The sequence below is a fragment of the Canis lupus genome, chromosome 29 (assembly GCF_011100685.1).
Source record: "Canis lupus familiaris isolate Mischka breed German Shepherd chromosome 29, alternate assembly UU_Cfam_GSD_1.0, whole genome shotgun sequence".
In the NCBI taxonomy this organism is placed as follows: Eukaryota; Metazoa; Chordata; class Mammalia; order Carnivora; family Canidae; genus Canis; species Canis lupus.
In genome coordinates, this window is record NC_049250.1 from 27,804,809 (window position 1) to 28,366,445 (window position 561,637).

Genomic DNA, 561,637 nt, shown 5'->3' on the forward strand with positions numbered 1-561,637 from the left:
CCCCACTGCCCAACTCGAAGGGTTGTATTTAGGAAAACACTTTGAAAGGTTAAAAGTGCTGCTATACAAATGAAAGGTATTATCCTTACAATAATAAAGTTTAACTATGATCAGTACCCTGTAAGTATTTCATTAATTTTAACTATTGCTAGTCTTCACATAAGAGTCAGACACATTTGGTAGGTAAGCAAAAACTTAAACATTATCTAGATGATTTACAAATGCATATTGCAAAAAAAATAAAAATAAAGAAAATGCATATTGCAAAGCCCCATCCTCCAGAAACTCTGATTCAGTAGGTGTAGAGTCTGCCCAGGAATCTGCATTTTAAATAAGCCCCTTGGAGAGTGGAAGACAGATCAGCAACCCAACTTTGAGAAACACTTCATTTTGCAAAATGGGGACATTTCTCAACCTCCCACTTCCTGACCATGCCCATGCTCCCACTGGGCCTGGGTGTGAGAAGAGAGCACATTACTTTCACATCCCTTCATCAATATTTCAGAATCTACGACATGAAGTACTGGAAAGAAATAAAGCAGAATGGGGGATTATGTAGATGGGTTTGGTTTCCCTTTAATGATGAGAAAAATGCATGTCTGCTCTGAGCAGATGATAAATTGATCCAGAAAATGTTGCACAAGTGTTCTTTGCTAAGCTGCAGGGTCAAAGTCAACAATATAAAAGAAAATATACCTCTGTTTAGTTGAAAAGGACTTACGTTCAAGGCATTGCACAATGGGGCTGGTATGGGTTACACTCTGTCAAATGGCCCTGTTCATTTACTCAGCTTTCCATAGAACTGTGACAAAAGAGGACAATGAGAGAGAGAGAGAGATCTAGCTCTTGTGCTTGCAGTTTGTTTTTGCACCTGTGGTTTTTTGTTTTTGTGTTTTTTTTTAATGACAATAGTTTGAGAGCATCATGATAATATTTCTAAAGATAATCAGTGACAGAGTTCACAAGTGAAGTTAGGATAATGAAATGGAGGACCTCTCCTAAAAAGAATCCCTTTTCAGGAAAGAGTATCTACTCTAGAATTAAGTGAAAACAAAGAATGAAACTGAGGAAGAAGTTTCTAGAGGTGGCTCCTAGAAATCTAAGAGTAACTATTTTAAAAAGATTTATTTGAGAGAGAGAGAGAGAGAGAGAGTACATGGGGGAAGGGGCAGAGGGAGAGAGAGAAGCAGAAGCAGACTTCCCTATGAGCAGGGAGCCCGACATGGGGCCCCATCCCAGGACCCCAAGATCACAACCTGAGCCGAAATCAAGAGCCAACTGTTCAACCAACTGAGCCACCCAGGCACCCTTCTAAGAGTGACTCTTTACCAATGTTAAACTCCTTTGTCTTGCAACTTTCCATTTCTAAAATCAGAAAAAAAAATTAAAAAGAAAACAAAAACAAAACAAAACAAAAAAAAAAAGAACTCACAATCTATTCACTTTACTCATAGAAAACTCTCAGGTCCATCTTCACTACCTCCACCCACATGGGAGCACATGCACATATGCGTGTGTGCGTACTGGGTTTCTGTGCTCACAGTAAACACCGAGAATTAGAAAATCAGGGTAGAAGCATTTCTGAAGTCGGGTACATCGATAACCAGAAGTGGCAGGTAATGGCCTGATAAAAATCAGGAAGACAGTCTATTGAAAAGTTTACAAGATAACTTCAGAATCACCAAAATCTAGGACCCTTCGGTGTTTCTGGCAAGCTTGGCACAGGAGTGAGGAAAATCCTTTCCTGACTCTGAATCCTCCCCTTCACCGTCTTTTCTGAGTGACCAAAGAGGGGTGTGTGACCATCTGGCCAACTCTGTACTCCTGCCTTGGCGAAATGTGCGAAACTCAGCCCTTTACATTCCTTGCTCAAAACCAAGTGCTTCTATGCGCTCATTGAAAAAGGCAATACCGCCAAGTGTCATGACTTAAAACAGGGAAAAAAACCCAGTAAAACCCCAAACCAAAAAAAAAAAAAAAAAAAAGGAAAAAGGAAAAAAAGGCCAAAGGCCTCCTGGGCTCCTGTGTGCAACAGCAGAGTACAAAACCTTTGTTCACTGCAATGATGCCAACACCTCAAGAAAAAGCTCAATCATCTTCCATGCTCTGTTGATGAAGGTACTCCACAATGCATTTTGGAAAGATTTCCATTAAAATGGTTAAAATGAGAGGAGTTTCTGTACTGGAAGTGAGGAATCCTTATCTCATTTATTCAAAAATACTTCTTTCCCAAAATTTCTGGATAAGCAAGGTTTGTCTAAGGAGGCAAGATTAGGGGTGGGGGAGGAACAGCTGTTTTGAGTTAAGCAAGAAGCATGTTAATGACAGCGCGGGAGGCAGGAAGATACTCAGGTTTAGCTGCCGGTCAAAAAAGTCATGTGCTAAATGGTTGAATGAAAACAATTATTCAGGGTCTGTGATAACAGACGTGAGGATGGAGATTCAGAAGACAGCGCTGATGAATGAGGTATCTGTGGCAAAAAACCCATCCTTCTCGAACCTTCGGTCCCAAGCTGGAATGGGAAGTAGACCGCAGGGCACAGGCGCTGGGTGCTGAAAACGGCCCCGTGTGACTTGCCAACGTTCTGGCTTTATTTTCTGAGAAAGGTGATAACTTGACGGCAGATGGATCGTGGCAGGGACAAGAGGGGAGAAAAGAGGGTGGTTTCAGCTGGAATATTAAGGATAAACACAAAATGCCATGATTACTATGAACGTTACAGGCACCAGAGACACTCAGGAAAACAAGCCAGTAAGTCATTTTATCTTTACAGTGGTTCCTATAAGGGGTCAGCGGGTCGTGGCAGAAACTACCAGTTAATTATCTCCGCGTGTCTCTAAGCCAGCAGGACGCCTCTCTAAGTCAGAGAGCTCCAGCCTTTCTGCAAGGAGACCCTGGAGCTTACTGGTGCTGGGCTGGAAAAGGCCAGGAATGTGAAGGAGGATTCCCAGCACTGACCTTCCCGAGGAGAGGAGAGAAATTGGCATCAGGTCCCCTCACCCCCTCATCCTGCTTGCCTCTCACCCCTGCACCTGCATGCCAGAGACCCTGAAAACCTCCTACTGACAGGGGACCTCTGTCTCAACTGAAAGGAGACCGAAACTAAACTATCTCCATTTGAGAAGTGGAGACCTGTACAAGGAACACAGAATCGAAACTGCTCTCACCAGGGCACAACCCTGATTTCAGCCCTTACCTTCTCCTAAACCACTTGACAAGAAGTAGGCCATGTTTAGGGCTTTGAAACACAGAAATCCTTTAAAAAATTGTTTGTTTTTTTCTCGTTCTGCATCACATTATCTGATTTATGCTATAGATTATAGGAAATACAAAAGTATAATTATTAGGTTCTTAAAAAACAAGCTGGGAAATTGCACTGTTGGGGATTTACCCCAAAGATGCAGATGCAATGAAACGTTGGGACACCTGCACCCCGATGTTTCTAGCAGCAATGGCCACAATAGCCAAACTGTGGAAGGAGCCTCGGTGTCCATCGAATGATGAATGGATAGAGAATGGAATATTCCTCAGCCATTAGAAACGACAAATACCCACCATTTGCTTCGACGTGGATGGAACTGGAAGGGTATTATGCTGAGTGAATGTAAGTCAATCGGAGAAGGACAAACATTATATGTTCTCATTCATTTGCGGAATATAAATAATAGTGAAAGGGAATAGAAGGGAAGGGAGAAGAAATGTGTGGGAAATATCAGAAAGGGAGACAGAACATGAAGACTCCTAACTCTGGGAAACAAACTAGGGGTGGTGGAAGGGGAGGAGGGTGGGGGGTGGGGGTGAATGGGTGACGGGCACTGAGGGGGGCACTTGACGGGATGAGCACTGGGTGTTACCCTGTATGTTGGCAAATTGAACACCAATAAAAAATAAATTTATTATAAAAAAGAATCTAGATCCTAAAATAAGAAACAAATTTAAGAAATGTAAAAACAAAAACAAAAACAAAAAAAAAAAAACAAGCTGGGAGGCCATGGCCATCAACAACTACCTATAAATAGCTCCTAGATCCAGATCTCTCCTCAGCCCTGGCCCCATATTTCCAATTGCCTACTGGACATCTCCACCGGGGTATCCCCTAACTTGTCAACTCCTTGTTCTTGAATTTGCTTTCCTCCCAATGAATGTCTGTTGTCACCTTTTCTTCCTGGTAAGTTCTTGAGATGAGGAAGACTAGGAGGCTGGCTAATCAGAAACACATCTGTCCCATCACACCATGGAGACAGATGCACATTGGCTGATTCTCAAGGATGTTGATAGGACTTAGAATTCAGGTCACAGTGCAGACCGACTCAGAGATGTGTGTGCCATGGTCCCGCATCAGCACTTGTCCTGAGTCAGGGGTACAGCTGACCCTTGAACAACACAGGTTTGAACTGCACAGGTCCACTTATATGTGGATTTTTTTCTCAATAAATACAGCACAGTGCTGTAAATGTCTCTTCCTTCTGATTTTTGTAACAAGATTTTCTTTTCTCTGGCTCACTTTAAGAATACAGTATATAATATATATATAACATATAAAATATGTGTCAATTGACTGTGTGTGTTTTCAGTAAAGCTTCCCGTCAACAGTAGGCAGATAAGTTTGGGAGGGGGTCAAAGTTACACATAGGTTTTCAACCGCACAGGAGTAATCCCCTGTGTTGTCCAAGGGTCAACTGTACTTGAGATAAAGGACACCAAGACAGCAGGAGTATAGAATAGGCACTAATAATAGTTTTTGTTACTGTTATGGTCATGGCCCCATGGATTTTCCTTGACAAAAACATGATTAAGGGAAGTTTGGCCTTGATTGCCTGCCTCTTCATTCTGGGCCCTTCCCCCTAAAGATAGAAACCTGCTCACTCAGATCCCTATTCTGAAAATGTTCCTGCCCACATAGTCTTTCCGTATAGACTCATAGAAAGTGGAACCTGAAAGGAACATTGGAGGTCTTCTAAGTCAGCCCTTTAAGTACAGATGAGGTCATGGAAATTCAAAGAGTGCTAGTCCTTGGTCACAGAAATCCAGTGGCAGAGCCATACTAGAACCAAGATCATCTGTGGCGTTTCACCCTCCTTTCTGCTTTCACAACCACACAACGATGAAGAAAAATTGATATCCTTCCCAGAGATGGTTACACTTTAACAGGGTTCAAGGAATCAAGTTAACCCAGTCCTTAGGGTCGACTATCAGGGATCGATGACGAAGCAGAGCATGTGTTTACGGGCTAGCTATTCATGAAGGGACCCTCATGAATGCATCTCTTTTACTATCACAGAGGTCTAACATTTATACATGGCTTCGTTGTCTCTTAAACTCTGTGAAATACGATGCTGTCCTAGATGGAGAGGAAAACACACACAGAAACTATGCTGTCCTGCTGCACAGTCTACATGTCATAATTAAATCCATCATATAACCTGATCCTACCTCTTATATGTGCAATCATCTACATTATTTCCCCCCAGAGAAAAGTGAGGCTAATAAGAGATTCTTATATCACTTTCCAGTGGCTCTTGGTATTTTGTTGCCAATTTAGTGATTGCTCAGCTTCAAGTTTGAGCAGGAGGAGGGACTAAAGGTGTGGGTGAAATCGTGGATGTGAGCTTGGACCCAGGAGATGTCTGTGTTTACTCACCTTGGTGATTGTCAAGCCATTTCCTATGGGCAGCCTAATTAGATTGCAAGAGAGTCAGCATGCCTAGTAGTAAGCACTGCTTCTTGAACACCAGCTCACTCTCTTCTCACATCCCCATCCTTTCTTCTTTAAGAACTGGAAATAGTTTTGCCATTTCTATTTATCTCTATCCCCGTCTTCCTCACTTCCTTCCCATTTATCTTACCAAGGTAAATGCCAAAGAAACTCTTTGGAATACATATTTAACCTAGCATGTCACAGGTATGCAATAAGCACGCTGAGGTTAATCCTTTCTTCTGTGCCTATGAATCAAGAAATCTTGGGAAATCTGTCAGATTTTCATGTAGGTCATACATGGAAATATTGCTTAAAAGCTAAGGAGGGTGGGGCACCAGGGTGGCTCAGTTGGTTTAGGGTCCAACTCTTGATTTCAGCTCAGGTCATGATCTTGGGGTCCTGAGACCAAGCCCTGTGTCCTGTGTCTGGCTTTGCGCTCAGTGGGGAGTCTGTGATTCTCTTTCTTCCTCTGCCCTTCCCCCACTTGCACATAATCTCTCTTTCTTTCTCTCTCTCAAATATATAAATCTTTAAAAAATGCTAACAAGGGTGAGGATTATGATTCCAGATAGGATTCTTGACATTATTCATGGAGTTTTCCACAGCTTCTATTAAAGGACCTACAGGATCTTTTCCACAAAGGATCCATTCACCAGCATGAAATTCAAGTTCCGTTTCATGTCTTTAAAAATCTTGATGGTTTTCACTTTACTCCATCAAACATTCATGTTTTTTAAATATAAAATCCTCCCACAAGTTCTAATGAAACGGACACTTTAAGAAGATGCACCATGTTTATTCTGTGATTCTTAACAGCCCCTATAATACTACTACCTACTCCAATAAAAGAAATCAAACTTAGCCATCAAGAGAACCATTGAAAGACTCATGCTCTTTGGAGGTTTGGTTTCCAATTTTATTCTTAACCTTTTTCCCCCATCAACTCTAAAATCTGAGAAATGCTTCTGTTCAATATGTATACTAGAACTTTTGGAATGCTATCCAGTCCATGTGCCATCCTTTCTATGATGTTTTTATCCATAGTCCTGCTAAAGAGATAGACTAGTCTGTCTTGTTCATTCCATGTGCCAGCAACTGCCCTGACCATAGCTAATCAGACCTGACCCAAGCTGACTCAATCAGACACTCTCCTGAGAATTTAGAATTGGGTCCCAGCAATTACCCAGTGTTGGGTCCTGGAGCTGAGAGGTCATATAGAGCCAGGGCTGGGGCAGTTTTTTTATGCCATAAACATTCGGAAGTAGAGCAAGCTGGTCAAGAGAGAGAAAGAGAAGAATTACGCAATATCATTTTTTAAAATATTTATTTATTTATGTATTTATTTGAGAGAGAAAGAGTGTGTGAGCATTCATGTGAGCCAGGGGAGGGACAAAGGGAGAGGGAGAGAGAGAGAGAATCTCAAATCATGACCTGAGCCTCAGTCAAGAGCCAGACACTTAACTGAGGCACCTCTTAAGCAAAATCATTTTATTTATTTTTTTTAAAGATTTTATTTATTTATTAATGAGAGGCAGAGACACAGGCAGAGGGAGAAGCAGGCCCCATGCAGGGAGCCCGACATGGGACTCCATCCTGGGTCTCCAGGATCAGGCCCTGGGCTGAAGGCGGCACTAAACTGCTGAGCCACCTGGGCTGCCCCAAAATCACTTTAAAAGAGAAATAAAGCAGCAATAAATAAGTTAAAAAATATTTTTCTTACCAAAGTGGAATTAATTAGAAGTCAATAACAAGAAGCTATATACATGCTACCAAATATTTAGAAATTAAGCAGTGTACTTCTAGATAATTAGTGGGTCAAAGAAAAAAAAACATAAGCAAAATTTAAAAATATTTTGAAATGGATGAAAATAACAGTACAACATATCAAAAGTGCAGAATGCAGAATTCCCATCATAAGAAATTTGAAAAAAAAAGCAAATAAATTCAAATCATTCAGAGGGTGGAAATAATAAAGGTAACAGTAGAACCTGATGAAATCTAAAACACAAAAGCAATAGAGAAAATCAATCAAATCAAAAGCAAATTCTTTAAAATGACCAATAATATTGAAAACAAGGAAAGAAGTGTGATAACACAAATCACCAATGTCAGGAATAGATGCGTGAATAGAGCCTGTAGACATTAAAAGAATAATATCAGAATATAATGAATAGTGTCATATCCATAAATATCACAACTTAGATGAAATAGACAAGTCCTTGAAAGACACAAACTACCACAGCTTCCTGAAGACAAAATAGTTAATCTGAAAGCTCTGTATCTATTAAGTAAATTGGATTAATATTTCAGGATTTCCTTAAAGATAAAACTCCAGGTCCACAGGCTCCACCAGTGAATTCTATCAAACATCTAGGAAAGAAAGAATATCCGTGTGTACAAACTCTTTCAGAAAATAATGGAGGACAACTTTTAACAGTTCATTTTATGAGTTCACAATTACCCTGACACCAAAACTAGGCCAATATCACACACAAAAAGTTATAGACCAATATTCTCATGAATATAGACACAAAAATCCTTAGCAAAATAAGGCAAATTCAATCTGGCAACATATAAAAAGGGTAATACTTCATGTCCAAGAGGGATTTATTTTGGGGGGGGGGGGGTATTCCAGGCTATTTTGACATTTGGAAATCAGTCAGTATGATTTAATGTATTAACAAACTAAGAGAGATAAACAATATAGTCACTTGAAAAAAATCAATAACCATTGCAAAATACAACAACAACGAGCTACCACGACATACCTATTAAAATAGCCAAAAGCCAAAACACTGATACTACCAAATGCTGATGAGAATGAGAAGCAACTGGAGCTCTCATTCACTGCTGGTGGAATATGGAATGGTACAGTCAGTTTGGAAGACAATTGGGCTATTTCTTACAGAACTAAAGATACTCTTATAAGATCCAGCAATTATGCAACTTGGTATTAATCAGATAAGTTGAAAACTTATCTCTTTTTTATATATTTTATTTATTTATTCATGAGAGACACACAGAGAGAGAGGCACAAACACAGGCAGAGAGAGAAACGGCTCCATGCAGGGAGCCCGATGTGGGACTCAATCCAGGACCCCAGGATCACACCCTGAGCCAAAGGCAGGCGCTCAACTGCTGAGCCACCCAGGCATCCCGAAAACTTATCTTTATACAAAAACCTGCACATGTATATTTATAGCAGCCTTATTGATAATTGTGAAAACATGGAAGCAACCTAGAGGTTCTTCAGTAGTTGAATAGATTTTTTAAAACTGTGGTACATTCAGACAATGTAGTATTATCCAGCACTAAAAAGAAATGAACTATCAAGCCATGAAATGATAGGGAGGAAACTTGACTTCATATTTCTAAGCAAAGAAAAGGCTACAATGGCTGATATGATTCCAACTTATATGACCTTTTGGAAAAGGCAAAACTATGGAGGCAGTGAAAAGATCTGTGGTGGCCAGGGGTTAAGGAGGAAGGTAGGAATAAATAAGCAAAGGTCAAAGGACTTTTAGCTGTTCTGTATGACACAATAATGTGGATACACATCTTTGTACACTTGTCATGCACAATACCAAGAGTGAAACATAATGTAAACTGTGGACTGGGCAGGGCCAGGGAGGGGGAGTAGGGGTGATAATGATGTAATGATAATGTAGGTTTATTGTTGTAAGAACAATACCACTCTGGTACTACTGGATTTTGATAGTGAAGGAAGCTGTACAAATGTAGGGGTAGAGGATATATGGGAAATACATCCATACCTTCCCCTCAATTTTGCTATGAACATAAACTTCCCTAAAATATAAAGCCTATTTTAAGAATTGGTAAGTGATAAATTTTAAAGTCACTATCTGTAAAAGCATAAAGAAATGAAATATTTAGGAATAAATCTAGTGCAATAAGTGCAATATTTGTGTTCTGAAAACTAGAAAACATTTTTGAGAAAGTACTAAATTAATCAAGAGATATACCCTGTTCACAAACTGAATAATCAATATGAATAAGAGATCAATTTTCCTTTCATTGACTTGCAGTTTCAGATCAATCATTCTAGCTAAAATCCTAGCAAGTTTTTGGTAGAAATTGACAGACAGATTGTAAAATGTATATAGTAATGGAAAGGTCCTAGAATGCTCAAAACAAATTTTAAAAAGAACAGCAAAATTAGGAATTTATATTACCTGATTTGAAACCTCCTCTAAATCTACAGTAATCAGGGTAGTATGGTGTTTGTTTAAGGATAGACATATAAATCCCTAGAATAGAAAAGAAAGTCCAGGAATAGATCAACATACATATGGTCAATTGATTTTTGACAAAGGTGCACAAGTAATTCAATGGAGATAAAGACGGTCTTTGCAGTGAATGGTTCTGGGACAACTACATATCCATATGGGGGAGGGGGAATAGTACCTCAATTCACATCCCCTGTTAAATATAAAAATAAACTTGAAATGGATCAGAGACCTAAATGTAATATCTAAAATTATAAAATGTCTAGGAAAAAGCATACAAGAAAACCTTCTTGATCTTGGGATAGGCAAGATTTCTGAGGACACATACAGAGATAAAAGGTAGAGCATTGGGAATATAGTCAATGGTATTTTCATGCTGTTCATATGGTGACAGGTGGTAGCTTGTGGTGAGCATAGCCTTTTGTAGAGTTGTCCAATCACTGTATTATACACCTGAAGCTAATATGACAATGTGTGTCAACTATACCTCAATTTAAAAAAAAAAGATTTCTGAGGATACAAAAAACACTAATCATAAAAATCCACATAATCGTCTTCCTTAAGGTTCGAAATGTTTTCCCCTCCAAATGTGCTATCAAGAAAATGAATCAACAAGCCAAAGACCATAAGGAAATATTTGCAATTGCATGTATCTAACCAAGAATTTCTATTTGGAATATAAAAACACAATCCAGTAACAAAAAGGTAACACCCTAGACAAAAAATGGGCAAAAGATTTGAACAGACACTTCACAAAAGAAAATAAACAAATGGCCAATAAGTACATGAAAAGATGTTCAAGGTTCTTAATAGAGAAATGCAAATTAAAACCATAATGAGATACTACTATACACCTTCTACTAGAATAGCTAAAATTTAGAAGTTTGACACAACCAAAGACATGGAGCAGCTTGAACACTCAGGCATTGTGATAGTAGACCACTTTGAAAAACAGGTTGCCAATTTCTTATTCAGTTAAACATAGATGTATCATGAATGTAGCAAGTACAGTCTGAGGTATTTAACCACCCCTCCAGTAAATGATCACACAAAAAATTTTACCCAAATGTTCATAGCAGTTGATTAATAATAATCAAAAACTGGAGGGGCGCCCATGTGGCTTAGTGGTTGAGCGTCTGCCTTTGGCTCAGGGCGTGATCCCAGGGTTCTGGGATCAAGTCCAGCATTAGGCCCCCCTGTAGGGAGCCTGCTTCTCCCTCTTCCTATGTCTCTGCTTCTCCCTCTGTGTCTCTCATGAATAAATGAATAATTTTTTTAAGATTTTATTTATTCATGGGAACACAGAGAGAGAGAGGCAGAGACACTGGCAGAGGGAGAAGTAGGCTTCACGCAGGGAGTCCAACGCGGGACTCGATCCTGGGACCCCAGGATCACACCCTGGGCTGAATGCAGGTGCTAAACTGCTGAGCCACCCGGGCTGCCCTGAATAAAATCTTTTTTAAAAAAAACTGGAGACAAACCAAACTCTGACCTTCAGATGCATAAACAAGTTGTACTACATTCATACAACAGAATACTACTCATCAATGAAAAGAATGGCCTACTGTTGTCTCGGGGCTCCTGGGTAAGCTCAATTGATTAAGTGTCCTCCTCTTGATTTCGGCTCAGGTCACAATCTCAGCATCCTGAGGTCGAGACCCACTCCATGCCCAGCACGGAGTCTACTTGAGATGCTATCTCTCCTGTCCCTCTGCTCACCCCCCACACTCTCTGTCTCTTTCTCTCTAAAATAAAAGCTAAATAAGTCTTTAAAAAAAAAAAAGGAACATTGTCTCAAAGGCATTATGCTAAGTGAACAAAATCAGACACAAAGATTACATATGTTATATGATATATGTGAAGTTCTGGAAAGCAGTTCAGTGGTTGCCTGGGGCTGAGACTGAGGAGTAGGGGTGAAGAAGGGAACTTTTAGCTTGATGGAAGTGCTGTACGTATTGATTTATGACAGTGGTTAAACGAGTGTATACAAAACACATCCAGCCATGCACTTAGAATGAGCACATTTTATTAGATACATGTTATAAGTAAATAAAGTTATTTGGTTAAATTAACTTGGTGTGGCTAAAATATAAAATGTTCATGGACAAAATGGTCACCAAAGAAGGCTCTATAGGGTGGCAGCAAGTGGATCCATGATGTTTTTCTCATCCCACACAAATTGTATATTTTGTTTAAAATATGTTTTAAAATGTATATACCAAAAAATGGCTCAGGCTATTTATGGAAGACAATGTGTAATAAATCAGGAATCCTTTTCTGAGCACAACCCAGCATAGGAAGAACATTCTACCTCATGACCCACTACACAAATACCCACATATATAACAGGCTTATCCCTCTCTACATGCAGTGAATTCATAGGAACACAAGCATTCATAGGAGTAGGAATATTTCCTATTTTATCTTTTTTGAAATGCTAGTTTCAACCCTTTATATTTATGTCACAACCCACTAACGGGTGATGATCTTCAGCTTGAAAAACACTATATTAAAAACCTATCTGGGGTGCCTGCGTGGCTCAGTGATTGAGCATCTGCCTTTGGCTCAGGTCCTGATCCCAGGGTCCTGGGATCGAGTCCCACATCGGGTTCCCCATGGGGAGCTTGCTTCTCCCTCTGCCTGTGTCTCTGTTTTTCATTCTGTGTCTCTCATGAATAAATAAATAAAATCTTTTAAAAATAATAAAAAATAAAAATAAAAAATAAATAAAAACCTACCTGACATGGTTAAAGACTATGATTAAGCAACTCAACTTTAATTTCTAGATAAAATCAAGTTTTAAAACAGAATAGTTTAGAAGGAAAAGACTGGGGAAAATTGAGAGTTAAGAGGATTAGGGACATAAAAACATAGGGACAGTCCTAGTTTATTCCTTCCAGCTGTGCGAAGGCCGAGGCGCTAGAGGAGTATTAACTTCCTTGATAGACGAATCTGCTTTACACTTGGTGTGGGATCAACTAGCTGTATGATCTTATTCAATTAATTTGGCCTCTCTGAGTTTCAGTTCCCTGTCTTAAAAAAAACATGGTGATAATACTTATCTCATAGAGTTGTATAAGGATTAAGTGAGATAGCAGATAACGAACAAGCACAAAGTAGTTTTCCCTTCTAATTTTTCATGTGACATAGACCGTATAGCAGAACATGGAGCCTCCTTTATGAAAAAGGAAAGGCAAGTTCCCAGAGTGAGCCAAGGATGCTCACAGCATATTTGAAATGCCCATAAGGCACAAGGAAGGTTGTTTACTCAGTGTCTGAGATGAAGGTAGAGTTAGGTCAGGCAGGGTTAACTCACAGTTGGATTTCATGCAGGTATCAAATTGTGTCTTTCTCCCTATACTTTGTTCTAAATGGAGTTATTTGCTCATGAACGTTTATAATTTGTCATTAATTATATAATGCCAGTTGCCAATTACTATCAGCTATAGACAAGGGCACTAAAAGGCCTGCCTTGCTCTCCTTCACTTCTTCACCTTCCCATGTAGTCCTCATCCTCTGCCCTCTTGCCTCCTTCCACCTCCTCATTCTACTAAAATTTCCCTCCCTGAAATCACCAATGATATAAGGCCAGCTGTTCTAAAAGTGTGCAAACCCTAGAAGGAAGTGGGGAAGGGGACCCAGGACTAGATCCTTTCAGAGAGTCTGCAAACAGAAAAGCAATTAAAATAATTCAAGACTGCCATTAAATAATTTAATAATAATAATAAAGCAATTAATGATTGTAGAAAAGAAAAACTGCAGAAACAACTTTTAGTTATTTATTTAAATTTTGTTACTTAACATACAGTGCCATATTGGTTTCAGGAGTAGAAGTAGAATTCCGTGATTCATCACTTACATACAATACCCAGTGCTCATCACAAGTCCCCTCCTTAAGACCCATCACCCATCTAGCCCATTCCCCACTCACCTCCCTCCATCAACCCTCAGTTTGTTCTCTATCATATATGGAATTTAAGAAAGAAAACAGATGAACATATGGGAAGGGGGAAAAGAAAAAAAGAAGAAAAGGAAACAAACCAGAAACAACCTTTAAAAATTATCATTAAAATCTTCTGAGAAACAAATAAATCATGGATGTAAACTGCAGCATAGGGAATATAGGCAATAATATTGTAATAGCTTTGTCTGGTGACAGACAGTAACTAGACTTCATGGTGATCACTTCATAGTGTATATAAATGTTGAATCAGTATGTTGTACACCTGCAACTAATATAATATTGTATGTCAACTATATTTCAAGGTAACAAACCTTCTGAGAATTAAAAATTAAGGTATCACATTTGCAAAACAGGAAGGAATGATTAAAAAAAAAAAAAGAAGCCTTAAAAAATGCCCTTAGGGGCATCTTGGTGGCTCAGTCAGTCAGGTGTCTGCTTCCACTGAGCTTGAGCCATGATCTCCCCAAGTGTCAGGCTCCCTCCTCATCGGGGGGTCTGCTTCTCCCTCTCCCTCTGCTCATGTTCTCTCTCATTTGCTCTCTCTCTCAAATAAATAAATACAATCTTTGAAAAAAAATTTTAAGTGTGTCTTAAAAAATATTTAATGCAGATTGAAGAAATCTACAGAAAGTTTAAGCGATAAACTGTGCAAATCTCTCAAACAGTAGTGCAAAAATACTAAGAAATGGAAGATAGAAGGGAAAGACTAGATAATTAGAAGGTTAGCTCAGGAGGTATAATGTGAAAAATAAACGTTCTAGAATAGAACACCAGAAATAGAGACCAGAAAACAAAGAAATAATTCAAAAAAAATTTACCTGTTTTTCTAGATAGGGAGGGTTTGCTAAGGGTCCAGCACAATAAATGAAAAGAAACCACCATACAGACATATCATACTTAAATTTAGTCTGAGGACAAAGATATTACAAATGGGAAAGAGTGAGAGAGAGAGAGAGAAGCGAGAGAACAGTTCATGTATTAATGATCACAAATCAGAATGACGTCAGGCTTCTCACCAGCAACCATGGGAGGAACCCCAAACAATAATGGCTTCTAAATTACCTCCCACCGTGTCAAATACCAAATGTGAAACTAAAAGAAATATGTTTTAAAATATACCCGTTATACTTCCAACATCCAAATTTATATGCTGAAGCCCTAATTCCCAAAATAGCTATATTTAAGAGGGGATCTCTAAGGACATTATTAAGGCAAAATGAGGTCATAAGAGTGGGGCTCTTATCTGATAGGATTAGTGTCCTTATAAGAAGAGACACCAGAGAGCTCCTTTGCACTCTCTGCACACACAGGGAGGAAGGCATGTGGGGACAGAGCAAGAAGGCAGCGATCTACACGCCAGGAAGAGAGCTCTCACCGGGAACAGAATTGACTGACACTTTGATATGACACTTGCGGCCTGCAAAACTGTGAGAAATAAATTTCTATTATTTAAGCCCACCAGTCTGTGATATTTTGTTGTGGCAGCCCGAGCTGACTAATACAACACTAAAATTTACCTCCCACTCACCCTTTCTCTGGAAGCTACTAGAAAATGTACTGTAGCAAAGCAAGAGAGCAAAAATGAGGAAGAGGAAGAAACAGCAGTCGGGAAACAGGAGTCTCAATGTAGGAGAGGTAACGAAGACTCTGGAAGGAAGGAGATCTAGGATGATCACTGTGCACCAGCAGCAGAGAGCACTGTCCAGATGGGATCGATCAGATCAGGTTTCCTGAGAAACTTCTCTGAGAACCTAAACTCCATAGAATAATGTGAATGAATATTTTGGGGAGGCAACTAGTCAAATGATGGAGATTCTGGGGTTGAATTCCTAAATCCATCCCCCCCCCCAAAAAAAATTAAAAACTAAGCAAAGGAGAAAAGCAAAATACTTGTCAACCCGTGAAAACAGGAAATTCATCTTAAATGGTCCCAACTATGAACTTATTGTATGGCCATATAACCATTTTGAAAGGTGGGCATGGGGACTAGGAAATGTTTCTGAGAGTAAAGAGGAGGAAAGAGAACTAAACTCTCATCTTCTGTACTAGGAAGTTCACAAATAATACCTCAAACTGAAGGGAGAATCAGGGTGTGGCTCTGGCATCACGCTGTTTGGGGGACACAGAGGCAAGCACAGCAAGAGTAGGCCGGAGAGGGCAGTGGTCGCCTTTGGGGAAGGGGTGGGGGGTGAGGTTGGAGGACAGTTGTTTCTCTTAGCAAACCGTACAGAGCTAGGTGACTTTTTAAACTATGCATATGTATAACTTTGATAAAAATAAAAGCTTAATGTTTGTGCTTTCGTAACCAAACATCCAAGTCTTTCACTCCTATGCTACAAGCTGATTTCTTTTTTTTTTTTTCTTAAGATTTTATTTATTTGAGAGAGAGAGAGCACAAGCAGGGGGACGGGCAGAGACAAGCAGACTCCCCACGGCTCAGCGTGGAGCTCGGAGACCCCGGGATCACGACCTGAGCCAAAGGCAGACGCCGAACCGACTGAGCCACCCAGGCGCCCCTACAAGTTAATTTCTTAATGGCTTACAGAGACCCAGGGACAGCAACCCCAGCATTTCCCTGGGTTATACCATGGCTTGTCATAATCTTTGCTTTGTTCCAGAGTGGTTTCTAGTAAAAGATGGACCATTTCAAAATGAGGGTGAGGACGAGGATGAGTTATAGTCTGATTTTCCCCTATTGTATCTGAAAATGTCCAAATTGACTTAAAATGGAAATTATAGAATAATAGGTAGGGATAAATCCAAAGGTATCAGTATCATAGTCAATCAAGGTTACTGATGTCACAAAGTAAAGGCAGAGATTCTTAGCTTGAGTTAAAACTGAATCAAAACAAAACAATCCAACAACTATAATACCACACACACACACACACACACACTTGGTGACCTTTACACTAAAGTTTCCTCTATCTGGGATACTGTTGTTCAATCTCTGTCCCCAGGACCCCAAGAGCCTTTCCGGAGAACCTCTGTCTCCCCCTTCAAGCTCTGCTTAAAAGTAGCCTCCTCTGTGAAGTCTCTTTGGAGCCTGCTGGCTGGGCTGGTTGTCCCCTTCTGTGTTCCCATAACCCTGTGTCTTTATGCCCTCATCCCCAGTGACTGTTCTGATGACAGTCCCCTCTGATTGTCTGCCCAGGAGCCCCCTGCAGGGAGTTTCCCTGGGTGCCTCTCACACAAAGCTTGACATGCCGGATGCCCTGCCCCTTGGCCACGGTGAACAAGACCACAGAAGCATCAGGCCAAGGAGATCCAATCTGTAGGTGGTCTAGAAGTGGGTATAGACTGGTAAGGTGAGAGAAATAGAGGGGCTTTACGAGACTATAGCATCCTCCTAATTGAAACATCCGATTGGGCACTTGGCAGGAGGGGAAGAAGCTGAAAGACAAGAGAGGAGATTTAGACTTCCTGAGGCAGTCAGTGGGAAGTCACTGGTAGGCAGCCTTGATGAGTCAGTAGGAGCCCTGAGGTGGAGAAAAGCTACACGAGGGGAGGGAGATTACGGAGCAGGAGTGGGAGGAGCACAGAGGAACTGAGTCACCCCAGCAGGTGTTGCTGAGCGGAGTGGTTATGAAAGCTGCCCAGGGTTCCTGTCCCACATTTACCTACTGTCCCAACTTCCCAGAGGCTGGCAGGTAGAGCTGTTGTCATACCTAGCGTCCCTAGCCTCCTGATGAGATACAGGAGGGATGCTCTGTTCCTTGGAAGAAAGCCTAACAGACACAAGCTCTCCCAGCACCTACCACCACGCATTGCCATTCTCGCTTGTAGTTCTCCCCCTCTGGGCCTACAAGCTCGCTGCTGGCACCATTTGCTGGTACAACTCGCTGTGCCTCCTACCAGGCACACTGCTTGGGCCAGAGCAGAACCCAATACTTACTGTTTGAGTTAAGCAAAAAGGATTCATGATGAATTAAATGTGTCACAAATGTGTGTGGGGGGGGTCCATGTTGTGGATCTCCCATGGAACTTCTGGAAGGGCAAGAAATGACTTTCGTTAACTCCTCAGGGCCGTGTCTGGTTGAGAACCCAATGCAAATGGGTGAAGGAAAAACCCTCACTGGTGTCGATGAGCCTCCAAAACACCTGCCAACCACGTGGAAGGATTCGGAAGCAGAACTCTGGGGCTGAGACCTAGACCTCCCTGCTCAGCTGTGTACCTCTGCACATAATTGGAGGTTAAAAACGTGTTGTGTGGGTTGTTATAGAAATCAAAAGTACACGCAATTCTTCTGAAGCCTTGCTGATTACCCTCAGCGCATTGTGTTTTAATTTTGATCTCTGGAAAATATCAGGAACAAGGAAAGAACTTCCCACCCCCACCCCGCCAACCCCCGGCTCCATAGGAAAAACAGTGTTGAAATAATACAAACATCTTGGATCGACCCTCTTTTGAAAGTAAGAAACTCGCCTCACCCTCCCAACAGGCTTGAAGTCTGCACAGTTTGTCCGCCAAGAGAGGGGGATTTGGCAGCAGTCCTCGTAAACTCCAACCGCAGGAGGCCTCTGATTGAATTGAAATTGTTTCCTCCGGTCGGAGTTTGTTGGTGGTGCACCCCCCCTCCCCAGGATGTGAATTCATCGTGTTTGCTGTGGGGTGAGACTGGGGCGGCGGGAAGGGCACATGTGAGAGGGACTGTGTCAGGGTGTTGTGTGCACGCACACGCACGTGCACACGCATAGCCCCGCTGATTCCCTAACATCCTTAGTAAAGTCACATTGACACTACCTAAAATAATTCTGGAAAATGATACACATCCTCAGTATATCCTTTGAAGTGACTGGAATTTGATCAACAAAAATAACGAATTGGAAAATGTGAAATGCAAGGGCAAAATTGGCAGCGAATTCCCACAAGGCAGTAACCCAGCCTCCCTTGCCTGCACGCACATACTTTCTAACCTTTGGAGAGCGCACAGTAGTCAAAGGGCTGAAGACCACGTCCTCTGGCTTCTTGAGGATGCGGTTGCGGGGACGAAAAGCGGGTTTGGATGGGAGAGGATGGCCATTGCCATGTGGTGGGCCAGTATCCCGTCTCGTGCTTGTTTTTTTTCAAAGGTAACCCTGCCGCTTAAAGAAAGACTTTTTTTTCCCTCCTGCAGTAAAAAAAAAAAAAAACAGAATTTAAATTTACCGTCTGAACTCTTTTTAAGTATACAGTTCAGTAGTGTTAAATGTATTCATATTGTGGTGCAACAGATCTCCAGACTATTCCATCACATGATACTGAAACCCACTAAACACTAATCCCTCTGCCCTCCCCCAACTGGCCCTTGGTAACTGCCTTTCTTCCTTCTGTTTCTCTGATTTTGGCTATTTTAGATACCTCGTGGGATTGGAATCATAGAGCATTTGCCCTTTTGTGTCTGACTTATTTGGCTTAGCCCAATGTCCTCCAGATTCAGCCATGCTGCAGCACGTGACAGGATGTCCATCTTTTTAAAGACCATGTAACATTCCATTGTCATATATATACTACATATTCTTTATCCAGTTGTACGTCAGTGGGCACCTGGGTTATTTCTACCTCTTGGCTGTTGTGAATGATGTCGTGATGAACGTAGCTGTGTAAATATCTCTTTGAGATCCTGCTTTTGGGTTCTTCTGGATATATGCCCAGAAACTGGATTGCTGGGTCTTATCATAATTCTATTTTTAATTTTTTTGGAGGAGCCTCCATACTGTTTTCCATAGTGATTGCATCATCTTAGACTCTCATTAATAGTGCATGAGAATTCCAACTTTTTCACATCCTCATCAACACATGTTATTTCCTGTTCTTTTTTTTTTGTAAAGTAGGTTCCACACCCAGCGTGGAGCCCCAGTGCAGGGCTTAAACTCATGACCCTGAGATCAGGACCTGAGCTGAGATCAAGAGTTGGACGCTTAACCAACCCAAGTACCTCTATTTTCTGTTCTTTTGTTAGTGGCCATTCTGATGTGTGCAAGGTGATATCTCATTGTGGTTTTGGTTAGGACACTCTATTTCACGTGAAGAAAGTAAAGCCCTCATTGGAGCAGGCAGGTGGGACTTCCTGGTCACTAAGTCTACGATTTGAATGTCTATACTGGCAAGTATGCCAGCCTCAGTAAATCCCATCCTGGGCTTCTTAGGGAGTAGTTCAAGCCATAAAGGAAACATGGTATGTCTTCTAGTCCCTAAGTTTTAGTCAATGATAAGTAATTTAAAGCACTCTTTTTATATTAAAACAAACATGGATATATTATGAAACATAAAATTTATGTGCATTAAAAAAAAAAACACACAGGACTCTATGGAACTTTGCAACCTGCGATGGGATGCTTTAAGCCAAACCCATCACAACCCTGGGAGGTGCAAGCTCTCTCTTCTCTGCCACTAGAAAACTGTAGTGGAGAGATCTGAAAAGCACTAGCATAGTCCATAGAGTACCATGAGCTTGTTTTCCCTTTCTTATTGAGTCATGGAATTGTGGGGGTGGAAGAAACATTAGAGAAAATCTTAATCCCCGCTGTCATCTTACAAATGAAGAAACAGAGGCCCCAAGAAGTGAAGGGCCACGCTCACGTTCCCACAGCAGTGATTCTGCATTCTCCAACCACAGCCTATGGGCCTGATCACAGCTTAGAGGATGTAAGTTACTGAGAGAAAACAATCACAGGCGTAGAGGGACCACAGATGCTCACACTCGACTCAGTTATGCAGAGAAAATGAGTTTATTTTTTTGCTCTGCGTTTAATTTGGCTCTATCAGCCAAGAAGTGAGAAGGCAAGAAGCAAGTCTCTGTTTTAAACTTTTAATCCAATGCAATGTCCTCAAACAGGTCTTTAGGAGATGCTCAGTCTCTCCCTTTATATTTCTCCTCCCTCGATCCTCTCCAGAAGGTTAGCTAGGTATTCCGAGTGGCCCAGTGACCTCGTAGAGGCAGGATGACTGGGTCTTAGGACTGGCCTGCTGTTCTCTGGACCAGCTGCAGAGTGGCTCTTCTGAACTCCACCGGGGAATCTTTGGCTCGAGTGGTTCCTGAGCGTTCAGCTGGTGTCTGTTGCTAACATCCTGCAGCTGATCAACTTGCGGTCTATTCTTTGTCAGCTCAGAGTGTGGGGCCCTCCCTGCTGGCTTGGCCTCCCCTTGGCTTTCACTGGCGATTGACCCCTCTGAGTTTCTGCCCCATCCTCCATCTGGTCTTCTAGCCCTGCAGTCCTTGGCCCCACCAAGTCTTTGCTGCAAGGCCACCTCACCCTCTCATAGCAGGCTCCGTGCGAATGCACTAACTCCCAACATCCATGTGATGTGCGAGCCAAGGGCAGCTCCAGGGTGTACCGCAGACTCTAACCACACTGAGTTCTGTTGCTCTGGAGAACCCTGCCTAATACAGAAGGCTACGAAATTCCTACTTGATCTGTAAGAGTGGAAAAGTTCTAGGCCAAGTAAACAAAAGACTAACCTGAATCATCAAAACAGAGAGTCACAGCCCTTCAATCAATTTCCAGACTTGAGCTGCTATACAGGCCCAAAGCCCCTTGAATGAAGGAGAAGCCAGGGTTCCTTAAAAAAGGATCCCAATACACTGCCAAAAATGTAGACCATTAATGTTTCTCACACTCTTCCCCAGCAGGACCTATGCCTTTTATTAGGGTCACTGTGAATTGAGGGAAAGGAAATAATCAGAACTTCCAGGTACTGAATGCTGGCTCTGGACCCTAGTTCCAGGAGACCCAAAGTGTTGCTGTGGTCTCTTGGTCAGAATAAAAGCTTATGGAGGTCAGATCAATGGAGTCTCACAATAGACCCAGTGGGTCTCTGAAGCTATCCTGTGGCTATTTCCTGAGTTCTGGAATATGTAATTGGAGTAGACCTCCTCGGCAGCTAGCAGAATCCTCACATTGGTCCCCTGACCTGTGGAGTGGCACTGTGGGAAATACCAAGTGGAAGCCATCAGAATTACCTCCACATAAGGAAATAGTAAACCAAAAGCTATACCACATTCCTGGAAGGACTGTAGAGATTGGTGCCACCATCAAAGATTTAAAACCCCCACCACATCCCCATTCAACTCACCCACTGACCTATGCAGAAGACAGATGGATCATAGACAGTAACAAGTGATTATCATAAGCTTAACCAGGTGATGACTCCAATTGCAGCTGCTACAATAATGTGGTTTTGCTGATTGAGCAAATTAACACAGTAACAAACTTTCTAGTATGCAGCTATTGATCTGGCAAATGTCTTTTTCTTCATGCCTGTCCATGAGGCCCACCAGAAGCAGTAGGCTTTCAGCTGGCAAGGCCAGCAACACACCTTCACTGTCCTGCCTCAGGGGTACGGCAATTCTCCAGTTCTATGCCATAATTTAGTTCACAAGGGTCTCGATTGCCTTTCTTTTCCATAGGATATCACACTGGTTCATTACATGGATGAAATTATGCTGAATGGACCTAGTGAGCAAGAAGTAGCAACTACTCTAGACTTATTGGAGAGACATTTGCATGTTGAAGAATAGGAATTGAATTAGACAAAAGTTCAGGGGCCTTCTACCTCAGTGAAATTCCTAGGGGTCCAGTGGCATGGGGCATGTCAAGATATCCCTTCTAAGATGAAGGATAAGCTGTTGTATCTAGCTAGCCCATCTTATAATCAAAAAAGAAGTACAACACCTACTAGGCCTTTTTGGATTTTGGAGGCAACATACTCCTCATTTGGTTGTGTTACTTCAGCCCAACCACTGAGTGACCCCCCAAAAAAGGTGCTAGTTCTAAGTGGGGCCCAGAACAAGGGAAGGTTCCACAAAAGGTCCACACTGCTGTGCCAGCTGCTCTGCTACACAGGCCAGCCGAACCAAGTGGGAGTGGCAGATAGGGATGCTGTTTAGGGCCTTTGGGAAGCCCTCGTAGGAAGTTCAGTGCAGGCCCTTAGGATTTTGCAGCAAAGCCAATTGCTCTCCTTTTGAGAAACAGATTTTGGCCTGCTACTGAGCCTGCAGAGAGACTGAACACTTGACCATGGGCTGCAAAGTTACCAGGCAAGCCGAGCTGCCCATCATGAACGGGGTGTTATCTGAACATTACGCCATAAAGTTGGGCATGCACAGCAGTGCTCCATCATCAAATGGAAGTGGTATTGGACCACTATTCCACACTTCCACAAGGAAGAGCGTGTCTAGAATACAGGAGATCTCCTAGGAAATCTCTTAGTATCATCACGCCCTGTGATTAAGGTCAATGGAAAACTATAGTAATCCAATCCACACTACTAATGGCCTAGAACTTTTAGGAATAAAGGCTATGGTCATTCCACCATGTAAAGAGCCATGATCAACTGAGGTGCTTGCTGAAGGCAAAGAGAATATAGAATGGGTAGTAGAAGATAGTTATAAATACCAGCTACAACTTTGAGGCCAGCTACAGAATTGAGGACTATAATTTGCATGGGTATTTCCTTCTCGTTTTGTTACAAATAATATCTTTGGGGTTTTTCCTCTCTCTTTTATCCCCTATCATGTAACAAGATGTATTAACTTTATATCATAGTATTTAAGTCTCATTAACTTTATGTCATAGTATTTAAGTTATGGGATATTAAGGAGAAGAATAAACATCACTCAAGAACTTTACTTCCTCTTTTGAGAAAGAAGTTAGTATGCTTTCGGTTGTATGTGGGATAGTTTTGTCATGTTGGGCAGGATTATGATGTCATTGCCTTTTTTTGGAGATTAAGCATGGTTTGAGAAGATGCATATGGGGGCCAAGAATTGCACCTGGACTACAAGGGTCCCAGATAGTTGACTGAATATTATTTTAATGTTTCTGGGAGGGAGTTTTTGGATGAGATTAACATTTAATCAGTAGATTGGGTAAAACAAATTGCTCTTCCTAATGCGTGCAGGTGGCCTCCTCTAGTCTGTGGAAGACCTGAATAGAACAAAAAGGCCAATTCTCCCAATAAGAAATAATTCTTCCTGCCTTACAGCTTTTGGATTGGAACATCAGGTTTACTCCTCCTTGAACTTGAACTTTAACATTGACTCTTCCTGGGTCGCCAACCTTGCTGGCTTTCACACTGAACTACACCATCTGTTCTCCTGGTCCCCAGACTTGGACTAGAACTAAACCATTGATTCTCCTGGATCTCCCACCTGCTGACTCACCTTGCAGATTCTGGGGTTTAAAGTCTCCATAATTGTGTGAGCTGATTCTTTATCATAGATAGATGGATAGATAGATAACCGATCATTTTGTTTCTCTGGATAACCCGACTGATAGAAGAACCTAGAACGACCTTCCTTTCCTGTTGGTTGTAAAATTTGTTGTTGAAGTCTCACCTTAATCTACCCTCCTGGCTTGGTTTCTAACAGGTTGGGAAGCTATCAGATAGTGGGAAATGCAAAGAGGAAAATTGAGATGCATCCATTTAATATTTATGAAAATATTTCCCTTGTATGTAGATGAGTTCATGGTGCTGAATGGCCACACTGTAAATGACCTACATAAATCTCCATCAGAGACAGTTTCTGCTTCAAAATGCATCCCAGTTACCACAATTACCCAATATTTCTGGAGACCAGCTCTTTCCTTCACTTAGCTTCTCTCTGTACAGGACCATATCATTTGAATCAAAGTTTAGAGTACTTGGCATGTCAAAGGATTTTTTTAAATATGTGAATGAAAGTTAATTTCTCCTTCTTTATTGAAAGAAGAGCCCAAGAGGTAATAGCTCTTGATCTCAGAAAGGGGTAGGGGGAAGAAAAATGTCCCCCAATATCATCTGAAATTTAGAGGACAAATTGTCCAATGGCTAGTTTGATGGATACTGGGCACACCTCAAACAGTGGCCACAGGAGGGAGAAGTACCTCTGACAGAGTGGATGAATGGCTGGGAACCCAACACTGAGCTCCTGGCTTTGGGAGCTGTGGTTCATATCTGAGACTCTTACTTGGCCCCACATAAGGAGAGTCAACTTTCTTTGAGAAGATGAAGGGCCTAAATAATGACAAACATGTTAAGCTGAAGACTGGGAGGCTCTTCCCTGAGCTAAAACCAAGAGTCAGAAGCTCACCAGACTGAGCCACCCAGTGTCCCATCTTTATTGTCTTTTAAATATGTGATATGAGTCTCTCTGAGCTAAGCTTAAATTCTTTGTCGAATGGCAACACTGGGAGTACAAAGACCATTAAGAATCTCAATCTTCATGATGACTTGGTCTACACATTGCAAGTTGCAATCATTGATGAACAGGCGAGTTCTACCTTTCGATGTCATTTTGTCTTCACTCCTCATTCTTCCCTCTTTTTAAAAATTTGCTGAACATTTATTGAAAGCCTTCTATGTGCTAGATCTTAAAAAGAAAAATAAAATAGGAAATCTCTAGTCTTAGGGACCCTACAAACCAGAGATATAGGAAGAAAAAGAACTTAGAATGTGATAAATGCATCAGGACACCATGACAGCACAAAGGAGCAACCCTTAGCCCAGCCTTTTAACTCCATTCTTCAAAATAAAGAGAATAATATTTTCCAGGCAACAAAATCAGAAGACAAACTTGGTGAATGTTCTAAAAGCAGAAATCAGATTAGTGAATCACATCACAGAACTACTTTGCCCTAATTAATATGAGACTGCTCCATGCTAGAGATAGGGCGAGATAATTTGGTAGTGGCTCCGACAAAATGAGTATTGATATTATTTTACATTTCAGCGACCAGCAATTCAAGATTCCATAGAGGTTGACCAGGACATTTCGCCACAGGACTTTGGTCACAAATCAGTCATTGTGAAATTTAGAACCCTTTAACATTGTCACAGGTGTGGTTTAAAAGAAGTCGCATGCTTGCCCTCCCATCTCAGCCCCAAATAGAAAATAGGAGGGAGGATTTGTGATTCTCGCTCCACCTCCTATGCCCCAGCCTCTAGCCTTCCTCTAGGGCAAAGAGCAGGGAACCACTTATCCTAATAGGGAGAAAGGAAAGTCTCCCACGATCACATTCCTGTGATTACAGGAAGTATGGCCAGGTGGATCTCAGACTTGTATTTCTCATCCCAACTGTTATGTTTCCAAGAGACCTTTCAGGCCTAGTATCCGAAACTTGTCATCCAAAGGCTATGGAACCTGTTTAACTGTAATATCCACGTCTTATTTAATTTTAAACTGAGTAATAGTCACCAAATACTATTTTAATTATACAGCTAAACTCCCTCTAAAATCCGCATAAGTTTTACATACAAAACACACAGAGAAAAAGAATTTAGTCCGAACGTTAGTTTCATAAAAGGAAAAGAAAAACAAGAAAAGGAAAATTAAGTGGAAGGTTCTTAAAATATTTTCGTGCATAAATATTTTGATTTTGTATAGTGTGGCACTAGTTTCTACATCACTCTTCCAGTGTACTTGTCTTGTTTTAATGCCTTTTTTCAGAAAGTTGAATAGTTAAATGCATCTTTCAAATGCCAAAATTTCTCTGAAATGTTTACATCAATGGCTAATGGATTTTGGCACAATTATCTAATACAAATTCTTTGCTTTTGAAAAGTCAATAATACCGTTAAGACAATGTTGGATTTTTTTGTTTGATTAACCCTGCATACTAAAAAACCATTAGCAGAAGAAAAAAGACAAAGCACAATTTGCCAGCATTCAAAGGGTTATTTTTGTTCAAAATTTCAGCTAAAGGCATAAACCATAGGTAGGTCTCTGAGAGCAAAACATCTTTATGTAGCTTTTATTATTGTTGCAGAGCAGAAAACCTCAGATGAGGAAGTAGGGGAATGGATTTTCAGAATGTGTCCCTATGTTGACCAAAGCCTGAAATTGTCACGAAACTTTGGAAGTGACAATAAAACCCAGGTGCCATCGTGAATCATCTGTGGTGACCACCACTGAACCAAAATCATACAAAGCGCAACCCTAATAAATAAAAATTTCAAATTTAAAAAAAAATCACGCAAACAACATTGATGTCCAAACGTTGCCGTTAGACTATAATAATGCTATGCCATCTTCATTTTTCTTTTTCCTCTTGCGTGGAGACCCATAAACAAATTGGACTTGGATTTTGTCTGTCTGTGCTTTCACTCGGACAGCAGGGTGTTGGGACAAACTGGGAGTCAGTACAGGCACAACACGGGGAGAGAGGACAAGTAGAGAAGGAGCAACGGCACCTCTGCCAAACCCTGTCAATAATGTATGGGGTGTCAGCAGTTGATCACCGAGCGTGGCCCCTCCCTCTCCTTCTGCAGGCTCCTTTCCCAGTGGACAGTCAGGCCAGCTGTCTAGGCAGCAGGAATAGCCCTCCTTTCCCAAGCCCAGACCTGTGGGAAAATCTTCATTGGCCAGTAATTGATTCCACCCTGCCAGCTCCATTACTCCAGGCTCCAGTCAAACTGGCAGCAAGCTGGGGAAGGGAGCCCACTGAAGGGGTGAGGGGGTGGGAGCAAAGGCCATCAGGCCCCCCTGCAATTAACACTAATCTGAAAATTGGCCTCTGATGGCAAAGCCCAGCACCTGACAGCTAATTACTTATGTCAGACTGACGTGCACTTCATATGGAAGGGTTATATATCAGAGACCAGGGTTTTCTTCTCCTCCCTCCAATCTTTTTTTTTTTTTTTTTTCTGTTTGTCCTAGTTGAAAACAGTGGGGAATTGTTCCTGGTTGCTTAGATCCCAGAAACTGTGAAGGTTCTCATACCCCGAGAAAGGTTCCTAAATGTCCTAAGACCCAACACAGGTATTTTGTGCCCCTCACTGTGCTGGAGACCAAAGACAAAGATATCGCAGAGGGTGGGGCTTATTTCCTGGTGAAAATGGAGCCAAAATGACCGAGTCATGGGAAATCCAAATAACCAATGTAGGTACAAGAGGGGATTTTAAGAAGGGCAAACCAACTTTATTCACCTCGCTTTCAAAAAGCCAGTTCACAGTGGGGAAGGTCAGTAAATGGACTCAAAAGCGTGCTGCCTTAACTTATTTTAAAATATTCTAATATTCATAAATCTCTATAGTAAGTGACCCACACAGGCATACTGTCTTAAAGTTGCTGATTGGATCTGCCTTGCCAATAATAAAAGTGATTATTAACGGGGGAGAACGATTTATATAGGACTTTCCCTTTCTACTTTCAGTCAACAAACATGTTTTGAGCATATTTTATTTTTCTTAGAGTAAGAGAGAGCGCACATAGGCATGCACACGAGTGGGAGGTGGGGAGCAGGGGCAGAGGGAAAGGGAGAGAGAGAATCTCTCTGTGGGGCTTGATCTTATGACCCTGAGATCATGACCTGAGCCAATATCAAGAGTCAATGCTTAACTCAATCAATGACGGAGCCACCCAGGCACCCCTTGAGCACCTTTTATTTTATGCTAGGCACTGTGCTGGGTTCTGGACATATGAGATAGACACGTTTCTTGCTCTTAGAAAGCTTAAGCATTGGAGAGTGACACAGATAAGGAAGGAAATTACAGCATAGCATGCTCCACGTTAGTTATGGTGAAATACAAGATCTCACCTGAAGGAGGATCTGACCTACATTTGCGTGGTATGGAAAGTGACTTCCAGGCTGAGATCTGAATAAACAGGATGTAGGCAGGCACAGGAGGGAGGGGGTAACAGTGGACAATAGAAAAGATAAAGGAAATGTCATGTACCCCAAGCCTAATGTGGGAAAGGCATTCAGCAGTGTTGAACCCTAGAGTCGGCACGACCCAGATGAGGCCGATATTTAAGGCTGATGGTTAATTCATCCCAAGGGTTTCCAAGTAAAAAAGCATAAGGCTTCTAGTTTAATGGACATTTTGTTATTCATCCTTGCTCTCCCTATCATCCTACAGGACCTTACACCAGGTACCTAAGCACTGGACAAGACCATGCCAGGGAAACTGCCATATGGTTACTGGATATGAGAGCAGCAATCAGAAGACCTGGGACAGTAGACAAGGACAATTGTTTGCCACCAACTATCTCGCTCTCCAATGGGACTCCCTTTCCCCCCACCACATGTGAGTCTGGGTTTTCGTAAGGATGAATTTATTTATCTAACAAATGTTGAGTGTGTCCTCTGTGCCAGGTGATGGGAGGCACCAAGGATACCGAAGTGAACAAGGCAGGCATGGCCCCTGCCTTCGAAGAGCTAGTATATTCTAAGAAGACAGATATGAAACCGACGGTTATATAAAAAAAATCAATGTCGTGCAGTAAGTGCTAATCAATTAGGAAGTGCAGTATCAAAAATCATCGGCATGAAACTGTTGAAAGCTATATATAACGTCTGAAATGAAAGATACTGTCATGAAGATATTTGTGAAGTGAAGTCATGGGAGGAAAAGACAGGAAAGAAGGGCACCGGGGTTGAGCTCTTGCTGTCCGTCTGCCACCGGGCTAGTGCCTTACATGCACCCTGTCAATGGTGTCTCATAATGAACTTATGAGGGTATCATCATTTCCCCTATTTTGCCAAAGAAGTACTGAGACGCTAGAGTTAAAATTAACTCACTAAAGAGGGGGAATGGTTAGGCCCGGGCTGAGGGTGACAGCTTCACTCCATCTCCGCCCGCCAAGAACACAACCCCATGGGCATGTGCATCAGCCCATCCGCAGACTTCATTTTTCAGGACTAGGGAACTAGCTCCTGGCCAGGCCTAGAACCAGAACAAACCTGACCGAAGGTTCTGGGGCTCCTGCGGACTACCTCTCCACTTAGAGTTATTGGCTTCTATCACTGGGCGAGAAGACTTATAACACTTTCTCAGGCACAAGACCCTTTTCATAAGACCCAGTAGATGTCATAACAACAAATTTCTATCCCAATCCGTCCACGGCACTACCTTCCAGGCCTTTTAAGAAATGTGATCCCGAGTACAGAAAAATTCGTCGAACTTAGGGTTTCAAAAGGCAGAGAAACTGCTATCAAAGCAGAAAGGCCGGGCTTTTCAAGGTTTCTGAAAACAGGAAACCAGAGAAATAGACGGAAAAGAAAAAAGACCTCGCACCCAGATGTGCCGTCAGCCGAGTGTTAGTCATCCCACGCCCGGGTGATTTCAGACGAGCCCCCAGTGGCAGAGTTATGACTGTACAGTCATTCCGCCCGGTTAGTGCTCAGGGAGCACTGCAGTTTGCACAGTCACGACCGACTCTCCCGGCACCGGCGCAAAATAACTTTGCTTTCAGTAAGTGACGACCAGGGAAGCACGGGCCCGGGGCTCAGACACAAAAACCTGATGAAAGCAAGCAACCTCACACTCTGCATCACCCCCACCGGTCCCGGGTTCTGAAGTTTTCTCAGGACACAAAGCCCACAGCTCCAACTCAAGTGACCCCTGAGCCGGGGCTCTTGTCAAAACGATGTCAGCAGCAGCTTCTGGAAACCGCAGAAGCTGTGATCTCTGTCCTTAACAGATCATTATGTTTGGGCTTCCCAACCGGCCACTTGGAGGACAGAAAGAGAACACTAACCAGAGTGACCAGGCTGTGGCCTGCACTTGGCCCCCTGCTCCTGTTCGGAGGCCGCCTCCCCACGCAGGCCTTTTTTTAGGCACTCCAAATGGAAACAAGTCTGATAGTCTCTTGGCCCCTAGCGAGGTCTCCATTCCACAGCTACTGCTATCGGTTTAGCAAGAAACCCAAGTGGGTGACACGCTCACATCCACTTGTGTTTCCTAAATGCTTCTCCGGCCAGTGTTGAAAATGCTTAAATATTATCAAAGTCCTGTTTTCCCTTCATCTGTCTTTCACAGTATCTTTTTTTTTTTTTCTTGCAGTGAAACGAAACACCTCTGGTGCCAAGAATGAGCATGATTTTTTTTTTTTAAGCTTTGCTTTGTTTCTACGGAATGATCTCATGCTGATTTGCTTATAAATGGTGAGATTGTATGATTTCTGATTAAAGAGTCTATACCATCTGTTTTGTAAATAAAGCATTCATGTTCTGGTTCTTCTCGGAAGTCAAGAAAGAGTGCCTAACCCTAGCCTCACTCTAAGCGTGCCATTTCTTGCAAGCCAGCCCATGGAATGGCCAAGGGCGAGGATGCCAATATGCCCACCTGGCTCCCTACCACAACCCCCAGTTTCCATTTCCTTCTGCTTACCGCTTACCACGTATCACAAAACCATATGTATGCCCAGGACCCCAAAATATTTCTGCATGAGGGGTTCCCTGCACAGCCCTCTGGATTGCTGGAAGTCGGCCATCACTCTCAAAGCTTCCGAAGTCCCTGGACACCATCAGAGTGCCCCTCCAAGCCGAGTGACACCTGCTCTCTGCCTGTCTGGATGGGTGGAAGCCTGCTGTGAGATCACTGGCACAGTGGAAGACCCCCGGAGAACTCCCTTAACCAAATGGTAGGCAGGTGGGCATCAAGGCCATCGCTCCAGGGGCTGACTTGGAGCACTATATTCAAAATCATAATCCTAAAAAAAAAAAAGCATTTTGGCAGCCCAATATATAAACTCTCATCAAGTTTAATAGAGAATGATTATAAAGACAGGCTGTCCTTCACTTCTCATTTGGCCAGATTCTGATCTCTTTAGGGCCTATTTGGGACCCAATGACAACATGCGTATGGTTTCACCTGGATCCGCCTTTTTAAAACTTGATTAAGTGCCCCGAGAAGCTGACTTAGAGCAGGATTTTTGGAAGCGGGATGACGGTTTTCAAAAGTAGTAATAATGACTACGGCTCGAGCTTACCGGATGCCTATTTCAACAAAGAGAAATGCCACATCTTTCATAATCATTATCTGGCACTGATATGCAAATCCCCCCTTGCACCCACCCTCACCACCCGCCCCAGGCACAAAGTTGTGTGCTGCACAGCTGTGAGTCATCAGACATTAATGTGGACTTAATTTGAACTGGTGCTGGAGGTAGTGGGCACAACTCAAATTAGACATGTGGTGGGCGTTTAACCACAATATTACCAATTCCCATTCTGACATCTGACAGCCCTTAATAATTAACTGCATGTAAATGGTCGACCCCTCCCTCGCTGCTGGACCAGTCTCCGGCTATCCCAGGCTCCGCATTGTAATTGCAAGTGGGGGCTGTCAGTTGCACTTGAGACAAATCATAGGCAAAAGATCAGACAGCTTTAGGAGCCCCGGGTTCTCTGATCTATCTGCCTTTTAATTGGACTGGACGGCCTTCCCAGTAGCTCCCATATGCCACCTCCTTAGAACGACATAATATTGTCTCTGGGTAAGAGGGAAATTGATTGTGCTTTGAGGCTTAATTGGAGGCTTTGGGGAAGCGTGCTTTTGTGGTGGGACTTTCAGGGTTCCCCCAGCACTGCCCCCAACTCGCACGTCACTCTTCCTCTTCTGAATCTGCATTCTTGTACGACTTTTTCTTTCCTCTCCTTCTAAAATGTCTTATTCAGATTTAAGCCCCAGGCTGACGGGCTGACATTCCTTCGGGTCCCCCATTGAAAAAACAGATTGGAGCTCTCCGACAACCTAAGGGAAATGTTGCAAGATAGAGGTGGTGAAGCCCAGAACCGTATACCCATCACCTCTTTTGAAATTAATATCAAGTTGAAACTTGGAAGCCCATGAGACAAACATCCTACTGCGTCTACTCAGCCGAGCGAAGTTCCTTGGTGTTTGTCTTTGTTGCACGGTGCAAAGATACAACTGATTATTTAGGAGAGTATGACCGCCCACGAAAAGGTCATGTTTGTAAAGAAAACCTTGGGTATAGCACACATACGGGAACTGAAGACACAATCACATTTATAATCAAGTTATGTGGGATGTGCATAGCAATAGAAGTGAATTTTACTTTTGTATGATGGATGAGAAAAGAATTTACTAAGCAAACGAGTAATATAAAATTGATCACAGAATTTGTAAAACAAGTAAAAGCATGAAATTCTCAATGCTGTGAACGTCTTTGATGTGCCATGGAAGTACTATTGATAGGCTGATTAAGAAGTTTGTTCTCCTTTTAGTAAAATAGATCCCCTAAGAACTTGTCCCAAATAATATTTTATTACTGTAGCTGGATACTCTTCAAAGTATTAAATTTGCACTTTTTTTTTTTTTTAAGATTCTACAATTGCAACTGGATTTGCCCAAGTCAGGCAGGTTTTCCAGTGGAGCTAGAGGATGTGTGATGCCAGCTCCCACTAAGTATAGCAAGCCGACCGATACTATGTGTTAAGTAATAAATACGTAAACAATTAATGTGGCTGTCAGGCTCTGCCTGGGTTCTTAATCCTATATTCACCCCTCAGGCTGAGTAAGCACACTTGAAGTATCAGCCCAATGACATCCTAATGGAATAAAAATGAGCTCCGAGGGAATAGGAGGAAGAAACAACAACAACACAAAAATACACTAAAGAGAGAGCATAAAGAGAAATGTTCTTTTAAAAAATCATTCTGTGTATTTGTATAGAGAATGCATGAAGCAAACAGACATGAGAGCCCTTGGAACTGAAAATATGGTTGTGTCCTGGTCATTTCTCTGTCACAGAAGAAGAATAAGGCCTTTTCAAAGCCTGGTCTGAAGGAAGGGCTAACATCAAACGGCCCCAGAATAACCAGGAGATTAAAGCCCGAAGCTATTCAGCTTCCTGCCCTGTAACTAACTAATCTACTTAGAGTTGGACGAAGATGAGGGGCACTATTGTACCAGAAAAAAACATTTCCAGGTCGGATGCTGCAGCCTGCACCGTATACTGAAAGGCGCCAGGAGCAGAAGGTAAAGGACTTGAGCTGCTTCCCACCCTACACCTGCCCTGTGGCCCCAGGCAGGTTCCTACGTGTCCCTTCCCCAGGGGTTCACAGGCTGGCCGTCCCCCCACCCCCAGCCCCCGTGCTGTCCACCTGAGAACAGCCTCAGCACAGTGAGAAGTGCAGGAAACGCTTGCTGGCAGAGGAAGACATCGGCTCCGTTGCCAGGGCTCCTTGCAGCCAGTTCTCTGTTCTCCTCGTCATTGGCACAGGCCGGGGCACCTCTAACATTCGTGGGTTCCCCGACTCATCCCTGCTCCCCAGGCTCCATTTTTAACTGCTAGTTTCTAAGCACTCCCACATCTTGCCAGCTCCTGGGTCTGGCTCTCCCTTATTCCATTCCCGGCCTAGCCTTGGCAGTCCTTGGTCCTGGCCTCCGGTATCTGCCACAATTCAGGGTCCTGGCATGGCAACAGTCCTTTAACTAGAAACCTAAAAGTATTTTGGAAAATGACTGTGAGCTGATATGAAAGAGTAGAGCCAGTTCCACAAACCAGCGATGCTGACCCACAGACCTGGCATACTGTTATTTGATGAAACTTAGGAGAAACTTTGCACAAGTTTTTAAGTCTGTTCCTGCCTCTTCTCTGCCAAAAAAAAAAAAAAAAAAAAAAAATCAGGTATTTTTATTTGCTAGGCTTACATTCATATATATACAGTTGACCAGCATATAAAATTGAGAATACTGTCAATACTTAAACTAGAAAATGAAGTGTCTGCAAATATTCGCCTTGCAGTACCCTCAACTACTCACCATATCATAAACAGTAAATTATGATGTACTCAAATTTAGCCAAAATGTACTGTAACAATCTATTTAGTGAAAAAATATTGATGAGTTATAAAGCAACTTTCTATCATCAAGATATCATCGAAACCTATGAGATACTACTCTAAGGTAACTTAACATTGAAATAGAACCATAAAAAAATAAGAAAAGAAATAGAACCATAAGAATTACATTCTGCTTCCGAGATATATTTTATAGTTCAAACATCCTGACCAATCTGTCCTTCCTCCATCCCCCAGTTGAATTCCATTCAAGGTGATAATGTTATTTCCCTAAGAATAGAAGAAAATAACTTGGACAATAATACAGAGATCCTATTTACTGGACAGCATTTAGCACCAAACTATTCATTAAATGCTTGTTGAATTATAAATGGGTGAATAAATAAATGAATGGATGACAATCCAACTGTTGTGATTGTTACTAAAAAAAATTCTAAACCAGTACCTAATCTTTTCTCCCCTCACCCCCTCCCCCCAAATCTGGTAGCTCAGGAGACTTTCCTCACTCTAAGGTGGCATTTAAATGACAGTCCAGAAATAATTTTCAAAGTGAAAAGAAACATATGATTCAGGTTCCTTTAAAAAGTCAAACTAGTTCGACCAGGTTGGTTTTTCCCCTCCTGTGCACTTGACCCCTGCCCTCCTTGGCTGCTGGAACTGATTAAGAGGTGCGAGCAATCCTACCCTAGCTGCTGTTTGTTCACAGCGATGAACCCCAAGGCGGCCAAACTCTTTCTCTAGGCAACCAAAGTCACAAAGAACGCAAGGAGGCAAACTCTTCATTATGGTACTTCCCGTAACTACAGAAGGCTTCTCTTGAAAGTGTCTTTGGTGCTCTATTTGTATTTTGTTTTTATGAAAACTTGAAAATCAGTATCTCCAAGGGGAGACGATTAAGATCCTCACTCTCCACCTCACTAGAGGCATTTGTAAACCCAAGAAAGCCAGGGAGATCTCAGAGCACTTATTCATTTTATTGGGCAACCTAAGTGCAGACTGGTAGTGGGGGGTAGTGGAACAAGGACCTCAACCAGGCTGAACAAGGATCCCCCAGGAAACTATTCCAACTCTCTAACATCAGCAAGATTCCTGAGAAATGCAGGCAGTTCTCACTTTTTCACCAATTCCCATTTGCTGCTCTGTTTATTCTTTGCTACATAGTAAACAATTAGATTTCATGCCTAATAGTTTTACTCATGAATTCAAAGGTTCTACCAATGTATAGATGGAAACAACAGCATTTGCACTTGCCAAAATAAGTAAATATATAGTTGAGAGTCTACCTAAAACCAATACGCTAAGTGGTCTACAAGAAACCCATTTTGGCTAAAAGCAAATTCTGATACTTCATTGTGCCCCCAGTGGAGAGTAGTACCAAAAACTCTTAAGACTGTCAGAGTTGGTTTGAAATCCAGCTTTAAGACTTAGTGGCTATGTGATCTTAGGTAAGTTAGAGCAGCTTATCCATGCCTCAGTATTTTCTTCAATAAAATGGAGATAATACCTATGTAATAGGGTTCATAAGAATTAAATGAACAAAAATGTATAGGAGTAGACAGCAATCCTAGCACATAATAGGCATTTAATAACTATTACTACTACTAATATACTATTGCAAGTACACCAAGGGCTTTGAAAAGTCTCAAGCCCTAGACAAATGTAAAATATTATCGATGATCATATGTTTGGGTTTGGCGTGCAATGCAATTGGTTAGGCAATGCAATTCTGAATTTAGAAACACACAAGTAATAGCACAGGGATAGGTAGAAGGATCAAGGCACCAGGGAAGATAGTCCCAAAATAGATCCACATATATATGGACATTTGATTTCCAAATTAAGGTGCCAAGTGAATCCAATGGGGAAAGCCTTTTTAATAAATGTTGTTGGAAGAGCTGAATATCCATATGAAAATAATTAAATCTGTTTCATTCTATAAGCAAAAATTAATTTGATCTGGATCATAGACCTAACCATAAAACCTAGAACCCTTAAGCATCTAGAAGAAAACACTGAATATCCTTATAACTCTGAGGTAGGCAAAGATGTCCTAGACTGCATATAAAAAGTACTGACTATAATAAATCAGGCTACATTGAAATTAAAATTTTCTATACCATTAAGAAAATTAACAGACAAGCCACAGAAGAGCAAAAGTAACTATACACATATCTGATAAAAGACATATCTAGAATATATAATGAACCCCTGTAAATTAGCAATCTATTTTATTTTATTTTATTATTATCTTTTTTAGCAATCTATTTTAAAAGGGGTAAAAGATTTGAACAGACACTTCACAAAGTAAGAAATATGGTTGTCCAATCAGCACATGTAAAAGTGCATGTCAACAGTCATCAGGGCAATGCAAATTAAAACCAGACTGAGATACCATGTCACAGCCACTAAAGGCCAGAACAAAACAGACCAACAATTCATGCTGTTGAGGATGCGAACCCCTTGAAACTCTCATGCATTGCTAGTGGGAATCAAAATGTTACAACCACTTTAAAGAGCTGTTTGGAAGTTTATGACTTTAAAGTTACCTTATGTACTAGCAGTTTCACTCTTAGGTATTTACCCAAGAGAAATGAAAACATATATCCACAAAAAGAGCTTTTCTCGTCATTGGCATATCAACCCAAATGACCATCGGCGGGAGAATGAATAAACTGTGATATACTCATACAACCGAATACTACTCACAAAAGAACAAACTATTGCTACACACACACACGCACAGTGTGGATGAATCTCTAAAACATCATATGAATGGAAAGAAGCCAAATACAAAAGGCTGTGTGCCATCTGATTCCATGTATATGAAACCCAAGAATACGCAACACTGATCATGGTGACAGAAGTCAGAAAGCGGTGGTTTTGTTGGGAATGGGGGCATGTGGAAAGGCCGAAAAGGGGTTTAGGGGAACTTCTGGAATAATGGAAATGCTCTATATCTTGTTTTGAGTGGTTATCACATGAGTGTACACCATTGTCAAAACTCGACAGACTGGGCACTGAAGATCTCTGTATGTTAGTATCTCATCTCAACACAGATTCACACACAAGGCCAAGTGACTGAGTCCCTGACCTCCCAGAGTTTGCACCCGTGCTGAGGACAAAAGGTATTGCTCCATTTAGATTATCAAAGAAATTAAATTACATTTATAAAGTATCTGTGAAGTCTAGTCCATTCAAACAGCATGTTGCATGACACACAACAAAATGTTTCCTGTGAAGCCAGTAAAGGGTGTGATCTGGACGGGGCTTTAGTGCATAAAGAACCTCTTTTGGCCTTCACTCCCGCTATTTCTTGTGGTTTACTGAAAAGGACTTGGCAGGTGCCTGTGAAGGGGGCCATTCTCCTCTGGGCAAAAGAGCCCTAGGTTATTAAATTCTTCCTCCTCCGGCCCTGTTCACCTCTACTGTTTATTGTTTTGTCTTGTTTATCTGTGGCTGCCAGCCCAAGGCAGGCTCTGTCCTCCCTCTACTCCCCCCAGGGATTAGCCCTCACTCAACACTCTGTCATGTTTTCACTACTGATCCTAGCATGGTCACAATATGGCTAATAAAAACAGCCACCCTCCCCAATGCTTCACACTCTTCGTCCTGGGCCCAGAAAGCAAAAATCCAAATCGTTTCTTGCCCCCCCGCCCCTCGGTTTTACTCTTATATTAGCTTTCTGTATTTGTATCTCAGGGCAATCCTGCTCTTCTAATTTGTGATGTTCTAATTGATAGTGACATTGGCCGAAACTTAAAAACCACTCATCAGAAACCATTCCTGGCTCCCTGGGTCAGTGGATGAAGGGAAGTGTCCTGACACAGTTAAAAAAAAATACTCTGTGGGGTGCAGAAAGGGAGAAGCCAAGAACAAGTCCTTTATTTGGGGCATTGTTTCCATTTCTAAACCATTCTATCGGTGTCCTCTTTTCACTCACAAATGGAATATTGTTCCCTTTCTGTCTGCCAACAAACCCAAAGGGGAGAGGAGACAGAGAGTTTAAGAAATGGGGCAGGGGAAGGGTTTATAAAATGGTTTGTTTTATGTGTTAAAATACATAGAAGGGGGGGGGAAGCCTGTTCAGTTACATTGTTCCTCCCTCATTTAGGGCAGATTAAATCACATGGAGCAGATGGAAACAGTTTGCAAGGGAAGAGCTAACACTGAGACCACCACTCTAACCTTTGGTGTGTGCTCCCCATTCAGTAAAAACAAGTGTGATTAAAGGTAGACAACAACCTAATTGATAATCCCCTGTAACACCTTTGGTACAGCTGCTGTAACCATCCACCCTGATTCCTTAAAACCAATGGGGTCTTCTTGCTGGGAGATCAGTTCTGTTCTTGCCTTCCATATTTTGGTCTTTTAGAGATGAAATCCTTCAAGCTTTTTAGCCACCTATTTCCAAAATGTCCACATTCTACCCATGCCTCAGGATTCTTGATCCAGTATCACCTCACTCAAGACCGGCCCCTTTTGTTTGCACATCTTGAACGTTTTCTTGCTTTTCTTATCATTACATTTGGGCTCTACTCTCTGAGAACACTTCACATGTTCAACTTTATCAATCACCTTTTCTTCCTGCAACTCTCAGTTGAAGGACTGACTTCTCAGTGAAGCATATATCACATATATACCTCTTCTAGGTAGACTGTCCTGTAATTTCATCATACTTCATGGATATCTCCATAAAGCAATTATTTTCTTATAGATACTTATTTGCTCCTGTCTCTGGTCTCTGGGAGAGCAAGAATGATGTCTCTGCCCCATTGCATACTCAATACAACCCTTTACATGGAGTATACAGTAAATACCACACACACATTCATTGAACTTATCTTTTTGGAGGTCATTATGGATATTGTTTTGTTTTTCTCTGAAGTAGAGAAGTCTGAAACAATATTGAGTATCATAAATCATAAACAAAATGAGTACAAGAGTAGCAGGTGTAAAGGAAAGTAGCAATGGTAATGGGGGACGACTCTTTTGAGAAATTCATTGTTAAAAAAAAAAGAGAGAGAGATGGAAGACTAAAGAGAAGTGGAGGAAGGAATTTGGATAAAAGTAAAGGCTTGAGGGATTTTTGAGGACTGAGCATGTATGTAGGCTCTGAAGGGGGACCAGTGGAGAAAGACTGAAGATAAAAGAGAAAAGTCACAGTGAAGAGATCAAAGTCTTAACCCAGATAGAGGAGCTGGGATTAAGAGTATGGCTGGAGGGAAAATTTTGGAAAAAAATAAAATGCCACTTGTTCAGAATAGTAGGAGGAAGGAGAGGATGAAGACATGAAGAGGAAGAAAGAAGAGAATAGTGAAAATACAACTGAGTGGAAATAATATACTTTCTTAATAAGCAGCCTCAACTGGAAGTAGAAAAGTCAAGAGAAGTCCTAGAGGGCTTAAGGGGGGGAGGGGCGGAATTTGGAGCAGTCAGTGGAGCAGGAAAGGATTGCAGAGAGGTTAAGTGACCTTGTGAGGTCCTTCTCAACTATCCTCCCCAGAAACACTCCCCCAGCCCATATTAATTACACAATCCCAAATAAAGAACAAAACTAGCTAAAGAGACAACTTTAAGACCTAGAACCCATAGACTCAGGTTGAACCAGTAATTATGAAAAAGTCACTATGAAGTTTCACTTACTAAGTTAGTTTTCCTAAAATATAAGCAGCCCTCTGGGAGAAGCTTCCGAATCAGTACCTGATGACCTAAAATCAATTAGGGAAATTTTATCTAGTGCTTCTGATATACTAGGTCCTGTGGTGGCCTAGAATAGAAGGGGCCTTCCAACCTTAAAAGTATAAAAACTACTGATGCATACTGAAAGAGATAGCTTTCCATTAATTCAACTAAATCTGCATGCTACTGTGTGCCAAGCATGTTGCCCTTGATGCAACATCTTGTCTGCAACAGACATAGTATCAGAGATAGTATGTGTCCTCACTGTGAGTGCAAGTCTCTTAGATGAAAGACACTAAACAAATACCAACCAATTATTTAATTATAAACTCATAAACTCACAAAGAAAAAGAAAAAAATTGAGTGCTAGGAAAGCATGTAATAGGCCTAGCGAGGCAGTCAGAGATACTTTCTAGGGAATTAAAGGATATAAAGGAATTACTTAGGCCACATAGATAGTGAGATAGGCCTCCTAGGCAGAGAGAAGTCCATGCCCAAGGCTCTGAAACAGTAAAGAGTAGGACAATTGAGAAAAATGAGTGGATGCCAGAGTAGTAGCTGGCATACCTACAGCATGGGCAGTGACAGCAGGATGAGGATTGACCTGATGGGGAGCTCTGTGAGCCACATTAGGGGTTTGGATTTTATCTTAAGAGCAGTGAAAAGTCACTGATGGCTTTAAACAGATTAGGTTGCACTTTTAAAAGGTAACTCTGCAGAGTGGAGAATGCATTTGACATGCAGTCAAGATTGGACGCTGGAAGACCAATTGGGAGGATATTGTAGAAACTGGGCATGAGCAATGAGGGTGGCTTGGACTGGATGTGGCCCTGGAGATGGAGAAAAGCAGATGGGCTTGGGAGAAGTTTGGCAGGGAGACTGACAGGATCAGTTAATGGGCACGTTGGGGAGAGGAGCAAGAAGCAGGTGGCAATAGGTGAGTGAGTGCACAACATGCCATCAGTTTAGACAGAAACATGGGAGGAGGAACTCCTTCTCCAGCTATGAAGTAGCTAAGCATGAATCCGAAAATCTTAGGCCAGTTCCCCAATCCAGCCCTGCGTAGCACAGTGAGAACACTGCTTCCTCAGGTACAAACACTGACAGTAGCTGGGTCTGTGGTAATTAAAAGGTCAAGCACTTTGACTCATATGCGTACTCAAGTGCTACCTGGCAGGGTGTTAGCCTTTCCTTCCTTCTTTCCCTGACTCATATCTCAGTCTGACACCAGGAACAAACAGAACTCTATGATTTCTTTTTTTTTTTTTTTTTTTGAGCTCCCAACAGCCATTTTACATAATCCTCAACAATAACCAGCCTTTGAGTATCCAGGCACAGGCTGTACTCTGTGCTTGGAGACACTTATCTTCCACACTTCGATGAAAAGATAAGCATCCAGTCTATAGATAATGCATTAGGCAGCTCCTGCAGCATTAGGCAATGTGTTTTCCCTTCTACTTTTCTGTTCAGCCATGAAAAGTGCCGGCCTCAGGATTTGCCTGGGCTATCTTAATCCGTCTTCACCTACTGTAGCTGTTTACTCCTGGTGATGGGTTTGACACCTAACACAGTGTTAAAAGGAAAAGGCAGGGATTCAAGATTCAAAGGAGCAGCTCAGATTCTAGTCGTAAGGAGGAAGTCTTCCTGCTGCTTAAAGAAATCAAGGCAATGGCCCACTCTTCGCCAACCCCCACCTACAGAATCAGCATATCCTCAACTGTAAGCCTGAGACTCAGAGAGTGTTTAGAGGGCCCCAAGCCTAATGTTGGCCATAGAATTCCAAAGGGAGATAGAGTGAGAAGACTCTACCCGTGTTCTAGTCCTAGTTCTGATAGGCCAAGTGACCTTGAGTAAGTTACGAAGCCATGGGTCTCATCTTTCCAAACACGGAATGAAATGGAGTGTACCGTCTCCTCTCATAGTTTATCTCAAAGTCCTCAAAGCTTCAATTGTCTTGACAGTAAAAATTACATCCAGATCAATGTGTTACTTTTGAGGGTTTCATTTTATGATATCTTGCCTTCCAACTAAATTGCAAAAACAGAAGGATTCATAAAATTTTCATGATGTGGAGTTCATGCAGAATGAGATGAGAAGGCAGGAGTGTCTGCTTATAGTTTATTATTTCTCCCTTGACAAGGATGAAGACTCCCCAAAAGCAGGGACCCTGACTATCTTGTTTACCACTACACAGTGCCTGTTACCTAGTGGTTTCTCAATAAATGTTGAATGGAAGAGTGAATGTTTGGGAACAGATGCCATACAGAGAGAATAGGAACCTCTCTTTCTCTCAAAGGCAAGGTTAGGCCTTTATGAAAACTGAAATTTCACCAACAAGAGAAGAATTCTTCATTTTCATGGACAGCGTAAGAGCCTAAGTAAGAACTCCAGTTGCAGAACAGGAAGTAGTGTCTTGGTGTAGAGCGAGGCTTCTCAAACAGGGGTGCAAAGCAGCAGCAATGTGTTAGAATTATGTGAAACCACACGATCTTTATGAACAACAGTTTTACTGACTAAAGTAACTTAAAATATTTTAATATTAAAACAAAAATGTGTATGCTGGGAAGCAGAAGGCAAAACTCTCATGACTGAAAAATATGAAGTGAGGCTTACAGCTTTTGTGAAACAGTGCAGGGGAAACAGCAGCAATTATAGCCAGACACTCAAGTCCTTTCCAGCAAGGTGGCCATTTGGCTTTACTACTGGCTTCCATTTCCCTATTTATGGGAAGGAGACTGGAGTAGATGTTCTCTAATATCTCTTCTAGTCTTAACATGTTCTGATGATGACTCCACAGGGAAGGGATGAAAACTATTCTTATATAGTCGTAGCTTCTGACATATATTACCACCGCTCTGCTCTGCTCTCTGGTCTTGGCAGTGACTTGTATTAGCCTCCGGGGAATGTAGAAAACCTCTAAGATCAGATACTCTGACACTGCATTTTCCATTCCCCCATCCTCACTCTTCCTTCCTCTCCTATCTTGACAGCTAGATGGATGGATAGATAGATAGATAGATAGATAGATAGATAGATAGATAGATTGAATGACTGATAAATAGATTGATAGATGTATATATAGGATAGTTCCGGGAAAATGCTCCCAATCAAGCCAGCTAACTTCTCCACCTATTACTTTGTCTTAAACCAATTTTTTCCCATCACTCATGTAAGTCTGGGGAAAGCCAGTCTGCCTGCCTTGTCTCTCCCTCTACACCATTCCCTTGCACCTTAATTGCTTTGTCTTGCACACTTACCTCTCTATAATAGGTGACTTCCTCTTCTCAGAGTAAACTAATCCCATGGCTCCTGGAAGAATTGTTCTGTACAGAGCCCTGTGAAGATTAGGCACTGCACAAGCATTTGTAGAGTTGAGTTTTTGATTATCCAAGAATTATTTTATATTTTATGTTATTGAAAGTAACCCTATGTCTCTTACTGAAAAACTTACTTTTCAGGAAAGATAATCCTTTGTGGCCAATTGAACTTATGATAAAGCAAAGATGGCTATAACATAACAAAGCTACTCTTCTCTGCTCCCCACCAAAGAAAAACTTTCTAAAGATGATAAACTTTCACAAATTCAGCTAATAGCTTTTCTGTACCTCATTATCTGTTTCTACCTATCAAATCCTCACCATGTATCAAGGCTCATCTCAAATGTCTGTTCTCACATAAAGCTTTTCTTGGCCATTGTTAGGGGGAGCATTTTCTTTATCCACTCTACTCTCAGAGCTATATATTGTCATGCCTTTTTTTTTTTAAGTATTTATTTCCCCATGTAGTATTATAGATATCAATATTCCTACTAAAAAATAAGCTCCTAACCAAACCAGAAATTCTCTTATTCCAAAGGAGGCCTTTTCAAATGTATTTGTTCATGAATGTGTTTTATCTTGACTCTTGCAGTTTTAACTATGAGATAGTTTCTTACATATAAAAATTACATTAAATAAAATGTGTAAGCTATTTTTTGATTGCTTCCCTCCTCCTCATCACACACCACAAGGAAAGAGAGGTGGAAAGAAAAGGAGCCCTATTTATTTTTGAGGTATGAATAGTTAAAATGTTAGCTCATTGAAGAACAAAAACTATTATCTAGAAAGAAATCATGAGGAATGTAGTGGGGGTTTTTTTTTGTTTTTATTTTTTGAAAAAGGAAATTTGATACGGTGTGTTAAGTGCTTCCTAATTTTCTTTTTCGCAAACCTAAACTTTGTGTTATTACCTTATTGTACCTCTCAGAATTTCTCAAACCTCGAAACAAAGGAGTAGAAAGTACACAACTACAAAAGACTCCAAATCCTTTTTCTATGTCAGAATACAATACCAACCACTAGTCCAATTACATGGGACTGTTCCTCTTTGAGTCGTAGAAAGAACACAATCACGTTTCTTAACTTGTGCTTATGTTCATCAGGCAAATCTAACTGCATTTTAAGCATCTTAGCAATAATAAATAGGAAGCAGACACCTGGCTTAACTTCTGGGTTGAGCTTTGCTTTGAAAAGTTGGAATCTTTGCTGGAAAAGGAGGAAAAACAGCATTCCAAATTTCTGACACTTCACTGATATTCAGAGTCTCAAAACATATTCCATTAGTTTTAGATGCTTCAAGACTTGTATGCATCCAGACCTGGGAATGAATAAGCCAGTGCAAGCAAATGGAGTCTCATTCTAACAGTAAGGCAGATGGTGGAACGCTGGCTTTGAAAAAACACAGACCTAAGTTTGAAGACTAACTCCAACACTTTACTACCCAAGTGAACGAGGACAAGTTACCTTTCTCTTTAAGCTTTAGCTTCTTTGTCAAAAAGAAAAAAAGATAATGCCTTTCTCATTAGAATATTGTGAATATTAACCAGCTCAGATGAGCATCTATAACAGGGCTGGTGCTCAACAAATGTGATAACCCTTACCACTTTAGCAATGAGGAGAAATCGACTCAGCCATAGTTACTGGAGAAAGGAAATATTCTGAGTATTTTTTTTTTTAAGATTTTATTTATTAGAGACACAGGCAGAGGGAGAAGCAGGCTCCATGCAGGGAGCCCGACGTGGGACTCGATCCAGGGTCTCCAGGATCACGCTCTGGGCTGGAGGCGGCACTAAACCACTCAGCCATCAGGGCTGCCCTCTGAGTATGTTTTGAAACAGACATCACCTACTAAAGAGAAAGCTCAAAATAATTTTTTAAGTGACTATAGATTGTGGTTTGCATCTATCTTTTCTTGAAGTAAGGAAACCTTTGGCATTAGTGAAACTAATAGCTTTGTGATTATTGCTCCAGGGCAAACTATAAGCTTTCTTTCCCTTCTAAACTAGATGTCAAGTAAAAACAACAACAAAAAGTTCCCAATTCAAATATTAGAATCGATTTTAGAAACATCCATCAGCTATGCGTACAACTGAACTAATCCAAATAAAATCTTAATCTCAGAATTTCATTTCTGAAGCCATATTTCCATTCACATAAATCATTTTCCTCTTTTCCATTCACATGAATTCAGGAATATCAACTTCTTCTGATCTTGTTTCCTTATTTTTGTGTTCTCTAGAGAAACCCAGATATGCTTTTTTCATATTTGTTGGAACATGACCAGTAATGGTCTGATGTGTTCTACGTACCTCTAGGGTAACTATCCAGGTAATTCTTGTGGGTAGATCTTAATTTGCATTTCCAGATGCTTTCTTTAGTTTTGTCAAACTGCCTCCCAACCCTTAATGGCTTGCACAGACAACTTGGTGACCCACATTTAACATGCCTAGCACTCATGGTCTTTAGCCAACCTCCTCTGGATTGAGATCTCACAAACTAAGCAAAACCAGGCCTGATGCTTCTTGGATAGAAAACCAGAGGGGAAAAGGATGTGAGCTGAATTATTTAGTAGATGATAATCTTTCCTGAAATCATCACTGAACCAATCACCCCTTGTAGTCTGAAGTTTATCTGGAGGGCATCCCTTGGAATAACATGTAAACCTAAGATACTATTAGTTTTCCCTGTTGCAATGCTTCTTTTGTCTCACATTCTTGAAAAATGAGGAATTCTACTAATATATTTCACGACCAACTGAAGCTTATTCCTTTAAGTGCTAAAACTTTGTATTTTAAATCAAAACCATCATGGAAAATTACGATCTACTTCCCTGTCTTTCTAAACAGAGTGCAATAGGCATCATCTCACCTTGTCTTACATAATTATTAAAGTTTTTTTTATTGATATATACTGATGAACTCCATATCTTTTGTGCTGAAAAGTTTTCTCACATTCACAAAGGCTCTAGATGACTATTTGCATTTTAAATTACTTATCACTTCTTTCTTGCATCTTAAAATGTCCCTTCAGAATTCAATTCCAGTCAGTATTGTACCTTCCCCATTCTGTTTATTGTGTGGTAGGTAATCAAAAAAACCCAAGACCATTAGAATCATGCTTCAAGAAAAAGCAAATAGTCTCTAAGCAGAAGCCTATGTGAATCTCCTAATAATAAGGTATGTAACCTTTAGTGCTCAGCCTTCTTGAGCTTTTCTTCCTTTTTTTAATGCCTCCTAATTTGATAGTTGTGTGTCTGAGAGTTAAGGTTGGCATCATTGTTTGAATGAGGTGTTACTGCAGCAGAACATTTCCTTATAAAAGAACATAAAGAATTTAGTCCTCATCACCTGCAGCCAGGTTCTTGACAAGCCCTGCTTTTTTGTATTTATTACTGAGAACAGACCAGTGAGGCAACTTGTACAAGACTGGTAATGCTAGGGACAGAACTAGATACAACAATGTTATCTTTTAACTTTTCTGATCAATTCAGTAAGCCCAAAATAATTGATACGACTCACCTCAAATTTCAATTGAGTATTTTGGGTAAATCAAATGCTATGGATAGAATGGTACTTGTTCATGTCGCTGTATTCAAGGATTTCCCTAAATGTTTAATTTTCATAAATGGAAAGGCTGAAGGAGGCTTTGCAAGAAGAGAGGATAGAACTTTTTCAGTCGAGTTGATGGACTGGATGCCTCAATGGTGCCTGTTTCTGCCACTTGGGACTCAGGGATCTGAACCCAACTTAGACTTTTTAAAAGTGAGAGTTACTGCTAATCATGTGGCTCTTCAAAAATATGTATTAAAGTAAAAAGAGATCTATTTCTTGTCAGCTGCCTATAATTCACCTGATACATAGAAGGCATTAAGTTGATTTATTTGATTTTTAGGAGGATAAAGTCCATCACAAAAACCAACAGCCCCTTTAGTTCAAAAAAAAAATTTTTTTTAAGACTTTATTTATTCATTTGAGAGAAAGAGTGCCCATGAGGGAGAGCAGTAGGAGGAGGGGTCAGAGGGAAAGGAGAAGCAGGGACCTGGATGCGTGGCTTGATCTCAGGACCTCTGAGATCTCAGGATCTCAGGACCGATCTCAAGATCATAACCTGAGCTGAAGGCAGATGCTTAACCAGCTGAGCCATCCAGATGCCCTCAACAGTCCTTTTAGCCCAAATCTTTAGGACACAACGGTTTTTGTTAGAAATGAAGCAGTATTAATATAAGATTATATAGATTTACCAGGTTGCTTGTGTATGTACGTGTGTATGTATATATATGTGTGTGTGTGTATATATATATATTTTCTTTTAAAACTTATTTTAAATACCAGCACCAACCACTTAGGCCACAACAGGAATATGCATTAAAGACATTATCAATCCAGAGGTTTCTTCCTTGCCCTTCACCACTCTGACCTGGGAGCTTTAGAGTGTGGGTGGGCAGGAAAACACCAGGTTCCAGGAGTGGGAGGGGAGCTGAAAGCAAAGTGACTACTGAGAGCCCGGTCAGAGATCCCCCAGGGGGCTGAGTGGAACACTTTCTGGATAAGAGGATCTCCTTGCCCTCAGCCCCATTCTAAACTTTTGGTCCTGGACAGAGAGAACTGGTGAACTCTTTGTTGTCCCCAAAGAACACTGTCCCCAGTGAACTGTTAGCTTCACTCAGTGCAATTATTTATCTCAACATTAAATTCTGCTCTCCAGACGCCTGGGTGGCTCAGTGCCTGAGCGTTTGCCTTTGGTTTAGGTCATGATCCTGGGGTCCTGGTATGGAATCCCACATAGAGCTCCTCTGGAGAGCCCGCTTTTCCCTCTGCCTATGTCTCTGTGTCTCTCATGAGTGAATAAATAAAACTTTTTAAAAGAATTCCAGGGATCCCTGGGTGGCGCAGCGGTTTGGCGCCTGCCTTTGGCCCAGGGTGTGATCCTGGAGACCCCGGATCGAATCCCACGTCGGGCTCCTGGTGCATGGAGCCTGCTTCTCCTCTGCCTGTGTCTCTGCCTCCCTCTCTCTCTCTCTGTAACTATCATAAATAAAAATTTAAAAAAAATTAAAAAAAAAAAGAATTCCACTCAAGTCTCTTACAATTATTTAAACATAGACCTATGTGTTTGGATATGGGCAAGCAAGCACAAAGACTTCACTCTGACGCTCTGGATCGTGCAGTGAAGTCTCCTTAGGTAGCACAGAAGGGGAAAAAATGTGAAATATGGAGCAGCCGGGTTGAAACTAAGACATTACTGTAATCTGTCAAACTTTAGGGGTTTCCCAGCTTGGAATTCACCTGGCTTTACTAGTTTTGGAGGGGTTGACTCTTATTCTGAGTCTAAATCCTACTCCCACGTCCCCAAACACACACACACACGCACACACAAGGCACACGCACAGACACAGCGGGTTATATAATGATGCCAAAACAGACAAGGAAGGGAAGTCGAGATTAATAGCCACGAGGACGGTGATGATTACAACAAGCTCGGCAAGTTGTATTTGCACAGCGCCTTCCTTCAAGAACCGCAGAGCCCTGCACAGATATCATCTCACTAATCCTCAGTGGAGCTTTCTCAAAGCGGCTTTATCCAGGCTCCGGTGAATGGAGAAAGTGAGGCACCGCGAGCAGAGCTGGTTAAGTCCGCGCTAAGGCTGGAAACCTAACCCGGGGCCCCGACATACAGGCCATTGTCCCTTCCCCTGGACCACGCCACCTTCCTGTCAGGTGCCTGGTAAACAGGTTAACCGATCTGCTGATTACGCGGCCGCCTGCTTACGTGCAGTGACCTGTGGCAGGCAGCATTTCCTTGTTATAAATTCGCAAATACACAGCAGCGCGGCTCCGGGCTCAAATATCGTCTCCAAGCGGAGAAAAGGAAACTGGCCCAACGCAGCCGCAGCCGCAGCCGCAGCCGGGGCGGTGGGAGCCGGCGGGCGGCGGGCGGGAGGGGGCAGGCGTGGGGCGAGGCCGGAGCCCGGGGGCGGGGGCGGCCGAAATACAAAACCCAGCCTCATTTCATACATCTCTCTCTCTTTTTTTTTTTTTTGGTAGTCTCATAGGCTACTGGCGCATTCCTTTAAGAAAAAGGAAAGAAAAGAAGAAAGAAAAGAAAACAAGAAAAAGAGAAAAGGAAAAGAGAAAAAGGAAAAGGAAAGGGAAAAAAATTAAAAAGGAAAGGGAAGAAGAGGTCCCGGGAGACGGCTGGCGCTTGCACTCGGGCCCGCGGAGGGAGACGGTGCCCTCAGAGGGCGCGGGGGGGGCGGGGGGGGCGGGGGCAGGGGCGCAGGGCCTGGGGGGGGGGGGGCTGGAGGGGAGCCTCGGGGGGGCGCGGGCCGGGGAGGCTCGGGGGGGCGCGCGGGCAGGTGGGGGGCGCACGGGCCGCCGGGGGGTGACTTCGGGGGGCGCGGGCTGCGGGGGGGACTTCGGGGGGCGTGGGCCGCTGGGGGGGCTGGGGGGCCGCGAGGAGGTGGGGGGTGCGCGGGCCGCGGTGGGGAACCCCGGGGGCGCGGGCCGCGGAGGGGGGCTCGGGGGGGCGCGCGGGCCGCGAGGGGGCGCCGGGGGGCGCGGGCCGCTGCGGGGAGCTCGGGGGGCGCGCGGGCCGCAGGAGGGGCTCGGGGAGTGCGGGCCGCGGGGGGGCTCGGGGGCGCGCGGCCGGCGCTTCCCCGCGGCGGGGGGCGGCGGGGGGCGGCGGAGCGGGCGGGCGGCAGCTGCCCTCAGAGGGCCCCACGCCCCCCTCCCCGCGAGGGCGCCCGCCGCCGAGCAGGCTGCGCGCCGCGGTAATTGGGCACAGGGGCCTTTTTCAGAGTCGCTCAGTCGGTAAATGAAACGTCAGCTCCCCTGTGATCCCGCGTGTGCGGGGCGGCGGCTGCCGAGCCGGGAGCGGGAGCGAGGCCCGCCGGCCGCCGCTGCTCTTTCACAGCCGGCCCTGCGCAGCCCTTGCCCCCCGCCGCCTGGGGTGCCCGCCCCGGGGCCGCCGCGCCCGACCCGCAGCTCGGACCCCGGGCCCCGAGGACGCCCCGCGGACAGGAGGACAGCAGGACAGCAGCCTCCGCGGCCACTAGCCTCTCCCTGGGACGCGCGCCTCGACGGGCAGCCTTCGCCCTGTCGGACGCCGCGCTCCTCCTGCGGCCCTTCGTGGGCAACAGCCGAGCAGGGGCACCTTGACCGAGCCCGGCCCGCCGGGGCCCCCCTGCTGCTCCCCGGGCACGGACTAGGGAGCTGCCAGGACCCCCGGCGGCCCGCGCACCGGCAAACTGCCTTCACCTTCGTCCTCGTGGGGCTCCAGGACCCGGAGGCTTGAGCTCTTGGGAGAGACTCGAGATCCTCGCCCCTCTCAACGTCACTCACTCTTTGGGGCTCCAGGGGTCACGACTAATTGCTGCGTGGTGTCTGGGCTTGCTGACCTGTGAGATGACCCCGGGAACAGGGCAGAGCTGGTGGGCCTGGGTACACCGTGGCTCCTCCCAAAGAGAGGCCCCAGACTCTGCACCACCCAGTAAGGAGCAACACGCAGTAAGGAGCAGCACCCAATAAGGAGCAACACCTAGTAAGGAGCAGCACCCAGTAAGGAGCAGCACCCAGTAAGGAGCAACACCTAGTAAGGAGCACCCAGTAAGGAGCAGCACCCAGTAAGGAGCAACATCCAGTAAGGAGCAGCACCCAGTAAGGAGCAGCACCCAGTAAGGAGCAACACCCAGTAAGGAGCAGCACCCAGTAAGGAGCAACACCTAGTAAGGAGCAACACCCAGTAAGGAGCAGCACCCAGTAAGGAGCAACACCCAGTAAGGAGCAGCACCCAGTAAGGAGCAACACCTAGTAAGGAGCAGCACCTAGTAAGGAGCAACATCTAGTAATAAGCACAGGGCAACACCTCTTACTTAGTTACCGAGCCGCGAGCATATACTATTATTATGTTATTTCTTCCCCAGCACAATCTACCTTAGGATGGTAAAGCAAGCTTCTGGAGGTTCAGAGAGTTGCCCAAGCTGCAGCTGGTAGGTGTCAAGTTTGACTCCGTGCTCCAAAGGGTTCCACCAACCCGGCCGGATAAAGTAGAATCAATCTTGCATGTGGTAAAGCAGCAGAGAAACCAGAACGGGAGGCAAGAAGGGAGAAGGCATGTTACTTTTTGTTAGCTATTCCTTTAGAAACCCAGCTTGTAGAAGCAATATTTACATTCTCACTAGAGGGACCCTGCATTAGCTTTTTCCTCTAAAGGAGTCTCTCAAAGGCTTGAGGGTTTAACCCTCATCAGAGGCGCTTCTGTTTCTTAAGTGCTCAACAGGGAAGATCCCAAAATTCACCCAAAATTCAGAGAAGCTAGTGAAAAAAGGGTAAAACTAGTTGTGTTAGTCAGCTCGAGTGCCATGGCAAAATATCATAGATTGGGTGGCTGGAACAACAGAAACGTGCGGCTATGGAGGCCGGATCAGCAGATCAGGATTCGGCATTGCTGGGTTCTCCTGCGAACTCTCTTCCTGGCTTGCTGACAGCTATATTCTTGTGTCCTTGCAAGGCAGGAAGAGAACTCCGTCTTCCTCTTGCTCATGAGGTCCCACTCCTGGACCTCAGATTAGGACCACACCCTTATGACCTCATTTAACCTTACCCTCTAAAGACCCTATCTCTAGGTCCAGTCCCGCTGGGGGTATGAACTGGAAAAGAGAAGACACAATGTGGTCCAAGGTCCACTAGTAATATGGGAAAGGTGAAAAATTCAGCACAGTTCTGAAATCCAGAGCTGTGGTACCTTCAACAGCAACAAACAGATATTGATTAATGCATTGATATTAATGGAAATGGGGTAGGAGTCAAAAGGAGAGAACAAAAACCAAGCCCTTGTGGCTGCTATAGAATAATTTCATATTTTAGAATGTCTGACTTAGTATTCATTATTTTGCATATACCTTAACTGAAGCTTGGTGCCATCTTCTGGGTCTGATACCATGAGACCCCCTTCAGAATGGAATTGCTGTATCGCAATGCCTTGGACACTTCAAAAATCAAAACTTTCTTCAGGAAAGTCAAAGATTTACTTTATAGAGAACTGTATTCGAAAAATTCCTTTCGGGCACCTAGGTGGCTCAGTGGCTGAGCATCTGCCTTTGGCTCAGGTCATGATCCCAGGGTCCGGGGATTGAGTCCCATATCCCCTGCAGGGAGTCTGCTTCTCTCTCTGCTTGTGTCTCTGCCTCTCTCTCTGTACCCCTCATGAATAAATAAATGAAATATTTTTAAAAAGAGTAAGTTTCTCTCATAACTAAAAGCAACTTATACAAATATTTTTGTAAAGTTAATCATTTCTTTAAGAGAACATTTTTGTTTAATGTGTCAGAAGAATGCCATTTTGGTATGGTTCTCATTTACTTGAAAAATAAGTTCAGGGAGTCCAGATTGATCAGGAACTTGATTACATTTCTCCATATATGAAAGAATAATCCTATTGAGAAGCCTTATCTTGGTCAAACATATGGACAAGAGAAGCAATGATTTCCTATTCGTTTTCTAGTAACATTTGTGTGGGTTTAGTTGATTGTGGTAAAGAGCTAAGAACTGAGGACTGCCAAGTTCTAATAAAATTCCTCTCTGACCTTCATTTCTCAAAAAGAAAAATGATGCACAAGACCCAAAGCAGCCACGCACAAGAAATGATAACTATAGTACTGGCCTAAAGAATCTTCCAGTAAATAGTCATTTACATCTTAGTATGAATTGGTTTTCCTTTTAAGTGAGGGATGGAATAATTGCGTTTTCCCACAGTGTTTTGTTTTGTTTTTTTTTTTTTTTTTTTTTTTTTTTTTTTTACAAATCACTGTATGTTCTTTGGTTGTTAGGATTTCTTTCCACGATCCACACACAGCCCCTCTGAAAACTGTCATTAGATCACTGGAAGGTTTGATGGGTTAGGGAAGAGGTAGAAAGTAGGGATGATTCTGGTTGATTGTGCCTGGCTCCCTGGATAGCAAGCATGAGGGTGGGGTGGAGATTGATGGCAGAAGGATTAAAGCTTCAAAATTTCAGGACTGGAAGGCACTTACTGCCCAGTGGGAAGGGGAAATAAGATTTCAGCCAATGGATAAGGAGCACGAAAAGGGAATTGGGAAGTAGATTTAATTTGCTTTATGGTGTAACCAGATTAGGTCTTGGGTGTGGGCAGCAATGTCATACAACAAACCTGAGATGTGGCCAACTCCTGGTAGGAAGGTTCATGTGACTTTTTCTGACTGACTCAGAAATTGAGGACACTTGGGTGGTTTAGCAGTTGAATGTCTGCCTTTGACTCAGGGCATGATTCCAGGGTCCTGGGATTGAGTCCCACATCAGGCTCCCTGCAGGGAGCCTGCATCTCCTTCTGCCCATGTCTCTGCCTCTCTCTGTGTGTCTCTCATGAATAAATAAAATCTTAAAAAAAAAAAAGAAATAGAAGTCACTTAAATGCTATTATTATGCATGATTGAGATAACTATTGCTCAGAAAGAATTAAAGCACTGCACACTAAATTACAACGATTCCACTTCTTGCAGCTCTGGGTTAGCCATACCCCTCGGTCAATACATTTACCCTTTGTTTCATTGGATAGGCCCTTTAAGCCACATTTATTCCTGAAAAGCCTAGGCTCTATTTCTTGACCAGCAACTACAGATTAATTTTTTAATGTTTTTTATTGTGGTGAAATATACATAACATCATAAAATTTGCCATTTTAACCATTTTTAAGGGAACAGTTCAGTGGCATTAAGTACACTCAAAAAATTTTTTAAAGATTTTATTTATTTATTCATGAGAGACACATAGAGAGAGGCAGAGACAGAGGCAGAGGGAAAAGCAGGCTCCACGCAGGGAGCCCGATGAGAGACTCAACCCTGGGGCTCCAGGATCATGCCCTGGGCCAAAGGCAGGCGCTCAACCGCTGAGCCAGCCAGGGATGCCAGGACACTCAAATTGTTGTGCAACCATCCACCATTCATCTCCAGAACTTTTTCATCCTCCCAAACAGAAGCTCGTACCGCTTAGACAATAATTCCTTATTCTCCTCTTCCCTGGCCTTTGGTGACCACTGGTTTCCCTTCTGCCTCTATGTATTTTATTATTTTAGGTACCTTATATAGATGGAATAATATAATATTGTCCTTTTGTGTCTGTCTTCTTTCACTTGGCACAGTATCTTTAAGTTTTATCCATGATGTAACCGGTGTCAGAATTTCCTTCCTTTTTAAGGCTGCGCGATATTGTACATATATACGTTTTGTTTATCCATTCATCCATAGGTTGGAAGTAAATTACCTTTTAACAAGTGCACCAGTACTTACACATAAAAATGATGCTGTCTTTCAGAAGAGGGCACTTGGAAGATTATACACTTTCTCAGAGATGAGTTGTATTATGAGCTAAATCATGTTTCCCCCAAATTCATATGTTGAAGCCCTGACTCCAAGTACCTCAGAATGTGACTGTGTTTGGAGACAGAGCTTTTAATGTGGTGATTAGGTTAAGATGAGGTGTCAGAGTGGGCCTAATCTAATTTGACTGCTATCCTCATAAGAATTAAAAAAAAACAGGACACAAAGAGACTCCAGGGATGTCTCTGACCAGGGATGTACACACCAAGAAAAGGCCATGTGAGGACACAGCAAGAAGATGACCATCTGCAAGCCAAGAGACAGGTTTCAGGAGAAACCAACCCTGCCAACACCTTGATCTAGGACTTTTGGCTTCCAGAAGTGTGGGAAAATAAACTTCTGTTGTTTAAGCCATCTATCTAGTCTGTGATATTTTGTTATGGCAGCCTTAGCAAACTAATGTAACTTGCTATAAAAAACATTTGGGGGGATCCCTGGATGGCGCAGCTGTTTAGCGCCTGCCTTTGGCCCAGGGTGCGATCCTGGAGACCCGGGATCGAATCCCACATCAGGCTCCCGGTGCATGGAGCCTGCTTCTCCCTCTGCCTATGTCTCTGCCTCTCTCTCTCTCTCTCTCTCTCTCTCTATCATAAATAAATTAAAAAAATTTTTTTTAAATGTTAAAAAAAAAAAAAACATTTGGGGTGCTTTTGTGGAATGGCCTCAGCATCAGTTTAAGGCCATGCACCAAAACCAGCCTCATTACTTTATAGTCACAAACAATACTTCTCTGCTTGATCATTTGTGTGTGTGTGTGTGTGGGGGGGGGGTCATCATTTTTGGCTTTAAATGGCTTTTTGACTCCTTAAACAAAAACGTAAGTCCTCTCTTAAAGGATAAAATTCCTTCTATTGAGGATATTCAAAAGAATGCTCTGCCAACTTTCAAGGAAATTCCTTAAAGGAAATTGCTTCAAGCAATTGAAATAAGCATTTGTCTACCATGGAAACTTGCATCAAGGGATATACTGCTCATTAAGATGTGTATGCTGTTATATTTGCTAAGGAATCTGTCACGTGGCTTTATATTTCTGTGTCTTCTATCTAAATATGAATGTGCATTTGGAACTTGCTCGGCACTTTTTCTCCAAAAACTCAAGCTCTTCAAAGAGTTCCATGACCTGACTCTTAAACCAAAGCTTCAGAGCCTTCTGTTTCCTTAATCCGCAGCTGGATTGCTTTGATACTTTGGTCAAAAAGATCAGCTCTCAATGGGTCTCGGCTCATGGGCAAGCTCCAGTGCAGCCCCCCGTCCCCTGCTGGCAGAAGAAACAAGTAAAGGTGGGGGTCATGATGACAACACTGAATGATAAGGAGAAGAGAGCAAGTAAGTCCTAGGAAACTAGGCTTTGTGTTTTGAGGGAAAATAACTGAGTTGTAATTCGTGACCTTGAGCCATTATATGCACCTAACTTGGTGGAGTCTTCACATTTGCCAGACACTCTCCAAAAAGCTTTCAATTACATTATCTTATACAATTATTTCACGAGGCAAGAGGAGTATGAAATAGGAACATATGGATCTCTAACTCTACTGAGGGTCCTTTGTCTACAAATACCCCGTTGAAAATTTTTCGCATATGATACGAACTGAGAATCATTTATTTTTCTAAAAAACAAAGTCCTATTTTTGCTGGGATGAACTTCTTGAGGCTAGGGTCCATGCCTTTGTCATCTTTACATGGTTAGCATCAGGCACTGAGTGGCACTCATAAATGTTCAATGAATGACCAATAGCCCTTCTTCGGTAAGTTTTCAGTTTCTGTAATCCCAAAGTCCACGATCCTCTGTTGTGGTCCTCACTTGTGTCTCATTCCCACTTGATGGTCCCTCATTCTGACATCTTCATGTTGAAACCCAAATTTATGGTAAAACTTTGCTCATGGCCACAATAGCTTTTAGCTTCATCACAGCTCTAAATTTGAACTTGTAAGGTTGGTTAGGGTTAAGAAAAGTAAATGGAGGGACACTGGCTGGCTCAGTGGTTGAGCGTCTGCCTTTGGCTCAGGTCATGGTCCCGGGGTCCTGTGATTGAGTCCCACATCGGGCTCCTTGTAGGGAGCTTGCTTCTCCCTCCGCCTAGGTCTCTGCCTCTCTCTCTCTCTGACTCTCATGAATGAATAAATAAAATCTTAAAAAAAAAAAAGAATAAGAAAAGTAAATGGTGGCTACGTAAGCTTGGGCTTGAGTCAGGTGGAAATGGACTTGGACTGAAGTTCTGTCCTCTACTTGCAGACCATCTCTCATGCAGGTGAAGAATGCGGTCTTGGCCAAAAGAATCCAGCCCTTAAAGCTTCCTTAATTTTTGAAGTCAAATGGCTTTAAGGTACTCCTTCAGGCTTCAGATCGTTGGTGAAATTAGATTAATGCAAGAGAACTCTTTTAGTTAAGAAAAAGAAATCCTACTGCATAATAACAATTCTTTTCATCAGAAAGGGACGAATGGATTGAAACACCCATTAAGAGACCTGCCTTTGTCTCCCACCATGTTAGAATTCTATGGCTGGTGTGAAACTCAAAGAACTCATTCCACTGTTACCCCAAAACATGCCATATACAGAATGACTGTATGTGGACAGAGACTAAGAAAGATACCCCTATCCAGTGAAACAAGCTTGAATTCCTTATCCTTAAAATACTTCTCGAATGAGTCCTCATTCTTTCAGCAGACCACCATGCAGGCTGGCAGGTGGGGGTGCTTCCTTTGTGAACACCAAAGCCCTAAAGAACTTCTTAACTGTGCCTGAACTTGGCAATCATGCCTATTGTGAATGAGCTTTCTTTTCTGAGGACCAAGGAATGCAATATGAACAATTTACCTTTTTTCTTCACGAGCTATTTTATTCCTCATTAATGGCAAGAGAAAAGGGCTTATAAGGGCCCTTGACATGTAAACGTCTAATTAGGAAACTTTCAAAGCTGACATCATCTAAAATGCTCACATTTTTTTAAAAAAAAAAAGAAGAAAAAGAAAGAAAGAATTTAGCATTATACTGCTAAAGAAGTCTTCCAATAAAACGAGCTTCTTTTTTGTACATTCCACTTGAGCTAGGCTGAGCCCGTTGCTCTCATCTATTAAGTTAAATGTTCACATTCTCATTTGGCGCAGTCCTGGGGGCATGTAGTATTTATTCACACTCACGGTTTTAGCTTGGGTTTCCCTGAAGGAAGGGCTGATATCAGGCCTTGTGTGCAGATGAGATCATCTGGCAATTCTTGGGAGGAGAAGAGAGGTCAGAGAGAGTAGGACAGCAAAGGAAAGAAACACCCTAACTATGGGAAGCAGGGGCTTGATGCTTCTCAAGGGCCATCTGAGAAGCCCACTTAATGCCTTCCAGAATTGTCTTCTTGAAAGCTAGGAAGCAAGTCCATATATCCATTGACTTCTCTCTTATTGGTCAAGGTCATCCTCAGGAGTGTTAACTTCCTGATCTATGCAGATGCTTGGACCAAGCCAACACTCATCAGTATCTGAGGTAGCACAGGGTAGGAAGCACAAACATGTGATATACTATGTATTGCTACATAAAAGATAACCCTAAGGTTAGTGGCTTAAAACCACAAACAAGTATTTCCCAGTTCCCATGGATCATCAGGGATATAGGAACAGCTGGGTAATTTTAGCTCAGGGTTCACTCATGACATATGAACCTGAGCTTCTGTCATCTGATGGCTTGACTGGGTCTGGGGGTCTGCTTCCCAGCTGGCCCATTCCCACGGCTGATAGCAGAACATCTTGGTTCTTTGCTGAGGTTCACACTAGGCTTTATTCACTCATCACATGGGCCTCCACACAGGGTTGCCTATGTGTCTTTACAGCATGGCAGCCAGCTTTTCCCAGAATGAGTGATCCATCCAAGATAGCAAGCAGAAGCCACAATTGTCTTTTATGTCCTAGGCAATAGTATCTATGCTATTGGTCACTTAAACCAACCTTTGACACAATGTGGGAAGGGACTATATGAGAATGGGAATATAAGAAAGTAGAGATAATTGGGGGCTATCATATAGGCTAGCTATCACACATACCCATATGTGGGTATGTGCTAAAGGGGCACTGTCAGCACAAAATGTGCCAAAAACCATACAGAACCATGTACGCCAACAATAGCTATAATAATACATGAAGATGTAAGTCATGGCAATCCAGATGCCTGGTTGAGCTACACCCACTTCATGCTTTTTACCATTCATACCCAATCATTTCCTTGGCTCCTTAAGTTCAATCTAGGAGGATGTTAAATAATGAGGATCTCAGAAAATACTGATGGGAAAAGCTAATCTAGAGTTCTAAAACACAAGTACAATAGATGATCTGAAAGTGGTATACATCTTGGACTGATTAAATCATTTAGAAAGTTTATTTCTTGGTTTTCTTTCACCCCCAAACCACAACAGACAGGCTACAGAAGCCAACACATGACTGTCTCCCTTTTAACAGGGGAGCAGAACAGATCAGATGCTCCAGTTTTATGGAATAGGCAAGATACAGCCCTAAGTGAAACAAATCTGTGTTAAACACAAATGTCAATCAAATGCATTCATCATAAGAAGATTCATTTTGGTTTAACTGCAGTTAATATTACAACAGACTTCTTCAGCATATAAGGGATGAAGGACACGTTCCCCAAAGTCATGATTTATTAAAACATATGCAACAAGGGGCATCTGGGTGGCTCAGTCGGTTGAGCATCCTATTCTTGATTTTGGTGCAGGCCATGATCTCATGGGTTGTGCGATGGAGCCTGGCGTTGGGCTTCCTGCTCAGTGGGGAGTCTGTTTCTCTTCTTCTCCCTCTCCCTCTGCCCCTCCATGCACTCTCTGTCTTTCTCTAAAATAAATAAATCTTTTTAAAAATCTTTGAAAAAATAAGTAAAAAAGAAAACACATGTAACAAAATCATTTGCACGGACAAGGGGAAAAAAGCATTTTCAACCACAGAATAGGCTAAAAAACTTTAAGTTGCAAGGACAACGAATTGCCCATCCAACATCCATACTCACCCTTTTTCCTTATTAACAGTAAGCAATTTTGATTCCCAGCTTGAAAAACACTTTCCTCTTTTCTGGCAACTTGGAATGGCCATATGACACTCTTCTGACCAATAATATTCATGTGAAGTCTGTTAACGAATTCCAAGATTTTGCTTTCCTGACACACACCTGACTCCTGTCACTCCCTGTGAAGTTGAGATAGTGACTGACACTGGAGCCCAAGTAGCCACCTTGTCGTCATGAGGCAAGGGCCAAGAAAATCGCAGAGACTCTGGGTCATCCACAGTCAGCCACTGGTTAGCTTCATCCTTGTGTGAGAAAAGGAAGCCACTCTGTGGCTTTAGCCACTGTTTTTGGCTTTTCTCTTACTTGCACTTGAACTCAATCCCTAGGGAACACAGCTCACACAAGTATTTTTAGGTTATCTCTAACCAAGTGGTAATTTTATTGCACTGATTTAAATTAATTTAACTAACAAATTAAAAAATTAAATTTAAAATTTTTTCATTGTCTTCAAAGAAGCAGTTTCAAAGTTGTCCAATTTGTAAAACCATCATTGTTGACTTAGCCCCATGATGGTCCTGACACCTCTGCATATTAGCATTTTCTTTAGTCCTTGCAACTGCCCAAATTATCACACACTTCTGGGTCTTCACATCATGTCAGTGTTTCTAACTAGATGTCTGACCCCTCTGCTTGTTCCATCCCCAACTTCCCCCTGATTCCTCTGATCTAAACCAAGTTACATTCCCATGTAGACTGAGCTTTTTCTTTCTGGAACTTTAGCAAATTTTTGCTTATGTATTTATTTTTGAGAGTAAGTGTATAGTATCTGTTTCCCCACTGAAGTGTAAGCTCAGGGAGACCAGGGCTGTGTTCACCCTTTTACTCCTCAGCCCCGAAATGGTGCTAGATGAAATGTTACGTCCACAGTGTCTTTAAAGGAGCTCCTGGAAAGTCCATAGTGGAGAGCTCTAAGGATTTATAGAATTGACATATTATCAGAGATGATCCCCAATACTTAATTATGCTAATTTAAACATTTAAACGCTCTTCTACTTGTTTCTCACTTGTCATTCTCTCTCCCTGGAAGCCTCTCGGGAGCAAGAATGCATCCAGGGATTGCAACCTCCCCCCACACAGTCCAGACAAACTTTCACACTGTCAAGCAGATCAATAGAGTTTCCAGAATGACAGGCCAGATTCTAATCCTTCTTAGTCACCTTAAATAGAGGGATATACAGATTGTCCATATTTAGAGGCGAGAGCCTCTTCATGCTCCACCCCCTTTTTTAAGGGCTGCATTTTGAAGAGGTAAATACAGACTGGAAAATATCTGTTTACACTCTGGTGGCAAAGCAGGCATCTGGAGAGCATTTAACTATGGTGATACTTTGCTCCCAAGTAAAGGTTCTGTTTGTTACAATATGACACAAAGCTATTTGGCTTTTCAGAAAGGCGCCATTCTCCTTCTGAGTTCTATACAAAACAGAAGGCAAGATTTCAAGATAAGCTATTTTGAGACTATTAAAACATGGGCAAACCAAAATGAAAAAACCAGGACAAACTGGAAAGAAATCCAACAAGTCAGAAGAAAAATCGAAAATATAATACCCGCTTGTGAAATATATTACCGTTTGCTGCTTATTCTATTTGTTTCCTTTAAGCACTTCTTACAATGGAAATGCCTGTAGTGAGTCCTGCCTACCCGGAAAGCTGGTTAAGCCAGACTGTCTGGGGCTTGAATGACATGGAGGCAGGAAGTGGGATAAGAGAGGTGGGGAGGTAGAGAGAGGTTGGCTAGAAGCATTTCCAGGCACAGGCTACACTGGGATATTCTGCAGTCTCAGTAACATGAGGTCAGTGGAGACAAGGTTTCTGGAATATCTGGGTGCTTATATACCCAGATTACTCGGGTCCCAAAGGAGTCAGGTAGAAGGGTTTCTATTGCACAAATAAATCTCTGACTCAGCAGTTGATTTAATTGAAAGTAGAGCTTTTATAAGTTACTCGTTTTCTCCTGGAGTTAGGATATAAATCCTTAAAAATGAATATTTTAAATTAGTAAATAAAATTCATATAAAAGTAGACTGCGATAGGATACAAATGAACTTAACAATCCTTTAGTCATTATTTGAGAAATACCTGCTTTAAGGATGGGGGAATGTAATATATATATATATATATATATATATATATATATATATTCCTGGCTTTTAATATAACCTCAATATACTAAAAGTACTGCAAAAAATGTCATTTTTAAAAAATTCATAATACTTCTCGTGCCTTTTAGACAAGATCTTTGAAAGGTTACACAGAGGCAACGCATCATAAAGAACTAACTAGGGGCACCTCAGTGGCTCAGTTGGTTAAGCATCCGACTCTTGATTTATACTCAAGTCATGATCTCCAGATCTCGAGGTCGAGCCCCACATTGCTGAGATTCTCTCTCCCTCTCTCTCTGTCCTTCCCTCTGCTCATGCTCACTCTCTAAATAAATAAACAAATATCTTTTATAAAAAACGTTTAAAAGAAAAAACAAAGGACTAAAAAATATCAGAAACATGGAGTTAATAAATCTAAGATAATTATATACTTTTGTACTTTGTGTGTCACGATAACAAGGGTAATAGGTTTAGATCTAGATAGGTGTTACCTTTGCCAGACAGAAATTTTATCTTTGAATGCTATTCCACTGGAAAAAAAAATTCTGAGGCCACAATATCCATCTGAAAGTGATGACTTATAATTAATGTCACTTTCAAGTCCACAAAAACAAGGTGTACCGGTGCCTTCACTTATCTATTCTTTGGGGAATCAGCCTCATTAAGCTGAACTGGAGGTCAGAAAAATGAGTAGCTTCCAGCATAGAGCTTATATTGGTGCTAATAAAGTATAGATGACTGTTGAAAATGTTTTTTAAATCACTGTTGCTGTTTTAACTATAACTGGGAGTGGACAGAGCAAATAGCAGTTCTACTTGTCTATTCTTAAGTTCCTAATAAGTAACTAAACGAATAAATCCCTAGAACTTTCCCATGAAAACATACATAAGAGGGCTGCCCAATGTTAGGAGCTTGAGTCTAGCTGGGCCTCTGTCATAGTTTCCATTGCTTGTGTTTTCATCCTTAGGTAAATAGAAATATTTCACCTGTGATGTCACAGTTTAATCTATGGGGCTTGGGCTAGAAGAAACAGATGAAATTGATGGAAGTTTTACTGAGTGGACAATGTGATTTTTCACTCTGTTTGAGTGACACTGTTTTGTGTATATACATGGAAAAAAAAGTTTAACAAGCCATGATTTACTATGAGAACGGGGGGCATATGAGTGGTTCTCAAGCCAAAATGCAGAGATTCTCTCTTTGTGAGGACAAATTTGATTAAGATGCACCCCTGGTCTACTCTTTGTGGTACTGGACAGGGAGCTAAATGTTTAGCTTCAATGTAACCATCTTTCCAGCATCCTTGAGGAAAAAGCTGCCTATTAACATTTGGGTGAACAATATCTATGAGTGATGGAAGGAAAAGAACTCAGAGGCAGGAAAGCAGTGGGCACTGGTAGGCTGTAAAACCTGCACGCAGTTTGTGAAAAAACCAGAAGGCTAAAAGAAGGAAAATGGAATTCTGTGCATTCCCTTCTTTGGTTTCCTCAAACTGCCCACAGTCTTTAGACTCAAGAAATTCTTTCTTGGCTGCAGTGAATATAGTGAATACTCTAATGTTTGTACGAACAGAGAAATAAAAGAGCACAGTTAACATAAAATAATGAGGCATCCTTTCAAGTCATACACATAGTCACCTCCTGCTCCTTCCCTGTAGGTCAGCAAAATGCTAAACGTGTAGACACGGGCTCAGCAACCAGCTTTTTGCTATAAAATTACCAGGAGATATGAACCAGACTCAGATATTTGAAATCTGTATGCATAAAATCTGTTCATGTAGCACAACTTTTTAATTTTTGTTCAAAGCTCTAAACCAAAGTGGTGAAACACCATTACTCAGAAATCCTGGGGTGGCGGTAGAGATGAGGAGTTGGGTGTGAAGACTGGAAGACAGGAAGAGAGAAATGGGAGGTCATTTAGGAGATTTGGGCTTATCTCATTGCTAAAGACTGCTTTCTACCTGAGGCAGCAGAATTGCAGAACAATTAATCTTTCTCTTACTGACAGATAATCTTTTGTAATTATGGCCGCTGGATCAAGCAAATTACTCCCAACAAATATTGATGAATATTTTCTATGTGTTGGACACTGTTGGGCACAGAAGATACAAAAATGAGTAAAAAAACAATTCCTTTCTTGGAGATACTTACAATTGAATAGGAAAGAGCACTCATTGGCTTCAAAGCAGAAACAATCAATGAATCCCACCATCCTTTCATCTATCATTTTGTTTAGATACTCAAGGTCTAGGAAATTTTATCAGGACAGTCTTAAAACTGATTTTTTAAATAGTCTATTTTCTTATTTTTCTTTCTAAAACCTTTCATTTCAGTGATAGATTGAACACAACTTTTAACATCTGAAACTCGGCCATAGTTCTGAGAATAATGGACAAAAGGCTCCAAAATAGAAAACAGATATCGCAAAATTCATGCACATTTCTACAGATTTACCCAATGATTCTCAATTCTCTCCCAGAAGCTAGTATAAAACAAGCTTTTAAGTTAGGCACAGAAAAGCATACAGACACCAATAAAAGTGGCAGCTGACAGCAGAGAAAAGAGGTGGTAGAAATGTTTAAGGCAGAAAAACTAAAAAAGAAGACTTGTTGAGAGTCAATTAGGATATAATCCCAAATTAGAGTAACACCAATTAAGAGCAGCAAGGGAAGTACTAGAAGCAGGTACAACAGAAGCAAAAAGTATCAGCTGATATGCAAAGGGAGGTGATAGGTAACGAGTTAAAAAAAAATTTTGCCAAGTTCTGGGGCCATTCAAAGGAGCAAGCCGCTCTACCCACCTTAAAAATCTTTAGGAAATCACATCATTATGAAATTGTTTTCCATAATAGTAGCCCTGAGTCATCAAGGAAAGCTTTAAATCCTGTTCGGTATTCTCTATTTTAAAAAGCAGGAAATGTTTTGAGGACAGGCAACTGAGTAATACATTTTAGAGTTTTATAGGCAAGATTTGGTTGGGTAGACATTTGCATATTCCCTAGCAGCTGAGCTTGCTCTAATTATTCAAGAGTTTGCAATGTTTTTGATAGATAAAATTTTTAAAGAATTTTCTCTAATAGATACCGGCTTATGCTATATCATTAGAAAAATAGTAGATTGGGGATCCCTGGGTGGCTCAGTGGTTTAGTGCCTGCCTTCGGCCCGGGGTGTGATCCTGGAGTCCCAGGATCGAGTCCCATGTCGGGCTCCCTGCATGGAGCCTGCTTCTCCCTCTGCCTGTGTCTCTACCTCTCTCTCTCTGTGTGTGTGTCTCTCATGAATAAATAAATAAAATCTTAAAAAGAAAAATAGTAGATTATATTTTCCATATATCCCTATAATTTTATTTATCTATTTATTTATTTATAAAGCTTTATCTATTTATTCATGAGAGACACAGAGAGAGGCAGAGACATGGGCAGAGGGAGAAGCAGGCTCCCTGTGGGGAGCCCGATGCGGGACTCAATCCCAGAACTCCGGGATCACGACCTGAGTCAAAGGCAGATGCTCAACCACTGAGCCACCCAGGTGCCCCCTATAATTATTTTTAAATACGAAGCTGACCTATACTGATGAGGATCACAAGATCCAATGGGTGCCTCGGTGGCTCAGTTGGTTAAGCAATCAATTTAAGAGTTTTCTTTCTTGGTGGGGCATCTGAAGGCACGTCTGCCTTCAACTCAGGTCATGATCCCAGGGTCCTTAGATGGAGCTCTGTGTGGCGCTCCTTGTTCTGAGGAGCCTGCTTCTCCCACTCCCCCTGCTGTGCTCTCTCTCTCTCTCTCTCTCTGCAAATAAATAAATAAAATCCTTAGGGAAAAAAGGATCACAGGATCCTGGACTTCTGGCAGATATCATGATTAAATGAGCATTTAGGGGGTGGAAGACAGTGTCATAGGATGGGACTGAGTGAATTTTGCATGTGGCAGGGATGTAAATAGGTATGACCAAGAAGATAACTGTGATAGATTGCATTACTCATCTCATTTCTTCACTGCCCTGTAGTAAAACCCTTGCTATCAGCTCAGGATTGATAAGGTGTAGTACCCTTGCCATTGGGGAGCTTGTTTCTTTAGTTGATGTACATTGAAGATATAAGTAAATTCAGGAAAGGTTTAGATTAACCTATGAATGGTAAATACAGATTTGCATATTAAAAAAAGCCCAGGGAGTTTGAAACAAATCCCCAAACTTCTGAGGCCAACATTAATGGAATACTATGAAACTTTGAAACCACAGCTGGTTAGACCATTGGGCTGACCCAGTATTGCATTTCTTATATTCATATCATTTGGTTTTTAAAAATAAATACACATTTTAGTATAAATTCCTAAGGGAAACATACAGTTTATTTGAAAAGACTTTAACTTTCCCCCCATGTTTCTTTTAAACTAATTACAAAGAACTCAGAGATGCTCTGAGCCAAAGGATGTAGGAAACTCTGTGAATGAACCTGACTTATTTTACATTCTCACACCTGCATTCTACATGTGGGAAATGGAAAAATGGGATTTTGAACATAGGATTTTAACCTCCAGGTAAGGAACTGTATGGATCCTGAAATCATCCTGCGGACAGATGAAATCTTTAGAAACCAAGAAGTGGCTCAGATTACTACCATTTGCTTCACAAAATTGCCTGCTTGAAAAAACAATTCAACTCTTTTACCATGCTCTATAAGTCTCAAATCATTATGGTTTGGAAACAATGCACATGAGACCGTGACAGCAATAATTACTTTGAATGAATGAATACAAGAAAGCAAGATATTGTGTCTTTTCCAGGCAACATTTAAATGCAAAATCTTTCATTTTAGATGCAGTAAATACCACAGAAGCCAATAGATAAAGATGATGTCCCAACTCTCAAAACCATACCAAAAGGAGTGGGAATTCCACTCAGGCAGGCAGCTGAGACAAGGACTGTGGGTAAATGCTGCAAGCTTATTGCTCAGGAATAATGGTATGTCTGAGTTATGTTACTGCCTAACTATCTTTTAGATATATTTAGTGATGCCCAATATACTAGTAAATTTCCAAACAGAACCACAAAATGGATGACAATTTAGGGTAATTCCATGCCTGTAATTTTGTTTAAAAAGAAAAAAAGAAGAAGTCTGGTCCATTAGTCATTTCTATCTTTGTTTAACACCTTTCCCTTTCCCATTCACCCTCTGGTGCAGGTGTTAATGAAATTTGAAATGACCGATGGACCAAAAAAGGTCCTGGAAAATCTATCAAATGGATATTATAATCAGCTTCCACATACTCTAACTTAAATGTTACTTGATAGGTAGGGAGCAAGAACTAGAAAAACCAGAGAAGACATCCCACAAAAAGCAAAAAGGAGAGTGATTATAAAGTTTGATCCTCTGGCAGACCAGAAATTAAAGACTTACTGATGTGAGGTGAATGAACTTTACACTGGTTGTCTTCTAAATCATTCTCTATAAGCCTGCCTCAGGAGGTAGGAAGTAACCTGTCATGGGTGTTTATAGTGTGGACTGGATGACCACTTGAGAAAAGACTGTCATGTGCAAGGAAGACTCTATGGTTTCCATGGTTTTTAAGGGAAACAGACACAGAGCTTTGGCTAATTAGATAGGGCTTGCTTATCCTTCCAGGACCCTAGGGTCTGTTTTGACTTTGTTTCTGCCCTCCTGCCTCAAGGCAGAGATCAGTTTCTGCTTTCCCCAGTGTTCCCTCAAGCATATCTAGATGGCTCCAAGTCAAGGTCCAGACAAAGTTAGGTTTTCTCCCTCCCCTCTGTAAGGTCCTGTTTGTAGGGTCGATTTCCTATTCCAACTCCGTGTCCCTCCAGATGAAAGACAGGGCCTGTCCTAGGGTCTGAGCAGGATTTACTTGCATATTGGGACAAAACACTAGTCTTCACTTCTATCGCAGAGCGATAGACAGAGGCACGAAGTTATTCTCCTACGTTCTCCAAACCCCTCCGTGCCCATGGCCTCTCCTGTGGTGTCTTGCCTCCCCCTTCCACCACAAAATCTCTGTGCAGTCAGTTCACACCAGCATTAGCAAACATGCCAAATCACCACATATTCTGCATACTGTTTCTATTGCTGTCACCTTTCTCCCTCGCATCTCTCCATCTATATAAATTCTACACAAAATGCTTTCCCCAGTATAGGTCAGGTTTAGTATTTAAAAAGAATTTCAGGAAAACAGAAAATATAATCTACTATTTTGCTAAGGATGTACCATGGTCGATATTAGAGAAAATTCTTTTAAAGTTTTATTGATCAAAGACATAATCTCTCGATTAATCAGAGAGATATCAGCTGCTAAGGAATATATAGATGTCTACACAACCAAATCTTGCCTTAAGATCTATAAAATCTTGCCTCTTCACCCTTTATCCCTCACAGGGCCTTTTTCCCTTCCTACTCTTAGCGTCTGCTTCCCAGAGGACCTGAGCCGACACAAATGCTATGAGAGAGTTTTTCTGTTCACTTGTTTGGCACGGTTAGCTGACTTATAAAAAGAGCATTGACTTGATTCAAATACTTACTTTAATATGGAAGGAACAAAGATTGTCCACTGAAAACTGATTTTCTTGGACATCTCAACCTGGGTGATTTTAATTAGGTGACTGATGGTGGCGGGGACTGATTCTCTAGGTTAAGATCCTCATGGAGATTTTCATCAAGGCTGCAAATGGAGGACATGCTCTATAAAGGAGTGAAGCAAGAAAGAATATTACATGGAGCAGAGCAACTAGAGGTACAATACAGGCTGTCAATAGGATCGTGGGGTCAAAGCATAGGAGCACTGTATAGCTTTCTCTGAGTGAGGCTGGGAAATTAGTGCCTGGCATCCAGCTTCTCATATGTGCTTGGAGTATCAGTTTCCTAGGGCTGCCATTACATGTTACCGCAAATTGGGTGACTTAAAACAACAGAACTTCATTCTCTCACAGTTTGGGAGGTCAGAAGTCTGAAATCAAAGTGTCATTGGGTTGTTCCCTTTTTGGGACCTCAGCCGGAGAATCTGTTTTCATACCTTTCTCCTAGTTTCTAGTGGTTGCCAGGAATTCTTGGCATTCCTTAGCTGGTGATAGCCTAACTACAATCTCTGCCTTAGTTGTCACATGACATTCTCCCCGTGTTTCTGTGTCTCTGTGTCCAAATTTGCCTCTTCTTATAAGAAGAACGGTCATATTACATTTAGGACCCACTTTTAATCCAGCATGACCTCATCTTAACTTGATTACATCCACAGACTATTTCAAAATATATCACCTTCATGAGCAGGTCTTGAACAGACATGAATTTTGGGGGAGGCACCATTCAACCCGGTATAACTGGGAACTTAAGTGATTAAAAACTAGCCTTTAGGGGCACCTGAGTGGCTCAGTGGTTGAGCATTTGCCTCTGACTCAGGTTGTGATCCTGGGGTCCTGGGATCAAGTTCTGGATCAGGATCCCCATAGGGAGCCTGCTTCTCCCTCTGCCTGTGTCTCTGCCTCTCTCTGTGTGTCTCTCATGAATAAATATAATCTTTAAAAAACCAACAACTAGCTTTTAGACTGGTAGTCATAAGAGATGAGAAGGCATTTTCTGGTGATGAGCCTTTGAAAACAGGAATGAATATAGGGTCTGGTTGTAGGATCGGAAGCATCAGAGGGTATAGCTTCTTTCTTGACCATACCTCCTCTACAACTGAGACAACACTCCTCTTGCCTTTCACATCTCAGGGTACAGTGAAATAGTCTGGTTTGGTGCGTTCGCGGATGTGCATTCACCTTACTCCTTTACACCCAACTCTGCCTGCCTCTGTAACACACATTCACCTTCATCCTCTCCCATAAAGACAGCAGAATCTAAACACGAAATTGCCAGACTTCTGTTGACATTGGAGAAAGTCACTTTGGGTGGAGGCAGGCGGTTGCATCATTGGAAGAGAGTGAAAAAGGAATCTGCGTTATTTCGCAAATAGCTTTTACCCAGTCTTCCTTATTTTGTCATTTGCCCCTCCCCCAATTCACTCCCAGATCTGTAAGTACCCAGGACTGCCACTTACTGAACATCCTGAGGATTCTGCAGTAAAGCAGGTTGGTTCTCCACCTTCCCCACTGCCAGCACAGAATTTGTCTCTCTCTGTTCTAAATTAATTGCTTTTCATCCATTTACTTTCTAGACTGCCAAGTTTTATTGCTGTTGTCTTTCCCTGATTTTCTACTTGAGGTTTTTGTGTGTGAGGTGTTCTCATGTGCCTGTCCTTCTGTCACCCACCCAACCACCACTCCTTATTGCAGTCCTAGTGAGGCGTTGGGAGTGAAGATGTGTATGTTCGTTTGGTATGTAAATCTGGAATTCCAGATTTAAAGCAATACCAATCAATATGGTTGCACATTTCTCCTGAAACGGTGAACTCCTCAGGTGCAGATGTGAGGTTGACAGATTGAATTAAGGTTAGAGTTTTGCCAGCTAAGAAAAGGAGGGATCAAGGTGACAGGACTTAAGAAGACTTGATTTGCAAGGAAATAATCATGGCATGCACCCTGGACTTTAAAGCTAGGATAGTGTGAACATGAAGGAGATGGTAAGAGTGAAAAACTGAAGGTCACTGGACTGAAGCCTCAAAGATTTTGAAAAAGTGTTCAATTGAGCATACAAGTGAAGCGAGCAGGGAGGACAAAGAGTAAAAGGCATTTATAATTCGGATCTGACCTTTTTGGAGGTGGTGGTTATTATTGGGTGTGAGCCATAGAGGGATGTGGTCAATCATCTTCCAAAGATCTCTCTCATCCTGTGTGGCTTCCTACAGTGTGACACCGCCGTGCATCCATTAAGAAGTGGAAGCTCATTCCTTCCCTCTTGAATCCAGGCTGGCCTATTAACTTGTTTATAACCCAGCGAGTGAAGTGACGAGGCATGATTTCCCAGGCTAGGTAGAAAAGGCCATGTAGTTTCTTTCCAACTCTTCTGGAATGTTCACTTTGGGAAAAGCCAGCCACCACTGGCTGACTACCCTGACACATACCATGCTACAAAAGCTGCACATAGGTGCTCTGGTCACAGAGCCAACCTTGCCAAAATACTAGATGAGGGAGTCAATCTGTCTGGACCCTCCTAGACCAGCCAGCTAGATACCTCTGAGGGACTCAATTGATGCCACAAAGCACAAAAGTGCCTGGTCAGAGCGCCTGGATTCTTGAGCTACACAGATTGTGAAATATGAGAGAATGTTTGTGATGTATAAGTTTCTATTTTCCATCCAGACCTCTCCCATGAACTCCAAACCCATATAGCCAACTGCCTCAGAACATCTCCACTTAGATGACTAATAGGTAACTCGGATTTACCGATTAGGTAATCAGTACCTAATAGTACCGAATAGGTACTGGAGGCACCTATTCAAAACTGGGGGCACCAGTTGGTCAAATGGCTGCCTTCTGCTCAGGTCATGATCTCAGGGTCCTGGGGTTGAGCCTCAAGTCTGGCTGTCTTCTCAGTGGGGAGTCTGCTTCTCTCTCTGCCTTTCCTCTCCAATCCCCCTACCCCACTCATGCTCTCTTACTCTAATAAATAGATAAAATATTTTTTAAAAATATTCAAAACTGAGCTCTTGATAGTCCCTCCTGCTTTTCCCTATCTTGTTTATCAGCAATTCCATTCTTCCAGTTGCCCAGGCCAAACATGTTGCTATCATCCCTCACTGCTCTCTTTATCTCATAATCCATATCCAGTGTTAGGAAATACCACGGTCTCCACTTTCAAAATACATCCAGATTGCTACCACACTCACGCAAGCTGCCATCACCTCTCATCTGGATTACCCGCAAGTCTCCCCATAGATCTTGCTGTTGCTGTTCATCTTCATTCTACTCAGTATCCTGCTATTATGTGAGAGTATATCCTTCCTCTGCTTAGACTTCTCAAAGACCCTTCAGCTCAGAGTAAATAAAGGCCAAAGTCCATACCAAGACCTACAAGGTCTCTTCTACCCTCCAGGTTCATCTCCTACTCCTCTTACACTCAGCTACAATGACTTCCTCCCTGTTCCTTAAGCTGTACAGGCACAGTCCTGCTTCAGGGCCTTTGCACTAGCCATTTCCTCTATCAGAATTCTCTTTCCCAGAGATTCATGTGCTAGTTCCATTTCCTTCAAATATTATTCAAAAGTGAATTCCTAGAAACTATGTAAGGTGACAGATATTAACCAGACTTATTGTGGTGGTCATGTCTCAACATACACAAATATTGAATCATTATGTTGTGCATTTGAAATTGATACAATGTCATGTGTCAAAAAGGTAAGTTTTTAGAAGAGCTTTTTCTTTTAAGATTTTATATTTGAGAGAGAGTGCGGGCGCACATGTGAGCATAGGGACGGGGAGAGGGAGAGAATCTCAAGTAGACTCCTCACTGAGCATGGAGCCCGATGGCGGGGCTCAATCCCAGAACCCTGAGACCATGACCTGAGTTGAAACCAAGAGTTGGATGCCTAAATGACTGAACCACTCAGGTGCCCCAAGAGCTTTTTCTAAATAGTCTATCAGTGTTAAAATAGAAATTATATATTACAAAAAAGCAGATTTTTCTGTGAGGATTTCCATTGACACTAAACTTAAATTTCAGTTTCTCACTGACACCTCACAATCCCACTACTTGCTTTACTTTTTTAGAGATACAGTTAACGTATTAGTTTCAAGTGTACAATATAGATATTTCCTGCAAAATGATCAGTAAAATAAGTCTAGTTAATATCACCATAGCTACAAAATCTCTTGTCTGTGATGAAAAGTTTTGAGATCTACTCTCTTAGCAACTTTCAAACATACAATATTACTAACTGGAGCCACCGTGCTGAATATTACATCCCATGACTTATTCTATAGCTTAAAGTGTGAAGTACGTATTTTTTCCACTCCCTTCACTCATTCTGCACACCCTACTCTCACCTCTGGCAACCACTAATCTGTTCTCTGTATCCATCAGTGTTTTTTTTTTTTTTCCAGATTCCACATATAAGATAAAATACTATCTTTTTTAAAAACTTTATTTATGTATTCATGAGAGACAGAGAGAGAGAGAGAGAGAGAGAGAGAGAGAAAGGCAGGCAGGCACAGGCACAGGCAGAGGGAGAAGCAGGCTCCATGCAGGGAGCCCAATGTGGGACTCGACCCCGGGGACTCCAGGATCACTCCCTGAGCAGAAGGCAGACACTTAATCACTGAGCCACCCAGGCGTCCCTCTTATTTTTCTTATTATTTCTTTAGCATACCTCCAAGGTCCATCCATGTTGTTGCAAATACCAAGATTTCCTTTTTTATGGCTTAATATTTTTATTTTTATTTTTTTAAAATTTATTTATTCATGATAGTCACACAGAGAGAGAGAGAGGCAGAGACACAGGCAGAGGGAGAAGCAGGCTCCATTCACCGGGAGCCCGACGTGGGATTCGATCCCGGGTCTCCAGGATCGCGCCCTGGGCCAAAGGCAGGCACCAAACCGCTGCACCACCCAGGGATCCCGGCTTAATTTTTTTATATATGTAAACACACACCACATTTTCTTTATTCATCCATTGATGGACACTTATGTTGCTTCCACATCTTGACTACTGTAAATACTGTTGCAAAGAACATGGGGGTTCAGCTACCTTTTCAATTTAGTAGTTTTGTTTTCTTCAGGTAAATACCCAGAAGAGAAATCACTAGATCATATGGTATTTCCACTTCTAAACTTTTGAGGGAACCCCATACTGCTTTCCATAGTAGTTGCAGCAATTTAAATTCCCACCAAACATGCAGGAAGATTCCCTTTTCTCCACATCCTCACCAGCACTTGTTATTTCTTATCTTCTTGATAACAGCCATTTTAATAGGTTTGAGGTGATCTCACTGTGGGTTACACCTTACATTTCTCTAATGATTAGTGATGCCGAGCATCTTCTCATGTACCTGCTCGGCCACCTGTATGGCTTTTTTGGAAAGATGTCTATTCAGATCCTCTGCTTTCCCTGCTTTATTTTACTTTGTCCCTAGCACATATCACTGTCTAACATACTAGATATTTAACCCATTTATTTTCTATTTCCCCAAAGCAAGCAATTTTGTCTAGTCTGTATACTCCTGTTCCGAATCGTGCCATGCACACAGCAAGCACTCAAAACATTTATTGAGAGGATCCCTGGGCGGGTCAGCAGTTTAGCACCTGCCTTCGGACCAGGGCGTGATCCTGGAGTCCCGGGATCGAGTCCCATGTCAGGCTCCCTGTGTGGGGGCCTGCTTCTACCTCTGCCTCTCTCTCTCTCATGAATAAATAAATAAAATCTTTAAAAAAAAAACAAAAAAACATATTTATTGAAAAACAGAATTCCTAGGAACAGTTTATATTACCTCAACAAAGGAAAGTGGGTGTAAAAGGAGGGAGGAGGGGAGAAACAACTAAAGAAAATTCTAATGAATAACAGCTGTAATTATGGCTTTCCTTTATTATGTCTTCTTTCAATCATTTATTCACAATTTTCTAATTGCATTCTCGATGAATATGTAGGTTCAACAACAACAAAAAGGAATGCACTAAGCAAAGTCTGTTTCTTATTCATGATGTTCCTCTTATGATTTTGTGTCTTTACTCTCCTGGATTCCTAAGAGAATCGCATCCGCCTCAAGTATAGTTGTATCTGTGGTCGCTCCCAGGAACCTAGACGTAAGTTCGAGATCTAACAGTCGCAGCCGGACTCTGGTTCCTTTCTGGTATTTCCTAAATAGTAAGAAAAACAATTCCATGAATTTGGCATATCACAGTATGAACAACTAGTTTAAAGGAAAACTCAAATTCTAATTTTAAATGTGGTGGCTCAAAATAAAGAAGTTAATACATCATTTATTAAAAAGAACTTTATAGTAGTATCTGAGATATAGTTGTTTTTGACAGAAAAATAATTTAGTTGTATCAGAATTTTCATCTTAAGGGGACTTTTAAAGATTTTATAACCAAAATAAAAACATAGCCCAAACTAAAATGCAAACAAGTCAATTCTTGAAACTGACATTTATTTTAATATGTCATTCATTTTTTTTTTTAAATCAGAGAGTGATATCAAGGGAAAAAACGATTTTCAGATACATATTTTTTCTTCAAAAGTTAGAATCTTCTTTTAAAGTAAAGGAAATTTTACAAAAGCAAAATGGAAAAAAGTCTAAATGTTTAGTGTTGGGGCTTGACTGCCCTGTAATTAAGTATAATGATAGCCATAACACGCCTGATGGTTCACTTGGTCAATAAAGTCGTATTTTATAATACCAAATGAAAACTTAGACTCATTTGCCTTCTTCCTCAATCAAGTATTTTAAGAGTGTAATACCAAAATTATGAAAGGGTGCAGGAGAGTGCAAATATTGCTATAGATTGAAATCCAAAAATCTTTAAAGATCTAAATATACAAGGCATACTTTGTTTCATTGTGCTTCACTTTGTACTTTGCAAATTTTACGTTTTTTACAAATTGAAGTTTTGTGGCAACCCTGTGTCAAATGAGTGTATTGCCACCATCTTTCCAACAGCATTTGCTCACTTTGTGTCTCTTTGTCACGTTTAGATAATTTGCACAATATTTCAAACTTTGTCACTATTATTATATTTGTTATAGTGATCTGTGATTAGTGATTACAACTTGTTGAAAGCTGAGATGATGGTTAGCAGTTTTTAGCAATAAAGTATTTTTTTAATTAAACAATTTTTTTTTAATTGAAGTGTAGTTGACACACAATGTCACATTAGTTTCAGGTGTACAACATAGTGATTTGACAATGCTAACTCCCAAGACGTGTAGCTACCATCTGTCATCATACAATGCTACATACCTTTGGCTATATTCCCTATGTCTTTTATCTCCAGGACTCATTCATTCCATAACTGGAAGCCTGTACCTTTCACTCCCTTTTACCCATTTTGCCCGTTCCCACCACCTCCACTCTGGCAACCATGAGTTTGTTCTCTGTATTACGGGTTTGTTTCTGCTTTATCTTCATTTGTATTGTTTTCTAGATTCCAAGTATAAGTGAAATCATGTGGTATTTGTCTCTCTGACTTACTGAATTTAGCATAATACTTTCTAGGTCTGTCCATATTTGGGTCCATCCATTAATACATACACCCACCACATCTTCTTTATCCATTGCTTTATTGATGGACACTTGGGCTGCTTCCATATCATGGCCACTGTAAATAATGCTGCAATAAACATACAGGTAGGTGTATATATATTTTTTCCAATTAGGGTTTTCATTTTCTTTGGGTAAACATCCAGTAGTGGAATTACTGGACTATATGGTACTTCTATATTTAATGTTGGAAACTCCATATTGTTTTCTACATTTCTATCATATGAGGGCTCCTTTTTCTCCACATCCTCACCAAAATTACTTGTCATTTTTTATCTTTTTGATACAAGCCGTGACAAGTATCAACTGACATCTTATTATGGTTTTGATTTACATTTTCCTGATGATCTGTTTATCACTTCTATGCCTTCTTTGGAAAAATGTCTGTTCAGGTCCTCTACCCATTTTAAAATCAAATTATCTTGGATTTTTTGTTTTGTTTGGTTTGGTGTTGTTAAGTTCTTTACATGTTCTGGATATTAACCCTTCTCAGATATATCATTTGCAAATGTCTTTTCCCAGTCACAAGGTTGTCTTTTTGTTTTGTTGATGATTTCCTTCACCATGCAAAAGCTTTTTATTTTGCTGTAGTCCCAATAGCCATAAAGTATTTTTTAATCAAAGTATATGCAGTTAATAACCTTTGGGTAGGGTTTGAACTCCCCAGGTTCACTTATATGTGGATTTTTCCCCAATATATATAGTACAGTACTATAAATGTATTTTCTCTTCCTTATGATTTTCTCAATAACATTTTCCTTTTATTTTGTTTTGCTTTTTTAGAGAAAGTGCTAGTGCAAGCAGGGGAGGGGCAGAGATAGAGGAAGAGAAAGAATCTTAAGTAGACTCCATACCCAGAAAGGAGCCAGAGGTGGGGCTCTGCAATCTCACCTCCCTGTAATTACCACCCAAGCGAAAATCAAGAGTTCGACACTTAATCGACTGAGCCACCCATGCATCCCAATGACATTTTCTTTAGCTTACTTTATAAGAATATAGTATATAATACACATAACATTCAAATACACATTAATTAACTATATTATCATTGAGGCTTCCTGCCAACCACGGGCTATTTGTAGCTAAGTTTCTGGGGAGTCAAAAATTATACAAGATTTTCGACTACATGGGGGTTAATGCTTCTAACCACCGCATCGTTCAAGGGAGAATTGTACCTTGCTCTTTTAGAAATAATGCTATTGTTGCACCCTTAATGGGCTAAAGTGTTTACAGTGTAAACATAACTTTTATATGTGCTGGGAAACCAAAGAGTTCATTTGACTTGCTTTATTGCAATATTTGCTTCATTGTGGTGGTCTGGAACTAAGTCTGCACTATCTCTGAGGTATGCCTGTGCACTTTTGAGTATTCTAAGTTAATTTTAAGATTAAGTAATTTTATATAAATGGAAGGTAAAGAAACACAGTTCTCAAAAAAAGTCACTGGAAAAGGATTTTTGTAGATCATCTGATGAACAGTCTCCACACAATGTTTGACTAGGTATTCTAAAGGAATTTACATATGCTCCATCAAGTAAACATGAAGGCTATTTCATTTCTTAAAAAACATATTTTTCTTTCTGATTACAGAAGTAAACTTTCTTTTGTAAAACTGCAGAATAATGAAATCAGTCATATTTTCTTGTCCTTCTACATGTGTATTTACATGTACATAGACATGAGTGTGTATTTGACAGCACAGATCTTATTATCTTTGTTTAAAAAATAAAGGGATATCTTAGAATATTGAGGCATAGCTGTATAGTCTTAGAAAACAGTAATTATAGGACATACCCTATATGAATTAACCACTCGGAAAAGGAGGTTAGTGCATCAACAAGATAAAGCTAAACACTATTTTTTCTTTTTTTTCCCCACTTTTTTTTATTAAAGATTTTACTTATCCATTCATGAGAGAAAGAGAGACACAGGCAGAGGGAGAAGCAGGGTCCACACAGGGAGCCCAACGTGGGACTTGATCCCAGGTCTCCAGGATCACGCGCCCCGGGGCCGAATGCCATGCTAAACTGCTGCATCACCCGGGCTGCCCTGAACACTATTTTCTGTATTACTTGGAGCTGTAACCTATGTTCTAATAGATTCTTTCATTTGTCCTCACAGCATGACACACAGTTAATTCATTAAATCAGCTTTGATTTGTGTTGACCTCTCCTCCCCGCCTTTCCTGCAACATCCACTTAGCAAGTTTAGTTCATTTCTTTAACAGATATTTCTTGAACTTAACCCTTCAAGTCTCGTTACCCCTTAGCTGAAGCTTGAGGTCCAACGTGATCTTCTCAGAGCTCATGTTTCTACTTGCTTCTCAGGATGGGTTCCATATCTTGGCCTAATGTTCATTCCCACATACTTCATTCCCTCTGTACCTTTGCTTCTATTGCCAGCACTGCTTGAACTTATCATCTATCCATTGATAGATAATCTTAAGGTCCAGATAGAATGAATACATCAAATGCAGCTCCTGAGAACCTTGACATTCTCCTTGTCGGGATGAAGAGTCTTGGATGCAAATCTGAGCCCTACTATTTACTAGTTGGGTAACCCTGTGTAACTTGCTTTCTCTGAACCACAATTTCCTCATCTACAACAATGGTGATTCCAGGTTCACTGTGAAGGTTAAATGAAATAATATGTTGAAAATGCTTACCACGTGACTGGAAATGTTAGTGCCCCTCACATACTTGTATTGGTTATCTATATAAGTCTCTGATTTCTCATTAGCCTGTATGCTCCCCCAAGATCTGGCACTATTATTTCTCTCTCTATCCTTCTAGAACCAATGCAGCAGGTACTCAAACATCTGTCAATAAATTAACATGACACTTGCTGATAAAAGCTACCAGGTCACAGATTATCTAGAATTTCTATTTTCTTGGCTTTAGCAGCTGTGTAGACTGGTACATTTACTTAACCTCTCTGAAATCTGCCTGGCACTGTGCCTAGCATATAGCGGTTAATAAAAGTTAGCTTTCTTTTTTCCATTGTTAATTGTTGGCTTATTTCTTTTTACTTATTTTTAGGAGTATTTATAGGTAGATTATAAACTAATCATGAGGAGATGAACGGTGACTCGGTGACTTTTCATAAATACAGCTGAACATGTCACAAATACTAGAGGCAAAAATTCTGGGTGTATCATAGTGAAAGGAAGTTCTCAGTTTAAGTGGTTCTGTGTCATATTAATGATGAAAGTGTCCAATTAAAAAATAAAAACAGAAACATCATGAGTGACCAGTATGGTTGGTAATTTATGGAAGGCAAAAGTTTGTCCCCATTTTTATATGCAGTAGCTTTTTTTAAAAAAAAAACTTACTTATTTAGAGAGAAAGAGAAAAAGAAAAAAACTAGTGGGAGAGGGGGAGGGAGAGGGAAAGAGAATCTCAAGCAGACTCCACAATAAGGATGGAGCTGGACGCAGGGCTCAATCTCACAACCCTGAGATCACCACCTGAGCTGAAACCAAGAGCCAAATGGTTTAACCAACTATGTCCCTCAGATACAGTAGCTTTTAATAGTATGAAAGCTTTGCCTTCATCTCTAAAAAGTATGGAAATTCTGAGAATTACCCAGTGAGATGGAAATGGAGATGAAAAGCAAACTGCAGGCCTTTATGTGTGTTGAAAGAAGAATTATCCAAATATACACATTGTGTACTACATAAAACGAAACAGAACCTTTAAAAAATTCTTACTTCTGCTATCTTGAGTAGCTATTTCTACTTTTACGGTACTTCATTTTTACTTTGTATTAGTACAGCTAATTCCATATAAGTGTTATCTCCTTTATCAGACTGTAAGATCCTTAGGGGCAGGGATTTCATATCTGTCTCTTATAGTACCATGTACACACTTCACATAATATAGCCTTCTGAACAGTATATCACACTTTCCAGTATATCAGAAACACCTTGGGGTACTGATAAAAAAGGCAAATGGAGGGAAGCAACCTTGAGAGTGAGCTAGCAAATCTGGGGTGGGACTTAGGAATTAACCTTTTTAGCAAGCTTCCTAGGTGATTCTGACTCAGGCTCCTCTCGTCACCACTTGAAAAAATCTGGCTTAGAATTATCTTTGTTAATATACAATCAAGTGCAGGAGGACAGGATAGTCTACATAAATACAAAAGGCCCGTGAAATGAGGACCTCTGACAAAACTTTGTGGGCACCATTAACAAGCTTCAAGAGTAACAGATGTTTTCCTAAGTGACAACAGCCTCTGAGGGTAATTTAGATAGAAAAAAGAAAAAGTTAGGAATATATCATGGACAAATGCATCTAAAAAGAATCGCTTGAATAAAGCTCACTGATAGTCTGGGGTGAGGCTGCCTTGCTTGCACTGAATATCCAGGACATGGAAAGGTTAGCATACTTCTCCAACAGAAATAGCAGCCATACAATTAACATGGAGTTTATTCTTGCTTTAACTTTGAAATACTTTATTAAATTAAAAAAAGAAGAAGAAATAACTAATGTATTTCTGAGAAGTTCCATTTCTTCCAATATAATTCTAGGTGAAACTTCTTTGATAATCAGTAATACTGCTTAGTCTTCTCATTTGGGTTTCCATTGTTCCACATAACAAGATTTAAAATGAATATGCCAGTAAACTCTTTTCCCAGATTGTTTATGCAGCCTTTAAATGGTCACTTTATTCAAAGATTTTGGCCTAGGTATAAAAATCCAGAGAAGGCAATGTAGTGATTGAGAATGTGGGCTCTGGAGCCAGATGACTAGACATGTGCAGTTTTATCACATAAATATACAACTCTGAGCTACTTTATCTCTGTTTCAGTGTCCTTATTTGTAAAATGGGAATACCCATGACTTAGGTTCTTATGAGCATGAAAGAAATCAACTCATGCCAAGCCCTTATAAGTACTCATAAATGTTAGCTATCACTGTCGCTCACCATCATCATCATAAACACAAATCCAGTAAAAATTGATACTCTACGTTGGGTGATGGAGAGTACAAGAGCACTTTCAGTTCTAATCCAGTTACAATTGAATCAATAAAAGATGCCGACAGAAGGAAAATTGGGGTGGGGGGGTTCTTCCCATATTTGTTATGATTCAAATTTTATTTATTTTCATGGTATAAACACTCTTCTCTTAAAATATAACAAAAATATTCTACAAAAATGAAAACCATTTCTTTTGAAATGAATGTTGAATTTCCAATGAGGATGTGAGACAAAACAGCTCCAAACAAAAGCAAGTGAAATTCAGAGAACTACACACTGAGTGGTCCGCATTTCCCAGCACTGACCACAACATAACTAGAAACAAGAAAGCCACGTATACCATCAGTCACAAAAGGGTCACAGTGATTTATCTACTCTGATACTCTTTTTGGCAGGGGCTCAGGAAGACTGAGGTGCAGGGAAAGGTGTCTCATTTTGCCTGTCTGCTATCCCTCTTGCTTCATTAACTTTTGATGGAGGTAAGCCTCTGACAAATCTACTTATATATTTAGCACACACCATTTCTTAGAAGAGGAAGATAACAATTTCTATGGATTCATAATTTGTTCTTCCAAGAAGCAATCTTTAGCTTCATTTTAAATTCAATAGCAGCCTTAACCTCTAACCTAATCAACTGCCCCCTTTCATGATTTTCTTTTTTATTTATTTATTTATTTTTAAAGATTTTATTTATTTATGAGAGACACAAAGAGAGAGGCAGAGGGAGAAGCAGGCTCCATGCAGGATGCCTGATGTGGGACTCAAACCCAGGACTTCAGGATCACGCCAAGAGCCGAAGGCAAATGCTTAATTGTTGAGCCACCCAGGCGTCCCTCATGATTCTCTAAACCTGAATCTATTTCTTCTTTTTATAATGGGGTTTTATTATTCTTTTATTTATCTAGTTTTTCCTCATTCCTTTGACTGTATCAATGAACTCTTCCAAAATTGCACAAATACCTGTAACAAAATTTTGCTACAATGTGAAAGGGGTTCACAGATTACATGAAGGCTATCCATGGACCTCTGAGATTAAGCAGCCCCACTCTAGATTTTAAGTCTGTTTATCTTTCTTGAAGTAAAAGAAATGAGTTCTCATTTTATGGACACATCATGGCCTTGTAATAATTACTTCTGATTTATTTCCAAAGTGCTTCTTAAGGAAACCCAGGACTTCACTGAACAAGGTCACTGAGCTAATGCTCAAAGCCATAAAGCTTCATTTTCTCATGGATATAAAAGTCCATAATAAATTAGTAAAGAAAATAATATTATTATCTATGGTCACTTAAATTAAGTCTACCCTATTAGGAATGAATAAGGACAGGTGTTAAAAGAAGAATCATATCCACAGTAGCATTATGTTTTCAATTTTAAAAATATGGAAGAAAAAGATAAATCAACAAAAAGTATCCAACAAAGAAACAGGCTTAAGATGATTATTTTAAGAGGATGGATGGGCCCATAGTCTTGAATATTGGGCCCAGCATAAAGCACAGGTTTTTTTTTTTTTAATTTAAATTCAATTAATTAACATATAATGTATTATTAGTTTCAGAAGTAGAAGTCAGTGATTCATCAGTCTTCTGTAACACCCAGTGCTGATTACATCTCACGCCTTCCTTAATGTCCATCACCCTGTTACCCCATTCCCTCTAGCAACCGTTTGTTTCCTATGATTAAGAGTCTCTTATGGTTTGTCTCCTTCTCTGATTTCATCTTGTTTTATTTTTCCTTCCCTTCTCCTATGCTCTTCTGTTTTGCTTCTTAAATTCCACATATGAGTAAAATCGTATGATAACTGTCTTTATCTGATTGATTTATTTCACTCAGCATAATATCCTCTAGTTCCATCCACATTGTTGCAAATGGCAGGATTCCTTTTCTTTTCTTTCCTTTTCTTTTCATTTCTCCTTCCTTCCTCCCTCCCTTCCTCCCTCCCTCCCTTTCTTCCTTCTTTCTTTTTTCTCTTTTCTTTTCTTTTCTTTTCTTTTCTTTTCTTTTCTTTCTTTCTTTCTTTCTTTCTTTCTTTCTTTCTTTCTTTCTTTCTTTCTTTCTTTCTTTCTTTCTTTCATGGCTGAATCATATTCTATTATACTATATCTTCTTTATCCATTCATCTGTTGATGGACATTGTGGCTCTTTCCATAGTTTAGCTATTGTGGACATTGCTGCTATAAACATTGGGGTGCAGGTGCCACTTTGGATCACTACATTTGTATCTCTGGGGTAAATACCAATTGCTGGGTCAGAGGGTAGCTCTATTTTCAACTTTTTGAGGAACTTCTATACTGTTTTCCAGAGTGGCTCTCCCAGCTCAGCACAGCTTTTCTAATATGTGTTGGAAATGCTTACAGGTACTTTTTGATGGTCACAATGATCAGGCTGACATTTAGCAGAGGGTGGGTAGAATGCAGATATTCTGTAAGATATAGAACTCTTCTGCACAACAAAGTTGCCCTACATCTGTGCTAGACACCCATGTGGGTGGAAAACCTACTAATCTAAGCCTAGAACTAGCTCTGCTAAAGATAAAAAGTTGTTTTTTTAAATAAAAGTTAAAGTATACACTAAATTTCCAAAAATGTGATTACTATGTAAATGAATGGAAGACTGACTTTGTTCAGAATGTTCACTGTCTCAGAAAAATCACATCACCATAAACAATACCACCATTTCATTTTTGTGTTCTGCTCCATGTGGTAAGTGTATCTTCTTTATAATTTAACCTTTGGCCTACTCCTTGCATTGGTAGAAGATCAGTCCTCTTTATACTTGTCATCTAAAATACATGATTTTTGGGACGCCTGAGTGGCTTAGCGGTTTAGCACCTGACTTGGCCCAGGGTGTGATCCTGGAGTCCAGGGATCAAGTCCCACATTGGGCTTCCTGCATGGAGCCTGCTTCTCTCTCTCTCTGCCTATGTCTCTGCTTCTCTCTCTCTCTGTGTCTCTCATGAATAAATAAAATACATGATTTATGTTCTTACCTTTCAATGAAATGCACTGATAAAAACTTAACTAAAATATCAGTAATACCAGGACGCCTGGGTGGCTCAGTGGTTGAGCATCTACCTTTGGCTCAGGGCACGATTCCAGATTCCCAGGATTGAGCCCCACATCGGGCCCCCTACATGGAGCCTGCTTCTCCCTCTGCCTATGTCTCTGCCTCTCTGTGTGTGTGTGTGTGTGTGTGTGTGTGTGTGTGTGTGGTGAATAAATAAATAAGATCTCAAAAAAAAAAAAATCAGTAATACCAAACACCACAGCCCAACATAACTTTCTATGATAACAAATAACTTTAGATAAGGTTTGAACACTTGAAATATGGCTAGTGTGAGTAACTAAACTTCTAAAATTTTTTTAAAAGATTTTTATTATTTATTTATTCATGAGAGACACAGAAAGACAGGCAGAGACACAGGCAGAGGGAGAAGTAGGCTCTACGCAGGAAGCCCAACGCAGGACTCGATCCTGGGACTCCAGGATCATGCCCTGGGTCAAAGGCAGGCGCTAAACCACTGAGCCACCCAGGCGTCCCCTAAACTTCTAAATTATACTTAATTAATTTAAATTTAAAATTTAAAAAGCCACATCAAAGTGCAGCTCTAGACAATTTCAAATTGACAAGTAAGCATACCTGTCCTACAATACATAAATATACATTGTGGCAGAAAGGCTAGTTTTGCAGGAAAAATAGCAATTTGAAATAATATGTTGGGCAGCCCGGGCGGCTCAGCGGTTTAGCACCACCTTCAGTCCAGGGCCTGATCCTGAGGGACCCGGGATCGAGTCCCACGTCGGGCTCCCTGCATGGAGCCTGTTTCTCCCTCTGCCTGTGTCTCTGCCTCTCTCTCTCTCTCTGTGTCTCTCATGAATAAACAAAATATTTAAAAAAAATAATATGTTATAACAAATATCACTAATTACATCTAGCAATGATAAAGTCTGATACTTCTTTGCCATTACTAACCCTTCAAACATTTCTTTCCTGTTACCTTTGGTGCTCTTCCTCAATTCTATTGGGACATTGTACTAGATCTATAGCAACTGAACTGTCTTATTAGATATTTTGAGGTTATAATTAAGTTCTCTGGAAAGATAGCTTCCCCATTATTACAGGCATAAAATTAAGATACATGGAAGTGAAATAACTTGCCTAATGCTGCAAAGTGGTAAGAAAGGAGTCACAGATTCTTTTACCTCTTCCTTTTCTCAAGTTCTCAATTACCTGTGACTTCTTGCAAGAACTATAAACTTAATCCCCTAGGGGTGGTAAGAATTTACCACTTCATATAATTTTATACTATCTTTCCTTTTAAATAAAATGTAGGCCACATTGCTGTCATCCAACTCATTATTTTAACTGTTCTCTCATTAGAAAAATGATTACTTTCAGTGGTAACAGATAGCAACATCAGAAAAAAAAATCTCCATGGCTTTATACAATTCTCTCTCTCTTTTTTTTTTTTTTTTTTTACTTTTTTAATTAGGAAGAACATTCCAGGTAGTAGTTTTTTAGAAATCTTATATTTCATATGAAAACCACTGAATACTGCTGTCTTGAAAGGCAAATAGGATGTCTCCAATGAGCGCATTCAAAATAAAAATAGCCTGTGTTTCTACTGCTTGGTACGTTTCTTTCTTTTAACTTCAAGTGCTTGCCTCCTTGTGATCTTTGTGAACTCCAGGCTAAACGGATCCAATCCCAGCCTTCACCATGACTGCTCTCTTCCACTGTGTGCTTTCTCGGACCATATGCTGCAGTAAATGAGCCTGCATGGCTGAGCTGTTTAGGAAAAGGGCAATTAAATCTGGTTTTGCATTTCTTTATTAAAGACATGGTTTAAAGACTTTCCTTAGGAGAGGTTTTTGACATTCTTTCCACAGACGTTCTTTAACATCTGTCAGGGCATGCTAGTGATGGTTCTCATAGACTTAAAATAGAGAGAATCCCTCTGACTAGTTCTTTGATATAAATATATTAATAATCCAAAGCTGACAAATATAAGGCATGGATTAAACCTCAATATCTAAAGAATATTGGGAGGAATTCTGACTTTGCTAGTCAATTTAGCTATCTTGCTGTAATCATAATTCTCAGAGGTTTAAAAATAGTTCTTTTCCCTCAAATCATTAGACATCTATGTTTTTACCCCAATGAGTTAAAATGGTTTAGAACTTTTGTATGTTCAAATTCTGATTTTCATACAATTCTTCATTTAAAGTTTTAAGACTTTAGAAGTAAATTTTTCTTCTCCTTTTTGAAGAGAAAAAGTTAAAATGTTTCTAACAGTTCAATTAACATCTATTTGATTTTTTCTAATTTATACAAGTGTTCACAATGTTGATCTATATGTAAATCCAGCAACTTGTCCATGTGTGTGTGTATGTGCATGAGTGCGTGTGCGTGTGTGCAGAGAGCACAAGAGCATACACGCAAACGTGAGAGCACATGTGGAAATGTGTGTACTTTTTTCTTCAAATGAATTGTCTGAACATCAATTTCTTCGTCTTTAAAAAAGCACAGTGTTAGAAAAGACCTAAGGTCTTTTGCAGTCCTATGATTTTGTTCTACTTTTATACAATGTTAAGTATTTGAAAACTGATATAATGTAAAATGATTTTAAGTGCAAAGCTGATTAAATATATATGAAATGAAAGATCTTAATAACTTTTATTAGCTATATAAAATATATAAAATGTTATTATAGCCTTAAATAGTCAATTAACAAATGAACCCTATGCAAACTACTTGATGCACTCTGGATTTGTCTCACTTTTTCAAAATACCATCTGCCATGTTTCCCTGACCTATCTGGTCTCTTGCTTCTTTCTGTCCAATCTGTCAGATGTCTTTCAAGATTTTCTCACCACCATACTATCCATACTGTGTTACCAAGCACAGCAGCCATAGTTAACAAAATAAAGGTAGAAAGTGTTCATAACGTTCTATAGCTCTCCAATACTTACACTCATTAAAATGTAAAATGCAGCACAAATCTTAAGTTCTAATTTATTATCCTAGGTCATTAGAAGATGTAAATGGGAAACAAAATTATATCCATAACTTCTGCTACCTGAATTATTATCAAAAGCCTTTTGAAAAAAACCTAATGATTATATCTTTAAAAACACTAGAGAGAGAGTACTTATCCAATAGGCCAAAATAAACTATGCAAATCAACTGGCAGCTGGAAACCTACAGGCCATTGCGGCAATGAGCCACTGGATATTGTTCATAATGCCAAACTGCATTCCTTGCTCAAGTTGCAATCATCCTAGATATTGATTTTCTTTTTTTTTCCTGTAATTCTAATATAAATGTATGATTTTGTTTTTCCCTTAAACCAAGTTCTTTTTAGCCTTTACTGTGTTAGTTAATATTTTGTGTCATGATAAACTGAAGTTTTGTCTCATTCAAGCACTGATTTATGAAATGTGAAAATGACACATTTAAAAATATATAATAGCTTCACTTTTTAATAATGTGGAATATGCATATAATGTAATATAGTACACACAGAATCAATAATGACAGTTAAAATCTTTTCTCAGAGCTAAAAAATAAGATGTATCAAATATGAGACACCTGAGATGCACTGGGATCAAACTTGGAGCTGGTATTATGGCATCAAAACAAAAGGGGATATATTTTGAGGTATATAATTTTAAAGCAAATATATGTATTTATTGTCAGAGAACAGTTTTGCCAGTGTAGAACAGAGGAAGGAGTATGAGCTTTAAATCATTATAGAAAGATCTAGATTTGACTGTGATTGAGAGCAAGAAACTTACTTTGAATTAACAGGAGGGTAATAAATACCACCTGGCAAGGCTGATGTGAAGCTTCACACATTATAAGGTATGGAAAGTGATAATACATACTCAGTAAATACTAGCTACTATGAATTCACCACATTCACACTTTATATAACAGATAACTGAAAGGATAGTAACTTCAAATATGGTTTTATCAAAGACATTAGAAAAAAAAGACATTAGAACACTGTTCAAATGAACAAGTCTAGTAGCAATCTCCAGTATATATGAAAGAAACAAAAGGAAAACAAAACTCACTGAAGGGATTCTTTTGAGTTTGAATTTGGAGCTGAGGGAGGGAGCTAATAAAATCCAGAAATTACTTTATAATATATAGGAATAGATATGTTGACTCTAGAGGGAGTCAGAACTGGAAGTTGTAACAGAATTGCTTGTGGAAGCTTTTTACAATTTTTTTTTTCTTCTCTTCTCACTTTTCTTAAAAATACTGATACCAGGGGTCCAAACCAGACCTACTCCATAAAAATCAGTGGGGGTAGAGCTGGAGACTCCTGTACATTTGGGAAAATGCTCCTTAAATGGGTCTGATCCCCTAACCTTGGTCAAAAAGCTTGTTCCTAAGTTAGATTCTCTGAGTCTTTGTCTCAATCAAATTCTAAATCAATTGTTCACGGTAGTTTCTGGGGCTAAGCTGAATCTTGCCCAATTCAAGCTTTAATTTCCTAACAAGTGCATGCAGTACAGACACTGAGTAGAAGGTCAAAATTATAACTGTACTTTTAAATGTCAAATATGAGATGAGCAAAGTTGTTTTTCCATTATGAATACTCAAGAGATTAATATATATTTTCATCTAAACAAAGAGCTAAATCATTTTATGTTGGCTATATAAGATTTACCGCAGTTAAGGATGCATTTTCATGACCAAGATATTTCCAAAGTCACTTCCACAGTGATTGAAAACCTAACACTTCCTAGCCTAGGCAACAAGAATCAAATTTAGCTTGAAAATTACCTTACGGCAGATGTTATCTCCTCATTACCTCAGCTCTAAATGTCTTTGATTATTTCCTCTACTGGTAGAACCTCTGTCTCCAGATTCCTAATTCCCTGCACTTTCGACCACATTAAGAGAACAGAAGACTTCTAAATTCATTGTACCAACCCATTTTCAGAGTTTCTTTTCTTTTAGTCTTATTTCTATCGCTCTATATTAATTGCTTATTAAATAAATATTGTTGAATTTTCAACAAACACCTATTCTACATCTGTATGAAGTAAGGGCATACCAAAAAGAAAGAGAGAAACTAACTTGTCCCCCTAACCCACAGAGTAAAAAATGGAGTGAAGAGCCATATTCCACCTTGGTGGGACATAGGACCTACTTTAGCAGGTTGGTCCTGATTTCTGTACCCTTTCAACAAGAGAGGAGACTATCAGATGCCTTTTGGAAAGTCAAATACTTAAGAGATTGTTATTGCAATAGCTTATGTGGACTGGCAAGGGTGAGAGAGAAAAATCTTCCATAAGAGAATCGGATCCATGCTGCAGACATCATACAATCCAGAACGTTTTCCTTCTGGTTTAAGAAAAGAAATTGTGGGCAGCCTGGGTGGGTCAGTGGTTTAGCGCTGCCTTCAGCCCAGGGCCTGATCCTGGAGACCCGGGATCGAGTTCCACATTGGGCTCCCTGCGTGGACCCTGCTTCTCCCTCTGCCTGGTTCTCTGCCTCTCTCTCTCTCACTCTCTGTGTGTGTCTCTCATGAATAAATAAATAACAATCTTTAAAAAAAGAAAAGAAATTGTTTCTGAGACCATTGGTATCGCTAGAGTGACTTTGCTCTAAATACTAATAGAGTAAAATATTGTCAAGAGTAAAAAAAAATCTTGGAATGGAATGATGAAAAAAAATTACATACTTTATGGTCTCAGAATCAAAATCAAAACATCTACTTATGATTAAAATTATAAATAAAAGCTTTTTGTTTGCTTTTGCTTTGATTTAGTAGAAGGCTATGGCTATTTCCTTGGGGTTAGATACTGATATTATTTTAAAGCTCTTACTACCTAGAAAACAACATTCAAAACGTACTAAAATTCCCAAAGAACAGTGTTAGTTTAGCATTTTGACTAATACAAGTATCTCTAAATAAGTTCTTAGCTTTTAAAGTAAAGAAAAATAGGATAGAATAGTGATTTAATTTTGTCCTTTACAACAAAAAGGGATTAGTGTCCTTAATAAGAAATTCTTAACTTTCCTTCTCAGATTCTATTTACCTGCATCTAGCTTCCCTTGCCCATGTAAATGGACTTCCTAAATCATTGCCTATAAAACAGGTGGAAAAAAAATCCCAAGATCCTAGAGCTCTTAACTTGCCAAGAAAAGATGAATGAACAGCTAAATTCTGTTCAAAGAACAAGTATTATGTCATATGATGAAAGAAAGAAAGCTAAAGAAAGCCATGATTTACTGACCAGGTAAACTAAAACCTTGGATAACAAACTGACAAAAAACAAAAGTGTCTAAGAACAACTCCGTCTCCCAATTTTCTCATTTTATATGACCAATTCTATGATCATTATACAATCTTGGATAAGGTTATCTTTTGTAAAATGGGAATCACCATAGTACTATCTCCTAGATTTCTGGCAAGATTGTACAAGAGAATGCAAAGTCAGGACACACTTTGATTTAACAAGTAAATGGTACAGGTCCTATAACTAGCTATTTTCTGTCACAATTCATGTAGGTCTGGCTATAAGGTTTACTGCGGCTGACAAATTGACATGGCAGGGGGTTGATGTCTGTTGGGGAAGAGAGCAATTGGCAAAAGTTTCCAAAGATGCCCTGTTCACAGAAATTGGGTTTAACTTTTGATGGATGTCAATTAGCTAATCTACTAGATAAGCAATAGCAGTTGGACTTTTTTTTTTAAGATTTTATTTATTAAGAGAGAGAGAGAAAGAGAAGACAAGCAGAGAGAAGGAAAGGGAGAAGCAGGCTCCCCGCAGAGCAGGGAAGCCAGATATGGGGCTCGATCCCAGGACCCTAAAATCATGACTTAAGCTGAAGGCAGACACTTAACTGACTGAGCTAACCAGGTGCCCCAGCAGCTGTACTTGTGAAGAAGTGTGTTTCTAGACCCTGAAGGGCCTGTTGAGAGCAGGACCCAAGTGACTAAGCATATGGGAACAGTGTATGAGCACTGAGGGAGATGGGCCTGGTGTGACTGCTTGCTCTGGATCTGGGGCTCCAACCTGTCACTCTGTTCACTGGTTTATTCATTCAACAAATATTTCTTAAGAGCGCATCTGTGGCAGTACTCTTCTAGGTGCTGGAGTAACCAATGTATAAGAAAGACAGGGTTCCATCACTCACAGAGTTTCCACTGCAATAGGGAGAAAATGACAATAAACAAACTACATAGGAGTAAGTGCTGTATAGAAAATTAAAATAAAATGATATGATGGAGAGGGATGACATTAGACTGCGAGGTGAAGGAAGGAATCTCTGAAGAAGTAACATTTAAGTGGAGCCTTGAATGACAAAAGAGCCAGCTGTGTAAAGATGGGGGCAAGAGCATTTCAGGCAGAGGCACAATTGGTTCAAAGGCTCAAAGCTAAGACAAAGTTGGTACGATTGAACAAGCAAGAGGAAGCCAGCATGGCTGGAGAGCCCTGGGTAACAGGGGGATGGGTAGGCACGAGAAGCAGAGAGGAAGGTAGGAGGTAGGCCACATAGTGCTTCATACACCAATGTAAAAGATTTGGGATTTATATTAGATGTTCATGGAAAGCCTAAGTAGAAGGGAAATGCATAATCAAATTTAAGACCACTCTGGCCACTCTGTGGAAAATGAATTGTAGGGGACAGGGATGGAAAGATGCTGGGTAGGGAGGACTCAAGGGCTAATTGGGACCTTATCCATGGGCAGTTGCATTACAGTGAGATATAGGCTGTGTTGGCATACCAAATTGCAAACTTACAGCAGCCAGATCTAACTCTGCTGATAATACTGTCTGTCTTGATTATAAGTCATTCAGGATCACAGTAGAACTGAGCCAATTCTTTAATACGCTGCTTGTATTCTTCTTGGTTTGACAAACAATTTAGGCAGGTGTTGAACTACCTATTTCCTATCATAATGGACATAAGCCTGGCTGTAAGGTTCTCTGGGGCAGGCAAATTGACAATAGAGTTGTATCCTTATGAAGACAGACAGCAGCTGACAGTTTTCAAAGATGTGCAGTAGAATCTTGGGATGCAGGACTTTTAAAATTTTCTAAAGCAGTATTTACTCCTGCATTTATTTGTTTATATATATGTGTATTAGTCTGCTAGGGCTGCTATAACAAAATACCACAGGCTGGGTGTCTTAAGAATCAGAAATCTATTTTCTCACAGTTTGAGAAGCTACAAGTCCAAGACTGATGTTATGGCTAATTTGGCTCCTGGGAGAGATGTTTGGCTAATTTTGCTCCTAGCTTGCAGACAGCTGTCTTCTCACTATGTCCTTACATGGCCCTGTAAGGACATAGTGAGAAGCGCAAGAGAGTAGTCTCGTGTCTCTTCCTTCTTCTACAAGGACACCGATCCCGTTGGATTAGGATCCCACCTCAATGACCTCACTTACCCTTTTTTACCTTCTTATAGGTCCTATTGCCAAGAGCTTCAAATATAAACTTTGGCAGGAATACAATTAAGTCCATAACAGTGTGTTACTGTCATATGAATTCCTATTTGTCTAAGTACATGCAAATATTAAGTTACTTGAAAACATATTTGTGATAATTACATACCACACACATACTCAGGATGTGAAGAATAAGTGTGATCTTAAGCAGTTTAGAAGTCTAGCAAGAGAGATAAACAACTATAACGAAATGTGGAATACTATACTAGACTTATATGTAAATGCAAATAGTTTTATTAGGCAAAAAATGTCAGGGGACCCTAGGGATAACTGATATTTATGTTAAATTTTATAAAGTGGAAATTCACCAGTGAGGCAGACAAAATCCAGACCTACCGCAAAACCCAATTTCTATGGAAAGGGTCTCTCTCTGACTACCCCAGCCTAAAGATATACATCCTTTCACCAAGTTTCAAGAATAATTATTATTTACATAGTTCATTCGGCCATTAAAGAAGTGGTGCTCTGAGGTATGACTTCTACTATTGTCCTGAACTATTTAAATCTTTCATTACCAACAACTTTGAATGAGTGCATTCCTTGTTTTCTAACTAGAATGTAGGTTTCTTTAAGGTAAGGATTACATCTGATGAATCGTGCAGATTAGGAGCCTAATAAATGAATGTTGCTTTGATTTGATGAGACTAAAGGATACAGAAGAGAGTTTAAATATGAGAATCAAGAGCTTTATAATTAATCAGGGTCTGACTCCTCACTAATGAAAAGAGTATTACTGGTTAATTTCTCTGGGTCTCACTTATCTCTGTCAAAAGAGAGAGTTGACTAGATAACTCTGGCTCTTAGAAGCTCTAAGCCTCCATGAACATACTAGTTCAATCTTTAACAACCCCATCAAATTAGGGGTGACTATAAAGGCTCTAGTCTCTACTACTTTTGTTAGTCTCCTTTCTTGTTCAGACATTATATAAGCAACTAGAAGGCCATAAAAAGTCACTCAATATTGTATTTAACATAAAAAGGGAAAAGAGAGGGATAACTAAAAAGAATTCAATGATCAATCCTTGTAAGTTTAAATTTTAACCTTAAAATAGTTAAAATCTATGTTAACATCTAGTTGTTTTACTTCAAGTAAACTATATGGAAGACTAGGACAGGTAACACTGGCAAGCAAATTAAAAAACACTCACTTCTGCTTTCTAGTGATTAGATTTAAACATATGGTTTAAACATTTCACAATATAGTATTTATGTATTAACAAAAAATACTCCAATGCTAATGTAAAACATGTAAGTTTTGCACCTTCTATTTTGTAACAAAACACTATCCTAAACAAACAGGAGGGCTACGAAGAAATAACTCAACTAAAAAGATATTTTCTCCAACAATTCTGAAATAGACTAATTTAGTAATTGTAAAAATGAAAGAAATTTTTTAAAAAAAGAAATAGGTCCACTTGAAAAGTGGTTACAGTTCTAACTTTATAGTGGCAAACTCCTTTGTTAGATCACATTAAATAAATTGGTTGTCAAAAAATAGGGCTAGCAAAAAGTAACTCTGATGTCCAAGTATGGGACAGGCTCCATGACCACAAAACTATGCCAGTTCTACCTTTTAAATAGAGTTTGCCAAGATGAGTGTGTTATTAGCCAGGCTTGGCTGAAACAATCCACTGCCCACAAAGCTACTTTAATGTACTGTCTCTATTGAAAATCACAGCAATCCAACAATACATGACGATACTTTCCCATCACTGCAGCAATTCCCACCACAGGCAACACTTTGTCTCCAACAAAGAAGGCTCACATTCTATGTCTGCAAAAACCCCAATCCTGACTAGTACTGTATGGCTGCCAAGAGGAACATCTGTGTGCTCAACAGTACACAAAACTGGCTCTTTTTTCTCTGTTTTCTCCTTTTTTATTTCCTAGACAATAAACTGTGTGATTGCTTGGTAAGGAAATTGTCTTTCATTCCTTTCCTCTTCCCTTTTATTTGTTTGTTTGTTTGTTTAACATGACAGTCAAACAACTACATCTGCCATCTATTATTACTTGGAGTCCAAATCCTGAGCACATAGTAAAGTTAATTTGTTTTTTGATTCACTTGATCTCAGACTTGTGATCATCTGAAAATTGCTGACTTTAAAGATGAGATTCACTAAGAAAAAGAAGCTATTCAATTCTCAGAATATTCTAGAACTTTATTTGTATTTAGGAAGTCATACATTCAAATAAAATACTCAAGAATGGCTATATACTCTCAAGAATAAAAAACCTGTAAACTATACATTCCCTATAGAAAATTTACAGTATAAGCTATTAGTTCTATAAGAATATTACATTTTGGTATTTTATACCATGAAAGACTTTTTTGTTTACATTTATCTCAAATCAATATTTGGGCTTAAAGAAGTTAAAAAAAAATTAAGGCACACTGAGAGACAAATGAACAGAGAATGTAACTAGGAATTTCCCAGAGATAAATGACATGTTAGGCCCACAACATCTATCTGCTCCTCAAACAAAAGAAAAAATGTTCAATTTTATTAATGATCAAATAGATGCGAATTAAACCTAGATACTTTTCTTATTAATATGATTAATATTTGAAAACAGAGTACCTATGTTTACAAAGGAATAGACTAGCTGGGATTTTAAACTAGTACTACCTTTCTAGAGAGCAATCTGGCAATGTAAGTGTTTATACCAGTTGGCCCAGCAATTTTACTTTTAGGATTTTACCTAAAACAAGTGAGAAGAGGGGATCCCTGGGTGGCTCGGCGGCTTAGCGTCTGCCTTCGACCCAGGGCATGGTCCTGGGGTCCTGGGATCGAGTTCCGCATCGGGCTCCCTGTGTGGAGCCTGCTTCTCCCTCTGCCTGTGTCTCTGCCCCTCTCTCTGTCTCTCATAAATAAATAAAATCATAAATAAATAAATAAATGTGAGAAGAGATGGGCATCAAGATGTTTACTATAGCTGTATTTAAAACAAACAATTTAGAAACAGCCAAATATCTAATCATACAGGATTTGTTAAATAAATTAGGATACATCTCTACAAAGAGTACTATACAGCCAAGAAAAATATAGTTTGAGAGACTAAATAATAAAATATTTTTACTGTAAAGTTAATAGGCTATAAAATTTGAGATAGGATGGCAACTGACTTTTTAAAAAATATGCTTGCCAAGGTGCCTGGGTGGTTCAGTTAGTTGGTTAAGCATCTGACTCTTGATTTCAGCTCAGGTTATGATCTCAGGGTTACAAGATCAAGCCCCACATCAGGCTCCATGCTCAGCAGGGGGTCCATTTGGGATCCATTCCTTCTCCCTCCTCTTCTGCCCCTCCCCCTACTCACACACTCTCTCCCTAAATTTAAAAATCTTATAAAAATAATATCCTTACCTAGAAAAAATTAAAATGTTAATAATAGTATTATGGTGATATGACAAATTTCTCTATTTTATAACAAATATGTTCTTAGTTTCAGAATCAGTAAAAAGCTTGTAAGTTATTGTTTCTTAAATGATGCCAATATTTAATTTATTATCATTAAGGAAATAAAGGGGAACTCATTTCTTAGATATATTATGTGTTTGGGGCACCTGGGTGGCTCAGTTAAGTGTCTGCCTTCAGCTTGGGTCATGATCCCAGAGTCCTTCTATGTAAAGTATGGATTCCATTCCTTGAGTTACATTATTCTTTTTCCATGACACATTTTGTAAACTAGTTTTAAACCACATAGCTATTTGTGATTCTGCTAACTGGTCCATGTATTTCTTTTGTAAAAAATAATTAGTTTAAAATCTCCCCTTTCAAAAGTGTTTCCAAATGAGAGAGACAGAGTTGTACTCTATTAAGTGATACAGGTTTACTACATGGTGTTTAAAAACCATCACCAGAGGGGCACCTGAGTTAAGCGTCTGACTCTTGATTTTGACTCAGGTCATGATCTCAGGATCCTGCGACTGAGCTCCTTGTTGGGCTCTATGCTCAGTGGGTAGCCTATTTGAGATTCTCTCCCTTTCCTTCTGCCCCTGCTCACACACACTCATTCTCTCTTTCAAAAAACAAAACAAAACAAAACAAACCCTATCCCCAGAAGTGATTAAAAAAAGCCTGTTTTTTTTAAAAATCTGGATTTCTTCTCACTGTATACAGAGTTCATATTATATTTTTATATTTTATTATTATAGAAACCAATTAATGTTTTTTGTATTCAGCATTGTATCACTAAATCATGTTCTTAAATAAGATTAAAGGCAAACTAGCAAACTAGATAAATGAAGGCCTATCAAAAATTATACAATTTTTAAGAGTGTTCTTATGATTTAATCACTAAATAAATGTACTGCATGTATGTGTGTGTGTGGGGGGAGGAATGCTTGTCTATTAAGTGAAATGTGAATGCCATATTACCAAGACCCAGGTGGGAGATATGCCACAGAAACACATATGCCTGCACTGAAGACTGGATTTTTTTTTTTTAAATGGAGCTTATTTAACTCCTACTATTTACATGTTATTCCATTTATTCTCACAACTTCAAAGGTAGATGTCAATATCACCACTCTCCAAGTGAAAAAACTTTCCCAAAGTCATATAGTTAAAAAATAGTACAGCTCAGATTCAAACCTTGATCTCTTTGATTCCAATCTGTGTTCTTTTCACTATGTTATTGGGTCAAGAGAAGTAAAATGACTGAAGCTAAAATTACAAGATACATTAAGGATTGAAGTTTTAGCAGTGAATGCCACCAGACTACAAATACTCTACTTGTTGTGTTTCCTCTCTCCTTAAAGACACTGAATGTCCATTTATTCAGACAAGTTAGATCCAAACTGTTTGACATAAGAAAACTAGTAGGGGGCATGGAAAAAAAAAAAAAAAGAGAGAGGGAGGCAAACCATAAGAGACTCTTAACTATAGAGAACAAACTGAGGGTAGACAGTGGGAGGGGGATGGGGGGGATGGGCTAAATGGGTGATGGGCATTAAGGAGGGCACTCGTTGTGATGAACACTGGGTACTGTATTTAAGTGGTGAATCACTAAATTATACTCCCGAAACCGGTATTAACTCTAGACTAAAATTTAAATAATTTTTTTAATTTAATAACTTAATGAAGAGAATTGGTAGAAAGCTGGACAGTTTTTTTTTTTACAAATATGTCAAAAAGGTATATCAGACTGTCAAGTTATGACCTAATTGATTTCTAGAGAAGCTAGACTATTAGTTCAGTGATATAAGTGGGTTTTCTGTTCAGAGAACTCTGATTTGATCACATACATAAATTAAAAAAGAAAATAATGTTTTAAAAAATTTGTGAATATTTATTAAGTGAAACCAAACATTTGACATAAAATCTATGAGTGGAGGACTCTTGGGATATGCTGATCTGGCTCTGAGAGTGAGGAGGAGGGTGCTGGGGTATTTTGTGTTGGTTACTGCTTTGACTTTCAGTTTCTATCCACATGCACTAGCAATCACAGTTTCAGAGACACTTATTCCAAGATCAGGGCAGTTTTTCTACAAATTCCTAAGAATGGATTCATTTACCTCACCCAATTTCACTAATGACTTTTATCCTTCCTTTCAAGAAAATTTTGCTCAGACTGAAAAAAACAAAACCTTTTTTGTGGTCACACCACGTTCTTACACATTTGGAAGCAGGACATGCTCTTCTGACAAAGTTGTTGCTGGCTGAGAGGCATATTGATTCCTTGAGTATCATGCAATCAAACATTTTCTATGTCATCAATCAGCCCATTATTATTTTTTTTAAAGATTTTATTTATTTATTCATGAGAGACACAGTGAGAGAGAAAGGCAGAGACACAGGCAGAGGGAGAAGCAGGTTCCATGCAGGGAGCCCGACATGGGACTTGATCCCGCCCTGAGCCAAAGGCAGACACTCAACCTCTGAGCCACCCAGGCATCCCACCCATTATTTTTTTTAATCCCTTTGCCTACATGAAGGTTTTAAGATAGAAAGTATACCTAATCAGAGATACACATACTTACTTGCCCTTTTAGAGCATTGTGACCATAAATGTGTGTAAAAATTTATTGCTCAAGCAATAAATTATTACTGTAATAAAAATTTTAAAAATCAGCCTTGTCTCCATCATCATTAAGAAACTGTTACTAGGGGCATCTGGGTGACTCAGCTGGTTAAGCATCAACCTTCAGCTCAGGTCATGACCCCGGAGTCCTGGGATCAAGTCCCAGATTATGCTCCCTGCTTAGGGAGAGTCTGCTTCTTCCTCTCCCTCTGCCCCTCCCCCTGCTCCTTTCTCTCTCTCTCTCTCTCTCTCTCTCTCAAATAAATAAATTAAAAATCTTAAAAAAAAAAAAAAAAGAAACTAAGTATTCTGTTAAGGAAATTTCTTTTAAGAAGTGCCTGCACCTTTTAGTTTTCTGGTCTCTTTCCACAATGTTATCAATTCCTCCTGCCACACTAGAATCTGCCTCAATTTGCTACATGGTTTTTAGAAGTAAACCACTTCTAATCACCTCTTTGCTGGGAAACCAAATAATCTTATTAAGAAATACATTGGAATACATTGGAATGAGGGCTTATGAAGCTCTTTATAAGGCCAGAAACATCCATTCTTCATTTTTAGTACATACGTGAAGTAGTTGGGGGATGTACTAAAGGCTGATTTTGGGGACTCTTCTGCAGATATTCTGATTCTTTACATTTGGAGTGAGATTAACGGATTGGATATCAAGCAGAAATGTCTGGTAAGAAGATAGCAGGTTTTAATTCAGAGGTTCTGTGGCCACTATTTTTAGAACGCCACGTTATTTTCAGATTCTTTCCTCCGTTTTGGAGAGCTGTCATTATAAGACTCTTATTCTAGGCAAATGATTTCTGAGGTTTCTCATATATTATGCTTTTGACAGCAGTCTTGCAGGATGGGTTATATACTACAAATTCTGAAAGAACAACGGACAAGTGATTAAGAAGCCCTGCCTTTATTTCACAGCAAAAGAAACTATACAGCAGAGCCTTTCTTTCTGCACCATCTCCAAAGTTGTGGGGTAGTTTTCCCACAGTATCGGATTGCTGGTCTAGGTACACACACAACCTAGGTGATAATTCACTTAGATTTAAACTACTTTTTTCAAAGCCGACTTTTCTAAACAATGCATCATCTACATTTTAAATGGTAGGTGAAATTCTACCACCACTCTCAAAAAAAGGGGGACAAGGAGGTGCATTGTACTGGACAAAAGAAATGGAGGAAAGTATTGACAGTACAAGCAATCTATAGTACCCTTGGGGTAGAAAGAATTGTTGAAAAGAGTTTTCTCACACATGAAAAAGCAATGAAGCTCACAACATTGATTATATTTCCTGATTTTTTTGGACCTGGTATTGAAATACCTGAAAAGAAGCCATAGTTTATAAATATGTATAATCCCTTTTTCCTAGTAATAGACAAATCAGTGATATAAACCTATGCTTAAAAATAAAACTTAAAAAAAATTTTTTTAATTTAAATTTTAAATCAGATTAATGAAATGCTAGAAAAAATTTGTCTTTAAGAAAAAGCAAGACATATAATCTCTGGTAATTAATCTATACATTTAATCATTTAGAGAAATACATGAAAGGGGCGTGCCTGGGTAGGTAGGTCAGTTGAGCCTCAGACTCTTGATTTCAGCTCAGGTAAGGATCTCAAGGTCGTGAGACTGAGCCCCACATCAGGTTCCACATCACACTCCACACTCAGAATGGAGTCTGCTGGAGATTCTTTCTCTCCTCCACCCATCCAACCCTCCCCTGCTCGTACAATTGCTCTCTCTCCATCTAAATAAATATAATCTTTAAAAAAACCACACGAAAATCCTCAAATCTTCTAGTCCTTCCACAATCCTAAATGTGGCAATATAACATCTTGATCCATTACTTCCTCTATTCTTCAGATTACCAATTGAAAAAAGATGCTCCAATAGTACAAAGATATAACTACTATTCTATTTTCTCTGTATATAACACATTGTGTTTGTATAAACTTAAAGCCAGAGACCTTCAACATTCACTTCCCCACACTGAACAATTGTTAAGAATGACATCTGCGGAACAAAACGAACTTAATGGAGTATAAAAATTACATTCTTGGGTCTCTCTGAGAAGTCACCTAGTCAAACCTCCTGCCCCTAGTCCTCTCAAATCAGCATGCTGCTTATAATGAAATGCAGCTCTTCCAAGATTTTATCCATCCCCCCAAGATTTTAGACTCAAATTTTTTAAGTTAAATTAGCTAGTATGATTTTGAAAGTATTAGTTTTAAGTGTTAAAAGTTCATTATGAAAGACAAGTCACTTGGAATGAAAGAGAAAATGTTTTCAACAATTTAATCAGATCTAAAGAGGAGACAGATACATATATCTTCCATTTTACTACCCAGTATAAAAATGTATGACTTGAATATTATAAATTAGAGAGAAAGAGATTAAGATGAAAAACATTTTGCATGTTCATGCTCATGCTGATTACTTTGACCAGCTTCCACAGAAGAAGGTAAAGCATATGGGGAGCCTGGGTGGCTCAGCTGGTGAAACATCCAACTCTTGGTTTCAGCTCAGGTTATGGTCTCAGAGTCATGATCTCAGGGTTGGGAGATCTAGTCCAGAATGGGATGGGCTCCGCATTCTCAGTGAAGTGTCCACTTGAGATTCTCTCTCCCTTTGCCCCCCCATGTGTGCACACTCAATAAATAAATAGATAGATAAATAAATAAATAAATAAATAATTTTTTAGAAGAAGGTAAAGCATAGTATGCGCATTTAACTTATTTTTTTTAAACAAGTTTATTTTTTTAATTTTTATTTATTTATGATAGTCACAGAGAGAGAGAGAGAGAGAGAGAGAGAGAGAGAGAGAGGCAGAGACATAGGCAGAGGGAGAATCAGGCTCCACGCACCGGGAGCCCGATGTGGGACTCAATCCCAGGTCTCCAGGATCGCGCCCTGGGCCAAAGGCAGGCGCCAAACTGCTGCACCACCCAGGGATCCCCATTTAACTTATTTTAATGTGGTCAGCTGGCAAGGAAATTTGTGGAGGAGGTTAATATGTAAGCTAAATTGGATAAATCACGTGGAGATCTAAGACTCAACTAGTGCACACAGCTTCCTACTGAGGTGACAAGATATCTGAGCACAGTGAACCTAAAATTGCAGGGTAAAAACTAGAACATATTTGATTTGCTTATGGAAGTTCAGGGACTATATTTTAACCCTACAGGAAGTTGATAAATAGATGGCCAAGAGTCCAGACTGACTCCCTGGCTGATCCAGGCTGCACACTCAAGGAAGTGTGGTAGAAAAAGAATGCAAATCAAGCCCATTTCAAGACGTTCACAAGTTGTCAACAGGAGGGACAGTGCTTTATACCTACCTCAGGATAGCTCAGTTTCTAAGACCTGACCTGACTCCACTCAAAGTAAAACCATGACTGACATCTCTGGTATTCTGAGGAGTCTCAAAATCCCAGAATTATACCCAAGTTTCTGGCTAAATGACCAACTGCAGGCAATGCCTGCATCTGTCCGGTTCTCTCATGAAATTTCTGTAAACAAAGCTGAGAGAGGACCAGTCCTAGAAGCCTAAAGTCAGAGCTGTTACAGGGTCAATGTGAACTGTTTATCCAACAGTTCTCAAATATGTTCAGAGATTTCATCAGAACTGATCTCTGGTTAACACTAGACCTGTATTTATGCACTTTTATAATTTAAAGTTAATTACACTGATCTCTTAAAACATTAAAGAATAATTATGTTCAAATTTTCTAATAAGCTATTATAAACATGGTTAATATATGAAAAACTCCTCATATGCTGTCTGTAGATAAAAGGAATTTTGACTGTGTAGCCCACTTTTGAATAAAACAAACAAAAAAATCCCGAGTTGTATGTCCCTGTTCTAAATTAGTCAGGAAGGGGAGATTCTGGGGGGGGGGGGGGGGGGGAGGAAAGAAAGAAAAAGAAAAGAAGGTTAACCAGGAAACTCAATTAAAACTACTTCAATACCCTTCCATTAATTGTCTATATTTTTAGGAAGAATCAATAACCCTATTTCATTTGAACTGGCCAAGCTCTAAGATTAAAAGACTTCCTCCTGCAAATTGTCTTTTTCATACTTCTGTTAAATTTTGTTGCTAATACCAAGTGTTATTTCCCCAGCTGTGAAGTCAGACCAGCAGCTGCCTTAGCAAACCATGCCAACACTACACCAGTACATAAGGACAGCTGCCTTGCCTGTCCTTACAGATGAAAGAAGAGTGCTAAGGGCCTAGAAAAGTCTCCAGTACTGGCAATAGCTGTGAAGGCAGCTGCTTGCCTGTCATACTGCTATAGAGTGTGCTATGTGACAATAGCTACAAGAAATGAAGGAATGTATGAATACAACTAATTTTTATGGATAACACATTTCGAAATTATTTTATTTATGAGATATTACATTATTTTTGATGATTTTATTTTTAGATTCCTCAGCATTCTATGCACAGAAGCAAAACCTCACTATAAACATTGTTACGTATGTCCTAATTTCTACTTTAACAAACTAAGGAAAAGCATCTAGAGGTTTTGTATCCAAAATTTTAAGTTACCAACAGCAATTGATTTTTCTAACATTAGCATTGTTATAAAGCTTCAAAAATCTGAGAATCATAACAAGATACAACAGAATTTGACACTGACAATGATTTGGTGGGAACTAACATTTCTAAGACTGTTTCTGTCTCATTAAAATGGACCTCTTTGCATACATTCAGAATGGGTTAAAAGTTTAAATAAAGTTTGTAGGCAGAGCTGATATTTATATTTCTTTTAGGAAATATTTTTACTGAAAAAATATTATTTTTATCATGATGTCTGTGACTTACTTTGAAATATTAAAATATATACATTTCAGAGGGTAGTCAATTGTAGTCATAATAAAAAAATCCATATTCTAGGGATGGCTACTATAAGTGCCACTATTGTCGGTATTTTGGTAGACAACTGACCCTTGGCTAATCACTACATTAAATGTCAGAGAAGGTTTCACTAGTGAAAATAGTGGGCTATAACTAGCATGAATATTAAAAATAGGGCCCCATTTTTTGAATAAAAAAGCATTTAAGAAATATGCACTGGCTAAACAGTATTTTAACCATTGCCCTAGCCTTTCATGAAAAAAGCACAGGAATACACTGGGGCATAGATACTTTTCCCTTATGGATGCTGTCCTCCCTTTAATGAAATACTTCTCTAACCAGCCATGAATGTGGAGAATTTTATTTGTCAGTTGCTGGTATGAAGCGGGCAGAGTTTTCCCTTATGTAACTCCTTTTCTGCCACGTGTTGGTCAGAGCCTCTCCGAGGACTCAGAGATGGGGTTTTCTCAGGTTCCAAAAACTGCTTTGTGCCTGCTTGTTAACATTTAGTTAATAAATCTCTATATATGGGGATCCCTGGGTGGCGCAGCGGTTTGGCGCCTGCCTTTGGCCCAGGGCGCGATCCTGGAGACCCAGGATCGAATCCCACGTCGGGCTCCCTGCATGGAGCCTGCTTCTCCCTCTGCCTGTGTCGCTGCCCCTCTCTCTCTCTCTCTCTCTCTCTGTGATTATCATGAATAAATAAATAAAATCTTTAAAAAAATAAATCTCTATATATGTATATGTGTCCATATATGCAACAGAATTTGTCTGAGATTTCTTTTTAGAATTTGTCTGAGATTTTGCTAAAAACAGGCATGACCACACTTGCTCAGGTCAGTGTAGAACAGTAGTAAGATATATATTAAATGCTTAAAAATAATCCTACTTAAAGCCATGATCTTGCCAAATACAAAATTTCAAATCAATATATGATTACTATCAAAGTACATTTATTAATAATATAATTAGATTGATCTGCATAGGAACATATGACTTTACACCAAAACATGTTAAGCATAATATATTTCAATGAAGCCAGTTATGTAAATTTGGAAGTCCTAGCATCCTGGTCAAGTGGAAGGCCATTCAGAGATCTTAGTTTTTCGGAGGAGGAGGGGGAGAGATATGTGTGTGTGTGTGTATGTGTGTGTGTGAGTGTGTGTGTACACACATACATACACATAGAACTTAATGGATGATAAAGTGATAAAGCCTGGCCAATAAGGCAGTATGTTTATAAATATTGGAGAACTGAGAAAAAAATAGCTCTTAAAAAGCCACCTATGTTTATGTAGGAAACTTCATATATAACAGAGAAAGCATTTGGGTGGCTCAGTCTGTTGGGAATCCAATTCTTGATTTCAGCTCTCATGATCTCAGGATTGTGGGATGGAGCCCTGCAATGGGCTCCATGCTCAGCGTAGAGTCTGCCTGAGATTCTCTCTCCTTCTCTCTCTGCTCACACTCTCCCCCTCTCTCTAAATGAATAAATAAATAAAATCTTTTAAAATTTTTGAGAAAGTATTTTACAGTTGTGAAAAAAAAGAATGGGCTAATTCAATAAATTATATGAGGAAAACTGGCTATATATCTGGAAAAAAATTAGATCCCTATATCAAACCATCCTTAAAAACAAGTTACATAATCGGTACAGGGTTTCCTTCTGGGGTGATGAAAAATTCTGGAATTAGACAGTGGAAATGGCTGCATAACATTGTGAATACATTAAATGCCACTAAATTGTATACTTTGCAATGATTAAAATGTTAAATTCTATTATATTTTTATTACAATAAAAATAAGCTGCAGATACATTACAAAATGAAAAATCAAGCTTCGAATGTAACATACAAAAACAGGGGAAATATCTGTTTGACCTCGGAGTAGGAAAAGCTTTTCCAGATAAGACACAAAATACTATTAATCCAGTTGCATGATAATGTTACCCTAAAACTTGGTGACTTCAAAGAATAATTATCATTAATTTTGTTCAAGAATCTGAAATATGGGCAAGGCTCAGCAGGGACACCTCATCTCTGTTCCATGCTGTTTCTGCTAGGGTGGTTTGACTGGAACCAGAGAATTCATTTCCAAGGTGGCTCACTCATGTACATGGTAAGTTAGTATTCACTGTTGGCTGCTGTCTATGTGTACCTTTCTAAAGGTTTTGGGCTCCCTCACAGGATGATGGCTATATTCTAAAAACATCCTCAGAGGCAGGAAGTGGAAGGGGCCGGTTTCTTAAAGCCTGGGCAAGCCTGGGCGGGCCCCTGTATCTGGCACAATGTCACCTCTGCTATATTTTATTGTTCAAGGAATCATTTAACCCAGATTTAAGATACAGACCCCCTTGATGGAGGAATGTCAAAGAGTTTGGGGGCCATGTTTTAAGAATACGTAGCAACTCATAAAAGAAAAAATAGGCTTAGCTGACCATATCGAAACTTAAAACCTTTGCATAAGTTACCATGAAAAAGGAAAAACATGAGATAAATTGAAAAGAGGGAATTTCTAACACATGTAGGAAAGAATACAGAATACATAAAGAACTATAAATCAGTATGAAAAAGGAAAACAATCAAATAAAAAAATGCATGAAGAATATGAACAGTCAGTTCATGGGAGAGAGACCTAAATGGCCGATATATGAAAAAATATGTTCAATATCACTTTATAGTGATTAGAAAAAAGCAAATCAAAGTATCTCACATATGATACTATTAAAATAAAGTCTAAAAATTTCTCCAAGTTTGGTGAATATGTGAGAAAATCTGGGACTGCCATAAACTTTGAGTGTAAAATGGAGTAAAAACATTATGAGAGCAATTTGGCAATATCTAATAAAATAAAATATGTATACACAGTCGTCAACCCAACATTTAAGCTTTCGGGTAATATGAGGCAACAAATGCATTTGTCCCTGGAGATGTATATAAAAAGAATGCTAATGCTCATAATATTCATAATAATTAAAAACTAGAAACCACCTAAAAGTTCATCAATAGGGAAAAGTATAAAAAATAATTGGAGTATGTTTATAGAATGGAATTTATATTGCAGTTACAGTGAAGGTCTAAGATCTCAGTGTAGATTCTTAAACAGATTTCAAAAACAAAATGTTTTTTTTATATAAATTTATTTTTTATTGGTGTTCAATTTGCCAAATATCGAATAACACCCAGTGCTCATCCCATCAAGTGCCCCACTCAGTGCCTGTCACCCAGTCACCTCCACCCCCCACCCACTTCCCTTTCTACCACCCCTAGTTTGTTTCCCAGAGTTAGGAGTCTCTCATGTTCTGGCTCCCTTTCTGATATTTCCCACTCATTTTTTCTCCTTTCCCCTTTATTCCCTTTCACTACTTTTTATATTCCCCAAATGAATGAGACCATATAATGTTTGTCCTTCTCCGATTGACTTATTTCACTCAGCATAATACCCTCCAGTTCCATCCACGTGGAAGCAAATGGTGGGTATTCGTCACAAAAACAAAATGTTGATCAAAATGTTACAAAGTGACATAAAAGTAAACACAAACAAAGCAATAATGAATAACCATAAAGAATATGGTTATGTATACACATAGTACTTGGAGTATATGCTATATATACAAGATGGTAGTTGCCTCTGGAGAGAAAAGCAAATAGTACAGGAAGCTGAACCAAGTAAAGATACCAGAGAAAACTCGCTGTTCATCAAAGTTTAGTGTGCCTTCTTTATAAGTTGTTGATTGGTGGCCAAGAATTCTATTTCCAAGCACCCTTACATCTAGATAGGGTCATGTGACTTTGTCTCACCAATGGAGTATGAACAGAAATGAGGCAAGTCACATGAAGACCATGGACCTTAAACAGTGGGAATGCCTTCCACAATCTTTCCTTTTCCATCTGCTTATTATACACAAGCACTGTGACCTTGGAAACTATGTGCTGAAGATGGTAAAGTCCTAAAAAGGAAGAGTATGGATCTTTATATCCCCACATGGAATCCCAGCTACCAGCCAGAAATAGTTGCGTGGCAGTGTTATGTTAGCGAGAAATAGTGGTAAGCCATTAGAATTCTCGGATTTGTTTCAGTTAACTTCATCCAACTATATAAAAGGGGGATTCCTTTTATTTTTTTTTTTAAATCTACTGATACCTGTTTCTGTAGATTTAAAAGAAGTCCGAAGTAAAATCATCACCACTACCACAACCACCTCCACCAAATGTCAGAGTTTAATTCTAGGAGGTAGACACTCAGTAAGCTGTTACACTATTTCCTGTAGTTTTGCAACTAAAAAGAAATTTTATTAAGAAAGATTTAACAGAGTTAGCCGTTCCTCTAATATTTTATAGAAACACTGTATTTTTATTGCAGTTTACATTTGCAGTGCTGCATAATCCTAGAAGTTCTGTTCTTTGCTGTAGCTAAACCAGTTTTCCCCAGATTGTAAAGGATTCAACTCAATGCACCTATGCAGCTCCAGAACTTTCCTCCTTTACTTCTGTTTATCTGACTAAATGTAAAGACCACATTAATTGTAAAAATAATGAGTGACTCAATATTTTTCAAAACTACATAGGAAAAAACCATATGGTCTAAAAAAGGTATGTGAGAATAAAAGAAAGAACAAGTCCATGCATGCAATCCTCTGCAATTTAGAAGAAAAATGGCTAACATTTACTGAGGACTTAATATATGCCAATTATAAGTCAGTATTTTTAGTACCAAGTCATTAATTCCTTAAAATAACTCCATAAGATACATTAATATAAAGCCCCATTTTACAATAAGAGTAAAGGAGATTGATGAAAAATCTCCCTTAGATTTTAGCACTAGTTTAAGAGGAGTATGACCAGCGCAGTCACTTTGGGTGTCATGTGCCAAAGGGCCCTATGCTTTGGAGTTTAAAGCTCTGTAGTCATTGACCCGAAATTCTTAAGAAATTTATCTTTGCTACAGATGCAGTGGAAAACCAAAACACCTGGACCCCAATGTTCATAGCAGCAATGTCCACAACAGTCAAACTGGGGAAGGAGCTTGGTGTCCACTGAAAGATGAATGGATAAAGAAGATGTGGTCTATATATACAATGGAATATTAATATTCCTCAGCCATTAGAAACGATGAATACCCACCATTTGGTCCAACGTGGATGGAACTGGAGGGTATTATGCTGAGTGAAGTAAGTCCACTGGAGAAGCACAAACATTATATGGTTTCATTCATTCGGGGAATATAAAAAATAGGGAAAGGGATTCAGGGGAAAGGAGAGAAAATGAGTGAAAATATCAGTGAGGATGACAGGACATGAGAGACTCCTAACTCTGGGAAACAAACAAGGGTAGTGGAAAGGGAGGTGGGCGGGGGGTTGGGGTGACTTGGTGACAGACACTGAGGTGGGGGCACTTGACAGGATGAGCACTGGATGTTATGCTATATATTGGCAAATTGAACAACTGTCCATCCCTTTGACATGTTCCTGGCTTCCCTTTCCCCAAATGAATGTTATATATTACATAGCCCATTTTATACCCTTTCAAAACTTAAGATTATTTTCAGTAGTAAAAAATAAATACAAAAGATTATTTTCAGTAGTTCCCATGATCACAGAAAAAATTTTATTCATACAAATTGAGATATATTGTCATGATAAACATTGAATATAAGAAAGAAAACTACATTTCTAGGAAATCTACTTTCTTTCTTGTCCTACCTGGACTTCCAATATCCAGCTCATCATATATGAGCTAAATACCATGTAAACGGAGAATAGGAACAAATATATTTCCACTGGAAATATAAATGTCATCATACTCTATTTGGCAACAGAATGACATTAAATAGTTTTCATGGAGAGGTAGAAATGTTTTCCCTATGGCATATTCTGGTTTCAAGATTCAAATGAGCTTGGTGGAGCTTGGTTGGCTCAGTTAGTTGAGCACCCGACTCTTGATTTTGGCTCAGGTCATGACCTCTGGTCGTGAGATCCAGCCCTGAGTTGGGCTTTACGCTCCACATGGAGTCTGGAATTCTCTCTCTCTCACACTTGCATGATTGCATTCTCTCTCTCTTTCCCAAAATAAATAAATAAAATCTCAAGAAAGTAAAAAAAAAAAAAAAAAAAAAAAAATCCAAATGGGCTGGAACCTAATCACCTCATGGCAAAATAACCATCAGAGAAAGCACACCAAGCGACATCTCAGTTCTCACTAGTGGATTTTTTCCTATCTCTTTGCATCAGAGTCCTTGACATGAGGAAGGGTCTTACACCTTCAACAGAGTTCCTTATCTCCCATGGGGAGTTTCTCACTATAGGAACCAGCTGTTGGATACAATGATTAGGCCTCTCTTGAGACCTGCCTGGTTCTGTAAAGCAAATTATCTATTCCAGGAGAAGAATAAAAAGAAGACTAAATAGTAATAGTTACAATTAGGTAAATTGATAAATTTGTTAGGTAAAGCACACAAGAGCAGGCCAGGGACAAAAATTCATCTGATGAGGAAGGGGATTATAATCTGTTGCAAAAACCAAACCAGTTAAAACTCATGATTACAGCTTTCTAAGACAGAACTTCTGGTAGTGAGAGAATTATTAAACATTCTTCAGAAGCCATGGAGCTGAAGTCAGTGCACTGACTAACAGAGCAGCTGTCAGTGCAAAGGAGGTTCCTGTTATAATCCTGTTCTGACCTCAGAGTCAAGCCTGAGAACCTGTCAGAAAGGTGCTCTCACAGTGGAAGACAACGAACAGCAGCTGCTTGCACTCAGCGGGCTGCAGCGGTTTCGCTCCCTTTTAGAAAATACAATGCCACTCTGGGTGTGTATTTCATGATACAAGGGGTGTGCACAGTTCTCCTCCCTGCTGCAGAGGACAGTGAGTTTTCAATTCCATTGGTATATTACTCTCAAGGACAGGGTGTCTACCAGAATCGCTTCAGGAGTTGGAGCTGCATCTGCATGCACAGATGCATATAGTTATAGAATAGTGAGTAGTAACAGAACTATCCTTTCCCAGGAAATTCAAAATTAATAGTCATTGATCCCATTTACACAACTGAAACAAAATGACTTTTAAAATTTCTTTTAGGGCAACTGAAGAAAGAAATAAAATTTTTAAAAAAGGAGGTGGAGGGAGAGAAGACAGATCATATAAGATAGAGAGCCAGACAGATTGATACATATAAAGACAGAAACAGAGATCATCAATTTAGAGAAACATGAGAGAGACATGCTGATACATTCTTTTGATTTGGGGATGGTCATTTATGTAAGAGTGCTAGGTTGAGTAAGATCTCCCCACTGGCAACATTTCCAGTGGTTTCTCTCTGATCCATCCCTTTTGTACTTGTCAGCTGAAGGTGAGAAAGTCATGATGAAGAATAATGGAATTAGTGTGCTTGTGAACTCTTACTGACAAACCCCTTCCAAATGCCTGACCCAGAGTGGCTGCTCCACGGGTCTCCTTCCCAGGTTTCACTGCTGCCTCCCCACAAGTGGTCATTTCTCTTATCTTGTAAACAATAATGCTATTAAAAATATCTGTGGCTTTACTTCTTCTACACTGATTGGTGCTACATATAGTATGACGGCTAGTTTTAGGTGTCAACTTGGTCAGGCGCTAGTACCCAGTTATTTAATCAAACACTCATCTAGGTGTTGCTGTGAAAGTACTGTAGACTGGGTTAGCCTACAATTTATAATTACCCTCAATAATGGGAGGAGGCCGGGTAGCCCAGGGGTGTGATCCTGGAGACCCAGGACCGAGTCCCGCATCAGGCTCCCTGCATGGAGCCTGCTTCTCCCTCTGCCTGTGTCTCTGCCTCTGTGTGTGTGTGTGTGTGTGTGTGTGTGTGTGTGTGTGTGTGTCTCATGAATAAGTAAATGAAATCTTTAAAAAAAAAAAAATGGGAGGGGGCCTCACCTAATCAGCTGAAGATGGTAAGAACAAACCCAAGGTTTCCTGAAGAAATTCTGCCTCCAGATCAACTTTGCAGCATCAACTCCTGCTTCAGTTTTCAGCCTGCTGACCTGTTCTGCATATTTTAGACATACCAGCCTCCACAGCTGTGTGGGCCAATTCCTTAAAATAAATCATCTATAGCTGTATCTGTATCTCCTATTGGTTCTTTTTTGCTGGGGAACCCTGACTAGTAGAGATGATAACACCAACTTTTCTATTTTCTGAGTGGAAAACCTGAATTTCCAATCTATGCTGGGTATCCTGACAGGGCTGGGATACTGATTCCGGGTGCTGTAAGGAACATGGGAGCACACAGGCTTCCTGGTCTCATGGGGACTAAGTTCACTACCCTAAGGCTTGACAAAGGTTTGAACCTTTCAAGTCTGACTGGCAGCTTTCCATTCTGTGCCATCCCAGCTGGATTCCCCCTGGCTGGAGAAGTGCAGAGAAGGGCCTTTGCTTTCCCCCTTCCTCCATAACCTTTGCTACATTTGATTCTAATTAAAGCTAAAAATATATATGCCCCATACATTTTTAAGTTTAACTATATATTATAGATATAATATACACATGACCCACTGAGCAACACCAGTTTAAATTATGTGGGTCCACTTTTATGTGGATTATTTCAACAAATACAATATAGTATTGTATATGTCTTTTCCTTATGACTTTCTGAATTACATTTTTTCTCTATTGTAAGAATACAGTATGTAATACATGTAACATACAAAATACGTGTTGACAGTTTATGTTGTCAGTGAGGCTTCCAGTCAACAATAGATTACTAGTAAAGTTTTTAGGGAGTAAAAAGTTATACATCAATTTTTAGTTGCACAGAGGTGCAACCTAAACCCTGCACTGTTTCAAGGGTCAACTAAATGTATTTTTTTAATATTTTTTACTTTAAAAAATATACACACATACAGAGTACGTTGTCTTTTCTTTCTTAAAAATACAATAGTAAGATATATGCAGCAAAACCGTGGGTGTATCAAGAACTTAAAGGATGGGGCCCTCTAGTTAATTGAATTTCCTGGGTTACTGGAAATGTCAAATTTCTATGTTGAGCATATCTAAAAATAGAAAGGGAGGAGGGAAATGCAAATAGTAAAATGTTGATTTAAACAGAAATATATCAGTAATTACTTGAAATGTAAAAGGTCTAAGTACTCCAATTAAAAGGCAAAGATTGGCAGATTGGATAAACAAATCCCAAGCAAATGCTTAAATAAATACAAGACACAGAAAGGTTGAAAGTAAAAGCATGGCAAGTGATATACCACAAGAATGCTGACTAAAATAAAACTGATTTAGCCTATTAATAAAAGACAAAATAGACTTTAATATATGAAGCATTAGTAGAGATAAAAGGAAATATTTCATAATGACAAGTACCAAATCTACCAGAAAGATAATGTTCTAATTTTGGGGCACCTAATAATATACTCTCAAACTATGTAAATCAAAACTGACACAAATAAAAAGAGAAATGTGCAAATACAAAATAAGGGTATTTTATCAGTACCTAAAATACCAATCAACTAAAATTAAAAATCCTTTTTTAAGGATTTGAAGATCTAACCATAATTAACAATATTTTACCAATTGACATAAGCAAGCCACCATGCCCAAGGAGTTAAGAATACACATTCATTTTTTAAATGTACATGAAACATTTTCCAAAGTTGACCACATGCTAAGCTATAAAGTAAGTTTCAACCAATACAACTATAATATTTAAGACACTATGGTATTGGTACAAAGACATATAAACAGATCGACAGCACAAATTAGAGAATCCAGAAACAGACCCACTCAACTACAGCATTTAATTTCTGAAAAAGGCAACACTGCATAGAACTACAGAAAGGAAAGTCGTTTTTAAATTGGTTCTGAAAAAATAAATAAATAAATAAATAAATAAATAAATAAATAAATAAATAAATAAAAACAAATTGGTTCTGAGGTGACTGGGTAAATATATACAACAATAAAATTTGACTTCAAACTCACGCCATATACTCAAATCAATCCCAGGTGGATTTCAGAGCTGTGTGTAAATGGTTAAACAATGAAACTTCTAGAACATATAATAGTATCTTTCAGAGTAAGGAACAATTCTTAAAATAAAACAAAGAGTACTGCACACAGAAGGTGAATATATTGAACTATTACCTCTATTTACCAAGATGCCATTAAAAGAGTGAATAGGATAGCTACAGAGTAGAAAATATTTTCAACCTACATATCCAACAAAGGGATGATATCCAGAATATACAAAGAAATCCTACAATTTTTTTTCAAAATGACAGAAAATCCTATAGAAAAATGGGCAAGTGACTTAAGTGTCACACACACATATACACAAAAAGAATTTCAAAATGGCCAATAAACATATGAAAAGTTCTCAACCTCAAGGAAATACAAATTAAAACTAAAATGAAATAACGCTATCATCCATCAGAATGATTAAAAATTTTAAGACTAATAATAACAATTATGTGAAGTAACTGGGACTCCCATTCACTCCAGGAGTATACTCCAGGAGTATAACTGCTACAGCCTTTTTGAAAAACTGTTTGGCAGTATCTTCTAAAGTTGTATATATACATACCCTATGGTGCAGCAATTTTACTCTGTGTATGTGCACACATTTGTGTGTATACTCAATAGAAATGGCTACAGATTCACCAAAAAACATGTACAACAGCAATAATAATCAAAATAAGAAATAACCCAAATGTTCATCAAGTTGTGGTATATTCATATAATAGTATATTATCCAGTAATAAAAATGAATATACTACTGTCATACACACCAATATGGCATATCTCAACAGGCTAGCAAAATAAGCTAGATATAAAAAACAACTACTATAATGATTCCATTTAAATAAAGTTAAAAACCAGCCAAGTTAATCTATGTTATTAGATGTCAGGATAAGGATGAGTTTTGCAAAGGAGAAAGAGGTAGTGGTTGGGAGGGGGCACATACACGTCATGTGAGGTACTAGTTATGTCCTATTTTTTAAACTGGGTGGTGGTAACATCTGTGTGTTCACACTTTGGGATAATTTGGTAAGCTAGATACTTAGGATTGGTACACTTTTCTGTTTGTATGATATTCTTAAAATGTTCAGAAAAGGGGAAGAAAAGATGAACTGCCAAGAACTAATAACTACTAACAAAACTAGTAACTTCTCTGCCCAAGCATTTTATCAATGAAAGACTAGCAAGATTTAATGGACCTAATGTCATTTAAAAGGCTTCCTCTGACACATTCATGATAGGTGATACTGGATGTTGGCTGCGCCCTCAGCTGGGGCTGTCACCCAGAATACCTTTATTTGGCCTCTCCATGTGGTCTGGGATTCCTCACAGCATGGTAGCTAAATCACAGAAGACAAAAAGTAGGCAAAGGCTGCACTGCCTTATGACCTGGCATCAGAAATCATGTCACTTCCATTGCATTTTGTTTGTGAAGAGTAAAACAAGCTGATATTCAAAAGGAAGGAAATTAGACTCCACCTGTAGATGGGAGGAACATCAAAGAATTTGTAGACATGTTTTAAAATCACCACAGCCTGACACTGCTCACAAATTATTCCTCTCAGGAGCAAAATGTACTCATTCCCTCTTCCAAGATCTTTGCAAAGTCTCCTTGTTATGATGGCACCAGACTAAGGTTCAAGGTCCAAGATCTTATAATTTAAATCAAGTCCAGGTGCAGATGAGGCTCCCTGAGTACAGTTCTATGGGAATGGATCCTTTATTACTATTCTTCTTGATATGAAGATCTATAAACTAAAAAACTAAATTACATGCCTGCATACATGAACACTCAACATACAATGGTAGGACAGACAGAGGACAACTGCTAAAGACAGTGTTCTAAAAAGGGGGAACCAGGAGGCACATGGCAGATTCTAGTCCACAATTCTGAAATCCAGCCAATGTTGCCAGCTGCTTGCTTAGGATTTGGTCCTACTGTCTAGGAATGAATGACTCTCTAAAGCTTTCCTCTGCCCTCTGGGTTCTTGGTTTCATCCTATGAATTATACTTCCTTTTTCAAAAAGTGCACCCTGCATATACACCTGAGTAGTAGTTCTCTCAGCCTGCCTCCTCTCCTTAGAAATCCAGGGATTCAAATACATCTTCATTTTAAGACTATCTCTGTACCTTTTAGTCAAAGCTGGCACTGTCTTCTCCACTGCAATTCTCTTAAAGACTCCATGAGTTTTCTATGAGTCATATGAGGAGCTCACTCCATTATACCAAAGTTAACATATACAAATCTTGTTGAAATTAGCCCTTCTCTACCTTTAAAGTTGCTATGGAAAAATGTCCTTGAAAACATCAGAAGCTCTATTTAATATCTAATGAAAGACAATCTGTGAGGCACATCCGTAAGATTTCTAAGATCTTTCATCTGTTTGAAAGAGTCTGTAAGACACCACCTTAAATCACTCTGAGGTCTTGACAAAGGGTTTTACAGTAACATCTTTAACTTCATCTTTAGACCATGTTTTCCTGATAGCATCCTTGGATTTCGTCTTCACCCATAGCCATCTCTTAATATTAGAATCATTTACCATCCAGAGAGGCTTGGAACGAGAAAATGAACTTATATTTGAACCCAGCGAGTCCTAGCTCATTTATATTTAACATCTTGTTTTTTCAGTTCATCTCCCTTCTCTCCTCATTTTATTATAGATAGGTAGAAGAGCCAGGTGGAGCTTGTCTCCTCTGCCTGGAAATCTCCTTAACAAGATCATCTGATTCAAAAGATACATTTTCTACTTTCCATATTATTGTAGATGATTATACTGCCAAGCTTTCCTCTAATGTATAACATATACCTCCTTCCCTTCAACTTCCAATAACATTTAAGCCTTTTTGATCCTCTTGGGGCTTCTACTAATATATCAAGGTCCTTACAGCTTCTGTCCACTGGCTGGTTCCAAAGTGAATGCCATATTTTTAGGTTATTTTATAGCACCATTCCACTTCTAGGTACTCAAATCTGTGCCAGTTCCATTGCTATGTAAGAAACCACTCTAAAACTTAGTGGCTTGGAATAAAATCATTTCAGGACAAAGGTTTGGTTCTAGTGTAAAGTTCCAGAACATCTAGAAAAGCAACAAATATTTGCTAAATAAATGCATTCTCTTTTAATAATGTAGCCCGAGAAACCACAAAGTCTTTTAAACAGTCAACCGTCAGGACTATTCAGATTAACACTGTTAAGATATTTTTTTTTAATGGATTTTATTATTTATTTATTGGAGAGAGAGAGAAAGAGAGCACAAGCAGGGATAGAGGCAGAGGGAGCCCTACGTGGGGCTCAGTCCCAGGACCCTGGGATCATGACCTGAGCTGAAGGCAGATACTTAACTGACTGAGCCACTCAGGCACCCCAATATTGTTATATTGTGGGTATTATTATAAGATTAAAATCAAGCTAGGCTAATGGTTTAGAAGCACAGAATATTAGTAATTTTTAAAAACTTTAACTGAAAGTACTTCCCATTACTAGAACTTTTAAATTTTTTTTGATATAATTCACATATCATAAAATTACCCATTTAAAATGTATAACTCAGTGATTTAGTATATTCACAGAGTTATATCACTATTACCACAACCTAATTTTAAGACATTTTCATCACCCAAAAGGAAAACCCTGTCCCTATAATGGTCTCTCCCCATTTCCCTCTTTGCTGGCCCCCTAGTAATGACAAATCTAATTTCCACCTCTATGAATTTGCCTATTCTGGATATTTCATATAAATAAAATCATATATGTAGTCTTTGAAGACTGGCTTCTTTTATTTAGCATTATGTTTTCACGGTTCCGCCATTTGTATTACAACTTCTTTCTTTTGTAATATTTTCAAAAGATCTAGAAGAGAAACCTGTTGTCATCACTTTTGAAAATCTCCCCCCGTTAGCATAAGATGAAAAGAGATCCCTGAGTAAAGGAGAAAATGTTGAGATTCAGAGGAACTCAAGAACTGTCTTTAAAATAATTTTTAGGGATCCCTGGGTGGCGCAGCGGTTTGGCGCCTGCCTTTGGCCCAGGGCGTGATCCTGGAGACCCGGGATCGAATCCCATGTCGGACTCCCGGTGCATGGAGCCTGCTTCTCCCTCTGCCTGTGTCTCTGCCTCTCTCTCTCTGTGTGACTATCATAAATAAATAAATAAATAAATAAATATTTAAAATAAAATAAAAAATAAATAAAAAATAATAATTTTTAAAAACTGGACCACTTTTGGGGTGCCTGGCTGGTGCAGTTGGTAGAATGTGGGACTCCTGACCTTGGGAGTATGAGTTGAATTCAAACCCCATGTTGGGTGCAGAGATTATTTAAACATATATATATATATATATATATATATATATATTTAAACATACATATATATATATATATTTTAGATTTTATTCATTTGAGAGAGCACAGAGCTAGAGAGAGAGAGAGCACGAACAGGGGGAGGGGCAAAGGAGAGGAAGAAGCAGACTCCGTGCTGAACAGGGAGCCCAATGTGGGGCTCAATCCCAAAACCCTTGGATCATGACCTAAGCTAAAGGCAGACACTTAACAACAGCCACCCAGGTGTCCCAAAAATAAAAATCTTAAAAAAAACACAACTGGACCACTTTCTTACCATGCACAAAAATAAACTCAAAAACAGATTAAAGACCTAACTGTAAGACCTGAAACCATAAAATTTCTAAAAGAAAACATAGGAAGTAAACTCATGGACATCAGCCTTAGCAGTATTTTTCTGGATATGTCTCCCCAGGCAAGGGAAACAAAAACAAATAGTTGGGACTACTGCAAACTAAAACACTTTTGCACAGCAAAGGAAACCATCAACAAAACAAAAAGGCAATCTAATGAAGGGAAGGATATTTGTAAATAATCTGATAAGAGTTAATATCCAAAATACATAAAGAACTCCTATAACTCAACACCAAAAAAACATATAATCTGATTAAAAATGGACAGAGGACCCAAATAAACATTCTTCCAAAGAAGACATACAGATGGCCAACAGGAACATGAAAAGATGTTCAACATCACTAATCATGAGGGAAATGCAAATCAAAACCACAATGAAATACCATCTCACACCAGTCCAAATGGTTAGCCCAAAGACAGTAAGTAACAACTGTTGACAAGGATGAGAAGAAAAGGAAACCCTTTTCTATTAAGTTACTAACTTTACTGTTATAAAAATGTAAATTAGTGCAGCTACTATGGAAAACAGCATGCAGGTTCCTTAAAAACTAAAGACATATTTCCCTGACAAAAACAGAAACACTAATTCAAAAAATATATATATACCCCTATGTTTATTGCAGTTATTATTTACAATAGCCAAGATATGGAAGCAACCTAAGAGTCCAAGTAATAGATGGGTAAACAAGATGTGGTATCAACACACAATGGAGTATGAGCCATAAAAAAGAATGAGATCTTGCCATTTTTAACACGGATAAACCTAGAGGATATTATGCTAAATGAAGTCAGTGAGACAAAGAAGGGCAAATATCAAATGATTTCACTTACACATGGAATCTAAAAAGTAAAAACAACAACAACAAAATAGAAACAGACTGGTAAATACATAGAACAAGCTAGTACTTACTGTGGGGGAGGGTAAAGGATATACGTGAAATAGGGGAAGAAGATTAAGAGGTACAAACTTTCAGTTACAAAATAAATATGTCTCGGGGATAAAAAGTACAACATAGGGAACATAGTCAACATTGTCATAACTTTGTATGGTGTACACTTATGATGATGAGCATTTTATAATGTACATAATTGTCAAATTACTGTTGTATACCTAACACTAATACAATTATATGTCAACAGTACTTCAATAAAAATTTTAAAATTTTAATAGGAATAAAAATAATTTGTATTACTAATTTTGTTATACCAAACAGTTTTTAAAAGACATTTACTGAGAAAGAGTCACTAATTTATTTTGTTGAGTTTTTCTTAAATGAAAAAAGGGAGGCTGGAGACTTTGCTGATGAGCATATATCAACACAAACTGATTTAGAGAATGACAGGTACCCTGTTACTTTATCTACTCTGTCCACACAAGTAAACTAATAACAAATGCCATGTGTACTCTACTCCACAGAAGCTGGATTCCTGTTAGTAAAAAGAATCAGGTGAATTTTTCTAGGATCTTATAAGAAATGTTTCAAATTTAACCCCCAAGGGCATACCAAAACTAGTTTGGATTTGTTCAGCTCACTTGATTCAAGCAAATTACACAACTGAAGTTAATAAGGGTTCACTGTGAGTCTTAATAACCACTGCCTTCAGCATAAACATGGGGTTACAATCTAGTTTTGGAGACTATGTGAGTTAAGAAAATAATACAAGGTTGTCTAAAAATGAGTACCAAAATGAATGTGTGGTATGAACAATAGCAGTATCCACTTTAACAACTGCAGCTACAAAATAGACTTTCAAATGAAATGCTTTTCTATTTCCATATGTGAGCATATAAAACATCAGAATGTACAGGATCATGTTATTTTAGTGCAAAAAACCTTACTGAACTAATAATATTCTATTGTTAGCCTGACTAATTGTAGCAGTAAATCAGCTCCAAAATACTGTTATTAATTTTCTTATGGTAGTGAAACAGTACAATATTAAGTAATGCTTCAAAAAAAAACAGGTCACTGGCTAAGTGCTAGAAATCTTTGTTATACAAAGGCTATAAAACATGAAAAAAAATATTCTCAGGGAGATATTCCGCCTATTTTTAAGAGTTATGGGAAAATTAGCTTTTTTTAAATAAAAAGACTAATGAAGCTTCTTCTAAGAACTCCAAGATTTTGTTATATATACAGTCTTTGAAAGTTGGATTTTATCCTGAAAGATTAAATAAATAGTACAACTCTAAATAAATGGGACAGATGGGGGTCTCTAATATAAAATGAAATAATTTTATCTAAAAAAACTTTCAGCAGATATTCAAGCATGTTTACAATATGGGCTTTTGGTATAAAGAAAGGTTATTCTAGATGCTTTATTCCTAAAAACTTGGGTTATGAACCATCAAATAGGAAATCAATTTATACTTTTACCTAGTAAGACCCATAGAAAATACTGAATTATGATCCTTGACCTTTTGGGATTTGTATACTTCACAAATCTAGTGTAGATGTTTAAAAAAGAATATGTTAATAAATTTTTATTTCAAAGGTTCCTAATCTTATGACCAATATTATCAATAATGGCAACAATAAAACTACAGTACTTTCCTTTCATGAAAAAACATGGAGTCTAAACACTGAGTGACTGAAATTTCTCAACATTGCCAAATCTCCCCACAGATCATTCCCAAACCTCAAATCCTGACAATATCCTGCTTTACAGGGAATACTGCTTTCCACACGATGCAGTCTCAGAGAGACAACAGGGCTTTCCTCAGTGGGTTGAAACGAGCCCTTCCTGAATGGAGCAAAAGCACTGAGCAGTGAATCACTACAGAAGTCGTGCTTGATGACAGGTACTCCTGCCTCCTTTTTAAAGAGACAAATACAATAGGAAAGCTGGATGGGAAAATGCCTGGCTGCTTTGTCCCTTGTCTGGACAGCCTCTCACTTTCCCACAACAGGTAGGCACAAGCACAGACTGCTGCTGAATGCTCCAGACCTTGCCAAGATGCTGAAACCCACTGGTTTCTGTGGTTGTCCCATTTTCTACTGATCCTGGCTCTTCGCCAGAGCCTAATTAAGCCACTGAAAATGCCGGATGGTTAACCCTCTCTGCACTACACCCACCTATAATTATTTGCAAAGCACTCTGATATGCTTTCACTTTTCCCAAAGATAAAGATCTGTACCAGACTATACCAATGTACGATGGGGGGAGAGAGTGCGTGCAGGTACCCACAGTCCAGGACTTGCTACCAGTACCCACTGTAAAAGATGAGAAACTCAATACCTGAAGCTAGCATTCAGAAAACCTCTCCAAAATATATGTGCACTCTGATTTTATTTATTAGGCTTTGGAGTCGCATGCAAAATAATCCTATATTTTAGTCATGTTTCATCTTAGGGAAATAATTTTCCATTAAGAAAAAGAAAACAAGTATTTGATCCCAATGTGTGTGGTGAATCCTTTTTACTGTATGAACAAAACATTATAGAGCTTTTGAAATTCCCAGAGCCACTGCTGTTCATTAAAAAAAAGAAAGCACCCTTTTAAGATGTAGGTGCTTTATCTTTTTTACAAAATGAAAAGATCAAACATGAAACCTTATTTGTAAGCAAAGCAATAGTGTCTCTGGGTCTCTTGCTAAGATCAACAGCAAAGAGGATGAATGAGGGGAAGCAGTGACAATGGTCAAAATGGGTGAAAGGAAGCCCTCTGTTGTGGCCAGCCTTCCCTGATTGCAATCTTCAGACCCAAGGCCCATAACTCTGTTTAACTACTATATCCTGAATAAAAAGTTAATTTTGTTCTAGTGAGAAGCAAGTAAAGTTACCTAAGAGGAACGCTAAGTAAGCTAGTTGAGACTATACAATCTGATATCAGGGAAGATCTGTATTGGAAGGTAATTTAAGAATTTCTAAACTGGATTCAGGAAAAATACCGGAAATGGATTAGTCAGGCTAATTATTTTCTCTTTTCGACAGCAGGGTATCCACTACATACACAACACAGAGTTAAGTAATTTTTTCTCAATCTAGATTCTCTAGCAACAGACATCTGCTACAGATGTTCGGCTTTCGTCTTCCTGTCAACAGTGAGACAATTCTAAATGGACCAAAAGTGACAGGAGTCAGTTTTAGCTATCCAGTGCCAAATTCACATTTACATTTTATCCCAATAGCTTTCCCCCTTCTTCTTGTGCTTCAATTACGTGTATTTGCAATTCCTATTATTTTGTAGGAAAGTAACACTGAAGTTACCTGCTTTCCCTAGTGACTATGGTCGATACATAGAATTATTCCTATCTGATGAAGACAGAAAATTTCACACCTATGCAACACCACAAGATGGCCAAAACAAAAGAGATGCTTAATTAATTGCTGGCCAAGAGCCACATTCTTTCCAAATCAAGGCTTCTGCAAGATGGCATATGGTTTGTTATTTCTCAAAAATATGAAAAGCCTTTTGAAGGTATTATACTTAGTATCTGTTAAAATAATTCTGTGTATGAAACAGCAGCACAAAAATAAAAAAAAAACCTATTTGTAAAAAATATTTCACTTCTAAGGGTTAAGACAATGACTGGCATGCATTTTAGTAAATACTTTAATTCTATATACTGTTCCATGCAGAACATGCCAAATTTACTTAGGAACACTAAAGGAAAACATTTTTAAGATGGAAGGAATATTTCTTCATTATTGGCCCACTTTTCAGAGTTAGAACCTATTTATTACTTGATTTTTTATTATATTACTTATTCCTTTAAATTCAATCACTATGCTTCCCCCCCCCCCCGCCCCCATCTCCCACCCCAAAATTGTGCTTGTCACAGGGAGGATGGTAAAAAAAAAAAAAAAAAAAGGGCATTTAATCTGAGTTCCCTGAGGGTAAGAGTTTTATATTATTCATCATTGTATCTCCAGTACCTAGGATGCAGGAAGTGCTGATGAACTGTCATCCTTCTAATAATACCACAAGCTCACAAAGAGCCCAGAGCAACCAGCCCTAGTACACTCTGGGCCGCACACAGCAGCAAGAAGGCATGAACTGGGCAGCCCGGTGGCTCAGTGGTTTACCGCCACCTTCAGCCCAGGGCCTGATCCTGGAGACCCAAGATTGAGTTCCATGTCCGGCTCCCTGCGTGGAGCCTGCTTCTCCCTCTGCCTGTGTCTCTGCCTCTCTCTCTCTCTCTCTGTGCCTCTCATTAATAAATAAATCAAATCTTAAAAAAAAGAAGGCATGAACTGAGCCCAGCTGACTGGACTCTGACTCAAAAGACGGCATGATCTGGGCTCTTAGCCATCCTGAATGATTTCTCATCAAGGTCCCAGTGGGATTTGTAACTCTCCACTTAGTAAGATAGATACTGCAGCAAAACATTAGGAGATAAAAAGTGCCAAAACATAAAAACCTTGAAGTGACAGGTCTTAAAATTGCTTTCCTTGATCTCCTACAACAGTTCCACTCCTGATATACCTCATAACACTACTAGTGACAATCTGAATGAGAAAAACTAAATCAACAGACTTTATTTTTAAATTGTACCTGATACTTAGCACAAACTCTATCACCTACCAGGCTTTTAATAAATTTTGTTAAATAACAAAGTGTGGAGGTGAAGAAAATATATGAATAGAGTGCTCTTGTGGTAAATGGATTTTCATGGGTGGTGGGAACACATTTCTAAACATTTTGTTCCACTAACAGAAAAGTACTGCTTCTCCAGGATTCATTCATTCCTATCTTTTGCTCTTTAGAATACTAAAACTAGAAAGGATAGAGTTTATTAACATAATCAATAGCCATAAGGCTCAATTCATTCCAATGTACCTTTCAGGACTTGGGGACCATGGATCTCTTGCAAATACCGGCCTATGCTGGGGGAGCAGGGCCATGAAACACAACAGGTAAAGTGACTAGGTGAGCAAGCAAAATGAAGTTATGAGAGGCAAACTTTTCAAAGTGACTTAGTATGATGGTAAGATCATATAGGATGGAGACACAGAAATTATCTTTACTCATATTCCTTAAAAACTAAAACTAAACCAAGATTACCCAATCTGGAGTCATGGGAAAGCACTGTGTCATCAAAGGAAAATAGATGCCACCAGCTGTGGCAGAGGCTATTTTAAAGTATCCACCTTGTTGATCTTTTAGTCCTCCTGATCCATGATCTGTTTTCAGTTAAAAATCATTAATGTCCAGCATATAAGAACTTAGACACAGGACAAAAAACCCCGCATATTTCTTTCCTATGGGGCGGCAACCAGATGTCAATAGCTGCAGCTGTGACTATATAATTACCTGTTTGCATTAACGTAGACCACAGTTTAGATTTAATAGGTCAGATGACAATGCAGCAAAATGCATTTAGCCTATGATTACCCCCTTTTCAAACATTCTCTCACTCGCAACTTCGACCCTGGGAACATAGCAGGCACAGACTTAGGTCAATAAGAAACACTGGCCAGCACAATAGGCCTTGCCTCAAACAGCGCTGTTGACAGACACCAGCACAAAGGGGATGAATAGAGTCCCCCTCAGTTCTCACACAGAGCGAAGAATGACTCAGTGTACTGCTGCTTTGGTGCTCTGTTTGTACAGTGTATACAGCTTTTGTCCTCAGCCACTGTTCACAGCTCAATGGGGGCTAAAGAGCCGAGGAAGTGAAGGCGGAAGAATGCTCCACACTCTTCCCTGTGGCCAGCAGTTGTATCCGTATGCACAGGACAGGTCAAGTGAGAACTGGAAAGTCACTAGATAAAACTCCTCCAATCCCAGCTTACACGAGTAAAGTGATTTCGGAGTTAAAATACAAAGAAGGCATTATTTAGAGTGTCTAGGACAGTCATCATTAGTTTGCTACTAATATAGTTATTGATCAAATTATTGTTTGGCTTTTTCTTTTCTGTCATACTGATCTTTCAAAGGCTTCGTTAAGGGCAAAGAAACATTAGAAGTGGGTTAGAGTAGAGATCTAAAGTAATATAGATCAGGACTCAACAGAGACCATTAGAACAGGGCCAGAAAGCAGGTGAACAGGCAAGATCCAGACAGGGTGTCCACAGCATTAGCAAGACTGGCAGTGGCATTTCACTCCATTTCACTTGTATATATTAATATCATATTGTCCCAAGTAGATACACATCTCTTCTTATGGCCACTTCCTAAGGTAATGGGGGTAAACAACAAAGAACTGAACCCAGGGGAAAAAATAGAATTTTAAGACAATTCAGTGGAGACTATGAACAGACAGCTTCCATAGGCTTAAAAGACTGTTTAGCTTGATACTGTCCAAGAAAACCTAGCCAGCTAAAGCAAGGGATAAGCTCCAGTGCTGAGTGAAATGTCATTTCCCTAAGTTAAAACATGTTGACAGAACTGCATCTACATTTAAGTGGACACAATTTAGCATTACAGTGTATTCAAATTCTAGTTCTGCCAATTACTGCTTTGTGACTTTGTATAACCCACCCCTCCATATCTTGTTATCTGCATTTGTAAGATGGGATGTCCACCCATTTCTTTATTCAAAAAATAATCACTGAGATAATGACAGGACCCATTTCACTGGTTGCTGTAAAGATAGAAGAAGTTAATATATGCAAGATACCTAGCAGAGAACCTGGTACCATGTAAGCATTTGAAAAATATTGCCTATAGTGAGCATTAGCCCCAATAGCTATTAGCACCACTATAACAATCTTGCAACTACTGCTAAAACTACAAATACCACTACCACTCCCATAGTGAGGTTAACTGCTATATTCACGACTCTACATAAAAATTCATACTAGATGACTGAGATCACCCATCCTTGAGTCCCTGACGATATCCACTTCACCCAGAAATTGTTTTTAGTTGTCTCTAATAAATAGATAAATTCAAGCTTTATGGATGCTATATAGGTAACATATATATGACATACAAACCTATTAATATTAAAACTTCTAAAAATGTATATGATTGGAATTTTTCCCCAAATTTACATAGAAGAACACAATAGCAAACAACTGCTTGCTATTCCAGGAGCAAGGTAAGTCTTCTAAGTGATTTACCTAAGGTACTATTATTTTTTACAGCGAAGAAACTGAAGGACAGAGCATTAAGCAACTCAATTAAGATTACACTGTTAAATAAGCAAACCCAGGCAATTTGGCTTCTGATCCTACATCCATAAACACGACACTATACTATCTCATTAATATTATGAGAGCATCTCTAACAACTTGCTAAGTAGTACTATCATTGTTCTTACAGTTAGCAAACTTTTTTAGAAGGCTCTGGCATACAGTCAAACCATATATCCACAGTAGCCTCATAAATAATAATATGCTATGAATTAAAATATGCTTAAGATATATCCTTTTATTATTTCTGAAGATAAGCAGTTGCTGACCACAGCCAGGCTAGTAGGAGTCGAAAGTAAAATGCTCTGTTTAATTGCTTTCATAATTCTTTATCACCACACAACCATAATTAATTTCATGCTTGTGAATTTAATCTTATATGTTAATTATATCTGCTTGATTCTAAGAATGCAAAGAAGTTAATTAGTGAAAAAAAAAACACCTTGAGGATAGACACTTTAAGCATGTAACTGATTACTCAGAAAAATAAAAGTCTCTTGTTTCAATACTTTTAGAATGCCTTCCCGTATTTAAATCTCTCATGGTATTGGTCTACGGAACATCAATATCAAGCAAGAACCATGTTAGAAGCTGAAGTAAGATTTTGCATTTACTTAAAAGTTAATCTCCATGGCTCTGATTTAATTTATTCTTAAAATCTAAACCTGTAAACATATACAAATATTCATGAATGCTGACAATTGTAATTAAATTACAAATATAGGTAATGGACTTCCATATTCAGCAGTATGTTACATTGAGTAAACGGGCCAAAGCTTCTGCTAAAAGGAAATAAACATAGTGTGATACAAATACCACAAAATTTTTAAAAATATTTTGTTAAATACCAAAAGATATTTTCTTTAATTGTATCATTGAACCAGTAATTTAGGAATGATTATAAAAAGGCAGAAAATGAAGAGAGAGCTAGAGCTCAAAGAATAAACAGACCACTGAAGTCAGATTTTGTAGAACTTGAGATTCTTTTAACATTTCTATGATATAAAGGGTCACTACATGATTAAGAAGGAGAAAATTACTTAGAAGATGGGAAAATTCTAAACTTGTATGTAAGTGGTAAAACAGTCTCATTACAAATAGTAAAAATTGAAAGACAAGAGAAACCACCATCAAAATTGTTTTGTAAATGGGGTAAGTTAACAGAAATTGATCAGACACTAAACTTAAAAAAGAAGTTTTAATAAATTTCAAAAATTGATGTTACTTATGAGAGACTCCTAACTCTGGGAAACAAATAGAGGGTTGCAGAAGGGGAGGTGGGATGGGGGGGATAGGGTAACTGGGTGACAGGCACTGAGAAGGGCACTTGATGGGATGAGCTCTGGGTGTTATACTATATGCTAGCAAATTGAATTTAAATTTAAAAAAATTTTAAAAATTGGAGTTACTTCCTATATCACAGTATAATTATGATAAAAATTAATAATAAAAAAATCTCACTTGTTTGGAAATTTTAAAAAAATTTCTATGTAACTCATGAGTCAAAGAAGAAATAATGGAATTTAGAAAATTGCATGAAAAAAAGAAAATTGCATGAAAAAGTATATGAAAAATATATAAATTAGCAAAGTTGCTTAAATGTACTATGTAATAGCATAATATATATTAGCAGAGCATCTTAAACTCTTGTGAAGTAATCTACTGAATAGCCTGCAGTTTGTCTTTAGTTATCTTATTGTCTAAAAAGAATATCTGGTTAGCACAGTATAATCATGTATGCTAGGTATAAACATGTGACCAATATTTTTTCATCATAATTCTATTCTATCTCACTTTCTATTCATTAAGAAACTTCCTCAGGGCACCTGGGTGGCTCAGCTGGTTAAGCATCTGCCCCCTCAGCTGAGGTCATGAACCCAGGGTCCTGGGATCCAGTCTGGATGGGCTCCCTGTTCAGTGCGGAGACTGTGCTTCTCTTCTTCTGCCTCTGCATACCCCCTACTCATGCTCTCTCTCTCTCAAATAAATAAATAAAATCCAAAAAAAAAACAAAAATACCTCTCCTCAACTAGGCTATCCGAAAGTAGAATTTGTGTTAAGTTTGGCATCTTAAAATTTTCTATCTTGAAGGTATACCTTTAGGATTCTTTTACTCCAATGTACATACTCCTTTCTAAATATTGTTGAGCAATTACACAGATGCATTTAAAAGCAACCTTGATTTCTGAATGCAACAGACTGAATGTTTCTATCCCTTCAAAATTCATATGTTAAATCCTAACCATGCCCAAAAGGTGATGGCAGTAGGACGTGGGGCCTTTGGGAAGGGATTAAGTCATGAGTGTAGAACCTCAAGAAGGGTATGACTGACCTTATAAAAAGAAACCCCAAAGAGCTCCCTTGCCCCTTCAGCATTGTGAGAATACAGCACAAAGACAGGCATCTCTAACCAGGAAGCAGGCCCTCACTAGATAACAAATCTGTTAGCACCTAGATCATGGGACTTCCCTGCCTGTAAAACTGTGAGAAATAAATGTTTTGTTTAAGCTACCCAGTCTGTGGTATTTGTGTGAGAGTAGCCCCAATGGACTATGACACTGAATAAGTTCCAATTTCTCTATATTCATAAACTGGCTACAATACTTGGCAAGAATCATTTGAAAATAAGGAAAAGAACAGGGGCGCCTGGGTGGCTCAGTCAATTGAGCGTCCAACTCTTGATTTCGGCTCAGGTCATCATCTCAGGGTTTTGAGACTGAGCCACTCACTCGTGAGGCTCTGTGATAGGCAGGGGACTGCTTAAGATTCTTTCTCTCTCTCCCTGTGTCCTCCCCTATTAAAATAAATATATACATATATATTTTTTAAAAGTAGAAAAAGAACAGTAAAATTCAGAACCTGGAATTAAGGTTTTTAGAGACATATCATATATGTACCTGAATTTAAAAATTTGTGTTGGAATGCATACCAACACATTTCCCACTCTAAAGTGCTAATTCTGATCATGTTCAATCCAAACACTTAAACTGGACTAAAAATATGGAGGCCTGACCTATATTTTGAATCAATGATTCCAAGTATGTGTCTAAAGGCTAAATACTTTTCAAAAATGATAGGCCTGGTTATGTGTGATATCACATCCTGTAACATCTTTTGACAACAACCAAAATGGAAAATGAGAGCAGGAAGTACTGGTGTGTAGATATTGACTCTTGACTCTAAGAAATAGAAATTAATTTAAACTAGCTTAAGAGAGAGAGAGAAAATGAATTCATTATAAGGATTCACAAGTGTCTTAAGAAACTGAAGAAGATTCAAGAAGGGCTGGGCCCAGAAATTGAGAAGCCATGAAAGACTTGGACAGTGCTCTTTCTCTCTTCTGATTCTCACCTCTCTCTGCTTCACACATCTGCACATTCCTTTCTTTGAATCAGCTTTCTCTGTTCTCCAGTTTAGTGGCATATAGTATGATTACTCAAAGCCCTTGATTTTACATGGTAAAGCCCCACATGTGAAGAAACCAATTATCTGTCTCTCGTTGCCAATTCCAAATTCCAGGGGATGAAACTTGGATTGGTTCCAGCTTGGGGTACCTACTCTGGTCTAATTCAGATGGAAAAGGCCACATGGCTTCAACATGGCTGCCCACAGACCACTGCTTGGGTGGTCAGGGGGTAGCTAAAGATGCTGTTTTATAATGGAAACTGCAAAAGGCACTCACCACGAGCAAGAAATAAGTGCTATGCCCCAAGATGCTGCCAATTCTTCCTCTCTACTTTCTCTACATTCGGCTAGGAAAGAGATTTTTCTGAAAGAACTGCTAAGCCTCTTCTCCCTGCGGCCTTTACTAATATCCTGAATTTTAATTTTCTATGCTCAACATTGTGCTTCACCTCAATTCATATACTTGATACACATTATTTATAATATTGTGATTGTGAAGAATTAAATGAGCAAAAGTTAGTATGACAAAATGATTTTGTTCATGTCTTAGGTAAAGAATGATTATCCACCCATTTGCTATAAATCCTAACATTATCCTTTACCTCTTTTCTATCTCCTTCCTGCTTGTTTACTATCACTTCTTATTCTGAAATAATTTCTAATCAGTCCCCTCAATTCTATCAACAATACCATAACCTTAATTCAAAATCTTATCTCTTTTCTGAATTTTTAGTATAGCTTCCTAATTGATCTTCCTGCTTCTAAATCTCCAGTATATGTTGTACTAGCTTCAATAATTTCCATTAAAGTAAAATACTGTCCTTGGCACACCTGTTTATAAGTCTCTACTAGTTCCTCACAGCCTATAGCAGAGCTCTTAAGCATGCCTGTCCATCAGAGCCACCCAGATTCCTAGTCCTCATCCTAATCTGAATCAACGTCTTCTAGAGTGGGGCTTAGGAATTTGCCTTTTTAATGAACTCCCTACTACATTCTGAGGTAACCAGCCCAGCATCAATCTCTGGATTTATATTACAGAACTGCTCTATAATACAAAGTCCAGCTCCTGAATAGAACAAAAGTCCATTCACAACCTGATTCCAACCTATCCCCTTCTCTACTCATCCCCTGCAATTCTCCCTTCCTGGCCTTTCTCTCAAAACACAACCCTTTCACACTGCTGGCCATCCATATATCTGTCTTCGTCAACTCTCCTCTACTTTGGGAACTTCCACTCATTTTTTAGGAATCAGTTCAAATGTGACCTCCTCCATGAAGCCTTCCTTGACTGTCTCTAACATGTACTCATTCTTGATTCTAGAGATTAAGAGGTAGTATAGTGTGATGTTGTTAAAAGTACAGGCTCTACAACCGGCCTGCAAATGTCTGAATCCAAGGTCTGCAAATTACTAATGAGTAAGTGAGGAACACGTGGCCTGGGACAAGTCATTCAACTTCTCTGTGCCTTCAGCTGCCATCATTGTAAAATAGGAATAAAAACAGTATGTGTTCCACATAATTGTGAGAGTTAATGAGTTAATGCATGTAAAGCATTTCCCTGAATTATAGCAATTGGTCATTAAACAGCTTCCTGTTTAAAACTTATTTCTATCTCTTAGACTATGAATCAGCCTTTTATATTAAGCCAATCAATTTAAGAATTTTCTTTCTGGGCAGCCTGGGAGGCTCAGCGGTTTAGCGCCGCCTTCAGCCCAGGGCATGATCCTAGAGACCTGGGATCGAGTCCCACGTTGGGCTCCCTGCATGGAGCCTGTTTCTCCCTCTGCCTGTGTCTCTTGCTTCTTTCTCTCTCTCCCTCTCTCTCTCTGTGTCTCTGTCTCTCATGAATAAATAAATAATTTTTTTTTTTTTTAAGAATTTTCTTTCTTGGGCAGCACCTGGGTGGCTGAGTTGGTTAAGCATCTGCCTTCCGCTCAGGTCATAATCCCAGAGTCCTTGGATCCTGTCCCACATTGGGCTCCCCGCTCAGCAGGGAGTCTGCTGTTCTCTCTCCCTCTGCTTGCTGCTCCCTCTTGCTTGTCCTCTCTCTCTCTCTCTTTCTCTCTCTCTCTGTCAGATAAAGAAAGACAGAATTTTCTTTCTTTGTTGTGGTACAAAACTGAAAGAAAAAAAGTAGTTTACATATAAGCTTCAATATAACTTTTCAAAACGTGACTAAAGACGGTGTACTAAAACTATTTAAGAAAAAAAATGCCCTTTATATGGGAAGGATTGTCTTTTGAAGTCATTCACTAGGGAGGCAGAAACAACTTGGGATTCTTAGAGCCTATTTGAATTTCAAAAAAGAAAGGAAATATTGACCCTAGCTGAGGGCCATTATTTCCTAAATTATAGAAAAAGAACTGAAAACTCTGGAATGAAATCTCAGAACAAAATTTCCATTACTTATAAATCCAAACTTTTAGGCAAAAATATATTTCAAGAAATCCTGCAATGTTCAAAATAACTAGAAACGATACAAAAACTATTTATGAAGTCTGCTTTTCCTTTAACTACAAAAGTAGTACCTGACATGGAAAGGACAGAATAATTGTCTACAATAAAAGAAAAACAAATAACTGTTGTGCAAGGTGAAAAGTAAATAGGAAAGCTAATTTTGTGCTCAAATGCAAAATGAGCATCTTCTGTAATGTTACATTATTACTAGATGCATTCCTATCTGTTTTTCTTATTCTGCTTCTAAAATATCACTTATTAAGAAAGGGAAGAAACAAAATACGGTGAAATTAGCTCTTCAGCAGAACCCATTCATTCCTTCAATAAATATTTATAGAGCACCTACTTTTATACATGCTTGGACACAGCAGTAAACAAAAGAGCCAGGCATGTGTGAGGCATTCCTATGATGCTTATCATGGGAACAACCTCTATCTTCTAACAAGGTCAGCAACATTGTGGATACCTATACACTGCCATAAGGAACAGATGGCTCCACCTCTGAATTACCACCATTAGTGACTCCAGAACAGAAAACCTATCTTGCTTTCAAACCTCCAGATGATAGGTTTTAACCTAGGTTCATGAGTCCCTAACGGTCAATGGGTGTGCTGTGGGAATGTGTGAACCCCCTAATATTAAATATAAAATGTATGCATGTACATACATGTACAAATCTTCCTAGATACATGCCTCAGTGCACTCTCAAGTGGGCCTATTACCTCAAAAAGGATAAACATAATAAGCGTTAGGTGTAAGAAAATTTCTAAAATCTGTCCTATTGAAAAGGTTGCTGCCATATACCAACACCAAGACTACTTGGCAAGTTCCTCCTCTGACCTTTTACTGCACAACGTTCGACAATGTCACCATTGACAAGTTGTGTTTGCTCCTCTGAAGTCTGTCCTTTAATGTTTTGAGTACCAACAATCTAGTCAGTCTCTCAGACAAAGACTTCTTCCAAAAAAATTGTTTACAGAACTTGGGCTCCAGCAACTCTTGCAATATAATCCTTGTGTATAACTGAGCCACAGAAAAATAACTCCTTAATTTGTGGTGAGAATAACCACTGCAGAACAACCTATAGTGGGTGGCATGAAACTATCACAATTATAAAGTAACCAAGCAAATAATATACTATGTCTATAACAGATAAAATGTTATAAATCCAAAACATACATTGCTATAAATAAAGTCTGTGGTTATTTGCTGAGATACTCTAACATCTCAGCGACAAGGGCTACTCTTAGCATGTTTTATAAAGAAGTAACTAAAGCTATTACACAGTAGACTCAGTGGCACCACATGTATTGTTTGGGCTAAAAAATGAGGTAAACTGCACTGTATAGTAATGTTGGGAAAATGCTGCCTTTAATATAAACAAACAATGGACTTTCCTTTAGAAGCCATGATAAGGGAGAGGAGGACAGCAGGATTAGTCCTACTAAATCAGCATGCCTGCAATTTGGGAAACCGTTGAATAAGAGCAATCAGTGTGTGTAAGTGCATATTTGTTGACAGCTATAATCAGATCATTTTCCCCAAAATTAAAATCAGAGCTTTTAGAGTTGGGAAGGCTCTAAAAATCAACAAGACAACAGGATGAGAACCACGGAGGGTGCATGACTTGCTCAAGTTCACAAAGCAGAACAAAGAAATTGCATCTTTTGACTCCCTTATATTGCCATTCTTAGAAAAGTTCTTTTACTTGTAGTTTTTTTTATTTTTTTTATTTTTTTTACGTAATCTCTACACCCAAAGTGAGGCTTGAATTCATTCATGACCCTGAGATCAAGTCTCAGGCTCTACCAACTGAACCAGTCAGGCACCCCTCCAAAAGATCTTTTAAAAAAAATTAAAATATAAGTCACATACTATACAATTCACCCATTTAAAGCAAGTACTTCAATGGCTTTACTCACTAAAGAGCTCTGTATCCATTAACACAATGAATTTTTTAATGTTTTTCATTGCTCCAAAAAGAAACTCAGTATCTACTAGCCATCATTCCCTTACCCTCTCCTCATCCTCCCACTCCTAAGCAACCAACTAATCTACATTCTGCTGCTATAAAGTTGTCTATTCTGGACATTTCATATACATGGAATTATGCAAAATGTGGTCCTTTCACTTGGCATTATGTTTTCAAGGTTCAGCCACGTTATATCGTGATGTATCAGTACTTCATTACTTTTTATAACTGAGTAATAAATATTCCATTGTATGGATCCATACATATGTATTAGTTCATCAGTTGGTAGACACTTGGGTTGTTTCCACCTCTTGGCTATTATGAATAATAGTTTTTTGTTGTTGTTGTTATATACCTAGGAGTGGAATTGCAGGGTCATATGGTAACTCTGCTTAGTTTTAGTAACTGCCAATCTGTTTTTCACAGTGGCTGAATCATTTTACATTCCCACTATTCAAAGACTTCTTGCTTTTAAGATATAACAGGAGCACCTGGCTGGCTCAGTCATAGAGCATGCAACTCTTCATCTAGGGGTTGTAAGTTCAAGCCCCACACTGGGTGTAGAAATTATTTAAAGTCTTAAAATCATAACAATCAATCAGATCATAAATACAAACTCCTTATTTTCTTCTAATAGTTAACTGAAAACTCAAGTACTGATGTTTTTTAAAAACCACACACTATTAGTACATAAAATTCAAATCCAGAGTTCAGACAGAAAGATAGCTTTAAAAGGGTTCCCATGTAGTAAATATTCCCTTTATTATTTAAGCCATATGAAAATAGTAGTCATGAGCTACATATATATGTCAAGCATTCTAAAATACTAGAAAATCTTAAACATGAATAAAAAAGAACATATTAAATTTTCTCAAAACTAAATTAGAATTTACCTAATTAGGTAATATCTATATACTTTCCTTCATTAGAAGAAAGAAAAACTATCTTTAAGAGGGAAAATTGATGGGTGTTCAAGATGGCAAAGTAAATGCCATATGCTGATTTGGAAAAGAAAATGAAAGCTAGCTTCTACAACTATTCTGTAAAGATAATAACAAGAGTTATTGTCCCAGTGGGTTCGTGGTAAGCATTTGGGAATAACAGCTTTATAAACTATGCTATAAACTATGTATTCTGGACAGTAAGGAGCTTTGCTTCTATCTATTGGGTGTGTTTCAGGAAGGCTAAGGCAAGTCAGCATCTATGAGTACTAAGTATGAAACAGAGCTGAGATGGCCAAGCATCACTACCCCCATCAGTGTTTCTCCCAAACACAGTCCAGAACTTTGGTAAGGGCAGCAGGCAGACGAATGGCCAAGAAGGGTGACTCCGAGTAGAAAGAGAGGCTGAAGATCCTCAGAAGATACAAGTTACAGGCAGCTGGCACAGAAATACAAACGTTCATCACATCCCAGTACCAGCCATTTTGTCCCTTCTTGTCAGCAGTGGTTACAATCTTCCATAATTGCCTTTGGCCTCACCTTTACAATCTCTGGACAACAGTGGATACCCAAGTAAGAAACAGTTATAGCATAACCCAGCTCCCTAACAAAGATCCCTTTACATACACATATTCACAACAACTAAGTTTCCCAAAAGCAGTAATTAGTTTTGCTCTGTATACTGCATGCTAAGATTTTCTAATCTATTTTACTAAAAAACAAAGCAGAGAATGACTCAATACTTGCGATATACAGTTTATCAAGGACATTATCTCAAAAACAAAATAACACAAAACACCAATAGGAAACAACAGGTTTCCTCCCACTACACTATGCAAAAATTTGCCTTACACCACCTCACTTTTACCAAAGACCTACATTAGTACCCGTTTTCACTAATCAAAAGAAATCTGAAGATTTTCAGTTTTATGAAATGGTAATTGCTTCCTCACTTAACATCATTTCAGCTTACAGGAGGTTTTGAAGAAACAATTTGCATTCAGGTAGCAGGGAGAAACTTGTAATATAGTCAAGACTAACTCTGCATATGGACAGGCAATGACAACTATGTCACAAACGTCACCTGGCCAAACAGTGACTTCAAGGAGATAAGAGAGAGTAACATGCAAAGAAATGTGTGTCATAGAAACTATGCAAGAAGGTATTAAGAGTTCAGTGATTATGAGCAATTATTATGATGGGCTGGAGGAGGTAGATGATGACTTAGTACAAAATAAATTTCAAATAGTGTAAAGTAAGTTAAAACCAATATAAAACTATAAAATACTAGAAGGAATCATGCCAATATTTCCATGGAGGCAATGGTCTAGGTATGACAACCAAACTAGAAACTGTAAATGAAAAAAATACATAAAATTATATAATACAATTTGTAGGGCAAAGGTAATCTATAATAAACTGAAAGTAAATAGTTTTAATTATGAAAAATGGTATAAATTAATAAAGTGATAAATCCAAAAGATTAATGAGCAACTAGAATGAGTTAATGAAACCAGAATATAAAATTATTTCAGAATTAAATGTTAAAATGTTCATCATTGTCTCAAAAATGCAAATTAAAACAATGATATATTTTTGTCTATTAGATTGATTAACATGAAAAATAAAATAGCACATAGTATTAAAAGGAGAAATAGTTACTTCGTGGCAAATTGCAAATATGCATACATTTTTAAATAATGTATATCCTTTCTAGTTCTCTACTCCAAAGAATTTAATCCAAAAAAAATCAGATAATCATACCAAGATTTATGAACAGAACTGTCACTGAAGTGCTATTTATGAAAACAGTGGGGACGCCTGGGTGGCTCAGCAGTTGAGCTTCAGCCTTTGGCTCAGGGTGTGATCCCAGTCCTGGGATTGAGTCCCACATAGGGCTCCCTGCATGGAGCCTGCTTTTCCCTCTGCCTGTGTCTCTACCTCTCTCTCTCTGTATCTCTCATGAATAAACAAATAAAGTCTTTAAAAAAATAAAAAAAGAATATATTTGATATTTATAATGATAAATGTATAAATACTTTTCTTAACTTTCCTTTTTCTTATAAAAATGCACTAGAAATATTTTCCGTCTTTAAAAAAATAAAAAAAGAATATATTTGATATTTATAATGATAAATGTATAAATACTTTTCTTAACTTTCCTTTTTCTTATAAAAATGCACTAGAAATATTTTCCTTGGTTAATTATCCGTTTTTAAAAAATGAACCTGAAAATAGAGCTCTACAAACAGAAATATGGATAGACCATACCACAATGTCATTAGTTAAAAAGACATATTTTGAAATTCAGACTAGAAAGCTCAAACAGGAATAGTCCATATGTTCTATTAGTCAATGATAGTTCATGGTTGACAATGATGTGGGTAACTTTAGCTTAACTTAGATATGTATTACTTGATAACATCTCTGATAAGTGATCTGGTAAAAACAGAAATCAAAAAGTATGGTCCTAAGATAAACTATGACTTACACTGATTTATGTCTCTTAATTATTTATTTTATAAAAGATTATTGCAACAAAAAATTGTTGCAATGTAAAAAGTGATATGTAGAGATATATCATGTTTGATAAACATGTCATTTAAATATTTTAAAAGAAACAGAAAGATCTGTCTTAAGGGGAGACTGTTGAGGATTTCAGGCTCACAGTGAGCTGTGGAACAGATCATGCTCTAAAACAAACCCTGCTGTGGCCTAGCTTATTGCCTCTGCCTAAGTTTCATACTTCTCTAGGCCTCAGCCTCCTTGCCTACAAAATGTGGATAATGTTGCCTAGCGCAAAATGTTACTCTATCTTATCCCTTTTTCCTCTACAAAATTCAGTGTGATTTACCTCAAATATAAACAAGACAGAATAAAAGAGTAAACAATAGTTATGTCTCTGAGGACTGAATAGAGAATTTGAATTATGACCTTAATTTCACCCATTCTTCACCCCACCCCCATCTCTGAAAAAACATAACAAAAAAATAAATATGCAGTTTCCAAGAATTGTGACATAATTTTATTTTCCAGAAAATGAAATCAGTGGATAACCACCCCTTAGGAAATGAGCATAGAACAAACTCATTTACCGTGAGTTAAAACATAATAATTAGAACGGAAAGAAGTAAAAACTTATTACTTTAATTATGTATTACGGGGTTCTTTTTTACTATAGAAAGTTGAAAAATGTTATCAGAAATCCCCTGAAACAAACATATCTTAGTAGTCGTATCTACCATAAAAAAACATTTGGTCACTAATTTTTGTTTTGTTTTATATTTCTATTTGAAGACAGGGAGAAACACATAACTTATAACTTCAAAATTCAGCCAGGCTAAAGAAGTACATAGTTTTATTCTGATAAATACAAAATTTTAAGAAGAAAAGCTGTACCTATGTAGATGTGGGATAATGTTTTTTCAAAATGTTTGTAATGTGGGTGTCTGGATTTTTTTTTTTTTTTTTTTAAGGGGCAGAACTGGAGAAATAAGTTAGCTTCTGAAGTGCAGCATACCTGGATCTGTATCTCAGTTCTGTCCCTCAAGAATTGGTCCTTAGGCAAAGGGGTCGAGCCCACTGGCTTAGGTAATAGAGTTACTCCCCTTTCCTTCTCCCCTGCAGCACTGTACTATGAAAAGATTAAATGCTTGTTTTCAGAGTTTTCCCTGCAGCTAGGGAGGGGCCAATTTATACAGGTCTGATCAAAGAAAGAGTCTGGAAGAGATTTCTAAATGAGCTTTCCAGCTTTTGCTTTCTTGATTAAAAAAAAAAAGGCGGAGAAGCTAACCTGGCCTACCTCATTCTCTTCCTTCTCTTGAATACAGATATGATATCCAGGAGCCTTACCACACCCATGATTCAAGAAGCCTGAAGCTGGTGCTGATGCTGTGTAACCACTGAAGCAAGCCCCAAGGCCATTAACATCCAGAATTGTTACACAAAAAAAGTAAGTCTCTGTAACTTTAAGCCACAAACTGTTAGGTTTCCTGCTATGTGCAGTTGACACAAGTCCAAGTGATCTGGAAAGTCACTTAAATTCTCTGAGGCTCACTTTCCTCATCTGTAATGTAGGTATAATGACAGACAGTAAGATATGTATGTCAGATATGTAGAAAAGGTTCAATAATGTCAGCTACTGATGACGATGACGACCACCTCATTTAGTGCTCATACTAACCATTTGAGGGAAGTCCTATCAATTCATTCATCCATTTTAAAGACAACAAAATTGAGACTCCAATAAGTTAAGTAACTTGCCCAAGATACTTAATATACAATAAGATACACAATAAGAAATATGGCCAATAAGAAATATGGCCAAGATTCAAATGCGGGAATTCTTATTTCAAGGGCAATGAGCTTAAACCACAATGATACCTAGAAGTGACTAAACAAGGCAAGAGCTAACAGCTGATAATTACTGTCTATAATGACTGATAATATTAGACAACTGTGAAGATAAGAGCAGATATCTATTAATTTCTAATTCTGGAAAATACTAAATTCTCATTGAATTCAACATCAGTTTCATTTTTCTTAACAGTTCTTGTTACTTTACTGAAACAGAAATACACTTCCTCCTCAACGAATGCAATTCTGTTCCTTTGTAACACCAATGGAAAACTAAGAACAGTACATCCTCACCAATAACTGCAACTCCCTACTGTTAGCTAAATGCTTAATATTTACGGTGAATTTACTTTACTGCAAGGCAATATGCCAGGCACTTAAAAATTACTTCTGTCAAAAGATATAGCATATGTTTTCTTTCTTAAAGTGACTTTAGATTCCTTTGGAGAGAGAATTTCCTAACAGTTCTAAGAACTAGGAAGTGGCTGCTGCTATAATCAGCCATCATCATCACCACCATCATCACCATTACTAACATATATAGAACTTATATCACAAATCAGCATATGCTAAGCTTCAATTCTGGAACATTTTCCTTCAAACTTCAGATGTTTCCTTCAGTGAAATGAATGAAACAAAGAACTTAAAAAATTCATAATGAAGGCACAGTATTTGAAAAAGAAGCTAAATTCAAAATTAAAGTTTGTAAATAAATTACATTCAGGAAACAGGCAGGCTAAAATATTTGCAATTGCAATTAGGAAAAGATATTTAGTTTCTGGATTAGATTGTGAGAATTAAAGAGTTTATGTTTAGCTGTGAACTTTAGAGAACAGTTTGGCACATATCATCCCAGTAAATAAAAGTAAATGTAGTGTAAAGGCCAAAACAAAATGGATGGTAAAACAAAAGTTCTGAGGTAAGGTTAACAAGCAAAAATGCTGAGCTTCAAAATGTATACATTCACAGCAACATGTTTCCGAGGCCAACTTCAAATCATATACCCCACAATGAAAGAGGTATAGTTCTCTCTGCTACATGTCATAATAAGTAACTGATAATTCCATTTTCAGAAAAAGTACTGTACATGAAGGAAAATGCTTTTAAGGATAATACATCCAGGAAAGATTCATTGCTTAATAAATTCAAAAATGACACAGCCAGTAGCATACAATCCACATGAACATTATAATGTGCTCAATCAGTACTAATTAAAGATTTAATTACACCTATTTAATACTAATTTGCATTTTAAAAAAGAATACAAAGTATTCTATTTTAGGTCTAAAATTAAAGTTCTGAATTAAAACTTTAAAAGAAGTTTAACTGTAGTTTATTTATGGAAAAATCGTTCCCTAAGAATTAAAACAAGCTGAAAACAAAGCATCTTATTTTTGAGTACAGGACTATGTTGAACCTGAATTCCTAATTCACTCATAATTAAAATATAAGAAAAAGAGATACATATAAATGGAGACACTTATAAGGGTCATTTATAGGCATATAAAGTGTTTTTCCAGGATGATACAGAATTAGAACCAAGGCCTCTTGTCCTCCACTCCCATGTTCCTCCTGATTCTTGTTCTTCTTAACTTCCCTGCACATGCCAGGAACTTCTGGGTCTCCTCCTTTACCGTGTTTCATCCCCCAAATTTTATAAAGCCCTTTGAGAGGAATGAATAAAAAGAACAGGGAAGTAGAAGGAGCACCATGAATATGAAGGTATATGATAGTTTGAGAAGGGGGATGAGCCATGGGTGTTGAATACCACAGGACAGCTTCCACAAACTGCTGGGAGGACGCCCGGGGCACTGCCAAGTTTAAAGGGGCTTTTCAATGAGTTGGATGGGTGGGCAGAGCCAGGTGGTCTGACCTGATGTATGTATGGAAATCTGGGAAACTGGGGCAACTTGGGGGGACAGGGAGGAAGAGGACAATAGTTTGAAGAGGAAAAAAGGTAAAACTGTTTCAAATGTTATCAGATTCTCTAGGAAAGATGACTGAAGGTAGAGAATAGAAAATATGGGGGTATTACATTGAATCAGATATTCAACTTTTTTTACTTGAAAGAAATCATAATTTCATATGGATTAAACTAATGTAGGAACTTGATTTCAGTAAAGAAGGGGATCAGGTTACCTGCTGAGGAGATGGGCGAGGAGAATAAGGGACACAAGAGTGAAGAAGAGAAAGTAATAAGAAATCTTCTAAAAGCAAGTGAGGGCAGCCCGAGTGGCTCAGGGGTTTAGCACCCAGGGTGTGATCCTGGAGACCCAGGATCAAGTCCCGTGTCGGGCTCCCAGAGTGGAGCCTGCTTCTCCCTCTGCTTGTGTCTCTGCCTCTCTCTGTCTCTCATGAATAAATAAATAAACTATTTTAAAAATAAATAAAATAAAAGCGAGTGAAAGACATTTTGAGAACTCTGGTAGCAGCTGAATAATAAGAACCTCTAATGAATACACCTGGCAAGGTTAGGCTACCTCCCTATGATCTCATCAGTTACTGCTACATTTGTATTCTACTGTGAGAAATAAAGCGATTTCAGGTCTGAAAGGATGCCTGAAGCCGAACGCAGCAAGGTTTCTTCAAATCAGTCACTCTCCCTAATGCACAAACACAAATCTGCACTGATGCCGTTGCCTTCATTTTTTTTGGTTTGGTTTTGTTTTTCTGATACAAGCAGAATATATAGAAACTTACAGTCCAATATGAACTTGCTAATTCCAGGGTTGCTGTTATTCTACAGCCTAATTTTTCATCATTTCATCAATCCAATCCCACATGGCCAAATACCTACAGAAAACCACAACATGTCTAAAACAGAGATCCATGTGCTACCTTATTGTGAACAGCAACTCTGCCCACCTTCCCTATTGCCGTGACCTCTATTTTTCTAGTCACTCAGGCTGGAAACCTCAAGCACCGGTCATTTCCGGGAACAGTCCCTCCTAGCTTTCCTTTCCCATCTCTCCTAGAAGATGAGTCCCCGGCCTGGACTACAATGGTCTCAAAACTGTCCCTGCGGTGTCCATCCCATCTCACACCTTATTACGAGTGTCATTACACATAAATATCACTTCCCAAATGCCACTCTGCTATCTTTCCATTGTTGTAAGTTCTTACCCTGAAATTCAGAGTTTTCTATACAGGCTCTTGCCTGTCTAGCAAAACAAGTATTTAATCCCTAAAATTTCACCAAGCCATGGGCTCCTGACAATTGTGGTGATTTTAAAATATGTACACATATTTTGTACACAATTCCCTCTAAAAGGTGGAGACTAATTCCCTTCCCTTGAGTGAGGGCTAGGTTTAGTGACTTGCTTCTAATGAAGAGAATAAGGAAGTTCAGGCACCTGGGTGATTCAGTCAGTTAAGTGTCTGCCTTTGGCTTGAGTCATGATCCTGGGATCCTGGGATGGAGCCCAACATCTGGCTCCCTGCTTGTTTGGGACCCTGCTTCTCCCTCTCCCTCTGCCACTCCCCCTGCTTGTGCTTGCTCTCTCTCTTTTCTGTCAAAAAAGTAAATAAAATCTTAAATTTCTTTTTTTTTAAAGAATAAGGCAAAAGTGACAATGCACAGGACTAGGTTATAAGAGGTATCATAACCACCTCAACCTTTCTTAAATTATTCACTCTTGGGGAAGCTAACTACTATGCTGTGAAGCTAACTACTATGCTGTGAAGATCCTCAGCAGCCCAATGGAGAGAAGAAACTCAGGCCTTCCTATCCACAGCCAGCACTAACCTACCAGGCACATGAGCGAGCTGCCTTGGAATCAAATCCTCCAGCCTCAGTCAAGCCTTCAGATGACTGCAGCCCTAGCTAATATCTTGTCTGAACTTCATGAGAAACTCTGAGCCATAACTGTTCAACTAAAACACTCTGGTATTCCTGACCCACACCAATTATGTGATAGAATAAATTTTTATTGTTTTAAGCCACTAAGTTTTGGAGTAACATATTACACAAGTAGAGATAACTAACATAACCCCACCAAGCTCATTCTTAGTTCCATGCCACTACTCATGCTTTTCCCCATGGATGTCCTCTTAATATCCATCTCCTAACAGAGTATGGATATTATCCTTATCCTCCAGAATCTAGCTAGTTTCATCTCTTTGAGGAGGCCCTTTTTTGTTGTTGTTTATGAAACCATTTCAACTTTCATTTCTCTAGCTTCTCCTTTGATTTCTAATGTTTGACCACATCATGTACATAGGCATTCATCCCTGTATTCCTCTGAGTTACTGTGCTCTACACATCCTCCCTCCTAAAGACATCACACAGTTCATTTAAACTACATTCAGCATACTGTAATTAAGATACTCAATAAACATTTGCTGAAAAAATTAACAAATCATACACACACACACACACACACACACACACACACCCTGGAAATATATCTGATCAGTATAAAGTAGTGAGTAGTGGTTAATAATATGGAGCCACATTGTCTCAGGTCTGTTTACTTACTAGCTGCTATCTTTGGGGAAGTGACTTAAAATCTCTATAGCCTTTGTTTCTTCAGTGTTTTTTAAATGAAGATTCTAATAGTATCTACCATAGAGTAATAAAAAAATTAAAGAAAATACTACATGCAAAACTCTTAATATGCTAGCATAGAGTACTCAACAAATGTTAGCTATTATTGTTCTTATTATTAACCACAAATTACAGAATACATACTGAAATCCTGGGCCCCTGAGAGTTTGTAGATATTATAAAGTGCCAATCTAAATTAATACAAAATTCTACAAACTAAAGTAGAACTCATACTTTCTATTTAAGAGAGCTTTTAATTTTTCTAAAGTCTATTCTTAAGTCAATAGAACTACAGCCTGAACCAATTGTAGGGAGTGCAGCCTTGACTTTTTCTCCTCTTCATCCTATTAAGATATTAACTTCAAAGCTTTTGCAGGAACACTTAATTGCTTGCATTCCTTAACAAGCAGCCACCATAGTAGTTTCCAGATTCACTTTTAACCTTTACAGTCCTGGGAAGGCATATATGGCAAATGTATTAGACATATAAATTTACACAATCTCTGTGCTAATACAGCTATGCATGTGAATATGCTATATAAAGTAAATCAATTTTGTACATCAATCAAAATAAAATCCAATAGAACAAATCAAATAGAAGAATGCTATGCCATATATCTGAGGGGGAAAAATAACCTCTAATGCTATTCATTAAAAACATGTTTTTTATTGAGGTATAACTGACATATATAACATTAATTTCAGGTGTACAACATAACAATTTGATATTTGTATATACTGTGAAACGATCACCAGAGTAAGTCTAGTGTCACCATATACAATTATGCAAGAAATTCTTTTTCTTGTGATGAGAACTTCTAAGATCTACTCTTAGCAACTTTTGAATATGTAATACAGTATTATTAAAAATAGTCACCATGTAATACATCATATCCCCAAGACTTACTACTGTAATTTTGTACCTTTTGCTCCCCTAGCACCCATTTTGACCACCTCCTACTCCCTGCCTCTGGCAAACATCAATCTGTTCTCTTTATCTGTGAGCTTAGTTTTGTTGTTATTGTTGTTTTTACATCAAATGCTATTCAGAAGTCTGATTACATGTGTTTCATGAACTCAGAACACTTCTGAGATATTTTATAATTTACACATATTCTTAAGACTTCTTACTAAAAAGTTAAATATAATAGATGCTCTTTTATCCTGAAAAATAATCAGAGCTCTGTTAAGAAAACATGATAGAATGATTTTCAATCACAAATCTATTTTAAAAAAATTCATATTTTTAAATTGTGTACCATGTCCTCTGGAATAAAGAGAACCACTTAATTCAAATTCTTTTTTTTCTCTTTTCTCCCACCAACACGCCTTGAAAACTTCAGTCTTTGAAACATGCAATATCCATCCTACTCTATTTGACCCTATATATCATACAACCTGAAATAGAAACAAAGACTGGGAAATTAGCTCGTTTTTTCTACCTTAGTGTCAAACAAAAGTACAAATAATATTCAGTGCACGTGCTAGTTACCTTAGACCTGCCAATCATGCTTGTTTTGAAACTCTTCGATTTTCAGAACTGTCAATCATGTGTGTTTTGATAGAGATGCCAATGTAGAAACAATGCTTTAAAAGACGTGATCTTCATTAACACATTAATAAATAAATAGACCTCATTTGTAAAACTGGTCTATATGATTTTACAGAAATACATACAATTCTTGAAAAATCAAAATTAAAATATAACAATGAAATAAGATTTAGAGAACTTGGCTCTTTAACCAACAAGATAAATATAGTTTAATAAAAAGGATTTTATACTTCAGTAAAAAGACAAATGTTCCTTAACTAATAATAATCAGAAGTAGTATGACTATGAGTGGGAATGAGAGAATCAAAACTGACCTAAATCTGGGCATTTCATCAATATAATCCATTCCCCATGTCTACCTCCCCAGTACGACCAGATTTACTATCTACTAGTCATTCATGTCTTAAATCAAACACCAAACTTCTACCTCATTATCCATGCTTAGTTACCAAGACCTGTTTCTGCTAACTCCTAAATTGCTAACGAAAGTCTCCTCTCAGTCAGCCCGGGTAGCTCAGAGGTTTAGCGCTGCCTTCAGCCCAGGGTATGATCCTGGAGACCTGGGATGGAGTCTCACGTCGGGATTCCTGCATGGAGCCTGCTTCTCCCTCTGCCTGTTTCTCTGCCTCTCTCTCTCTCTCTCTTTCTCTGTCTCTCATGAATAAATAAATAAATAAATCTTAAAAAAAAAAAGTCTCCTCTCTTAACTGTCTTACTTAATTAATGGTCTCATTACTTCCTTCCAGAAGCTTCTTTATTGGCCTGACTCATTTCATTCTTCCAATATATGCTCCACAACACTGCCAGAATGCTCTCATTGAAACACAAACCAGGTCTGTTTTAATGGCTCTTTATCACTTTCAGAAAAAAGTCCCAATTTTTTAGAATGGTATATAAATCCCTTGAAGGTCTGGCTCCTGCCCATCTCTCCACTGTCTCATCACTTCTCAACTTAAACCAACTATGCCATTTGAGTTCCCAGAAAAGCCAGGCTCTCCCTCACTTAAAACTTTACAAGTACAGCCATTTTTTGCTCTTTGTATCTCCTACAATCCATCCTTTACAACTCAATTCAATTGTTAATTCCTCTGGGAAACCTTCTCTGACAACCTAACCGAATCAGGGATTCCCCTCTTCTCCATTCCTTTTGGAGACAGTCAATAGAACTTATACAGTGTAATATGTATCGATTTACTTCTCTATCCCCCTGACTGAATCAATCAACTCCCTGAAATATCCTGTCTTTAATCTGAACATAAACAGCATTAAACACAAAGGTGACGCATGATAGCTACTCATTGTTTCCTGACTCAGTGAAAAATTGCACCATGACCTAGTTTATTTAAAAATAGAATTATATATATATATATACACACATACGTATATATAAATTACTCAGCCATAAAAAAGAATGAAGTATTGCCATTTGCAAAAACATGGATGGAGCGAAAGGGCATTTTGATAAGCAAAATAAGTCAGAGAAAGACAAACACCATATGATTTCACTCATACATGGAATTTAAGAAACAAATGAGCAATAGGAAAAAAGAGAGAAAGAAACAGACTCCTAAGTATAAAGAACAAACTGGTTACCAGAGGGGATGGGTGAAACAGATGATGGGGGTTAAGGAGCACACTTGTTGCAATGAGCACTGGGTTATGTATGGACTTGCTGAATCACTATATTGTACACCTGAAACTAATATACCACGGTATATTAACTATACTAGAATCAAAATAAAACCTTAATTAAAAAAATAATAAAATCAACAGCTCAATTCTTGAGACTAATAAAAAGTACTACAGGTACATTCCAAGCCAATCAAACTAATCAATGCTATAAAACAATACCCTTGGCTTAATAATGTTCTTAAGGGATTTACTGATTTACTTACAAATTTACTGTAAGAATTGATACTATCTCAAATAGTATTTGTGGTCCAATAATCCCACCTTATTTTCACTAATGTTCCTACTGTTAAACTCTCAACCACAATAAATACTCATGTGCAAGACAATAGCACACTGACTGGCTCAACAAACACTGTCCTGAGATGTGACAATCCCTACCAAAGGCATCAGTGAACAGGCAGTCAATGCAGGCAAGACCCCTACCTAGTTATACTTATCAGGAAGTTAGTTATCTGGTGACATCAAGTCTCCACAGAACCCAATGAGAACTAAGCAAAGGAGTTTAGGAGCTGTTAAAATACATGTTGAAGTCCATATATTAAAGTACATACACTTTACTTATAGAAGAGGCTGAGAGGTCATTACTCACAAACACTACTATTATTATCTTATTTTAAGCACAACAAATTTGGTGACCAATTTTCTGGGCATCAGAATATTAGAAGAAGAAAATTAAAATTTCAAGAAAGCTAAAAATGCATACATAAGTACAACAGCAGAGAAAGAATGATGACATCTAAAGGTGAAACACAAAAACTACAGAATTAGAGGGGTTGTACAGCTAAGGAGTAATAATTCTATATATTTGGATTATGATACACCACAGACACTAATGTTTGTAATTATGACCTTGGTTCATCAAAAACAAAGACCAAAAAAACAGGTTAAACCATTTTGGTCTGACAAAGTTCAAGCAAAGTATATGACATATTTTATAAAAAGAATCAAAGAATTAAAAATTGAGTATTATATATAGAGTCAACTTTCTACAATTTGCAAAATAAACTTTTCTTGAAATAAAGCTTTCTCATATAACACGAGGCCAGATGACTCTAAGCTACAACTCGTTGTTAGAAGTTAATCAGCTCCTGTAACTACAAGTCTCACCATGATTGTTACACATCCATTCTGAAACAAAGCCTGGACCCACTGGTCATTAGCTTATTAGTGGTAACACTATCCAAACATATTAGACTATGGATACCATAACCAAAGATATTATAACAGGCTACCTACCATTCTTTAACAGGCCTCCATAGAGCTTTACTATCACACTGTTTTCAGGGTTGCTGGTATAAAAACTGGCTCCTATGTGAGATCCTTTTAGGAGGGTCTTATGATACTAAGTAACTACATGCTGCGGGATCTAGAGAGCAGCATAGTAGAGTTGAAAAGAACATTCATGGGCTGTGTATGACACACACAGCCTAAAGTTTGAATCCCTGCCTTAATTACCAGTTGTGTCACTGTAATACATGCAATACATTATGCATGGAGACTCACTTTCTTCACTTGGAAAGTAAGGAAAATATCCCCTACTTTCCTTCTTTTTCTTAAATTTAAATTCAATTAGCTAACTTATAGTAGTACATCATAAGTTTCAGATGTAGAGTTCAGTAATTTATCAATTGCATGTAACACCCAGTGCTCATTACCTCACCGGCCCTCCTTAATGCCTATCCCCGAATTACCCCATTCCGCTGCTCCAGCAACCCTCTGTTTGTTTCGTATGGTTAAGAGTCTCAAAAAAAAAAAAAAAAAAAAAGTCTCTTACGGTGGGGATTCCCAGGTGGCTCAGCGGTTTAGCACCTGCCTTCCGCCAGGGTGTGATCCTGGAGTCCTGGAATCCAATCCTCCCTGCATGGAGCCTGTTTCTCCCTCTGCCTCTCTCTCTCTCTGTCTCTCATGAATAAATAAATAATTTTTTTTTAAAAAGAGAGTCTCTTACGGTTTGTCTCTCTCTGATTTCTTCCCATTCAGTTTTCTCTCCCTTCCCCATGATCCTCTGAATTGTCTTTCTCTGACTTATTTCACTCAGCACAATACCCTCCAGTTCCATCCACATCAATGTAAATAAGATTTCATGCTTTTTGATGGCTAAGTAATATCCCTGTGTGTGTGTGTGTGTGTGTGTGTGTGTATACACACCACATCTTCTTTACCCATTCATCTGTCGATGGACATCTGGGCTCTTTCCATACTTCAGCTACTGTGGACATTGCTGCTATAAACATTGGGGTGCAGGTGCCCCTTTGGATCACTACATTTGTACCTATTAAAACTTAATAAAAAATCTTAAAAATAATGAAAAAATTAAAACATTTTGCAAAACTGAGTATTTATTAAATGAGCTATTTTTCTTTGCATTTAATTAATTTAAACCGTCCTAAAGTAGAATAGATTCAATGACACAAAAGTCAAACTGAAGAGAAAAAATGGTTCTCAAAAGGGATTTAAAGCAAACCAGGGATCCCTGGGTGGCGCAGCGGTTTGGCGCCTGCCTTTGGCCCAGGGCGCGATCCTGGAGACCCGGGATCGAGTCCCACGTCGGGCTCCCGGTGCATGGAGTCTGCTTCTCCCTCTGCCTGTGTCTCTGCCTCTCTCTTTCTCTCTCTCTCTCTCTCTCTGTGTGTGACTATCATGAATAAATAAAAAAAATTTTTAAAAAAAATTTAAAAAAGCAAACCAGGCTGATGAATGATGAATAAATTACGTAAATATCTACATTTTATTTGTAGTCTCTTAGGTAAATGTATCAAAGCAAGAAGTTCTGCCATTACTCAGTTACCCTTCTAAAATCGGCTCAGAGGCAGCCTGACAACATGGAGGTAGGGAGTAAACATGTCCAGCCCAAAAAGCTGTTCTATCTAATCATATAAACTAAACTTGTAGGTATGAAAAGGTATGACCAGAGATCTAGCTGGATCTCACTACTTTCTCATTTGGTACTATTATCTTTCTACCAACTATAAAGACAACAGGTAAGATCTAAATAAAAGATTTCCCACCTACAAATTTTGTCTTAAATATAGGTAAGTAGTAATTATGCTGATCTAACACTCTTCTATAATACTTTTTATTTCTTTATTATTATTTTTTTTAGAGGGGACAAGTGACAAGTGAGGGGGGAAGGCTACAGGGAGAGGGAGCACAGAGCCCAACTCAGGGCTCAATCTCACAATCTTGAGACCATGACCGGAGCCAGTATCAAGAGTCAGACACTTAACCAACTGACCCACCCAGGGACACCAATACTTTCAAAGCATTAGTGACAGGTAGCTGTAAGAGACCTAGAGAAGGGTTTTGGAAAGAAACTAAGTATTTCTTCACACAGAGATCAAGAAATTCAATAAATATTCTGTGAAGAGTAGAAACCTTCTTTCCATGATGAATTAAAAACTGGACAACAAAGGATTTGCTAATATAGAAAGTTTCTCCCCAGAAAACAATGTATGTAGATATGGAGCTATAGTTGCTACCTACATAGCCATTAGGGTATGTATACACATAGATTGGAAGGGAACAAAAGATACCAAACTAGCAGGTCAAATCTTGGCTAAGGTGAACTACTCTCCTTAGCACATTATTAGAAATAACATTACCAGTCTGTAGGACAAGAGAGGAATAGAATTTAAGCCTTGACTCTTGCTTATCATTAAAAGAAAAAAAAAAAAAGCACTCAGAGTATTTTCAGACTTTCAGCAATAGAAGTCAAAGCCCTTTCCTAACTACTATTATCTTCTACCTGCCAGACATTTTGTCACCATATTAGCCCTTTTTTACTCATGTAATTACCAATTTTAAAAACTGATTTCTGTACTTGTTTACTATACATTCTTTCTCCAGTAGAAGTTGCTGCCCAACTTCATGAGGGCAGACAGAGAGCTAGTCTGGATAGTTTACCAGCCCTTACAACAGTGCCTGCCAAACTGAAGAGGTCCAGTAAATATTTGCTGAATGAATGAATGGATGAACAAATGAACAAATCAAATTCTGCACCAGCATGATTCCCCCCCTCTTCATGATCCTCAGTCATGAATATATTGATTTTGTGAGTGATTTGGAAATTGAAGTGAAAATTTCTGGTAAGAGTAATTGGATACGGGACACTCAAAAGCAGGAGTTGAAAAATAACTATTGCAGATAACTACAAAAAGAAAAAAAAGATGCAGGCATTTAACTCTGCTAAATACATTTTAAAAAAGACTCTAATACAGTGACTGCTCCACAGACTAGACAATTTCCTTGCAAAATTATTATAAGCCATCAGTCTCACCCCAAAAACTTCTGTTAAATAGACTGCTTCACTGGCAGGAATATATGTGAAGATAAGAGCTTCAACCATACAGTAATTTCTGTAACAGAATATGTGCTTCTATGGTATGTGCATAGTTTTCAATGAAAAATTAAGACTTAATAAATGTTGCAACAAATTCTAGTATTTAATCATTTAAAGCTATACTGTACATAAAATAAACTTAAACCATATTATGACACTTACTAGAGAAATATCTAGTCACAAATACTGATACTTAAAATTCTGTGATGCAGTAAGGCCTAAGAATCAAATCAGAATTTCTAGTTTCTAAGACATTCTGTAATATTATGCTAAAAAATATAACATAATGACAAAATTAATGTTTTAAAAATTTAATGAAATGAGAATAAAGAACAGTATACATAAAATAATACCCACAAAGAGGGGCACCTGGGTGGCTTGGTGGCTGAGAGTCTGCCTTTGGCTCAGGGTGTGATCCCAGGGTCCTGGGATCGAGTTCTGCATCGGGCTCCCCACAGGGAGCCTGCTTCTCCTTCTGCCCATGTCTCTTGCTGTGTCTCTCATGAATAAATAAATGTTTAAAAAGAAAAAAAGAAATATCATAAAAAATTGCCATTCAAAAACATAAGGAACTGTGTTTACTATACTTGTAACTTATAATAAATCTGACTAAGCAGGTGAAATATCCATAATTCAGCAGTGTTATCTGTAAAATACATTTTTTGTAAAGTTAATACCTGATGTTCTGGCTGTAAGAAAGGTCAGCTCGTGAGAATAAAGATGTCTACTGCACCTGAGAAGATTTCTTGTATAAAATAAAACAGTACTTCATTTTTAAATTACTGATATATTCTCTATTAATGAAAAATGATCTGCCACAGATACTACTGACAGTATCCAAGAGCTTAGGATGCCTCTTTTAAAGGATAACTTTGGGACTGCATATCTTCATACTTGCCTCCTGCATAAACCCTCATTGATAGGAACTCTTGAGGAATGTTATAATTGGTTCACAAAAATCCAAATCACTACAATTTCAAGAATAGTAATAACAGTACCTGTTTATTATATATCAATCACTGTTCTAAATCTTTACATACATTATCTGATTTAATCCCTTCAATGACCCATTACACAATAGATAGTATTAATATCTAGATTGACAGACTTATCCTACTTAGAAATTTCTTGAGGTCTTACTACTTTTGATTAAGCATATATGTTATTTGATATAACAAGACAGCTATCTTGAGCTATTACCTCTCAGTGCCAGGCAGCATAAGAAGCCCATTTTCTCCTCCAGGTATCACTTGGTTCATGGCACCTACCTTGCAAGACACCGTTTAGCTTCTGATTATCTGAGGTAGAGGTGTGCTGGAGCCAGACTACGCCACCTTATAGGAGCTGAGTATGTATATATATTCCCAACTCTGCATTTGATTAACATTACATTGGAAACTTAAGATTGGCCATGGTGAGAGTGTTTTAGACCACAGACATTGGCAATCTGGGACTTTTTTTATTGAAGAACTAGTTGTTAAATATTTACTCACACACCACTGATCTGAGGAAATTTATACTAAGTTTGTCAGGTCTAATTCAGATTCAGGTAGAATGAGTTCATGTCTCCTAATCATTTGGACCTCTAGATATCCAGAGCTCTCAGGAGAGAGGCAACCAATTTTCATAACTGCTCACTTAGATCTAGAGTTACTCTTACCCTATTCATTTCTACAATATGATTCATTCTTAAACATCACAAACTTCTTAATCACTGTAATTTCATCCTAAGACGCCACTGTGTACTAGATTCACCATTATGTACTATTAAGAATAAAAAAAAAACACTGCCAATTGAATTGACATAACATCTACTCTAAGATGCATCCTGGTACTAGAAATACTGAAATTTTAAAAGTGTGCATATTAAAAACTTATGGGAAAAAAAATCATTTCTATATTGCTTACTATTGTTTTCCAATCCCAGAATCTTATTTCCACATCTCCTTTCTCTTGATATTCTACTCCTAGATCTTCCACCTTAATGGTTTCCCCAGTGCATATTTATATTCACAAATATCTTTACTTATAGGCTATAAACAGAATGAATTCTGTTCTTAATAAGAAAAATTATAATTCTGAAAGTAGTGCAAAATAAGAAAAGAAGATAATAAAGTATCAGAATTTGATAGTGGGAGAGGAAAGGAGAATGAAGAAGTAGAAAGGGAGGCTTCTCTGAGAAGCAAAAGACTGTAAAACAGAAGAAGAGACCAAAAAAAAGTTATAAAATGGCCTTAGTAGCATATATTACTATAAAGCTAGTTTTAATTTTATGGTGGGGAATAGCTGATTACCAAGATGAACATCAAAATCTCCCCCAAAAGTGCTCTCACTGCTTTGAGAAGATACGAATCTAGCCTAATGTGATTAAAATGACATGACGTGAATCCAGCCTAACTTCCCTAATTAGCATAATGAAGAGAAATAAAGCATATTTTCTGTCTTTTAGCAAATCACCAATTAAAATTCAATAATACTTTGAGGTATCTTAACTTTTATCAGTACTCTTAAAAACTTGGAAATGATTCTACTTACTCTCCATCCACTTCTGGTCTTCTACATACACAATGAAACTTGCCACCAAAATCTATATAAAGATCATTTTCTACAATATGAAAGATTCGTCCAATGACTAGTTTATCCTTGGCAGGTCCCATCTGAGTAAGAGGAGAATGTCTCAACATAGATGCAAAGGATTCCATATTTTTTGGAGAAGCCTAAAAAAAAGAGGAGAGATTTATAAGCATATAATTCAATATAAAGGTATGAATGATATAATAAAATCTTACAGGGGAAATTTTTAAAAGTCAATATGCTGTATATTTACATTTTATAGCAATAAGAAAAAAAATTTAAATGGAATTTTGCTTAAAAAAATCGATATACTCTTCAACCTCCTGTTCCTCCCTTTCCTTCTTCAAGAAGAAACCAAGAAAAGTGTTTAGTGGGAAATGATGCTGATGTGTTGGCTCAGTGTAGAATCTGGAATGTGAGAAAAGTAAGGAGTATCCTATAAGACAAAACCTCCTACCATGGAGACAGAGGGAGGTCAGGGTCTGAGCATGTGGGCATTCAAGAAAGTGATTAACTTTATTCCTAATACTGATTATCTGCCAAAAAAAAATCTTTCAAATTCAAGTTTAGTGGGACTAACTGAATAGTCCTCAAAAAATTAAAAATACAATTACCATATGATCTAGTAATCCCACTATTGGGTATTTAATCAAAGAAAATGAAAAAAATTAATTTGAAAAGATTATATGCATCCCTATGTTTATTGTAGCATGACTTACAATAGCCAAAGTATGAAAGCAACCCAAGTGTCCAGTGATACATAAATGGATAAAGAGGACACACACAAAATAGAATATTACTCAGCCACAAAAAGAATGAGATCTTGCCATTTGCAACAACATGGATGAAACCTATAGCATATAGTGGTAAATGAAATAAGTCAGATGGAGAAAGACAACTGTCATACGATTTCATCTGAATGTAGAATTTAGTAATTTTACTCATGTGAAATTTAAGAAACAAAACAAATAAAAAAAGAGACAAACCCAAAAAGAGACTCTTTAATAAAGAGAACAAATTGGTGGTTGCCAGAGGAAATGGGGAGGGGGGGGATGAGTGAAACCTAGGGGATTAAGAATACACTTACCATGATGAGCATTAATGTACATAATTGTTGAATCATATCATATACCTGAACTAATGTAACACAGTATATTAATTATACTTTAATTTAAAAAATAGCCAAATAAAAGGGCTTTTTAAAATTTAAATACAGCTCCTTGTTTTGTGCTGCTCATTTTCTAGGAGTCTTTTTTACACACTGAATTTACTTAAGGTATGACTGAGCCTATAATGCAGGCTCCTTCTTTTTTTAACTTACAAATTTTTTCCAAACATGCTTTTTCAGAAATCCATGAGTACAGACTTGTACCTTCTACTCATCTTTAATTTGTGTCTGCTGTGGTATGTGCATTCTTTGGCTCAAACTAAGGGAAGCACTAAGTTTCTGTTTTTGAGAACTAATTACAGAAGAATAGTAACAATTTAATCTACCTACACCCTGTATTTGGAATAAGTTTTACATCTGTCATTTCAGGGAGAATTATTAAGAGTTTGATAGTAAACTTACTCTAAAAATTATAAAACCATATTTATGACTCATTTTAATACATGTAGTACTCCAAGGATTACAAATTCAAAAGCTAGGCTGAGTGGGGACTTGGTAAGCAGAATATGTGCCAGTCTAAAAAGTACAGCCATTGGGACACCAGGTGGCTCAGTGGTTGAGCATCTGCCTTTGGCTCAGGGTGTGATCCTGGAGTCCGGGGATCGGGTCCCACATTGGGCTCCCTGCATGGAGCCTACTGCTCCCTCTGCTTATGTCTCTGCCTCTCTCTGTGTGTCTCCCATGAATAAATAAATAAAATCTTCTAAAAAAAATGCCTAAAAAATACAGCCACTACTCAGCTCTAGCTACAGTTACAATTTGAGTTCAGTGTTGCCACATCTTTTGATTCTCCAAGAAAAGCCAGAAATCCATGTAGTAACATAAAATTTCCAATTCTGGGGATCCCTGGGTGGCTCAGCGGTTTGGCACCCGCCTTCAGCCCAGGGCCTGATCCTGGAGACCCGGGATCGAGTCCCATGTTGGGCTCCCGGCATGGAGGTGCTTCTCCCTCCTCCTGTGTCTCTGCCTCTTTCTCTCTCTCTGTGTCTATCATAATAAAAATAAATAAATCTTAAAAATAAAAAAAAAAAAGAAGTGACTAAGTGTAACCAAGCTATAGGGTAAAAACTACTTTAAAAAAAATTTCCAATTTTTCCATGTTTATTTTTTAAAAAGTCTTTTACTTTATCAATCTAGTAAAACACACTTTGGCCCAAAGACCAAAAGTCTGTGACTTCTGCCTCAAGGAAAAAAAAGTCAAAATATTTGGCTGATGCCAAGTCCCTTAGATGCGGGAAGGAGGGTATGGTGATGGATCTGTTTCAGTGAATTGAAACACACTGGGAAGGAATCCTGAGGACTGAAGTGTCCATCTAAACCAAAACAAGTCCGTATATCAAGATGTCAAATAAAACTAAAAAGGTAGCCAGGAATATTATGCTTTGAGCCTTACTACTAGTTTTATAACTCCACAGAGTATAATATTAAAGATCCTTAAATAAGCACCTCAAACAAATAGTTATTTCTTGCAGAGAGCCAAGGATGAAATACATTCTACAGGCTCAATGCAGACATGGGCTATGAGTTGTCCTCTAGAGGTAGCACAAAGAGTAATACCAAGCCAGCAGTGATAAGAGTAGCTACTATGACACTCCACTGGGAGCCACTATGTCCTCCATAACAGCTGCCACCAGAGCAGATGAAAAGAGCACTGCTCAAAGGAAAAGCAGAGTATCAGCTTCTAGGCCTCATCCTGCTTGCAGTCAAAGAGGTCAAAGAGCTACAGGTACAATTTGAGTCCAGTGTTGGACTGGACTCTTCTTCCTATGACCTGCTTTCTCATTACTCTACTCCTGTGGTTGAAAGCTCCTCCTCCCTCTTCCTCCTCCCTCTTCCTCCTCTTCTCCCCTCTCCCCACCCCCACTCCAGCCCCTTTGGAAGACTTTCCATTGAAGCTACAGTCTAATCAAAACAGCTTTAGGTGATAGGAAGATCAAGTAGTAAATCCAATAGTTTTAAACACTTATTAAAGATAATTTAGCCATCACTAGAGTCTGTTCCTTAAATAATGCAATCTTTTAACTGTAAAGAGATGTTTGGGCTAAGATTGTATGACAAACTATTTCCTCCTAAGTTTGAGAAAATAATTAAGTGTTAATGACTAATTATTTAATAAGATCTCTTAAGGCCTTTTAGTAAATCTGTTGTAAAATATTTATATTATAAATTTCATTAAATTATGAGTGACTTTTTATATTGAAGTATAATCACAACATATAATATGACAGAATAGTTTCAGGTTTATAACATAATGATTTGATATTTATATACACTGTGAAATGATCACAACAATAAGCCTGGTTAATTAATACCCATCAGCATATATACTTACAAAAAAGTATTTTTTCTTATGATGAGAATTTTTAAGATCTGTTCCATTAGGAACTTTCAAATACAAAACACAGTACACAGTACTAGCAACTATAGTCACCATGCTGCATTCCCCCCATTTTATAAGTGCAAGTTTGTAGTTTTTGACCTCAGATCACTCTCCCACCTCCCATCCCACCTCTGGCAACCCCCAACCTGTTCTCAGGTTTTTTTGTTTTGTTTTGTTTTTTAATTTATGATAGTCACACAGAGAGAGAGAGAGAGAGAGAGGCAGAGACACAGGCAGAGGGAGAAGCAGGCTTCATGCACCGGGAGCCCGACATGGGATTCGATCCCGGGTCTCCAGGATCGCGCCCTGGGCCAAAGGCAGGCGCCAAACTGCTGCGCCACCCAGGGATCCCCATGAACTTTTTTTAATGATCAAGTAAGTGATATCATACATATTTGTCTTCCTCTGATTTATTTCACTTAGCACAATGCCCTCAACATCCATCAATATTTTTGCAAATGGCAAGATTTCCTTCTTTTTTATGACTGAACAATACTCCATTATGTATATGTATATATACACACATTTTCTTTATTCATCCATCAATGAAAACTTAGGTTATTTCCATATCTTGGCTATTATACATAATGCTGCTATGAACATGGGGGTGCATACACCTTTTGAGTTAATGTTTTTACTGTCTTCAGATAAATAGAATTGCTGGGTCATATAGTAGTTCCATTCTTAAATTTTTTTTATACATCTTTTTAAAGATTTTATTTATTTATTCATGAGAGACACAGAGAGAGGGGCACAGACACAGGCAGATGGAGAAGCAGGCTCCATGCAGGGAGCTTGATGTGGGACTGGATCCTGGGTCTCCAGGATCACGCCCTGGGGGTGCTTAAACCACTGAGCCACCCGGGCTGCCCCCATTCTTAAATTTTTTAGAAACCTCTATACTGTTTTCCATAGTGACTATAAGAAATTTACATTTCCACCAACAGTGGTACAGCATTCCCTTTTCTCTACATCTTTACCAATACGTGTCATTCCTTTTCTTTTTGATAATAGCTATTTTAACAGGTGAGGTTACCTCACTGTGGTTTTGCTTTGTATTTCCCTTATGATTAATGATGTTGAGTATCTTTTACATACTTGTGGGTTATCCATATGTCTTCTTTAGAAAAATGTCTACTTAGAATTTCTGTCCATTTTTATTTTGTTTTCTACTGAGTTATATGATTATTTAAATATTTTGGATATTAACCTCTTATTGGATAGATGATTTATAAATATTTCCTCCCATTCAGTAGATGCCTTTCATTTTGCTGATGGTTTCCTTGCTTTGCTGTAAGAAGCTTTTCAGTTTGATGTAGTCCCACTTATTTTTGCTTTTGTTGCTTTTGCTTTTGTGTCAGATTCAAAAAATCATCACCAAGATCTATTACCAAGGACCTTACCACACATTTTCTTCCAGATTTATGGGTTTAGGTCTTATGTTCAAATCTTTAATCCATTTTGAGTTAATTTTTAATTTTTGTATATGCTGAAAGACAGTGGTCCAGTTTCATACTTTTGCTTGCAGTTATACAGTTTTCCCATCACCATTTATTAAAGAAACTGCCCTTTCCCCACGTATATTCTTGGCTCTTTTGTCATAAATTAACTTAACATATACATGTAGGTTTCTTTTAAGCTCTCTATTCTGTTCCATGGTCTATATGCCAATAACATACTGTTTTGACAACTACAGCTTTGTAATACAGTTTGAAATCAGAAATCGTGGTATCTCCAGGTTTGTTCTTTTTTTTCAAGGTTACTTTGGCTATTCAGGGTATGAAAAATTATATTTTAAAAGAGATTTAAAATTCAAATAGTAATAGAATGCTATTGTTTTTTATTCCATCATTTTTGCCTACACTTTGTTACATTTTACAATGGAAATCAATGTATTTTCAGTGACTGAAAATGATTTTACCACAAGCATAAAACCCCTGGATTAACACCTGAAATTTGCTTTTAAATTGTACACTCACTATACTGTTTGGACACTATTCAAGTAATCAGACAAAAGCTCTCCTTCAAAAATCATAATCTAGAACTATTTCTGAATTCCTCGTTTGTTTGTTTTTTTTTTTTTATGATAGTCACACAGAGAGAGAGAGGCAGAGACACAGGCAGAGGGAGAAGCAGGCTCCATGCACCGGGAGCCCGATGTGGGATTCGATCCCGGGTCTCCAGGATCGCGCCCTGGGCCAAAGGCAGGCGCCAAACCGCTGCACCACCCAGGGATCCCTGAATTCCTCGTTATTTGCCAAATGTCTTCTTAAAAAATAAGTGTAGCAATTCCATCAACCCACGTTGACAATAACACTGTTAGCTCCTCTTATGCTGATGCAGACTACAGAGATTATAGTAGGTACACTGTCACCTGCTGGGTATACCATGGAGCTCAGTGTCTAACCCTGATGATGGAAATGTTCCCATAAAGCTCATTCATACAGTTATCATAGATAAGGCAGGTAGAGCTGACTGCTTCCTTTAAGAATTGGTCACAGGGCTTAGATTCCCTAAGTATTCCTGTTATACTACTGTACTACTTTTCCCTTTAAGGTCTAGAAGTTGAACAAGACTGCCCAGGTAGAATAGAGGAAGGTGAAGGGATCACAAATATAGGGAACAGTATCACTTTAATTTATTCATTTTCCAAATGTGTTCAGTATGGAGTGCCTGTCATGTACTAGGCTTATTCTAGCCTTGATATAAAAATATGTAAAATAGCAGGGAAAACACAGAGTTAAACCAATATGACAACAGTCCAAAAAGTTGCTGTAAACAACTGCTACCCTCACATAGGTCGTAAAGAGTCTCGTACCATAGTGAAGTCAGATTCAAAAGAGGTCTGTCATTAATGGGGTAGCAATACTTGCTCCTTCTTTTAAAAAGAAATCTTTGACAGCAGTATGCAAGATGGACCAGAAAGAGGGGGAAAAATTAAAAGAAAAGTGTTCAGAGGCTCCTCCAATTAGCTAGGACAGGGATGATAAGGCCTACACTGATGCAGTGGCCACAGGAATACAGCAGAAGGAATAAAGAGCTATTTACCAAACAGTACGCAAAGACTTGATCTCCAACTGGCTACAGAAAGTAAGGCAGAAGGGCAACCATGAATAAGATGTAAGAGCAGTACAGGAGAAGTAAGAGGGTAAGTTAGTTCTACACATATTAGGTTGTGATACCTATAATATTTCAGGGAATACTGGCTATCGAGTACATACTTAAAAATTATGGTTCAAAGGAGCACCCAGGTGGCTCAGTTGGTTAAGCGTCCGACTCTTGATTTTGGTCAGGTCATGATCATGAGACCAAGCCCTCAGCACATACTCAGTGGGGAGTATGCTTGAGATTCTCTCCCTCTCCCTCTGCCTCCTCTCCAGCCCCCACCAAAATAAATAAATAAATCTTTAAAAAAAAGAATGGTGCCCATATTTATATGCATACTAACATAAATTTATACATTTATAGTGATATATACAAATATAATTCCTTCTAAAGAAATACTATTAAATGCTAACAGTAATAATTTCTATGTAGGAATATTTCTTTATATTACTTATTATGGAAAATCTAGAACATAAAATCTATGTATTACTTTAAAGTTTCAATGAATTTTAAGTTTATATAACTTTCACGCATATAAGGACATTTAATATACAGCTTGGAATCAGAGGCTATTAGTGCTAAAAACATGAAATATCAATTTGTTCAACCATCTCACTTTACATGCAAATACCATACCTGTTATTCAAAACTACATGATATGGCTGAACAGTGACCCTTAAATACAAGTTACTTCAGAAGACGAAAAGTATATAGAAATAGTATTTTAAAACTTGAAGGAAACATAAAGCAAAATAACAGAAACACTGAGGAAAACCTCAGTTTTATGACCAACTCTGCCATTAAATAGCCAAAAAATCTTGAATAAGTCATTTAAGTCTTAAATTTGTCTTCTCATTTGTAAAAGAAAAAAAAATGGATTGGATAACTACAAATTTAGTAACAGGAATTATTAAATATTCTAAAATGTAAAAAGGATTTTATAAAGTAATAAACATAAATGGAAGGCAACTTTCTAGTAAATACTGGAATATATGCTCAAAGATTTTTTAGTGAAGGAGCATGATAAAAAAAATAAGTTTAGAAACCTCTATAATAGATATCATCATAGTAGGAAAATAATTATGCTAAGTAGGGAGAAACAGATTTACAAAAGGAGGCTGGATAATCAGTAGCCTTCTCTTTCAGAGATGAGCTTGAGTCACACCCTTAAAGATGATGGAAGGGAAGTGGAGAGAGAGAAAAAAACCTTGGGACCAAAGGGTCCCTTAAAGATTTCTAGTAAGACATAAGTTATCTGATTAAACGATAAAGCATGCAGGTATACACATGGAACAGTACTTCAAACCATTCTGGGATATGGGACACTTCTAAAACGGAATTAAATTGTCATGTTCTAAGATCCTACTATAATTACTCATAGTTTTTTTCTCTTAATCGAAGTATAATTAACATACAGGGCTATATTAGTTTCAGGTGCACAATGTAATGATGCAACAATTCTATACATTACTCAGTGCCCATCCTAAGTATACTCTTAATCCCCTGTATCTATTTCCCCCATCCTCACTCAATTCCCTTTTGGCAACCACCAGTTTGCTCTCTATATTTAGGAGATTGGGTTTGTTTGGGGGTTTTTTTGGGTATCTTTTTCCTTTGTTCATTTGTTTTGTTTCTTAAATTCCACATGAGTGAAATCATATGGTATTTGTCCTTCTCTGATTTATTTCACTTAGCATTATCTTCTTTTTTTTTTTAAGATTTTATTTATTTATTTATGAGAGACAGAGAGAGAGAGAGAGACAGAGAGACAGAGACACAGGGAGAAGGAGAAGCAGGCTCCATGCAGTGAGTCCAACGTGGGACCTGATCCCAGGTCTCCAGGATCAAGTCCTGGGCTGATGGCAGCACTAAACCACCGAGCCACCCGGGTTGCCTCAGCATTGTATCTTCTAGTTCTAATATTATGCAATTTATTTAATAACATTCATCACATTTAAAATCAATTGTTAAAAGTTTGTCTTCTTTGCTATAATCCTTTAAGATGGAAAAGGAGGGGATCCCTGGGTGGCGCAGCAGTTTGGCGCCTGCCTTTGGCCCAGGGCGCGATCCTGGAGACCCGGGATCGAGTCCCACATCGGGCTCCCGGTGCATGGAGCCTGCTTCTCCCTCTGCCTGTCTCTCTCTCTCTCTCTCTCTCTTCTGTGTGACTATCATAAATAAATAAAAAATTTATTAAAAAAAAAATAAGATGGAAAAGGAGAGGTCTGTTTTGTTCAGTACTAAAAAAGTTTACATAAATATATTATCTTAGTTCCTGGAAGACAAATAAAAAAACAGGATGGATATATTTACTGACTATTCTAAAATGAACCTTCTAAAATCAATTTCTACCCTATCCTTGGCACCACCCCTTCCTGTGTTATCCAAGTACCAATAATTAACAAACTCAATAGTCAAAACATTGTTTTTAGGGATCTGCTATAAAATGCACTGCTATCTACTTCTACTTTTTTATTCTAACCCTGCACAACAAAAGCACAGGGTTAACAAGCAAATAAAGCCTAGAAGAAGTGTACAGGACAGGAATTGTCTCATAAATAGGTACTCAAAAAAGTCCCTAGGTTAAGGCTGTGAACACAAGAAGATGAGACTACCAAAATGGTTCCAGAAGAATACAACTGTAAGATGGGTTGTCTATATTAATTCTGGGCTATCTGGGGTTTGTTTTCTAAATTGATTGAACCTAAAGGGATTAGTGAACCCATTTCCACGATAAGGGACACTGATGGTCCACAATGTGCATTGGCAAGGCAGTTTCTTAAATTAACATCTGTGGACACCTATAACCAAGTGCCTATAGAAGGCAAGGCTTTGTCATGGGAAGTATCTTCTGCCTCATTATCAATTAGGTCAAAATACAGAAGTATAAAAGTGTCATTTGCTGTTAAGTGCACTGGAAAATGATTAACCTCGCGGGGGGTTTAAATTCCCAGCTAAAGGTTAACATAAGGGATCTGAAAGCATCTATAACTCTCCTAAAAGAAATCTTTATCTCCTTTAGCTTCAGGCCCAAGATCTAAAAAAAAAAAAAAAAAAAAAGGCCCCCAAAAACAAAAAAAAAAAAAACAAAATCTACTTCTGCAGATGGCTGAATAGCAATGCAAACTGAGTTCCCAACTTCACAGGTCCTCTAGTGTTAAAATTGGGGCATTAAGGTGGTGGTGAATTCTGAAAATCAGAATGGGGCATATGGGCAGATGCTAATGAACCTGCAGACCCTTAGCCCCTAAATTCTGCCAGTGTCCTTCGCCATTAGAAGAAGCCCTTCTATCCCAACCTGAGGTTAGTTTTCCCTTTCCTGAAGTACCTGCAATGGTCTACCTGAGTAGTTGCAAGAGCCCACTGATCCTCCTAAGCACTGATCTCTTCCACTTCTCATCGCTTGTAGACCTGCATTGTTTGATATGGTATTCACTAGACATATGTAGCTATTCAAATTTAATTAAAAATAACTTTTAGCACTAGATCTATAACCAAATTCAACTCTCAGCAGACCGCAGGGGGTGAGATACAAAGTATGGTCCATGAAGAGGTACAACACACACCAAAAGAACTGAATGATTTTGTTAATTCATATCAATATAAACAAAGGATCTGTAAGGGAATGGATCCTAAGAGTACTGGGTTAAAGTGAAGCGAAGACAGTATTGCCTTGGGCCAAATTTACTAGTACGGGCTCACTAAGCCAAGATTCAGATACAAAAGTTAGCTTCAGAGACTAGGTAGGCATGGCTCTTAACTGGTTGGTTGGTTGGCTGAATAAAACCTAAACCCAAAGATAGACTACACCACATGAAGTGGAATCACTAGAACTTCTTTAGTACACCACAGAGAAAAGAATCCAAATGTTTAGAGAAAATAATAGAATGTTGAAGTATATCATTTACAACCTTTTCACCTAGCCCTTACTGTGGTCCCTAGCAGGATCTGTAACACTCAGTTCACCAAAGCTATGGGGTGAAGGGAGCACCAGCATTTCTAAATTGCTGTGTGGTGACTATTCTCCGCACTAGTACTGATCGGTAGGAACTGCTTCCAAAAGGAGCTCTCTGAATTCAGTTAAAATAATGAGATCTTGAAGCGGCAGGAGCCAAGTCAGCACTTACTAGCCAACAATATGATAGTCATGGTTATCATAAAGTAATAGAGTGTAAGCAGTAATCCAAACAGTCTGACTTGAAGAGCTCTTTTGTAGAATTGAAATAGATGGGAAAAGTCTGTCGTTCTAATGAACAGAAGTCTGGACTGAATAACCACAAATGACTGTCAGGGCCACTCAACAAAATCCCAAAACTGAACCAATTCCTAGACACGGAGTCCTCTAAATGAAGAGAAGATCAGATCAAGGAAGGATCCTGCTACACATAGCTAAAAATTTATACTGTCTATCTTCCTACTAACGAGAGTCATAACTATTTACCAAGGTGGGGATCCCTGGGTGGTGCAGCGGTTTGGCGCCTGCCTTTGGCCCAGGGCGCGATCCTGGAGACCCGGGATCGAATCCCACGTCGGGCTCCCGGTGCATGGAGCCTGCTTCTCCCTCTGCCTGTGTCTCTGCCTCTCTCTCTCTGTGACTATCATAAATAAATAAAAAAAAATATTAAAAAAAAAAAAACTATTTACCAAGGTGTCCACTGGGGAAGGAGAAATAATCACACTTTTTAAGGATTATGTGAACCTCTATAACTCTTGATGACTCAATGTGCTTCTAGTCAGAACAGGTTTATGGTGGGGGGTCACATGATTAATGGGAGTTTTAGCTTAGGCCTATCCTCTGAACTTACTGTAGTTCTCTCTCCAGTTCTAGAATGCATAATGGGAATAGATTTACTGGCAGAATGCCCACATTAGTTCCTTAATCTGCAGAGTGAGGGCTATTAAGGTAGGAAAGGAAAAGTGGAAAATACTAGAACTTCCCCTACCTACTGAACAAGTAAATTAAAGGCAATACTACATTCCTGAAGGCACTGCAATGATTAGTGCCAAGGACCTAGAAGACGCAGAGTAGTGATTTCTATCACATCCCCACTTAACTTGCCTATGTGGCCCTACAGAAAACAAATGTGTCCTACATAATGACAATTTAATATCATAAATTTAATCAAGTGGTAACTCCAACTGCAGCTGTTGTTCCAGATGTGGTTTCACGGCTGGAGCAAATCAAATATCCCCCACCACCTGGTATGTGCTAACTGATCTAACAAATGCTTTCTTTTTCTAGATCTGCTAGTAAAGACTATATACCTCAGGGTTACATCAATTCACCAGCTCTGTGTCATAAACTGGTATACAAAGACTGCCATTTCACTCTGCTGGACATCATGTTGGTCTGTTATACATACTGATTGGACTGGAAATAAAAGTTTCAACTACTCTAGACACATGGTATGACACATGTATTCCAGAGGGTGGGAAATCTCACAAAAATGCTGGGCTTTGATGAAATTCTTAAGAGGCCAGTGGTCTAGGACACGCTGAGATGCCATTTTTACCACTAAGAAAGGTGCACACAGTACTTACTGGGTCTCTTTGAATTTTGGAGGGAACAAATACCTTATTTGGACATTCTTCTCCAAATCTTTTACCAAAGTAACCCAAAAAGCTGCCAGTTTTAAGGGAAGCCCAGAATAAGACAAAGTTCTGCAACAGGTCCAGACTACCAGGCAAGCTATTCTACTAGCCAGGCTTTATAGCCTGGCAGATTCAGGCTATACCTGAGTATTTCAAGTATCTGTAGCAGATAAAGATGTAGAATGGAGACGTCATCAGACCTCTCTGTAGGTGAATCTTAATGCAGAGCTAGAGTGGTCCGGAAGGACAGGGGTAAAGGAATAGCCCCTCAGTAGGCAGAACTTTGAGCAGTGCACCTGATGACCTTGCCTGGAAGGAAAGACAGCCTAAAGAACGGATCTGTATTCATTTGTATAAAGTGACTAATGATTTTGCTGGATGCACAGGGATTTGGAAGTCACATGATTCAGAAATAGATGACAAGGTCTGGGAAAGAGATATGCAGACAGACTTCTCTGAATGGGCAGAGTGAGAAAATAAATCAATCACATGTAAATGATTTCTTTATCAGTGGATGTCAACCTCTTTCCCCAGCTATTCCTGTACCACAAATGGGTTCAAGAACAAAGCTGCCACAGCAGCAGGGACATGCTTCTGTCTTAGTAATAGGAGGGCTATCTGAACATGTTCCAGATTGCTAGTCAATGAAAAATTTCACCAAGGTGGCAGGCTGCTGAATTTTTGTGGGCTGGAGGTTATGCATGGATTCAGAAACATTCACTTCTACTCACCCATGTGGATCTGGCTACAACCACTGCTAAATGACCAATCTGCCAACAGCAGAGACCAACAATAAGCTTCTAATATAGCGTCATTTCCTAAAATGATCATATAGCTAGCTGGTGGCAGGTTACACTGGGCCATTTTATAGAAAGGATTGTGATATATTATCACTGGAATAAACACTCTAAATATAGATTTGCCTTTCCTACCCACAAAGCTCCTATCAAAACCATCATCCATAAACTCAGAGAATCTCTTGTTTACTGTCATGGTATTCCACACAGCATCTTCTAACCAAAGAAATCATTTTACAGAAAATGATGTGTAATAATGAATTTTTTCCTTGATATTAAAACAAACCCTTTAAAAAACTATATTCTGGATTTTTCCAGTATTCTGAAAAGACAAAATGTCTGATTATATCTTCTGCCTTCTGGAATGTTCCAGCATTTTGAAATAAAAAATATCAATAAGAAATATTTATGAAAAAGTAAAAAATAACATTTTTAAAAATCTGTATGAAACCTAATATATTGCTAAAATAAAAATATAAACTGTCTTATACCATCAGTATTCTGCATAAATAAACCAAAGCAGCAAAATCTTAAAAGAATAAAATGTTCTACTGGGTCATCTCAAAAACTCTTGCAAACCATTTTTGACTATGTTGAAAAGTCATATGCTACCCTCTACTGTTAAAAAACAGTATTATTCACAAAGCAGAAAACCAATTATTTGCTCAACTATTGCCATCTTGTGGCTGTTAAGATAGGTCATCTGCAATTGCACATCCTCCAATTGGCTTAACATTATCTGTTGAGTACAAATCTCTACTATCTAAGTGACATAACAGTGTCAGAGATTTTTAAATATTTATTTTTTTAAAAAAGAGGAAAAGGAGTCTAAGTTAAAAAATATACTTAGCAAACATTTACCTGTTCTCTATACGTAAGAATGTGTTATGTTGGTTACAAAAATGAAAGCAATTGGTCCCTACCCTCAAAAAAACAAGAAAAAAAAACTGTTGCAGAGATAGGTGCATAAACTGGTATTAGGTAATAAACCAAAGAAAAACGAAAATGGATATGTGAGCATGGGATGAGTATGGTACCTACAAACCCCTATATCAAACAATGGCATTTCAGTTCATTCAAACTTGAGATTCCTTTAACTAGCAAATTCAATGAAATCTTAGGATACGTATTTCATGATGAACTGCCCTTGATTAAATTCCTGCCTGCAGGGGAAGGTTTCTTTTGAGGATAACTGGCCTTGCTCTTACTATCACTTATTTCCGAGGTGCCCATACACATACCTATGTTGGCACTCTAAGGATAAGAATGAAATCATTGAGAACAATTTCAACCTATGTTGTTGACTATACATACATATTGTTAAATCTAATAGGTCGAAAAAAAATCTAATAGGCCACTCAAGATATTATAACTGTGTAAGTTTAATTCCAATTTAAGTCTATAAATATATATTCAACCGCTAACTTATGTAAAGAGTAAATAAAAAATGATCCCTAATCTTCAGGAACTACAATCTAAAAAATAGGATAGAAAAAGTTCTCAAATGACTTCAATATAGCTTAAAGAGTGGTGTGTGTACCATTAAGGAAATCTAAAATAAAGCTCCAGAATATTCAAAAGGAGTTTCACCTGCTTGATGAGACGATAAACGCCTAATGGAGATGATTTTTATAATGGAATTTGCAGGCAGGGAAGCTAATTCCAGGGGAAAGACAAAGAAACAATGACTTGTTTAGGCAACAGTGAACTATTTATTTCCACACAGAAAGATTTTTTGAGTAGAAACCATGTTATAAATGAAATCTTGCATAGAACCCCAATATATACAAAATAAATGTAGTATTTTGTTAGGATAAGGGTATTTTATGGTTCAATTTGATAGCATTTGCTTACTATGAAGTCAAAAATGTGAACATAGATATTTTGATAAAAATTACAAGTAGGTATCAGTGGTAAGGAATAACAACCCCAGTTCCCAATTTCAAAACTCAAATTGCCTATACACTTTGACCCAGCACATATCCCATGTATGCAAAAAAATATATACAAATGGTCACTGTAGCATGGTCTGTATTTATATTAAAAATCAAAAAGGAACAAAACAGAAAATAACCTAGAAGCTCATTAATGAAGGCCTGGTTAAATAAATTATGCTACACCCATACCATGGAATACCAAGCAAATTTTTTTCAATGAAGTATATACATATTACACATATGCAATAGGGAAAAATATACTTTCAGGTAAATATAACAAAGTATAACAAAGTTATACTTACCTGAAAACAGCAATTTTCAGCAGCATCAACTAAAATATACCGAGTGCTTATTAGCATCAGGCATTTTGTGCTAAGTATTTAAATAATACGTTCTTTAATCTCATCATAATTTCATGATAAAGAATTTTTACAGAAAAGAGAAGATAAACAGATATTAAGTAATTTTCCAAGAAAACATAGCCAGAAAATGATAGAAGAACCAGGATTCAAACTGAGACCATCTGAATCCAGAGCTTACACTCTTCAAACAGTAATAATTCAAAACAGTACCAACCAATTTGTGTTTGGGTATAGTGATTACTTAAAAAATAAAATCCTTAGGAGCACCTGAGTGGCTCAGTCAAATGTCTGACTCTTGATTTTGGCTCAGGTCATGATCTCAGATGAAGCTTCATAAGATGAAGCTCCACAATGGGCTCCATGCTGGGCAAAGCTTGCTTAAATTCTCTCCCTCACCCTCTGTCCCTCCCCTACTCCTCCTTCCTTTCCTCCCTCCCTCTCTCTTTAAAAAAAAAAAAAAAAAAAAAAAAAAAAAAAAAAAAAACCACCACCAATAACAACAAAAAAGCCGCACTCTCAAGTTATTCCCTATGATCTCCTTATTTGTTGCAAATAGTCTCCTTTGTGTGACAACTCCAAGCACACATACACACACAAACACACTCTCCCATCTGGAAAGTTAGGGAAAGGAAATGGGGGCTTTAACATTTCCCATAATAACCTTCAATGCTATTTAAATTTCCTTTTTAAAGTAAGCAATATTATGTTTATACTTTTCAAAAATTTCAACCATATGACCAAGGTGAATTTCATTCATCTTATAAACTCAGGGTACTCTCCAATGAATTAGATCCAGGAACTTCAAAAAGTGAACATTTCTTCACAAAATTGAATCTCTTTCAATACCTCAAAACTGTTCACATTCCTCATCATAAATACTAGTCAGAAAAGCACTAAAAACTTCCAAAAAGCACTAAAACCAAAACTAATGTGGTATTTTCAGTTTTATCACTCTTAAAATTACTTTTGCTCAATCATTATTATAGACAAGCACACTTAACTGATATGCTGAAACTTGTACTATTCTTAGCTATACAACTGTTTGTAAGCAGTAACACACAGATCTCAAGCCAAAGACAGCCCAGGCAAAATTAACACAGGAAACAACAAGGATGAGGAGAAAAAGGAGCCCTCTTACACCACTGGTTGGCACACAAACTGGTACAGGCACTCTGGAAAACAGAATGGAAGTTCCTCAAAAAGTTAAAAATAGAACTACTCTATGATCCAGGAATTGCACTCAATACTAGGTATTCACCCAAAGGATTAAAAAAAAAAAAAAAAAAAAAAAACAGATTCAAAGGGGTACATGCACCTCGATGTTTTATCAATATTTAAGCTAAATTAAATCAAATTAATTAAATTAAATTAAATTAAGATAAAAGGCTTTATCAACAAAATTTAAGCTATTGAAAAAGCCCAAATGTCCATCAATTGATGAATGGATAAAGATGCAGTATACATACACAATGGAATATTATTCAGCCATCAAAAACAATGAAATCTTGCCATTTGCAAGGATGTGAATGGAGCTGGAGTTTATTATGCTAAGCAAAATAAGCCAGTCACGGAAAAACAAATATTATATTATTTCACTCATATGTGGAATTTAGGCAACAAAACAGATGAATGTGTGGGAAGGGAAGAAAAAAAGAGAAGGAGAGGAGAAGGCAAACCATGAGAGATTCTTAATGATAAAGAACTGAGGGTTGATGCAAGGAGGTGGGTGGGGGTGGGCTAAATGGTGATGGGTAATGAGGAGGGCACTCGTTATGATGAGCCCTAGGTGTTATATGTAAATGATGAATCACTAAATTCTACTCCTAAAAGCAATACTACACCACATGCTAAACTAGAATTTAAATAAAAATGTGGAAGGAAAACAAAGACTGTCAGGTATAATGAAGTTCAAATATGTACTATGTGTACTATTCATTTATTCAGCCATTTAGCAAACATTTATTAGTGCCCACTAAAGGTCAAGCACTGTGCTAGCTGCTGGGGATATAACAGAACAAGACAGACAAGGTCTCTGTTCTCTCAAATTTATATTCTTGTGGGGGAAAAAGCCAGAAAAAGCTTTATTCTCAAGTATGCACACGTTATTCTGGAATCACAAGTTAACATATTAATGATTACAAATGTCCTTAAATTAGGATTAAACAGAATGCATGTGCATTTTTTTAAATTAGAGCTTAATTATTATTAATTATTTAGGAAAGCAGTGGGATTTCATTCTAAGAACTGGGCAATCCTGGAAGCATCTCTCTCTGTGGCAGGAGGTTGGAGGAGAAATAGCTGAGGACATACAAAAGCTAAAATGTACCAAGTTAAAGCTTATTCTACAACAGTCACTGGGCTGAGAACACTTCAAATGTATTAATTCATGCAAATTCCACCATAATCCCAGTCAAGAGTATTATGTTCATTTAAGATAAGAAAGCAAACTAAGGGGGCACCTGGGTGGCTCAGTCGGTTAAGCATCTGCCTTTGTCTCAGGTCATGTTCCCAGGGTCCTGGGATGGAGCCATGCAGTGGGCTCCCTGCTCCACAAGGAGCCTGCTTCTCCTTCTCCCTCTCCTGCTGCTCCCCCTGCTTGTGCTCTCTCTCTGTCAAATTAAATAAAATCTTTTTTAAAAGGGGTGGGGGGAAGGAAAGGAAAGAAAGAAAAAAACTAAAACAGGCTAAGTAACTTGCCCAAAGTTAACTAGTAAGATGACTGCACCAGTCTCTGAGTCCTGGCCTTCTGAAACTGAATCTAAATTCTAATCTCTGCACTGGCCTCAGTCCTAAATGGCAGCAGGCTGATGATGGAAAGGTGTGAGTTTAATCTTGTAGGCAGTGTGAAGGAAGGTTTTTAAGTTTTTCAAGCAAAGCAAAAAAAGCATCTCATTAAGTCTGATGACAAAGCCCAACTTAGGAAGATAAACTCTGTCCACTGCATATAATGACCTAGATTGAAGAGTAACTGAGGGTCAGTGGCATCAATTAAGAATAGTAAAGGGGAAAAAAAAAAAAAAAGAAAGAAAGAAAGAATGAGTAAAGGGGTCCACGTAATTGGAAATGTTCCAAAGCTAAGAGCTCTTAGAATGGAGACTACAATCCAGCATTCTGACACCCTCCTTTCCAGGGAACTTCCCTTCCTTCCACTAAACCAAGATGTTGAAAAATTTTGAATAGTAAGTGAACTGCATGTTGCAACCAAACACATTTTTTTAAGTAGGCTCCACACCTAGCGTGGAGCCCAGCCTGGGGCTGAAACTCCTTCTGAGATCATGACATGAGCTGAGATTAAGAGTCAAACACTTAATAGACTGAGCCACCCAGGCACCCCACAACCAAATGCATTTCACCTCCATCTAGTAGAATCATACTTCCTAAACTGCGTTAGAGAACAACTGCCCAGAGAGACTCCATTAAGCCTGAGCTGGACTGACCAATTCTAACAGATGTCCTGGGACCTCAAGAAACACTCCTGTATCCTCTTGGAGGAAAGGAAGGCAATGGAATCTTGATCACACTCAAATATCATGGTTGTTTCCTTCATAAACAAACATTGCTTACCATGTGAAACCCCCAAGTATGATGCCATGTGGCCTTTCAAACACTCTACCTATGATGTTACAATTTCATTTTTGCCCAATTAATTCAGCAGATGAGAACTATTTTCTGGCAGTTTCTGATTGTGTTTGGAATTCAGTGAAAAGGCATGCAGGAAGGGGTGAAGTGACAAATACCTGAGTTATATTTATACATCTCCTACTTAACTGCACTTAATCCTCAAAGCCATCCACTAAGGATGGATCAAAATCCATTTATTAGTCAGCTTCTGGTCAGTCGCTGGTAACATTTCAGGATTTTATGACTGCTCCAGGTAAGATAGACAAATAATGCACCTCCCCCCCCCAATATGTCCACATCCTAATCCCTGGAATTTGCGAATAGAATATGTTACCTTCCACAGCAAAGGAAAAAAAATTTTTTAAAGATTTTACTCACTCATTCATGAGAGACACACGGAGAGAGGCAAAGACATAGGCAGAGTGAGAAGCAAGCTCCCTGCAAGGAGCCTGATGTGGGACTTGATCCCTGAACCGGGAATCATGACCTGAGCCAAAGGCAGACGCTCAACCACTGGGCCACTCACGTGCCCGCAAAGGAAAATTAAACTGCAAATGAAATTAAGGTTGCTAATTACCTAACCTTTAAACAGGGAGATTATCCTGCATTACCTGAGTGGGTCCAAAGTAATCACAAGAAGCTTGTAAGTGGAAGAGGTAGGCAGAAGAGAAGTCAGAATGATATGATGTGAGAAAGAATCAATTTGCTGTTGCTGGCTTTGAAAATGATAGAAAGGGGGGGTGGACCGGGTGGCTCAGCGGTTGGGCATCTGCCTCCAGCTCAGGGCGTGATCCTGGAGACTCGAGATGGAGTCGGGCTCCCTGCATGGAGCCTGCTTCTCCCTCTGCCTGTGTCTCGGCCTCTCTCTCTCTCTCTCTCTCTCGCTGTGTGTCTCTAATAAATAAATAAAATCTTTAAAAAAAAAATTTTTTTTTATGGTAACTTGTTAGAAGAGCAAAGACAAACCTAACGCAGCAGGCTTCTCCCAATCCTTGGATGTCAAGGACATTCTGTCAATAATAACTATCAACAATTACCAAATTCCAGGTAGTTTTCTCTACTCCAGGGCACTACCAGTCTGCGAACCGCTTGGTACTGGTCTCCAAAGACACAAACACAGAAGTTGAGAGCGTTTATTTATTTTTTTTAAATTTTTATTTATTTATGATAGGCACACAGTGAGAGAGAGGGAGGCAGAGACACAGGCAGAGGGAGAAGCAGGATCCATGCACCGGGAGCCCGACGTGGGATTCGATCCCGGGTCTCCAGGATCGCGCCCTGGGCCAAAGGCAGGCGCCAAACCGCTGCGCCACCCAGGGATCCCGAGAACGTTTATTTTTATGTAGTTTAACGTGTCCAGACATCCATCCAATCCCATGTCTGCTGCATCTAATACAAAATTGTGATTCGTATTTACGTCTATCCATTTTTCCCCTATTTTACATAGTACTGCCTGAGACACGTAGAATTTTTTTTTTTTTTTTTTTTTTTTTTTTTTGGTCATTTACAGAAAAGGAAAGCAAAGCACTGACAGGTCAAATCATTTTCCCAAGTTCACAGAGACAGTAATTCTCTTTCACCCACTCGCTGAATTAACAAACATTAACAGGGAGCCGGCCTTGCACGCCGGACCGCAAGCTCCGCGCTCAACTCCTGGGTATGAAGAACTCGAGGGCAGAGAGCCCAGCCTCTCCTGGGCCGGTGGCGGGGGGCGGGTGGGGTCCGGTTCGTCTGCGAGGCCCTCCCGGGGCCGCCGCCCCCGCAGCACTCACCCAGAGGAGCGTGCACGAGGCAGGTCCAGCACGTCCACGCCGCACACAAGCACAAGCGACGGAGAAGACTAGGGACCCGCGCGTCTCCTGCGACCGGCCCGCCGCAGCGCCCAGACACACCCCTGCTCCCAGCTCCACCCCGACGCCAGGCTCCTCCTCGACTCCCGCGCCCCCCCACCCCCACCCCCCCGGCGCCGCGGCTGCCCTCGCCCCGCAGCCCGCTCCGCCGCGGCTCGCTCACCGGCTTCTCCCCGAGCTCCGCCTTCCGCCTCAGCTTCGAGTGCCGCTCCAAAGCGCTCGCGAAGCCACCCTGGCGCATTTCAGGCTCCGCGGCATCGGGACTCTCGCTCCCCGAGCTGCTCCCGGTGCCTGTGCCTCGGCAGGGCCGACGGAAGGGAAACCCTCGCAGGAAACGGCTCTCGGCAGTTGCGGCACGGGCCCGACACAGCGCCGCCATGACGGCCCCGCGACCTCTGACCTTGGACCTCGCCGTCAGCGTGCAGGTCAGGGGGCGGAGCAACGAGGGGCCCACCCCCTTGCGGGACGCGGGTGAGGCGCGGCGGTGCCGGGGCGGGCGTCGGGACCGCGCGTGGGCCCCGGCGTGGGAGAGATGGCTCCGCGGGGGACTGTGAGCTTCGTCCTTGTCCTGCTGCAAGTCCCGGCCCTGCGCCGCCTGCTGGTCCGCCGCCTGGGCTTTTAGAAAACCCAGAGGGGGCACCCGGGTGGCTCAGCGGTTTAGCGCCGCCCTCGGCCCGGCGTGTGACCCTGGGGACCCGGGATGGAGTCCCCGCGTCGGGCTCCCTGCACCGAGCCTGCTTCTCGCTCTGCCTGTGTGTCTGCCCCTCTCTCCCTGTCTGAATGAATGAATGAATGAATGAATCAATGAATGAATGAATGAATGAATGAATGAATGAATGAATGAATGAAACAAACCCAAAGGGCCGTTAAAGACTTGTTTTCGGGTCTTTGCTCCAATACGAAGTTCTCCGTGATTATACCATATTTAGAATTGGAACCCCAGACACACTCAACCGGACTCCCCGGGTTCCCTTTATATCGTTCAGCGACCCTCAGTACTGCTGCCTGGTTTATTTACAGGGTTGTGTTGGCGTCTGCGCCCCCAGCTTTGTGAAGTCTTGGTTGGCTGTTGGATCCCTGACGTCGGGCACACAGTGCGGTTCAGCGAACGTTTGTGGAATCCTGGGTCCAAGGTGGTCTCTCGTCACCTCTTCTTGAGGTCAGTCCACTGATGTTCAAAAGTCAACCCTTCTGAGAGGTTTTTGTCACCTGTAGATAGCTCCAGTCCCTTCCGAGGAATCCCGTTTCGGAACGGGCCTAGACAGACTCTACCAGAGACCCCCACCCTCACTCATGCTTTCCTCCCTTTTCCCCCACCGATGTTAATTCCCAGAATTTGCCCCCCCTTCTCAAAATTGAGCCTAACGTCATACTTAACCGTTCACAAACTAAGCTGTCCGTCCGTCCGTCCTCTACCCAGTTTTATAGTAATCCAGTTATTTTAGAGGAGGAGGCAAGCCCCTTTACAGTTCATTTGCAAGTACCTTGATAGAAGGAATTTTTATGTATGACCACAGCCCGTTTTAAGAATACCTGACTATGGATTTTGAATCTCTCTGGTGTTCTCATCGATTGCATGGTTAGATGATACACAGAACACTAGAAGTATACTAACCTTGGGACCGTGCCTGATTGTCGGAATCACAATTTATTACCATAGCCAACTGTAGGGTCACTGTTAGAAATTCACTAGGGGGCTTTGAGATAGATTCTACTCCAGGGTGTTCTTCTTGCCACGTTCACAGTTTATGTCTTTTGACCATTAATGAAGTCTGACCGGAGACATTTTTGCATTGTTATCTGTGGCTATTGCTACTAACACTTCCCTTCAGGAAAAAGTGGTAAATTGTAAAGAGCATTGGCTAGTGACCTTATGAACCCCTTAGTTCTAGTTCTGACTGTAATACTGATCTCAGGCAAAACCAATGTAACGTTGATTTGGCTTCTTCACTTGTAAAGCCAAGCCATTGGGCCCCTTGCTAAATTTTAAGTGCTTTGTAAATTTAACTAAATCAATAGCTATGGAACAAATGGGATTACTAAAGTCCCAGCTCTAAAATTCAATAGATGTATTTATTATATTCATGTCCTACCTCACCCAGATGATAAACTCCCTGACATTTTGGGACAGATCCTGAGGTTTTTAATGTATAAAACAGCTTGTGTCAACTGACTTCAAGTTATGCTTACTTAGTTCTTTATCTTTGGTAGAACATTAGAAGTATGAATTGAGAGGGACTGTAAAGGACTCGGTAATACCATCAACAAGGAGATACCTACACAGTTTGTCCTATACCAACACCAGTTGTAACATCAGCTCTAATGTTTAACATCTTGATGGCACCTTAGGGAGTCTGATCCTGTTCTGCTCCTTGCATTACACCTTCCTTCCTGCTTTATTAAAAAAATACAGTCCTTTTCCCCCGTAGCCTGCAAATTATTCGGACACTTTGTAAAAATATTAGCCATGGTGGACGGCAAGGAACGTGAACAGAATATAGTTCAAGTCCTGGCTGCACATCTAATGGTTGTAATCTCATTTATAAAATGGTTACCCTGCCACAATCTTGAGCAAAGACTTAAGAGAAATGAGTGAAAATGTCCAACACATACTGAAAGCTTAATAAGAAGTGGCTATTAATGTCTGGATGGTGTGATTAGAAATTCATGTCTCTTAAAGCATGCATAAAAACCTAGAAAAAAGGATAGGACTAGTGATATACTTGGGAGATAATAGTATTACCCTAAAGATATTATCTCTGTGGCTGAAATGACTAAGATCATTAAGGAGATCATATGAAAGATCAGTAGGGACAGGCAAGAACACTTGAGGAGTGGGAAGAAGAGAATATCAGAAAATAGTCAAACTGGAAAATAAGAATGGAGAATTGATCCTAGAAACCAAGGAGATGACCAAAGCATGCTGAAAAGGAGAATGTTAAAGAGAAAGATCATACCCACTTATAAATATTCCAACAACAAAATTGTGTTAGGTTTTTACTGTATGGTTGGGAGACCACCAATTTAAAGAATCACACTACCGGGATCCCTGGGTGGCGCAGCGGTTTGGTTTGGCGCCTGCCTTTGGCCCAGAGCGCGATCCTGGAGACCCGGGATCGAATCCCACATCGGGCTTCCGGTGCATGGAGCCTGCTTCTCCCTCTGCCTATGTCTCTGCCTCTCTCTCTCTCTCTCTGTGACTATCATAAATGAATAAAAATTAAAAAAATTAAAAAAAAAAAAAGATTCACACTACCAACCAACCTCATTCTGTATTCAAAATTCTGTAGGAGAGTTGGCAAGAAATTTAGTCACCAAGCATCATTTATGTAAATATGAAATCCTGGCCAGTGTTAGGTATAGGTAGGTCCTGCCCCTCTGGGGGCTTATAAACTAAGAGTGGGTTTCTTTTGGCTCATTCTGATTTTGGTTCATTTTAATTTCAGAGTCAGAATATGGAAATTATTTGCATAAGGTTTGCAGGCATACTTAAAAGTGATAATGCTTTATATTAACTCTAACCCAACATGGTCTGTGTAACTAATCCAATTACAAGGGGACAGTCATTAATTTATTGCCAAGTGTTTCTTCGCTATGGGCAAAAAATCTGATTTTTCATCTGGCTCTTAAGAGCTGTAAAGAAACATGGGTGAAGTTGACATAGGACCTTGTGCAGCATCTCCTCTACATATATAAACAAATTGTCACTGTCAACATGTAGCTTGTTCAGTTTTAATACACTAATTCCATATAGCTACTAATGGGTTGGGTTTTTTTTTTCCCATACCTAGGACATGAAGTGTCTGGAGAGAAGTTCTATTAATGGACTCACCTCTTTCCTTGACAGATAATACATACAAAAGAACCCATACCCAAATTACAGAATTTTTATTGTGTTCAAATACTATACAAAAAAAAAAAAAAATACAGTGTGCATTTCGTGATAAACAGATCCAGAAACAGTGATTCCAAATTAAAGGTATTTTTGTTCTCAATGTCAGTAGTTTGAGTAGTACTAAAAGGATAATCCAGTGAATTCTCTCTTCCATTGATTACTTTGGCCTCATAAACATGAGAATTCTTGCTATATCCCACAAACTCCATAAATTGAAAATATTTCTTTGTAAAAAGGGGTTAATTTTGGGATTATTTTCTTCTGTCACAGTTCTTGAACTCTTAAATATCTGAGATTTCCCTATTAGATTACTGTTTTCCTACAGTGTCAGACACAAAATTCAAAAGAATGACCAGGATCCCTCTGGTATTTTTAGTAATTATTGTGTTCCAAATTTCTTAACTATCTGTGAATTCATAATATTAAATCCTCCACAAAGACTATTTTGAATAATACTTCTAAGTCCATATGTTTGTTTTTCTAAATTCAATCTCTTACTACTTTTTACTACTACTTTTAAGATGCAGAGTACTTTTCAATAGATTATTTAAAATAAGTATAGGCAGATGTCTGGAAAAGCAATTTTTCCAGTTTCTTTCACAACCATCACCAATAGCCACATACTCCCCATACCATTTTCCACTCCTTATTCTATCATTTCTCATTATAAAGTAGAGATCTGAATATACTTCACTCAGCTAAAGTTGAAAGATAGTGAGAGGGCAGGACATCCAAGAAACAATGTGCTAAAAAGATGATGTGATATTTTTTTTTTTAAATGAAAGACTAGTTGGAAAAAAATAATTTATGTTGAGTAACCACAGTATTTCTATAAAAAGACAAATTTCTACAGATCCACTTCTTCCAGACAGTGCTTCAGCAACTGGGGCAACAGCCGTAAAGCCTCTTCAAGGAAATAATTTATATGTTAGTCTGACATGGTTAAGTGGTGATTTAAAGCAGATAGTAAAAAAAAAAAAAAAAAAAAATTTTTTTTTTTTTTTTTTTGCATAAACACCAGTTGATTATTTAATACAAGCTGTTTCCAGACCACTGGTCTCACAATAAATATTGAGACCTATACTACAGATATACAGAATTTATTAGGCTTTTTACATTTAATTAGAGCATATTTTCAGTTGCATCTAAAGTGCTATAACAAAAGCTCTAGCAATCAAGAATGGCAGCATGTTACTTAGAACAATCAACACTTGTGGCTTTTCAAATTTGGTTTTCATAAGATAATTTATCCTGAAGTAAATCTAGTCATGCTTTTAAAAAAAAAAAAAAAAAAAAAAAAAGCCTCAGGTCACTCCAAGCTTGGCAATTAACATTTGGCATAAACAATAATAAAACAATCACAACTTGATAAATAACAAATACGACATTATAGGCCATAACCATACACAGAATAGTGAAAAGGTAATAGTGATGAATAAGTAACTATTAGATTAGAGTACCTTGGCCTCCATGCAGATACTTTTAGAGGCTTTGGTTCATTCAGCCCTGCCATTTTTTCAAAGTAGGGCAACATCTACAGTATCATTTTATAATTTCTAACACACCGAAAACAAGTAGAAAACAATGAGTTGATTTTCATTAATGCATTAAATCCTCAGGAATTACCACCAACACCTTAGTATCAAATCTTTTCAAGTTATATTAGTCATACAATTTTGTGTGCTTATTTTTTTAAATGTTGCTAAATGAATTAAATGAAGACAGCAATGTATCCCCTAATGTGATTGATTTTAGCATTTTTACAGCTACTGAGATCTAAAAAACGTTCAGGCTTTTGAATGGAACATGTGATGAGAGTGTTCCTATTTCAACCGACTGGTAATTACAATATGCCCGATTCAGAATGTGATTTTGCAACTTACTCTGAAACCAAAAATTCAGTCTCATGAAAAGTAAGCTGAGAGAAGTGCCATAATAACAAATACAATGAAATGGTTACTGTCACAAATGGTGACAAGGATGTGAGGGTTCTACTCTCAAGTCACCCAGGACTTTGAACCGCTGCACACGTTGTCATGGTCACTTACCAAACTATAACAAATTGGATGTAGAGCGGATTTACTTAGTCTGCTGTCTCCGACAAACAAATAGAAGATACCTTCTATCAGAACAATGTTTATTCAAAAATATTTTTTTGTAGCTGGTCTTTCTTTCCTCGGAGGTAAAGAAAATTATGCCAAAACTTTTAATAACCAGGATTCAGGAAATTTTAAAGAAAATTTTAGTTAGCAATCAAATACACAGAAGTTCAAGAAAGAAACAAGAAATCATATTGAAGACAAAGATCAAACTGGCATCCCAGATCCAGAGCAATTTTGTGAAGTAGGAAAGCAATTACGATAACCTGAAGCTTCTTAGATCATTCTAATGAGGATCCCCAGGAATTATGTGTGTTTTTATACTGATATTTCCTAAATTGGGGCCCTTAAATGCACAGTAAAGGGTGTTTCCCAGGAACAGAGGTGAAGATACTTTTATTTTGTTCAACCCACAAACTATTTGGTCAAATGAATATGTAAAGCTAAGTAAAAGCACATCTGGTAGAAATTCACAGCAATGAATGTTGACAAGATGTGCTTGGATCTTGCTTGCAGCATCTGGCAGTGGGTAGCAGAACAAAGGTAAGAACTTCACGGGCTCGCCTGAGTCTGTTCTGGAAGGGGCTCTGGGGCGGTGGCACTGGCATTTGCAGTTGAATTCAAGACTTCTCCAAAATCCCCGCCAGCCGGCTTGGTTCCGCCTACTTTAGACTTTAAAAAAAGTTCAAAAAAGACAAGACATCATGAAACATAAACTCAGCTGACTCTGCAAAAAAAGTAACTCAAATTTTACTTTGAAGAACAAATCAGTCGGGAACCCAATAGCCCAGTGACGATTATATTTGTACTGAAGTTAGTTCTGTTGCAGTGTTCCGTGCACTTTAATAGAAAACCATGTGGGCTTCTCTGCTGAAATATTCAGATTGGTAAATTCTACCCACCCTCTTCTTTCCCATCTGCTCATAGTTCTTCACAGGAAAATTTGTCTGAAAAACTTTAGGACCTTTTATTCTAAAATAAATCTATTGGAAGACTCTCTATATTTACGTACCACTTTGTATTCCATCAGATTGTTCATTCAGCTATACGCATGCAAGAAATACTGCATATAACGAAAGAAATAGATCTATTTTTCCCAGTTACAGTGTAAACTTCCTAACCCGCTGCTACTTAAAAGTGTGGTGCGAGGACTTGAGTCCAAGTGTGGACTCAACATCACCTGAGAGCTTATTAGAAATGTAGACTCAGACCAGCCTCCCCACACTCCATCTACAGAGATCTCCAGGGCTTCCTCAACAAGTTACAGTTTGTGAAGCACTACTCCAATTTATCTGGCCTGAAATTTTGTCAATAAACATTTGTCTGCAGAAATAAGTCGGCCTAACATTTGTATAATACTTTATGCTTTTCAAAATGCTTACTATGTCACTTCATCCCTAATAACACTGATACATCTATGCTCACTCTGTTACATCTCCTTACTGACCAACAGGACAGCTAACATTAAGAAACCAGTCAGTAGGGATACCTGGGTGGCGCAGCGGTTTGGCGCCTGCCTTTGGCCCAGGGCGCGATCCTGGAGACCCGGGATCGAATCCCATGTCGGGCTCCCAGTGCATGGAGCCTGCTTCTCCCTCTGCCTGTGTCTCTGCCTCTCTCTCTCTGTGTGACTATCATAAATAAATAAAAATTAAAAAAAAAAAAAAACAGTCAGTACTTCACAGTGCCACTCAGTAGATTTAACTTGACCCTGCTCTTAGCTCAGTCTTAACTAGCTACAGACACATTAACAGTTGGAATCTAGTTGAAATTTTTTCTCACTCTCCTTGGTCTCCCATCCATAATGTCTGAATAGTTTGGAAAAATCTGTACAACTTGTGTCCCCTGTGTATTTATTAAATTTATTAAAACATATTTCTTAATTATAGGAAAATACTAAGACCCTTGCAATTCAACATGTCTAATGCTGAACCCCTCCCACAACTGGTCCCTTCTCTATTCTTTAAGACTTTAAATGGCTGTAATGTCTACCTAGTTGGCCTAGTCAAGATAGCTGGGAATCATCGTTGGATCCTTCCTCATCTTGTTCCAGATCCAATCAATCACTGACTTTTTTGGCTGTCGGGTTTTCTAAATTCTAAATCTCTCTCAACCCTGTCCCATTAGCACTACCTTGAATTCACTCCACCACCATCTTTGGCCTGGATTACAACTCCTTCCTCCTAACCAGTCTCCCCGAGTCCAGTCTTTCTCCCCTCAGATCTTCAGGGCACCAGTGATCTTTCTAAAATGCACAGAATACACTACCCACATTGTTTAAAATCCTTTAAAGGCTTTCCATTGCCCTAAGTCCAAATTCTTTAGTGTGGCCTACCCATCACCCTAGCTTCATTTCCTAGTCACTACCCTATAGCACAGCAAACTTCCTGGTAGTCCTCAAAAGGGCTCCAAAACTTCAAATATTCACCTCAACCTAAAGGCCTCCACTTATATTAGTATCCTATGAGAAACACTCTTTCCTTCCTCCTAGGCTTGATCAGACATTCTTGCTACTGGTCCCCACTGCATCCCTGAGTTTCCCTGCCATGGCACCTTACCTCGTTTTATTTTCAATGGCCATTAAATTATCTACACATCTTACAGAAAGGGTCTGTGTCTCTTGCTCGCTGTGGTATCCCCAGGGCCTACCCCTGGCACATGGAAAATGCTCAATAATCACAGATCGATGAATCAATCCAAAATCTAAACATAAGTGCATGTAGACCTAATGCTTAATTTAATATAAATGTAATTTAGCAAAATCATATCCCAAGCATAAAACTATATTTTATAGCTTTTTTTTGGGGGGGGGGGGGCGAGGATATCTGTTTGATTAACTTTACTTTTAAAAAGTTAAAAGTTTTTATTTGTATGGTGCCTAATCATGTTTCAAAAGCAAGTTTCTTTTTTTTTTCTTAATTTTTATTTATTTATGTATGATAGTCACAGAGAGAGAGAGAGAGGCAGAGACACAGGCAGAGGGAGAAGCAGGCTCCATGCACCGGGAGCCCGATGTAGGGATTCAATCCTGGATCTCCAGGATCGCGTCCTGGGCCAAAGGCAGGCGCTAAACCACTGCGCCACCCAGGGATCCCCAAAAGCAAGTTTCACCACAATTTATAGAATCCAAATATACTCAGAGGGAGAGTATACACTGAATGAGCTAGACGTTTCTCCTCATCTTCAGTGTCAAAAAAATACAGTTGTCTGGTTTTCCAACCAGACATTTCAAAAAATAATGCTTAAGGCTGATTTCAAGGAGAGGCTTAAGATAGTCCTCAAAAGTGAGAATCAAATCATAGTAAAAGCCTTGACTTCCTACCGTTTGTTTTCAAATACGTGACTGGGCATTAAAAAGAATAAAGCAGGTCTCATACTGACCTGGAAGAATAACTAGGATGTATTTTTGCTCATCAAATATGTACTAAGTAGTTTCAATGTGCCAAGGACTAGTCTAGGCCCTTGAGAACCATCAGCAAGCAGAGAGGGTCCCTGTGTCTGAGGGATCATAGAGCACATATGCTAGTGGGAGCTAAATGAACAAGCTCTAGAATGGTGTGTGCAGTGTGATTCCTTCCTGAAAAGTGTTTATACAGTTATGTAGAAACAGAAAAGGTATGTATACATGTTTGTGCAAGGAAAAAAGGTCCAGATCATGGTACAGTGTTTGGTTTTCTTTCCATAATCATCCCCTGCTTCTGCAATTTAAGAAAGGTGCATTTAGAAATAAGTGACTCACAGTTCTGAGAGACCAAATCTGAATATTTGTTTTTAAGTAATTTATATAGAATGTTTAAGATTAAGATAATACTTTTAATCCTTAAAAAAAACATCTACAGTAATGATCAGATTTAGTTTAAAAAGAAATGAAATACTGGCTTTGCACAAACTGTAGAGAAGACTGGGCAGTGGATGGGAACTAGACAGCCCTTTCTAGTCACTTGTGATCCTAAGAGTTGATAATATTATCATTTTGAATATAATCTTGAAAATACTACAATTTACAAAATAATAAAGCTAATCATGGAAAAATGCCCACCTTCACTGAAATCAAAGCAATCAAAAAATAAAACCATGAATCATCAATAATGATCACCACGGCATCATCATCATCATAAAAATGTCTAATAACCGAGGACTGAACAAACAATATCTCATATGGTACATGCAAGAAACCATTAAACATAGTATTGAGGAAGAATATTTAATGACAGAGGAAAATATTTATGTTGTATTTGGTTAATTCTTTTTTTTTTATTTTTTTATTTATTTATGATAGTCACACAGAGAGAGAGAGAGAGAGGCAGAGACACAGGCAGAGGGAGAAGCAGGCTCCATGCACCGGGAGCCCGACATGGGATTCGATCCCGGGTCTCCAGGAATCGTGCCCTGGGCCAAAGGCAGGCACCAAACCGCTGCGCCACCCAGGGATCCCTGGTTAATTCTTACTTAAAGCATAATGATGTAGTTCCATTATGTATGTATGGCTTGTCTCTTGCTGGTAGGACCAATTTTTTTTTGCATTATTTTTTGTGCTTTCACAATGTTAATTTTCTGCAACAAAATTTATATTAAGTTTTGTTCAATTATAAAAGTATTTCAAAAAAACATTTCAGCAGCACAAAGTTCTCAAGTACTATTGCTTTTTAAATTATACATATCCTTTCAGCATTTAGCATCTACCATGCTACAACATACACTCAAAAACTTGCTTAAAAGTACATATCACCCATAATAATGTATAGTATAAAGTTATTAAAGCTCTTTAAGTATTTTTAGAAAGATAGAGTAATGAGAATAATTTACCCACAGCAAAGAAAATCAAGGTACCAAGTAAGACATCACTAAGATCCTATTCATCACTACTTGCCTTTAAGTTTTCAACCTTTTCTTCAAATGATTTGAAAGTTGGGGAGTTTCTATGGAGAGAAAGAAAAAGAGTTACAAACACAAAAACATTTCACAAATTTTGCAAACATCATTAATTGTATTCCTCTTCACCACGTTTCTCAGTGAGCCAAAGAGACAGATCTATTTAACTGTACATATGCGTTCAGGCACACACACAAATCGACATTATTAGGTAAGATGATCAATTTCTGTTCTAAGATTTCTACAACGACGCTTCCAGTTCCACAGACAGCCCATCTCAGACAAATGGGATAACAGACCTAGTCAAGTATGTGTATGAGGAGAGGGAACAAAACCAGGTAAAACATCAATTCGGTCACTTCTCCAGCCATCTAGTCATGATACTTTAATTTTGGTTAAGGTACTATACTCTAAAACTTGTGTTTAAATTCCCATGTTGCCTGACAAGAGAGCCCTACATGAATCCACATCGCCAAGCTGGACAAGCAGACCACATAAGATTCCATAATAGGGATCCTGGTTCTCAGGGAACAGCATTAGAGACGAGGAAAGAGAGACCAGAAGGGAGACACACAGAAATGTGATTTTGTCTACATAAAGCTACCCCATGAAAAGCCGCTCCCTTGCCTTCACATTCCTATATTAATTGAGAAGGATCACAGCACCTATGTCGTTCACAACTGGGTTTCCATAGCTTCTATACTATCCATCTGACCTCAAATATCCTTCCTATTACCTAGATGAAAAAGGTAAAGAAAGAACAAGGGTTTTCCTCCCTCCCACAGTGGTGATGCACAGCCAGTCCCAAGGGGTGGCCCCTCGGGTGCATCAGTAGCTCCTGGGAAGTTGCTGGCAATGCAAGTTCTCAGGTCCCACCCCAGGCCTACAGAAATCAGAAACCAGAGGTGGGGCCCAGCAAGCAGAGGGTTTTAACAAGCTCTACTTGTTACTAAAGGTGAAGCAAAGCATATACTGTTAGAAATTCTCTACCTCTCTAGAGTGGTTAAGTGGGGTAATGACATACTTAATAACATACACCACTTGCACGAATTTCCTGGTAAAAGGGGAGAGTAGAATTCAATCACATTGGACTCTAAACGGCACAATGGGATGTGAGAAGTGGAAATGGGGAGGATGGAAGAAAAGCAGAGTGTAACTAAAACTAATGTAGACAAATGTGGTGGGACACCTATATAGCTGGGGAAAAGCAGCTTTATTAGGAAGTGGTCACTTTTTCAATTAAGCAGATTGAAGATATGAAACAATTTAATAGGTTTACAAAATAAATTCGAGAATTCTTTTCTTTAAATCACAAATCTCTAACGGATCTCTTGAACCCATCTTAACATCATAGGAAGATGCAACTTAACATCATATGAAGAGCAACTAAACACCGATACAGTGTGGATGTGCAGCTTATTTAGAGCAGAACCCTAGTTCCCTATTGCAGAAATGTTCGAGTTAAACATCTAAATAAAGAACAAGAAAGCATAAGATCAACTACATTTTGTAAAAATATACTTTACCTCATAGCAGGCATGCTAATTGAATGTTGAATGGAGCGGATACTAAGGCAGCATTAAAAAGAGACAGACATGAAGTTAGTACAGTGATTAGACATTAGAAAACTTTGCTTTCTAGGGGCTTATTCTTTTGGCACCATGAAGACTTAATCTACTTTTTGAGGTGGAGGGGATCAAAGTTATTTCAACATAATTTACTTTTATTCATGAGCCTTTCTTTTAATTTAATATTTTCTTATTTTTTTTTTAGTTTGACTGATTGACTTATATAATCCCTACACCCAATGTGGGTTTGAGCTCATGGCCCCAAGATCAAGAGTCACATGTTCATTGATGAGCCAGCCAGGTGCCCCTTCATGAGCCAATGTAACCTATGTGGTAAATAGAGCTAATAATTCAGCCTTGCATTTTATAGCACTTTGAAAACCCTATCATCCTTTCACTTATATCTGCATCTAGCACCAAGGCTCAGAAGTTAGACAATTTACCCAAGGTTACAGCAGAATTGAGAATGGAACCTGGGTCTTCTGGACTCCTAATCAATGTTCACCACCTCCCCTCAAAAAACGAAGCACACACACAGGCACGCATGCATGCGCGCGCGCGCACACACACACACACACACACACGTGAGGCTAGTGAAAGGCTCCAGCAGCTGCCTTTCTCCCACATATTTGTGACCAGACCAAAATAAATCACCTATTTGACAACTTTAAGTGAGATTTACAGATCACTCCTTAGTAGTAGTACAATTTTCTAGTAAGAGGTGCTTGTACTTCATCCTAATTGTTCCTAATGGTCATTCAAATCACATTTGGCCCTTTGTTTTACTAGGACCAACTACTCCAGGGCAATGCAGTTGACTGATCCATTCAGGTTCAAGGTTATCTACTCTCAGCCATCTCCCATAGAGACCACCTCGCAAGATGAAAGTACTTTAATCTAGAGGCTCACAAAGTCACTATAAATTGCTGATATGGTTACTGTGCTTAAAATATTCTGATCACTGACACAGTTTTTTTGATAGGAAATCTCTCCTTCAGTTATGCTGGACAGTCCAAAGTATTCTCTATATATTTGAATATTGTGTGATTTAGTTTTCTTAAAAACTCCATTGTTACAAATGACAATGTGTTTCAAGAGAAGCTCCCCAAATCTAGTTCACACTAATATGTAATGACATGAAGTATGATCTTGATGGGAATCAAAATAGGCTGGCAGTTCACATAGGCAAGATAGTAAAATATGTAGACATCTTTGTACTTGAGGTACCTAACACAGGAAAATATCCATATTCCTCACCATTCTCTCTATACTATAACCTCAGGTAGATAACCTCAGGTATAAGACTATATTCCAGGAGGGATTTGTTCATTCTTTTCCTGCTTGATCTATTGCAGTGGGCTGGATCCATATTTGAAGGACAGAGATTAATTAAAATCCTCCTTTTTAGTTTATAATACTAATTGTATTAATTACAATAGTTTATAATAGTTTAGACTCTTCTAAAGAAGCTGTTTGCATAATCACATTTCCACAGCCACTTTCCATCATCATCAACAATGCTAACTGGATCAGGAGAGCTCTACCCCACCGCAACTAACCTGGTGATCTACAAATTGGACTGAATGAAAAGGAAAAAAGATCATTAAGAATGAAAAGAGAAAAAAAAAGAGGACAATTAAGATGGGAATTCATAATTAGGACATTAAGCCACTGGTCAGTTAGTGGCTAGGTGCATGAGCTAAAAGGTAATGTAGGCTTAGATGCTGAGGAAGACCTTTTTGGGACCAGGAAGGGTAAGCTGCAAGAATGCAGAGGAAGCCAGTTCCCAAAGAAAGGACTGAACATAAGCAGAGAGAGACGTAGAGGAAAGGAGGCAGAGAGAACCATGCAGGGGAGAGAACAGAAATGGAGAAGAAGGGTGGTTTCCTTAGCTTCGGGAAGTGACCTTGATTTCTACCAGCTTTCCAATCAGCAGGGCTAGTCTGGGTGGATCCAGGGCTTGCTTCCTTTCTCCTCTCTTTGGATCCCAAAAAAACTCTTTTTCTGTGTAATACATGCCCATTCCTAGGTCAGGTAATTTACATAATATTTTTGTTCCTTATAACCAAGACTCTTCATTAGGACATTCGTTTTGGCAGAAATGACCAAATTCTGGCAAAAGAATGGAGAATGATGGCTGAATGTGTGATAAAATGCTTGTTCATGGGACTCACAGATTGAATTCAACAGTATCAACAAAATGAGGAAATAAGTGAAGAAAGTACAAATTTCTAGCCACTATCCCTAAGCACCCACATAAAACCTCATTCCTTCCAACAGCCATTTGGGGAGTTCTGTGCCCCTTGAACCAGCATACAGGCCAGTTAAGAGGGAACAGGTCAAAGGCAAAGTGGAAGACACCATCATAAAATGAATTCTAAATGCATCAACTAGACTGTCGTAAATTTAACATCTGGGGAGCAAATTACTTCAGGATTACTCTATGTAAGAAATAAGCTCCGGGGTCATAAAAATTGAAAAACTAAACTGTAACCATCACCTGAAATTATCAAGGGGTGGAGAATGGAAACAGGAAGCCAGTGGAGAGCTATGCATGAATCTAATCAAGGGGGCTCCCCTGATCGGGTAAGAGATAGATGGTAGTGGACCATCAGTGCAAGGAGAGGTCAGGAAGAAAGGGGAAACCGACAAATAAGGTCAGCAGTCAGGAGAAAGCAGTAATATTGGAAATACAGATAATTTTTTAAATGTTTGATTTTTACAGCATTACTACAGTAAAGGACTACCAATATGCTTCCAAAAAAATCAAGTCAGAAGTTGATAATTTGGGGCACTTTTGGGGCACCTCCCAGGCCCCAGTGATTTCTGCAATGTGATTTAAAGAAGAATGTTAAAAATGATCACTCGGAGAAATCTAAGAAACAATGTAGCAAGTCAAGTCCTTTAAGGGGGCACCTGGGTGGCTCGGTGGTTGAGCATCTGCCTTTTGCTCAGGTTGTGATCCTGGGGTCCTGGGATCAAGTCCCTGCATCGGGCTCCCTGCATAGAGCCTGCTTCTCCCTCTGCCTGTGTCTCTGCCTCTCTCTGTGTGTCTCTCACGAATAAATAAATAAAATATTTTTTAAAAAATACCATAATAAAAAATAAATAAAGTCCTTTAGGGCCTTCAAAGGATCCTAAAGTCCTTTACAGGATCATGACATAATCACACTTGCTACTGTTAAACTTCAATTAGCAGCCGAGACAAAGTGAAGAATACACACACTAAATGTTTATGTGGGAATAGATAAGGAAAAGCAAGGAAGTGGTAACAATAAGGTGTTTACTTTGTGATGAATCACTGACTTGAATTTGATTGTGAATGCTTCTATAGGTTTCATATTTCCCAATAAGATTAAAAATGTACTCACTGAACAGAGAATGAAATCAAATTAATACAAATTCTCAAAAAGTACAGGTCTCGGGCAGCCCCGGTGGCCCAGTGGTTTAGTGCCGCCTTCAGCCCAGGGTGTGATCCTGGAGACCCAGGATCGAGTCCCTGCATCGGGCTCCCTGCACAGAACCTGCTTCTCCCTCTGCCTGCCTGCCTCTCTCTCTCTCTCTCATGAATAAATAAATAAAATCTTAAAAAAAAAAAAAAAAAAGTACAGGTCTCCCTGCTTTTGAGATAGCCATTTTAGTAGGGAGACAAGGAGTACCTAGCAATTTCTAGTCCATTCAGGTATTTGAACTTCTCCGCAAAATCCGTATTTAGGTGAAATTCAATTTTGTTGGTGGCTAGTTTTGTAACTCAACTATAGGGCGGCTGTTCTCACACTTCTAGCTTCCCTATGGAAAGTTACACAAAGCTTCACCTTGCCTCAACTTACATAACATCTCCGATTCCACTGAAGTTCAAATAGAATATGGGAAACTCCGGAAAGAAAAAGCCATGCTGCTGCTGGACCAGAACCGTCTAATAGTCACACTGTGAGGATTCATTAGCAATACAGCAAATTTTGTTAAAATTTTCCCAGCTTGGTTTGTAACTCTTAAATATGGTATCAAAAGTAGGAATACAAGTCTGGGTTCCTCAAAACACTGACCAAAAAAGAAACCACATGCCAACCAGATTCTCACTAAATGCTTCTCGATCTTACACTTACTTTAGAGAAGTTCATCTTTTAAGAAGCTGAATTGATTTTTAAATATTTTTCTTGTTTCTTTCACAGTTACTTGATCTCTTTACCTCTCTAATCACAATAATGGAGAAGGCACAGAGGGAGGAAGGAGGAAGGAAAGGAGGAGGAGGTGGTACACGGAGAAAGGAGGGGAAGAGCTAATGGTTAACCTGCCTACTGAGTGTCAGGCATGCTATCTGTGCATCATTATTCCATTTTGCCCTCACAGTAATTTCTTGTAGGTGAGAAACCAAAGTAACTGCTGGGCAGTGCCTAGAGGGGCATATTCTTTAACTATAACTGCTTTGGGGGTGGTGAGGAGGCGCAAAACAATGCAGAGAAACAGAATTTAGGCTCCAGAAATAGTGTTGCTTAGGTTCAAATTTTGGCCATAGCCCCTTAGCTGTGTGACCTTGGGGAAGTCACTTAATCTCTCTGTGGCTGTTTCTTCATCTGTACAATCAAAAAAAAAAAAAAAAGGCACCTACTTCAGAGTAACTACAGAGCCTTGCCTGGAAGGCAATTATTCACCATTATTAGTACTAGGGATATTTTTAATGGAAACATACATTAACATTTAATTTACATTAGATTATATTCTTTAAAACTGTCATATTGCACCCAGTTTGTTTATTTCAGTTGGTAACTTGAACCACACAGTCTAGACCAGGGGCTGGCACAGGGTTAGCATTCAATAAATACTTCTGAATGAAAGAATGAATGGATGAACAACTGTGGTAACTATAATTAGGAAATATGGGCATGAAAGGTAGAAAAGTTCAATAAAGCTTTCCGAATTCAAATCAAGAAGTACTCTCTGAAAGAAAAGACATCACTTTTTTTCCTCATTAAGTGGTAGAAATTTGCATCAAGACAGAATGGTCTGGAGTAACTTTAATGAGCCCAAAACAAAAATATCCAGAGGGTTATATAAAGAAGTATACATATAAAGAGGAGAAATTTCCTTTGGAAATAAAAGCAAAGTTAATGAGCCCTTCCTCCTAAATATATCAAAAGTATCTGACCAATGAAGCTGCTGTGTTATTTTACTATGCTTTAACACTAAAACTGATGTTTAACCCTGGCACCAAGGAAAATGAGAAAGCTCCTTCAAAGTTTCTCTCAAAAAATTAAAGGCATGAGTCAATACTCAGCATGTATGTGTAGAAAATAAGCAAAGAGGGAGAGGTGGATATGAACACACCACCTGGGGGTAGGGGGAAGCTGGCTGCCCCTACTGGGCCTCTCAGGACAGTTCACATTACCATGTCCCACGTCTGGCCCTCAGACACCTAATTCTCAGGGCATTAAAACCAGATCTCGGGGGATCCCTGGGTGGCTCAGCGGTTTGGCGCCTGCCTTTGGCCCAGGGTGTGATCTGGAGTCCCAGGATCGAGTCCCACGTCGGGCTCCCGGCATGGAGCCTGCTTCTCCCTCCTCCTGTGTCTCTGCCTCTCTCTCTCTCTCACTCTATCATAAATGAATAAATAAATAAATATTTTAAAAAATAAAATAAAATAAAACCAGATCTCTGGGACACCTGGGTGGCTCAGTGGTTGAGCGTCTACCTTTGGCTCAAGTTGCATTGAATCTTGCATTGGGCTCCCTGCAGGGAGCCTGCTTCTCCCACTGCCTATGTCTCTACCTCTCGCTGTGTGTCTCTCATGAATAAGTAAATAAAATCTTAAAAAAATAAAAACAGATCTCTGTCTCTCGTCTCTTCTGCTTCCTCCTTCTTACCCACCCACTTGAGGTGTAAGACAAATATCTAAATCCCAAGTGCCTATTTATTAATTGACAATGTGACATGAAAACTGTGGCTGCATCTAACAATTCACGTCAGCAAATCATCCACAATCCTGTCAGAGAGTGAAATCATCGCCTCAAGCTTGCTGGGTTAGCATGGACTCTGTAAAACAAAAGGTAGTTGACAGGATTAACCAACTATTTCAAGGACGTGGCTAAAGAGACCTCTTGCCCATCTCCCAGGAGCAAAGGCCTGGCTGGGAATGAAACCCTCAAAATCTATGCTCTAAGCTCCCTCTCCTTGAACAGTTTTTGGGGCCAGTACCAGCTCCCTTGAGTCACTGATCTTAGAGGTGTGGTCTTTCTTTATGTACATTTTCTATTATGTATGTTTTTATGTGTTTCTATTATATATGTTTTCATATATTTGTATAATATATGAGCACATTAAATCTGATGACGATCAGGGCTTCTTGGCCTGGAAATGACTTAAGTGACTTCAGTCAACTTTTAATCTGTAAGAATTATAAAATTTAGCTTTCGGAAGATGATCTCCTGTCTCTAATTTCCAAGTTCTCATCAAAAGTCTTACTTTAACCTCCATGTATCAATACATATTATTAATCCTGGAGGACAGTAGGAAGAAAGGCAGGCAGGGTCAAGGGGCCCTGTCCTAAAAGGATTATCCTACACCATCCTGGAAGGAGCCCTCCACACCCTTTCCCACATAACAACTCCCTGATAGGTAGATGAGTGTGTGGACAAAATCCTGATTGGGTGACAGGCACGTGGAGGGCTAATCAGATTAAAACAGCCCACTAACATTCTCACCAACGTTCTTGTAAAAACCCCTAGACTTAGAAACTCCCAGGGCAGGGATCCCTGGGTGGCGCAGCGGTTTGGCGCCTGCCTTTGGCCCAGGGCGCAATCCTGGAGACCCGGGATCGAATCCCACGTCAGGCTCCCGGTGCATGGAGCCTGCTTCTCCCTCTGCCTATGTCTCTGCCTCTCTCTTTCTCTCTCTCTGTGTGACTATCATAAAAAAAAAAAAAAAAAAAACTCCCAGGGCATCCCTCTTAGGTCCCCTCCCTCTTCTTCAGGAACTTTGTCCTATCCCTCAATACACGCTGCCCACCACTCTTATTCTTCAAAGCAGTATGAACGAATCATGGATGCTAAAGAAAAAGAAATCCTGAACGTTATTAGAAGCAGGACTTAAAAAAAAAAAAAAAAAGCAGGACTAAAAGTGGTAGAGTATAATCTCAATTACATATTTTTTAAATATTTCTTTATTTTAGATGAGGAGGGGCAGAGGGAGAGCATCCTCTAGCAGACTCCCCACTGAGCCTGGAGCCCAACACAGGGCTCAATCCCGGGACCCATGAGATGATGACCAGAGCCTAAGCCAGGAGTCAGACGCTTAACCAACTGAGCCAACCAGGCGCCCCTCAGTGATATTTTTTAAATGAATAAAATGAAAAAAGGGACTAAGGAACTAGAAAAAGGGTGGCAATACTCAATCTGTCCCTGGCCAATTAATAAGACATTTGCTTAATCTTCTTAAACACATAGAGAATAGGGACACATACTAATGAGTCATTCCTCTATAGCACTTACATAAATATTCTTGCATTTTTGTTTATATCACATCTAAAACTGTTTTATATAATCCAGTGTTAACAGGGCTCTTCCACCTTAACTTGTTCCTAGTCCCTGCTTCTTTCCCCCACTCCATCCACTCAAAGATTTTTAAGGTCTTTCCGTACAAGAAGCAGATCTGTTTTATGGTTCTATTCTTTGGACCTGCCCACAAAGTGCAGTCTAATGTTAGCAGGATGGATTATGAGACTGAATACCTGTTCACACACAACTCACAGACAACCTTAGATAAAATGGTCTTAATTAACAGTTGCCTAGATCACTTAGGACGTTTTTTTTTTTTTTTAAATACACTTTTTTTTTTTAATTTTTATTTATTTATGATAGTCATACAGAGAGAGAGAGAGAGAGGCAGAGACACAGGCAGAGGGAGAAGCAGGCTCCATGCACCGGGAGCCCGACGTGGGATTCGATCCCGGGTGTCCAGGATCGCGCCCTGGGCCAAAGGCAGGCGCCAAACCGCTGCGCCACCCAGGGATCCCACTTAGGACGTTTTTAATTGAATACCAAAGATACAGTATCACCTCCTATTAGTGATTTTTTTTTTTTTAAAGCACAGGTTTAACTTTAAATAATTCAGCTTTTAGAGTTGACACATCCCTATGATTTACTCTGACTTCCAGGGCCAAGTGTCAGTAGGGCAGAAAGACCTCAGCTCTAAGTACATATTCCCTTACTTAAGAAGACAGACTACCACAAATGACTGCTTGAGAAGACAATCTGCCTTCATAGGAACAGGTGTGGAGACTACCAATGCTGTCTTTCCTGCTTATACTCTAAAGACCTTGCTCCAACTTCATTTTCTCAACTAATTGGATACACAGTCTGTATGGGAGACAGAGAAGAGGTTTGTTCAACATCACAAAGATTCCTTCTTCTCTAAGGCATGGTTTGGACTGACATCTTTTTAATGTGCTTGTTTTTTAGCCTAAGAGATTATTTTTCTTTTGCAACCATGAAATTTCTTTACATGTACACTTAAAGAATATAATGTATAGAGAAATTAAAGGATAGTAAAAACTATACGCTAACAAAGCAAGTAGTGAAAAGTGCAGAGTAATGGTATATTTTACTTTATGTATATTTTACCACAATAAAAAAAAATATCCAGAGTAACCTGTATAAGATGGGAGACTAACATCACGAGGCGGGACATATGCAGTCTATTACAGATACATAATGAGACCCAGGTGAAGAATTCCAACATCCTGACAAAAGCACCAAAGAAATTAAAGCATCAAAAACAAACAAAGTCAGACATTAAAAGGGAGGAATTCTGTATGCCATGGTTAAGCTGCTTCTTTTTCCCAAAAAAAAAAAAAAAAAAAAAAAAAGTAAGAAACATCAAAATCATTTCCATATCCCTAAACCACAATGTCAAATTATTCTTTTAATTTATCCATTACCCCGGGTATACGAGAAATCCTCCCTTAGAAATAGGTATGCACTAGAGAAAGATATTCCAGATGCAAGAAAAGTATGTAGTGGACAAACACAATCATCCAACGTGGCATAATAATCTAATTAAGCACACTTGTCTTAGACACCACCGGCTAAGCTGCAGGGATGGTTCAAGCTCTCCTTACCTAAAGGAATGTGAAAAGGCTTGCAATCTGCAAGAAGCCGCAGTAAGCATTAAAAAAGAAAGGAAGTTCTGGTAAATCTAAAACAATGAAATTACCTGTTTAAAAGTTGTGTAAGGTTTTAACTGGACTTCCAAAGCGCTATACAGTCAAGTTGGCAAAAAAAGAAATGAGAACACCTACGAGATGTCTATAAACTGTCAGAAGAATCCAAGTAAGCTATGTTTATTACACAATGCTTAGAATGATGATAGTCCAAATATAATAAGCAAGTCATTTTTTTTTTGGTACAATGTATAATACATTTGATTGCCAAACTTATTCAACCAACAAAATTCTGGTTGTAAAAGCTACATTCCCCACAAATGAAAAACACAAAGTCATGCAATCTGAGGGTTTTGTTGGTAAAACAAAATAACTTTCATGCCAACAGAAGCACAGAAAATTTAAACCATGTTTCTCACTTTCAGCGCTATTCTAATCAACATAGGGGAGGAGGGCAGGGGAGACACACAGAAGCACCGTGAAGTGGTTTTATCAAAATTGCCACAAAAACTCTGCAGACTAATCTAAAATATAAATGCAAAATAAAAAGCAAAGCTCAATATCAAGATTTGGGCCTAAGCATGAATGTAGAGAGAGCTTACAAATGAGTACAAGTCAGTACACAGATGGGCATGTTGTAATCACACCACGGTTTGATGTAACCACAATGTAACACACAGAGCTGAAGGCAGGTCTTGGCCCCAGCGTGCAGTCAATGCTCCTGGACGTGTCCCCAGTAGGATCACAGGCTCAGCCCCCAACCACAAACTTGCAACTGCGAGAGATATACTTACCCTGCATGACCAGGAAGGACTAGAAGGATAGAAGTGCACAACCAGAATTTTCCAGCAACTTTAAATGTATTCATAAGATGATTATTTTGAACGCTATGTCTGAAAGTCAGAAAGCTACCCCTAAGATACTTTAGGCAATATTTCCCCTCTCCTGTTTTGAAGGAGTGGGCTCCCCTCAGTTGAAAAGAATCCGGCATCATCCACAGCCAAAGTCAGGAAACCAATGCAACCACAACATAACTTTAATTTGCCTCAGCTACTTAATGAGCAAGGAGAAATGAGGACATACTTTACGTCTTCCAGCTTTTTGGTGATGACTGATCCAACAGAGGAGAAAGCAGCTGACGCCTTCTGCCCAGCTTGAGATAAGGTTTCGGAAGTCTTTTTGTATCTACATTAAATTATAAAAGAACAGAACAAAGAAAAGTTAAGCTAACCTTTTCTAATAGTTATTTAAAGCATAATCACCACCTCTTGGAGAGCTCTCGAAAATTAAAATGATTTTGTTTTCAGAACATCCAATCTGCTTCACAACCACCAGGTTGGCATCATCACTTCACCTGATGCTTACCCCCTCATTCAGGCACGATCTTCTGCAGAGGCCTAGAAAGGCAGGACCAAGGAAATCAGGGTGAGGGGCAAACAATCATGAAGAAAAGATGAAAATGAGCCAGAGGCTGAAAGAAATTATACCTCTTCTTCTTCTCCACCAAAGCCAAACAAGACAAAAATGAAATCAAATTCTTCACGTGCCTTTTATAACTTAATCTCCTAAAAAGGGACCAGAAGCAAGGTAAGGCCCACATGTACTTTATTATTCAAATAAATTGTATGGGCTATAAAGAATTTTTTTTTAATTTCGCATGTCTGCAGAGCTACCAAATAAGGACTTGTAGACTCTCAGCAGAGTATGTAAAAGGTGTGACACTCAAGATAACTTTAGTGTGGTATTTGCTATAACATAAATCTACCATTTACCACCTCCCTCTTCCCATCTACCCACGGATTAGTGAAGGGAAAATAAAAATAAGCGAATATGATAATAGCTACCAAGAGGTTAAGATCCCCACATTACAGAAAGGAAGGCTCAGGCATTTTTAGTTATCCCATCAAGATGAAATATTAAAAACAAAAAATGTATGGTGATATACAGTCAAAGGATAGTTTCCTGGACTTATACGGGTAGAAAGTGGACCGAAGGGGGTGGAAAGACCCTAGTGCTGTCACGTAAGGATGCCAGCAGCCTCAATGCCTCTGGTCACCAGCTCAGTAAGTGGGACTGAACAGAATGATAAAGAACACACTTCAGAATCTTCACAAGCTTGCTCCTCCTTATGCTGGGAAACAAAACTGCATCATGATGATGCCATACCAAAATCTGTGTGATCAAAAAGACAAGATGATTAAGGGGTGGGCCTCGCCACCAGCACCTATCAGAGGCGATAAATCGAGTCTTATGCTCCCTATAGAGCAGGATGAAGAAAGACTGGCTCAGGTCAAACCTGAGTTCAAATCCTGCCCCCACATTTTTGAGTTTTGTTACCTCAAGACTCACCTGCTCCTGCTTCCTTATTTCGGGCTAGCTCACCTACCACCCTATTTGATCATTCTGAAGACTATGTGACACATGTGCATTTCTGGCAAGTCAATATATAACACTGTGGGAACTTAAATGCCATGTCTTCAACTCACAGACGAGGCTGGTTTTCTTTCTATCCCCTAGAACAGTCTGGAAGACCAGAGTTAGAGAAGACTCAGGTACACTGGAGAACTGGGTTGGGAGGGCCCTGTGTCGTACAAAGAAAAGTTGCAGAAGCCTCATCCCCTTTCAATTCCCCTCCCCACACAAAAGGAGCAGAAGTGTCCTTCACGTTCTCTGTTCTCTAGAAAAATGTATGATCAAGGGAACGTACGCAGATGTTGCTGTCACATCCTGCCAGCCTTTGGCAATGTTCTGTTTTAGTTCCTGTAGTGAATTGATCCCAAGTTTCCGTTTGATCTCTGCTAGGTGCTTCTCTTTTGCTGCTAACACTTGAGACAGAGTCTGGATTTCTTCTTCTACCTATGAGGAAGGAGGTTGGGGTAAAAATACAGCATGAGTCCTTCAGTAAGTGAGGATTATTAGTGCAAAACTATTCTCAATATTCTTCTATAAGAGTCACTTAAAAACATGTTCTGATTCATTTATCCGTCTCTGAAAACAACATACAGCATGTTTAGTAAACTGGTTACATGCTGAACTCTACTATAGAGCTTCTCTTTCCTCTTCTTTTTTTATCTTTTTTTTTTTTTTTTTTTTTGAGAGAGAGCACACACATGAGTGGGGGTGGGCAGGAGGGGCAGAGGGAGAGAGAGAATCTCAAGCAGGCTCCATACCCAGTGCAGGGCCTGACGTGGGGCTCCATCTCATGACCCTGAAATCATGACCCGAGCAGAAATTGAGAGTCGACACTTAAATCAGCTGAGCCCCCAAGGCACCCCTCTTTTCTCTTCTTTATATTTCTATCTTGAATTGTCCTTAGGCTTCTCTTCTCTCTCTCTCTATACTTCCTTACTTAGTTATCCCATGGAAGCTTAGGGCTCAAACCTCCACACAGATAATATTCAAATTATTCTAACATCCACTCTTCTGACCTCTCGTCTGCATTTCCAGCTGGACACGTCCACCTGAGTACCCACAGATCTCATATTTGTGTACCAAATCTCTACTCCCCACTAAAACATGTGCATCCAAGCCAAATCGAAATCCAACCTTCCTACATATTTCATAAAAGTTTATACTGGAAATGTCTGTCCCAGAGCCTGCCAAAACCACAGCTCTCAATGAATCAAACTGTCCCCCCACAAAGAGCACCACAGAAGTCCCATGTGGACCTCAGCTAAGGCTGGACAGTTAGAGATAGGCCCTTGACCCAAGGACAGCCAATCCGTCAAGTGGCCACCACCCAGGGATATGCCTGCTGGAAAAAAGAGATGCTCCACTTATCACAGTCTCTGTCATTCAGGAATCTAGTTTGAGAAACTGAGATAACACTGAGAATAGTAGCTGAAAAGACTTGGATAAAGATGCCCTAAAATACAGAAGAGGAAGTGAGATTAGGAGATTTGGAAGCTTAAATATATTTGAGGAGGCCAAAACTCTACATGCAGAAACTAAAAAGAACAAAAAAGACTGACAGAGCAAAAGAAAAGCCTGCAACAGAAAAACAGAGCGCAAGAGACAGACCCACAGAGACAGACCTCACACGAAGAGAACTTTTGTCCTGGAAAGTTGAAAAAGTGGGATAGTCATTAATACTCAAGACCCTTAGAAAGATGCTTCTCTTGGCTTGTTGCAAAGCCATATTCTCAACCTTGACCTCTCATTTCTAAGATTTCAAAGACAGCATGGCCTTTAAAAACAACCTATAGTGAGCGCGTGTGGGTGGCTTAGTTGGTTAAGTGACTTGGTTTCGTCTCAGGTCATGCATGATAGCAGGATCCTGAGATCATGCCCTGTGTTGACAAGAGTTTGCTTGTCCCTCACCCTCTGCATTCCCCCTCCCTGGAGTAAATAATTAAAAAAATAAAATAACAACATTTAGTGTTGTTAAATAAACTCTTCTCACTGCCAATTAAATCTTTACAGAACACAAAGTGAAGAAAAATTGTACTCAACAAAAGGAGAGAAGAACAAATCACACGTGAAGTGGCTAGCAAAACACACACAGTTCTTAAGATGGCATTAATTAGAATGTAGGTCCAGAACAAAGACAACCCTCTGTGCTTGTCAGGAAGAACCGCTCATTCTGTGCTAGTCTTGGAAGTCACTTAAGTGGAATATGAAAATAAAAAGGCAAGAACGAATGAATGAGGTTCAAAATCAAGTAAATTAAATGATTTGCCCTAAGTCATCAAACTAATAATGTAGGAACCAGAATTTCAACCCAGGTTTTGGGGGCTCCATTTCTCAGTTTCCTGGCTAATTCTCATTGCACACTATTAGCTTTCCAACACCTCCCTCTCTATCCCAACTCCCAATTTTTCAGATGCTCCAAAAAACAGACCTAAAAGATAAAATATTCTACCCCTTGACACTTCTCTCAAGATTCCCTTTCCCTAATGACAGTTGGAGAAAAGACCACTAAAAATCTGACCCAATGCATTCCCCACTTTTGTTGGTTAGATTGTGCTGCCAACATACCTAGTTCAGCATATCATAGCTACAATTCCTTAATTCAATATATACATATCACAGACATATATATATAAAATACATATTTTTAAATATGGAAAAAATACATATATAAAAGAACGACCTTAAAGCACAAAGAATACATCTGATAAGATCTAGTATTCATAACATATAAAGAACACATATAACTCAATAATATAAGAAAAATAATCCAATTAAAAGTGGACAAAGAAAAAAAAAATAAAATAAAAGTGGACAAAGGATTTAAATAGACATTTCACCAAAGATACATAAATGATCAATCATCATATGAAAAAATGCTCAATACCATTAATTAGTAATTAGAAAAATTCAAAGAGACTCTTACTCACTAGGATGTCTATCATAAAAAAGACAGTGACAAGTGTCGACAAGGACATAAAGAAATTGGGGCCCTTTTACATTACTGATGAGAAGGTAGAATGGTGCAGTTTGGCAGCAAAACAGTCTGGCAGTTTCTCAAGAAGTTAAACATAGAGTTACCATATGATTCAGGAATTCCATTCCCTGGTACATAGCATATAACCACCCAAAAACCTGTACACAGAAATATTCACAGGAGCATCATTCATAACAGCCAAAAAGTGGAAACAACCTAAGTATCCAACAATTGATAGATAATCAAAATGTGGTAGATAGCTATACAATTCAGCCATAAAAAAGAATGAAGTACTAATATGCATTATAACATGGATGAACCTTGAAAAAATACTAAGTGAAAGAAGCCAGTCACAAAAGACCATACACTATCTGATTCCATTTATACAAAATACCTGTAATGGGCAAATCTATAAAATAGAAAGTAGACTAGGGGTTGCCAGGGGTTGGAGGGAAAGGGCTGGGAGTGACTGCTAATGGGAACACGGTTTCTTTTTTGGGTGATGAAAATGTTTAGAATTAGATAGTGGTGAGAATTGTTCAATAACATAATCTACTCGGAGATTTAGAACCTGTTTCCTCCTCAATCAAGTCATGATAACTAATAGTATTAAGTAATGTATAGAATTGTGGAATTACCATATTGTATACCTAAAACTATGATACAGCATGTTATACTAGAATTTTTTCAATAAATAAAAAATAATAGCATGTGCCTCTTCACACTATTGTGATAATAAATGAGATGATGTATGCACTGAGTTCAGCTTAGCAAGCAATCTGAAGACACTAGGCACTATTACTATTATGTTAGTATTACTGATAATAAAATAATAATACCAAGAATGGCAAGGATTTGGAAAAATGGCTTTCTCATATACTGTGAGAAATTTTCTGAATAGCATTTTGGTACTACCAGTGTACATGGGAATGACTCTGTGTCCTTAAGAAAAAACTACTAGACCCAGGAACCCTCTTTGTAGGAGTACTAATTAGAGAAGTGCATAAGGGATTATGTGCAAACGTTTCCACCAAAATATTACATAATAGCAAGAAATGGAAACAACCTAAATGTTTATAAATATGTCCATTAATTAAAAATGAGCTTGCAGCAATGAAAAAATGGGCTATCCAACAATTAAAATTAATTTTTTATTGGCATGAAAAACTGTTATGAAATCCAGTTAAGTGGGGAAAAGTTATAGACCTTTTTTTAAAAAGGCTTTTTAAAGTACAGAAATAAAAAAAAAAAGTACAGAAATATAACAATACATATCTAGAAAAATGTCTGGAAACAGATCATCTAAACTTTCACACTGTGAGTAATTTTCATTTTCTTCAGTTTTCTTTTATGTTTCTACAATAAATATATGTAACTTGTGGAAAATGTACTTTTGTTTTTCTTCTTTTTAAAATAGCATGTACTAAATACACGGTATTTTTAATTCTTACTCCTCCATAAGGCATATCACCACTCTAACCTACCCATCCTATCCCCACTTGTTAGTAAAATCTTATGTAAACAAGTGGACAGAACATATACATCAATAAGAAAACAGAAGACTTGAACAACACCATAAACCAACTGGATCTAACAGATATATATAACACTGTGCCCCAAAACAGTAGAATATACATTTTCCCCAAATGTACATTCTCCAGCACAGAGTATATGTTAGGCAAAAAAAAAAAAAAAAAAAAAATCTCAATAAATTTAAAATCATATGAAGGGGATCCCTGGGTGGCGCAGCGGTTTGGCGCCTGCCTTTGGCCCAGGGCGCGATCCCGGGAGTCCCATGTCAGGCTCCCGGTGCATGGAGCCTGCTTCTCCCTCTGCCTATGTCTCTGCCTCTCTCTCTCTCTATCTGACTATCATAAGTAAATTTAAAAAAAAAAATCATATGAAGTTTTTTCTCCAACCACAAAGAAATGAAACTTGAAATTTATAAAAAAGGAAAGCTGCAAATACCATAATTTATGAAAATTAAACAACACACTCTTAAACCACCAATGGAGCAAAGAAGAAATCACAATATAAACTGGAAAGTAGGGGCACCTGGGTGGTTCAGTCAGTTGAGCATCTGCCTTTGGCTCAAGATGTGTTCTAGGGTCCTGGAACCTGGCAGTATTGGGCTCCCTGCTTATGTTCTTTCTCTCTCTCAAATAAATATATAAAATATTTTTAAAAAAAGACCTCAAATCAATTATCTAACTCTACACTTTAACAAACTAGAAGAAGAAAAGGAAATTAGCCCCAAAGCTAACAGAAGGAAGGCAATGATCAAGATTAGAGTGAAGATAAGACAGAAAACACAAATAAGAGAAAAATCAATGAAATCAAAACCTGATTCTTTAAAAAGACCAACAAAATTGGTAAACCTTTATTTAGCTAGACTGACAGAGAAAAAAACAATAGAAGATACAAATAACTATAATAAAAAATGAAAGCAGCAACATTGATACCACCTTTTTTTTGTATATTTTTTATTGGAGTTCAATTTGCCAACATATAGCATAACATCCAGTGCTCATCCCGTCAAGTGCCCCCCTCAGACTGGGTGACAGGCACTGAGGAGGGCTACCAACTTTAAAGAAATAAAAAGGACAAGGGCACCTCACTGGCCCAGTCAGTAGAGCTTTCAACTCAATCTCAGGGTCATGAATTCAAGCCCCATGTTTGGCATAGAGCCAGGAGAAGAGAAGCCAAGACTAGACATAGGATTATAAGAGAAAACTATGAACAACTGTATGCCAACAAACTTGATGACCTAGATGAAAGGGACAAATTCAAAAAAAAAAAAAAAAAGGGACAAATTCTTAGCAATTTACAAATTATTTAAACTGACCCAAGAAGAAACAGAAAAATCTGAAGAAACCTATCATATGTAAACAGATTAAATTAATTATCAAAAATCTCCCAACAAAGAAAAGTTCAAGACTTAGATGGCTTTATGGTGAATTATACCAAACATTCAAAGAATTAATGCCAGGGATCCCTGGGTGGCTCAGCGGTTTAGCGCCTGCCTTTGGCCCAGGGCGTGATCCTGGAGTCCCAGGATCGAGTCCCACGTCGGGCTCCCAGCATGGAGCCTGCTTCTCCCTCCTCCTGTATCTCTGCCTCTCTCTCTCTCTCTCTCTCTCTCTCTCTCTCTTCTCTATGTCTATCATAAAATAAATATTTTAAAAAATAAAATAAAATAAATAAAGAATTAATGCCAATCCTTCTTAAACTCCTCCACAAAACAGAAGACCAAGGAAAACTTCCTAACTCATTCTAAGATGCTAGAATTACCCTAATACAAAAGCCAGACAAAAACATCACAAGAAAAGAAAATCGTAGGCCAATATCTCTCATGAATATAGATGCAAAAATACTCAACAAGGAAAAAATAAATAAATAAAAATTAAAATAAATAAGTAAATAAAAATTAAAAAAAAAAAAAAAAACCTCAACAAGGGGTGCCTAGGTCGCTCAGTGGTTAAGCATCTGCCTTTGGCTCAGGTCAGGATCCCAGGGTCCTGGGATTGGAGTTCCACAGAGAGGAGTCTGCTTCTCCCTCTAGCCCTCCCCCTGCTCATGCTTGCTCTCTCGCTCTCCAATAAATAAATAAAATCTTAAAAAACTAAAGACACTATGAAGAAAGTGAAAAGACAACATACAGAATAGGAGAAAATACTTGCAAATCATATATCTGATAAGGGTCCAATATACAGAATACATAAAGAGCTCTTATATCTCAACAACAAAAAAACAAACAAAAAACAATTAAAAGAAAAACTGGGCAAAGAATTTGAATACACATTTGTCCAAAGAAGATAGACAAATGCTAATAGGCACATGAATGCTGCCATATCATTGGTCATAAGGGAAATACAAAACTAATGACATACAACTTTACACTCACTAGGATGGCCATAATCCATAATCTTCCTTCGAAAGATCAAAAATAACAAATGTTGGCAAAGATGTAGACAAATTGCTGACTGGGATATAAAATGGTGTCCCTGCTGTGGGGAAATAGTTTGGCAGTTCCTCAAAAAAGTTAAACATGGGGAGGGCACTTGATGGGATGAGCACTGGGTGTTATACCATATGTTGGCAAATCGAATGCAAATTTTTTTAAAATGTAGGGGAAAAAAAGGTTAAACATGGAATTACATTTGATGCAGCAATTCCAGTTCTAGGTATATACCCAAAAGAACTAAACTTAGGTATTCAACAAGTACGTTTACACAAATGTTCCTAGCTCAGTATCTACAATGTGGAAACCACAAACAGATAAACAAAATATGGAAGATAGATATAATGGAGTATCATTCAACCATAAAAAATAATAAAGCACCAGGGATGCCTGGGCTGTTCAGTTCGGCCCAATTTCGGTTCAGGTCACCATCTCAGGGTCGTGGGGTCAAGCCCGTGTCAGGCTCCACACTCAGCACAGAGTTTGCTTGTCCCTCTTCCCCCCACACGCCCCTCCCCCCCACTCATGCTTGTGTGCATACATGCATGTGTGCTCGCTCTCTCATAAATAAATAAATAAATACATACATACATTCTTTTAGAAAAACAGTAAAGTGCCAATATATGCTGTAAGAATGAACCTCAAAAATACTATGCCAAGTGAAAGAAGCCACAAAGAAAAAGTACCATATTATATGATTCTGCTTAAATAAAATATCCAGAATAAGTAAATCCATAGAGATGAGACATAAAGCAGATTATTGTTGCCAGGGGATGAGGGGGGGGGCGACTGATTGAGGATGCCAGTTTAATGAGTATAGGTCTCCCCTGGGTGTGATGGAAATGTTCTGAAACTACACAAAGATGACAGCTGCACAAGGCTGTGAATGTGCTAAATGCCATTGCATTGTGCACTTTTAAACAGTGAATTTTAAGACAGAGAGAGAGAGAGGGAGGGAGGGAAAGAAGGTTTAAAGTGCCTATACCCACAACACAGCAAAGGGGAGAACAGAGTCACTGATGCAGCTGAAAAGGCAAGTGTGTTAGACTCGGTGCAGCCCCTCAGGTGATCTCTAGCACTCCTCTTGCCTGGGTCCTCCTTCACATCCTACTTCTCGGACCCACATCACCCGTTATATACCTTTTTCCATATAAAAACCAACTGGTATCACGCTCCTCTATTTCTTCTCCCCCCCTCAAGACCTCTTGGACATAAATGCATGCTGCTTTCTCTCCCCTGGAACCGATGAGGAGATGTGACCATGTGCTTTAGAAATCTAAGTGACATTGTAAGGGCAAAGCGTGAAGTTCCAAAAGGAAGGCTTCTTTACCTTTGCAAGTTCTCTTCTTAGCTCTTCTTGCTCCTCCTCTGATAGGGTCTCTGTGGCACCAATTGTGGCAACAACATCTTCTCCTTCCTCGGGTACTGGGTCTGTTCTCAGCAGACCTTGTTGAGGATTAAAAAAAAAAAAAAAAGTATGAAAACTAAATAAGATTCTCCCTTAGGCTCCTCTAACTGCCCCAGCGAGAATAAAACCAATTAGACTGGATCCACACATCAACTTTCTGTACCTTCAAATGACCTGGCTCTCCCAGGAAAGGACAAAAGAAAAGTCTGACCTACCGCTAAAAACCACCAAATTATACTCTGCCAAAAATGAATTTAGAATTCATATTTGCTTAGCTTCTGTCCCTTTGCTCAGTCACAATATAGTTACTCCAAAGCAGAAGAGTTAAGAGGCCAAGAATGGGCTCTTGGCAAGGCTTAAAATGCTAAGCTAGTAAATCAGCATGACTAGTAACTCACACTAACAGTGAAAGGGGTTTGTAAATGTCTCTAGCTTCCTCTGCTAATCAAATCCAGCACCTAACCTCAAGTCAAGAACTGAACAAACTCAAAGCCTACAGAAATTTTATTCCTCCCCCCAAAACAAGAAAGAAATTGTATTTCATTTCTTTCCATTGTTAGTGGAGATAGAAAACACCACCTTGTGGCTTTTAAAATAAATATATTAATATATATATTACATATATATCATCCAGATAACGTTTAAAAAGTCCTAATGTATACAGAAATGACCAACAGCAACACAGAAGTTTTCCATATTATTTAAGAACAATACGGCCACAGCCCCTCCCCTTGAATGAAGCCAACCACTATGGGTCTTTCAGGAAGAATGTGGTATTTCTCAAGTGGCCAAGGAGGCATCTGACCCTCTGCAATTCTCCCTTCTCTTCTGCCCAACCACCCATGCTCAAGGCTAGGGTGAGAGGCCAGCAAGGCACCCCTACCCACAAACCTTGGGTGCAGAATTTAAGGTGGTACCAAAAAACTCAATATAAATAATATTTTCATGTAATATTTTTAGAAAAGTTAATTCAAAGAATCTATAACGAACAAAATATCACAATTTTCTTTTTAAAGATTTTATTTATTTATTCATGAGAGAGAGAGAGAGAGAGAGGCGCAGAGACACAGGCAGAGGGAGAAGCAGGCTCCATGCAGGGAGCCTGATGTGCAACTGGATCCCGGGTCTCCAGGATCACGCCCTGGGCTGAAGGCGGCGCTAAACCACCAGTCTGCCCCAAAATATCACAATTTTAAATAGACAGGCTCAGTATTGTTGAATTTTTCCTTCCACCTCAGCCTCCAAATTGGCTTTGCACAGTACCGTTCCTGATCTTGTCTTTATTTAAAAGTTTCGTATTTTGTTCATCATGATTTCATCTTAATTTTTTTGAATACTATGTTAACATATTATTGGTCTCGACTGCAGAGCATTTTGGTGCCCTATTAAATTTACAGCTAGGGGCACCTCGGTGGCTGAGTGGTTGAGCGTCTTGCCTTTGGCTCAGGTTGTGATCTCAGGGTCCTGGGATCGAGTTCCACATTGGGCTCCCTGCAGGGAGCCTGCTTCTCCCCCTACCGATGTCTCTGCCTCTCCCTGTGTGTCTCTCATGAATAAATAAAGAAAATCTTTTAAAAATTTTTTACAGCTAAGGCAGGTGGCTGCTGGCCCCCCTTGCCTTACCCTAGTCACAGTTCTGCCCATACATTCCTATATCACAGAGGTTTGGGTTTTCACAGTCTCCTCTGGCAACAGATTTTTTTTTGTGCAGGGAACCAGGGAAAAGTCTCCTCCTTTTCCTGCTCTTCGCCTCTTTCTGCCAGTGGGCATTACAGCAGACGCAGAGCCCCACCACCCCACACCCATTTCTGAGAAGAGCTAGTTCAGCCATAGCAGCAATGTGGCATCACGCCCAAATCAGGATGCCAGGCAGCAGATGACAGACTTCACGGGCAGGCAGAAAGGCAGGAGAGAGAATAAACCACGCTGTTCAACAAGCAGCCAGCGCCATGGCAAGCCTAAAAGAAGTATATGAATCAATGACACAATGTGTATGCACACTGTGGAAAAGGTACAGAGACACCCTTTACGGGGTCTGTTGCATATAAACTGCTAATGGCCCTTAATAATCATAACAGCAACAATCATGAGCATAACATGCCAAAACAGTGCCCACTCGAGGGGCGTTTACAGAACTGTGAAAGGAATAAAAAGCAATACAAAGAAAACAACTAAAAAAAAAAAAACCACAAACTGGAGCAGCAAACAAAATATGATTGAGTCTTCTAATGCACAGACAATACGTGACAGGTACAATCAGTAGATGAAAAAGGCCAATGAGTAATTGCTTCTGTAGGCCCCCTCTAAAATATCTTCAGGCTGCTCAAGTCATATTTCTATGCTAGAAATCTGATCGTGTCACTCTCTAGTTTGCAATCCTCTAGTGGTTGGTTCCCTGTTGTTTTCAAGACAAAACTCAACCCCGTAGCTTAGCACGCAGGACTTACTGGACCCATCCCCTGCTATCTGTCATTGGAACCCTCATACTCCAACTCCAGCCAAATCAAACTACAGATAAGGTACGTACAGTCAGAAATCACTGAGGAGGGTCCATGTACACTTGCAAATTTATCCCCTATACCAGATTATGTGACAAGAGAGTCCAAGATTGAGGGTGGAAGGGGAGTATATAGTAGAAGCACATAAGACAATATAGTCAGAACTACAACAGAGTTCATTATGAATACTCTTCATTTTTAAGGTTTTGTTCTAACTTTTCAAGTCTCCAACTAGAACAGGACTCAAAAAAATCTAACAAAACTCTGCTTTTTGTTGCTTTTTAGCAAGGGCTCTTTCATGTCTTTTAATAGTTTGCAAAACTGCTTAAGGGGAAAAAATGGAATATCTAACTACTAATAATGCTTTAGGCACAAATGCCCACTTCCAAAAAGAATCTAGGGGGGATTGATACTATTCAAGTATTTAGTTAGGCTAGCAGAGAAAATAAATGTCTCAGAAAAGGGGGTCATGTAGTTGTCCACAGTTGGCTCGGACCTTGAGATTTTATATTAGGAATCATTAGTAACATAGGAATTACAGGTTCTGCTTTTTCCATATTAGCCTGTAGGTGGCAGCAAATTATCAACATTACAATTTTAAGGTGTGGTTTGTTTTAGGGTAATCAGACTGGGGGGGGATGGAAAATGAAGAATACAAAGGGAGAACAGAAAGGTAGATGTCAAAATCACTGGCAAAACATGACAATCATGACTTAGGATAATTATTAATAACCACAGCCACCCCCTCAGAGTGCATTCCGTATATATTCAAATCTAAACTAAGTAGTCCAAATATATTACATCATTTGTGTACAACACTGCTATGATGCAGGGATCCCCATCCCCATTTCCAGAGGGGAAGACAAGCTTAGAGGTTAAGCAACTTGCCCATGGCAGCACCTGAATCCATGGTGGGGTTACAATTCTGAACCTCAACAGCTTGATGTGAAAGTATATGCTTAAAATCACTGATTTCTATAATACAAATGAAGAAAAGAGCAGGGAGCTGAAGCTCAAACTTGTAGGATATCTAGAAGCAATAATAAAGACCCTGTACAAAGGAAATGAACCTGACCAACCAGATCAAAAGCAATCTTCTTCATTTCCAAATGTACAATTTCTCCAAACCTGGAGCCTTACAAGTTTTTCTAAGTATTATCCAATTTCCCATATGTTCAGTAAGAGTGCAATATTTATTGTAGAGGCAGAGTCTGGCTTTGGGGAGAAAAAAAAATTAACTTCTCATTCACAACACAAGTTGGGAAACGGGAGCATTTTAACATATAATTCCTTAAAACTATAAATACTCCCAAAAACAATTCTTATTCAATCATTAATTTTAATGTTTCTCCTCAGAATCTGATGGGAAACCATTTTTATTGTTTTTAAAGATTTTATTTATTTATTCATGAGAGGCACAGAGACAGAGAGAGGCAGAGACACAGGCGGAGGGAGAAGCAGGCTCCACGGAGGGAGCCCGATGTGGGACTGACTCAATCCCAGGTCTCCAGGATCACACCCTGGGCCGAAGGCGGCACTAAACCACTGAGCCACCAGGGCTGCCCTGAGAAACCATTTTTAAAAGATGACAAAGAAGGACAAAATATGATTGATATTTGTTGAGATCTAATACACCAACCAGGGAGATTCACATTACCTCATTTTTGAAAAAACATCTTATAACCAACACCTGATGAAAGGAGGATTATTTATTTCCACTGGGAAAGTGAGACCCTCTGCGGTTAGTCATTTGCCCAGAATCACAGGTGAGATTAAAATGTGGGTTTATCTGACTCCAAACTCTTGCTCTTTCACGTACACTTTTTCTTAGAGAAATTCCAATGAGCAGGGAGGACAAAGGTCACAGAAGCCACGACGGGCAAGCAGTAGGCAGAGGGCTGGAGCCTTCTACACAGGGACTTCCAACTTCCCCCAGGGTGGAAGAGCACATGTGGATCCCCAGCTGAAGTCACAGGTACCATTATCCAGCCCAAGCGACTAAAAATTGGGGATAATTTGTTCCTTCTGGTTATTACTATTCTGGCCACCTCCTTCATTCCTGTAGCTGTGCAAACAGATAGCCCACCTGCCTCCCCTCCGAGGAGTTATGGAGCAGAGAGAGCTGGGAGCCCATTGGCAGGCCAATGGTCGGGCACCCAGGTGAGAGTCCCACTGTCAAGAGTGGGCAACAGGGAAGAGGAACAGAGACCAGGAGGACCATGCTCCCTCAATCAGAGACCAGGAGACCATGCCCCCTCAATCCGAGGACACAATTAAATTCTGAACTTGAGATGCACTGAACAGCCAACCAGTTAAGCGGTCCTTATGGCATAGCAGTTTATCACTGGTAAACATGCTCCAAAACTTGCAAAATGGGTGTCAGGGGCTTAGAAAATCACACACTTCTCCTTCAGCAAAGTCTGCATCACAAACATTACATGCTGAGAAAAATAAAGCAAGACATGGATTATTGCCAGGTGAAAAGCAATTCTGGTTAAGTTAGATAATGCATTTGAAGATGTTTCTGGAGGTAAACTTGGTTTTACTCTAAAAAATAAGCACAGGAGTGTTACGGTCAACATGTATGTCTGAGTAAATCAAAAAGGATGTCAATAAGCATTAAAAATTTTTTATTTTTGGGGATCCCTGGGTGGCGCAGCGGTTTAGCACCTGCCTTTGGCCCAGGGCGCGATCCTGGAGATCCGGGATCGAGTCCCACGTCGGGCTCCCGGTGCATGGAGCCTGCTTCTCCCTCTGCCTGTGTCTCTGCCTCTCTCTCTCTGACTATCATAAAATAAAAAAAATAAAAAAAATAAAAAATAAAAAAAAAAATTTTTTTTTGTTAATCTTTTTTTAAAAGATTTTTTATTTATTTATTCATGACAGACACACACGGGGGGGGGGGGGGGGGCAGAGACACAAGCAGAGGGAGAGGGAGAAGCAGGCTCCATGCAGGGAGCCCGACGTGGGACTCGATCCCGGGTCTCCAGGATCGCACCCCGGGCTGAAGACGGCGCTAAGCCACTGAGCCACCAGAGCTGCCCTGCATTAAAAACAATTTTAAAGCAGTGTCTTTAGTCTTTTAACTTGCAGCAATTTTCCCCCTTCCTCAACAAATCCTATAGTGGTACATCCTAACATCCATGGTGTCTTGGAAGAAATGAAGTATGATACTCCACACTCCTGAGAACTTGTTAGCAACTTGAGGAAAACGAAGTGCTTAGGTGTCTGGCTTTAGTGGAAATGTGTGTGATGAACAAGCATGACAGGGAAGAGCAAAGATCAATGGAAAAAGAGTTCAGCCTTGAACATGTCTCTAGGTGCACACTATAAAGTCCTGATGTCACAGCCGTATCTTTTCATTTCAATGCTCACGGTGCCAAGAACAGAGCAAATGTTAATGCTTTATTTGAACTGACTGGTTAAAGATTTATTCAAATCAAGTTCTCTTTACGTTCCCATGCATACCCATCTATTTGACAAATACTGCCAAAAATGTCAACCAGGTATTTTTTTAAAATACAAATTTTGAACCTACAATTAAAATTAAACCATGATTAAGAGTTTGGTGAGTATCTTTCTGCTCAAGTGCTATGGAGGCAGCCCATGCCACCCCATATTGGAGCACCCACCCAAACATTTCCCTTTGGTTCACCTTTGACCTTTGACTCAATTAAGACCAACTGCTTCTCCTCAAGACCTTCTACAACTATCATTTAAAAACTCCTTAGCCATTTTTTTAAATAATTTCAGATCTGAGAAATTTTGCATCATTTTATTTAAACATTTTATTAAGTAAGATGAGGAAATGGGGCAGAGATTTTTTTTTTAAAGAGTAGATAAAGCAGGAACTTTGAAATTAGATGGTTCTGTAGGTTGACTTGTGTCCCCCAAAAAGACACATTTCATTTCCTAACACCCAGGACCCACAAATGTGTTTTTGTTTGGAAACGGGTTTTTGCAAATATAGTCAAGATGAAATCACAGTATATCAGGGTGGGCCATAACCCAATGTGTCCTTATAAGAAGAAGGAAATCTAGACACAGAAACCCAGAGCAAACAACATGGAAATATATGAGCCCATAGAGGCCCAGGGACAACTCCACATGATAATAGAGGCAGACTGGAGGGATATAGCTGCAAGCCACAGAATGCCAGGACTGCCAGCAACTGCCAGAAGCTAGAATGAGGCAAGGAAGAATTTCCCTACAGAGGGAGCATGGCCCCACTGACACCTTCATTTTGGATTTCTAGCCTCCAGAACAGAGATAGAACACATTTCTCTTAAGTCACTCTATTTGGGGCACTTTATTATGGCAGCCCTAGGAAGCTGAGCCCTCAAAAAACCCCTTGCATATTTAAAAAACAACACAAAATACCACCTGCCTCTCCAGAGTTTTCTAAGAACACTTTAAAGGATTATGAACATGGAGAGCGGGCACATGTTAGATGTTCAGTAGGGATGTACTACTGCCCCACTTCTCCATGTGCTACAAGTCTTCCCAGTTACTTCCTATCTCCTCACCCATGAAGCATGGCTCACAGGTCCCCTCATTCCCCATCTCTCTTCAACCCCATCACCTGGCATCTGCCTCTCCTCTGCATCCTCAACATGACAGTTGTCAATCGCGATGTCATTTGATGTCTCCAAGGCATCAGCACTGAACCTTGGTCTGGAATCTCCGTTCCTGTGTTATCTCCCCATCCAATCGCCCCAGATTTGTCTTACATCTGAGATATGGCTTCATCTCACTCCCCCAGGCATCTCCTTCATGCCTCCCCTCCAAACCTACCACTCTTGCCTTGATTCAGGCTCTCACGATGCCTTGCTCAGATTCTTGCCCCTAAAGCTCCCTGATGGTGTCCTTCCCTCCAATCCATTCACCACCCTGCCATCAGAGTAAGCTTCTAATGTAGGACTCTGACCATGGCACTCCCTTGTCTTAAATCCCTCCAGGGCTTCCCACCTCTTATTTCTCTGGACAATCTAGGGCAATCTTGCTCTGGACAATCTTGACAATCTGACAATACCCACCCAACACACTCACTACCTTTCCCAACCTGCAGTCCCTATGAAGACATGCTTTTTTTTTTTTTTTTAAAGCAACATATTAACTCAAAAAGTAAAACTGCCTCCCCTACGTTTTTTGCCCATTTTTATGGTAAAATATGCAAAATAAAAGTTGCCATCCTAATCCATTTTTAAGCATACAATTCAGTGGCACAAACAACATTCACAATGTTGTACAACAACTTCCACTGTCTCAAAACACACACACACACACAACTTCCACTGTCTCTTTCCCAAATCATGTTCTTTTTTTTAAAAAAAAAAAACATGTTTGCACATCTTATTTTCACTTCTGGAAACCCCCTCCTTATTTCCAAGTCATATTCACTTCAATAAATCAGTTTTAAGTGTCTCCTGTTCTTGTAAGCTTTCCCTGGATCCTGTGTCCAGGTTCCGCTCTGGGTACAACATGCTATAATGTCTACTGCACTTAGGACACAGCCTGATGGGCTGGGCAACATTTGACCTCAGCACTGTGCTCCAGTCCTGCATCTTCAGCCCAGCATTGTATCTGGTACACAGACACTCATTAGCATGCTCCAAATAAATAAATTACACGAAGGTACACAGTTGAGTTAGAGATAAGAACTCGGTGTCCCTACGCTGTCATTGTATCTTGAGATTTTTATTTTTTTTAAAAAGATTTGTATTTATTTATTCATGAGAGACACAGAGAGAGAGAGGCAGAGACACAGGCTGAGAGAAGCAGGCTCCATGCAGGGAGCCCGACGTGGGACTCGATCCCGGGGCCCCAGGATTGCTCCCTGGGCCGAAGGCAAGGTGCCAAACTGCTGAGCCACCCAGGCGTCCCAAGATTTTTATTTTATACCTCATTCTTATTTCACTGCTTCACCTACACAAGGCTTTCTATTTAAAGCAGACATAATTTTTTTTAATTTTTTAAATAAAATAAAACACATGAAATGTCATTCTCTAAAGAAATACAACTTCTGTCTCACACATAATCTATACCAAGATTGTTACATCTGGAGGTCATATACCTTCACTATTACAGGCAAAGTGTGTTCACAGCCAAACGCACCATACCTTTATGGGGGGGGGGGGGAGCACAAGTGATATTACAGAGGGAAAAATATGATGTCAGCTGCTCCCAAGATACACACTTAGAAGAGAAGAAGATGCAGAGGAAGTAAGCTGAGATATTTGCTTACTTAGTTAACATGAGGACTACACAAGAGCCCTAGAAGCTTCTCTACGAAATTAAACTGTATACACGGGATACCTGGATATCCAGCTCAGTTGGCTAAGCATCTGCCTTCAACTCAAGTTGCGATCCAGGGTCCTAGGATCGAGTCCTGCATGGGATACCCTGCTCCATGGGGAGCCTGCTTCTTCCTCTTTCTCTGCCTCTCACTGTCTCTCATAAATAAATAAATAAAATCTTCAAAAAAATAAATAAAAGGGCACCTAGGTGGCTCAGTAGGTTAAGCATCTGCCTTTGGCTAAGGTCATGATCTCAGGGTCCTGGGATTGAGCACCACATGGGGCTCCCCACTCAGTGGGGGAGTCTGCTTCTCCCTCTCCCTCTGCCCCCTCTCTCATTCTGCTCTCTCTCCCAAATAAATAAATAAATAAATAAATCTGGAGGTTTTTATTTATATGGACGTATATACCTTCTTTACACAGCCTTTAAAGAGGCTACAAAGGCTTTAGGACCAAGGTAGGAATAAGAAATTTTAGTTTCTAAGGGTTGTTTTACATAAGCACAAGCAAGAATAAATAAATATATGCCTTTTTAAAAAAAAAAAAAAAACCTAGGGACACAAAAAGAGATACAACGCACAGTTCAAAATGTCTTTAGTGGTACTATCCAAAAAGATCACAATACAAAGATATTTTCCCTGTTAGAAGTCTGTGCAGAGAAGACTCCGCTCTCTGGGTCTTCTCTGTTCCAAATGTAATAAAATCCCAGCAGAGGCAGGAGGAATATTTGGAAGTCCTCACAACAAAGTCAGATCCTAAACAAGCAAGACCCTTCTCTCTCGTAAGAAACCCTAAACACAGGGGCACCTGGGTGGCTCAGCGGTTGAGTGTCTGCCTTCGGCTCAGGGTGTGATCCTGGGGTCCTGGGATCGAGTTCTGCATCGGGCTCCCCACAGCTTCTCCCTCTGCCTGAGTCTCCACCTCTGTGTGTCTCTCATGAATAAATAAAATCTTTAAAAAAGAAAGAAAGAAAGAAAGAACCCCTAAACACAAAAGATCTATTTAACACAGGGCTTCTCAAGCATAGCACAAGGGGGCATTTCGAGCAGCAGCACTGTGGTTGGGGCTGTCCTGTGCATCACCCCATGTGGCATGCAGGCATTCACCCACTTGACGTCCCCAAAGATAAGTGCTGTTGTGACAACCAGAATCATCTCAAAATTGGCTCTAGGCATGGCCAGAAGGCCTGCAGGCGGGGGGGGGGGGGGGGGGGGGGGGAAGTACCTGCTATTTGACACAGATTATCTTCAGAAGAAAGCAATTCAGAAGCACAGGCCATGAAAACGCTGTATTTCTTAAGGATATAATCTTTCCATATTTGCCGGTGGTGATACAGTACAAGAGAAGGAGAGAAAAATGAGTCTACTAATTGTCATTGGGGCAGCAAGGAACAAAAAGCTGAGGAACCTTGACCCACTCCATCTGGGGAAAGAACCAGAACCAAAAAAAAAAAAAAGAACCAGAACCCAAGAGATGAACTGGGCAGTATCAGGGCCACTGAAGAGGACTGGAAGTGGGTTGAGGAGGGGAGGCAGGCAGCTCTCAGGCCAGAAGGGAAAAGAGAGCTGGGACCCAGATGGGCAGAGAGGGCTCTGAAAGCAGAGCCCTGGTCAGAGGTCAACTTGCAACCCAAAAAGGTCACCCTCCCAAAACCTCACAGAAAGAGTGGAGGAGGAAGGAAAGATCACTAAGGTAGAACACATCAGTATTTTCAAATGCTTTACTCACCTCCTCCAGAAATTCCTAAACTGACCCTTAAGTCTCTTTCATCTTAAAAAAAAGAGGGGGAGGGATCTTCAGGTGATTACTTCAGAACCATCTGTTCTCCCAACCCCAATCAAGTGTAAAATGAGTAACTAGGACAACTCAACAAAAGACAGATCAAAGGTCAGCCATGGAGCAATGTAGGGGTCCCCAGGGAGGGTGTCATTTCCATTCTTAAATTTCCTCTGTAGGAATAAGTTCTTCATAACTTCAATTCTGCTCTGATTTTTACTTTGTAAACCACGTTATCTGCTCTTGAAGACCTTCACAAGTAATTACACGTAACTTTCAAGAAGTAATAATGACTTCCCTAAAAAGAAGTGAGAATGACACAGAGTAGAAACCAAAAAGGTAATAAGACAGATATGAAAAGAAGGACTCTGAGCTAAGGAATTCTAGTTTGGTTTTAGAGTTTCAAATATGACAGCATAAAACTAAAATGTCAGATGTTTAAATGGCTTCCTACTCCTATTTCCTGAAGTCACTAGAAATAACCAAAGGTGTTTCATACAACGGAGCTGCGTCTTTCTGTAATTAAAAAAAAAAAAAAATTAAGAGGAAGAGTGGTTCTACATAAAAAGGACTTGGGAAATTATCTTTGTAGGTGTTCACTGAAGGGATGAGAAAATGCAGCACAGGACACTAGCGAGAGAGAGAGACGGCTGTGCTGACCATCAAGTGCAAAAACCAATGGAGTCCATGTCAAAGTGGGGCATAAGCAATCAACACGCTACCCCCCATGGTAAAGTCCTCGATGGACGAGAGCTTACACCTGGAATGATTAACCTGTTCTATAATATCCATCACCAAAGATGCCAAGAGAATGAGATCAAGAAGTAAAAAAACACTAGCTTGGCGGCAGAGGGATGAGTGTGAGACCCAATGGGGGCTGAGCTTTGTGATTTGGGGCTTTACAACACCTCTCTTGGCCTCAGGTCGTAGGGAAGAACAGTGATCAAAAAAGACTCACATCCCTAATGGAACTTACATTCCAGATTCTGAAAATTAGAAGTCAGTTTTTCAAACCATGGACTGTGAAAATCCATTTAGCAGTACCAAACGAGCATTTTAAAAAGAACAAATGGAATGATATATCAGAATACACCATGAATAGTAAAGATACGTTCTGTTTTCACAGAATCCTGCCTCAATGATTGTTATTTGTATTGATGAGGGTTGTGGGTCAAGACATAGAAGGTATTCTGAATGTGGGTTGGTTATACCAAAGCACTTAAAAAAACCCTAATAGAAGACCTCTCTTTGTCCTAGCCACAGGCCTTCATCCTATCCTTCACTCAGACTGCTTCTTAGGGACATTCTGCCCATAGATTCAATCCCATTACTCGCCCATTTGCCCCACGATGGCCTGGATAAATATCAAAGAGTATGTTTTTCAGATCAGTGCTCCCAATCTTTCTGAGTAGGATTCCTTTTAACACCAGTCCCTTTTGTACACTACTTGTCTGCTGATTAAGGAAATGCACAGTGGGGCTGCCTGGATGGCTCAGTGGGTTAGGCAGCCGCCTCTTGATTTCGGCTCAGGTCATGATCTCAGGGTCATGAGACTGAGCCTGTGTTGAGCTCTGCACTTAGCATGGAGTCTGCTTAGAATTTTCCTCTCCCTCTGTGCACCCCCCCACCCCCAATGCTCACATGTGCACTCTCGCTCTCAAATAAATAAATAAATCTTTAAAAGAAAAAGAAAATGCCCAGTGACCAAAAGCCACATGAACTTTTAAATGTAATTAGAATGTATCTGTCCTGAGAGCTCCTACTGAGAAATACACGGAGTACAAGTGCACCCAAGACACAGCATTCCTTCCATCTATGCCCCATGCTTGATGTTCAAACAGACTTGCAGGCTTCTTATGCCCTGAGGGGTCCCAGGCACAGGGACTACTGATGACTGTTCTAGATCCTTTTATTTGGATATTTCAGAATCACCATGTTCTTACTAAATGACTGCTTAGGGTGGTTTCTGTTTGTTTTAACGCTCTCTCCCCCTCCTTTTTTCCAATGAAGGCAAACTACTGAACTGGAACTCTAGTGGGTACATGAGTTTGTTTTTAGTTTTTATTGTTCACTTGTCTCTCTCTTTTTCTTTTTTTTCCCAATAAATTTGTTTTTAAATATCATGAGCCCAGACTCCTACACATTGCTGCTAGGATTTGGAAAGATAATTGTTCAAAATTTGCCTCGAGACATATTCAAACTTCCCCACTGCTTTATTTTTAATAGAAAACATCCAAAGGCAGCAATTATTGCAACTGGGAAAAGTGAAAGGAGGTGAAGAGAGAACTAAAGCCAGGTAAATCCTCCCACAAATCTCACACTCCCACACACACTGATCACCAAGATCTGCGTGAAGTCACATAACTTCAGCTGCTACTTCCCCGACCTTTGTCGGGCTTTACTCTGCCATCGAGCTTCAACTCCCTACCGTGTGTTGTTTTTGAAGCATTTCCTATATGGAGGATTTAGAAGTTACGATGGATGGTGCCATCCTGTTAGGGGCCAGGCATAGGGGAGATCCCCTATATTAATAGAGGCCCAAGGTGGGCCCCGGAGATGGGGGAAGGGAAGCAGCCTGACACCCCAGGCAGACATCTAACGGCAGCCTCCCAGTCTCCATTTCTAGAAACCAGTTCTAACCTGTTATTGTCAACGGTTGTTCCCTGCCTGGAAATCCCAACTACACCTCAAAGCTGGCTGTGGCTGCAACCAACGGGTTGGAGTAACGTTGCTTCAGTAAGCTCTCTGCTCTCAGCAAGTATACAACCAAAAATACTCACACCTAAGTACCCACTTTGTAAACTTAAAAAAAGCAAAATGTGACCAATCATTAACAAGGAAAAAATTAACTTCGAGGAAAATCTGCTTACTTCTCTGGCAAGTTACAGAGGAAGTCATCTAGGGGTCTCCAAGCCTTAGCTGTAAAATGAGCTAAAATGGCCTGATGTGCAAGGGCTGCTTCCAGACCCGTGCTGCCTCGTGCCCATAACCTAAGCCTCTCCCTGCTGGTACCTGGCATCATGCTGCCATCTGAGAAGGAATGACTGCTGCCCAAGGGACAGCAATGCTGAATTCTTCTTTTTTTTTTTTTAAAAAAAAAGTCTCTTGCCTGTGTATTTCTGCATGTTAGTCTCTGTATTCCAAAACAAAATCCTGGATGTCCACAAGCAGGGCCTTAAATGAAGTCAAGGCTTCAGATATTTCAGCCTCATTTGAACAAAGACAAAATCAGGGGTGGCTCTTAAAAAATTACATGTAGATGGCCACAAGCAAAGACCTTCAGATTCTCCCTTTTTTTGTTATTTATCAGCTCAATTAACTCAAAGTGATCAGAGGAACTCTAGCGTTCATATAAATAGTACCACTTTTAAAATCTAAGTTCCTGGGGCTTGGGTGGCTCTGCAAGTCGACCTGGTTAAGCGTCTGCCTTTGGCTCGGGTCATGATCCCAGGATCCTGAGATGGAGCCCCACATCGGGCTCCCTACTTGGTGGGGAGCCTGCTTCTCCCTCTCCCTCTACCCACAGCTCCCCCTGCTTGTGCTCTCTCTCTCTCTCTCTGTTAAATGAATAAAGTCTTAAAAAAAAAATCAAAGTTCCTATTTTGTATATAAAAAACATATTCTAAATATTTAGTGACTTCTCTCTCTCTGCTTGGATTCTTCAACAGCTTTGTTCACTAGTTTCAACACAACAACACAATACCTCTTTACACTACATAATTTTAAAGCCAAGCAAACCCCGAGTTGTGTCCAAGTTTTATTACAGCAAATCTAACTTTAGAAAATCAATAGTGGGGATCCCTGGGTGGCTCAGTGGTTTGGCGCCTGCCTTTGGCCCGGGGCATGATCCTGGAGTCCTGGGATCGAGTCCCGCGTTGGGCTCCCGGCATGGAGCCTGCTTCTCCCTCTGCCTGTGTCTCTCCCCCTCTCTCTATGTCTATCATGAATAAATAAATAAAATCTTTAAAAAAAAAAAAAGAAAGAAAAGAAAATCAATAGTTACCAAACTTCTGAAGAGTAGGTGATCCAGATGGAGACAAATTTCCACTAGGAGACAAGTAAAGATAGTTTTTGTTCACTCCTGTGTCAAAATCAAACGGGGACTGGTAATCTTCATAAAACTCCATCTCCCTACAGTCCACTCCGGACAAATCAAGAACGCGTGGTTTTATAACCACCTGATACTCTCCGGTTGAGCGCCGCTCTGGGCATAATACCATGCAACTGTGCTGAAGGAGTCAACCCCGGGGTTTGAAGTCCCTGGCTGCCTGGCCCAGGTGTGACATTTCTTTCTCAGAGCCTTCACACCCCTAGGACAAGCTGGCCTGTTCGATAAATGACTTCTCTGGAGCAACCCTAGTTCTCTGTTCACCACCTGCTGTTAACTCTGGTCAACAATGAACAACAGGCACAGGGGCACGGAGCTTGCTTTGGTCAACAGAGGAGGGCCGGGTATCCGCAGTATCTCCCAGATGTACAAACAGTTCAAGCCAACGTCAGGCACTGGCACAATTACAAGAAACCACAATTTTTTTTTTTTTCTAAACCGGTCAGCTGACCACAACTACACCAGGGCAGACTTAATCTTCTAGGACAAGGAAGGATTACCAGTCAGTAATCTCCTCCAAAGGCCATCTGGGTGATACTTTTTTCCACCCAGGATTACAACAGAGTCCTAAAAGCCAAGCTTCCTGCTTTAGCAATCAGCTTTCTAAGTATGACTTCGTATAGAAATAAAGCTGCGTTTCCATTATTACCTTATCTAATGTCTGGCTTAGTGTCACAAAAATTTGTCTGTCCTCCCACCCTCCCTCCTTTTTTTCTTTCTTTCCCTTTCCTCTCCTTTTCTGGAAAGATGGTGTTTTCGTGACATATCCTGTGAAGAGAAGCAGCAGCTCTGGAGGGAAAGGTCCCAGGTGTTGGGGCCCCTTCCTGGTTTAGGCCATGCCCCTGCCAGGTCTGCAATTAACCTGTGTGCAAACACGCAGGAGCCACAGAGTGGCCCCCTCAGGGCACACACTGCAGAGTGACCTGCTCTCGGGTACCTGTGAGCCAAATTTCTAAGTCATCAAATTTATTTTCTTTGACACAAGTCTATCAGCAGACCCTTTCTATGTTAACCATGGCCTCTGCTCAAGAGATAGCACTGGAAGTTTCTGCCACTGTTGAGTGAATGGCTCACCTACTCTGAACGAGGTAAAAATAAAGGCAACCCCTCTTCCTACGTAGGCAATGGTCTATCACCACACAACCAAGAAGGCAGTATTCTATCTCTACAAGTCGACCCGATAAAAAATATGCTCTCCCTCGACTGGAAGCAAATATAAAACCTAAAATATTTTAGGCATTAAAAAATACTCTGTGTCTAGCATATACAACATATTTGCACCAAGACAGTCCTCTGTTCATCTCACCTTAGGATTCATTTTCTATTTTTCCCTCTCAGGTTGATACTCTATTTTTGGCAAGCCTTTATCTTCCTGAAGTTTTTAAAAGTTTAATTTTTTTTAAGATTTTATTTATTTGACAGAGAGAGAAAAAGAGCACAAGCAGGGGGAACAGCAGGGAGAGGGAGACAGAGAAGCAGACTCCTCATGGAGCAGGGAGCCTGATGCACGGCTCTATCCTAGGACGCACGACCTGAGTTGAAGGCACATACTTAAACTGACTGAACCACCCAGGTGTCCCAAAGTTTATTTTTAACAACAGAAATCTGCCTTTTTCTTCTAAAACTTACCAAAATTTGAGCAACTGTAAATGCCTATTAAGTCTATTTTTGGAAACAGAATATAAAGGCTTCTTTATTATTATATGAAAAAATGAATTTTCTGGTTTTTTGAAATCCAAGAAATCTACTCCCTTATCTCAGTGGGATGGACATCTTGTCTTTGTATTAGAGTGTGGTTGATGGGGCCCCTGGCCTTCTCAATACTCTCTGTATTTGGTCACTAAATAATTGGTAGAAAAAACAGTTCTCCCTCTCAATATTTATTCTTCCCCCTAGAACCGCAAGTATTAGAAAGTGTTACGGACTGAGTGTCTGTGGCTCCCCAAAATTTGTAAGCTGAACCCCTCACCCCAAGTGATGGTTGTAGGAGGTGGGACCTGTGGGTGGTGATTAGGTTCAGATGAGGCCAGGAGGAGGCTGCCCCAGGATGGGATTAGCATCCTTGTAAGAAGACAGCTAGCTCTAGCTCTCTCTCACCACCATGTGAGGACACAAGATGACAGCATGTGCCAACCAGGAAAAGGGCTCTCACCAGGAATCTAATCGACTGGCACCTTGATCTTGAACTTCCCAGCCTCCTGAACTGTGAGAAATAAATGTCTGTTGATATAAGCCACCCAGTCTACAGTAATTTATTAGAGCAGACCAAACTACGACAGAAGATAAAATACAGACATACATACAATGCAAGCCACAGCCACCTCCATACTTCTCACTATCCCTCAAAAATCCCACGTCCTTGACCTTCAGTGTTGACATCCATGCTATATCCTCTGCCTGACATGCTGCCTCTTTTCTGCCTGCTGAAGTCATTCATCCTTCAAGACTCAGGCAGAAATGCTACCTTCTCTCAGAAGCGCTCCCAGTTTCTGTCCCTCGTAGGCCAGCACTCACTCCAGCAGCGGCACACAGAAGGCAACATGTCCATCGGCCAATCCTCCAGTGCCTCCCCATCCTCCCCTTCATGGCAGGCACTGTATTTTCTATTGTGATGCCTAGCCAGAAGTTCTGGCTCTACTCAATGTGGAATGAAGAAAGCAAATAATAGCTCTTGTGGACACTGCTTACCTTATTTATAAATATGAGGATTTAGACTTTAAGTGACAACTAAAACTTTTTACACTACCTGCTTAGGTACAATCTTGGGGTAACATCACGTCTCTCTGAACCAGCTGTAGTTCTCCAATCAGATCCTAGTCAAGGCACGCTAGCATGTAAGAAAAGTCAGACTGGAAGATTAGAGGTGGGAAAAGCATCAGATATGTTACTGGAACAGCAAAAATTCAGCTGACTCGAGATTCACATACCAAGAGAGGGAAGCTGTAAGATATAAAAGATGGAAATGTAGCTTGAGGACAAACCATTAAAGCGCCTGAGTGACAACTTTTATACTTAATAGGATATGCAAAAAAACAAACAACAACAACAACAACAACAAAAACACCCACTACAGGTGTTTGAGAGAGGTCAAGACAGGATAAAAAGTTTTACAAAGATGACTCTGGAAATGGTGAACAGGATGCGCTGCAGGTAGAGGCTAAAAGGGAAGGGACTCAGAAAGCATCTACTGGTACAGCCCAAATAAGGAGAGAAGCCTCTGTATCAATGACTACTCTTTATTTCCTGCTTGAGCTATTGGCCCAAGGAAGGAAAAACCAGGTAAGATTTGGTTCTGTCGTGCTGGACACTTCCACTGGGTATCCGAGAAGAACTTCAAAATCAACAAGCCTAAGACTGAACTCACTGGTTTTCCTTACCATATTCCCATCACTAAATGCGTGGTCCTAAATCCCAAGGCCCCACCTCCCAGGAGTCACTGCCAAGTATTCCTGCTGTACGTAAAGAGGCACCACCAGAAGCTGTTCTTCCAACTTGCACTGTCTGCCTTTTTCTTTTCTTCTCTCACTGACCATGCCCTACTTCAGACGTCCCTGGAGTGTTCCGGTAGAGACCAGCCACCATTGTGGTGAAGACCTGTCTCTTTCTCTTGAGGAATTCCATGTCGTCTGTTCCGTGGGGCGATAGCCTATCAGAGTTCCCACCTACTCCTTGCTTAAGGCTTGGGCTTGTGCTTTAGATCTGGCCCAGGTAGGTACCCTGGCCCCCTTGCTTACAGAGATTGGCCTAAGGGTAGATGTCTGACCCAAACAGTGCCAACAACAGGTATTCCCTGAAGTTTACTGGATGAGTAATAGACAAAAGTGAGAATTCCTGTAACCTAAGCTTTGGGGGGGTGGGGGAGGGCAGGGGTCTCTTCTATCCTCCTGCCTAAAGATGAGAGAACCACTGCCAAGTCCGGGAAGAGAGGAAAGAAGACATGAAACAAGGGATGGAGAAGCAGCATCTGAGCCCCCTGACCCAGCTACCCCGGGCTTCCCATTCAACCAGTACATTTCTATTTTGTTTCACTTATGGTTGGAACTAGAAAGAGTTCACCATACCTACTTTCCAACCATTTCCCAATATTGCCCCACCATGTTTCCACCAAACTTGATTTTCCTGTTTCTCAGAAACATCCTAAACTTGGTCTAGGCAATTTTCTCAAACTAGAATGTCTTTTCTCTATATTTTTATACCTATCAAATTCCTATCCACTATTCAAGTTCAACTTAATACGTCACATATGAGGAATGTTCATTTTAGTGCTATATAAAATGGGGAAAAAATAAATACAAATGCCTACTAAAAACTGATTTATTTAAATGCTAAATTTAATTCATATTACAGGAAACTATCCAAACATGAACATGATGATGTAGAAATGCATAGATGTCATAAGGAAAGATATTTTTGATACATTCAGCAAATAAATACAAAACTCTTTGTACTGTATGATCTATAATTGTGTCATAATTGGAGAGAGGCAAACCAACCAAAAGAAAGAAAATGGGCAGAAGTCTATCCTACAACCTCAGAAAGTGTTTACGTGGGGATCCAGGGGTGGCTCAGTGGTTTAGCACCTGCCTTCGGCCCGGGGCGTGATCTTGGGGTCCCGGGATCGAGTCCCACATCAGGCTCCCTGCATGGAGCCTGCTTCTCCCCCTGCCCCTCTCTCCCTCCCTCCCTCCCCCCACCCATGAATAAATAAATAAAATCTTTTTCAAAAAAAGTGTTTATGTGCTGTAGTGCCAGCAGAGGGAGTCCATGGGCAGCTCAGAAGTTCATTTAGTACAGCCAGTAAAATGCATACTACAGAACAATAACCCATTAGATGACTCATGTTATTACAAATAGAAATGGAGTATGAAAAACTGATTACAAAAATATTCAGTTTCTACCTGCTTATTAAGACTTCACACAAATATATGAGGGTAAGTTCTCCCTAATTTTATGAAATATTTAAGGTAGAGGCTGATATAAAAGCTACCTGACCCATACGACAATTTACGTGGAAAGGCCTGGGAGGGGCACACAGAGAGATGACGTAATTACCAACAGGAGAGGCAGGCCACTGACACCAGACACTGTGGACATGTCACAATGACACAGCAGACAGCTGGAAGGAGCTCCAGCTGGCCAAATATACAGCAATTTAATCACCAATATAATCAAGGATAGCGGTGGATTATAAATCACTGAAAAGAGGAATCCAGGAGTCCATATGTGATGCTTAACGTTGTGTGTCAATCAGACTGGACCACAAAATGCCCAGAGATTTGGGTAGATGTTATTGTAGGTGCATCTGCAAGGATGTCTGTGCATGAGATTAACATGTGACTCGGTAAACACTGAGTAAAGCAGATTGCCCTCCCCAGGATGGATGTGCCTCAGCAGTCTTGTTGAAGGCCTGCACCAAAAGGAAAAAAGAAATTCTATGAAGAACATTACTGGGTCAGTTAGAAAAACTGGAATACAGAGGCAGATGAGGAAAAAAAAAAAAAGCATTCTATCAATATCAAATTTACTGAAGTTGAAACTGTACTGGGGGGGCAGGGGGGAACGCCTAGGTGGTTCAGTGGTTGAGCATCTGCCTTTGGCTCTGGTCATGATCCCGGGGTCCCGGGACTGAGTCCCACATCGGGCTTCCTACATGGAGCCTGCTTCTCCCTCTGCCTACGTCTTTGCCTCCCTCTCTGTGTCTCTCATGAATAAATAAATAAAATCTTTTTAAAAAAACTGCACTGCGGTTATGTAAGAGAATATCCCTATTCTTAGGAAATACAAACTGAAAAGATTCAGAAGTAGAGGGCCATCACGTCTGCAACTTCCTCTCGTGATTCAGAAAATATCATGTGTGTGTACACATACACACACAAACACACACAAAGAATGATAAAGCAGATGTGGCAAAATGTTAACAGCGAATGAATAATATGGGTAGAGTAGGCAAGTGTTGTTTTTGCCATTCTTATTCTTGCAACCTTTCTGCAGCTTTGAAAAAAATTTTTTTAATGGCTGAGAAGAACTCTGCACAGGATTCAGCAGCCTCTAGAGAGCAGGAGCAGAAAGGAGTAGGTCCCTTCTCACAACAATGGAACGGGCAGGTGGCATAACGGGACTTAGTTACGGTCACAGGTTGGATATCCAGGCCCTTCCTGGTTCCTGGCCACTTCTGAGAACTGGAAGGACTCTCCATCTTCTATGGAAGCAGCTGACAGGCCCTCCCCCATACAAGAAGTCTCACCATCGCAGCCTTTGCAGGGCCAGGGCCCATCCTTCCTGAGGAACGCCAGGAGGTCCTGCTCCACAGTCAGGATAGAGAGGAGGGAGGTGAGCGGGAGGGGAAGGAGTGTCAGTGAACACCATCTTCATTCCCCCACAGTGCCGCCTAAGCAAACCTGGATCCCAAAACACATGCAGAGTGTACCATGAACCAAGAACAAGAAAAGTACTTAAATATGCAATTCAGGGATGCCTGGGTGGCTGAGTGGTTGAGCATCTGCCTTTGGCTCTGGTCATGATCCCAGGGTCCCAGATCGAGTCCCACATCGAGCTCCCCACATGGAGCCTGCTTCTCCCTCTGCCTGTGTCTCTGCCTCTCTCTGTATGTCTCTCGTGAATAAATAAAAAATATATATTTTAAAAATATATGAAATTCAATTTAAAATCACAGAGATAGACATTCTATTATTTACATACTTTCTCAAGTAAGCCTCAAGACCTCTGTGAGGTGGGTGTTATGGACTGTGCCCAGTTTTCTGATGGGCAACAAAGCAAAGACAGGTTCTGTAAGCATCCATACCCACACAGAGCTAGTTGGTGAAGTAGCCGGAGTTTGGAAGTGAGTGATCTGTCTCCAAAGCCTGTGTCTTTTCTGTAGCAGGAGAAAGCTGGACTATAGTTAAGAATCAGATGATGAGCCAGGACATCACATTCAAATGACCTGAGCATCTAATCACAGGGCAGAGTCTGCATCACTCCCAAGCTCTAGGTGACGGTCCTTCTAGTCCGGGTGACATAAGAAATCTATATTTGGTCCCTCACACGATCAGGTTGGTGTATTTGGTCTTCAGCCACTGTTCCTGCAAACACTTCAGACAGAGCCAAAGAGGGGAAATCGGTATCTCTTGCTATTAATGAAGGTTGAGGGGATCCCTGGGTGGCTCAGCGGTTTAGCACCTGCCTTTGGCCCAGGGAGCGATCCTGGAGTCCCAGGATCGAGTCCCACGTCAGGCTCCCGGCATGGAGCCTGCTTCTCCCTCCTCCTGTGTCTCTGCCTCTCTCTCTATGTCTATCATAAATAAATAAATAAATAAATAAATAAATAAATAAATAAATAAATAAATAAATAAATAAATAAATAAATAAATCTTTAAAAAAAAATGAAGGTTGACTTTAGGACCCCAACCAAGGGGGCCGCTAGTTGCCAAAAGGACCAACCACGTGATCAGAGGGTTTGGAACTTTCAGCCCCACCCGCACCCCAACACACCCACTGGGGTGGGGGGAGGCGCTAGAATCAGATAATGGCAGCCTTAGCCAATCAGGATTATGCAAAGAGGTCTCCATAAAAACCCAAAAGGACTTGGCTCAGAAAGCTGCCAGGCTGGCGAACACTGTGGATTTGAGGAGAGTGGCACACTCCGAGAGAGCGTGGAAGCTCCATGCCCTTCTCACATACCTCGCCTTATTTATCTCATCATCTAGCTGGTGACTCAGATCCTTTATTGTGTCCTTTAATAAACTGATGAATGTATGTGGTTCCCTACGTTTTGTAAGCTGCTCTAGCACATTATCCACACCTACGAAGGAGGTCAGTGGAACCTCCAATCCGTAGCCAGCCAGGTCAGAAGCACACCTAACAGCCTGGGCTTGCAACTGGCATCTGGAGGGGGGTTGCAGTGACTGGACTCATGGTGTTGTAGGACTGAGCCCTTCACCCCTGGAATCTGATTCTACCTCTGGGTAGAAAGCATCAGGGCTGACTTGAACTCTTGGATACCTTGCCGTTTGAGAACTGCTTGGGCATTTGTGGGGGGAACCTAACCCAAAATGGAATGGGATCTGAGAACCTAAAAAAGCCCAGGACCACGCATGAAGTAATAAAGTGATGGAGGAACTTAAATGGCAGGCTGAGAGGGACGCCTGGGTGGCTCAGCAGCTGAGCACCTGCCTTCAGTTCAGGCTGTGATCCCAAGGTCCAGGATCAAGTCCTGCATGGGGTTCCTTCAGGGGAACCTGCTTCTCCTTCTGCCTCTGTCTCTGCCTCTCTCTGTGTCTCTCATGAATAAATAAATGAAATCTTAAAAAAGAATAATAAATGGCAGGCCGAGGAATGTGAACGATTTTTAATAACAATAAAACAACTATCAGTTTGCATTTATTTCATCCTTACAGCAACATGCCTAGGTTGTTATCTCCCATATGCATATGAGGGAATGCAGGGAACTGAGAAATAAAAGACAGTGCCCAAAAGTCTCCTAGCAGTAATCCTCCTCATACTGCATCAAAGCAATGGGGAACCATCTCAAGTTATTAGCAGTGAAGAGGGAGATGGTCAGAGCTGTACTTTAGAAGGATCATTCGTTCCTGCCCCCATATGAAGATGAATTTCAGAGGGAAGATGGGACTCAGGGAGACCATCAGCAGCACCAAGGGTGTTATGAAATTAATCGTGTCCCACACAAAATTCCTATGTTCAAGCCATAATCTCCAATCTAATAGTATCTTGGATATTGGGCCTGGAAGGAACTAATTAAGGTTAAATGAAGTCATAGGGCCCTAATCTGATAGGAACAGTATCCTTATAAGAAGAGGCCAAGACACCAGGAAAGTTCCTATGTGCAGAGGAAAGCTCATATAAGGACACGGCAAAAAGACAGCCATCTGCAAGCCCAAGAGAGAGACCTCACCAGAAATCAACTCTGCGGGCACTTTGATCCTGCCCTTCCAGTCTCTGGTGAGAAAATAAATCTCTGCTGTTTAAGCCACGCAGGTGGAGGTATGCCAAACTTTGTTAGGCTATGGCCACCTAAACAAACTAATACAAAGCGTACGTTCCAGGGAACAACAGTGAGAACAGAAAAGGAGAGACGTATTGCAAGACACCCACAGAGGGATCATAAACAGAGCCTGCAATCCAAATGGATGACTGACCGGAGTGCAAGGGAAAAGACCAAACTCTATGACTTCCCAGCAGGAGTTGTGAGATTTGGGGGCTGCATTGAGATGGTGACAAAAGAAGAGCCATGGAACGAGGGAGGGGAGGCTTCAGATAACCAGAGAATGAATTCCATTTTGGCACTTTGGCTTGTAAAGCTCAGGAGATTTCTGAATGTAAGCCATTAGAGTCTGGGGCTCAGAAAAAGGTCAGGGCTAAAGAGATCAATGTGGAAATCCCACGACTGTCAAGGAAAAACTCAGAAGAGCAGCCCAATGAATGTAAGAAAAAAGGCAAGAACACCTACAACTGGGAAACAGGTCAAAGAGGCTGAAAATGGCAAGAAATGCTCTTTGATGATGGTGATGATGGTGGTGGTGGTGGTGATGATGATGATGACGATGATGATGGCAGAAATGACGTTATAACTCATCCCTAGAAACCTTTACTATATATGTGCCAGAAACTCTTCTTTGCCCTTCATACCAACCCTATGGTACAGGAGTTTTTTTCTTGACTCCCATTTTACAGATGGGAAAACTAAGACACACGGAAGTTAATTAACTCCCCCAGGCACAAAGCTAGTAAGTGGTGAAGGTTGGTTTCGGACTTGGGTAGTCTGACTCAAATGCTTGGTGGAAGCAAAAGGCATGGAAGGAAAACTCCAGGGAGCAATATCACAAGGACAATAGGAGGAGAGTGGACAAGCCTAAATGCTACAGAGATCTACCAAGAAATCACTGGACCTGGTGTCCTGTGATTTTTCAAAGACATTTTAGCCACAGCAATAGTGCCAGACAATAAAGGGAAGCAGAGGCCAGTGGAGGGAAGAAATGGGTAGGACTCAGTGGAGACAAGGTTAGGGCTTGTGCATTTGTAGTGTTGGTGATGGAGAGACACAGAAGGCAGCTCAGGGATTGGTCCCCAAATGAGGAAGGGCCTTCAATTCTAAACTAAATCATTCGACTCTCTTTTTACATATGTTAGCCCTCAGTGGGGGGAGTCAGCCCTCAGATTGGAAACCACAGGAGAATTTTAGGAAATATACTCCCCTATGGAAATGCTATTACTCTCCCCCTTTACTTTTTGACCCCAAGAGGGAAAAAGTTGGCTGTAGCATAGTACAAGAAAACACTATCCTCTCTGACACCTCCTCTCCAGAAAAAAAATGCATACATTAGCAAACATATTCAAATTATCAAGACCTAAAAGCAAACACTCTAAGTGATAAACAAGTTCCTATAAAGTACAAATCCATGTCTTTGACCCACTGCCTCGCAAAGAAATTCTCACGTAGCAGGAGCTCCTAATATTCTACGTGAACACTTTTCTGCTCTCTCAAAATAACTGAAATTGAAGTTGGTGTCCGACAGACAAGCCAGGGACCTTTTTCTTTCTTCCTAAGAAATGTTTTCTGACATATGAAAAGAGCAAGAGTTACATTTACAGTGCCAGTGAGACTTTATTTCCTCTTCCAACCTATTTCCAAACATATGTTGTGGGTGAGCCCTTCCCTGGGAACACCATAACCTGTTGAGAAATCTTAAGCATACCTGAATTTTCTATCACAAAGGAGTCAGAAATTGGACTCAAAAATGTACAAAAAAAGGTCTCACTCTTTTTTTTTTTTTTTTTTTTTTGGTCTCACTCTTTCAATGAGGTCACCTCTCATCCATTCAGGACGTGTTGCTGCCACTACTGTTCTTAGCCTGGAGAGGTTTCGCTAGCACACCAGAGAACAATAGAAAATAGCTCAACGTGCATCATGTATCCAGATAATTCATTTCTGATGTACAGGCTTTTCAGTTTATAAATACAGTTTGAGCAAAGGTTTTATGGCCCCTCATGATGATTGGTGGTTTCCGTGATGACAGGCTCAGGTAAAAGGTCTCCAACCAGTGTTTCTCAAACTTTACTATGTTCACAAACCACCTGGGGACCATGTTAAGCTACAGATTCTGACTTAGAATGGTCTGGGTGGGGCCCAGACTCTGCCCTTTGGACAACTTCAGGTGTTTACTGAAGCTTGCTTCAGACAGCAGCTGCTAAGTTTGCCTTAGGATAAATCATTAGGATAAAAAGCACCTGAGTGGCTCAGCAGTTGAGCATCTGCCTTTAGCTCAGGCCACGATCCCTGGTCCTGGAATCGAGTCCTGCATCTGGCTCTCTGCTCAGCGGAGAGCTGCTTCTCCCTCTCCCTCTGCTGCCACTCCCTCTGCTTGTGCTCTCTTGCTCTCTCTCTTAAATAAATATTAAAAAAAAAAAAAAAAAGGCTGGGGCAGCCCCAGTGGCTCAGCAGTTTAGAGCCCCCTTCAGCACAGGGCGTGATCCTGGAGACCGGGGATCGAGTCCCATGTCGGACTCCCTGCGTGGAGCCTGCTTCTCCCTCTGCCTGTGCCTCTGCCTCTGTGTGTGTGTGTGTGTGTGTGTGTGTGTGTGTCTCATGAATAAATAAAATCTTTTAAATAAATAAATAAATAAATAAAATCTTTTTTAAAAACTTTAAAAGGTTGAACATATTCTAAACACTTGTCACTCTACATGGCCCTAGCATTTTCTAAATATACATTTTTTTTAAATATAAGAGATTTTGTAGCCAAAGGGGTTTTGGTTTTTTGGTGATGATTTTTGTTTTGCTGCTATTCTAACAGTGCACAGAGCAAGCAAGCTCGGACAGTAGACAAAGTTGGCTATGTCACAGCAGGGTGTACACCTGCCCGGCCTTTTCAATAGAATTACTTCGAGTCTGGAATTACAATGGTATAAACAGTCTAGAACAATGGCTCAGTAATAAGGGAATGAAAGGCCATTCCATCTTAGAGTAAGTAAGTAAGTACTAAGCATGTATTGTAAGAGCGCAGTGGTCTCCATGGTCAGAATACTGGAAGATAAAGAGGTTTTGCACCCGAGCTAAATGTTTCCGATTTGCTGACAGAGTTTAAAGAAAGCTCTGTAGGGGTCCATAAACACAGACTGTCAGAACCCTAAAAGAAATAAATGAACAGTGGATCAAATTTTAATTTGGAAAAAACTTCTACAATGCTTACGCAGCTATTCTCAGCAACCAGAGAGAGGCTCAATGGAAACACTTCTCCTTAAGGGAATGAGAGTTGCTTGAGAACAGTAGGCACTTACTGAAAATTAATATTTGAGTACGAACTTCAATCATCAGCAAGCTGAGGCATACCAACATGCTCAAAATACCCTATTACCAAGGCACATTCAGGCAGCTGAGCTTGCTTCTAGCTTAGATTAATTACGTATATCCGATGGATCGACCATTATAAAAGCACTCAGCAAAAAAATACATCAACAAATTAATAAACATAAAATAAAACCTGTAGCATTTCTAGCCGAACCTGCTACTCTGGTTAAGAAAAGTCAAATTCACATATTTTCCTTTTTAAAGGCAATATTCGAATACCAGTGTTAACTCAAGAAAAGCCCATTATATTGAAAGGAAATCAGTAGCCAGAAGGCTTCTAAAATAAGCCAGTCTTCTGATACAAGACTAGGGCCAACTAGGGATTTTTTAAAATATCTCACTTAATAACAACCATACTTACTGTTGTTAAGGCTTCCTACTGACTTTCCTGAGTCAGTAGGAATTGTTTGAGTTTAGAAAATGAGTTTTAGAAAAAGTCATTACCAAACAGGTATTTATCAAAGCAGCATACAATTTTATTTATTCCATTTAGCCCTCTCAGTGGTAAAAGGACAGGATAATTCAAGGTGCAATGAGAAAGGAGCACTGAGTAGAGAAATGCCTTCCTGAGAAGTATCCAGAACTATGAAATCATGCAATTTCTGTTCTTTTGTCCGTGAAATATCAAAATAAAGAGCTACATGTGTAATTTAATAATTGTACTCAATACAGCTAAGATTACTAAATAATCACTGAACAAATTTCCTTATTCCTGCACACACACAGAGACTACATTTCCTAACTTCCCCTGGAGTCAGATGTGGCCATGTGACTCAGCTCCAGCCAAACAAAAATGATATATATTTAACATAAGGGGGATATAAAGATTGTTGACAGCTACTGAGATTTGGAGGTCTTTACTGCAGCAAAATTAGAAGCTGAATGATAAAAATATTTTGCCAAACAGAGCTTCAGATGGATTTTTAAAGTTTCTCTTTTAAAATGACCCTATCCCTGGATGAAAAAGTTTTGGAAAACACTGTGATGGCTGCACAGCAATATGGATGTAATTAGTGCTGCAGAACCGTACACTTAAAAATGGTTAACAGAAATCACAAATTTTGTGTTAGATATATGTTTTTAAAGATTTTATTTATTTATTCATGAGAGATAAACCGTGGGGGGAGGGGCGGGGGGCAGAGACACAGGCGGAGGGAGAAGCAGGGTCCATGCAGGGAGCCCGACTTGGGACTCGATCCTGGAACTCCAGGATCACACCCTGGGCTGAATGAAGGCAGGCACTAAACCGCTGAGCCACCCAGGGATCTCCATAGATACATATTATCACAATAAAAAAGATCATATAAAGAAGATGTGGTTTATGTATACAATGGAATATTCCTCAGCCATTAGAAATGACAAATACCCACCATTTGCTTCTACGTGGATGGAACTGGAGGGTATTATGCTGAGTGAAGTAAGTCAGTCGGAGAAGGACAAACATTATGTGTTCTCATTCATTTGGGGAATATAAATAATAGTGAAAGGGAATAGAAGGGAAGAGAGAAGAAATGGGTAGGAAATATCAGAAAGGGAGACAGAACATGAAGACTCCTAACTCTGGGAAACGAACTAAGGGTGGTGGAAGGGGAGGAGGGCGGGGGGTGGGTGAATGGGTGACGGGCACTGAGGGGGGCACTTGACGGGATGAGCACTGGGTGTTATTCTGTATGTTGGCAAATTGAACACCAATAAAAAATAAATTTATTATTTAAAAAAATGTGACAAATAAAAAAAAGATCATATAATTTTAAGGGTTGAGATAGTCATTAGTCATTCACACTTTAAATTACTATCAAAAGACTAAAATACAAAGTTCAAATTGGAACAATAGGGGCAGAGATGGGAGCACAGAACCATGAGTAAGGAGTATTTGCTCTTAAACATTTTAAATATTCGTTCCTAAGAACACAAGCAGGACCTCTGTGTCCACACTTGTTCAGGAAATGTTCCCGATGAAAAGAAAGAAGCCCCTGGCAGAGGTAGCCTGGTTCACTGTCACAGTAGGGAGGCCACTGTCAGCAAGGGAACAGTCACTAGGGAACAAGAGTGCATCATCACCAGGCCAATAACCTGTTTCAGATCAAGCAATCATGTCCCCTGGTATTTACCTGGACAGAGTGAAAACTTAGGTCCACACAAAAAATCTGCACACAAAAGATAATCATCATATGGTTTCACTCATAAGAGGAATATAAGAAATAGTGAAAGGGACTATAAGGGAAGGGGGGGGAAACTGGGGGAAAAAATTAGAGAGGAAGACAAAAAATGAGACACTTCTAACTCTGGAAAACAAGCAAAGGGTTGCGGAAGGAGAGGAGGGTAGAGGGATGGGGTGACTGGGTGATGGGCCCTAAGGAAGGAGGGCACTTGATGGGATGGAAGAACACTGGGTGTTATACTATATGTTGGCAAGCTGAATTTAAATTCTAAAAATTTTGTTTAAATAATAAAAAAAAAAACCTGCACACAGATGTTTATAGAAGCTTTACTCACAGCTGCCCAAAACTGTAAGCAATCAAGATGTCCATCAATAGGTGAGTGGATAAACTGTGGTACATCCAGACACTGGAGTATTATTCAGCAATAAAAAAGAAATTAGCTATTAAGCCACGAGAAGACATGGAGGGACCTGAAATACACATCGCTTAGCGAAAACACCCAGTCTGAAGATACTACAGACTGTATGGCTCCAAGTGCATCATAGTCTGGAGAAGCCAAAACTAGGGACGCAGTCAAAAGATCAGTGGATGCCAGGGGCTCAGGAGGAGGCAGGGATACACAGGCAAGCGCAGAGGATCATCAGAGCAGCCACACTACTCTGCACACTGCTAGAACGGTGGGTACAGGACAGAAGGCATTTGTCCAAACCCACTGAACTGCACAACACACTGAACCCTAACATAAACTGTGAGCTTTAGTTACTAATAACGTATCAATATCAGTTAATCAATTAGAACATGTTAGCACACAAATGTAAGATGTTTAATAATCAGGGAAACTGGAAGGGAGGGTGGACAGAGGAACTCTGCACTATCTGCTCAATTTCTCTAAACCTAGGACTGCACTAAAAAATAATCTATTAATTTAAATTAAAAAACAAACACACAAACACGTTTCACTTACTCTGCTATTCTGTCCAGGGGAAAACACCCAGGGCACTGAAATTCAGCTGCTTAGGCTGTTATCAAGGCTTCGTAAATATCTGAAGGCCCGCCACAGAAAGCATGCTTATATATAGTTTCCAGGGCAGGTCTGAGCTCATGATAAAAGAAGTGACTTAATTACCAAGTTCCATTATGAATGCAAAGTAAACAATCACCTGAGCAGTCTAGATAAATTCCCCTCATGTATTTAAAAAACAAAAAACAAAAACAAAGTGGTATGAATATCAGCTTCCTAGCCAACAATGCTACAAATTTATGGAGTACTTTCATCTTCAAAGATCTTCCATCACAGGTGAAGTTGGCTGGCAGACTGGCTAGTGGTCTGACATCTTTCTAAAACTAAATAGAAACAGGCAATCTATTCAATACGGATGTAGGGCACCAAGTCTGAGGCCTACACTTGATCCTCAAAGTCTTGTTTCTTGGCAAAATTCAGTGGAAACAGCCTAGCAAGACGGCAGACCCACCACAGCCCAATGATGCAATTAATACTGGCAGCCTTACCGCTTCCTGCGGGTCTCTAAGGAGGCAAGGGAGGCCCCAGCATCTCCATTAAGTAGGGTTCTAAACATTGAACCAGCATGTTGATCAAAACTGAGAGAGCAATTCAAATTTAGATTCTCCATAAGAGGATTTGATTTAGGGAGATAATCCTCTGGAAATCTGGCCTCCAAATTTTGAGAGGTGGAACTTAAATAAAGGCAGTCACTGCACAGAGGCATAATGCCACACAAAAACAGGCTGGGAAAGACCAGACACCATGGTAACACTTGTCTTGATAGGAAGACGATTGCTTTAAATAAGCTGATCCGAGCCCTAGCGATTTTTCTCTGCCTGCCACATTCTCTTACTTTTAAACAAAAACAGAAATACTGTTCCAACTGACTTCCCTTTATAGAGTTTACTCTGCTGCTTAAGAACCAGCAGAGAGAAAAGCAAGAAGACAATGCGATGCCTTCAGCACTTCCATCTAAAAACCAAGAGAGTTTTCACAACAGAAACTAGAAGCTGCTTCACTGACAAACTGCCTCAATCAGGGCTCCTTCTGGCTGCTGGGTAAAGGACGGTTCACCATGTGGCATCTCAGAAATAGGTACGAGTCACCTCCTTCCAGGCGGCTAGCCAGCTGTCTACTGAGTGCTGTGCTGAGTTTTACAACGATATACTTTCTATTATATGCATCTAAGCACCAGGAAGCCAGTCAACAACATATTTGGGGAGAAAGAAAGAAAGCAGAGATGATCTAGATAACAAATAAACATAAAGTAGAAGTAAATTAGACAACTAAGTGAAATATGTGCGTGTGAATGTGTGTGTGACAGCTGAGAGGCTCCAGGATGTTGGGAATGAATAACTCAGAACTTCAGACTAAAAATTATCTAAGGCTTTTTAACAATTATTCCAAAATTCAGCAGCTTAAAACATCAACCATTTGTTAGTCACAGGTTGGGAAGGCCAGGTATCTGGAAGCAGCTTAGCTGGTTGCTTCTGACTCAGGGTATCACAGGCAAGGCATTGGTCAGGGCTGCAACCTCCCAGGCCCTTACAGGCTGGAGGAAAGGCTCCCAAGCACTCTCCCACAGCTGCCATCCGGAGACTTTGGTTCCTCCCCACATGGGCTTCTCCACAAAGCCACTCACAACATGGCAGCCAGCTTCCCCCAGACCAAGAGATGGAGAAAGACTGAGAGAGAAAGAGAAGCCCCAAGTCTTTTACAACCTAATCTTAGAAGGGCCATCACATATCATCATTTCTGCCATATGCTAAACCTGGTACCATCTGGGAGATGACTATACAAAAACTGAATACCAGGATCACCGGAAACCATCCTGGAGGCTGGCTACCACATAGGACATGCTGGTTTTACCAGGGGTGCAGAAAAACACCTCCGTAATGAGTTGTGACATGAGAAACTTGCAAATGGAAAAGCTTCTAGCACATCTTGTAAAGACAAATTGTTTTTTTAAGTTCTCAATCATCTAGAAATGATGCAACTCATCTACCACAAATACAGTATGCCCAATGAGATTTATCTCCAGTATGACAGCAGGGAGGAACCAACACAAATGCATCCGAGTCTAAAGTATACATTCTCAAGATAAAAGTGCTTAATAACTAGAAGATGATGTCATGGATGGAGCAAGTGGTCTGAAGTTAGGCAGAGTGGGACATTAGTGACAATTCCACAGCTCACTGGCTTCCTCATCTTTGGCAAATTTATTCATCAGCATAAATCTTAGTTTTTCTCATCTGTAAAAGTGGGCTAATATCTACCTATCTCCACAGGGTTGCTGCAAACAGCCTAGAACATGCTGAGCATAGACACCCAGTAAACAATGGAAATTGTTGCTAATAAATCACTCCATCTAGAAAATTAAAACATTGACTCATATTTTAACAATCACCATACATATTTTTATAGCTTTGGAAGTATTAACATTATATCCTGGGGAAAAAAAAAAAAAAAACATTATATCCTGAGGAACATGGGCAAATGAGCCACCCAAGGTGACTACTGAAAATGAAGATGACTTGCCCCAACTTCAGGGATTACAATTCAGTAAAAATAAAAATAATTATATCGAAAACTAAATGCTTACTATGTAATAAGCAGTGTTCTAAACACTTCACATAAATTAATGTATTTGATCCTCACAGCACTATGAAATAGATATTATCATTACCATGATCGTTATTCCCAGATCAGGAAACTGAGGCACAGAAAGGTTACATATCTTGCCCAAGATCACTGAGCCAAGTAAGAGACAGATTTAGGATTTGAACCCAAACAGACTACCTTAAGCTTGTGTTCCATTACCGCAGTCTACCTGCAAGATTAATCTAGGTAGGGCAGGGCCCCAGGCATCTACAGTCTTAACTTGCATCCCAAGTGATTCTGATGTGGATAGTTCAGGAATATACTTAAAGAAACACTGGACTACTGGTAGTAAAGAATAACAGTTTAGAAACTGTATCTCTCCTAAACCTAAAAAAAAAAAAAAAGTAGAGCTTATCAAGCTAGTTAACTATTGGACTTCTTTGCTAAGGTACAAGGATACACAACCAAGTAGAAAAGAAATTCCACTTCCAACTGAAGCATCTGAATCAGTTCATACAGGTGGGCTCCCTGCCTCCAGACTCTCCATCCCCTCTCTCCATTCAATACCAAAGAACCTGGCTTCCTAGACTGTTCTCTCTAATGTACTACCAGATTCCATCATGTGCCACCTTCTCACTGAAGCCTACCTTGACTACCCATTTAAAATCACAACCATAAAAAAATAAAATAAAATAAAATAAAATAAAATAAAATAAAATAAAATAAAATAAAATAAAATAAAATCACAACCATGCCTTTTCCCACCTCTCCCACACACACAACACAACTCCCTTTGATTCTGCTGTATTTAATGTTTCAATAGCATACATTACCTAACACACTATATAATATACTTACCATGCATAATGATTATCGATCATTTTCCCCCACAAGAACATAAATTACACAGGAGGAACAATTTTTTTTTCTTGTTTACTTTGCAAATTGATATATCCCTAAGTGCCTAGAACAGTGCCTGACACAAATGAATATTTTTTAAATGGATGCTGAACTCTCAATCTTTCAATAGTTCCCTACTGGTTATCAAATAAAGTCCAAACACCCTCTCAAGAATTCTGGACACTAACTGACCTTTCCTCATCTTAATCCTCTTAAATCAGACCCAGAAATCCAGGGAACCATCATTCTCTTTGTTCATTTGTTGTCTTTGTTCATATACCCCTCCTTCCAGGAATGCCTTGCCCTATGCCCCCTATACGACAACATCTTCATCCATCAACATCCCACATGTTTCAGCCATTCTCCGAGGCCTCTGAAGTGGTGGTGTCTTTTTCAAATATTTTCTTGAGTTCATTCCAAGGAGACAATTTCTGGATATTCATTTACCTGCAGAGAAGTGATCTGTGGATTAATTCCCAGACTCTCTATGTCCCAACACCACAATCTGATTATCTGGCCAATCCTATCTGATACTATTTTTCCTATTCTCTATGAATTTTTACAATAGAAGCCATCAAAAGGTAAACCAAGCATATCTGTTTCTTCAGAGCTAACAGAGCTTAATAACATAGAGGCAGCAATGAACAGTAGTTAAGAACATGAACTTGATACAAGCCACAGCCAGAAAGGGAAAAGGTAGATAAATCTAACCACATGAAAATAGAAAACTTCTACAGAACAAAAATATCCAATGAGTTAAAAGATACTATAAACAGGGAAAACACATTTAGAAGTCATTTAACAAAGTCTAATTTCCTTAATATAACAAATCGTGTTAAAATCAATAACCCAATAAAAAAGAGTAATGGATTTAAAATTAGTTCTAGGGATCCCTGGGTGGCTCAGCGGTTTAGCACCTGCCTTTGGCCCAGGGCGTGATCCTGGAGTCCCGGGATCAAGTCCCACATCAGGCTCCCGGCATGGAGCCTGCTTCTCCCTCCTCCTGTGTCTCTGCCTCTCTCTCTCTCTCTCTGTCGATCATAAATAATCTTAAAAAAAAAAAAAGAATTTGCTAAATAAATAAATAAAATTAGTTCTAGATAAATATAAATAGCCAATATATGAAAAAAATCTTTAATCTCATTAATGAGTATAGATCAAAATAAGGCAAAAATGTTCACAAATCATAGGGGTAAATATAAAAAAAGTTACATTACTCTCAGTGCTTGTAAGACTGAAAACAATTCTCATACACACTGGTGCAAACTCAAGGAAGGGCAATTTGTTAATTACTAATATTGATCATAACAAACATGACATGCCTTTTACTTAGCAAATCAACTGGTAAAAATTTCCCCTCAGCTGTACAATATTATCAAAAATACACCAAAATATGTTTTTAAAAATACTGAGGCTTTATTTATAAATGTTAATGATCATAAATAGGTTAATTATGGAATACTATGTAGTTGTTAAAAATTTTGCTCTATCTTTTTAAATTTCTAAAACATAAAGCTTTAAAAAGCTTGCTTAAAAAGTGAGGCAGAACTAAAATGAGAAATGAAAGAAGGTCATTATTACCAACAAAAATAAAAAGGATTATAAAGGAATATTACAAACAATTATATACCAACAAATTAGAGAACTTAGATGAAATGAACAAATACTTGGAAAGACACAAAATCCTTAAACTGATTTAAGAATAAATAGAAAATATGAAAAGAACTCTAACGAGAGATTGAATTCATAAACAAAAGTACTTAACCACAAGGAAAACCCCAGGCCCAGATAGGCTTCGCAGGTGAACCGTACCAAGTATTTAAAGAATTCATACCAATTCTTACAAATTTTTCTTTAAAAAAGGAAGAAAGAAAACTGAAGAGGAAGGGACACTATCCAACTCATTCTATGTGGCCAATATTACTCTGATACCAAAATCAGACAAAGATATCACCAAAAAATTACAGACCAATATCTCTAGAATAAATACAACACAAAAATCCTCAAATACTACTAAACCATACCTAGCAACAAACAAAAGGAATCATTTAACATTAATAAGTGGGGTTTTATTCCAGGAGTACAAGGCTGAACAACCAAAAATCAATGTAATATTATTATGACAGCACAAAAAAAGCCTTAAAAAACATATATTCAACACAACAGACACAAGAAATACAGAAAAAGCATTGGATAAGATTCATAACCCCTTTATAATAAAAACACTCAACCAACTAGGAGTGTAGCAGAACTTCAACCTGATAACGAGTATCTATTAAAAACCACAGCTAACACCTTATTTATTGGTGAAAGACTGAATGATTTCCTCTAAAATCAGGAATCACATAGGATGTCCACTCTCACTATCTCTATTCAACATTCTACTGGAAGTTCTGGCCAGGACACTTAAGCAAGAAAATGAAATAAAGGGCACTCCTCTTGAAAATGAAGTAAAACTATCTATATTTACAAATGATGTGATCTCATATAGAACAACTAAGGAACTGCCTATAAAACTATTAAAGTGCAGAAATGAGTTCAATAAATTTTCAGGATACAAGATCAATATACAAAAATTATCACATCTATATAATTACAATGAATAATCTGAAAATAAAATTAAGGAAAAAAGTTTCATTTAATAATAGCAGCAGAGGGGCACCTGGCTGGCTCAGTTAAAAGAGCATGCAACTCTTGAAATCAGGGTTGTGAGTTCCAGCCCCATGATGGGTACAGAGATCGCTAAAAAAAAAAAAAATTAATTAAAAAGAAAGTATGCCATTTAAAAAAAGTAATAGCAGAAATAATAAATTTAACAAAGGAAATATAAAATTTATATTCTAAAAATAAAAATTTATTGAAAGAAATTAAAGCCAGTCTAAGTAAATGGGAAAATATCCCATATTCATGGATTAAAAGACAATATTGTTAAGGTGGTGATATTCCCCAAATCAATCTATGAATTCAATGCAATCCCTATCAAAATCATAGGGAAATCCAAGGCACCTATAACAGCCAAAACTATCTTGAAGAAGAATAGGGGCACCTGACTAGCTCAGTCAGCTAAGTGCCCAACTCTTGATTTTTAGCTCAGGTCATGATCTCAGGTCATCAGATGAAGCCCCTCATCAGGCTCTGAGCTCAGCATGGGGTCTGCTTGGGATTCTCTGCCTCTCTGCCTGTCGCCCCTCTCTCCCTACCCCCCCTTTCTAAATGAATAAAACCTTAAAAAAAAAGAATAGTAAGTTGGAAAATTCACTTTCTAATTTCAAAACTTACTACAAAGTTACAGTAACCAAGATAGTGTGATATGGACATAAGGATAGTGTATTAGTCTGGTAAGGCTGTGTGATATACTAAGAAATATATATTTGGTCCCCACCCTCAGTTTTTGCCACAGAGCTCCTTGTAATTTCCTGAGTGATTGGGGTAACAGGAGCATCTGACAGTCTTTTCATCAAATGGTACTGGGACTACTCTATATCCACATACAGAAGAATGAAGATGGACACTTCACCTCAAACTACACACTTAGAATAAAAGACTTAAATATAAGGGCTTAAACTATAAAACTCAGGCATAAATGTACAGGGCCTTGGATTAGGCAATGGTATCGTAGATAAGACACCAGCAGTGCAAGTAAAAAAAGAAAAGATAAATCCAAATAGAAAAATAAAAACTTTTATGCTTCAAGAACATGGTCAAGAAAGTGAAAAGCCAACCCACAGAATGGGAAGAAGTACTTGAAAATAATATACCTGATAAAGGATTTGTATCTAGAATATATAAAAACCTCTTATAACTAAATGAGAAGACAATCCAGTTTTAAAAAATGGACAAAGGGGGATCCCTGGGTGGCTCAGCGGTTTAGTGCCTGCCTTTGGCACAGAGTGCGATCCTGGAGTCCCGGGATCGAGTCTCATGTCGGGCTCCTGGCATGGAGCCTGCTTCTCCCTCCTCCTGTGTCTCTGCCTCTCTCTCTCTCTCTCTCTCTCTCTCTCTCTGTCTAAAATAGATAGATAGATGATAGATAGATAGATAGATAGATAGATAGATAGATAGATCGATCGATCTTTTAAAAAAATAAAATAAAAAAATTTAAAAAAGGACAACGTATCCGAATAAACATTTTTCAAAAAAAGATATACAAAAAGAGCCAATAAGTATGTAAAAAGATGGTCAAGATCGTTAGTGATGTGAAATGGCAATTAAAACCATAGGGAGATACCTACTAGAATTAGTATAACCTACTAGAATTAGTATAACCTAACCTACTAGACCTACTAGAATTAGTATAATCAAAAGAATAATACTAAGTAGTGTTGGTGAGGCTATGGAGAAACCAGATTCTTCATACCCTGCTGGGAGGAATGTACAATAGTGCACTCACTTTAGAAGACAGCTAGCAGTTTGCCAAACGGTAAACAGTAAGTTACCAGATGATTCAGCAATTGCACTCTTAGGTATATCCCCGAAAGAAATGAAAACATACATTCACACAAATATACAAGAGTACTCAAAATAGCCCAAAGTGGAACCTACCCCAAATGCTCATTAACCGATGAATGGATAAATAAAATGTGGTACGTCCCTACAATGAAATATTATTTGACAATAAAGAAATTCAGTACTGATACATGCTATAACATGCATGTATCCTGATAACAGGCTAAGAGAAAGAAATCAGAGACAAAAGACCACATACGCATAAAACCGTTTTTATAAAATGTCCAGACAGGCAAATCTGTAGAAGTAGATAACTGTCTGCCTATGGCTGGGGCAGCAGCAGTGAAGAGAGACTACTAATAGGTAAAAGGTATCTTCTGCGTTAATGTTTTACAATGGATTGTGTTAGAGACTGCACAAGTATATACTAAAAAAACACTGAATTGTACACTAAATGAGTGAGTCGTATGGTATGAGAATTTTACCCCAATAAAGCTGTTATATTTTTAAAAAGCAAAGTAAAGAATATATAGTACATATAGCATGATTCCATTTGTATACATTTTTACTCATGGATAAGTCTGTGTGCTGGAACAGGGACAGAAGATTTCTGGGGAGAAAGTCAAGAAATTTTCATTTTATCCCTTGCTGTTCATTTAAAATTCATTTTATACCATATAAAAGAAAATGTAAACTTTTTAAAATTAGAAGAGTATGAGTTTTGCATGGTGATTAAAACCACACAGTACGGGCATAAGAATAAACAGATTAATGAAACAAACTGAAGTCCAAAAACCTATCTCCGTACACAAAGGAATTTAATATAGGACAATAGTACAGCAGAGAAAAGATAAGCTGTTCCTTAAATCATGCCAGAAATTCCAGATGAAATATGCCCAATAAAAATGCTAGAAAAACTGTAGGGAGTAGCAATCTACCCTGTAACTATGGACTACTTTCATAATAATTGATGGTTCTCTAAGATACAAAATCCAAAAGTTACTAAAAGACTGACAAATTTGGTTACGTGCAAATTTAAATTCTGTTATAATAAGATAGTTAAGCTAAAAGACAAGTCATAACCTGCAAGAAAATATTTACAAAAGATGGAAGTTTACATTCTTTGCACATACATACAATAAAAATTCAGCAGATGGTACCTTAACATAGTGAAACTGAAATTACTTAATATTTTTAAACAAAATGGATGGGTTGAATTACAGGTTCATTGTAAAAGTTATTGATGGGACTTAAATGCAATATATGTATATAAATGAAGTACAGCTATTAATCTTAAAAATGGTTTGTATTTTTATCAACACTCATCTGACCCTCTTCAGTAAGCAACATAAAACAATGTTTATTATAATCACTTCAGCTAAAAAACCTAAGTAAGACAAATATTTTTCAGGAAGCAGGTTTTCTTCAATTATCCTATGCTTAATAATATAGCGATATAACTCATGCGGTGTTAAACACCAAAAATCTGCACTAAATAAACATTCAAATTTCTGTTGGTTTTCTCCTCTATCTACACAAATTTATGAATATATCCAGCTAAGTACAAGATTATTACCAAGATAACTAAGATCAACACTCTTCTCTTTCCCACTAAAAACAAATAACTAATTTAAAACTAAGGGCTGGAAAAAAATTTTTTTTAAATAAAATAAAGCTAAGGGTGGGATGTCTGGGTGGCTCAGAGGTTGAGTGTCTGCCCTTGGCTCAGGTTGTGATCCTGGGGTCCTGGGATCAAGTCCACATCAGGCTCCCCACAGGGAGCCTGCTTCTCCCTCTCCCTGTGCCTCTAAATCTTTCTGTGTCTTTCATGAATAAATAAAAATATTTTTTTAAGTAAATAAATAAAACTAAGGGCTATGTGGGGCACCTGGGTGACTCAGTTGGTTAAGCATCCAACTCTTGGTTTCAGCTCAGGTCATGATCTCAAGGTCATGAGATCAAGCCCAAGTCTGGCTCTGCTGGGCATGGAGCCTGCCTGTGATTCTCTCTCTGCCTCTCTCCTGCACTCACACACGCTTTCTCTCCCTCTCTCTCTTTCTCTCTCTCGTGTGCACATGCTCTCATAGACAGACAAATAGATAAATCAATCAGTGTAAGTATTATTTAAGGTGAACATAGCAAAACTACCACCCTTTCACAGCCCGAGAAAAGGCAAGACATGACAGAAGCCCCGAGTATACATGAAGTGACATCTTCTCCTCTCCCTACAGGATAAGAGACCACATTATTCAACTCAATTCAAAGATTACAGTCACACAGAATGGAGGTTTTGACTGAATGTTTTTATAATAAGCTCTCAGAAAGTCTTAGGTTTAGTCTTACTTAATGCACTCATTAATCCTCATGAATACCCTACTGCAAAAACTAATAAGTAAGTAGTCAACTCCAAACAGACCAGCCAAACTAATCCTCTGAAGCTTCAGGAGCCACATGGAAAAATGTAATGTAATGTAATGTAATGTAATGTAATGTAATGTAATGTAATGTAATATAATATAATATAATGTAATGTAATAATCTCCCCCCAAACTATGTATGTTTGTTACAAGGAGTTCCTACTGGGATTGCATTTGCAGTATAAACCCCTGATTTTCATTTCAAAACACACTAAGCCCAGACCTAACCATGTTTGTTGCATTACGGACACTAAAAGTGCACTGGTTGATCACTTTTTGTCTCCTTTCAGACCGGCAGCCTGGTTTACAGACGAGGCTTCAGTCTGACTTTATCCTTTTTTTATTCATTTGGAAGATTTTCACTGGTTTCCTGTTGAGTTCCTAGAGCTATGGGTAATAATTTACCATGAAGGTTTTCTCTTCAATTATTATATAATTAATAATAAAGAATTAGGTTTATCATTATTATTTTTACTTTACATATTCCTTTTGTGCTTTCAATACACTATCCCACAGAGACCTTCAAAAAAAAAAAAAAATTCCTAGCCAGTGATGTTTTATCATCATTACCATTTCATAGATGAGAAAACTGAAAATCAAATAAATTACTTAGCTAAAATCTCACGAGTCCCCCTCACACGAACTAGGAATCAGGTCTGGCACCATGACTAGGGCTTTCTCTAATTGCAACTCATTGCATCTCCTAATGAAACAGAAAACAAGATTACACCCAGTTGGAGTGCACAGAAGGAGTAAGGCATCGAATAGGAAGCAGAGCCTGGGGCTGAATGAATGGCAATAAACAAGGATGTGACAGTTCTGAGGACAGTAAGTGAATTAGCTAGGTCAGAAAGTAAGATTTAGGGAGCCTTGGGACTTTTGCCAAAGGCCAGTGAAGAGCAGGTCAGGAGCAAAGGGCAGGATTAAAGGGAAAGCAAGCACAGCAAGTGGTCTGGAAGACCTGGTAAGGTCTTCTGGGCAAGAGGGCACCAGCTGAGAATCCAGAAAAATAAGGGCAGTAGAGGTGAGAGGAAAGGAGAGCAATGCTGGTGATATATAGGCAGAGCGGTGACAGTTCAGATCTGCATCTTAGATGAGTCCCTCTGGCGACTAGGAAGGAGCAGTTGGAGAGGGACAAGCCCAGAGACAAGGAGACCAGTCAGGAGACCCTGCAGCATCCACATGAGGATAACGTCCTGAGCTAGGGAGCACCCCAGTGGTCTTGAGAGAAAAAGACAAATGCTGAGAAATAGTTATGACATAAAATTTGCAGCCCTTAATTAGTGGACTGTATATAGAGGGAGAAAAAGAAAAAAAGATGACTCCCAGATTCTAACATAGAAAATGGGGTGGATGATTAAACAACTTTGCAGAAAAATAAATTCCATTTTGGTCAAGTTCATGGGTTATCCAAGTAGATACGTGGCATGGGAAGTTGGAAACAAGATTCTGATACTGATGGGAATAACCAAGAAATCGTTGGCACAGTAAGGGAGCTATTGAGATGCATAAGCTCTCTGAAGATGAATATGCAAAAGTGGCAGAAAACAGTTATCTTTTAAGTTTTTATGAAATTCCAGTTAGTTACCATACATAACTTGTTTCAGGTGTACAATATAGTGATTCAACACTCCCACACAACACCTAGTGTTCATCACAAGTGCACTCCTTAACCCCCATCACCTATTTCATCCAGCCCCCACCCACCTCCCCTCTGGTAACCATCAGTTGGTTCTCTATAGTTAAGAGTCTGTTTCTTGATTTGCCTCTCTCTCTCTCTTTCCCCTAGCTCATTTATTTTGGGGACACAGGTATCTCTAAGAGATGGACGAGAATCTTGAGTTTTTAAGCACCAGTGAAAGAGGTATGAGGAGGAACATGGGGAAAGTTCAAATCCTGGAAAGAACGGGAAGGAGAGTTTTACAACAAGGAATGGGCAAGAGTGCGCAAAATACAACAGAAATACACAGTACAATAAGGAAGAAGTCAGTGGCAAGCAAGAGATGACGGGTGACATCAGCAACGGCACTTCAGTCAAGTGATGAAAGGAGGAAGCCTCATTACATGGGCTGAACATGATCAAAAGGTGAGGAGGTAAAGACTATGAGAGCTGCCCACTCTAGACAATCATGCAGGAGATGGGGAGGCATCTAGACAATACTAGACAGGGACCTATGAGCAAAAAAGAGGTAAAGGTATATTTCACAGGCTAAGGCAATTGTTTTCAACCTGGGCCAGATACCAATCATTTTTAAAAGCTCCCCTGGTGATTCTAGTATACAACTGTGTTAAGAACCACTGGACTCATGGGGCGCCTGGGTGGCTCAGTTGGTTGAGTGCCCAACTCTTGGTTTCGGCTCAGGTCATGGTCTCAGGATGGTGAAATCAAGCCCTGCATAGTCTGCACAAGATTCTCTCTCTCCCTCTGCCCCTCCCCTTGCTCATACTCGTTCTCTGTCTCTCTCTCTCTGATAAATAAATAAAATTAAAAAAAAAAAAAACCAATGGACTCAGAGATTTACGAAGAATGGAAGAACAAAGACTCAAGAAAGAGAGGCTGAAGTGGAAAAAGAATCTGGAAGAGTACAGAGTCCCAGGTAGAGATGAAGATGCAAATCTACTACAATTGGAAGAGAGACATGATATTGATGTTTCTTTTTCCAAATGATGATTAATATGCAAACCAAAAGTTCTATGAAATTTTGATTCAAAAAAATTACTGCATTCCATCTAATCTCAAATGCTACTACGGTACCTATCCAGATCAATTTTAGAATCAATAAAAAAACGTATTTTTGTAAGTGTTCATTTCCATCATGTCATCCCAATAGCATCAACACCACGTCCAATTTTAGTTTCAGGTTCTAAGGCTGTTTAATGATTGAAATTTAAATATGGAATGCAACCAAAGTACAAAATTTGTAAAGATAAGCTGTTTAATATCACCAATCTCTAAGGTGATCTAGCAGAGTTCTACATAAAACCACTGCTGGCCATAGTCTCTATCATCTATCAGGTCAGCTACCAGATTCTATCCCAGAACCACCACCCCCATTCAAGTGAGTATGTGAGAAGGGAAAGAGCACTTCTGGTTGACTGTCCTGAATGGTCACACCAACTGGCACATATTCACTCTGGGAAATAAGGAGTACTGTGAAGATCGCACTAAGTAAACAGAGCCAGCTGATATCAATATGTGCCACACAATTACAGATAAGCTCAGTTGTGCACAGTTCTGATAAAATCAAATGCCCACACTCCTACTTATGAAGTCTAAAATTCTCATACATACTTGACACTTGCTTCATTTAAAATTTGTATTTTTTTCATTTAAGCAATTCTGATTTTGGTTCCATTTAGCTCTAATTAATTTCTGAAAACTGAAGTAGAATCCAAGCATGAGACTATAAATTTTGCGCTATTCTGAGAAAGGGAAAATGTCATATCTAAAATGCCAAATTTATTATTATTTCAGGTTTTATTTTCTCCGAAAGGGAAAGGTTTTTTTCTTTGTTTTTGTTTTTATGTTGAAACCTTTTGAGATTTTTTTTTCCCCCAAACATCCTCTGTTCATTCCAAATGGACTTTAAATAGTCATTATTTCTCCTAGGCTGAAACAATAAAATAATACTTGTTTTTGAAGACAGAATTTTATAATGTTGCTTTCAAATTCTTTAGAACATTTTAAGACAGCACATTAAAAGAAATTTTAAATAAAAGAAATTCACAAATAGAAATCATTATCAACTAACCTAACTGATTCACTCGCTAACTATAAATTTAAAGTCTTTTTCAGTACAATTTGAAACATTTTAATACTTCTTAGTTCTCAATTCCAATGTGATAGCCTGGATTTTTTGTGGGTTTTTTCTTGTATTTTCTGGCTTGGATGTTTTGAATAGATTATATTCCTCCTGCTTATTGCAGGTTCACTTCATTTACATATGTTTTGGTAATTTGACAATCATTTCATAAATGCATGAACAGAATTGTGAAATGAAACTGACTGACAAAAAAATTGACAGAATGTCACTTAGTCACAAAATCTAATTACTTATAAATTAAGAAGATATGCATGACAGCATGAATACAGAGCTCTTGGTTCTTTTTCTCAAATTCTGCAACGAAAATTCTCTACTTAATATAATGGAGCCATGCTAGGCCTGAATATACATTTTATTCAAATCAACTTCAATCTGCTACAAACAAATTCATTAAAGGAGTCTCATCAATAATTAAAGATAAGTTACTGGTTTCCATCAAGATAGCTAACTATAGAAGTAAAAAAATGATGGTTGATTCAGTATTTATTACTGGGAACAATGTGCTAGCCATTAGGGAAAACTGCATTATTAAGCTTGATCCCTACTTCCATAACTCCTTACACTCAAAATTACTCCAGATGGAAAAAATATTTGATTGTACACTTCTTCCATTTACAAAAGAAATTATGGGTGGATTTTTTTTTTCTCATTTTAAAAAATTAATCTTGGAGTGGAAAGCACTTTCTAAAATGACCAAAAACCCATTAGCCACAACGGAAAAGACAGACAAACGTTAGTCCATGAAGACTTAAAACTTCTATTTGGGAACAACTACCATAAACAAAGCCAAAAGCCAAATAAAATTGGATGGGTATTTGGACTATGTGACAGCCAAAGAGTTAATAAAATAAATACGTCTTTAAAAAAAAAAGAATCCTTAGACCACTGGAAAAACTGCTCATTTTTTCCAGCCCCATACAACAGTGTTAACATTTGGCCACATCCAATCTTCTTTGGGACCAGGTATCCTTCAGTGATACCTATGAGAAGACTTAACCCAGTAAGACAAGACACCCCATGGCCAACTATTCACAGCCATACATCCCCTTACAGCTACTCCATGCGGCAACCACCTATTCCAGATGGCATAAGAGTAGAGATGGGATGGGAAAAGTTTTTGTCTGGGCAGAGGTTTTGTGTGAACAGGCAATTCAGCATCCTAGTTAAGAACATAGCTGTAAGGTCAGAAAAACCAGGAATGCTAACCCAGCTCTACCACTTACTAGATATGTGAAATTCTAAAACTTAAATGTTCTGAACCTCAAGTTCCTCATAATAAAACTGGAATAAAAACCTATCTCATATGGTTGTCGTAAGGATCAAATTTCTCTGTTTGCAAGTCATTGTCATTCAGTGCATGGTACATGTTCTGTAATCTTTTTTAAAAAAAAAAAGTGTTTTTGTTTTTGGTTTTGGTTTTTTTTTGCTGTTCTCTGCCACCCTCTACTGATTCAGAGCAACAAACACAGGCCTCCTGCTTCAGTAACTCTGAGACAACTGTGCCCTAAGGAGACACAGTGCCCCATGAGGAAGTTCTCCAGCAACGGAGCAAACAATGGGCTGGAAGGGAAGAGGCATAAAACATAACCCGGCAGTTCGTTACCCTGAGCTACTAATTGTTACCAGTGGGCCCATGCCACTTTTGAGTTACTTTAGTTTTCAGATTCTAGCGATTAAAACTAGCCATACATACACCTCTGATGCTCATGGAAAAAGAAGATACCTTCATTCATAAAGGTAAGTTCAAATCTCAGCTGCAGCACCTACTAGCAATGTGACTTTGGACAGATCAGCTGATCTCTCTGGTCCTTTTCTGCTGCATTTGGGAGACTGAGATAACCGCATATACCTAGCATAGGTGCTACTAGGAACAAATAAGACATTTAAAAGCACCAGTCCCGGGCACCTGGGTGGCTCAGTGGTTGAGCATCTGCCATTGGCTCAGGTCATGATCCCAGGGTGGATCCAGTCCTGCATTGGCTCCCAGCAGGGACCCTGCTTCTCTGCCTATGTCTCTGTCTCTGTGTTTCTCTCACGAATAAATAAATAAAATTAAAAAATAAAATAAAATAAAAGCACGTCCCTGACACTCAATGTTTGTTTCCTTCACTTTTCTTCAGTAAACTATAGGTCCCTCTTCCTGAATCACTGCAAATGTAACACACTCAGGCAAACAAAGACTTTACACCCTGTGTCTGGCTCTGAGAGGTTCCAGGGATGGCTGCAAGGAGCACTGTGGCCAACCATGGGTAAGCCGAGTATAACTGCCTGATGGAGACCAACCTCCCTCAAATTCAAAATTGAAACAGAATTTTACTTCTTCCCTCCAAAACCATATATTAGTTCCTCTGTTCATTTGTGTTCCTCTTGACCTCTTTTGTTCATCTTAATATTTTTTTTATATTTATTTATTTATTTGGCAGGGGTTGGTGGGGGAGAGGGAGAGCATCCCAAGCAAACTCCTTGTTGAGCATGGAGACTGATGTGGGGCTTGATCTCACAACCCCGATATCATGACCTGAGCTGAAATCAAGAGTCAGATGCTCAACCAACTAAGCCACCCTGGTACCCCAATTCTGACTTCTTATTAATAGTACCACCACTTTCTCTGGTCACTAGGTTTAAAACTTTCACACTTTTTACTTCTTTCTAGCCATTCACCAATTCAGGTGAATTGGTGAATCAGGTGAATTCACTTCCTTCAGGCTCTTTCAGGCCCATTTCTTCCTTCCATTCCTCCTACCACACCTTCATCCTAGTCCTGTTCACCTTCTCAATTGTAAATGAATTTTACCTGTTAAAAACTGTCTCAATTTTCCAACCTGGAGTCCAAGAACTTGACAATATCACAAAAAAAATGGACCCTTGGGGCACCTGGCTGGCTCAGGTGGTTGAGCATCTGCTTTCAGCTCAGGTCATCATCCCAAAGTCCTGGAATGGAGCCCCGCATCGGGCTCCTTGCTCAGCAGTTGCCTGCTTCTCCCTCTCCCTCTGCCACTCCCTCTCCTTGTTCTCTCTCTCAAATAAATATTTTTAAAAAATGGATCTACATTATTGGTACATTTAGGGGAACCTGGGCAATGAGGGGAAGGGATAGCTAACTACAGCAAAGAAGAACAATGGGGCCACTTTTATTTTTTTAGGACTTAAGTTTGTATCCTACAAACTTAAGACTTAAGTTTGTATCTTGTGTTAGCACAAGAGGATGAAGATGTAAGGGTCTAGAAGTTATGGTTGGAATTGAGATTGGGAAAGTCATCCAAACATAAAATTGTCAAATTAAAACTATTTCCCTATACGTAGTATTCCGTGCAGCTGATGACACAGTAGACACATATGGACCCTAATCCACCATCATAATTATTTCAAGAATAGTTAACAGTAGCTGTTAATTGTGTACTCACTATGCGCCAAGCCCTGAGCTATGTGGCTTACAAGTGTTCTCTCCCTTGGTCCCTACCACAACTCATAAAAACATCTTGCCTTTTTGCTTTTCTTGATCCCACAGAAGGCTGTCCTGCAGACCATCAAGCAGATCCACACACCGGTGTTCACACCGGCAGGAACTGAGGCCTCCTGCCCACAACTATTTGAGTGACCCATCCTGGAAGTGAATCCTTCGGTCCCTCAACCTTCAAGTGACTACAGCCCCAATCCTCAACTTCACCACATCTCATGTATCTCATGAGAGACCTAGGCCAGGCAACCCAGCCAGAGAAGCTGCTCCAACGTTCCTGACTTATTCTTGACCTAATAAACATTTGTTGTTTTAAGCTGGTAAGTTCTGAGGAAACGTGTCATGCAACAAGAGAGAACAGTACAGCTGCCCAATCCAGAAACCACAGAAACAGGAAGCCTGAAGGTCCTCACCATGAAGAAGCCGGAGAAAACTGGGATGCCTGGAGAGAATCATGAACTCCCTATTTTAGCAGGTGTAGACAGGTGTAGGGAGAAGAATCATCAGAGAGATCACAGCAGGGATGCATGTAACTTCAAGTAACTGCCAACCACCAGATCCAACAAATTGATCTTTTTCAATTTTATTTATTTATTTATTTATTTATTTGAGAGAGAGAGACAGAGAGACAGAGAGATAAAGAGGAGAGGGAGAGGCAGACTCACCGCTGACAGCCCAATGGGGGGGCTGGATCCCAGGACCCCAGGATCACAACTCAAGCTGAAGGCAGAGGCTCAACTAACTGAGTCACCCAGGCACCCAGATATAATTGTTCTAAAGTTCTTCTCAGTCTAGATATATATACTGGTCCCAAAAAAGCCAGAATGGAATAGCTGGTAGACTAACATGTATCCAAAGCCTCCTCATTAGAACTTTGGAAATAATTCAATATTCTGATAGAGAAATGGGGTCACACAGGAAGCTTCCCTGAACATTTTCATTTCTACCTCCCCCTCTCCCAGACTGCTGGCCCCCCTTCCCAGCCAATACCCAACAAATGTTTTTTTTTTTTTTTTTCCAACAAATGTTTTTAACTCCATGAACCACCCTCCTCAGTCTTCTCACTCTCCCTGCCCCTAGGAAGAGCTCTAGTACAGCTCAAATGAAGAGAAAGCCTGAATATAATCTATTTGTTCCCCAGACTTAGAAACTAACTCCTAGGACACTAACTTTGCAATATTTCTAATAATGTTTATATCACAAACACACATACATATACAATTTACAATTAAAACTGACTTTTCAAGCAGCCCCAGTGGCCCAGCGGTTTAGTGCCGCCTTCAGCCCAGGGCGTGATCCTGAGGACCTGGGATCGAGTCCCACATTGGGCTCTCTGCATGGAGCCTGCTTCTCCTGCTTCTCCCTCTGCCTGCTTTTCTCTCTCTCTCTCTCTTTCTCTCTCTTTAATAAATAAATAAAATCTTTAAAAAAAAAAAAAAAACTGCCATTTCAGGGGCGCCTAGGTGGCTCAGACAGTTCAAGTGTCTGCCTTTGGCTCAGGTCATAATCCTGGAGTCCCAAGGTCAAGCTTGCGTCGGGCTCCCTGCTCAGCAAGGAGCCTGCTTCTCCTTCTCCCTCCGCACCCCCACCCCAGCTCCTGTTCTTTCCCCCCTCTCTCTCAAATAAATAAATAAAATCTTAAAAAAAAAAAAAACAAAAAACAAAAACAGATTTTTCAGAAAACAATGCTCACCATTTGAGAGCATCTATAGCACTTTGGTTATTCTGTTCTACATCATCAAAAAAAAAAAAATGCTGGTTAGAATCCACGATCCAATAATAGGTCCCCAAATATAGTTTGAAAATATATCCTAAGACATACTCCTGAATACTCAGCTACGCCTGAAATCCTACTTATGGACAAAGTGGAAAAAAAAAATAATAATAATCAATTCCCTTCAATCTTATGTAAATAAGATTTCCACTTTCCCATATCCATAAAATATGCCTTAATGTTTAGGCTTCCACCTAATCAAGGATGACCTCAGGCAGTTTCTATTCAAACAGATAATTACTAAGGCCCTAAAAATTCTTCCAGTCCTACAGCTAATCACTGGAAATTCCACAAACAACTTGCACTAAAATCCCCTTCTCGCTCTTCCCAAGTCTGGACCAAAGACAAATTTTCAACCTTGTCAAATTTTTAAAAAGGAAATAAGAAGGCAGCAAAATAAAACATCAGCAAAAATCTAGATTTGCTTGGACAGAGACCTTAAACACATGTTCTTCTACTTCCACAAAATGGACCACTGGTTGTAGTCAAAAAAGAATAAAATCAATCTAGAGAGACAGAAAGTAGATTAGTGGTGGCCTGGAGGTGGGACTGCAGGGCAACTGCAAATAGGCATAAGGCTAATGGAAATGTTCTAAAATTGGATTGTGGTGATCATTTCACAACTCTGTCAGTTTACTAAAAGTTGAATTGTACACTTTTAACAACTGAATTTCAAGGTAAATTATATGGTAATTATTTATTGCAAATTATATCTCAATAAGGCTGTTTGGTTTTTTTTCTTAATTAATAAACCTGTGTGTATGTGTGTTTTTTTTTTAAGATTTACCCATTTGTGTTAGATGGGGAAAAACACCTAAGAAGATACATGACACATAAGACAAAGTGCAGAATAGTATGTGCATGACATGTTCCCATTTGGATTTTTATTTATTTCTTTTAAGATTTTATTTATTTATTTATTTGAGAGAGGGAGAGACAGAGATAGTGACAGAGAACACAATGTGGAGGAGAAGGAGAAGCAGACTCCCTGCTGAGCAGGGAGACAGTGGGGGCTCGATCCCAAGACCCTGGGATTACGACCTGAGCCAAAGGTGGATGCTCAACCACTGAGCCACCCAGGTGCCCCCCCTCATTTGGATTTTTACATGGTTATGCATTTACTATTACTACTCTTTAAGAAGGGACACTTCTTAAAGATCATCCAAGGAGCTTGATTACAACAGGTGTCTCTGGGAAATTAGTGAAAAGGGAAGAGATTTGGTTTTAACTACATTCCCTTTTTTATTATTTGAATTATTTTGCTGAGCGTGTATTATTTTTCATAAATATGAAGACAAGTTGGTTAGGAGCCCTCAGAAAGTGGACCCTCACAATAGTAAATACGGTGCTAGTTACCATTGTCTTTTGAGGAAGGGACCAGCCCTGTCCCTCAGAATTCAAATATTTCTCAGAAGACTATGCTAAAAAAAAAGGAAAAAAATGGTGATTGTCTTGGACAATAAGATACCTACGTGACAGAAACTTCAGCCTGAAACTTCACTGCATATAACCCAACAGGAAGAGAATTTGAATGCTCGTTGAGGAGCAAATGTGGTTTTCTTGACTTTTAGTAGTCAGCTTCTGCAGATGCTAGAGCAAAAGAGAATGGTCTATGCTTTCCAATGATACATGGGAAAAGGCATTCAATGCATACTGACCAACTACAAGACTAGATGCACATAGAAAACTGAAACTATACTCAACAAAATTTACTAAAAATAAAACAAATACACAAGTGAAAAGACTAAAAATAAACCCAAAAGACCACTGAACACCACACTCCCAAAGTCTGTAACCAGATCTTGGGTAGCTGCCCAGATCTGGGCCTGGCTTGTCTTCTTGCCTCACACCTCATTTCTTGGCTTTTGTTAGACTGACTACCTGATGGGGGCTTTACCTTGCTACTCAAGGACACAGACACTCTGAAAATTAAGAATTTGTGGCTCTCTGAATCCCCCTCTGCCCAACTTTCCCAAAATGCAGCCGTCCTCTGGCCATGTGTCCACTCTCATCACAGGGCTTCCTGACTTAGAAAGCCAACGTCACCAGAATCTGGACCACAAAATACTAGCGTTCCCAATCTCACACCCAAGACTCACATTTAAACTGCATCTGAAATTATCTGTGGCCCCTCCCACCCAGATCCTCACTGGCATGTGGAGCATCGTCTTCCTCCCTCCAGAGCCATGCTTGACAAACATCCACCAGCACAGCCAGCACATCGTGCCACAAGCGCCCCCCCACCTCCAAATAACAACCAAACCCCCCTCTGCCCCTCCCCGCAGAGCTCACCTCCTGGTTTTACCCCTACCACTGCAGTGCCCATTTCTACCCTCATCTTACTGTGCTACTTGGCACTTGGCACATAGATTTCAACTACATTATTCAACATTCAGTCACCTATATGTACGTGCCTGCTATGTCCAGGACACGGGTGGGAAGGAGGAAAAATGATGATATTTTTGTAGATTAACATTTAGGACAATGTTTCCTTTTTTTAATAGCACCTTCACTGACACAATAAAAACCACTTTTTTTTTAAAGATTTTATTTATTTATTCATGAGAGACAGAGAGAGGCAGAGACACAGGCAGAGGGAGAAGCAGGCTCCATGTGGGACTCGATCCCGGGTCCAGGATCAGGCCCTGGGCTGAAGGCGGTGCTAAACTGAGCACCCCGGGCTGCCCCCTAAAAACCACTTTTTAACATTTTTCATATATTCACAGTTGTGCGACCATCACTACGATTTAATTTTAGAACTTTCTATCACCCCAAAAAGAAATTCCAAAAAGTAATTAACATCTAGAGTAGTGTTTTTGTGAAAAAAGAAATTAAAAAAAAAAAAAGAAATTTTTTGGAGTTTCAGATTTGCGAACTTTAGAATACTTAAAATTATAAAATGTGCATGTTATCCAAAGACTGTACAGTATGAGATCGAGATTAATATGGTTAATAATTATCCACTGTTGGGGCTGTGCAGTTTAAAGGACAGAGGTAAAGTTTTCCCTTGGGGAAAAAATCCAGCACAACTATTAAAATAACAAGCAACAATAAAGAGCAGTTTGTATTTGGATAGCACCTCATGGCTTTTAAATGCACTTGGATACAATGGCTTTCTTCTCTCATCCCAAGCCTCTAGATAGGCACACAGAGCATTTACAAGAAGGAGCCTGGACAAGAAGTTCAGGGACACATGCCTGATGCACAATGAGGTCACCTAGGGGTCCCCCAGCCCAGTTCATGTGGCCCTTGGTCTTTTTCCTGGACCCACACTTTCTCCACTTACTCTGTCACGGGAGAAGTGCACAAGCAGCTTGATGAGCAGGCTTGTGTTACCATTAAGCAATTCCAATTTCATATCTGACTGAAAAAAAAAGAGAGAGAAAAAAGAAAAGAAGCCTATTTGTGCTCTCCATGCAACAAAACACGCCTTTGTCTTATGCGAAGGCCCTGGAGATTTTGTCAGCACTGGTCCAGCTGTGACACACAGACATTGGTTCAATGGCCTATGTAAATGCTCTTTGTTCAGGGGAGAGAACGTGAGCCCTCTCTAAACCCAAATCCTAGGTTCTCCTGAGGTCACTCTCAAAGTTAGGAATGGAATCTGACAAAAAGTACCTGTGCCTTGCTCAACGGTTGGGTGGATAGGTTAGAGTTAGAAAATTTTAATTAAAATGAGATAAAATTCTAATTACTTAATAGTTGTCTCCAGAATAACATCATTTCTTATTCACCAAGTGCTTATTATAGCCTGAACCGCTGGGAACACCCGGCTCCACCTTGTTAACCAGAGAAAACAGCTCACTTTTTCTAGGAACATTAACTCTTTTTTCAGACATAAGGTAGTATTTAGTGGGTTTGCTCATTAGTCGCTAAGCCTTTAATGGCCTTAAAGAGATTAACGAATTCTGAAAAGTAATCTATTGTGGGTAATAATGTTGAAGGCTTTCCTATAGCTACAGAAAACCACCACAATGCAGGACATATAACACTGGTGCTCGCTTAGATATACCACACACACACACACAATACCCCGCGGGTACTCTACTTGTATATGCACTAGTGACGTATGGTAACAAATTTTATATGACATAAATAAAATGGCTAGTGCACTGTACTCTAAGAAATTAAACATTTCTACCATCTGCCATTCTTGCTCAAAAATTAGAAAAAAGTTGGAGAGGTCAACACTACTAAACCAAGTACTAAACCAACTGAGTGAAGTTACCTCAAATTTAACCTAAAATCCAATGTTCATTACAGGTTCTATCATCCTGGCAGGAAGGATAACCAATAAAAAGTTAACAGCAGTGCACTGCATTATAAGGCATAGGTGAACCGCATGACCCCACCTCAATGTGAGCAACACTTGGACGGTTTCCTTCCAACACAAACCCCACCTCTCCTACAAATCTCACTCTGCTCCCCTGCTAGCAATAACTCTGAACTCTCACATGTTATTAAAGATTTTATTTATTTATGAGAGACACAGAGAAAGGGGCAGAGACATAGGCAGAGGGAGAGGCAGGCTCCTCACAGGGAGTCTGATGTGGGACTCGATCCCTGGTCCAGGGATCCCGCCCTGAGCCAAAGGCAGATGCTCAACCACTGAGCCACCCAGGCATCCCTGAACTCTCACATTTATAACTCCTACCTCTGTACGCATTTTGCCTTCTACCTGGGATCATACTTAAGTACAAAATATAACTCTCCTACTAGACTAAGCTGTTTGAAGCTTGATTCCACATCACATTCATTTCATGAACTTTTACCATATCAACATCAACTTCACCTCCGAGATATCACTCCTCACTTGCCTAAGTCCCAGGTACAGAGGCTCTGCACCTTTTCCACACACACATTACACACCAGGTCATCTCTATGGTGATGTGATCCACAAGATGGCCTCCAAGATGGCTTCAGTGATTGCTCGTAGTCACACACCTGTACCAGGGATGATCTGTATGACCAATAAAATACAGTTCTTGGGTTCTCTCTCTGTAGGATGGATGAAAATCGGGTCATTGGCAGCTTTATGGAAAGGCCCAGGGAGTAAGAAACAGATACCTCCTGCCAAAGACTACCCAAATCAAGCTTTGAGATGACTAGAGCTCCAGTCAACTGTTTTAATGCAAACTCAGGAAAGACCCTGAGCCAGAACTATGTAGCTATCTAGTCTCAGATTCCTGACCTTTAGAAACTCTGTAACATAACAAATGTTTGGGTATTTTTTAAGCTGATAAGTTTTAGGATATGTTAGGCAACAACAACAACAACAAAAACGTGTGAATTTGTTACCATATGTAAAGCAATCTCCATACCACCTTCATCTAGAATATTCTGAGGCCCACCTCTAACTTCTCGAGGTTGAGATCCAGTGACGCTTATCTTTAGTGAAAATGCTTTGGATCCTCCCTCACCAGAATTACTCTTTTCCCTTAATTCAAATTGTATGGATCACTTTAACTATGGAGTCAGTGCATCTTCTGGTGCAGTGAAGGCTCACAGGCCTGCATCCCACACAAGCCAGCAACTCCCCAAGGCACAGATTAGGTCTCTACCTCTCATTAACCTAGTCAAATCAAGGATTCTCCACCATCCCACATCCATAAACAGAAAAAAACTAGAAAGTTATATTATTGGACATTTGTTAGGGTTGGGATGATCCCCAGTAATAAAGACTTGATTAACTGTGGAGAAGCTTGCTGTAGTCAGGGACCACATTTGGAAAATGGGAGAATCAGAGAAAGAGGAAAAAGGAATAAAACAAAACACAGACTGGTCCTGAGAAGAATTCAATTTTTCCTTCCTTTCTCTACCCCTACACTTTCTCTTGTAAGCGCATCAGAAGAGAATGGAAAAGGAGGATAATTGACGGAAACATCGTATTTGCACATTCACAGAGGAAGTGAGATGAAGCAGGTGGTTCAGGAGTCAAGAGAACAACACCCTCCAAGTCAGCTGCCAATGGCTTCCAGCACCTTATCGTAGTGGTCACAGAGCATGAACCTGGGAATCGGACTGATTTGGGTTTGCATCTTGATTCCACATTTAGGACCCATAAGACCAAGGAACAAAGCATCCACTTCTTGGGCCTTCAGATCTCCCACCTGTAAATTACTACAAATTACTAAGGCAGTTTTTGAAAGGACTAAATGAGACAATCTACAAGTTTATATGAAACATCTAGAAGGCTGCATGTTCTCTCATCCCCTTCTCTTCCCCTTACTGGAGCCAACCTTCAGAATCTGTGCCCCAAAGAGAAGGGTCTAAACCCTAACACAGTCAAGTCATCTCTATTTGTCTTTGTTGCTATAAATCCCAAAAGAGGCTCTAGCTGGGGCGCCTGGGTGGCTCAGTCAGTTAAGCAGCCAACTCTTGGTTTCAGCTCAGGTCGTGGGATCAGACCCTACATTGGGCTCTGCACTCAGTGGAGTATCTGCTTGAGGATTCTCTCTCTCCCTCTGCCACTCTCCCCACTCACGGGCAACCACTCTCTCTCTCTAAAAAAAAAAAAAGAAAAATCAATCTTTTAAAAAAAAGAGGCCCTACTGTTGGAAAGACAACCTTTCCAATTTAAAAGTATGGGTACTTTGGAAAACACATTTTCCCTTTGACCAGAACTCATTAAAACTTAGCAAGTGGCCACCCATAAGCATAGTCCACGCTAATTTTTTTTTTTAAGTTTCATAGTTAACACAATGTCCACCACATTAAAAGCAACCAACTGATCAATCAACTAAAAAATTATCATTTCTAGATTTTACAAGTATCACAAAAACCTACTCTGGGGACTAGAAGTATATAAAGATTAAAAAACCTACTAAGGACTAGATAGTTCCATTTTCAACATGAAGCACATGCATTAAATGTTTATTAAGATTCTAGTACATTCCACCGTATTAGGCACCAAAGCAAACAAAAACAACACGCTTTTCAAAAGAAAAAAGTGTTATTTATGCTCTCATTCGTGAAATATACACATTACATTTTTAAACAATCATAAACATCACAGTTTATTTGTGAACGAATCTGTAAAATGAAATCCGTGGAAAAGACTCCAATATTTAAGTTATATAGATATATAACAAATTCTATAATTAGTTTTAAAGAAAAAAGTTCAAGGAATGGTCAGAACCAACCAGGTCATTTACCCTTCTTCAAATGAAAGTCATCCTTGTCAGGCACATGTTTTTTTGTAATATCTTGTTCTCTTCTCTACTATGAAGAATATCACATTAACAATACAAATAATTAGTCAGTAAATTATATCTTAATGTTGCCAACATACAAGTTTAGGATTCTGCAATGGGAAGCCAAATCCCAAGAAAAATAAGACAGTACTTTAAAAAAACACTCAACAGTTAAAAACAGCAGACATTTTACAATACAGGAGGCCATAAAGACACTGATCAATAGTCATCAGAACCAGCAGGGCTCTCCAAGCTAATCGAGGTTAAGTGACCTTCCGCTCCTGCTCCCCTCCCTGAAGGGCCTTTGTCACACAGCTGGGACCAGCACCAGCTTCTCCATAGCAACTGCAGCGAGCCCTGTAGCACTAGGAAAAGCATCAGATGCCTCCCCTTGTATTAAATATGTAGTAGGCTTCAGGATAGTGGTCTTCTTGGGAGGGAGTTCATGGGATGCTCATGTGGCTCAGAGCCCACCGCCACCCTTTTCTCAAAATACCTTTTCTGTCAGATTCACGGAAATAAGCCCACAACTGGTTCCCTGAGACTGCGGAACTGCCTTCAGCATGGTGTTTGGTGCCCATCTTAATCAAATCGAAGGAGTTCCACATTTTTTTAGGTCATCTCTACCCCTTTGGCACCTCATCCAATAAGTTGTAACAGAAAAAAAAATCTAATAAAGCACTGTACCTATTTAAACCCTAATAAGCTCCTTAGATCTTGGTTGTTTGGAAAGAATTAACACTGTAATGGGTCACTCTGTGGGTTATTTTTTCATTTGTTTCCACACACCACATGAGGTTCCAAATGCACAACTGTCTCAGGCTCTGCTGAAGTATTCTGGGACAAGGAGGAGGAGAGGTTCACTGTGTATGTGGGGAGCCCCGGTGTTAAATCGGAACAAGTAAAAAAAAAAATCGGAACAAGTTTTGTTACCATTTATGGGGTACTTTCACATGCAAAAGCACAAAAGTAAATAATAGATATGCAGGTTTCCTTACAATAAAGTTTCTTGGCTTTAAAAGGAGATGCTCCCGAGAAGCTCAAAGATACACCAACAACATTGGCAAAGCACAGCTTGTAGCCCGAAGTGACCAATATAAGCAGATTTTGACAGCAAGTGATGATCTTTGAGCACACATGGCAGTTGTCATCATAAAAGTCTTTTTTTTTCTTTAAAGATTTTTATTTATTTATTCATGGGAGACACAGAGAGAGAGAGAGGCAGAGACACAGGCAGAGGGAGAAGAAGGCTCCACGCAGGGAGCCCGATGTGGGACTCGATCCTGGGACTCCAGGATCACGCCCTGGGCCGAAGGCAGATGCTCAACCACTGAGACACCTGGGTGTCCCATATATAAAAGTTTTAACACTTTTTCATGGGAAAACAGTCTGCATGCTACAGACAAAGCAGGACTACCAAGGAGCTGCTGAAATGCAAGAACTCCTTCCTCTGCTTCTTTTTTTTTTTTTTTTTAAAGATTTTATTTATTTATTCATGACAGTCACAGAGAGAGAGAGAGAGGCAGAGACACAGGCAGAGGGAGAAGCAGGCTCCATGCACCGGGAGCCCGACGTGGGATTCGATCCCGGGTCTCCAGGATCGCGCCCTGGGCCAAAGGCAGGCGCCAAACCGCTGCGCCACCCAGGGATCCCCCTCTGCTTCTTTTTTATCTAAAACGTAGCTCAATGCCTGACACACAGCGAGTGCTCCAAGGAATGGGTGACTAAGAATCCTAAGAATTTTTCTCCTTCAGGAGAGCTGCACTTTATAGGACCACCTCCACGTCCAGTCACTTTTGGGAGCACCATTAACCAACAGCATGGCAAACTAGGAAAACCTAGTACAGACATTACATTTTTTACTCCAGTGATAGCAGCTTCCTCTATATGGTAGGCCAACGCCAGATTAAATCAACATTTTTCACTTGCCAGAGGCAAAGGAGAAAAAAAAAAATTTTTTTTTCTGAAACTGAACTTAAAAGCAATGCCCTTTATTCTCAGATTATGATCTTCCTGATTTGAGAGGGTGGAGAGGGGTGTTAAAAATCTCACACTTATAAAAAGATGGTGGCTTTATACTGGCTGATTTTAATGACTTGGCAAAACAAGGAACTGACAAGCCAGCATGAGCTCCCCACCTCTAATTCTGATTTTACCTACCTAGGAAATCAAACCTATTTGCAATGGTAGTGCTGAGATGTAACACCCACCTACTTTGCCACAACCTACCTAAGACGGTAGCCCCACCTAATACCTGCCAGACTCACTTAACACATATCGTTGCCCAGGGCAGAAAAGAAAAAGAGGAATAACTGGTTTAGGAAGTGGAGGATACAAGAAATGCTACATTTGGTTACCAATATGTAGAGTCTGACAAAAGGAAGGACACCCAGAATGGAGAAGTCTAACAATGACTTCACATTACAAGATACACTTGGACCTATATCCTCTATAAACTTGACATAAGCGAGCCATTGTTACCAAGGGCAATGCTTACCCACCAAGTGTACCGTGAGTGGAAAAAATGGTTGGATTATCAGTTTTAGGAAGTCTATAAAAAATGAAAAAAGACTGGCCAGCAGCCCAAAGCCCATTTCAAGCTGAATTTCCAAAGAGCCCAATCAGCACATTTTTACAATTTTCCTAGCAACTCCGGTTTAGGCCCAGCTTAGGAGGATAATGAATTACTCAGGGCTAGGTGTTAATGTGGTAAACATCATAAGGAGTCAGGGTGACGTTACCAACTAAAACAAAAATAACATAAAATATATAAATGCTCAGCAATTTCACTTCTCCATACTACCCTAGGCAAACATGCTTGCCTAAAGGATGGATAAACAAAGACGCTCAGTGCTGCAGTTATTTATAATAGTTTTACAAAATTCTGTAAAGAACCCAAATGCCCATTAATAGAAGTTAAATTAAGGCATATTTATACTCTGAAACACTATGCAGCAGTTAAAAAGAATGAAATGATCACAGTGGCACCCGATGACTCAGTCGGTGAAACATCCAACTCTTGATTTTGCCTCAGGTTGTGAGATAGAGCCCCACATAGGGCTCTGCGCTGAGCTGAGCATGGAACCTGCTTAAGATTTTGTCTCTCAAAAAAAAAAAAAAAAAAAAAAAAAAGATTTTCTGTCTCTCCTTCAACCTCTGCCCCTCGTGCCCTCCACACTCTTTTAAAAAAAAGAGGAAGTGATTGCTAGGTACTACCACAAAAAGCTCTCCACAAGACAGAGCTGATAAAAACTAGAGAAGCACCTATAGTACAATAGTATTTGCCCTTTTAAAAGGCACACATATGCAAAAATCAATTCTATGAGTGTTCCCAATGTGTGGTCCCTGAACCGGAGGCACTGATATCACCAGGGAACTCGCTAAAAATGAAAATTCCCAGGCCCCACCCCAGACCCACTGAATCAGCAATCTGAGTCTACTAATATGTTTAGACAAGCCCTCAGATGCAAACAAAAGCTTGAGAACTGCTAGTCTACACAGGTCTATATTCAGGTCGCTAAGAAAAGGACAAGACTCTCACCAAATGAGGTGTCTGAGCAAATATCTTTATCCATATTCTCTTGACCAGACCCCCCCATACTGCCTTTTTTTTTTTTTTTTTTTAACAAGAAGTGTTTTCCTGCATTGTTGCACTGTTCCTATAAATTAAAAGTAACTTTTTTTTAGATACTACAGCTACTGGGAGGGGATTGGAGAAATGGTTAACCATGCAATTACGGTAGAGGAAAAGCTTATGGGATAGGAGAATAGAGGTTCCCTGTGAGCTAGTGAAATGTTGGAGCTCACAAACATCATGAAAAACAAGCCAAGTTAGGAATTTTACTCCAGAATTCTCAGGAGTGTATCAGTGAGTTCAGCTGATCTTACTAGCGTCTCCCACAGAAAATGTACACGATGGACACTTAGCTACCAAAGAATAATGCAAACATTGTTTTGGAAAAGCTGAAGTTTCACAAAATCTTCTGTTGTCCTGTTTTGTTGATTCCTTTGCACTATACTCTGCGGTGGACAATGCTGCTCCCAGGCTTTGCTGTCATCTTTATATTTTCTGGGGCTGCTTCCTTGAGCAGCAGGGAAAAGGAGACAGGAAACAGGGCTTTGAAATCTAAGTAACAAATGTAACCCTCTAAGCCCTGACATCCCTTTCCAGGTTGTGGGGTCTGGAAATGCATAAACTCAAGCAAACACCTACACCTGTATTTTATTTCTCACCAACTTCACAGAAGTAAAATGGACCATTACTGCCAATATTTATAAACAAAGATGCACAAGTGTAGTCTGGAATCCACTTTAAAATAAGGTTATGGGGGGCGGGGGGCACCTGGGTGGCTCAGTTGGTTAAGTGTCTGCCATTGGTTTAGGTCATGATCTCAGGGTCCTGGGATGGAGGCCCACAAGGGGAGCCTGCTTTTCCCTCTCCCTTTGTCCCTCCCCACTGCTCTTGTGCTCTCCCTCTCTCTCATAAATAAATAAAATCTTTTAAAAAATAAACTAAGGTTATGGAAAACTATAATATAAAAATAGGATTAGCTATAGTTAATTTTCAGCAGAGAGATGGCAAGTAGGAGATAACCTTTTAATCTCCCTATTATTGCTACAAGTCATGTTCCAAACTAGGAATAAAAATAACTGGTACTTTATAAAGAATTATGAATTTTCCACTCAAATTTTTTTAAGCGAGAAGCCCATTTGATGTCCAAAATGCAGGTATCACCCTTGACACACATCCTACAACAGCTTAAAAAGCCAACATCTAACACAGCCTAGATATTCTTACCTTAACTCTGCGATAAAAGATCAAGTATAAGTTTCTCTCTCTAAAACAAGTACCCTTCAAGTTTCACTGAAGAGAAAAAAAGGAATAAGAGTACATTCTCACTCCTGGGTTTTGGGAACATCAGCTCCTTCAGTTTCAAGCTTTATTCTCCTAGATATTGCGAGGTCATCACAACCCACTTGTTCTTTGACACAAGCAAAACCCCATGCTTAAAGTGACTGCAGACCTACAAAGGAACAGCTGTGTGCCATTCAATGATCTGGGCCATGCTTCTCCATGGTACAGAGAAAAATGATCTCTTTTTTAACCTGAAAGCATGCATAGTTTCCTTCTCATCTCCCACCATTCAGCCAATTTTTTTTTTTCCTTTAACAAGGCCAACTTTTTAGCCACATCCATTTAAGAAGCTTAGGTTCTTTACCTAGCGAAGATGAAACAAAAAGTTACAGCCTCATAAAATAGAAATTTCCAAGTTTTTAAAAAAGAAAAGATTTAACACTACATCAAGAATAATAAAGAAAAATACGATTTCACTCTGGAGAGAAAAAGACTTAAAACTTAAGAAAAAGACCGTAGTGTCAGGCATCAGATATATTAAGAGATCATCCTGTAATATGTCCACTGTAGTAGATCCATTCCCAAATGAGTCAGGAAGCAAGTGAAAAGCCAGGATAGAATTGCCTTTATGTCAACATCTGTCAGAGAAGGACGAAGCAATTACTGATAAGCAGCTTTCAGTATAAACAAGAGCCCTTGTACCTCTCTGTTACGTCGATAACAGAATGCTGCAACCCTGGGGAGCCTCTACCTTCCTGCGCCCCCTTCTAGAACAGACATTTCTGAATACTTCTGAATACTGCCTCTACCTCCCCCCACGGCCACCCACCTCAGAAGCAGGTCCATCCTGAGCATCTTTTTCCTCCCCTCCTCCCCACCCCAGCTCTCCAGGGACGCTGGAGGACCAGGCCAGCCCGCAACCATGACTAACAGAATCACATGGGCAGAAGCCAACTCCACCTGGGCTGGCATGAAGCAACCTGAGCAGCACGTTGAAATGAATGAAATGAAATGCTGCTATGAGAACACCTTTCCTCAACACCCCCAGCCCCCCCAATCCCTCCCCATACCAATTACATTTACTATCCCAAACTGTGACTGGCAAATCCAGCTTTCAAGAAGATCTCTTCCATGAGAGAAGTCAGGCACAAGCAGGTCTCAGGGTCCCTTTGAACAGAGGAAACTTGATATCCTGAAGGCCTGCCAAAGAAAGCAGCCTGTGTTTCAAGTCCGAGCTTGTGATTAGGAACCTGAATAGTGACTGGACAGGGTGTGTGCAGGGGAGAGGCAGGAGGGCTGGCGGAGGAGTATGAGTGACTACCGGAAATGAGGCCTGGGCTTTGGTTTTTACTTTCATTAAAACGTGTTTATGTTTCCCTTAGCACATCTGTCCCTTAATTAACAGGTATTTTCAAAGAAGGGATGATGCTGAGACACAAACAAATAAATGTGGGAGGCGGGGTGCTTAAGATGACAGAGGTCTCTAGGCCCCTCTTATTTAAAAGACGTGTTACATTGCTTTGCTTTTATACATTTTTGTCCCCGAGGATTATGTTTAGCTTGGGGGGGGGGGGGGCGGGAATGATAAAGAATTACTGCAAAGCACTGAAAAATACTATACACATTTATGGCTGCCTGAAGCTGGAGATGCCAGGTAAGTGAAGGAAGCTAATGGCAGCCACAGTTGCTTCCTAAAAAGCCCCCCCCCCAGGGGGCAGGGGGGTGGAGCTGCCCACTGGCTTGGCTGGAATAAGCAGAGGTGTATTCAGCAGGAAAAACTAATTCCTCAAAAGGTGCTGAAGTTCCCTCAAGTGAGTCCTACAGGGGTGAAGGGAATGCTTCTTTTCCAGCACTTCCACTCCCACCTCAGCACGGCCTTCTCCCCAAAACAGCAATCGCAAGACCTAAACTGCGGACCCAAGGACTCTGGCTCTATTGGCATCCATACGTGACTCATCTCCAGTTAACACAAGAATTCACAAGCACAATCCCGTACGCTGGAGACTTGGTTTTATTAAATAAATCTGCTCCATTTTAGCAAATGTATGTCTGTAACAAATCCATTTAAAATAAGGACTCTTGGGGTACCTGGGCGGCTCAATCAGTTAGGCATCCAACTCTTGGTTTCAGCTCAGGGGCATGATCCTGGGGTCCAGGGATCGCATCCCACATCAGGCTCCCCACGGGGAGCCTGCTTCTCCCTCTGCCAATGTCTCTGCCTCTCTCTGTGTGTCTCTCATGAATAAATAAATAAAATCTCTAAAAATTTTTTTAATTTAAAAAATAAAAATAAAATCACATCTCTCTACTTGACTGACAGGTGGCAAAATATTGTAAACTGTATGATACTGGGTAGTTCTTTAAGTCCCCCACACTTCACTCCCCCTTATCAGTAAGATGGAAAAGGAAGAGTCCATCTGAGCAGAGATGCAGAGAAGCTCAAAGAAGGCATCTGCTGCCCTGAACTGCTTGGCTGGAGCCAGGACCAGGCATATACTGAATACATCGTGAGCATCCCTGCCAAATAAAATTCCTCCTTCCCACATGTTACTGGTTGAAAATAAGTAAGAATTTCACATTCTTCCAAAGCTGAAAGGCCCAAACCATCCCCATCTCACCTTCTGCATCCTTCCAGTCACCTTTGCAACCTCTAGAGAAAAGACCAAAACTGCCACACTCTGTGGCAGGGCGCCTCGTGAAGGGCCCACGAACTTTATTCTTTTGATCAGCACAGAAAACACAGATGTGAGGTAGTGGTATTAATGGCACAATGGACACACGTTAAAAATTCCCCAATGGGTCTCCTGGGGGACTCCATGGGCTGTGGTCCTGACTCCTGATCCCAGCTCAGGTCTTGATCTCAGGGTTGTGAGTTCAAGTCTCACACTGGGCTCCATGCTGGGCGTGGAGCCTACTTAAAAACAAATTCCCCAAAACTGCATTTTATTGTCAAAAGCAAAAGGGTGACTGGGGGTGAACAAGCCCCCGGGTCAGGAGAAGCAGGACAGTCTGAGTGCCGGAGGCTCGTGGTACAGTGCTCTGTGTGCAAATGTGGGTGAAAGCCCCAGGAGCCCAGCCCGGAGGGACTGCCCACCGCACAGCCTCCTCCTCCACTCAGGGAGCTGGAACACTTGCTGGTGGCCAACATGTCCAGAATCTAAGGTGGAAGTGACAATATGACAAGTGTCCATACTCTGGGATGACACGGGGTTAGAAATGCAATTGACTACTTCCCTCAATTCCTTCAATTGATAAAGAAAAATCAAAAGTTCCTCTTCATCTTCCAGTAAATTTTAAAAACTATGCAGCCTCTTAGTGTTTCCACTCTGCCCAGAATGCATAGAGACCCAAAGAGTTAAATAAAGTGTGAGTTCTGAAGATTCTAACGACTAATTTGAAATATTTTGTCTAAGCTTTGAATCATTACACACATGCCGAGAGAGAGAGAGAGAGAGAGAGAGAGAGAGAGAGAGAGCGCCCTAAATTAATGTCACAGGGGATCCCTGGGTGGCTCAGTGGTTGAGCACCTGCCTTTGGCCCAGGGCGTGATCCTGGAGACCCGGGATCGAGTCCCACGTCGGGCTCCCTGCATGGAGCCTGCTTCTCCCTCTGCCTGTGTCTCTGCTTCTCTGTGTGTGTCTCTCATGAATAAATAAATAAAATCTTAAAAAAAAATTAATGTCACAATAGCAATGAAATTAATTAATAATAAATGAACAAACTAGGAAATATGTTACTCGGGGATTTTTTTATTCCCTCAGAAAAAAACGTTAATACTAATAGGAAACATAAAATATCTTGAATAAATCCATGAAATAAAAGCAAAATTAAAAAAAAAAAAAAGAACAACAAAAGTCCTGAGTTCTGTTTTATGACCCAAAATGGGGAAAGATAGAAAGGAGCGGGAGAAAATGGAAATTCGGTGGAGATAAAAGACAGGAAAAGAGAGGAAAGCTGAAGGAAGGAGGAAGAGCAAAGTTGGATGACAGACCCACAGAAAGTGTGGTGTGCAAAAGAGAAAACTGACAGGAGCCAAAAGACAGATGTGTGATTTGTAGTTTACACTTCACTCTGGATTTTGAGGAATTATCAAAGCTATCAAGTGCACTTGGGTGTTTGAGCAGAGTTCACTCCTCTTCAAATTTAACAGCTACGGTTGCTATTATAAATAGAATAATCAGACTAGGAAAACATCATCAGACCAGCTGCAGTGACCACAGCCCCAGCCAGAGGCAAACCAGCAAAACAGCAACCCCCCTCCCAGGACTGGAGTCCCTTCTGGAGATTAAAAAGAAGAAGTCTGCGGGATCCCTGGGTGGCTCATCAGTTTGGAGCCTGCCTTTGGCCCAGGGCGTGACCCTGGAGTCCGGGGATTGAATCCCATCCCACGAATCCCACGTCGGGCCCCCTGCATGGAGCCTGTTTCTCCCTCTGCCTGTGTCTCTGCCTCTCTCTATGTCTCTCATGAATAACTAAATAAAAATATTTAAAAAAAAAAAAAAAGAGGAAGTCTGAAAATGGATTATAATTCTGGGAAAAAATAAAAGCCCCTAAACCAAGAGCAATCTGTCATATTATCTTTACTGTTAGTCAAAATTTTTATCTAATCCCTGAAGCAATGGGCAATCCATTTTAAACATCATCATCAGAATAGATTTGAAAGGTATGTTTCCCTTCCAACAGTGACCCGAGAGAAATAGCTGGTGGACTCCTGTTTGGGACCTGTCACTCTGGACTGCAAATCATTTTTCAAGAGAGCCTTCAAGAGAATATTTGACAAACCCAGGCACGCTGCACAAATGAATCCCACAGCCAAGACACTCCATGATGGAAGTGAGCACTCACAACTTCAGATTCGCCCTGAGAAATCACCAGTTTAAAAAAAAAAAAAAGAAAAAAGAAAAAAAAAAACAAGTTACAGCTTCACTAGGATTTGGCTCAAATGTCACCTCCAGGCGAAATTGCTTCTCTGGCTCTCATACCACCCAGAGAATGTGTAATACTGCACTTTCATTTTGCAAGTATTTAATAAGTACTTACTCTCTGCAAAGCTGTTACCATTAAAGTGAATTATTGCTCATAGACTTCAGCTCCTTGAAGGTCAAACTCCAGGGTATGACTATTATAATACATTTTGCATTAAAAGCATCTTAACTAAAACCAGTGACATATACAGCAATAGCAAAGCCAGTTATTCTCCCCCTGCTTCTGGCTTCTCTCTTTTTACAAATGCGCACAGAGGTCAAACTACCACCCTCTTTGCGTTCAAAAACAAAACCTGGGATCCCTGGGTGGCGCAGCGGTTTGGCGCCTGCCTTTGGCCCAGGGCGCGATCCTGGAGACCTGGGATCGAATCCCACATCGGGCTCCCGGTGCATGGAGGCTGCTTCTCCCTCTGCCTATGTCTCTGCCTCTCTCTCCCTCTCTGTGACTATCATAAATAAATAAAATTAAAAACAAGGGATCCCTGGGTGGCGCAGCGGTTTGGCGCCTGCCTTTGGCCCAGGGCGCGATCCTGGAGACCCGGGATCGAATCCCACATCGGGCTCCCGGTGCATGGAGCCTGCTTCTCCCTCTGCCTGTGTCTCTGCCTCTCTCTCTCTCTCTCTATGTGACTATCATAAATAAATAAAATTAAAAAAAAAAAAAAAACAAAACAAAACCTGGGATCCCTGGGTGGCGCAGCGGTTTGGCGCCTGCCTTTGGCCCAGGGCGCGATCCTGGAGACCTGGGATCGAATCCCACATCGGGCTCCCGGTGCATGGAGGCTGCTTCTCCCTCTGCCTATGTCTCTGCCTCTCTCTCCCTCTCTGTGACTATCATAAATAAATAAAATTAAAAACAAGGGATCCCTGGGTGGCGCAGCGGTTTGGCGCCTGCCTTTGGCCCAGGGCGCGATCCTGGAGACCCGGGATCGAATCCCACATCGGGCTCCCGGTGCAGGGAGCCTGCTTCTCCCTCTGCCTGTGTCTCTGCCTCTCTCTCTCTCTCTCTATGTGACTATCATAAATAAATAAAATTAAAAAAAAAAAAAAACAAAACAAAACCTGGGATCCCTGGGTGGCGCAGCGGTTTGGCGCCTGCCTTTGGCCCAGGGCGCGATCCTGGAGACCTGGGATCGAATCCCACATCGGGCTCCCGGTGCATGGAGGCTGCTTCTCCCTCTGCCTATGTCTCTGCCTCTCTCTCCCTCTCTGTGACTATCATAAATAAATAAAATTAAAAACAAAACAAAACCTGACACTGGATACTGGTGAGCAGTCCCACCCCACCCCAACCCATGGAGTCTGAACCCCTCAGCATTACCTACCATGGGTCCTCAGCACCAGCCAATACCCAATACTCTTTCTGGCCCATCCACTTGGCTCTCTCCACTTGCCTCTCCACCGCCCCTGAAAGTTGAACTCCCTCTGTCTTAACTTCCACCTTCCTCTCTCTGCCCTGAAATGTTCACATCCAAGTTCTGCTCTCATTTCACTCCACTTTCCTAGCCCTCCCCCGCTCCCCCCACCCCCCACTGGGCCATCTCAGCAACTTAATAGCTTCCAAGATCACAAGTCTCCCAAACCTCAACATCCTGCCCAGCTCCTTCTCTTAGAGATCCGTATTTTACCCCTGAACCTACCCACATAAACGTCCCATGAGACCTGGGTAGTGATTTTAAAACATGTGCCCAGAGCCACTGATGCTCTTCCCTCCCAAAGTGGAGTCAAGTCTCACCTCCTTCTCCTTGAGTATGGGCTGGCCTCTGCTGGCACATTTCTAACAGAATGAGGACGAAGTGATGCCCGAGGCGAAGTCATAAAAGCCACACAGCTTCTGTCCACCTCTCTCTTAAGAGTCACACCTTGGGAGCCCTTAGGGAACACACAAGAAGGGTGGGCATCCCGGGGCTGCCCACTGTCAGGTCTACAGCACAGTCTCCGGCATAAACTACTACTCAACACAGGCAACCAAATAACCACCATCAAACAGGCCCGTGCTGGGGGGGTTTTTCTGGAGGCCACGCAGACAGAGACGGGTGCTGAGGAGCCCCAGCTGGTTGAGTCTTCCCAGTACCACCACCCCTCATGGGAGTGAGTAAGCCTTCAGATGATCTCCGCCTCACACTTCAAATCGCCCCAGCTGAGGCTGAGCAGAGACAAGCTGTCCCCTCCAAGCGCTGCCCAAGTGACAGATCTGTGACCATAACAAATGCTGTTGTAAACCACTGGGTTTTACCATGGTGTGTTATGCAGTTCGGACAACTGGGAAGGCCTCAAGTGTGCCATACTCCAAACATAATTATCTGCTTCCCTGCATCTGCTTTTCTTTCTAGATTTTCCATCCCAGTTCCTTTTCCATGCAACCTGAAAGCCCTTCTCTCTACTCTTCTCTAACCCTCACATCCCCTCCACCCCTGACATGACACACGGTAGCCCAGCCATCTCTCAGGAACCCAGCACCCCCACCTCTGGTGTGGAAAACTAATAAAAAGGAAACCTCACTAAAATGGAGTTGGGGGGGTGGGGAGGGGGAACTCTCTTGCCCCACCACTCATAGTGGATTGCAGACCCAACAGGAAGAGAGACAGGACCTTGCACACAGATACTACTTTACAATTCTAGCAGGAAGAAAGGAGACTTCCTCCTGCCCCAGCAGCCCAGCCAATGAGAGAGAGTCCCAGCTCGGCTAATGAAAAGCCACTAGGCTTAGAACCCCCAGTTTAGGGCCCCTGGGTGGCTCAGTCTGTTGAGCGTGGGACTCTTGGCTTTGGCTCAGGCATGATTTCAAGGTCGTGGGATCGGGCCTGGCTAGGGCTCCACGCTCAGGGCAGAGTCTGTTTGAGATCCCCTTCCTCCCTCTCCTTCCTGCTCTGCTTATCCTGCTGCTTCTTTCTCTCTCAAATAAATCAATAAAATCATTAAAAAATAAAATAAAAACCCTCCCAGTTGACTCCAATGAGGTCTTTGTTTATGACAGTCTTCCCAGCTTCCCACTTTCTTCTACAAAAGAAGATTCCTCTCCTGTGCTCGGTGGACTTGCCTGTGGATTTTGCCATAGTTTTCTTGTCCTGGATTGCAATTCTCCATTATTCTCAAAGAAACTCATCTGTTGCTGGTAAAATAACTGGCAGTTTTGCTTCTTAGGGTTAACACTGGCTAGGAATACAGAGACACGCTTTACCTGTTTTGCTAGTACCTTCTATTCAATTGCCAAAATAATATCCTAAAACTGAACTCCCCACACCTGCCACCTACTAACCACCTACAGAATACCGTCTGGATTCCTGATCCTAGCACACAAGACTGCTCACACCACCACCCCCTCCCCACACCCAGATGACTACCTGAGGTTCCGGATCCAGGGAAATTCTGAGGATTCACAAACACCCCTTTGCCCATCCGTGCCACTGCTTCATTGTACATGTTGACTTGCCTCCATAAACTCCTTTCCTCGTCTTTCTCTCACCCCTCACAAAGATTCTTACTTAGCCATCCAGTCCAAGGTCAAAGGTCATGTACTGTAAGAATCTTTTCTGATGACCCAGCCAGAGTTGCTCACTTCCTCCTCCATCACTTATGCAAGCTCTTACAACACCCATTTCAAGACAATGAGCAAGCTCTATGTCTCTTTCTCAAGACTGGCCTTGAGCCTGAGGGCAGACATCATAGCATGTTTGCTTTCAAATACATTAAATGTTTAATTTGAACGGGAAACCACCGAAGTAGCCTTTTACAGAAATGTTTAATATTCAGTTTCAGAATCAATACTATTCAGCACCAAAACTAGTCATCCCTTTACACCTTATTTCTTCATTTGTAAAGCAGGGATATTAAAGCACTGTTCATGGGTTTCTTGGGAAGATATTTAAAGATGGGGCAGCCCAGGTAGCTCAGCGGTTTAGCACCATCTTCGGCCCAGGGCATGATCCTGGGGATGCGGAATCGAGTCCCACATCGGCTCCCTGTATGGAGCCTGTTTCTCCCTCTGCCTGTGTCTCTGCCTCTCTCTCTCTCTCTCTCTCTCTGTGTGTGTGTGTGTCTCATGAATAAATAAAATCTTTTTAAAAAAATAAATAAAATATTTTTTAAAAAGATATTAAAAAATGAAACTTGAAAAGCACTTAGAATATAACCTAACATATAAAACACACTCAGCAAATGCTGTTGCTGGTATTAGAAGGAGTCGGAGGAGTATTTCTATAAGTGATCCAGTAAAAACCCCAGCTGGAAGACTTAGGTAATTATAATGCAAGGCTGACGCTATGTCCCTTCAGATTCCAATTTTATTTTAATTAGTTGAGGAAAAAAAACATCTCTAAGAAGTATGAAGTATCCCCAGGGCTTTAAAACCGGTTAACAAGTGTAGCTTAAATTTTTCTTGGGGTCCTGATGATTCTCTTAGAGATAAGAGGTGTGGGACAAAGTTTTTGTAGCACTCACCACATCTAGCACAGTGTATGTAGGGAAGTCGTGATCAATCAGCTTCTGTTTCCTCGTATATAAAGGGAAAATAATACCAGTCCTATCACCCACCAGCACTAAGATTCAAATGAAATAATACGTCAAAAAATTAATAAGAGTTTTGCAAAAGCCAGGTGGTGGTATCACCATCATCACCAATATCATTCTGAGTTCTAATAAAGTGATATACCAAAAGGGATATTCTCACAAGAGACCAAAACAATAGGTTGGTCATCCTTTTGCTAACTGCCCCCAAGGCCAAAATGTTTGCATTTTTCTCTCTCTGCAGAATTCTCATTCTGGTTAACTAGTGGTCAGTACTTGACACCACTGTCAACATACCCCCTTGCCCTTCTCAACTGCAGTCAAAGAAAACTTCTAAAATGCGCGGAGACCACCCATGCCTCCTAAGCCCAGGACACATTTGAAGCAAATAACTAACTTTGGTAGAACAACATAGGAAATGCATCCGTGAAAATATTTATTGAGCACTACATCCAAAATGCTTTAGAGAATAGAAATGCAACCTCACTGTCTCTTTCTCTATCTACATACATATATACACACAGTTAACATAATACCTCAGAAGTAAAGTACTAATTTGGCTTCTTCTATTTACAGATTTTCAGTGATTATATATAAAACTAAAAAATATTTGGAACCTATCGTCTTGCCTCTCTGCCAAACCATTATCCTTTCCTAATTCTTAGTCACTCTATCTAACCCAATCTGACTCTATGCTAGGAATCTTTCCAATTAATTACGCACAACAGGACAAAGATTTATGGAGTACCTACTACATACACACCTGACTGAGTGCTAGGAATACAAATATAAGAACCTTTTTCTGTTCTAGTGACACTTTATTTCCAGCCAACTACAGACACTAATGAGTTAGATAAACTACTATCTTCATTCCTATAGCCCTATTGATTGCACCAGATGTTCCTTTTCACACCACAATGCCTCCAACAAAGCCCAGAACACAATGGCTGAAGTCTGATCCTAACAGTAAACTCCCAATCCTAAACTTTATCAAAGTTATGCTTATATAAATTTTTAAACTGACATTATTTGCCTATCTGTAACATGAAACACACCATGCCTATAAGCCGAGGCATGTAAATTAACAGTAATACCTAAACCCACTATTTTTAGTACTGACTTATTACAAAAGTGTGGTAAGAGAGAAGACTTAAAGACCCAGGGAAGGAAGAACTGAAAGCTGCCCAGAGCCATGCAAATTACTCCCAAAAATGTCACCTACAAAGTATTTGCTCTTAATACTGTATTTTGTTAGTAAAAACAACATCTTAAAGGTCTGACATAACCAAAATAAAAATAAAAACAGGAAAAATATGTGCCACAAAACACAAAGGTTTAATAGGACCATGGGGGGGATGATGAGAAGGCGGCCAAGACACACCAAGATCCAAGTATAAAAAGTGAGTAACAACCTTAAGAGGAGAAGAAAAATGGCTAATAACATATATAGCTTCTCAGTAAATAGAGGAATTTTAAATAAAAAGAGATGGCATTTTTCTCCTATAGAGTTCCTAATTCTTTTTTCTTTTCTTCTTCTTCTTTTTTTTTTTTTTAATGCAATGACATTTGTGCAGCAAAGGAAACAACCAAGAGCAAAAAGACAACCTACTGAATGGGAGAAAATACATGTAAACCATTGATCTCATAAGGGCTTAGTATCCATAATACATAAAGAACTTTTACAACTTGGCAACAGTAACAAAAACAAATTATCCAAACAAAAATGGGCACAGGACTTCAACTGACATTTCTCTAGAGAAGACATACTGACGGCCCACAAGCATATAAAAAGATGTTCCACATCATTCATCATCATGAAAGTGCAAATCAAAACTACAATGAGCTATCACCTCACACCCACTGAGATAGCCTCTATCAATCAATCAACGAACAAGTGTTGTTGAGGATGCAAAAAAACAAACCCTTTCAACCTCCTCTGTCCATTTTTTTGCTCCCCACTCACACCTTCCCTCCTCCCTTTAAAATAACTGTTGGTGGGTGACACCTGGCTCAGTCAGCTGAGCGACCAAATCCTGGTTTCAGCTCAGGTCACAACCTCAGGGTTATGAGATCAAGCCCCACATGAGCGCCACACAGGGTATGGAGCCTGCTTAAGATTCTCTTTCTCTACCCCTCTGCTCCTCCCATGCCTCCCTCCATGAAAGAAAGCGAGGAATGAAAGAAAGAGAGAGAAATGGGGGACAGGGAGGTAGAGAAGGAGAGGGAGAAAAGCTATACCAACAGGATTTCTGTTGTATTTTCATCTAGACAAATTGATTCTAATGTTCATTTGGAAATGGAATCTGGCAAGAATAGCTAGGAAAAAATTCTAACAATAAATTAGAGGGGCTCTTGGCTGGCTCAGTTGGTAGAGTGTGTGACTCTTGATCTCAGGGTCAGGAGTTTGAGCTCCATGATGGGCATGGGGAAAGAGAAAGAAAAAAGAAAAGAAAAGAAAAAAAGAGAAGAGGAGAAGAAAAGAGAAGAGAAGAGAAAGAGAGAGGGAGGAAAGAAAGAAAAAAAGAAGAAAGAAAGAAGAAATAAAAAGAAGAAAGACAAGACGAAAGAAAGACATCAAACTAAGAAGAGCGTGGACCGCGTGTATTTCTTTCCACACTCCTGAAATACTAACTCCCCAAGACACCCCCTTCCTTCCCTTCCTTTCACTTCCTTCCCTTCCCTTCCTTCCCTTCACTTCCATTCCCTTCCCTTCCTTCCTTCCTGCCCTTCCCTCCCTTCCCCTTCCCTTCCCTTCCCTCCTCTTCCTTGACATCCTTCCTTCCCGAACCCAAATAACCATATATCAGTGACGATTTCTTCCAGGTATTTTTACATATTATGAAGCTATGATAACTTAGTTTGGTTGCTGGGAATGCACAGATAGATCAAAGGAAAAGAACAGAATACAGAAATTTAGTATATGACAACAGTAGTATTTCAAATCAGTAGAAAATCCAATATTCAGTGACTGGTATTGGGCAACTGAGTGGCCAATTGGGAGCGGTGGTTAAGATTCATACCTCACACTTTCTATCAAAATATACTCCAGATGGATGAAAGACTTAAATGTAAAAAATAAAATCAATAAAAAAACAGAAAGTGGGGATGGTATTTCCAGGAATGATTCAAAAGCTAGAAGCTAAAAATGAAAGCAGCCATCAATTAGTGTTTCTACTTGGGAAAAGATCACTATCAAGTCAAAGGAGTAAAGACAAACCAGGAAAAAATACATTAGCAATTCATATCATGGATGGAGGGCTACATTCTGCAAATCAAGGGAAAAAAGAACACAACAGAAAATTGGGCAAAGTATATAATCTGACATTTCACAGAAAATGAAGTATAGATTTAAATTTACCAAACCACTTTCATAATAAAAAAATATATATAATAAACCATATGCTAAGAAACCCCTCCTGCCGTATAGGATAAGCAAAGATGAAAAAGTGTGACAACACCCAGGCCGAATGATGGAGGGAAGCAGATGCCCACACAATGCTAGTAGAGTGTAACTGGCACTTCTATTGAGCAGGATTTCGCACTATCCAAACTGAACAGTCACATCCTTCTAACAATTCTTCCTACAGACATACTGGCACATTTATCAAATGACTTGCATACAAATTTATTTGCTGCAGATTTGTTTTAAAAGCAACATACCAGGGGAAAGTGAAATGGCCATCAATAGGGAACAAGTATCACCTATTAGGATACATAACATGGTACATCCACAAATAGCCATTAAAAATGAAGCAGCTCTATATAACTATTGAATAATCTCTAAAACATATATTGTATTTAAGTGGAGGGAGTCAGGTGGTAAACAATCTGCATGTTACAATTTATATAATATATCCACATACATATATATTCAAATATAAGTGTATAGATACCTACCTGCATAGACTCTGGATGGAAAGAGAAGAAACTGGTACAATGCTGGTACTGCTATCTGAGGGAAACAGCCCAGGAGACAGGAATGGGAGGAAGATTTATGTTTTGCAAACTTTGAGTCAGTTAGAATTTTGATCACACGCATTAATTACCTGGTCACAGTAGTCAAAATGATGTTGGAGAAGCATATTTTTTAAATATATTGACATTTTGTTTTTTGTTTTTTGTTTTGTTTTGTTTTTTGAAAAGGAGTTATAAGGGGCGCCTGGCTGGCTCAGTCAGAAGAGCATGTGACTCTTGATCTCAGAGTCATGAGTTTGAGCCCCATGTAAGGTGCAGAGATCATGCAAATAAATTTTAAAAACTTAAAACAATTTATAGGGATGCCTGGGTGGCTCAGTGGTTGAGCATCTGTCTTTGGCTCAGGTCCTGATCCCAGGATCTGGGATCGAGTCCCGCATCAGGCTCCTTGCAGGGAGCCTGCTTCTTCCTCTGCCTAGGTCTCTGCCTCTCTCTGTGTCTCTGAGGAATAAATAAATTTTAAAATATTTTTTAAAAAATTAAAAACGAGTTATAAAATGAAATGTTCAATAAGAGATCATTTTGGGATCCCTGGGTGGCGCAGCGGTTTGGCGCCTGCCTTTGGCCCAGGGCGCGATCCTGGAGACCCGGGATCGAATCCCACGTCGGGCTCCCGGTGCACGGAGCCCGCTTCTCCCTCTGCCTATGTCTCTGCCTCTCTCTCTCTCTCTGTGACTATCATAAATAAATTAAAAAAAAAAAAGAGATCATTTTATGACTTGTTAAAAATGATACATATTGATTTATACCCATAAATCAATAAGCTAATAATGAGTTTTCAGAATAGAATTATGGATGATTTTTTTCTTTTTCATTGTATTTTCTGATTATTCTAAAATGAACAACTATTCACAGCTACCAAAAAGTATTTTTAATGTAAACATGTTTTTAACTTCAACTAGACATTAAATCATTTGATCCCCCCCCCCTTGGATATTTTTCCAATAAAAATACATCGCTAAGATGATGGTTTCTGTACTACATGCAAATAAAATTTGGGAGAGTCTCTGAAGATTACAGCAATCAACAATTAAAACAGAAATAATGAACCCCAAAGGAAAATATAATAATCTTAACCTACAACAAAAGGATTAGAAGCAAATAAATTCAGGGGATTTTGCTGTTCTTTGTGGTCCTGAACTGAGAGTATGTTTGTTTTTATCTTGCGCATAGATTATGCTGTTTTGAGATCTTGCTAAAAGATCACAACCCCTCCTACCACTCAGCTTTTGCCCTAGAGACCAGGAAGGCTGCCGCATAAAAATAAATGCAGGAAGTGAATTTGAACTAACAAAGACATTAGTACCATATGGAAAGCGAGACTTGACCAAAGACACCCAGGAGTGGGGTGGGTCAAACCCTGAGATCTGTGAGCCGACCCTCTGTACTATTATCCATTCATCTCTACATTTGTTTTATTTTTAAATAAGTGACATCTCACGGTTCTACTATTTTGAAGGTACAATTCAATGCCAAAATTACAGTGGCATAACATTGTGTTACTTTTCTTGCAGCCTTCTCCTCTCCCAGGTTTTTGGCTCCAGCAGCCCTCCCTCTCTCCCTGAAAAAAAAGTTGTAGGGTGAGTGTGTGTGTCTGTGTATGTGTGTGTGTGTTGTATGAATTCAAACACAGATAAAATGCACTAATGGCTAGATGACTGCCAAAGTACAGGTTATTGCTAACATAAGAGAGTACTCAAGTATAAATATTTATTCGACACCATAAAAGGCAGCCAGGAGGGTTTTTTTACACAATGTATGCTCTAGTTAGCATGGCACACTACACTTTCAAAGTAGTGAAAGCAGCACACACATTCAATGTGCTGGCTTCTGGGGAGAAAGTCTTGAGAGGCACTTCGCAGTCTAAGGTAGGTTTTATTTTTTGGGGGGGTAATGGTATGCATGCAAGTATGTATGTATGTATTTGACAGAGAGAGTGTGAGCACAAGCAGGGGGAGCAAGAGAGGGAGAAGCAGGCTCCTTGTCCAGCAGGAAGCCCATCAGGGTCTGATCCCAAGACCCCAGGATCATGACCTGAGCCAAAGGCAGACACTTAACCAACTGAGCCACCCAAGCATCCCTTGGGGTATGTTTTAAATGAATTACTGTGGACTGAGTTCTCAATATAAGCAGAATATTATGTACAAGGTCTGGGTACAGGGGAAGGTGGGGAAAACAGCGGACTCTGAGCCAGACACTTTGCAGTATTAGAATATATTATATAAAACACAAGGAAAACTGTTCTAAGACTTTATAGCTCTGTTAAATTAAAAAAAAATAGTAAGGGATAGATTTTGACATCTTTAAGGAAGGTATAAGGAAACATTTACATTAAAGAAATGCAGTTAAGACAAGAGGTAGGGCATTTAATTTTGCATCTAGAGTCGTTTTTTTGTTTTGTTTTTTTTTGTTTTTTTTAGGGAACAGACAAATGCAACTCCGTGTACACTAAAAAGTAAGTTAAACAAATCCCAACATGTTCTCATGCGGCTTTCAGTACTTGGAAAAAAAAACCACAATTCAAGAGAAAATCAGAGTTTCATACACTTTCTTTCAGCCAACACTGTTTGGGAGGGAACATGCAGGTTTGCAATCCCAATTTCCTCCTCTTTTTTCAAGCAAGTCTCACCACGGATTCAACAAGACTTAGCCATCCACTCTGCTAGTTCCAAGACCTTAGAAGTAAACTTACTCTCTAAGTCCAAAACAGCCTTGATCGACAACTTTCTCTGCCTAACCACAGAGTTCTCCTTTAAAATACAGAGGGGAAAAAAGAACAGTAGTAAGTGGGAACCAAGGGCGGACATCAGAGGTTCCAACAGCCAGAACGTACTCTTGGTCACTTTTCCTTTTCATCTTTGGCAGTCAACAAGCATTTCGGAGCACCTACTTTGTGCCATGGGAACATAAGAGGGGAACGTGTTCCTCCCTCTGCCTGTATCTCCATTTCTGTGTCTCTCCTGAATAAATAAAATCTGAAGAAAAGAAAAGAAAAGAAAAGAAAAGAAAAGAAAAGAAAAGAAAAGAAAAGAGAAGAAAAGAAAAGAGAAGAAAATGCAAAAGAGATAGTCAGATGGAACCAGAAGCCTAAGGAGAGGCCACGTGGCTGCAACACAGCAAAGCTGAGTGAGCCACCTGACCTTCCCAAAGCAGGTGACTCATGTTTCATTCTGAGCTGAGTTTAGACTCCCCACTTTAGGAGGATGGATTTCCCTTGCCCTCGAGGAATAATAATTAAAAACAAGAACTAACATGACTAACCAAAGAAAACATCGGAAAGTTAGAAACAGAGAGACTCCCCTCATAGGCCAAAGAACTCATAAAATATCTCACACACATGAAAAACTAGTCCTACAAAAACCACACAAGGTGCAATCAGCACGCAGGTACTAATGACTGCGATTCTCACCAAACTAGAAAACCAAATCTAGTAACATCAGTCACACCATCCACCTGGTCACACACAGCTATTTCATCTAGTTTGACAAGTACCAAACAGAGCTACTCTAAAAACAGCATCATGATAAATATGACAATGTAAGGCATATGCAAATACGCACGTTCACATGTTTGACATCACAGACACCCTCATGAAAGAGCAGACAGAACAATGCTGGCTTACATGGTGGCTCCTAGGCCTTCTCCTAACAAAACACAGAAGACGGGAGGGGAGCTTTCTGATTCAAACATTTAAGGATCTACCATGTGCAAATCACCATGTTACCCAATCCCTGGACAAAGATGCAGTATATGCTTCTAACATCAACAAGCTTCCAATCTAAACAACAGGTGTTCAGATATATGTTACTTATTACACACACACACACACACACATCAATTACATATTGTATACACAATAGTTTATATGGAATATGCTTTTATTTACATAAAAAGCCTGCCTAAAGGTAAATATAAAGTGATAAGCAAAAATGAAAACTGTCGCGCTTGAACTCAAAATAGGAGTCGTTCCTCTCCCCACTTCCTAAAACGTACCTTAATAGTGTTACTTTTTTTTTCCCCCTTGACATTTATGTATCTTTTTAAAAGCGTGCCACCGGCTGTATTATTACCGGGTTAGTGTCACAAAGATGAAGCAACCTTTAAATACTTCGTATTCAGATCTTAAAACCATGCCCTCCTGTTTGCATCCCCCTTAAACCAGCCTTCTGGCGGAGACCAGTTCACTTGAGACACTACTGTTTGCAGAAACAAGTCCACCCAGAGCAGCAGCGGTGACACCGTGGGGTTTCACCTTGAGGAGGCAAAGAGGCCCCTTACTCGGAAAAGCTCCATCCCCCGCACCCCCCATAAGCCCCTGGGCACCACGGCAGAATTTAGGGGCACCTCTTACACAGAGACGTCCAAAACCACTGCTCCGGGGCTCAAACGCCCCCAGAACCCTAAGCACGCTAACTGGACGAGGGCAGAGTCTCCATCCTGGGGACGCGGGGGCGGGGGGGGTCCCGGTCCCATCCGGAGCGGCGAGAGGACCCGCGGTCGGCAGTTCTCAGTCTGCACCGGCGACAGGAGCGCGCGCGGCCCCCTCGCCGCCGCCCAGAGCCTCCGGCCTCCCCCCCCGCCCCCCGGGCTCTCCCGCAGGGCCCGGGGCTCCGTCCGCCGCTCCCGCGCGCGCGCACACACACGCGCGCACACACGGGCGCACACACACGGGCGCACACACGCGCACATACACAACACATGCACACGCGCGCGCACATGCACACTCACATGCACACGCACATGCACACGCACTCACGCGCACACACACATGCACGCGCCCGCGGCCCCCGCCGCCCGCTCCCCTCTCCCCGCGGCTCGGCCCCGCCGCGACGCCAGAGCCGGGTCGGGAAGATGCCAGTCGGGGAGGCTCCGCTCCCGCCGGGGCCGCCGCGCACCTGCTGCGGGCGCCCCTCCCCGAGGCGCCGCGCCCTCACCTTGCTCGCCGCGGTCCATGGCTCCGTCCCGCCCGCCGCCTCGCGTCCTCTGCGCCTCCGCCCGGCGCGCCGCTCCTCGCCTCCGCCCGCGACTCCCGCGAGTCCCCTCCCCCGGCGGCGTGGGGCGCGGCGGCGGCGCCCGCCCTGGGCGGGGAGCGCTTTCCCGGGGCGGCACCCAACCACCTGACCCGGCCGACCTGAGCGCCCCGCCACGTCGGCGGGGGGGGGGGGGGGCGGGGCTCCGCGGCGGGGGGGGAGCGGCCGCGCGCCGCGGGGAGGCCCCTCGAGGTGTTGGTGACCCCAAAGTTTCCGCGGCGGCCGCCGGGGGCGCTCCCCGTGCTCGGCGGGCACCTGCCCCGTGGCGCCGGCGGAGGGGCGCTCGGGAAGGCGGCTCCCCCCCCCCCGCCCGCCCCGCCCCGCCCCGCCGGCCGCGGACCCCGGAGAGCGCAGGGCAAATGGCCCAGACTCGCTTTTCGCAGACGCTGCGGGTTCTCCAAATTGGGAATGTGTTTGGGGGCTTCCCATTCACTGGTCACCGAAGTTCCTGGAATAACACTTTGAATTATTATCATCAGTACTCTATTTTCTTTTCTTTTTGTTTTTTTTTTTTTTTTTGAGATTTGTATTTATTTATTCATGAGACAGAGGCAGAGACACAGGCAGAGGGAGAAGCAGGCTCCATGCAGGGAGCCCGATGCGGGACTCGATCCCGGGTCTCCAGATCCGGCCCTGGGCTGCAGGCGTTGCTAAGCCGCTGGGCCATCCGGGGATCCCAATACCCCATTTTCAAAGTGGTTTTGCAGTTAACTCATTTTCCATGAAGCCGCTTTGAATAATGTTGGTCTAAAGTGGTGCCTCGATTGCATAAGCCACCTAGGCCTGCGAGGGAGGCGACTTTGCATCTGTGCTGTACCCGGACACTCTGCTCGACCTCCACCTCAGCAGCGTATAGTACTCCGCATGCACGCGGCTTTTGTTAATGTGCTTCCAAAATCGTCCCTAGTCACCTGGAGCGACTCCACGGTTTCTGTCTCGGTGACATCGCACCGTAAGTGAAGTGTGGCTCCTTCCGGCCTGTAAGTGCAACGTCTCCTCCCTGAAGCGTATTCCGTGTACCCCAACCAGGGGAGGGCTCTCCTGTTTGATTTCTCCGGCTCCTAGGGCGCTGGGCCTTCTCCCCGGTGCACTCTCCTGGCATTCCTCTCCAGCCAGCCTGCTGCAGCCATAGCTCCAGGTGTTTCACAGTCCTACCGAGTTAGAACCTAGTAGTTCGTAGGCTAGACAGTCAAGGACCATTTCGGTCACCTCCTCATCCCTTTAATTATACCATGCATTTAGTAAACATTTTAAGTACAGCTTTCAGGTTTAAATTTTAAAACAAGCTATATTGTATCTACCAACAACCTAGTGTTTGTAACAGATGTACAACGATAGGCTTTTTATTTTATTTTTTTGGCTTTTATTTATTTATTCATGAGAGACACAGAGGGAGAGAGAGTCAGAGACACAGGCAGAGGGAGAAGCAGGCTCCATGCAGGGAGCCCCACATGGGACTCAATCCTGGGTCCCCAGGATCACACCCTGGGCTGAAGGCAACGCTAAACCACTGGGCCACTGGGGCTGCCCACCATAGGCTTTTTAAAAATGAGTTTTAGAATGTAACAGTGAAGTCAATTTTGGGATTGGCAGAAAATTCTGTAATGTAGTAAAGGATTTTTGACTAACTGCTGTTTAGATCTTTTGTACAGAGATAAAAATCTGGAGAGAGAATCTCTCAACCTATAGACTAACTTGTGGACACATAAATAGCACTTGAAAATTGTGCTGGCTATTTAATTTGCTAGATCATTGTAATTCTATGTTGAGGAGAAAATCCCTAGGGTTTTGTTTTTTTTTTTTTTTTTTTTTGAAGAATTTATAAGCACATTCATATCTATGGCAGGGATGGCTAATAGCCTACCCAGTATCCAGTTTTCCCAAATAGTGTTTGGGATAACAGTGTGTCCAGCTGAAACAATGGTCACTTCAGGCTCCCTTGCAGCTGGGCATGGCTCTCTGACACATAAATGACCAAGGAGATAGGAGCAAAGTTCACTAGCTGGAACCTTCCAGAAATCATTCTAAAAGAAAACAGACTTGGCAACTTTATTTTGCTCTCACCCTCCCCCTTCCTGCCTAGAAGGGCAGCAGCCATCTTGCAAGCATGAGGAAGAGAACCACTAGCAAGGATGGCAGAGTAGAAAGGCAGAGAGAACCTGGGTCTGCAGTGGCATTCCTGCTTCTTGCAGGAATAAAACAGATGCCTGACTTTTTTGTAAGCCATTATAGCTGGGTTCTTGTTATATGGAGCCAAAAGCAATCCTAGCTGATACAATGTGCCACTTAAAAATCCCTATCTGGCCTGGTAGGGTCATGCAATCCTAAACCTTAGGCAAATATTAACTTAATTTTCTGTATGAGGTTAAATAAGCATTGTTCACACCATAAACAACCTAGTACACGATATTTCCACAGAAGCCTGTTTTTCTCTTGCGTCTTCGTTCTACCAAATTTTTTTCCCTGACAAACAGAATCTGCACTTGCAACTCACACTGTGTTACGTCTGATATAAACAGAGCTTATGTTTTAGCACTCTGAGGAATCTCTGGAGAGTAGCTAGCACTTAAACAGAGCACCTGGGTGCATTTAGCTGAATCATCCCTTAAAAGGCTCACTCAGTACAGGAGAAAGACACTAGATTTACTTTGTAGTGTTGTTGTTGTTAATGGTGACACGGATTTTTTTTTTTCAAGTTTTTTTTCAAATACCCATTCATTGGTGGAATTTATACAAGGAAACAGCAGATGAATTGAAGCAAATGAAAGTACTGGAAAGGATAGAAATAGTAGCTCTACGTTATAACTAGAAACCTCTATACTCTGCCCTCGTTGTACCCATTACCCATCAGATAGCCAGCAGAAAGCACACAAAGTGTATGCATGGTCAGATGCTATCTGCAGACCCACTCTTCACATTTGTGGGGCCTAGAGCAAGGGTATAAATGGAGGCCCTGGCTTTCTCTTCTGGGTCTCTTCACCTAGGGCTCTGTCCTATGTCCATGTGGACCTGGCATGCTTCTCTGTATGAGCAGCTTAGCTACATATCTCTTCCCTATCCACACTTTCCTGTCAGCCACCCCAGGTCACCCCTCTGGACTAGGGTTGCACTTAAAAGGACTCTCTTGGGGAAAAAACCAAAGGCCCTGGCGGGAGATTTTGGAGCTGCAGGTAAGTATGTCTACTTGACACTAAGGACTCCTCACCCTGAGGTGAGGCACTGGTGGGGAGTTTCTAAAGCCCAGGGCCCAGTGAAGGAGTCCCCAGTAGCTTGGGTCTAGAGTTGCAAGGTAAGATGGGACACTCAGTTCAATTTGAATTTCAGATAAGCAACAAATAATTTTTAGTATATCCGCTGCAATACCAGCAACATGTTATACTAAAAGAAATTATTCATTATTTATCTGAAATTCTTAATGGGGGCCTGTTTTATTGGCCAACTCTCTCAACCCAAAGTGTTCCTTTTTTTTTTTTTTTTTTTTTTTTTATGATAGTCACACAGAGAGAGAGAGAGAGAGGAAGAGACACAGGGAGACGGAGAAGCAGGCTCCATGCACCAGGAGCCCGATGTGGGATTCGATCCCGGGTCTCCAGGATCGCGCCCTGGGCCAAAGGCAGGTGCAAACCACTGCGCCACCCAGGGATCCCCCCAAAGTGTTCCTAAGGGCAGTTCTCGCTCCCTGATTAGTCAAATAACTGAAGGCATATGACACCACGACTTTGAAAAAGTGATCATATTCCAGCAGAGAGACAGAAATGCCTGAACTGTGCTAGTAAACTAGATACATATACTGGGGGAGGGTCAGGAAACCGAGGAAATCAAAAACAAGTCTTGGAGAAATGTTGATTTAATATGCGGTAATTAGTACTTAATTGCCTAAGAAAATATTATGACCATCTTATATTCTCAGCTATGTAAAAGACTGACTGTGAATATGAAATAAACATCTTTTAAAATGTGGAAAAATGGATATTGGCAGGAAAGAGTACTTCATGCTAATGGAAGGTAGACATGTAAGTCCCTGAATGTTAGCAGAAAGTCATCTCACTTTATTGATTTTGGCTATTTAAGAAAAGCCATAGACCACTTAATCTTCCTTTTATTTTTTTTTTTTAAGCCATATTGAATTCTGTGTGTTTATCCAATTACATCATGGGAGCTGGGTGGGGAGGGAAACACAGGGAGAGCCACAGTCCTCGAGAGAGTTTAAGTAAAAAAGGTAATTACAGGTTCACATAACTGGAAATAATAGGAGTGAAGCAGAATTTGGGGATAATTGAGTCCTGATTAAGCTAATGAGCTCTTGGCATGGCTCAAGGTAGGGAAAAGAAGCTAAAGTGATCTTCTGGGTAGCACCCTTTGGGCTACTCAATGTACTGTTGTGTTTTCCAGCGATGCTATATAATTGGTATGGATATTCCTCATGCTTATAATACAAATGATCATAAAGTTCAGAGGGGATTATCTTGGTAGAGAAAAGCCAGACATACTAGTTCCCTTGGAACCCCACAACTTTAATAACAACTTTCTGCCTTAAGTTTCTTTGAAGATTTCACCCATGGGAGCCTTTGACAAAGGGAGGCAGCTTCTTTGTAGAGATACCACTTTGGTTATGGAGTTGTTGCCCCTCTGACTAGAAGCAACTGGAAGCAATTATTTGGCTCCTATAGAAACTGAATGCCTGACCTATCAAGGCCTTGGGACTCTTCCCATGGTATCTTCTCATTCTGAGGAGGATCAACATGTACTCAATGTTGTGTAGGAAGGACAAGCCTCACTGATGACATGCAAAACGTGTATTCAGAATGCAGCCAGACTGGCCTTAGTAGTGTCTTAACTTTACACACAAAAAAGTGGCAGCTTTGGATTGACACGGCTTAGACCATAAGGCTAATGACCACTTGTCTGAGTACACTGCTCGTCATGTCCCCCTACATTAGATATGTGGGCCAGGGTAGGGACATAGTGTGTCTGTACATTTTGAAAAATTTACTTGTTGGGCACCTGGGTGGCTCAGTGGTTGAGCATCTGCCTTTGGCTCAGGGCGTGATCCTGGGGTCCTGGGATCGAGTCCCTCATCTGGCTCCCCATAGGGAGCCTGCTTCTCTCTCTGTCTATATCTCTCTCTCTTTCTGTGTGTCTCTCATGAGTAAGTAAATAAAATCTTTTCATTTTTTTTAAAGATTTATGTATTTATTTATTTATGAGAGAGAGGCAGAGACACAGGAGGAGGGAGAAGCAGGCTCCATCCAGGGAGCCCGACGCGGCACTCGATCCCGGGACTCCAGGATCGCGCCCTGGGCCAAAGGCAGGCGCTAAACCACTGAGCCACCCAGGGATCCCCTAAAATCTTTTTTTAAAATTTACTTGTAAAAAAAAAATTATTGTAATGAGGAAGGCTATGGTTATGTGGGAGTAAGAGATATATGGGAAATCTCTATACCTTCTTCTCAATTTTGCTATAAACCTAAAATTGCTCCAAAAACGAAATACTCTTGTCCTTGCATCTGCCCCTTCTAGATGAGAGGTCTAAATACAAGTAGTGGATGATCTAATAAAGGCAAATTTGTAGCTACTAGAATGGAGTACACTGATTTTTGGAGTGGGGGGAACATTGTAAGATCCAAGGGGCTCAGAAGAGGAAGGATATTAATGATCTTTATATTTGAGAACTGCACCTGGAGCCTTCTTCACAAAACCTCTTCCAAATTTTTGCAAATGTCTTAAATTTAACTGATGAGCTCTAACCACTATTTGGGCACCACTCCCATTAATCCTGCCAAGAAGTCTGTTGAAAATAGCAGGAGATGGCTTGTCTCTATACCTCCTAGGGAAAAATAAAAATAAAAAAGCCCTGTCAACATCTCTGGATGTCTTCTCCACTTCTACTTCTATGGTCATCACTCTGTCATTCAGTGGGGCAGAAGAATGCCACTCGACTGGTTATATGAACAAACTGAATAGGCCGGACAGACTGTTCTTAGGCAGACCCTCCAAAAATGCCTACCCTCAATTACTCAGACTGAACTGGGAACCCTGAAACCCACCAGACAGTTGGGAGGCCACACTGGCTGCCCTATCAACCTGTGCTCCCTGACGGCTGGTGGTCCCATTTAGGGATCTTAACAGTTATACACAACACTTGCTTTCCGGGGGCACCATGTGTGCTCCTGGGACTGTGCTTCCTGTATGGAAACTAGGGGTTCACTTGCCTCTCTCTAAAAAAATTGTTGACTTGCACATTAGGGTTAACCATAAGAAACCTTTAAGTATCTAAGGAAACACCATAAGTAGATCGTGTAGCCCTCAGACAACAGCAGAGTTCTCTCCAAAATGAGGCTTGGTTACTTCTGGAAAATTCCAGAGGATTAACTGACTTATTATTGATGTGGTCCCTATGATGCAGGGTCCTCCAGTTAGAAAAAGGTGACTCAAAATTTGTCCTTGACTCTAGCTGAAGTGATCACTGACATTACCTTGACCCTGGAAGGCATTCAGATTGTCTTCAATTGACTGGCCAGGGCTGTCATAGATGAATCGCCAGATGTCTTCTTTGCAGATCAAGGCAGAGTCTGTGTAGTGTCTAATACTATACCTTAGGACACCTCGGTGGCTCAGCAGTTGAGCATCTGCCTTCGGCTCAGGGCGTGATCCAAGGATCCAGGATCAAATCCCACATTGGGCTCCTTGCAGGGAGCCTGCTTCTCCCTCTGCCTGTGTTTCTGCCCCTCTCTCTGTGTGCATCTCTCATGAATAAATAAATAAAATGTAAAAAAAAAAAAAAAAACCCAAAACCCTTTAATACTACTTGTATTAATACCTCAGGCCAAGTGGAAACGTCAATATAGAAACTAAAGGAGAAAGCCAGAAAGCTATGTAAGACTCTGATGACTTTTGGAATTTGTTCAGCTAGTTGTATCCAGGATCCTAGGGGTATGATTGTGGTCGCTACTGCAGTCTGGCCCTATTCTGCTACAACTGGAATGCTGTGGACAGTAGCCTTAATTAAATGCTGTGCGAGATAGATTAAATGGGTTCAGGGGGTGACTGGCTGGCTCAGTCAGTAGAGCGTGCCACTCTTGATCTCAGGGTTATAAGTTCGAGCCCCATGTTGGGTATAGAGGTTACTTAAAATAAAATCTTCATTGGGGCACCTGGAGTGGCTCCATTGGTTAAGTGTCCAACTCTTAATTTTGGCTTAGGTCATGATCTCAGGGTTGTGAGTTCAAGCCCTGTATCAAGCTCCGTGTCAGGCTCCCTGTAAGGCTCCAAGATCAACAGGAACTCTACTTCTCTCCTTTTCCCTCTCCCTCTGCCCCTTCCCCTGCTCTCTCTCTCTCTCTAAAATAAATAAATAATAAATAAATAAATAATAAAAAAATAAAATCTTCAAAAAATAAATAAATAAATGGATTCAGCCCTTACCTCTGTAAGTCAGATTAATTATAGTGGCTGACAGAGTGGCATACTCATCGGAAACTTCTCCATGAGTCTCTCATGTTTCTGCACATCTTGTTCCAGACTGTCCTGTCAAAGATAATTGTATTGTGAGCACTCTTGGAAGACAGAGAGAGTTTCCTCTCAAGCAAAGGGCAGGTTTGTTTACAGCCTTGTAAGATAGATAGTGTTTCCTTGAAGGCAAAAGTCAGGTAAGGTTACTACCCTATAAGATTTGAACTCAGGGCCACCAACTCAGGTTCCTTCTCCTGTAATGGTACCCACTGTCCACTCAGGCCTCTACATCATGCAGTGGAAATCTGGACTCAGACTGCTGCCACTGCTGAAGAAGAAGAAATGTCAGTGCCATGGCTACTCTTTCTCTGTGAATAATATAAAGCCTTTGGTCTCTGATCCAGGAATACTGTTAACAACATCCACAAACCTGTGGCAGGCTAATTTGCTAGCTTGTAAGCGGGATAAAGTCTGGTGCCTTTCACAGTTCTTACTACCATGCTATCAAAATTCTAGATTTCCTCCTGTATTCAATAATGATTCTCAAGGAGATTGTCAGGAATAAGAAAGGTACAATTTATCTACTGGACTAGAGGAGCCAGCAGGGCATCAAGTGGAGACAACCAATGAAGAGTTGGATATTGTGGTATTTGGTGTATGAGTGATATTAAAGACATGGATTTGGTTAAGGTTACCCAGGAAGAACACATAAGTGGTACACCTGAGCCCGCTCACATCTCATAAAAGCCAATTTTGTCCAGATCTTCCTAATTCTATGTTCATCTTGGTAGCTTGAAGTTGACCATATGAGAGTTTTAATGCTATGGAAATTAATAAATGCTACAAACCAAAGCTCCCCCTGCCCAATCCTATGAGAGCTAGTTACCAGCATGCCACAGACCATGGTATAGCTGATAAACAACGGGGAGCAGGTTCCTTAATCTATTTCTTCTTCTGTGAAATGTGGAGGATAATTTTCCTATATTGTGGGATTGCTTAGAGGACTGGACAAGGGAATCTGCAAGCATGTAGAATAATGTTGGTATATATTGTATTTAATTGAATTTAAGATGCTACCAAATTAAAGATTTAGCCTTAATTATGTCATTCAGCCCAGAGAGAATAAACACTGCTAACTCACTATGCTTTCTTACCACATGATTGTAAGACATGTCTCAACTTCAATAATGGTAAAACTGAAAAAATATCTTAGAATGAATGAAATACAGTGGCTTGCTTATAAAATGCTTCACTAATAGCATATTATGACTATGACCAGCTACAATGTGTGTGTAGGGCCACCTGGGTGGCCAGTCAGTTGAGCCTCCAACTCTTGGTTTCATCTCAGCTCGTGATCTCAGGGTCATGGAACAGAGCCCCACATCAGACTCTGCACTCAGAGTGGAGTCTACATGGGATTTCTCTCCCCTCTTCCTTTTGCCCCTCAAATAAATAAATGAATCTTTAACATAATAAATAAAATGTGTGTATATATGTAGTAAACAGTCATGTCTTATTCTACTATTTTAATCATTAATTTATCCAAAACTTCTAAAAAGAAAATTGCTGAGAAGTTAGTTTTAATGAATGCACAACATATAAGTAGGAGGGGAGGAGGAGACTGGAAATGTGTCTGTTTTTCAAAATAAACCCAAACACACAATGAAATGAATTTTGAATTTCAAAATAGTTTTTTTTTTTTTAAGATTTTATTTATTTGAAAGAGAGAGAGAGAGAATGAGGGGGGTGGGTAGAGGAATCTCAAGCAGATTCTGTACTGAGCACAGAGCCATGGAGGACTCAATTTCAGGACCCTGAGATCATGACCTGATCCCAAAATCCCGAGTTGGCTGCTTAATCAACTGGACCACACAGGTGCTCCTCAAAATAGTTTCTTTTAAATGAAGATTTAAACATACAAGAAACATCAATGGGACCATACAATAATACTTACAATCATAAATAAGTGAATGCACAGTTAGGAGTCCCCTGAACAATTTTTCTGTATTTTAGAACAGCCTGTAAACTTCTGTGAAAATGACGGGAGTATTAAATGTATTTATTTGACTCATTATGTTCATCCTGCGAAAAGGAAAGGGAACTGTAAATAATTACAAAGGAAGGGAATTGTCTAAAGTGTAATTATCTCAAGTCCATGGGAATGAATTTATATTGTATAAAGAAAAACTCCTGGAAACAAATGAATCAGGTTGCCAAACTTGGAGAGAGAAGAGAGACTACTATATTCGCACAGGAGAACTTCAAAGAGAAATATTCATTGTTTTGTTTTTACATCGTTGGAACTAAAAATAAACCAGAAGAGCCTGCCATGATTATGTGAAAAATTTACAGCTATTACACAGAATACAGAGTTTCAAGCAGGTTATAAAATACAATGACCTTCAGTAAAACTTTACTCGAAACTTCACAGAAGTAATCTCCAATTCCCTCTGTGGAAGCTTAATGTGCAGCATAGAAAGATCTGGCTTTTGACCTCAAAATAACTCCAGAGCTCAGCACACAGTTTCCGGACTCATTGCCTAAATGCATGCTTGCCAGCTGACCACAGCTGAGGCGGTCTGATGGAAGTAGTGTGCAAATCATTTTTCAGACCGTGATGGGAAGGACACTCCCAAAAACCAGTGTAATGGACGTGGCATGAAATTTTCAATCAGGAGACAGATTTCTATGACATGTAGACATGTGCCTTGGGCAAAGCAGCTTGTCATGCTCGGAGTTCTTATCAAAAGGAAATAATAAAACTTGCCTCTTAAGAATCATGAGACTCCTGAAAGGATCTACACATATTTTTTTTACACATATTTTTTAAAGTGCTTTTTAAGTTGTAAAAGTCTTTTACACATATAGTAAGTGAATTATTATTACTACAACCCTGCAGGGCCCGCAAAGCAGCAATCACCATACTGTTGTATCATGAACTTGGGATACGACTCCACACAAATGAGTAGTAAATAATTATTCGAAAATGAAGGCATATTAAGATGTCTTCGTAACCCAAACAAGTGTTTCAAGGTAGAAATGCCACTTTTTTTTTTTCTATTATAAAGTCTAAAAGAATGTGAGAAATTTCAGGGCTTTTAATTCAGACTGGGATTTGAATCTGGATTCAACATCTTACTAGCTGTGTGACAGTGGGCAGTTGACTCAACCTTTCTGAGTTTAGGGAGGCCCTACCTCCCAGGCTTGTGGGTTTTCCATTGTGTAAAATGCCAACCTAGATCAATAAATTCTAGCTTCTTCTCTCTGCTTTTAGATACTTTGTCTGTTTTCCTTACATTTTGCAGGGAGCTCTGGAAAAATCCAACATGGTTTTGGGTAATGCTTTATAGACTGGTAATAGCATTTTTTCCCACCCTTCCTGTATACTAGGTACTGTGTTGAGTCTTCATGATTAATCTTGTCTTTTCATTTAATCCTTGCACAACCCTATAAGGAAGGTATTAATGTACCGTATTAGTTTACTGTTATTATCGTAACAACCAGCATTTCAGTGGCTTAAAGCAACACAAATGAATTCTCTCATGGTTCTGAAGATCGGAAGTTCAAAACAGGTCTGCAGGGGCTGTGTCCCTCCAGGAGACTAGTGGACAATCCATGCCACACCTTTTCCAGCTTCTAGAGAATACTCACTCTCCTTGGCTCAAGGCCCGTGCAACCGGACCTCTGCTTCTGCTGCCACTTCTCTCACTTTCCTGCCTCCCTCTTTCCTGTGTAAGGACCCTGGTGATTACATCACACCCACCTGAATAATCTCCCCCTCTTAAGATCCTTAGTCACAACCACAAAGCCCTGTTTGCTGTGTAGGGTAACATACTCACAGGATTTGGGGATTAGGAAACTTCTCTTGGAGAAGTCATCGTTCTGTCTACCATACATGCCTGTGGAACAAACGAGGGAAGGGGGACTTCATAACCAGAACCCAGGTTCTGAGTCTTGACAGCAATCTCCCCACTTACTGTCTACCCAGAAGCAATGAGGCCATTTGGTTTGTGGGAGTGTGTTTCGTTTTGGGCGTGGTTGCGACATTTGCTAAATAAGGATCAGATGTGAGTTGATTTTGTGCATTGTCTTGAGCCCAGGAGCCATATTTATTGTCTACCACCCCACTGATCACCTTCAAGAAAAATTTAGGACCTAGCTGGAAATGTACCAGTTGTTACAGAGAATTAAACAAAGACCCAGAGCATGTTGTCCTTGAGGCCATTTCCAAGACCAACAGTAAAAAAGTACAAAAGTATACGTGTCAGACTGAAGCCCAGGTGGGCCTTGCTGCCCCCACTGGGAAGGATAATTAGCATATTCTGTAACATGGAATTCTTTTGTGAGTCTTTTGCAATGGAGTTGTTGACTTGCTCCACTTACTCTATCTTGATTACCATTTGCTCATGAAAATACTGATTGAGGTTGAAACTTTGCTTGCCTTTTTTTTTTTTTTTTTTTTTAAGATTTTATTCCTGAGAGACACAGAGAGAGGCCGAGACACAGGCAGAGGAGAAGCAGGCTCCCTGCAGGAGCCTGATGAGGCTCTTATCCCAGGACCCCAGGATCACAACCTGAGTCAGAGGCAGACGCTCAACCGCTGAGCTACCCAGGGGTCCCAAAACTTTGTTTTCTATTTAAAGTTTGGAGTTTCTGCCTACTTACAGGAATTCAAGCAATAATCCCTGCTGTGGATAGGAGTTCTGCTCAAACCAAGTTTTCCTCACTAAAGATTGATGAGAACCATTTCACTAAGATGGGAATTTAGAGGGACATATAAGCAAGTCCCCCAATAATGAGCATGCTAGTTCCTTTAAACATTACCTCTTTTCATTCCCTGCTTTTGCCAGATTTGAAAGCAGCTTGCTTTCTGAGGAAAATGCTGATGCTATTTATATCTTGTGTGGAGGAAACCTGGAAAGGAAGAGACACGGGCATTTGAGATTTCAGCAATTGCAGGGCCTCAGGAAAAGGAAAGAAGCAGAGAAGAGAAAGGGAAAGGGGAGAAGAAAGGAAGAAGGACATAGTAGGGGTGGGGTGAGGGGTGGAGAAGGAGCAGAAGGAAATCCCACAGCACAGCAGTAACTGCCCATTTCCATGGGTGTGAAGGATGGGATCACAATTCCAATCCTCTGTTGAATATTTTGTGTTTGTTTGTTTTAATTTAGAAGGAGCCAAAATGAGACATTTGTAGGTGACCGGGTCCTAGGGCTGTTTGTCACTGCTAACACCAGCTAACTGACTCTCTCAGGCTGCTCCCAGCAGCTTGAGTTAGGATGAGAATATTCTTGGAAGCAGAGGCTGAAGGAGGGATGGGAGGAAGCAAGAGGAGGAGGAAGAGAGGCAAGAAAGGCCTCTGCCTTGCTGGGGCCGCCGGTCAGGTGCTGAGCTGGCTGAGTGGCCTCTGACCTCTGAGAACAACTGGAATCTCGGCTCCCTCAGCAGTTTCAGGAATGTTCGGATTGCACATGTGATACTCCAAAGTGCGCAAAGTACATGCAGATGTGGATGAAAACATGTCTCTAGGACCTGGGGCTCTGAAACCTTGTGCCATTCAGGGATCAGGAAAGTGAACCCTAGGCCCAGGAGAGGAGCTGACCCTCCGGAAGCACCATGAGTTCCTGTCAATGTCAGTGGCTGGTGGCTTCCGGGGGTGGAGGGGGTGGTGGTGGGGATTTGGGAAAACACCGCATGTCAGGGGGTGGACGGGGTCAGGAAAGCCATGTGTGAAAAGGAGAAAGTACTCTATCCTGGGCAGTACCTATAATGAGGCCACTATTTGTTTATCTGGTTGACTCTGAAGCTTCTCTCTCTCTCTCTCTCTCTCTGCTGCTTTTCTTCCCCAGTTTGTCCATATTCATGGCTTTGAACACAATCAGTGCCCTGACTCCAACGCCAACATGAAGCTTCTTCTTTATGCACCTCTGGCACCGTAATTCTATATTCATAATTCTGTTAAGGTGTTTGTATCTGGTAAAAAATTATTGCTTAGCTCTTCATATAATCCAATAGTAATATATTATCTACTGAAAAACAGAGGAGTGACATAACAAACAGCTTTCCTTTGGATAATTACCTCTTGCCTGTTGCCAGATCTTAAGGGTCCATCTTCCAGTCCTTTCTCTATAGGACCACAATAAAGTGTTCCAGAAGGATTAGCTAATGGCCTGCTGGCTTCACTTAATTTCCTTTGAGAAGATTTATCTTTATTTGTGTCTATACTAGCGACTGGATAGCAGCACTTACAGGTTTGTGAAGCACTCTTCTCTTATGTACCATTAACGCAATGAGTAAAGATCAGAATGTTATCATTTTTCTCATGTGTCACTGCCAGAAATGAAACATGTGGTAGCTATTTCACGAAGAGAATTTTTTTACTAACAAAACTCATAAACTGTGGAAATCTAATAATCAAGACACTTCATAAAAGAAATTTTCTTTAAAAACATTTTTGTTATTCCTGTCTGTTGACATTTGGTCAAGAATGGATCTTTTATTTATTTATGTTTTAAGATTTTATTTTTTAAGTAATCTCTACGCCCAACATGGGGCTTGAACTCATAACCCCTAGACCAAGAGTCACACGCTCCACTGACTAAGCCAGCCAGGTGCCCCAGGAATGGATCTTTTAAATTTAAGTTATTAACCTAATCCTCTGAGCTAATTAAATAAGGTGTTGGCCACTCAGGAAGAAGCCTCCATGGGCTGATGTGAGGCAGTGAAGATTTGCCTTTGGTGTGACTTTTCTCCATTCACTGTGCCTTCTCAAGAGGTTTTCCAGGAGAAGTAAATTTGTAAATTAACCACCATTTTGAGGCCTGCAGTGAATCAGGCCAAACTGTGCTGCACCTTATACTTGAATTCTCATAGCAATTCTCTGAGGTGAATAGTACTCCTATTTTACTTTTATTTTTACTTAATTTTTTAAAGATTTTATTCATTGATTTGAGAGAGAGAGCATGCAGAGAGAGAGAGAGTGAACAGGGGGAGGGAGCAGAGGGAGAGGGAGCCGCAGTGGGGCTGGATTCCAGGACCCTGGGATCTTGACCCCTGCCAAAGGCAGACACTCAACTGACTGAGTCACCCAGGTGCCCCAGCCTTATTTACTTTTGATACATTCAGATCTCACCAGTCTTTGATTGCAAATAAGGTTGCAATTTTTTTTAATGCTCAAGTTATGACACTTTGAACATCCTCTGACTAGGGACAATAAATGACCTGTCATCGCACTGTCCTTGGTACATGGTGAGTGTCTCCGCTGAATGTCTTGGCCATGGAGCAGCCTTGGCTCTTTCGCTCCAGCTTCCCTGTAAAGTCGCCAACCCAGGCGTATGTACGGTGCCAGTCCCTGCGCTGTGGAAGAGCTTCAATAGGGCAAGGAGATGAAAGCAGACAAAGATACTCATCATTGAATCTTCACAATGTGTTTTACCCACATTACCCATTCGTCCACATGAACACCCTGTGAAATATGTTCTATTATTATCTCCATTTTATGGGGTGAAGGAAGAAAAGGGGCCTCTGAGAGGCTGAGGAATGTGTTCAGCTAGCAGTCGGCAGGCATCAGCCACACATTTAGGTTTTTCTCCTCCCAAGCACTTTAACTGCTGTGCCAGTTAGTATTACTCCATTGCTGCTAGATTATAGTAATAGATTTATTGCCAGATACATGCTCTTAAAATACATGTTTGATTTAATTCTGCCTCAGAGTAGTAAAAGCCCATACAAATTCTATTCAACATGATTGTCTTCGTCTGCTCAGGCTGCCATAACAAAACATCATAGACTAAGTGGCTTAAACAACAGACATTTAATTCTCACAGTTCTAGGGCTGGAAACTCTTAAGATGAAGGTGCCAGAGCATTCGGTTCCTTGTTGAGGGCCTACTTCCTGGTTCATAAAAGGCCATCTTCCCACTGATACTCATATGGCATGGAGAGAGAGAGAAAAGAGAGAGGGAGAGAGAGAGAGAGAGATCTGTATCTCTTCTTATAAGACACAAATCCCATTGTGAGGCTTCACCCACATGACCTAATTACCTCCCCAAGGCCCTACTTCTAAATATCATCACATTGAGAGTTAGGGCTTCAACCCACAGGAATTTTAAGGCGATACAAAGAGTCCAGAACAAAGATAAGTAAAGAAAACTATTTAACAGGAGATGTGTGTCTCCTTTCATGTCAGAACTGTCTTCTATTTTCTTACATCCGGGTATATTTTTAAATACCTTAAATATTACAAAAGTGAATTTGTTCTAGGGTAATTAATTACATGCCCTGGTTTCCCCAGTACAGATTTGGTTTATGCCTGCTGTCCTGGTGGAATTATTAATAACACCCCTTCTCAGGCTCTCAAAAGTATCCTGGTTTGAATAATAAATTATATGGGCATCCTTTTATTACTAATACTTCAAAATATTTGCAGATTAGAAAATGTTGATTAGAAAATGTTCTGAAGCTGGGTGATAGGTATAAGAGAATTTATTTAAATTCTAAAAAACCTTATATAGTTAAATTTTTATAGTTAAAAAACCTTATATAGTTAAATTTTTATAGTTATGGTTTAAACAAATACGGAATTTTTTTTTAAGATTTTATTTATTTATTCATGAGAAACACAGAGAGAGAGAGAGAGAGAAGCAGAGACACAGGCAGAGGGAGAAGCAGGCTCCATGCAGGGAGCCCGACGTGGGACTCGATCCCGGGTCTCCAGGATCACACTCTGGGCTGAAGGCGGTGCTAAACTGCTGAGCTACCCAGGCTGCCCTGGAATATTTATTTTTAAGTTCAAGTAATTATATCTCTCTTTCAAATATAAACATATCATTAATAAAGCAATAACTTACCATTCTTTTCTCACGTACAAAAAAAAAAATGTGTTCCTGAAAAGTTGTTATAACTGAAAAGCACACAAATTGAACTATTATAATTGAAATGTTTTTGAATGAACTCCAAATATCTGTTATAGTAAAAGAATAGAAGGAATACTGTCACTTGATAAATAATCTCTTTGTAAAAGGATTATGTTTTTAAGAGGGTAGAGGGAAGGGGTGCTTGGGTGGCTCAGTCAGTTAAGTGTCTGCCTTCAGCTCAGGTCATGATCCCAGGGTCCTGGAATTGAGCCCCTTATCAGGCTCCCTGCTCAGTGGAGAGCCTGCTGCTCCCTCTGCTTGTGCTCTCTCTCTTTCTGTGTCAAACAAATAAATAAAATGTTTTTAAAAAATTTAAGGGGAGCCTGATGTGGGACTTGATCCCAGGACCCTGGGATCATGACTTGAGCCAGAGGCAGACTCTCAATCACGGAGCCACCTAGGTGCCAAAATTTTTAATTAAAAAAAAAAAAAAAAAAAGAAAAGAAAGAAAGAGGTTAGGGGGAGGATAATACACAAAAACTTCCTGAAGATGACACTTGAACCAAAGATTATAGGATGAATAAGAAATAGTGATGTAGAGGGAAATACCAGGAAACCAAGTACATTAGAGACTTCTAATAATTTAATGATGTAAAAATGGACATTGAAAGATTGTTCAGTTTAGGAGAGCTGAATCCAGATCATGAAGGGGAAATAGAAATAGGACTTCGAGAATTGAATTGGAAGCAAGTTAAATGGAGACAACTAGGGGAAACTATCTAAAAGCTAGCTCTTTTTATTTTTACTGTATTTTTCTGTTTTTTTTTAAAGATTTTATTTATTTATTCATGATAGACATAGAAAGGGTGGGGGCAGAGACACAGGTGGAGGGAGAAGCAGGCTCCTGAAGGCAGGCGCTAAACCACTGAGCCACCCAGGGATCCCCTCATTTTTATTTTTAATATGATTTTCAGAGTCCTAAACATGGCCTCTCTGTTTTCTTTCTTTCTTTTTTTAAAATTCCAGTGTAGTTAACACACCGTGTTACATTAGTTTCAGGTGTAAAATATAGTGACTCAGCAATTATACACATTACTCAGTGCTCATCACGAGAAGTGTACTCTTAATCCTCTTCACCTATGTCATCCATCCCCCCATGCCTCCCCTCTAGTAACCATCTGTTCTCTACAGTTAAGAGTCCGTTTTTGGTTTGTCTTTTTTTTCTTTGTTCATTTGTTTTGTTTCTTAAATTCTACATATGTGTGAGATTATATGGTATTTATCTTTCTCTGATCTATTTCACTCAGCAGTATAGCCTCTAGGTTCATCTGTGTTGTTGCAAATGGCAAGATCTCATTCTTTTTTACGGCCAAGTAATATTTCTCTACATATAGGTATGTGCATATGTATACACACACCCCACATCTTCTTTATCCGTTCATTAGTCAATGGACACTTGGGCTGCTTTCAGATAAAGAATATAGCTCATTGCCAGGCATGCAGTAAGAACTCAACAAATGTTAAAATTTTTCTTGATGGTAAAGTGATATATTATTTCCAGTAGAATGTTAAATGACAGCAACAAGCACTCTTGGAATTTATTACTTTTTACTACCCTACTCTTTTGTAATTGAAAACATAGACTCAAAATATTTAACATGTCTAACTGGGTAGCATGGAAGTAATAATTTTATCAAAAAGATGCTTAGGTTAGTTTTGCACTCTCTCATTAATTAAGCCAGCCAGTCAGTCATGAACTATTTACTGAATGCCCAGTATGCACAAGCTAGGACCTGTGCAATTAGAGCCAGAAAAGTGTGCAATCTGAAAGCAGGACACAATGAAAAACAGATATGGTCACAATATTAGAGTCTAGGTTTACTTGGTGGAATTAAGAAATCCTAGTTACGAGTTGCCAGGCTGGTTCAGTTGGTACAGCATGAAACTCTTGATCTTAGAGTTGGTAGTTTGAGCCCCGCATTGGGTGTAGAGACTACTTAAAAATAAAATCTTAAAAAATAAGAAATCCTGGATAAATTATAAATCTTGTCATTAATCAGTAGTATACCTTTCCACCCTGGCCATAGAGTTATTCCTATGTTTTAACAAGGAACAAAGATGTCTCCGATGTGCTTTTCACTTGTACATTTTCTACGCCTGGAGGCTTAATACAGTCTATGAAAAATCTTTCTTTCATTCTTTTCATTGTCCCCCAAAGCCTCAAGACTTAGGGCCTTTGAAATAAATCAATACTGAATTCATTGACTTAGGCATTCCAACAGAACAAAGAGAACTTCAGAGACTAGACAAAGTATGAAAAACATTTGGAATATTTTCTTCCTGAAGTGCCCACTTTTTTCTTATTGGAAAGCAACAGTTAACAGTATTCTCGCCGCAGAATTGTCATGCTTTGCTTGCAAACAAACTAAAAACCTTGTCAACTGTCCCCTGCCCAAGTTGATTCAATAGCTTTGGGGTTGCTAAAATTCTCTCTTGGCTTCTCAATCAATAAACAGCAGGAAACCTTGGCTCTTTATTAGGGTATTTTCAGTTGCAAGACAGCCCAACTCAAACTGGTTAACAATAACTAGAACCTTTTAACAATTAACTAGTTTAAAGGTGATACAGCTTTCAAAATGGATTGATTTAGGGGATCCCTGGATGGCTCAGTGGTTTAGTGCCTGACTTCAGCCTGGGGTGTGATCCTGGAGGCCCAGGATCGAGTCCCACGTCAGGTTCCCTGCATGGAGCCTGCTTCTCTCCCTGCCTATGTCTGTGCCTCTCATGAATAAATAAATAAAATCTTCAAAATGGGTTGATTTAGCAGTTCCGTGGTATCAGAAGAACCCCATTAGGGGAGAACTCAAATGTCATTCTTTTTTTCTTTTTCTTGTCTTTCCTAGAGTCTTACTGTCATAAAATATGCAATCTCATAGCTAGAAAGCCTGTCTAGAATCAGGCCTACAAATACATGATATGATCTCCAGTAAACTTCAAATCTCATTAGCCTTAGAAATCTCACTCACTGGGGGATCCCTGGGTAGCTCAGCGGTTTAGTGCCTGCCTTCAGCCCAGGGCATGATCCTGGAGTCCCAGGATCAAGTCCTGGGATCGAGTCCCACGTTGGGCTCCCTGCATGGATGGAGCCTGCTTCTCCCTCTGCCTGTGTCTCTGCCTCTCTCTCCCTCTCTCTGTGTATCTCATGAATAAATAAATAAAATCTTAAGAAAAAAAAATCTCACTAACCTATTATCCCCTAAAATAATATTGCCTCTACAATACCTTGCTCAAAGAAACTTTGCATGATAAGGGGAACAAAGAATTTGGTAGCAGAGGATTACTGCTACTACCCCACTGCATAATTATGAGATTTATGGCAAGCTATAACCTCAATGTTTTTCAGTTTCCTAATCTGTAAAATGGAGTTTACTAATAGTGTGTTCGCAGACTTTATGAAGACTATCTGACGAACTCCTATAGCAACCACATTACTGAATGATAATCCAGTAGGAGCATTATTTGAATGTCTGGAGTTGAATGTCCAGTTCCTTGTTTACCTGTTGTGTGTGGCTGCTTTCGTGATATTATGGCAGAATGGAGTGGCTGGAAAAGAAACTCAATGCTTAAAGTATTTACTCTCTGGCCCTATGGGAAAAGTTTGCTGACCGCTGCCCGGTAAAAGGAAGGCCTTAGTACCAGAGTTGCAGCTTTACGAGTCTTGTTTTTCTGGATCACTGGAAAAGAGGGAGAACAATTTAGGAACATCCATATTTTTACCCAAAAGATATGAGTCAGAACCCCAACAAGAAACAGATGGCCATTTGAACACAGACTTATTTAAAAAGGTATGAATTTAGGAGCTGGGGTTCACCACCTGAAGGGGTAAGGGAACCATTGCCAGAAACACTTAGGAGATGACTGTGTAGAGTTAGTATCCCAGAGAAAAATGAGGACTTCTCGTGGAGGGACAGAGCCAACCCCAGGAGATCTTGCAGTGAGGAAGGCAAGGGAATAAATACCCTGCCTTTGATTTCCTCTTCTCTTTTCTTACTGGGACTCCTCGTTGGCTAAACCCAACCACAGCGACAGAAGACCCAAGAACGCATCATTATTGTCCATACCATTCAGCCTCCTGGGCAGAGGGCAGGGCAGAGGTAAACTATGGTGGGGCAAATAGAAAATATGTGGTACAGAGAGCTATCTTGGGGGTGCCCATGAGCAAAATGAAGAAATATAGCAGTAAACAGATTGCTACTCAAGCTCCTCTTAGAGGGTCTCTCGGTAGAATGACATCCTGGTAGCAACAAGCATACTTAGCATCCAGATCCTGGTTTCTAAATATCCTCCTCCAATAAAAGGAACTAGTGCTCCTTGGGGAGATGTCTTGCTGGGACATGTAAATCTGGGACAAAGTAAATATAAGTTGAGCGTGGAGTGATCTCGTTTTGCCAAAGTAAGGAAGAGCTAACATAGGAAACAGGAGTCAGCTGAAAGGGGCTCCCACTGACAAACTCTGAAACAATTTGAACATCAAATAAAAATAGTTCAGATTGAATTTCAGACTAAATAGGGGTACATGAACACATCACAATATAAATAAACGGGGAGATGGGCAACTGGGTGGCTCAGATGGTAAAGCGTGTGCCTTTGGCTCAGGTCATGATCTCCCAGTCCTGTGATCAAGCCCAGCATCAGGCTCCCTGAACAGTGGGGAGTCTGCTTCTCCCTCTTCCTCTGCCTCTCACCTCCACTTTAGCTCTCTCTCTCTCTTAAATGAATAAATAGAATCTTAATAAATAAATAAGGAGAAAGGAAAGTTCTACCTTACAGTAAAAGTTTTAAAATATATCCCTACAAAGTATCTATTAAGTACTTACTAATCAGTGAACACAAAGTATTCATTAGTTAACTTTATAGTGGAGAAACTTGGCAAACACCACACTGACAAATGTGGTGACAAATGTCACCAAGTGACAAATGTCATTATCAATAATGAGACAAATCAGGGTGCCTAGTGGCTCAGTCAGTTGAGGATCCAACTCTTAATCTGGGGTTGTGAGTTCAAGCTCCGTGTTGGGCTCCACATTGGGCACAGAGCCTACTTAAAAAAAAAAAAAAAAAAAAAGTTGCCTTCAGCTGAGCACCCAACTCTTGGTTTCAGCTTAGGTCATGATCTTTGGGTCATGGGATCAAGCCCCACATACGGCTCCATGCTCAGTTTGAGCATGTGCCCCTCATATAATGCAATGAGGAAAACATAGCATCAATTCTATGTTTGTTTTTTTTTTTTTTAAGATTTTGTTTATTTACTCATGAGAGACACAGAGAGAAAGGCAGAGACACAGGCAGAGGGAGAAGCAGGCTTCTTGCAAGGAGCCGATGCAGGACTCGATACCCAACCACGGCATCACACCCTGAGATACTCAACGGCTGAGCCACCCAGGCATCCCACTTCTATGGTATTCTTACAGATGTGTGTAAATCATGAAGATATATTAGATTCACCCAAACCAGTGGATAATTAAATGATTACTAACCTGCATTCTTTAAAAAAATGATGGATTTTAGATTTATTTATTTATAAGTAAATAAGGCCCAAAACTCACAACCTTGAGATCAAGAGTCACATGCTTTACCAACTGAGCCACCCAGGCACCCCAAAAAAACAACAGATTAACTAAAGACAAAGAAGGTCTGCAAAGCAATTGCTTACTGAAGGAAGCGGAAAAGATGTCGTAACTAAACCCAACACGTGACCTGCGGCCGGATCCTGGACCTATAATGAAAATTACGGGGACAATATTCAGAATTTGAATGAGGGTCTGAGGATCAGGAGGCACTTTGAATCATTAATTTTCTTTTTTTTTTTTAAGATTTTATTTATTTATTCATGAGAGACACACAGAAAGAGGCAGAGACACAGGCAGAGGGAGAAGCACACTCCCTGTGAGGATCCCCATATGGGACTCGATCCCAGAACCCTAGGATCAGGACCTGACCCAAAGGCAGACACTCAACCTCTGAGCCACCCAAGTGTCCCCACAATGGGCAAATCCTGGAGAAGGGTATATAGCGCTTTTTATACAATTTTTCTAGCTTCTCTGTACATTTAAAATGATGTCAAATAAAGAGCTAAAACATACTCAGAAATGCTGATGTCTCAATACCACCCAAGATCAGTTTAGCCAGGATTTCTGGGGGTAGGGCTTTCAAGGCTCCCCAGGTGAGTCACATGGACTCCCAGGCTGAGCTCCGTGTGGCTGGTACATCTTGCTCAGCAGTTATCTTGGCTTCACAGCTTCCAATAGCAGCAGCCAGCACTTCCCATTGGCATATCACATGCCAGCCTCTGAGTTAGGGACCTTGGGCACAGGAAGGAATGAGACCAACGTGGGCCTTGACATCCAGTAGCAGCACAAGGGTACTGGAAACAGGCTAATGTTAGGCCCTCTGCCTGCCCAAATATGCATGAAGTTGGAGCTGTGGAACCTTTTTCTCACCCTCAGAGTCAAGAGGGGCATATGCTTCTGATGCAGGTTATGTTAGAGAAGCACTAGGCTCTGGGTTTTGTGCTTCCTTTACACAGGGCTTGGGCAAGCCTAGCTGTGCTCAGAGGCTCCCCCTCTACCCCAGGAGAGCCAGTACCTGGCCTAGTCCTCCTCTTTTTCATTCTTTTTGTCTCCACCCATGAGTCTGACATTTTACCCATGCGTTTTAATTTCAACATAAGTTTATATCACTTAACTTCTATGTTTTAATCTTTTCCCTAATTGACTTTCAGCATCTTTATCATTCTAAATATTTCTACTTTATATGACTTTATTTTTATTATATCTTTTTTTTTCAGATTCAAGTTCGTGGTTAGTGTAAAACTGTGCTTAGATACGTAATGTAGAAAGCAAACTTCCCCAAATCCCATCAGCAGGGTTAATCATTGTTGTTTTTTTTTTTGGGGGGGGGGGTTAATCATTGTTAATAATTGATGTATATTTCTCTAGATCTGGGTATATGTATAGATATATATGTCAAGATATTTTATTGACATTAGTAGTAAGAGACATGGACTTTACACACTATTTTAAAACTTTCCCTTTTTTTCATTTAAGAATATGTCATGGGAGGGGAGTCCGGGTAGCTCAGCTGGTTAAGCCACTGCCTTTGGCTCAGGTCATGATTCCAGTCCCTAGAGCAAGCCCAGCATCAGGCTCCCTGCTCAGTGGGGAGTCCGCTTCTCCCTTTCCCTCTGCCCCCCTTCCCCCGCTCATGTTCTCTCTCTTGCTCATTCTTGCCAAGATATGAAAACAACCTAAATGTCCATCAATGGATGAACTGTCAATCAAAGGAGATATATATATATCACATTGTATTTTATATATATACCACATAGCGGATTTTATATATATATAAATATATACATATATATGTATATAATTATATACATTATATTAGGCAACCATGAGAAACAAAGAAATCCTGCCATCTGTGACAACATGACTTTGAGCGCATTATGTTAAGTGATGTCACTGAAGAACCTACGAATCATGTTGAAGCTAAACTCGTATGCAAAGACCATGCGCTGGAACACCATTCTTCGCCAGGCCAAGAATCACAAACTCTGGATGGATAAGGTGGCGGCAGCCTTCGAAGCCAAATCAGATGAGAAGGGGGTTCCAGGCAAGAAGCCTGTGGTAGGGAAGAAAGGAAAGAAGGCTGTTGATGTGAAAAAGCAGAAGAAACCTTTGGTAGGAAAAAAGGCTGCAGCTACCAAGAAACCAGCAGCTGACAAGAAGCCTGCTGCCTAAAAACTTAGATTTGTTTATTCCATAAAAGTCAAATCATTTTGGACAGCTAATTTTGAATAAAGACCTGATCAAAGACAGTGAGAAAAAAAAATGTCAACCAGAGAAAGGCAACTATCCTATGATATCAGTTATATGTGGTATCTTAAAAAGTTGAACTTGTAGAGTAAATGGTGGTTGCCAGGCACATGGGGGGTGGGTAGAAGAATTGGAAAGATGTTGGTTGAAGGCTACAAACTTGCAATTAGAAGATGAGTAAGTTCTCCAAACTTAATGCACAACATAGAGATTACAATCAATAATGCTGTGTTATATACTTCCAAGTTGCTAAGAGACTCAGCCTTAAATGTTCTCTTCACAAAAAAAAATGATAATTCTGTGATGTGACAGAGGTGTTAGCTAATGCGACAGTGGTGTTGGTCATTCTGCAATATATAAATGTATCAGATCAACAGATTATATACCTTGAACTTACACAATGTTATATATCAATTATATCTAAATAAAAAGGCACATCTTTGTTTAAAATTTTATTTTTTAAGTAATCTCTATATCCAACTTGCAACCCTGAAATCAAGAACCACATGCTCTACTGACTGAGCCGCCAGGCACCCCAATAAAAGTATACATCTTGAAATTTTTCCAAAGGATTCATTCAAATCTTATGTATCATACAAATATAAACATATACTAAGATATTTACTAGTTTTAATATTATTGGAACTTGACTGTACATATTATTTTGAAGCTTGCTATTTCCTTCATTCAGTTAAATATAAAATGTGAAAAAATTTCCAGCATTTATTCAAAAAATACTAACACCTATTGGGTGGCCTGGATGATCCAGTTGGTTAAGCATCTGCCCTCAGCTCAGGTCACGATCCCGGGGTCCTGGTATCAAGCCCCGTACTGGGCTCCCTTGCTCAGCAAGGAGTCTGCTTCTCCCTCTCCCTTTGCCTCTCCCCCATGCTTATGCTCTCTCACACTGTCTCAAATAAATAAAATTTTAAAAGATAAAAAGCAAAAAATACTAACACCTACTATGTAGCAGGCTTTGTTCTATGCTCTAGAGAGGCCTCATTGAAAAAGATGATGTTCCAACCTTAACATACACGAGTATGTTATTATAAAGAGGGATTAAGAAAGCAAACAAGTGCGCACCTGGGTGGCTCAGTGGTTGAGCATCTGCCTTCGGCTCAGGTCGTGATCCTGGGATCCTGCTTCTCCCTCTGCCTATGTTTCTGCCTCTCTCTGTATGCCTATCATGAATAAATAAATAAAATCTTTTTTTTTTTAAAGCAAACAAGTGAGTAAATAAGTAGTAAGTGCCACGAGAAAATAAAATCCAGTAAGAGGGTAGAGATAACGGGAGAAGTTTTGTTTTCATTGGTCACAAAGGAATCTCCTCAAGAATTTGAACTGGAGCAGATAACTAAATAATAGGAAAGTCAGACTGCATGATGATCTGGGGAAGAACATTCCAGTTAGAGGGTAGAGCTGGTGCTAAGTATCAGGGATGGGAACAAACTTGGCTTGTTCAAGGAGCCCAGAGAAGCCAAGTGGGGTTTGGAAAGGAGCTAGCAGGAAGGAAGAACAGTGGCTGGTATGAGAGATCACTAGGTAAGAGGTTTATAATTTATTCTAGGAGCAACAGAAAGCCCTACAAAGATTTAAGCAGGGATGTGATATGAACATATCTAGGATGTTACAAAATCACTCTGACTGCTAAGTAGCTAATGGATTATAGGGGAATAAGAACAAAAGCAGGGTGCCCAGAGAGCAATCTATTCCTGAGAGAAGCTATAACTCACTGAAGTTCTGGGAATATAGTAAGGTTTTGTAGTAAGTGTTGAACTCATGGGATTTGATGATGGATTGAATGGGAGGAAGGGTGACGGTAAGGGAGAAAGAAATGAGCGACTCTGGCCTTTTGCCAGGTATCATCTTTAACATTTGGATGACTGGGGATAACACTGATGAGTTTTGAGAAAGAAGTGGGAAAAATGGAGAACTCTGATTTGGATATGCTGAGACAAAATGTGACCTATCACACATCCAAGTAGAGATGTTGCATAGGTGAATGAGTTCTCCCAGGGGAGATGAGAGGATTATCGGGTTTGGAGATACAGATGTAGAAGTCATCAACATATGGATGTTATTTAAAGCCATAGGACTGAGTGAGGTCATTTTGGAAGAGCATACTAATACAGAAGAGGAGAGGGCTTAGATGAGAGCCCTTGCTTACGGACTTCTAACATTTAGGAGAGAAAAAGAGCAGGAAAGTGGCAAAGAAGGAGTAGTCATTAGAAATAACAGGACTGTGTCTCATGAAGGTCTACTCAGTCAAACTCCTATGATAGGAGAGGACTAAGATGAGGACTAAGAATTGTTATAGGATTTGCAAAGATGGAGGCCAATGGAGACCTTGACCTACAGAGAGTGATGGAGATAGAAACTTGAGTTGAAATCCCACTGAGGGCAGCCTGGGTGGCTCAGTGGTTTAGCGCCACCTTCAGCCCAGGGCCTGATCCTGGAGACCCGGGATCGAGTCCCACGTTGGGCTCCCTGCTTCTCTCTCTCCCTGTGTCTCTGCCTCTCTCTCTCTCTCTGTGTCTCTCATGAATAAATAAAATCTTAAAAAATAAAAAAGAAAGAAAGAAATTTGAGTGTTAAAGAGAAAAGGAAAGGTGGGGAAATAGAAATATCTGGGAGAGAAAACACTTTCAAGCTAAGCAGAGATGGAGCAATTGGAAAGCAATTAAGTAGAGGAAGAGTTTGGGTTCTCTGTTTTTTAAATGGTGACGACGACATCATGTTTTATAAGAATGGGATTGGTCCAACTGAGAGGAAAATATTGGTGACTTTGCAGGAGCAAAGTCCTTGAAATGTAAGAAGGGGTGGGATATTAGGCATGGATAAAGATGTGAGCGTTAGCAAGGAACTTAATTGGTGCTCAATAAATCTTATAGGAATTTAGGTGCATCTAATTTTTCTTTTATTTATTATTTATTTTTAAGATTTTATTTATTTATCTGACACACACAGAAAGAGAGAGAGAGGAAGAGAGAGACAGAGCTCGAGCACAAGCAGGGGGAGCTGCAGGCAGAGGCAGAGGGAGAAGCAGGGAGTCCAGTGTGGGGGTTGATTCCAGGACCCCAGGATCATGACCTGAGCCTAAGGCAGACCTTAACCAACTGAGCCACTCACTCAGCTACTCCTTATTTTTTATTTTTATTTTATTTTATTTTTTAAAGATTTTATTTATTTGTTAGAGAGAGAGAGGAAAAGAGAGAGGAAAGGCAGAGGTACAGGCAGAGGGAGAAGCAGGCTCCATGCAGGGAGCCTGATGTGGAACTCGATCCTGGGTCTCCAGGATCAGGGCCCGGGCTGAAGGCGGCGCTCAACCGCTGAGCCACCCGGGCTGCCCCTATTTTTTATTTTTTAAATATAATACTTTCAGGATGCCTGGCTGGCTCAGTTGGTGGAACATGCAACTTGATCTCAGAGTTCGAGTCCCATGTTGGGTGTAGAGATTACTCAAAAATATCTTTTTAAAAAATGTAATACTTTGGATATCCTTATATATTTATCTTTATACACTTATGGGACTTAATGGAGGATAAATTCTAATAAGTATATTTCTTGGTCAAAAGATATGAGGAGCTTAATTTTTATAAGATATTAGAAAATTTTCTGCCAAAATATTTCATTTTTTAATTCTTAAAACTGAATTTGGAAATATTAGCTCTAACCATATGAGCTATTGTCTTTTTAGTCTCTTATAGGTTCCATTTTAGATATTATTGGTTTTATCTATTTAATTTCTGTCCCCTTCTTTATATTGCTCCATTTTCCTCTTTATTTTTCCTATATTCCTTTTTGATGATTCATCTTTGAACTATTTGGCCAGAACCAGGGCCTGAGGGAGTGTGAACCATGGAGGGTTCACAATGTAAACAAGAAACCTCTTTCTCCCAGCTGCTCAGCCACCTGCTCCCTCGGCCTCCCATGAAAACAAGTCCCCTGGTGCAGTTAATAAGATTCTCTCAAAAGAATTTCCTCTGAAGAGACAATAAACTCAAGGGTTAAGTCTCTCCAGAACCATACATTCCATTGTGAAGATAACATATTGGATTTCCTTAAAAAGTGTTAACATACTATACCATCTAGTATTTATATTAAAAAATTGTTTGCCACAAAACCCATGGACTCCAGTTGAATTTGAGGCAAATTGTCAATGCTAAGCCACAAGACAGAAGGTGGTGATGCCATGTTGGGGGACTGCTCAGCTCATGATGTGGGTTTTGACCCTGCTCAGGAAGCACTTGCTCAGGAAGCAAATGGTGGTGAACTTTTTGGAGATTCTGAAATGAAGTGGGACAAAGGATGGAAGTAGAGAAGCATGCAGCCAAATTATTGGCACCACTTCTAAACCAACTGCTTTTACCCTTTTATTACCACAATGAATCCCCTCCCTTCCCTACAAAATCATAGGAAGATTCTTTTAAATGATAGGTGTTTCCAGCTCTCTTTTCTTATTCTAGGGGCCAAGGAGAAGCTGGCAAAAGTGAAGGTTATTGTTCAAAGATACTTAATAAGCTCATGGTTCTTCTGGCGATGGTTCTTTTTATCTGGTTGATTCTGTATCTGGCTATTTAGAATGGTCTAGAGGGCAACTTTTAAGAAGAGACTCCCTCTCACTTTCTAATCATTAGCCATGGTTCCACTAGATCTAGAAAGCTCTTGAGATATGGGGACATAGCTGATGCTGCACTGTTAAAATTTTTTGCCCATTATTTAAGAAAATAGGATGATTTCCGGGGTAAGTTGAGTTTCAGAAGACAGGTCTAAACAAATTTTTGGATCTAGGCCGCACTCAATGTTTCTAATGTTTTATAATTGTCTCCCCACAGATAATTTACTGGGTGCATTTAAGCAAGAATTACGCTAACTAGTGTACCCCAAATGGGTTAACCTCAATATTGAATTCCTCTGCCCTCAGGGTCATTGAGTGGGATCTGAATCAGCCTGAGCTCCCAAGATGGCCGTCTCTGGCATTGAGTAGCATCTTAAGTTTATCTAAATGTGTTACTTAATGTGTGCCAAGATGTGAAAAAGTTTAGGAAGTTCTGCCTTTAAGAGTTTAGCCTTTCACCAGGTTGTCTCGGTATATATGGAAATACCCAGCAAATTCACTGAAACTCAGGCAAGTACTCTTGATCCAGGCCACATCACAATGGCTGTCCCCAAAAGCTCATTGTCCTTCAACCCATGTGCCTTTGTTGCTACTGTTCAAGCTTGAGTTAGTATAGCTGCTCACTATAACACAGACAGCCTCAAGGATGTGGCTCAGACTCTTGTCCAGCACTGGTTGCTGATGATGTTATTTCTGCTAATTCTTTTTCACCCAACACGACAGTCCCTTCTTTCCATTGCAACCTCTGTTAAAGATTATCCACTCTGAAGGGCCTGGGCAGCTCAGCTGGTTGAGCGTCTGACTCTTGGTTTCGGTTCAGGTCATCATTTCAGGATGGTGAGATGGAGCCCTGCATTGGAGTCTCGCTCAGTACAGAGTTTGCTTGGATTTCCCTCTCTTTCTCTGCCCTTGCCCCCTGCTCTCTTTCTCTCTCAAATAGATAAATCTTTTAAAAAACAAAAACCAAACAAGCAAAAAAGATTCTCCACGCTGAAATCACCTTTTAGACGCACTTGAATAATCTATTCCTTAAGGCTCAAGATTGCTACCAGTTTGTTGCAAACCCAGACCGATAATAGTCCCCTTTCCCCTCCAGACCATAGCACAGAAGCCAGCCCATTAATACTTTTTCCTCCTATCCTAATGATGAGTTATCCCTGTAGGATCTGTTCATCCTTTCTAGCTCTCTGCCTAGCCCAGTCCAGAGTTTGACCCTCAAAGAGAGAGAGAGAGAGAGAGTGTGTGTGTGTGTGTGTGTGTGTGTGTGTGTGTGTGTGCAGCCTTACAAGGGAGCAATGAGATCTTGCTAAGTATGGATGTTCTATCATAAATATTGCTATACCATTCACCATCACCTGGGAAACAAATATTATTGGATTATTTGAGGCTTGCATTTTTTTGGTCTCTGCTTTTGGGTTTGAGGAAACAGCATGCACTCCAGTTAGAACACTGTTAGTTTGGATCCTTGGGTGGCTCAGCGGTTTGGCGCCTGTCTTTGGCCCAGGGCGCGATCCTGGAGACCTGGGATCGAATCCCATGTCGGGCTCCCGGTGCATGGAGCCTGCTTCTCCCTCTGCCTATGTCTCTGCCTCTCTCTCTCTCTCTCTCTCTCTCTCTCTGTGACTATCATAAATAAATAAAAATTTTTAAAAAATGCTTTCCCTTTAAAAAAAAAAAAACACTGTTAGTTGATGATTATATGGAACTAGAGTTGCACAAGTACCATGAGTTTTGGGATCAAAGAAGAGAGCTTTTTGAGGAGGTCCTGACTTTCGGTGAGTTATGTGTTTTCCCTCTCCTTCCCTTTCTCCCACTTCCTTATTTTTTAAACCAGTTGTATACCGACTGATAATGAGTTTTGGAGAAGCTGGATGCATGTCATCTTCTAAAGAAACCAGAAAGACAGGTGTTCTTCCATTACAAATACTATCTTGAAGACCAAGTAACCCAAAAAGATAACTGGCTTGCTGGGTAATTATTACCAGAAAGGAACATTAGAGCTCAGTTGTTCTTGCTATCAGCTTTCTCAACTTTTATTGCTTGCCATAACTGGTTGTTTCACCTTTAACTGGCTTATAAGTAATGATTTCATGTTAACAGGTCTCTTCATTAATTTATCTTGGAGTCATTTTTCAGGGATTTTATGGTGAAAGAAATGCCAGGAAGCAGCAGTACTTAGTGCAGGGTGTTGTATGAGTGGTTTACTGAAAACAATTCCTTGTTATTGACAAGGAGGTTTGGATACAGCTGCTTTAAAAATTGCCCAGGCTATAAATACAGATTAGAGCTCTAGAGATTGTCTGCCCATTCTTCTGTCCAGTGGATATGAGTTGGCATTCTGGTAAGACCTAACACCCTATTCATCTCCTCAACTTTCATAAAATCCTCTTCAGGTTCATTGTCTCTTGGCAAAATCAAGTCACTGGAGAGCAGATACTTACTGGCACATAGCTATACAGCAGGTACCAGCTCATTATCACTCAACAGTTGAGAAAACCAATATACTTGTAGAGTACTTGAAGAAAACTCAGTCCATTCATGCTTAATGATAGTCTACAATTTATTCATGGACCAAGCCAGGCCAAAAGAGAGCTGGGTCCCATCAGGTCAATTAACATGAGACATTAAAGGCCTCTGAACAAGGGAAGATCCCTAACCCAGATTCAAAATGGAAGAGGGGAAGGTTTTCCCAAGGAAATGACGTCTGAGGCAAGACCTGAAAGATAAGTAGGCATAGTAGCAAGGCAAAGAAAGATGTGAAAGAAAGCCAAGAGGTGAGGAAGAGAGCACAGAACATTGAAGGAACTGAGGACAATTCAGTGAGGCTAGAGCTTAGAGTGTAAAGGAGGAAGTGGCAAGAGGGCAATTAGGCAGGAGCCAGATTGTGCAGAGACATAAAACTATGTCAAAGATCTGAACTTTGTCCTAACGGCAATGGGAGTCACTGAAAAGTCTTATGCAAAGGAGGTGACAAGCTGAGATGTACCTGTTTGAAAAATCATTCTAAAAAAAATAAAAATAATTTAAAAAAAAGAAAAATCATTCTAGTTGCACTGCAGTGATAGAGGAGACCATTGGGAAAGACAAGGCCAGAAGCTAGAAGACCACTTGGTAATGTCCTGGTAATACAGGAAGGAGGCAAGAGTAGTTGGAGAGTAGTTGTTTTATCTGTTGTGGGGTACACTGTCTAGGGATCCAGGAGCTCCTACAGTCACAACCTCTCACTTGGCTGCACCTGCTTTTTTTTTTTTTTTTTTTTGAAAAATAAGAATCACTCAGAGTGGTCTTTTTATTATTTTTAAGATTTTATTGATTTATTTATATAAGAGAGAGCATGCAAGAGTGGGCATATACAAACCCAAGCAAGGGGAGGCATAGAGGGGGAGGGAGAGAGAGAGAAAGAATCTTAAGCAGACTTTTGACCCATGAGATCATGACCTGAGCTGAAATGAAGAGTCAGACGCTAAAGTGCTCAACTGATTGAACCTCCCAAGTGCTCCCAGAGTGGTCTTTAAAAAAAAACAAACAAAACCCCCAATACTTAGAAACCACACAAATTACAGGCAACTTAACTTTGTTAGGGATTTCTATTCTCAAGGAAACATTCCACTTTCCCATATTATTTTTTTAATTGGATTTAACTTTTACGTAGTATTTACAGGATACTCAGGGTATACAAAAGTTCCATAATTTCACAATTTAGGAGCCACTTTTGATTCCTGTCTCTCCATTATTCCTTTATCTGTCACATCTGAGCAATCACTGAGTCCTGTAGACTCTGTCACACTTTCTACTTTCTTTTCCACCTCCCAATCCCCCGCCCCCACACCCTGCACCATTGTAGTCTGGATCATATCATCTTTCACTTCCAAAGCCCCCTAACTGATTTTCCTTTCTTTATGTTGCCCCTTCTACCTACTACCAGCCAGTGGTCCTTTCACATGTAAACCAAAGCCCTCCCAACATTCTTTCAAAGCCCACAAAGACTCCTCATGTCCTTGAGATAAAAGTAGGTCTTACTTTGCCTCCTGCTCTAGACTCATTTTATACTGCTCTACTCTTGCGCTCTCCTAAAGGTTTCCTGAACTTTGGTCTTCTCTTACAGCTATACCCTGGTCCCAGGATTCACAAAAGCCATTCCTTGAAATGACTTGACATGCAGCATATTGTCTCTTTTTTCTGGCTGTCTCCTCATCCTGCCCAGCTCTCAGTCTGAACCTCTGCTCTTCAGTTCATCTTTCATAATTCCAAGATTTGGCTAAGTTTCTCTGTTATGTTTTTATTAGTATCTTTAATTGTCCTATCACAATCTTCAGTATACGTTGTTAATTCTTCTCTAAGTGTATCTTTCTCCTGGCTGACCAGTCCTGTCTTATTCCCTTCACATATTTCCTGGTATATAGAACAGAAAAGCATGTTTCAAACTTAAAAAAGAATTATAAAACAATCTTGAAAAAGAACGAAGTTGGAGGACCCCTATACTTTCCAATTTCAAAACTAAAAGTAATGGTAATCAAGACAGTATGATAATGGCATAGGGATAGATATATAGCTTAACAGAATATAATTGAGAGTCCAGAAATAAGCCCCTGTATCTATATTTAATTGATTTTTTAATCAAGTGCACTAAGCCTACTCAAGGGGCAAAAGATAGTCTTTTCAAAAAGTGAGGTTAAGACAAGAAATATCCACATGCAAAAGAATGAAGTTAAATGTCTACCTCATACCATATACAAAATTTAACTAAAAATGGATCAAAGATCTAAACATACGAGCTGAAACTACAACATTCTTAGAAGGAAACATATGAGTAAATCTTCATGACCTTGGATTTTGCAATGATTTCTTTTCATTTTATTTTATTTTATTTTATTTTATTTTTTATAAATTTATTTTTTATTGGTGTTCAATTTGCCAACATATAGAATAACACCCAGTGTTCATCCCGTCAAGTGCCCACCTCAAGTGCCTGTCACCCAGTCACCCCCACCCCCCGCCCACCTCCCCTTCCACCACTCCTAGTTCGTTTCCCAGAGTTAGGAGTCTTTCATGTTCTGTCTCCCTTTCTGATATTTCCCACTTATTGGCAATGGTTTCTTAGATGTGACACTAAAAGCATAAAATAAAAACATAAGAAATATTTAAAAAGCATAAAATAAAAATATAAAAAAGCATAAAATAAAAATATAAAAAAGAAAAAGAAAAGAAAAGATAAACAGGACTTCTTTAAAATTAAAAACTTTTGTGCTTCAAAGGACAAATGAAGAAAGTGAAAAGACAATACACAAAATGGGAGAAGATTTCTGCAAATTACATATCAGATAAGGAAATTGTATCTAGAATATACATATTTTTAAAACTTCTTATAACTCAATAATAAAAAAAAACCCAATTTTTAAAATGGGCAAAATATCTGAATAGACATTTCTCCAAAGATGATATAAAGATAGCCAATAAGGACCTGAAAAGGTGCTTGATGTCATTAGTCATCAGGAAAATACAAATCAAACCCATGAAAAATTGCCATTTAATACCCACTAGGATGTCTGTAATCAAAAAGACAGATAGGGGGCATCTGGATGGCTCAGTTGGTTGAGTGTCCAATTCTTAGTTTGGCTCAGGTCAAGATCCTGGGGTTGTGAGATTGAACCCTGCATTGGACTCTGCACTCAGCCCTGAGTGTGCTTGAGATTCTCCTTCTCTCCCTCCCTCTCTGCCCCTTCCCCACTTGCATGCATGCACACGTTTCTCTCTCTCAAATAAATAAATAAAATCCTTTTAAAAAGACAGATAATAACAAGTGTAGGTGAGGATATGGAGAAATCAAACCCGTCATACACAGCTAGCGGGAATATAAAGTGGTAAAGATACTTTAGAAAACAGTTTGGCAATTCCTCAAGAAGTTTAACATAGAGTTATTGTATGAACCAGCAATTCCACTCCTAGAGAAATGAAAATACACATCCACACAAAAACTTGTATACAAATATTCATAGCAGCATTATTCATAACAGCAAAACAGTGACACAATCCCAATACCCATTAACTGATAAATGGATACACAAAATGTGGTATATCCAAATAATGGAGTATCACTTGGCCATAAAAAGAAACAAAGGTCTGATACATACTATAGTTTCAATGAACCCTGAGAACATTATGCCAAGTGCTAATAAGAAAAAGAAGCCAGGTCACAAAAGACCACATATTATATGATTCCATTTATATGAAATGTCTGTAATAAGCAAATTTGTAGAAATAAGGAATAGATTAGTATTTGCCTAGGGCTCTGAGAAATGGGAGGATTGCCTAATGATAGAACTAAAGGGCAAAGCGTTTTTTTGGGGGATGATGGAAATATTCTAAAATTGGCTGCAGCATTTGTTGTCCAACTTTATGAATATAATTTTTAGAAAAGTTGAATTGTTCATGTTAAATGGGTGGGCAAATTGTATGGTGTGTAAATTATATCTCGATGAAGCTGGTACAGAAAAATGAATTATAAGTGGAGAAATGAAAATAACATACGGAAAGGAGGTGGAAAGGGGCCAGAGGTTAAGGGGGAAAAAGACAGAGGGGAAAAAAAAGGGAAAACATTTTTTTCTAGGCTTCAGTTTCTATAGCCAGAGCGATAGCTCTTCATAGGGTATTCACACAGTGTTGGCGAGGCTTCCCCTGGCTGTGTTCAGACACTTCTCCAAGATTTGCTTACCTAAGAAATACTCATTTTGTTGGCAGCACTTCAGTTAGGCTCTTGGCCTCTTCTCTCCCTACATAAGACATCACCAAGAACAGATTTTTCCTCCAAGCAGAAAGATTTAAGAGAAGAGAGCTCTGCCCTGACAAGACTCTTGGTGGGGAACCATTCTGCCCTCCCCCACCCCCAGTAATCTAACTTAGCCCCTGTAATGGATGTTGCCATATACATAGAGATATTCCTCCCAGATAAAAGGACTCTCAATTGTTGAAAGGTATAGTGACCCAGAGTTTTCAGGAGTCACCTCTGTCTAGGAATTGTCCTTGATAAAGAGCGCCTCCTTACCCATGGTTACACCATTTTCCAGTGGCGGTCGTCAACCAATGACTGGTCAATACAGGTCCATAAAGGCCTGACCCCCTCTGCCCAACTCCAGACAATTAAAAAAGCTGGCCCAATGATGTCGTTCAACAGATGAATGGATAAAGATGTGGTATAGAATGTGACTCAGCCATCCGAAAGGATGACTACATATCATTAACATACACATGGATGGAACTGGAGGGTACTATGCTTAGTGAAATAAAGCCAATAGAAGAAAGACAATTATCATTTGGTTCCACTCATGTGGAATTTAAGAAACAGTGCAGAGGATCATAGGGGAAGGGAGGGAAAACTGAATGGGAAGAAATCAGAGAGGGAGACAAACCATGAGAGGCACTTAACTCTGGAAAACAAAGGGTTGCAGAAGGGGAGGTAGGTGGGGGGATAGGGTGACGGGCATTAAGGAGGAACATGATGAGATGAGCACTGGGTGTTATACTATAGGTTGGCAAATTGAATTTAAATAAAATACTTTTTTTTTTTTTTTTTTTTTTTAAAGTTGGCCCAGCTTCAGAGCTCCCTCTGCTGTTGACTGAAGCCTCTGGGGTGAGTGCATCCCAGCCTAGCTCCCCCTTGGCCCAAGTCGGTTTCCTTCACTGCCCTCCTTGGTGTGGATCCCAAGTCCACTCTATTAAACATCCACATGCTGATTTCCATCTCAGTGTCTGCTTGTCTGTCATTTCTGGATCTCTTTCCCTTGATTCATCTACTGGTCATGGATCATATTTCCTGCTTCTTTTTATGAATGATAATTTTTGATTGGCTCCTAGTCGTTGAATTTTTGTAGTTGGTATGATGGATTTTGTTATAGTCCCTTAAGGAGTTTTGAACTTTGTTTTATCATGCATTTAAGTTGCCTGTGGATCAGTAGATATACGAAGGACTTCTGGAATAATGGATATTGTTCTCTTTTTAAGCTCTGGGTGCTGGTTACATGGGTGTGTTTATTTTGTTAAGCCTTATTGAACTTATGATTTGTGTATTTTTCTGCATATAGGGTACACTAACATATATCCCACTTTAATAAATTTACGTAAAAAAATATAATGAGAAGAGAACATCTGCCTGCCTCCTTGTCCTTTACTTGATCCTCCCCAGATGATGAAGAGGGGCTTCTGTGTTTGTGACTGTGAAGACCTGACTTAGCATGGCTCCATTTTTAATTCTTCCAGGTGGCTGTAAAATGGTTGTATTTTGGTTCATTTTTCCACTTCTATCTTATGGTAAATATAGTGACTTCAGGTATAGCTGCCTTCTAAAAGGCCCATTCCTCTCTCCCTGCTACTAGAGCTCAAGGCACATGCACTCCAAGGGGTAATTCTGAGTGAGTTTTCAGAATCTCTCCCAGGTTAAGTCATCCCATGATCTTGGCTTGGAATGGACTGGATTGTGACCAAAAACTCAAGCTATTGTCCTTGATTCAGTTTTGCCAATCACAAGATGGATAATTTTATCTCTATCTGCCAGACTTCGATATCTCTTTCTTTATTGGTTTGAAATTCATAAGGTAAAGAGAAAAGTATTTTTTGGAGTGCCCAAGAAACCCCAATAAGACCTAAAATGCAAATCAGATATTGTATTAAGAAATGAGATTTGACATATTTGACCCTTCCATGTGACTAAAATTTGAATTTCATTTTAAAACATGAAAATAATGATGTGTCTTTTTCTGAACCACTGGAGTTGAAATTTTACACATGGATAAGTTGCCACTGATTTCACATGATTAATTTCTCATTAAGATGGTTACCGTAGCAACTACTACATCAAATAACAGTTTTATAACTTTGACACACAGAGAAACTTCTTAAGTACTCAACAGCATTAAGTAAAAAATGCTACCTTGGAGTGCCTGGGTGCCTCAGTTGGTTGAGTATCCAACTCTTGGTTTCAGCTCAGGTCATGATCTCAGGGTTGTGGGATCAAGCCCCATGTGAGGCTCTGTGCTCAGTGTGGAGTCTGCTTGAGATCCTCTCCCTCTGTTTCTTCCCCCCTGTATGTTCTTGCTCTCTCTCTCTCAAATAAATAAATAAAATAGGGATGCCTTGGTGGCTCAGCGGTTGAGTGTCTGCCTTTGGCTCAGAGTATGATGAGTCCCATATTGGGCTCCTGCATGGAGCCTGCTTCTCCCTCTGCCTGTGTCTCTGTCTCTCTCATAAATAAATAAATAAAATATTTTAAAAAGTTAAAATTAAAAAAATAAAATCAATCTTAAAAAAAGTAAAAAGTGATACCTTTACTAGCTTACTAAAATTTTTACATATCAAATAAAAATTGCCTATCAAATATGAAATTCTCAAAACTATAGATGTGACATACACAATATATAATTATCTTCTTATAGCTGAGTGGGCTGCTCTTATTACTTGTGGTGTAATATCCACAGATTTTTTTATTTGATCTTTTCCAAGCAACAGAAAAAAGGATGCTGTTGACCTAAACATGCAGTATAAACTTCTATAAATATGCTGTCAATACAATAATTCCATTTCTATAAATATTTATTTTGCCAATCACGTTACTAGAATTTTGAGATATAAATCTATAAAGTAAAACATCTAAAGAAATTTGGAACAGCAGTCAGGTTGGAACCATGCACTTATTCATTCATTCAATAAATATAAAGCACTTACATTGTGCCAGGTAATTTTCTAAGAGAGGGAGTAGGGAGGGGTACACAGTGAGCAAAATGAGCAAAAAACTCTGTACTTATGGGAATTTATATTCTAATGGGAAAAAAGAAATATGAAGCACATAAAAAAATAACATATTTATCAAGCTATAAAAAGTGCTACCAAGAAGAACAAAGCAGAGGCATAAGGTGTGTGTGTGTGTGTGTGTGTGTGTTGTAGGGGGAACGGTTGTAATTTTTTCTTCGGTCACAGAAAATGGAAATATATTTAAAACCATGGGCAGCCTGGGTGGCTCAGGGGTTTAGCACTGCCTTCAGCCCAGGGCATGATCCTGGGGACCCGGGATTGAGTCCCACGTGGGGCTTCCTGCATGGGGCCTGCTTCTCCCTCTGCCTGTGTCTCTGCCTCTTTCTTTCTCTGTGTCTCTCATGAATAAATAAATAAAATCTTTAAAAAATAAAAATAAAAAAAAAATAAAACCAATGAGCTGGGCTCCATTCAAATGATCTGTTTCACTGGCAGCATTGAAACCATCATGGTAGGTCTAGTCTAGGGTTTGCCTTCTTCCCTCGTCGGGGTGTTGACTTTGGGCACATCAAGGTAGGAGAGTCTCTTCACAGCTGTCTGGATGTGCCCTTGACACAGTGAGCACTGTGAGCACTGTGTGTTGTTGCTCTCCATTTCTTCATGACCTACTCAGAGGTGAAGGGCCGCCAATGGGGGCGTGGTGGTTGGGCTTACTCTTCCCAGAGCACTCTTCTGAAGGTACATGACTTGCCTTCAGAGTTGTAGTGTTCTGGGCCACTAGAAGGTGGAAGATGTGTAGATCTTTCTCTTCTTTTGGCTGTTGACTTCTTTCTGCATGGCTTTCTTGGCTTTAAAAGCCTTCTCTTTTGCTTCAGTTACATGGGTGTGTTTTGTTCTTTTTGCTTCAGTTTTAGGAAAACTTCTTTCCTTTCTGAATCATTTTTTACAAGAGACAGTTATAACTTCAGGTAGTCAAGAAAGGCTTCTAGAGAATATAGTATTTATTTATTATTTTTAAAAATTTTATTTATTTATTCATGAGAGACACACACAGAGAGGGAGAGAGGCAGAGACACAGGCAGAGGGAGAAGCAGGCCCCATGCAGGAAGCCCGATGTGGGACTCGATTCTGGGACTCCAGGATCACGCCCGCCCTGGGCCAAAGGCAGGCACAATAAACCGCTGAGCCACCCAGGGATCCCCCGAGAATATAGTATTTAGACAAAGACTTGAAGGTGGTGAGAGAGGTGGCGTGCAGATACGTGGAGCATGTGCAAAGGCCCCGGGGTTGGAAGTGTGCCTGGTGTGTTACAGACCTGAGGTAGACCTAAAACACAGATTTAGGATATAACGTACTTGTGGTTAAAAAGCACTCCCAAGACAAGAATGCTTAGACTTCACTTTGTATAACTAACCCATAAAAAGTACTTTTAACTAAAGTGTCTCAATTGTATTTATAAAGTATCTATTTAATCAAGATGACCATAAGGTAGAAAAGTTATTATGTCCATCTTATGCATTTCAGAGGAGAAGATAAAGAAGAAAAAAAAAGTTAAGCAATATGATTAAGAGCATAAGCATGGAAATTACTTTGCCTGAGTTAGAAATCCCAACCTTGGGGGCACCTGGGTGGCTCAGTCGATTAAGCGATTAACCCGGCTGCCTTCAGCTCAGGTCACGACCCCAGCCGGGGTCCTGGGATTGGGTGCCACTTTGGGCTCTCAACTAGGAGCCTGCTTCTCCCTCTGCCTCCCTCTCCCCTTACTTGTGTGCTCTCTCTCTCTGTCGAATAAATAAATAAAATCTTTTTTAAAAAATCTCTTTAAAATGTGGATTCTGGGGTGCCCGTTGATTCTGCGCCTATAACAATCTGAGGCTGGCCCACAGACTACACTGTCGAATCGTGGTTGTAAAGTTTTTAGAACAATGCCTGTCACATTGTGGGCACTAAATAAATTTGGCTATTATGCTTGCATGCCCTTTAGCCGGCAGGGAAGTGAGATGAAAAAGACAACAATTTCCCCCCATCCTTTTCTTTTCTTTCTTGTTTAAAAATTTATTTATTTATTTATTATCTCTCTATCATCTATCTAAGAGACAGAGACAGAGGAGGGCAGAGAGCAGGAAGGGGAGGAGCAGCAGAAGCAGGCTCTCCAGCAGAGGGAGGCCTTAGTGGGGCTCGATCCCAGGACCCTGGGGTCATGACCTGAGCCAACCGCAGGCACTCAAGGCCTGAAGCACCCAGGCTCCCCGCCCTCCTTTTCTATCAGGTGTTCCCTGACGACACCGCCTCCTAGAGCGGGATTCTCCTGGATTCTGAGCTCCAGCGAGGAGTGCGGATGAGGAGGACACGGTTCTCCTGTTTTTAAGTCTGCGAGCGCAGCGCTCAGGTCTCCGGTGTGTTGTAAGGGATCCAAAGCCCTCGGCACAAAACCGGATGAAAGAAATGTCCAGACCGGCTCAATAAATCATCCCTCTGGGGACGGACGGTGCTGCAGGAGTTTGCTTGCCCTTTGCTGCAGCGGCCCGTGCTCAGGTTATCACCCAAGAACCGGCAACTGCGCTCCAAAGCCCGGGGTCGGCGGCGCCCTGCGGGCGGACGCCACCCGCCCTGCCCCGGCCTGCGGCCCGGCTTTACGTGCCCACGGCGCCCTCTACTGCTCCAGGGCGCAGCCCTGCGCCCAAACCCAGTCCCCGCACCTGCAAATCCCAGGTCAGAAAACCCGATCCTCTGGCCTTTCAAGGAGAGGGGACGGCAGTGTAGCGGGTGTCCACGCCAGGAGGAGCTCTGGGCTGCTAGGCAGCCCACCAAGACCCCGAGAGGGGAGGGGAGGGGAGGGGAGGGGAGGGGACCTGCTTGCAGTGTGTTGCCAGAGGAAGGGAAGGGAGGGGAGGTGGAGAGGGGAGGGGAGGGGAGGGGAGAGGACAGGAGGGGAGGGGAGGAGAGTTGCAGTGTGTTGCCAGAGGAAGGGAAGGGAGGGGAGGTGGAGAGGGGAGGGGAGGGGAGGGAAGGGAGAGGAGGAGAGCTGATTGCAGTGTGTTGCCAGAGGAAGGGAGGGGGGGGAGGTGGAGAGGGGAGGGGAGGGAAGGGGAGGAGAGCTGGTTGCAGTGTATAGCCAGAGGGGAAGAGAGGTGGGGAGGGGAGGGAAGGAGGGGAGAGGCGGTTGCAGTGTGTTGCCAGACCCCTGTCCTTCCCTCGCGAGCACCCATTTACTCTATTCACCCCCCTTTTGTCCCCACTAACTAGCCTGGTGTTCATCCTCCTCCTCAAGGTTAGTTGTAGTGTCAGCCCTTTCCGCCTGCGCCCTCCTTCACCTGCCCTACCAGGATTCTCCTTGGGAGAAATACAGGGAGCCCCCCTGCCTGCTGAGCAGGAGCAGCTCTTCCTTCCGGGTGGTCGGATCCTTTCATTTGTGGCACCATCTTAACTTGTTTTCCATGCCTTTGATATAGTCACAGAGCTGTGCAACTGTCCTGTAATCTGATCTTACTTTTTTTTTTTTTTTTAAGATTTTATTTATTTGAGAAAGAGAGCGCACCAGTGGAGGGGAGGGGCAGAGGGAGAGGGAGAAGCAGACTCCGCGCTGAGCAGGGAGCCTGATGTGGGGCTCCATCCCAGGACCTCAGGAGCATGAGCTGAGCCAAAGGCAGATGCTTAACTGACGGAGCCACCCAGGCGCCCCTCCATAATCTGATTTCTAGAACACTTTCATCATCTCAAAGGAAATTCCTCGCGCATTACCATTTGCCTGCCCCATTTCCCCCACACCCCTCAGCCCTAGGCAACCATTAATCTACTTCCCGTCCATAAATCTGACTGCTCTACACATTTCATAAAAATGGAGTCATAGGAGATGTGGTCTCTTCTGAATGACTTGGTTCACCAACACGGTTTCAAGCTGTAGCTGGAAGTCCTCTCTACTGCTGAATCATGTCCCACTGTCTGGATGTACAGTATCTTATCCATGTGCCAGTTTATGGACATTTGGGTTGTTTCCACTTTTTAGCTATATTATACATCATGCTGCTATGAATATTCACATATTTTTTATCTGGTTGTATGGTTCAATTCTGCTTGGGTAGACACCTAGCAATGGAATTACTGGGCCAGACGGTAACTTCATGTTTAACATTTAGAAGGAATGTGTGTGTGGGGGGGTCCTATTCCTTCACCTTCAAGTGGAACTTCATAATCCGCCCCCACCTAAGAATAAAGAAATATTAAGGGGGAAGTTTTTGTTCCCCTGACACTATGTATTAGAATTATGGTCAGGAGGTTTCTAACAGGCAAAGTAGTCAGGCTTGATTCTTGAAGAACAAAAGCCCAAGTCTTAACCCAGAGAAGTGTTCTTCTATATTACTCACCTCTTGAGACCGTCTGATCTTTTCTTTCTTGGCCGTTCTGAACATGGCCACCAGCATGCTTTCACACTCCTTGGAAGCATTTTTTTCTGACCCACCACTTTGAGTTAGTCCTACTTGGAGTTGTATGATTTCTAGGCCTTCCTGGAAGTAAGCAGAGTAGTCATGTTTGGTTTATTTACTTACTATTTTCAACATAGGAATTGAACTCAGGGGCACCTGGGTGGCTCAGTGGTTGAGCATCTGCCTTTGGCTCAGGTCGTGATCCCGAGGTTGTGGTATCAAGTCTCGCATTGGGCTCCCAGCAGGGAGCCTGCTTCTCCCTCTGCCTGTGTCTCTGCCTCTCTCTGTGTCTCTCATGAGTAAATAAATAAAATCTTTAAAAAAAAAAAAAAGGAATTGAACTCATAACTCTGAGATCAAGACCTGAGTTGGACACTTGGGACACCTGGGTGGCTTGGTCGATAAGCATCTGCCTTCGGCTCAGCTCATGATCCCAGGGTCCTGGGATCGAGCCCCACGTTGGGCTCCCTGCTCAGTGGGGAGTCTGCTTCTCCCTCTCCCTCTACTGTCCACCCCACCCCACCCTGCTTGTGTTCTCTCTCTTTCTGTCAAATAAATGTCTAAAAAAGAGTTGGACACTTAAGTGATTGAGCCACCCAGGCACCCCTAGCGATGTTTGGTGTCTCAAAGCCATAATATTCATGTAACCAAATAACCAAGAATTTCTCCCCATGTAGCAGAGTGGAAACAACAGTAGAAAGACGACAGAGTTCCTGTTTTGGAGAAGTTTATAGTTCCGTTGGGGAGGAAAATAAGATCATAACTCAAAATATTACACGAGTGCCCAAATATCTTCAGCGTTGCATTGTCCTAGGGCCGTGACAGCCAAACATTTCCAAGCCATGGCAAACGTAGACTATGATATCTGTATAGAGACAGGAATAAGTGTGTTGGGACTCTGGGATGTCCAGGCACCCCCAACCTCCCTGAAGTGGGTCACTACCTCCACTCACTTATAACCCACTGTGGGGCATATTGGTGTGACCGCATACTCGTGGTAAACTTTGGCCCTTTGGATAAATTCCACACTTTTTTGCTTGGCATTCAAGGCCCTCAGCACCCTGGCCTTCATCTACCTTCCTTTTTTTTTTTTTTTTTTTTTAAGATTTTATTTATTTATTCATGAGAAACACAGAGAGGAGAGAGAGAGAGGCAGAGGGAGAAGCAGGCTCCATGCAGGGAGCCTGACGTGGGACTTGATCCTGGGACTCCAGGATCACACCCTGGGCTGAAGGCGGTGCTAAACTGCTGGGCCACCCGGGCTGCCCTTCATCTACCTTCCTAACCATTTCTTCTATGAGCCGTTGATATCTAACCACTTGGTAATTGCCATCTTCAGAGCACTCGGTGCACTTCCTAGAACAGGTACCTTCTCCCAAATGAGGCCACGGTAGATATTTATTGATTGCTTGTTTGATTCTCACCCCCACATCCTCTCCCACATAAATTACCCCAGCCACTCAAACCTTCCCCGTCCCGTCAAGTCCCTACTCATTTCCCTGTCTTTTGAGACATTCCCCGACCCCTCCAGCCCACAGGGGCCGCTCCTTTCTCTGCGTGCCCATATCTCTCAGTATTTAATCTACATGTTTGACTTGCGACAGTACATTGCCTCATAGTTATTAAACTATGTCAGGCACATAACTGTGGTCTGTCCAGCTGGAGCCTCAACCAGCTCCTTCAGGGCAGAGAAGGTGCTCCCTCTTGGGTGTACATAGCACCCCAGGAACTCCAGAGACTAGGTGGGGGATGAAGGAAAGCCTGCCCAAGGGGTGCTTATTGCAGTGGCACCACATTCCATCTTATATCTATTACTTCAGGCTTAGATATTTCCGTACTTTCTCAGAATCTTTTTTTTTTTTTTTTTTTTTTTTTTAGATTTTGTTTATTTATTCATGAGAGACACAGAGAGAGGCAGAGACACAGGCAGAGGGAGAAGCAGGCTCCATGCAGGGAGCCTGACGTGGGACTCGATCCCGGGTCTCCAGGATCAGAACCTGAGCCGAAGATAGATGCTCAACCTCTGAGCCACCCAGGCGTCCCGGTTTCTCAGAATCTTTAAGCAAAAGCAAAAACATGACCTTGAAAGAACAGTATAAATTGACACACCCTGGTCTGCATCAGGATGCCAGGCAACAGTATTAACCCACCTGAGACAGAGTGCGAATTAACAGGCTCCCCTGATTGCTCTATAGTAGCTGAACAAGACGGAGGGGGAGGGGGGCAGCAACCAGAGGAGGAGCTGCTGGAGGACTCAGGATTTAAAAGGAATCATCCAGCAACTGAAATAAGTGCTCTCCCTACATTTTGTCACACATACTATTACAAATCACACCCCTCTGTTCCTGGCAGATTAATATCCTCATACCTGTCTGCATTTTCATGTCATTTTAGGCCATTTCAGGAACATAGAATATTCCACGTAATTTCAGCTTTACTTCAACTTGTTTTTAAGATTTTATTTATTTATTCATGAGAGACACAGAGAGAGGCAGAGACATAGGCAGAGGGAGAAGCAAGCTCCATGCAGGGAGCCTGATGTGGGACTCGATCCTGGGACTCCAGGATCACGCTCTGGGCCAAAGGCAGGCACCAAACCGCTGAGCCATCCAGGCACCCCTTTACTACAATTTTTAAACAGCAGTTTGTTTTCTATCACTTATTCTAAAGCCTGCCCAGACCGCTCTTGAGATCCCAGGTGCCCCCAGGACCACAGGCTGGCCACCTCAATCCCAGCATCTTCAGTGACCTGAAGCCTCATACTATAGTTTCTTGTTTTACCCCCAACATGGCCAAAAGATATTGACTCAAAAAGGAAATTATAGACTTTAAACAGTATATTACAGAAATGTAGAGAAACCAGGAGGGAAATGATGCTGATATGGTAAATGCTCCTGAATTTCCTCTGGGTCGTCTGTGCACTGAGGCCGGACCAGGGAGACCAGTGTAAAGAGGAGGGATGACATTTTAGCTGGGGAAGAATGGGACCAAGAGCTTGACCCCTTTCCTTTTTACTTCAAATTCCTTAAACTTTGTTTGATGGAGAAAATGGGCCTGGTAGGAAGCCCCTGGGTGGGGTGACGGGGGCAGGTAGTATGGTGGCCTCTGCACCCAAGAGTTGGGATCAGAAAAGGATTGGGGGGGTTGGATCTGCAGCTGTCCATGGGACCTACACCCCCTTCCCCATGTGCCTCCTGAGAGCTGCGTTGAAAAAGCTGTAATGCCAGGATCGCTAGCCAACTTGGCTGGGTGAGACACTGAGGGAAGTAGCGTGCCACCTGCCCACGTCAAGAAAATATTGCTTTGCTTTGTGTGAGTGGTGGCTATTGCCACTGGGCAGGAAGCTCGGCCCCAGCAGCCTCTCCCCACACTTGTCAGACCTCATCAGCCACATCAGGCCTCTGGCTTCAGTAGTGATGGTGGCGGCGGCAGTACCATGAAGCATCCTCTGGAGCCCTCAGCATCAGTGTAAGGGACCATCCAGCCTCAGTTCTGGCCTCAGCAGCAAGGAGAGAGTAGCCAGGGCTACCCCTCTCTACACACATGTGCACCCAAGGCACTCAGGGTCATAGCCCACAAGGGCCTCTGACAAGGCTGAGGAAGGGAGGATGGGACACTGGGTGGAATGACATCATTTCTGCCCCAAGTAGGGGAAGCAGGACATACAGATGACACATACACATCAAATACAATACATGATACTCGTTAATATCCTACAGCATAATGCAGTCAGTGCCATGACTGTGTACAGGACGCCACGGGGGGCTCAAAGGAGGGGGCCTAATCCAGGCCACTATGCATGACCAAGTGAGTTGACACTGCACAGCTTGGACAAGGGGAGACATTCTGAAAAACTATGCTGTGATTGGAGCCTGGATTGTGCGGTATACAAGGTGGACCTGCACCCAACCAGGTATTTGTACCTCGAGAGGAGCCCCATGTTGAGAGGTGGTGGCAAAAAGTGCAGGTGTGATGCATATACTGAAATTAAAAAAAAAAAAAAAAAAGAAGCAACAAGTTTTGGGATCGAAAACTGACTCTGACGTGTATTAACTGTGTGATCTCCCCCAGATTATAATTTATGTTCTGTAAAATGAGTGGGTGAGAGGGGGAAGAAAGCAAAATGCTGGAGAAGAGAGTGAGAGAAAGAACCGACCTGGCATTAAAAACCAGCGTTACACAGCATCTCTCATCACAGGATTACAGGATACCCTCCAAGGATCGTGCCTGTTGTAAGTAGGAGTAAAAGACGTTGTGGGAGGGATGCCTGGGTGGCTCAGCAGTTAGGTGCATCTGCCTTCTGCTCAGGGCGTGACCCCGGGGTCCCGGGATCGAGTCCCACGTCGGGCTCCCTGTATGGAGCCTGCTTCTCTCTCTGCCTGTGTCTCTGCCTCTCTGTATCTCTCATGAATAAATAAATAAAATTAAAAAAAAAGACTTTGTGGGAATCAGATGAAGGGAATGAAAGAGGGCGATTGAGTATCCATTAAACACCAATTCTTTGTATATATGCATGTACATCCTGTCTAATAAACCCTAAAATACTTGACTGGGCTGAGATTTGATTTCTGAAATGTGTATATTATTATTATTATTATTATTATTATTATTATTATTATTTTAGAGAGAGAGCCTGCATGGGCAGTGGGGGGGGGCGGTGCAGAGGGAGAAGGAGAGAGAGAATCTTAAGCAAGCTCCATGCCCAGCAGGGACCCCCCCATGAGACTCAATCTCACAACCCTGAGATCATGAGCTAAGCTGAAATCAAGAGTTGGACTCTTAACCGACTGAGCCATCCAGGTACCTGTAAAAAGTGTACTTTAAATTTAAATGTGGGTATATAAAAATTTCTATTCTTTTTTTTTAATTTCTATTCTTATTTTTATGATTATCTTTTCCCCTGCCCATGTCAAGAAAATATTGCTTTGCTTTATGTGAGTGGTGGTTATTTCAATTATAGATTTTCCATTTTCAATTTTCCTACACCTGCCACAATTTCCTTTCTTTCTTTCTCTTTCTTTCTTTCTTTCTTTCTTTCTTTCTTTCTTTCTTTCTTTCTTTCTTTCTTTCTTTCTTTCTTTCTTCTTTTTTAAGATTTTATTTATTTATTCATGAAAGACACAGAGAGAAGGCAGAGGGAGAAGCAGGCTCCCTGCAGGGAGCCCCATGTGGGATTCCATCCTGGAACTCTGGGATCAGGCCCTGAGCCGAAGGCAGATACAGCTTAGCCACCCAGGGGCCCCCTGCCACAATTTTCTATCCTTGTTAAAAATACTCCTTTCTCTTGGAATCTAGAAGCCTTCAGATTATATTTCGATTTCTTTCAGCTCTTCCTTTGCTTACTTGTGCTATAAGCATTTGGATTTGGTACCTCTTGTCTTTATTTGCTTATCAGTAACCCAAACTCCATGTCAGCTTTGCTTATCTCTGAATTTTCACCAAAATGTTGGTCATTGGGCAGCCCCAGTGGCTTAGTGGTTTAGCGCCTGCCTTTGACCCAGGGTGTGATCCTGGAGACCCAGGATCAAGTCCCTCGTCAGGTTCCCTGCATGGAGCCTGCTTCTCCCTCTGCCTGTGTCTCTGCCTCTCTCTCTCTGTCTCTAATAAATAAATAAAATCTTAAAAAAATATATTGGTCATTATGAGATACTCTCATTGATGGAAAGTAATGTGTGTGATCTGTATTATTTTCACTGAAAAAAAATGTTTTTTTGGTGGATTCCTTATGCAGTCTGGAAATTAAGATGCCTAGCTTATCCTTTATTCCATTAAAAACCATTTGAAGGGCACCTGAGTGGCTCCGTCAGGTAAGCATCTGCCTTCAGCTCAGGTCATGATCCCAGGTTCCTGGGATCAAGCCCTGGATTGGGCTTCCTGTTTAGTGGGGAGCTTGCTTCTTTCTCTTCCCTCTGCCTGCTGCTTCACCTACTTGCATGCTCTCTCTCTCTGTCAAATAAATAAATAAAATTTAAAACATAAAACCCAAAAAATTCCCATTTTGTTCCCTCCCTAGCTGTCTTGGTCATACTGATCTGACTAGACCTTGTCCATATCACCTCATAATTTATGATAATCAGAAAAAGGACCTGCAGAAGTGCCCCCCCATTCCTAACAGGCTGGGGGCAACAGTTTGCTGGGCTGAAATTAACATCACTTCAGTAGAAAATCACAGTGAAATGCAAAAGGGAAGAAAGGATTTTAAAAATATGCCTTCCCTATAGAAATTCAGACAGTAATGTATCGACAGATGGAGAGCCACGGGCACCAGTTAGAGGGAGATTACTCAGAACCACTGCTGTGCAAGGGGCTGGCATGTAAACCGCAGCTTCGCACATTGGGGATTTGAACAATGAACAATTTTTACAGGCTATTGTCCGTTGGTTTCTCTAATTAGAAGCTAATTAAATGTCTATTTTATTGCGCATCTAGTTTTTCAAATTTCTCAAAATTCCCCCAAATCCACATAGCTACTTATACTGAATAATCTAAGCATCAACTCAGATGTATACATATATATTTTTATGCTTTATATATTCCACTATTTAGGATGGAAAGATAATTTTGAAAGAGAGCCTATAAGCCAAAGTGTAGAACCGAAAATGTACAGAGTTTATGAATATATGAATATATCAAGTGGTTCCAAGTATAATATCAGTCTTTCCACGTGCCATAATCACATTCCTAGTGATGAGAAGGCATGTTATTTTTTGATCAGAAATAAGGAGTATAAAATAAAACCAATAATAATAAATAAGAGGGCGGAAGGAAATTTTTGGGTGAAAGCAAGGTTAATGGCAGAGAGTGTGGTGATGATTTCACGGGTATACACTTGTGTCCAGCCTCATCGAGTTATATACATTCATTCCGTACACTTTTTGTATGTCAAAAAACTAAAAATAAAAGTAAAATTTTTAAAGATTAAACTTTTAACTCACCTCCCAAATGTAAAGAGATGTAGGGAAACGTAGGGGTGTGTGTGTGTGTGTGTGTGTGTGTGTGCGTGTAAGTGTGCACATGTCTAAAATGCCAAGGTAGGGGCACCTGGGTGGCTCAGCGGTTTACCACCACCTTTAGCCCAGGGTGTGATCCTGGAGACCCGGGATCGAGTCCCACATGGGGCTCCCTGCGTGGAGCCTGCTTCTCCCTTTGCCTGTGTCTCTGCTTCTCTCTCTCTCTGTGTTTCTCATGAATAAACAAATAAAATCTTTAAAATAAATAAATAAATAAATAAATAAATAAATAAATAAATAAATAAATCTCCAAGGTAAATGAATCAGTCTAACAGGATTTCTGATTAGCAACCAAAGGGAACGGATCTTCTGTTGTCCTACTGCTGTACGAGAGGGAATTAACCTCCGTCCCAGGTCCCCTCACCTCACTTCTTACCGTTCCTCAGGTGTACCTTCCATCCGTGCCTCACTGAACTACAGGGCTTGCGTTTCTCCAACTTGACATGCCTCCAAGACCTTCCTCAAATTGCTCCCTCTGTTCAAAATGCAAAAGAGTGCTTGCATTACTCTGAATTTGGCATGCCTCCAAGCCTTCCTCAGACTGTCCTTTTCCCAGTCTTGTTCACCTGGCCTATTTACCACGGATTTTTGAACCACTCCTGGCCAAGTACTGCCAGTTCTCCACGAAATGCTGGCTTCATAAATGAAATGTCTCAGGGGAAACATACCGTCATTGTCATCATCAATACATTTCTATAGATCAAGACCTTGAGATAACAAGGTGCCACGTTACCACGAGATCTACATTAAAAGACCCAGGATAACAGAATGACAGGAAAAAATAAAAGCTACGGTCACTTGGAAACATTCTCAGTGTCAGGGCAGTTAGAGGACCATATGAGAGAGAAATAAAGTGCCCTTTCTTAGGGGTTACATTCGGGGGGCATTCTAGACTGCCTACTGCATCCGATGCAAAACCCAGTGATAAAAAGATTGTTTAAGAACAGGAGGCAACTCTGGGTCCCGGGGTTGAGGATTTGTAGGGCCAGAGAGGGGGAAAATTGTGCAAAAGCACAATCTACCCAGCTTTGCACAGCACAGATCTTATCAGGGGAGCCCAGTGTTCTTTCAGGCTTTAACTCGGTTTTGCCTTGATAATGTTTATGGATCTATTTCCTCAAGGATGACAGCAGGACACAAACAGATAATCCTGAATGATCCAGAGAAGGCTGAGGCTGACAGAGTGAAGCGTTGGCACCATCAGCCCATGTCATAATTTTTAAAAAGCACTTTAGAGGTCTGCTCTGGTTATTTTACATTTTCTAATGAGTTAGTTCTCCAAAATGCTTGTAGCCATTTTCAGATTCAATAAAAACACATTAAATCACGTCTCACTTTGTGGAAGGAAAGCAGCCCGCAGGGTAACAAACGGGAGGCGGGGCAGACAGAGGCAGTGGTCGGCTGGGGCTGTACGGGTCACCCTGTTGTGCACAAGGACAGCCGTGCGCCCAGGACCTGTCTATCAACTGTGCATTTCCTACTTGTTATCTGTGAGCCCGAGAGTCAGCTTTTTAAGTACTGGCAGCTGGGCCTGTCAAGCCGAGCACTTCTCTCCTGACTCAGCCCAACTGTAGGGTGCGGAGTCCTCTCTGGGTCGGAAACCACCATATACATTTGTCAAGGCTTAATGTGAATTGAAGGGGTTTCAGGCGCTCTGTCTGGGGAGGCCACCTGCCCTCAGAGGACAGGAGCCGCAGGAGGTGAGGAAACACATGTCCCTTCCGGCTTCTGAGGGCTGTCTGACAGGGGCCCTGACAATGTGAAGACCCTGCCTCGGCCATTCAGAGGAGATGGCGACATCCTTCCGACCCCACACACAAGGGCCGCTTGCTCCGGGGAGGGAACCCAAGATTCTCGGTCTCCAGACGCCTTGGCAGCAACCATACCGTGGAACGCGCTCCAGGGCTCCTCTTCCCAGCTTCTTGGAAATGACACTTGACCGTGCAAGCACAAGGAAGCCCACATATCCTCTTCCATGATGAGGTTTGTGTCAGAGGAAAGTTATACACATTTCTTGGGGGTGTACGAGGTCAGTCCAAGCCTCCCTGGCTGACCGACTGTGGCGGAGGGTAAGGCCAACGAAGGCCCTTTGATGTCTTCTCCCCTCAGAAGGGCGCTCTGGATGAGCAAGGGCTGTCAGCTGCTGGGCATCCGTGTAAACACCCACACGTGTGTGTACCTGTGCGCCCTGCTAGAGACGCTTCGGTATTGCAAACAACTCTTAGGACAAACCAGAGGTGATCACTGATACAACAGGCCAAGGTTGACGTTGTATCTTGCCGGTTCATCTTGACTCTTCCCGCACAGCCTTGGGTGGTGGTGAGAGGCAGTTTTCTTTTCATTTTTTTTTCAAAGATTGTATTTATTTGACAGAGGGAGAGGGAGAAGGAGGCTCCCCACTGAGCAGAGAGCCAGACACAGGGCTCGATCCCAGGTCCCCGAGATCACAACGCCTAACCGACTGAGCCACCTGGGTACCCCTCCTCCCCCAGACAGTTTTAGATTCAGAAAGGCAGAGAATGAAATCATTGCCAGCTCCGTGGCTCCCTCGTGTGTTCACACCTGAGTCGAGCTGAACTTGAACTAAAACTGCCTCTAGGAGCCTGTGGAACGGGAATAGTAATATTGTCCTATAAGATCATTGGGAGTTTTAAGTGATGTGACCACTCTTACCCCATTTGCTGGTTTTATTTTCTTGACAACATTTATTACTGCCTGAAAGACAATAGCCCTTGTTTATATTCTGTCCATTGCTCCTCCTGCCCTGGTGTAAGTTCAATGCTATTTTCCCAATGTCTAGGGACAGTGCTCGGCACCTAGTAACTGCTTAGTAAATATTTACTGTATGAACAAAGGTGAAATTAACGCTTTTGTAAAGCACATGGTAGAGACTCAATCATTGGTATTTTTCCTTCTCAAGAGTTTAGGTTTACCTCTATGCTCACTGTAGCAGCCTGTGGCTCAGAAATGACCTGGACTCAACACTGTACGACTCAAGCCATGGAATTCAGCAGAATCCTCATCGTTTGGGCCAAACAGGTCTGTCCCAGATTCTTTAACCTCTTACAAAGAAGGCTTTCCAGTGTATTACCATCTGCATGGGCTGGAAGAGACCTTAGCTTTAGGTTCAAGATCGTTTGTTGGGAGATTGGCTTTCTTGACTTAGGTCCATTTCTGCAGCTGTTTTGTCTTCTCTCCCAATGTCTGGGGTGGCCTGGATGAAATTCTCCAGCTGTGGTGATGGTCATTCAATAGGTGGCACTCTCTCCCAGAATACCATCCTTCGTCACAGCCCAGATGATCTTACTGATAAATCATTAGGCTCCGGTTAGGGGAATGGCACAGTTACAAGTACAAAATAGTCAGGATGACTATTTTGCAACTTTTCTTTCCCTCCCGTACACCATATCCCACTCCCTCCTCTTGTTTTCTCACCTCCTTTAGAACTTAATCCATGTGCTAAGACCTTGAACTTAAGGAAGATCGGTTGACCCTTTTCCTAAGAGGAGGAGGGGACAGAGGGAGACATTCGTGCTAAGTCTTGGGCTTGAAATCCAGTGTTGATTCTTTTTGTCATTCATTCACTGACTCACTCGTTCATTTATTCACCCAACATTTACTGTAGGCCAACACATACTTTAGTGGTGAGAAGAGACAGACCCCAAGGGCAATGACCGGAGTTTGAAGTTTAGATCTGCTACTTATGGACTTTGGGAAAATTTCTTAAGCTCTCAATGCCTCAGTCTCCTGATTTGTTAAGTGGGCGTGATAACAGTACTTATCTCACAGGTTTCTTTCAAGGATTTCAATAATTAACTTTAATTATTATTTATAAGATACTAAGAACAGTGCTTGGTACACAGTAACATTAAATCAGGGTTTGTTAAATGAATACTAGCTAATATGTCGTTAATGACGACGTGCTTGACTTTCAGAGGGACATAGTAGTGCTTTTAAAGCATTGAATATATTGCACATATTCCCCACTTAAACATCTCTGAAATCAGGACGGGATGTCGTAATGTGGCAACTTCTTTTCCTTAGTGATATATAAAATATTCTTTTTTAAATTGATAGCATATTGGGTTTGATGAAATATGACAATTATAAATAGCATTTGTCCTTTTTTGCTAGTCCCTCTCAGTTTACCACATGTGCTCATATTTTCCCAATTAAGAAAGAAAGAGGGAGGGAGGGAAGGGAAAGAGGGAGAGGGAGAGAGAGAGAGAAAAGGGAGGGAGAGAGAAAGAGAAGAGTGGGAGGGAGGGAGGAGGGGAAGGGAGGGGAACCTAGGGAGGGAGGGGAGGAGGGGGAAGAGAGGGAGGGCCAATGGGTCCTGGTATACCCCAAACCATAGCAGCCTTCATCAGAGTCTAAAATCCCCACTTGCAGATATTGGAGAAGAGTCTAGTCTTCCTTGCTTCACCTCCCTGAACTTCTTTTCAGCCTTAGTGTGTGCGGTTGGGGATGGGGAGGGTCCCTTGGTCAATAAAAACTTTCTGAGCAACAAGCAACACTTTAGGCTCTGAGACTTCACCTTGAATTTACCTTGTAGTACAATTGGGAGGGTGTAAACTCCAAAAATTCTTTGAGAAAGAGGCTATAATAGAGACTGTATATAATAGACTCGTGTTTCTTAGAGAAAGAGAGAAAGTTTATATTTATTTTTCTATTTTTAAATTGTTATATTTTTATAGTTAGGATCCTGTCCAAGCCTGAGGTCTGGATGGAAGCCCCTTTGGGGCCACGAAAGGGCACAAGGCCACAGATGAAGCCTCAGTTCACTGCTCCTGGGTGGAAGGGCCTTGGGACCTGAGACAAACCCTGAACCACACTGTGGTGCCCTCCTCACCCCCTGCTCCACCTGGGGTGTCTGCTGAGTCACACCCCTCCCTGCATGGGAGCTAGGTGGGGAAGGCTGCTCTTTAAAATAACTGTTACAGGGGTGCCTGGGTGGCTCAGCGGTTGAGTGTCTGCCTTTGGTTCAGGGCGTGATCCTAGGGTCCTGGGATCAAGTCCCAGATTGGGCTCCCCACAAGGAGCCTGCATCTCCCTCTGCCTGGGTCACTGCCTTTCTCTCTGTGTCTCTCGTGAATAAATAAATAAAATCTTAATAAATAAATAAATAAATAAATAAATAAATAAATAAATAATAAAAAATAACTTATGCTGGCAAAGCCTGCCAGTTCCAACTGCCGCAGAAGGGGGTTTGTGTCTTGCAGAGCTGGCTCTAAGCAGAATTAAAGGGAACAGTCATGGCCAGAAAATCTATTCTCCTCATAGTCTTCAGATCTTGAGAAGAGGGTAGTGGCAGAGCAGGGAACGATATGTACTCACTGCACCAGACATTTTGGGGTGACCCTCTCATTTTGCAGGTTGGGGTAAGTGGGTACCATGGGCCTTGCTGGCCCACCTGCACCAAAAGGAGTGGATTCTTCACTCTCCCTTCATTTTCTTCCTTGATATTTGCGTCCCGCTGTTTATGTCTGGCAGCAACCAGGCAGAGAACCGGGGATAATTGTTCTAACTCCATGTGGGTCTCACTCTCCTCTCCAAGAAGACGTAGGGAGTGGCACTGCCCAGCTCAGAAGGCCGTGCCCAGGGTGGAATGAGCTAATGAACTGCTTTATAAATCGCAGGACTCTAAACAAAGGTTAATTGTTTTTACTCTACTTATCTATACTTTCAGGGTACAGTTTGAAGGCATCTGCTTCAAAACTCGGTGCAGGCATTATGTGAAAGCACACACGGGCTGGCCCACACTCAAGGTTGATACGTGAAGCCTGGGACTCCTCGTGGGGCCACAGCGTTACACGAATAGCTTGGGGATGCTGGTTATCCGTCATCATCTCCAGGGATGAAACGTTGGTCACCAGTGGGGAGGAGCCCCCCTTTCAAATGTTTTTCCTTTCTCACCCCACCTCACCCCACAGTGCTCCCTCTTCGTCAGCCTCCCTGACTCACCCCCACCCTACCTTTACTGACTCCCTGCTCTCTGATCCCAAACCCTCAACTTTCAAGATAACATACCATAAAAGCACGTAGAGATGAAAATGGGTGATAGCGCTGAGTTGCAAAATGAGAGCACTCAGATTTAACCTCGGAGAGAATATCTAACGCGACACTTCTGCTTTACAGGGAGGCACCCTCTACTGGGGTGGGGGTGGGGGTGCGGGGTGGGGTGTCCCCACTTCTCCCCACTCCTCATGGACCTGAAATCTTATCCACCCCAGAAGGGGGGTGCCAGGCCTCTGTGGAAATGAACCCTTCAGGGCTCTTGCCTCAGCCCTTCCATCCCCCTTAAAGACATCATGAATTGCTTTCAAGTTTAAACAATAAAATAATGCCGTTTAAAACAGGCCAGGATTCTTCTCCCACCCAATGCCCCCAGCAAAGAAAAATGGCTCAAATGTTTCCAAGTCTTTGCTCGCCCACGACTCATCTTTGGAGCCTTTCTCCCCTGTTTCGGGTGCTGTGAGGCCTGACAGACAACTATCATGGCACCCAAGCCTGCTTCCACACTCACCAACCATCTCCCAGTCTGGGCTGGAGCCTCTCTGAAGACTGGCCATGGTTCCTCGACGTCTGAGGCACACGCACATACTTATGCTCAATACTGTTGAATGAGTGAATGAGGGGGGTGGAGCAGTGACCATAAGCAACCTAGGGTTTAACGTTGAGATGTTGACTATGGAGAGCCCCTTAGAAGCGAAAATATCTGACAGAAATATTTCCTTACCCTGATTTGGAAGAAAAAAATCGCCAATTTCCAGAAGCACAAGCATCTTCCTCCCCTAGACCCAGGGGATTGAGTCACTAGACATCTCAGAGTCGCCCACCAGGAACCGGGACGAATCCTCCATGAGCAAGTCGCCTTCTTCAAGAACACCTAGTCCCTTGCTCTTGGTCACCCTTAGACCTTCTTCCTTTCCTTTTCTCCCCTGTTGGAGTATGGACATGGCATCTCTTTTATTTTCTTAGGGACCGGCCAACAGAAAACCATACTTTCCACCTTTCCAGAAAGATTGGGAGAAACCATCTTTTCCTCACGTCCTGCCTAGAGACCTGGGGTCCCAAGATTGCCTATGTGTTTGGGACAGAAACTCAGGGACAATCAGGAAGCACAGGAGAGAATGGCTGAGTACCCGGGTCTGGGGTGCTCAGGGGCCTTTGGGCCCGAGGGTTGTGCTGCCACCCACACACCCCGCTGCTCCATCACCGACCTATGCTCCCCGAGCTTTGCAAACCACTTTACCTCAGAGCGCCCAAAGGACCCCGTAAAGGAGGCTATAGCCAAACACCCAAGGAATCCCAGCCCCAGCACAGCTTGGTTCTGGTGGGGTCAGGCCGAGCACGCAGTCACCTCCAGGGTAGCATTAGGTGGCACGGGAAGGCCCCAGCTCCAAAATACATTCCACACGAACGCCTGAGCTGTTGGTGACTGATTCACCCCTCTATTCCCTGAACAAGTATTTACCTAATGCTCCCCAGACTAAGCCCTCCCCCGTTCAGACAGCAATGGTGTCTGTCCTCGAGTGAATCGAGTTAGAGCAGCGAATTCGGACACGAATGCAGGGTGAGGCTCCCGGCACTGCGGGGAGGGCCTCGCTTTGGAGCGCGGGTTGTTGACTTTCACGTCCTGTCTTCCGAGCCGGCTGGTGACCGGGGCCAAGCTCCTCAACCTGTTAGAACCTGTTTCCTTATACGTCTACCGGCGATGGTGATAGCGACCGCTTAGCCCTGGTGGCCAGGGCTCTGCGACACACGTGTGCAGCCCCGGGACAAGTACTGAGAGCGTCTAGTAGGACGTGAGGATGGGAGTGCAAAGGAAGTGGCAACGACAAGCGCCTGGAGGCTCTGAGGAAGGTTTCGGAGGGGACGTGGCATCTGATATGGGTCTTGGAGGACGGGCAGGCGCTGGCCAGGCAGAAGGCAGCCGGGGGGTGGCAGGGAGGGGGCACGGCGTATGCAAACTACTGAAGCAGGACACAGCAGAGTGTCTCCTCAGACCTTGAGAGGTTCCGGCCTTCAAAGACAGGGAAGGTCGGAGGGCTGAGGGGATGCACCCACTCGCCGTTCTGTTTTCCCTACAAGGCCTCACGTCCACCTTCTTTGCTCTGATGACGCGGTGACCTTCCTACGTCAAAGTGCAACAGCCCCTCCCCGCCGCCCTGCTGGGCCCCTTTCCTGCTCTGTTTATCTCCGAGGTGTTTATTGTCACAGATGACATACGTTTGCTTATTTTATGTATGCACCTTCTCAAGGCGCTCATCCCCCTTCCCTCATCAACACGGACGCAGAATGGAAGCTCCCTGAGGAGAAGGGTCCCTGTGTTCTCCTCATGGCCGCATCCCACATGCTTGCCTGGGTGCCTGGCACAGAACTAAACTGACAGGAAGTCGCTGGCTTCATTCGATCCCTCTTTGTTTGCTTCCCTCAAAGCACCAGGGGGGCCGGCTTGCCCTTGGGCTCCCATGTTGAACAACACAGGGTCTCTCCACTCCTGGAGCCCAGTTGGCCCTTCTGGAGAGGTCTCCCGGGGCCTCCTGTGATGGCTGTTGAGAGACCCCACTGAGGAATCTTGGCTGTTCCCTTTGACTTTTCCTGCCCACTCTCTAAAGGGTTTCAAAATGTAAACACTTCTGGGGCTGAGTCCACTTTTAGCAAATCTTCCTTTTGTGCGACTAAGAATGTGTGTCTCGTGCAGGTAGAGGTGACTTTGGGAATCCAAGGAGGCTGCCAGGTGCCTGGGGGGAGGAGATGTTGAAAGGACAGGGTGGGGGTTCAGGAATGGAGGCGCCCAGAGACACATAGCTTCTTTCACAACTTGGCCTGGGGCGGTTCCTGTGATTGGGTGTCTCCACCAAGAATGTCCCCAGAATTCCAAAGTCGTTTTTAGATGTTTTCTTATCCTGTGTTCGATAGCCTTCAATAAAGTAAGTTTAAGATTGGGAAAACAAAAGGAGTTTGTGTAGCTAGCTCTTTTAGGCCTGGTGGTGAGGGGAACGAGGGCCAAAGGGTTTTTTTTTTTTTTAATTTTTTGTTTGTGAAATATCACAAAACATAAAAAAGAATAGCTACAAAGGAATAGCCTACTAGACACTCATTTACCAGTTAAAAGCCCACTTACCCAGGTTTTTTTCTTAAGCTAACGCTGGACTTTACTTGCCTTTTCTTTACTTGGAAAACAATAAGTAATTACACAACTAAACAACAAATAATGCCAAGAAAAAAAATGAAAAGATTTAACCACAGGTATTTACATACTTCTAACAGATAAAAGAATAACTATTCCAGAATATATAAATAGCTCTATAAATCAATAAGAAAAAGAGAACCCCCTTCTGGTTGTTTTGTGGCAATTCCCAATCTGGGTGAGTCTTCCCAAGTTTTCCTTCCCTCTTCTCCCCTCACTACTGTCTGCACCACTCACACCGGAAGTTCACACCTCAGGGCAGAAGGAGCTTGAAGAGAGACGACTCCAATTCCTTTCTCCTCATCCTGAGTCCCATCCCCCACAAAGCAGGGCCCAAACAAGATGAGGCAAATTGCTGTGGAAATCTTAAGTGCCATTTCTTTATACTTCCACCTCCTGACAGGGAAAAAGAATGCTGGCTTGTCCCTTGTGTCTCCTTGTGAAAGAGAAGGGGCATGGTTAGCGCAAGAATCGTTTTTAACTTCTCAAGACATCAGTATTTCCGTTTAACCAGTGGAAAAAACCAAGCCCAGAAGGATCAAATAGCATTTAAATGTCCCACAGGTAACAAATACAGAAATAGCATTTGAACCCAGGACCGTGTGATTCCAAAGCTCGAGCTTTCCCCCCTAAACCATGCTTCTAAGAAGGCCATGATTTCATCTGGACTTCAAGAAGGGAGTGTGTCTGACAACTCAACACCATGTGAACCAGCAGGACGCTGTGACAAGGCCCGTGCCAGGCAGTGGAAGTGGGGACACGGGTGGACCTAGGAGGGGAGCCCCATTTTTCTTCCTGTGAGCATGCCATGTGCAACGAAGGAAGGAGAGCTGGTAAAGGTCAATGGGATGACTGGACACCGGGAGGTTACTAGCCCTGACTTGGAGTGCAGGAAAATCTGTTCTTGCCTGGTGTTGTCCACAGAGCCCTCCTACATAGTGGGCATGCAAGCTGGTGTTTGAGAGCCAGCTTGGCAGTTCTGCAGACTAGAATTCATCCCTGCTCTGCATCTTGGCAGTTGTGTGAGTTTAGGCAGTTCACTTACCCCAAGTCTCGGTTTCCTCTGATTTGCAAAGTAGGACAAAAACATTGGTCCACAGGAGGCCCTTGAGACATTAAAAGAGGTACAAAGTGCCCAGGGCAGGGCGTGGCATGTAGTAAGCTTTCAATAAAGAGAGGTTATATTCATTTTATCAATTCAGACCGTAATTTGGCAGAGAGGGATTATGAGATGCAGAAATTCATTCATTTATTCAGCAGCTAGTCGTTGAACACCAGCTGTGCCATAGACACCCGGGTTGGATCTTTGCTGTGTACATCAGTGAATGGTGCAGACTGAGATCCTTGCTCTCTTGGAGATGTATTCTGGAACAGAGAGGCAGACAAGCAAAATCATAAGTAAATGATAAGTTTATTTTAGTGATAAACTGAAACGTGATATGTGTCCGGAAAAAAATATATAAATAGAGGTTCAGGTGACTATGCAAGTCACATATTTAACGTGGACACTCGTATCAGCTGAACCATCACCAATGAATGCTAACACTGGTAGTGGATTTGGTTGGAAGCTAATGCCCATCTTGGAACCCGACCTCTTCTTTGGTAATAGCACATTGTGCTTTCTCTAATCATCCCAGTGTCCCGGATAAAGCCATCTCCTCACTCACTGATAATTACGGGAGACCTTGAAAATTCTAGATGCTGCTTCCAGATAAATGGGTTTTTAAAAAGATTTATTTATTTGTTTGACAAAGAGAAAGAGAGCATGAGCAGTGGCAGAGGGAGAGGGAGAAGCAAGCTCCCCACTGAACAGGGAGCCCCGATGTGAGACTCAATCCCAGGACCTGGGACTGTGACCTGAGTCAAAGGCAGATGCTTAAACGACTGAGCCACCAGCGCCCCTAAATGGTTTTTTTTTTTTTTAAGATTTTATTTATTTATTCATGACAGACACAGACAGAGAGAGGCAGAGACACAGGCAGAGGGAGAAGCAGGCTCCATGCAGGGAGCCCGATGTGGGACTCGATCCTAGGCCTCCAGGATCACGCCCTGGGCCAAAGGCAGATGCTCACCCGCTGAGCCACCCAGCCGTCCCTAAATGGTTTATTTTTGATGGTTGTTTTGTTTGCAACAAGAGTAGCATCCAACGGTTAGGTTGCTGACTGCATTATTAAAAACTAAAAACAAAATCCAAAGCTAGAGGTGTCAGCGATGGTATTGTTGTATTGGTGGTTGAGGAGAAAAGCATCTCATAAGTTGAAAGATCTTCCGAAAAAAAGAATCAATCTTAGAAACTCCAGGTTGGAAGGGACCTATAAGGCTCTGCTCAAGTTCCAAAGAATGAAGTGATTCAGACATGACCAGTTTGACTTGAACTGTACTGGGCTAGAGCTCCATCTCCTAGGAATTATATAGGTTGATAGAAGTTGATATTCAGAAAAAAAGGAAGATGTGTTTATCAATAGATTTTCTTGTGAACACTTGCTAGGGGAGGAAGGAGACTTGCCTTCACAAAGATGCTACTAAGAAGGCTCCTGGTGGGACATCGCTTTCTTTTTTTCTGTTAAATACCTCAAGGCAGGAAGAGCTGGGAGAGATGCTACCAGAAGCAGAGCAGGGAGGCCAGGCCCACAAGACTGGCGTCTGTCTCACTCTTCCTATTGGGGTTGACTATGAAAACTTTCAAACACACGGAGAAGTCGAGAGAGTACTGTTAGGGAATATCCCCCCCAACCCAAACTTAACATATTTCAATGACATTCCTTATTTGTTTCAGATATCTAATACGGATAGGTGGTAAGTAGACTTAGATGTAACTAATATCCCCTTTGTACTATTCTCCAGGCTTCTTCTCTCTCCCCAGAAGTAGCCATCGTACTGAAGTTAGTACATATACTTCCTGCTGTAGGTTTATACTTTTGTTAGTATACATGCCTACAATCGAAATGCAGCGTTGTCTGTATGCTTTTAAAATTTGCATAAATGTTATCATATGTGGGACCCCTGGGTGGACTCAGTGGTTGTGCGTCTGCCTTCGGCTCAGGTCATGACCCAGGGTCCTGGGATCAAGTCCCACATCAAGGCTCCCCATGGGGAGCCTGCTTCACCCTCTGCCTGGGTCTCTGCTTCTCTATGTCATTCATGAATAAATAAAATATTTTAAAAAATGGTATTATATGTCATATATTTTATCCTAGCTTTCAGGATCTCTTTGAGGTCTGCTGATGTTATTATAGTACTAGTTTATTAGTACTTTTTCTAAAACAGTGACCAGTTGGATTTCTGACCCCTGGGACACATTTGGAAGGTTAGCGAGACATTATTCCAGATTGTGTCTCTCTAATGAATTCTTTACCTTCCTTATTCATCAAACTGTCAACTCCCTAAGATCAAAATGCCAGTATAGGAGGTGAAATCTGCTGAGACAAGGACAAGAGATACTTGAAGAAACTACCTGAATGGCAACTAAGCTATTAAAATGTAAGGTAAAGGAAGAAGGGAACAGTGAGCTTCTTTAGACACTTTTTGACCTCTGTCTCTTGGGAGTTTTTTTTCTCCTAACCATCCCTACAGAAGCAACTGATATTTCAAATATTTTTTTTTTTTTTTTATATTTCAAATATTTCTACCATAGGTTAAATTCGCCTGTTTTAGACTTTGTGCAAGTAAAATCCTATGGTATGTGCCCTTTTGTGTTATGCTTCTTTCATTCAGCATTTTTCAGATGCATCCAAGGTGTTCACACGGTCATGGTTCATTCCTTTTTTATTGCTGCATAATGTTTTGCTTTATGGAGATTCCAGTTTGTTTCTCCATTGTCCCATTTCTGGACACCTGGGTTGTTCCTAATTTTTGGCTATTAGGAATAATGCTGTATGAACAGTCATGTATATGGTTTTTTGGTGGGCATATGTTTTCATTTCTTTTCAGTAGTTACCTAGGAGTAGGATTGCTGGCTCATATGCATATATTTAACTTTATAAAGCACTGCTGTAATATTTTCCACAGTGACTGTATCCTTTTACATTCTACGAGCAATGTTTGAGTTCCAGTAGCTGCACATTCTTGCCAACATTAGCTATTGCCAATCTTTAAATTTTAGCTGTTCCTGTGGGTTTGTATTTCATTGATTTTTTTTTTCCCACTAAAAACTTAGGAGTTAAAACTAATTTTAAAAATAGCAGGGTGGGGCACCTGGGTGGCTCAGTGGTTGAGCATCTGCCTTTGGCTCAGGTCATGATCCTGGGGTCCTGGGATTGAGTCCTGCATTGGGCTCTCCTCCCTCTGCCTATGTCTCTGCCTCTCTCTGTGTCTCTCATGAATAAATGAATAGAATCTTTTTTTTTTTTAATAAAAAATACTGGTGAAATTTATTGTATGTGAATTATACCTCAGCAAACCTATTAAAGAAAAAACTTCAGATAAAAAAAAAAAGAAAAGAAGAAAAGCAGGTTTATAAATAACATATATTTGAAATATATTTATATATATATTGAGGAAAGGTGTTCAAGAAAATCTAATGAATATCATTCGAATAATATATTTACCTCATTGTATGCAAAGACCCAAATTTAAAGAATGATGCCACTGTATAGCTTTATAGCAGTTCTAAAGTTTTATGGTTCTAATATCCCTTCAAAATATCTCCTCATGATTTTACTTTGCTTTTCTCTGCTGATGAGATGTTGAACATCTTTTCATGTTTGTATTCATGTAACTTCTGTGAAGTTATTGTTCAAATCTTTGACCAATTTTTAAAAATTACGTTCTTTGTCTTATTATTGAGTTGTGTCTTTCATAAATTGGGTCAGATATATGTTTTGCAAAAATATATCCAGTCTTGTGGCTTTTCCTTAAGAGCAATAATTTTTAGGCTTGATGAAGTTCATTTATCATTTTTTTCTTTTAGAATTGGTGCTTTTGTGTCCTGTTTAAGTAGTCTTTGCCTAATCTAATGTCACAACCATTTTCTTCTAAAAGTAGAATTAGTTTTAGCTTTTACATTAAGGCCTATGATCCATTTTGAGTTAATATTTGTAAGGTATAAAGCGAGGGTCAAGGTTAATTTTTTTCCATACAGAATATCGAGTAGTTCCAGTACCTATTATTGAAAAGACTCTTTTCTCTATTGAATTATCTAACTTGGCACCTTTGTTGAAAATTAATTGACCATATAAGTGAGGGTCTATTTTTGGAGAGTGTATTCTGTTCCAAATAAAAGTCATTTTCTTTTTCCTATCCTTGCCAGTATTTTGAAATTACACTATTTAAAGAGCTACTTGTTCATATTTATTCTTGCGTTTCTGATAAATATTTCCTGACTCTGGTTACTGTCTGTAGCAATGGTCAGGCATTTGGTCTTTTCTCCTATCACTTCCCATCTTTCCCGTGCCCTCGATCAACACTTCAGACATGTCCATCAGCTTCTGTGGCTTCGAACTAATTAAAAAGTTGACTTACCGCAGGTTCTTACTCTTGTATTTTTCTAATCCTTAATAGATAATGAAACTACAACAGGTCTGATGCCAGCGACAATAGCTAACACTCTATCATATATGTCATCACTGGTCTAAGCACATTGAAAGTTGTTTAATTGTCCTAATAACCTTATGAAGTAGGAATTATTATCCTTTACAGAAGAGGAATCTGAAGCCCCGAGGGGCTATGTAATTTGTCTAACATCATACACACAGTAAGTAGCTGAGCTGGGATACACACCCTGTCTGTCTCTAGAGCCTGTAAACTGTACCAAAATGCTAACTTACGAAATCACCTGTCAAATGACTTTAGCTGTAGATTGCATACCATCTGTACTATTTTTAGTTAATATTTTTCTATTAAGTGGAGCTGTAAGGGATCTTAACATTTTTCAGATGAGGAAACTAAAATCCAAAGAAGTCAGCTGGAAGGAGAGCCAGGCCCTAGCTGAGAGGCCGGAGGGCTTTTTCTTTGCCCATGCTGCCTTCCTGGACTTGGGGACCGCCTCGGTTTGGATTCCACTGCCCCAGGGTATCTCCCAGGGATGAGGTCTCCAGGATGTGTCACTCTGTGCTTCAGAGAACTGCATCCCATCCTTTAGCCTCCCTGCACCACTCACCAGATCATACAGACCTCTCCTAACAAGGCCTACTCTCAACTACCTGCCATGGCAGGAAAGAGTTACCCAATAAACTCATCCAGTGGTCTCCAGGCATATTCAAACAGACTTTTTCTGAGCTCTACTATGGAGAGCATTGTGTTAAACTCTGAGACTATAAGATATAATTGCATGCCCTCCAAAGGCTTATAAATACCATCAGCAAATAATATTCATTAAGTCTCTAAAGTGTTTCCATACAGAATGAATTTTATACACATAACTGATCCCAGTGCCTCCTTTGCCCCATCCTTCCACTAACTTTTGTTGTTTCTTCATATAGTTAAAAAATGTATTGGTGGTTTCTTGGTCCAACATTATTATATTATGGTACAGAGAAATGAACATTTATTTGGAGGCAATGAACTTGATTTCTAGGGTCCTCTCTGTCAATTATTAGCCGGGTGACCTTCAGCAAATTATAGCCTCTTTCCTTATCGGTAGAGGGGATGATAATAGTACCCACTTTCACTGGGTTGTGGCAGTCAAATGAAATAACAAAACGCTTTGAAAATACTGATCCTTTTGAGAGCTATAAGAAGAAAGAACTTGGACTTAGGAGTCAGAAGAGATAGATTCTGAGCTTCCCTGAACACATCAGAGGCAGAATCTGTGAAAACAAAGTCATGCTGAGGAGGTGAGGGGTTGGGCTGGCTAGCCCAGGAGGTAAGGGCCTGACCCCGGCCCAGTCCTGCACCTCATTTTCATTCTTTCTTCAGAAAATCACAAGTTATTGCAAGTCATGGCCCTTCCTGAACAATCAAACCAAAACTGTCCATGATCAGATTTCAAAGATTTAAATAGAAAGAGGACTAGATTGACAGGAAGAGAGCATTCTTAAAGACTGATCCAATAAGTGAGTTCTCCCTCATTCATCCCTTAACCAACTTTCACTGACTGTCTACAGTGTTCGCTGCTAGGCACTATTTTAGATGCTGGAAATATAAAAACCAAGAGGGTTAATGGTGCTCCTAAAACTTCTTGAGGGGGTGAAGTATAGGTGTGGGAAGGGCTCAAGGGAGGTAACCTGGTTAGCAAAGTCTGAGTGAAGGAATGGAGGAAAATGGTCTCAGGGAGGCTGATGGAGATGGGGAGCCGGGCTAAAGTGCACCCAAACCTCCTCATCATTCTAGAGTTTACTATCTAGTGGGAAAAACAGAAATAGAAGCCAAGAATGACAATGCAATGTGATAACTATGTGAAGGAAATATGAATATAGTGACATAAAATCTCCCTCTCCCCCCCCCCATTCTCTCTCTCTCTCTCTCTCTCTCTCTCTCACACACACACACACACACACACACACACAGCATCAATTCAAATTGAGATACCAAGCAGGGAAGAGCCTTGTAGCCTCTGGGAAGACAGATTTATGATTTGTTAGACCACGAGTCTATGCATTTAGTGCTCCTCTGCTCCCTTTCAACAACACCTTACTTTGCATGACACTTTACATTTAAAAATACTTTCACATTCTGTGTTTCACTTGGTTTATAGAAAATAGGAATGGAAAATGGGATACTTCCCATTTTACAGATGAGGAAATAGGCACAGAGAGATTACCAAAGTCACAAGTCTTGTCACTAATAGGGTGGGCATTACAATGTAGTTTTCTGATTCTTGGTTGAAAGCACTTTTCTAGTACAAGTAAGTGACTTCATTATCAATCTGATAAGAGCATCTGACTGTCATGAACCTTCATTGATCTAATTTCCTCCTTTCTGTCCCGTTGTATATTTTTTTGTTGTTGTTCCAGAACATAGTAAGTGTCTGTGGAGTCCTGTGCCACTGTGATTTAAACAAGCAAAAACATGAATTATATTCTGGGACTCAAAGGCCTCATATTTTCAAAGCTGCTATAATTATAGTCCAGCCATGTTATACCCTCAGGAAAGAATCTTGCAGTTTCTGCAACTGTCAAATGAAGGGCTTAGGCTACAGTCGCTCATTGCTAACATTCTCTGATTCATTTTTATAACCATCAATGTAATTTTAAAGTATTCATTAAGAGAGAACACACACACACACACACACACACACACACACACGCACACAGACTTTTTTAAAGTATGGATAATTATAAACCAAAATATTAATAACCTCTATCGTTGGGTAATTGAATCTTATTTGATTTTTTCTTCTTTTTGTGTAAGTCTATACCTTTATTTTTTTTTTACAGTAAGCATGGATAGCTTATGTAATTTAGGTAATAAATATATAATTCCACTAAGAACTGAAACTATGCCAAAAATGTTATCAGCACTTGGCAAAATATAGCATACTTACAGCACAATGGAGTCTTTACAAGTCCGTGTTTGAAATTTCAAATTCATTGATGAGACTAAATAGTACCAATTTTTGACAAATGTATATTAATTCAGTATGCTTTGATACATAGCCAAAGAGCATTCTCTACAAGAGAGTGTTGGCTGATTATCACAGAAGATACATTGATTTCTAAATTGTTCCATCTTTATGACTTATGACCATACCAAGATTTAAAAGACCCTGATTTTGCCTCCAAGTGCTTATAATTTAGTGGAATTTAATTTTATGGGGTTGGTAGTAGTTAGGTTTTGAAGAAATTATGCCAAGTCACAATGACCCCTGAAAATACTTAAATCAGTGTCTAAAAATAGTCTGTGCTTGCATTTATGATCAACTAACTCAGCATTGGCTTTTGGGGGGGGGCAGTTAATTCTGTAATTTCTTGGAGACACAACGCCTCCTCACCTTCCTGGCTCTGGGATCCTTAAAGTTACTCATTATCACTCCAATCAGCCGGGGTGGTGATTTGCTTGCTTCATTGCCTAAGAACATCGCTGCTCATTATCTTGTTATTTTCCTTTCATTCTTTCTCTTCTTCTTGGATCCTTATAAGCCACAGAGGTTCACACTGAAAACATGTGATGCCACTGTAGGAGGGTAGTAATATTTCATAAGTAACTGTTGAATGAGACCCTGTGAGTTGTGTTAAAACAGACCAGTAGCTGAGTTGGGTGGGGGAAAAATGGAAAACATTAGGAAGTAATGATATGTCAGACTGGGCTTGTAGCCTCCGAAATGTACTGTGTGCATCAGGCCCTGCTGGGGACACCAGTGAGGCTACACGGTCCACAAGGACAACTGTGCCCACTGCCCTTACAGAATTCTCAGTGTAACGGAGGAGATGGACATTGATGGGACAATCGCACAAATAAAGGGAAGGTGGCAAGCAAAGAAAGGATGCCCAGACAGTGTGGGGATAGAAGGCTGAGCGCCACTGCAGACCCCAGCAAGTGGGCAAAGTCAGGAAAGTGCTCAGTCAACTTAGGAATAAATAATCTAATGGGTGGCTGGCCAGGGTGGGGGTGTGGGGAGCGGAGTGTCTGTTCAAGAGGTGGAAAGAGAAACTGCATTTTATTGCATTTTCTGAGAACTCACCATGTGCCCGACTGCCTGTGGGGTGGTCTTTCCTTAGGTCCCCTGCAATCCTTAAAACACACATTTGATAGGTTGGCATCAGGAGCCACAGTTTTTTTTTTTTTTTTTAAATAATTTTTTTTATTTATTTATGATAGTCACAGAGAGAGAGAGAGAGAGAGAGAGGCAGAGACACAGGCAGAGGGAGAAGCAGGCTCCATGCACCGGGAGCCCGACGTGGGATTCGATCTCGGGTCTCCAGGATCGCGCCCTGGGCCAAAGGCAGGCGCTAAACCGCTGCGCCACTCAGGGATCCCAGGAGCCACAGTTTTTAAGTGAATAACGGAGGCTCTGAGAGGTTAAGTCACCCAGCACAGGAGAAAAGGCCAGGAAAGGGATCCTCAGCCGCAGGCTTCAGAGTTTGGGGCTTATTTGGTTGGCATGGAAGGAGGTGCCGGAGGCTTCTGGGCGGGCACAGGGCTGGAAGGAAGGTATACTGAGGAGGGTTTGTCTCCAGTGGGGACAGAAGGACTGGGGTCAGGGAGCCAGCTGCCGGCTGCTTGGACACTGGTGAGAGGGAGTCTCCCGGGAGGCCCTCTGGGAGGCTGCTCACAAGCTACTGGGTTTGGGGGGTTGGCGGGGGAGGGAAGGAGAGGAAGATAAAATCATTTAATTTCCAAAAACTTCCAATGCACAGCACAGCATAACAGAGGAACATGCCTCTACCGTGACGGTTGATTTATGCTGCTTAAATTTTGTAGCCTATAAAAAACGTTTACTGTGCCACCAGTGGAACCCGGGATTCGAGTCAAATACGGGAAAGAGCATAGACCAGCTCACGCGGGAGACTGGCGACAGTCATTTCTTGCTTTAAGACCTGATTGACCCAATTGATCATTTAAGGAATGAGTAGCCCCTGCAGCTTATAAGAGGGGCAGCCTTTCTTTTTTTTTTTTTAATGATAGACACAGATCGAGAGAGAGAGAGAGAGAGAGAGAGAGAGAGAAGCAGAGACACAGGCAGAGGGAGAAGCAGGCTCCATGCACCGGGAGCCTGACGTGGGACTCGATCCCGGGTCTCCAGGATCGCGCCCTGGGCCAAAGGCAGGCGCCAAACCGCTGCGCCACCCAGGGATCCCCAGCCTTTCTTTTCAAGTCGAGTCTGTATTTCAAATGGGGCTTTGAGCGGGCTCCCTTGGCGACGCCCCTGGGGAGCGGAGGTGCCCTGAGATCTGGAGGGGTTGCAGGCCGGCATCCCCGGGGCAGGAGCTAGGCCTGGGGGAGGGGGGGGGGCGTCCCGGCTGGGTGAGCGGCCTCTGCACCCACAAGGGGGCCCTCGGAGCCCCGCAGCCGCGGAGCCAGCGGCCAGCCCCGGGTCCCGCTGCGGGGAAGGCGCTGCAGAGCCGCCCGCCCGGCCGCGCGGAATCCGGGGCGCTCCCCGGCCGCGTGGACGCGGGCGCAGCGTCAGGGCCGGTGCGTGCTGATCGTGTGGACCACCCACGGGGAAACCGGTTCGTGTCGGCGGCTCCCGGCCGCAGAGCCCCGCAGCGAGGCTCCCTGAACCCCCGGGACCTTCCCTTGCGCCTCGCCCCGCGGCGCCCAGGTCGGAGGGCCGGGGCCCGGGCGTCCCCCACCCGCCGCCCCCAAACCCATCCCGTGGGGAGGGCGGACCTTCTGGGCCAGGGCCCGCCTGCATTTGACGTATTTTATTTTTTTAAAGATGTTATCCGTGGGATACACACAGAGAGACGCAGAGACGTGGGCGGAGGGAGAAGCAGGCCCCGCGCAAGGAGCCGGGTGCGGGGCTCGAACCCAGGGCCCAGGATCACACCCTGAGCAGAAGGCAGACGCTCAACCTCTGAGCCACCCAGGTGCACCCCCCACCCCCGCCTGCATTTTTTTAGAAAAAGATTTTATTTATTCATGAGAGACAGAGAGACAGACAGAGAGGCAGAGACACAGGCAGAGGGAGAAGCAGGCTCCGTGCAGGGAGCCCGACGCGGGACTCGATCCGGGGTCTCCAGGGTCACGCCCTGGGCTGAAGGCGGCGCTCAACTGCCGAGCCACCGGGGCTGACCCTCCTCGCCCCCCCCCCCCCCCCCCCCCCCCAGCCTGCGTTTCAAACCCGCCGCCCGGGGAGCAGCGCCGAGGCCCCAGGCCCGGGGGCTAAGCGCTCCGCAGATCTGTTCGGCGGATCAGCTCGGACGGGGACAAGTGCATTTCTTCAGGAGAACCATGAATACTGATGAGGCGCTGTGAGGGTGAATCAGAATTTCAAAGGACACAGATACCAGGCCAAAAGTTACATTTCTAAAAAAGTCCCCAAGTAGGACAAAGAAAGGCTTCTAGTCTTCGGAGCATTTGACTGACCGGCATTTAAAACAAAACCAAACACTACGCGGGGAGCACGTGCCCAGGCCTCGGGCAAGGCGGCCTCAACACTTGTTTGCCTCTCGGGATAAACCTATTGAAAGAATGTGTGAATGATTTTAAGAGTCTCCCTGACTCTTGGACAAAGGAGTGCTTTCTGAGAATTTGAAAAACTTTTGTTGGAGGCAAAAGGGGGCAGGGATTTTTTTTTCCCCTTCTGTTTTTAGAGAGACCCCATTTAATAATGGATCTCAGGCCACTGTGAAGCCTGCGATACTAGTCCAGTGTGACGACCCCATTGCTGCGTTGCAAGTCCTGAGGCTTGACGTGTCAGCCGAGTCACCTTGGACAAGCTACTTCAGCAGCTGAGGCCTCAGTTTCTCCTGCCCAAAATGGATCAGAATACCCACCTCCCAGGGTGGTTGTCAGGCTTTATGGGGCGGACACATTACAAAGTAGTTAGGAGCCTCTACAGAGTAAGCTTGATAATCTGTTTACCAAAAAATGAACCGAAAATGTCCAGCTTTGCACACACACTCCCCAAAGTTGTCACCATTAGTATTAACTTGTCCCTACCAGGCCCCTGCGACCTGACCCATCCCATCTGGGGCCTCACCCCTCCCATGCCTGTCCCCCCTGGGCCCCAGAGCCCTGGTCTTCCTTCTCCATTGTGCGGGGTTCATTGCCATCTTCAGGCCTCTGCGCAGCCTCGCTTTTCAGCCTGCTTCTGTACAGGGGACTTGCGTGTCCTTTGGTCTCAGACCCGCATCCTGTCCCTACTTTCTGAGAAAGACTCCCCCCCCCCCATTACTTCCAGGTGCTCTCCAGCTACTGCCCTCTTACATCTTCTTAGCACTTAGCACTATCTGAGCTCATTTTGTCCTCGCTTGTTTCCATTTCTACCTCCTGACTCCTGTGCCATGAGAATGTCAGCCCCATCCTGTTACCACCATTTCCCCAGCTCCTAGAACAGGGCCTGCACACAGGCGGGGCTCCAAGAACATCTGTTGAAGGGGAGACTTGAGGGAGTGAGTGATGAGTGAGCAAACAGCAAGTGAATCCATGGAATAAGAAATGTCCCAGGAAGAAACACTGGAAGCTGAAGCCCCAGTGCAATTCAGCGTTTGCCGGGAGAGTGCACCTCAGAAGCCCTTCCTAGGCTGCCTTCACCCTTATGCCAACCCACCCCAGATCTCACACTGGGGACTTTCGTGTTGGCACTCGTCTGTCTCCCTGGGGAGCCTCCCACTCCTTGAAACAAAAAGCCCCTTATAGTGCGTAACACCATAGCAGACAGACATATAATAGATGCTCAATAAAAATATAGGTGAATGAACAAATTTAAACAAAACCTATATATGCTATGACATTTCAAGTTAATACTAACAAAGTTACTGGTGCTTGTCTTTGGAAAATATTCGTTTTGGGGATGCCCAGGGGCTCAGCAGTTGAGTGCCTGCCTTCGACCCAGGGCATGATCCTGGAGTCCCCAGGATCAAGTCCTGCGTTGGGCTCTCTGCATGGAGCCTGCTCTCTCTGCCTGTATCTCTGCCTCTCTCTGTGTGTGTCTCTCTCATAAATAAATAAATAAAAATCTTTTTTTTTAAAAAGGAAAATATTAGGTTTTTAGTAATTGAAACGTTTGTTGCAACTTTATGTTTTAGAGTATCTTTAAAGTAGGGTATGGAAATGGAATGTAAGGTATGCTTTGGTACTCGCAGGCCCAGAGTGGAAAGCATTTAAGGGGCAGAGAGGAACTGGGGGCGGGACACCCGGGAGCAAAGTCCAAGGCTGGAGAAAGTTGGCTTGCTTTGCCGCTTACTTGCTGGAGGACTGGGTAGAGGGAGGCCGGTGAGGACACCTGGGATTTCCCAGAAAAAGGCAGCAGAGTTGCCCGTCAGGCCCTGCCCCACCTGGGTCTTCAGTGTCTGGCCCAGTGACAGGCCCAATGGGCACACATCCTGGGTGCTGAGGGGGAGGCTGGGAGGGGTGGGCCCCGCGGGCTGGATATCTGTGGGGGGAGTCAGCAAGTAGTCTCTGAAGTAACTTTACATAGATAAATGAGGGTGGGGGAGAGAGTGGAGAGGGAGAGAGAGAGCAAGAGAAACAACCCCCCCCCAGGGAGAACAGAGGGAGGTGCTGCAAAAGACACTCAGGTGACCCCTAAGAATTCAAGTCTTTCATTAGGCCCCACCTGAAGGCCAATTGTTCTGCAATCTACTGAGTGGTTTTGGCTCTAGGCTTATCTAAATCCAGTTGGGGTGTGGGGGGTGGTGTGGGGAAGAGTTTCTTCCTTTAACGAGGAAGAACAAAATAGCTCAAGAAACAAAAGCTTTTTTTTCTTTTCTTTTTTCTTTTCTTTTTTTTTTTTGTGACCGGAATTTAAATGCTTCCAAAATGAACTGGCTACATGAGAGAAATTTGATTTTGCTTGAAAAATATGTCTTTTCCTGACCCCTCCCCACACATGTCCATAGTATGTACACATACAGGTCTCCTTTTAAACCTGGTGTGTGAGCATAAAATAGAAATTTACTCTCCTGTTCTCACTTCTGCTGGGAGTAGAAGATTCTAATGACAAACATGCTTGGAAACATTTCTCCAAACAAGCACACGACGTGCCAGAGGGTTACATTTGGAGAGTTTGGTAGGATTAGAGAGGGGCAGGTTATAGCTAAATGAAGGCGAAAATGAGGCCAACAGCGGAACCTGAGGAAGACACGGTGTTCCGCATGGAAGACTGTCTTAGGCCAAGTCACTTACCCTCTCATCTCCTTGTTCCTCCTTTGGGAAGTGGAGCTAGAACTGGTTCCTGCCTTATCCGCTCGTGACGATTACATGAGCTCATGTGAGGAAAGCATGAGGGCGGGAGTCCTGGGCCCACAGTTAGCTCACGGGAGCACTTGCGCATCTAATAGCACTTGAGTGCCCTATTGCTGGAAAGTCCTCCAATTCATTTCCATCCCACAGATAATCACTTTAGGCTTTGGGATATAAGGAGGAAAGAGCACGTCCCAGCTCTCAGGAGATCTGGTCTAGAGTGAGGACAGACAGGTAGACAGATAATTATAATCTTGTGTGTTGTGCAGTGAACCAAGTGTGCCCTGCGTGCTGTGGAAATGGCTGGGCAGCACCAGCTGTGTTTCCCTGGGGTCCCGTGTTAGCCTGGCCATGAAAGGGAGCCAACTTTTATGTCTATGGTCTACCAGTCTATGGCATTTATTTGTTCCAGCACCTAGCACAGTACCTACCATATAGAAGGACTTGAAAAAAGCCTTGCTGGGGACACGTGGGCGGCTCAGTGGTTGAGCGACTGCCTTTGGCTCAGGTCATGATCTCAGGGCCCTGGGATCGAGTCCTGCATCAGGCTCCCTGCTCAGCAGAGAGCCTGCTTCTCCCTCTGCCTATGTCTCTGCCTATTTCTGTATCTCTCATGAATAAGTAAATATTTTTTAAAAAGATAGAAAATAGACTTGCTAAATGAATCCAACTCGTTTAGACCTTGTCTTTGTCAATTTCAATGAAAAAAAAAAAAAAAAAAGAAAACCCTCAAGAAACCTGAGTGGTGATACTGGTATAAGATTGTAAAACTGAGTAGAGGGGGAAAATATCGAAGGTGGGTTGCAAGAGCAGGCCAAGCCCGTGGTCTATCTGCCACGTGATTTTGGTGGTACGATCTTGTTCTGGCCACTGGGCTAGGCAGTGGGCTGCCAGCCTGGAGGAGAAGTAGAGGAAGGCAGGAAGGGGGAGCCACCCCACCGAGTGTACTCAGGCCGACCGCTGGGCGCTAGACACAGGGCGCGGAACTGGAAGGCCGCAGAGCCAGCTGAGGACAGAGAGGACTCAGAGGGCTCCTCAAAGGCCATGTGGAGGAACCATACTTTGAACACGTGTCCTTCAGGTGGGGGAGGAAGATGCAGCAGCTGTCAGAGCAGAATCAGCTCAAAGTTTTATTAGGCATTATTTAATTTTTTCTCCTCCCACACCTCATTAGGCCTGCTTTTCTCTCTTCTCCCCACATTAAGGTGGAGGTTCAGGGCATACACCCTGGAGTCAGGGGCCTAGCCCAGTTCCTATTGACTCTGTGTCCTTGGACAAGTTCTTTAACTTTCCCTTGACTCCGTTTCCCCAACTTTGACATGGACAATTATCGTGAGGATTGAGTTAACTCGGGGAAAGGGCTGAGAGCAGAGCCTGGTAGGTGGTGAGTGCTGGTTACACTCCAGGTGTCAACATGTCACCTGCATGGTGTGTCATTGTCTTGGAAGTGAGCCACTCTAACAATGGGAGTGTCCTGACTGCAGCTGCACTCCTGGGCCAGGGAAGGCGTGGTATGTTTAAAGTAGGGGCCTTGTGTGGTCACGTTTGCATTTTAGAGAGACAGATTTAAAGAAAGGGAATAGACCTTGAGGAGGCCAGGAGCCAGTGGGGACGTTGTAGTAGAGTCTCCGTGAGAGACAGGAGGCTCTGAATCCAGGAGGTGAAAATGAGCAGAAAGAACTGGGGGCAAAATTGGCAAAGCATAGTAAGTGTTTAGAAGTGGGTAGTGCAGGTGGGTTCCCCAGTTTCTAGCCTATTGACTGGGGGGACAGTGGTACCAGAGGTGAGGTAAAGAAGGTCAAGGGAGAGGCTGGCTGGGGAGAGCGATGATGAAGACTTCCATATTTCCTGGAGGGACACCCTGCTCTCACCAATTCCTTGCTCAAAACCTGTCAATGAACCACCATGGCCATTAGATAAATGTCAATTCTAGTAGTACTTACCTCCCAGGATTATTGTAAAGATTCGCTAATGCAACTCAAATTCTCAAAATATATTAAGTGCACATGGCATTGTGTGTTTGCTATTTATGAGTCTATAACTATTATGAGTCAGATCCCTGTGTTGTCTGTCCTCTGTTCACATCCCAGACTCACCCTATTCCCATTCCTCTGGCTGCATTACAGTTCCCCAGTTCACAGAAAACACTGGCCTTCTCTCATCTCCAGAGATGAGAACTCTCCATCTTCCCTTTTTTCTATTTAACTTGTTCTCCTCCATGTTCAGCTAAGATGTTGCTCCCTCTAGGATGTCCAGGCTGGGTGAGGGCTTCTATATTCTCATAGGCTTTTTTTTAAAAGATTATTTATTTATTTATTTATTTATTTATTTATTTATTTATTTATTTATTTATTAGAGAGAGGCAGAGAAGTAGGCACCCTGTGGGGAGCCCCATGTGGAACTCCATCTGGGAACTCCAGGATCATGCTCTGGGGCGAAGGCAAGCGCTAAACTGCTGAGCCACCCACGGACCCCCTCTCCACTCTCTCTCATTGTTTGTTTTGCTTTTAAGATTATATTTATTCGAGATAGAGAGAGTAAGAGATGGAGAGAGCACAAGTGGGGGAGGGGCAGAGGCAGAGGGAGAAGCAGGCTCCCCACCAGGCGAGGGAGCCCAACGTGGGGCTCCACCCCAGGACCCTGGCATCATGCCTGGAGCTGAAGGCAGATGCTTAACCGACTGAGCTATCCAGGAGCCCCTCATTGGTTTTTTTTTTTTTTTTTTTTTTACCTTAGCCCTTGGACATCTATTTTCTTCCCATAATCTCACCTATCTCTTGCTATCTCCATGTCCAGCTTCAACTTTGCTCCTGAACTCCTGACCTGTATTTTCAACTGCTCATAAATCCTCCAACTAGACCTTTCACAGCTAGCCAACTGGAACAGGTTATTATTTCAACCCTCATTCCCATGCCTCAAACTGAGCTCTCCTCCCCTATTTTCTAGCTTGTTTAATAGGCTCCCCATGTACACAATCACTCAAGCTAGGTCTTATGAGTTTCAATTCCTCCTCCCTCTCCCCCCTACATCCTTCCTCTTATGTATCTTGCCATTTCTGATTCTGGACAGCTTGAATTTGACTTCTCATTTCATCTTCACTGTCACAATCCTAGCTTTGGCTTTCATTATCAGTTGCCTAGACTATTATAATAGCTTCTTAACTGGCCTGTCTCCAGCTAACTTCCAGAGCACAAGTCTGATCATGCCACTTTTTTACTCCAAGACCTTCTAAGGCTGCACAACCAATAAAGTGAAGTCTGAGCCCCCAACCATGGCATTCAATGTCTTCACAGTTTGGTCCCAGTGTATTTTTCCAGCTTCATCTCTCACCAGCCCATGCTCCCTCAATGTATATCTCCACATTAGAATTAGTTGTTTATCTCTTGTGCTTCCAATTCCAGGGTGTCAGGACAAGCTCATGTTAATCTCTGTACCTGAAAACCCTAGCAGAGTGCCTAATACATGAGTGTCTTCCAAGTACTTGGCTGTCATCACTTCCAAAGGGAGCATCTCACCTAATCCTCCTAATCCAATGTCTGGCTCGGTGTCCTAAACACTGAATGCATTCAATAAGAATTTGTAGGAAGTGCTGATTTATTTGGAGTGCAAACCCCCTGAGAGCAGGAACTTTACTCACTTATTTTTAAAATTGAAATGTATTTGACATATAACATTGGATAAACTTATCTGACACATTTATATATTGTTATGTGATTGCCATTGTAGTGCTATTATACCAGCAGGAACTTTATTTTATTCATACTCAAATCTCCTAACAGTACCTGACATATAATAGGTACTGAATAAATATTTGTTGAATAGAGATAAGAATGAATGAATAAATGAATGAAACTATGTTCCTGACCACCCTTTTGCTATGGTATTTACCATCTCAGACATTTAAAAACAAAAAGACTTGTTTACTTGAGAGGGAGTCTGCACGCATATGCACAGGGTTGAGGGGCAGCGGGAGAGAATCTCCAGCAGATTCCCCCATGAGCGAGGAGCCCAAGGTGGGGCTTGATCCCATGACCTGAGCCAAAATCGAGAGTCAGATGTTTAACTGACTGAGCCACTCATAAGACTTTATTCATAATAGTGCAAAGGAAGTCAGTACTACAACATGTGTCACATCTGTGCTTTGTTTGCTATACTTCTAAATCCTGTATACCATCAAAGAAAATTACCTTTTCCCATCCCTACTGGAATAGACTCCTTTTGGGCTGATGGAGCAGTTCTGGATTTTGTAGGTATAATGAGAGGAAGGGAAGTTCAAGTTATCCTGATGTTAATTTGAATTAATTTGGTTAATGTTTCTTCTAATGTGAGCCAAGTTTTTGGGCAATGAAAGATAATTTGTCATCTCCCACATGCTAAAGTCAATATTAGGGATGCCTGAGTGGCTCAGTGGTTTAGTGTCTGCCTTTGGCTCAGGTCGTGATCCTGGGGTCCTGGGATCGAGTCCCGCGTCGGGCTCCCTACAGGGAGCCTGCTTCTCCCTCTGCCTGTGTCTCTGCCTCTTTCTCTGTGTCTCTCATGAATACATAAAATCTTTTTTTAAAAAAGTCAATATTAGAAATATATAAGAGAAACTGGATATCAAATGAACTTACATTAAGCATTTTTGTTTTGGGGGAGGTTTCACTTATTTACAAAACAAGGCATACCAGTGCTGCTCAAAATGGATCTACATCAAATTCACGTACATTGTGGGAAGTGTAAATTTCAGGGCTCTGCCTCAAATTGACTGAATCTGAATCTCTGGGAGTGGGACCCAGGAATCTACATTTTCAGCATCACTGACCACTTATCTGGGAATTCCTTTCCATGGCTTCAAGGACACTACTCTTTTTTTTTTTTTTTTTTTTCCTTCTTCTAGTACTTTGGTTATAGAACCTTTCTATTCTCTATCTTCTATCAGCCGCTTTTTCGTTACTCTCTTGGAGATCCACACCTACCCCATAATTTCAACTATCACTTTGACTATTGGTCTAACTACTCTCCTGAACTCAGATATTTCCAGTGTTCACTACTGGGTCCTCAGCAAAGGCTCTAGGTGATTCTCCTGTACTCTGAGGTTCAAAAGTAGCTTGATACATTTTTTCGTCCCTCTTCTCACCTTCTTTCCATCCAAATCCTGACCAATACAACAGGAAAACTGAGGGAGCCCTGGTAGCTTAGCGGTTTAGCACCTGCCTTCAGCCCGGGCGTGATCCTGGAGACCCGGGATGGAGTCCCACGTCGGGCTCCCTGCATGGAGCCTGTTTCTCCCTCTGCCTGTGTCTCTGCCTCTCTCTCTGTGTCTCTCATGAATAAATAAATAAAATCTTAAAAAAACAAAACAAAACAGGAAAACTGAGTGAGTATAGAGAAAGGGACACACAGATCAATATATATCATCCATCGCAGTCAACTTAATGGCAGGTATTACTTCAGTGGCTGCAAGATAATAGCTGTGAGGTCTGTATTAAAATACATTAACAGGGGTGCCTGGGTGGCACCGTTGGTTAAACAACCAACTCTTGATTTCGGCTCAGGTCGTGAACGGAGGATTGTGAATGGAGCCCCACCTCTGGCTCCACGCTCGGCAAGGAGTCTGCTTGTCCCTCTCTCTCTCCCTCTGCCCCTCCTCCTGCATTCTGTCTCTCAAAAATAAATCTTAAAAAATACGTTGATAAATATGAACACATTGCTTCTTCATTGATAGCCTCTGTGTTTTTTTAAATATTTTTTTAAATTTTTTAAATTTATTTATGATAGTCACACAGAAAGAGAGAGAGAGACAGGCAGAGGGAGAAGCAGGCTCCACGCACCGGGAGCGCCAAACCGCTGTGCCACCCAGGGATCCCTGTGTTTTTGACATATGTTTCTTATTATCTTATTTCCCAGAGCATATAGTTCCCAGCCTAGGCTCAGGTGGGGCCTGGGAAGTACCTTAAAGAGTGTCTCTTTCTCTTTCTTTCTTTTTCTTTCTTTCTTTTCTTTTTCTTTTTTTCTTCTTCTTTGAGGGAGGAGGGAGGGAGGGAGGAAGGGGGGAGGGCGGGGGAGGAGGGGGAGGGAGGGACGAAGGAAGGGAAGTGAAGGAAGGTGAAGGAGGGTAGGGAGGAAGGAAGGAAGGAAGGACGGAAGGAATGAAGAAGGAAGGAAGAAGGGGGGGAGAGGGCGGGGGATGCGGAGGGAGGGAGGGAGGGAGGAGGGAGGAGGGAGGGAGGGAGGGAGGGGGAGAGGGGGAAGGAGGGGAAGGTCTGAGCTTTCCTACTATTGACTTGAATTCCGTCCTTTCCTTCCTTCCTTCCTTCTTCTTCCTTCCTTCCTTCCTTCCTTCCTTCCTTCCTTCCTTCCTTCCTTCCTTCCTTCCTTCTTTCTTTCTTTTAAAATTTTACTTATTTAAGAGAGAGTGAGCACAGAGGAAGAGTGAGAGAGAGAAGCAGGCTCACTGCTGGGCTGGGGGCCTGATGTGGGACTTGATCCCAGGACCCCAAGATCCTGACCTGAGCCAAAGGCAGACACTTATCCAACCATGCCACCCAGGCACCCTGAGGAGGGTTTCATTATAGTGAGGGCAATGGATAAAAAGGAACTAAAATGAAACTGAAACCAAAATCAGGCAGATTTTTTCCCCCTCAAATCATCAAGTTGAGTGATTGCCAGTCATGCTCCACTCTAGTTACCTAGTAAAATTACTTAGGGAGTTTTTTTTTTTTTTTTTTTTTTTTTTTTTTTTACTTAGGGAGCTTTTAATCAGCCTCACCCTGGACTACATAAATGAGAAACTCTGGGGGACTTTGAAAACCACTAGGGCAGACCTACAGGAATACAGGTTTGGCCATTCAGATGGTGCGCCAAGAGCCTCATTTGTGGGGAGAGTGGAGCTGTTAAGGCTACCAACCCAAGTCAGACACATATCAAAATCCTTTTGTGTTTATTATACTTGAGCACTTACTATGTATAAAGCATAATGTAGACACTGACATACAAAGGGAAGTGGTAAAGCAAACGCTTTTTGAAGGATGTATCTTGAATGTAGATGGTACCAATTTATTCTCACTTAAGGCTAATACTAGTATTACTTAGCATCCCCATTTTACAGATGAGAAAACAAGCTCAGAGTAGGTAAATAAATTCCTCAAGAAAATTCAACTAGTAAGTAGTGGAATTAAGATTCAAACTCATACTCCACTGGCTCTAAACCTATATTCTTTCCACTGTATTTTGTCATCTATTATGTCAAAAGAGGAAGAAAACATTTTGCCTGCCCTTGTGGGGTTCTCAGTCTGTTCAGGGGGGAAAGGTATGGCTCTAAAAATAAAAGGCCATGCTAAGAGAAGTTTAAGCTCATTGCTTAAAGAATGAAGGCGAGGCTGGAAATCATTCCCTGCCGAAGGCAAACTCTTCTGGAATGCTTCCTGGGGAGGGGCATTCAAAGCAGGTCAAAGCCAGCAGATAGAGATGCTTGACAAAGGCCTATGCCCAGTAGGGAAGGCAAAAACAAGGTGTGGGGATACACAGACTTTTTTGGGACATGGTGTGTGGTCCACTCTGACTGAAGTGGAACATGCTGTAGTAGATCCATGAGAGTGAACCCTGGAACAGTGGTGTATCTGGAGCCCAGAACTTCTTGGATGCCAGGCACAGGAGGTTAACTTGTCCACCAGGCAAAAGAGCCTCATGGGCCATTTGAAGGCCAAGAGTGAGATGGTGTGTGAGCTTGTGAGAGAGTGTTCTAGTCTCAGATAACCAGTGGGAATCCTCGGTGGGAAGCCACCGGGGGGGGACACATATCAGGTGGTGCAGAGACGAAATGCAAAGGAAGGATGGGCAGGGGGAAGGATGTGAGCAATTTCAGAAGGGAGGCACACAGGACTTGAGTTGATATTGTTGGTGGCCTGGAGAACAGGAAGGGTGGGATCACGTAGATTGTTTCAGATTTGGAAAGGACCCCAAATCGGGGGATGGGTATGTTTACCTAGGGCAGGAAGAACTGAGAATCTGGGGTGTGGGTGTGTGCAGCTCAAGGTGACGGAAGGCAGGTGATGACTCAGAAGTTGCTGAGAAAGGATCCGAGGCCCTGGCCTTTGGGTGGATTTAGCAGCCATTTGCCTGGGCATGATGGTCAGAGCAGCTGGCTCCTGTGGAAGTGTTCTACTTGAGTGGATTCCTATCAAATGTTAACTGCATGAACACCACGGATTTAAAAAAAAAATGGTATCAGAAAACACGGTGTAAAAGTTTTGGAGTCATATCCAGCTAAATAAAGAACAAAGATTACTAGCTGGTTAAATAACTAAAAAGCTATTTAAACATTACTAAAAAGTTACTTAAAAGTTAATTAAATCAATTTTGAAACACTGACTTTGAGATTTTTTTTCCCTATAGACTGGAGGGATCATAATTAAACTTAATTGTAGTCATGCTAGATTTCCTCCCGATGTTTATTTTTCTTCTAGTTATATTTCAGACAATTAATAGAGTCTAATGACTCAGAGTTTTGTGTAATTATCACCAAATGATTATAATCTCTCTCTTATGGAATGTTCTTTTCACACAGCACACTGGAAGTGAAGGAAATTTATGATTATTCATGAAAGTTCCTCTATAGGCTGCAAAAAAATGATCAGATGTTAGAATAAATTTATTATTCATTTATATATTTATAGCTAGAAAAAAGGATACAAAGTTACAGTACACTTTGAAAAGTTTTAATAGTTCTCTCTCACACACAGCTCGTCTTTCAATTTTAGAGTGTTTGAGAAAAATTAAAAAGGGAGATACTTTTTTTTTTTAATTCCTCGAAATGCTTGGTTTCTAGGTCTCCTTTTCCCCCTAAGTGTGAAGTATTTTAGTGAAAGTTTCATCTCAACTTTGTCAATAATTAATCCTCTGTTTCTTTGAAAAGTCTGACAATGTAAGAGTAACAATAACAGGCCATAAAACACTCCCCCTAATTGTGCAAGGGCTCATTCTTCCCTAACTGGGTTCAGGTTGACTGGAATGTGCTGGTCACATTCCAGCACCTTCCACCGGCCAGAAGAACTACACAGGACTCCAAGGAATGGAGTAGGATATTTATCTCTATTTCTTCACTTTGCAAGGAGGACTAGAAAGAAGGACTAGAAGAGGCAAGGAGGCACAGAAAAAAGGAACCAGAGAACAAAGGCAAATTAACCGGGGAGGAGCAAGCTGGTCTATGTGTAGAAAGATGGGGGACACAGGACAGAGAAAATCCAACCAAGGGTGAGGCCTGTTGAACTAAGTTAGGGAGAGGGATAGAAGAGCAGATCAGAGATCTGTCAAAAGGGCAAAGGCATCCCATGCAGAAAGAAGGAACACATTTCAGAAGGTAAACACTGTTCCTTCACTGGGATCCCATCCCTCCCTTCCTCTCTATCAAGAAAATATAGTTGGAAATTCGACTGGAAATTTTCTTCATTTATCTGGCTCATGATGACTGAATGGAAACCTAAAAACCAAATCTCGAAATTCTTACAGCGATCTACTTAGTAAATCTTTAAAAAATTACTATAGGATTCTATAAGGAGTTTAAAAAGGTTTTTTCTAGTAACTCTTTGCTTTGAACTTTTTGTCTTAATTTGCTCTTATATGGTGGAGTTGGTTTCTATAGAGGGAACTCACCGTGATATCTTGACCAAAAGTCTCCAAATCTTTTTTTCTTAATAATTTTATTGAAGCGGGGGGGGGGGGGGGGGGGCGGTGCCTGGGCAACTCAGTGGGTTAAGTGCCTGCCTTCGGCTCAGGTCATGATCCCAAGGTCCTGGAATCGAGCCCGCATCTTCCTGCTCAGCAGAGAGCCTGCTTCTCCCTCTCTCTCTGCTCCTCTCCCTGCTCACACTCCCTCACCCCCTCTCTCCTCCTCTCACAAATAAATAAAATATTTTAAAAATAATTTTATTGAGTTACGTAACATACCGTAATACTCATCAGTTTTAAATACACGATTATCTTTTATTAAAAAATTATCTTTTATTATTAACATACCTGGTTGTACAACTATCACCATGATCTGATTTTAGAACTTGACCATCACCCTGGTAAGATCTCATTTTCCATTTCTACCGCAAGCCCCGGGCAACCACTGATCTACTTTCTATAGATTTGGCCATTCTGGACATTTCATCTAAGTGGGATTCCATAATATAGGATCTTTTGTAACTGATTTCTCTCACTTTGCAGTGTTTTTGAAGTTCATCTATGTTGCAGCAAGTACAGGTCTTGCATTTTTGCACTGCTGAACAGTATTTCATTGTGTGACCATACCATATTTTGCTCACCTCTTCACAGGCTGATTAGACATTTGGATTGTTTCCACTTTTTGGTTATGATGAATAATGCTGCTGAGAACATTCCTGTGTGAGTCTTTGTGTGATCAATGCTTTCATTTCTCTTGGTTGGATGCCTAGGGATAGAAATGCTGGGTCATATGGTAAAATAATGTGCACCATTTTAAGAAACTGCCATGATTTTTCAAAGTGGCTGCACCATTTTACATTCTCACCGACAAGAAGGCAGAACAATATAGCTCCTCATCTTCATATTCTTGTCAACTTATGTTATTGTCTCTTTTATTTCGATACTTTTATTTATAAATTTTCAACTTTATTGAGACGTAATTGACATAAAATTGTAAGATATTTAAAGTGTACATTATGGTGATTTGATACATATGTAGACGTTTTGAAAGGATTCTTTCATCTACTTAACTAACACATCTATCATCTCACTTTTTTTCTAAGTTTTTATTTATTTATCTTCACACTCAACATGGGGCTCAAACTCACAACTCGGAGATCAGGAGTCACATGTTCTTTTGACTAACCCAGCCAGGCACCCACCTCATTTTTTTCTTTTATGAGAATATTTAAATTCTATTTTATTAGCAAATTTCGATTACACAATACAATCATACCAACTACAGAGTCTCAGATCTTATTCATCTTCTAGCTGAAAATTTGTATCTTTTTACCAATTCCATCCTATTTCTACCACCCTTCAGATGCTGGCAACTACTTTTCTACTTTGGTTCTATGAGTTTGACTTTTTTTTTTTTTTAATATTATACATGTAAGGGATGAGATGTACTATTTGTCCTCTGTCTGATTTATGTCACTTAGCATAATGCTCTTAAGAACCATCCATTTGTTGCAAATGGCAGGATTTCCTTCTTTCTCATGGCTGAAAAATAATCCTCTGTGTTTGTGTGTGTGTGTGTGTGATTTTATTTATCCAGCCACCTTTTGACAGATACTTAGGTCATTTCTATATCTTGGCCTCTGTAAATATTGCAATAAACATGGAGTACAGAGGTCTCTTCCAATCCATGAGCATGGAATATCTCCATTTATTTGTATCTTTTTCAATTCCTTTCATCAATGTCTTATGGCTTTCACTGTACAGGTCATTCACTTCCTTGGTTAAATTTTATTCCTTTTGATGCTGTTGCAAATGGGATTATTATCCTAATTTCTTCTTCCAATAGTTCATAACTAGTGTATAGAAATATAACTGATTTTTATGTCTTGATTTTGCATTCTATACCTGAATTAGTTGATTAGATCCCTAACAGAGCTTTGGTGGAGTTTTTAGAGTTTTCTCTATATAATATAGCGTGAATAGTTTACTTCTTCCTTTCAAATTTGAGTATCTTATATTTTTCTTGCCTAATTGCTGTGCTAGAATTTCCAGCATCATGTTGAATATAAGTGGCAAGAATAGGCATTCTCATCTTGTTACTGATTTTAGAGGAAAGGCTTTTAGCTTTTCACCATTCAGTCTGAGTTTCCCTGTGGGCTTGTCATACATGGCCTTTATTATGTTAAGGTATTTTCCCTCTTAGCCAGTTGAAGGGTTGTGGGTTTTTTTTTTTTTTTTTTAATCATTAATGGATATTGAATTTCATCACATGCTTTTCTGCATCTATTGAGATGATTAGAAATTTTTATCCTTCATTTTGTTAATGTGATGTATCACATTGTTTGTGGATATTGAACCATTCTTGCATGCCTGGAATAAATCCCATTTGATTATGGTATATGATTCTTTTAATGTATTGTTGAATTCAGTGTGCTAATATTTTGTTGAAGATTTTTGCATCCATATTCATCAGGGATATTGGCCCACAGTTTACTTTTCTTGGAACGTTCTTTTCTGGTTTTCATATTTAGAGTAATGCTGGCTTCTTAAGGTGAATTAGGAAGTGTTCCTACCTCTGTAAATGTTTTTGTAAATATTTTATTTTTTAAAGTAATCTCTAATACCCAGTATGTGCCTCAAACTCACAACCCCAAGATTAAGAGTCCTATGTTCCACTTAACTGAGCCAGCCACATGCCTCTCCTCTTTAATTTTTTGTTGAGAAGAATTGGTATTAATTTTTCTGTGTTTAGAGGAGTTTATCATTGAAGTCATCTATTTGGACTTTTGTTTATTGGGAGATTTTTGATTACCGACTCAATGTCCTTACTAGTAATTGGTCCGTTCATATTTTCTATTTCTTCCTGACTGCCTTGGTAGGCTATGTGTTTCTAGAAATGTATCCATTTCTTCTAGGTTGTCTAATTTGTTGGTGTCAGTTGTTCATAGTAGTCTCTTATGATGCATTGCATTTGTGTGCTATCAGTTGTAATGTCTTTTTCATTTCTGATTTTGAGTCCTTTTTTTCTTAGTAAATCTGGCCAAAGTTTGTCTTTTTAAACAAACCCACAGTTCTTAGTTTTATTGAACTTTTCTATTGTCTTTTTAACTTTCATTTATTTCCTTTTTTTTTGTTAGTAAAAGATAAAAGATTTATATGATCCAAAGAGAAACGAAAGTATTTTCATTTCCTTCTTTCTACTAACTTTGCACTTAGTTTATTCTTTTTCTAGTTCCTTAAAAGTATAAAGTTAGGTTGCTGATTTGAGATCTTTTATTACTATTATTTTTGTTTTTTAAAGGAATCTCTATACCAAATGTGGGGCTTGAAATTATAACCCTAAGATCAAGAGTCACATGCTCTATGGAGCCAGCCAGGTGCCCTGAGACTTTTTTTTTTTTTTTTTTATAATAATCTAGGCATTTGTTGCTATGAATATCCCTCTTTTAGGGATCTGTTTTATTAGGTAAGTTTTATATATTTACAGTTTATTTTCTCTCAAGTTATTTTTTAAATTATTTTTTTAAAGATTTTATTTATTTACTCATGAGAGACACAGAGAGGCAGAAATAAGCAGAGGAAGAAGCAGGCTCCTTGCAAGGAGCCTGATGTGGAACTCCATCCCAGGACCCCGGGATCACAACATGAGCCAAAGGCAGACACTCAACCACTGAACCACCCAGGTGCCCCTTTTTAAATTTCTTTTTAAAGACTTTCTTGTTTATTTAAGTAATCTCTACCCCCAGCATGGGGTTCAAACTCATGACCCTGAGATCAAGAGTCACATACTTTTCCGACTGAGTCAGTCAGGTGCCCCTTGTTTTCTCTTTTGATTTCTTTGTTGACCCATTGGCTGTTCAGTAGTATGCTGTTTAATTTCCACATATTTGTAAATTTCCCAGTTTTCTTCTTATAATTGTGTTTCTAGTTTCATACTATTGTGGTCAGAAAAGATGCTTGATCTGATCTCGGTCTTTGTAAATGTATTAAGACTTGTATTTTTGCCTAACATTTGATCTATCATGGAGAATGTTCCATGTATGCTTTAGAAGAATATATATTCTGCTGCTATTGGATAGAATGTTCTGTAAATATCCATTAAGTTCAAATAGTCTACATGTAGTATAAGTCCATTTTTTTCTTGTTAATTTTCTGTGTGGATGATATATCCTTCGTTCAAATGGAGTAGTAAAGTCCCCCCACGATTATATTGCTATTTCTCCCTTTGAGTCTGTTCCCTTTGCCAGATTAATCCCTTTATTGTTATATAATGATCTTTTTTGTCTCTTATTACAGTCTCTGGCTTAAAATCTATTTTGTCTGATATAAGTCAGTCACTTCTGCTTTCTTTTGGCTTCCATTTGCATGGAATATCTTTTTCCAACCCTTTATTTTCAGTCTATATGTGTCCTTAAAGCTGGTGAGTCTTTTATAGGCAGCATATAGTTGGATCTTGTTTTTTGTTTTTGTTTTTAACCCATTGAGCCATTCTATGTCTTTTGATTGGAGAATTTAGCCCATTTACGCTTAAAATTATAATTGGTAGGTATGGACTTATTACCATGTTTTCATTGTTTTTGACTGTTTTATAATTCCTTTGTTTCTGTCTTCCTCTCTTTGCAAATTCATAACTTTCTATAGTGGCATGCTTAGATTCCATTCTCTTTATCTTTTATGTATCTACTGTACATTTTTGCTTTGTGGATACCATGAGGCTTACATAAAACATCTTAAAATAGTCTGTTTTAAGCTGATAACAACTTAACTTAGAACACATACTAAAGCATTACATTTCTACTCTCCCCTTTATGTTTTTGATGTCACAATCTCTTTTTATCTTTTGTATCTGTTAACAAATTATTATAGCTATATAATTATAGTTATTTTTAATGCTTTGCTATTTTCATACTAAATTTATAAGTTATTTATCTACCATCACTACAACATTAGAGCATTCTGAATTTAACTACATATTGACCTTTACAGGGAGATTTTTTTTTAAGATTTTATTTATTTATTCATGAGAGACACAGAGAGAGAGGCAGAGACACAGGCAGAGAAGAAGCAGGCTCCATGCAGGGAGCCCGATGTGGGACTCAATCCCAGGACTCCAGGATCACACCCTGGGCCGAAGGCAGGTGCTAAACCACTGAGCCACCCAGGGATCTTCTACAGTGAGATTAATATTTTCATATGTTTTCCTTTTACTAAATAGTATCCTTTCATCTTAGCTTAGAGAAGTCCCTTTAACATTTCTTGTGGGACCAGCAGTTAAGCGTCTGCCTTTGGCTCAGGTGATCCTGGAGTTCTAGGATCGAGTTCCACATAGGGCTCTCTGTGAGGAGCCTGCTTCTCTCTCTGCCTGTGTCTCTGCCTCTCTCTCTTTCTCTGTATCTCTCATAAATAAATAAATAAAATGTTAAAAAGTTTTTTCTTGTAAAGTCAATCTAGTGGTGCTGAAACTCCTTCAGCTCCTTAAAGGTGTTTTTCATTGCTCTATCTACAATTCCCTGCAGGTGGTAGGTACTCAATAAATATTTCATGAGGGAATGAATGAAAGAAATACTAGGGTAGTAAATAGGAAAAACAAAAATGTCTTTTATTGCTTGAGTAGGTGGAGAGTATAGAGCAAAAGTTTTAAAGAACAAACCTGAGTACAGTGCTAGGAGGTATGGGCTATCTTAAGTTTTGGGTCTTTTTTTATACAATTCTGATTCAGAACCTGCGCCTGAAGCTGTGACTATGCTGATAAAGCGCCTTTTGCCTACATGAGTATAACTTTGGAGGGGAATTTGATGTATTAGCTAATGGCATAAACTTTGTATTAGACATTAATTTATTCAATAAACATATTTATGCCACTTGCCATGTACCAGGCACTTTGCTAGGATTTGGGGATTCCGTTGGCAGACAAGACATATGTTTATTTAGCTTACCCTTCTGAAATGGTCAGCTCCCAAGAGTGACCTTGTGAATATTATATAACCTCTCTGAGCCTATTTTCCTCATTCATAAACTGAGGATTGTAAAGTACTACCTTATTTGATCTTGATTAAGTATTAATTACCTAAAGCAATGATAACAGCTATGCAAAGTGTTCAAAGTGGCATCAGGGGTGCCTGGGTGGTACAGTTGGTTAAGCACCCAATTCTTAGTTCAGCTCAGGTCATGATCTTGGGGGTTGTAGTATTGAGCTCCCCAACAGGCTATGTGCTCAGTGTGGAGTCTGCTTGAGACTCCTTCTCTCTTTCTGCCCCTCCCCCCTTAAAATAAATAAATTTTTTTTTTTTTTTAAGATTTTTAGAATTTATCTGACAGACAGAAAGAAAGAGAGCACAAGCAGAAGGAGCAGCAGGCAGTGGGAGTGGGATCCGCTGAGCAGGGAGACGGATGCAGGGCTCCATCCCAGGATCATGACCTGAGCTGAAGGCAGGCACTTAACCAGCTGAGCCACCCAGGTATCCCAAATAAATAAATTCTTAAAAACATTTTTTAAAATGGTATTATATTTCAGCCTCAACTTCCACTTAGTATCTTATTAATGGTTTTCAGCAAATCACTAAGGGACAGAAAATGAACATTTCTTTTAAAAAATATTTAAACTTGCTTATTATAGTGACAATACATGCGTTGGAGTAAAAAAAAATTCAGAGTACAAAAGCATGTAAAATAAAAAGGTGCCCTCCTGATCCTTTCTTCAGAAGTAATCACTTCCTTTCTTCAGAAGTAATCACTGTAAACAATTGTTTGCCCTTCCCGCCATAATCTTGTGCTTATAAAGTATATATATGCATATCCTTTTTGTTTGGAAACAAACAGCAAATGAAATTAGATACTATTAATTGGTTATTAGCATTAGTTTTCCAAGAGCAACCTATATTGTTCTTATTCAGAATGAGTACTTCATAATATTCTTGACACAATTAAAAAAAAACTAAAAAAAAAAAACCTCCCTTCAGCTTTTTGAGAAAGTTTGTGGGCTGCACCGTCCTTGGCTCTCCACCCCTGGAACTCCCCCATCTTATCCTCAGCAGCTTCTAGCAGCCAGAGACTGGCACCCGCCCACCCATGTTTTCTTGGCCTGTGGCCGGCTGTGGTCAAACCAGCCCCAGAGAGCAGGGGTGTGGCTGAGGGTAGCAAAGAAGGAAGAGAAAACAAATTTCCCATGAGTAGTTGGGAAAGAGTGACAAGAGTCAAATCAAATTGACATAAGAGGCTAGCACCCAAAAGTGTTTTATTACATGTGTTTAAATAAAAGGTATCGGGAAGAATGTTCTATAAGGGTTCAAAAGGCAGTGGGTTCAGGAACACCAGGCTCCTTAAAGTGGTAACTGCAGCTGCATATGAAAGCTCAGTCTGTGGGTATGAGGAGTAAGAAGGGACTTGGGGTCCCTGTGGACAAACCTGCTCCCCAGAAGTCCGGGGGACATGGGGGGGTGGTGTTGGAGAGAGATCCCCTCAGAGAAGGGGAACAGCAGGACATCAAGGTTGGGCCTGGTGACAGATGAAGGAGAGGAGGGAATGCTCTGGACTTCTTCACTGAAAATTAGACTTCACTTCCTCCATTTTCTACCTGCTTGTGTCTTTTCCCACCTCACTGTTCTTAGCCCAATTGCTTTATTTGACTTCTGTGACAGGCTTTGCTTGCGCTCAGCCCCCAGTCATGACTCTAAGATGACTGATGTCTCCTTCTGATTGTGAACCCTTCTCAGGGGTTGAATGCTAAGGCAAAAGTAAAAATCTAAAACAGAGATTCTGATAACCTTGGGGGATGGAGAAATAGATCTTTGCCTCTTTCTTTTGGCTTATTCACTTAATCTTTGTTCTCTGGATTGTTTCTACCTCCACCTGGGCCAGAAAATAAGATTACAGAATGGCTTAGAGTTTCTAAATTAGTCTGTTACAGAAACCAGCACCTCAGCCTACAGGCCTGGCTCAGAGCCCACACTCAAGAAAGCAAAATCTCCTCTTGGGTGGGGCTTTCCTAGACATAAAGGTTTTACCATGCCTCTAAGCAGGGAAAGCTTGGGCCAAGATTATATTGGGCAGGTAATAAAATTAAGGACAATAAAACCAGATAAACCACCTCATTAGCCGCAGTTTACTGGTATAAGCTATTTCAACAAAGAGAGGTAAAATGGAGGACTCAAAATGCCTGCTGTTAAGTTCTTTTATAAAACAGTCTCCTCTGCAAAGGGAATGATCTCTTCGTGGCTTGGTTGAGAGGGCACGTGTGCATTTATCCAACACTGGGTGAGAATAAGTAGGAGCTCAAAGGGGAGTCTCTGGGATTTGGTCTCTTTACTCTTACTATAAAAGATCATCACTGAGCTGCTAAATCTCTTAGAACCTTTTTTTTCAGCCGTGGAATCAAGAGAAGAGAGGCCAGTACCAATCTGTCTAGACTCAACTAATTGTTGACTATTGATTTGCACCTTAAAAATCAAACTTACTCTATCAAGACAGAATTATTTTCTTAACCATACACATCATGGTGATATGTTGCTTCTCAGGGATTAAGAAAAAAATATGAAAGATCAACCATATTTTCAAAACTGTCTGACACACATACCTACACACACCTAAAGGTAAAATAACTGAATTAAGATAGAATTCTGAATAGCTTTTATTTTTTTAACCATTTGAAAAAATTTTCTAGAAATTTTGTACTTTCAATTTTATTTCTATGTAGTACAAACTTCCCCAAATATCACTTGGTGATTGAGTCTCTAAATATTAAATGTCTTTCTAACACTTGTAAACTGCATTCTCTAGCTTAAAAAAAGCACAAAAGATTCGGTGACTGTATTATTCTTTGGAGCCAGGGTTGTGGTTATGTGGGCACTCAGCCCTTTAGGACACAACAGGTTGGTGAACCATTGATTCATGAAACACTGCCAGGAGTGGCCTTCAGCCAGGCCCCCGGGCAAGTTCAGCCAGCACCAGTGCACGGCCAGGCCAGGAAGGACTAGTCAGACATAGAACTTCCTGTCTTTGTCAGAATCCTAGGAATCTGGGAACTATTCTCAATTCCTCCCTTTTTCCTCCTTCTTATATCCAATCAATCACCACTGGCTCTGAACTGGTTCTACCTTCTAGATACCTCTCCAACTATCTGCTCCTCTTTAACTCTATTGCTTCTTTCCTAGGCCATGTTGGTTGGATTTTTTTAAGGTTTTATTTTCATTTCAGTTAGTTAACATACAGTGTTATATTAGTTTCAGGTGTACAATATAGTGATTCATCATCATCATACATACTTTCATACATCACCTGGTGCTCATCCTGACAAGTGCATTCCTTAATCCCCATCACCTATTTAACCCATCCTCCCACACCCCTCCTTTTGTAGTCATCAAAATAGTATGGTACTGTCACAAAAACAGACACATAGATCAATGCAACAGAATAGAAAACCCAGAATAAACCCACCACTATATGGTCAATTAATCTTCAACAACGCAGGAAAGAATATCCAGTGGGAAAAAAACAATGTCTTCAACAAATGGTGTTGGGAAAACTGGACAGCCACATGCAAAAGAATGAAACTGGACCAGTTTCTTACACCACATGCAAAAACAAATTCAAAATGAATTAAAGACCTAAATGTTATGACCTGAAACCATAAAAATCCTAGAAGAGCACACAGGCAGTAATTTCTCTGACATTGGCTATAGCAACTCTTTTCTGGACGCATCTCCTGAGGCAAGGGAAACAAAAGTAAAAATAAACTATTTGGACTTCATCAAAATAAAAAGCTTCTGCACAGTGAAGGAAACCATCAACAGAACTTAAAAGCAACCACGAATGAGAGAAGTTACTTGCAAATAACATATCCAATAAAAGGCTAGTATCCAAAATCTGTAAAGAACTTATAAAATCCAACACTCCCAAAACAAATAATCCAATTAAAAAAAGGGCAGAAGACGTAAACAGACATTTCTCCAAAGGAGTCAATCAGATAGCCAATAGACACACGAAAGGATGTTCATCATCCCCACTTACCATCAAGGAAATACAAATCAAAGCTACAATGAGATACTGCCTCACACCAGTCAGAATGGCTAAAATCAACAACACAAGAAACAACAGGTGTTAGCGAGGATGTGGTGTAAAAGGAACACTTATGCACTATTGGGAATGCCTGGATTTTCCAAATGGGCTACATCCATGTACTTAGTCCCCTCTACCAAGTCCCTGTACTATGGCCAGGTGGATTAAAACAAGCAAGCATAAACCTGAGCAATCCTTCTCCTTAAGACTCCAATGGTTTCCCTGCTGCTCTTAGACTAAAGATCAAAATCCACACCATGGCCTGGAAGCCATGAAAGAGCAGGCCCCTGCTCCACTCTTCAGTATGCTCCTATACCCCACAACACTATTCCCCCATCCTCTCCACTGCCCTACTCTCCCTGGGGTTCCTCACAGCTCAGGAGATTAGAGACAGGGAAGACCCAGGTACCCACTTTTCCCTAAAATTCCTTAGGTCGTTCTGAAACCACCACCGTGTTTGAAAGCAACTGGAGTCAAGGTAGAGCCAATCTGAAACTTGTTCCTTATGATCAGTTTGAACCTGTAAGCATCAGGATCTGACTCTGGTTTACAAAGCAGGCCAGGAAAATTTCCCAAATGGCAAGTCACTGGGCAGAATTTCTAGAGGAGCAGGTCACTGCTGCTACCTCTGCTACTCAAAAAAGGTTTAAATCCACTGGGTAAATAAATAAATAAATAAATAAATAAATAAATAAATAAATATTTAAAAAAATAAATCCACTGGGTAGGTGCTTTTTTACTTTCTAGAAAATCTAAAGCTAGCCAAAATATGCAATTATGAGGCTGAGGATGCATTCACAAAAGCCCTGAAACCATTATCTCAGAGGGAGCAGATGCTCCTCCATAACCAAAACAGCTGGGAAGGTCTTTCTCTGGAGGAACAGAACCACATGTTTGTAGACTCTATCTAAGCCTGTTAGAACTGGGCTTGCGAAGTAGATTTGGATGAGCTCTGGGTTCAACTGTGTTCTTAAAACTAGACAACTAGTTCAATTCCATTACAGAAAGATTCCAATATGTTATCAAGTTCACTTTTCTACAAATATCTCATGAACTGCATTTTGAAAGCAGGATTGATTGTACTTGTCCTTGCTATTTATAGCACACACTAAGTCCTCAGCCAGCTGTGGGAGGATATGGCTACGTTTAGATTCCCATCTGAGTTGTGTGTGACAGTATCTGGCACCCTTTCAACAACTGTAGTCATTGCTTGGAGACTGAGCACAGCGGAAAAGAAGTCAACTTTTAATGTCAGCATATCACACCCTTTCTAACATTTTTGAATATGAATGAGGCAGTAACAGTACAATTAACCTTGATCTTAACACTCTGTAGTCAGACAACTATTTTACCAAAAGGTAGTATCTATCGCAAAAAAAAAAAAAAAAAAAAAAAAAAAAAAAAAAAATTAATCTAATTAAAAAAAAAGAGCTTTTCAGACCGGACAAAAATACCTTCTTAAAAAGTGATAATTTTATGTAATTTAGGGAAAAGATCCCAAAATAAAATGTTCAAAAGAACATACAATGAAAACTATATCCAACTTTTACACCTGTACTTTAGACGTCCAATTTCCTTCCCTGCAAACACAATAAGCATGTTTTTACTTATCTGTCCAGAGAGTTTTTATGCATTTATACACACGTGTGCACACACACACTGTTGTACACCTTGCTTTTTTTTAAAAAAAAAAAAAAACAGTGCATGCTGATTGCTCCACATCAGCTCACAGAGACGTGCTTAATGTAATTGTTAATGGCTCTTTTCCATGCAATAATGTCTACACTGTTCAGTGAACCCTTCTCCACCAGGAAGACCTTTTTGGGTCTTCTCAGTGTGCAGGTATGATACAGAAAGGCCTCCATAACACAACCCAATCGGCAACCATTCTTTGGCCTGAGTTCTCCACTCCAATTAAACTGACCTACTGTGGCTCTTGAATGGCTAATCCCTGCTCTTTCATTAACTCACTGCCTGGCTGTGGACAGGTGATCTTACCCTTCTGCCCCGGGTCTTCTCAGCCACAAATGAGGGGTGGTACAGGGAGGGGAAGAGGTGGGCCCATCGGAAGATGGAAGATCCTTTTCCAGATCTCCCATTCTGTGAATCTGTGACTAGATGAGGTGAAAGGGCCTTTCCAACTCTATACTTCGATCAGGAATTTAAATTTTCATGGGTTTGATCTTGTTTCCTCAATTGTCCATGAGTTTATTATTAAGGACAAAACTATCTCTTTGGGTCCCCCAGAATGTCCTGCTAGAATGCTTGCTCCAGAAATGTTTGTTCGTTTTCTGGGTTATCACTTCAAGTGCTACGTATTATTAATAATTGCTCCAATCCTATTACTTGAAATAGGTCAGTTAACCCAGTTTCTTTCTTTTAGGACAAGTGATAGGAATTATAAGGCTGGTGCTCTATCAGAACTATTGGAAACAATTTTTGATTTTAGCTTTAGGTCCTCAGCAATACATCCAATTTATGCAATCGATGTATTCCTGACATGACACATAGAAATATTATTAATAACTTGAAGGGTAAAAGTTTAGAAATAAAGAGGACATTAAGAATGGTAAAATTCTACTTTTTTTTTTTAATAGATGTGGAAAAACAAGGCCTGGAATTTAAGTGATTTGTCTAAGGATTGTGACTCAGCTAGTGATAGATAGAAGCAGGGTTAGAACCTGGGTCTCCTGGGGCACCTGGGTGGCTCAGTTGGTTAAGTGTCTGCCTTTGGCTCATGTCATGATCCCAAATTCCTGGAATCAAGCCATATATAAGGCTTTCTGCTCAGTGGGGAGTCTGCTTCTCCCTTTCCCTCTGCTGCTCCCCCTGATTGTGTGCACACTCTCTGTCAAATAAATAATAAGTAAAAATAATTTTTAAAAAATAGCTTAATAAATGTACTTATCTCACAAGATGGTAGAATGGTCACATGAGCTAATGCCTATGAGAATTGAGAGTAAAGCACCAGGAACATAAATGTCATCTATAATTTTTTTTAGGTGTATAAATGATTTATTAACAGACAAGGCCTATAGCCTTATTTCTTCTTGGATACACCCATGGTGCTAACACAGCACTCTGTGGTCTTGGTGTGCTGGCCTTGGACATGAAGTCCCCAGAAGTGGTGCAGCCCCCTGTGGGCTCGAATCTTCTTCAGTCTCTCCAGGTCTTCACGAAGTTTGTTGTCCAGACCATTGGCCAGGACCTGGCTGTACTTTCCATCCTTCACATCCTTTTGTCTGTTCAAAAACCAGCCTGGGATCTTATACTGGCATGGACTCTGCATAATGGTGATCACACGTTCCATTTCATCCTCAGTGAGCTCTCTGGCTCTCTTGGTGAGCTAGATGTCTGCTTTTCTCAACACCACATGAGCATATCTTCGCCCCACACCCTTAATTGCTGTGATGGCAAAGCCCATTTTCTGCCGCCCATCCATATTGGTGTTGATTACTCACAAAATGTGCTAGAACTTCTCAGGGATCACTAGAGACATGGCGGTGGCCCCAGTGGCGGCATGCAGGCCTCCTGTGGAAGAGCTGTTATCAATAATTATTAAAGATCTTCATAATGAAAGTTTATTTTGGGTTTAAAATTTTTTTTTAAGATTTTGACAGAGAGAGAGAGAGAGAACGAGCATAAAGAGACAGAGCAGAAAGCAGAAGGAAAGGGAGAAACAGACTCCCTGCTGACTAGGGAGCCTGATGTGGGGCTCAATCCCAAGGCTCTGGGATCATGACTGGAGCCAGAAGCAGACGTTCAATTGACTGAGTCACCCTGGCACTCCGAAAAGGTCATTTTATAATATAATTTCCCCTTCAGTTGATTTTTTTTTTTTTTAGAGGAGAGGCAATTGGGTTTAAGTATCAGGTTTTGTTAAAGCCAGACACACCTCTGTTACCCTAGCTGAGGTCACATCCCCTCACTGGGAGAGTAGCCCATTTTTTTGCTCATCTTTCAGTGATTATGAAGGTCATGAAAAATGCATTTTTGTCACCCAATATATATTAGTTATTGCTGTTAAATAAAGGGGAAATTAGTGAGTTAAGAGAAGAAAGCATTATTAGTGTGGGCAGTTTATTCAGAAGGGTAGGAGAGTAGAAACCACTTAAGGATTGGATATACAACAATGTACTATGACACGGGTTAGAAAATGGCAGAAAACTAATAAAATACTGCAAAAGGACAGGGGCAAAATCCACTTAAATTCACTTTGATGAAAAGAACATTCTTACAGAGGCCCAACATACAACTGTGGCAAGCCAATGTGAAGTTTTAAAAATATAACTTCAAGTGTCAAAATGTAATCACATATACCTAACGAATCAAAAGATATGTTAACGGTAATTAATGTTTTGTATATTCCACTGCAATCATGAATTTTCTGAGACTAATATCATTTTCTTAATTGATCTCTAGAGTATAATGTAAACCATGTCAAAGCTCCTGAGTAGGTACTTAATTGCTAAGTGTAGGAACAGACAAGACTACAAGCTCCTAAGACCCAAACCATGCTTACTTTAATAAAAAGCTCTTTGAAACATATTCCAGCCCTTGTCTACTCTCTTCACCTCCTTTAACCACCTGCTGTCCCCTCTTATTCTCACTGTAGCCTCCCAGGGAAACTAGGGTGGTTTGACTAGATCACTATCAACTTCCTGTCGCCAAACTACCATGACAACAGCCTTCCTCTTCTCCCTGGACCTCCTTTCTGTTTTGAAGCATCCGACTCTTTATTGGAACTTTGCACTCTCCAGGTCTTCTCTTCTCCCTGGGACTCTACTCTTGCCCTCTGCGGCTTCTTCACATCAATATTAAACACACTCACGCTTTCCCCAACTGCAGGTTCCCATGTAGCACTGCTCTGATGCTCTATCCCTTATATCAGACATGGCCAAAGAGCTCCATTTCTAATGACCTATTTCGTCCTCTGCATTCCTCACCTCCCAAATGTCCACATCCTCTTTTTCTCCAGGAATACTATTTTCCCTCAAGGTATATCCACAGAAATTTTTATAAAATATTACACAAATAGTACAATAAAAGAAATACATAGGGCACCTGGGTGGCTTAGGCAGTTAAATGTCTGCCTTCAGCTCAGGTCATGATCTCAGGGTCCTGGAATCAAGCCCCACATTGGGCTCTCTGGGAGTCTGCTTCTCCCTCTGCCCCTCCTCCTGCTCATGTGCATGCTCTCTCTCAAATATGTAAAATTAAGGGATCCCTGGGTGGCTCAGCAGTTTGGCGCCTGCCTTTGGCCCAGGGCACGATCCTGGAGCCCTGGGATCAAGTCCCAAGTCGGGCTCCTGGCTTGGAGCCTGCTTCTCTCTCCCTCTCTCTCTCTCTCTCTGTCTATCATAAATAAATAAATCTTTAAAAAATATTTAAACCAATATGTAAAATTAAAAAAAAAAGAAATATATAAAATTTGCCTGCAGTACCACTACATAAATTGTCCACATGCTTCCATTTCCCCTGTCAGTAGGTTTCTTGTAGTCACAGCTCCCACAGTGACGTTTTGGTTCACTCTAGAGATAAATCATAGCCTGCTACAAAAACAACTACTCTGGCTTCAAGAGGCCTTTCACCTTCTCCCTAGGAGATTGTTGCCTCTGCTTGTCTGAGTATATTCTTATTAAGGTCGATAAAGAGTTCCATGTTGCTAAATCTAACATGTTCTTAAATCTAGACTTAATTCTCGACTCCTTAGTGTGTTTGAGGCAACTGATCACCCCTTTGTGACACCTTCTCTTTTGCTGGTTTTGTGACGTTACAGTCTCCTGGTGCCCACCTACTTTGGTTGCCCTTTCTGTTTCCTCTGATGGCTCTTTCTCCTCTGTTCTTCATGTAATTCGGGAGTTCCTAAGGACTCTATCCTGAGTTCCTTTGCTTTAAAATCTTTAAAAGCTCTCCTTAGGGGATTTCATAAGCTGTTGGGGTTTCCATTTCCATCTTCATGCTGGTGATTCTCAAATCCATTTTTTTGGCAAAGGCTTTTCCCAGAACTTCCTATCTATCTAGTGGTCAAATGGATACGTCTAAAGTCTTTTTCATAATAGGCATGCAAAGCTCAATGTTTTCTAAAACGGAACTCATTGTCTTCCTACTTCCAAATATTTACTTTCTCAAGTGTTCTCTGTTTTAGTAAAGGCCACCACCATCCACTCAGTTGCTTAAGTCATTGATTTATCCTTTACCTACCTCTTCCTTACCATGCTCCCTCTTCTGATTTATTAACCATCAGGACTTTCCCATCTATCTCCTACACACTTCTTCAATCCATTTACTTACCTAAGTTGTCACTGTCACCACCACAGAATGCTGCTAAGTCCAAGGTATCATCATCATCTTTCATTTGTATTCTGTGACAATCTTTTACCCTGCCACTAAAGCACATGTGATTATGTCTCTTCTCCCCTTACACTCTTCAGTGAATTCCCATTGGTCTTAGGATAAAAGCTTGAGTCCTTAAGAGCCACAAGGTTGTGTGTGATCTTCCTTCTGCTATGTTGTAAAGGTTCATCGCATGTCATTCTGTCCCTCAAGCTTTCCATTCCAGACATGGAAATGTCCCACTCCTTCTTACCTTGGGACTTTGCCTGGAATATCTTAGCTTAATGTTCAGGCCCCTACTGCTCTGTTCTTTCTCTGTCATCTCTCACAATTCTCCAGACCCTCCCAACCCAACGCTCAACATAGTTACCCTATTCTTTAGCTTTTAGTGTAAATAACCCATTCTCAAAAAAGGCTTTGTGAACCAACCCTCTGGACCCTTAGGAGACAGTTTGTGCTCCCTCTCACTATTACCATTATATCTGCAGAAATTTTCAATGCCTTTCCAGCTGCTCATCTGTGTGCTGCACGAGGGCAATAAATTTGCCTGACACAGGTATAGAATAAAAATTTTTTGGAGAAACTTATTTTTCAGGGATCCTTTACTTCTGGCTATTAACATAAGATTTATTTACAGTAAGACATTTGAAAAATGCCTTTCACTCATTAGACTATAATAATTGAAAGTATGAGGATTTTATAAAATGCTTTTGAAAAAAAAGTGTAAATTAATTGAAGATTTAGGAGAAAAAAAATCATTTCCCTCCCAAGACTTTCTGTGGAGAGACTTTCACCTGTGAAAAAGAAAAAAATATTTCCTTTTTTTTGTTTAAGATTTTATTTATTTCTTCATGAGAGACACACACACACTGAGAAGCAGGCTCCCTGCAGGGAGCCCGATGTGGAACTTATACCAACACCCCAGAATCATGCCAAAGGCAGACAACTCAACCACTGAGCCAACCAGGCGTCCCAAGAAAAAAGATTTCCAAAATGAGAAAACCTACTTTGGGAATCAAAATCCAATCAATAATACCAATAGCGGCCACTTATTTGGTGCATGCTACTTTCCAGGGAGAGTCCTCAGTGAGAGTGCATCAATTAATTTGTAATAATTTTAAAAGGTGGTTACTATTTTTACCCTTACATTAGAATGTAGTTGCTATTTCTGTTTATTGCTCTAAAAGAAGTATGAGGGAACACTCTCAATCCGTTGCTGACACACCTCTTAATTAGGTCATATTTTACAGTTACATTAGATTCTGATAATGACTGGGATTCCTTCCTGGCTGGCTCAGACAGATCTCAGGCCATACTGCCAGAGGATTGTCTCTTGTCATGTGCTGCCTCTTGCATCACAGATTCTTCTCTGGTGGATTTGGCTCCATCTTATTTCCTTACTGCCAGAGGAATTCATCTAGTCATGCATTGCCCTTGAGGCCATGGTAACTAGTCCTTGTGATTTTTTGAACACTGTGGTTCCTGAACAGTGTTCAGAAAAAAAGAAGTATGCAAGGGGCCCATGCTTAGCTCCTCTGGAGGTATAAAGGATGGGAAGCAGTGAAGTAAGAGAGACCGGAGAATAACATATCCTGCTTCATTCATTCACCCATTTATTTATTAATTAAATTTATTCCACAAATATTTATTGCTTATCTACCATGTGCCAAGTTGCCTATTGGGTGCTGGGACTTAACAGTGAATGAGAAATTCATGTCCCCAAGGAGATTATAGTCTAGTCATAGAAACAGGTAAGTAAATATAGTGCACACTGTTGAGGGAGCACAAAAGAGGAGTATTATAATCCTATAGTTATAAGGGTTATGAACCCAATTCAAAAATTGATTAGACAAAAGTATTAATATTTACTGGCTTAGGGAAAGAAGGTTGGAATAATGATGCTCTGAGGACAGAGCTATAGCAAGAACTCGGTACCAACTGGAATCAAGCACTAGAATATCCCCAGGAGTCTTGTATATTTTTTCCACACATAGGCTTTATTATCCCTACCACAAACCAGATCTCTCCACATTCACATTCAGGTGAGAGGTCAAGAAGAAAGGCCTCCATCAACTCGAAGCCTCACATCAACCTAGGACCTGACTCAGAGAGGACTGGATCCTCTTTTTCAATTACAATCTAAAAATCCTCAGGGAAGAACTCAAATCAACCCACTTTGGGTCACATGCCCATCTTAGACTGGTGATTCTCAACTGTAGGCAGTTTTGCCCCTCAAGGGATATTTGGCAATGTCTGGAGATATTTTCTATTGTTATGACTGGTGGGGGTGGAGAGGGTGCTATTGGTATCTAGTGGCTGGACACAAGGAATGCTGCTAAACATCCTACAACATATAGGACAGCCCCTCCTCCCACAACAAAGAACTATCCAGTACAAAATGTAAATAGTGCTGAGATTGAGAAACTCTCTTCTAGATCAATCAGTTGTGATGTGGGGGAGGGTCAAGAGGGACATAAAAGGCTTTCTTTAAAAGTGAAGTATTGGCTGCTACTTAAGGAGGAGTAGGAATTAGCTAGGCAAAGAGGAACCAGCGAAGGCTGATCCATGGAGGGAAGTACATGAGCAAAGAATGAGGACTGTCCAGAACAGGCTTCCATAAATATCACTAGTAACTCCACCTCTCAATGGTGGTATCATTCAATGGTATCATCATCTTGCAAAAACAATTAAAATAATACCAAGAACAAATAATACATCATATGCATTTCCTCTACTATATTAAATTTTTAGTGAAGGGCTAGTGTTTTATCTGAAATTTATTTCTATTTATTAGGAGATTGTTTCAGTCAGCTATTAAAACACATCAGTGGACAAGACCTAGTAGTTAGGAGCACTGACCCTAGAATCAGACAGACCTGGCTTTGAATTCAGGCCCATCACTTCCTAGGGGTGTCCATGGCCACCACAAGTGGAACTGGCCAGTGCTAGGGAAATGCGGAAAGGAGGACATCGATGTGGACGAGTAGTCACAGCCAGCCACTTGAGACAAGTAGGTGGAAACTAAACCTTTTAGGATGAATAAAATTTGGCAAATAGAAGGGAGTAAAGTATTCTAGGTAGAGAAAGCAGCAAGCTCCAAGGTCTGGAGTTAGGAATGAGTATAAATGTAGGTAAAATAAGTCCAAAGTAATTTTAAGATACAATCTTTTTGGTGTTTGTGTGGGAAATGGGAAACTAGAAGATGGAGTGGACTTGAGGAACAATCAGAAGTTTAATTTTGGACACAAATCAGCATATCCTGCAGAATCTCTTAGTAGAGGCATTCAGACAATAGTCAGTTATGGGCAGGCAGGATTCACATTCAGGTGAGAGGTCAAGAGCTGGAGCTGTTGGTGCATGAGAAAGAACTGTTCCCTAAGGTAAAGAGGTTAGAGAGGAGGAGAAAGAAGAAAACAAATGCTGTTGCAGGAGAAAGAAAGACAGAAGGAAGAGAAGAAAAAAAAAGAAGGAAGAGAAGGGGAAAGAACAGATGAGTATGTGAAAAAAGAGAGAAAAGAATAAAACCAAGATGATGTGGTGTCATGGAAACCCAGGAAGGAGAGAATTTGAAGAAAGAGTCCTCAATCATCAAATACTGCAAAGAGGTGAAAGGTGATCAGAATTGCTGTGGAAGTGGCTGGACAGTGCAACTTAAGTTTTGTATTTCTGGTTAGAGGGTGGAGGGAGGCATGTCTTTGAAGGAAGCCTGGGGGTAGAAGCAGGGTGAGAACCTGGAGACTGCTACTATACAGTAGCCTTTAAAATTTTTGGATGCAAGACCACGATGCCCACTATCATTGCTATTATTCATGTTAATTTGAAATTCCTAATGCAATGCTCAAGTGCAAGAGAAAGAGGTATAAAAATTGAAAATAAGTTAGCAAAACACACACACACTGTTTATAAATTATATTACCTTCTACCTGTGGTGCCTCAAAGATTTAAATAAAAAAAACTATTAAAACTAAAAACAAAACAAAACTATTAAGGCTAATACAATACCTGATAAAGTGATTAATTAAAGTACATACACATGGCCATCAGTTAATTAAAAAAAAAATCCAGTTTACAACTGAAACAGAGGGACTAAAAAGGGCTAAGTAGAAGGATATGAGATGTCCACTACTTTAAATGTATCAATCATCCATAAATTAATATACAACTCCAATCAACTCCAATCAAAATCCCAATGCACTCTTGGTATCATTTGACAAAACAATTTTAAATAACATTGAAGATAGAGGCTGGATCCTACAGAGAGAGATGGTAAAAAATACTCCTTGGTGGATTAAAAGATTTTAGGAAAGGGATATTAATATTCAACTGTAAGTCTCATATATTCAATATAAACTTTTTCCATTTTCTCATTTGGTAAAATCTGCTAAATATAGGAATGTCTTGTGTGACAGTTTCAAGAAAAATCGAACTATAGGGGTAGAGTCCCACCTTTAGATTGGTGGGGAATAAAGAAAAAAAAGAACAGCTTGAGAAGGTGGATTTAAGATTAAATTCGGTAGAATCAGAACTGGGAGCCAGTTTAAGAGACTGTAACCCCTGGGGGAACTTGAAACAATCTTAGAGCAGGAACTGCAACTCCAGGGAGATGAGGGAGGGGCCTTGAGCCAACCTACTCTATAAGCTCAGAGTGAAGGGTAACTTTGGCAGACATCTCAGGTTCATAGGTAAAAGTTTAACTTTTCTAGAAATTCCCTGAAAAAAAGACAAATTATTCCTAGTGCTTATTTCTGTAGTATTGAATTATATATGATTTTTATTTTGTTTTTATGTTTTTCAGTTTTCTACAATGAGCACGAGTTACTTTTATAAGAAAAGTCTAGGGCCATCTGGCTGGCTCAATGGGTAGAGCATGGGACTCTTGACCTTGGGGTTATAAATTTGAGCCCTACACTGGGTGTAGAGATTACTTCAAAATAAAATCTTAAAAAAAAAAAGAAGCTTGTCAGTGAAAAATAGAATTTGGAAGAATGGGCACAAAGCAGGGTTTTTTTTTTTTTTTTTTTTTTTTTTTTTTTTTTTCAAAGCAGGGTTAAGTAAGCTTTTGACGTTCACTTGCTTGGTGCTTTCTAGAAGGGTAGAATCATAGCAAATGATTCTCTCAGTGTCTCATCTTCAGCCATAAATATTGATCATTACACTCTATCTCTTGCCATCACCAAGGGTGAACAACACATCTTTACCCATTGATCCCTCCCTCGGCTGACTTTCCACACAGATGATGCCAATTATACACATTGAGTTGGCTAGCTGTTTCATGTGCTTAACTATTGTTAACTAGGTTGTTGACTTGTCTATAAACTTGTCTTCTATTTCTGTTGATTTTCCTGTGGTACCTAATAGGTATCAAATTGTGCCTTTTCTGTGCAAGTTCCTTGAAGGCACTCACATCTGTGTTCTGCATCTATTGTAATACTTGGCACATAGCAAAAACTCAATAAATGTTTGGAAGCAGTGACCTCATTTGGCTTCCAAACAGCTCAGTCAGAGAGAGGAAAAAAAGATAATGGTGATAAAAATAAAATATCAAGAATTACTAATATTTATTGAGTACATCCCATGTACTAGGCATTATGCTAGACATTTCACACAGTGTATTTCATTTACTCCTCAGAACAACCCCAAGAGATAGGCACTATGATTATTTTAGTTTATGAATAGGGACAGAGCCTCAGAGAGGTTAAATGGTTTGGCCGGTGTCTAAGAAGCTGCAGCGCAAAGAGAATTGAGGTCTCCTGATGATAAAATCAGGGCTCTTTCTATTATCTTCTTCTGTCTTTCATGAAACCAAGTTTTGTCTCAATATATGGAATCCTCTCCTTGTCCAATTGAAAAAAAAAATCTGAGCCCTTAAAAATGCAATCTAAAGAGTCTAAAATAGGTAATAAAACCACTTTGCATAGTATAAAGAGTTAATTCATTAGTACTAAAGTCAGCAGTCCATTAACACAAAGATTTCAGGCCAATAGAATAAGTTTGATTGTGAGACTAACTTACTAGATCATTAAATTTAGGAGGGGAAAAGGATTTGATTCCAGTTTGAATGTGACCTATCTACACTAATGCCCCATCTTTATAAAATATTATTATTATTATTAAATATTTTTTTATTTATTCATGAGAGATACACAGAGAGAGGCAGAGACATAGGCAGAGCTGGAGAAGTAGGCTCCTCTCAGGGAGCCTGATGCGGGACTCAATCCCTGAACCCCAGGATCATGACCTGAGCCAAAAGCACAGCTCAACCACTGAGCCACCCAGGCATCCTGATCTTTACAAAATACTATAAAATTTAATCTCTATATTTAAAGTGACGAGGGCCATATTTGCGATTAAGTTTCAGCTATGAGGCAGACCGGAGTGTCTCCAAACCACATCAAATGAATTATGCCTTTATTCCCTAGACTTTCTGAATTGGTTCTTTTGGATCATTTTCTATTACTCCTTGAGCAGAAATTTGGGGTGAATGTGGAAACAAGTATGCATCTTTGTTTAAAACCTTTGATAGGTCCTGCCTGTGCCCCCAACCTGTGCTACATTCTGCTTGCCAGCCCCATCGCCAAGCCTCTAAAGCATGCCGAGGGCCCTCAAGCTTGCTGGCTTACACAAGGAAAACATCCAGGGTAGGTATCATCCCCTTGTCCTGCCTTACCCTCCCTCCTTATTCTCAAGGGTAGGCATGGAGCAAAGGCAGGTTTGCTTGAAAATCCGCCAGGGGTAGCTCAGCTGGTAGTTGCATACATTGTGTATGCATTCTCTGGTGGACCAGAGCACCACTTGGCTGGGTGTCAGAGGAAGAGAGACTCCTTTCATGCCCATATCCCCGGCCATCAGTATGAGGCTGGTTAGTGATCACAACTGCTCGTGATCTAAATGTGGCAGAGTGAGAGGCAGTGGGCATGAGTGGGCACAAGTGGGCAGAGAGGAGAGAGAACTGGAGGCAGATTTGGCAATACCTAGCTTAACTTCCTAAAGCCCTGGGATGACAGGAGACAGCCTGACTGGTTTCTTTTACCCTGCCATCTCCCATCCTGGGACCTGGGAAGAGTCTAACCTGTTCAGAATCTTTCAGTACTTGAAAGCAGCAGCAACAGTGGGAACTCTAAGAGATTTTATAATGTATTTTATTCCTCTGCGATCCCAAATCCTCATATAGCATATATATTAATTTTCTATTGCTACCATAACATATTACCACATGTGTAATGGTTGAAATATGACAAATAGATTAGCTTACACTTCGGCAGGTCAGAAGCCCAAAAGGAGTCTGCTGGACTGCATTTCTTCTAGAGGCTCTGGGGGAGAGCCTTGCTTTTCCCAGCTTCTAGGGGCCCCTCGCTCCATTTTGAAAGTCAGCAGCAATATAGCGTCTCCTCTCCTCTCTGAGATCCTGCCTCCTTCTCATAAGGACCTTTGTTACATTGGGCCCACCTGAATGATCCAGTATAATCTCTGTAGCTCAAATGCCTTAATTTAATCATATGTGATTTTAAGCTGCAAAATACTTGATGTCACGTAAAGTAACACATTTGTAGGTCCTGGGGATTAGGATGTGGGTGTCTTTGGGGGCCACCAGTCAGCCTATTACAACACGTAAATCTGATTTTTCATATTCACATATCTAATCTTCAAACACATTTACAGAAATGTATATAAAAGTAGAGGGCTGCCTGCAGTGAGGCAGAAAGAGGTTTCATTAGAAAATAAAATATGACCCGCTCCCATCATTTTAAGAAACACTATTTAGTTGGTTGGTTTGTTTTTGTTTTTAAAAAATCTCTCATCTTTTTAAATAGAATGAGGAATCAGAAAACTGTAAGAGCAGGGGAGACACTGGGAAAAACAAAACTGCTACCCCGTATTCTAAAACAGAGAGTGCATTATTAAGGTTACTTCTTGTCTTTTAAGTGTGAACAGAAAAAAACAAAAACAAAAAAACCAAAACCTAATTGAATAAAATCAAGGGATTTTTAACTAAATTTCCTCTGACATTTATGTATTTTTTTTGGAAGGCTTTTTGTTTCTTTGTGAAATTGAAAAGGCTTGTACTGAGGATAAAATTTGAATCTTGGACCCTAAAATATCTGATTATCAAATGTTTCCTTTCCTTGACTTAAGGAAGCTGCTGTGAGGACTATTTTCTGGGCTACGTGGTATCACTGGGTATTTATCAGAATAAAATTGCTGACCCTTTAATATCCAGAGGTGAAGATTTATGGTGAGCAAAAAGAAGTGTTCTCTTTAAGCATGGAGATGAAACCAAAGTTAAATTTTATTGCATTTAAGAAATTGTGAATGGGGTTCTTTAATATTTATTTAAATTTACCAGTATTACTTATATTTATATCTGGCTGCTTTACTAGATAGCTATGTCACCTCTTAAAAAGAAGAAGAAAAAAAAATGAGGAAGAGAAATAACTCCTTTGTCACTCATCCCTGTCATGATATTACTTCTGGGAGGCCGTCCTAAGGCATTCGCTGGAGACAGTGGAGCCTGCTTCTAGGCAAAATTCATTGGAATAGATAAAAGTCTCTGCAAACTTGAATCGATAAAGTGGCAGTAAATGTCAGATTGCATCCCACAGATAGGAATGCAAAGGAATTCTAAGTCCCCTTTTGGGATAGGTCGAATTTACTGAATCTTCAAGATAATGTAATTACTTTAGGGAAAAATCTTTATAGGTAACCATGGTCATATATAAGTCATACTTAAAAAATAGATTTATTTATTTGTTTGAGAGAGAGTGCACACACACGAGTGAGCAAGAATGAGTGAAGCAGGGGGAGGAGCAGATGGGGAGGGAGAGAGAGAGGGAAAGAATCCTAAGCAGCCTCTGAGCTGAGTGGTCCGAGGGACACGGGGCTGATCCCCACTACCTGAGACCATGACTAGAGCTGAACCCAAGAGTCCACGATGCCCATCAACCGACTGAGCCATTCAGGTGCCTCTATAAATCATACTTTTTCCTGCCTTCACCATTTCTTCCCCTTCCCCTGCTTTATTAATCTAAACAATAATTATATGTTGGTTTGTGCAGCATTTCTTCTGTGTCAGACACAGAGCATTTCACATACAACGTTTCATTTGATTCTTACAATGCCCCTGTAAAATGGGATTCTGTTATCCTCAGTTTATAGATGAGGAAACCAAATTTAAGTAATTTTTCCAAGGTCATACAGCAAGCAACTGTCAGAGCCAGCTGGAGCATGAATGTTTGACTCCAAATTCCACACCATTAACTACCGTACTTAATTTTGCATCTTTTATCAGGACACGATTTCTGAATTCCAGGTGGAATTTTTGCATTTTAGATATAAGTAAGGAATCTTAATGTCGTGGAATTACTGGCTAAACTGCCTTTGCTTCCCACTACCTAGATGCGAGACAAGAGGCCACCCCTCCTGGATCTGGAACAGGCTTCTTCCTCTCCATTATCTGTGAATAGGGCTTTCGAGGCAATAAATCACTCTGTGGTTTTTCTTCTCCCCTTCAGACCCACAGAGGCCCACTTCACACTCTGAATTCCATAGACATCAGCCAGCTTGTAGGCAGTGTAGCTGTCACTAAAGAAACGAAGTCATGTTACACTCTCTTTCAAAAGCAAACAAACCTGTGCAGCCCCATGAAGCACGGCAGTCAGATGGGGAGTGAGGGCAGCCCCCATGCCGTGAAAGTGGAGTCTGTACCAAGGAGAGGCAAGGCTGCTTTGGGGAGTTCGGGGACATTCTAGGCTAACTTTGATTCCTTTTTCTGGCACCCTGTTTCCCCAAACCACCCTCTGCTACCCAATCAGATGAAGAGACTCTGGTGATTTGATATGCTTGGTTTGAGGTGCCAGGGACGCCTAGATGGCATGTATGACGCAGGACCGCCACATGAGGTTGGGCTGTGGGGGTACACACAGGAGATCTCAGTCTGTGTACCGCCTGGTGTTCTTGTATAGAAATAAAACCAGGTTGGGATGCCTGGGTGGCTCAGTGGTTGAGCATCTGCCTTTGGCTCAGATCATGATCCCTAGGTCCTGGGATCGAGTCCTGCATTAGGCTTCCCATGAGAAGCCTGCTTCTCCTTCCGCCTATGTCTCTGCTTCTCTCTCTTAGTCTCTCGTGAATAAATGAATAAAATCTTGGGAAAAAAAGAGACATAAAACCAGGTTAAAACAAATCTGCGGGTCCTTCAGTGGCAGCACGTAGATGGAACCAGGGGACCAACCATAGCCCCTGTGCTGAGAGGGTGAATGACTCTAAAGATTGTGCTGATGGGAGCTTCAGGTCCTAATGGGCACTGGCTACACCAACCCTTATCCCCTGGCCCTGCCTCCTTAACGTGCTGTCTAGGTACCTGGTTTCAAAGTTTGGCGCCTAGGAAAATGTACAAAATTCAGTACACATGGTGGTGTGCAGACCAAGATCTGAAAGCATGAGAAAAGAAGAGGAAAACACTAGTCTTAAAGGCTCTCACATTCTCCCTGAGAACTATCAATTAATCCTTTTCCTCTTTATTTGTATTTTTATTTTTTAGGCAGAGGGAGAAGCAGGCTCCCCATGGGGACCTCAATACAGTACTCAATCCCAGGACCTAGGGATCATGATCTGAGCCAAAGGCAGATGCTTAACCACTGAGCCACCCAGGGGTCCCTTTTCTCTCATTTTAAAAAATGAAAAATTTTATTCTCTGTTCAGGAGCAAAGAATGTCACTTAATGGGTGACATTGAAAAAGAACAGCATTAGACACCAACAGTTCTTGGTGCTATGATTAGTAGTTGCTGCTGCTTGTCATAATACATCAGAAAAACAGCAACCCATCTGTTCCAAATTGATACAGCAAAGGCGCAGTAAGAAGTGTTTATCAAGATTCTGTGGGGAAGTGTCTGCATTTTATGGCATATTGACGTGTGTGCCCGCACAGCTAAAAGATGTCAGATGCCAGCTTTCTACCTAGTTGTGTATCATGTAACATCTGTCACCCTGATAGCTAAGAGTTTTGACAAGTGGGCTGTTTTAGCATGAAAATGTCCAAGTGGGATGAATGTCTTCTGCTGAAAGTTTAATGCCACTTCCAATCTACAACGCCACTTGAGATACACTGTACTGAGGATGTAATAGGAAATGGAATCAAACCACCACTCCAACCCACAAAACAAATTGCTATTAACACCCTGTGTTGGCGTCTCCCAGGCACTTCGCACTAGCGGTAATTAGCAGCACATAATTGCTAATGACTAATTACCTTGGCCTGTGTAGACATCAGGAGAATCAAAGTAAACTATTGTCCAAAAAAGCCTGACTTAACAGATACATAGACAGTAAAACTCCAAGTTTTAATAGCTTTCAATAACTCCTGAGTTGGGGGGGGAGTATTCGGGGAGTGGATGCAGGGAGGAGGGGGAGGTGTGGGCAGGGAAGAGAAGGTATGTGAATCAATTATTATTTACACGGGAGGAGTTAGAAATGGGCAATTCTCAGCCTCCGTATGCTAATGTCTCAGAAAATACATTTTCCATTCTTAGAGGCTTACGAAGTTTCTGTATACATTCACTTGAAGGTCTGGTTCTCCTTTAGACTGTTTGTCAGGGGGTGTGATACCTAAAACTTACTGCAGGAACATCTGGTATCCTTAATAAAACATGTCAGATAAATGGGTGACTTCTGGGCAGCATATGTGGCTATAAGAAGATATAAATAATTCACTTTTCTGGAAAAAAAAATCTATCAAGGTCAGAGAGATGACTCTTTATTACAAGGTGTAAATGAGGTGTCACAAGAACACGGGGCCATGCCTACCAAATTGCCCCTCACTGTGTCCTTGAGTGAGAAGCAGTCAGGACTCCAACTATACAGGAGGGCTGAGGGACGCCGGTGGAGCTAGCAAAGCGGACTGGACGGCTCGTTCTGAAGTTGCATTGATCGGACAGAGTTTGGGCTCGCAGGTTTGTTTTGTTTTGGAAGATGACTTTGGGGAAAGGGAGGTTGTAGGGAACTAGAGTCCATCTCCCTTCTCTCCCTGCCCCCAGCCACCCCCTGGAACTGCCAGGGAGGTGGGGGGCGGAGGGGGGGGGAGGAAAAGGGTTCTTTGAACATCTGTATTCCTGCTGGTTTCCCTCACTTCCCTGATGTAGCTGACTTTTCTTAGAGAAGCAGGAGGAGGGCTTGAACCTCTGTCAGTTATTCTCACCTACAGTTAAATGCCTATATTCAAACCCTGTTGATTGTTTTTATAGAACTGAGATGTATACCTTTCTGTTGAAAACTTAAAAGTTTAGCTTCACTTTTATACTATTTTCAATCCTTTAAAAGGAATGGAACCACCAGTGGTTCTATTGGGTTGTTTTTGGTTCTTCTTTGAAAACTCCTATATAATACCTTTCTCAATTCTATTCAAGCACCAGAAAAACTGAACAGCACACTTTTTACTAACTTAGAGTCTTTTTAATTTTGACTACATATTAAGAAGGGGAACTAAGATCTTAGACCTAAAATACTGCATTCTAATTCTAACTTCTCCACTCCAGACTCATCATAAAATATACACGTTTTATAACAGAGCACTACCAGAATTAGTGAGGGGTATCTCTTTTTTGAAAGCTAGTCTGTTTATATTTTCCATATACTATAACATGTCAACACTGTAATACTAAGTGATTCAGAATCATTTAAAAGTTCTGGCTATTTAAAATGCAACTCGATTCTGACATGGCAACCAAACAGCTCTTCACTTCTAAGACTGTGGTTACAATAAAACTAAGGAGGTAAGTTAATATTCTTAGGCTCCTAAAAGTCAGAGATTACTCCAAAACCCTAATAGTTTAGGGATAAATGACCTTAAATATCCCTGTAGATGAATCTTTTTTTAAAGATTTTATTTATTTATTCACGAAAGACACACACACACACACACACACACACACAGAGAGAGAGAGAGAGAGAGAGAGAGAGGCAGAGAGAGCAGCAGGCTCCATGCAGGGAGCCCGATGTGGGACTCGATCCCCGGGTCTCCAGGATCACACCCTGGACCGGAAGTGGTGCTAAACCACTGAGCCACCTGGGCACCCCCTGTAGATGAATCTTATCACACACACATCACAAACACCAGTGCCAAACAGAGACAGGATAACAGGTTAGTACCCTTTCAAAAGGATACTCTTTAAACATCTATTCACTGTTTATTTTTTTAAGTTTTAAAAAAAGTTTTATTTATTTATTTGACAGAGAGAGAGAGAGAGTGCGCACAAGTAGGGGAAGCAGCAAACATGAGGGAGAAGCAGGCTCCCCAGTGAGCAGGGAGCCCGACAAGGGGCTCAAGATGAGGATCATGACCCAAGCCAAAGGCAGATGCTCAACCACTAAGCCACCCAGGTACTCCGGAAGCACAGTATTTTAAAGTTGATTTTTCTTTTTTAGCTCTCGATCTTTTTTATTCCTACCCTTTTTCTGAATGTGAGGTATCTGGGAGTCTCAAGAAACAAAGCCTGGAAAATGAGGCCATCTTGCCAGCATGTTTCTTAAGTCATTAAAGTCTTGACAAGATTCAGGCTTGTCTTTAATTGTGTCAGTTTAAATTTTTCTAATTTTCTTCCCCTCCTGTGTCAGGAACATTTTGTGATTGGGAAGAAACTTTAGAAAATTATATGGTAAGATGCAATTTTTTAAAAAATAAATTGCTGTAAAATTGTCACTCAATTTGTAGAGACAACAAATTTAAGTGTCCAGCTGTATTAGTCTCCTATTGCTGCTGTAACAAATTACCATACGTTGGGTGGCCTAAAACAACATGTTATTTTATGGTTTTGGAGGTCAGAATTCTGAAATGGGTTTCAATGGGCCAAAATAAAAAAATTGGCAGGAATGGATTTCATTTAGATGTTCTAGGGAGGTACAGATTTCCTTTTGCAGCTTTTAGTGGCTTACTCTCTTTTTTTTTTTTAAGATTTTATATTTCTTTTTTCATGAGAGACACAGAAAGAGAGGCGGAGACACAGGCAGAGGGAGGAGAAGAAGGCTCCATGCAAGGCGCCTGATGTGGGACCCGATCCTGGGAATCCGGGATCACGCCCTGAGCCAGAGGCAGATGTTCAACTGCTGAGCCACCCAGGTGTCCCCTCTCTTTGCTTTTGATGCATGGTCCCTTCTTCCATCTTCAAAGTTAGCAATGGCGGGTCTCACATCAGATACTGACTCTTCTGTTTCCCCCTTTCACATTTAAGGGACCCTGTGATTATACTACTCCCTCCCCCCATAATCCAAGCTTATCAACCACTGCAAAGTCAGCTGATTAGCAATCTTAAATCCATGTGCTACTTCACTCCTCTTTGCCATGTAATATAACATATTTACATGTTCCAGGAATTAGACACAGACATCATTAGAAGGCCATAATTCTGCCTACCACACCATCTTAAAACATCCATCTAAATATTATAAGGCTTGGAGTATTCTCTCTTTCAGTATTTATGCCTAACTGGCCATCTACTCACTAGAGTTCTGGACTTGTTTTCCAAAGAATTTCACAGTCGGGGCCACTTCTTATTAGGGAACTGGCGGTAGAACAAAAGGGAAATGGATAAGGATCATCTAATTCCCCTGAGTTCACTGAAACACTCCAGGGAGAAGACTGAAAACGACAGACCAGAAGACGAAGAGTAAACATCATTGTCTACTCTGACTCATCCCATTGCTAGATATAAACTGAGCAAGTCATTAAATTTAATCCATTTTGACTTGATTCAAACAAGCAACAACAACAAAAACAACAACAAAAAAGGAGGGAATATTGGGGATGTCAAACTTGGAGACCCTGTGTGACTTCCTATCATGGAGAGGGAAATGAGACAAGTTCCAAAGGAGAAACTAAAATAAGGCAAAATAAGGCGATGTCCTAACAGATACACCACAGAGCAAAAGGGATACAAAGGAGGGAAGGGATATGTTTGAGGAGATGGGCTTCTGAGATGACTCTGATGGACGAACGGCACAGGTTACACAGGATGAGGTGCCAAGCAGAGAGGTTAGAGGAGCAAAGATACCATTACTTGACTCCAAGTTTGACATTCTCCAATATTCTCTCCTTCTTTGGTTTTTATTCTTGTTGCATTGTTTCCCAACTGCAACAAACCTATCTAAATCAGGGTTTTATAACCTTGTTATGTTTTACGTTTGAGGCCGGATAATTATTTGTTGAGGGAGACTGTCATGTGCATTGTGCAGTGCTTACCAACATATCTTGCCTCTACCCACTAGATACTTAACAGCAATATCTGAACAATCCCCTGCTGGGCACAACCCAGAGGATCTCCAAATATTTCCAAATGCTCCCTGAGGGGCAAAATTGTACTCCCTCACCCCTTTTGAGAGCCAGTGATCTAGATTTGCTCTTAATATTTATCTCAGATTATGATTTGGGACCAATGTAAGGCTAAATGCTTAATGAGTCACAGCTAAATCAACATAGTCGACAGTGTTTAAAGGGCCTTGTTTCTTTAGATAGTGTCTAGACGATTCAAGATTTAATGAGCAGAAGCTCTAACAATATGTAATTATTAACTGTGGGAAGTCAGCCAGTCCCAAGCACCCCTAATCTGGAGACACAGCCATTATGTGTAAAATAAAAGGCATAATGTTCCAGGGGGAGAGCCCACCTGGCTGCCCTTCCCAAGGGATGGGTCTGATGAGCCCAAGAGGAATTCTTGCCCCTTTTCATTCCTCACCCTCATATGGAAGCACCTTCTTAATTAGTGTCCCATCTCAAGCCACATAAATGTCATTTTTCTATATATTCTTTTACTTGGAAAAGCAAGTTGGAGATGTTTTAAAAGAATCATTGTTTTTCGGGGCATCTGAGTGGCTCAGTCGGTTAAGCATCTGCCTTCAGTTCAGGTCAGGATTTCAGGGTTCTGCTGCTCTCTCTTCCTCTCTCTCTCTCTCTCTCTCAAATAAATAAACAAAATCTTAAAAAAAAAAATTGTTTTTCATTACCCGTTGTTAATGTGTGCTCTCATTACGCTTACTTCATCCCCAATTATCACTTTGTCCTTTATCCCTTCAGTTAGCCCAAGGATGCTGATGATACCATCAACTCATTTAGAAGTGAAATGACAGTCAGAGATGGGGTAAGATTAAGGAATGGGGTAGGAGTTATAGCTACCTATTGAACAAATTACTTGTTAAAAAAATTATTTCTAAAACAAACAAATTATTCCAATTTAGTTCCCCTGTGGATACTCTGGGTGCTTCGTTCAAATTGCTTCCATCTCTTTCAGCAGCTCAGTTTTTTACATCCCCCAGCTTCTGCATGCTTTGCCAGTACCTGTAAGTGGAAGAGGACTGTCCTTTGGCAATGAAACTGCTAGCTGATAGGGAAAACAGGAACTACCCAAGAATCTTCATTTCCCCCAGGGTGGACAGTAGAGGACAACTGACTGGCGTGGGTGCACAAAAACCAGCTCATTGCCTTAAGGTGGGGCAAACTGTAGTGTAATTTATATTCCAGAGCTCCTCACAGGATCAGGCTGTCTGAGACTTAACTTGAAACGGCTCTTCTGCTTGGCTTCTTGCCTCTCCTTATCCTGTTTCTTCTATTTCCTTACTAGTTTCTTGTGGGATCATTTCCTTAAAAAAAAATTACTTGAACTCAAGTCCTTGGTTCAGGGTCTGCCTTTTGGACAATCCAACTTACACTTTCTCCTAAAATTCCTTCACCAGAAATTTAAGATAAAGATTTGAGGGGCACCTGGCTAGCTCCATATTGGGTGTAGAGCCTACTTACTTACTTACTTACTTAAGAAAGAAAGATTTGATCACGCCACTCTCCTGCTAAAGCTTCCAGTAGATGTTCACCACCTACTTGATGCCTTCATGTGGCATTCAAGGCTGGCCCCTATTTACCTTGCCTACCTCTCCAGCTGTAAGTCTCAACTCATTCCAATTTCCTACTCTATGGTTCAGAAATGTTGAACATCTTTGGTTTCCCATTCATCTCCTTTGTCATCTCTTTGGTTTCTGGTGTTTCCATCATCTATGAAACTTCTAGCAGCCTCTCAGCCTGCACAGACCCTCCATGTGGGCTATGGATAGGTCTACTACCCTACTGATCACTTTCATTGCATTTACCACATACTTACTTCTCATTTGTCTACCCAACTAGACAGTGAGATCCCTAGAAGCAGAAAGCACGCCTTCATCATTTTAAAATCCCTACTGGCCAGCGCAATGCCTAACACATAGAAGGCTGTTGTTAAAGTTTCTGAATGAATTCACATAACCATATTTTTCCCTGCAGAGTAACCAGAGATATGAAGGTAATTATAGCAGCATGTACTTCAATTCTATCACATGGAAACTAGAAACCCACTCTTAAAATAATAAAAATGGCAAAGACTCTCAAAATATTTATGCTCCTGGCAGTCAAGGCATAACTACTACAGTGGTTGAACTGATTAGGCAAGGGTATTAAGGCTGCATCCTACAACATATACCTTGGGCTTTTTTGCTAAAAATTCTTGTACTCCATCTCAGATGATATAACTGGCTGGTCAGAGCCTTTATGTAACCCTTGTTTTTTTAGTGGCTTTGTTTACAAAGTATTTTTTTTAACTTTGTGGTTCTTGTGGACTCCACAGGACTGCTCCCTGATCTACCTCCTGGATTAGGAACACAGTCTGCTAGCTCCGCAGCAGCCACTCACCACCATGCCTCATTCCTTAGCTGGGTTGGCATAAGAGAAAATGCCACAGGAAAAACAACGGAGAGCTAAAATAAGCTCACTTGGTTTTATACTGCCAGAAACTATTTGGGAGAATAATTCAACATCCATCAAATATGAAAATGTCAGAATTAGGAGAAAAAGAAGTGTATTTGAGACTTTTAAGGAAAAGTCACATCCCATAAATTGGAGAAGGGTGTTTGCAACATTCAGAAACTTGGCAATAGGATTTGTGGCATGGAGAGCCAGGGTCATAGTGGGGTGAGAGGCCAGACATTCAGTTGAGCAAGGGAAGGTTTTTCCTTTATGGTCCACATCTGGAAGATATCGAGCCAGAGCTACACTGGGAGCACCCAGAGAATCACAACCTATGTGTCATTGGAAGTCTGATTGAGGGTCCTTTCCTGTTTTATGTTTCTCAAATTATGGCCTGTCTGCTACACTCCCATCGCCTCTTGCCAACTCAAAGACATTGTACTGGTAGTTACCCCTCCCCTTTCCCGCATCACCAATTCTTCTCTCTCTTGGGTCATGCTCATCAGCATCAATCCTGTTATTTCTTTTTTGTCTCCCAAATCCTCTCTTATCCCTCCTTTTCCCTTTGGTTCCTGGGCCATTTCACTCCCCTCATTATAACAAGAGTCCTTTAAAAATTTTTTCTACACTGCTGTCTCCAATTACTTCCCTCACACACTTGGTTTAATTCTCTCCAATGAGGCTTTCCCCCCCTTACTCCACCAAACTTGTTAAAGTTACTGCTGACCATCACATTGCCAAATCCAATGGTCAGCTCAGTCCTCAATTTACTTGATCTGTCAGCAGGATTTAGCACAGGTATTCACTCCCTTTTTTAAAAACACTTTTCCCAGGGGTGCCTGGGTGGCTCAGTCAGTTAAGTATCTGCCTTTGGTTCAGGTCATGATCCCCGGGTCCTGGGATTGAGCCCCAAGTTGGGCATCCCGCTCAGCAGAGAGTCTGCTTTTCCCTTTTCAAACTCTAACCCTCTCCCTCCCCCTGCTCGTGTTCTCTCAAATGAATAAATAAAAAACTTAAAAAAAATAAAAACACCTCCTCCCCAACAGTCTTCTAAGGAAAAAAAATGCACACTCTGGTTTTCCTCCTTGCTCATTGTTCTGTCCTACTCTCTCTATGCTGATTTCTCTTCCTCTCCTTGGCTTCTGGACATTGAAGTGCTACACGCTCAGTCCTTGGAACTCTTTTCTTTTCTCTCTACTGTCTTGGTGAATTCATCCAGTCTGGTGTTTTAAAAACCACATGTATGGCAATGACTTCTAAACTTGTATGTTCAGTCTAGAATTTTCCTCTGAACTCTAGATTCATATCTGCCTACCCAATATCTCTACTTGGATGTCTAACATATATCTCAAATTTAACATGTCCTAATTGAATTCCTGGTCTTTCCCTAAAAACTCCCCCATAAGGTTTGCCCCATTTCAATGTTATCCTCACAGTTGCTCAGGCTTAATATCTTGGACTAGTGCCTGACTCCTCTCTTTTACTCACACCCCAAATACAATTCATGAGTGACTCCTATGTCTCTGTCTTCAACATCTACCCAAATTTGGTCACTTTTCACTATCTCTACTGCTGCCATTACGGTCTAACTAAATCATCATCATCTCTCTCCTAGATTATTGCAATAACCTCCTAATTGGTCTTCCTGCTTCTACCTACTTAAAAATGACATCAAACCACATTCCCATGCATTCCTTATCCTTCTTCCTTACTTTGTTTCTACCATTTGCTAACATTTAACTTAATAAGCGCGCACACGCACACACATACAGAGCTATAGTTTACATACAATTCAAAACACTCATTTTAAGTGTGCCTTTTGATGGGTTTGACAAACTTATATACATGTAACTACTACCACAATGAAGACATAGAACATTTCTATCAGGTCAAAAGTTTCCTTTTGCCCCCTTCTTCGCAGTAAATTTATCTCCCCAACCCTAGCTCCAGGCAACAGCTGATGTGCTCTTTAATGTTGGGTTGGGTGTGGGAGAAAGAACAACATGTTTTATTCTAATGGGAAAGATCCAGTAGAGAAGAAAGATAGATCATGCAGATCACTGTAGATTATATTTGCCTTTCCTAGAATTTCATATAGATGGAATTGTTATAGTATATACTCTTTGTGTCTGATATCTCTCATTCAGCATATTTTTTTTTTGAGATTTATCCATATTATTGCATGTATCAGTGGTTCATTTTTATTTCTTGGTATATTCTATTTTAAGGATGTACCACAACTTATTTATTAATTCAACAGTTTATGGCCATTTGATTTGTTTCCAAGTCGAGACTCTTATAAGCTGAATAAACATTCTAGAATGTTTCTGTATAAAACTTTGCATGGTGGGCAGCCCCGGTGGCACAGTGGTTCAGTGCCGCCTTCAGCCCGGGGTATGATCCTGGAGACCCGGGATCGAGTCCCACGTCAGGCTCCCTGCATGGAGCCTGCTGCTCCCTCTTCCTGTGTCTCTGCCTCTCTCTTTCTCTGTGTCTGTCGTGAATAAATAAATACAAAATCTTTAAAATAAAATAAAATCTATAAAACTTTGCATGGATATGTTCACATTTCTCTTGCGTAAAACCCTACAATTGCTGGGTCATATGGTAAGTATATACTTAACTTTGTAAGAAACTGCCAAACCGTTTTCCAAAGTTATTGTACCATTTTACATTCTCACCAGTAACGTATGAGCATTCTAGTTGCTCTTACATCCTTGGTAACACTTGATATTTTCAGCCTTTTTAATTTTAGCTATAGTAGTAGGTGGGTAGTGGTATCTCCTTGTGGTTTAAATTTGCATTTCTCTATGACTAATAGTGTTAAGTGTCTCTTCATTTGTTTATCAGCCATCCATATATCTTCTTTGGTAAAGTATCAGTTCAAATCATTTGCCCATGGTTTTAATTGGGTTATTGTTTCTTATTGAGTTGTAAGAATTCTCTATATATTCTGGACACATGTCCTTTGTCAGGTATTTGCACTATATACATTTTCTCCCAGTGCACAGATTGCTTTCATTTTCATGCTGGTGTCTCCTGAAGAAAAAAACATTTAAAATTTTTTGGTGCAGTTCAACTATCAACTTTTTTTCTTTATTATTTGAGCTTTCTGTATCTCAAGAAATCCTTGCTTGCCTCAAAGTTGCAAAGATTTTCTCCCATAACATACTGTATATTTTCTTGTTTTATTCTGTCTCCCACAAAATTAAAAAAAAATGCTACCAAGTGGTCTAAACTGCTAGAGAAATATTTCAGTCATACCCAACTGGATATGTCTATATTTTCCAAGATATAGCTTAGTTAGACCCTATTTTCTTAGTTTGCTGATGAATTTCTATGAGGAAACAATCTAGTGTAGTGGTTAAAAGCAAAGATATGCAAAATAGACAAAGCTGGAACTGAAATATGCAGCCTATGCATAGTGGCCATGATTGGGTAAGTCACTTCACTTCTCAGAGTCTCTTTCCTCATAGGCAAAATGGAAACAATGACAATTTTATGACATAATACACACAAAGCCCCTGACCCAATTCTGGGCACATGGACAGCATTCAGTGAATGTTAGATGCCATTATTATTATATTATTATTATTATTATAAATTTGAAACCTCTAATGTGAAGTTAGCCAACAGGATATGGTAAATAGTATTAATAAAACAGTCAGAAGTTAAAAGTATTGCTATTATTATTATTAAATTATTACAGAAGCATTTCTCAAATAGTAATGAGCCACACGTTTCACAGTTGGCGGTATGTTTTCCTAACAAAAATTTGGGGGTGTTTGTAATTTGTTAGAGCCATATGTCAACAGATTCCTTCCAAACTTCTAAGAATAGAATAACCTCAAATTATTTTTACCACAAAAGGGCCATCTAAAAATGTCTTGGCTGGTGCTGCTTCTGTTTCATAAAGTCAGGTCCTGAAGAGTTTCTGTGAATTTAATGTATTTGTATCAATTGTTTGTTTGTTCTCTTCTCATCCTTGACCATGGCAGCCATTCATCAGTCACACACTAGGTTTTAGGACAGAATATAGATTTCTCTGCTGTATCTCTTTTCCCCTCACTTTCTCTGACAACACATTACTAACAGAAATTTGGTTCAAAACGTTTGGGCGAGTCAGCAACATAGCTAAGTCTTCCACGTTACTCGTATGTCATTTATAACTAATTTAGCTTGTCACATTTCAAATCCTGGAGTTGATATTTAATAAGCAATCTGGGCTCAAACATTAGCTGCATTTAACAGATAAATATCTGAAGCCAGCTACTCTGAAAGGACAGACTTTTTGGTTTCTTCTGATAAGTGCTATGCTGTATGCGCGAAAGTCTCATTATTTGTTCTGTGGTGACTTTCCCAGTGGATGTAAACACAGTACTAGTTTTGATGTAAAGAGGTTGTGATGACCAAGGGGCTTTTGCTGTTTGTTTTAAAGCTGCATCATTTGGGCAGCAGTGCCCATTCTCCAGTGAAACATCATGAAAGCATGAAATGACTCATCCTTCATACTCTCGCTGATCTATTGGCTTCAATTCAAACCACACAAGATACATACAGTTTGGTTTTGACTGTTTATCACACAGATAAGTAGGATACAGCTAAACACTTATTTGATTTCTTACACTGGAATCATATCCCATCTCTTATGTTTGCTCAGGGCAAAAATATTCCTTTTTCAGGGAAAGGAGAGCTGGTCCTTGGCACAACAGAATTTTTCTGCTTTCTGATCACTTTTCAAGTCATATAGAAGATCTCTGGAAGTCAACGCATACTTTTTTTTTTTTTGTTTCCCCTTCTTTAATTTTATGTACAGTTTGCTCCCAAGAGCATCCAACCAAGATACAGTTGTGTCAAATGAAGCCCTCAGAGTCCTGACCAGTAGGGCAAAGGGAGCAGGCATCTTCTGACTAAACAGATGCTACTTTTCCAAAGCATGGGTGTAGTAGAGGATGTGGTATGGGGTGCTCCACCAAAGCCCACTGTCCAACTGTCCATGGCATATTAAAGCCTTATTCCCTTAACTGTATTCTATCTATAGTATACATGAATAATGGAACAGTGCCACTGATAGAATGGTCACTTAAGGTTATCAGTTTTATATATTTTAATATAAATGGGTTCCTGATAATTTCTTGTGAGTTGATGTCTATAGGAGAGGAGATACAGGAGAGAGGCAGAAAGAAATAGAACCTAAAAGCATTGGGTATGGGAAGAGGATGGAGAAGGGCTATTGAAGGATAGGAAAGAAAAACGAGTGCCAAACCCCAAATCTTCATATGCTCCAATTTTTCTGATCATAGAGTGGGGGTGCAGGGGCCCTTGTGGTGACCAGGCAGACAGCCTAAAGCAGTGGTTCTCTACTACTATACATGAACCTCACCTAGAAGGTTCTAAAACAACCTAAGCCTGGACCCTACCACTCATCACCAGCCGGGTGATTTCATTGATCTGGGATGGAGTCCAGGGATATAGTTTATAAAGTCCCCCAGTGTTTCTCAAATGCAGTGTGGGTTAAGAACTCCAATGTAAAGAGAACCTCAGGAGTCCCCAGCAGTGGGGAGTTCCATTTTGGTACCTTCTCTTAAGGAGCCTGGGGAAGTCCTCAGGACTATTCAGCAATGGAAGAAATCCCCACTTGTATCTTGTGGGAAGAGGAGGAGATGGTCTGTCATCACCCCTGGAAACTCCCTGGGGCCTTATGACTCTTCCTGGTCTCTCCACATAGATACTAGCCACGGAGTGCCTTCCTAAAGGGGCATGGCCAGCTGTTCATGCCCATTTTTTCACATTCTTTCAGGACCAAATTCCTTTGGAGATATTTACAATTAGCCTTTTCTCAAGTTAGATTTCAGACAAGTTGGTATGGATGGTTATAACATGATTTTCCAGTTTGGCGTGCATCGAGGCCTACTTCCCCAACAGGAAGAAAAGCCTATGGGGTTTTATGGCACGTTTCTTAAACACAATCATAATGTAGTTTACAAAAGCCATGGGTGTGGACAAAATATGTAGTAATATAATCCACTTTAAAATCAGATGCATGATTCTGAGCTTCTAGATTAGAACTAAAAAAAAAAAAAAAAAAAAAAAAACCCAAAAAACAAAACAAAAAACAAACTGCATATCTCTTTTGAGATCTTAGTAATAAGCACATAAACATGGAGCACTTAGAAAACTATTCTGGCATAGTGAAAAACCACACTTGGTCTCAGTTTTCACATGCAAAAAATGGGAAAAATTGTTTATGAAAATTAGATAATTTGAGTGAGCGAGCATACTTCAGACACTCTAAATTACTCCTCAGAGTGAAATACTGTTAGAATCCAGTTGAAGTGTGTTTTTTAAGAATTGATTGCATTGAAAAATTATCACTTTATTTAGCCAGCTTCCAATTTCAGAAAGACATGGAATGTGAAAGTGCCTATATTAGGTCACACATAGGTAAATTAAGATGTGTTACAAAGATCTTACATTGGTAAAGATTTTAAAGTTTTTTTTAAAAAGCTTTTCAGAAGTTTTGGTCATTTTATCTCGTTTGTTCCTTACAACCACTTAATAGAAAATAAATCCCTATTTCACTCATAAGTGCGTCAATATTTACAACACTTTTTGAGGTAAATGGTAGTGGTTTTAACAAGAACAAATGTGGAAACTAAGCCACCTTGGCACCTTGCCCAAAGTCACATAACTTAGTAGAACTAGGACTTGAAACAACTTTTTTGATTTTTATTAGAAAGAAACAATGCTTGTTTTTACCTTATTAAAAAATATATCATATTTATGGGTAAATATGTTTTGTTAAAAATAATACCTGGTATGTATTGTTCAGGATTGTTTCCTGTGGGTTAGAGGACAAATAAGTTGTAAAAATGGATCATAAAGTCAGAGAATTAGATGGGACTTGATTATCTTGTCCAATCCCCTCAATTTTACTTTATCTTTTTTAAGATTGATTAGTTTTAGAGAGAGAGAATTCATGAATGCATGGGGGGCCAGGGAGGGGCAGAGGAGGAGGGGCAAAGGGGGAAGAAGGGAGAGAAGAGAGACAGGCAAACTCTGCTGAGCACAGACCCTGACGTGGGGCTTAATCCCAGGACCCTGACATCATGCCCTGAGCAGAAATCAAGAGTTGGATGCTTGACTGACTGAGCCACTAGGTGCCCCTAATCCCATCATTTTAAAAATGGGGAAATCGAATCCACAGAGATTGAGATTTTTTTTTTAATACAGAAATTTTCTGTCTTTATTCACTGTCTGAAATTTTATAGAGAACTGTTGGTATTTTTCAGAGATAAGGCAAAAAATTTCAATGGGTAGAATTAATTAAGAATTTGCTTTAAAGAAGTTGACAATTTAAATGAATTCTACAAAGATTTAAAAAATTTTATACTTTTCTAAAAAAAATTTAAAAAATTTTATACTTTTCTAATATTGTGTCATAGTGACACTAGTATTGGTGATTTTAAAGGTGAGCAAGTGATGATAATGGCTAACTGCCCAGATAGGTTAGATTCATTTTGGAGCCAGTAAAGTAGAACAAAGATCTCCATGGAGCAATGGTTTTAGGGTGAACAGACATGACAGGATATAATTATATACAAAACACATCAGATCCCAAAGATAAAGTTGTAGAAAGGAAGAGTCTGTATTTGGGGAAAAATCAAACACAGTAGCATTTAATGCTTTCCTGTAGAACCCAGGTGGAAGGGTGTGTCTGGGCACTTGCATCTAGCCACAGGCAGGGGCAAGTAGGTTAGCATAAATTTTAGTTGTAGAGCTATAGGCTCAAGGTCTCATAGGCTAGTGTCATTCATGGATATAATAGGCAGCAAGAGTTATGGTGCCAGGGCAAGCAAGTCTGATGGGATACAAGGTGAGCTTCCAGGGAGTTGTAACTCTGCCAGGATTCTCCTGAACACTGGGGTTTTCTAGATGCAATATCAGATCAGAGTTACTGCATCGATTCTGTTTTGTTCCTTGAAAGATCTTGACTTCCTACACTGGTGATTCTCAACCATGCGGTATTTAACAACAACAACAACAAAAAACCAACCCTGATGGTTGGGCCATACTCCCAGAGATTCTGATTTAATTAAAACGGGTGGAGCTTAGATAGTGATATATTTTTACCTGCTCAGTGATTTTGAGGTATGGCAATGGTTGAGACTTGCTGGATTAAATGATGAGGAACCCTTTTGACTGGAGCTCTTCTGGGGGAAAAGAGACTGCCTTCCTCTACCCAAGAGTTACCACATCACTGCCTAATGGTGGTACCATACTCCCTGAGAGGATGTAGGGTTCAGTTGGGATGGGGGTTAATGTGGCACCTGTATACTCTAAGTTGACTCCCCTGCAGTGGGTAGTCAAGGTTCAGCTGTGAAGACCCTGATATGTCATCAGAGTTCTCATATGTCTCATATGAATCTAACCTATCTGGGCAGTTAGCCATTATCATCACTTGCATCACTTAGAGAGAAACATCCTCCAAAACCAGAGGAGAAAAGTATTTTTAGATCAGTTCTTAAAGGAAGACTTCTCAGGTCAAATTTCTATTCTGTGTCTGGCCTAGATGTAACCATCAGGAAATAGTTGTCAGATCAGGTCAAAGAGGTTTTGTACTGCCTAAAAAGAAGTGGGTATTATATGCCAGCAAGTTACTGACTGAAACCAGCCTGTCTCCTCAGGGCACACAGCCTTATCCCACGGCCCCTTGTGGCTAAGCTTATGTAGAAAACACTATTTCAATGTTAGAATGAGAACTGAGAAGGCAGATGATTTCTCTGAATTTGTAAGAATGAAGCAATGTCCTCACCCTCTTCACCCATAAGCAGGAAATGAGTTTCTTTTTTTTATTTCCTATGACAAGATGTGTTCCTTATCATGACAATACCATCAATTTCGGTATTGTAAGCAATAATTCATATTAACCAATTATTTTTCCCTTTAATACTTAAGTTTAAATGTTTTTCTTTTGTTTATCTTTGCATTAAAAATAAACTGCATGCTTCATCAAGCAAGCTTATATAATGGAGAAAAGCAAAATGAAAAGTAGGAGTAATCTTACTATTCAGATAATCACATTACTATTTTGGCTTGGGTTTTGTTTTTTTTTTTTTCTTCAAGTTTTTTTGTTTTTGTATTTTAATTTCAAGGAAAACATATTTATTCTTGGAAGGGGAACTGACAAGAACAAGGCAAGACCCAATCCCAAAAGGGAACTAGAGTAATTAAAAGATTCTAAAAAAGGAAATTAATAAGGGATCAAGTCAAAAGCTCAATTTTTAAGAACTATAGTAATCAAACTTGTGTCCTATGAGAGACTGATCTGAACCACTGAGTGTTAGTCTAGAGGCTAAGAAATATTTAATTTCTGAGATTAGAATGGGTTCTGGAAACTGGGATCAGGAGGGAATTTATGTCTCCATCTCTGGGGTGCTACAGAGTTTGGGGAACAAGCTGGGTCAAATAAGTATTTTCTTTTGTATTACATCACGGTCATTTCTTCCTTTGAAATATCTCTTACAACTATCCTTCTCTACTTACCTTAAGCAAATGAAACCTGGTTGTCTTCTCTGAAAAATTTCCTTCCTCTGGATGACTTTACATACTTCTGTGGGGTGGGGGGTGGGGTCTCTCTAATCTCGGTTTGACATCTTTCTCCTCCTTGGAAATAAAAATTGGCTCTAGTTGTCTAATGAGGTCAGTTCCAAACTTCTCTCCCTTGCTTCTACAGTTCTCTGTAACTTAGCATGAACCTATTTATTCAGCTTTGTTTTTTATATCATATTCTCATCCTCTCTCACTCAAAAATGTACTAATTGTTCTCAAAATGCATCATTCTCATTACTGTTATCCCTGCCCTCATCTCCATATTATCATCTTGTCTGGAAGGTCCTACCTCCTTCTTCCTTCTGTCTCTTTATTGCCAATCCTTCAAGGCCTGGATCTAGTCACAGCTCCTTTCCAGTACCTCCTTCGATTATCCAAATCCACAATAATTTTATGTTTTCTTAGACCTACAACACCAATCATAATTTACCATTATTTACCTACGACCTTGTACTAGTCACCCTTTCATTTTTGTTATCTGTCCCTCATCAACTTGACTGCAAGCACATTAGAAATGAAACCTACAGCTTGATCTTTTCTCATATAGTATATAGTATATAGGGCTGAATAAATACATACATAAATCCTTAGCTTATTAGGTAGGAAATTGAGATTATATATAGAAAAATTTAATATTCAAACTCTATTACTACAAACTTTCCTAGGATTTTAAAAGAAATTATGTTTTTCTTTTTCCAGTTACTAAAATAGTTTTCTTATTTATATATCATAATACAGCAAATGCAATATAACGCATGTATATTAGACAACAAAATGCATCACTAATAAAACTTAGGAAGGACTGTGAAAAAAAAATGAAAAAAAAATGAAAAAAACAAAAAAAAAAAAAAAAAAAAAAAAAAAAAAAAAAAAAAAAAAAAAAAAAAGGAAGGACTGTGATTTACAGGTCTAATAATCAAACTTAAATATTTTACCTCTCTTTTTCATGCTCATCAATGGCACTGAAACAGACTTGTTCAAAATAATCCCAGTGTAGATGTGAATTTATCATCATCATGATGACTTTATGAACTCAAGGGTAAGAAGTCATATTCTTTATATAAGGTCATTTAGCTAATACTATTTTATCTATGTTTAACGTCCATAGTTATACTGGAATTTTATATTTAGAAAAAATAGAACCTTGAACAACCCATGTTTAAAGAAAATATAAAATAGTAATGATTATAAAATTAAATGAATAATGAAATCCCAAGCCCAGCCATTAGAAAATACTAGCATAGATAAGAACAATCATCCAGGTACCATTTCCTTCTGGAAGACAGAAATACACAGTATTTATTATTCACTTGAATAGTGTTTTCCAAAGTTTAATATTTATGGTTGTAAAATTAATAAACATTTACAGAGGAAAAATTAAGAAAATACTAAAGTATATGCTGTGGGCTGACTTGTGCCGCTACTCCTCACTCCCCAAATTCATATATTGAAGTCCTAACCTTAGTACCTCAGGTGATTGCATTTGGAGATAAAGTCTTTAAAGAGATTATTAAGTTAAAATAAGGCCTTTAGGAAAGGCCCTAATTCAACCTGACTGATGTCTTTATAAGAAGAGATTAGGAGATAACCCACAGACCTAGGGATTCTTGTGTGAGGACAGGGAGAAGGTGGTCACCTGCAAAGCAAGGAGAGAGGACTCAAAAGAAATCAAACTTCCTGACACCTTTGTCCTTGAACTTCTAGCCTTTAGAATTGTGAGAAATCTCCATTGTTTAAGGCACCCAATCTGTGGTATTTTGTTATACCAGTGCTAGCAAACTAACATAGTATAAAAGTAGGAAAGTTAAATTTTTCTTGTAATTCCACCCTCAGAATAAAACAAAATACTTCTAAGAGTTTAATATGTCCTTTCAGTGCTTTCTAACATAAATGGGTTCAAACTATACATAAAGTTCTGAAACATTAATTTTTTAAAAGATTTTATTTATTTATTAGAGACAGAGAGAGAGCATGAGCATGAGCATAAGCAGGGGAAATGGCAGAGGGAGAAGAAGAAGCAGTCTCCTTGCCTATCAGGAAGCCCAATGAATTGGAGCTTCATCCCAGGACCCTGAGATCATGACCTGAGTTGAAGGCAACCGCTCAACCAACTGAGCCACCTAGGTGCCCCTTATGTAACATTTATGATGGACATTTTCTCTTGTAATATATGCAAATATACAACATCCTTCTTTATAGGCTTATAGTCTTGCATTGAATTTAACCAATCCCTATCATTAGACATTTGTTTGTTTTTTTAAAGATTTTAGTTATTCATGAGAGACAGAGAGAGAGAGGCAGAGACATAAGCAGAGGGAGAAGCAAACTCCATGTAGGGGGTGCAAGGTGGGACCCAATCCTAGGACTCCAGGATCATGCCCTGAGCCGGAAGGCAGATGCTTAAACGCTGGGCCACCCAGGCATCCCTAGACATTTGTTTGATTCATAGTATTCCAAGGTCTTTAATTCTTTTTAACCATTCAGTTTGCTTGTTTTGTCTCTGCAATAGTATAAACACTGCACAAAGAATATAATTGTTCTAATTTTTTTATTATAATGCCATTTCTTAAATTTATATTTAAAGTTAAATTCAGATTTACATATAAGTTGATGTGTTGAAATTATTCATTTGAGAGCTTATTTATTCCAAATTTTAATTTAAATTCCAATTAGTTTATCATACAGTGTATATTAGTTTCAGGTGAGAATATAGTTACCCTTACAACCACATCTGTATGCTCTTGACAAGAGCATCATAATTTTAAGAAATTATGAACATAATTTCATAATCATAAGAAGTATGATGTTAAAATTTTTCTCCTGGTTATTTATTCATTGAAAATAATCACAGAAATAAGCAAGATCTCAAAGAAAAGTCACCCATAAACTTAACATTCACAGATAACCACTCACAACATAAGGATCTCTACCCTTTCAAATTTTGTTTACCTATATGATTTATTTATTTTTTTTTAATTTTTTTATTTATTTATGATAGGCACACAATGAGAGAGAGAGAGAGAGGCAGAGACACAGGCAGAGGGAGAAGCAGGCTCCATGCACTGGGAGCCCGACGTGGGATTCGATCCCAGATCTCCAGGATCGCGCCCTGGGTCAAAGGCAGGCACCAAACCGCTGCACCACCCAGGGATCCCTACCTATATGATTTAAAAGGATAATTTATATGTATGTATTTCTCAAGATTGAATGGTAAAATATTCCTTTGTTCCTATTGCAGCCAATGATGAGATCATGAACGATCATGGAAAAAAAAAAACAACTTTGCTTTGGAATATATACCTGGAACTGAATGTCTTAGAAAAATGTGCAATTGGGAATGCTGCTCTTATCTGTTCCTTTAAAGCCCTTGGATTCCATCTGTTTTTCAGTAATGAAAGCATCTACAATCCTGGCAGGTGAGCCACATAAGGCATTGGTAAAGACAAGGTTTGGTAGAAGAGCAGAGGCAGCCAAGAGACGCATGAGCTCATCTGCAAATATAGGAGAGAAGCTGGTTTACTGCCTTTCCATGTCCTCTGAGGAGGTGGGAGTTGTGCCTTTCTTTCCCAGCAAGGAAGAAAAAGGACAATACTGTGATTTCTAGTCCTAAATCCCCTTTCTCATTCCCTTGGAAAGATGGATTGGAATGAACTCAAACTTTCATTTAAAGTACACATAGCACTTTGAAAGAGAATAAATGGTAACTTGTAATTTAAAGTAGGTGGCCTGATCCTAAAACTTACTTTCTATGTAAGTAAACTGAGGAACATGGGCCAGGTGATTTATAAAGTTATTCCTGGCTTCAAGCTACAAAATTCTAAGACTCTAATCCTTACCTATTTGAACATTGCTGTCAGATCGCAAAGCAGGCCTTTGATAAACATTTGTTGAGTTAAATTAAACAGGGACAGAAAAGATTAGTCAACTAGATTAATTATTTTGTAAAAAATTAAATTGAGACTGTATAGATTACTGAAAAAAGCAAATTCCACTGTGGCAGGATGTCTGGTAATTATTTTGCTTTTAATTAGTCCTAAGTTGATGATTTCCAAAAAGTTGACCGGTATTAGAATTAGAGCTGCAAATACAATCAGAATGAGGAAATAAATAGTAAGGTTTATTCTAACTAGACACTGAGTTATGGCAAATCAGGACAAAATTCACTGCATGTATTCAGGAAAGATGGAAGGGCACCCAATGGATAAAAGGGAATGGCCCCGTGTTTATAACTCATCTCACACTTGCTTATCATCAAAGCAGAACTAGTAGGAATTCTTCTCCCACACACTAACATCTTGTTCTGCATGCTGCCCTTTGATGACTTCTTGCCCTTAAGACTGTCACTTAACCAGGCTTCCTCTCTCTAAACACATTGGAGGTAGTCCTGGGTAACCCAAACCCTGGAATTTGTTCCAGGTCACCCACACCTCAACTGAAATGAAAGAGAACTGAAGGCACTGGCACTGAATATCATGAATGAACTCACTGGACCACATGAACACTCAGACTGATTAAAATTTGAATAACCTCAATGATATATTCAAATACTCTTATATTGTGTCTTTAAAGAGTGTGCCAAAAGGAAGACTTAAGTAGTTACAGAATCTAAAAAACTGATGTCTCCAAACATTTAACTCCATCATCTGAAGTTAATTTCTTTTTTAAGTTTAAAAGAAACTGAAGGGTTGTCTCAATGCTTTATTTTCTTTATTTTTTTTAAATTGGAGTTCAATTTACCCAACATATAGCATAGTACCCAGCGCTCATCCCATCAAGTGCCCCCTTCAGTGCCCGTCACCCCATCACCCGAACCACTCACCCACCTCTCCTTCCACCAACCCTAGTTCATTTCCCAGAGTTAGGAGTCTCTCATGTTTTGTCTCCCTCACTGATATTTTACACTCCCTTTCTCTCCTTTCCCTTTTATTCCCTTTCCCTTTTTATATTCCCCAAATGAATGAGACCATATAATGTTTGTGCTTCTCCGATTGACTTACTTCACTCAGCATAATACCTTCCAGTTCTACCCATGTTGAAGAAAATGGTGGGTATTCATCATTTCTAAAGGCTGAGGAATATTCCATTGTATATATAGACCACACCTTCTTTATCCATTCATCTTTCGATGGACACCAAGGCTCCTTCCACAGTTGGGCTAATGTGGACATTGCTGCTATAAACACTGGGGTGCAGGTGTCCTGCCGTTTCACTGCATCTGTATCTTTGGGGCATATCCCCAGCAGTGCAATTGCTGGGTCGTAGGGCAGTTCTATTTTTAACGCTTTGAGAAACCTCCACACGGTTTTCCAGAGTGGCTGCACCAGTTCACATTCCCACCAACAGGGCAAGAGGGTTTCCCTTTCTCCACATCCTCTCCAACATTGGTTGTTTCCTGTCTTGTTAATTTTCCCCATTCTCACTTGAGGTGGTATCTCATTGTGGTTTTGATTTGTATTTTCCTGATGGCCAGTGATGCAGAGCATTTTCTCATTTGCTTTTTGGCCATGTCTATGTCTTCCTCTGTGAAATTTCCGTTCATGTCTTTTGCCCATTTCATGATTGGATTGTTTGTTTCTTGGGTGTTGAGTTTAATAAGTTCTTTATAGATCTTGAATACTAGCCCTTTATCTGATAGGTCATTTGCAAATACCTTCTCCCATTCTGTAGGCTGTCTTTTAGTTTTGTTGACTGTTTCTTTTGCTGTGCAGAAGCTTTTTCTCTTGATTAGGTCCCAATAATTCATTTTTGCTTTTGTTTCCCTTGCCTTCATAGATGTATCTTGCAAGAAGTTGCTGTGGACAAGTTTCTTTGCATGCCTGGCATCAACCTGTCTAACTTAGTATCTCAAATACTCATAGGACATAAGACCTTAAGAACATGAACACCCAGCTACTGTTATCAGTTCAACTCTGAGTTTAAGATACCCTGCATCTTATCAAGCACTTACAGTTGTGAGGTAGCTCCTAGTTCTTTAATCTTTGAAAAGATTTGTGATTATTTGTAGGTAGTATATATGTGAGTAGTCACACAAATGAATATATGAAATTTGCATCTTTAGAAAATGTGTACTGTTTGTTATCAAGCATGTCATAGCAAACTAGCACAGTTATCACAAGAACGCCCATGAGATTCCTTCATAAACAAAACAAAACAAAACAAAAAACAGAAAACCTATCACATTCTACCTATTACCATGGGATATTCTGTCTGCCTGTGCCAGACTATTTGAAAAACAGGACTGAAATCACACTCAAGTAGATCTCATCTACCAATGGGACATTGCCAGTCCAATGAATACAATGTGTACCCGTGTTACGTAGTCTGACGTCAGTCACTAAGGCAATTCCTGTAAATTATATTTACACTAACTCTTAGAGAAGTCTATTAACGTGCTTCCTATTGTAACTGTAGGATTTCCAGACGGTGCCAAGTGGGTCATCTGAATTCACGTGCTGAGTGTACAGAGTCTTTGAGGTGCTCTCACACAGTTGACTGTCTGCCTGTGGGGAATTTTTTGGAATGCGTACTGTTCACACTCTAGGAGGCTCCCTGCAACCAAGGTCATACTGTCTGTCTCCCCGACCAGACTGTAAGTGATATGTGTTCAGAGACTATAGCCTCAGCTTCTTGGCCTGGCACTTATATCCACTCAATGAATGTTAGTTGAATAAATAATTATATCTACAAGCAAGAATAATTAGCAAATTTGTTAATAGTTCATTTATGTTTTCCTCTCAAGTTAGAATTAATATGTTCTGCTGCTAAAAAGGGCATTAGTGTTTAAGATGAAGACTATTTTTTTCCTAAAGATAAATGAATAAATAAATATCCTTCTTAGGGCTATTGTATAGTACAGTATACAACTCATCTTGGGTTCAATAAATTTTTATTGACTCAAATGGACTTAGCCACTCTATATATTATAAAGATCCATCCAGATGACAATAATTTTATTCTGGGGAGTACTCTCAAACTAAAATTATACAGGAAAATTATTTAAAGTAATATAATATCTGAAGTGCCTAGAAAAATGCTTGGCATCTATCAAGAACTCAATACATATTAATTCTTTCCCTCACACATATTTTAAAAGGATAATAAAAACTCTAACTCCAGAGCTTGGTGGAAAATATAAAATTAATTTTAATAAAAGACAAATGGCAAAAAAGAAAAGGTCATTATCATTCTTTGACCTAGCAAAGGAGTTCAACTATCTCATCAGAATTTTAAAATGTTACCGTGCCCTTCTCATATTTCTTGGCATCATAAAGAAAATACATCGAAATTGAAGTTGCCAGATAAAATACAAAACTAGTGAAATTTGAATTTCAGATAAACAACAAATAGTTTTTTAGCATAAGTATGTCTCATGTTCTAAATATCATAAATATTTAATATTACATAGGACATACTTATGCTAAAAACTATTCGTTGTTTATCTGAAATTCAACTTTAACTGGACACCCTTTATTTTTATTTACTAAATGTGGCAACCCTATTCTAATAGCAATGAGTACCAACAATTTGAAAAACAGTAATATTTTGGTGAATGATTTGCAGTCAACCAATTTAAAGTTTTTAAGCTAACTTTTTCTTCATCCTAAACCTATAGTTAGCTTGCATAATGGCACTGTGATTTCACCTTCTTTAAAAAATGTTCTAGAATCAAAATGTCTATTTTGACTCTCCATGGTCACCAGAATGTGGCTTGCAAAAAGGGAACAGTTGTTAGTCCTGGCTAAAAGCCAGACATTTGGTGTAGAATTATCAGTTGCTTATTCTACTAGAAGTTTCAGTGGAAGCTTGTAAAGCAGGTTTTCCTTATTGGTTTGGATCAAGTAGCCAGGAGACCATTTACATAGCTGTTTATTTTCATTGCATAGTGAAGAGCCCAAGCATTCACACTGAAGAAGACAAGGGCAAAGCTTGATAAGCAGTGTGGCTATGGGATAATAACCAGCTTGTGACCTCCCTAGTGAGCTGTGGGTCGCAGAGCAGAGGAGCCGTGAGCCAAGTTTGGATGGAGGTCTTGGCAGGGTACCACCAACAAAGAAAGAAAAACCAGAAGTTTTACTAAATTGGTCTTTTTATGGACACTTTTTCCCTTCATTTATTCACTGCTCTCAAGCAACCATATAAATCATCTCGTGCCTGAAATCTAAAATTCCAAAGAGTTGGTAGGTGAGCAGCTGTGGGAGGCTGAGGCCTCTTGCCAACATAAAACTCTGAGGACATTCCGGGTCTTTAGCCAGCTCTCAAAAGCCCTCTTTCCTTTCTTCTCTGAGCCCTAGGGATTGGCCAGCCTGTTTCCTTTCCACTGTTACCACCTGTTATTTCCAACTGTGTTTATCTCCTCCCTTGGTACAGTGTGGGACACAAGACAGCCTCACAACTTCTGGCCTACCTTGTTCATACCAACTGCCATTTGCTGACGGCTCACTGTGTATCAAGCCCTCTACTGTGCACTTTAGATCATAGTATTGTTTAACTTTCACTGCAATCTTGAGACAGGCAATGTTGTCTCCTGTCTTACAGATGAGGAAATGAAATTCTTAGAGGTCAAAATACCTACCAAAACCATGAGTAGTGAAGATGTTTTGAACACATTCAGTTATCTCAGTTCAGTTCCTGAGACAAGCAATGTCCCTGTCTAAGTGACACTGCCAGTAAGACCATAAGAAATGGGCTTTCCCTAACACCGTACTAAGTCTTCTTACAGGAAAATATAGAGACCACAGTGGTGATAAAAGTGGATCTTTGAGGCTTAATGAAACTTTCTGAGGTGAGATGAGGAGATAGATAAGAGATCTGGTGAAGAAGTGGTTTTCTAACTTTGATGTATGTAAGAATCATCCAGAGGGCTTATTAAAACACAGAAGAAAAGATTTAAGTGTTAAAAAACAGAGAGAGAACCATAAAATTACTAACATAGGTGAACTTCTATTCCTATAGAGCTTTAAATTGACACAGCAATGCTATGAACATTTAAAACACTTGATGGGGAGGTAGTTATTTTATCCTGTTGAATTTTCCATCTGGAATTATACAGCAAAACACTTTGAAAATAACATAATATGTGAAAGTGCCAAGGAAAATGCCTAACATCTTGCTAAATATAACTCAAACTCTAGAGAACATAAGAGAAAAGATGGATTATTTGACTTCATAAAATAATTTTTAAGGTCTGTATGGCATGTAAATAACACAAACAAAAAAGATAAATGATAAATTTTAGTACAAATAAATACAGTAAAAATCATATATGTTACGGTATGTCCATTCAATGGAAAAATAGGCCATTGTAAAAAAGAATGTAAAGACTCCTTTGTCCTAATATAAAAAGATTCCCAAGAGATGTCAATAAATGAAATACATAAATCTGTAGTTGTCTGTAATAGAGAAATTGGAAAACTGGGAAGGCAGGAAACAGGATTAATACAAAGAATTTTTACCATATATCTTTGTACATTTTTTGAGTTTTGAATCACATGAATATACTATTTCCTCAAAAAATAAAATAATTAAGAAGCCATACAAACAGCTAAAAAAACTTACATAGTTCCCAAGGCCCCAACTTTGGACATTCTGATTCCACAAGCATAGCTCAAAGATCTACCTTTTTTATAAGCTTCCCCTGGTGATCCTGATGTAGATGGTCCAATGAGGATCACACTTTAAGAAGCATGGCTATAAAGGCTAGAGACTGACTAGGACACCAAAGCAGAATTCAGAGAGGTAGCAAAAGGGGCAAGAGGGTGTCACAAGAAGCCATTCTTCCAACTTCCCTTTTCCTTTGATACTTTGATCTTGCCATCATAGATCTGACTGTCTAGGCATTCAGGTGAGGCAAATAATTTTGACCATGTGCAGGTAGCTGCAGATAACAGGAAGGGGAGGAAGAAGAAATTCCAAGCTGATTAAGTAGGGGAAAACAATTTCTATGGCCACCTAGCCATCCAAATACCATTTTGGGTGACTGTATCTATGGAAATTGAGGCTTACTGGAAGTTTGATGTATTTATTGTTTAAAAGTAGGCTCCATGCCCAGTGTGGGACGCAACACAGGGCTTGAACCCACAACTCTGAGATCAAGATCTGGGCTGAGATCAAGAGTTGGACACTTAACCAAATAAGCCACCCAGGTGACCTGGAGATTTGCCTTTTTTAACACAATGTTTAACAATAGTTGTAAGTGCCCTTCTTTTACTATGATTCCAGTCTATCCCTCCCTATTGTTCTTGATCTTTTTTTCCTTTGTTTATAAAATCAGTGGAGAACCTGTCATGAAAACATACACAGACACACACACAACTCCCTCTGTCTAGACTGGTGCCTTCTCTCACAATACACTTAAAAGATTTTATTTATTTATCTGAGCAAGAGAGAAAGAGAGCATGAGGAGGGGTTGAGGGGCAGAGGGAGAAGCAGACTCTCTGCTGACCAGGGAGCTGAATGAGGGGATCATGACCTGAGCCAAAGGCAGACACTTAACCAACTGAGCCACCCAGGCACCTCACAATACACTTTATCTAACATGGATTGTCAGTTGTCATAACTGAACGTTGCATTTTCCTTTCTCCAGTGAGAACTTGGCAATACACATTGTTTAAAACCTGGGTGTGTGTGGTAGCAGCTGCGATAGTAAGAAGTGCTGTGGAAGACACACGGTCTGCCCATCAGCATAAGAGAGTCCATTTAGCTGTCTTCCCCTATTTTTTCATCCCATCCATCCAGTCCTTTATTTCTCTCTTCCACAGATATTTATTACACCTACACTAGTTGCTGGGTACACAGAGTTAGAAGTAAGACATGGCTCCAGTTATTAGAGTTAGGTGGTGAAGTTGTGATTCAAACCCAGTTGTGGCTTGCTGCAGTAATGGGAGGCAGGAATGTAAAAAAGGAAATGCAGAGGAGAGTAGTCATGTTTTGAATGTAGTCTGCCCAAGCCACGTATATGGTAATGGTGGAGGCACAGAGAGGTGGTAATGTTCTGGCAGGCAGACGGGTGAGGTGAGATCAGGGAAGACTTTAGGAGGAAAGTGCCCCTTGACCTAATTTAATTTTATTACTCCAGCTAGAATTCAGTCTTGTTCTCTTTATGAGGATGTGAGGTGCTTTTTTTGTTGTTTTATGTTTTTGGCCAAAAAAAATCCTCCTTCCTCTCATGGATACTATGAGATTGCTTTTAGTGCCCCATGGCATAATAATAATCATGGTCCTTTTAATTTCCTGGTTCTTCATCCTACAGCATGAGAGCTGTAAGATCTGTTGACAGTCCAAGAGCCAGCTTCTTACAATACAACAAAAACTTGAACAACGTTCTTTGCAAACCTCAATATTTTACAGCCTGCCATAAATCTGTGACAAAATTGGTTTATAATACAAAGAGGGTCTTAAAGGAAATGTTCCTTCTTTTCTTTCTACATGTGTTTAAAACATTCCAATAAATAATTTTGAAAATTAGGGCAGCCCCGATGGCCCAGTGGTTTGGTGCCGCCTTTGGCCCGGGGTGTGATCCTGGAGACCCAGGATCAAGTCCCACATTGGGCTCCCTGCATAGAGCCTGCTTCTCCCTCTGCCTGTGTCTCTGCCTCTCTTTCTCTCTCTTTCTCTCATGAATAAATAAAATCTTAAAAAAAAATAATTTTGAAAATTATACATTATTCACAGAAATAGAAGCGGAATCACAAAGAGATCTAACTAGTAGATAAAGATGATACTGGTATAAGAAAATCTATGTAGATTTCCTGCCCAGAAGCTAAATTTTATGTGTGGTAGTACACACATGCTTTTACCAGTTTGCTCTAAAAATCAAACATTTTCAGAGGAAAAAAGAGAGAAGAAACCTAGTTTTATTACCAGCCTTCTTTATGATTAGAATGTTCATTCTCTATCTTGTTTAACCCTCATCACAATCTTTTGGTGTAAACTATATTTTTCTGGACTTTTCCTCTGATCCTGAAAACCTCACACACCCTCTCAGGACAATTTCTAGTTAATTACTTAAAAGCAAAACAAAACAACTGGTTGTTTGTATGTGATTTAGGTAAGAGTGAAATAACAGATTTTTACTCTTTTATACATTCTTTCTGGACTTAGCTCTGCAATAGCAAAATCACAAAAAGTATAGCTATTGAACAATATAAAAAATCTAGCAGATTATAATTTACCAGTGTCTTAGAAAATGACACAAGTAAGATATAGAGATGAGGAGCATTCCAGTGGGAAAGATACAGTATATGCAAAGGCACGGAGGTAGGGAATAATGCGGAAAAGGATAAGGAATACTAAATGATTCAGGATTACTATAGAACAGTGGTTGGCAAAATATGACCCACAGACCAAATATACCAAATGGCCTGTGAACTAAAACTGAGTTTTACAACACTTTGAAGTGTTTCAAAGACAATTAAAAGAAGAATAGTTTGTGATACATAAGAACTATATGAGATTCAAATTTCCATATTCAAAAATAAAGTCTTTTTGGAACATAGACACACTCATTTGTTTGTATATTGTGTATGGTTGCCTTTGCACCACACCTGCAGAGCTGAGTGCTTCAAACAGAGAATGTACATGGCATTCTCACTGCTTCTCACTGCTGCTTAGTGTACAGTAAATAACAAGGATGCAATTTTGACTCTGTAGCTTTTTGAGTGCCACACACATCATTATACCAAAACATTTAGGTTTATTACCAGTGCATACCTATCATGTCAAAAAGAAGAAAAAGAAGAGAAAAGTAGGTTTCAAATGTTATGTTTTAAAGAAAAGTGGAATGTGGATTATTTTGTTACTATGTGGCAAAACACTGCATCTATTACGGGACCACACAATAGTTGTGCTAAAAGAATATAATATACATTGATGTCACCAGGCTAAACCTCTCAGCATTCCAACTCATAGGAAAGTAACAGAAAAAAAATTGATAATTTTAATTTAAAACAGAATATCTCATCACAGTAAAATATCTGCAAAAAATGAAAATGAGGCTGCAATCAAAATAACTTCCCAAGTGATTTGTTACTCAAGCAGAAAGCCATTTACCAATACAGGTTAATTAAATTGTGCTTGATTCCAGCATTTGAAGAAATATATACATACAAAAAAACACAAACAAACCATGTTTAAGACTTAGCCTTTCTGTGAGAGCAGTTGCTTATGGAATTGAAGACATGGAGAGGAAGGTCAATAACCAATTTAAAGATAAGGCAAATGATTTTGAATTGTTTCCCTTGACTTTTGATGAGTTGACAGATGTTACTCATATTCCTAATGATTGGTTATTCAAGGAGCTAGGTCAAGTTTGAAGTGACTGAAGAATTAGCCTCTATGAAAAGTATACACAGAAAAGAAGAGGCATGATAGTAGTTGAGAAAATGCTAATTCAGTACAACCTGAAGTGGAATCTACCATGATGTGTTACAGCTGACAGTCATAAAAATATGTGTGCAGCATAAAAAGGCTTAGTTGGAAAGAATGACAAAGTTTGTAAAATGGTAAGGTTGTTCATTGTATTGTTCATTGGCAGCTATTTTGAAGAAAGTTTGTGAATCTGTTGTGTGTCATTTAAACAGTAATGTCAGTAGTGAACTTCATTTGCTTTCAAGGACTTAACAGTTGTCAGTTTCATGAATTTCTGTCAGAAATAGAAGCTAAACATCCTAACTTAATTACACAGCAGTTCAACATCTTAACAGTAAAGTTTTATTGTGATTTTTTTAAAGCTTAGGGACAAGACTAATTTTCTTTTCTGAATGAGAACCACCCTCAACTACTATTATTGAACACCAAGTGGCTTTGTAATAGATTTGCTTTGAATCTGAAATGTTTATTAATAAATTGAACCAAAATTACTAGTTAAAACCATTCTCTTACGTGAAACTTATACTGTGGAAGAGTTACTTTGAAGACAATGTTGTTTAAATCATGAAAAATGTCAAGTTGCTTTATATACTTCCTATGTTATAAAAAATGAAACAAGAAGGAAGATCTCCATTTCTACAGAAATTTGCATAAGGTATATCTTCCAAGTTCTAAAACCAGCAGCGTTCTTTGCATCTCAATGCAAGATCCAAAGGAAATTTCCATATTTCAAAATCAATTTAACTGTGCAGTTGAGGAGCTTCTACCTAACTTTCAATTAGAAGTGATTAATTTACAATGTAACGGCATGTCGAAAGGCAAATATTAAGAAAAGAATCTAAGAGAATTCTGTAAATGCCTTCTAAGCAATGAATATGTTCAGTTAAAATTGTATGCTAATGGATTAATAACAGTATTTGGCAGTATCTATCTCTGTTAAAAGACATTTCAAAGATAAAATCCATAAAATCTCATTACAGAGTAGCATCAACAGGTGAAAAACTGCAATCAGTTTTAATTATAGAGAATGTTAATATTGAGCCCCAATCAAGCAACATGTTATTACCCCCCAATTCCATTCTTCTCATTAGTAGACAAAATTATACTTAATTATTACTACATTTTAAATTTCATTAATAAATTTTTGTGGACATTTATGTCTCTATAAATACGTACATAATATCTTCAATTTTGCCTCTTGGGTTACAGAGCCTAAAATATTTATTAGTCTGCCTTTTACAAAAAAAGAAAAAAGGTTTGCTGACCCCCCACTATAGAGTAATAAGTGAATAGTAAGTTCCTCTCGTGGCAGAGTAGCTTGTATTAAACTAGCCTTCCCACAGATAACATTTATAAACTCTCCACAGAATATTAAAACCAACTATCTGAAGACTTTGGAGAGCAACTAAAAGCTGGAAGACCCTGAAAAGGATTAAACCATTCAAAGATGGGACCTCTTGTGTGAGACTCAAGTTTATATGGCATTTCTAATTAGGATATTTTCCAAGTCTACTTGGCTTGAGATGTCAGCAGACAGAATTCCAAGGTGCTAGAGTATTTGGAAATTGTAGAGATTATCTCAAAGATGAGGAAGCTGTAGAGGAAAGAAGCCCCCACATCCATGTATAAATACCACTCAAATTCAGACTTCATTATAAGAAATGCTATGGGAAATTCTTCAAGCTTGAATAAAATGTTACCAGGAGAAAATCTAGACCTCAGTAAAAAATTGAGAGCACTAAAAATGTGAACTATGTGGGCAAATGAAAATATCATATATATTTTCTTCTCTTAATTTCCTTAAAAGACATTATTGTTTAAAGCAGAGATTATAATGCCATTCTGTGGGATTTATAATGTATATAGATTCAAACTAGTGCAAAGATAAATGTAAATGGTACTGTACTGTTTCAAGAAGCTTATATTTTACATGAAGTGGTACTATGTTAATTCAAAGTAGATTCTAATAAGGTAAAAATGTGTCTTGTAATCCAACAACTGAAGAAAATGCACAGATAGCTAAGCCAACAGAAAAATGAAAATGAAATATTGAAAAATGATTTGATGAACACAAAAGAAGACAGGAAAGGTGGAACAGGGATATAAAGAACAGATGGGACAGATAGAGACAAGTAGCAAAATTGAAAACCTAAACTCAACCTTATCAATAATTAAATTTTGTAAGCAGACTAAACCTTCCAATTAACAGGAAGATATTTATAGACTGGGTTAAAAAGCAAGACTCAACCATCTACTGTTCATAGAAGATGCACTTTAAGTCTAAAAGCACAGACATGTTGAAAGTCAAAGGCTAGGAAAAAAAATTGTGAGCATAAGAATTGGTATGGTTATATTATGCCAAACAGAGTAGACCATAAGGAGTAACACTAGAAATTAGGAAGGACGTTTCAAAATGATAAAAGGATCAATTTAGCAAGAAGACATAACAATCGTAAGTATGGATCAACTAATGATAAACCTTCAGTATATATAAATTAAAAGAAGAAACAAACAATGACAGTTGGAGATGTTACCACCACCCTCTTAGTAATTGATAGAATAAACAAAAATATTTGAAAGGATATGGAGAATCTTATGAACACTATCAACCACCTTAACCTGACTGACATTTATAGACCACTACCTCCAACAACCACAGAACATGTGTGTGTTCTGTATGGGGAATACACATACATGGAATATGCACCAAAACAGACCATATATTAGGCCATAAAATAAGTCTCAATTTCAAAAGACTGAAATCTTACATACATTCCTCACCCCAAAGCTAATTAGAAATCAGTAATGACAAGAAATCTAAGAGAGTTCCAAATATGTGGAAATTAAACAGCACACTTCTAAATAACACCTGGCTCAAAAAAGAAATCACAAAGAATGTTGAAAGTTATTCTAAACTAAATGATTAAAACACAAAGTAACAAAATGTGTTATATAGTTAAAACAGCGTTTAGAACAAAATTTGTAGCTTGAAATGCTTACATTAGAAGATAAAAGTTTTAGGGACGCCTGGGTGGCTCAGCAGTTGAGCGTCTGCCTTTGATTCAGAGCATGATTCTGGTCCAGAGATAGGGTCCCACATCTGGTTCCCTGTGAGGAGCCTGCTTCTCCCTCTGCCTATGTCTCTGCCTCTCTCTGTGTCTCTGATGAATAAATAAATAAAATTAAAAGAAAAAAAAAGAAGATAATTAAAGTTTTAAATCAGTGATCTAAGTTTCTATATTAAGAAACAAGGGAGGGATCCCTGGGTGGCGCAGCGGTTTGGCGCCTGCCTTTGGCCCAGGGCGCGATCCTGGAGACCCGGGATCGAATCCCACGTCGGGCTCCCGGTGCATGGAGCCTGCTTCTCTCTCTGCCTGTGTCTCTGCCTCTCTCTCTTTCTCTCTCTGTGACTATCATAAATAAAAAAATAAAAATTAAAAAAAAAAAAGAAACAAGGGAAACCAAAGGAAATTAAAGATAGAAAAAAGGAAATAATCTATTGATATTAAAGCAGAAATCTTAAAAAAGGTAACCAAAAATAGAGAATATTACCAAAGCCAAAGTTGATTCTTTGAAAAAATTAATAGGAAGTTTGACCAAGAAAAAAGAAAGAAAATACAAATTGCTAATATCAGATGTAAAAGAGGGAATATCACTGCAGTTCCAAAAAATTAACAATTTATATAAAAGGGAAAATTTTATTTAAAAGCACAATTTATAAAAACTGATACAAGGAGAAATTTTAAAAAGCAGTACAATTCTATATCTAAGATATTCAATATATTATTAAAAACCTTCCCACATGAATTTCAATGAAATTTTTGTAAAGAAAAAAAAATATCAAAAGAACACTCTCCCCCCAAAAGACTACTCCAGGTCCCAATGATATCTGGTTAGTTCTTTTTCTTAAAGATGTTCTTTATTTATTTGAGAGTGAGAGAGAGCACAAGCTGGAGCGTGGGGTGGGGGTGGGGGCCTGCAGAGAGGGAAAGGGAGAAGCAGATTCTTCTCTCAGCAGGGAGCCTAACATGGGGCTCAATCCCAGGACCTTGGGATCTTGAGCTGAAGGTAGATGCTTAACGGACAGAGACACCTAGGTGCCCAATTTCTGGTTAATTTTATTAAACATTTGGTAAAAAAAACCATCCCAAACCACAAACTCAACATAGAGAATTGAAGGAACACTTTCCAACTCTGTTTCTGAGGCCAGTATTCATCTATAAAGCCAAAGACTTCACAAGAAAAGAAAATGACAAGTGAATATTCCCCATGAATGCAGATGCAACTATTCTTAAGAAAAAATAAACAAATCACATCTAAAAAATATATTGAAAAGATATCATGACCCAGTTGGGTTTGCTCCAGGAGAATGCATTTAAAAAATCAGTATAATCTACTATGTTAGCAGAATAAAGGAGAAAAACTATATGCATATCTCAATAGATGTAGAAAGTGTTTTACAAACTCTAACATTTATTCATTAAAAATTCTTAGCAAACTAATATAAAGCAATTTCCTGAGTCTGATAAAGGGCATCTATAGCTGTTATACTTATTATTGAAACACTGAATTCTTTCCCCTTAAGATGGAGAACAAAGCGAAGAAGAATGTTCAATTTTACCACTTTTATTCAATATTACATAAGATATCCTAGTCAGTAAAATAATACAAGAAAAAGAAATAAAAGACATAATATAGATAGAAATGAAAGAAAAAATCTGTCTTTATTCATATGTAACATAATCATGCACATAAAAAATCCTAAGGAGTTTACGAAAAGGTATTAGGATAAATAAATTTAGCAAGGTTGTACAATACGTGGTCAATATACAAAAATCAATTTATTTCTATGTACTATGTGGACAATTGGAAATTGAAAATATTGGGATCCCTGGGTGGCGCAGCGGTTTGGCGCCTGCCTTTGGCCCAGGGCGCGATCCTGGAGACCCAGGATCGAATCCCACATCGGGCTCCCGGTGCATGGAGCCTGCTTCCCCCTCTGCCTGTGTCTCTGCACCTCTCTCTCTCTCTGTGACTATCATAAATAAATAAAAATCAAAAAAAAAAAGAAAATATTTAAAATTTTGTTTATAGTAGCATTAACTTGTATAATAGCATCAAAGTATATTAAATACTTAAGGATAAATTTAACAACTATGGACAAGACCTATACAATGAAGACTATAAAACATTGCTGAGAGAAGTTAAAGAACTAAATACATGGAAAGATAAATATTATTGTTGAATTGAATGACTCAATATGGTTTAAAATGTCAGTTCTCCCCAAACTGATCTTTAGACTCCATGCATTCCTAGTCACAAACCCAAAAGAAAAGGCTTTATTGTAAAATTGACATTGTTGTTATTGTAAAATTGTTCTACAGTTTAAATGGATACGCCAAAGATCTAAAATAGCCAAAGTAATCTTGAGAGCAAAGAACAATGTTGGAGGACTCACATAATTGTACTTCAAGACTTAATATAAGATTACAATATATGGCAGTAATCAACACAGTGTGGTATTGGCACAGACAAGGATAGTTTCATAGATCAGTGAAACAGAATAGAGTCCAGAAACAGACCCACACTTACATGGTCAAAAGATTTTTATAAATGTACTTTTTCAATGGGAGAATATCTTCTCAACAAATTATGCTGGGGATAACTGAATAAATTTGTAAAAAAAAAAAAATTGAAGTATGGTCCCTATGTCACATTATACACTGAAATTAATTCAAGATGAGTCTTGGACTAAAAGCTCAAACTATAGAGAGTTTCCAGAAGAAAATATAGGAAAATATTTAGCAAACTTCAGTAGGCAGATTTTTAAAGAAAATGTGCCAAGAAAGGACTCAACATAAAAGGAAATGGATTAACTTTATAAAAAATTTAAAGTTTGAAATTTTGCTCATCATAAAATACCATTAGTAAATGAAACGGCAACAACACAAGACTATCAAGTCTTATATCCAGAACATATAAAGAATTACAAACCAATAATAAAAAGACAACCCAATATACACTCAAAACTGGAACAGGCACTTCACAGAAGATTACAAATCATCAAAAAGCAAATGAAAAGATGTTCAACATTATTAGTCATCAGAGAAAAGCAAAATAAAACCACAAACAGATTCCATTATATCCCGTCGGGTAAAATTTTAAAAACTGAAACCAAGTACTAGTGAGGATGTAGAATAACTGGAAATCTCACCCATTGTGGATGGGCATTGAAATGGTGCAAACATTTTGAAAAACTACTTGGTAATTCCTTACAAAAGAAACCTAGATATTCTACTCCTAGGTGTTTGTTTACCCAATTGGAGTAAAAACAAATGCCCACTAAAAGACTTGCATGAGAATGTCCCTAGCAGCTGTATCCATGATAGCCAAAACATGGAAACAACCAAGGCCCATCTAAAGAAGAAAGGATAAACAACTTGTGATACATTTATACAATGTGATATGTACTTCTTCCCAATTTAGAAAAATGAACAATTGATACACAGAAGAAAATGGAAGTCAGGTACAATTAAGTATACAGGATATGATTGCACTTACAGGAAATGCAAGAAGAGGCAAAGATAATCTATGGAGATACAAATCAGAGAATTAGAGTAGTGGGCATCAACCAGAAGGCAACACAAAGGATACTTGTGAGGTGATGGAATATTCTCTACCTATAAAAAATAGTGAAAGGGATTATAGGGGAAAAGGAGAGAAAATGAGTGGGAAATATCAGAGAGGGTGACACAACATGAGAGACTCCTAACTCTGGGAAATAAACAAGGGGTAGTGGAAGAGGAGGTGGGTGGGGGGACGATGTGACTAGGTGACAGGCACTGAGGGGGGCAATTGACAGGATGAGCACTGGGTGTTATACTATATGTTGGCAAATCGAACTACAAATAAAAAATATACAAAAAAAAAAAAAAAAAGGAATGTCCTCTACCTTGACAGGGAGAGGTTGGTTACACAAGTATCTACATTTTTCAGAACTCTTTGTACACTTAAGTCTTATGCATTTCATTATACATAAGTATTAGCTCAATTAGATAAGTGCAAACAAGAATAGCGAAGATGAGACTAGAAAGATACTTGTACACAAAAGGATCTTGAACGCTGTGCTAAAGAGGTCAGATTTAGCTTTGTAGAGCAACAGGAAGTTATAGACAGACAACTACTGACAGGCAACAAGTAGGATAGTGCCCTAAGGACTGCATTTTAGAAAGTTTACTAAGGTAGAGAAAGAAGGTATCTTTCCTAATACCCATTTTTAATATCAATATTGTAAATGGAAATGTTTGAGTTCCTTTGTTGTTAAGCTTAGGATAATACACAAACAAGGACTTTGCTTCCCCTCCCTCCACCACTCTATTCCCAAGAGATCCCTTCTATATCCTGTTTTATAGAAAATTAAATACAATTCTTATATCAGAAATATTTTCTTAAGTGTATTCCATAGACTGATATGGAAATCTGGGAGAGACCCAGAATTTATTTACAAAATGGAGTATAGACTCTAGACTCCAGGAGGCAAAGGCTTTGGCTTTAGAAATGTAGACTTAAAAAAAAAAAAAAGAAATGTAGACTTAGTTGCAGTCCAGGAGCCTTGGAGGTGGGGGAAGAAAGAGTCAACATAAAAAATGTGAAGATTTTACATAAAAATGCTGATTGTGATCAATTCTGGCTTGGACTCTCCATTTGGAGAGTACTCTCTTCTGCCCCACTCCATCCTGGTGCTGCTCTTGGTTCTCAATGCCATAGAGGCTGTCGCTTTTAATAGATATGCTGTTGCCTGGAGCAGTCTTCACAAAGTCTCTGAGGAGTTATTTTATTTTTGTTCATGTCGTCTCTTTCATTTTTGGTTGTAGAGAATGTAAATTAGGATTAAAGACCATAGGGAGGAGGCCTTGTGCCCATATGGCCCACAGAGCATGGTCTGATTAGGTCTGCTTTGTTTTATAACTATGTAATCAAACTGGATTTCTGGTCACTGGTGTGCTTCCTCCAGTATTTTCTGGAACCACCTATTACCTTTCCATGTTCTCCTCTGATAATTTTTGCAGAAGCCAAGCCCAGCAGGCCATCAGTTCTCAATGAAGTAGCTATTTCTATGAGGTTAAGCAAAATTGCTGGTTAAAATGAAACACTTACGTCTGCTCACTCAGCTGTATCACTTCAAAGAGAAAAACAAATAAAACCCAGCTTCCTGTCATCTCCCAGCATTAAAGGAAGACAAACTACAATTGCTTTCCATTTTGACTAGAAGCAAAACTAAAGATGAATAACATGATAGATCAAAAAGCCAAACAAACTGAAGTAACCTCTTCATCAGCAAAAGTCAACTAGTTAAAAAGAGTGAAAAACTCCCACAGTGATACCTTCTCCACCTCCCACAGAAGGTAAGAAAAAAAAGGAAGAGAAACTCTTTTCTAAACATAACCTAAATAAAACCTTTAAATTATAACCCAATACTATACCTTAACTACTGAAATCTGCAAGTACTTTTCAACTATTTACAAATAATAAAAGAGAAAGCTAATAAGATAATAGAATTGTACTAAGGAAGCTTTTCCTTTTCTAGAGATGAATTCTCCTCCTGCCACCCGACAGAGGTTTTGACTATTGGGGAGTAAAATAGGGTCTTTTCAGGTACCCTGAGACAGTCAGCCCTCTACCTGAACCTTTTCCATCCTGTTTTTGGGCAGAACTCATTGGCTTACTCATTCATTTATTCACATGTACTAATTCATTCATGCAGTGTCTACCCTCTCTCCACAAATATTGTTAAAGGGCCACATGAAAACATACATTATACATTTAAGATGCTGCTTTTTAAAAAAAAAATATTTTATTTATTTATTAGAGAGAGAAAGAGACAGAGAGAATGAGCTCATGCAAGAGCAGGAGGAGGGGCAAAGGGAAAGGGAGAAACAGACTCCCCACTGAGCAGGGAGCCTGATGTAGGGCTGGATCCCAGGATCCCGAGATCATGAATTGAACTGAAGGCAGATGCTTAACCGACTAAGTCACTTAGGTGCCCCATATGGTTGTTGCTTTTTGATGATACCAACATTTGATTACTTTGTAGAGCAATAGCATTTTTTCAAAAATTTCCAACCCCACCCTCACCCCTTAAGGCAAGAATGGAAACTTCATAAGAAGGCAACCATGTTCTGATTCCTGTTCTTTTAGAATAAAAGTAGAGGGATGTCAAGAACAGCTGTGGAAACACTTTGATGATAAATTATATGAATCAGATCACCAAAGATCATGGGCAAGCCTTATCTTCTACTCTCAGCATCCTTACTATAGAAGAATTAGGAGGAGAGGTGCCTGGGTGGCTCAGTTGGTTAAGTGTCTGCCTTTGGCTCAGGTCATGATCTGGGGTCCTGGGATTGAGCCCCTTGTAGGGCTCCCTGCTCAGCAGGGAGCCTGTTTCTTCCTCTCCCTCTGTCCCTCCCCTGACACTCTTGCTCATGCACGTGCCTCTCTCTTAAATAAATAAATAAATAAATAAATAAATAAATAAATAATTTTTTAAAAAGAAGAGTTTAGAGCAATTAGGGTTTTTAAATGTGTAATCTATGGGGTCAAAACTATTTGGGGTGCTTTTTTAAAAAAATACATTCCTAGGCTCTACCGCTAGAGCTACTGAATCAGAATTTCTGGGACTGGAGTCTCCAAACCCACTCTTCAAACAGGCACCTTAAAGAGATTCTTATATGCTGCAAAGTTGATGACCATTGAACTAATTATCTCCAAGGTCAAAAAAAATTATCTCCAAGGTCACTTCCAGTTCTAAAGGTCATCACAAGGTCTGCCATGTAGCAGAGACTGCCATGAGAGGGTGAGATTTTTTTTTTTTTTAATTGAGATGGGGGATGCTGGGGTAGGGAGGTGATTTTAGAAAACATAACTTTAGAAATTATACAGTTGTGTATATGTAGAAAGATTATATAAAATAAGTGTGATATCTGCCCCTCAGAAGAGTAAAACAATACTATTTTGAAATGAATACTTCTAGTATATTTTGTAATGGTGAAAGCTACTAAGAATAACCGTTTTAAAAATGTGTAGTTAATAAATTAAGCTATAATTAGAAAGAGAATAAGAGAATAAATTCCAGATGCCTGTATTTCATGAAGCAAGCATAATGACACTTAAGCAAGGGCTGTTCAACTTAAGTTGGAGATGACAAGTGTTTGCCACAGGAAGGAGTAAATATTTTTGGTAGAATGCCTTTAATCATCATTCTGGTGGTGGATTATACTTCATTGGTGATAGAAGGAAAACAAACTGAAGAATCTTAGCATAACTGAGGAAACATAACATTTTGATTTACAGTTAACGGTGATTGTTTGGAGACTGTCATTTATTCAGCTGTTTTGAGAGCTGCTAAAATAAAAAGCATATTTCTGGGTCAGAAAAATCACAAAAAGGAAAACATCTTAAAATCCAATAAATCCTGTCACTGAGTAAACCAACCTCTCTAGGCTGGAGTAGCCATACACATTCACCAGGATTTTCAAGTCTCTCCCAGGAATAGAATTAATTATTGAAGGAGCCTGGTTGGATGGGTTAGATGATGTCCTTAAAACAGACACAGGCAATTCCTGCCATATTAACACTTTAGGTCACGCCCATTATCTCTTGCTCTGACCTAAAAATTAATTTTGAAAATATGTGTGCCCTTCCAAGTTACTGTGTGATGGCTCTCTGGAGGGGTCTAACCTTATTACATTTGCAAACCTGTGAGTCTTTTAGAGCTCCCAGGGCATCCTGACAATAAACATCGCAGAGTTTATATAATTATTGTCTACCTACAGCTCAGTGAGCACTGCATCCTCTGTGGTGGCACAACAGCTACTAACCTATGGGATGCGTTGCATGGTACTTCTGTAAATAATGCTATGCTTCCCAATTTGTATTGTTGTCCAGAAAAATCATGTGCAGCCCAGATTTCTAACCACTTTGTCCCACTGTCTGCTTAAGAACGTTGTCTGCTTGTACCACGATTAAAAATAACAAGAGGCCACATGGCTGGCTCAATTTGTTAAGGGTCTGCTTTCAGCTGAGAGAATGATCCTGGGGTCCTGAGATGGAGCTCCGCATTGGGCTCTGTGCTCAGTGGGGAGGCTGCTTCTCCCTCTCCCTCTCCTTCTTCCCTCTCCTTGTGCTTGCTCTCTCTCAAATCAATAAATCAATAAATCTTAAAAAAAAAAAAAAGAAGAAGAAGAATACAGGTCTAATTTCAATCATTTAAAACTGACCTTTAGGCAATTTCCTCTCCATTTTCCCTTTGCATTAGTCATTCTACATTTCTGTTGCTCTCTTCAATCCATGCCCTCTTTGGATCAGATCAGCAGCTCTCCTCAACCAGTTGGAAAAAAAAGAAGGGCTACTAATTATGAACATTTAAAAAAAAAGATTTTATTTGAGAGAGAGAGGGCAAAAGACAGTCACTTACTGTCACTGACACCCAAATCCACATCCAGACTTCTGAGTTCCAGACCAACATATACCTCTGACTGCAGACTGTTCATACTTGGATGTCCCATGGACACCTTAGTTCACTATCTCCTTAACTGCAAAAATCTATCTTTTCTCCAAAATCACCTTCCTTCCACAGTTATCTCTTCACTGGCGTCATGATTAAAGCCATGCCTGATCTCACCTGCTTATCATCTCTTCATATAATCAGTGATCAAGATCTGCTAACATTACATAAACAATCTGAATACTACCCCCAGCCTGCCACTTCCCCATCTTCTTATACCATCATTATATCCTGCCTGAATGATGGCACTAACCTCCCATTTGGTCTTATATCTGGTCTGGCCTACCCTGCAACTCACCCTTCTTATTACATTCCCAGGCACACAATTCTCTGCACATCTGTCTCTCTCCTTAAAATTATCCTCCGGAACCTCATCCTAGTTTATAGCATCCTGTCCAACTTCCCTAAAACAAAGTCCCTAATGATTTGACCCCTCTCTGTCTTTTCCCATCACTTTCCACACTATCCATGCTCATTTAAACCACAATTGTGAGCTACAGTTCCAGAATGTGGTGGTCTCATTCTCATCTTTGGGCATTTAATACCCCTCTCTGAGACATGCCCACACCTTCCTTTGTTCTGCTGGTAAAAATGCTTCAGTTCTAATTCTCTCCCTTCTTGGCATCCTTCGCCGACATTATGGGCATAGCTAAGTGCATCTTCTGTGCTTTCATAATACCTGTATCTAACCCTTCTTTCACATTCTCTGTCTAGTCAAATCTGACTTTTGTCAGGTCCTTAGATATGCCAAACTCCTTATGGCCCCTGGGCCTTCCCCATGCACTATTACCTCTACCTGGAACTTTCTTTCTCCATCCCTCTTTCTTTATCTGCCTCACTGCTATCTGTCTTCCAGTTCTCAGCTTAAGCATTACTTCCTTCAGAAGGTTTGCTTGATTATACACTAGCTTAAGTTCCCTCATAGATCTCCATACTTCTGCTATTAGAACCCTTTATTGCTACCACTTGAGTAATCATGTGTCTTCCCCAATAAATTATAAACTTGATGGATTCAAGGACTAGATCTCTCTTCTTTCCTGTTGTATCCAAGGCACTAGATGGGTGCCCAATATTCCATAGGAACTCAACAAATGGTTCTTAAATAAATAAATGGAATATATATAAATATATGTATATTGCTATAATAATTTGCTATAATAATTTGTCTCATATGCCTCTCTTGGTAAATACTGTTCTATTCATAGTTGCATAACTAGCTCTTAGTACAATGCCTGTACATAGTAGGCAGTTAGTAAATATAAGTTGAATGAATGAGCTGCAATCAGCAAATCAGAACAGCTGCAAATCAGAAATTATGGAGCTTATGGGCATCTTTGACTCATTCATATTACGGTCCTCAGTTCATCTGCCTAGGAGTGTAGACCCACAGGTAATATAGATATGTTACTGTCAATATAAATATATTTCTCCTACTGGAAATATAAGCAAGAATCTAAATTGGTTCAAGTTTGATTTCCACTCTCTTATTCTGCAAACATTATGAGAGTGATATTAAATTATATGTTGGTCTCTGTCCAAAAAGGAGTGGGCAGAAAATATGCTATAAAAAGAGTATTAAAGGATAAGGAAGAAAAAGGGAACTAAGATCTATTATATAGACACCTTGAGCCTAACTATACTACTAACTATACTACAATAACTCCATGAGGCAGTAATAATCACCCTTATTTTCACAGATCAGAAAAATGATGCTCAGTTGATTGGGAAATCTGATGAAGACAGGTTGGCCACTAAATCCCATACTTTTCCAATTGTAACATACTGTGTGGGCACAAAAGATGCCTTACTTCAATATTCCCTTTTATGTTATATTTCATCTGCTTATAATAATTTTTTAAAACAAATTAGCTAACATTTATCCAGAGCCTACTATGAGCCAGGTACTAAAGCTTGGGGACACCTGGGTGGCTCAGTGGTTGGGAGCCTGCCTTCAGCTCAGGTCACTACCCTGGGATCTGGGATCAAGTCCTGCATCAGGCTCCCTGTGAGGAGCCTGCTTCTCCCTCTGCCTATGTCTCTGCCTCTCTCTCTCAGTCTGTGTCTTCATGAATAAATAAATCTTGAAAAAAAGAAAAATTGTATGAGCTTAGTATTGTCCCCATTTATAGATGTCACTACTGAGTCTCAGAGTTACCTTGAATATAGTTCATAAGCAGTAAGTAACAGAACAGGAGCTCAAACCCTGATTTGTAGGACTATAAAATCCCTGGTCTTTCCACTTTACCATTATGAGCATTGTATTTTTGTTGAGCTAAATAAGGATGAAACTTTACAAAATCACTGAAAATGTCTCTGGATCTTCCCCTTGCCTTGAAGGGAAGGAAGAGTTCTGGTAAGGGAACAACATTCCAGCCCATCATCTGGCAGCTTCGACCTCTTCAGTTTACAAACCATGTCATCCTAATAAGCCCTCAGTCTTGAGAGCATAAAAAGGATGAATGGAATGGAGACATTTTGTGTAGTAAGCCAGTTTACACAGAATAAGTAGGAAAGTGAGTTAGGTTGCAGGTGTCAGACAAATGATGATGCAAAGTACTTAATGACAAGTAAGTATTAGTTTTGAACAATAATTAAAAACCACAATGGATGATCCTTAAAACAATATCCGCAAACAACATTACTTGCAAAGCATACCATATTGACTGTCTATGCAGAATATACTTAACAAGCTTTGAATTCTTTGGTAAGTTTAATGTAAATAAGGAAGTAGCATTTCTGTATGCTAAACCACCTCTTTTCAAAATTCACTTAAAAGCATTTTGAAATTGATACACTTTTCAAATTGTTTCATAGCTTGCATTTCTACAGAGGCTATCTGGAGGTTCACTTTTAATCCAACTCAGTTTTCAGCAATATAGGAATTTTATATTAAAATTATCATAAAAATTGTGACCCTTTCTGGTGTAAAGGCATTTTTCCAGGGCATCTTGTGGCCATTAGAATGAAGAGTAGTCTAAATATATTGTTTCTGATTAGCAACTTTGTATCATGTACATTCTAGAACTTAAAATTTTCTTTCAGATTCTAAGAAACAGCAACAAGAATTGAGTTAAACTAAAAGGGTACTTCTTAGATGTCCTTACAAAATACTTCTGGAGCACCTGGGTGGCTCAGTCAGTTGGGTGTCCAACTCTTGGTTTCAGCTCAGGTCACGATCTTAGGGTTGGGATACTGAGCCTTGTGTTGGGCTCTGCACTCAGCTCGGAGTCTGCTTACGATTCTCTCTCTGCCTCTCTCCTTGATCTTTCTCTCTCTCTCTCAGATAAATAAAATCTTTAAAAATATACTTCCATGTGCCTACATGTTGTGCTTGTGGAATTGGCATTCATAAAATCCCAGTGTATTAATAACACTGCAATAACATGAAAATTGCTAAAGTAATCAGTCTATGCCAAGAGCCAAGCTATTCAGGCTGTTTTCCCATAATTTGTAAGAATGCAATTTACTTTGCTTTATATAATTCTAAAAAATTTATGTAATATTTTAAAAACAAGTTCTTGGTCCTGGAAAAATATTAAATCTACCTAAGAACAACAGTGGACTTTTTAAAGACATATTTTCCAAACCGGAATGCACAGTCTGATAAAAAAAAAAAAAAGGAGTAAATTAAAGGATAACAAGAGAGAATCTTTGCAATTAGGACTATTCTAAAAAATCTGGGACATGGAGTGACCATGACAATCATATAGCATTTTGCACTTTTCATTATCCTTTAAACAAGTACTCTGCAGTTCCTAAATGTTGGTGATGCAGTGTTATGAATTTAAATTGATCACAGAAAATCATCAGAATCTGTTCTTTATGTCTGAAAAAAGAATTAAGTCATGCATAAAATGCCTTATGCTGTCATTTGAGGGCTCATGCATCAGTACACTCTATTGCCCTGAAAAACTTCTTGGAAAAGAGGCAGTGACAGATTCATATTTGCTTCTTAGGAGAGTCATAATGTGCATCCTCTACTTTCAAGTTTATTTCCGTTTGCTCGATCAATGATTCTGCTTCATTCATAAGAATCTGAGAGTTAGGAAATCAGAAGAGATGAATCTATAAGCTGTTTGCTGCCACTTACTGGATAGCCACTCTTCTTGCTTAAACAAATGGAAATGAATTTTTAACTATTTCCTGACAGTCATATATGTGCACCTTCAAATTTCTACCAAATGTCAGAAAAATGTTAGGAACAAAATTGATAAGAACATTAATTTTTAAATCTGTTACTTGTCTTCTCAATCAAATACTCATTCCTTCCTGCTATCTAGTTTTTTATTTTCTTGCCCAGGAGAAGAAAAGTATGGTTTATATCTAAAACAGTATATAAAAAAAAGAAAAGAGAGGGGAAAAAAAAGAGAGAGAGAAGGGTAGAACACCACATAGAGTGAGTAATGAACTAACAAGAACATCAGTAGTTAATTATAACTCATAGTGTTCCAATAGCGCAAAGCTACAAAATGGGAAGCTTTTCTCAGAACGGTATCATCTGTTGCCTGAATAAATGTTTGTACAGTTTATTCACTTTGATGCAGAATATTCCAATTGTGTAGTCATGTCATCTAGTGCAGGCTATCTCCCCCATTCATGCAGTACCACAAATCTATTAGAAAAAAGCCTTCAAACACGGTCACAAACAGATGTCTAATCTTTCTATTACTACATTTTTCACTTTTGATTGTGTCTCAGTTGTGACTCAAGTTTGTATACTTAGAGCTAGGAACATCATTCACATATCTTACGGGGGTGGGTGGTGATTTTGCCTTGTGAAGTCACTATAGCCTTTTGTGGACATCTGTGTAAATTTAGTCAGAATGTCTATAGTTCTGCTCCCAAGTTTTATCAAAAAATATCATAAAAAAAAAAACCCAGGGATCCCTGGGTGGTGCAGTGGTTTAGCGCCTGCCTTTGGCCCAGGGCGCGATCCTGGAGACCCGGGATCGAATCCTACGTCGGGCTCCCGGTGCATGGAGCCTGCTTCTCCCTCTGCCTATGTCTCTGCCTCTCTCACTCTGTGTGACTATCATAAATAAGTAAAAATTAAAAAAAAAAAAAAACCCAGAATGGAGTTAAATTAGCCCTCTATGACATCATGTTATGTATCTAAGCTGGAATCACCTTGAAAGGCAATTAATAGCCCTTAGATAATGGAGTAGACTAGTAGTTTCTTCCTCTCCTATAAATAAAGTACAGGAAGATGTTTTTGAAGTAAAGGGTAATGGTGATATTGAGGATAATTAACATTACGCAGCACTTCGCATGCGCTAAACATCTTGCAGAGATTGTTGCATTTATTCTGCATAACACCAAGAGTAGGTCAAAGAATAGCCTTTGACAGATAAAGAAACTGATGCCCCAAAAGGCAGAGCAACTTTCACAGGGTAAATGGATAAGTAGTGCAGAGCTGGGACTCTTACTGACTTTGACCATACTTCTTAACCACTATGCTTTCTTTACATCCCCAATGAACTTAGATCTAAGTATTAATACTCTTAGCATAATATTCTTTTGGCTGCCATTTGTTGACATTACAACTAATAAAAAATATTAGTTTATATATTTTAAAAGATATAAATAGAATATGTATATCTCTAAGCTGGATATATTCGGGGGGATTCTGACTCTCAATGGGCTACCCCCTCACTTCTCTCCTCACTCTCAGTATATCCCACGAAAACTTTACTGACTACTGACTCCTAAGAGTGCTCCTCATTCTCTGTTCCCATGGCAGGAAAGGCAACATCCACTTAGTTGCCCAAACCAGAAACCTGGTATCATCTGGATTTTTCCTTCTTCCTTTCTCTCTACATAAAATCTCTAGTCTGTTGATGCAATATGCTAACTATCTCTTAAACCCATCAACCTCTTTCCACCCTAGTTCATGTTAACCATTCCCAGCTTACACTACCCCAACAGTACCCTGATGGGGCTCCCTCCCTTGTTACCCTCCAAACTTCACTCTTCAAATTGTTCTGCTCCAGAGCCACTGCAAATATAATTTCATTCTTCTCTCTCTCTCTCTTGTTTAAAACTTTTCACTGATTCTGCATTTCTTTTGGGGTCAAGTCTCTTCTCAACATGACCTTCATGCAATATGAGTCCTGCTTACCTCTCTAGTTGGGGTCAGATAAAAACAACCCAACAAACAAATACAGGCATTTATAAGTTGCTCTAAATGGTGTGAAGGAGGGGCGCCTGAGTGGTTCAGTCTGTTGGACATCCAACTCTTGATTTTGGTTCAAGTCATGACCTCAGGGTCATGGGATTGAGCCCCATGTCAGGCTCCTCACTCAACAGAGTCTGCTAGAGATTCTCTCTCCCTCTGCCTCTCCCCTTGAGCTCTCACTCTCTAAAATAAATAAATAAATTTATATTAAAAAATAAATGTTGTGAAGGAAATAAATGGGTAATTGGGATAGAAGCAGTGGCTGGTGGCTTTGGCCATGGGGGTTCCTTTGAGTAAAAGGAAACTGAAAATTTAAAGGCTGTAGGGTAGGAGAGGAAGGCACTATCAAGGACTTGAAAAAACTGTGTGGTTGGGGCATGATGATCAAAGGAAAAGTGGCATGAGCTGAGATTCACAGCCTTAAACCTTGGGATGGAGTCTGGATTTTATCCAAAGAGAAATGACAATCCTTGGTCAGTTAGGCAGATATCCCTCTCTGCTTTGTGGAGGGTGGGGTGTTGAGCACACAATAACAGAAGCCAGTGAGGAAGAGACTGCTGAGGTCTAACAAAAAGAAATGGAACCAGACTAGTTACAAACCAAATTCTCATTCTTCTCATATTTAAGTGCAAGGTTATCCTTGCTTTGAGCCTGAACTTGGAATCACAAAAAACTTTATAACTAACAGAATTGTTCTGACTTCTAAACAAATATACATGAAAGAATATATGAAAGATTAATTTCATTATTAGTTTACATTGATAGTTAGAATAATACTACCTGGCTGCCATTAGACTTCTAGGATAAGAAAAAAAGAACCCCACCACTAGAAAAAGAATGCTTGCCAATCTTGCAATGAATAATTCTGAGTTTTAATTGCTAATTTACTTTTGTTAATTTACAATGGGCAGTAAAATGGTTAAGTGCTGTTCTTATCAATATCTATTCTTTCAAGAAAGTTTGCTGAGAAGTGGAAATACTACCGCTAATCATGAGGTTTTTGTTTGCTCTGGGATTAGTACGGCAAAGAGAGCCAAAGGCCATCTGTAGAATCTGTGTGACATTATATGTTATCCTAATATATCATTAAGTGAAGGCTCTGCTAAATTATTTTAGAAGAAGCTGGTAGAAGTCCCTTACTTAACTTTGCTTTTAAGAAACTGTTTTACAACGTCATACATTTATTATATCTTTATCAAAGCATTTTTATCAAAGCAACAAAGGAGATAGAAGATCTTCATTTTGATGCTATAAATCAGTTGTTAACTTCCTGTTTTCTTCTGAAAAGAAATTATACTTTGCTCTCCATTTTCTCTGCCATCACTAAATTTTCCAATACTCAACTACTACTAGTATTTCCTGCTGTTTAAGACCTGACCTGAGCTTTTCTCTTCACCAGATAAAGCACCAGATTATAGAATATTGTCATGTAGACATATTTTCACTGTTTAAAAAACTGGGCTCTGTGCAAGCAGTGGGAAAGGGGCAATTTCACACCATTAGCTACTTTTGTATTGAGGGTCCAGAGGCCTTTTCCCGTTAGATGGTCATTTTCTTCCTGCTAGAGTCCCTGAAGAGGTGGGCACTCAGTTCCATTTTTAGATATCCATGATTATTTTATACAGAAAATTTATCTTAAAGTAGACCGATTCACCTCCGTGTTCTTTTACCTAGCTGCTTCTATTTTGCCTCCTGGGGCTGTGCTGCGTGATCTCACTCCTCTTCTCTGACTCACGTGCTTCAACTATTTCTTTCTCTTTTTTTTTGAACAGTGTTTGTTCTTCCAGCAGTTTCTCATGTGCTAGATTTCCTAGATCCTCTCAACCCAGCTCCCGGTGTCCTTCAGGCCTGCTGTCTTTCAGATGACATCTGAAGCATTCAGGGTGGTATGGCCAAAGACTGGCCTGCTGTTTTCCAATAGCAAGCTTTTGGTAATCTGCTCCCAGCTAAGAGTTAGACCTGCCCCTAGCCAGATTACATATAGGTCCAATGCCATGGAGGGATGATGCCCTTATCTACACGTGCTGGATGGGAGGGAGACAGTAACAGGACATGACCCAAGTCTTGTTGTGTGGAATTAAGAGGATCATGTGAAACATTTAGCCCATAACCTGATTGATAGTGAGCATTTACTAAATGTTCCATGTATGTAATTTAAACACAGAATCCCACTTTTATCAACATACTGTGGGAAAGAACTGTCCCCCCGCCCCGAATCCTCAATACTCTGAACGTAGCTCAAATCCATGTTAACTTTTTTCAGCACCCTCATTGTACACGGCTGACTCATACTGAGATAATCAAAACTCCTCAGTCTTTTTTACATGTGCTTCTACTTGACCACATCTTTCTCATCTGTACTTGCAGGGTTTTGTTTGTTTTGCTGTTGTTATTCGTGGTGTGGTTTTTAAAAATTAATCAATTCTAATGTTAAGTGTAACTGATCAACCTATGGAAATCATTTTGGATTTTGTGTATTCACTGTACTTCCTGGCTGAATGGTACTACCGGCAAGTCCAGCTGCTGTTTGCATCCCTGTCACTGAGACTTTACAAGATACAGTGTATTATTTGCCAAAAAGGACAGCTTTATTCCTCACAGCTCTTTGCCCTGGTGGCCTAGGAGCAGATGCAAGCTCCCAGTTAGCTTCAGGTTTTCTGTGGTGGTCTAGGCTTCCATGAATCCTCTCCTGGTTCTCCTCCTTACAAATACCAAATAGTAGCCCATGTGTGTTCTGTGGTGGGCCACTTTTCACATATTGTTTGCTCAGTAAAACTGTGGGTCATGTCAATGCCAATGAACTCTCATGCTCCAGGTTACAATATCAGTTACCAAGTCCTGTGCACTAGGGTTAAATTGAGATTACCCCACTTGCTCTAGGAGCAGAATTCTACAGTTCATTTTAGTTCTGTTTCCATTGAAAAAATTAGTCCTGTATTCTGGTCTCCCTAGATCTTATGGGATTATAGTATCAGTATTTTCCAGCTTTACTGTTCTTCCATAGCCCTGAACAAAGGATGCAAAGTGATCCGTGATGGGTCATAATTTCCAACATAAGCCTACAGCAAAAGTAGCTTGGGTGTCTCAACATTTTCAATTTTCCAAGGTGAAACAATCACTTCTAAAAGTGATTTGTGTATGGAAAATTATATTTTATTATTTATTTACTTACTTAAATTTTTATTGTAAGAAGGCGCCACACCCAAAGTGGAGTTTGAACTCATGACCCTGAGATCAAGAGTCACATGCTGTACCAGCCAGGCACCACCCCCACCCCCACCCCAAAAACTGTTTTTTAAATTATGTGCAATCTGAGACCCAGACTTAGACATGTACCTACTTAACAGAATTCTCCATTGGCTGCCCTGTAAGGCACCTCACACCTAACATCTTTCCACATAAAATGGCACCTCTTCCTCAATGGTCTGTTTTGGTGAGCAGTAGCACCAGAGAGTCGAGGGAGCCAAGCCCGATGTCTTTCCTGCCCTTTCCTGCACTCCAGTCTCCCTGCCCATCCTGTCCTTGTCCCTCTACACTTGGTCATTGAGTTCTATTGAAACAAGTTATCCTTTATCAGTCAAACCACCTCCTCTTCCTCTCTCCCTTGCCATTGCCTGAGGTCATGCCTCTCCCTGTAATAGCTTCCTGGCTCACAGTCTTCCTGACTGTCCTCCTCAGTGGGACAATAAAAATACAGATATGGTCATGAGGTTCTCCAGACCCTTCAAAGCTCCTTTAGCACTTGACACACAAAGCCCACATAATCCAGAGCCTGCAGCCTCATGTCCTGATGTTTTGTCACCTAGAAAGTACAGGTTGAATTGTAGGAAGAGAGGCTGGGACACTGCGCAGAAGCTGATGACTTCACATAAGAACTTAGAAGATGTTCAAAATCATTATCCATCAGGGAGATGTAAATTAAAACCACAAGTGGGTGTTACTACACATCTGTCACAAAGGCTAAAATAAAAAATAGTGACAACACTAAATGCTGATGAGGATGTGGAGAAACTGGATCACTCATACACTGTTGAAGGGTATGTAAAATGGTATAGCCACTCTGGGCAACAGTTTGGCAGCTTCTTAAAGAATAATACTTGCAATCACAAGACAGCAATTTTAGTCTTGGGCATTTATTCTAGAGAAATGAAAACTTATGTTGACACGAAACCTATGCATGACTGTTCATAGCAGCTTCATCTCTAATAGTTCCAAACCAGAAACAGTTCCGATGTCTTTCAATGGATGGTTCATTGGTTAAACAAACTGGGGTACATCCATCATACCATGGAATACTACTTAACAGTGAAGAAGAATAAATGACTGACACACACAAAAACTTGGATGAATCTCCAGAGAATTATACTGTGTAAAAAAGGCCAAATGTGGGATCCCTGGGTGGCGCAGCGGTTTGGCGCCTGCCTTTGGCCCAGGGCGCGATCCTGGAGACCCGGGATCGAATCCCACGTCGGGCTCCCAGTGCATGGAGCCTGCTTCTCCCTCTGCCTGTGTCTCTGCCTCTCTCTCTCTGTGACTATCATAAATAAATTAAAAAAAAAAAGGCCAAATGTTACATGTCATATGATGCTCCTTGAGTTAATATTCTTGAAATGAAAAAATTTTAGGAATAAAGAGTAGATTAGTGGTTGCCCAGAGTTAGGGAAGGAGGATAGAGGGAAGAAGGGAGGTGGGTGTGGTTAATAAAAGGGCAACAAGAAGGATCCGCATGATGGAACTCTTCCCTATCTTGACTGTGATGGTGGACATATGTAAGATAAAATTATATAGAATTACAGATATACACACATCACACACACAAGTGAATACAAGTAAAACTGGGGAAATCTGAATAAGGCTGGAGGATTATATCATGTCAGTGTCCTCGTTGTAATATTGTACTATAATTTTGCAAGATGTTACCATTGCATGAAACTGGGCAAAAGGTATAAGGATCTCTGTATTATTTCTTACAACTGCATGTGAGTCTACAATTATCTCAATAAAAATTTCAATTAAAAAACAAGTATCTCTGAAGAGAATGGACTGGAATTGAGGGCAGGAGCAGTTAAAGTGGATGCAGGGAGACTGGTTACGAGGTGACTGCCATGATAACTTGGGTCATTGGGTTACTGGGGGCAGTGCCAATGGACAGGAAGATAACTGGGTTTGATGTGGATTCTAGAATCTAGACTTTTGACTTTTGGAAGGATTTTCCCAGAGAGCTTCCCAAATCCCCAAAATTTGTAAGAACCATTATACTATGTGTAACAATGATGTCAATCTGAATAATGCACACTTAAAAATTTATTAATATTCTTTACTTCTCTTGGCCACAATGATACAAAAACAAGAACAATGCCAAATTATGAGTGGAGTCTGGGCACTGCATTCCCCCTATCTCCTTGTGAGTGGAATCTGGTGCTAAGCCTTCATGCTATGCCTATCCTCACCACTCCAAACATCTACAAACTTGGCGCTGTGCTGGGGACTCCACCCCTTCTCCATCTTTACCTTGAATGACAAAGGAATAAGGAAGATGGCAAGGTCAGGTTTGCTTACTATTTCCCCAGGCATCCCAGAAGTGCACCATCTCACACACGCCATATCTTTTTTCTCACTACCCATGTCTTCTTCCTACCCTGTGCCTGAGATTAAACTCCATTCCTGCAAAATTATATGCTTTCTGCACAGTCCTCTGAGGCATTTTTACAAAAAATGTTAAATTTCTGAATACCGAGGGCTTACTCCATTCCATGTGGAGGGGACAGTGTTTTTCTCTGGTGAGATAAAATGACTTTTATCCAGAAAAGTCTTCAGAGCCATGAATAATAATTTAAGATCTAAACAAGATCCTGGCCCCCAAAGATAGGAGGAAACAATTCAAAGAAAGAGAAGTACAATTCTAAAGCAAATGTAAAAAAGTAAAAAAAAAAAAAAAAAAAAAAAAATGATGATAACATAAGGAAGATACAATACTTACCTACATTTATTATAGTCACAATACTAAAAATGAGGAGTACCAAGCTGTGTAGCTGGGAATTATTATAGCTTAGGACTGTTTTTACATCATTGGTTCACAGTGACTTGATTGTTAGAAAAGCATTAGACATCTGGCCCTTAGTTAACTCCAATGTGGCTTTCAAATATCAGGCCAGAAGGAAAGGAGGTGACAAAGTCCAGAATGTTTCTGGTGAAACTAAAAAGGATAGTTCAACTACTGGAGAGTCCAAGAGGCCCCTAGTCCACTGCATTGCCAAAGGGATCAGACACAGAAGACATCAGCTATAGGACAGCTAAGTCCCTAGGAAATCACTGGGAAAGTTTCAAAAGTGTCGAATGATCCATTTCCACAGGCTGACAACTGAGTTACAGCTTTGGGAGATTTAAAACTATAAACAAACTTTAGAAATGAGTCAAGTGCCGGGAGTCTTCAGAGTGGCATTGAATATCACCTCTGAGATGGAGTGGGCAGTTACAGAGCAATCGGGAATGAGAACCCTGTGGAGAATGATTTGAGCTAAAAAAAAAAAAATAGTAAAATGAAATAAAACTAAAACACAAAGATCATAATAGGTACCTGAGAACACAAGACAAAGCTCTACAAATATATATCTGTTTCATGACAACTCGCTACTTTATCTACTTCTTTACCTCTTGAAAAATGGGCTTATAAATTTTATTTTATTTTAAAGAGATAGCACCCTGCAGTGCAGAGGTCAGGGCCGAGGGAAAAGGAGAGAATCTCAAGTGCAGAGCCCAATGCAGGGGGCTCAGTCTCATGACCCTGAGATCACATCCTGAGCTGAAACAAGAGTTGGATGCCCAACCGACTGAGCCATGTAGCTGTCCCCCCACCAAATGTACTTTTAAAAGGATTTATTTAGTAGCATCCTGTAGTTGAAGCTATGTACACAATATTTTCACTCTTTAGGTATTTTCCTTAAAACTGCTGTTTCTTTCCTATTCCCTTCCTTCCCCCATTTTTCCTTCTAGTTTTTCTTTTTTGTCCAAATACAAAAAAGTCATCTAAATATAACTGAAATTTCTAAACATTTGGTAAAATTTGAAGTAACCTTACTCCTTAAGTCCAAGCTCATAATACTTTCCTTTGTGAAGCCTTCCTCAGAGACCATCAGTTTCCCCCCATGTGTCCCACTCCTTCTTTAGATAGTAAATATTTGCTTCCTCATCTTACCCCCTCCTTTGTTCCCAGTGGAAACTGTTGAGGGAGTTTTTTTCACTTTTGTATCTCTAAGATTACTACAGGACCTGTAACATAGTGGGGTGGGGCACAATAAAAATATGTTGAATAAAAGAGGAATCAAACAAAAGAGGACCTGCTAGGATTGATATTAAATCATTAAAATCATTAGCTCTTCTGATCACATGATATGCAAAGTGACAAAGTTACAGAGGAAGAAGGCATCACTGGTGTCCCTCATCCTACCACCATTTGCATGCCTGCTTCCGGAAAATACTGCAGAATGGCCTTTACCCAGGGTAGCAGTGCTGAGTCTGTATGACTGGGGCATGGTGACCTGTCAAAGATATCCATCTCATTAAGCATCTTGAGCATTTTACGCATTGTCATTAAAAAGAAAAACAAGCTCTTCTCATTGTAGCATGGCAAAAGTAATCACTTTTCCCAAGGTCACTGCTCACAGCTGATAGTTCCTACTGAAATCTATTTGGGGGGGACTTGGCTGGACATGGATATTCAAAACACTAGACACACAAAAGCAAAGAAGTACATAAATATACATACAGACAATCTCAAACTCAGAGAAAATGTATACCTTCAATATAAAAAAACTATTTTTCCTTACCTGTTTGAGAGTAACTGGCTGACATTATGCTCCATTATTCTCCCACACTTTTGTGTGTATTTCCTATAAACAAAAACATTCTCCTATATATAGGAGATATAACCATTTAAATCAGGAAATTAATATTGATACTTTAATATGATTCTTAGGTTCTATTCAAGTTCCTCCAATTATCCTAGAGCATGCATTTTGTAAGAAAAAGAGGCAGTCCTAAATCCAGATCTCGCAAAACAGGTAACGCCTTTAGTTATCATGTCTCCTTAGTTTTGTTGGATCAGGAACAGTTCTTGGTCTTTCCTTGACTATATAAGTATGACACTTGCAATATTCATAGGCCATTTATTTTGCATAACGTTCTTCAGTTTGGATTTGTCTGATGCTTCTTCATGATTAGGTTCCTGTTATACATCTCAGGCAGGAATATCACAGAAGCAATGATGCATTCTCATTTTATCCTATTCAAGTGCCATCGGATTTGTATTTGTACCACTACTGGTGACATTAACTTCAATCACTTGTTTAAGTTCCTGTCTGGTTGGGACTTCTGAGTGGCTCAGTGGCTGAGGGTCTGCCTTTGGCTCACGCCATGTTTCTGGGGTCCTGGAATCAAGTCCCACATCAGACACCCCGCAGGGAACCTGCTTCTCCCTCTACCATTGTATCTGCCTCTCTCTCTGTGTCTCTCATGAATGAATGAATGAATGAATGAGTGAAATCTTAAAAAAAAAAAGTTCCTGTCTGGCTGGCTTCTGCACTGTGAAATTACTTTTAATAAATATTTTGTGAGGAGGTTTTGAGATTATATATCACTCATCAAACTATTAACTTATTTACTATCTTTTTATATCTGTTTGAACTCATGGTTTCCTATTTTATTGAATGCATATAGTCTGGTACTATTATTATTCATTTTCTTGCTGAAATTACCCCACATTTTTCCAGTAGGAGCCCCTTCAAGATGGTTTCTGTGTCATCATTCTTTTTTTTGTCCCCATCATTCTTTGAGCACTTTTTATTTCAGGTTTTAGAAGAGGTTCTGAGCTCAACTTGTACTTTCTTTCCCTCAGTACCGAAGTCAACTAAGATCCGAATGCTAGATATTCTCAATGCCACTGGGGTGCCATTTGTCCCTTTCAGTGGACAAAACTAGGAATATATGTATTTGAATACCTCTCCTTTCTTTCTCTCTCATCTGTCCATTGAAAACCATGAGTTCACATCCCAATCTTCAATTCCAGCCCAACACCATTGTCCTTAGTATTTTCTTACTTGATCAATCAATGTAATGTTTCCTTTGTAGCTAACACAACTACTGCCATCCATGTGAATGTCCTCTTCATCACCCCCCAAACCAGACAGCTCCTTCACATGGACACACTTCACATGGACTTCACATGGACTCACCTTGCTCTGACACCCCACCTGGGCCACCATGAATCTACTCATGCACCCACACCATGCACGACCTTACTCCATCCCACCTAATAGCTTTTGGACCAAATTGAACATGGCTCAATTCCTAGTCTCTGGGCTGGGCTGTGTCTGTGACGTCCTGCTTTCTAGATATGCATCTTAATATAAACTATGGCTCCCATCATGCCCACTGCTCTAAGTTTTCCTCTTTCTGGTCCATAGACATTTAAATCTTGTTTTGGGCACTGTTATATCCGCATAGATTTCTCTTTTGTACTTTATGTAGTAATGTTGCTGTCTATTTGGAATACAGAAAACTGGACAGAATCTGGGAAGAGTTAAGAAAAGAGAGTTTTGGGTAGCCCAGGTGGCTCAGTGGTTTAGTGCCGCCTTCAGCCCAGGGCCTGATCCTGGAGACCTGGGATCGAGTTCCACGTCAGGCTCCCTCCATGGAGCCTGCTTCTCTCTCTGCCCGTGTCTCTGCCTCTCCCTCTCTCTGTGTCTCTCATGAATAGATAAATAAAATGTTAAAAAAAAAAAAAAAGAAATGAGAGTTTCTGTATCTTCAAACAGGATGATAATATAGGTAGAAGGGGTCATAAAAAGTTAAAGTGCCAAAATCCTTTTAAGAAACAGTGGGAGTTTGATTCCTTTGTTGTAATTTTTATTATTAAGATAATAAAGTCTGTGGGAAAGAGAGGCTGCTGCTGAGGGGCTCCCTGGGTCTGGCCCTCAGCTTTGCAGGATGGTGCACCCAGAGCAGATGGGCTCTCAGAACCCACACTGATCCAACTCCAGTGGCTTCACTGTGATGCTGACGAAGGTAAAACTTCAGGCCCACTTGCCTGTGCTCGTCCCTTTCAACACCCTGGAAGCAGTTTCATTATTTGTCATTTTGTATTATTTTTCTCAAAGAGAGCCCCTCCTAATTCCAGAAATGTTTACAATTCTGGATCTGTCCCTCACAAATTCAGGATCTGTCCCTGCCAGGAATTTATGGTTAAATTAGAGTGCAAATTTCCAATGAAGGAAGGAAATTTTCTAGAGAGCATTCCAGTTATCAGTGGGTAGAGGTGTTAGGAGGCTGAATAAATCTTCAGAAGGTTGCTTAGGAAGCCAAGAGAGATGAGTGGTCTCAGGAGTTAGTTTATGCAGACCATGCAAATTTCAAAGCCATCCTCACCCACCTACAGAGTATGTCCATAATTCCTGTGTGGTCGGGGTGCCTGGGTGGCTCAGTGGGTTAAGCATTAGATGCTTGATTTTGGTTCAGGTTATGATCTCAGGGTGCTGAGATAGAACCCTGTATCAGGCTCCACCCCAGAAAGAACAGAGCAGAACAGAAAAGAAAGGAAAGAAAAGAAAAAAAAAAAAGAAAGATGATTCCTGTGTAGTCAGTTCAGTATCTCTTGACTAGCTCCTTCCAAAAGAATATTTGATTAATTTTGTCCAAAATCTTACTTAATGGCTTTTCCTTTCTTTAGGATTTCATAATATCACCTCCTGCCAGTTCTCAATTAACATATTCTTTCTTTGTTCGGGTGTAGTATAATGGATTAGGTAACAGCTTTCATGACTCCTCTACCCTGCTCCCTCCTTGATAAAAATCTGACTATTCCTAATCCTTTCCACTTCATATATCATCTCCTAGGGTGGGTTAATCCTATCACCCAGTCTACAGATTTGCTGTTTCCAGTTTAGTTCTCTGAAGGCCATCTTGTAGGGTCATTAAATCTTGCATTAAATCTTGAAACTCTAGGCACAATTTGAAATTAAAAAATGTTAAATAACTTAAAAATTGAGGGAAATTCTTATAGAAGGTAGAGATGTAGAAAGTTTCTCCCCTTATTTTTACTGGGGAAAGCTTCTAGAAGGCCTCAAATCTAGAAGAGGCACTTATATTATACAGACAGCAAGAGCAGAATACCCACAAACAAGCAGAAGACACATTTTAAAAAATATTTTTGTTAATTTTTATTTATTTATGATAGTCACGCAGAGAGAGAGAGAGAGGCAGAGACATAGGCAGAGGGAGAAGCAGGCTCCATGCACCGGGAGCCCGATGTGGGATTCGATCTCGGGTCTCCAGGATCGCGCCTCGGGCCAAAGGCAGGTGCTAAACCGCTGCGCCACCCAGGGATCCCAGAAGATACATTTTGTACTTTTTTTAGGACACTCCTCAAGTGCTATGGATTAATCCCACAGCAGACAACCACTGCTTTTAGATACACAGCACATATGCACATAGCAGTGTACATAAAGCAGTAACAGTAGATGTCCTTTCAAACAGTTTAAATGTAACTAAAGAGTAAAACATACAGGGGCATCTAGGTGGTTCAGTCAGTTAAACATCTGCCTTCAGCTCAGGTTATGATCCCAGGGTCATAAAATGGAAGTCCTGCATCAGGTTCCTTGCTCAGCAGGTAGTCTGTTTCTCCCTTTCCCTGCTGCTCCCCTGGCTTGTGCTCTCTCTCTCTCAAATAAGCAAATAAAATCTTAAAAAAAAAAAAAAAAAGTAAAACATACAAATGATTCTAAAGTTATTTTCAAATTATCAGTAATTATAAACAATTACTTAAGATAACCCAAAGAAATGAAGCCTGAAAGAAATTAATAATAAAAACAACAACGATGATGATGGCTGTCATTTACTGAAGTCCTACTATGAGATACCACCTATGGTGGTACTCTTAATATCTACATTTTACAGATGAATAAACTGAGGTTCAGAGAGGTCTGTCCAAGATAATTGGCTACTAAAAAGGAAAATTTTTCCTCCACATGGGCTGGGCAAGGATTGGGGGGGAAAAGCAATCCAGGGGAAAGGAAGTGAACAAAGGCACTCAAGGACTATCAGGCTGATTTATTTGGAGGGCAGAACTAAAGTGTTAAGTAGGAGGTAGTAGAAGGGCAAGGGAAGGAGTCAGCTGGCAGCTGAGAGGAAGAGGGGGCTGAAAGGTTCTCATAAATTTACCCTTTGGAGCTGATGCAAGAAGCATACACAAATCAACCAGGGGGAGCAGTTCTTTTCTCAAACAGAATTTTGCAGACCTGGAATCTAAAAACCTGGTGGGAAATGGGACAGTCTTTGCACCAGTAGTGTCATTAAAGAACAGTCGACATTGAAGAGTATTTACACATTATCTAAGAGGTGCCTAGATAAACAATAAACAAAGATATTAGCCAGAGAGTAACAGTTTGGTGTAAGTGCTATGAATGCAACAAACAGGTGACAACAGCGTAGCTGGGGTAGGGGAACCAACTTTAGATAAGGAGATGCTGGCCAATGTACCTTTCAGCCACTCCTGTTCACACAAATAGCAAATATTAATGAATCTCAGTAACTTTTTCTGAAATACTTAAAAATAAAATACATATATACAAAATGTACTTCATGTATACACACACACACACACACACATATTTTTAATTACACGAAACTACAAAGTTCTCTCATATTTTTACAAGAAGTGTTCCCTCTTGTAAAACTAGCTATAAGGAATGTGCCCTTGAAAAGCATCAAAAAGAATATAAACTGAATTCAAACTCTATGATTTCATAGGGAAGTTTCCAATTAGAAGGAAATATTTGGAACACATTTTGAAAGACTTAGAGAATGGTGGTGTTATAAAGGCAATGTTTTCATTTCAAAATACAAACAGTTTGAAAACTGCTGGTTTCACTGCAACATTTGTTAGTAAAGTCTGTGCTGTTAAAGATGATCCCAGGAGGTCTCTGAAATTCCTACTAAGTCCAAGAAATGCAAGTGCCCTTGCAGCATGTAACTTAAAGGAAGTTGGTTTCCTAAAAGTGGAACACCCTCAGATGTACGTCAGATGCCCCATGCTCAGAGAGGATCATGGATGTGAAAATTACAAATGAATCAACAAGATTCACTCAGTCTGATAATGGACACCCAGGACTCCAAGATGGTGTCATTCACATCAGTGAAGGAGAAGAAGCTCATGGAGGTCAAACTAGGAGAACATCCAACCTGGATTCTGATGTGGGATTTTACCCCAAAGGCACTGCTGGAGTGTTTCAAAGAGGTTACTACTGGTGTTACATCAAGTATGTCAATGTGAAGAAATGGGGTGTCGCTGGGACTTTTATGGTGCTGGCAGCTTAAGTGCTTTTCAACTACTGTCATTGCTATAGGGAACTCAGACATGAGTGGCTAGGCAAGTACCACTGAAGAGGTCCCATTGTGGAGGCAGATTCTGCACTCCTGACCATGATCTTTGCCTGGCACCCATGAATCCTTTCATATTCTATTTTAGAATTAACACTCAATCTTTCTTTCATTAAAATATTAATACTAACCTAATAATGACAACAGAAAAAAAAATAATGCAGCAGAGGTGGCTATACTATGGAGCTAAAGTAGTTTAAGCTTTGGAATCTACCCTCCCCCAACCCCACATTTGCATGCCCTATAAGGGGCCCTAGCAATATATTTCTCAAGATCTTATGTTTTTGAAAATTTAGAGAAAAATTTCAATTTTATTTCTTAAAGAGGGGCTCTTATATTGTATAAACTTCAGGCTCTAAACCTTGGATCCTCCTGATTGAATGCCTACCTTGTACCACACACTACACTCAGTGGTGGAGATATAGAGATGAACAAGGCACACTCCCTCCTGGGGAGAAGCTTGGTGTAAAACAGAAACAAGAAAAATAGTTGCAATGGGATACCTGCTTGGTTGTGGATTGTGCAATGGGAACAGAGGCCCAAGGGATGCTCTTTTGTTGTTATTATTCATTGAAAATTTAAACTTATTGAATTTCTTTTCTTAAATGATGAGTGTCCATTACGTAAGTCCAATAATAAAGAAATGTAGGAAGAAACAGTTAATAATCTCTGTAGAAATCCTTATTACCCTCAAGGCCCAATGAAATGCCACCTATGTCACAAAGCTGTTCACTCTAGGCTATTTTAGATACTTATGACATTTTGTAGCATTTATATGACTCTCAGAGTCACACAGAAACTTGGGACAGTCAGGAGAGCTGAAAGCACCAAAGGTATTCAGGTAAGCCCTAAGGTTCACGTAAAAGAATGTACATAGAGATCAGCATGGAAAAAGAAGGGCAGGAGCGTGGGCCTTGACGTTCCAGGAAAGGTATTCTAGACTCTATTCCAGGTGAGTTATCGGCAGAATATTATTATAAATAAGCACTGCTTTTAGAATGGCAGTTGTGCATGGAGCTGGGTTGATGGAGTGGAGATGGGAGGCGCTGACAGAGCAGTTAGGAATGAGATGCCCTAGAGTCTGGTCCAGGTAGCAGCAGCAGGATGAAAAGTAAGGAAAGGGGTTCATACACATAGGGGGAGAATCAGAACTTCAAAACTGACTTGGATGTGATAATGGGAGGCATAATAAGGAGCCTCACATTACTCTGAGGTTTGGTGGAGAATCAATAGTGGTAAAAATTAATAAGAACTCAAGAGGAAGACTGTCTGGTTTTGGGAGGAAGGTGGTGAGCTTGAGCTTGGTTTCATTACTTCTAAGATACCAGCAGGTTAAAAAAGTAGAAATGTCTTTGCTACTCAAAGTAAAGTGTGGTCCATTGAGCAACAGCATCAGGACGTCCTATGAATTTATTAAATAAGCAGTGCTTCAGGCCGCAGACCTGCTGAAATTTAATCTGCATTGTAAATCTGCACCTGCAAAGTCCTGGGATCTGACTTGGCTCCAAACTGCTGAGGAAATCAACCAACTTCCTCTCCTCTGGAGGTTAAAACTTCTAAAATTTAGGGCCTGTTCTGTAGATGTGGTTGGTACAAAGGAACTGCAGAAAAAATAGATTTGTAAAGTGGTGTGGGACCCTTTAAAAACTTCTTCCTATAAAGTATACCAAAGCCAAACAAACACCTGTGGACCATGTGTACAGCTGTCACGGCCAGCTGACTCATCTACCCATCCGCCTGTTGCATCACACATTTTCCTCTGTATTTAAGAGCAGTGATAGTAACATCAAAGAGAAAATAACTTACAGGGTAAGTTTGAGTAAACCTGTCATATTACAAGAATTTGGGTACAAACAATAAGTGAGAATTGGAGTATAACGCTATAATTATTTAATCAGTATCTTGCTCTCCAAAACTCCTTATAAATACTGATGTTTTGTTAATCACATATTTCATTTCCCCAAGTTCACTAAAAGACAGACACTGGTAAGAAATCACCTACCAATCTCACCAGAAAAAATAAACTATAACATTTTCTAATATCCAGTTTATACAAATGCTTAAAAAAATCCTTTTTTCTTTTCATCTTCTCTGCTAACTGGAAGAGTATTTATATAATAATGCAATACTACCCTTTAAACTTGGAACATGATCTGATGTGTCAGTTGACTGTCTTAGTAATAGGTTTTTAGGGAAAATTGACCCTAAATAAAATCATGCATGTAACAGCATTGTGTCACAAGTAAAGACCACATCACACAGTATGCTACTATATTACCATTAGATAGACTAGTGACCTAATGACTCAATTATTCTGAGCACCTATCATATGCCAGGAATTTGGTCAGACACTTTACACATATAAACCCTTTAGAGACACCTTAAAATTGCACAGATTTCTTGGATGTTCATATTTGCCTGAAATCCTCAACAAAAGATTTCAGGGGAACAAATTAAAAGTGACCCTCATTTGTTGAATGTGCAAAGACAATATGTTTACCAACAGTGTGAATTTTATAAGAGGCTGCAAATGAAATGTCACTGTTCCATGGGCATGGACTGCTTCAATCAGTATCAGAACTATTAGGACAAACATAAGACACTGCCGTCTGATATCAAATTGGCATTTAGCAATCAATTATTGGCCAAATATTGGACTTTCATATGGTTCGGCTTATACTATAACTAGGTAATTTCTTTTGGGCCAACCCGTGCTGTAAGTAGATGACAAAACAGGAAGTGAAGCACAGGGCATACATCTAAGATTGTTTTCTTTCATGCGGTTGATTTTCAAAATAGAGCCATCTCTCTAATGCTACTGCTACACAGACTCTTAGTGACAACTCTGAAACTTGACTGCCAAGAAAGAACTGAAATTTCATGATGAGGCACTGGTTAGAGTGCCCTTGTCTGATAACTGCTCCATCATCAGAGAAAAATTGACAGATAGTGTGACAGGGTAGAAAACATCCCCACAGGGGGAAAAAAAAACATTTCTTGTTTGTTTCTTTAGCTGACTGAAAATGTACATGTTACTTTTCAGCTTGCTGATTATACCTTCTATGAATTGAAACTCCAAAAATCTAAAATGCAAAGACCTAAGGGTAAATGGTTATCTCATTGTTTAAAATCTGTTGCCAAAAGAGCTGACTTGACACAAATAAGCTAGCTATGTTTATTTTCAAGATGTCTTATTTCATGTAATCAAATACTGAATGCATGGCCAACTCATGCCTCTGACCTTAGGGCTAATGTTGTATCATGGCAAGATAATGGGATAAACACGTTTCCCAACAGTTATAGGGAAAAAATATATTGTTATCTGGGAGGGTTTGTTTTTTTTTTTACATTTAAAATGATTTTATAAAACCTTAAATGGTCAGTCAAGGGCCAGCAGACTCAGATAAAACATATTTAACTCACCAATTGCAAAATCCTCCAAGTGGATGATTTCCAAGTTGAAAAAAAAATAAAGAAAAACAGGAAATCAAAAATGGGTGACATGGGGGGAGGGGAATGGGCAAAATGGGTAAAAGGAAGTGAGATACACAGGCTTCCAGTTATGGAATGAATAGGTCACAAGGATAAAAGGTACAGCATAGGGAATATAGTCCGTAGTATTGTAATAGCATCGTATGGTGACAGATGATAGCTCTACTTGCGGTGAGCATAGTATAATACACCTGAAACTAGAGTAACATTGTGTGTCAATATACTAAAAAAACTATACTGTGGTTATATTAGTATAAGACATGAAATATAGCATAGTACCAGACATAAAATAAACATTCAAAAATGTTAACAGCTATTACTATTACTACTAATATCATCATTACTATTACTTCAACTATTATTATATGTGCAGAAATATCTTTGAAATAAAGTTCATTTTATTTTATTTTTTTTATATAAGGTATTAATCTGGTTTCAGATTTCTTTAGTCAGGTCCAGAGAGTAAAGATGCTTTTTTTTCTGCAAGAAATTATAAAATTAATTATGCATGCAACACATTACCTTGTATGTTACGGTAGTCATTTTTCATAGCAGAATTTATACAAAATTAGAATCTGAAAACCTGGATTTGAGCATGGGCTCTGTCACTAGTGCTAACCAACGAGAAGTTGCTTAAAGACCATGAGCCTTCGTTTCCTTATCCACAAAACAGTGGCAGCCTGTAGCAACAATAATAGCTAACTTTGAGAGTATGGTGCTTCTTTATTGCCAGGGACTTTTCTAAGAATTTTACATACATTAACTCAGTTACTAATACTTCATCTAACGTCTAGCATTAACTTAGTAAAAAGGGAGATTGTGCTGGTCAATCTCCATTTGCCCTCCACCACTTGCCCTGCCCTGTCAGAAAGCAGACCCCTGCAGATCAGTCACCGGGGCTCCACTGGACTCCACTGACACCAGATTTTCAGTTCAGACAGGGAGAGGCATCAGGAAGTGATCAGAGGCTGGGAAGAGGGAAAGGCTGAGGTATTTCTTCTCCATTTCCTTCTTGATTTAGCAACTCTATTTTGTGTATGTTGTGGTACACAGAGGTGGGAGGGGAGGCATTCTCCAGGCCTAAGTCTCCAGCCTGACAGCCTCTTTTCCATGCCTCCTCTTCTCACTGGGCTGAGTAAAGGCCATGTTCTTCTTCAGCCTCTTAGACCCCTTGGTCATGATTTTCTGCTGTTGCCAGTCTTCTCATACTCCAACATCCCTCTTTTGTTTCCTTAAATCCCTTCCCACATCACTGTAAGGAGTCTTTCATTAAAGTGTTTTGATTTGAACCCTGTGAGTGGAATGCTCTTTCTTGCTGGGACCCAGACTCTTAGCAGGATTTACTATTTTAGCATTTCAGTCAACTACTTATTATGTAGTATAGGAGTATCTTAAACAACATTTTGTTTTGTTTCATTTCACTTTTAATGAATTGGTGTGTTAGGAAATATACTCTTTGATTTCAATTGTTTTAAAAAAACTAAAAGTTTTGTTTCTAATTTGAACCAGCTCAATTTTTTTTTTTTTTTTTTTTTTTTTTTTTGTTAAACAAACAAATCTCTTTCATTTGGTTCAGAATTGAGGAAAAGGTTTAAGGGTATCTGGGATTTAATTTAGTTCTGAAGTTCAACAAATTAGTCTGGTACATCCAGTTAGTGGTTCATACTTTGGTCTGGTTCAGGTTCAAGCATAAAACCCTGAAATACTGGAAAAGGTGAGTTGAATTAATTGGTTTCTCTGAGTTGGGGGCTAATGCACACTCTAATTATGTGAATGAATTCCTACAGTGGTCGAAACTCAAGGTCATCCTACTAATAAAACAAAGTTAGTGATTCCCACTTAAATGAATGGTTCATCAGCCATTGGATTTCCCAGTATCTATAGTCTAGCTTCCTAAACAGTATCATGACAAACTATATACTCATGTTTTCTAAGTACTATTATGATTTTCTTCTTTTTTTTAAAAAAAAGAATTCTCTTTTCAATTAGATCAGTATTTCTCAAAACATGGGCCCCAGACCATCACCTGGAATTTGCTAGAAATGCAAACTTTTGATCCCCATCCCAGATCTACTAAATTAAAAAATGTGGGGATGAGTCCAGCAATCTGTGTCTTAACAAGCCCTCCAGGTAATTCAAATGCCCAATAAAGCTTGAGAACCACTGAATTAGATCATATATTTCTTGAAGTCAAATCCGGTCTAATATTTCTATTGGAACTGGGCTCTACCCAGGGATCATGTTGACATTATTAGTTGTGTGTTTGTGTGTGTGAGAGAGAGAGAGAGAGAGAGAGAGAGAGAGAAGATAATAGAGGCAACTGATGAAGTGCCCAAAGGCATAAGTGACAGACCCAGTGTTTGAATTGGGGCAATCTAACTCCAGGGCTTAGTTTACCAACCATGACACTAGAATGCCTCCCTAATGGCCACACAGAGACAAGATATGAAGCAATATGACACTCTGAGCAAAATCTGAGAAATGATATCCCTGTAAACCTTTTAACCCTCAAACATCCTTAATATGAGAATGCAATACATATTTAGAATATTATATATTTGCTTTATTATTTTTATCCAATAGAAAAAAGTCAAGATGGAATTTTGTTAACATATATCTAAATTTTCAAGCACAAGTCTCTGGTTATCCTGTAACTTGAACAAGGTTTTACATTTTTGCTATTGAAAGCCAGTTTCTATGCTTAATGAAACCCAGGCAGAGCTGTACACACAGAGTACAGCTACAGTCTGTGATAAAGCCATGGACACTTAGTTCTAAGCATTCCAAATGTGTTTAATTGTATCTTCTGGCTTTCATATTTCTTTCTCTAGGACAATAGGTCTGTTTTAGTTATACATGTTGTTTTTGTTTTTGTTTTATTCCCCTGGAGCCAGATCTCATAGTTTCCTGAGAAAAGCACAAAATGGACAGGAAAAGCATAGATGGGAGTAGGTGGGGTTGATTTCTAATCTAGGGATTCCCTTAGTCGGAAATGAATGATGTTTCCGACTAAGGCACATCTTCAATCTCACAATGAATAATGTATAATGGTTTAGAGAAAGATATAATAAAAGATCCCTATGTTCCAAAGCCAGTAATTTGGGCGTTATGCTAGTTCCTCCCTCTCTCGCCCCCAAATACAATCTGTCACCAAGCCCTACCGATTCTAGCTGCCAAACCATTCTCAAACCTGCCTTTTCTTTTTTAGTCTCATTACAACTGCCTCAATTCAGGACCTACACTCTTTTTGTTGCTCTCCTCTCTCCTGCTCACTTTTGCCTTTTTGTCATGACAACTATACTTTTCTTTATGTCATGCTGTTTCCCTATTTTCAGTATCAACAAACATCCCCTCCAACCCCCTATTGATCAAGCATTAACAGGCATGCCTTCTACCTCTTCCCATTGCTTAAACAATATTCCAGCAATGTGCTGTGCAAACCAATCTGTTTCATAATTTCCAGGCTTTGGTTCCCAGCTATTTCCTCTACGTGGAATTCCCTTTCTCCTCCTAGGCCAAGAGAGCAGTACATTGCATTTCTTTCAAAACCTAGCTCAAGGGGAGCTTTCTTAGCCCCAAGAGCTGGGACTTCTCTTTCTCTTGCCATCACTACACCTTGTACATGCTCTCACAATTTATCACTGATCATTTTATTTATTTGTATGCCTTGTTCAGTTTGGATTTCCAGACATTGTACAAAATGTCTAACATGAAATAGGACACATAATTTTTTTTTTTTAGGACACATAATTTAAAGATTGATTGCATCCTTCAATATTGTCTAATAGTCTTTAGCTATGTTAAATGATATTGGGAATGCAGACAACTTGAAAATTTTTTAACTTTCATGCAATTTTTTAAAAAAGACTTTACTTATTTGACAGAGAGACAAAGCCCAAGTAGGCAGAGTGGCAAGCTGAGGAAAAGGGAAAAGCAAGCTCCCTGATGAGCAGAGACCCTCCCCCGCAATGCAGGGTTCCATCCCAGGATCCTGGGATCATGACCTGAGCTGAAGGCAGACACTTAACTGTCTAAGCCACCCAGGCACCCCACATGCAAATGTTTTCAAAAGCCAGATGGATGCCTGGAGTTGAAACAGCTTTATTGCCTCTGTCACCTATAGCATTTGCTCATTCTTTGTCTTCAGTCATGAAGTACAAAAGATTGTTTCATTTACCACAAAAATCTTCTTCCTATTGTTGGAGTTATAGCATAAAGTAATCATAGAGAAAAGCTAGCTGACCAACTTACTTGCCTTAGTCTGCTCTGATCACGTGTTTTAGATTTTAGTCCAGATACGTCTAGCTGTGTCTAAGAAATCTGACTTTGAAAATGAACGTGAATTGACTAAATTATTAGGTATAGCTATGACTCTCAACGGCCATAAAAGCTTGAGATATAAAACAAAATGCAAATGTATTAACAATAAAAGATATAGACATGTTTAGATACCCTGCTATTCCTATGTACTCCTGCCTTAAACAGGAGGTAAAATTAGAAATCAGAGTGCCACTTGTTGAGTGTGGACTCACAGCAAAGGGAAACTGGCCAGTCTTATAAGACATTTCTTCCACACCAAAAGAAAAAAAAAAGTCAGATGAAATATCCCTGACTTCACTGTAACAGAGTACAATTATTCATCAGGACCTGGACACCCTGTGTCTGGTAGGGTAAATGACTTTTTCCTGACCAGTGTAGGAGAAACTACCTACTGTCTGTTTGGGGAGATGGTTTGGTCTTTCCCACTGCCTAGATTCTTGCAGTCTGCTAACAATTTTGACTTGTTTTGTTTTATTTTGTTTTGTTTAGACAGTGCATAGTAAACAGTGACCTCAGAACTCACCCCTCTTACTCTTGACGTTCGCTACTTGGCCTTTTGTCCTGGCCAAGTTATGATTTTCACTTCCTCTCAGTCACCTTACAGGTAGATTGAGGAGTAAGGCGAACACCCTTATTAAGACTTGGCTGGTTGCAGTTTTCTCAGGGATTCAATTACGATCTGTTTCATCTATAGAAGACAGGTTTTATCCTCCATATTTTTTTTTTAATTTTTATTTACTTATGATAGTCACACAGAGAGAGAGAGAGGCAGAGACACAGGCAGAGGGAGAAGCAGGCTCCATGCACTGGGAGCCCGACGTGGGACTCGATCCCGGGTCTCCAGGATCACGCCCTGGGCCAAAGGCAGGCACCAAACCGCTGCGCCACCCAGGGATCCCTATCCTCCATATTTTTATACTTTTTGATTTTTGTTCCTAGGCAATAGCATTCTCGAAGTACCTAACGGTAGTTCCCTCGATATTGACTATACCTGACACATGATAGTCTTGACAACTACAGTCCCAAGATGACGTTTTAAAGAAGAGTCAAAATTAAACATGAAGAGCTGAATCTTTCTCATACTGACCCTTCAAAACATTTCTCTTTCTGCCTCTATTCAAAAGCAGAAGATGGGAGGTGACCTTCATAAAGTTATATTGGGTAGAATTACTCACTGCCAGAGGCTAGAAAGAGAGGCTCTCTGTTCACATCATCTCCCCCGTGGTTTTCCGTGGTCACAGAGGCTCAGAAGAGAGTGTGTGTACAGGTATTCTCTGTGTAGTTCAGGACTTGACTTCACTTTTTTTTTTTAATTCCACTCTTGGGATGCCTGACTTCTTGTCCAAGGTTGGCCACAATTATTCATGGCCTTGAGGGGCATAACTTGTGTATTATCTGCATTATGTTTCACACCTGTATAACAGATAAAATATACTTGGTTTTGATCTACTATATAGATATAAATCAATGCCAGCTTCTAAGAAAAAAGAAATGATTTAGTGTATTTTTTTTAAGTTTTAATCCTAGTTGCTCTATTTTGGACGCTTTTCTGAAATGTGATTCCAATTATTTATATAATACAAAAAAAAAAAAAAGCTAAGCCTCTTTCAGTATGTGACTCACAACTCACTACCCACACACAATTTTTAAAATTATCTTTATACAATATTAGCATATTTTGGTGCTTAACTATACTATAGCTGGCCACTTAGAAATATTAAAACTTTCAGCTGTTCCTGTGAGGAGTATTTGTTTTGTGAACCCTTTTCAATAGATTCATTCACCCTCCCCCAACCTAGATTCTTGATTCTTCCTCCTCCTCATCATAAAATACTTAGAAAGATTGCTTATACATCTGTGTTAAGAACTACATAAAGAACGCTAGAGAAAATGGACCTTAAAGAAGTCTATGATTTTACAGAGAACATTAACATGTAACACATGAACAGCAAAATTGGTAGAATAAGTCACCATAAAATTAATAAATTGGATTTAGAGTGTATGTTTTAGGGATAAGTGTATGTAGGGTTCATAAAAATAAATGAGGCAGCTCATACTGACTTAACATATGTAGAATGGGTCGCAGTATAATCCAGTGTGAAGGGACAGGCACTGGAGCCTGACAGGCCTGGGTTCACAGCCCAGCTCTACCACTGACATGCCATATGACTATAGTGATCTGACCACATCCTTTGGACTTTTGGCATTTAACTGATCTAAGCCTCCATTTCTTCCTCTGTAAAATGGAATTACTAATACCTTCTTGTTTGTGGATTAAATGATATAAAGCATAGAGAAATACTGAATACTACCTGGACATAGTGAGAGCTCAACAAATAGCTGTGTTTTAAAATACAGTGCTTTCTATTTATTCAAAGAGTTTTCACATAAATCATCTTATTTGATCTGGGCATCAATTTGGTAGAGAAGATGACCAGGTATTACATACCCCTTACAACTCCCTATACACACATGTCCATCTTCCAGTTGGATAAGGAAACAGACACACAAAATGGAAATGATTTGCTTAAGCTTAGTAACAGCACCAATACAAAAACTGGTCTTTCTACTATGTCTCACCAAACAGGAGGCAAAGATGTAGGTGTCTTCAGCTCCAGACGGAGTGACACCATGTATGCAATTACTGTTCTCTGTTCTCTGACCTGCCTAGGAAAACTTTATAGAAAATGTGAAAGACTTCAAGAACCATTTCAGTGGAGGGGAAAAGCTCTTAGATGAGTGAAGGATTGGTACTTAGCCCTGGTTGGGGGAAAAAGCTCAACAGGACTATGTTCTAATGGGATGGATTATTGATATATGGCTGAGAAAAGTAGAGATATATCAATTTCTTCTGTAAACGGCATTACTCACTCAAAGAACTGTAATAAAGGCCAACTTGGTTAAAAATACATCAAGGAATTTGTACATGGAGCTGAGACTCTAGAAGTAAAGAAAGTAGGAAAAATTATGCAGCTCCATTCTTTTTCTCTTTAATATATGCTATCCCATATTGTGTAAAATCCTTTTACTTTACCAGAATGCCTGAATTTATGTTAGGAATTCGGTCAGGCTAATAGGCATCCATTTTTGAGGTACACATAGTTCTGAAGTTTAATTATTGACCAGTCATTTATAGATTAATATGTTGTTTAGTCAGATTGCTTTCCTAACTTTTAAATGACACTGAAGAAAAACCAGAATAATTTGGTGAGTAGAGGAGGCAGATAATTTGAGGGAAAAGAGCAATTCGAGGAGTATACAAAATAGGGTTCAACTAACTAGTAGGTGTGCAAGTAATATAAGAGCCAGGACTTTTTTAAAGATTTTATTTATTTATTCATGAGAGACACAGAGAAAGAGGCAGAGACACAGGCAGAGGGAGAAGCAGGCTCTATGCAGGGAGTCCGACATGGTACTCGACTTGATCCCCGGTCCCCAGGATCAGGCCCTGGGCTGAAGGCGGTGCTAAACCACTGAGCCACCTGGACTGCCCAGAGCCAGTACTTTCAGAGCAGAGTTGCCAAAATTATTATATGGCAAGGTAATTTTCCAGAGTTATGCCTATATCCAGAGAAAGCATGGGAATATTTTTATTCTTCATATTCCTCTTACATAAGGAGGCCCTTATGCTTCCTATAACCTTAACGTATGGTTCCACTCACTAATACTTGACTATATAGTGATATAATGGTTAAACATATTTTTTTGGACTGGCCTGGGAGGTTATATTATTTCTATGGGAAAATTATTCCCAAGTTTTAAGTAAGCAGCCTACAAATGACATTTTGTAAACCTAAGAAGTATCTATGTTTATATTATACATTTTGATACAGCATGCTAATATCTTTAAATAAGAAGCAGGTAATTTTAACATCCTTTATTCCTTAGCTCTCTTAGAATTAAGTACACATCTTGATTTTCTTTTTCTTTTTTTTTTAAGATAGATTTATTTATTTATTTATTTATTTATTTATTTATTTATTTATGATAGACAGAGAGAGAGAGAGAGGCAGAGACACAGGAGGAGGGAGAAGCAGGCTCCATGCCGGGAGCCCGATGCGGGACTTGATCCCGGGACTCCAGGATCGCACCCAAAGGCCAAAGGCAGGCACCAAACCGCTGAGCTACCCAGGGATCCCCACATCTTGATTTTCTACTGTTATTGGCCAGTTTATTTTTCCGTATTACTTTACAAATGTAATGAAACTGCAACAGAAATGGTACATTTTATATATTTTTAAAGGATAGTCCCAGTTGTTTAATTGTGCCAAACTGGCTTAGAGGGAATTATTCAAAGTAAGGAGACCATCCTTTGAAAATATCTACTTCAATGCTTCATAAAATAATAAATTCATATATTTAATAATATATAATTCTACTGGAATCCATGCTGGTCAAATTATCATAAAGATATATGATTTATTTTTCTAAATTCCCCATTTTTCTTTATTTGCAAACCTGGGTGAAAATCCCCAAATACATATGGCACCAAATTCAGTATAGAAAGTTTCAGAGCAAATGACATTTATTTGGCATTACTCTTATCCTAGCTAAACTCCTTCATTTTTCATTGAGTTTAAATCAAGGTTACAAAATTTATGAGTTAATCTGATCCAGCTTCTAAAATATCACATTAACACTGAAGACATTTAAATACAAAGATTTAGAACAATATATCACCACTCAACATATTTCAGGCCTCTCTCTCTTCATCTAGTCTAAGTCACCATTGTCTCTTACCCGGCATTTTACAATAGCCTCTGAAATTGGTTTCTTTGCTTTCACTGTGCCATCTGCAATGAAGCCCCAACACGGCGGCCAACGTGATATTTTTAAATAAATTAGATCATGATACTTTCCAGCTTAAATTACTCTTAGTGCTGCCCATTGCACTTAAAATAAAATTCAAACTTCCTACCATAGCCTGTCAGGATCTACATGACTTAGTTTACCTTTTTTCTTGTCCTCCTTCCATTCATTTCTATATTCCAACCCCACTGGCTTCTCTGTGTTTCTCAAGGAAGTCTAGTCTGTTTTCTACCCAGGTCTTTGGCACTGGAACTTCCAGCAGGAATGTCTTGGCTCTTGGATTTCACAAATCTGGATGCTTTTCTTTCTTTAGGTCTTAGCCATTCCCTGCTTGCCTCTGTAATGTTCCCCCAGACCACCCAGTTCCTCTTTAGAATATGATCCTGTCTTATTTTCCTGCTACTAGCTACAATTATTTTATTTATAGCTCTTCCCAACTAGAGGAAAAAGAGCTTGTCTTTCCTCTTTACTAGAATTTAAGCTCTATAAGAACCGAGATCTTGCCTGGTTCTTAGACGCTATCACTGAGAACTGTTTCTAGTGCATATAGTAGGTACTTAATAGTAGTTGAACCCATGGTATTTTAAACTCTTATAATCTATATTTTACAATAGAAGAAGACCTTAATACTACAAAGCACTATCATTTTGTTATGGATAATAAATTAGGGCACAGAGAGATGAATAGACATATTTGGTAAGTCATAAGTCCAGTTCTACTGATTCTGCAACTGCACATGGCCTCTCCATTATAGCTAGTCACCCTGAATTTTCCTAGTTGCCTATATTTTCAGCTAGCTTGATCATATTTCTTCTACTTCCCTTATACAATTTTTCCTAAGCTATTGTTTAGTCTGTTCATCACTGCTAACATAATTCATTTGTTTGTGAGGCTTACTATCTTTATTATTAACTCCATGGAGTGTTTTGTGATGCTAGTTATAAGGAATATCTTATGAAAATAAACCATAATGTGAAAAAGCCACAGTCTATAGCAGTACTGCACATAGTGCGTATAACAAAGGCTCAGTTGTGTTGTTGCAGGGAAGAGTCAATAATTAGTAACACATTTCTAAAGGTCTCTCTTGCATAATTTTTGTGTCCAGATGTCTATGACATTTGGGTTCTAAAATAGAGTTCCAAATACCACACATTCATGCACATTTTCCAAGAATAATTGGATGATTTTTGAATCTTTCTATTTAATAAACATCAGGACTAAAGATGGACTACTTCACAATATCAAATTTATTCATTTTAAACATCTGTTTTGATGTGGAAAGTGTTTGGAATAAACACAATTAAGAGTGCCCAATTGTAAATCTTTTGAAGTTTTTGTTCATGATATGTCTCTTCCAACTGCTAGTAGTGTAAAAATGGAAAGTAATTTACATAAAATTTTTCAATTCACATGTTCTTGGAGATTAACTATTTTTTCCCCAGTCTTATTGAGAAATAATTGATATACATAACTGTATAAATTTAAGGCATAAAGCACGATGGTTGGATTTACATACATTGTGAAATGATTACCATGATACGTTCAGATAACATCCATCTTCCATATAAATACAGTATAAAAAAAGAAAAAAGAAAACTCTTAGGTTTTATTCTTTTAACAACTTCCTTATCTATCACACAGCAGTGCTGGCTGTGGTCATCATGCTATACATCGTATCCTTTGCATCTATTTATCTTATAACTGGAAGTCTGTACCTTTTGACCACCTTCCTCCAATTCCTTCTTCCTCTCCCATCCTCCTCCTCTGTAACCACAAGTCTAACCTCTTCATATGGGTTTTGTTTTTTCTATTCTACATACAAGTGTGTATATAGTATTTGTCTTTCTGTCTTACTTCACTTAGCATAGTGCCTTCAAGGTCTGTCTATGTTGTCACGAATGGTAGGATTTTCTCTTTTTTTAATGGCTAAGTAATATTCCATTGTGTGTCCGTATATTTGTCTATATAGATATAGATATATACATACATGACAACATCTGTATCCATTCATCTATTGATAGATACTTAGATTGTTTCTATGCCTTGGCTATTATAAATAATGCTGCTACGAACATGGGGGTGCATATATCTTCTCAAGTTAGTGTTTTTACTTCCTTTGGATATATTCCCAGAGAGATTAACTATTAACAATTCCCATGAAACCCTTTGGTGGATCCCCATGGCCTAGAGTATAAAATCCAAGCGCCCTAATAAGATACAAGCTCCCTTTCCTGCATCTGGCCCTGACTACCTCTCGAGCCTCAATAGTTTCCACTCCTCCAAAATTTATGCTCCAGGGACACTGAACTGCTTATGATGCCTGGAACACAGTGAAATACTTCTTGTTTCAATGCTTCTTGTCTTTGTGCATGCTGTGCCCTTTATTTCCACTTCTCCCAGTTTAGTTCTATGCACCCTTGAAGTTCTAGTTCATGTGCCACTTCCTGTAGGAAACTGACTCTGATGCCCTCAAGTTGGTTGAAGTAGTTCTTGAGAGCATAACTCCCTCGCTTGACTACACTGAATTATAAATAACTGTTTATGCATGTTTCCTGTTGGGCCATGGCCTACTATAGGGAACTCATCTTGGTCTCTACAGCATCTAGTAAGAGTTAAAGAAAGTTAAATTACGATTTTACAGAAGTACAGAAAAGCAAAGATTAGACCAGTGATTGTTAGGTGCAGAAAAAACCTTAACTGATTAAAATCAACTACTTGAATTTACTGGACTTTTTGAAGAGAGAAAATTTACACTATTTATGCTTTAAAAAGTCTCAGGAAGAAAACGTTTTTACCAAGGATCTCTTTCAAATGACTGAAAGAGGGGTGCCTTGGTGGCTCAGTTGGCTGAGCGTCTTCGGCTCGGGTCATGATCCCCGGGTCCTGGGATCCAGCCCCATGTTGGGCTCCCTGCTTGGTGGGAAGTCTGCTGCTCCCTCTCCCCACCCCCTGCTTGTACTTGCTCTCTCTCTCTCTCTCTGTCAAGTAATTAAATAAAAATCTTTAAAAAAAATGACTGAAAGAATGAAAAGATGATTAAGATGATTTCCAGGCTATGTCACAGTATAAGCAAGATTTAATACAATCTTCTAAACCTTCCACATCTATTCTAGTGGCCACAAATCCTTGGAGAACTGGTGTTCTTCAAAACTATTTTAAAATCATCTTTACTACTGTAAGTCTGAATATCTTTGTATTTATGATTCAATACTGATGCTATATGAATATTTCTTCTAAATATATGTTGAGATTAATAGAATATAAACCCATACAAAGCAATGCCTAATTCACAGAACTAACATCATGTGTATTTTTCCAATCCAGTATTCATACATTCATTCAATAAATACATATTGAGAGCCTGGCATTGTGCCAGGCCATGTGCTAGGAATTAAATAATGAATAAGTTAGATGCAGCTCCTGCTTTCAAGGTGTTTATAGTCTAGTAGGAAAGAGACAACACACAAACAAATAATAACAAATTGTATGAGCCCTGTGAAAGGAAAATCTTGGGGCTATGTTAGAGAAAAACAGGAGAGAGGAAACAGATAGTCAAAGAAGGCTTTTCTAGGAAAGTTACTTTTAGACGAATATCTAAGGTCTATAAAGCAGCCAGCCAGGAAAGAGGTAAGAGCATAGCATTCCAGACTGATCAGCATGTGCAAAAGGTCCAGCCAAGTAAGACTCTCAAGTGTCTGAGGACCTGAAATAAGTCCAGTGTGGATACAGCATACTGGGCAAGGAACGAGGTAGAACTGGAGAAACAAGCAAGACCAGATCACTCAGGATGGGACATTATGAGATTTCCTCTTAATTGCAGTAGGAAAAAAGTGGACAGGGTAGGCTACTCACGATCTAAATTACAGTGAGTGCTAACCCATGCTGCATGTAAGTAAGCACTTGTGTTTCCCAGATACTCAAGTAATTTCTAAAATGAATTCTTTCAAAATACAGAAAGAATACTAGTATACTAAACAGTTACCTAAAATATGATCAATTATTCTAACAGCTCTAGTCAATTATGTATCGATAGTAGCTTGGACCATCACAGCACCCTTCTCAACCAGCCTTAAATAAATATCCACGGAAAAAATGAGTTACTGAAATTAGGATCCAAGGGGCAAAAATTTTTTCTTTTAAACTCTGGGCACACTGGTTCCAAATGACATTTCATCTAGTTTGTCGTTGTCTGGCCATGAGATTTTAAAAACGGTATGACCTGAGATAGAGCTCATAGAGAAGTGGATGCATTTAGCCAGGGATGGATGTTGCCATCTTCATACTTGAATTCCAGAAGATCACTATATATATTGTTTGCTCTAACTTATCCTCATTGTCTATTTCACATAGCTGAATTGTTGTGCTTCCAGGGTATTCTTCCAATTGAGGGGGAGCCTATGCTTCTATATCTTTTGTGTTTGAAGGACAGTCTTAAATTTGAAATAAGAATATAGTGATCATAAGCATGTCTTAATGAATCTCTACATAGTATTTTATGATTTTTAAGCACCTTCACCAATTTGTGAATGCATGGATCCTAAAACTGGAGGCATTTGCCCTTTACAGTACTTTGGGGAGAGATTGAGAAATCAGCTGTCAGTGACTTCCCTGGGGTCTCTAAAGCTTTGGTGATGTAAGCACTTTTCTTCATTGAGTTAAATTTAGGAGGAAAGAAAAATCTGCTGAGTTTGTGTTTTTTATGGCAATAAGCCAATTTTCCTTTCCATATGTTGTTTGCCCTAAGGCACTCATAAGGTACATGGTATTCGTTTCCACTGAAGGAGAAGCCCTAGAGCATGGGAGAAAATGAATGAGTCAAGATGGTATGATTAGCTATTTACTGTGATCTGCAAAAAAAACATAAAAATTGGGACTGAAAGCTGGGGATTAGGAATGTGCACAAAGTCAGGTTGGCATTTTTGGAAGCAAACGGATTTTCTTGATGTGTTGTGTAAAACAGGTTGCTGGAAAGTCAAGGATAGGAAAACTTGAAGTGAAGGCCCTCACAGAGATCACAGTCCAGTGGGATTTCAGACAAAGAAGCAACCCACAGTTTGAATACGAGCTCTGAGGAGAGAAGTAGAGATTATTGTGATGGTAGTGCATAAGAAGGACTAGGGGCCAACAGGGAGGTAGGCTTTCTGGTAGCCTTTTCTAAGATGAGATGTAAGTAATGAAGATGGAATTTCAGGCACAGGAGTGGGATGGGGGGCTAGAATGGGGAGTATGGAGGAGGAAATGTTTAAGCAAAATATTGTTAAATGGGAGGTGCATTCCAGGAACTGGGTAAAATTCAATATGTTGAAGCATGGTGTGCAGGTGGAGTGGGCAGGGAGCGATGAAGGGGGAGGCTAGAGATAAGTATCCAATTATGGACAGTCTTACAGGACAAGGTAAAGATTGATCTGAGGACAATGGGGACCTAATAAGGATTTTAAGAAGGAGAATGATCAATTGAGAAAGACTAGTTAGGCATTGATGTGAAGAATGGATTGGAGGGGTCAGGATGTAATGGAAAACCAATAGGAAGCTGCTGTGATCATGCAGGTGATGGACAATGATGACCTGAACTAAGGTAGTGATAGTGGAGTGAATAGAAGTGGATGGAAGTAAGAAGTGAAAATAGCAAGATTTGATCAGTGGTTGGAAGGCGGAGGTGAAGGAAAGCTTTCTCCAGTTTCCTGTTTTAAAGAGCTGGTGGATGATGTGTCAGTTCTCTAGCAGAGAACCTGAATCAGTTGGGTCAGTGAGTTCTTTGCACTAATTCACACTACCTCCTCTCAGATCACACCGTGCTGAGCGGGAAATTTGGGCAGCCAGAGTACCAGAGTCAGGATTTCCCACGTTAGTCCTATTCTATGCTTAGTGTCTGGTTTAGCATTTTTCTGGAGAAGAGTGTCCTGGTTTGGACCTTACTTATGGGTGACTACCCTTAGGAAGAAAAATATGTTATCTCTTTTCTTGAACACGAATTTTACTAGGGTTGCAGTCATAAGCTAGGGTGTAAAAAGAATAAGTTGGCTGGAATAATTTAGTAATGAATAATTCATTATTCATATCATTTATCTGAGTAAAATTACTATAGGAGAAATTCTAAGTTATAACTCTCCTGATCGGAAAAAGTTCAAATACTTGTTGAACCTTGGAAATTATTTCACCCAAACCTGCCATTTTAATTTTTAAATTGTAAGTATAAGCAATTCTATATACTCCAGAGAGGGTTTAATAAACCATGGACATGGCTACAGTATTACACGTTTTGCCGAGCTTTTTTTCATATAGATATGATTTATTATAGATGAGATTATTCTTAAGATATATTTAAGAAAGGCCTGTTATATACTAAAGTAAATAGTTGATTTCAGGGCTATGGAAAAAAAAAAAAAAAAAAAGATCTCCAGGATGTCTGAATATGGAGAAAGTATTCTACAGCTATGTCCTGAAAATCTTAAAATCTACCTAAATGTTTTAATCTATACACCTCATGTATATATTTATAGTCCATCTCCTTCCAGAAAGTATATAAGATAGCTACAAAAGATTTAGCCCCCATTAGAAAACAGTTTTTCACAGAAGCTGATATGTTTCTAACTGCAAACTCTTTCAAAAGAGAACTTATACAGGCTGCCTGGTTATTTCACTTTCAAACAGATTGCATTCCAAAAATGCATTTGAGGGTTGGCTCTTTGGAAGTTGGAATACATTTTTTCTTTCAGAAACACTGTGATGGTTGAGTTCCTAGGCAAGTGCACAAAAACCTGGTTAATCTTATATATATATATACTACTTGCTTGAATTCTGAGTCCTAGAAGAATTACTGAGGATAGAGGAATAAAGAAAGCTTTCCCCCATTTTCTACATAAAGAGGAAAATTCTACAAGATGTGAAGTCTGTCTTATCTCCATCTTTCTCTCCCTGTTTCTCTCTCCGGCTGGTGATTCTCTAAGATCCCAGTGCTGTCCCAAGACCTCACTGCTTCCTTCTGTTTGGGCCTGATCCAATTCCTTGAAAATGTCGTATTTCCTAATGATTGCTATGTTCTTCCTTAATAAAACTCCTCTATGTTCTCAGTGTAGTTGCCTTAACTTCCCATTAAAACATTCTAATTGTGAATGACTAATGAGTTCTAGGTATTTGTAGAGCTCTTTAAAAACACAACTGAGGGGATCCCTGGGTGGCGCAGCGGTTTGGTGCCTGCCTTTGGCCCAGGGCGTGATCCTGGAGACCCGGAATCAAATCCCACATCAGGCTCCCAGTGCATGGAGCCTGCTTCTCTCTCTGTCTCTCTCTCTCTCTGTGACTATCATAAATAAATAAAAATTAAAATAAATAAATAAATAAAAACACAACTGAGAATATATATTATTTCACACATATGTTTAGAGGAAGAATGCAAAGCAAGTTAATGACAGAAAGGTGGGAAATTCAGATTAGGACAAGGTATTGTTGGACCAGAGCCTCCAAAGTTTGATTTTTCAAATTCCTACTTTTATTTCTTTATTTATAATTTTTGCCTTTACTTTTAAAATTTTGTTGTTGCCTTTACTTTTAACTGAGTGATAGCAACAATTAACATATTTTATAAAGTGCGCTGATATACTTTTGAACCTATAAAGTATTATTCTTATTTAACAGAGACAGAAGCCAAGGCCCAGATAAGCTAAGTAAGTATCTTGCTCAGATTCTCCAGCTCAGACTGGAAAGAACCTACCCTCTGAAATGCTGCTTCTGGGCCAGCTCTGCTGCATGTAACTGCCTCTCCAGTTTCAAAAGTTCTCAATTACCTTTATCCCCATGCTGACAGTGAAACTTCTGGCACCTTCCAAGGGGAAAGGCTTAGAAAGTCAACGATATAGGTTAAAACTGCCATTCCTAGAAGACCATTTTTGTCAGAATGTAGATGTGTTTCCTTGTGCAAGAAATGGTCTTGTTGATAACAGCTGATATGAACTTGACATCTGGTCAGAAAAGACAGAGGAAAAAAAGACGGAGGAAGAGAGACAAGAATAAATGGAATATATTTTATATATCTACATATATAAAATGACTTTACATTGCATATCAGAGAACATAGATCAATATTTACCATAATTGCTTTTCAATTTGCCATTATTGATGAGATAATGAAATTATGTAAGCTATACATTTCAGTGTCTAGGAAACATTCAGAGAGAGAGAATGTATACTTGACCAGATCATTAAAAGTGGGAAAAAAGAAAAGGAGGTATAATCTATTGATGACAAGGACTGATCATGGCATTGAAACAGTCTTCCTATTCCCAAATAACATGTATAGACTTGTTAAAAGGACTTAGGTTACTTTCTCCTTTGGGGCCAATGCAGTGAAAAAGATTACATAGGAAAACAGACAACTTTAGGCATGAAGCACAAGGAGACCAATGAGCCACCCCTTGGGGTGGTTAGAAGCATGAACTCTTGAAAATTTTATTTTGGTCTGTCTCGTACCACAAGTGCTCTAAAAAAAAGTGATAGGGAAAGAACAGAAATCATTAACGCTCTCCATATTAAAAAATTTAGAGAGACATCTGCACTTTAATATTAGGCAAACATTTGTCAAAAGCTTCTCAACAAAGAAAAACTTTTCCAACTGTGATTAAAGGGAGGTATTAGACCATTGCCTGCAGTTAAAAAAAAAAAAAAAAAAGAATGCTATCATCTTAGAAGAAAGAAAAGGGTTTAGGAATGGGAGGATAAAGTGAGGGGAATGAGCTAAGGAGGACTGCCATGGTGGTTTTTTTTTTTTTTTTTTTTTTTTTTTGCTGATAACCTATCAAACCTAGATTGGAGAAAATCCCAACAATGAAAATGTTAATCCACTTACTTTAAACAAAGGCTAGAACTTGAAGTAGGTAGATTGTTTAGATTTTATCATTATTTTGGAATGACTGGATCTATTTGAAATTCAGGACCTCCTCAAAGAACAATGAGGTTAAACTGGAACAAAAAAGGCATCTTTCATTTTGTTTTGGTAGGTAGGGGGACTTGTTTGTCTAGAAGCATATTTGAGCTTACTAAGGTAGGGAAATTTACTAAGATTAATTTACAGTACTACATTTTATTGGTAAAATAAAGATTCTAAAATCAAAGACCTATTTCTATGCAATGGTCATCTTTAATAATCTTTACACAGCTCATTATTCCTTAGTTAGATATAAAAATACTGAGTCTCTGCGACTTTAAATTCTAGTGCAAATTATGACTTTGTTTTTATATTCTCCATCAACATACTTTGCTTATGCCAGCACACAATTCTCATAGTTTGATAAAGGAGCTTCTTTTGTTTTTAAAGAATATCTTTGAATGAAAACAATATATAAATCATATTTTGGATCAACTTATATTCAAATCCTTTACCTTTAGATTAATGCTAAGAGCTCAATAGTTTTTGAATAAATGAGTTTAAGAAAAAGGTAAATTTTTTAGAAGAGCAGATTTAGTTGGATAGGACACGTGATCCAGTATGTATACAAAGAGCAGACACAAGAAAGCCTCACTGGCAGCAGAAGAAATCCTTATTGCCCTCTCAGTTCCACAAGGCCCAGAGGGGTGGCGGTAAAACTCTAAGTGTTCACAGTATTTTGTAGTTTACTTAATTTGTCCAGTTCATTATTCTATAACATCTTCACAATTTCTACCTCCAAAAATATGTCTTAAGTATGTCTACTCTCTCTCTCTCTCTCTCTCTCCTTTTCTCTCTCTCTACCTATACTCACTGTCACTCCTTTGTCTGGGCCTTCATTATTGCTGCCTTGGGTTACAATTACTGGATTTTTCTTCATTCCATTCTCCATTTAAAGTAAGACCATTTAAATCAGTTATGTCATTCCCTGGCTTAAAACCCTCCTGCTATCTGTTAACCCTTAGAATAACATTTATATGTTTTATTATGGCCTGTAAGGCCCTCAGGATCCGGTCCCTGCCCATCTCCAGCATATCTCATGCCATTGTCCTCTCCACTTCATTCTTGGCTAGAGTCTTCTTTTAGTTCTTCAAGTATTACAAAGCCTTTCCCATCTCAGGGTTCTGTACATAATATTCTACTTAAAAAACCTATTCCCTACCATTAGCTAAGCTACTTCCCCCTCATTTTTTTGCTAAAATATTATCATACTATTTCTTTCTTAATTTCCCTTTCTTGCTCTCTTATTGTTTTCTTCATATTTGTCACAATTTGTAGTGACTAGTTTACTTGGTGCTTTTGTCTTTTCCCTGAACATCCAGGATCACAGAGACTATGCCCATCTGATTCTGATGAATGCCCAGACCCCAACACAGAGCTTGGTGAATAGGAAATATGTAATAAAAAACTCATTACATGAGAATTTACAAGTGAAGAAATGAACAATAATCCTATAATGTGCATAGGCTTTTCAAAGAAGACAAAATTATTTACCAATGATCATACACCTGTTAAGTAGAGACCCAACAGAAGCTAAACTTTTATGTTCTATAGTTTAAGGTTCAGTCCTGTTCATTGATTAGGCACTAGCTGTCTTTCCCTCTGACCACACACCTCTGTTGAGAAAATTACTTAATAATATTTGGAAAGCTGAGAATAATCATGGAGCATGAAAATCACACATGATAAGTTTGTTATTTTCTGTATCTGAGCAATGAGCAGACCAAATGTAATATATTAAAAATATGCAAAAACCAGACTAAAGAAGGCCTTGAATGTCAGGGTAGAAAAGTCCAAACTTTATTTGAGAGGGAAAGAGCAGCCTGTAAAAGTTTCAGAATGGAGAAATGGTATTTACAAAATAGAACTTCTGAATGCAGAATGTAAAGTTAGTGTAACAAGGGATACATCATGGAAGGATATCCAGTAAGGGACATACTGCTATTTGATTATGTGGTTGGTCAAATCACTCCTTCCTGCACATAGTGTTAAGATGATAAAAAAGAAAGTCCAGAACCAGAGGAGAGTGATCCCTGTTTGAGTCCGATTACTACCTATCTACCTAAGGTTGTCATATGTCCTCGGAGTTCTGTTTTTTTTAATTAATTAATTTATTTGAGAGAGAGAGTGAGAATGCTAGTAGGGGTAGGGTTGGAGGGAGAGGGAGACAAGGAGACTCCCCGCTGAGCAGGGAGCCTGACTTGGGGCTTGATCCCAGGATGCTGGGATCATGACCTGAGCCGAAACCAAGAGTTGGTCGCTTAACCAACTGAGCCACTCAGGTGCCCCTCTCTGAGTCTTTCTAATAACTCAAACAAATTGTTTATATTAAATAACCTCCAAGCTTCTAATTTTAGCACGTGCTAAGCACGTAATAAGCGCTAAACACATACTTATTTGTTAAATGAATTAATGAGCAAGTAAATGGAATCTATTTTTCTCATGTTTCAATTATAGTTCCTTGTAGAAAACTTGACATTTCAGAAGAGTATAAAGGAAACAAAAATCACACATAACCTCACCATTCTGAGACAATTATGACTAATATTCTTATATATCTCCCTCTTCCATTTCTTTGTTTTCCTATTTTATTTCTGCTACTTTGATAAACGTGTTGGTTATAAATGGGGAAAGGCGTGATTAATATATTCCCTTTGTGAGACATTTGGAAACTCTAAACGAAAAAAATAAATCTTTAGAATCCAATTGTGTGCATAATTTTATATTCTACTTTTTAAAAACAGTCTAAGTAAAAACATTTTCTTATATTACTAAAAATTCTTTAGAAGTATGGTTGCTAATATCAGCAAAATAGACAATGATATGGATTCTCTCTTTTTAAATGAACTAGTACCTTACTTCATGCCCACTGGTCACCTGCAGTGATTTGTGGAGCATATACCATGTGTTATACATGAATAGTACTATCAAACTCAGGGCTTTCCTCCCAGTTTTATTTTCCTAGAACTTAATACTCATCTTTCCACCCTGGGAAGACATCCTGGACTTCTGTAATATATTCCCTCCTCTGTGTTCCCATTTCACTTTGTCTATCATTATATTACTGAAACTTTTATATCATAATTGGTTATCTATTTCCTCCTGTTAGTTATGGGCTCCCAAAGTAAAGCTTGTTGTTCATCTTTTGTCCTTACAGCCTAGGACAGAGCCTGGACCAGAAGAGGGTTTTCTTTTGTTTTGTTTAAATCTCAATTTAAAAATTAATCCCATAGTGTAAATAGCCATCTGTTGGAAATTTTCACCTTTCAGGATTTCCCATCATTTCAACTCAACATGTCTAAAACTATTAAAACTCATATCTCCCCCTACAAGAAAACAAAGTAAAACAAAAACCTCCCTACTCCTTCTATAAGAATATGTCTCCTTGTTATTGGTACTTTATTACCTTGATCACGCTTTAAACTTTGAAATTACTTTGACTATATTTGGTTGCCTCTTGTTTCTAGTAACAATTTATTCATTCCACAAATATATACCAAGTGTTACTTTATGCTATGTCTTGCTCTGGGTGCTAGGTCTCTAATAGCAAAGACAACACACATGGTTCCTTATTTTTTGGAGCTTACATTCTAGTGGAAGGAGACAGTTAATAAACAAAGAAGTAAACAAGAAAAATGTCAGATAATGCTAAGTGCTTCATGGAAAATTAGAACAAAATGGTAAATAGAGAGTAGCTACTTTAGGTTAATCATCAGAAAAAGCCTCCCTTTAGGATATTTCTCCTGTCTCTCCCCTCTCTCTAGTCCTGCCAAGAGGCCCTCCTCACCTCATGCCTGCATTAGTAGAACAGCTTAATGGATGGGCTTCCAGGCTCAAGAATCAACTCCATATCCTACCACTAAATTGATTTTGTATTTGATTGTTGTGGGAAAGATGGAATAAGATCTGTAGAAAATTATAATTTTCTCCTTTGTTAAGCACATAGATAACAGCCTAAATTACAGAACTCAGGCCCAATTTTTACTCACCAAATAAAAAACTTAATTACTCATTACGTTAATAAGGGATTGATTAAAACTGGAGAGATCGCTTTGAATTTCAGCCCAGAGACCTATCTGATTAGTGTTTAGGGAAAAGGGATTCAGAATCACACCCTGGAGGGCACAAGGACTGAGTCCCTTTTCCTTAACCATGGAGGCCAGACAGAAAAGAAAATTCATGGAACTCCAACTAGGTGTTATGAATTGTTTTATTATCCTTCTATTACTTAAGCCTCATGATAGCCCTCTAATTATATAACTAATTAACTTGCCTTAAATCCCCACAACTAGTAAGTGGTAGGTGTACAGTGACTAGCACGCAAGTTTGGGTAGAAACCTTAAACTTTACAAATTGTGGAATATTACTCAGCCATTAGAAATGACAAATACCCACCATTTGTTTGACGTGGATGGAACTGGAGGGTATTATGCTGAGTGAAATAAGTCAATTGGAGAAGGACAAACATTATATGGTCTCATTCATTTGGGAAATATAAATAATAGTGAAAGGGAATAGAGGGGGAGAGAGAAGAAATGGGTAGGAAATATCAGAAAGGGAGACAGAACATGGAAGACTCCTAACTCTGGGAAACAAATTAGGGGTAGTGGAAGGGGAGGAGGGCGGGGGGTGGGGGTGACTGAGTGGCAGGCACTGAGGGGGGCACTTGACGGGATGAGCACTGGGTGTTATTCTGTATGTTGGCAAATTGAACACCAATAAAAAATAAATTTATTATTAAAAAAAACTTTACGAATTGTTTGGTTATGAACGATATCCTGAGAAACATAAACAAGAACTACAAATAAGTTGAAAGAAAGTGGTACCTAAAAAAAAAAAAAAAAAAAAAAGAAAGTGGTACCTAGAACAATTATTTATAGAATGAATGAAAAAACACATGAGAAAGGAAAATTTATACCTACAGTAGTCATTTAGGGAAATGGGCAGGGTACGGAATGAACCACAGCTAAAGATACTCGTTTATTCATTAATGCAACAAATAGTCAGATGCTGTGTTTGGCACTGGGGAAATTGTTCTTTAGAACCTTATGAACTGGTGGAGCAGTAGATATAATATATATGTGCTTTGAAAGAAAACACAGGCTACATTGAGAGTTGGGGACCTGAGCTACTCTGGAGGGTCCTTAGCAACTGACACTTGTTAGAACCTGAAAAGTAAATAGGAGTTTGTCAGGCAAGTAAGTAGGTAGGGAGAACAGGGAGAACATTACATTCAATGTTACATCATTATGTCTTAAGGGAGAAAGCAGCATGGTATTTGAAAACTGGAAAAGAACCACTTTGGATAGAACATGGAAAAGAGAGTGGGGAGATGGATTGAAGGAGATCACACAGGGACTTAAAGATTTGGGGTTTACCCTAAGAGCAATGAATAAGAATTTAAGGGTTTTAAATCAGAGAAGGACAACACCAGACCTGTATTTTAAAGAAATCACTACGTCCGCTTGGTGGAAAACAAATTGGAGAGAAATCAATTTAAATGCAGAAGGACTACTAGGGGCAGAGGGGTCAAGGGTGAGGTCATTACAACAGTACAGATGAGACTTGGCAATGTATCTCATTGGGTAGGGAGAATGGGATGGGTTCAAGAAATATTTAGGAGATAGAATAAATAGGATTTGATGACTGATTGTATTAGCTTATGAGAGATATGAAGGTTTCTAGAATGGCCGTATTTCCAAAGTGAGTAAGAAACTGGGATTAATTAGTGGTATTGAGACCCCAGCTGGAAGGAGAATTGTATGCGGAATGAATATCATAAATTCAATTTGCAGTTTGTAAGCAGTTGAAGAATGAGGTAGGGGATGTGCTGTATAAGCCCATTGTGAGTAAGGAAGATTTGAAACTCACTGGCTGAGAATAGTAATAGTGATCTCTGTTAAGTTTTTTGTTTTGTTTTGTTTTGTTTTGTTTTGTTTTGAGAGGATCCTGGAGGTATGGGACCCTGCCCCTCTTGGGAAGAGTGGGGTGGGGGCCAGATTGCTCCTAGTTACAAATCCCTGATCTAAACTTTTAAAAATTTGTCATGCCAATGAGTAAAAATAAATTTTTAGTGAGTAGTCCCATAAATTATATTCACTTATCAATCATAAAATACTGCTAATCTCTACAGTAATTTATTGTATAGATAAAATAAATAGAGATAAAAATGGTCTCAATTTCATGTCCCCCAATAAATCATGATACTCTGGAAGTTAACTGGCTCTAGAGAATTTTGAAAAACAAAGTATTATTATTTCAGACATACAACTCCTGGAAGAATCAAAGCCACCTTAAACCTTTTAATTTAAATGAAATTGTAGATCATGACATGCCGTGAAGTTTGAATATTAAGCTCTGAAATTTTTCTCTGAACTTATTCTATCAATAAATAACCTTTGGGCACTCCCCTCCCCCCAAATAACAGTAAACCATTATTCATCTTAATTACCAAGTCCTTTGGCAGTTCCTCAAATTTCACACCTGAAGTAAGTGCCTCTATTCATTTCAACCTAATTCTGGCCCTGCTCTGCCTGCCCCTGTGAATGAACTTCACTTTATGTGAGACCCAGAGCTATCTCCATGCTCAGGAAGATTTTCTGCTAGTGCAGTCAGATGTACTCTTAAATCATACCCTCCCTGAAGTATAAGATGTGTGGAGTGCTGATTTCTTCTCTGCCATCTCCCCCAGTTTCTACCATCTCCCCCAGTTTCTACCAGAGTACCCAGAGTACCCAGCACCAGAAAACCCTCAACAAACATTTGTTGAATGAAGGAAATATTTAAAAATAGGTGACAGATATATAAACAGATATATAAACAGACAAACATCTAGATAGATAATATTTTAGAGCAGTCAAGTTAATCTTAAGACTCAATCAAACAAATCAGGTAACAAAAGAAGTTCTCATCTAAATATAAAATACCCTTACCCAAGCTGAGAGGCTACCATCCTGGAGCCCAAGTAGCAACTCCAGACAAGTAACCAGTCAAAGACAGGCTGCTCCCAGCCCACACACAGCAAACTTCAAATTCACAGGATATTAGAGTAAAAATATATGTTTATCTATTAGCTGGCACTGTTTAAGCTGCAAGAGACAGAGACACAAATTTAAACCTATTTGAGTAAAAAGGGGAACTGATTAGGAGGATTCTGGAGTGTTTTATGGGACCTAAAGAGAGTAATATGGGCTTGGGGAGTTGGATACCGGGACTTCAATCACATCAAGTCAGTGAGACAGTGGGGGACTGTCTCAAATCTCTGTGCCTTTTCACATCTACCTCCTTCCCTACTTCTATGTTAATTACTTTAATTTTCATACTATGAGGTAGATACAAATAACATTTTTATCTTATGGATAAGGATGATGACTCTGAGTAAGTTGTTCACGGTCATAAGCATAACAAGGGCCCAGCTGGGATTCAAATCCAAGCAGTCTATTGCTAGAGCCCATTAACTTATTATTATGGGACATTTTTAAAATAAATACACAAAAGTAGAAAGACTAGTACAATGAATCCTGTGAATGGACTAATCTAGCTATGACAATCTAGGACACACACACGCTATAACAATCATCAACTTATGTTCACTTTGGTTCTAGGTGTCCCTAGACTTAACAATTAACATTTTCTTAACATCATCAAATATCCAGGGACGCCTGGATGGCTCAGCAGTTGAGCATCTGCCTTTGGCTCAGGGCGTGATCCCAGAGCTTCAGGATTGAGTCCCACATTGGGCTCCCTGGGAGGAGCCTGCTTCTCCCTTTGCCTATGTCTCTGCCTCTCTGTTCCTCGTGAATAAATAAAATCTTTTTTAAAAGTCATCAAATGTCCAGTCGATATTAAAATATCTAGTTGTTTCATAACTTTTGTTTCCTACAGGTGATTAATTTGCATTGAGTTCCAAAAGTTATCCAAACATTACATTTGATCACCATATCTCTTAAGTGTCTCTCTCTCTCTCTCTTTTTAAGAGCCTATACTTTATTAGGTTAGATAAGGCCTAAATAGTTACATTTGAAATAGAAACGGACATATGGCATAAAACATAAGAACAAAAGTAAAATGGGAATTTAGAAATAACTTTTGGTGACAGTCACCAAGAATATTATTATTGCTCTAAAAATACATATATAGCGGAATAATACATGATACCTATTACATCCCTTGTAAATGACAAAGGATTCATATACCTCTAAGTACTCAAACACTTTCCTGTACGTAGGAGATCCAATGCTCAAACATATACAAAAGATGGAAATACATTTATACCTAACTATTTTACAAATTCAAAAAAACTCTATTATGGTAAAATTTAAACATGTTAATAGTAAACATACTACCCCTGATAAGCTTCAACAATAATCATGACTAACCTTGTTTCATATATAACCCCACTCATTTATCTTCTCCCATATTATTTTGAAGCGATTCCAGACATGGTAACATTTGGTCTATAAATAGTATTTATCCTTAAAAAATAAGGATTTTAAAAAAATAATAAAAATGCCATCATCACATCTAAACTACTAACAACAAAATCTTCATATCATCAACTATCCAGTCAGTGTTCAAATTTCCACTTGTCCCATAAATTTCATAATAGGACTTCTTTCATACAATATGTTTGTTTAAGTTAAGACTCCAGTAAGGTCTACAAATTATAATCAGTTGACAGTTTCTCAAGTCTCTTTTATTGTATAGGTCCTCCTTCATTTCTCTTTCTCTCCCTTGTAATGTACATATCTGTTGAAGAAATTTGGTCCTACGGTATATCCTACCTCCTAGACTTTACTGACTACAGCCCTATGATGTCATTTAACATGTTCTTCTGACTTCAGTATTTCCTATTAACCTAGTAATTATTTTAAAAAATTGATCTTGTAACAGGGTTGGTTCTTTGAAAAGGCTGCTTCATAGGTGGTGTTATATACTTCCATCAGGAGTCACATAATAACTGGTTGTCTATCTACCTATCTACCTGGTATGTTGGCAGTTAGTGATGATTACTGTCCATAGTAGCACTGCCCAAGATAAATATAATGAGCCACAGATGTAATTTTAAGTGTTCTAGTACCCCTATTTTTAAAAAGTGAAAATAATTTTAATAATATATTTTATTTAACTCAATATATCTAAAATATTATCATTTCAACATTTATTAAAAATGATTGAGATATTTTATATTCTTACTTTCATAAAATTTTTCAAAGTCCTGTGTTTTTTCCATTCATAGCTGGTATGTGTTAGAACCTGCTTGCACTGGCCCATGAAAGCTGTCATCTGAACTCTACATTCACAACATCCCATTGATAGCTAAACATTGGCTATGGTGGTAGTATTTACACCACAACAAATATCACAAAGCAGGTTTTTTCCATCTCAGAGAGCCAGTAATTAAACATTTACCAGCACATCACTGCTTATAACACATCTTGCTTTGGACCAGCCCCATTTCAAGTGCTCAATAACCACGGATGGCTAATAGATTTTATATTGCAAATAGCCCATCACAGGGCCTGCAGTTGAGGGTAATCTGTTCTATTATTCCTTCTCTGTTTATTAGCTGGAATAGTTCTATAGATTAAAATTTTCTTCATTAACTATTTAACTATCTTAATTAATGTACAGTAAATTTAAGGAAGGCAATGTAAATCCTTAATTTTTTCCTTTATTAACTAGTATTCAAAATAATGAGTTGATTCCCTAAAGTACCCAATTAGTATTTCTTGGTAGCGTTATAAACCCATCGATTCTAACATATTTGACTGTTTCAATCCATTGCATTTACTATTTTTATTGATGACCATATTGTCCCACCTTTGGCCATAGCAGACTTTTAATCTGGAGCCCACATTTCAGACTGCTAAGCTACCACTAACACCAGCCAGATTTTATGCCTCATAACTTCAACCATTAGAAAGCGACTGATCTTATTTTCTAGATCAAAAGTTCAAAAATCCTGGGATTTATTGAACCAGCTTGTTTCAAGTGTCTACCACTATGTCCAGCAGTGTCACACGGGAACCTGGCAGTTCTGTTAGAAATCAAGGGAGGGGCTACCCGAGAAGAACAATTACTTGGTTGACAAAACAACAGATGTCCAGAATAACATATTTAAAAGATTACATGAAAATTTTAAAGCATATCATCTTTTTCATGTCATTGGTTGCTTTGTTTACTGATTCAACACATATCTATTAAGAACCTTTGACAGTCATGAACTATTATTCTGACTGTAAAAGTTAATTTTCAAAAAATAAACCTATATGAAATTCTTGAATATCTAAATATTTTTGACTTTATCGAACTGAAAGAGAATGAGTGTTAAAAATAACGCCAGGACACCTGCACCCCGATGTTTATAGCAGCAATGTCCACAATAGCCAAACTGTGGAAGGAGCCTCGGTGTCCATCGAAAGATGAATGGATAAAGAAGATGTGGTTTATGTATACAATGGAATATTACTCAGCCATTAGAAATGACAAATACCCACCGTTTGCTTCGACGTGGATGGAACTGGCTGGAGGGTATTATGCTGAGTGAAATAAGTCAATCGCAGAAGGACAAACATTATATGTTCTCATTCATTTGGGGAATATAAATAATAGTGAAAGGGAATAGAAGGGAAGGGAGAAGAAATGGGTAGGAAATATCAGAAAGGGAGACAGAACATAAAGACTCCTAACTCTGGGAAACGAACTAGGGGTAGTGGAAGGGGAGGAGGGCAGGGGGTGGGCGTGAATGGGTGACGGGCACTGAGGGGGGCACTTGACGGGATGAGCACTGGGTGTTATTCTGTATGTTGGCAAATTGAACACCAATAAAAAATAAATTTATTATTAAAAAAATAATAACGCTTTAGAAAGTAGGCACAGGTCCTTTAGAAAGAAGCACAGAGGCATAATTGCACATATTTAAGACAGAGCATCTTTTTGTTTCATATGAGTTCAAGAAAGAGGCACCTTTTACTCAGATTGTCCCTTAGACATGAAAACTAAATTTTACATTAAATGATCTCATTCTAAATTTATCTACAGCAAAAATTAAATGAAACAACAAAGACCTCTAACGGAAAACTGTGGCCCCTCCAACTTCTTAGTATCCTCTTACTGAAGTCTCTGAGGGTGCTAACGTTCATCCAACATCCCTACTAATCAACTGAAGATTGGGCAGATGGGTATTTCAGTCTCGGTCATATGCTTGCATAATTTTCTGTGAGCAAAATATGAATAACTTATAGTCTAGTAAAAACAGAATGCACAATAACCAAAACATTCAAAGAATGAATCGTTAAAATTCACCAGGTATTCCAAAATAAGCAAAGAAGTATTTTCATGATTTTCTTTCTAAAAACAAAAATATTAGTAAAGGTTTCAAAACTAAAACTTAACTGACCTTCAAATTATAGTTGTCTTTAAAAAAAATTGTAGTTGTCTTATAAGATTTAAGGTTTTTCAATAAGCTTGTTGCACAAGTTCGTAGACAATTTAACAAACATGCACAACCATAAAACATGCTGGCAGGAAAAATAATTAACCTGGGGGAATAAACAGGGAAAGTTACCAGGCAAGGGAAGGCCTAGATTCCAAGACTCCCACAAACAACAAATTGTTATCCAGTTCATTTTATTTTAGTATCTTGGTTCCTTTTTGTGGGTGGGAGGAGGCCCAGGAGATAATTTAGGGAAAATAAAGATATTATAATTAACTTAAAATTTTTCATTCAAAATGGAAATTGTATTATTGAGAGAAAAATATATACTTTTAGAACTCAAATGATGTATTTTATTGAAGACTAGCAATGAAGGAAAGAATAGGGCATAACTAGTCATTCTTTTTATTTTTGTAATACTGATGATTCTAATTGTCCTGTGCTTTGAATAACAGTAATAGATTTTTGCAGATTTCCCTTCTAAGAGGGGCTTGTACTTCTCCAGGAAAGTGTTTTTTTGGTCAAAATACTTTTATTTAGAAGTGTGTTATTTAATAGTTCTAATTTGGTTAGCAACCTTTAAATATATTACTTAGTCATTTATGATAATTTGGCTTATATAATTATACTTATTCATATTTGCTATATTCCCTTGAATTATAGGTTTCAGTGATTTCTAGGGGATTTAAAAGTACAAACAAGAGTTATTATCCTTGCTTAGTCACTATATTTTATATTATTTATATCAATATAATCTGTTGCAAATTCAAGTTGATATTATTGCTTGTAATTATGTTCTACTGCATGCACTAATAAATGATACACTGTCATTTTTTTCAATCAACATCTACAGAAAGATTGCCAGTGAAAGACACTATGTTAGTCTGTTATGGATAGTCCAAAACTAAATATGAGAGATGCTGTTCCTTTAGAGACTTTGTAGCAGCGTGGTGGTGAAGAGAAATTCATACCTCTGCATGTTAATATAATGTGGTAAGGGTAATGATAGGTAGGGGTCCTGAGTATTTATGAAGGCAAAAAGGTGTGTGTGTGTGTGTGTGTGTGTCTATCTGTAGGTAGGTAGGTAGAAAAGACTTTCTAGGAAGAGATGATAACTGAGGTAGGCTTTATTAAAGAATAATTAGTAATTAATCAAATGATGAGAAAGAGGGTAGAAAGGAGGGTGTTCCAGATAGAAATAGCACCACTGTTAGAGAGCAAAGTATGATAAGAAGTGGAGAGAAATGATAAGAGATTAAAACAGAAAGTCAGATGGAGGCCAGATCATAGAATTATTGAATTCCATGTTAAGGAGCTTGAACTTTATCTCACAAGCAATGATGATTCACTGAAATGTTTAAATAGGGAGAGAAAAATGGTAAGATAATGACAGGGCCAAACCAGAGACTAGAAGACTAGTTAAAGGATACTGTAGTATTCAGAATGAGAGATGAGAGCCTAAAATTAGGACAGTGATAGCAGAGGTGCGGAGTAGGAAAAGGCTTCAAGAACTAATCAGGAGGTAAAATGCATAAGAGTTGGTGATTAATTGAATGCGGGACACACAGAAAATATAAGAGTTAAAGACAAAAGACTTCAAGAACTAATTAGGAGGTAAAATGCATAAAAGTTGGTGATTGATTGAATATGGGACACACAGAAAATGGGAGAGATAAAGACAGTTGTGAAGCGTAGCACCATACCAAGTACAAAGAGAATATAGGAGAAGAAGTAGGCTTCACAGGAAGTAATGACTTCAAAAATTTTAGATTTGTTGAGTCTGAGATGTAACCGAAGCATAGATGTAGCAGCCAATCAGCAGCTCTGCAGAAAGTTTTGAGGTACAGCTGTAGACTTAGTGACATTATCAAGTGATAGTTAAAATCATGTCAATGGGTCAAGCAACTCAGAAAGATTGTAGAGAGAATTTTTCCCTCTCAACTCACTGTGAAGTTATACTTTTAGAGTGTTTATCTTCACCATTAACTGAGGACTTTAGATCCAATACCCCCCATGACTGGATCAATCTACTTGATTCATCATTAATTTCTGTATCTTTGAGGTTATCTTCTGAGTCTTAGAGATGGAGGCTCATATTAAGTGAAGAAGCACAAAACAACAAAGACAAACAAAATATCTAAAAATAAATATATTGACAGTTCATCAGGACTGTCTCTTACATTCCAGGGGCACAACAATACCCTCTAACATAATAATTCTTCAGATTTGTTCTACTTCTTAGCTCAGTTTTTATATCAACCTCTACCTGTCTAGCAGAGATATCACCAAATTTTTAGTGATTCAGTTGTCTATTAATATATCTTTTGACAATATGCTATCAAAGTAACAATTAGCAATAGTACCATAAGATTTCTTAAGGAACTTTTAAAGTAGCAGCTGAATTCCTTGATTAGTCTTTAAAACTCCAATTTTTGTTTACTTTTAAGTTAAATCAAAACTATTTTCTGAGCAGCTTCAAGAAAAGAACCATGAATAAAACTCTTATAATGACATTTTAGAATCATGTGTGGCAACCATGCAGATTAGCACTGACACAATTTCCAAGAGCTACTAAAGATAGATCTTATGTAATTGGGCCAAATGAGTGGGTGGATTTTTTTTTTTTTTTTTTTTTTTAAGTAGGGCCATGACCTCTGAGATCTTCTGTTGTTTTCACTATGATCTATAAACTGAACAAAGTGCTATTTTCTTTTTCATAGAAGTAGGCCATTACTTGTCTGGGACCAAGGCATTGCATAGGAATGAAGGCATATTGTTTTTAACAGCAAATATGGGCTACTTGTGCCTCCTCTCCTATGTCCCATGTCCAATCAAGGTAAACAATTGCTATGACAATTTACATTTCTAATTTTCGACAATTCTAATTTGCCATAATATTTTTTGATGATCTAGGACTCTGCTGCAGAATCCTTCTAATCAGCAATAATTAAATTGCTATCAGTCAATTGAAGCTGACAAACAAGATGGAACTTGACTGCCATTGCTGGTCAAGACCTTCCCTTTTCACACTTGATTTAAGGCAGGCATCAAATGTGATTTTCCTGGAGATAAAAAAGTGAAGTGAGAATATAAAAGATAACCAGAATTCAGTTCCTCCTTGAGGGGGCTCACAATGGAGTATTGGGGACAGATATGTGGAACAAGCGAGGTTCCTTCACATTCACACTTTAATCTGATTCTACAGCTTAAACAAGAAAGGGAAGATGGAAAAGAACATGTGCTTGATCTATGTCATCCTATGCAAGTATGTGGGAGTACAAAGCTTTTACCTCCTACCCAAACTGAGACCAGGCACATAAACATATTTCATTCAATCACAGTATTGAGAATGATCTCTTCGAAATGTTACAATAAACAAGGATTTAATGTTAACAACAGATACAAAAATTTAGCCAGTTAGGCACAAATAGCCAAAATAACAGGCTTACTACAAATCCTGTATTTGACATGGAGCAAATCCAAGCATAGCACTGGAATGCACGAATTTACCATATAAAAAATTTAAGAAAGTTTTTCCATGATCCTCAAAGTGAATCTCAAAAGCACAACGTCCAGCAACGGACTCCACAAGCCAAAGAGAGATGTGGAGAAAGTGGAAGGGATTCAACAGAGAGTCACAGAGATGATTAAAGGGTTGGGAAAATGGGAGCTAGAAATTATTTAGCCTAAGTTAGAGAAGACTACCAGGTTTCTTAATAACAGTATTCAAGCATAGGAAGGGTTGTTATATACAAGATGATGAACAGTTGCTTTCTATCTTAACTGGAGAGTGGAGAGAAGAAACAGACTTTGGCTACAGCATGAAATATCTAAGTTAGACATAAAGAACTTTTAAGAATGAGGATTATTGGATCAGAGACCTCAGGATCCTCTTATTACACCTATTCCTTAAATGATGCTGTTTCAGAGGATCCTTCTTAAACTCTTTCTGTTTTCACTTTGTCCTTAATTAATTTTATTTACATTGATTTAAATTACCTATTATAAGCTGATAATCATAACATAAGTATGTTTGGGGATATACATATAATATATATAATTTATATATTATATGTATAATAGATATTACAGTGTATATAGTACATACACATTATACTACGGTATGTATAGCATATACTATGATATACCACAATATTTATATAGTATAGTATAGTCTATACACTGTATGTATCTCCAGTCCAGACTACTTTCCAAATGCCCCCTGGACATCAGGCTTCTGTCTTTTACCTGTTCTACTGCAATAGCATCATAACTGATAACCCTATCTCTTCCAATCTTCAATTCCATGCTTGGTCTATATCTTGGTGTGAACCTTTCTATCTAAAAGCAAGTCCAAGCATTTCCCTGCTTACAATTTTCTGATAGATCCCATTATTTACTTGGTTTCCATCATTTGGCCCCTTAACCTATCCATTATCATACCCTGTTATAATCACTCCCCAAATGTTATTAATTCTAAGAGAATTTCACTCCTTTCATCCTGCTGTGCTTTTAGAGATCTGTGCTTTGTTAAGTCTCAGTACTCTTCACTCCTCCTAGTACATACCACCTCCCTTTTTTCTGTATTCAACTTCTCTTCAGCGCCAGGAATTTTTCATTGACCTTACCACATTGGACTAGCGACCCTCAATAAATGCTCATGAATTTCCCTGAAAACTTGCCTTGAATACTTTAATGTCGTAGCTAGTCTAAGAGCCTTCCCAGACTTCAGATTCAGTAATTGCTCATTTAGAAAACACCTAGGTAGCTTGCTGATAGAATCTAGTGATCAACCTTCAAGAGTGGTATATAGCAAACTCTTGTGTTTATCACACTAGATTCTGGCTGCCATTCATTTGACACTCCCTGAATAATTTCCTTAGGCATTTCCATATCACTTTGCTACTACTGGACCTAGTGGCACAGGTCCATCTCTTTTCCTCCATCTCTTGGCCTGGCACAATTATTGACACATATACTTAGGCACTTTATGTGCATCTTCTCCAACTAATTCCTACAACACTCCTGTGAGGCAGGATTAGTGTGCCCATTTTACAGATGCAGAAGTCACCACTTATCCACAGATGACATAAATGTATGTGAATGTGTGTATGCATATATGTATATTTATGATACATATATATCCTATGAGCTCTAGTGTACTTAACATGTTCTCATAAATATCTCAAAGGAGACTCAAAATGAAATTTCCAAACATGAATTCATAACTTTACCCCCAAACTTTGCTCTTCGATGTTATCTGTTTTAGTGATTGGTGTCGGACACTTAAGAGTCATCCTCCACACTTTACTCTTCTTTAATCCCCATATCCAATCCATCACCAACTTATATAAACTTTCCCTTCAAAATATCTCTTAATTTTGTGCAGTTCTCTCCACTTTTACCATCATGAATCTAGTCCAAGTTTTCATCATCTCTTACAATAGCCTCTATTTCCTTTAGTCCTCATCTTATCCGTTATCTACAGCCAAGATGATCTGAAAATCCATATCTGATCATGGTGCTTCATGCTGTCCCTTTTTCCTACCGCATTCAAAAGTCCTTTAGCAGTTTCCCATTGTTCTTATCAAAAAAACAAACTTAAAACTGCTCTTCAATGGATCACATCCACTTCATCACAAGCCTACCTTTACTCACATCCTGCTCCCTCCTCAACTGCTCCATCCACTGGTGCTTGCTTTCTATCCTCCAAACCTCATTCTTCTCCAGGCCTCTAAACAGGCTGGAAGGCTATCTCTCTTTTCCATTTCTCTGAGTTAACTCTTACTTATCTTTCAGATACCACTTTCCCAGAGAAATCTCTGATCACTCTCAAAATGCCAAGTGTTATTATAAGCTCCAAAACCACATTTTTCTCCTTCATCTCTCCTCCCTTCTTCTTTACATTTGTTTTCGTGATTATTGATGGTCAACTTCCTCTTCCTCTTGCATCATGAGAGCAAGAACTGTCTATTCTTTTTTTAAAAAATATTTTATTTATTCATGAGAGAGAGAGAGAGAGAAGCAGGCAGAGACACAGGCAGAGGGAGAAGCAGGCTCCATGCAGGGAGCCCAATGCAGGACTCGATCCGAGGACTCCAGGATCATGCCCTGGGCCAAAGGCAGGCGCTAAACCGCTGAGCCACCCAGGGATCCCAGAACTGTCTATTCTTGCTCACTATGTTATCTCTGGTACCCATCTCTACTACCTGGCATGTAGTGTTCAAAGAATTGCATAAATTAATTTGTTGGCTTATTTTGCTAGGCACTGAGCTGAGTGCTTTACATATAGAATTTCATTAAATGTTCACAACACATTTATAAGGTTACTGCCTTTCTATTATTAGCTCCATTTTATTTTTATTTTTTTAAAGATTTTATTTATTCATTCATGAGAGATACAGAGACAGAGAGAGGCAGAGACACAGGCAGAGGGAGAAGCAGGTTCCATACAGGGAACGCAATATGGGACTCAATCCTAGGGCTCCAAGATCACGCCCTGGTCCAAAAACAGATGCTCAACCCCTGAGCCACCCAGGTGTCCTTATTAGCTCCATTTTAGAAACGAGAAAACTAGGGTCTAGAGATACAAAGTAATTTTCTCAAGTCTTTGCAAGATGAAAACTGAAGTCCTCTACCGTAAAACCATAAGCCCATCATTTGTGGATATCTTTGTAGGCATGAATATATTAACGAATGTGGTATCAAGCACATAAGCAGGAAGAAGTCTCTGAATCTCAAATTGATAATTTGTGTCTCTTGAGCAAACCTGAAAATCCTGAAATATTTAAAGAGTCAACAACAGAATCCCACGGTTGTTAGGTTAGGTTCCTTGAACAGAAGAAAAAAAGCAGCCTGGACCTGAATTGTACTTGTTCAGTGAGCCTAATTGTTCCACTGACCAGTGAGGCATAATAACTTTGCACAGTACAACACTGACTGTGACTGGCCTGGGGGAATATATCTCAGAGCAGTCAAAAAACTTATCAAGCCAAAATTAATGAATTGATTCTCATTTCACCAAAAGGAAAACAACTTACCTCACTCATGCCAACTATCCTTGTTCATGCGGAAGACTCCGCTAAACCCTTGCAAGTAGTAAGTAGTGCAAAAACTTTGAGCAGTTGATCCAAAGGCGCTTATGGAGTTTTCCTTCTCCACCCACGCTGTCTGGTCCACTCCTTCTGAGAACAGAGGCATAATGGTGCGGCCATTCTTTATGGCTCTTGTTGCAGGAGTAATATCTCAAAGTTTGAGGCAAATTTTATGTTGGTTGATCACGAATGCTTGCAAGGGCTTCGTCTTCATTTCTGTAAGTTGTGTTAAGGGTTTTTAGATTATCATTACATCTTTTATGAAATTATTTTCATCATGACTACTGAGTTCTCAGTAGACCTGGGAGGCTGGTGGGTATGTAATCTGTAGTTTATGATAAAGTCTTCAGAAGATCCACTAGCTTAGGATTTTGAGAAATAGAAATAATTTGTTGAACTCAAATAATATGGTCTCAGATCTATAACTCAGGTTGGGGCATCCCAAAACTGGGTTCATTCACTATATTCGAGATATATTAGATTTTGGACACTATCTCAAACCAATTTGGGGGGCACCTGGGTGGCTCAGTTGGTTAAGCATCTTCCTTCAGCTCAGGTCATGACCCCAGGGTCCTAGGATTGAGCCCCATGTTGGGCTCCCTGCTCAATGGGTTGTTTGCTTCTCCCTTTCCCTCTTCCTCTCTCTCTCAAATAAATAAATATTTAGTACACAGTAAAAACTAAAAAAAAAAAAAAAAAAAAAAAAGTCTCTAAAGTGCTTGTTGGCTATGTTCACTAAACTAGGGAGTAAACTGGTTATCTCCATTCCTCAGTAATTCCAGAATATTGTTTTATAAAATAAACATTCCTCTTTACATTCTATTAGACCAGTGGTTCCCTCAGGGGTTTGAATTTTGTTGAGTTAGTAAAAATAACTAAATAAATGCTTTTTAAAAGCATTTTAGGGATCCCTGGGTGGCTCAGTGGTTTGGCGTCTGCCTTTGGCCCAGGGCATGATCCTGGAGACCCGGGATCGAATCCCACATCGGGCTCCTGGTATATGGAGCCTGCTTCTCCCTCTGCCTGTGTCTCTGCCTCTCTCTCTCTCTCTGTGTGTCTATCATAAATAAATAAATAAATAAATCTTTAAAAAATTATTAAAAAAAATAAAAGCATTTTAAGGAAAAAATGAAGAAAAGAACATTAAAAATAAGGTTACCATCCATTAACATCAAAATTTCAAAACATATATGAAGTCTAAACAATGAGAAAGTATATAATTTAAGATCTTTTAAATTGAACAAAGTTAACTTTATGAAAATTTTTCTAGGTTTTTTTTTTTTTTCCATTTCACTATCAGCTGGTGAAAAATAGGCCAGTGTCCTCCCCAAAATAATTCTGAAATACTATGTACCCTTTTATACATTTTTAAGGTAGCACCTGAAATATTTTCATTATAAGTTCAAATTGTTGTAATGAATGTCATTTCTGACATGTTATAAATATTGACACTACAAAATAAAATATCTTAGAAAATCCATCCAATGGAATCTTATACCATATTTATTTAATACCCACCATCATTCGTTTAAAAATATATTAACATTTGAAAAATTTACATTATTTCTTTATTTCCATTCTATTTCCAGTTTTATGACATTTAAACTCAGAAGTCTATTATCAATTGAAATTCAATTTTAAAAATTTATATAATCCTAAATGTTATACCCTGAAATGAGTTACCATTATAATTGCTAGTGCACATTTGGACAAAGCAACATAAATATATTAATATTAAACATGATATAAACATATATTGAAAATACATTTTTTTAAGTAGCCAAGTTTCTTCAACTAATTAATGTGGTAAGAATATGTTTGCTGGGCTGAGAAAGGGTTTGTCATTCTATTCCTTTTCTTCGGAAGAAGTGCTGAGAATATTTGTTCACAAAAAATTAAGACGGGAATAGAAGGGATTTTGTTTTTGCTATGTCACAAAATTCTTTAAACTCCCTCTAAGTTATGTGTAAAAAACCTTTAGTGATCTATTGTTGAAAACTACTTTTAATGATTAACTGACACTTTGGTTTAAGTCCTCCTTCAGTTTTGTTGAAAGCTAAAGCTGAAAACCATTTGCAAAAGTGTAGCTACCAAGTAATTAGGGACATTTTACGTGTCTCTGACGCCCCTTTTCCGTCCTGGGGCAATGTTAACACAGTAAGATTAGAGGTGGGGGAAAGGTGTGCCTTTTTTTTGGTGAAAGGGGAAAAGGATGATTGCGCAGGGGAAGACAGGTTCTTTAGCAGCTCAGTTTTGGAAAAACAGTGCATATGGAAGTTGGAAGCCTGACTACTAATTCTTTTAAAAAACATTTATGTACTGCTCACACATCTCTTAGAAATTCCTTGTAGACCTCCAGAGCTGAGCACACCTCAGTTTGAAGAGCACGGGACTAGGCCTATTAACTTCAAAGTGTGGTATTTTCTGACCTTGTCATTACCTCATTACCTCCAAATTCGGGGGGGGGGGGGCGGGCGGGAGGAAGTTAACTTATTGGAAATTCAAGCCCCCTGTGAAATTATTGCATGAAGTTGTGTAGAATGTCCTACTTTAGGACATTTCTTCGTAATACTGTACCTTTATGGCCCTGGCATCTTTCTCCCTTCCATGTTTTCTCACCTGATCCTTCTGAAGGTAGCTGGTTTGTATCTGTAAACTTATGAAAGAGGTGGATTAGCGTGAAATCTGCGGCTACTGATCAGAGTCTAGTTAATCAACCTATCAGGGAAATGGGTTTGTAAACCAAACAGTATTTATAAACTAATTATTTGGGATGGATCTCCTATAAAAATTGATAACATAGGCACCTCTGGGTGGCTCAGTGGTTGAGCGTCTGCCTTTGGCTCAGGGCATGATCCTGGGGTCCTGGAATCGAGTCCCACATCAGGCTCCTCACAGGTCTGCTTCTCCCTCTGCCTGTGTTTCTGCCTGTCTCTTGGTGTCTCTCATGAATAAATAAATAAAATCTTTGAAAAAAAATTGATAATGTATATGTTGTTTTAAGTAATTGAGTTTTCAATACAGATAAATATTAAATCTCTACCCCTACTTCATTGTTCTCATTCTTTATAGCTGATACAAAAATTCATATGGTAAAAATAATATATTTTTGTACAACTCACATATACAAAGAAGGTGTTTTATTTTTTTACCTCATCTTTCTCAGAGAATGGTGACTAACCCTTATTTGTGATTAAAACAGAAACTGCAATCACAAAATGGTCAGCTATCATTAAATTCCGATTTTTCAAGTATTTTTTAAATGCTACTCACCTAATTTTTAAATTAAAAAAATTTTTATTTTTTATTTTTTATTTAAAAAAAAATTTTTTTTAAGTAGGCTCTACACTCACTGTGGGGCTTGAACTCACAACCATGAGATCAAGTAACACACTCTACCAACTAAGCCAGCCAAGCACCCCTGAAGTTTCAAATATTTTTTATTAAAACCGTAACTTCACAGATAAAGCAACATTTCATTTGTGTATATTTTTAATGACCTGGTGTAGTAGTTGTAATTAGAATTATTTTTATTTACTAGCTTTAGTTCTTAAAGACTTCAATCTTCCTACAACTGTATACTTTTAGAAATGCTTTACATTGCACAGCACGCAAATATTATCAACACTTAATATCTACGGTATTTCTACTAGTTTATTCTGATCAGTTTATTCTGTAAGTTCAAGGTTGTGTATACCTAGTGTTTGCAAATTTACACATTCATATATTGATTCATTTGACAAATCCTTACTGATTGCGATGTTCACAGTCACTGTTTCTAGATATGGAAATACAATATTGAGCAAAACCAGAAATAGTCCTTGCTCTCTTGTAGTTTTGGTTTATTGAGGGAACATGCAATAATCAAATAATTACACGTTTAAAAATTGCAATTCTGACAAATGCTGTAAAGGAGAATTAGAAAAGCCTGAGAGAATCTGCAACAGGATATTTGAATATTGGTGGGTGTGGGTGATTAAGAAAAGCTGCCCTGAGGAAGTGATCTAAGGATGAATGTGAGTTAATTAGGAGAAAGGAGGGGAAAACATTGCTGACAGGGAACAGTTTGTACAAAGGCCAGGCAGGTATCAGAGCAAACATGAAGGAAAGAAAAAGGCTAGCTTTGGGAGGAAAATGTTAAGAGGTCGGGGGAAACCAGGCACGAGATGGGGCTGGAGTATGAAAGGCCTACTCGACATTACAGGCATTTAGAAAGCATTTTGATATGTAGACCAACAGAAAATAACTGAGACCTTTGTAGGGTTTTAAGCATGAGTGTGGGTAGGGTGATAGGATCAGATTTGCATTTTGAAAAGATTACTGGCTTCACTGTAGGAATGGATTAGAGGGCAGGGCGAGAATGTACGGTTTACTGAGATAGGTGCTTCTCTGAACATATGCATGTAAACTTCAGACTTTCAAAAATCAAGTTTTAAAGGGATTGGGATTTTCTAAGAAAAGAAACACTGGTTTTTATCTCTTCAATCTTTTGTTTATCTTTTAGGGGCAAGGCAAAATGGGTTCACGGGGGGGTGGGGAATGAATAATACTCCTTCCCAGAAGTCCTGGGAAAAAGCATGTCATCAATTATCAAAGTTAACTTTTTCTCCCAAAATGAAAATAGCTTTATTGATTTTTTTGGATTGCATACCCAATATAAATTATATTCTCAATATACAGCAGTACAGAAAGTGTGTCAAGAAATTTTTTTAGAAACTGAAATTCAGCTACTGAGATAATTATTGTTTCCATTCTGGTGATCATCCTTATCCTTTTAAACTACTTTCCTTGCTAGTATTCACATATGAACTTATGCATATATTCTAGGGACCACAGTATCAATAAATATTAATTGGATGAGTTAATTATTCCTATTATATATGTTAATATATAGCTTTTTTCACTCAACAATAAGCCTTGGACTCATAAAACACCACATTAACCTTTTTAATGGTTGGTCAATAATTCATTATAAGCATGTGCCCCCACACTGATGGAAACTCAAGTTTTTTAGGCTTATAAACAGTGCTATAATGAACATCCTTGCACAGACATCTTAATATGCCTATCTATGATACATTTCTAGAAAAGAAAATGCTGGGTGAAAAGATACGTATTTTTTTTTTTCTATTTTGGTACATATATAGCCAAACAGCCTACCAGATAAGTTATTCTACATTCCCATTTATTTTACTATACCTTTAATGAATTAGAAAATTACATATTCACTGGTATTTTTATGTACACTCCTCTGATTACTGACCAAGTCTGCATATCTTCCCATGCTTTCTAATCATTTGTATTTCTTCTTCTATAGTTTTCTATGTCTTTTGCACCTTTTCTTCTTCTTCTACTAGATATGTTTGACCTAATGACTTGTAAGAGCCCTTTGTATATTAGTGATATTAAGCCTTTGTTTTTTAAGATTTTATTTATTTATTCATGAGAGTCACAGAGAGAGATAGAGAGGGGCAGAGACACAGGCAGAGGGAAAGGCAGGCTCCATGCAGGGAGCCTGATGCTGGACTCGATCCCAGATCTCCAGGATCACACCCTGGGCCAAAGGCGGTGCTAAACCACTGAGCCACCCGGGCTGCTGGATATTAAGACCCCTTTCTTGAGGCATGACTAACCTACAAAAAGCTATACGTATATATTTCTTAAACCTTTTGTTTCTTCTATTAATTTTCAAAGTTTAATTATTATTATTATTTTTAGTAATCTCTAGACCCAATGTGGGGCTTGAACTCACTGTCATATATTATCCCAGATTTCTTTTTCCCAGTACACCTAAAAATTTTTTTATCATGTCTTTGAAAAACAAAAGTTTTATAATTTTATATAGTTAATTCTGTCTGTCTTGTTCTTTAAAGCTCCTGTTTATGTGTTCTACTTAGAACTAGGTCTTTCACTGCCCAATATTATAAAAATACTTCCCCAGTTGTATTTTCTTTTGGTACTTTTTACACTTTTGAGAGCATTTCTGGAGGACAATCAAATGATACTAATGACTTATTAAAATGTTTATTTTACAAGAAATTCCCTTTTGCAAGAAATTCCCTTAGGATTTATCCTCTAATAGACACAAAGTTTTAGTTTTAAGGACAGTCAATAAAAAACTGTTTATAATGGCCAAAAATCTTGTAAATGGAAAGTTCAACAATAGCAGGCTGGTTAAATCAATTATGGTATATCCATAGCCATTAAAATCACACTAAAAATATTTAATCATAGTAAAACATATTAATAATACAAGCACAAATATGCTAAAGCCCAATTCATAAACACCAAAAAACAATTTTAGCCAGGCACAGGAAAAGAAGACTGTATTTACATAATAGCGGATAGTTTTGGAAATGAGTGATCTTTTTTCTTATTTTTTCTCCTGTGAGCATGTTTACAGTATGAAAAAAAGCTTAAAATTCAGTGTAAGCCTATAATAATGCAGATATGGTGTATCATGTGTATTTTAGTAGTGAAGGGTGCCCTAGACTAGAGGTTGTCTTCAAACATAAAGTACAACTTTTGCCTCATTCCGTAATCTTGAGCAAGTTGCTTAACTTTTGTTCTTGAGTTTCCTCTTCTGTTAAATGAGGATAATAATACTTGCCTTAATTTAACTTACAAGGCAGTTGTGTAGACTGTAATTTACTGTAAGCTACACAGAAATGGTGTTAATAATATTATTTATATTCAACTACAGGATTATCATTGCTTTTTTGGCTTAAACCCCTTTCTTGAGGGATGACTAACCTACAAAAAGCTATACGTATATATTTCTTAAACCTTTTGTTTCTTCTATTAATTTTCAAAGTTTAATTATTATTATTTAGTAATCTCTAGACCCAATGTGGGGCTTGAACTCACAACCCTGAGATCAAGAGTGGCATGCTATTCTGACTGAGCCAGCCAGGCACCTTGCTTATTTAATGTATACATACTGATAAGTATGGAAATAAGTATACACTTGTGAAACCATCACCACAATCTGTGCCATAAACATATCCATCACCTTCCGAAGTTTCCTACTGCTCACTTTATTACTTTTTTGTGATAAGGACACTTAAGACCTACCTTCTTAGCAAAATTCTCTATAGCACAGTATTATTAAATATAGGCACTATGCTATACAGTAGATGTCCAACACTATTCACCTTGCACAACTGAAACTTTGTACCCTTTGACTTAGTATCTCTCATTTCCCTCTCCCCATCTGAACCATTGGCAACCATTACTCCACTTTCTGCTTTTAGGAGTTTGACTAAACACCTCATAAAAGTAGTATCATGTAGTATTTTTCCTTCTGTGTCTGGGTTATTTCACTTACCATAACATCCTCCAGTTTTATCCATACTGTTGCAAATGGCAAGATTTCCTTTTTTTTTTTTTTTAAGATAGACTATTCCATTGCATATATATGATTGTTTTTAATGTAAATGCAATGGAAACATTAGTTCAATACCTTTAAAAATATGCTTTTTACTTAGGAAAAAAAAAGAAGAGACAGAAGAAGTTGCCTACCAAAACAAATTGCAAGGAAAGATAAATTATTCAACAAACATTTGCTAATTGTCTACTATTATCCAACTGAGATTGGGGCAGGGGGTTATAGGAGTGAGTAACACTCAGTTACCATTTTCAGATACTTCATTCTGGTGGATGACACATGTCAAACCCACAGACAGAATCATAGGTCATTGTCCCTAGAAACTTAAACAGGCAACGTGCCTCTACCAAGGCAGCAAATGACAGTCAAGTTTGGCTATCAAAGATCCACTGACCAAGGCATAGGATCTCAGCCTCACAGCAGTTATAGTGGGACAGGGTCAAGGTAGCCTACAGCACTTTTACATAGCCTAAAGTGAAATTAGGGGATAAATTGGTTGGGGAATGCCCCATTCTTGAGGGGTTCCCCTGGTAAGCATAAAGGGGAATCCCCTTAAATATGGTAGAAGCCCCAATAGCAAATGTAGGGGCTAAGGGGAGAACAGATCCCTGCTTGCTAGCAGGAGACTGGAAGGGGTGGGGGAATTCTTAAAAACTCCATTTACAGAACAGGAGATCCCCTTCTGTTACTCAAAGTTCCCTTGTAGGGCTGTTTTGAGACATTTGTGTGTTCTCTGCTCTTCTACTTTGCTTCTGATTCCATCTTCCTTAAGGTTTAGAGAAAGACAACTGAATACATATCTACACAGAAAAAATGATAAAAATATAAACATACCCCCCCCCACAGTCAGCGCTATTTGGCTGTGAGAAGTTCAGTAGTCCTAGAACTTAAGTCATTTATTTGTACCGTTTGAATCTAGTGTTCATTCATAGTTCGTCCAAGTTTAAATTATAATTCCAGACAGAAAACAAAGGTGGATTTTACAAAATAGAAGGTAAGATGTATGCCTGAGAAAAATACAGTCCGGACACAATTCACACCATTAGAGAGGGATTCAAACACTTCTGGAGACTCTGGTGCTACCAGAAAGCGAAAATAATAATACTAGCATAAACTTACATAGTGCCTATTGCGTACCAGACATATAAATGAAAAGAAGCAAAGCTATGAATTTAATAGTTTGGGAGTGAAAACAATTTGTAAAGTTGAAATAAAAATTCTTAAGTCCACTTTCACTTACCATTACCTTAATCCTAGGTAAACAATTAACTTCAATAATTCTTTTCATGGGGGAGGCAGCAGTGGTTAAAATACAATAAATAATGCATTTATTTGCAAAGTGCCTGGAATTGAAAAAATGCATTAAGGACAAAGTACAGTTATTATTACAACATTCTTCCATATATCCATGGAAGGGACATATTATATGCCTCCAAGTGAGCAGAATCCTCTCTTCTCCAAGGTACAAATTAAGTCAGTGTCACAATTCTACTCCCTCAGACTTTCCAACAACTAAAAGAAATAAAAATAAAAAATAAAAATAAATAAAATATAATAAATAAAAATTTAAAATCCAAAATAAAAAGGAAAAAAAAAACCCCCACAAAAAACAATAAACCACAAACAGTACCAATCTGAGGATCTCTATCAGAATTTCAAGCTGTTGATCACTGGTAGGCAGGTGACTATGATTACTACTGGAAAAATAACTCAAAGCCAAAATCTTTTTGTGGCAGGTTAATAGTATTGTGCTTTGCATTAAAATCACATCTCATCTTAAGATAGATTTGTTTGATGTATAATATTGTTCACTTATACAGACACTAAGATCATAGTGAATTAACAGGAAGTTGATTGAATAAATCAATACGATCAACAGTATGAGTCTCAATATGAATGCATATGTTTACCCATTGAAAAACGTTAATACTACTGGTATTTTATAATGTGACTGAGGAAATCTGTTATTTAAAGTTAATCTTGAGACACATACCATATTCCATACTCCACATTATATATTCAGATCTTCAAATGTCTTTATTTTAAAAATAGAAATTTCAAGGAAACAGAATCATAAAACTAGAGGGCCTAAAAATTGTTTAACACAGGCTCTTTATTAAACATATACTTTCCTATCAATACTTAATGAAGAGGATTAAAGCCTCTAATAAACAATTTGTAAGTCTAAGAGTCTGTGCATATTTTCAAGTTTTTCTATGCACATCCTAACATATACTAAGGTAAAAAGTGTACCCTGCCATATAAATGTCCTTTCTTCCTTTTTCTTTTCTTTCCCTTCCTTCCTTTTTCAAGAGTAATCCTGAACGTGTGTCCTATTAGTTTGCGATTGAACTCTCAGCGTCACTATATTCCTTCAAAAAGTCAAAGAGCCTCGCCATAGTTGGAGAACGTCTTTTTTTTTTTTTTTTTGAGCCTGAAATAGGCTTGAATAGAAGTAACTGAAGATTCAGTTTCACGTGTTAAAAACAGTAGAACGAGTCCAGACCCTTTAGAATTTTCGAAATTGAGCATACTAAAATGTCAAGAATATAGAAGGGCTCTAGGTTGGAAAACCTAATTTTTTTGGGGGGGGGGGGGGCGGGGAGAAGACTCGACCGAGGTTTTGAGTTTTCATTCCTAGCTCCAGCTGTTCCTCGAACCATTCTAAATGCCGGATGCAACGTAAACAATTCGAAAAAATAAAAAAAATAAAAAATAAATAAAAAATAAAAAAGCTTAATAACGAATCCTTGCCTTGAGCTTCACAATCCCCGGGAGCCGCACACGGCGTCGGTCTTAAGCAGACTCCTCCCCGCTCTTGGGGAAAACCCTGCCTAATATTTATAACGTTATGACATACTGTAATACTCACAAGGTGGTTGTAGAAAGTATAAACACGACTGCGGGTATCTGATTGGCTGGTGGTGATGTAACACCCATGTCAATACTTCCCAGCGAACGCACGTGTTCGACCTTTTATTTAAATTTCCATTTCATCACAGCAATAAGACACTCGGGGCGGTGCATTTTCTGTTGAAATGAGGATCGCCTCGGGCCGGAGGTGCCGCCTCGCGCGCACCGGGCTGCGGGCCGGGAGGTGTCGGGGGCCGCAGCCTCCTCGCGTGAGACGCACCGCCCGGGCCGGGCCGGTCTTTGTGAAGGAGCAAAATTAAGTTCACTTCCTCGGGCACCGCCACCCGCCCCCCCCCCCCCCCCCCCCCCCCCCCATAGCAAATGACAAGGCTGGAAGCGCAGCTCCCCGCCGCACGGGTAGTGCCAAAGTCCCAGGTGAACTCGTGGCGAGAGAAGGAAAAAATGTGCGTCCCGGGCGCGGGTAGGTGCGAGCGGGCGGCGGGGAGGCGGCCAGACCCTGACACTCGCCAGCTGTTTGTCCTCCGCGTAGCCCGGCCCCGGCCGCACACGCCCGCCCCCCCCCACCCCCCCGCCCCGAGACCCCCGGCCGCCCGCCCGCCCGCGCGCCCGGCCTTTTGTCCCCCCCCGCCCCCCGCCCCCCGGCCGACTTCCTTCCCCCCCGCCCCGGCCGCACCCCCGCCCCCAGGCCGGAGGCGCGGCCCGGCCCCTTTCCCGGTCCCCTGGCGCCCCCACCCCACCCCGGCCCAGCCCCAAGCCCAGCCCCCCTCCCCCAGCCCGGCCCCCACCCTTTCCCCCTCCAGCGGTTACTGCTACCCCGGTGCATTGTGGGCGCACGGTCCGTTGTTCATTTGCCATTCGACCTCCGCCGGGGCCTGGTCGGACGGAAACGCTCCGCCGGCTTTATTGTCGGCTCGGTATGTGGCGGAGCCCGGCAGCCTAACGTGCCTCCCGCGCTCGGCGCCTGGGGAGCCGGCGGCGGCGGCGGCGGGACTCCTCGGCGCGCCGGAGGCAGGGTCGGTGTGTGCGCGCGGCTCGAGAGAGGGGGCAGCGCAGGGTCCCCCCGCACTCCGCCTCCCAACTTCCAAGGCCCCGCGCGCCCCCCGGCTCGCGGCTGCCCTCTCCGCCGCCCGCCCCCTTCTCCGCGCGGGACGCTGCCCGGGGCTCTCCGCGGGGGCGGGGGTGGAGGACGAGGCGGCGGCGGCGGCGGCGGCGGCGGCGGACGCGTGAGGCAGCCCCGGGAGCGAGCGCGAGCCGGGCGGCCGGGCGGGAGGGCGAGGGCGAGGGCGAGGGCGAGGCCGGGCCGCGCGAGACCGGAACGCCGGGGGCGGGGGCGGGGGCGACGCCGAGGGGGAGCGGCGGGGAGCGCGCGGGACGCGGCCCGAGGCCGGGCGCGAGCCGGGGCACCGGGCGGCGGCGGCGGCGGCGGCGCGCGCCATGTCGTTCAGTGAAATGAACCGCAGGACGCTGGCGTTCCGAGGAGGCGGGTTGGTCACCGCCAGCGGCGGCGGCGGCGGCGGCGGCGGCGGCTCCACGAACAATAACGCTGGCGGGGAGGCCTCGGCTTGGCCTCAGCCGCCGCAGCCGAGACAGCCCCAGCCGCCAGCGCCTCCGCAGCTCAATGGGCGGGGGGCCGACGAGGAAGCGGAATTGGAGGGCCTGGAGCCCCAGGACCCGGAGGCCTCCGCCGCCGCCAGCGCCGCCGCCGCCGCCGCCGCCGCCGCCGCCGAGGAAGCCAAGGAGTCGCTGCTCCCCCAGGACGCGGGCGGCCCCACCTCGCTGGGCGGCGGTGGCGCCGGGGGCCCCCTGCTAGCGGAGAGGAACCGTCGGACTCTGGCCTTCCGAGGCGGCGGCGGCGGCGGGGGTCTCGGCAACAATGGCAGCAGCCGCGGCCGGCCCGAGACCTCGGCGTGGCCCCTGAGGCATTTCAATGGGCGAGGGCCCGCGGCCGTGGAGCTGGAGCTGGACGCGCTGGAGGGGAAGGAGCTGATGCAGGACGGCGCGTCCCTGAGCGACAGCACCGAGGACGAGGAGGAGGGGGCGAGCCTGGGCGACGGCAGCGGGGCGGAAGGCGGCAGCTGCAGCAGCAGCAGGCGGTCGGGCGGCGATGGCGGGGACGAAGCGGAGGGCAGCGGCGTGGGCGCTGGCGAAGGAGAGACTGTCCAGCACTTCCCGCTCGCGCGGCCCAAGTCCCTGATGCAGAAGCTACAGTGCTCCTTCCAGACCTCCTGGCTCAAAGATTTCCCCTGGCTGCGGTATTCCAAGGATACTGGCCTTATGTCCTGCGGCTGGTGCCAGAAGACCCCTGAGGACGGGGGAAGCGGGGACCTTCCGCCGGTGGGGCACGACGAGCTTTCTCGAGGGACCCGAAACTACAAGAAAACCCTGCTTCTGAGACACCACGTCTCTACCGAGCACAAACTCCACGAAGCCAACGCCCAGGTACAGTATATCCCGCTCCTTACTTTTTTTTTTCCAGATCTTTTTAGGGAAGAGGTTTATCGGCTAGAAAACCCCACCACTTTCTTGGGTGAAGGCATCGTTCCCGTCGTGGCACTGCGGAGGGCTGATGCGTGGGGGGCGGGGGGCGGGAGGGGGGGTTTAGGGAGCCTGGGAACAAGTTTTCAGAAGTTCCTCTGCGTTGGGGGGTGGGGGATGGAATGACAATTTTCCAGCCGTAGCGCTGATTTTATTTATTTATTTATTTATTTTTTGGACTCCATTCTTTGTCCATCAGATTTGCGTTCTTAAAAAAGTTTAAGAAAGTGAGGTTGAAGGCTTTAACCCTAAAAGGTTGACTTTGCGGTCAAAAATGTTTATTAGCTGTGATTTTTAGAAAAGCTGCCTTAATGTTTCATAGTCGTTCAGCGTGCTGATGGAAGTCAAATATGGCAACTCTTTGAAGAATGAATTAAACAATTTCCTTAACCTTTGACGCTAACCCTTTCAGGAAAACATTCAACTCAGAAAACTCTTTACATCAGGTCGGGATAATGTGAAATATGAGAGCAGCATGTAAATGTAGAGGAAGCTATTTGGATAACACTCCTTGTGAATAATTTTACTAAATTCCTCCCCCTTGAACTTTCTGTTGAACTTTCTTACCAAAGGCATGCTTTTGGTAAACTAGTGGAGTTTTTACTTGTTTCTTCTACTACCCAGATCTTTTGCGCTGAGATTTTTCTGAAATCCCTTTTTTTTTTCCTTAAAGTTCCCTGTACATGCGGTTTATTTTAGACTTTGCAGATGTTTGTGAGGTTATTATTTCTATCAGGTAGTAGGCTGGTGTAGGATGTGTTCACTGAACTCCTTGAAAAGCATAAATCCTCAGTTACAAAACAGATAAGCTGTACTCTAGTTGTTATTTCTTGTTTTAATATTTCCAGTTTAAAGATAGTAGGCTTGCCATTTTGGTGATTCTTTTTCAAGCCAAAATAGATGTCAAGCAGTTCTCATTTTAATACTTTCAGACAACCTGTGTGGTAGATGGAATTCATTCTTTTGTATTGGTTAGCCAGTCATTGATTTGAGAAAGTCAGCTTTTAGGTATTAGTCCTGCTATGTGTTTATTGGAGTAATCTTGCTGTTCAGAACACTTACACTGGAGTTAATTAGGTGCTATCCCATAACCCCCAAAGCACGGTAATTTTTCTGAAGTTAACTTTAAAGCATGGGGTTATTTTTCCCAGTGGAGAATGGCAATAGTTTTTGCACAAATTTAGTTGCCTAAGGAAGGTCACTCAAAGATGTACAGTCCCAAAAACTTAAGTAAATTGTCCTAAGTCTTAGAGTCCTTGATGATAACGGAGACTAGAGCCTATAGGGGATGTTGTAATGGAAAAAGAATGGGTTTTGGAATAAATCTGGGTTCAGATCTCAGCTTTGTACAATTACTAGCTTTGTGAGCCTGGGCCGTGGAGTGAAATATAACATTTCCTTGTGTCCTGTATGCCAAGTACACATTACCTTCCTTACTCCGCTATCTTATTTTTTTTATTATTATTATTATTATATGGATGCAGAGTCAGAGGCTTTAAAGAGTTAATAAGTTATGTTGTGAGATGATGGAGATGGAGACTTGTGAAAATGAAAGCGCACTTTTCTAAATAATGGTAGGTCGGTTATTCGGAAAATTTTAAAAAGACAATTAGAAGGAATGTTCTTAATATACAGTGGGCCAGTTACTCTTCATAGTCTGTCCCTGTAGACCAATCTGAATGGGAATGCAAAATATAATTAGCTGCTTAGTGAACCTGAAATCAGAGGAAGGGGAATTAGTTGGATAACTTTACGATAGATTTTCGTGTGGTGTATCCTTCTCCCCTAGGCGTTATCTTCTGGATCAGGGGATTCATTCCCTAGGTAAAATCTTTTCTAAATTTGATCTTTGAATTATCCCTCCTTTTCCCTTTGACTCCTCTAAAGATAACATATAATCTTTTTATAGTAGAATCTGCACACCATCTTAGGACATTCTTTTCATTAGGCTGAGGACAATTAGTAAATTTAGGAAATTGTATATCTAAGGTTATATATTGGTTTCCTCGATTGGATTTTGGATGTTTCCACTCTGAATTGATCCTAATTTTTCTATTTTTCTTTGTAACGTTAGTTTGGGTGTTGACCTTATTAGTGTTATCGCAGGTACCACCAACATATCTCTTTGTCTTGTTAATATGAGTGACCTGTTCAAGAATTGACTTACTCATATGGGCAGAGTTCAGTTCGCCTTTTTTTTTTTTCCTCCTTGCCCTGTAGCCTTTGACTACCTGCAGGAGGCAGTATAACACAATCTGTAAGAGCATTCTTGGGCTTAAGGTTAGGGGGACCTGAATCCTAATCATCTTTCCTGGCAGGCAAATGAGTTAACTTGTACTTCCCCTGTATGTGCGAAGTATATCTGCCAGCGCTTAGTAAAAGCTAGCAATTGTTTATTATCATTATGTATATTTATTACTGATAACTATAACAAGTATTTTTGGTAGCCTGGTATCCTATGTCTCAGCGTTACAAATTTTGACAGTTTGGAAACCACTTTATCTCATGGCATCAATCCTAATTCAGGAGAATAAACCAGTTCTCCTTTTCATACCTTCAGAGACTTTGGCCATCTAGTTTTTTGAACATTCTGAGACTTTCTCATCCATTCAAATTCTTTCACCACTTCATAAGAATACCTTACAATAGCTTTCTCCTGTCCTGAAAATGAGAGTTCTGGAGTTCTTCAGGCAAGAACTCAGTTTTAGGCTAAGGGTAGTTCACACCCTTTATTCCCCTCAACTCCTCCCCAGTTTTTTTTTTTTTTTTTTTTTTTTTTTTTAAAGAGGGATGATTTTTGAGAGGAGACTGGCTAAATCTTAGAATATCACTAAGTGTTACTTTTCTTAGGCTTTCTGAAAGTAAGAAAAATTCTTTTTCATTAAATCGGACCAAAGAATTAATAGCACATTCCTTAAAAGTTTGTTGTTCTTCTGTTAATTGGGTGTTGGTTGTCAAGACTGCTCATGGAAGAGTTAAAATATGCTCTCAGAATGTTTTCTGAGTATGCTATTTCGGAGAGATCCCTATGTTCTTTATAAGGATGTAAGGGGTGATAGAGTTTTTATTTGAGTAATAACTGTCTTTATTGAGGGGGGTTCAATGATTAGCTCATAGAGGATTTGACCATTTGGCCCAGAGGACTTTTAAAATTGCTTTAATAACAGTGGTTACCACTGTCTCTTGGTTTGGATCACTTTCTACCCAATTGTGAAATTTTCATAGTGTAAATCACACATTTTGTCGCCTCTTGCCAGTTTACCAAGTCCGAAACGTATTGTTAATAAATTTCATTAATCTTTCTAGAAAGTAAATACTGAATTTAAATCAGTGATCTGATTGACGTTACTAGTGAAAATATGTTGGTCAGCAACTAAAGCAAAAGTGAGGTGGTTTACCAGCTTTCTATTTGACAAAAATAAGGCTTAAGGGCTTTTTTTGTTTTTAACAATTTAGGAAGAAAGTCTGAAAATATTAAAGATAAAATGCACCTCGTGGCTCATTCGGTTAAAGTGTTGGACTCTAGATCTCACGGTTGAGTTCAAAGCCCTGCGAGTTAGGACTCCACACTGGGTTGTAGGCTACTTCAAATAAAGAACCTCTGGCCCAGGAAATAAGCCTTTTGTGTAATATTATTTATATAGGTACTAACTTTCATTATGTTTGATTGAGCTGGTTCATTTCCCTCGTGTTTCTGACCTGTGAGTAGTGTCTTTGACTATCCGTTATAGTCAAAGCCAATCGAGGGTTGGCTTCTTTCTTCCTCTTAAATTTACTTACATTAGGTAGATCCAAAGCACTGGAGATGAAACCTGTAAGTGAGACATTTTTTCTGCTCTCAAAGAACTTACGACTGTCTGGGTAAGAGGAGACATAATAAAATAACGTGTACCATTTTAGAAGTATCTTCAGGTTACAGTGAAAACACTAAAGGATGTCATCAATTCTACTTGTAAAGTTTGGGAGAAGCTTATATAATTGGCTCTTGAACTTCATTGTGTTACATGAATAGGTGTTCAACAGGGAAGGAAGGGCATTCCTTGCTGCTTCAATTGGAAGCAGCATTAACAATAAAACTGATGTGTCTGAGAAGTGGTTAATTTGGTTGTTGAGCAGGATGAAAAATCAGGTTTGAATAGGTAATGAACTATGGAGGGTCTTTTGTCATGCTAAAATGATATTTTATTCTGTAAACAAATGGGCAAACTAGCAGTTTTAAATGGGAGGATCATGAAGAAATATGTTGCTGTTCAGAGATACCTGTGTAGTTATGTTTTTAGAAGAGAGCTGGTAATAAAGTATAGCTTTGATAATCTAAAATAGCCTGGAGGTTAAAAACACCTAGAGATTTCCACCACTGGACCTATAGAATTAGAATTTCCCATTTTTTCCCTAAAATTTGGATTTGGAGGTGGAATGTTTTTACTCTTTCAATATAGCATTCCAGTGGGCTGCTGCAACAAAAGTAATAAAGATTGTTTTTAATGCTTTCCGTTTACACTTGGATGTTTTGCATTGGAAATGCCTTTTTTTTCCTGCTAATCCCTTTATTGAAAGGACTATAATCCTGGGTAGGGAAAGTAAATACTAATTACTTGTTGATTTTTTAGCTAAATAGTATTTTCTTATCCTTTGTGGATTGACAACACATGAACTCACTGTTTGCAACTGAAGTTCTCTCTCCAACTCTTTTTCTCATAAGGGTAGGAGAAGATTGGACGGTGGTCTTGGGTTCTCTGCCAGTTGGTGGCATTTTCTGGCGTCCCAAACTAGAGGTGCTGAAGGTTGACTTTATGGTTCCCCAACCTCCACATCTAGTTGATCGTTCAAGTTTTTTTTTTTTTTTTTTTTTTTTTTAAGATTTATTTATTCATGAGACAGGCAGAGACATAGGCAGAGGGAGAAGCAGGCCTCCTGCAAGGAGCCCAATGTGGGACTTAGTCCTGGGTCCTGGGTCCTGGGATCACGCCCTGAGCCAAAGACAGATGCTCAACTGCTGGGCCACCAGGCGTCCCAGATCGTTCAAGTTCTGTTGATTATTATCTTCCAGATACTTTTCCAGGTTCTGACTCATCGCCCCCTCCCCTTCCCTTAACATTATCCATCTTAGGTTAGTTAAGGTCCTGGTTTCTTGTAAATTTGTTGCACTGTTAACACTACCTCCCCCTGGTCACAGTATCTTTAGTTCTAGTTCCCTGATATTAATCCTCTACTTTACTGTCATATAGCCACCTCTTACATCTTCCAAGCCAATCAGATCACTGCTTTAAAAGCTCTGTAAGGCACCTGTCATAGTGGTTTTTAATCTTGTGGGGGAATTTGAATTTCTTGGTAACTGATGGAAGCTATAGGCCTTTGCCTCTAAAAATGTTCGTTAAGTGTATACTTGAATTTCTTGGGCTTTTGGTGGGGGGACCACCTTGAAGTTCTTTCATAAATCTGGAATTGTGAGGATGCCCTAAGATTGTCTTGTTTCCTTTTATGCTGCTTTATCTACTTAGAATGCTCATCCTCCCTTCTCACTTTTCATCTTCTGCTCTGCTCAGATCTTGCTTCCAAAAAGCACCCCATCACCACTGCCCTCCTATAGATAAACCTCCTCTCTGCTCTCCTAATAACTTTGTTACACTCTGTAGTACCTTAAGAGTCTTGCCCACTAGTGATTTTCAAGTTGTGAACTATACTTACTCATTTTGGGTCCCCAGTTGTAGAATTTATCTAAAGTAGGCATTCACTTAATGCTTATTAATAATTGAGTGAAGTCAGGATATTGGAGCCCTTAGCAGCTTTTTCCTCTGAATAAAATACTATTTTTTTTTTTTTTTTAGCTTCTCTGGAAGTAAATTTAAAGATGTTATGTATCTAATTTTTTTATTTTAATTTTTAGAAGAGCTCATTCTAAGGTCTGTTCCAGATCTAAAATTATAATTTTACTTGTGGGCATCTTCACAAATAAAAAGCTTGAAGACTTTGCACATTTATGGAATCTTTGATGTAACATTGTCTGATTTTTAAAGTCTGACTGTCCATTTTCCTAAAATCTTTAGACTAATGTCAGGGCTAAGTTGTGTTTTCCATTTTAGGGAAAAGGAACAGAAAAGTTTCCCAACATCTGAAAATACCAGTTCTAGAAACACTTGAATATTTTCATCAGTATATTTTTACATATCAGCGAACTCATGTTATCCATATATTCAGAGTGCACATTCAGAATGTTAAAGAAGGAACCAGAGACAGAGATGGTATGAGTTCTTAAGGAACTACTTAAAGATTTTTGTTTAGATAAGATTTTAATTTATTTAGTTCAGCAAATACCAGCAGTTTGTTTTAATGCAGTGTGCTTATTTAAGCTCTGTTTTACCCAAATTGCCCAAATAATACTCCCCTCTGAGAGTACACATACTCTTGACTTGGAATCCCTTCATTGTGAAGAGCGTATTTAGTAGGTGCTACAGAAACAAGGCACAGTGCTGTAATCAGTAGTGAAAAAGAAATTGGTGGTGTTGCTCATAAAAGCAAAGAACATTATTCTTGTAAAACAGTAATGAGAGGAAAAAATAGTGGTTGAATAGTTTTGTTTGATTTGTATAGTTTGTGTTAAAATAGAATGGGCAAATATTTTGGTGGGTAGGCTTTTGTCTGAGTTATTTTTAAGAATTAGGACATTTGGTCTGATAATGGCTGAGAACTTCAGAAATTGGGACGGGCCCAGAAAATGCAGAACACGGTGACCATAGCCTAAAAATGACTGCTAGAGTTAGACATAGTCTCCTTCTGAAAGGTTTGAACTGCCAGATGTATAAACTCCAGGTGGATTCTTGATTAGTATAAATGCTAATTTCACTGCTTCCACAAATACTTCATGATGTACTGCCAAATTTTGATCAGTGCTTAAAATTGTTGTTTCTTCCAAGTATTTATACTGTTATTGCAACATCGGAACTTTGAACCAAGTGAGCTTTTGCTGAGCAGGTATGGCATGCATAGCAGAGCTTAGTTTCAGGCCAGCATTAATGGAAGATTCTTCAACTTGGGATATTTCTTTAGTGAGGGGCAAGCATAAGCAAATTAGTAAAAAGTTTTATTCAAATAGCCTCAAAAGGGACATCAAGTAAACCGTATGATACTTCTATAGAAAATTATATTGTAGCATTAATTGTAGGTGTTTTTAGTATTGTTTTTTTGCTCTTTATATATTCACAGATTTTTCATTCCCTTTTGGTAAAGCATTTGGTATTTCACAACATACTGGCTTATGTGAGCTCTAAGGTTAAAACAGTCTTTTTTAATCGCACTTCCTTCACACCTTCAAAAGCAAAAGTTTGGAACTTACATGTGAATTATTTGTTTTGCTTATTTGACTCAGATCTTGGCTGTTACCAGTTTTTGAAGACGGGGTATTTCATAGGAGGTAAAAATAGCTAATTTAGAGCATGAGGCTTTTTGGTATGATCAAGAATGTGAGGGAATAGAGTGTTACAGTATAAGGGCATTAGGGGCCTGAAGCACTCAGAAGGTAATAGATTGCCAAGGGTCAGTTGGAAACGAAAAGGAAAATCTCAACTTACCATGCATTCTTCAATAGTGATCATATACCCCAGGTTTGCAGGGTTATCTGTGTACTATTCCATTACCCCTGTGGAATACTGAAGGGACGTGGAATTCTGATATTTTCCTTCTTAAATGAACCATGTGACCTGGTTTAGTTTCAAGGGAATTGAAATTATTGTATGTATGGCCTCCTGTGTTTAGTACTCAGACTTAAACCTAATATTTTTGTAATTTAGCCATACCCATGTGGGGTTAAATGGACTTGTGATTGTTTAGGAATCTCACCACCAATTAAAATATTATTTCCATGAAAATTCTTTTGCAGTCTTAACTGTTCCCAACACCTTTCAATTTTTTTTTTGGAGTCCCCCTTCCTCTCTTTTCCTCTCCAAGAATATCAGTCCTCTCAGCATGTTTACAATCGAGTATACACCTTTCCATGTTTTTCCCCATGCCATATAGTCATAGAAGTGTGTGTCTTTATTTTACAGAAATGGCCTGCATTTAATATTTTATACAAAGAAAATATGGATTTTTTTTAACACTTAAGATCAGCATTTTCAGTCATTTCTACTGGAAATATCTAAGCACATTTGATTGGAAAAAATTATCTAACGGCTATTATTAAAATGTGCTATTATTTTATAGGAATTACCGTAACTTTAGTGATGCTAAACAGAACTATGATGAATACATGTCAGATGGATAGGGAAGAAAATTATAAACTGAGAATTTTGAGTGCCAGGGTGCCTAGCTGGCTCAGTTGGTAGAGCATGTGACTCTTGTTCTCAGGGTTGTAAGTTCAAGCCCCACTTTGGGTATAGAGATTACTTTAAAAAATAAAATCTTTAAAAAAAAATAGTCTCTTAAAAAAAAAACACAGAAAGGAATTGAGCTCAAGAATTTTACCTTATGCTTACTATTTATGCCCCTAAAAAGATAAGTCATTTTGAAAATTGATTGGGAAATTATATAGCTGAATATTCCTATAGTTGAAATATATTTTCTTATCAGGGTATTTTTTTCCCCTCCCTATCAGGGTCTTATCTTTATCTTTAGTTAGATTTAATTAACTTCATTGACCTGAACTACTTGATTGGATGTTTGCCAATACCTAAAATTTACCTTTTTAGTAGTGTTAAATAGGATAAGAATACCCAACTTTTTTTTTTTTTTAATACCCAGCATTTTAACTTGGACATGTTTAGTTCAGTCAGAAAGGCCGCTGCAAAAAAAAAAAAAAAAAAAAAGACCACTGCATCTCCTAGCAGTTAAAGAGGCAAACTAATTTGATTTCTACATATGAAACTATTTTCATAAAAAAGTAATTGCTATTTTAATTTTAAATAATTCTTAATCTGTGTCCTTGGATTATACATGATAGATGTTATTGAAATGAAATCCTGCTGATCCTCATTCAGATGTGTTTGACTTTCCTTATAATAGTGGCTTGTGCCAAGCTCTTCACACTTTTCTTAATATTTGGGATTGTGAATGCTACAGACTCCCAAATACATGATTGCTAATGAATTAGTGTATTTGATTAGCGCTTTTTAAAAAGTTATATTGATATTTTCCTTCATTTGGGGATTTAAAAAAATAAAATTTAATATTAATGTTTTCCATCCAATTACAGGAGTCAGAAATACCATCAGAGGAGGGGTACTGTGACTTTAATAGTAGGCCAAATGAGAACTCTTATTGCTATCAACTTCTTCGACAACTAAATGAACAAAGAAAGAAAGGTATTCTTTGCGATGTCAGCATCGTGGTGAGCGGAAAAATCTTTAAAGCTCATAAGAACATCCTGGTTGCAGGCAGCCGTTTCTTTAAGACTTTATATTGCTTTTCAAACAAAGAAAGCCCTAACCAAAACAATACTACCCATTTAGATATTGCTGCAGTTCAAGGTTTTTCAGTCATCTTGGACTTCTTGTATTCTGGTAACCTGGTGCTCACAAGCCAAAATGCCATTGAAGTGATGACAGTGGCCAGCTATCTTCAGATGAGTGAAGTTGTTCAAACTTGCCGAAATTTCATTAAAGATGCCTTAAATATAAGCATTAAATCAGAAGCTCCAGAGTCTGTAGTTGTGGACTATAATAATAGAAAACCAGTTAATAGAGATGGTCTATCTTCATCACGGGATCAAAAAATTGCCAGCTTTTGGGCAACACGGAATCTTACCAATTTGGCAAGTAACGTAAAAATTGAAAATGATGGTTGTAACGTCGACGAGGGCCAAATAGAAAACTACCAAATGAATGACAGTAGTTGGGTCCAGGATGGTTCACCTGATTTGGCTGAAAATGAATCTCAAGGTCAAACAAAAGTGTTTATTTGGAATAATATGGGCTCCCAGGGAATTCAAGAGACTGGCAAAACAAGGAGGAAAAACCAAACTACAAAGAGATTTATTTATAATATACCACCTAATGAAACAAATTTAGAAGATTGCTCAGTGATGCAGCCACCTGTTGCCTATCCAGAAGAAGATTTATCATTCATCAAGGAAGAACCAGGTAAATGGTTATAAGATATCTCCGTTTTCATTCTTATGAATTATGGTTGCATATAATCTTGAAGTATATTTTCAAAATATTTTTTAAACCATAAAAGTAATACACAAATATTAAATTTGAGTGTTCATAATAAAAAGGAGAAAATTACTGGTATAATTTTGATGTATCTTTTTTTTTCCTCTCAGCATGTGTTTCTCAAAGTTTGTGTTAATAATCAGGTTTTAACTTACATTATTAAGTGGCCCTGTGGGCTCTTCTTCATTTATAATTCTTTGATTTCTCTGATCTTTGGCGCTGTGATCCCTTTTTTTGTACCCAGTGCTGGAAAAGATAAAATAATGTAATCTTAATTGGAACATAATCGGTTTGTCATTTCAGAATATTTTTGAGATCTGATTAACATTTCTTATTTCCAGTTTTTTTTGTGATTAAACATTTAAGTGTTTTTATAGAATTTTGAAAATGATGGTGGGATTATTATTTGTTTAGAGCTACTGCTCTATTCTTACTATACATATTACAGAAGCTGAAATGTTTTGAATTTGTCCCACTGTTGCCTCATTTTTTTGTTGTTGTTGCCTCATTTTCATTCTCATTTGTTAAGAGAGGGGACTCAGACCTTTCCCTTCACTAATACAACTAAAAGCATATGTACAAAATCTTAGCATATCACATTTCTACTGTGGACTTTCTTTTTTTTTAAAACGGGGTAGGGGACCATTGTTACAGAGTATAAATAGAAAGATTTGAAACTTGTCCTTTCCTAAATTTTATTTGAAGAAGTAGCGCAGTGGATTTGAGGTTTTCCTATGCAGACGCCATACTTGAGGTATGATTTAATATTTGTTTTGCTCTCTCAAAGCCTTGTTAACTATTCAGTATCTGATTTACATGATGATGATTATCTGGGGGTGGAGTACTTCGTTAAAAAGAATCATTGTTTTTGGTTCTCAAAAAAGAGCAGAATGCCTTAGTACTGTGAAATGTTTTGGTTTTCTAGGTTTGAATTTAGTGTTCATTGGTTTTCAGATTTACTTAGGTGGAAATCAACATGCCTGCATGATGAATACTATTTACTGATCTTTTCCCTCATACTTATTGACTGTTGTTTAATAATAAAATCCCAGAGGCAGTTTAAAGTATTAAGGGTAGGTTTTCTTAGCATCACTTTATTTTGGCTTAACTTTTCATATAGAAGACTTTGAAGCAATTCTCAAATAAGCTACATTGTTTTTCTGCTACAGAGATTAATCTTTTAACGGTGTAATGGGAACCCTGTGGGTTTTTTTTAAATACACAAACACATACATGATTTAAGGCATAAGCAGGTTTTGGGGGTAGTAATTGGCAAAACTAATCAGCTTATAGCCCAATTCTTAATGCCACATATAATTGGAGTGATTCAAAGAAGCATTACTGTTGAACCAATGCGTACCTTAAAAATAACATTACTAGCTATTAACTCAGCAAGCACCCCTTCAGCTTTGGCAAAGATTAGTTAGATCATAAATTTCTAGTCTTAAATGCTTTCAATTTATCTCTTATATCTTATAAAAGAATTCTATTATGTTATGGGTATCACTTTGGTGTCTGAACCTTGCTTGACATTTGATTTTATCAGTAATGTGCTATATTCCAGCTGTTGAACTTTTTGCAACTTTTCAGTGCCTCTAAATCGAACCTCACTGAATGACAGGAAATGGGGATCTTAAAAGAATATTATGTTTAGAATATAATACAGAACCAGGAGTTAGCAAATTGTACTGTAAAGGACCAAACAGTAAATATTTTTGGCTTTGCTGGTCATTAGATCAATTACTTAACTCTGCCATTGTAGCATGAAAGTGGTCCCAGACATAAAAGTAAACACAAATGAACATGAATATGCTTTAGTAAACCTTCATTGCCAAACCTTGGAATAGAGCAGTGGGTCTTAATTTTTCTTGGATGCATATTGACATCACTTGGGAACATTGCAGACCATGATGCTTGGTGGGTCTTTCTTTTTCTTTTCTTTTCTTTCTTTCATTTATTCATGAGAGACACATGTCACAGAGAGGCAGAGACACAGGCAGAGGGAGAAGCAGACTTATGCAGGGAGCCCAATGCAGGACTCGACCCGGGGGAATTCCAGGATCGTGCCCTGAGCCAAAGGCAGATGCCCAACTGCTGAGCCACCCAGGCGTCCCTGCTTGGGTCTTTCTGGTAGAGATGGAATTAATTGGTTCTGAGAAACTGCCTGATTGTTGGAATTTTTATAAGCTCTGTAGGTGATTACACTGAAAGTGAAGGTTGAGATCCACTGACAACCCAAATTGAGTCATGATTTGAAAATGATCTCTGTACTTACCTACTTATGTGACCATGATCTAAAAATTAAAGTCCTTAAAAAGAATAAATAAATAAAAATTAAAGTCCTGTCTTCAATTTCATCTTTAGAGTGTAATATTTATTTTATAGAATAATTATGAATAGTTGTACAAAAGTACAACTATTGTCATTATTAGATCCCTTCAAAATTAGACTATTGAGATTATTTAAAATTGGTTTTCCAGCAGGGTGCTTTTTACTAAATTCTGAAAAGGTAGTCTTAATAGCCTCAGGTTGGCCTTTTTGTTTGAATAATTTAAAAAATACTCTTAAGCAGCCCATTCCAGTGTAGGATGATACTTATTAGGAAGTTATTTTATATTGAGCCAAAATTCATTCTTTTACCTTCATGATTCTGCCATTTTTGAGTAGTATAATCTGAGCCTAACCTCTAATCTACCTGATAAACCAACCATTCAGATATTACAGATAATAAATATTGCCCTGAGGTCCCTTTTTCTTCTGGGCTAAGTGAATTCCAAGCCCTTTTACAATTTTTTTCTCACAGTCAAACTTATGTTTTTCACCCAGAAATTTTGGTGTACAGAATTAAGTGGAACTCTGCAAGCAAATTCTGACCAATATAGAACACAGTGGGTCTGTGTTTATCAAGGTTAAGGCCTGTCTCAAGGTCATTGAGCTAGTAAAAATAGAGCAGGTTTCATGTTTAAGACTGTCTCATGTTAAAATGTTGCAAATAATGAACTGGTAGCCTCAGTCTTTTAAAAAATGGGTCCTTTTAAAACCTCAAACATTTTTATGAACTGCACCATCATTAGGTTATACTTTGTTTCCATTTATTGAGAAAATACTGAAAATGCACTGTGAAGTAGATGCTTTTAAATGAATTTAAAACTCTGTAAATATCTTAAATCATAGAAAGTTATTGATATGATTTATGAGCAATGCTTGGCATATTCAGATTTGTGAATCCCTTTAAGAACTATGACTTCCCCAGATTCTTAAGCCTAAAGTCTGTAAACCACAGACTCTAAATATTTTTTTGCCACATAATGTTGAAGCTCGTGTTCTGATGTTGTAGGGAATTATTGTTGTAATATGTTGAGATATGATCTAAGATACTGAGATAAGGTATACCCACAAATATCAGGGATTTTATTTAGGTGGATTTTATCTTAAAGAAACTTGCATAGCTGTTACTTGACTCGCTACTGTAATTTGCTTCAAATCATTTTTGATATATGAGGATACTTGAAAGTAGAATTTAGGAAAAGTTAGATATAAACTTCTGTTCTTTTTACTGGTTTATTTTTTTTTTTCTTTTTACTGTTTTATTGAAGCTTCTGGAACAATTAAAACTGTCAGGAAAGAATTCTAGGTAATAAAACAGGAAAAAAGGTGTCATTAATGAAGTTACTCTGGTAATATAAAGATTTCAAATCCTTGTCTTGCTGATTCACAACCAGAAAACAAATTTCAGGCAAGTAAAGCATATAAAAATCTGAGATTAGAAATTAAATTGTAGGAGTAAACATAACACCAAAGTCGTTTTTATAGTGTGTTCACACATGCTGTTGTTTTATTTTTTTATTTTTTAAAGATTTTATTTATTTACTCGTAGAGACACAGAGAGAGGCAGAGACACAGGCAGAGGGAGAAGCAGGCTCCACACAGGGGGCCTGACGTGGGACTCATCCAGGGTCTCCAGGATCACGCCCTGGGCTGCAGGCAGCGCTAAACCGCTGCAGCCACTGGGGCTGCCCCATGCTGTTGTTTTAATCAGAGCAAGTCACGTTAATCTCATTGTTGATCTTTTGATGCCCTGTGATCGTAAGGAACATGGTTTTCTGAATCTAGATTTTTCTGTTACTTCATTTACACCAGTAGGTTGCACCTATTGTAAGTAATTGCTCTTGATGTGTACACTTAATTTATGCACACATACATCATTTTGAACAAACATTTTTGAAATGACTGAACATCAGCAAAACAAAATACAGCAGTAAAGAAGTTAAGTGTGCTACTGAAGAGTATTAATATGGTTGCCCTAATTAAGCTTTTAATTGGCTCTAAAATACTAAGCAGCCTCTCAAAAGGAGGAAACATGCCAATTCTGGAGGATGACAAACTTCTCCAGTACTGAATTTTGAAAGGAATTTCTCCAGTGAGGTTTTATATAGTTGATACTATGTAATATAGTAAACAGTCTCCTCAAAAACATTTTCTAGGAAATGAAGCAGTAGATTATATAATTGAGTTTTGTATCTTTAATAAAAGCTAATACAATTCTATATAGATGGTTTAATTTTTTCTCAATGTCATACATTCAGATGCAAGGTGATTTTATGTTAACAAAGAATTTAGAGTTCTTTTAGGTTTTTTTTTTAAGATTTTATTCATTTATTCATGAGAGACCGAGAGTGAGAGGCAGAGGGAGAAGCAGGCTCCATGCAGGGAGCCTGAACGCAGGACGCTATCCCTGGTCCCCAAGATCACACCCTGGACTGAAGGCGGCACTAAACCACTGAGCCACCCAGTCTGCCCTAGTGTTCTTTTAAATCTAAAAGTTCCTTTCTTTCATATGTACTTCGGGGGAAAACAGTTTTTTTTTTTTTTTTAATTTTTATTTATGATAGTCACAGAGAGAGAGAGAAGCCCAGACATAGGCAGAGGGAGAAGCAGGCTCCATGCACCGGGAGCCCAACGTGGGATTTGATCCTGGGTCTCCAGGATCGCGCCCTGGGCCAAAGGCAGGCGCTAAACCGCTGCGCCACCCAGGGATCCCGGAAAACAGTTTTTAATAACATTTGTAAATTTTTATTAGTTCTTATAAATTCTTATAAAAGTAGAGTTGAAATCAGGTTTCAGCTTCACATATTTAGCTTTGGTTAGAAAGCACATAATTTGAGTATTTTAGAAGACAACCTTGAGAACAGAATGCACAAGCCAAATACCTCTTAAGATATTCTAAGTCATATTTGAAGTAATGAATTATTCTATTTATAGTGAACTCCTGAGTTATCTACTAACCAGCACTTCTATGTTTTGGATTGATATTTGGCATTATTTTCAGATGTTGCAGAATCTTAAAATGTTTTCTGAAGGATTAAGTTTTTACAGTTCTGAAAACTGGCTAAAACTGGCGATCACACTTGAGTAATATTTTTGACCATGCCATGTAAATTTACCATCTAAAGTATTTTAAAGGGATGCCTGAGTGTCTCAGCAGTTCAGCATCTGCCTTCAGCTCAGGGAGTGACCCTGCGGTCCCAGGATCGAGTCCCACTTCAGGCTCCCTGCATGAAGCCTGCTTCCCCTTCTGCCTCTGTCTCAGCCTGTTTTGTTTCTCTGTGTCTCTCATGAAAAAATAAAATCTTTAAAAAACTATTTTAAATATGATTAAAAACCATGGAACTTGGCTTTGTTTAAAGAGATGTGGCCATTGGACTCAGTGTTGTTACTACTCAGTTTTGTAGCTATAACTAGCCTTGAGTGTATCCCACATAATGTCTCTAATGGGAAGAAAGAGAAAAATTTCATAATTCTGACATCTTGAAATCCAGTAAAAACTACCCAGAGCTTTTTCTTAATCATTTTGGCAACAAAACCTGATAACTCAGTTGGCAGCAAACCCAGCTATTTTTATCTTTTACTCATTCCTTTAAATGTGAATATTCATGTTTTGTTGCAGAAATACTGTTCTGATTATAGGATGCTACCCTAGACCCCACTGGGAGTATTGTAGTTAACTACTTTTCTAAAATCTGAAAATTGCTGCATTCTACATCTTCCTCTAAGCACTTCAGATAGATTTATGGATCTGGATTAGTTGTGTTTTTAAATCTTAGGGTGTTCCAGCTGTTCTGCTCTGCCTTTCAGACATCCTTTTGGTTTAATGTTAGGAACGATGAGCTACAAGTGATAATGCTAAGTCACTTTTCTTAGAAAATAGTAAAATTGGATGTTAAATGGTAGTTTGAAGGCCTGATGTTCATTTTAAAAAATAAAGGTACATCAGTAGTTAATGGGCTATAAAATATACTAATCTCTAAGAAACTTCGAATGTTTAATCTTAGGAAGATGATAGTAGGTAGCTAGTCGGTAGTAGGAATTTTCTGCCATCTTTTTTTCCTCCTTTTCCTCTGCTTAGTGTTCTTTTGTCCCCTGTCTGCCGTATTCATCCCGAGATGACTATATTTTTTATTAACCTACTAGATAAAAACCCTAAAGAAATAGAATCTGTGTGGCCAGATGAGTGTTAAAGAAGCCTTGTGGGGATCCCTGGGTGGCGCAGCGGTTTGGCGCCTGCCTTTGGCCCAGGGCGCGATCCTGGAGACCCGGGATCGAATCCCACGTCAGGCTCCCGGTGCATGGAGCCTGCTTCTCCCTCTGCCTATGTCTCTGCCTCTCTCTCTCTCTCTCTCTCTCTGTGTGTGTGACTATCATAAATAAATAAAAATTTAAGAAAAAAAAAAAAAAAAAAGAAGCCTTGTGGATGAGTTATAAGAGCTTTTTTGTGAGTCCTGCCTGAGAGTATCAAGTTGTCTAAATCCTTTCAGTGTCAATGCCTGAGACATCTACAAAACTGAAATTTTGATTTCTGACATAGTCTTAATATTCTGGGATGGGAAGCTGGTCTTAAATCTTCACTCAAAAGTGTAAAGTTATATTCTAACAAAATAGTACTTTCTGGGATACCAGAATAGCTTTCCACATCATAATAGGGAATTTGGCAATTAAAATTTTAAGTCCTCCCAAAAATAAGCATCTTGCCAGATGATATTGATGTCAAGATTGAGGAGTCCCTTACCTGGAACTTGTTCATAAGATTGCTGTGGGGTAGAAACATACCCAATGTAGTGACAAATGTTAAAATAGTACATATGGCAGGGGGTGCAGCGGGAGGTTCCCAACTGCTCGGAAGAGTTGGAGAAAGCTACATAGAAAAAGCAGTAATAAGAATTGGATCATGTGTAGGTGTTTGCCAGGAGAGGGAGAAGGGCATTCACTGATGACAAGGTAGCAAGAAATCAGGGTAAGTAGGTAAACGAATAGAAAGAAGAGTGTGGTGGGAAATGAGGTTGGCAGATAGGTTAGGCCAGATAGTGATTCTCCTTGTTCTACATGGCAAATTTGTGGATTGTATTTTACAGACTGAGGCAATGGGAGGTTTTTAACTAGAACTTTGGTCCCTTAAAATATGCCTCTGGGAAAAAACAAATGGATTGGGGTGGGGAGTGATCTGGGTGGACCTTTTAAGGACTAGCAAGAACAGAAATAACACCCTTGTTTGAGTAGTGCAAAGAAGAAACAGTGTAGTCAAAGATGGAGCAGTCACTTGAGTCAGTGGGGTGTGAATGGAAACTATGTTGAGTCTCTGGGGTGCTACAGGAACTGTCAAGGGTGCTTTATACAACAAATTTATAAGTGAATTTACTCCAATGAAAAATGGAAAAACCTGATCACAGTGAATGAAGAAGAAAAACTATCTGTTTATAAAAAAAGGAAAAGTTCTGAAACTGTCTTCAGAGAAAAGAAACTTGATGTTGACATATATTTATGTGAAAATGAAAGTGGGGATAGACTGAATCTCTTTGAGTTTTTTTTGTACAATGGAGTTATTTCTAAAACCTTGATTTCTGAGGTCATCTTTATTCCATTCTTAAGAATATTTATCATTTAAGAAAATAAATCAGTCTGCACTTGCACTTGCCTCTGTTCTGCAATTTTGAGAACCAAAATAAAATGGTCAGGGAAACCTTCTTTATTCCCAGCTTAGTTTTGTTTAGCACTTAACAAGCAGGTGCTGTACTATATTATCTTACCAGATGACTTGGAAACATTGCAAACCTGCTGTGGTCCAAGAGAAATGTATAACCATCAGCACCAAGATTAACCTAGCATGATGACACCTAGATTTATGTTGTACTTTACATTTTACTTAGTGTTTTCATTTACTGATGTCACTTTTCATAGCAACTTTGTGATGTGGGCAAACATTGCTACTCTTTTTTTATGCGAGAAAAAGTAAAATAAAATATAAATTTTGAGGAGAGATTTACTTTACTGTTTTTTTTTAAGCCTCATTTCTCTTTTCATTACTGTTCATTTGATTTTTTTTTAATCTATGAAAAAGAGATCTTTTTAAAACATGCAAAACATGGTTAATCATAATATTTTTAAATGAACCGGAAGAGAAGATTGCTTTCAAGGATAGACAAAAATGTACTAACTATAAAGAACAATAGCTGATATCTAGGTAGACTTGAGGTTTTGGAAATGGTTTTATTACATAAAGGAATTAGTAAAGTGAATGTTGATTTAACGTAGAGTGTAAGGTTTATTTTTGTTCATTAGCAAAAAAAGTATAACCTTCCTATCACTAGGAAGGTTAATTAAAGGTGGATGTACTTTAACTTCACTCTCATTTCTAGTATGGCAGATTGTTTTTGTTTTTTGTTTTTGATTTGTGTGTGTGCCAGGTCCATAGCTTTAGTGTAGATAGTTACCTCCTGAAACTGTTTTAATAGCTCTTCAAAAAGGTCTTCTATTTTGCTAAGTTTAAATCAAGTGACAGATTTTCATGGGAAGGTCACGAATGTCAAAAACCAAGTATAGTTGAGTTTATTTTTTAATCCTGTAATTTTGGAGAAAAAGATGACCAAGAATTACTGCTTTTGCTTCCTACTAAAGCAAAATTAATTTCTGTTTCAAGTGAATGGTTGGTTGCCTCATTTCTATCCCACTTAGATCACCTGATTAGAAATGAGTTGCTAGGCAGTTTGGCTGGTTTCTAATAAGGTACAACAATGATACCACGTCTGTATTGATTCATGAGTTAAGTGTGCTATTTCTGAAAGTTTATTGTCAACCTGGAAAAGCTCACCTATTCTGAGATTTGTTTTTGAAATCAAGAACCATGTATCTTTCAAAAGAGATTTGATATCTGTAGCATAGTTATGATTTTGTTTTCCAGAAGAAACCTTGTACACAGGAAAAATATATTTGTCATCTATTAAGCTTTCAGGTTGAGGTATTCTGTGCTTGGTGTAGGATTAAAGATCACAAATTCTAATACTTAAAGAGGTAGGGTAGAAGACAGGAAATGTCTATTTTAAGAACCAGCTGAGGAAGCCTCAACAAATCACTATAGAATGTTACATAAATAGAAACACCCTGCCTGTATTTACAAACCCACTTGGCAGAATTTTAAGAAGTGCCCTCTGAGCAGACTGTACACTCCAGAATAATGACATTTTAAAAAAAGCTGGAAACCTAGTACAGTTGTTTGAATGATTTAAATTCTTTATTGAAATATATTCAGCTTTTCATAGGAAAAAAAAGCCACTAAATTTCAATTAACTATTTTCAGTTTAAGGGTATGTTTTTATGTTTACTATATACCAGAAAACAAGTTATTCTTCTTTAACCATTAACTAAAACTGAACTAGTAATAGAGGTTGCAGAGGGCAGAGTATTCAAACCAACATTTAACAACCCTTGTTTGAAAAGTGTTTTGTCATACATTGGGATGAATGCTGGGAAAATAAAACCTAACCAGTATCCCTCCCACCTCTCAGGAAACAGGTAAAGGAGTTTATTTACTGTTCCTCTTCTTCACGTGAAATATTTGTTCATTTTACTGACTTTCAGCACATTTATTCTAGGCAATAACCTCGTCTATTAATATTACACCTTACAGAGAAAATAAATGCTGGCAGATGAATGACATTAATTAAGTACCTGTCTTCTAACTTCTCCCTATATGTTGATTGTCTTTGCTATCTTTCCTAAGTACTTAAACATTTGCTTCTGGATTCCAGACTCATTATCGTTGAATTTCTTTAGTATTTTTAACTTCTCCTTTTCTTAGTGACTTCTTCATTTCAGCGTTTAAATGTTTTACTTTCACCTTAAAAAAAAAAAGCTCTTTCTCACTCTTCCCTTTTGCAACCAAATTTCTCAAATTGTATTATTTATCATAATTCATCATTTCTGCTCACAACACAGGCCACTCTTTACTTTTTCTCCTTGCCCCACTGATCTACCAGAGTCAGTTGCACTGACCTCATCATTGGCCTCCTGGGTGCTCAGCATTTATTGAGTGAAAGTAATGCATGTTTCAATCCTTACCTTAAATTTTTGGCAGCATTGTTGGAGTGGAATTTTCCTTGAAATACTTTTTTCCTAAATTCTGCATCATTTTACAGTTTATTAAATGCTAAGATTCCTCAATTTATTGGTCACAGTTTTTTCTTCATGGTCACCATCTGTTTACTTACATGACCTTATTTACCAAGCATCCTGAAAACTCATTTTTATCACCAGCTTAAGCGTTGTATGTATATAGCCTTTGGTATTGATTTCTCCACTTCAGAGCTTAAGTGAAAAAAAAAAAAAAAGGTTAAAATTTTGAGACCTTGTTACATACCAAGCAAGGAGCTAAGCACTTTTCATTTATTATCTCATTTGGTTCTTGGATAATAATAATAAATTAAAAGCAGCATAGCTCTTTTCCTGATAATTTCCCTGCCTTTACAATAAAACAGTTCTCAGTCTTTATTTAGTAGGCATCAGAATCACCTAGAGAGTGTTTTAAAATGCAGATTTCTGCGCCCCACCTCCAAAGTATCTGATCCAGTAGGTTGGGATGGGACCTGAAACTATTTCTATTTCTAGCTAGTTGCCAGATAATGCTGATGCTGCTGATTTAGGAGCTATACTTTGAGAACCACTATGTTAGAGAAGCAAAATAACGTGCTTCACGACTCACACACCTGGGATGTGACAGCTGAGACCAGGTCTCAGGCAGTATCTAGAGCTTATCCAAACTACCTCTTAAGGTCTGTCAGACTAAATATATTAACTACCTAAAATTGGTCCTCTTTCAGAGTTCCCTGACTGCCATTGGTATAAGATGGAAACTTCACTCCTGCCTTCAAACACTGCCTCTCCCATTTTCAGTCTTACCAAGCACTTACTAGTTCTGCTTCAAACAACCTACTTTTCCTCCCATTTGCCACTACAATCAACCAAGTCCAGGCCACCATCAGTTCTCAGCTGAATTTCTATAAGAGCTTTCTAACTAGTCTCCCTATATCTCCTTTTCCTCCTTTAATTCATTCATATGATACCAGGAATAGTTTGTTTTTGTTTTTTTTTTTTTTAATTTTTTTTTTTTTTTAATTTATGATAGTCACACACAGAGAGAGAGAGAGAGAGAGAGAGGCAGAGACATAGGCAGAGGGAGAAGCAGGCTCCATGCACCAGGAGCCCAACGTGGGATTCGATCCTGGGTCTCCAGGATCGCGCCCTGGGCCAAAGGCAGGCGCCAAACCACTGCGCCACCCAGGGATCCCAGGAATAGTTTTTTTAATGCCATTTTAAAAATCATTTTACTGGGATCCCTGGGTGGCGCAGCGGTTTGGCGCCTGCCTTTGGCCCAGGGCGCGATCCTGGAGACCCGGGATCGAATCCCACATTGGGCTCCCGGTGCATGGAGCCTGCTTCTCCCTCTGCCTGTGTCTCTGCCTCTCTCTCTCTCTGTGACTATCATAAATAAATAAAAATAAAAAAAATCATTTTACTACTTTTAAGAGTAAAGGCCAAAATCCTCACCATAATCTGTAGCACTCTATGACCTGTCTATGCCTGCTTGAGGATCTCCTTCTACTGTGCCATTATTATGTAATCCAACTGGTCTCTTAGAACATAAGTGCTAGATCTATTAAGTGATTTGGGGTTTTAAAACTATGCACTAGAACCATTACTGAGTGTCATTCTATTTCATTTGCCCACCAATTTTTTGAATTCAATACCTGCTTATGTAAACAGAATTTTTAAAAATTTTAATCTTGGTGTTGGGAAGCCAGAGTGGTGGGGGTGGTAATATCAAACATGAGTCTTAAGTAACAGGGAGATGACAGATTGTCCATAAAAAGTGGCATTTTAAAAATGTTCTTCACATACATTTGAGAGAGTTGATAGTACCAATGGGATGATGCTAGATTCACTAGTAGAAACCCAAATATTTGGACCTTGTATTCTAAACTAAGGAATTTGAGGGCAAGCCTAAAAGCTCTGGTGAACTGTTGAAGATTTAGGATTTGTGTTTCAGAAGTACGAGCATTATGTTTTGAAGCAAGGATACCAAGAAACTATTTTAGTAATTCACTAATCCAAGGGAACAATGATGGGTACCTCTGAATTAAGGCAGTGATAATGAAATAGAAGGGATGAACAGATTTAAAAGAAATTAACAGATGGAACCAAAAGCATTCATCTCATTAGTATGTATTTTGTTTTAAGCTGCCTCTCTGCATCCTTTCCATATTTTAAGATTAAGGAATTAATCTTCTCTGAAATCTTCCTTTACTATTCTAGCTTTAATTGGTCTTTTTCACTTCTGAATCAATACAGAAACAGTAACATTTTATACATGTGCTTAGTAACAGTAGCAGCTGTCATTGGGTGCCAAACACTGTAATTTGTAACACTTGACTTGGATTATCTGACTTGATTTTTTTAATCAAATCTGAACTATTTGGAAGCATATGAGGAAATTGAGGCACATGCTCACATAGCCAGTAACCTAATTCACCTTGCCTCTTAAAGCTTATTCCTATTCAGTACACTATTCTCTCGAGTGTGTGCTTGTTCTTGTGGCTGAAAACCATGTCTGATTTTGTGCCTTAATCGCGTTAAGCACGTAGTAGGTATTATAACTTGCAGATAGATAATTTTCTATTTAGTTGCATAAGAAACTACCAAGCAGGGAGTGGTTGATGATGGTTATAGTGTGGTTGTAAGTAACAGATTATTGTACATCTCCTTTTCAGATCTGGATGGTGCTCTACTCTCAGGGCCAGATTGTGATAGGAATGTGAATACAAATTTGTTGGCAGAAGCCGGCTCCAGTCAGGATGGAGGTGATGCTGGTATGTACAGTAGGATTTACAAAAGTACAGTAAGAGTACGTTTGAGAGGATTTGAAGATTGGGAAGTGATTGTGTACATGTTTAAGGACCTATTGCAGTTTCTCTCCCTTAAGGGAGAGTATTATATGAAAATACTTTGGATCCATGGTAGCTATGTTTATGATAAGACTTTGGAAACCTGGTAAATACAAATGGATGGGTGTTTCTTACTGTTTGGGAGAGCCATTTGTTTAGAGCATTTCAAATTCTTAAGTACCAAAAGTAATTAAGTTAATAGGGCTGGTGGCTTCCTGCTAGTATATACATAGGATGAAAATGGTAATTATCCAGTTGGCTGATTAACGTATTTTAATTGGCTTTGATGTAAAATAACAATATGGTAATCTAAAGAAAACGTTAATTCTATAGTAGTGATGTTTCTGTCAGTTGTACTTCGGGAGAAGTATCCTTCACATAGAGGCAGAGAATCCATAAATATTCCAGAGAACAAAGTAAGTATAAAGAAGGGGAAAAACTTTCTTTAGAGAAAAATGCCAAGCTAATAAATACATAATGACAGAAATGAAAAATACCCCACAGGAAATAATTCAAGATCATCCATGGAGGGACACCTGCGTGGCTCAGAGCATCTGCCTTCAGCTCAGGGAGTGATCCCGGAGTTCCGGGGTCGAGTCCCACATTGGGCTTCCTGCAGGGAGCCTGCTTCTCTGCCTATCTCTCTGTCTCTCTCATGAATAAATAAAAAATCTTTTAAAAAATCATCCATGGATATTAAGCCACTGTTGATCGGCTATCCCACAATGCAAAAGGCTGTTATAATAGTATATTCACATGGTTTCCCTATCATCCCAGATAACTTCAGTTAAACAAAGAGGAAAAGATTTCTTTATAATGAAAGCAGCAGAGATACCATGCCTCTACATGTAATGCACTAGCCAGCACAAAACATCACCTACATAGTTTACTTGCCAAAATGCATGGTCAATCTTGATGACTGACCAGAGTTCTAAAATGACTAAAGGGGCATTTGAGGGACACCCAGGTGGCTCCACGGTTGAGCGTCTTTTGGCTTAGGCCGTGATCCTGGAGTCCCAGGATCGAGTTCCCCATCAGGCTTCCTGCAAGGAGCCTGCTTCTCTCTCTGTCCCCCCCTTCTCTCTCTCTCACTCATGAATACATAAAATCTTTAAAAAGGGAGAGGGGGACATTTGAAGAACAGTTTGGAATTTGTGTAGTATGGGTTAAATAATAGTTTGACAATTTTAAATTTCGTGGATATGATAAAGTACTATGGTTATGTAGGAGAAGGTTCTAGAAAATAACTGCTATATTGAGAGGTAAAGTGATGAGTAAATAATACATAAAAAGTGTGTGTTCACAGAGAAAGTACATGTGTCAAAATTAACATTAGTCAAAGGCACACAAAAGGAATATGGATGTTCATTGATTCAACTTCTCATAGCATTGGAATTCCTTAAATTAATGGGCAGGGGGTGGCTAGAAGTACTCAGGCTTTCAGAAGCTTCTGAATATAATATGTATGCACTGACCAAAATTAAGCCCTAATTCTGAAGAAAAGAAATTGCCTTAAGGTGGTTTCTCCCAACTGTTGAAAAGAATTTACAAAAATTTTTGAAATGAGCAGTTACCAGAGGGGTTGAATTTTGAAGACTTTATCCTTGTACAAAAAATTGCTAATGGTATAAGTATTTTATATTTGGTTTAGAAATATGGTTGAAGAGTGGTCTTTGTGAGTTGTACAACAATAGATTATTTTTACCATAAGAATTTTTGTATCAGCTATAAAGAATGAGAACAATGAAGTAGGGGTAAAGATTTAATATTTTTATTGAAAACTCAATTACTTAAGAGCAAGAAAGCTAACAAGCAGTGGCGGGGCAGAGGGAGAAGCAGGCAGCTGAGCCGCAGGGAGCCAGATGTGGGGCTCAATCCCAGGACCCCAAGATCATGACCTGAACTGAAGGCAGATGCTTAACTGACTGAGCCACCCAGGCGCCCCATACTGATTAGTCTTAAGATTATGTGATTGTTTTGGGGGCAATGCAGAGCTCTCCTGTTCCAAAGCTGGGCTTCAGGGTGGTAGTCTCAAGTGATAGAATAATTAAAAGTAACTATTAAGAGAGAGTTCTGTTTTGAATATATTTGAAATACAGTATAAAAAAAGAAGTTTTGGGACACCTGAGTGGCTCAGTTTAAGTGTCTGCCTTTGGCTCAGGTCGCGAGATCCCGGGATCCTGGGATAGAAATCCACATCGGGCTTTTCTGCTCAGCGGGCAGCCTGCTTCTCCCTTTTCCTCTGCTTATGCTGTCCTCTCTCAAAATAAATAAAATCTTAAAAAAAAAGTTTCATGTGGCCTCCATGCACTATTAAATATTGACATTTATCTTACCAAATTTTTCTCTCCTCTGGTAGCATTTTAAATTTTAGTTTTTCTATTTAAGATGCCTGCAATTAGAGTATTATGATAGGATAATAAAGTATGAAGACGTTTCGGTTTTAGATTACAATGTAGAGATTTTTATCCAGCTATTTATAGTAAGCTGTTCTATCATAATATTGCATAGATATAATAAATTTTATGTCCTATATTGTTTTATTCTAATAAGAAATATCTTTATTACCATAATTACATTAAAATCACTTTTCTATTAGGTACTTCACATGATTTCAAGTATAGCTTGATGCCTGGCCCTTCAAGTGATTTCAAGTATGGACTGCTACCAGGTACTTCAAATGATTTCAAGTATGGATTGATACCAGGTGCTTCAAACGATTTCAAGTATGGATTATTGCCCGAATCTTGGCCAAAACAAGAAACTTGGGAAAATGGCAAGTATTAGTCAACTAAACATTGCAGAATTTTAAAATGATTTTTCACAATTAAAAGCTTCCATGTTCTGGGTCTTAAAAAAATTAAAATACTAGTAGTCCTACAATCCCTATTCTCAGGGACAGACAAACTTTTGATAGCAAGTTTTCTGTTTAATATATAATTGCTTTTGTGTTTGTGTGTGTTTTTATTTTCAAAGGTGAATCATCTCTAATCATGAACAAGTTAAAATGCCCTCATTGTAGCTATGTAGCCAAATACAGACGAACACTAAAAAGGCATTTGCTCATTCATACGGGAGTCAGATCATTTAGCTGTGATATTTGTGGAAAACTGTTTACTCGCAGAGAACATGTGAAAAGACATTCCCTGGTAAGTAACTTTAAATATAACTGATCTTTAAGATAAACTGAATGTTAGTGAAGTTTAAGGTATTTTAACATTGTTACCTAAAATTTAGAGAACTTGGATTATTAAATTGTTTTAAACAAAGAATATGATTTATGAACTGAGCTTCATATAGAAAAACAAGGGTATACATTCAACCATTGTTAAACAGGTGGTTTAATTTGAATTGTTCAAATGCATTATTGTCTATACTGTCCTTATATTGGATTTCTCCCCCTTCAATTAGGTGCATAAAAAGGATAAAAAATACAAATGTATGGTGTGTAAGAAGATCTTCATGTTAGCAGCCAGTGTTGGAATAAGACATGGATCTCGACGCTATGGTGTTTGTGTAGACTGTGCAGATAAATCACAACCAGGAGGGCAAGAAGGTGTAGATCAGGGACAGGACACAGATTTCCCTCGGGATGAAGAATATGAGGAGAATGAAGTAGGAGAAGCTGACGAAGAGCTGGTTGATGATGGAGAAGATCAGAATGATCCATCTCGATGGGATGAATCAGGAGATGTTTGTATGTCTCTAGATGATTAACTGACCTATACTCCTCAAGGATGCTGCATTTGGACATAATATGAATCGACAATTTGAATTGTTGAACTTGAAGGCTTGCAAAATATGGTACATGCTGGATGGTAGTTATGTTGCTGTGAAAACTGTAGGGTCAAAAAGCCTTATAGCAAAAAAAAATTTTTTTTATATTTGCACAGGACTGTACAGCAAACAACCTTGTGGTTGGATTACATGGAGTCCCCACATCTTCAGTCAGTTATCAAAGTAAAAATATTTTTTATTTATAGGATATACAATAACTATTTGGGTCCTACGAATATATAGTACCTATCCTTAAAGAGCTTACATTCATGTGCCACTTTAACATGAATGAAGAAAATCCATTTATAAGACTACAGTGACAGCTGACCCAATTACTCTGTCCATCAAACCACTCAGGCTAGTTTGTACTAGTAGAGTTTTGTTTCTATTTTTATTTTTATTAATTTTATTTTTTTTAATACAGATTTTCAGTGAGGGGCCTTTTCAACCCCATTGGTTCTACTTTTCTGTATTTTTCCATTTTAATTTGCTTCATAACTTAAACCAAGTCTCCTCTAGTCTTAGGTATTATTTCTCAATTTTGTGCTGATGGGCATGTTTATAAGAACTGGAGAGGTAATTTATTGGAATGAACTAACTGACTTCCTCCATTCCCCCTTTCCTTTTTGACATGAATTTTACTACTTCACAAATGAAGAAATGATGTTACAAAGTTAACGTGGCGAAGTTGACAAATACCACTAAAATGATTATGATTTAGAAGTAACTTTCTCCTGCTGCTCTAATCTGAAATGGTTATTATATGACGTCTTCTGACATGGTATTCGGTTTTGAGTATCTGCTACTTTGGCACTATTCTTGTTTGCCTCTTTTTATTTTTGCCAGTGTACTATACCTCAGTCCTATTTGAAAAGAGAAATCTAATCAAAAGAAAAGTCATAGAAACAATAAGTAAAATGATTTGTTTCGTAATTTGACCTCCATGTCCAGTTTGGTTAGCTTGTTATGCAATATAAGTGAAATATCAGGTTTTTACTCCTGTGCCCTTTTTACCATTAAAAATAACACAAAAAGTGAATTCTCTTTTGTTTGATACTTACCGGGATATTGAGTGTTTTGAAATTATGATAGATAATTATTTTTTCAATTCCTCAAAGTTACTACATCTTCATATATAGTCTTTCTGGTAGTCACTATGATTCAACAGTCTGCAAAAAATCTTACAAAATAAAATAGGCTTTACGATTGTTCTGTTGGCTAAAATCCTTCAGGGTACAAGGGGTGATACAAAATTGAAGTTCTATTTATTTAGTCTCCTGACAGATGAATTAGCTGGTTGTTGAACTCACAGCAACATTTCACAATTAAAATTAACATGCATGACATTTATCAGGAACATTGTATATTATATAAGATTGAGGGATATCATATTTTCAGCTTTCTTTTAAAAAGAAATTGAGTATATTTTCCTATTTTATATCAGGTCACTAAATTGTGCTATTTGTGTGGAAAAATTGCAAAGTACACTTTGACAGACATAATCCTTTTGGTGCTCCATCTGATCAAAGTTGAAGGTTGATTTTTTTTTTAAGAGACAAGTTTTCTCGTCTCCAATTTCGGTAGTATAATGGTTTAATGTTAGACATTGTTTCTGCTTGGATAAATCAAAGATATAAAGTACAGTTACAATGGTTAGATACATCTTTTGTCATCTAAACTTTATTGTAGTTTCTACATAACTGTAAAACTGACATGAATAGTTTGGTTTGATTTTTGTTTAAGACTGAAGAGTACATCTTATTCTCAGTGTTCTAGACAAATGAGTATAATGTAATTCTGGTGGGGTCCAAAGTAGACGTTAGTTGGGCAAAGATACTATGAATGAAAAAGTATTTTAAACGTAAAATGTTCTGCTTTGTGAATATGTAAGTATAGTATAAAGATTTCTTTCGTCCCATTTATCCCCCTCCTTTAAAATAAACCATAGTTTACAATTGGTAGATCTGTCTATATATAAATATATATTAAAGAGAAAAGATATATATCTGAAAATCACCTAAATCTGCTTTATTAGACTACAGTTCACTTATTGCATAGAAACTGGACTTGGCTTTACATTCTTAATGTACTTTTACTTTTCCTCAAGATATGAACTTAACTCTCTTTAAACTGAATTTTCTTTTACTACTTAAATCATTTATGTATATCTGGTAAATTATGACCAAATTTTTGTTAGATTGCATACAGTAAATTGAAATACACACTTGGTACACTACGGGATTGTTGTGCTTTTGTTTTGGTTTTAGTTGGAAATAAGGTTTGATGTAGATGGCTTGTTACTGTTAATTTAAAATATTCTATAATTGTCCATTACCTTTTATGTTGTGTTGTGACAGATTTGGCTATATTTTTAGTCAACTGAAATATGATACTTTAAAAGTTTGTTTTTAGAAAGGTAATCCAAAGGAATAATGTTTATACTCTGAATATATTAGCCTCAGCCTATATAAAAATTTCTTCTTTAAAGTAAGCATTTTACCAGAAACAGAATTGACAGATTTTTCTACTTGCTGACTGCCTAACTTATTTTGTTTCATGATCTCAAGGGACTGCCTTTTCCCTTCTAGGTCTTTTTTTAAAAATAGTTTTAGTACTAAGGTATACTACTGGATGTTTCTATTTTTTTTTTTTAAGTATATTCTTTTTCTGACTTACAGTACAATTTCAGGAAGTTGATAGATAGTAAGAACTTATGATTGGTCTCAGAGGTGACAATGATATACTCATAATTTTGTCTGTGGAGCCTTGGCAGAATTATGTGTCACACATTTGCTGAATTTTTCTCTTGTAACTTATATTTTAAATGAAACCTATTTTAGAGCTTGTAATTTTAATGAAGAAGAATATAAACTTTTTCTATTCACTCTAGTAACAGACCCTCTCATCCAAACTAAGATCATGTATTCTTAGGCTTCTCAGAGACAGTTACTTCCATATGGTCCCCGCTTTGTCATTATTATCGGCCCTCATTTTTCATATTCACTAGATATTTTGCTTATTTTAGCACCCTAGCAATTAAGAGCTTAAAAAAATGTAGGAAAGGGAAACTGAACACTAATGAATAGCCTTGAAATTTGGTGGGGGGAGGAAACACTAGGTGGGTTTGGCAGAGCCATCCTGATGGAGAAGAGTAAGATGAAGGAGTTAATTCACGTAAAGCGCTTCAAACACTGTCTGGTACATAATAGAGGCCTAATACGTCCTAGTTTAATAGTGGATGCAAACCTAGAGGAAAGGGGGAGAAAACAAAATGAAAGGATCAGGGTTGGGAAATCTATATTCATACAATAAAGTGTAAAATGCCTGAAGATGACTGGAGTAGTATAACATGGGGAAAAGTGTGATGGAAGAGGAGTTTGAAAATATCCTAAATTTCAAAACTTTGGTAAACTTTATATTTTTAGGATTTTTGTCAACTTAAAAGTTTATTTTTCTGAATAATATTCCAAAAGCTACTTTTTCCCCCAGTGCCTACATGTGCCATTTGCGCTTTACATTTTATCTAATTCCCAATAAGGTAGGTGCTACTGTCTCCATTTTACGGAAGAGAAAGGCTCCAAGAGATTTGCATAATGTAACTTGCCCAATATAACACAGCTACTAAGTGGTAGAGCTGGGTTTTGACCAAATTTGATTTTGAATGAAGCCCATGCTCTTTTTAGGGGGCTCTATTAGCTGCCTCATTGAACAAATTTTATAGAATTTCAGTGCTTTAAAGGAGTTTGTGTATGGAGACCTATTTTCCCTGTAAACCATCTTTGTTAGGAATTTGAGCGCCTCATCTTTCGTTCCCTAAATATCCTTATCACTCTTTTCCTCTGAGTACAGCAGTTTTGTCACCTGACTATAAATAAGATACCTGACCTCAGTGTATCACATGCTATTAACTGGCCGTGGCGTTTTTATTTTTGAAAGGATGGTTTTAAAGTGAAGAACTAGAAGTGAACCCCAGTTTTTGTGCCGTTCAGTCACCCAGATCCTTAAACTTAACTATGATACATAATATATGTGCTTAGAACTAACAGGTGTTTTTTTGTAGTCACTTTAGGATTTAAAGTGGAAAGTTTTTTTCCTGCTGTATCCCTGCTTTCAAGTGAAGTCGAACAGTTTTAGATAGTTTAAAATGTGTTAGGGATAAGCACACTTTACAAGTTGTTTTTTAGCCCTGGATTTTATGGCATTGGGTACTTAATTTGGAGTACACTGGCTATTGAGAACAAGATTTTGGGTTTAGGGGAGAGGGATGGTTGAGGCCATCATGAAATGGGAGAATCAGCATTTTAAACACTGTAAACATAAAAGAACGCTTTCTTCTGCCTGCTGTTTGTAAAAGCTCTTTGGGAAGATCTTTTACGAAGACCAATTTTTTTAAATGTAATTTACCTACCTAGTATAAGTGTCCTAAGACATGTATGTAAACTTCCAAACCTGTTTTGTCTGTGTATTTAGAAAATACACAAGAATCTTTATCAAACCTAAAAATATAAACTTGTGAGCACTAAACTTGCTTCTGGCTTTGTGAATTTTGTTGACTCTGACATTTAATTCAGATTTCTTTGCATTGAAAGTGTACTGATTTAGACTAATTGGGGTAGGGGGGAACACCTTTGTAAACTTTGATTGTGTATAATTCAGATATCTTTGTAATTAAGGTTTACGAGTTTGAATTCTAGAATATGAGGGCTTTTGGCCTTTTATGTTTTCTTTATTTTAATGAAGACATAAATGACTCAAAACTACCTCCTAGTGATGCTTGGAGAGCTGCTTTAATAGATAGCAGTGATTTGTGATGAGTATTTCATCTGTCTTTTCATCTTTATTTTCTACAGGTTTTAGTAAACAAAATATTTCCCCTCTACATGTGTGCAAAATTCTGGAAGTGGTTTGAAAAGCAAAGGTAGGGCCACCTGGGTGGCTCAGCGGTTGAACATCTGTCTTGGGCTCAGGGCGTGATTCTGGGGACCTGGGATCGAGTCCCGCATCGGGCTCCCCAACAGGGAGCCTGCTTCTCCCTCTGCCTGTGTCTCTCATGAATGAATAAATGTATGTTTAAAAAAGGTAAGCTACTTCATCCCATATTTACTGCATATTAGCAGGCTAATGAATTATAAGTATGTTTCAAGTCTTTGAAACTTTAATAATATAGAATACATTTTTCTGGGTTTTTTTCTTTCAGTAATTTGTGGTGGTGGCAGTAATAGAACAAAGGAAATCATAGAAATGACTAGACACTTTACTAAAGAAGTGAGTCGTGTTTGGAGAAGGCTGCCCATGTAACACATAAGGCACAGGGTCTTTATTTTTTATTTTTTAAGGATTTGATCTATTTATTCATGAGAGGACACACATAGAGAGGCAGAGACACAGGCAGAGGGAGAAGCAGGCTCCATGCAGGGAGCCCAACACAGGACTCGATCCCGGGTCCCCAGGATCAGGCCCTCGACCAAAGGCAGGCGCTAAACCGCTAAGCCACCTGGACTGCCCGGCACAGGGTCTTAAAATTGTAAAATCTGTCACTTGGCAGAATAATTAGATATGGGACGCCCGGGTGGCACAGTGTTTTGAGTGTCCACCTTCGGCTCAGGTCCTGATCCCAGGGGCGTGGGATCAACTCCCACATTGGGCTCCCCAGGGGGAGCCTGCTTCTCCCTCTGCCAGTATCTCTGTCTCTGTGTGTCTCATGAATAAAGTCTTTAAAAAATTAGATATATTCTCTATGGCTTTGAGAGGTAAGGATTTGGATCACTTGGCTCAAGATTAAAAAAGCAGCTTTTAATAATTATCAAAAGATGAAATGTGATTGCTTGGGAAAGAAACCTAGTGCCCTATTGTTGAAGTATTCTATAGAAAGTGAAAGATTACCTGACAAGCATTTTGGCTAAGATAATACAGACCAAACATTTCTACCTAAACGTGTTTTTTTGGCTTTATTTGTGTGTGTGTGTGTGTGTGTGTGTGTGTGTGTGTGCGTGTGCAGGTTTTTGGACCATTGTAGTTAACTGGGTTTTTGTTTTGCTTAGCAATAACATTGACAAAATCATGCATAAATTTGACACCAGAAAAGGACACTGGAAATTTAGAAATGATGTTTAGCTTTATGGACCAATTTTTGGAAGGTGGTGTAGGAAGTTACATGACTGGATCCATGGTTAGATGAGAAAATTAAAGGTCCTTCAGACCTTAGTCTTTGTCATAATTTTTTCTGAATTTTGAGCTAAAGAAGGAAATTAAAAAATGAACAGGAAATATATTCATTAAATTGAATTTTAAAAAATAGGCTGTATGACTGCACCGTGCCTCCTTTATATGCTATTGATACCATACTTGTGACTGCCAGCTAGATACTTTTTTCCAACACAGCCAAAGTTTGGCAATAAGAAATTACTATCATCCAAGAATATGTTATGTTTTATAATATTAGTGAAAGATAATCTTAGCCCACTGTCTCAATAGTGAGTAAGAAAACAAAATGTTGCAAGATACTTGCAGGATGTTTCTGGTAGAAAAATTTTGAAAGAGCAATAAGGAATTGATTCCCCAGAGAGGTTCCTACAGTGACTTTACAATCCGTTTTGGGATCTAGGACTTCTGAACTTTCTTTACCTGTATCAAACTTGTTCAGTAAGTGATTTAAGATTTGGGAAAACATATGTTGTTCACTAAATGACTATTAAAAGACATCAACTTTTTAAGGATATTGCTAGTATCTAGTGGCATATAGTTAACACGCTAATTTGGTTTACAAGCAGTTTGTAGCCAAGCACAGAGTATGGAGGAGCCCTCGGGACTTTCCAAAGTACTCCCCCAGGTGACTGTATCTGAAGACATAATGACCAAACACCAACCTATAGCAAATATTACTATAGAAGTCTCAGTGCAAAAAAAAAAAGAAGTCTCAGTGCAAGTGGCCTTTTGATTTTTTTTTTAACACCATCCACATAACTTGGAATACTTAGTGACAAGCTTTAAGTATTAGCTGTTTGCTACAAAATGTTTTTGGAAATAATGACTGGTATAGTCACCACTAATATCTTAAGTGTCTAACATTCAGTGTATATAAGGAAGATGTGAAAACCTTAGAGAAAACTCTTGGAGTTTACACCTTCATGTAGAGTGCAACAATGTAGCAATAAAGCATTTAGGTTTGATGCTTTTGTTGCTGGTAATGATTTTTGTCTTGTAGAGAGGCGTGTAGAGTGGGCATTTATATTTTACCATATGAAAGACGAATGTGTGTTAATGTGGAAGATGGAACTTAGTACTTATGTCACCCATGTCACCCTCACCCTTTTCTCTGTTCTTGGTAAGACCTGGATTCCTAAACTGGGATGTTGGCATTTACATAGACCCACGGGTAATTAATTCTCCAAAGTAGGTTTTGCCACACTAGTTTTTCTAGTAATTGCCATCAAAAGCATTAAATCAATTAGCTCATTCCAAAGAAGAGCAAGTCTAGGTACTGAGTCCAGGGAATTACCCTCACCCACGGCAATTGAGATTTGAAACCCTTTTTTGTGTTGGCATGGATTTTTTTATTGGCATTCTTAAATTTGCCGTTTAGGACTTTGTTTCATAGGCTTAAAGATGTTTGTTAGAATCCTACAGTAGATTTCAGGCAGGTTTTTGGAGCCATTCATTAAAACTTTGGCTATTGTGCCTTCTGAAGGTAGATAACTTAGTGGTACCGCAGTCTGTTTTCTGGCCCTTCTTTGTTACTACTTACACAGTGACTTGTACCCTACTCCAAATGGGAGCTCCTATTTTAGCCTATGGATTCCTCTCTTGGTTATAAATGTATTCAACAGATAAATATCAAAGACTCACTTGTGAGAAAATTGGTTACCTGTGACCGATAATGACCTCACTCCTGTTCTCAATTCATCTACTACAAGCAGATTTGCAGTGGGAAAAGATTCAAAATTTAGCAAGGAACAAAAAGACTGCATTTCAGTGGTTTTAGGAAGGACTGGGAATTGTGGACAGGACAACTAAAAATATAAAGTGGTGCAGATTAAGAAAATGCATACACAGCACTTTGCATTGTCTCCCTTCAACGTAAAATGAGAAAATACTTGTACCTTGAAGATATATCTTAAAATTACAGAGGAAGAGGAGTTGCTTCCCATATAACTTTTGCGTGGACCTTAATATTTGTGTCTAAAGTGGCAAACAAATGTTTGTTATCTCTTCTGAGATAGGAATATATTACTTTCTAGGTGCCTCCTAGTTCTGTAGGACCAGGACTATATTGGACAAGTCTGTAAGATTAGGCAAGCTCTTTCTTCAGAGGATCCATTTAGGTACTCAGGGAAACTGTCTACCTCCTATTTGGAGGTTGGGAGAGACGATGAAGTTACTCGAACCTAGAGTTTTCCTATCCAGTGACTTTACAATCCGTTTGTACAAGCAGTACAATTGCAGGCCCTTGGGATTAATGTTCAGTCCACTTATTTTTGGCATAGGGAAAGAATATCCCCTTTTCTCAAAGGATAAAATTGCAAGCTTCTATATAGTTCCCCCCCCCCCCCCCCCACACACACACTCCGAATTAATTCTTAGGGAAAGGAATAGCCTGTAAGTATCATACTCCATTTTGATGGCAGCTTTTTTTTTTTTTTTTTTTTTTTGCATAGTATTTATACCTCACGGAGTCTCAATATCAAATATCTAATCAGTGTTCAAACTTCCAGTCTGTCTTTCCTTGTGTTCTATGTATTTTACAGTTTTCTTTTTGGTCAGGATTCTAATTGCAGGAGTCAGCAAGCTTTTTGCCAGATAGTAAATATTTTTGGCTTTGTGGGCCATAAGGTTCCCATTACAACTAGTCAACTTTGCTGTTGTATCAAAGCAGCCATGGACAACACGTAAATTAGTGTGGCTGTGTTCTGATAAGGTTTTACTTAGAAAATTTGGCAGTAGGCTGCACTTTGCTGACCCCTGATCTATTAAGTTCTCGCTCTACTCCACATTATTCATTCTCTCTCTCTCTCTTGCTCACTATCTCTGTCCTTGCAGTAGATACATCAAAGAATGATGTGCCTTCTTAATATCAATGAATGCTTTTCCTTCCAGAATTACAGACCTGGCATAGCAACAAGATCTCACACCTTGGTGGCACCATTTTAGCTGGGAAGGATGAAAACCTTACCATCTTGGCTCTGATTAGATAGTAGGACCTTTTTAGGAACTCCGTTAAATATTGTATTTATAGTATCTATAGGTGTCCGTCCCCCAACCCCACACCCTGGTTACTAAATAAGAGAATTAAGGAATATATCCAATTCAGAAATAAATTTAGTGCTTAATGAGAGAAGACCTCACTTGCTGATAAAAATACATACTTTTCTAATTTAGGCCTTTTTATTGCCACTTTATCCCATATTAAAAGATGCTTTTATTTTACATCAGGCCTCAACCTTAATCTAAGTACTGACTTTACATAGTCTTTAGAATGTAAACTATTTGGGAGTCTCATTAATAGCTCCATTCATAAAAGTTGTCAGTAAATTAAGACTTCTCAGTCATCTTGAACATAGCTTGAAAATGCTAAGCTTGTGAGTAAATGAGCCAAAGTATCTGACCTGAAAAATACTTTCAAGCCCTGAGGAAATATTCTCAAAACTGAAGACTGCCGAACTGAACTGGAAATCTGTCATTGTTTCAGACATACTAATTCCCCATCATAAGCCCTGTGAAGATAGTCCTGTGGTCTTACATTGCTCAGTTTCTTGCAACAGGAGGCTTTTACTAAATACGTTGTCAAATGAACCAATATAGAACACAATTCTTCATAGTCAACATTTTTATTTAAAACACAGTCCCAGGGGTGCCTGGATGGCTCAGTCTGTTAGGTGTCTGCCTTCAACTCAGGTCATGATCCCGGGGCCCTGGGATTGCTCAAAGTACAGGCTCCCTGCTCAGCTCCCTCTCCCTCTCCCACTGTCCCTCCCCTCGCTTGTGTGGGTGCGTGCTCTCTCTTGAAATCTTTAAAAAAATAAAAATCAATAAAAATAAAAGTTTCAATGTGGACTTCAAATGGTTCCAAGAGTTCCTATTATTAAAGCCCAAATTAATCAGAACAGAGGTCTGATTCTAAATTTAGAAAGTTTTTGTCACTCTTCTAATAAGACACTGGCCCATCAGCATCAAATATATTCAGAAAGGACATGATACAACTCTGAGAAGAACATAGTCACTAGAATGCAGGAGGGTCATACTCTCTGGGCAGTCCATTCACTCCAATCTCAATTGCAACTTCAATATTTGAGTGAAACTGCATAAAGGACACTAATGACTCGTTGCCACATCCTCATCTCTGCAGCATTTAGTTCTGTTAATGACTAATTTCCTTCATACAACTCTTACTTGACCCACCCCATAAGTATTAGTATCCCCTGAAGTTCTATGTAGGGCACTCTCCCAGTGTTCCTCCCCTTGATGTTCTAATTCAGCAAAAGTGATCACAATGACAAGCCCTGGTGACTCTCATCCCTGACTGCTGTTCAGAGGTTACAAATATTGGTTTAAGTGACACCATGCATTGTTTTGAAACAAGGGATTTTAATCACAATCCTAATTTGGGTCATAGTTCTTTAATCTCTCTTGGATGACCTCAAGAGTCTTTAGATTTAACATTTTACTGTATGGGGTGGCACCATGAGCTGATACTGCATAGCTAAGTCACCTTTAGAAAAACTATAATGTTGGTTTCTTCAAAGATAATTAATGCATCCAACCATGTTAACACTTTATTTGGTGAGGTGGAATCTAAATGACCATTACTGTATCAACATCAATTAACATGTACGTATCTCTGTTAACTATGCAGACCAATAGACTCTTTGAACTGTAGTAACCTTAGGAACAAGTACTCTACACATGCTTACCCCGCCTCTGCTTGATTTCATTCCATAAATGTTCATCTCCAGCTCATTACCTCACATTGCAGGTCATATTAGCTGGAGATGCTTCTCTAGTCTTTAAACTGAGTAGCGTTGAAATTCGCTTATTCCATCTCTTAATTCACAGATTCTCATCCTTCCATGTAATAGTCTACATAACAGTCGAAATTGGAAGAGAGGGGTGAGTATACCATATTTGAGGAGCTTAGGAGCTTATAATTTTTCCATTCCTAGGGACTCTTAGGGGAGCTCAGTTATTTGAGCCTTCAACTCCTAATTTCAGCTCGAGTCCTGATCTCAGGGTTGTAGGATCAAGCCCTGCACAGGGCTTTGTGCAGTCTCCTTGTCCCTCCCTCCCCACTCCCAGTCTCTCTCTCAAATAAGTTAAATATTTTTAAAAAGGTTTTTTTTCCCATTCCTAAAATCAGTATACTTTCATTCTTGTAAATATCAGAAACCCATGCTGTTTACCCTTTTCCAGTTTAGCATCTCACTCTTAAGGCTAAGAATTAAATAGTTAATATAAAAAATTGATGCCCCCAAAGTTATTTTTTTTTAAAGATTTTATTTATTCATGAGAGACAGAGAAAGAGAGGCAGAGACACAGGCAGAGGGAGAAGCAGGCTCCATGCAGGGAGCCCAACGTGGGACTCGATCCTGGGACTCCAGGATCATGCCCTGGGCCCAAGGCAGGCGCTAAATTGCTGAGCCACCCAGGGATCCCCAAGAGTTATTTTCAAATTAATTTTTAAAAGATTTTATTTGAGACGCCTGGGTGGCTCAGCAGTTGAGCATCTGCCTTTGGCCCAGGGCATGATCCTGGAGTCCCGGGATTGAGTCCCACGTGGGGCTCCCTGCATGGAGCCTGCTTCTCCCTCTGCCTGTGTCTCTGCCTCTCTTTCTCTGTGTCTCTCATGAATAAATAAATAAAATCTTAAAAAAAAAAAAAGATTTCATTCATCCACTTGATAAAAAACACAAGCTGGGCGGGGGTAGGGGACAGGGGAGGGGGGGGAGGGCAGGTAAAGTGCTGGCAGCCGGTAGAGGGAGAGGGAGAAGCAGGTTCTCCCAGAGCAGAGAGCCCAATGTGGGGCCCCATTCCAGGACCCCAAGATCATGACCTGAGCCGAAGGCACACCCTCAACCAACTGGGCCATCCAGGCGCCCCCAAAAAAAGATTTTTAAGGAAAAGCATCCAAAGTAATTCTCATAAAGTAGAATATTAATTTGCTGGCACTGGTGTAGAACACTTAACATAGATTAAACTTGCTTCTCCAAGATAATGTTAAGTTTGCAGCTTACCATGTATAAATTTAACGATTTAACTCCCTTTATAAAATGTATTACAAAGAGGATGAGAGTTACTTTTTCCTTTAATCACATTTTAGATCATATTCTAAAAGAAGGGAGAAATTTTTCATTTTTATTAAGTTCTTATAAAACTTCAGGTCCCTCAGGCCCAAACTATTCCTCTCCTTAAGCAGCAAGATTTATAATTATGGCTGCTTTTATTTTTATACTTATTTTGAAAAAATTTATGAGTACAGTCCTAGTGCATTTATGTCACTGATGGAAGAATGAGAATATTGTCCTTATTAGGGTAGCCATTAGGTACTGAATGCTCCTTAGCATATTTTTTCTTCAACGTGTGAACTTTAGAAATATGAATCAGGAAATTCCATTAAAATAGTTAGCAAAAGCACATTTTGTTTTTTTTTTTTTGTTTGTTTGTTTTTGTTTTGTTTTTTTTTTTTTTGCAAAAGCACATTTTGTAAAGTTTATTGCATGCTGTTTGAAAGTTACCACCATATCCTTCATCTTTGTCTCAGCAAAAATCCTAGAAGAGATCTGAGAATCCTAAGAGTAGGTGATGAATGTCGTTGCCATTTTCAGCCATTTATGGATATGAGAGAAGATGAGGATGTTTTCACTCTTTAAGCATTTATCACTTACTGACATGCCAACTGGTTATAGCTTTAAGTTTAATGTAAGCAGTTTCTTTATAGTATTGCTGTGACTCTAATCTAGATCTCTGAATGGCCATTTTGGGGAAACTAAGCATAAATGATGCAGATGTATAGTATTTTCTGCAAGCAGATAAAAATTTTGACTTAGATTGTTTGCCACTATATAAGTCTGTTTTGTGCATGTATAAAGGAAGTGACTTGAAAAATCTGATTTGAGAATTTTCCAAATCTATCATACTGTCATTAATGTCCTGCTTTTTAATGGAATCTTTTTTCTTATATTCTCACCTTTATTAACATAATTCATTGTTGGAGATGATCAATAATACAATTGCATTTTGCAGGTCTTAAAAAAACAGCATCAGTTTTACTTTTTAGCCACAAGTACATGCAGAAAGCCAAACTCAAGCCTGACAGTAAAGCCAAGTCTTAAAGCAATTGAAATTAAAGACTATATAATTGAGTTCTAGTGTAATAATTTAAGAATATTTAAAAGTATTTTCATTGTGGGATGGATAATGAGAGTATGGTATATATTTAAGCCCTTTGATATTTTAGTTTCAGAGTTGAAAGCTTTCCAAGGCTTCTAAGAAGTAAAGCCACAACTCATTTATGTGGCTTTCTCATTCATGGACACAGGAGAAGGGACTTACATAAGCCTCACGAGGTGCACTATATTGGAAAGATGATTCCTCAAGCAAAAATTTTCATTATTTGTAGATGTGATTTAGAAAGTTTTCAGAATAAATGATGGAGTTTCATGTGAACTTTATATGTTTGAGCAGGTAAATCTGGTGAGTAATAAAAGGATTTTCCTTTAATGTGTCCATTTGGTATATGAGATCATTATTCAGATTAGGTATATTTCTTTAGCTCTATTAGAGACTCTTTGTTTTTTTTCAAAAAAGATTTTATTTATTCATGAGAGGCACAGAGAGAGGCAGAGACACAGGCAGAGGGAGAAGCAGGTTCCCTGCAGGGAGCCCGATATGAGATTTGATCCCAGGACTCTGGGATAATGCCTGGAGCCAAAGGCAGATGCTCAACTGCTGAGCCACCCAGGTGTCCCTGTTTTTTTTCTTCACAGTGATCAAAATTACCATAATACTGTTGTATTATACAGTGACTAAACTAATTAACATGAACTCTTCAAACACAGCCAAAGCATTTCTATTTTAAAATCCATCCTTAAAGAGAAAATATTTTGTAGGATAATTGCTAGTAACAACAAAAAAATTGCTAGTAACAATATTCATTTTTAAAATAAATAATATAGTAAAAGTATATATAATGTGGATTTTAAAAAAAGATTTATTTATTTATTCATGAGACACACAGAGACAGAGACATAGGCAGAGGGAGAAGGAGGCTCCTCACAAGGAGTCCAATGCTGGACTTGATCCCAGATCCCGGAATCATGCCCTGAGCCCAAGGGAGATGCTCAACCATTGAGGCATCCAGGCGTCCGTGTAATGTGAATTTTCAAAGTGAATCCATTGTTTGAACATTGTATTTTCTCTTTTTGCATTTGTGCTTGACGGGCAGTCACACATTGTCTACCCTCATCTCAGCGGGTATTACTTTAGCTCCTTGTTTACCTTTCTCTGATCTTTGGCTAACTTCTTTCAACTATATCCAGTTTTAGATATAAATACAAAGCTAAGGATCCACTTCATCCTCAGACTAACCTGATGTGAATGTTAATCTTTGCCAAAAATAATGTCAATTAAAAATGTTTTATTCTAATGGTAACCATGTAAATTTACTGCCTAGTGTATTACTCTCTACCTTAAATTTGACCATTTTGCCCTATGACCTTTCTTATTTAAGCCCACTGGCTAACGAATGCAGAGCAACCCTCAAAAGAGGAGCATTGTTGTCGCCTCTAAATAACCTTCTTCAGGGATTTTCAAACTGTGCTCTAGGATTGTAGGGGTTCTTTGAAGATGCCTCTCTGGGTGTGGAGTTAGCTGGTGTAGAGTAGGTGGGGCCCTAGGCCCTCAACCAGACCTCTAAAACAGCTTCACTTTTATCTTATTCCTTGTGCTTTCATGGCCTAGTGGGTTTTTAATTTTTTTTTATTTTTAAAGATTTTATTTATTCATGAGAGACACACAGAGAAAGGCAGAGACACAGGCAGAGGAAGAAGCAGGCTCCCTGCAGGGAGCCCGATGTGGGACTCATCACACCCTGAGCCAAAGGCACTCAACTGTTGAGCCATCCAGGTGTCCCTGCCTAGTGTTTTTTTTTTTTTTTTTTTTAATTTTAACTGCCAACTTAATTTTAAAATATTCAAGGCTGATAATAGTAATAGTAGCTTTTATTTATAAAGTGCTTATCATATGCCAGCCTCTGCTTTAAATATTTTCTAACATTAATCCATTAATCCTTAAAAACCAGTAAGATTAAGCATTTCATTATCCCTATTTACAAATGAGGCTTAAGGATATTAGCTTGCCCAAGGGGTCATGGCTACAGGTGACAGACTTTGGATTCAAATCTCAGGAAATGTAAGGTGCCATCCCCCACCCTCCCACACTTGAGGCAGACAGGGCCAATGTTAAAATTATTTAACATTCATTCAACAAACACATTAGTATATTGGAATGATCTTCACATGACCATTATTATGCAACCCATTAGATCCTTGTTCATAAAAATGTTTGAATGATGTCTTAAATGTTCTATGAATAAAAAATTCCTCCCTAAAAGCTATCTTTGATGCATTCTCTTTCCAATTATTCATAAAAGTAGAAATCGCTAAGCAGTGCTAAAGGGAATGAATCATAGTGCCTGGGTCCAATGACAATGCTACCGACTAGGAATTTCTTTTTTTTTTTTTTTTCTCCAACTAGGAATTTCTTTGACGAGAGTTGAAAGAACCACTTTCTGCTGGTGAGGGTGTTGGAAAGATCTATGGTTGCAGTGTATAGTGAACTCTGTGTGCCTCTTTTCTCCTGGTTTTTGTTTTGTCAAATGAGAAAACAGAAGAGCTGTCCTATTTGTAGCTGATCAGGGCTTACTGAAAAAGTCAACCAAAGCCAGTGATTCTAGTACATGGAGGAATGTTAATTAGGATTGGTAGCATACATGAAGTAGAGAGAGAAAAGCCAACTAGAAAACTATGTGATTCTAGGATAAGATTTTAGAAATGTAGGAAGAAACAGTATAAATTAAGACTGGAGATGCTATCAGGATTCTATATATATATATATTTGATATCAGGATTATATTAAATGGTGTTTGGTAGCACTTCAGGTTCAGTGAGAAAGGTTTAGTTACATGTGTTTCAAAAGATTGCTCCCCTTCATAGTTCTAAGTTGCTTTATTAAAGCATCTAAGCCTAAACATTAAAAGTTAAAGTTTTGGGGGGTGTGTGTGTGTGTGTGTGTGTTTTTGGCTTTTTCAAAAAAGATTTTATTTATTTGAGAGAGAGAAAGCAGGTGCCCAAGAGAGCATGAGCAGGGGGGAGGGACAGAGGGAGGGCCACTGGGGAGGGGCAGAGGGGTGGGAAGCAGAGGAGCAGGGAGCAGGACCCCATCCAAGACCCCAGGATCATGACCTGAGTGGAGGGCAGACACTTAACCAACTGAACCACCCAGGCGCCCTTGTGTTGTTTTCTTTCTTTCTTTCTTTCTTTTTTTTTTTTTTTTTTTTTTGCCCCTGTGTTTTTTTTATGTAAACAACCAGGCCACTGCAGTTATCTGATGCTACCACATACTAACTGCATGGAAAATATTCCACAGAAATAAAAAACCCTTTTGAATGTTAACTTACAGACATATATCAATGGCAAATATCAAGCTATATATTGAATATAGTTCTTTTCCTTAATGATTTAGTATAATGATTATGATCTAGGCCTAAGATAAATACCAAAAGTTCTTTATCACTTTAACAACTGAAATTATTATTTTTTAAGGATTTTATTTATTTATTCATGAGACACACACACACAGAGAGAGAGAGAGAGAGAGGCAGAGACATAGGCAAAGGGAGAAGCAGGCTCCATGCAGGGAGCCCAATGTGGGACTTGATCTCGGGTTTCCAGGATCAAACAACTGAAATTAAAATACTGTAATATCAGAATACTCCCATGTGGTGGATTAATAGATGGCCATCACTTTTTTGGAAAAAAAAATCTACAGAAATTGAGAGTTACAGAAAAAATTCTTCCTTAACCATAAAATTTCTGGCCCATAATTTATTTATTGCATAACTATCATCAGGATAGTGCTATGGTAATAGCACTTGCCATCAAAATACTATTTACATGGCAAATAAGCAAACAAAAAAAATTCAGTGTAACTGATGAAAGATAAAATATTCTAGGAAATGGATCATGTTATTTCTTAAAACTGTAATACTCTAAATTAGTAAGTATGAGGTTAATTGAGATTATCATGACTCCTAGAAGAGACTCTCTGGAAAGCAATTTGGTAATATGTTTCAGGAGTTATTAAAAAATGTTTATGCCCTCCAAAAGCACTTCAAGAAAACTGTCCCACAGCAGAGATGATTTTTATACAAGAATGTTTTTCAAAGTGTTATTTATAAGAAAGAATAGGGGTGTCTGACTCGCTCAGTTGGTAGAGCATGCAACTCTTGATTTTATGGTTGTGAGTTCAAGCCCCATCTTGGTGCAGAGATTACTTAAAAATAAAATCTTAAAAAAACAAACATATTCCAGTCATGTAGGAATAAATAAATTAGGTACCAAGTAATATTTTCAAGGAATATTTGATAATTTAGTGTATTATCTTATCTAAATATTAAGACAAAAAGACACAAACTGTAAATAAATACACAAAAATGTTAACTTTTGGATAATTTTTTATCCCTTACTATATTTTCCAAATTTTCTCCAATAAACATTTATTTTAATCGGAATATTATATGATAAGTCATATATAAATCAAAGCATTTATTATTTTAGGAAACAGATCATTTCCATTTCAGAGCTTATGGAAATTGTGCTCTTTGATTAGTTGGTTGCTTTATTTCATTTTCCAAATAAACATAGCTTCTTGGGGATCCCTGGATGGCTCAGTGGGTTTGGCACCACCTTCGGCCCAGGGCGATCCTGGAGTCCCAGGATCAAGTCCCACATCCGGCTCCCTGCATGGAGCCTGCTTCTCCCTCTGCCTGTGTCTCTGCCTCTCTCTCTCTCTCTCTCTCTCTCTCTCATGAATAAATTAATAAAATCTTAAATAAAAAAAACATAGCTTCTTTTTTTTCCTGATAAGGGTAATGATGCTGTTACTTACACACACAGACACACACACACACATGCACGAAAATACAGAAATGTACAAATAAATAAAAAGAGACATGAAAAATTCCCCATAATCTCAATACTCAGAAACAGTCATTGTTATCATTTATTGTATATTCTTCCAAATAACATTTATGCATATATGTCTATTTCCAGGGCTGGTTTTCAGGGATATACAGCAATAAATAAGCATATTATTTACCACTGGTAACTGTTCTGGTGGTTTGGTGTCCATGCCTACTGGTAGCAAAATATGTTAATTATCACCCTTTCATAATCTATCAATTGGTTCATCAATCAGTTGATTAATCTATTTTTATATTTTAAACAATGTGATCATATTATGTGCTCTGTTCTATAATCTGTGCTTCTTTTCATGTAACCACATAGTAACAGCTTTTTATGTTAATAATATAGGTCTACTTCATCATTTTAACAACTGCATTATACTTGATTGTGTTTATTTTTTAAAGATTTTATTTATTTATTCATGAGAGACTCACAGAGAGAGAGGGGCAGAGACACAGGCAGAGGGAGAAGCAGGCTCCATGCAGGGAACCCGATGTGAGACTCGATCCTGGATCCCAGGATCACGCCCTGGGCTGAAGGCAGACGCTCAACCGCTGAGCCACCCAGGCCGCCCTGATTGTATGTTTAGAAAAACTTTCTCTAATTCAAAATTATTAAAACACCATTTGTATTTCTTTCCACCTAAGCTTATCTTGAGTCGAGTGGTCAGCAAACTTTTTCTGTAAAGTGTCAAAGAGTAAATATTTTTGGTTTTATGGGCCATATGGTTTCTATCAAAACTGGTCACTCTGTCACTGCATTGGGAATATAGCCATAGGCAATACTTTAGCAAACGAGTGTGGCCGTGTTCCATTACAATTTTACTTATGCACACCAAAATTTGATTTCATATAATTTTCACATGCCATAAAAATTTTTTCAAACGTTTAAAAATGTATAACCACTCTCCCTCTTCTTAGCTTGCTAATGATACAAAAACAAGCGGCAGGTCACATTTGGGCCACTGCTTGCTGACTTCTATAGCTGAATGCTTCCCTTCAAAGCTCTCATTTTCTGCCAAGAAGTGTATCAGTGTCACACCTAAGTTTCCTTCAGTTAGATACTAACCTTCTTGAAAACTGCTCTTTGGATGGTACAGAAAATCCCTCAGGAATGTCACACATTTCCAATCTAAATCCTAAAACCACAAAATTTAGAGGGAGGCTGAACACCTTCATTTCTGGTCTAGAATCACAATGATTTTGCTTTTCCAGAAACTGAACATGTTCACTGAATGCAGTGGTGTATTTTATGAATTCTATTTCTTTCTTTACTTGTAAAATTTTCCTGATGTTTTTATACTTTTACTGAGACAAAATTGACTTGATATTGAAGATAAAGACGTTACCATAGTATTATGGTCTTGGGAAGCCACATTCCCAAGCTTCTGTACATGCTTCTTTTTTATAGTTCGTAACTGCTTAAATATTGCTATTTTTTAAATTCAGCAACTGCCACAAAGGAATACTGAGCATTAATAGTGACCATGTACTCAGAAATGTTTTGTTTGCCAAGTACTCTGCCAAAGTCCTAATATACATTATCTTGTTTAATTATCATATAAACCTTGTATAGTGGATATTTAGGTCCATTTCACAGGTTTAAAAACTGTAGGTCATGAAGGTAAATACACTCCCAGCTAGCAAGTATAGGATCAGAATTTAAACCTAGATTAGGGAGTCTTCAAAGGCTGTGAGTGCTCCTGAGCAGTGCTAGCCTGGATCATTATAATTTATCTGCCACCCCAATTAAGTATAATTTTTGGTATTCAATAAAAACCTTGTTAGAAGTTATTTTGATGTAATTACAAAGGCCTGTTTCTACAAGATCCATATCCCACTCAAAACAAATTACAAATTGGCCAGCATAGTCCGAGGCACAGAATGAATTAAGCTCAACAAATTAATTACATTATAAAAACAACAACAGGGATGCCCGGGGTGGCTCAGCGGTTGAGCACCGCCTTCAGCCCCGGGCCTGATCCTGGAGTTCTGGGATCGAGTCCCACATCGGGCTCCCTGCATGGAGTCTGCTTCTCCCTCTGCCTGTGTCTCTGCCTCTCTCTCTCTCTCTCTCTCATGAATAAATAAATAAATAAAATCTTAAAAAAAACAAACCCTGCAGTGGACAGAGGTATGTTTTTCTGTGATACAATACATACAGTCAAAAAACCTTTTTAACATAGTTTTATCTATTACCTTTTTGCTGTATGGATTTTTAAATTTAGGCTTCTGCCTTTAGTGTCTTGTATAGAAAGGCTTTCCTCTGAGCACCTGGGTGGTTCAGTCGTTAAGTCTGTGTTAGGCTCAGTCTTGTCCTGGGGTCCTGGGATCAGACTTCCTGCTCAGCAGAGGCTGCTTCGCCCTCTCTCTCTGCTCCTCCCCAAGGAGCTATGTTCTCTTAACTATGCTATGTTCTCTACCTCTCTCTCTTTCAAATAAAATAAATAAATAAATAAATAAATAAATAAATAAATAAATAAATAAATAAAAATAAATAAGATCTTAAAAAAGAAAGAAAAAGAAAGGCCACCCTCAATTCAAAATTATTAAAATAGCCCTGTATTTTCCTTTCAACATTTCTCTTAAAGTAAGCAAATCCCCAAATTGTTAGTAAGATTGCTTGGCAATTTATTTAGAAGAAATCCATGTCAGAGGATCTGAGTTTAGTACGCTTTCACCTTGGTTTCAGTCCCAACAAGTTAGATAACAATTTTATTGTCATATGCTCTTCTCCATTACAAGTCTTGACATCTGAATTTGTCATGTTCAAATCTAACTTTGCTTTTTAACAGATTCAGTTACCTTTGAAACTGTGCTTCATGTTTATGAATTGCAGAGAAACCCATGAACTGTGGAAAGACAGTCCTAGAGAATAATCTCAGAATACTCTCTAAATAGTTATCTCACATTTTAAATGATTTCTTAGGTGGCCTCTTATTAATTTCCCACAAGAGATAAAATGTAATACAGAAAGTGCTTGTTGCATAGCTTTTCATTTTTTTTAAAGATTTTATTTATTTATTCATGAGAGACACAGAGAGAGAGAAGCAGAGACACAGGCAGAGGGAGAAGCAGGCTCCATGCAGGAAGCCTGACGTGGGACTCGATCCCCAGTCTCCAGGATCAGGCCCTGGGCTGAAGGCAGGTGCTGAACCGCTGAGCCACCCAGGGATTCCCCATTTGTTGTATAGCTTATGTGTGTACCTGTGACACTTCATGGAGAAACTGGCTAAAATGTCAATCTCTCTAAAGCTCCACTAAGTTCTTTATCTGTTCTTATTATTGAGATTTATCATTCCCCAAATGAGATCTATGGGTTTGCAGGTGGAGTTGGCCATTAGAACTTTTTGTTTTGTTTCTTTCTGGTTCCACAGAGATGTTCTATTTCTATAGCCTTCCTCTTCTGCTCAAGATGAACTACTACTGAGTAGCATGTGAGTTTAATTTCACTTACATTTCTTGTTATGTGTTTTTCTGATGAGAAACACGTAAGATTGTAAAGGTAAGTGAGTATAACAGTATACTGGCAGAGGTTCTCAATTTTGTGCAAAAGAAGTATATATTCACAGAGGTTCTTAATTTTGTGCAAAAGAAGTATATATTCACAGAAAAATTAAAACCTGGAAAGTCTTAGCATTTGCAGTGGTTATTCCTGATTGATGGGATTATGGACAATTTCATTTTCTTTATAATTTCTTTTGGTATTTCCAAAACTTTAACACAAACATATAGTACTTTTACTTTAGAGAATACTTACTCGGGTCTCTCCTTAAGTAAGGATAGAATCTGTGACTTGTTTTTTATTTAAAACATTTTTTTTTAAAGATTTCGTTTATTTGACAGAGGGAGACGGCATGAGCACAAGTAGGCAGAGCCGAAGGCATTGGAAAGGAAGAAGCAGGCCCTCCGCTGAGCAGAGTGCTCAATGTGGGGCTCGATCCCAGGACCCCAGGATCATGACCTGAGCCAAAGGCAGATGCTCAACCACTGAGCCTCCCAGGAGCCCCCGTTACTGGTTTTTAACCAATAAAATATGAGACAGGTGAAAAAAAAGAAAAAGAAAATAGTTCCTTGGGAAAAAAACATAAGCCTCTTCCCTTTTGCTAAAACATATTGGAATTGCTATTAT

General features: G+C 39.6%; 3 protein-coding genes, 6 long non-coding RNA genes and 2 pseudogenes across 21 annotated transcripts; 3 read left to right on the forward strand and 8 right to left on the reverse strand.

The window, feature by feature from the left end:
- Positions 1-18,265: 18,265 nt before the first annotated feature.
- LOC119866720 lies at positions 18,266-53,772 on the reverse strand. Its single transcript, XR_005381142.1, has 3 exons — positions 53,585-53,772; positions 51,349-51,472; positions 18,266-19,021 (listed from the first exon to the last, which is right to left on the reverse strand). It is a non-coding gene; the product is annotated as an uncharacterized LOC119866720 (long non-coding RNA).
- A 5,382-nt stretch (positions 53,773-59,154) lies between these two features.
- Positions 59,155-72,998, reverse strand: LOC102156634. Its single transcript, XR_005381141.1, has 3 exons — positions 70,657-72,998; positions 68,496-68,655; positions 59,155-59,638 (listed from the first exon to the last, which is right to left on the reverse strand). It is a non-coding gene; the product is annotated as an uncharacterized LOC102156634 (long non-coding RNA).
- A 1,400-nt stretch (positions 72,999-74,398) lies between these two features.
- On the reverse strand, positions 74,399-175,286 carry MRPS28 (mitochondrial ribosomal protein S28). Of its 2 annotated transcripts, XM_038579589.1 has the most exons (4): positions 175,034-175,286; positions 154,020-154,201; positions 76,032-76,170; positions 74,399-74,697 (listed from the first exon to the last, which is right to left on the reverse strand). In XM_038579589.1, exons 1-4 carry the CDS (start codon positions 175,247-175,249, stop codon positions 74,638-74,640), a joined length of 597 nt encoding a protein of 198 aa, XP_038435517.1. In that variant the 5' UTR covers positions 175,250-175,286; the 3' UTR covers positions 74,399-74,637. The 2 variants fall into 2 exon arrangements, with proteins under 2 accessions (XP_038435517.1, XP_038435518.1); XM_038579590.1 differs by lacking the exon at positions 76,032-76,170.
- A 40-nt stretch (positions 175,287-175,326) lies between these two features.
- LOC102156504 lies at positions 175,327-178,006 on the forward strand. 3 transcript variants are annotated; one of them, XR_005381140.1, is made up of 3 exons: positions 175,327-175,420; positions 175,891-176,029; positions 177,082-178,006. It is a non-coding gene; the product is annotated as an uncharacterized LOC102156504 (long non-coding RNA). The 3 variants fall into 3 exon arrangements; XR_005381138.1 differs by having other exon boundaries at positions 175,335-175,471; XR_005381139.1 differs by having other exon boundaries at positions 175,348-175,622.
- A 735-nt stretch (positions 178,007-178,741) lies between these two features.
- On the reverse strand, positions 178,742-287,412 carry TPD52 (tumor protein D52). 9 transcript variants are annotated; one of them, XM_038579588.1, is made up of 8 exons: positions 287,288-287,412; positions 207,136-207,251; positions 199,166-199,314; positions 197,542-197,643; positions 196,417-196,443; positions 187,263-187,304; positions 185,735-185,783; positions 178,742-181,536 (listed from the first exon to the last, which is right to left on the reverse strand). In XM_038579588.1, exons 1-8 carry the CDS (start codon positions 287,304-287,306, stop codon positions 181,417-181,419), a joined length of 624 nt encoding a protein of 207 aa, XP_038435516.1. In that variant the 5' UTR covers positions 287,307-287,412; the 3' UTR covers positions 178,742-181,416. The 9 variants fall into 9 exon arrangements, with proteins under 9 accessions (XP_038435516.1, XP_038435515.1, XP_038435509.1 ...); XM_038579587.1 differs by lacking the exon at positions 287,288-287,412 and adding an exon at positions 277,217-277,352; XM_038579581.1 differs by lacking the exon at positions 287,288-287,412 and adding an exon at positions 221,787-222,197 and having other exon boundaries at positions 178,742-181,542; positions 185,741-185,783.
- Positions 287,413-294,802: 7,390 nt separating this feature from the next.
- Positions 294,803-367,247, reverse strand: LOC111093192. The gene is made up of 16 exons (XR_005381143.1): positions 366,399-367,247; positions 361,223-361,494; positions 356,112-356,161; positions 355,422-355,603; positions 347,598-347,917; positions 346,805-346,988; positions 344,096-344,297; positions 337,733-337,831; positions 330,287-330,427; positions 309,400-309,462; positions 307,244-307,420; positions 302,657-302,751; positions 302,054-302,199; positions 299,660-299,749; positions 296,790-296,917; positions 294,803-294,910 (listed from the first exon to the last, which is right to left on the reverse strand). It is a non-coding gene; the product is annotated as an uncharacterized LOC111093192 (long non-coding RNA).
- A 16,744-nt stretch (positions 367,248-383,991) lies between these two features.
- On the reverse strand, positions 383,992-500,262 carry LOC102156848 (annotated as a pseudogene).
- On the reverse strand, positions 406,175-439,431 carry LOC111093193. Its single transcript, XR_005381145.1, has 5 exons — positions 439,320-439,431; positions 431,044-431,204; positions 414,968-415,085; positions 414,613-414,732; positions 406,175-408,105 (listed from the first exon to the last, which is right to left on the reverse strand). It is a non-coding gene; the product is annotated as an uncharacterized LOC111093193 (long non-coding RNA).
- Positions 458,929-459,215, forward strand: LOC111093130 (annotated as a pseudogene).
- A 1,928-nt stretch (positions 500,263-502,190) lies between the features above and the next one.
- LOC119866721 lies at positions 502,191-509,865 on the reverse strand. Its single transcript, XR_005381144.1, has 3 exons — positions 509,544-509,865; positions 507,912-508,014; positions 502,191-502,250 (listed from the first exon to the last, which is right to left on the reverse strand). It is a non-coding gene; the product is annotated as an uncharacterized LOC119866721 (long non-coding RNA).
- A 1,079-nt stretch (positions 509,866-510,944) lies between these two features.
- Positions 510,945-543,797, forward strand: ZBTB10 (zinc finger and BTB domain containing 10). Of its 2 annotated transcripts, none has more exons than XM_038579592.1 (6): positions 510,945-511,984; positions 521,268-522,153; positions 535,323-535,421; positions 538,096-538,272; positions 538,473-538,645; positions 538,908-543,797. In XM_038579592.1, exons 1-6 carry the CDS (start codon positions 510,980-510,982, stop codon positions 539,211-539,213), a joined length of 2,646 nt encoding a protein of 881 aa, XP_038435520.1. In that variant the 5' UTR covers positions 510,945-510,979; the 3' UTR covers positions 539,214-543,797. The 2 variants fall into 2 exon arrangements, with proteins under 2 accessions (XP_038435520.1, XP_038435521.1); XM_038579593.1 differs by having other exon boundaries at positions 538,096-538,167.
- The last annotated feature ends 17,840 nt before the right edge of the window (positions 543,798-561,637 follow it).

What these genes read in the sequence shown, in the direction of transcription:
- MRPS28 (XM_038579589.1), bottom strand. Translation starts at nt 175,249, where the DNA reads ATGGCGGCGCTGTGTCGGGCCCGTGCCGCAACTGCCGAGAGCCGTTTC. An exon ending in AGACCAGAAGTGGATGGAGA is followed by an intron (nt 76,171 to 154,019) that starts GTAAGTAGAATC and finishes TGTTTATTGCAG; the next exon opens with CATTATTTACAGTGGCCATG. An exon ending in AAAGTATTATGCTAAATTCA is followed by an intron (nt 74,698 to 76,031) that starts GTAAGTCAGAGA and finishes CTTACTATTTAG; the next exon opens with GAAATACCAGAAAGGAACCA.
- TPD52 (XM_038579581.1), bottom strand. Translation starts at nt 222,003, where the DNA reads ATGGTATTATGCCCAGAGCGGCGCTCAACCGGAGAGTATCAGGTGGTT. An exon ending in TAAGAAGAGAACTTGCAAAG is followed by an intron (nt 199,315 to 207,135) that starts GTAAAGAAGCCT and finishes CCTTCCTCATAG; the next exon opens with GTAGAAGAAGAAATCCAGAC. An exon ending in AAAAAGCTGGAAGACGTAAA is followed by an intron (nt 196,444 to 197,541) that starts GTATGTCCTCAT and finishes GGCTTCTTGCAG; the next exon opens with ATTGCAAGCCTTTTCACATT.
- ZBTB10 (XM_038579592.1), top strand. Translation starts at nt 510,980, where the DNA reads ATGTCGTTCAGTGAAATGAACCGCAGGACGCTGGCGTTCCGAGGAGGC. An exon ending in TCCACGAAGCCAACGCCCAG is followed by an intron (nt 511,985 to 521,267) that starts GTACAGTATATC and finishes ATCCAATTACAG; the next exon opens with GAGTCAGAAATACCATCAGA. An exon ending in TCAGGATGGAGGTGATGCTG is followed by an intron (nt 535,422 to 538,095) that starts GTATGTACAGTA and finishes CTTTTCTATTAG; the next exon opens with GTACTTCACATGATTTCAAG.